This window comes from Vidua macroura, chromosome 12 (genome assembly GCF_024509145.1).
Source record: "Vidua macroura isolate BioBank_ID:100142 chromosome 12, ASM2450914v1, whole genome shotgun sequence".
In the NCBI taxonomy this organism is placed as follows: domain Eukaryota; kingdom Metazoa; phylum Chordata; class Aves; order Passeriformes; family Viduidae; genus Vidua; species Vidua macroura.
In genome coordinates, this window is record NC_071582.1 from 8018962 (window position 1) to 8595677 (window position 576716).

At 39.4% G+C, this 576716-nt stretch overlaps 11 protein-coding genes and 2 long non-coding RNA genes across 35 annotated transcripts; 5 read left to right on the forward strand and 8 right to left on the reverse strand.

The window, feature by feature from the left end:
- Positions 1-286: 286 nt before the first annotated feature.
- Positions 287-39599, reverse strand: LOC128813355 (neuronal acetylcholine receptor subunit alpha-7). The gene is made up of 10 exons (XM_053988413.1): positions 39413-39599; positions 38161-38300; positions 19980-20024; positions 16101-16210; positions 11408-11487; positions 9005-9172; positions 8423-8617; positions 7079-7165; positions 6450-6559; positions 287-4353 (listed from the first exon to the last, which is right to left on the reverse strand). Exons 1-10 carry the CDS (start codon positions 39465-39467, stop codon positions 3835-3837), a joined length of 1509 nt encoding a protein of 502 aa, XP_053844388.1. The 5' UTR covers positions 39468-39599; the 3' UTR covers positions 287-3834.
- Positions 39600-56546: 16947 nt separating this feature from the next.
- FAM81A (family with sequence similarity 81 member A) lies at positions 56547-72542 on the reverse strand. Of its 2 annotated transcripts, none has more exons than XM_053988412.1 (10): positions 72323-72542; positions 69988-70373; positions 68602-68669; positions 67003-67276; positions 66107-66225; positions 61048-61177; positions 59800-59906; positions 58557-58692; positions 57982-58177; positions 56547-57587 (listed from the first exon to the last, which is right to left on the reverse strand). In XM_053988412.1, exons 3-10 carry the CDS (start codon positions 68646-68648, stop codon positions 57448-57450), a joined length of 1149 nt encoding a protein of 382 aa, XP_053844387.1. In that variant the 5' UTR covers positions 68649-68669; positions 69988-70373; positions 72323-72542; the 3' UTR covers positions 56547-57447. The 2 variants fall into 2 exon arrangements, with proteins under 2 accessions (XP_053844387.1, XP_053844386.1); XM_053988411.1 differs by having other exon boundaries at positions 69988-70377.
- A 6524-nt stretch (positions 72543-79066) lies between these two features.
- On the forward strand, positions 79067-156017 carry MYO1E (myosin IE). The gene is given in 29 exon segments (XM_053988403.1): positions 79067-79364; positions 79367-79378; positions 109333-109476; positions 111781-111870; positions 112740-112834; positions 119296-119383; positions 121012-121101; positions 121882-122013; positions 123261-123395; positions 124523-124655; positions 127984-128180; positions 129106-129186; positions 129572-129658; positions 130915-131001; positions 132036-132203; positions 132936-133021; positions 133655-133736; positions 134535-134641; positions 138425-138523; positions 142248-142392; positions 145614-145728; positions 146406-146575; positions 146715-146860; positions 147344-147490; positions 148860-149017; positions 149452-149544; positions 151922-152126; positions 154235-154404; positions 154949-156017. Coding segments are annotated over 29 exon segments (3618 nt in total). The 5' UTR covers positions 79067-79085; the 3' UTR covers positions 155026-156017.
- A 1450-nt stretch (positions 156018-157467) lies between these two features.
- On the reverse strand, positions 157468-162284 carry CCNB2 (cyclin B2). Its single transcript, XM_053988410.1, has 9 exons — positions 162173-162284; positions 161188-161316; positions 160983-161108; positions 160429-160599; positions 160200-160358; positions 159650-159886; positions 158710-158850; positions 158058-158168; positions 157468-157733 (listed from the first exon to the last, which is right to left on the reverse strand). The coding sequence occupies exons 1-9, from the start codon at positions 162200-162202 to the stop codon at positions 157632-157634; spliced, it is 1206 nt and encodes a 401-aa protein (XP_053844385.1). The 5' UTR covers positions 162203-162284; the 3' UTR covers positions 157468-157631.
- A 2712-nt stretch (positions 162285-164996) lies between these two features.
- Positions 164997-207904, reverse strand: RNF111 (ring finger protein 111). Of its 6 annotated transcripts, none has more exons than XM_053988409.1 (14): positions 207833-207904; positions 196891-197786; positions 187904-188030; positions 186051-186214; positions 183178-183375; positions 182003-182322; positions 180921-181170; positions 178637-178988; positions 176080-176205; positions 175300-175426; positions 168404-168496; positions 167376-167471; positions 166390-166517; positions 164997-165845 (listed from the first exon to the last, which is right to left on the reverse strand). In XM_053988409.1, the coding sequence occupies exons 2-14, from the start codon at positions 197765-197767 to the stop codon at positions 165728-165730; spliced, it is 2976 nt and encodes a 991-aa protein (XP_053844384.1). In that variant the 5' UTR covers positions 197768-197786; positions 207833-207904; the 3' UTR covers positions 164997-165727. The 6 variants fall into 6 exon arrangements, with proteins under 6 accessions (XP_053844384.1, XP_053844382.1, XP_053844380.1 ...); XM_053988407.1 differs by having other exon boundaries at positions 166390-166493; positions 180921-181167; positions 207833-207893; XM_053988405.1 differs by having other exon boundaries at positions 180921-181167; positions 207833-207893.
- Positions 207905-209791: 1887 nt separating this feature from the next.
- Positions 209792-216737, reverse strand: LOC128813358 (uncharacterized). Its single transcript, XR_008439003.1, has 3 exons — positions 216671-216737; positions 210376-210468; positions 209792-209860 (listed from the first exon to the last, which is right to left on the reverse strand). It is a non-coding gene; the product is annotated as an uncharacterized LOC128813358 (long non-coding RNA).
- Positions 216738-217000: 263 nt separating this feature from the next.
- SLTM (SAFB like transcription modulator) lies at positions 217001-240474 on the forward strand. Of its 5 annotated transcripts, none has more exons than XM_053988757.1 (21): positions 217001-217186; positions 217848-217935; positions 224583-224656; positions 224949-225134; positions 225550-225597; positions 226604-226631; positions 227976-228444; positions 229006-229055; positions 231234-231352; positions 232946-233095; positions 233187-233296; positions 233385-233545; positions 233865-233956; positions 234172-234335; positions 235411-235585; positions 236173-236297; positions 236811-236981; positions 237744-238058; positions 238474-238624; positions 239335-239492; positions 239823-240474. In XM_053988757.1, the coding sequence occupies exons 1-21, from the start codon at positions 217001-217003 to the stop codon at positions 239929-239931; spliced, it is 3129 nt and encodes a 1042-aa protein (XP_053844732.1). In that variant the 3' UTR covers positions 239932-240474. The 5 variants fall into 5 exon arrangements, with proteins under 5 accessions (XP_053844732.1, XP_053844734.1, XP_053844735.1 ...); XM_053988759.1 differs by having other exon boundaries at positions 238486-238624; XM_053988760.1 differs by having other exon boundaries at positions 233385-233464.
- A 1493-nt stretch (positions 240475-241967) lies between these two features.
- MINDY2 (MINDY lysine 48 deubiquitinase 2) lies at positions 241968-274149 on the reverse strand. The gene is made up of 9 exons (XM_053988031.1): positions 273427-274149; positions 266512-266569; positions 264245-264309; positions 261565-261723; positions 260626-260728; positions 259930-260072; positions 252207-252380; positions 251063-251236; positions 241968-249671 (listed from the first exon to the last, which is right to left on the reverse strand). Exons 1-9 carry the CDS (start codon positions 274084-274086, stop codon positions 249552-249554), a joined length of 1656 nt encoding a protein of 551 aa, XP_053844006.1. The 5' UTR covers positions 274087-274149; the 3' UTR covers positions 241968-249551.
- Positions 274150-275693: 1544 nt separating this feature from the next.
- ADAM10 (ADAM metallopeptidase domain 10) lies at positions 275694-318402 on the forward strand. 2 transcript variants are annotated; one of them, XM_053988581.1, is made up of 16 exons: positions 275694-275919; positions 284159-284309; positions 295978-296096; positions 297312-297470; positions 304412-304515; positions 306309-306458; positions 307565-307657; positions 308285-308468; positions 310113-310276; positions 311343-311526; positions 312410-312560; positions 312861-313044; positions 314220-314328; positions 314607-314827; positions 315526-315652; positions 316129-318402. In XM_053988581.1, exons 1-16 carry the CDS (start codon positions 275865-275867, stop codon positions 316221-316223), a joined length of 2250 nt encoding a protein of 749 aa, XP_053844556.1. In that variant the 5' UTR covers positions 275694-275864; the 3' UTR covers positions 316224-318402. The 2 variants fall into 2 exon arrangements, with proteins under 2 accessions (XP_053844556.1, XP_053844557.1); XM_053988582.1 differs by lacking the exon at positions 275694-275919 and adding an exon at positions 278681-278775.
- A 3092-nt stretch (positions 318403-321494) lies between these two features.
- LIPC (lipase C, hepatic type) lies at positions 321495-392911 on the reverse strand. 3 transcript variants are annotated; one of them, XM_053987855.1, is made up of 10 exons: positions 392822-392911; positions 375732-375844; positions 336406-336605; positions 335043-335222; positions 332537-332654; positions 330359-330592; positions 328747-328989; positions 325285-325405; positions 324375-324593; positions 321495-322211 (listed from the first exon to the last, which is right to left on the reverse strand). In XM_053987855.1, exons 2-10 carry the CDS (start codon positions 375808-375810, stop codon positions 322106-322108), a joined length of 1500 nt encoding a protein of 499 aa, XP_053843830.1. In that variant the 5' UTR covers positions 375811-375844; positions 392822-392911; the 3' UTR covers positions 321495-322105. The 3 variants fall into 3 exon arrangements, with proteins under 3 accessions (XP_053843830.1, XP_053843832.1, XP_053843831.1); XM_053987857.1 differs by having other exon boundaries at positions 392837-392857; XM_053987856.1 differs by lacking the exon at positions 392822-392911 and adding an exon at positions 384315-384402.
- Positions 392912-412128: 19217 nt separating this feature from the next.
- ALDH1A2 (aldehyde dehydrogenase 1 family member A2) lies at positions 412129-513769 on the forward strand. 6 transcript variants are annotated; one of them, XM_053987849.1, is made up of 18 exons: positions 412129-412237; positions 426108-426279; positions 435753-435918; positions 437526-437674; positions 444640-444713; positions 457109-457222; positions 482639-482743; positions 482980-483120; positions 484676-484805; positions 489862-489923; positions 492621-492749; positions 492880-492993; positions 501931-502033; positions 504493-504677; positions 505415-505579; positions 506015-506172; positions 506956-507030; positions 511568-513769. In XM_053987849.1, the coding sequence occupies exons 5-18, from the start codon at positions 444651-444653 to the stop codon at positions 511638-511640; spliced, it is 1617 nt and encodes a 538-aa protein (XP_053843824.1). In that variant the 5' UTR covers positions 412129-412237; positions 426108-426279; positions 435753-435918; positions 437526-437674; positions 444640-444650; the 3' UTR covers positions 511641-513769. The 6 variants fall into 6 exon arrangements, with proteins under 6 accessions (XP_053843824.1, XP_053843826.1, XP_053843828.1 ...); XM_053987851.1 differs by lacking the exons at positions 426108-426279; positions 457109-457222; XM_053987853.1 differs by lacking the exons at positions 426108-426279; positions 444640-444713; positions 457109-457222.
- AQP9 (aquaporin 9) lies at positions 423209-449594 on the reverse strand. Of its 4 annotated transcripts, XM_053987859.1 has the most exons (8): positions 449531-449594; positions 448825-448904; positions 448112-448240; positions 437209-437335; positions 433551-433688; positions 431334-431452; positions 429460-429677; positions 423209-424564 (listed from the first exon to the last, which is right to left on the reverse strand). In XM_053987859.1, the coding sequence occupies exons 3-8, from the start codon at positions 448211-448213 to the stop codon at positions 424402-424404; spliced, it is 867 nt and encodes a 288-aa protein (XP_053843834.1). In that variant the 5' UTR covers positions 448214-448240; positions 448825-448904; positions 449531-449594; the 3' UTR covers positions 423209-424401. The 4 variants fall into 4 exon arrangements, with proteins under 4 accessions (XP_053843834.1, XP_053843833.1, XP_053843835.1 ...); XM_053987858.1 differs by lacking the exons at positions 448825-448904; positions 449531-449594 and having other exon boundaries at positions 448112-448405; XM_053987860.1 differs by lacking the exons at positions 448112-448240; positions 448825-448904; positions 449531-449594 and adding an exon at positions 447968-448052.
- Positions 513770-527248: 13479 nt separating the features above from the next.
- LOC128813531 (uncharacterized) lies at positions 527249-530786 on the forward strand. 2 transcript variants are annotated; one of them, XR_008439079.1, is made up of 3 exons: positions 527249-527331; positions 527410-527483; positions 530330-530786. It is a non-coding gene; the product is annotated as an uncharacterized LOC128813531 (long non-coding RNA). The 2 variants fall into 2 exon arrangements; XR_008439080.1 differs by lacking the exons at positions 527249-527331; positions 527410-527483 and adding an exon at positions 527982-528055.
- Positions 530787-576716: the final 45930 nt, after the last annotated feature.

Genomic DNA, 576716 nt, shown 5'->3' on the forward strand with positions numbered 1-576716 from the left:
TTTCTCTTTTTAAAAATAAATTAATACTGGCATTGAGGCCAGTCCAAAATTTACATGTTATTTCAGTCCTTCTCAGTTAATTTTGATTGCTTATATAAGACTGAAGTAATGTATGTTTGTTGTGGGACTGGTTGACTGGAGGATATGAATTTATATTTAATTATCAAAGAACATTGTCATCCCAGATTGATATAACCAAAGACATCTTTCTTCCTTTTATGGCTATTCATGTTTTCTACCACTTGAGTTTTTTCCATGTTAGCAAAATGAAAAAGAATCAAAACTCTCTTGATCTAAGTCTTTTATTTGTACTGGACTGAAAAGGCATTGAGTTGCTTATATGACAATCAGTACCTGACAGATGTAACATCTTTTTCTAATGCCCTTTATGCAATGTTTCTTAATGTAAAAAATAGTAAAACAAAGGAAAGAAAATCTGGGGCTTTGGTTTACCTTCTTGTCTTGTTAAAGAAGGTGAAGAATTGAATTGTCACAGGTGAACTAAGACTACATCCTGCAGCCACAGAGAATGTAAAGAGAATTTAAAGATATCTTTAAAAAAAGTCTTACATAGTATTATCAATTCCTATATAAAATAATTTAATATTTTAAATACTTTTTAAATAATTTATCTGTATTTAAAACTAAGTTTTTTAAATTTTGTGTTTGGAACCTTTTTGGCATTAACACCTAAATAATTTTTTTAAATATTAAAAAATCTTTTAAATATTCAATACATTTCAATATAAAAACAGAAAAAGTAATATACATTGTTCACACATAGTATTGTACATGACACCTGAGCTCTAGAGTGAGCTTTTGAATTTGTCAGGCAAGTCATAGCTTAGTTGTGGTGAACCACTTCTTATTCTCTCTCTGGACTCTTTAAGATTATAACAGATCTTTACCATCAATATGTAGGATTTGATATTATATACACATACTGTATACAGTATTTAATTTCCATCTCTATGCCCAAAATTGTAAATAAATATTTTTTTCACAGCATTTAGATCAAAATATTGTTTAGCGCATACACAAATATATTTAAGACACACACAAGTTGACAAGAACCATACTGATTTTGCTCAGCTCAATTACAGGAAAATTTAACTTAGAAGTGCCAAGTAACATAAAGGAGAAGTCACTCTTACATTTAAAATGTATAATAAACTCGTTACCAAATGTTTACAGGTTGTGTCAACAGCAGGAAAATGAGGGTTCCCTTGTCCCCTTGGTACATTTGCATTGACCCTGCCAGTGATAAAGGCAGCGTGGGCAGAATGCTGGTGTCTCACAGCCCCTTCGGCAGCACCCGCAGCTCTCTGACAGTTTTACCAACTCACTGTGACAGACTCTGGTAGGACTTCACATAAGGCCAAACTCTCCAGTTTTTAAGGGTAGGAGTGTCTGTCACTGAAAATGAAGTTTACTGTCAAATTGTAGCTTGCTTTCTCCATCCTCTTGTATTTAGAAAGATGATTTCCACAGATACTGTAAACGGATTTGGGTGGAAGGAGGGAGACTCTCATGCTTCCTATACCACATGCATCATGTACTGTGAGTGCAATAGTTGTGTCCAGTTGTACAAGGTAATCCTCAAAAGTCTTCATTTTTCTTTGAAAAGTGTTCTTCAAGAGGACCCCAAAACTTTACAAAGACTAAATGGAACACTCTACATAGCTATTTAGGGATGCTTGCAGCAGGAAAAAATACCAATGCAATCAACATTCTCATCAGGAAGCCTAGCCTAGAAAGATTACCCAGAAGAGGAGCACATGCCACATGATATGTGCAGTTATTCACAAATGAACAAAACTCACATTTCAGAGTTTGCACTCATAGTTTCCCATTCATATGCAATCTATAAACTAGAAACTATTTGCAGGAATTATTGCATGGCTTATTCTTAATAGTTGTTCCTGAAAGCATAACTTCTTCACAAGTAATTCTGACACATGGTTTCAGGATGAACTTACAGGAAGATTTTGAATGTTTTGCTTGTATCTTTAAAATGTGAGACTCGGAATGCACCTTCAGGAAAACAGAATTCACAAACTGAGACATATCCTGCCTGCCTTTCACTCCTCCTGCCCTATTTCAGGCACAAAGGTGTTAAATCAGGTGAAGAGTGGTATCTGGGGTGACTCTGGGCTTGCTTTCCATGCAATTTGATTCTTCTGCTTTCAAGGGTGCAGTCTCTGAGAAGGAAATTGTTACTTAGGGAGGATAAGCATTACAGCAACTTTATTTTAATCCATCTTAAGAGATAAACTGAGGCCTTGAGTTTATTTCATGGTAAAAACATGGTACAACAACAGGCCTATGTTTGTGTCTCTGAAGACCTCAGCCAAAAAAATTGGATTCTGTAGGATAAAGGAAGCAACCAATGCTGAACTAATCCTTGCCCACATCTTTTACCACTTACAGCACTGGTTAGGAATACTGGTGTGCCAGTGAGGGAGTAATTCTCAGCTCTTTTGTACACACAGAGTTTCAGTCCTGGTATTCTCAGCTCAGCCCTTTTCATTAAGACATCAAAGTGACATCAAAACTAAGCATATATTGACAAGAGAGTTTCAGAACCAAAAATAACATAAAGTGCTGAACTACTAGTTTTGCCTTTGCAAAAGCCTGTCTAGACTTGGGAAAATTTGTATTTAAGTTTTTACCTTTCCTTGGATATATCTGCAGTGTGTATATATAAATAGATGTTTATACAGTTAATAGTTTATAACAGAAACAAGAAGCTTTATTTTTCATTAATACCCATCTGATGATAGAGTGAGCAGAAAAGGTGCAGTTATCTTATAAAGACAATGTTATGGTGACTCAACAGAAGGAGTTCTATAAAAGGCTAAGCATACAACAGATCAAACATTTAATTTTTAAATGAAAACCTTGATCTCAGGGTTTAATGGCTTTTTTTGCTTCAGAGTCTTCATTTATGCTTGAGCCTGTACAAGACATTGAGTTATTTTTTCCACACTGGAATCCAGTTAACAGTAAAGAGACAACTGTGGGGTTTGGGTTTTTTTTAAACAAGTGATAATGAAGGCATCTTAAATCAATAATTTTTCTTTTTTATAGTTAAAATGGTTATTAGTTGAAAGAATGCCTTTCTGGGGAGAAGGAAGAAGTAGTAAACACTGCAATAATTACTGTGAAGCCTGTTTTAGAATTCAAGCCAAACTCCTAGGTCAAATCCAGAAAGATATGAAGGACAAGTTATGTGGCGTGTCCTCTCAACTTTCAGGTTTCTGGTGTCTCAGACAAATTCAAAATCCCAAAAGTCATATATGTTGTATGCAAAGTGCATGGAGGGAGTTACAGGGTGTGAGTGAGGGGCTGAAGAACTACATAAGACATTTCTCCCTTTTCTCTGTTTGAGCAGCCGTTTGGATTTAATCCTCTCCTAAACTTGTTTGTGATCACTCATTCAAATAGATAAGATGGAGTGTGCTATCCTTTATTACAAAGTCTGGAAGAAGTGCCATTTCTGGCATTGCCTACCTCTTATTTTGGAACAGCCAGTTTGAACATGTGTAAGAGGTGGTGGTTCAATACCATGTCATTCTGAAGGGACCTGCAGCCACTTGGCATTTTCCACAAAAGAGTGCTCAGAGGAGCTACATAGAGACAGCCCAGAGAGAAACTCTCGGCTTCCCTTCTGAAATGGTGCTATTCTTCCAAAAGGAACTCAGGACCAGAGGGTGGGGGGGGCAAAAGAAAGCAGACAATGAGAAGCATTATACTCATTAAAAACAAGCCATCAAAAGACCCCACATTCTTATTTGCTACATACCAATCAGAGAAGCAGGTTTTAGTTAGGAGTTAAGCAAAATCTTTAGACACAGCCTCTACAAAGTTTGGTGCTGACATTAAAATACCAATTGTACAAATGATTGTGAATACTGAGAAGGCCATCAAACAGAGCCGATCCACTACAGAGGCTGCAAATTTCCATTCATTGCAAATGGCTTCCTCTTCATCCTGGTCTCTGAATCGGTTTGCAATGTACCTGACCTCTTCCAAAATCTTAGCCAAATCTGGGTCACCTTCAGAGGGGTGGCCACTGTGCAGCAGGTTTTCTTCATCTGTTGGTGAGCAGGTCATCCTCCCACAGATCACGCCTGAATCAGTGGTGGGTGTGCAGTGAACCCCTTCCAGCCCCCTGAACCCAATGTACAGCATATTCCCATTGCTGGATTGCTGGCCACTCACAGTGTTCATCTCCACACTGGACAGGCTGCAGCGACGCTGTTTATGTTGGCAGGCAGGACGCACTTTATCTTCCCCCGGTCTTTTCATCCTCAGAAACCAAGCACACCAATTCAGAAGGATGATTCTTGTCTGAAAGAATTTTTTTGAGAATAAGCATCTTTTCACACAGCCACTGTCTCTGGTGCTGCTGGTATTCAGGCAGGTGGAGTGACTGGTCTGCTTAGCCTGCACCACATTCTAGAAAATGGTGCTGGAGTTTTCCAGCTGATTAATTTACCAATCAGTGGGGTTCTTTTCTTGTTCTAGCAGTGCCATTCATTGCCTCAGGCTGACTACCAGTTCTGGGACTCCCCCCTCCTCTGATGGGAGTGTCCATAGTGTTGATTCTTCCTGACACTTGAACAATGACATAGCAGCCTTTTCCACTTTTACTAAAAATCATGGATTAGACAAAACCAAGTCAAACTCTTACTGAATAAGAGTTACTTTTTAATAGTCTTAATAACACTGCTTTGAATGGTAGTCAATAATGTTACAATTCTTTTTCTCTTATTTGTGCTCCAATATTAAATACATATCTATTACTGTTTGGGTGGGGCTGTTGAAACAGATTTTGGACTGGAACACCGAGATTTAAAATGTTATGGCTCTGTCCTCATATTGTGTTCACAGCAGTTGGTTGCAGATTTTAGAAAAGAGATCTGGAAATAACATGAAGTAAATGTGGAAAAATTACTTTGATTTAAAAAAAAGTACTTTGCAGATTTAATCTGTGTGTATCATTTTACTGTTTTCCTCATTGCCTTAATCCAGCCTTACAAAAAATGCAGGAAACCCAAAGACTGTTCCACTTCAAATGAAAGCTTCTGTAATTTATTTAAATCAGATTTTAAGAGCTCATTCCAGCATTTATTTTTCAAAGTTCTAATGAAATATTATTGTATCATGTAATATGCAAACTTTTTCCTGTAATTAATATTAGATTTGGTCCATTTATTCTGAGAGTAGATGTACTTACTCAGAGTAGATGCATGCAAATATCCCAGCCAGAGACAGATCTTGCCCTATTACTTTTTTATGCTATCAAGCTCCACCAAGAAGGAGCTTGAATATATATTCAATATTTCCAATAATATTCTGTTAATTGAGCGCCTGATCCAAAATCTACCAGTGCCCAAATAATGTTTGTTGGACTTCAGCTTCTCAACAGTACAGCTCACTCCTCAACCTCAAGTACTCTGTTATCTGAGGATGTTTGGCTCAGTACTAAACATTGTCCCCTTTAGGTCATCAAACACATGTCTAAAGAGATCTACCTTTAATTCTCTTCACTGAAATTTATTTTAAATTCACCACCCCAGGACAAGCCAGGGAATATCTCATTATCTCTTGTCCTCAGGATACTGCTGTATGCACCTTCTTTCCAGCTAGTAAGGATGATAATATCTCATTGTTCTAGAGAGAAAAAAGAGGAAAAGTCTTTCCATCTTCAGAAAGGCCTGATGCTGCCATGAGCTGGGTGAAGTCAAAGGAGGGGACATTTAGCTGATGACAGCAGTGTGTAGTAATCTAATATCAGCACAATGTTCTCTGTAAAACCCACCCCTCATAAAAGGACATTATTTAAAAAGTCTTATGTGCTTATTAAAAATACTTGAATTCTTTGGACTTTACAGATTCTCTTGAAAAGAGATATAAAGATCAGGATTTTCAGAGAAAATTCCACTTTAACAGCCATCTTTAACAGATGCTTTTTAGGCTATGGATGTTTCTGTTTGGACAGCAGCTAAGTATGCAGCGGCTGCACAGCTGCACCTCAAGAGTAGTGTATGTCATGCATTTCTCATCTCCATCAGCATCTTACTCTATTCTTCTACCTGGTTCACTTCTAACATCTGGAGCTTATTTGAAAATCACCTTCAAATCACCATTTATATGTTTAGGTTTTAACAAAATTCTGAGTTGCACATAGCTGTTTTGAAGGATATGAGAAGTTAGTGGAGGTATATTCATTCTCTCTTGCATACAAATGTTTTCTAAGAAACCAACCAGATGGAACATATCTAGACACCTCATTTCTGGTGAAACTGCTTTTCCAAACAAAATGTCTGGGAAGGATTTATATGTTTTTAACAGTAGGAGGTAATCACGGGCCACTAGCCACTCTGTCACATCCCCAAGCTGGACATTTATGCAATGGACAGTGAAAGAAAACCAAACCTTACCCATTTAGGCATTTTTCCTCCATCTGGATCATGATGGTGGTATTGTAGAACAATAACAGTGACAACAACAGAAAGACCAACAATAATCATGGTGCTGGCAAAATACTGAGCTGCAAAATAAAGAAATTACAGGAACATACTTTGGCTGATATAGCTTTAATAAGAGGTGTTTATATATGCATTCATAGCATTTAGTTCTTTTTCCAGTTTAGTGCTGCTCTAGATACTTTTGAAAGATTTCTCAACAGCAGAAATATTGGACATTATTTTGAGGGGATAGCCAGGTTTTTTTTTGTGGAACTGAGCATCTGCCTTTTCTAATAAACCTTGACACAGGCTGCCTTCTAATTTTATTTCAGCATTATTATATAAACTGACTAGCACTTGTTTGGAGAAACAAAAAGTTTCTCTTTTTGTTTGAACAATTTCAGTGGGAAGATTTAGTTACATTTAGCATCTATTTCATTCAGAGCAAAGAGCACCCATCAGAGCCTCTTATCAATTGGCAATATTTTTCTTATTCAGTTGCAGTCATCCATTTTACAGCTGGTGATTTGCCTTAATGCTGACCTTTATGCAAAGTTACTGCACCTTGTTTGCTAAAAAAATCCAAGTGACTAAAAGCTTACCAATTAAGGGAACAGAGTCAGAGGTTGCTGGCATAATTTCAGCCACAAGCAGCATGAAGACAGTGAGAGACAATAAAACTGTTATACCTGAAAGATAAACATGAAGTATGAAATCGTATCAGTAGCTTGTAATTACAACAGAGAGAGAAACAAAATGAATCTGAAAGAATGCTCTCTGCAAGATTTGATCCCACTGTAACCCTGCTCCAGCACGTTAGCGGTACTCCTGTCCTTCCTTGTACTGCCTCAAGTTCAGGGTAGCAGTGCTGCCAAACTGGTAACAATGCCAAACTGGTAACAATGCTTGCACAGACATGGTTATTTTTACATCCTTGTAATGGTTCAACTTTTATCATCATTTGCTAATTAGCTGAAGCAAATAAAAGCAATTCTTGCACTGTATTAGCTTTAGAAACATGGTGTGAATCTGAGTATTTGAACATGTGACACTTGATTAATTGTCATGGAAGCTTCAGGTGGTGTTAATACATAAGTTTCCTCAAAAGCAGATTTGCTGCCTTGGACGGACTTGGGTATCCTTTGATATTAGTGTTGGGTTCTGCAGGGGATTATGCCCAAACTGGCTTGACCGTTGATTTTTGGAGTTTGACTTCTATTGCTCAGTGATGAGTTCCCATCTTTCTGGAAACAGACTTAACTCTTTTCTCAAAACTAGACTTAAACAATAATGAGTAATTGTCAGGTGGGAAAGGATTAAGGAACAAAGAATTAATCTTAAAATAAGGTGAAGGACAACTTAATTAAGGAGGCTATTACCCCTCAATTAAACCATATTCTGGAGAAATGTCAATTTTTTTCTACATTTAAACAGCAATGTTTACTTAGTAGAAGTCAGTTAATTGGAATTTTGTATGGGACAAAAGGTTTCTTTACACAGTTAAACTCCATCTTAAAGATCGAGTACTCAAAATCGGATTTGTTATACAAACCATTGCTTAAGTTAAAATTCACTATAAAACATGAAATAGGAGCAATTAGAATCAATCTTTCTGAGAAGACATCATAGGCTCTTAATACAATTCAATATTGAAAGGAAGTATTAAGAATTCAGTGTTAAAGTGTTCAAATGTGTATTTGTAACTTAAGCTTTACCTAATGAATGTGAGATTCAGCAAATAAATGTCAAAAAATGAAAGCCTGCTTCTTAAGGAGGGTACTCAGGAATTGTTTATGCCTCTGCTGGTTCACCATCAAACACTAAAAATAGCTCGTGAGCCAGGACACACAAACTATTCCTCCTGCCTAAGACTGTTTAAAAAGAAACTTTAAAAGGACAACCTCTTTTGTCTTGGTCATATTTACAATATTCTATTAACACTTTACCTAGTGAGATTTTTTCACCCGAGTCTGCTGGAAGCAGGAAAACCAACAAGGCAAGTGCTGATATCAGGACACAAGGAATAAGGAGATTGAGTCCGTAATAGAGAGTCCTACGTCTCATAGTGACTGTGAAGGTTACATCTGGGTAGGGTTCTTTACAACATTCATAAAAGCTCTCAGTTCTCTTCCCAGGAACTCCTGTGTAGGAGAAAAGAGGAAGAAAACCAGAAATGAATGTGAATAAACTGTATATTATATAGTGTTTATTTTTTTTTAAAGGAAAAAATTAGTTTTACCAAGTTCTGGCACAGGTAAAACTACTAAGCTTAATTCCCACTTTTTCTCAGATGATGAAGGAAAATCAGATAAAAGATACTTACAGAACTCGAGCAGGAAATTTTTCTTTTTTTTTTTTTTTTTATGTTGATTTGCATCTGAGATCTGTTCTCAAGAGTTTCAAATGCCACTGGCTAGGTCATTTATTAATTTAATTTCTGTCTTCATTTCCCAATTGTTACTCCATCCATTTCAGCAGTGGGGGCAAAGCTGCAAGTTCACAGTGTAAATAGGGAATGGAGAGCTTACCTACTAAATCCCATTCTCCATTTGAAATATAGCCAGATATATCTGCTTCTTGCATTTGTAAGTCCAAGGACCAGCCTCCATAAGTCCAGGATCCAAACTTCAGGTTACATTTCTGAACATCAAACGGAAACCAGCGCACGTCTATGTAGCATGAGCTCTTAAATATGCCTGGGTGAGATTTTAAACAAGAGCACTAAATAGAAATGCTTGTTCCACAGAATTTCATGTACATTTTGTAACCAGAACTTGTTCTACATTGTGCCTTCTGTTTTTCATTTATAAAGTATATTTAATCTCAGTCCTGTATTGACATGTAAAGAGCAAAAGTCAGTGTCGTGGTTTGACATGGAAGTGAATTTTTTCCAGGAAGCTGGGTCAAACCAATCAGTGGTCAGGTTTGGATATTGGCACCTGGAGTGACCACTGAAAGTATGGACACGCCTCTGAGAACACAGGGGGTTAAAAGCAAGAACTCCCAGGGGAACTGTCTCTTTGGTTCCGGTCGTCAGAGAGTGTAGATCTCCCCTGCCCAGCCTCAGGCTGGGTGGGGGAGGGGAAGCCACGCGGCCTTGTCCAGGTAGGCCGAGGGGGCTGAGGGTCTGGAACCGAGCCAGCTCCTGTGGACGGAAGGGTGGAGAGAAGTGGAGATGCCTTTGTCCCATCCCCCCCCCAAGAGGGAAAGAGACAGAGAGCCTGGCGGCACCTGGAAATTTGCCGGCAGAGGAGAAGGAGAAGGGGGGGGATGATGCCCAGCGTGGGAGATGGGATGCTGGACCGAGATATCAGCCGTCCAGGGAGTCTGAACGTTTAACCCTTTCCAGGAAATGAGGGCTTTTTAAAAGTATTACTCCTCCTTGATTTGTAGTAGAAGAGAGATAGTCCGGGACCTGAGATGTTAGAAGAAGAAATATTTAAGTGGGAGGAGATGATGAAGTAGCTTTTGGCTGGACTTTTCTTGTTAGCCATGGACTGAACCAAAATCTCCTGCAATAGAGACTGCATTTTAGGGGGATGCAGTGGTGACCCAGGGAGACCTGTTTCAGCTTCGAGCAGCACAGGAGTGGCAAGAACCAAAGAAAGCTGAGGAGGGAATGGTGATACCCTCTGTCTTCGGGAAAGAAGATGATCTCTGTTCTTGGACCCTTGGCCCCAGGGGAAAATGGGGGGGACTGTAGTCCCAGGATGAGAAACTGAACTGTTGTATCTTTGGGTCCATGGCAAAGCATCCTTAAAGGAGCCCTATGAGCAGTCTGTCCATGCACGGTGGTGAGAGCACTGTGACATGGAAAGGAGAGTGTCACACTGGCAGATTTTTTTCCGGGCGGTTGCCATGTGTGACAGGGAAACACAGGGTGGCAGCTGTGTTTCCTGGGGGGTCTGTGGTGCAAGAGAGACTTCTCTCTCCCTTGATAGTTTGAGTATGGATTACCTGAAGGGTGGTAATTTGATCAGGAATCCCGGGTGATGTTTCATGGCTGGGTGTTTTTGGAAATTGGGAGGAGGAGGGGTGTTTTAAAAGGTCTTCATCCTGGATTTAGTTTATGTGTTTTCTGTATTAGTAGTAGTTTAATAAAGTTTTTTTTTTCCTTTGTTATTAAGCTTGGGCCTGCTCTGCTCTGTTCCTGATAACATCTCACAGCATTTATTTAGGGAAGGTGCATTTTCATGGGGACGCTGGCATTGCGCCAGTGTCCAACCATGACAGTCAGTCATAGAGAAGGGCAAGAACTGTACCATTAATGTACTGATGTTATTTACTATTTTTTAACAATACTCTTCCATTTTGGCACATTTTGGAAAACTATTCAGAGAAGAGCTCAGATTTCTAGATACAGTATTTCAGGAAGAAATGAAACAGAATATGTAATCTGTTTCTATTTCTTTTACTGACTAAAGTAAGAAATCCTGAAACATAAGAAATCGTGAAAGTATTACTCAGGAAAGTGAGCTTCTTTTTCACTTGTTGAGTCAGATCCTGTCCTTCAGCAGCTTTCAGAACTGAATTGAAAACCCCCCACCAAATGGAATTTCTTAAGAGAGCAAGATGTTACCAAGCATCTTACTGTAAAGTTAACATATTAATAAAAGAAATGCTAAAATAATGAAATAAAAATGTATTGAGGTATGTACCATGACTTTAATAAACAACATCTTTTTATAGTAAGGATTTACAAACTTCTGAAATTGTGCATTATTACAGAAGAATTTCCATAATTGTAATAGAACGTGTATCTTGTATGACAGTTTTCATGCAAAAGTGTTAACCATATAACCATAACGCATGTAGGCTTACATCTATCAGATGATGCTAGCTAAACAAATAAAATGTAAGAGAATTTATGGCAAATTTGAAACCACACACACAAGTAATCTATTAAAATTTATGACATGAAAACAGCCTACCTGGTGGCAGGTATTGGCAATGTCCTGAAGAATTGACTAAAACATTAGTGTGAAAAGTAGCATCAAATCTTTCATCAGCACTAGAACAGGGGAAAAACAAAATGGGTTATTTGCTCTTTAACTGGCTGAAGAATGTCTGAGACAAATCTGTTCTCATAAAAGCACTATGTCACCTCCAAAACTTGCCAGCTTTTTTCCTGCCATCAGTTTTTTGTGGCCTCAGAGTAACTGGCCTGATGCTTCTGGGTTTGCTCCTGATTAAGAACTGTAAGGGAAGGTCAGCCACCTCATTCTTGCCACTCACCTGCCCGTTAGATTAATTAGAGTGCCTTGGCTCTATTGATTTCCTTTTGGAAAGTAAGCACTTTTTAAAAACTTCTCAAGCAACTGTACAGGGAAATCTGTTCTCTTGCTGTCTGCGTTAGCAGCTAATGAATACTGAGTAGATGGATACTCCAGTGTCTGTGTCTTCCTATTTCTTTGTATGGGTGAGCATTATTACTACATGTCATACATGAGACCCTTTAATGCAGCTCCAGCTTTCATTATCTATCTCAGAACCCACAAACTGTGTTCAGACAAGAAGAAAAAGCAGCCTTGTTCGAGGTGTAGTGGTGTGTAGTGGTGTGGCCAGCACTGCCCTGGTGTGCTGTCTTTACAAGTCTCTAGAAAAAGAATCATAATGTCATTTGGAGATGACAAATTATGAATTTGCATCTACTTGCCAAGGAATATCTCAATTCTGTCTGGCAGTATGTCCCAGGAATTTACCAGGCATTAACTTTTTAAGGACTTCTATATGGGAAACACAATGAGACCCAGGCTACTGTACTTGTTGTACTGCTGTAGTCTCCAACCTACACATGAGGGGTGGGTTGGCACATGAGGCAAGTGCAGGGCAGAGGAGCACACAAGCCTGAGGGTCTGCATGTTTGCAGCAATCTGGACTTTCAAAATCTGTGCATCTCCAGATTGATTGGAACACTGCAAGTCTCTAATGTCTCTTTGCCTATTAGTGGTTTAGTATCTCATAATTTTCTCATCATCCTTTAAGGTATCATCAGAAAAACAGAGCAAAAATCTGAGATGGTCATAAAGTGAAATATTCGTAACTCTAGCAGAAAATCAAGTATATTAAAAGGTGTTTCTTAGTAGGAAAACCCTTATTGAAATATTCCTTTTTTGAAAAGAGGAATTTAATATTTGATCTAGTCTGATGCAAATTTTGTGTCTCAGAAGCTAAAATAAACCAAGTGTTATTTTAGACTTTTTTAATTTGCATTTTATTTTCCCCTTATGTACTTGAAGAACTTGGACTTCAAAAAAATATCTGGGCAGGTTTGTGAAATTTGCAGACAAACAAAAGCTAAATCCAAATAATTATTTACCCATCTGGAGTTGCACTTTTTCCTGTGGTGAGCAGAAGGCTCACAAGTATTGAAAATACTTGCAAGCATTTAATCTGAACTATGAAGAGAAGCAGAGAAGTCTCAGCACTGTGTATGTTTGATGCCTGATTCCAGCACACTGAGGGGCAAAGGCACCTCAGTTCTAAGGCCACTGAGCAGTGTAAGCCACTCCTTCAGTTCACAGCTCATGGCTGGATTCTCCCACTTTGTGTTGCTCTTCCAGCTCTAATTCTTCTCCTTCCACATCTTGGCTGCCTGTTCTTGTGATATTTGTAAGAAACTGGTGCTGCAAAAATCTCTACTGATTGTATTGCCAAATTTGGCAGAGGATACTGGGGAGAGGGGCAGCAAGATCACACACACATTCACACGGGTGCATGGGTCTCATTTCCTTAGACAACCAGACCTAAAGTCCTCCAACAGGGTTCTGTATTAGACAAATAATTGCTGTGACTTGAAATTAATAAGGGTTAGATGATGGAATTCAAATAAGTAGTCAAATTTAGGATGTAAAATTATTCATGCCACACAAATCACTTGTTAAGTGGGAATTAATGACTCCTGGGCTAGGTTCTGTTCTCTTCCTCTGGAGTGGAGGGCAGTTAAACACCAGGGAGCTGATTCTAAGACCTTGCTGCTGTTCCTGGTAATTGGCAAAAATAGAATTTTCGCAAGAACACAAATGATCAAGGAACCTTGATTTCATTGCCACATGACTTTGCCTTTCAGAGGCACATTCTTAAAAGAATATCCAGTGGTAATCAGATTCAAACATGAAATTCTTTTTTTATTAAAAAGGAGCATGTGTTTTTCCATGCTGTGCTTCTAATCATTTCTGAAATGCACTGCTTCTATTGGGAATGCACTAAGTAGCTTAAAGAGACTGGACTGAAATGTAATGTAGTGATAGAAAATAATTTCTGCTACGTTTCCTCTTCAGGGTATAACCACTTGAAAACAGATATTGATTACAGGACATTGAGATGACAAAGCTGGACCTAGCAGATAGAATCCCACTGGAACTTTACCTGTTTATAAAACTGGAAAAATGAAACTCTTAAAATTATATATACTTTCCAGAATTTTTGTTATTCCATTAAATACTGAACACTATGTGGCCATTTGGAAAATAATTCCACCAGAAATGAACACTTTTAATTAGTTAAAGGTGGAAGACAGTCCACATGACACTAACACAGTCAATCCTGGAATTTGTACAAAGGCCTAGATTTTCTTTCCTCAGAAGAACTACAGGTAAACTGGCCCTGCTCTCCACACAATAGACTGGATGTAAAATTTAATACAGCTGCCACAGTTTCTCTGTACTAGGCAGCAGCAAGATGTGTAAGAACTCAAGACATAGTGAAACGTGCATTCATTAAAATGGAAAGTGAATTTATAGTTCATTAATTTCTCTGTAACTGCAGATGCATGTCCCTGGTGAAGCATAAAAGTTGAAAGCATCTATCTCAAAATGGCATGTCACTAGAAGGGAACATCATAATATTCCCAATGTAATTTCAAACAGGAATAAGAATTTATTTTAAATAGCTTTGCTCTCTGACTAAACTCTGTGTAAGATTTTTGGATTAAATATGTGTTTGTAATAGAGAAACTGTAGAATAATTATTTCATGACTGAGTCATAGTTAACAATCTGAAGATTTGAAAACCTGTATTAACAGAAAAATTGTGGCTTCAGTTTTCCAGGTTATTGTGACCCTTCTCATTCTATAAACCACTCCAGCTACAGTTAGTAGGCATATATTAATATGACTAATTCCTAAACTATTACCCTTTCATTTTGGATATACTTAAATACTGAATCCTAAATCATCAAGCACATTGCAAGTCTCTCTCATGTATGTGATATATATGAGGAAAAATATTGTCATAACTCATATTTTTTGGAAATCACTAAATTGCTGTTGTAGAGTACCAATTTTATGGTATACACAGAGTATCATTCATCAGGACAATGGAAATGAAGGAGTCTTTTGTCAGATTCTCCCAAGAACAGTGTCACTTATGGAATCGAGGTAGCTAGAGATCACTCAGTGTTAGCTGTACCTCTGGGACAAGCACTGCCACAATGCAGGCCCTAGAGAAGTACCCCGTGCCTGGCAAAGGCTGCCACTGGTGCTGTTATTCCATTATTACAATGCAACAGCACCTGTGACTACAACACTGAACATAAAGGTGCTCACCAAAAGGCAAATGGGGCAAAAACTGCACCTGACATTGGGAACTGCTATTCTCTAGGTCTTGTTGCAACAAAGAGCAGCTCCTGAAGTGGGAAGGGGAATCAGGTTGATAAGCACAGCAGGGTGTGTTCCTGTGAGATACTTGGCAGAGAAACAAAGGAAAGAACACCATCAGGAAGACAAAAGGTTCATGTCATCTGCACAGGCAGCAAAGCAATGTACCCTGGCTACCACAGAAGAGCCAGTGCTCCATGTACAGAGCAGATATAAGTTCTTTCCAGTACCTGGGCAACAGCACACAAGCCCACAACAACTGCAGCAAAAGGCAACTTGTTATAGAATAGGCAGCTCTCAGTGTTTTATTTTTTGAACTAAATAAATCCCACAATGGGAACTACCATGCAACAGTACAGCCAAAGAATCTCTCAATGTCAGCCAAAGGTTCTGCAGTGGATTGATGGCAATCTGTCTGTCCCTGAAATAGGCCCAGCTCAGAACAGTTTGAGGAGAGCAGCAAATATCTCAGCTATTTTTGCAGCAGGAAGAAAGAATAACACTAAAACTGGACATGGAAAAATGCAAAGATCCTTCCTGGCAATTACCTCTCCTGTCTATAGTGAAACCTAAACTAAACCCTGACAAGCAGGCAAACATCAGATTTGAATTCACCAGTAACCATTTAGACCAAAAAATTTCAGAGAAAATTATCATTATCTATACCATTAAATACAATCTTATAGAAGCTACTCAATTAGAATGGTAGTTAGGGACAATATTGTTATTCACAAAGTATTTGCAAATATGTCCTTCTCTTCTGTGAACAGGAGACTGGTAATTTCCCAGTATTCCAAACACCTAGAAAGTTTTGGAAAATTATTTTAAAATCTAAGCATTTTGATGAGATGATTATGTCATTTACTTGCCTTACCATTGTGTTTGGACAGGGTGCTAGAAAACTTCATGTAGACTCCCTTTCCCAGGAAAGGCAGGAGCAGTTGAGCTTTCAAGGGATATTTTGCAAGTCTATAATTCTATGATCTTCCCTCCATGCCCCCACACACACAAAGAAAAGTGTGTCTACCTGTTATAGAGAAGAATATCGGGCTTCCAAATGAGTCCATCAGGAAAACGGACGTTCTTCACTCCCGGGTATTCCGATACATTCCACTGTAGGTAATGATCTGTCCAGTACTAAGCCATACACACAAAAAGTTAAGTTAGGTCATCTCATCCACTGGTTTACTGTAGTTCTCTAGGGACTGGATGGGCTGAAACAATAGGTGTTCTCTTGTTTAGCTTCAAGGACTGAAATGTTTGGAAAGAGTGAATAAGGCCACCTAGAGCACAATGGAACTCATAAACCCCTAATTTTCAATTCACACTGCAGTGCACATAACAGCCTAGAAGAGATCTGGGGTGCTTGTGGTTTGTTGTTCACACTGTCTGAGATGCCAGTTTGGGATTGAACTGCTTTTATAATTCATACAGTGACTTCCATTAGGTTTATCTTCATAGACAACTTTGTTTGCTGTGGTTGGAAATTCTCAGGTTGTAGTACCTTGCTAATAGGCATGGGGTAGAGCAGCTAGCATTCACAGAAGATGACTGGGATGGCACAAGGGTAATGCCAGCAGAAGGTCTTGGCTGTCCTGGGGCCTGGCATTGGGCAACCTCTGAGGCAGCTGCTCCATAGCACTGCTCAGTCCCACAAGTTTCCTCCCTGGCTGGCACTTCCTGCCCTGGGGCTGCCTGTGCTCCTTTCAGCCCAGGCCTGGCTGCTGGCACAGGCAGGCTGGCACAGGCAGGCTGGCACAGTTGCACCAGCAGGGCTTTGATCTGAGCTCAGTACTGCTAAATCCCACACTCTGCATTGAAACATATGGTGGAGCAGAGCCCCAGACTGCAGCCAGCTGAGCACTGTGGCAGCCCCAGCAAGCTGCTTGCCTCCTGCACTCCAAGGAAATAGCAGCATGAGCTGCTGTATTTTCATGAAATTGAGGTTATACATCACTCCTTACTATGCAAATGACTTGTCACGATACTAGGGTGGTTTCTATTGAGCACCAAGGGTATAAGGAATAAAGTTCAATTCATTTTACAAAATTTACCAAATTTTCTCTGTCTATACTTCATTATAATGCACTTCTCTGTATCTCCATTATTATGTTGTTTACATTAACTTCACTTGGCTGTAGGCAAGTAACTTAGAGTGAGGACTTGTCCAGATTTACCAAGCTGTTGCAATGCCAAATGTTAATTTCTTAAATGTAAACTTTTAAATGGGTGAGTAAATGTACAACATTTACCCCTTCAGTCTAGTGGTCCTTGTCAAAATGTTTGACAGACATTAAGGTCAGGAAAAATTGCCAGTGGGTATTGTGGAGGTAAATGTTACTGGTCATTCTCATGGGATATTCACATCAAAGTGATCTATGTAATTCCTTGTATTACTGTCACAGGCAAGTTTTGATTTGAGGCAGTTAACCTCATGCTGCAGGTACTCAAATACATTCTCGTACCTTTACAACAGCATAAATGACCATTTTGATGCATTCAACACAACTAATAGCATTCATCATTCAGCTTTTCTGAAGTGTTTACTATATTTATTCTTGGCCTGTGCTTCTATATTTATCTCATGATTTTTTACAATGAGTTTGTAGCAAAACCGGACAAAAGATCTGAGTCATGCACTCTTTGTTCCTTTAGCTACAGATAATCCTTTTTTATGGAAATCTTCAATTATTTGGCTCTGTTCATAATTCTTGGTTTCACAGCCATCTATACACAGCTTCTGTAAGCTGATCAACTGCTTCTCATATTTTTTCAGAAGTTTACATGCTTTTTACAGTAAACTGTTTTACATTAACTTCTTGGTTGACAAATGTCGCTGTAATTTTTTTACCACTTCATCTTTGTGTAATGTAGAAGTCCTGAGATGCCAGGATACATCTGTTTTTTCCAAAGGCCAGCAATGTAAGCAAATAAGCTGGGTGGGTTTAAGTCACTGAAAGCCTTGGCTCTTGTGGCTTTGGGTGACTCATCCTCAGGAGCTGCTAGAGCAGGTCACTCACACTCGTGGTGGCAGAGCCAGGACTGGCAGGCTGCATTCACTGCCAGCTGAAGGCATCCTGGATATCAATATATCCAATCATTTCCCATCCCAGCTTACGTTAGGAGTTACCATGGCCACAACACTGTAGCACAGGGTGATGCTGAATGACGTAAAGACAGGCCGAGGACAACAGAGAACTTAATATTCAAGGCTGCATTCGAGATAATGTTAAGCCGATGTTATGGTTGCTCTGTTAGCCCTGTGTACAAAGTGCTCACCCATCCAGCAGGGCATGATCTGCTTCATTTTGCTTTAACTTTAGAGCTGAAGGAGCTGAAGCACCTTTAATTTGGATTAAAATAGCAAAGAGCTCAGGGTGCTTTGGTTAGTTCCAATCTGTGTGATTAAGCGAGGCTCCTGCTATAACTTAGATCAAGTTTTAGATTTTTGATGCTGAACGGTATTGCCATGGATATGCCACCAAAGTGGTTGGATGAAATAATCTGCATGTATAAATACTAGATTTATATTGCCCTTTCTCTCGAGTTATTTTTTGTATTTAAGTATTTTGGGGATAATTATATAAAATACATTTAAGATACATTGTATCAAAATACATTTTAGATACATTGCTGCTTATACAGACATATATATCAAGGAATGCAATGGAGAGGGATTTCAGGGAAAAACGTAGATCATTTAGAATAATAGAATGACATATGTTTGCCTTAAGCTTTGCTTTGAATCTGTCTAGAACATCATTAATAGACAGCTGATTTGCAAACACTTTTATTTTTATGTCTACACAAGCATGAGGAGTGGCTACATTTTTTGGTAGTAACCAAGTGATCTGTTCATTGCAGTCTTAATGTGCAAAAGTGAATAAATCAAAAGAAATACAGAATGTATAATATAATCAAAAATTTCCTAAAGGGAAAAAAAAAACAAACTCAAAAGGATAAGGATGCTGTGAGATAAAAGAGAAGAAAAATAAATTACAGCCTCTTGAGTATGAATTATTGTCTCTTTTACTGGTAAGAAATCATAGGAGCTATGGTCTTTGTAGGTAAAAGCCAAAAACATATTATATTTGACAGTTTTAATTTTGCTGTACAACAGGCCTGTAAAAAAGCATGAGTTGAGTGCTTCTTCCATGTCAGATTTTCTTTGTGAATATATGGAATAGCCATGCTATTCTTACAGGTCATCAGAATAGTCTTTCCTTTGTTTCCCGAGGCCTACCCCAGGGCAAGTGAGGTGCTCTATCTAAAATGTAACAATAAAAGAAAAAATAATGCCTTTAAACTGAATGAACAAGAAACTGAAAGGCGTAAAGTTCGTGCAAAAAGCCATGTGATTGTCTGGAATAACAGAAATCTTCTGTAACTTCCTTTACCTAACCCAAACAGTTTGGTTTCTGTAGTACTGATGGGAATTCAACTAATGGCAAATTCTCATCCATGCTGCTGTAGATGGAGAAAACGCCACATCACCGTCTTTGCAGAGCTTAAGACAAACTTATGGTAGAAATGTTTGTGGATGCACTAGGACTCCACAGGAGTCAGCATGCTAAGAAGCACCTTGTTAATTCTGAGTCATAATGTAACCTTTCAGAGAAAACGATTTTAAAATACTCTCACAAAGTTTTTGAATTGTCTATTATCTCTTCCATTTATTAAAAAGTGAATAAAAATTGACTCCTACCCAGAAATGTTGGCCATGAGTTAATGAGGACAAAGTTGTCTGCTGTGGTATCTAGTGGTAGCAAAGAAAATCTGTCATGGAATTGTGAGTCAACTTATATTTTCTCTACAGACCTGAAAGTTTTCTAAAATTCAAACCCCTCACCAGATTAAACTCTAAGGCTGAAGGGGAAAAACAAACATACTTTGTTTCAAAACTTACCATTTGTAGCCAAATATTCGTGGTTAATACTTGATTCTTTTCATCCTGGAGGGAAGGAGGAGAGGAAGAAGAAAACAAACCACAGCTTAGTACCATAGAGATAAAATAATACCATTAAATACATTTGACTACTATAAAATAACCAGTTATGCTAAAGTACCTTTCAAAGCAATGGGAACCACTGCCACTCACTTATTGGAATGGAAGTTTTCATTTCATGGAAGGATCTTTTTAATTTCAATTTAGCATTACCACAATTGGTCTAACTGTTTCCTGGGGGTATCCTTCTGCCAGACTCTTCCCTGGGGCTCCTTCTTTAATAAAGAGCCTCCAAAGGCAAGGCAGATTACAGCAAGGCTGCCTGTACCACCTTTCTTAGGAGCAGCCCTCTCACTAATTAACCTTATCCAGCAGTAGAAAGAACAATGAGCAAAGTGTGGCTACGCTCAAATGGGGCTAAGCTCAGATGAGGGGTGTTGAGGCCATTCTGAGGAGCTTCTTAACAGGCAAGTGGCACCACTTGTGTCAGTGGAACTGACAAAAAGTGCTGCATCAGCTTTACCAGAAGACTGTTGCCAGGGCAGAATATTATTATTCCTTGAAGGCATTTCCCCTGCACTCCTGTGACTGATGTAAGTTCAGGTGACACAGCAGGCATCTTAATGTTAATGCTGAAGTTGCGGACAAAAATGTTTAATCATATTTCATACAATTAAAAAACCCTTTTTAATAACACAATTTACTAAAGGTAAATTTTCCTCTTCTGTTCTTGTTTTGTGAACTACTAACCAAAAAGGACTCCTGAAAGACCTTTCATTGCAAACATTTTAGATCAGCACATTAGTAGGAAGTTACAGAGCATATAAAATCAAGTATCCTGCAAGGGACAATGGCATTTTTAAAGCAAGAGAAACCTTTTGAGGAGCAGCATCAGTAAATGTATGACAGTGTTATTAGGCTGTGTGTAATCACAACTAAATGTAAGACATACAAATAGAAACATTTTAAATAAAGATGACAATGTGCATGAGTAAAGTCTACCATCATGCACACTCCTACCTTGCTTTAAAACAAAAAGCATAAAACATATGAATAATCACAGACCACAGTTAGTCATTGAGCACTTTTCCTCTCTATTTTCTGCTTCATCACCTCCATGAACCTTTTTCAAAACTATTTCAAGTGGACAACTCATTTAAATGGCATCCTGGGGAAACAGGTCTCTAAGTGCTTGGTTTCAGAAATCCATTATAAAGCTCCACTGAATCTGCATGGTGAAGGCATTGCTGAAGATGTCAGCCAGGCAAAGCAGTAATTAACTTGCACTAGTAGCTGTTATTCTCTAGCGCCACAAACGTTAATTTGGAACCTCTCTCAGCTTGTTTACAGTGTTAGAGCACTACAAAACTAGTTTGTATGGGATCTTTAATTCATGAAGGAAGAAACAATCTTTAAGAGATCATATCACCATGAACTAAAGTCTGTTGAGAAGGGTTGCCAGTTCAGGGCGTGTAAAATCTACATGTTTCTATTCATCATAGGCAATTTTACATGAGATGGAAATACTGCCAATGATAACTTGTCCTCCAAAATAACATCTTCTGAAAGCTCTGTTTGCTTTCAGAACACAGAACTGTGTTCTATGAACATGAGAAGTTCCTATAATGCATTGTCCTGGCTCAGCACCTGAGCAAAGCTGAGAGCACCACTGCTGGGTGGTTTCTCTGCACAGGTATAACTGGCTACTCAGAGGTGCAGGGCAATTCAGAATCCATTATGTTGCAGGAAGCTTGTTTCAGGACTATTAGCTGAATGGCATGTACTTCTGCATGGTTAAATCCTGAGTTAAACTCTCATTTTATTCCCAGTGTGATCTCTTTCTACACATGAATGGCTCCAGCTTTAAATTAGTGATGTTTTAAAAAGTCCTTTTCAGCAGCAAGAAAGGGATTGTACTGAAGCTGGAGTGTTGCTGATGCTGTGCCATGGGAGGGCCTGAGCCCCCAGCACAGGCATGGCAACTATTTTAGGAGTAGCAGGAAGGAACTCTACCATCAATGCAGATCACAGACCCAGGCCAGAGAGCTGCCACTGAGCACTCAAAGTAGCAGAGCTGAGGGGGACAGCAGACTTTTAAATCAGCTGTACTGCTGGCAGCATGATTCAGCTGCCTGCCAGTGCCAGGCACATGGCAGAGCCATCACAGGTTGGCATGCAGGACACTCTGCAAGCATATTCTGAAAGCTAAGAGTTATTCTGAAGTGTGATCTTTCACTCAAACCTAGCTCAAAGAGCCTATTCTGAGAGCACTGACTCAAATGTGACTTGTACTGTGAAGGCAAGCCCTGAGTGAAGATGGCCTGTGCTGTTTTCATGGTATTTCTTTCTGTTATTTGAAGCATTTAGAGCCTGAAAGAGGGTAACATATGAACTGAATATTTTCCACTTGGATCACTATATTTAAGGTTCCATCAGTGTTTGAATCATAAATCCTACCATTGCTCCTCAGATATAAAACCTTTACTGCCTGCTGAGGGTTGGTTTATAGCAGTGTTTTGAGTTTTTAATACTGTTTGTCGGAGCAAACCATTTTCAATATTTTAGTCATTATTGGATTGACTCATCCATCACTAGAGGAAAGGTTCTGATTTTAGAGGGTTTGTCACTCTCTGTGGCCCCAAGTGAAGCTGGTAAAAGGTGGGGCAGGAGACATCCTGCAGGGTTTCTCCCTGCTTAGAAGAGTTTTTTGGACACTGTTTTAAATGCTTTACAGAAAACTACATTAACACTCTTTTCAACAGAGTTGTGCAGTACCTCCCTGTAAAATGATGGGTGGGCTTGAAATGCTTCAAAGAACTTCACCAGTTTTTGTCACTTCATTTTGTAAACACTTACAGAACACTTTGTGTTTTGAACACAAAAACTTTTCTGCTATAAAGGAGGAAAGAAAATTGACTTCACAGTATAATCTGAGTTGTTGGAGAATCTTCCCAATAGAGAGTGAGACCAGACACTGTATCATGCTGTTGGGATTGGTGTGGTTTTTCCTCCAAACCAGCTGCTTTAAGTTACTTGCTATTCAGACAGTACTGGCCAAGTAGCCCTGCTAATGGAGAGTTAGGTTTCCTTGGCACAGTGGGAGGTGGGTGGAGGCTGCTTTGGTCATCTGTATCCATAACTGCAGAGAGGACAGATGGGAAATTGCTACTGGACTGCTTGTCATGTTATTTTGTGGCAGAGCAGTTAATGAAGGGAAAGTAGCTGACATCAGGAGACTTGAATAGTCCTTGATTCATTTTTGAAGGTAGAGGTAATAACTTCTGCAAGTCTTTGAAGGAAATTGCACTGTCTCCATTCTTCCAGTTCCCACGCCAGGTTTTGTCTAGTTTTTAAATTTATATAATCCATCAGACTGATCACCTTTGGAAACACAGTTACCAGAGCCTCAAATTATCCTTCCCTTACCCTGTGTTTGTCAGAATACATAAAAGAGAGAGAAACTTGATAATGCTTTGTGAAAGGTATTAGCCTGGACATTATAAACTCTGTAACGACATCTGTAGACTTTCAAACTGATTTCAGCACATTTAGCATCCACAGTAGAAAAGCTACTTGGCAACTGCAAGGGGAAAAAGAACAAAAATAAAACTGCATGCCTAGAGAGTGGCATGCAGTGATGTGCAGCACCTAGCAAGAAACACATACTTCCCAGGGAATGTAGATTCAATGTAGATTCTTTATGGCTATGTGGTTGAATTACAGAAAAAGTTATGGCTCTTTGAACTGGGCTTAAATTACTTTCAACCTTAACAAAGACTTTATAAGAACATTTTAAGACATCACTTGTTGATGTCCATAATACTGTGTTCCTGATTGGTACCCTCTAGCAAAACTGAAGCCAATAACTGTAGTCTGAAGTTAACAACACTCTGACAGCCAGTGAGAAACATGCAAGACACTTTCTTTACTGATTTTCACTTTTGTTAAGTGACTAACCAGCAGGTTAGTCAGTTCATTAGCTCTTATTGTCTCAGCACTTGCTCATTGAACATTCTCAACATCTTCTGATCCACAGTGTCAAATTACCTGTGCCTAATGACATTTCCCCCCATCATTTAAAATCCTGTTATGTTTAATTTTTGCCTCACATAGCTTGGGGTTTTCTTCCCGTTCCTTTCTAGGGTCATGCACTGAGCTCACTAAACTGTATCAGCTGAAAAAGCCTGAATTCCTACAGGCTTAGTACTGAGAGGATAGGCTGGAGGGGGTGTTAAGCACTCATAAACTGGCCAGGTGACAAAAGATTGGTGCTATGTCCATACTTCAGCCATAATGGCAGGATGAATCCAAGATCCTCAAAAGTCATTGAGAGTAGTGAAAGGGCTGCACTTCCATCCCTGCCAGTGGTGCTGGTGCACAGCAGCTCCCTGTGTGGCCAACCTGCAGGAGAGGCCAGAGCAGAGTGTGCTCCAGCTCCACTCATCTGCAGCCCTGAGAGCACCGTGGTGATCTCTCCATCTTCCCACACTAAATCAGTGTGGGGGTCTATTGCAAATATCCTCTCCATGTGCCAAAACTTTTCTATTAAAGGTGGCTCAGGGCTTCTTAGTCATGAAGACAAAATTGAATTTTGCTATCTCAGTGGTGAGGATAAAAATCAGTTACTTAAAAAAGCCATCCTGGTGCTTCTGCAGGGACACTGAAATGAAGACTGCAGCTGCTGGCCAAGGACTACCCCTAATCCCCCATAGGTGTGGGCTGGAGCTGCAGCCAGTGTTGATCTTGAAGAATGTAGTAGAGGGAATTAAAAAGTGTGGGGAGGTTTGTATATGAATAAAAAGCCAAACAAAGAGTTGTCAATGTGAAAAAGGTTGTTAAAGCAAAATAAAGATGAAGAAAAAGCCAGTGTACATGATTTGTGACATAAAAGATTGGAATTCCTGATGCCTCTTTCCCACCTGACTTGCTTTTTACCATGAAAGGAATAGGCCAGTGCAATTACCCTTCACTTCTCCAGTGGTCAGCAATAGACCTTTTTATACAGTAAAATGGTTTTTACTCAGCTTACAGCACATATTCCCAATTAAGCAGAAAATGCTGTGTAAACAGTTATTACCACTGCATAAATAATGTTAATAATATTCCATGATCCGGCATGTGAGATTCAACATCAGGAACAGACAACAGAATGTTTCTGATTTCTTAAAAATAGCTGTAAAAGACAGAAAAATGTTCAATAAAATGTCAGAAATGAAAAATATAAATTTTCACTGTTGCACCACATTTTTGAGACCATTCTAAACTTAAACACATTTTTATTTGGTGTTTTGACTTCTGCCATACCAATGACATTTTTGTATAGAAGCAGAGCTCTGGCGTTTATGATTTAACCTTGTAGTGGTGCAGCCTCCTGCTGGGAGAGCGAGGCTCCTTCAAAACTACAGCAACTGTTGCAAACTGTTGTTCAGCCAGAGTTGAACAGCGCAGTCAGGCTGCTTTGCCAGTTCTGCGTGACCTGGCCTTGGGATGTTAATGTAAAACGAGGGCCACTTCCTTTACATCAGCTGCTGATTTGCCCTGATTCTGTTGGTGCCAAGAATCCCCTGGAAGCTGGCCCCTAACTAGTGATGTTGCCGAAAGATGAAGATGTTTAGGACATCACCTCCTTTCCCACATTCCACTGCAAAGCAAATTTAGCCCGAGGCACCTTCAGTTAGGATGATACCTGCCTGTCTCTCACCACTGGCTCAGATTCTGGCTCCTTCAGACCTTTAGGGATAATTGCAGCTGTGCTCAGGATTTAGTTAAGTATCTCCTGTAGCATTAAGGTAAGCTTCATAGTGAAATCTCCAAAACCCAGCCTGAAAATATCTTCATTAACTGGTGTGCTTCTTAGTCTTTGATTTAATTTTTTCTAGCTTTTTTAAATCAAAGAATTAAACTATAAAGGTCAACCAAAATGTGAGAAGTTAATTAAAATGAAATTTGAAAACTTCTCTTCCACTGAGCTCTTAGGTTTATTAGATTTGATGGATGGCATACAAATGGCTCTTCATGCAGTCTGCATGCTGGAGGTCTTCGAAATAAATAATGGCTCAGGAGAATTGCTCCTGACTGGGAAAAGTGGAGTTTTGTTGATAGAGATAACACAGCCTGGCACAGATTGCTGCCATTATCCATTTTGATTTTTTAGGAAGGCTGACTTTGGACTGTAAATTTAATGAGGAATAAGGCAATAAATGGGCTATACTGGGGGTGAGATAATTGTAATTACAACTGGTAATTGTTACATATGGGAAACAGGTAGAGTTTCCCTCTATGAACACCTCCTCCTCCCATTAATTTGTGATACAGTGACTAAAGTTATTGAAGTCCTCTCATCTTTAGCATTTTCCTGGTTTGGGCTGGTTTCACTTTTTCAGTTGTTCTTATTTCAGCCCAGGTGTTTTACCTTTTCTTTTCTGATTCTCCTCCCCACCAGGGGAGGGGCCTGAGTGAGCAACTGCCTGCAGTGTTGTAGTTTCTGGTTGGGGTTAAACCATGCCAGGCATATTCTCAACTCAGCCTGCTGTCCTAAGCATGTTCCATAACCCTGAAGGGCAGAGTGGCAGTACCAGATGCAGTGACAGTTCCTCTGTTTCCTGTCTGCATTCTGTGAGTGGTGTGGCAGATCTGAACAAGAACCAAGGCTAGAATGTACAGCAGGAAAAGAGAATGCAGTGGAAGACTCTGTGAAAAAGCTGAAAGCAGAGTGTTAGGGCTAATGACTGTTGTATGTGTAGGCTCAATTTTATAAACAAACCTAAAATATTTGTAGGAGAGGGCCATTGTTAACCCAGTGAAGTTTCCTACATGGGACAGGTGGGATTAAAGTCTGAATCTGCACCCTCATTCTATTTATTTTTTGTTTTGTTTTGGAACTGTGTCCTACTTTCAGTAATGCATCTGCCTGGCCATATTTACTAAACTGTTTCTTCTATAAATCAAGGAGTGAGCCCCACTTAGTAGAAATAATGCTGGATCAACCAAACATTCCAGCTCAAGTTATCTCTCCTTAGCAGAGTGCTCTGTTGGTGTTGTTACTTCAAGTTTGTGCAGCTTCTCACCTTCAAAATATGTCCTATCTTCATAAATGTTTCCTTAACTAGCCTGTAATGTTTAAAGTTCAGTATACAGAAGCTTAATTTCAAAGCCTTCTTATATCATTTTCCTTTGAAATGCACTCCTCCAGGCTGGCCTATGTATACACATGTCATGCCATTTTTAAAATTACTTTATAGAATATGCTGCTTAGTGTTTATTGAGCATTTTCCTGTCTTGATAGTTTGTAAACATGTCCCATCGAGAAAACATGAAATTGTTCAGACTATTTATTCTCTTGTGGGGTTTTTGTTAATTAAATTATTAAAAATGTGAAAATATGAGTAGAAAATCAACAAATGGATTTTTAAAATATTGCTTTATATATCTTCCCTCTAACCTACAAGCACATTATTTTCAGCAAATTAAACACAAGGAAAATTGTGCCTCTCTAGCAAGAGAAGGGCCAGGCTGGGCAGAGCAGTGTGAGCTCAGTGTGAATGGAAATTGGCCCCTGGTGCTGGGTGCAGAGGCTGTGCTTGAGCCACAGCAAGCTCCAGGGTCCATGGCATAGAAAATGCAGGAGGATGCTCTGCAAGTCACTCAGCCACACTCCTGAGGAAAAGCATCCAGCAGCTGGGAGGGAGGGAATGGGAGAGGAGGAAAAGCTCCAGGTGTGAGTGGTGGACAGCTGCCCTAGTTTACAGTCTTGGTCTGTATTTAACACTTGATCCAGTACATATTTAATACAGGGTTTACTATGAGCTTACACATAGCTACAATTCAAACTTTAGTAACTGTAAAGTTTCACCTATGTGGAAGTCTGAAAAAATTGGGGATTTTCAGATATGTTCTGCACGGATATTGAAGCCTGGAGTTCCTCTGCCCCGTGCACTGTTCAGGTGTACATGGAGTGAAACAAAACAGTGAGACAGTAAACCTGAATACAACAGACAAGTATGCTACTGCTTAGAGCTGAAGTTCTGAGAAAGTTGAAACGTTTCTGAAGTTGAAATGCTAAAATATTGCTAGAGCATTCTGTGCTGCTGGGATAGTAGATGTTCATTTTTGGCTTTTTTAATCTTTTTTTTTTTCTTAAAAAATAGAAAAATACAGTCTGAATTTTAACTGGATTAAGGTTGATTTTGGCCTATGAGATAAGGAGTCTGATTACTTTGCTTAACCTAGTTCAGGTGAACTCTGAGGGGAGTTGTTTTGTTTTGTTTTGTTTTGTTTTGTTTTTTTTTACTTGTGCTGTTTGTGTCTGGAAAAGGTCAGCATTTTCTCCACACCAACTCATCTTACATGCTTTTGCAAAAAGCATTTGCTTTCTCCCCAGTTTCTTTATATTGCCTTAACAGAAAGGCAGTTTGCTCAGACCACACACAGAGGTCTCCCCAGATAGATGCAAATCCATCATAGCAAAAAACTGCTGCAGAAAGAGCATAAAAGAGTGACCTTAACTCTGAGTAGAGCATCTGGTGAGGAGCCTTCTTAGGATGTAGGAAGGTCTTTGTGTCCCAGGTATGCTCTGTTAGGTCTGAGAGTTGTGCTGCCATTGGCTGCACTAGGGCTTTGTCCTGGCAGTGGGCTGGAGAAGTGGCTTTCTACAAGCTCCAGGAAAAAGAAGTTGAGATTATAAATATGTGTGAGAGGCTCATGATGTACCATTTTTGTTACCATGGGGATGTAATTGTAACAGCAGTCTGTCTTTTTTTTTTTCAGTACATCATTGTTAGCAAGAGATTGTATTTAGATATGAACACATTCATCTTTGCAAAGACAAGCAGGGATAAGGCATATGAAATGAGCAGAGTATAGCATGACTAATCATATACATCAGCACATCTTGCATTAAAAAATATATTTTGAAAAGGAAGTTGTATTTTTCAAGTTACCTTATGAATTTTACCTTAAGAATTTACCTTATGAATCACAATTAATTGTGACTAATTGTAGGGTTTCACTCAGTTCAATTTTTGAATATAGCATAGAGCTTAAAGTGCAGTTAAATTTCTTGCAAACATGTGAAGTAATAACTGTCTTCTGTTTATTTACAAATAATTCTTGATTCCGGTGTTTCTTGTAGCAGACTCCTGTTGAGAGGACTAAACCCTGAATTAGTGTTAAATACTGGCCCTAGGTGCTGATTACCATTGCCAGTCTAACACAGATAGGCATCCCAGCTCTGAACACATGCTGGAATCTGGGAAGTACCAGCAGTACTATAAGATAAGATCAAAGAATGGAGCCCCGATAGCCCCACTCATTACATGGTGTTAAAACCAGAGGGAATCAAAGCCTTTGGACTTGATTTATCTTCCTAGAGGTTAGCTGCAAAACACTGAAATTGACAAGTCAGATTGTTACACTTCAATGTACCAGCAGACTGAAGTAGAAGGAAAGTGTGTGTGTTATTTCTTCAAGGAGAGAAGAGAAAGTTATGGGAGAGCAGGGAGCTGAACCCAAAGCTGTCTCTTCCTCTCCCTGTGCGTGATCAGAGCACACAGCTCCAGCACCAGCCTGCTGCTGATAGTTCATCTATCCTACTTTTGTGAGTAACAGCAACAAAAATTTCCACACATGACCAGAGCATATTCTCCATGATTTAGCATCAGCTGAAACCTTTGAGGAACACCAGAGTCACAGAGACAGAGGCATCTTACACAACCACAGGAATAGCTCTGTGCACTACAAATGGACATCGGTAAAGCCAGCTTCAGAGGGTCAGATAGCAAAAGGCTATTACTCATCCCAGACAGTGTCTCTAACTATACTACATCCTACCTCGATCTTCCCAAGTATAGGAAAATTAAGCAAGGAGGAGTTGCTCCAAAATTTCTGTGATATGTAACATTACCCATTATCTTGGATGTCTTGGGCTCTCTGGTCAATCTAGGATACAGCACAGACATCATCATGGCAATTAAAAAACTTCCTGGGGAAGGGCAGAGTACCAAATGCATTGCTTATCCTGCTGAATGTCTCTGCAGCTCGACACAGAAGTATTGCTAAGACACTTGAATAACTCAAGAAGATGAGTCATATTACAGAGGTTCTCTTTATTCCTTACCCATCCTCTGATGGACACATTTGAGTGTCCTCTTAAGGGTCTTCCTTTCCTGCTTTCCATGAAAATCCATAATGTCCCCACCCCTCTGATATGCCTGTAGAGAATCACTTACAAAGGCACTGAGAAACTGGGAGCTTAGCTGAGAGGAGTACTTTGATGGAAATCAGCTGTATCTCTGTTTCTTCACAAATGCAACAAGCGTCATGACTAAAATGTCAGAACACCTACATGGTCCTTCAGGCTGCTTTTTCCCCAGCACAAAAGAGCAAATTCTCCTTTGTGAAAAGATTATTTCTGTCTGTGGGGACAGAGATGGAATGAGCACTCCAAAATCCATAAAAATGCTCATCTGAATTTCTTGAGCTCTGTCAGTGCTCATTACTTTTTCTGTCCTCATTGTTGCATTTAGTAGTTTTGGAGATGGTGGGTAAGAGGCCTCATTCCTTCCTTCCTGCCTTCCTCTCAAACCCTAAACCAGCACACCTGTGTAGTTACTGAGAGTAATTAAGCACAAAATGTACAAACACTTCTGACTGAAGGCAGAAAACAAGCCAATAAAAGTGCAGAGTAGCAGTGCTGTGTGATTAAACATGTGCGTGGGTTTCCCAAGTCTGCACAGGGTTATTGATCATCTTCCCTTCAGGGGAGTTTTTTATGAGGAGCACACAAGGAATGAGGAGACAGGATTATAAACCATGCAAATGTGGCCTCACATCACTACCAGAAGATTTGGGAGAGATTAACTGGATGAATATCATATTCTTATTTTGCTGCCAATGAGCAGCACATGGCTTCATGCCATGCTCTTAGTGCTTCACAGTTAGCTGTTGTTGAAGCCAGGATTGCCAGCCTTTCCTTTTTACAGATCAAATTCTAGTTGCAGTAACAGCATGAAAATGCAAGCACAAGCGAAGGTTAAATCTGAATAGACATTTACTTCAGGCTGCTTCTGGTTATTCTTAGAAAATAAATCTTTTAATTTTGAATAAATTAAAAATAAATTGGTTAACACAGTAAAGTAAATTATTTAAGTAATTAAAATTCTAAGTGAATTTAAAAAGATTTCTTTTTCTACATAAGTGCTTGTATAAATAGGCTCCCTGCTGCCCACCCATTGTGAGATCTTCCTTTCTTCCTTTCTTTCTTCCTTTCCTTTCTTTCTTTTCCATTTTTGTAACTCACATATATATTTAGATTGGGAACAGTTGGATTGTTTTGTAGTCTCTTCAGGCTACTGAATATGCTGAAGAGTTCAGGACAAACTGAGGAATTCACATCTGTATCATCTAAATTTGAAGTAATTAACATTTGAAGTAATTAACATTTGAATGTATTTATGTTAATATACTGCTCAGAGATACAGAATTGTTTGCTTCCAGTCCATTGACAATACTTTGTTCAACTGCTGTCAGCAATATTAGATTTGTAAATGACTGGAAACTTTTGGTAGCGTGTGCTTTGCTGAGAGAAAAGCAGGCACTGTATCCACAGAGCACTGAGAATGCAGCCCTGAGCAGGGACAGAGGACAGGAACAGAAATACCACTTTGCTTTAGCAGCATTTCCTGCCTTCCCTTGCCATCATCCCCAAAATTGCTGCAGCACATTCCTGCCAACTTACAGACCCACACAGATCACACTACAGGAGTGGGGCTGGGGCTGTGATGGTTCCTTGGGAGCTGCTTTTCCCCACATACTTCACCCAGCCCACAGCATCCTCCCACAGCACTTCCAGAAGCCTTCCCAGAAAAGAAATGGGATCAGCAGGGGCAGCCACCTGCATCTGAACTCCCTTCTCGTGCATGTTGTCACTGCAGTCAGAGGCAAATCAAACCCAGGAGGAGCCCAGGTAGCTCCCATTGTTCTGTGCACAGCAGAAGAGGTTTTCCCAAGGAGCAGCAGGTTTGTGGAGCAGGTAGGTGCTCTGTGGGAGCAGAGACCAAACCGTGCAGCCAGGGCTCCTCCTGGGCTGGGACAGCCCGCGGCTCTCCCAGGAACGCGGAACAGGGAAACCATCCAGCAGCCACACGGGACTGGGAACGCTCAGCTAGCACTGGTACTTCAGGGAGCCAGATCCTTCCACTAGCCAGAGACAAGAACATGCATGAAGAAATACAGGTCTTTCAATCTTTCCAAGCAAATTACCACAGATCATAACAAGCTGATCCATATTGGTCAAAACAGAACATGTGAACTTGTGTATCAAATAGCGACATCTCGTATTTGAACATGACAGTCTTTTTAAAAAAGGAACAACTCTGAGTATTACAAGGAGTATATTCATTTCAGTCCCAAAAACTTCTGTAAATTAAAATCTTTGTATAAGACCAAGTATTAGCCAGATCTGACTCCCAGGAATTACATCTTGCACTGTAATTTTGTTTCATTAGCTGATTACTGAGGACTACTAATAATTAGTAGGTGATGTGACTTTGCAGGTTCTGTTGTTCTACTAAGAGGCCCTGTGTAAAATGTGAAGGCTTTATGTGGTGGTCCCTGTGCTCTACAGCAGTGTCACAGAGGAATCTGTTTCCTAGCACCTTAGCCATGCTTTTCACAGGAAGGTTACAAGCCCTTTTCATCACAACTGACATAGAAATAGATGTTTAGTCACTTTTTAAGTTAATGGGGTGTCCATACCAATGCAGTTAGAAAACAAAATATAAGGTACTGAGTTTTTATGATTCAAACTGATTATATCACAAAAAGTAAGAAAAATGTCTGAGAAACTGCTTCACTTTACTCATATTAGAAAGAAAACACACACAAACAGAAAAACTTGGCTGATTCATAGTACAAAAAAGTTCCAAACATCTCTCCTGTGGAACCAGAAAGCAGAATATAAGTTCTGATTTTCACATACAATTAACATCTCTAATGTCCTCAAGTGAACTATTATCAGGAGGGTTTTTATAGCCTTTAGTCAGTCCTTTTTTCCTTCCCGCAAAATGCCTTTAATTAGTGTACATTCATTGCTTCCCATTCCATCCTACACATCCTCCTGTGTTTAAAATATCTTTCCAGATCTAAACACTGTTTGAGGACACTAGGTAAAATGCTGACAGAAGAGTTAAAAAATCCAGAAGATCTTTAAAAGCACAGGAATGATGGACAAATATCACAGAAATAAGGTTGCGGTTTCTCTTAGTATGTTAATATCTCACCACAGTAGGGTAGGGAGAGGTGTTGTCTGCTTGTTGAAGTAGAGCAATTATAAGAATATTTTAGACTCTTGTCTGATCTGTTCTTCAGATTTTGTGGAAAAATAGAATACTCTGTTTTCTGTTATAATCCAGCAACTTTCATGGTATTAAATTAACTAAAAATATCAGAAGGCATATCCCAGCACCTTTCCAGTATTCTAAACTCTCAGGAATAAATTATGGTGGAATGGAAATGGCTGCAAGATGAAAGTGCAAACAGTTTCTCCCTTGGTGTGAAAAAAGTTCAAGCAGCAAACTGAGAAGAAAATAAAGCTAAGAGAGATTTTTTTCTAATGTACACAAATGAATGCTAAAATTAAAAGAATAATGCAGATCTGATGAGCTTCTGCCACAGACATTGTTTGCAAAGAGGCTGCTGAGGTCTGATAAACAGCTTAAGAACTTCATTAGCACCATTTTTCAATGAGTCTATTGATTTGGTTGTTTTTATTCGTTTTCCAGATTTAAATTTCCTTTTTTTTTCTCTTTTTTCCTTTTTTGGCGGACAAGATGTTTGTTTTATAGTCGTTTTCTTTACAGAAGCTGTTATGCTTCTTTGAATGATAGCATAATTCTCTTTTCAAAATTTCAAGATATTTGCCATTACTGTCTTGCCCAGTGGGTCTGGAGTATTGGACTGCAAATACTGAATTGCAGATCCTTATGCAGAGGCTTTGCAAAGCCTTCTATGTAAGTCCTTGTAGTCAGCTGGATCACTTCACTTTGTAAAAGAAAACAAGGACAAAAGCCCTTGAATATCTAAAACTAAGTCATGCAAGTAACCAAGGGCAGTGTAGGATAGGCAAACTTTGACTACGTTCAGATAAATGTAAAAAAGTTTGCGTGCTTTTCATTTATCCTTTGGTCTGCACAAGTGGGTTGAACAGCCTAAAGGAACAGAATTTCCCTTGAGATTCTGCTGCTGCTTACTACATACAAACAACTATTCAGTGCTTTTCTTTCCTCTAACTAGAATTTTTTTAAAAAGGGAACAGGAGAAACTGGAAAATAAGCAAAAACTGTTTTGTAGTAAATTATTTAATTAGCCAACAAGTATCTTCAGGAACCATGAAAGATTCCTAAGTAGTGTTATGCAACACAAGTAAGAATATGAATATTCATGTAGATAAGTAGCTTAATTCAACTTTCTTAAATAAATTATTAAATGTTGATTCTAAAAACTTAACTAATTTATGATCAGAGTAGACCAAAATGGTCACACTCATACCCACCAAAATGTTTGTCACTTCTTGTTGAAGAAGTCACAAGCTAAGATGGTATTGATCCAGCATTCTCCCAAGTTTTGCAGCTTGAATCAGAGAGAGAGCTTGCTTGTGTTTTTTGAAATATTTGACATATTATCATGTTAGGTGAAGAACCATCACAGGTAGTTTTGTGAGCAGTTTAAGCTAATCTAAAGCTAAAATACAGGTGATGTAGAGAATTGACCCCCTCAAAAAAGGATAAGGTAATTCTCACTCAGAGAGTCAGTGGTGCAAGCCACATTTGTGGGAGCATGAGCCCAGAACTCAGAGAGATTTCTTCCAGTAGCAAAGGCTTGAGATCAGCTTAGGGCACTCCCAAGGTGCTGCCCCAAATTCCATATAGAAAGCTGGTAAAAATTCTAGATTCCAGCCAGAAAGCTGAAAAACTTCTATATTGAGAGTGAACCTTTGACAGCTACTCTAAGAACGAGTACTGACATGTGGGTGTACCAAGATTTCATTCTCTGGCTTTCTGCTATGTTATTCAGAAATATACACACCTTGCTGGAAATGGTCAAGAAATCTAGAATACTTCACTGAAAGTACCTATTATTATTATTATTATTATTATTATTATTATTATTATTTTCCTGAAGAAGAAAAGATGTCTCATTTTTCTAGGACTGTTTTGAACTGTTCCCAAGTTGAAAAATAGGAAATTATGCTTAGATGTTAGGAAAAATCTACCATGATGGTAGTTGCATACTGACTGCCCAGGAAGGTTGTGGAAACTCCTGGACAGGGGCCAGGAAGGCTATCAAAGTGGTCAGCACTTGACTGGACACAGTCCTGAGTAGCATAATCCATTTAAGACATCTTTGCAGTAGGGGAGTGTACAAGATGACCTCTAGAGGCCCTGTCCAAACTAAAATAAGACTGATTTTTCTACTCATTTAGATAGCACTAAAAATTGCATTTGAACTATCACTCTGTACCTCAATATATTCCAGTTCTTCATGCTTGTGTCTCAAAGAAGCCATTTGCAGTATTAATGTGTGACCACTTAATTTCTAAGGTTTCATCTTCTGACTTTTGGTGATGAAATACCTCTGATACTCTCTCTTAATTGTATTAACTTACAGTTGATACAGATGTGTCTGTTGTAAAAAATGCTAGGCTAGGCACAAACTTCACATCCTCATGCTCACTGCATTTGTTTCCCTACGCCATTCAGTATTCTGTATGAGATGTTGCAGAGTAGGAAAAGCACTGCTGCTGCTGCGTCTATTCTTAGTTTTCCCTCCAAACCAATAGGGAGTGGCTGAATGTTCTCCTCTGATACTATTATTTAGATGGATGTTACAAGAGAAAACAACACTGTTAGAAGGTATTTAGCTCCATACAGTGTTTAAAAATGTAGTGGCTGCAATTTTTCAGGGTGGAAATTATATCAGTATATTTCAATAATCTGGTTTTCAGAAATGTATATGCTGGAAATTTTCCTAAGGCTAAATTAGGTTAAGATTCTATGCCAGCACTGAAATACCAGACAAGCAGAAGCCAAAGACCAGTCCTATGTGCAGATTGAGAGGTTTCCATGAGGTGAGAAGTAGAGAAAAATAAATAGCTTATCTACATACTATTCTTTATTTTTACTGCCATTGTACTGAAGCTATGACCATCCATTGCCCCTCTTCCTCCCCCTCCTCAAAGGTATGCCTTAGTCTTTGTCTCTTAAGATTTTTCTTTTTGAAGTCCTCTCTTTCAAACCTTTTACTTTCCATTTTGCATCCCATCTTCTTCCATCTAAATTCCACCTCTTACAAATTCTTTTGCTGTATCTCAGGCCTACCATGTACTCCCACTTCTCCTCTAAGCACTCCCTTAGTTTCCTAGTTCTCCTCTTCAGTAATACATCCCCAAACTGCACTTTTCTCATGCTGCCCCTGCTCTTCCTCCCCATTTAGAAACATTCTGTATAATTTACTATGCCAGCTTGCATTCTCATTAGATAATTAATTAATTCTATTTTCTAGTGAACTCCACTAGACTGGGGCAATTGGCACTTACAGATCCCTCATTATGTACTGCTGATACCTGCATGCATATTAATGTGCAATACCATTAAAAGAAAAACATATCTGAAACCATGGGGTAGAAAATTGCTAGTTTTAATAGGACAGGTTAAAACTAGAAATACAAGGTAGGAAACATCCATTGTATTTAGAAAAGATTTCATATACTGTCTCCCCTTTCCTGTCAGCAAAGTCAGAGTGGAATGGAAGAGACATCACCTAAGGAATAGCAGCAACCAGGATCCAGCCTGGCTCAATCTGTTCTGGCAGGGATTTGATGGATTGGCTCTGGAGAGGTCTAACTCCCAATTAGAATCAGTGGCTATCAGCTGAGAAGCCATTAAAGTGAATATATAAACTACAGGAAGGTATGATGGTGACATGTTTTGTTTCTAGCTTGTTAAACCAGTAATTGTTATTGCAAATAGCTGTCATTCCCACCAGCATTTGCTTCTTGTTGACAATGAAGAAAACACATTTGTTTTATAGTGTGAAGCTTAATTTACTTCATGGTTGGTTTCTTTCTTTGACTGTCAATCCCAGATCTCAGAGAAAGAAATGCAGTGAGTTTTATGGCAAGCAGAATGAGCTGTAACTAAACAGCCAGTAAAAAACCCTAAGGTTTCTGACTGACTGTGAAGGGTGGTTCTTGAAAGGCATATAGGATCAAAAGCTCCCTTTTGAATCATATTAACCAAGACTGCCAGTCATTGACTACATTCAGATTGGCTAGTGATCTGTGGATATTTTCCTTTCATTTTGTGTGGGTTTTAATTAAATTTGACAACTCCAGAAGAAATTATCTCTGTGTCTTGAACTTTAGGCATCTGATGGGAAGATAAAGGAATTTTGAGGTTAAGTACATTTTAAGACTTTAACTTCCTTATTACTTGTAATAGCTAGTTGAATTCAGTAAAAACAAATACTGTAAACCCACTTATATGCTGAGTTGCATCTCTGTGCCACTGTGACAGAGTGAAGCTTAAATTAGTCATATTTGAACCCAAAAAGATCCTGCAGTACATTGTACAAGTACAGCACAGGAATACCTGTTGCTATACCAATCAAATATGGTTGTAAATGCAGTAGCTATTTAAGCATATAAAACGTAGCAATCGTGTCTAGATACCAAAGGAAATAACACAACTTGGGTTTTGGCTGGGATTTCCTCTCCCCTCCATCTTCCAAAATAGGCAGCTCTTAAGTGACCACCAGAAATCAAGAACTTTGGTTTTGCAAATCCCTCCCAGACTATACTGCTTGTTGGTTCTAAGGACAGTTAAGGATTTGAAAAGCAAAGTGTGCATTTTGAGCTCCCCTTGAAATATTTTTTAATGCTAAGAATGTTGGGAATTTCTGACAAGAAATAGGTAAATTGTACTTCTGAGTTTAGTTCTTTAAAGATGCAGACAAAATTTGACATTGTGTCTTGAATTAGCTGTGCTTTCCAGTTTCTTGTAATCTCCTTTTGCTATCTCAAATGTCCTTTCTAGGAAGGAAAAAAATCCACCCTTTGAAACAGTTTCCTAGAAGGTTACAGACTTACCACATCCATGATCTGCATGAGGCTGAGAGTGAAATAGACAGTGAGGGGCTGGGAATCATTTGCAACTGGTCGCTCCAACGGATTGTAATTTTTCAGCAGCTCCTTGTAAAGCTTCCTTTGGAACTCTCCTTGCAGAGATTCTTTGGGCACAGGAACAAAAAGATAAATAATAAGGATTCTACATCAGAAAAAGCTCAGGCATGCTTTTTCACTCCTATCAGATATTATGTATCTATTATTACACCTGCTGCATTCCCAGAAAAAATGCCACTGTATTTAAAATAGTTCATTAGCTACTACAAAAAAATCCTAATCACAAATGTTCATCCAACCTATAAGGGGGATTGCCTCTTTGATCATTTCTTGACTGGCCAGGAGTGATACATTCTAAATGCTAATGATGCTTTCTCAATGTACACACCCTTCGGTCCAGCAGCAAGAAGTGATGAAGAGAAAATACAGTACCTGTGATTTGACACCTGTCCTGGCATAGCTATAACCAGAAAAGCAGAACAGAGAAGGCATCAGCAAGACAATGGGAGAAAAATGGCCACAGGTTAGACTGAGCACTGCTCTCAGGCTGCTTCAGACAGAGAACTCTTTGGGGCAAGTACACTCCGCTTTGTTCTCTGTTCATGCAGTTAGAAATGAAGTGGGGTACGGCATTCCTGGCAGAGATGATAGACACTAGATTAATATACATGCTAATATTTGGGGATTTCTGTCCTTTTTACACTTCAGATCCAGGGAGGATGCTTGTTCTGCCGGCTTTCTGTGGAGAGAAGGAGCGGGTCTACATGAATGGAGCAGAGTAGACCAGGGACAGAGGCAGTTTTCAAATGAAGGGGAATGTGAGACAGGGTAGGAACAGGTTCTCTGGACGTGAGACATCCCTGTCCCACTCCAGACGGACCTCCCTCTTCCCGATTTTCTTGTCCTCAACTCCCCCCACAAAAAGCCGCACCCTCTGCCCTGGGACATCCACCATTTAAGTCCCTTGACAGAGTTCGGTCCCCCATCCCCACCGTCCTTCTCCCGTGTCCCTTCCCGGCAGGTCCCAGCGCTGGTCAGCCCTCAGTGCAGCCCGGGACGGGACGAGCCCCCCGCAGCGGTGAGGCTGGGAGAGGGCAGAAGGGGACGGCCGTGGCCGGAGAGCCGCCGTGCCAGGAAGGACCCGGGGCTGCCGTCCCCGCCAGACCCGCCCGCCCCGCCGCGGCTCCCGGCGCTGCCCGCGGGGCCGGCGCCCACTCACCGCGCACGAGCCCCGCCGCCGCCAGCAGCCACACCGCCAGCTCCTGGAGGCCCATCCCGGGAGAGCCGGCACCGCGAGCGACGGACACGCCAACAGCAGCGGCGGCTTCTCCCGCCGCCGAGCCCCGCCAGCCCCGAGCCGCGGATCCGGGCCGCTGGGAGCCGCCGGCGCCCTGGGCACCTCCGGCAGCTCGGCCCCTTCCTGCGCCCGCACCGGAGCTCGCCCTACGGCGCCGCCGGCCCGGGCGGAGCGGAGCGATGCTGACGGCCCGCCTCCCCGACCTGCCTCTCGCCTGATGGATTTCCCTCCCTTCCCTAATCCTCGAGCGTCTCCGGGCCGGAGGGGAGGGAGCGGAGCCGCTCGCAGGCTGCTGCGGCAGCCGGAGCGATGCGGCGCGACTGGGCGAGGGAGCCCCGGCATTATAGAGCCGAGAGCGGGGGCGGCCCCCTCCCCTGCCGGGCAGCCGCGCCCGCCCGCACCCGCTGCCCTCCCCGAGCCCGCAGCGGCACCGCGGGGAGCCCCGGCTGCTCGGCGACGGGAGAGCAGGGGAGGGGAGCCGGCCCGACCGCCCCGGGGAGCGCACCCTGCCCGCGGTGCCCCAAAAACCAAAGGGCGTCAGCCACCCCCGAGCCCCCCAGCGCTCCCCGGCCTTCCTCGGCACAGGTCGTTCTCCTTCACCATCGGCAGCGGCTGCTGCTGTCGTGGGAGGCGTGAATTAGTCCAAAGGGCGCAGAGTGCCCCGAGCAGGTTAACCCATGCTGGGGGTGAGGAGGGCAGTGGAAGGGGAAGGCAGCCAGGGCACGGACCAGGGCAGGGCCAGTCCTTGCTGGCCTCAGCCAGCAGCTTGGCTTAGGTCACATCTAGGGGTGATGAGCAATGGCCACAATGATGTTGCAGACATGGCTGTTAAATCCCCAGCAGAGATGCAAGGCTAGGGGCTCAGGTGCTGGATGTTTTATCTAGATATAGGAAAAAAAAGCCATGGCCAAGGGGCATTGTGTTTAGTGTTTGAGAAACACATGACAGTAAAATGGTAGCTGAGCTCCTGCCTGATACAGGTATAACGCACCACAGTTGGAAAGCAGGCCTAGAAAATTTGATGCATTTTGTTGATTGTCTGGTTCCTATCTGCAGCTCTAAGAGCAATTTTGACACCATGGATGGGTTGTTTCTTTCAGTCCAAATCCCTGCCCTTCAAATCCAGTTGCTACATTAAATGAATGTCCTAGGCAGCTGCACTTGAAAAGAATGGTATTGATGGTTGTCATTTGCAAGGGGTAGCTAAGTGCTTGTTTTTCATATGACCATCAAACAGCAGTTTATTTAGTCATGTTAATTTTCAGCTTTAAAAATCCAGGTTATCTGTTTTGGCTTAAGCACTGACCTAATTTATGTAGCTACTGTTTAAGTATTTTTAAATGTTGAGCACAGAAGCAGATGCATCTTGGGGCAATCTGAGTAGTTCAGCAATTGGCACAGCAATTGGCACACCATGTGTTCCAGCTGTCACGTACGGCAGGACTGAAACCTTCCCCTTTTCAAGTGAGCCAACATGCCAGACAACTTTACCAAGGGGTGGTAGAAACCAGCAAGTGGTAAAGCTAAGCCTCCAAAAGCCAAGTAATAGCTGGTGGTTTTTTGGGTTTTGGTTGGATTTTTTTTCCATGAGATATTGAGTTTTTTGGACCAGCCAACAGACAAGAAGTTGCTAGGGGAGCTCTGTGTTATTCGCAGAAAAAAAGTGTTATTATTCATTTGTACTTTAGCCTTCCTGTGGCAGTGCTCTTAGTATCTGGATTTTTGCCTTGTCTCATTTTGGAAAGGACTCGTTTTCTTTCCTCCTTCTACTATTATCCACTGCTGTTTTGGCACAGGTGCCCCAGATATTTTTGGGTGTTCAGTAAACAGCATGAATTGTTCAGGCAAGAAATTTGGAGAGGAAATCTATAGTTCATGGCTGACCTCTACTGTTGGCTCATTTTTTTGCTTCATACTTGGCTTTGTTGACAACTGCTTCACCCCTCCGTGATGAACACAGGGTCAACACTGTGCACAGCCCAAGCTCTCAAAAGGTAAAATCTTCAGGGGATGGTGCTGAAACCCCAAATTCCTGTAGTGTAAGTGAGGAAATAATTTTTAACAATTTCTTTTGTAAATCTTGATTTATACTGTTTGCAGCAGTCTTGTTTTCATCTGATGTTAGCAAATTGAAATTTATAGGCACTTCAGGAATTCTTTTGATATTCTTTAATAGCAATCAGCACCTCAACTCCTTGATTAAACTGCGTTCAATCAAGTGCATTCTTACTAAAAGTTTTACCTTTCAAGTCAGAGATTCTGCTGTGAATGCACACAAATGGCAGGAAAAAGTCTTATGTGCTTTCTGTAGACATCCTGGCTAATAAAAGTTAATTTCACAAACATTTATAGATATTGTGTAGATACTAGCAAAGAAAGATTAAAAAAAAATACTGAAGCCCTCTGAAAGTCTTTATTTATGGCATTGGTTATCTCTGTAGAATTTGGTGTTTACAACTTAAAAGCAAGCCGTACAGTCTGTGGCCAGCAGAGGCTTTCTTTGCCTGCAGGGCCCACCGGAGGCAATACCCCCTCTTCTCTCAGCTTTGATTCTTCTTTCTCTGCTGTCCAGCCGGGTGATTTGGAGGCAGCTGTTTCCTCTCCCTAGACGATAACTTCTTAGACACAATGATGAATGTGATGGATGTAAGTTCACTTTACAGTCACAGGCTGTAGAAACTATTGTAGGTTTCCCAGCACACCTGTCCCAACACAATTGGGTCTTTGCCAGAAAATAAACAAGCCCTTAATATCTGTTTGTTTCTCACATACATGGGACATAATTAGAAACAGCCAATTGTGTGTCTCTCTGTTTGTGAATAACCAATTGCTCAAGGAGACAACATTATGCACAGATCAGGTCACATATATCAAGGTCAGGCATAGAAAATGTGTGTGGTAATAGTGTGCATCTAGTACCAGTGTGCTGTCGATTGCTTCTTTATCTGATAAGCAAAGTAAATAAGTCAGTGTGCAAAAGGCTCCGCTCAAGTGCTATTTCAGTTCTGTTTTGAGTCTGAGGGAGGCACAGAGCTGCTAGAGAAACAAGTACAGAGTTCTGAATTAATGTGTCTCTAGAAGAGACCCTCACCATGACTCTAAGATGCTTGTGTTTACCCAAAGCGTCCTCCTTGTTTGGTTTACAAGGCTAATCTCATGTATTCGTCAGTGAAAAGAGACAGGGACTGAAGAACATTCAGAATGACTCATGCAGTCATTACAAGATGTTGCAGTTTCCCAAGGTTTATAATATCCCAGAATTGTGAGAAATATCCTCTTTTTGTCTTTGAATAGATTTGCAGATGAACAAATCCTGCATCTTCCTGATGTGACAGAAGGTGATAAAATAGCCCTGAGAAGAGGCTGATAGTGAAGCAGTGACCGTCTTGTACTGTATCCATCTACAGTGACTGCAGCACTTTCTGACTTTGATCTAATTTTTGTGCAATTGCAATGACCTAGGGCTCCATATCAGAAAATAATCTTCTTTTCTTTCTTTTTAAGGAAATAGATAAAGTAGGCTAGGATTTTAAATGGTAGCTTACAGCACACGTTAGATGCCCACATTTTCTTGAATGTTATTTGAATTTAATTACCTCTTTATTTGTTAGCCGGTTTTTTTTTTTTTCTTAGATATTCCTAGTAATTGCAGCCCATGTTATTAGCTATTCTCTGTAGTTTACTTTGCCCAATGAGTAGTCTCAGGGATTGAGAATGTACATGTGATGAGCTTAATTTTTTTCTGTAAAGTGTCCTGAAACATTATATGGTTCTTCCTTGCAGGAGGTAGCAAGTAGTTTTGATGTTGAGTTTTCTTTTGAAGGAAGAATTAGTGATCTGAAATATGGTTAATTTTCTGATTGAACTTTATATTCTCTACATGCTAATTTGAACAGAGGTTCACACAGGCAGTGTCTTTCCCAAATTCTTAGTTCCTACACCAGTGTGTGATTTCCAGGAAATGATCCATTCCCCAAATTGTCATCTGTTGGGAAGGATAAAGAAGAGCACAGACTATTCTGTTGTTTAGAAATAACAAAGCTACTGCCCTGCCACTTTGTAAAAAGTAATTACAGAGAGTATTTCTGAACAGTGCTCAGATGAGAGGAATAAGGATTTGTCAAATTCGCTTAATGACTGCATAACTAATGAGGAAGACCTGTGGTCATTTCTGTAATGCAAACATTTTTCAAAATTCATACTTGTCTTTTATTGCTGTTAGCATACACTCACATTAAAGTGTGGGCATATTAAACAACAGTGGCAGCACCTCTCTGTTCCTGTGAATGAAACATCTCAAATGCTGTAACTACAGAGATTGCTCAGCATATCTACCCTACAGGTGCTTTTCTCTGTCCAAAGAAATATCACACATTTTCACTGGCATCATGCTCAGCACGTTTGCACTTTGATTTCTGTATAAGGAATTATTGTTCCTCTCATTTCAGCCTCTGTCAGGTCCTTCTGATGCATTTTCAGGCTTGGCATTCATTTCTCACTGACACACAAGTCACATTACAGAGTTGCTTTGCCATCATTTTGGATGAGTGTGAATAACAGAAAGTTGACAAAACTGCTTTTCTTCACCCTGGTTAATTTTAAAAAACTACATAATTTAGGGTTTACAGAAGCTAATTAAAGTTGATAGGAAATCTGCATTTTAGGCCTACAGCTTTAACAGATCCTCATCTATAAGCATCTGAAGATCAACCTTATTTTTCTTGTCCTAAAGCAACACACTAGAAATTTTTCTGTCCTGAAAAAATTACCATCTGCTGCAATTTAAATAACTAACATGAAATCCACAAAAATGATCACTTGTTCTGTAAAGACCATTCTAATAAGGCTTTTTGACCATAAAGCTAAGCTCAAACCCTTTCAAAGACAGAAGGTTGTAGCAAAATTGAGAGCAAATTCATTTAAACGTTGGACTTATATTTGAGGCAGGGGACATGGGACAGTTAATTCTTGCAAAGCCAAATTTCTACAGCCAAGATTTCTAAAAGGAAAACTAGTCAGAGTGCCCTCATCTGCTAGAGAATACTGAATTTTGGTCTTTAGAATCGTAATGGTTAAGTTTAGGTTCATCAAACACATATATTTTTAATGTGGCTTTGGGGAGAAGTATTTTTTTTTTTGTCTTGTAATGTATGGATTATAAATTTACAACTGCATTTCTTACTTTGCATAAAACCAGCACTCCCTAATATTCCTTCCTAACTCCTGCAAAGTCTCAGTATTGCTACTAAGGACATCAGTCCAGTCCTTGTATGATTTATTTTAACCAGTCACTGGTGAAGCTGATGTTTTTCAAGCATGTGCAGCAACAAACATCACCTGTGATCTTCTATTTGAAATGAGACCTTGTGTTTTCTCTAATTGCCCCTCTATACTGGCACAGCAGAGAGAGAAGCAGCTGGGCTACAAAGGGCAAATGCCCAGGTGAGTCACTGGAGATGGAGGAATTCAGAGAGGAATTCATTGCTCTCAGCACTGGAGAGTGGCAGCCAGTCATGGCTCAGTGCAAAATGATGTCTCCAGCCAGCTGGTGACAGTCCTGCATGGAAACTGTTGCAAATGGGAGCATTCAGAGAATTGAAACAAAAATGAATAATTTTTGTTGTCAGAACACAGCATATCTGGAGGCTGTGGATCCTTTAAAGACAGGCAGATTTTTAAAATGAGAGTTTTTTAAAATGAGTTCCTTGCTGGACTCAAAGGAACTCTCAAAGCAGCTGCTAAATTGTTTCATTGATGAAGAGCTGTGGACCTCTGGAGGAGGAACTGAAACTACTTTAAATATAGGGTTTGATGGAAAATTCATGATAACTCAAAACACTAGATATGATCTATTTTATCTGAACCCATTACAGAAATACAGACTTCATTGGTGTTTCTGAAGCACTGAAGATGGGCTGTGGGTTTGCCATGCTCAGCAATGGAGGCTGTGTTTTTCCACATGGGCAGCACAGCACGGAGCAGCCGTGCTCTGATTTCCCAATCACAGCAAATGTGAGCAGCAGAAAGTGCCTGCTGGCTCCCAGGCTTGTTGGGATGGCCAAGGGTGTGGGAGTAGTGGATCCCTCTTCCAGCTGGGCTTCTGCTGTTATTGGTTGCAGCACAGTCGGAGGGACTTCTCCCTCTCATTGCTGCTTTCAAAGCCCAGCTGCTCTCCCCGTTACAGCTGCAAAGCCAGTGTAGGTGGGTGTAGCGAGTGTCAGGAGCATGGCTCGGGGAGCCGTGCTGTCAGAGGAGTGACAAAGCACATGTCAAGCCCCCAGTGCCCAGCACTCCCCTAACAAGAGCCCCTGGTGAGCAGCCAGAGAAGGGGGACTGCTGCATGGGGGTGAATGAATGTCTTGTAATCACACATTTAAGCAGCATATAGGAAATAGAGCCCTCGGTCATCTGTGACTCCTCTCCTCAGTACTGGAGAACCTGACAGAGTAAAGACCGAGTAACAGCCCCAGCAGGGATCTCCAAGGAACCACTTCATGAGCCAGCTGGGGGTGAACAGTCACAATAGACACAGGCACAGAGGGAAGACTTTTCCAGTCTTAGACCTGCCTTTGATTTTGGTGATAGTTAGCTCTCAAAATAAAACTTCTCCCTTTTCCAGTAACATCAAAAGGGTTTTTGTTAGTCATGACTGAATGCAAATTGCTTTCAGTGTATTTTTCTTGAACTAGATTTAAAAGACTACAGATAGTTCATACATTTATTATGGACTATTTTTTCCTAAAATGTCTTTTTATTATGACAGAATGAAAAACGGGAGATTTGGGACAGAGAGGGAGGAAGCAACTGTCTGGTTGCTTCAATGCTTTTAATTAGGTAGGAGGATTTTTCAAGCTTGGATAAGCTTTCTGGAATTTGCTTAAGGATCTGTTTTGCAAGAGAAATTTTAGACCACTGATTATTTTAATGACTAATTAGAAGGTTAAAAATATGATAAAAATAAAGTTAAAATCTAACTTAAAATTTGCCTACCAATTAGACCAACATATTTGGAATGTCTTCTTATGTTCACAGAGAATTTTACCTCAGCTCTAGCAGTATCTTTTTCTGCACATCTTGCTAGGGCAGATATAAGAAATCCTTAATTTTATAACTCTATTGGTCTAGAGTTTTATCTGTTTGCTATGGTATAAGAGCATGAGAAATATTATCACGGTTACCTGAGCCAGGCAAATACAAAAAAGAAGCTTACAAGAGCTTTCTATTTTCTCATTTCAAGTTCATTTTTAATCAGAGATGTTTGGATACCCAGATGTCTTTTAATGAAACCAAACTTTCAGAGATTTGTCTGGTTTTACTCTCTACATAGAGCATCTACCTACCTAAAACTGTGTCTCTGCTTTTGCTAATTTACATAAGTAAACCTTAATTTTTTAATTTAAGCTATTACTCCCATTAAATCTTTTGGGATGCTTAAATAAAAATTCCATGGGTCTCTTTAATGGCTGTAATTCAAGGCTATCTTTTTATCATGGTCAAATTGTTCTTCTGGATTCCTCGTTAATTGTGAAGATAATGCAATGTGGCAGGTCAGAGGCAACAATGACATTGCTAATGCCAGCCTGCAAGGATAGCCTGTAAGTAGCTGAGATGGCTTGAATATTTTGAGTAATAATTTAATTTATCTGCTTGTTGATGGATTGTCTGTGGTACTGATTTTTATAATGCAAAAATGTCAATGTTTTCTTGATGATGATCATAAGAAAATGTTAGTAATAGTACTTTTTTTAAAAGCCCTGCAGTGATTTAGAGCCTATGTCATACCTTCTGAAGAAATTCTGATTGCCTGGGAGCTGCATTCTTAGGGGGACCAAATACATTTGAATGCCTAAAAGTGAGTTTTCTAAGCAGGCCACTGCATTTTATTCTTTGCAATAAAATAAATAATAAATTACCAAACTGTATTTGAAAATTTTACCTTAGCATTGGTATTAATTATAATTTTTAAAGTTCAAATATAGTGTAACGGACACATTGAAAGTGTTGATTTTGAAGTTGTGAATGTCCAAGTGCAGAAATGCCCAGTTGGATGTTTCAAGGACAGTTTGCCCAGCTTTCCCTGGCAGAGGGAGCTCAGCTGAGCAGGCTGTGTGGAAGGCAGGCACAGGTGCTGCAGGCTGCCCGGGGCTCTCTGCTGACAGAAGCCTGGCCACTGCCCTGTCTGCGTGCTGCCGGTGTTCCCTGCACTGCAGCCTGGCAGGGACATGCTGCTGCCCACTGCTGACCTGCTCTGGAGCTGGCAGCTCAGGAAATCCTCCTGTGCCTCAGACGGGTCCTGAGCTGCTCTAGGTTTCTCCTGCTTTTTTATCCTGGTGTACAGTTTGTGTGGTTGGTGCATTGTATTGCTAGATTTGGCCCCAAATTCCAGTTTCATTGGAGCATTTTCCTAGTTTTGAAGAGGAAGTGACAGGATTCCTTTAGGAGGAAGAGAAAATAGATTTGTTCTGTGAATGTGGAAGTGCCCAGGTGATGAAGGGCAGGATGCTGACAGGTTTCCCACCTGAGGGAGACTGACTGGATTTTAGGATTTAAGACAGGAACAGAAGAGACAGAGGTGCTATCTTGAGAGCATTGGCTTTATTACAGTCTTGGCATTCTTTATATATATACATATATTCAGCTTCTTTCCCCTTTTTGAGTTGAACTTGTTATCTGCTTAGCTAATATGGCTTCTCTTTAATGAAAGGATTAACTTAATTTTTGATTAAACTTTAGTGATATTTGTTTTGCTAGGAAAGTAAGTAATTGCAGAACTGCTGATTTTAGGGTTCTTTTATCTTTTTTGTTTTAATAACATCTGGGAATTCATACACCATCTTATTGTTGGTGTTAGCACATATTCAGGTTAATAATTTAGGAAATGTTCTCCTGTAATTCAGGAACTAAACTAATGAGAATTATTGGGATATTTTCAATGCATCCAATTTCTTCCACGGGGACTGCATAGACCATGAAGAAAATTGGAATCTCTTTGTCAAAGATGGGGTTGAGATGCAAAGCAAGTTGGAAAAGATGACAGCCAGGTAGGATTTGAATTTTTCTCTTTGAACATCTTGCTAGAACCACATGATTCTAGAGAGTCTTCTTTAGGAAAATTCCATTAAATTGAAACAAAATAGGACTGAAATGAAGTTTGGTAAAATATTTAGCAGAATTCTGCTTCTCAGTCTCCTCTTCATTACTTTAATGGTCAGGAACTAACAAAAGGAACCCAGATTCCTTCCAAGCTGTTCTAATGTGTGAGCTCCCCAGTTTCATTAAGGTGCCTGGTAGGTACATGTGGAAAACTTGGAATAGGCTCTGAGAAGAGCATTACGTGGGTGGAGAGCTATCCAAGGCAGACTGCTGACTAAATTCTGGGAATACATGCAGGACTTAAGGGTGCTTCTCTCTCTCCATTTCTGCTAAAGGCATCCGTGCCCGTTCTGTCTGGAGTGCCTTATAGAAATGGATGCAAAATTCACTATGAAAAATGAGTGTGATTGTTTCAATTGATGCTTGTATTACTGGTGGAATTGGGTCTTAATAACAAGGCATATTTATGTGTATGGCATAAACTACCACTAGTTAAAGTATATGATCATGGAATGTCCAGAGCTGGAGGGCCCCACAAGGATCATCAAGTCCAACTCCTGGCCCTGCACAGAACTGCCCCAGGAGTCCCCTGGGTCTGAGAGCATTGTCCAAATGCTTCCGGAACTCTGGCAGGCTTGGTGCTGTGACCACTTCCCTGGGGAGCCTCTTCCAGTGCCCAGCCACCCTCTGGGTGAATGATGACATTGCAAAGGCATTGTTATTTCTAACTGCAGATTATCCTATGTACAATCAATTTCCTGACTTTTCTGGATGGATTCTGTAAGGTTAAGCTGTAAGGTTAATCTGGGACAGAAGCATTCCCCTTCCCGAATGCTTTTTTAAGACAGACCAAAGAACGTGTTCTTTCAATGAGTGAAAAAATGATTGCTGTCTTTAAAAAACATTCTTTTCTCCTGGGAGAAAGTTTTATTCACCATAAGTTTATTTTATTTTTTTTCCTTTATAATAGGGCATTATTTATAAAAGTTCTTGAAGTGAATCACAGAATTCCGAACTTTGAAATTCTCTGCAAATAGCAATGAAACTTGCCTTAAGTGTAAATGAGCAGCAATTTAAATATTAACTATCAGTTGATATTTCACATTGCTTCCCACATACTCATTTGTAAAACAGTCAAGCTGCAAGCTTTGTATAAATAGCATTTACTTACTGCCATGGTTTAATTGAAAGTTTGGTTAACGCTGGTACACAGGAGCTGGTAGTGACTGTTACACTTAGCTCCACTGTGTAGTCTTGAGAGATGACTAAAATTAATGGTGTGCCATTCCTCTAACCTGAATTGTTATAATCCCTGTCTAACAGGGATATTATAAAACTGATAATTTTTTATCATTTTTTATCATAATTGTTTATCAGCAAAATTGTATTGGTTTGCTTACACATAACTAGATTGCAGCAAAAACATGTTTACAGAGTTCTTCAGCTTCTGGGAATTTGAAACCATCAGATTCCACTGTGGGTGTATTAAAGATAGTGGCTAACCAGACTTCATTAATATACAAATTAAATTGCCTTGAGTAAAGGAAGAAAATTAGTCTGGAACACTATTTTGCAGTATTTTCTTATCAGTACCAAACTGGGCCATTAATGTCTCTCATACCTTTTTTTTTTTAACCTTGTGCAGAGATAGGGATTTGACTGATTGTTACAAGAAGCCTTAGGGGGAATAAAACATGTTCTGGGACTAGGGGTTGCTGGCCAATAGTATAATTAAAACCAGAGTTACAGAAAGGTATCTGACAGCCCAGGTGAGCCAAGCATTTAAAATATGTTTTGTGCTCATGAAAACCAGGTTCATCATGCACAAAGTGGCAAATTTGTTTAGATGCAAAATATAAGATGTATTTTAGATACGACATGTAAATATGTGTAGACATTTCAGTGTTAACCACTATATGCTTCTGTAAGCCAGAGTATACATGAGTTGAAGTTGTTAATCATTTGTAATTAGTCGCAGTCATACCACATGGCCAGAGAGCCAGACCCTCTGCCAGTGTTCCTTCAGGCCTCCCTTGTGCTGCTGCCTGCAAGTGAAGCAAAAGGCTCTCAAATGAGCATTGCTGGGTGCTTTACTTGTTTATCCTTCTACTTCTGAATGACAATTAAAATATCTTCTCACTGAAAATCTTGCTGTTCTGTTCCTAATGTAATGTTCCCTTGAGCTTTCCAGACGCACACACAGATGATTATGTCAGTGTGCAGGTGGCTCCATTCCTGTCCCTGGTGCTTAAATCTTGCCTCAAATCCTTCCTTGTTCCCCTGTAGCTCGAGACTCTCTGGAGCCAGTGATAGGCAGGAGGAGTTTCACAGCCAACATTAAATGTATGAAGTGTTCAGGTCTCTGCCTAGGCTTTGCTCTTGTGTGTCAGACAGATGTCTTATTTGTGGAGATTCTCCTACTTTAGTGTGCTTTACTGGGAACCAAGCTGTAGTGATGCAAGGGGAGGAGGGCTTTTTGCCCTGCTGTGGTGTTTGCCATGTTCATGCCCAGTTGTGTCAGGCAGTGCCAACCTTTCCCCAGAAGACCTCAAGTAGATTCACCCTTAACTGAATCTCAGTGTTTGCCCTGGTTAATGGATTTGTCTCAACAAGTGCTGTCCATAAGGCATAATCTTTTGACTTAGTGAAATAATTTGTATGACTTTTCCTGGGGCTTCCTACCTGCTGAAATCCTTTCCAGAGCTGTCAGTTCTTGCAGACATGCAGCTTGCCTGCCTGCCTTTGCCTGACAAGAATAGTGACATCAGGTGGCAGTGGGGCCTCAGGGTCAGAATAATACTCAATTCTTTTGTCACTTTTTACTCTTTTTTTGTTAATTTAACATGGTGTGGATGTTATTGCAGTCTGGGCAGCCTGATAAATGTAAACAATTAATTTACCACTTGGTAGTTTACTGAAATTAAGGGCAGAGCTATAGATATAGACTGAAATTAAGGGCAGAGTTATAGATAATGGGCCCAAACTAGCCCAAAATCTATCAGGAGATTCAATATCCCACCGCTGTACTTTGTCTCATGCTGTCACTATTGGATTTTCCTTATCTCCCCTCCCTCTGGAAAATGGAGATATATTACTAAAGTAAACGCTGATAATATTATACTATTCATTTTTTGTCTTGCTAGTCTACAATAACTGGAAACCCCAAATGCTAAGATTTTGCTGTTAATAAAAGATCTTTTCCAAACTAAATGATTCTGTGATTCTAAGATACCAGGAGACAATACTAGAGACCAGCAATCCCTTTTGTTTTGAAACATAAGATATTATAGATGCAAGCAGTTTACACTGTGAGCTGCCACATTCATTTTAGGAAGGTTAATCTCAGAAAGGAAAGCATATGTGGAATTGGGTCACAGCACTTCACATATTCAAGCTTGTGTAAGATACAAAGTGATCAATCCCCGTAAGATCTTTGTAAAGTGAACAAGGTTTATTATTTATAGTAGTAAACAGGCTGGCATTTATCTTTTCAAAGCATGGCAGTGGCATAAAGTATGTTTTAACTTTTGTTGTTTCCAGTTATTTGCATTTTAAAAGCTCTGCTTTGAATCATTATGCTTTTCTTGAATTTAATGATTTATATAAGACAAGATACTTGGAATATACTGGAATTACAATTCTCAAAGCTAGTGAGGAATGAAAGAGCATGGACAACATGGAAATTCAGTGTTATTTATGCAGCTGTACATCTACTCTAATAAGCAATTATTGAACCTCTAAGTTATTCTTAGTGGAGATGGCAAGATCACAAAGGCCACCTGGCAGGATGGGTGCCTGCCTTACTGTCCTGCTACCATCAGGAAGCGGCAGCACAACAATGTGACAGCACAGGCACTGAAATACGTCCTCATTGCCAGCCTGCCTCAACTTCACTCACACAGAATGGAAGCCTGTTTACTGTGCTGCCATTAGAAAAGGAGCCTTAGCAGGAGCTGAGGTCAGGTTTAATGAGAGTCACTCTTCGGAGCATGTGCAGCAGTACATAATGTGTTTCATTGTACTTCCTACTAGAAGCAAATCTCCTTTCTCCTCTCTCACCAGTAATCCCTACTCACCCTCTCATACATTTCAGTTTTTTTGTATTATGACAATTACTACTCAGTTTTCTTCTTAAACTTGATCCTGGTTCTCTGTACATCACTGAGCTCAAAGCATGTTTTCACTGCTCTGTGCCAAAAAAGTCAGGGCTCTCTCACATATTTTGTGATGCTTGAGGCTATTCCACTGTATTATTTATTGAGATAATCCTTGCATGGATTGAGAGCAGCTCTTTGTGCTGGGCCCAGAGCTTCATCTGGTAGTAAGTGCTGAGGTTATCCTGTGCTCTTTCAGCCCAAGCCAGTCTCAGAGCAGGAGGCAGTGCTGGAGGAGCCTCTTCTGCACGTCTGCAGCAGTGTGAAAGGCATATTGCTCTTTCAGCTGTACATTATTTAAGATCTAGTGCTTTAGAATTGTCCTCGATTTTTTTTTCTGGGTTTGGGAGTTTGTTTGGGATTTTCTAATGGTTTGTGTTGACCAGAGTTCTGCTGACAGAACAGGTAGCAGACAGATTTGGTCCTTACTCAGCATTCTTCAAGGATTGTCTAAAGAAGCATCACAATCACTCTCAGAATATTTTACTTAATTATTGTGATTTTACAGAGTGACGTCTTTAGAATATTCTTTTTTTTTTTCCTTTTGTCAAAGTACATGGTAATATTTCCAGCCCCGTCCCAGTGGGATTGCAGCATCTATGGATCACACAGGTTCCTCGAGCCCCGTCCTTCACTTGCCAGGAGTAACAGTGACACCCTGTGGCAAGCTGGGGAGAGGCCGGGCGCCCAATTTCCTTGGTTCCTTTCAAATTTGCCTCCGAGTTTCTTACCCGGCAGGGAGCGTGACAGGAGGAATTCCTCCCCTACACATAGGAGGGCTTCATCAGATTGTCATCTGTCTCTTATTAGACGTTTCCATTAGTGGAAGACATGTCTAATGAGCACTTTAATTCATAGATACAGAGAACACTCTGCCCCAGACGGCCAGATGCTCGTGGAGGTGGAACACAGAACAGAAATTGAGAAAAGAAGAAAATTTTGCATTTCAGTTTAAATTGATGTTACAGAAATATACTGTTCTTCATTATCATTCAGACTGCTTTTCTCTAACATGGCAACAGTCTATTGAACTATATCAGATTGTAATGACAAAGATATCCACAGTATAAAGGTATCCACAGCACAAAACTTACTACATAAACAACTGCAGGTGGAAGTTAGGGTCATCCTTTCAACTTCTTACTCGCACCATTCCTTTGGTTTGTTTAATGAGTATAAACAGCACAACTGCTCTGTAATTACTGACATCATTCTGATTCCAGCCAAGTCCTCACTGCACAGTACCATGGTTCTATTGTGGTATCACATGCTAATGTACAAGCCATGTACCCCAGTTAAACATTTTCCAATGAGTTTAACTTATGACACTCAGTATGTGCTACATAGCTGACTGAATAGTATGGTCTGCACACTGCAAGTGAATTAAGCCTCATGCATGTGAAATAGTTGACAAAAGAAAGATTTTAAAACTTCTTGAGAGCAAATGGTCTGCTTTTGGCTGCTTTGGGGATTTTGTGGTGGTGGTTTCTTTAGGCTGGGTGTTGCTGGTTTGGTGGGTTTTATATGGGTGTAGGAAGGAGAAAAAAATTAAGAAATATTGGGCAAATATCCCTGTGAAGCTTCATTTATTATACACAGATTGCCTTAAAAAACTAATGAACAGACAGGAAAGAATGTAATAAATTAGGTTTTGTGTCCTCTGTGCTTGAAATTTAAGGCTATTATGTCTTGTCCTAGTTTAGATATTTGGGTGGCAAGGCAATCTTCTTTAAGCAGTGGAATAGACTGCATTAATCAATGTCTTATTCTTAAAATATTGTTATAAGCAAGTTACAGAAGTGTCTACAGCAAATATTTTAGGTAGAGTTGGGTCTATTTCAAAGTGGAGAGGTGGAGCAGATGACTTCCTAAGGCTCCTCCCAGTCCTTCTTTTAGTGAGTTTATGGTTGTGTCAGTGAACTTTGTGATTTAAACAGTATTTTGTGCACACCTAGTATTATACTTTCCCAAGTCTCATTCTGTGGCTCAAGTGCCATCCACACAAGCACTGCCTCAGTCCCTTGTTCCTTCGGTGGCCTTGGCAGGCTTGCACTTGGTGCACAAACCCAAGACTCACAACATGAGCACTACAAAGAAAGCACATTATATCCACTATCAAAAGTGGTGTCCCTGAAGGACTGGAACACAGGAATCCCATTGGACATCAGCATGGAAGGAAAAAGAAAAAGGGCAGCTGTGCTTTCAAGCACTGCTGTTTCCTTCTATTTGGCTTTACAGGATCTCTGCAGGTCAGCTTTCAGAATCAGTTTCCATTTGGCAAAACCAAGCTTCCATAGCTCAGTGTCTGCAGCACTGCCCTGGTGGCTTCACAGTTGCTCCCCTGAGGGGATGCTGTGTCTGAGGAGAGGATTTTGCCCTGACATGTTAGGATGGTCAGAGGATTCTCTCCCCTGGACTCCCTTACCGCATGCGAGCACTCCCTGGCAGACAATGCCCACACGTCATGGCTGACCTGGGCCTCCCTGCACTTGGCACTTCAGAGATTGAAGACACTGCTTGGCAGGTTGAGTATTATTTTATTTGGGCTTTTACTTACTTGCTTTAGCTGAGATTTAGGAAAAAAAACATTTTTTAAGGCAGAAAACATAAAATTGGATAGGGTTTCATGTGGTGTTTTGTATCTGGATCAATCACACAAGATTTTTACAAGAGAAACAATTTAATAAAGTCCTATATAAGTGTTTCTGATTCCTTGTATGCTCTTCATATCATACCAGATTTTCTCAGGTACAGACTTTCAATTACTGAATTTTAAAATTATTCTGGTTTTAGTCTGTCTCTTTTTGTTTCTTTCTTTGCTATTTTCTTTTTTTTTTCTTTTTTCTTCTTTTTTAATAAAATACCAGTGATAGCTTTTCTACTGCACATGGCTAAATATTCAAGAATAAATAGGAATACATACAGGAAGTAAGATTGAATTTTGAAGACAATTCCTGAGAAATATCTACAAGCATTTAATTGTCTCTCTTTAGGGAACTGGGCTTTCCCCTTAGCTGCCATTGTAAATATATTTCACAGGACATGGATGATAACAAAGCTGCCTCTGGTATTCCTGGTTTGTATCAGAGAGCATTGGGAGCCAGAGCTGCAAATGCTTAATGTGTCTTTGAGACTTCAATGACTTTCAGCTATTGAGGAAGTGAGTATAAATTTAGGTGTTAATCCTGTAAAGATGTATGCATTTACATGATTTCTACATTCTACACTGACTTACTGAAGTTAATGACTGTAAGTTCTTGAAGCAGTTTTTAAAATTCTTTGTTTGTTTTATATATGATGACTCTGTGTACCAAAATGTCTTTTATGGAAGTGATATTTGCCACTGATTTTCCAACTAAAAATATATTTTTCCACTACTAGCTAAATGAAAGGTCAATAAAGGTCAATTAAGGACTGTGTAGAGACATCCTATTAATTTATTTAGGTTAACAATACTGTAAATTCTGTGAATTAATATTATTTTTGTATATTAATTACTGTTAATAGTATAAATTAATAGGATGCTGGATAAAGTCTTTTATTTTTTCATGAGGGTTTAATCCTGCATGGCTTACAAACATGAGGAGCAATATATCATGCCATGAATGAAGAAGTAAAAGCAACATATATTTTTTTCTATCTAGATAATAGGCCACATGGGTGCTGATTTTCATATGTAATCTCATCTGGGAATGGAAATTATTATCTGGAAATAATGTGAACGCAATTAGCAATTTGAGTCTGCTAAATTATTAAAGTCTACTTAAATATGATGAATCATTTTTTTTACTTCAATGAAATTTTCTAAGTAGATCATAAATTGTATTTTATTTTAGATTAGAGTCTCCAGACTAGGTTAGATTATCACCTTCTTTTAGTTTTCAACTCATTCTAAGTTTTTATCTATATAATGAAGCAAGTCATAGGAACACATGCCTAGTAAAAAATACCCTATATACATCTTTTACCTTGTGTCACCTCCCCTTGGTTATTAATTTTAAAAGGTTACAATACTTAAGACCATGTAAGTTGTTTCTTATGTTGTTTATGAATCATCTAAGTCTACAGCTACATTATATAACACCACCAAGTTTTCACACACAGGATATTTGCAAACCTAAACAAAGATTTTTTGATGTTGTCTTGATTTTGAAGATTGGTCTGTTTAGTGCCAATTGTGTCTTCCCAGGAAGTCAATTGTAGAGAAGGTCACTGTAAAAATGTCCATTGATTTCAACTAAGTAATTTGTATCAAGGTGGAGAACCTTGCCATATCCATATGAAGCAAATGATAGCAACTTGCCTTTTTTTTTAAGGTGGAGGGGTGCAGGTGCATATAAAAGCATATAGCTGCCTGATCAAGCCTGCAAAACTGGAATGCCTTTAGCAAACTAGGTGCCAGCTTCACCAATGTATTACTCCAGTTTTACACAGTGCTAAATTTCCTGACAGCAACTGGAGTGGTGCAGTGGCAAAGCAGCACCTCAGCTCCACAGGCTCATTGCCAGTTATCCAAGAACAGCTTGTATTTACTGCTGTGAGCAAACACCTGTGCAGCAGCAGCAGCAGCAGCAGCAGCAGCAGCAGCAGCAGCAGCAGCAGCAGCATGTCATTTGGTACATGCAGGTAATTGGCATTACAGACTGGAACAACACTGGAGTCTGCCCAGTTAGCCAGGTAAACACTAATCTCTCAGACAAAATCTTGCAGTCATGGTCCAGCTTCTCCCCATCTTGGAACGTCCTGCTTCATTTGGTGGATCTGCTTCTGTAGTTCATCTCTGTCCAGCTTCATTTTTGCTTCTAGAACTTGCCGTAGAGACCCAATGCTCTCATAGATTGCTGCAAACCCTAATTGCAGGTGAGAATTAACATTAGTTCATCATGAGGAGCAAGAGTGTCACATCATTGCTACTAGAATGCACTTCCACAATGCCCTGCTTTGCTCTAGAAGCACAGCAAAAGTTCTGAAGGAAAATGGGGTGTAACTGTGTGCTGCCCTGATGGCAGCCCAGCTATGGCTGTGCCTGCTCTGGGGAGAGCATTTCTAAGCTGGTTGTCACCCCTTATTGCTCTGATTTTTGCACTTAGTGAAAATCCTTCTTAATGCCACAGGTGTAGCCATTACATCTGCCCCAAAAGTATTTAAACTACTTCGATAAAAGCAAAGACATTTTGCATATTACTGTGAGTGGATCACTGTCACCACAATTCAGAATAAAGAACTGGATAACTATGGTCCTACCAGCATTAACTTCAGCTTTCATTTCTTTTATATCTTCATTTATCTCATTTTGAAGTTTGACAATTCGAATATTTATCTTTTCTTCAGTCTGTTTTGCTTCGTGTGCCTCCATGGTTATCTTCTGCATTTCTTCTATTCTCTCAATTTTCTCTGCCATTTGGTTGAATTTCATCTCAATACCTCTCTCACTCATTTCCTGGAGCCGGGAAACAGAATTTTAATGATTTACTCTGCATGTGGAATAACAGTGGCCCTTTTTAAAATATGAAGTAGATACTGATTTATCATCTTTTATCTGGAATTCAAAATGTAAGGAATTACAATTTTTCATAAAATCATTTCAAATTGCTTGATTAGTGTAGGTTAAAATACTGACCTATTTAGCCGTGATCAGATTCATGTAAAGATTCTCAGGTTGTAGGTATTACACTTGATATCAATGAAGAGACTTTGGCATATTCTGAGGCTATCTGAAAATCTTACTCAAATAATATCTCAATTACATCATCTTAGTTATTAATAATGCTCTTGAATGCTTCCTGAGAAGGATTATAGGACATTTGAATGAAACTTACAGTGCTTTCCTTAAAAGTCAGTGAGAGTTGGTCGATTTTTTGCACAAGCTCTTTTTCAGTCCTTCCGTGTTCCTGTTCCAGCCAGCTCCGTGCAGACAAAATCTGATTGCTGAGCTCCTCAATAGCATCTTTTAATCTAGGAGCACAACAGAAATTAGCAGAAACAAAAGAGAAGAACTGGTCATTCAACAGTGACTTTTTATGAACGTGTTCATAAAAACACAAAATGGCCATTTAATACATTCTTCACACCATATTAAGGTGAGCCTTTGAATTTTAAGGCTATTAAACTGGATATGGTAACATTGGTTTAGAAAATAAAGGTAAAAGTTCACAGCAAATTTAGATGAAACACATTACAAAATTTGTATCATAGTAGATGAAAATTCTTTGTGACATTGAAAACAGAATATGATCATCCATCCAGATGATAAACTTTATGTACGTATGTATCAAATCCAAGCATAGATTTGGTAGCCACTTATTCTGGTGACAATGCTGGTTCCTGTAGATCCACTGACATTGCCTATACCCACCTCAACTTTACACCAACCAATTGTGTCAGGGAAACTGTTTCTTTTCTCCAGTGAATATGTGAAACCTGCTTTGCAGGAGGATGGTGATAAGTAGTAAGAAATGAGGATGTGGATGGCTTATACCAGGACTGCTACTGAGTGAAATGCCTGGACAGGAGTTAACATCTGAATAGAATATAAGGACCCCATGTAATGTCTGGTAGTACAGAGTATCTAATCACTAATAATTTAGGTATTTCAGTTGTATTCATGTTTGAAGCCAGCTTAAAGCAGTAGCACTCTGTGAGTGCTGTGGCTTGCTTTCTGCTTGCTTCAGTTGAACTTTTTCCCCTTCCCTGGACAGCCACCTCCAGCATTCATTGCTTCAGACAGTTCTTATAGAAAGGCACCAGGCCACTCTGACAAAAACCCTTAGTTGTGTCCTTTAATACAAGTTCTGCCTGAGTACTTAACTAGGAACTTAATCAACATTTTGGAATTGCCTAACCACATCAGGGGCAGAGTTCTTGGTGAAAGCAAGTCCTCTTGACCTCTTCACAGTCAGCTTTTGTAATATCTGTGGAGCAAACACACATATTCATAGAGGTTCCTGCTTTTACAGGCCTGAAGATTATACCAGTCAGACTGGGAAAACTGAGGCCAGACTGGGAAAATGGAGGCCCTACTCCCAAGGAACTGGCAGCAGCAAGGCTTCCCTAGGCACTTACTTTGTGTCCAGAACTTGCAGCTGTTGGTTGCTCTCTTTGTAGGCAATCTTCAGCTTTGCTTCTTGTTGCATTATCGATTGCTCTACTCTGCTCAGCAGATGAGAAATCTGAAACAAAGTTCAGAATTCTCTATTTTTCAACAATATTTCATCACAGTTTCATTTGGGGCATTTTCATAACAGTAGAGGAGGTCTAACAGAGAGCTCACTTTTGCTAACATTTCAAAAATTATTGAATTTGCATATTTTACTTTATCATGACTATCATACTATCTCTCAATGTGAAAGTATCAGCATTTTGAAAACGCTAAATTTTTTTGCCTTAAATAATGTGAATAGTTTCACCTTGAAAATCTCTGCCTGGTCCCCCCTTTAGAGAGCTGAATTTGCATGATCCATACATCTCCAAGTTGCCACATAATCAGAATAAACAAGTGCCAAAGCACTCCGCCAGTACTGAGGGATGTGCTCCATCACTTTGTGTGTAAGGGCCACTGCAGCGATAGAAGTGCTGGGTTTAACTGGGGAGAAGTCATAACTACATGAGAATATTTGTCACCGAAACAACCATCCCACTTTCTCAAAGCATACTGTTCTGGTTCACAACAAGATGCATGACAACATGCTCCTGGCATGCTAATGTACTACACTGAGGCTTCTGAGGAAAGCAAAGTGCATTTTAGCCTTTTTTTACCCACCGCAAAATGAAGATGTAAAATACTTTTGTTGACCAAGAAAATGGGAAGGCCTTGAGATGTGACATTAAGGAAAAGGATTCTACATATCTCCAAGTCTCTGCTTGTATCTAGTGCTCACTTCCATTCTCAAACCCAATGGAAGAGAAACCTGAGAGACAGATTAATGGATTCACAGAACCCAAAGCCAGTTTTGTTTTGCAGACCTTCAAAAATTGTGTTCAAATACACATAGGATCATCCTGGGAAGGCTGAAACATACAGCAAGAGATACAGAGGCTTGCATTGTTGTAGTTTTGTTGAGCATGTGCCTTTACAAACTAATCCTTTCTACACAGATGCTGCAGGAAGAAATTAAGGACCTTTTCCAGTTAGAGCAGTACAGTAATGCATCTAGGTTCCAATGGTCAATGTAATAAAGACTGTGAGCAGATACACCTCTCCATTTTTAAAATCTGTGACCTCCTAGGATAATAATTAACAGCAATGGAGTCTGTGTGAATTAGACTAGAACTCTTACCTGTACAGGGATTGCCTTGGTCTAAATACCATACCTGTATTTCTGCCTCTTTGATTTTAGATTCTAAGATCAGCTTGGAGGTGTGTTGGTCTTTACTTAGACTCTGAAGTCTTTCATATGTAATTTTATGCTCTGCAGACAGCCTGGCTAACCCAGCGTCACACCTGTTTGAATAGATAAAAAAACAAAGCACCAGCCAAATAGAATATAAGGTCCAGGCTTTTAAAATTACCCATTGTATACTGCCCATTTCTGTGGAATTCCTGGCTGGCTAGGGAAGCAATGTCTTTGAGACTGCGAGAATGGTAATACATCTCATAGTGTTCAGCAAACTCCCAAAGAGACCTGAAGGTCAAGTAATCTGATAAACAAATTCCATTGTTCTTGGCACTAACGTGATATGGGTAGGCTGTGTTATCACTCAGGGAAATCACATCAGAAATGCAAAGACGCAGAATTTCATTTCCATGTCTTTTTGTAATACTCCAGAAGATATCTGGTAAGGTGTGTATGCATTCCCCTACATGATTAGTAGCCTAAATAACTGAGGACCATTTTTTCATTATTGTAGCTTTGTATTTTTATTTGTGAAATAGTAGTACACAGCTAATATGTGTAGCTAACAATGTGGGGCAAATTTTATGGTTCTTAGTCTTTATTTAGGTGAATAAATAAATTGTCATTGAAAGCAATGGCAATTTTGTCTCAGAAAAAGCTGTAAAATGAAGTCCTGGAACATAATAATTATTGTTTCCTTTTGTCACATTGGAACACTTCTTGATGCTGTAACATTTTTAGGATAAATATGCTATAGAACATGTGTGTTTTCTACCAGGTTTTTAAAATAATTTGATCAGGTGGATTTCATCTACAGTAATGCATTAAGGGCATTGACTGAGCTGTAAAAATATGAGTACTGTGATTTCAGGAATAAGACCTCTGTGAAGTATGACTCATGTATATATATATATATTTTTTTTTTTTTTAATTTTTTTTTTTTTTGCTAAGGGAAATATGTAATCATCAGTGTTACCAAATTTGATCTAGGAAACTGATGAGGAACAGACAGCAGTTACAACTTTAGGGAGAAAAAGGCACTAAAATGGAACAAGCTGAGGCATGTTAAGTCATTACCTAAACCAGTGACACACTTTGTCATCTTTTTAGTCACATTTCAGTTTGAAGGCTTTCATTTCAACATGCATTTTCATCACCTCAGTTACAGGAATTGCCATTATCATTAAACATGAAGGGAAAGTCACAGCTAAAATGACAAAAGGAGCATCTGCTTATTACTATGGTACAGTTCCAATACGAAAATAATCAGTAATGCAAAATAGGCATTATAAAACTTGAGGAAATTAATTTCTAGTGTAGCAGTTCAGCATTGTGAGACCTGTTAGTAATATCTGCAGGGAGCCTGGCTAGGGTTTACATATCAGTGAAAAGCTTTTAGGGCTCACAATCAGGCAGTTTCTTTAGAAAGATGAGAGAAGCCAAATGTCTCCATGTCATTACAATCAGAGAGAATCAGAGGAATGGAATCCTCTGCATCTAGTCACCAAAAGGTTGTGGCTCCAAAAAATGGTTGTGGCTCCAAAAAATGGTTAGTTTTGTTTCTCTGAGGCATGGCAGAAAATATAAAAAGCAACAGCTTTGAAACTAATGAAGCAAAATTAATCAGCAAGCACCTGTGAATGTTTTTAAAGTAAATTAGTGTTTTGGGTTTAATCACAGAGCATTTCTCTTCTTCATGGAATTCAGTTATATGGTCAAAGGGTTCATGTAGTTCCATGGTAACTGAAACATTAATATTCTGACTGTGTGAATTTAATGTCTGCCAGGTATGCATAGATCAGATTATTTTGGTTTATCTTCTATATCTGTTGTATACACTCACAAACACGATTGGTTTTGACCTGGAAGAAAATATTAGTGTTCAGCATCAAGGAAATCAAAAGACGAGTAGGTGCTCCATTCAGTATCAGTGGGGCATAGATAAAATGAGAACTGCCAGTACTCTGCAGCTGGCTGCTATAAGCATATGCTGTAATGGTATGGAGAGAGCTTTTAATGTTCCTGGTTTATTACAACAGGAGACGTTTCAATTAAAATGCCAGTGTTTCAGTGAAAAACAAGTAGCTGGAGAACAAGTAGTGAAAAGCAAGTTGAAATGCCACGGGGGCACTGGGCAAGAGCAGCAGAGCTGGTGGATTGTGCTGGCCTGGGGCAGGGAGCCCAGAGCTGCCCTCGTGGTGCCACCTCCCACACAGCAAGGGCCAGGGCGCAGCACATTTATTGCTCTTGGGGAGATTGTCAATGTGGTGCAGCCCAGATGCATCAGACTCATAATCTGTGCAGCAGGAAAATCTGCCTACGTGTAATGAGTCCAGGTTGTCTGAAATGAATCAGTCTATAATGTAGATAAAAAATTCATCTATATATGCAAAGTAGGTCCAATTTGAACCCACATAGTTGCCATTTCTCTGGATGTTTCAGCTCTCAGGAAGCTTTTATTGAAGAGCTATTGCTATCATTCCAACCAGGCTGCTGGATTTAAACTTTCCATACAAATACTCATTATCTACAAGTAATTCTCTAAATAAATGATAAAGCACTAATGAAAGTTATGATCTTTTATCACTAGAAAAAGAATTGGTAAATGTGTATAATATAAAATTGACAACATAAGAGACAGGAGGCTGGAGAATATGATGTACTGGCATCGATCTAATTTTCTGCTAATGCATCGCTGAAATTTATAGAGATAATATTTTTTTCTTAAAGTTAATAATAATGGTGATTTTTAGCAATAATTCAGGGCTGTGATAATGCTTTACAAATTCACCAGTAAACTGTGCTTATTGAGAAAAGATCCAGAGACATGAGCTGTAATGTGTAGTCTGTCACCTTCTGATAGCAAAATTAGTTGATTCTGTGATGTGAGTGAGGTATGTTGGAATCTCACTCCTGCAGAGCAGTGGGGAGTGGGGTTTGGGGCTGTGCTCCAGAAATGCACGTGCATGTAGGGATCCCTTGTTCCCATCATTAACAGCACTAGCCCCCAAGAAATAATGAGAGAGATGTTTGATGATATATTGACATGTTACAGTACAGTTGGTGTTAGGAAATAAACACCCTTCTCTCCAATATGGAACTTGAATAGGATGTTTAGTATGCATGAAATTACTGGAACGGAAATTTGACCAGAATCCTAAGATGGACACTAAAGTTATTACATGACAAAGGGCTCATGCTTTGGGATTTACTGTCTAAGCTGATTCCCACTGTCCTGCATGCTGCCAGCCTGGAGCAAACACAGCACTCAGAGCTACTGCAGCCTGAGCCTCTCAATGTACCTTTGCTGTGGCTGAAAGCTGATGCACAGGAAGTTGGTAACCCACACTAACTTGATTGTGTTTCTCATGTTTCACTCTGAACTCATCTGAAAGCTAGCAGCACTAGAGGTAAAATTACATTAAGTGATTAAAGTGTATTTTATATAAGGAACATTGGCTATAGTAATCAGAAGGTGTTTATCTCAAGGAAAGTCTCTGTATTGTGCCAAAGACAAAACAAACCACTGTCTTGACCATAATCTCCAGTTAGTTCTATAATCATTATTCACTGGAACACTAATTTCAAAGTGGAATATGTTTGTAAATAAAGGCAAATTAGTTTCTCTCATGGACCACTGCTTTAAATTGTTTTCTCATAAAAGGAAGACTTTTTTTCCTCATTCAGGGATTTTTTTTTTTAAGAACATGCTGAATAGAAGCATAGAATGCAGTATGGAAGGTAGCACTTAAAGGGCAATAAACTGATTCTCTTACTGGAATGAATACAGATAACCTGCATTCATCACACAGTCTGACATAAGGCACATGGGTATAATCTCATTCAATTTGCAGATAAATTGCAACCCAGGCACAGCAGAAGGGTGGTGCCCTAAGGAAATAAAGGAAGAAGCCCTGGCACAGCCTGTGCCCATCCCCACCCTCCCACACCAAGTGCTCGGGCCAGGACAGGGCCCCGCAGTGACACTCATGCCAGCACAAGTTTCTTCTCTTGGGTTCCCTGACTGAGGGCAAAGGCACCACACGTTGCTTCCCAAGGTGTCAGTAACAGTGCTGCTCCATACAGAACCCCTCTCAGGATGTAGTATGATCTCAAAGTATTTTTATAGAAAGAAGCAGGAAGATCTAAGCAGGTACATTTTGGGATGACTTCTCAGCAGGATAGATACGTGTATGTGTATCTTTCTATCGGTTTTTCCATCAGTTTTTTGATTTGAAAAAAATAAACTAGTTTATTTGTGTTTGCTAAAGGATAGTGCATAGCTTACTAACTGTTTAATTTTTTTTGAAACCTCTAAATTATTTTCTACAAAATGGGCAAGTATAACTCCACTGAAGTTATTACCCAAGCAGCTGTAGGCCAGGTTATGTCCTTTTCCTGTAGCTTACACATCCTCTGCCTTTTGTGTTCAACTTTACAGGCACTTAAGCAAATGTTGTGCTGGGGTTTGTAAATGTGTCATTGATGGCACAGCTAAAGTCTGTGTGGCCGCAGAATTGTAAGCAGGAGCTTTGGGCAGCCTGTGAAACTTCTGTCACTGTACAGTTTTCTGTTCCTTATGTGTCATATAGCCCATGTGGGATTTAATATGGCTAACCACTAACTGAATGTGCAGATTTTTATTTCTAAAATATATGCAAAAATGTGCAACTGTTTTGTTCTTCACAAGTGCAGATTGTTCCGTGCTGCCTTTATAATTGTGCTAATTAACGTGTTTCAAAGACACGAGTCTAACCACCGTACTTTTTAAAAGCTGAACCAAATCCAATTTCCTAGGGAATTTGAAATAATTTATTTAGAACTAATTTCAGGAATTTTAGGAATTAAGGGTGATATTGTCAAATTTAATATGTAATAGTGGAATGCAAAGCATTATTATTCATTTTCTTGAAAACGCAGAGCAAAATTATCCTTGGAATTTTGCCAAAGTTGAATTCAACCCATTATCATTAATACTTCAGGATTAAAACAAGATTAGCTAGCCCCCAAAACACAGTTCCCATGGGGACTTTTACCTTGCAACTCTTCCCCGAAGATCTCCTAGGCCAGAAAGCTGCCGCATTTCAAGACTCTTCAGGGTAGAATTTGTTCCATAGCTGAGATTGTCTCTGACACGTATCTGTTCCTGCAGCATCTACAGAACATTCATATGCAAATAAAACCCCAGTATGTCACATTTAATGTACACTTTAAATGTCACTCATTATTTTTCAGTAATTCAGTATCCTCAGATACCATTTTATTATTACTTTTTTCAAAGCTTTGTCTTGTAATGTACTAAACCAGATACCTTTTAGGTATTCTATTATTTCTTATTATTAGAGTCCAATCTGCATACAACTACCATAATATATATAAAGTATAACTTGACAGTGAAATGGAAACTTAAATTTTTTTTTCTCCTTTCATTTTCCCCACCACACCCCTGTTGTTCACTGCAGCAGAGGTCAGACATGAAGTCATGTGTCTGCCTAGGATTAGGTCATAAAAATGAGCACTTGGGTTTGGTTACTTCGTGTCGTCAGTGAGTCGGAAGGGAAAGAAAGTTTATTGTAGAGCAAAGGCATTTCCTAGTGTTTATACAGCACAGCCTTTGGACTGAAGTTGAGCTGGGTATTAGTGTCACATTAATTCATTTTTCCAAGATTTTCCAGTGCAGCTTTTGAAAGCAAGCTTATTAGAACCACAAAGGCTCCTGTGTTTATATGCTAATATCCTGTGCTATTTTCATAGCCACCGAAAGAATTATGTAATTTGCAAACACTTTTTCAAGTTGTAAAAACAATTTATAAGCTTACTGGATCTTCAGACCTTGTCTGACCTTTACTTATCCCGTGGTAAACTTTGTTAGGAAATTAGCAGCAGTAAGTAGCTGAGATGGCATGAGTGCTGTGCAACATTCTTGCCATACCTCGATGTCCCGATTGAGCTGCCTCACTATCGCAGTAATGTTTCGGATGTGCTCCTCCAGGAGTTGCCTTGCCAACCGGTCACCCCCCCCTTTGTTCTGCATTCTGTGCAGCGTGGAAACAATGTCCTCCTTAATGCGAAAAGCGTGTTCCACAAGAGCCGCTGTTGTTTTCTCATGGCTCAGGATTCTGTCCTCCAGCTGATCCACCAGGCTGGCCGATGCCAGCGGGACCGCTGTCAGTGCCTGGCTGTGCAGCGGGATGTTTCGGACCCGTCTAGAGGGGAAGAATATCCACATCTTGTTAAGTACTCACACAAAACTCTGCGATGCCTTTGCACTGGAGACAGTGTGACACTGTCTGAGTACCGGCAGTGCTGGGGAGAAGCCCCAAAATACACCCACAGAGAGTGACCACTGCTACAAATAAGTGGGTGCTGTGTTGGCTACCGGGTGTCTTGGCTTTTTTTCATGGTCTTTAAGGAAGCTTACAAAAGCATGGGATCTTCAGGAAAGAACATTAGCATAACAAAAGTAGTTACAAATCGGAACCATAATTTGATTAAGAGTCCAAATTCAAACCCTTCTACTGAGTTTCAAAAGTAATGTTATTTGTCTTTACAGTTTTCAGGCTTAATCAAAACTGTAACAGTTGAAGGTAGGTATTGTAAATTAAATGAAAGCAGATCAGAATTAAAAAGGAGTAGCTTGTGTCAATCCCTTTTCTGTCTCTATAGCTAGCCTCTAATACCATACAGAAGCTTGTTCCCCTGCAAACTGGACAGGAGCATATGTGGGCATAGAAACTGAGGTGAGACCAAATTTATGACAAGCTTCTCATAGGCTTAGAAGTTAAATTTTCCCCCAGAATAGCTTACATTTGGGTACCTTGAATAATTATCTAGATTTTTGAAGAGTGGTCTGCATTGAATAGCTCCCATAGAAAGCAGTGGAGCTCATGGGTGCTGAAAGTAATAAAATGAGGCTGGTAATGCATGCAACCTTTTCCTGCCACTATGTTCTGTAAAGAATAACAATATTTTCAGAAGCATAAGTGGAGGATACAAGTTCAACCTCACTTTAGAAAAGATCTTTTTCCTAGGAACTCTTATTTACTGTGTATTCTCACTTTGTTTCCTGTTAATGAGCCAAATTAGCAGTTCAGTTTGACCATGGTTGTGGAATCCTTTGAACCCTTCAGGGAAATCGCCAGGGCCTTGCCCTGGAAGAATATACCATAGAGTTTTCTCCACCTAGGCTGAAAGAGAGGACTTATTGATAGAGATGTATGAGGATTCCAACAAAGGTCACTTTTGGCTCTTTGTTTTCACAACTCATTCCATGCTATTTGAACACTGGCTGAACTGCTCTTGGACTTCTAGTCAGTGAGATTTAGACTATTGAACTTCTTTGGGAAATGGCTAAGTAAAAGCTGAGTAAGGGCTTGTGATTTGGGCTATGATTTGAATGTTTATGGTATTTCACTTTGCATTGTACACTAATGCCAAAGTCCCAGGTCACAGCATTACTGTATAGAGGGAAATAAGAGATACATAATACTCTGCATTATGAAGATTTTTGTTTTTTTATTCCAGACTGTACCTTTCAGAAGGGGCAAGAGTTGGGAAGATTGGACTTCGGTGGGCCATTCTCTGGTCAATAATTTATGTCTGTTGAAAAAGTACAAATTGAATTACTGAATAGCTGGAACTGAAATGACTTAAAGCTTTTGCTTTCAGTGCACCTTTAAGTTAAGTGTAATATTATGCTGACACTGGTGATCTTAGCATCCAAATATTGCTAATGCAATAAATGCAAACAAAAATTAATACAAAAGAATGAAGACTAAAAACTGCTAAAAAGCTTTTTATAGTGAAAATTATACTCTTGAAAAGACAAGGTTGACAGCCTTGAAACTGAAATCTGCCGTTGACCCACAGAATTGGTTTGGCAGGGCAGAGGTAAACAAAGTTATTGTCCCCAGTCTTCTACTGGTCTCTGACATCATTAATCAATTAATAATAAAGTCTACAGGATGATCATAAAACTTAAGAAAATAATGACTGGAAAATCAAATACAAGTGTTTCATGACAGCAGATTACTAGGAGTAAGATGTTTTTCTCATAAAAGCATTGGCAGAAACCTAAATAAAACCTAAATAAAATGTGTGACATCAGTATAGTTTATTAAAATTGAGTCTTGTATTAATTTGTCTTCAAATCTAAATGACCATACTTTATGTTATAAGTAAATTCTTCTATGGTAAGAATATAAATTCTGGTTTTAATTTTTAGACACAGCCAGCCAGACTGTGACAGACATTGCAGCAGAGTAGGACTATTAAATGGCTTCAGAAAGATATTTTAGTGTCTTACTGAGACCAGTACCTGGCTCAGCAGCTTTGTCCACTTCCAGAAATTAATGAAAAATATATTAGCCTCAATCAAATCAAACTAATCTCCCCTACATAAAACAAAAAACATTTTTAAGTATAAAGAGAAGTAGTATGTCCTGAGCCTGATCTCCTTGGGAACCTAAAATCCTCACTACAAAATAAAGGCTAATGTATGAAAAGAACCTTACAATTGCTGATGAAATCCTGTGCAATGTGAGAAAGATGGGGTTATGGAAATACAATAGTCGAATATCGATAGTGAAGAAGCAATAGGGCTACCCTCTGAGATCTCAAAATGCAAAGCATGTTTGTGCTTTAGAAATGTATGAAAGAACTGCCTGAGAGCAGAGAGCAAACATTGTCACAGTGTGTGTGTTCTATTTATAGCACGGCGCTTCAGAAACTACAAATTAGAAAAAAAAAAACAGTTTTAAGAGAAGCTGGGTTGCTGAGCAGCAGTGACACCAGAGAGGAATTCAGGAGGTCTGAATTGAATTCCTTGTTCAATCTCTGATCCTGTTGACTTAGGACAAGTTATTTCTGTGAGTAATAACTCAGTTTCCCTATATGTAAGAGAGATAACCATACCTACCTCCTTGTTTAGGTTCTTACATGGCTATAAGCAAAAAGCACAGTATAAGAGCTGGGGGTCATGGTGGTGACTTCTGCATTCAAAGTCCTGCACAGACACTGAATGTCCAGTTCTGCAGTCTGCTCCTCACACTCGTCATTTCCCAGTTCTTGGATTTTTAAGGAATGCCAGCACTCTGCAAGGGGTTCCTCCTGGTCACACCACCAGACTGCAGCAGGTCACACCACCAGGCACCCAGTTCTCAGTGGGCCTGAGACCTCTGGGCCTTAACACATTTTAACCATCTTGATGCATTGAAGCTTTTAAGCGCAATTTAGCTGTAAACACAAGAATTATCCCACTGATTTGGGAAGAGCTGTGTGCACGCAGCAGCAAAGCACTGGATCCTACCTAGAAAAACAAAGAAAAAATATTAAAGTCCATACATCTAGCAGCCTCTTAGTGAAATTTAGTGAAATACACCTTACAAAAACCAGCCAAACAGTGCTTTAGTCTCACAGCCTTCAGTACCCATTTATTATCAGCTGGAAAATAATGTTTGCAGCAAGCTAAGCATAGGTTTGTATGAAGTCTTAACTCTTTCTGCCAGTCTACCATGAGAAATGCAGCTAAATGCAAATATCTGGAGTAAGTGTGGCTATGAAACAGAAGTTGCACAAATGAACTTCTCATTCCTTTCTCTTTGCTCAGTATGTGGTGAAGCATCTCATCAGATATGAGATTTCTTGATCTGATCCAACAGCCAGAAAGGGTCTAAGACTTTGATTGGCAGTTGTACAAAACTTTGCTGCAGTTTGGAGATATTTGCAATTAACAAATAGGTGTCAGAACTAATGGCAAATTCCTTCTCTATGAGTGTAATACCAACTTATACTAGTAAATAGAAACCATAGGATGTTCTATAAGAGGAGTATAATTTCACATGGCTCTTTCAATGGCAGTAAACTGGGATCAAATAAGATACCAGTTAAAATACTGGTTACAGGTGCTTGATTTTTTTTTTTAATAATATTGTTTCCTGCTTGATACTGCTATAAGCAATTTAAGTCATAATGTAGTAACCCAGTAAATTTGGGCTGACTGATTTAAGTTACTGAATATTCCAAATATACTTGTCACATGGACAAGATACAAGTTTTTTCCTATTTGGAAATGATATGCCTGATTGCCAAAAATAACAGTTCACTTGATACTTAAGGCAAGTTTTCCATACAAATGTGCAGTGCTTCCTTAGTGTTTCTTTAAATCACTCACATAAGATGTGTAAAAGCTTGGACAAAAAAACGCATCCATGGGATGTGATGAAGAGATAGTTCTAGCAATGTGCAGTTCACTCCTTGCTATTTGTGCTGTGGCATCCCTTCCCCACTTCTCAGACTGCCTTGCATGTTTATTTTCTGTGGGATCTCCATTTCTTCTGTTTTGAATGATAATCATACCTGTAGTGTTCAGTTTCCCATCTTCCATGATAATCTACAACTAATGCTATAATGTCTGCGCACCTCGGAGTGTTTTTCACATTCATTCTCACAATATGCCTGTGAGGTAGGAAGCATTATTATCCCTGAAAATACCATTTCCTTCTCTTGCTGGTAGGGAAGTGAAGCACGAGGCGGGCTATGTGACTTGCCACAAGTCACACGGGAATCAAAGCAGACTGAAATACCTGCCTCGGCAAACACTTTAATCACTCTTTCCTTCTTAAAATAGAAACCGCTTTGGTTGCTGTACAGGGAGCGTGTGACGGCACCACCCCGGGAGCCGCCAGATGCTTCCCAGTGTTACTCTGAAGTGCGCTGGGGCAACGCTTCGGAGTAAGCGAAAAAGTGCCTGTGCTGCAGCTCAGCAAAGGGATGGGTCAGAGCCCGGCAGCTCTGGGAGAACCAGCCCCGTGCCGAGCCCCTGGGCGCGGCTGTGGCACTCGTGAACACGCGCTCCGCGATGGGAGCCGGAGGGGCTCCCCCGGCAGCGCGGTGACCGTGCCCGGGGCTCCGAGCCAGGCCGGGGGGCTCCGAGCCGGGCCGGGGGCCCTCTGGAGAAATAGGTGCGATCGGCCCCGGTGCTGGCCCGTGCCGAGCCGCCGTGGTAGGGGGGATCGCGGCGGACCGATCTGCCCTGCCCTGCCCTGCCCTGCCCTGCCCTGCCCTGCCCTGCCGTGCCCGCGGATCGGCCCCACCGGGGGTCCAGGCCCCGCGGTTCGGGGGTCACCGGTGGGCGCGGCGAAGGTTGCGGGGACACGGGTGTACGACAGCCGACAGGACACCGCGGTGCAGATACCACTCTATGGCCATGCAACACGGGGGGACAGAGCCGGGCAGCCTCCGCGCTCACTCACCGGTGCTGGCTCAGGGCAGGGCAGGGCTGCCCGCCGCTCCCGCGCATCCCCGCCGCCGGCCGAGCCCCGCTCCGCTCCGGGCCCGCTGCCGCCGCGAGAGCGGCCGTTCCCGAGCGCCGTGACCGCCGATGCGCAGCCGGGGCTCCGTCCGCCCGCCCTCCCGGCCGGCTGCGCGGAGCGGATGGGATGGGATGAGATGGGATGGGATGGGATGGGAGCGGCTGGGAGCGGGGCGGCCGCCGCAGGCCGGGCTGCGGGAGCGGGAGCGGTTGCCAGGACGCCGTCACCATGGGAACGCGCTGCCGCCCTGGCGGGGGGAGCCCTTCGCATCGCCCCCTCCTCGCAGCTATTTCACGGCAGTGCCCGATCCTGGGGAAGCAGGAAGGGACGGGAAGGGCCCCGCAAACAGCGGCGCTCCCTGCGGCACGGGGGCGAGCGGCGGGGACGGAGCGGGGGCTGTGCCCGCGCCTCCCGTGCCAGCAAACGCCGGCCTCCAGACAGAAAGTTCGGTGGTGACGAACAGCGGTGACTCTGAGTTTCTGGTGGTGCAGAGGAGCCGAGAGTATGACTGAAAGCATGGGTTTTTTCAGAGCGTATATCAAATCCCGTCAGAACACATTATTAAAATCAATGACAAATATTAGTCTTGTTTATAAAGTTTCCATGTTACATTTTCAAACAAGAGCTAACGTGCAGCTTCAGTAAAACTTCATATATCACAGCAAATAGGATCCATCTGCTTGCACAGCAGAGGCGTGTCAGCTAAGAGAAAGTATTACTGGAAAAACAAAGTCCACAGAGGGTGTGTCTGCCTTCACTTTTGTTCCCTGTTTGTGTCATTCCTTGGACTTTGATATGACCACCTTGGGTAAACAAAGTGTAATTGAAATCTGAGAACTTACTGCACCAGCTCACTCTGAAATAGCAGATTGCCTCTGATTTTAGTTAAATTCCATGTGACATCCCATACTGTTGTACAGGAAAACCATTGCAGGACTAAGGATTTGGTAGATGTGAAGGATAAAAGGATTACACCATGCACACGCTATTGTAAAAAGCAAGGCGGAGTCTGAATCCAGATTGACCTATTTATTATAAAGTAGTTCCCACATCAAAGGATCAGGCCAGAGAGAAAACATGCCATAGGTGCTTTGAAAACTATGAACTGGGAGTCAAAAGACTGTAGGATAATTCAGCTTAGAATGAATCCCAGGAGAACCCTTGTCCAACTGCCTGCTCCAAGTGAGGTGATTGATGAGGCCAAATGCAGTTGTTCGGGGTTTTACCCAGCCTGCTCTTGAAAACCTCCAAGGATAGAGACTGTCCAGCTTTGGTGGACAGCCTGTTCTCATGCTTGTTGGCTGCTGAGGAAAGAACATTTTCTTTATACCTAGTCTGAACCTCTCCTGTTTACATTTCTATTGTTGTCTTCCCACCAGGCACCACTATGAAGAGTCTGAATTTGTCATCTGGATGACTTCATCATAGATACTGGAGGGCCCCGCCAGGTCCTCCAAAGTCTGCTTTCATCAGGCTGAGCAAGCCCTGCATCCTCAGGGATCCAGCTTCCAACCATCTCACTGGCCTCTGCTGACCTTGCTCTAGTTTCCTGATGTACACAGCTGTATTCCCTGACCTGGCAAACATCTAGACTAACTTCATGGCTCTGTGTAGATTTTGTGCACCTTGTCTAGAGGTTTTTCCTTGCTGAAGGACTGCCCAGTGTTTTCTTGAGTATGTACGTCTGCAGAGTAGGGCTTGAAAGCAAATTGTTAGTTAAAGCAAATCAACTGAAGTTATTTTAATTTAAAAACAAAACATTTGTACCTCCTACTGCAGTCTAGAAAATAACATTAAAATGTACCCATGCTCAGCTCTCGGCCTGCTTTCTCCCTCTGGCCCTTCTCTGGCAACAATGGAGGCCAAGAGAGAGGGACAGGGCATGCAAATTCTTGTCTGTTCTTACACTCTTTCCAAGGCATCCACACCACCAGGATTTGAGGTGAATGGTCTTTGGTTTGACCCATACTGATGATCTTTTCATCTTGTGTTATTAGAGACCATTGTTTTTTGAACTTGTATCACTTTCTTGATGTTTTTAACTAAAGCAGTACTAAACTATTGTATTTTATATCATTACATCTTCAGTGTAATTAATATGGAACATAGAGATTTATTTTCTTAAAAGGAAAGTTCATATCACAATCTTTTTATCAAGGCACAACATCAAGAATATTAATTTATTCTGGAGTCTTCAATTGTCTCGCTCATTAATTGAGCCCCACTTATACAATCACAGAAGTACAGAACAGAGCAATTTAGGCTGGAAGGGATCTCAGAGGGAATATAGTCCAACTCCCTGCTCAGAGCAAGGCTAATTTTGATGCTGGATCAGGTTGCCCATCATAGCATAAAGTTTTCATCTTAAAAGCTTGTGTAATGTTGCAAAAAATCTCCCTCTGTGGTGAAAAAAAAAAAAATCCTTGTAATTTTGTTGTTGTGAACGTACATGGCTTAGCTGAATTCAATCACAGGAACACAGGAGGCAGAACTCCTCGGTTACCAAGTCTTTGTGGATTTCTTCCAGGTTTATACCAGCCTTGCAAATAACAGCATTATTCATATGTTTTGGTTTGCAGTTGGAGAAAAAATTCAACTCCCTGAATTCTAAGTATCTCTTACATCTGAGGCTTCTCTTAATCAGATCCAGAGTGGAAGAGACACGTGCTATTTTTCCTCCAAAAGCCTCAAACCAAGCAGTGGATGTAAAAAGGCTGGTGACTTTGTTGCTGTACTTTTTATTCCAGTGGTACTTTGGATGGACACGTTGAACACGTTAAGGACATGTTTTCTGAACAGGAAAATGCTGCTCTCATTTGAGGCCAACAACAGAGAGGAAAGAAGAAATTTTATTAGGCACAGAGAGTTAAATGAAAACAGCATACTCTTTTCCAACCTGTCCTAATCACTGATTTCGTCACATTTTAAGTCATAAAATTCTGCCTTTGTTTTATACATACTATTTTGTTTCTCCCTTCCTATATTTCACAAGAAGAAATTGCTGAATCAATTTTTTATTTCCTGTAAGTAGAATTCTACATGCTCCAAGTGTAACTGAAGGCAGAGTGTAACCATCTGCATTTTAGAAGAAAATGTTACAATTCAAAAGTGTCTTTAATCTTTGGAAGGCAAATACAGGGAAAAAATACACTAAATTTTCAACGTTTTCTTAATCTAATATAATTTGTTTTTCTATTACACAAGTCCTTCATCTTTGTACGGAATACCAGATTATGTGGTTTTCTAACCAAAAGAATGATGTGTTGTTAAGGGTATTAAGCCTTATTTTAATAGCTTTCAAGCATTAATTAAATTATTAATTAAATTATTCTGGTCCACAAGACAAATATGTGACTTACAAAACTTTTTTCAATTATAGTCTTTAAGTAAGAGAAAAGCACTAATGCCTTTTTTCCCCTTTGCTGTCATTTTTAGCCAGTTAAAAAGCAGTCAGAGCAGTGCTTATTTCATTACAATTTCTAATTTTTTCCAGACTCACTGACTTCTCATAAGAGTTATTTCTTTCTGAAGCCACAATAATGTTTTTAGAATGGAGAGCAAGGAAAAGCTTTATTCTGTGGCTTTTCCAGAGATAAAGACCTTGCTCTTTTTTTCAGTCAGTTTATTCTTTGCACAGTTTAGCACCAGGCTGATCCCTGTTTGGTGCTGGCACAGTGTTGCTTAGGCAGTGGGTAGGTGGAAAGGCACGTGTGAGTTGCCAGCTGCACCATGTAGTCACTTCAGTGAGTGCTGAGCCTGGACTGACCCCTGCAAACCCCAAATGCTAAGCTAATAAACCTCCTGAAGCACTGAAGTAAAGCTTGTCCTTAAATATTTCCCCAAAGCTTAGCACTAGTGATCAGTATCAGGAGAATCAAGCAATGCAACTGTTTGCAGCTAGAAAATATCCTCAAAATAATTCTCGATGTTAGCACTTGTGTGCATGAGCTGTAGGTGTTACTAACCAGACAGACTGTCAGACAATACACATGCTGAAAAAAACTGATGGGAGTTCTTGATACAGGGAATTTTTCTTAAATCTTTTCAAGTTAGGTCTTTGAAAGGTATCCTGTCCATACTAATGTTTTGATAGAAATGTCACCACTTCTAAGTGTTGTGCATCATTTAAAAGTACAGGGCTTCCTCTGTAGGCACACAGTTTGTGATAATTGGGAGTGGGGCTGCAGCCCAGCCTCATCCCCAGTGGGTTCAGCTGTGAGAAGCAGGTGAGCAGCACTGACAGCAATGAGCCATGGAGTGCCCAGGGGCACTGACCAGCCACCAAAGGGAACAGAGGGCACACAGGTGCAATGCATCAACAGGAGGGGTAGGAAAGGTTGGGCTAAAGAACAAGAAAGAACAGCTGCTTGCAGCTTTCTGAGGTGACATTACTCTGTCTGGGCAGATGCCTGAAGCCTTCTGCTATAGTATGGTGTTACTCTGTATGGGGGACTGCTTAAAGCCTGCTGAAACTGTATGGGGATACTCTGTGTATTGTGGCTGTCTCTGTGGCATGTGCCGTGACATTCCTCTTTACTCTGCTAGAACTCCTCAATATGAAAATGTGGGTTCTGCCTTTGTTAGGGATGAATTGTACATTCTTGGCTGGAGGAGCCCAGCCATGCAGACCATTCAGGCACACCACCACTGACATTCAAGGGGAAATGCTTTCTCCTGCTTCTGAGCAAGGATGTTAAATAAGGATCATTCAGCTAATACAGGCAGCTTGGGAATTAGATGTTTATCATTAAAATAAGCAGAATGTTTAAAAGCATGAAAAGAGTTTATTGTGAACTAGACTGTGCTTGGTCTACCCAGTACTTAGCAAACGTTCATGCAGATGCATAGCACCAATTCTTTCAGCTCTGGAAATCTTGTTCAAAGTCATCTTGTAGTCCATGTAGAGTAGATGGACCCAGTAGCACACATTCATTTCGGTGAACTCAGGACCAGTTTCTTGATTAGCTGGCCAGTGTGGATGTACTTTTTAACTATTCTTCCACAACCTTGCTTCTTATCATTCATGACTTGTCATAAAGATGCTTCTATGTATGTAAACACATATATGTGTCTTAAGAAAATTAACCCCGGTACATTAAACAGACCCAAATCCAAAGCAAATAGAAAAACCTACAAAACCTGTATTGATTTTCTGTCTTCTGTTGGCCCAATATACATACACTCTCTGGACTCTTGCAGGACTGTTTTAACTGCTTTTTATCAGCCTCATAATTTTATGTAACACTTCCATGTTTGAATTAAATACTAGGCAAATTATTTTTGTTCTATTTCCATAAAACTGTTGTACTCGCCTTCTGTAGAGAATCAAAGTGCAAAACTTATCTCCTGTGAAGTTCTGTGCACTATTAGCACTATCAGATATATTTTTGCTTTAATAGCTGTTGCAGGTCATATTTGCCACCCAGCTATTTTCTCAATGAAAATATTACCTACCTCTCCTATCAATATCAGCCAACATCCAAGCAATCCACTATGGAAATCCCAAGCTTCACATGATCAGTAATTATATAGTGCAAGGCCAGCTGAGCTGAGAAGTGTTTTGTTTATTCTTCAAAACCAAGGATGAAACACGCCCAAAGGATGGTTGTGTTTTATCCAAACCACCAAAGTCTGTGGGACATGAGAGGGGGTATGCAAATAATTGAAGTTTTGTCCTATTTCTGTGTTGTGCACATCAGGGTGGTTTGAGTTTGTAACACTTGATCAGCCATGTGTTTAATGTCTGCACCCCATCACGCCTGTCCCACAGTCAGAGCCGTGAGGACAAAGCCACGTGCTGAACAGCACTGTCCTTCCTCTGCACTGGCAGATCTGGCTGCACAACCAGCACCTGGCTTGGAGCAGCCAGAGCAGTGTTCTCCTCCAAAAAGCCACAAGTGAATCCGCTTGTGCCTAATCTCTAAATTAGTGTGGACATGAGTCTTTATTTTGTTCATAAAAACAATGAAAATTGAATACATATATTGTGAATAAACTATTCCCTATTTTTCCAATAACTGCCCTTCTTTTTAATCAGATATAAACTAAATCCCAGTACAATCTATTGATGAAACCCAGGATCTTTACCCATTATGAGTGGTTTTCAAAGTGGTTTGGAAGCAGTATCAACATATGACTCGGAGTCTGGCTGTTGTTATGATTGTTCCATGATGTTGTTTCCATTTTATTTATATTCTTGCTTAGAAGTAGCGTTAGAAACCCATTTAGAGCAAACAGCAGGGCTTCAAGCCTGAGGTGAATCGTTTAACAGGACTACAGAAGTCACCTTCGGGCGGGTTTATTGGTTTGATCGCTTAGAAAGCGCAGTCCCTGGAAGTTGTACTGGTTCTGTTCTGGTCAGAAAGAGCAACGTGGAGCAGATGCCGGCTGCCTGCAGGCACCTGGGTTGTTTCGCGTCTCTGAGATGCCTGTAAGAATTGTTTCAGCATCCACCCTGTGACAAGATGCATCGTACGTTCCAGTGTTTCCAGGGATTAGCAGCACCTCAGTTCTGTGGGTACGCGGGAGGAGGGCAGCGCACGCAGCACACTTGCGGGAGTCCGGGCGCCCCCGCCGGCTTAAGGCGTGTCAGCGCTGTGCGGCGAGTGCCGCTCCCGGTGCTGCTCCCGGGGCGCTCCGGGACCGGCGGGCCCTGGGCCGGAGCGCGCGAACCCCGCGGATTCCCTGAGGATTCCCTCAGGGAATGACGTCCCTGCGCGCGGCCATTGGCTGCGCCGCGGCGAGTTCTCCATTTATGGACACAACGCCCGCGCGGGGCAGCCCCGGTCCCTCAGTCCCTGCACCGAGCCGCCCGGCCCCGGCCCCGGCCCCTGCACCGCGCCGTTCGCCCGCTCCGGCCCCGCCCGCCGGGAGCTGCGCGCGCGGGGAGGGCGGAGCCGCTGGCCCCTCCTCTCCCCTCCGCCGGTTCCCTTCGTCCCGGGGCGCCGGCGTGTCTGGGCAGAGCCGCGGGCAGCGGAGCGCCGAGGAGCAGCGATGGTGAGCGGAGAGCTCGGCAGGGGGCCGAGCGGGGCGGGGGCCCGCGGGGCGGCGGCGGGAGCGCGGCTGTCGCGTCTCCTCGCGCGGTGCCGGGAAGGGGCCGCGGCAGCGCTCCGTGTCCCGCTCCTGGCCAGGGAGCGGTTGTGTAACAGCGCCGGCCTGTGGGAAGCCGGGCCATGCCAGGCACTTGCCGAGGGCCGGCGGTTGCCGGCCCTGAGGACCCGGGTCGGTGCCTCCAGTCTCGTCCCGAACCCGCCCATCCCATCGCGGGGCGCGGGCAGGGCCGGCGCCGCCTGTGGAGCACGAGCCGCGTGTGCCTCCCTCTCCCGCCGCTTGGCTTCTGAAGAGGTTTTGGATGTCCTCGGGTAGGAGGAATCCCGCGTCGGGGGGACGCCAGGGCGTAGTACAACAGGTGACGCCTCTGGTTCAGGGGGCGCTGGCGGAGGGGTCTCGGCGGGCAGAGGCGCTGCCGCCGTGCCGAGTGCCGCAGTCGCTCCGGTGCCCTGTCCGGCGGCGGGAGCGCTCAGGTGCGCTGCAGAGGCGGCTCCCGAGCCCGGGAGCTGGGCCCCGCCACTGCTGGGGCTGTGCGCTGCCGGTTGTCACGAGGGGACGCGATGTCAGGAAAACACCTTTAGTGCTGGACTGAGGGAAAATTGAGGTTCGGTAGGTGAACCTGCTTTGTCTTCAATAACTGCTTCCTGATGATTGATGATAAGTTTCATCCTGAAGTAATCCAAATAACGATTTTGTCTACCTGTTACACAAGAACTAACAAATAGTGAAGAATCCTATGTGGTAATAAACGAGGCTAAAATCCATAACTTCTAAACAAGTAGTTTACTTAAAACTGTTCTGAAGCAGAGTACTAAAGGTCTGAGTGTTAAGATACTTGAAAAACTTTTGCAGTATTTTTGCTAAAGCTTAACTAAGGTTACTATTTAAAGACTGACCAGACTAATTCTCGTGTATTCAGAGCTTCACTCCCAATACCTTTTCAAGGATGCCTTTCTTATTGCCATTGCCTCTGCTTTGACTTCCTGAGGCAAGTAAAGGTGTACCTGATTACTTCTGTGTGGAGCAAAAGCTTTGCTTTAAAGAAAGCATTGCAGAAGTTAGGAAGTTAAAACTTCTCTTTAAGTCAGGGATAATGATACCAACTAGCTCTTATAAACCTGTTTTTGGTAAGGAGCTTTGAATAAGATAGGTGCTTGTGTTCCCTGGGGGTTGATTGTTTTGCCAGGTGATTCAGATCAACTCGTTAGCCTTAATCTTTGCTCAAGTACCTGCTGTGTCACAGACACCTGTGGCACATATGGCCTCGTTGGCAGAGGCTGGGTCATTGCTTAGACTGCCCACATGTTAAATGAGGTTGGAAATCTTTGTTGCAGGTGCTTCAGATATGTCTGCCTGTTACCAGTAGTACTTCGAGATCAGTCTATTAGTTGATCTGCTGTAGGGTCCGTTCATTCCTTTTTAATGAAAAGTTTTAATCAAAGTAGTTTCTGTAAATACATATAACTAACTGGCATCATACTCTGTGAGATTTACTTTATCAAAATAAGATAATTAATTTCTTCCACAAGATACAATTCTTAGGGATGTATTCAGACACTTACTCCCCAGCTTTTAATTTGATACTGAAGTAGTTTTTCATTGTGATATCTCAAAATAATAAGAATTGCATTTTTAGATTACTGGTAAGCCATTATTACAACAAAACCAGAAAATAATGTTTTTGAAAGTGCTGCTTTTTCAAATAATTTTGCCCAAACCATTGTTTGATAAGTCATTAGAAGGTAGTATTTTGTAACTTAGTTGGCAGAAGGATTGCCTGGCAGGACGTAAAATGACTGCTGATGAACATGAATCATGCTACTAATGTCCTGAAACTTTATACTTATCCTCTGTGCTGTATTAAAAACTCACATTATTCCCCTTATTTTTGTCTTAACAGTTTTGAGGTCTGGAGGGTGAAAGAAGCTGAATGTTACAAGTGTTTTGAGTTTTCTGCTATATCTTCTTCACTGTAGACCTCAGAGTGACCCTTTCCTGTTCTGACAGGGTCCCCAGTGCAGGGTGCTGAGTTGCCACTGACACCAGGTGCTGTTGGTGCTTCTGGGGCCATCTGACTGTGCAGAGCAGATCCCGGTGTCACTGCTCTGTCACTGCTCTGTCCCTGGTGCCTCCGCCAGTCCCTGCCGTGGTGCACTGCCCCGCCCAGCTCAGCTGGCACACTGCAAAGCTCTCTGCACTTAGCAACATGTCTCCTCCTTTTGGCTGGCTTATTTTTAATCCAGATCGATATCTATGTCAAGTTAACAGGATGGTTTCAGGAGGAGATCTGCAAACATGGAATGGGTGAGGTGTTTCATGGGTTTACATGGCAGTACAAGGTGGGAATGAGCAACAGCGGGGCAAAACTGACAAGACTAAGGAACATCTGGCGGCTTGAAATTTTTCTCTTTAATACATCCATTTTGTTAGCTTTGTGTTTCAATGTTTTAAATTCAAAATAAAAAATCCTAAAAGCCTCTAACAGCTTAGCTGAAGTTTTTAAGTCTTCAAAACTACATATTATGTCAGTGCCAAGTAGTCCCACTCCAGTGAAGGACTCTATCCAAAATATTCAGGAAGCCTCATGGTGAAACTAAGCTGGAACTTGTGTGAAAGGGAAGCATGTGGTCAGATGAACTTTATGCTGTTATACTGTGAGTTAGAACCTTCATGTCATGGGGTAGTTCATGGAGATGCATTGAAGGCTCTGGAATTGGATAGAGAATCTGTACCACATTACAAAAATTATCCTGGACCTTTCATTTAAAGTAGCTCTTTAGTCTTCAGGGAAAGATTGTTCCCCTGAGTACTGTTAGTAGCTTTGACTCTTCTAAAGATAAAACTTTGAATGTCAATCAGCAAGTATTTTCTAAGGCATAAACTGATACTATATTTAGAACATAAACCAACCACAAAAATCAAATAAATACTCCAACAGCAACCCATCAGTGATCAACTTTGCCTGCTTTTGCATAATCTCTGTTTCAGAGTAGTTCTGCTGAGGTTTTGTACCAATTTGTTAGGCAGAGAAGGGAAAGCTCCCAAGAGAAAACAGGATGAGCAGTATCTGGATTTGGTCACAAGTTGTTGAGCAAGCCAGGGTTGTCTAATATGTGTGATGGAAACTGGGACCTTATACTACGTTAAATCTATTTTTTTTTCTGCAGGGAAGTGAAGGGTGCTTTTCTGTCTGTTGCTGCAGACAGTAGCCTAAGCTCAAACCTTTCTTTCTGCCAAATGTGGAATACTAGGGAGGGTAACAGCATGTGCTTTGCGTTATGTCTAGAGGTGCATTAATGGAAAATCTTCCAGCTATATGATATTTCTTTCTGGCTTATATATAAAATATACTAAAACACAGTAGTACTTAGTGTGTTTTGTTTAGGCTTGTGTGCGTGCATGTTTTTGTTTCTCGTTTAGACCTCTAGAATGATTATGGATATACTGTGTATGTTAGAGCACTTTTTCAGAAGACACTAATGTATGCAGAATGTTATTCAAATACAACTTTTGCAGCTGAAAACTGAACCTGTGATTGTGTATGTATGTCTTAAGTAATTTTCTCATCATCTCTTTTGCCTTCCAGGTATGGGTTTTTTTTCTGTTCTACATACATAACTAATTTAGTGTGAAGGAAGTGGGGTGGCAATGCTATTAGTAGTTTAAACAAATTATTTGCAGCCACTTTTTCTTAACTTAAAGGAATAACATTCACCAGTCTCACTCCTTGTTCTTAAGGCATTGCTGCACATGTGGTATGGATGAAATTAAAACGAGTTTTGTCATGGTTAGCATATGGAATGTTAAACTTTTACGAGTTTTTAGTAGAATCTTAGTAATGTTCCCATCTTAACATGGAAAGTATTTTACCTTGCTTGAAACACTAAGAAGTTGTACATCTCTTTACAGAACTGTTATTATCCCCTTTTGTAATAATTTAAATTAATTTGACTATATAAATACCAGTATATTCTCTTCTCAGTTGTAGGAGTTAGTCTAAAAGTTAATCTGAAAGTTGTAGGCGTTAGTCTAAAAGTCATTGATAAATGGTCATGCATTTAATGGTCATGCTCTATCCAATGTATATTAAAAAGAATAAGGTTTTGGTCCTCCTAATTTCAGCATAAGGAATATGAAATTCTTGCATGCTTGGATTTGTATTCTAATATAGTATGCATGTATAGATGAATGATACTAATGTATAGAACATGTAAATAAACATCTTCAGAGACCCAGAAGAATCCTTTGCCTAACTTAGTTGCTGCATTTTGTGATGAGGAAGGGAGCAAAAAGATAGGTGGTTTTTCCTCCTGGGCTCCCAGTCTTACTTTGCCAGGCTAACCCTGGGAGTGAGTTTCCTGTAGTCACCTGAAGAGTTCTGACACAGATCATTGTCGTTCTGCCGATGCAGGCCAGCCTTGGACTGACCTGCATGTTGTCAGGCTTTTGCTTACCCTTTGGTTCTGGTTATTGCCACAATAAATGGCTTATAAATGACAAATTCCTCTGCTTTCCTTTTCAGTTTCGTAAAGCACTCTTGTAATACAATCCTTCAGTCTGCTTTTTTTAGGAAGCTGCACTCCAGATCTAGGTGGTGTGTGGCTACTGAAAGGCATTAAGAACTGTGTTAGAAAGGGATTTTGCACCTAATTAACAAGGGTTTTGTTCTGCGAGTTAAGCATGCTGGACTAGAAGCGGTAAAATTGAAGCAGTTTTTGGAACTGGGATTGGGAAAATATTTCAGTTCCTCTGCAAGCACAGAAATCTAGGCATAGGCTTTGGTAAGAAAGGGTTGGCTTGCACTACTGGTAGCTCTTTGAATTAAGCCATTTTGTACTATCTAAACTCTCACCATGAATATGAGCAGGAAAGTTTACCTCAGCACAAAAGGCTAACTAAACCTTTCAGGGAAGATCATATAAAGGTTCTCTCATGTATTTTCTCATGTGTTGGAGGCCATCCACTTCTTCACTACCTGTGGTCTGCCAAGAAGCTTTTCTGGTTGATGCTGGTCAAAATGACCAGCATTGTTTTCACCTCTGAAGTGGATTTTTGTACTGCCTTTGTATGGGGAAGTATTCCAGGTGTATGGGGTGACCTTGGAACTGCTGTAGTCAGAGGACTCTGGATAGCTATAGTGTGTTGTTTGGCTTTTATAATTTCTACTATGGCTGTAAAAATATTTGTAAATATCAGAGAAATATGGCAGGAAGTAAACAAGAATTTTCTCCCTTCGGATGAGAACTGAGAGCTATCTCTGAGGCCTTGCTCAGACGTTCACCTCAGCCTCCCGTGGCACTCCTGGGGCAGCTTGTGTGAGGAGCTGTAATTTAGTCAGACCTTCCTGGGCTCCCTTCAGTCTTTCCCATCTCCTACTCCCTTCCCCACATTCCTGAGATGCCAGTTACTGTCCTGCCCAGGAAGTACATTGTCATTCCTCTCCTGACTCATCCTCATCTTCTAGCTTTCCTATCCTCCACCTACTGCTTTCCTCCCTCACTTCTACAAAACTGTGACTACCCCCTGGGGATGCCAGGTGTGCAGTCAAGTCCTGGCAGTGCATGGGATCTGTTCTCTCTGCTTGACTGAGTCATTGCTGTGATCAGAGAAGGTGTCTTGGACTACAGCTTTTCCACACACTGAACCTCACATTTGTTTTCTGCCTCTTCTGTAAAATATGCTTCGTATAAATGTATAAATAGCTTTGGGGCTTGATGGTGTCCTCTACACAAGTGAGTACATCTAAACCCAAGATTCCATAATGTAAACAGCCTAGGAAGAAGGGTGGTCAAGGTTTTTTTCCAAAGACACAGCAGCATTTAATTGATACTAAAACCACTCATGGATTGGGTTCATAAATTATAAAGTGTAATTTTTACAAAAGTCTGAATTTAATTTTTTTAGTTGAAACTGAAAATACTTTTTAAACAAAACAAATGTGAGCTGACAAGGAAAGCAGTGTTGGCAATTGGAGCATGAGTCAGAGCTATCAGAAGTGATGCCTTTTGGGAAGCCTACTTACAAGGTGCTTTTAAAGTACAAAGGCTTATCTATTAACGTAACTTGCTAAATGTGAAGTTGAAAGTTAAAGCCAGATATTAACAGATCTTGAGTATACTTCGTGACCAACACTGTCCTGTAAGTGTCAAAAGGATTATAAAATAGGTCTGGTGCTCTGCTCTCCTGTCGTGTGTGTGATTTTTCAGCTGCCAGAAGTGTCTGGTGAAAGCCACTTCTGGCTTTCAGGGGATCAGTGCAATGGCTTTGGGATGGAGTGATGACAGATGTTTTTCTCTAGACTCCTTCAAAAAAAGGGGACATAAATAGTTTATGCAAAAACATGTGCTTCTAGAAGCTATTTTCATGCCTTTTTCAGCAATCTGAAGTCTAAATGAGAGGTTTTTGTTGGCATCCTTCAAAGAGGATTAGCAGTCTCGTAGTGACTTGCTGCACTTGTCCCTGTACAGGAAGTGTGGGGCTTTTTTTCTGTGCCAGCTCAGAACCACTCACTGAATCACTGTCATCAGCTGAGCCTGAGTCTGTAACCACTTCTTGGTCAGCCTTGTCTAATTTAAGTGTTGAAGTCATACTCAAGTCTGAACAGTGCAGCCTGATACCCTCTATAAAACAAGCAAAATGTTTTCAACAGCTTTAAAGTCTTTCCTGCTTGTGTCTCATAAAATATGCTGCCTGGTGTTTGATCTTGCACCTTAGGACAGTCTTCTGTTTTCAGTCTGACATTCCTCAACATTTGTGATGCTTTAATTCTAGGCAGTTTACCAATGCACACTGTTATCTTTTGCAGTGATTGATGTCTTTTCCTGTGCTTTGAGTTGGATATTGCTAATAGCAGAAACACAGAAAGATGGAAGTTGGAACCTCTTGTTAGTAATAGATTTGCAGTGCCAAGCGGTAGTCAAGAACTTGTCTCATCTTGTTTTGTTTTGTTTTGTTTTCCTGCCTTGAAGGATACAAGTCTGCACAAATGCCTAAGTGCTTCCAAATTTGCTTTTGCAATAACTTCCAATGCTATGTTATTCACAGCTTTGTGAAGAAGTGTGCAGATGCAAAGCGTGCTTAATGCTGCATTTGGAGTCCCTGGCACTGTGAGCCCTGGACTCTTTGATAGCTCATTTGGTGTGGAAGTACTACTGCTCTGAGGGGTAGCAGGAACATTCGGAGGGCAAAAGTTTATCGAGGTATTGTAAACATCTATGAACTTTTGTGCTGCTTCTAGCACACACTGGCATGTTCACCTCCTGATCGCTTGGGTTTTGGACTTATTGCAGGTGTTCTGATGTATGAACTGGAAAATACTTCTGCTAAGTGGAAGCGGTGTTCGTGAGGCATATTGAAGGAGAACTTTTGTTAAACCTAATCTTAAAAGCTATTTCATGGAACTCAAAAGCAAGTGCATACTTTTAAATATTTCTTTATTCTTTCAGTATTTGAGGAGCATTTGATTTATTAATTCTGAAAGAATTTGTTTTCCTGTACTGATACCCACCTGTATTCAGTATGTACCTAAAGAAAGAGAAATGTGCAAAAATATTTATAACAGTAATTGAAAACAGTCATACTACAGATAAATTTAATGGGGAATTAAAAATGTGGTTAGATTAATTCCAGAAAGGATATAAATCCATTCTTGCTTTCAGAGTACAGAGGTATAAGCTGTCTGCATAGTCTGAATTAGTAGATAAAACTATGGTATCTTCTAGTAAGGTAAAAGAAACATGGATTTTGCATAATTATTTCTGCTGTCTAGCTAAATGTAGATTATATTTTTTAAGGAATCAGTGATACGATCAAATCATCTAGGAAAAAATAATTAGTCATGGAAATCCATAGTTATATTAGGCCCTTTTATCATACTTAGTTCTGTATTTTTTGTTGACTCTTGATAGTGCAATTTTTATGAGAGCAGGTTAAATTAATACACTACTCCTTTCAGGAAACCTCTGCTATCTTTCCTACCATAATTTGAATTAAATATTTGGCTACAACGAAAGCTGATGTAGTACTAAGCATGATTTTATTACATGTAGCTTCTGCACCATGAAATATTCCACTTCACATGCAAACTTGATTAGGTCCTGAATTCTGAATTGGCTGAATGCAAGAAAACAAATATTTGACTTGGCCAATTAAAATATAGTACATCCACTAAGAACAGAATTACTTGAGCTGGATATATTTTCTGCACTTAAAAGCTGTTCCTTACTTGCAGTCATGTTTCCACGACTTGATGCTGTGTTGTTGGTAGTCTCCAAAGCCTTTTTCAGTGCTTCCCCTCAAGTATACACTGGGAACTGCTATATTGGTTAGTAATTGCTAGATTCAGCAAACCAGAGTTTCCTACAAAAACATTCTGGTCTTTGCAGTGGAAAAGCAAAAATAGCTTCTCAGAGTAGGGCAATTTGGATGTGTTCAGTTTTGATCCTGTCTGGTTTCTGTGTATCCTTCAGGGCTTGAGTAGACTGAAGTATGGTGCCTTTTTGGAATTGATTGGCCCTGGTGGAGCAGGAAGCATCAGCCCCCTATGGAGGAGCAGTGTGAACCTGCTGAGAAATCTGTTGCAAAAGAGCTAAAAATGTGTAATTCTATGCTGAGATGTAGCCAGACTGTTGGCCATTATTTGCTTTGCTGTGGCTGTTGGCTTTGCAAGCATCTCTTCCTGCTTTTTCCTGGGGTAGCTGGAAGTTCATAATCCCAGCTGTCTGCAGCCACCTTTGCTGGGTGCGCTGGTGGCACTGGCACACAGTGCTGCTGAGAGGAGCAGCCCCTTGGGCGTTTAGTGGCCAGTACTTGCCAGTGGCTGAGGGCAGAGTCCTAGCAGGAACAGTGGTCAGAGCCCTTCAGGACCCAGGGACTATGTTGGTGGTCTGCATTATAGGAAGAGACTGCCAGCAAATAGAGGTTGGAGTAACTTCTACAGACTCTGCTATTGGGTATGGTTTTTAAAGAAGGATTAGACTTGACCCAGGGAAAAAACGTGAACTGGGATGTTTTGTAACAAATCCCGTTATGAGATCCTGTTATGGCTCTGTGTATGTCTGTGGAGGTCTGGCCTTTAATGAGCAAAATCTTGAGCTCCATTTGTAGCAGAGTTGGGAGTGGGGAGAATGACTTCATTGTAGGAGAGGCCCCTGCTTTTGCTGTTTTGCTGTGCTTTAGTTGTTTTTTGTCCCAGCATTGAGTTGCAACCACAGAGTTTCAAGAATGAATGTTTTCAGATGAGGAGGAAGGCAGGGATAGGCCTTCAGCAGAGCAAGTCAGGTCAGAAGTGTACCTACAAGTGAAAGAGGACTTGGCAGTACCTGAGTATCTGAAACTTGAGATAATGTTGAGTACCTGTTTCTAATGACTGAGCCTGGTTTCTTAAGCAGCTTAGATATTTGTCTATAATTGTCATTCTTGTCTCTCAGCATTCTGTAATATATATCTGCATAGCAGTAAGGGACTAGATTCAGTGTATTGGAGAAAATAAGAATTTGCCTAATTTGATACTTGCTTTAAATAACAAATCAGCATATATTCTGGTATGTGGTCAGCAAAACTTAGATTTGCTAAAACTGAAATGGCTTCTGTTGTGATTTTAAAAAGTATATACAATAAAGGAGATTAATCTGATCTACCTTGAAGCTGCCTTCAAGCACACAGAATATGTGTTCTTTGTAGCCTCCAGTGACTTTGACCTCAGTCTCAGGAATATGTAATGAAGTGTGAGGCTACAAAGAGGTTGAACTTCAGTAGCACAGAGAGAATGGATTAATTATTTCACATAGACTATTGGTAACTGGCAGTTGTAATGTTGAAAGGAGTACTTGGTTTGCCAGTACCAGTGTCAGTAACCCAGCTGACTGCTACAGGAGTCTTAACTGCTGTTCCCATGAGTACTGTTTGTTAAAGCTTTTCTAGTGGTAATAGGAATTCTGGTTCCAGGGTTCTTAATGCCTGAAATACCAGCACACCCAGTCCACAGAGACCTGATCTCAATATGCAGAGTAAGTTCATGACCAGCAGTGGTTTCTTCCTGTCGTTTGTGTTTTTATTCTTGGTACATTCTAGGAGCACTTGAGAGGAAGCAGGGCAGTGGCTACTTATCCCCATATTTGGTATTGTTCTAGACAGAATGGACATCCCTCACTAAAGGAGAGAGGTGATACAGTGTTCCTGGGCAACCTAACCTGCCTCCAACCATGGCTTAGTCCTGGCAGAGTCGCAGGGGTCCATTTCCTTTGCTGATGTGCACGGTGCAGTTTACTGCCAGGAGTTACAGTGGTGGTCGGTGGCACTGCTGGGGTCCCTTAAGATAGGTGGGCCTGACTCTTCCCAGTACTAAAAGCTTGTATTTACATGGTTACAAATCCTTGTTCTCCAGTGGTGCTTCCATTGGTCTACACATGAGTAGTGGTGTATTTTGTGTTGTAAAGAGTTGGAATTAGTGAGTGTTGCTGAATACCTTAGTGAATTGAGCACTTAAGTATTTAACTATGGAAAAGGAAACAATATTTAGAACATCAGCTTACTTGCATCTCCCAACATTCTCCTTGGTATTTTTCCTTTCTCCTCCTGAGTGAGGAGAGTACCCCAAGCCCTAAATCTGCTTTTGTAAATAGTCACTATTAAAGCTGTGTTGGGAAAGAAGTAAATACAATATTTGCTTACAATAATTTCAGAAAAGCATTTTAATCACTGACAGCGTAGGCACTAGTTCCTGCTGGAATAGCTGGCTACCTTATCTGGTGGCTACCTTATCTGCTTCCATGCAATTCACCAGTAAAAAGACAAACTAAGGACTGCAGAAATTAATCTTTATTTTATTAGTCCTGAGATTGACCTTTTCTTGTTCTCAATTATAGCAATCTGTACTTGAACTGAGACTAAATAATTTCAGCTGCATGTGTCAGAATGCCTAAAATTAATCCTTTATGGACACAGTCTTGACAGAACCCTCCAGTTCTGAATAAGAAAGGAATGTCTGAAAACGATCCAGAAGAATAGAATATAATAGAGAGTTTTAAATCCCTGTTTCAGTGCCACAGGATAAGTTTATAGACTTGAACAACTGGTTTTTTTCCCAGAGCTGAGCTTTTCTTTTGGGGAGAGGAATTTAAGAGCTGTTTATTCTGAAAAGAGGCTTAACGGTGTGAAAGCTGACAAGTGCTGAAGCAAGTCTGTTTGGGCTGTACTGACAGTACAGGCTGTACCCTGAGATTATAGACAGGTACTTCATAAACCACTGAGGATGCTCTGATGGATGTTGTGAAGGTGGTAGTTTGCAATGGAGGAGTGTGTTACCACAGTTAATGAATTAGTCATGAAGAGCTATTTAGTCTGACACACCTCGAGAGTGTTCACCTACCGAAATTAGGTTTTCTTTTGTTCAGGTCATTTCTTAATGCTACAGCAGGCTGAGATGTTTTTGCACCTGAGGCCATTAGGTGACTTTTTCACTGGACTTGCCCCATCTGTGGGTCTGTTCTGGGACAGAATACATTTAAAATGCAGCAGTCAACAGGCTTTACCCTGCAGCTCTGTGGGGGGGCTTCTCTAAGTGTGGCTGGAGTCCAGTCTGGGACTGGGAGGGACAAAGCAAGCAAAACTGGTCCTGTCAGTTTGACTGTGACCCACCTATTGTGGTTTGTACTGGGTCTCTGATACTCAAAAATGGTTAAATAGCTCTTAAGTTAGTGGGGGGTGGGGGGGGGTGGGGGAGACGTCAATTAAAAAAAACATACCCAATATTAACTTTTACTGTTCTAGAAGCACTTAAGACGCTGGGGAGTTCTTCCTAGACTGCACTTCAAAATATGTAGGTGGAGAGTCAGTATTTGTGATGTTAACTACCTGTGGTGAGGTAGCTATGGTCATTCATTTTACATCTGAAGCAGACAACATAGACAACATATAGGAAGAATATACATTTTTATTTCAAGGTTATTTTGCCTGGTAACTACACTGAGATCTTAAAGTGAGAAGTCAAGGTTGTTATGGTGTTTGTTTTGGATTGTTTTTTTCCCCCAAGCCTTTGAAAATATTTTATCATCATGCTCTTCACACGTGTGGGGTAGTAGGTTAACTATAAAATACTAATCCTGTTGCTGTTTATTCATTGATAGTGCAGGTGTACAAACAGGAAAAGAAAAAAACAAAGGGGAAATTAATATAATCTGATTGTTAAAACAATGAAGCTCAAATTTAGTAGCTAAAATTATGTTCAGGCTGGTAACAGGATACAGTGAACAATGAAACTACATTCTGTAGCTAATTGTGTCCTTTTAGGGCTTGTTTTGGAATTGTACTTGACCAATTGAAATTCTTCAGGGGAGTAGAAGTCAACCTCATTTAAATGAACCAACCTACTTGTTTTGCATCACACCTCAATGAGATGCCTAGGTTCTTATTTTTCTTTGTATTTTTGAAGACTTTGGAATATATTCAAGAACTATAACTAGTTTTTGGTTTTTTAAGGTGGTGTTTTAAGTCAGGGCAGGTCAGGACCCTGTAAGTATTAGAACTGGCAGGTGGGGGAAATACTTTTCTGTTGTTCTATCCATTTACTACTACAGCTGTAGTACAACATACAGTTTTGCCCCCTTATTTCTGTTTTGCCTTCCAGTCTCTAATGTGACAGTGTGGGAGAACCTCCCCAAGCTCCAAAGCTGTGCAGAGCCTTTGTGATCACTCTGTGGTGGTGTTTTGTTCTAGTGCCATTTTGATAAGGATGGAGTGGGGAATATATCTGAGGCATGTCCCTAACAGCTGCCATGGACTGTGTTCTGGAGCTATTCTAGGAGCCTAAATTAACTATAAGGGTGAGAGAGGGCTGGAATCCTCTGCTGGTTTTGGCAGATGATACGTGCAAACTACGTTGTGGCCCCTGTGAGGGAAATGTGACTTGGTCCACAGTAGGCTGAGTGACAGAACTTTCTCAAACAGGAAAGAGAGTAAGGGCAATAAATCTAAGAGGGAATGGTGGAGTGGTCTGGGCTGGCAAGATGACGGGAGCCTAGTCTGGTCCAGGCAAGCTGCTTCCAATTTCCATGTGGAGTTCTGCTCCTTCAGCTCTACCTTAGTAGTGCTCTTTCCATGTGTTTATAAGCCTTTAATATTGCTGACGGAATTGGTTCAGTCTGACACCTTCTCTGATTCTGACCTCGTATGGGAAATGTCCTCCTACCCACAGATCAGCCATGTGGCTTTGAAATACTTGCCTGAATCTGGTCTTAGCTCTCACCTTCTACAGTTGCCTTTCTTATGCCTTCCCTTCTACATCTTTAACTCTCAGCAAGCCTTTGCAGAGGTCTTTTGTCTTCAGCTGCAAATGCCAAAGGACATGATCTATTTCATTACAGGCTTTCAGGGTGATTTAGGGGGTTTATCCCTCAAATGTTATCTCTAATGATGTAATGTGATGTCTGTTATGCTTTTACTAGTAGTTCTAAACAGGTTTAGGCTTGCTCAGGCAATGGTGTGTGTAAACATTGGATCATTCTTCTGATCCTTTTTAAAGTGCAGATTTTCCTGGCAGTACATACTGCAAGGAAACTTGCAATGAAGTATGTTGTATAAAGGCAAAGAAGTTCTATTTTGTACTTTGCAGTAAGGTCATGGAGATGAAAGTGCACATACAGATGTACATTTGTAATTCATGAACATGGTTATGTGAGTGCCATCTTATTACTTAAATGCCTGTATATGAAACATGGGACTTTAGCAGTAGATTACAAATAATTTTTTTATCTTTGTAGTAGTCCTTACAGTTAACTGCTGCCGAGTGTTGGACAATTTTTCAAAGTACAATAAAAGATTTAAATAATTGGTACATTAGCACTAAATAGGCAGAACATCCCTGAGGACAGATTCTAGTAGGAATCTGTGGGATAGCTGGTGTTAGGTATTGCCTGTATCCCACAAAACACAAGTGTATGCTAGAAGATACAGGAAAACACTTCTGTTATTGCAAGCTGTCACCAAATGATTTAACATGTAGAGCATTTTTGAACCTGCTGTCAACACTATCTAGAAGCAATACAGCTGTTTACAACTGAACTCAAATTTTACTTGCAAAATCTTCCATGGCACCTTTTTTTCACCACAAATAACCAAAACCTCTGACCTTTATTTGCAAGGTGGTGTCCTTTTGATAGCCCTTCTGCTAAACTGGCAATTACTGACTCATCCATGATTAAATTACTACTGTTATTCTCTAAAAATCTGGGCTTTACTTGATGCTCTCCTATGCAAGTGGTATGTAAATCAACCCTTGCTAAACACTGAGATTTGACAGCAGCAAATTGCAAAGTAAGATAGCTGCAGGCTGCGTCCTGTTCCACTGTGTTTTAGCAGGTAAAAAATTATTCTGGCAGTCAGACATTGCACAAGGAGTATGCAGAAGCACATCTGCTTATCTAATAGTCTGATTCTTTAATCTACAGATTTTAAGAGATGCTTTCATTAACTGGATGAGACATGCTTAGTTGCGTAACATAGTTGTTCAAATTAACGTTTTGTAGGGGAAAGAAAAAGGCACAGGCAGATGGCTGGGATGGTTGAAATCATTGCACACATGCCCAATGTGTGATGTATTTTTCCACATATGATACACAGAACTGTGTGTGTTTTGCAGAAAACAAGCTTTTCTCACTTGTGCTCACGTTTATTTGAAGTGTGTACAGACTGGAGAGTGAGAGGCTGGAGGACTGCACCACGGAGGAACCTGGAGTCCTGGTTGATCGAGAGTTGAACATGAGCGCAGCCATGAGGAGGGCCAGGCTGATGGGGCATCAGCCCAGCATCACCAGCCAGACAAGGGGGGAATTGTCCTGCTCTGCATTGGGGCAGCCTCACCTCCAGTGCTGGGGGCAGTTATACCCCATATATATATATATGTGTGTGTGTGTGTGTAGATATATATATATATATACACACACACCACATATATATACCAGAGTATTGAGCTGTTCGAGTGTCCAATGCATGGCATGAAGATGGTGAGCGGAAGCCGTGTGAGGAGCAACTGGGGACATAGGTCTGTTCAAGCTGGAGGAGACCGAGGGGAGACCTCACTGCAGGTACAGCCTCCTCATGAGGGGAAGAGGAGGGGCTGACAGTGATCTTTTTGCTCTTGTGACCAGTGACAGGGCCTGAGGGAATGGCCTGAAGTTGGGTCAGGGGTGGTCTAGTTTGGACATTAGGGAAAGTTTCTTCACCCAGAGTGTGTTTGGGCACTGGAACAGGCTCCCCAGGGCAGTTGTCACAGCACCAGACAAAGTTCCAGGAGAGTTTGATCAACTTTCTCAGGCACACGGTGGGATTCTTGAGGATGTGCTATACATGGAGCTGAACTTTTGTGTATCCCTTCCAACTGAGGATAGTCTATGATTCTATGGCTTTAGCAGAAGTTTTGAGAATGAGAATGAGACTCCCAAAGCTCTGTTGCTAAATGACCAACCTCAGAGCTTCAAATCCCACCTGGTTTTACCGAAAGGGCTAAAGCATTCCGTGTCTTGTGCCTTTACTCCCTTTTCCAGCACATGCTTTAAGTCCCATAGGGCATGGTGCCCTCAGGTGCCCTTGATGGGCCCCACTTACCAGTGGTGGTGGTGCTACCCCTGGCAGGACTGAAGCAGTAGGAGGTGGTGTGGCTGTGAACTGTGAGCTTTTGCCTAACTTCGCTCCTGTTTTGCAGCTGCCTCTGAATGCTTCACTAACGTGCAAAAATGTGAGAAATGCAATCCACAACCAAACAGACTTTCAATAAGTTAAACTGAAATGAAATCAATAGACATCTGAAATATTAGAATAAGGTCTTACAGTACTGCATATAAAAACTTAATAGGAAACTTTGGAGTGGGGTTATTCATCTACCTATTAAAAAGCTAAACTAGATGTGGCATTCCAGTGCACGAAGGTTTTGGGTTATGTTTCTGCATTTAAATGCAGCAGGACCTACAGTATTTATATATAATACTATATATACTTATATATATATTTATGTATAATATTATATATATAATATATATTATATATTTTGTGTTGCTTGTAAACAATTTACAAATTTTAATAAAGAACAGTTCCTGCCACGGTGTTCTTTTTTATTTTGAAAAAATGTAAAGAGAAAACCCCAAGGTTTTCCTTAACATAGGTGATTCTGATAGCTTTCTTTAATTGGGTTATTAACAAGGAGTGACATTGAAATACTAGAAATTGTATTCTCAATGACTACATAGCAAAGACGCACAGATTGGTTTAGCTGCTGGCAGCCTTCATACCTTGCTTGTTTTAAAAAAAAATCTGGGTAAGGAGTTTGTCTTGTCTTGTTTGATTTGGACTTACTTGACTTAGTTTTGTTGATACTCTTTTGTCTGTGTTTGTGTAAAGTTATCTTGGAAGATATTTGAAGATCCAGCTCTGTAAGGAGTGGAACAAATTGTCCTTCATTTCAGTGGGACTGATTAGATGGAATCTGTAACATAGGGAGTCAGTTAGTCATCTGAAATGTGCGGACAAGGAGGAATATGTAAGATGTGTGGATTGTGTCCTTTTTTAAAAATTTATTTTTTATAAAGGACACTATACTTAAAAACAGACTACCTCAAATTTGGACTTTCTGTGCAGTCCTGCAACTGGTAATTGGCCTAAATACTTTTTGTAGAAGCAAATGGTTCTCTTCTCAACAAAACCCTACTAGGCGTAAATAAAAGTGGCAAGTTATTACAGATACCTGGATATTTCATGATTATTTGTTCTTTTTTAATTGTGTGTTCATAATTAGAAGAATTTTGGTTTTGAAAGCCTCAATGAGTTTTCGGTATTTTAGGTGTTGAATAATTCATGATGAACTTTGTTTACACATAGTTTATGTCCCAAAGAACCTCAAGCAACTTATTAAAAAAAGACTTTACCACATTCCTTTATTCAGAATTATCCTCTGGTTGATTACATTTGGCAAAATCTAAGCAATGTTTATGTAAAGACTGGTACTCTGCTGAGCCTCAGTGAGGGATGCCTGAATCCAGGTCGGGATTGGGAGATGCCTGTCCTGGGTCATGCTCGGGAAGCCCTGAGCCCTGCATACCTACTGCTGCAGAAGCCGAAGGCCAGCTGAGACAGGAATGAATAGTGCTCCCAGGTAAAAGGGACAAACCCGGGCAGCTGGGTAGTAGCAGAATAAGAGAATGATCTTGGGCAGCTTGAAAATGGAACAAAACTTTTGGGCCCTTCCAGCAGTTACAGTAAAAGCCCTGGAAATGTGTCTGCAGGTTTAGGATTATCCAAATGCTAATACAGCATGTTCAGCCCTTAGTCAGCATTGGGGAAGCCTGTAGAAAGTGTCAATGTTTTTTAAGAAGTTGCTTTTGCTATTGCTCCTGGAATGCTCCCAACATTTCTTGTTTTCCTTCTGATTCTCATTGTAACTTAGAGGTGCTTTAGTGTTTCTAAAACTGCATTGTAATGATTTGTCAAAGCTAATGAGAATTGTGCACAGAGTAGTTAGAAATAAGGTGAAGTTGAACTGCAGTGGGTACCTGTTCATGGAGTCTACAGCCCTGCACCCTTACCTGGTACAGCCTAAAGCCAAGGCTGCTGGTATTGCATTTGGGTTGCTCTTTTAGCACACCACTTAAAATTGTAATTCTGTTAGGCGAGATGGAGTCAAAGGCAGCATTTATAGCGTGCTTGGAAGGTCTTGATGGGGTCATAGGGAGTATGTTGTTTATCAAGCTGTCATGTAAGCTTGGAAAAAAGCTATTTGAGTGCAAGTTACTTTGTAAGCCAGAACTTTATTTTTAAAAGAACACAAATCTTGCATGTAATACAGAATGTAGAAAAAGGTGAAGTTGCTTTATGGACCTCACCAGTGTAATGAATTGCGGGAGCCAAAAGTTAAAGGATTTTGATAATCTGAGCATCTGTTCATGTCCAAGTTGTTTAGGATGGAGGGAATGAGACACTATTCACTGAACAGTTGTATTGTCTGAATCAGAATATTATGCTTACATGAAAACGTTATTCAGTTAGTTTTAGTTTATATTTTAATTCAGTATTATTTCAGTTCATATGGGTTTGAGTCAGAGGTCTGAAATTGAATGAGTCCAGAAGTTGAAAGCAAGGTACATTACAAGCATTTAAGTTTAATGTGGGTTTGTATGAAAGTGCTGCGAGCCAAAAGCTTCAGCTACAGTTCAGCATTTGAGACTTAAATTGTTTTTCTCCGTTACCCCAATTTTGAAACCTTGTGATTTAACTTGAATTTCACCTGTTCTGGGTTTTCATTATGAAATTTAGCATTTTGCTAAACACATGGAAATGGGAAATTAAAGGGAAAAGAAAATGCAGCATCACACTGCACCACTAGAGGTTCTTTTAAATAAAACTAGAATATTGATCTGCAATGGTCTGCAGTTTCTCCTCAAAGCTGGCACTTGGCTTTTTACTTGGTTTCCCCTTTAACAGAAATCATTGGAATCTTATGTATATTTATGATGCTGGTGCTGAGTTGCAAGGCCTAAAAGACATTTAAATGTGGTCTTTTGCATAGTACTGCCAAGTCAGTGATAAAGTTACAGGTTTTGTGAAACAGCTGCTTTGGCTGGCATCTGTGCTCAGAGCATAATTATGCCAATACAAGGTCTGTGAGACTGAATCTAACGCATGTCCTGATAGCATCCATTTCTCCTAGCAAATGGAGGAAGAAGGGTAATTTGTAAAGAATGTGTTTGTTCACACCTCTGGTAAAAGCCTAGAGTTACAAAGATAGCTAGGTGTCCAAATTAACTTTTTGTTAGCTTTCTTGGTTTGGGACTAATTTGAATGCTAGATATTAACATTAAACAGTCTCACATACTTAAAATAAGACTGAGGAGAAAGGGTTGTTTCTGTGTTAAAATCTCTTTCATAGACCAATAGGAACTATCACTGTAGTTTATTAAGTGAACTTCTGCCCACAGTTAATAAAAGAATCCTGGGGATGCAGAGATCATACACACGTTGGTAATACACAGCCCACATAATAACCATGAAGTCCAGGTCTCCAAGCTGTTGATGGTTGTATTAAAAAATGCTGGGCCAGACACTTTTTGCATGTTTCCATTAATAACCGTGGTGTTCACGAGAGTGGAATTAACGCTTCATATCTGCAATGCGTTTCTATGCTTCCACCCTTCTGGGATATCAGCTTCACTGACAGAGTGCAATGAGCTAGAGGAGATCATTGTATCAATCAGTATATTGATTTTTAGTTCAATTTTCTTGGTGACTTGTGTATTATTATGGTAGTATGAAAGTCTACAGAACCAGGATACAAGCCTAATACAAATTAGAGTAAATAATTTGAAGCATAGGATTTTAGAGGAAGAAGTTTAGACAACTGTATGAAATCTTAAGCTAGCTGGATTAATTAAGAAATGTTCAGAGAACAGCATTCTTGTCATACAGATTTGAAAGTTACTGTAATAAAAGCAAATGAAGTAAACTATCATATTGATTAAATGACAATAAGCCAGTTATTCTATACAACCAGAGTGTTACTGCTGGTTTTTTAATGTATTTCTTCTCAAAGCTGCCCTGGACTGGATAGTCAAAGCTGCTTTAGAAAATTATTGAAATGACATATATTAGCTTTATGAATAATGTGCATGTGAAAGATAATCTGGTTATGAGAATCTGTCTGTTATGGACATTAGACACTCAATGGGACCTTCTTGCCCTGGAATAATGTAATTATTAAAGTAATAACAAAGCCCTGACAAAGGATGAATGAAGCTGTGCATGAGGTTGCCTCCTGACAGAGGTGACTGTACAGCTGAGAAAGTGGATTAGAATCTGCTTGAGAATTCTGCAGTGTGTGAGATTTGTTGGATCTGATGTTTACTTCTCCCAAGATTTGTGCCTCCTGTTGCTTTTTGATTAACTTTTTGGGAGTTGAAGTGAACTTGTAAATTTGGTCCATTGGCAAGATGTAACATATTCCTGAGGTGGAATGCTCAGACAAATTCTTGTTTGTATGTATGTAATAATTAACCAAGGAAACATTTGTATCTGAATACACTGAAATAAATTTTACGGTTGGATTATTTTAAAGTTAAAATAAAGGTTTAGTCAACATATCAAATAGTCTTATTTCCCACAGTGTCTGAAGTAAAATTTGATTTTTGCATGAGTATCAAAACATGACGGCTCATGAAAGGGACTCGTGTTGAGCCACATGCATGTTACCACCCAGGTGCGGGCTCTGCTGTAGGTGAGTGAGCACCACTCCCTGAGCCTTTCCCTGCTGCTCCCAGTTTGTGCTGCCAGAGGTAAACAGGAAGCTGCTGCGGTCCTGGACCTTTTACTCCCTTTACTCAGCACTCTGTGAAATTAAAATAAACATAGAAAGCAGTTTTTGCATCAGAACCTCCCCCATTGTGGAGTTCCTCCTGACCCCCCAAACATGCTCCTCCAGCCACTGTCCCCAGTGAGAGGAGCTGGCAGCTCCCGTGCGCTGGGGGTGTCGGTGTGCGGGTTCCCGTGCGCTGGGGATGTCGGTGTGCGGGTTCCCGTGCGCTGGGGGTGTCGGTGTGCGGGTTCCCGTGCGCTGGGGGTGTCGGTGTGCGGGTTCCCGTGCGCTGGGGGTGTCGGTGTGCGGGTTCCCGTGCGCTGGGGGTGTCGGCGTGCGGGTTCCCGTGAGCTGGGGGTGTTGGTGTGCGGGAGCACTCCTGGGTCAGCAGGGAAACGTTCAGCCATTCCCATCCCACCTCCCAGTGGCACAGCTGGCCAGCGCCTCTGGCCCGTGCTTCCTGGAGCCCTCCTTGTGCAGGCAGCCCCCGAGACAGTGACCTGTTCAGAAACGCATGCCCTGAGCCCCGCATCTGAGCACAGCCCAAGAGCAGATTACCCAGCTCTCACCAAACGTGAAAACGACGTTCTTGAAGCCACCTACTTGGGAAAATCCTGTGTAAACCTAACAGTATGCGCTGGAGTTCTACAAGCAGGTCTGCGGCAGATAAGCTCTTTATCACAATCTCCACCCTGGTACACAGAGCAGTGATTGTCTTGTCCTGCCCCACTCATCCCCGTTGAAACTATGCATACCGGAGGGAAGATCAAAGCAAATACCTCAAAAATAGGTGAACTCGAAACCCATGACCACGCTAATGCCCAGGTTAAGAAGTAAGCAGTTGACTGTGTATCTTATTTGTGGTGTCAGAACAGTTAAATGTTACAACTCTGAGCAGTGCATTGCGCTAATAAAGTTTGGTGATGTCAGTACAAAGGTGCATTTGGTACAAGCTGTTGAAAAAAGTCTTGGCCAGTTTTCTGCTGTGTTGCAGCTTTTGCAGTTTCATCATGCCTGTTGCAATAAGGAGTGTTTTTCTTTAGCCTGAACAGCCGCAGGCGTGTGACTACATTATAGTCTCCACTTAGAAAAAAAAATATCTATATTCCTTCTGGTTTTTAAATAAGTTCAGAAAATGGCTCTTTTTTTTAAGGGAAAAAAAATCTAAAAAAAACCCAAAACAAACAAAAAAAAAACCCCAAAACAAAACAAAAAACCTAAAAAAACCAAAAGAGACTCAGCTGTAGTTTTTCCAAATTATTTTAATTTCGGTTGTTATTCAGGGGGATGATTTAGCTAATGCTTCTTTTAAAAATTAGTCTTTCAATTTTTGTGGAATTGCTACATACTGTTACTCAAATAAACTGTTGGCATAAAAACATCTTGTTTGATATTCTTGGTTAAAAGCAGTATTAAAATAAGATCTGTAATGTGCCCAACGTGTTGTGTTCTTAAAATACATTCGTAATTGCTGAGGACAAATATACCCAACAAAATGTAGATGTTCAGTAATTTTATTGAGAAGTGTAACTAAAAATACAATTTCTTTTGGAGTTGTGGTATCTTTCTGCTAATAGCTATGCATTGAATTGATAATGCAAAAGTTTGTTATTGGGAATGAGATTTTTCCGTCGTTTGAAGGTGCTGGTGACATCAGTGGAAATGGATTTGGTACATGCAGAGTGTAAATGATGTAGCTGGTACTCTTCAGCTACAGTGGAGTGCTGTCTAAGAGGTGTTTTAATAGGAGCTGTTTTATTCCCTAGAGATCCTACCAATTCCAAAATGATTTCTCCACCTTTTACAATTGCAAAAATGTATTTATCCTTTCATCCTTCAGTGCTGTCTTATTATCAGTTTAATTGCTAAGTAATTCAGAAATATTGCAATGCTCTTAATTTGCATTCTGCATAGATAAAAAAAGCAAAACCTGCAGCTAAAGGATAAGGCTAAAATAATTATTTTTCTTTTCTTGTTACTGCTTTGCCCCACTCTATTTTCTGGAAGAGAGCATTGTGGTACTAGAAAGGGATACGAGGGGAGTCTGGGCTGAGCAGCCACTGAACTGCTGTTGCACGTAGCTCGGTGAACTGCAGAATCGATGGCCTTCAGCCTGCTGATGGGAACAGCCATCCCAGAACTGTCCCTGGAGACTCCAGGGGTTACCAGGCGTTTCTCAGTAAAACCCTCTGTCACGGGATTGTCAGCTGGGGGGTGCTGCTGGGCGCCGACTTTGGCCTTAAACTCTCAGGGTAATGTCTCGATCTGATGGGGAAACAAATGTCTTCATTTACCGTGAACAAAAGGGTCAGGAGAAGGGAACGGCTGCAGCCCTACAAAGAGGGGAGTGACTGAGCAGAAAGGAATTCACTGCGGTGAGTGTGGCCTGATGGTCTAAAGCTTGGTGCTAAAGCCTGAGATTCCAAAAGCTGCAGATGAGGCAGGGGAGTGAGTGTTGACATCAGCTAGAACAGGACATGGCTGGGGTGATATTTTTGTACTGTAAAAAAATTTGGGTTTTACTTGCTCTGAAATTTTCCCCTGGCACCAAGACAGTGCAGGAGCCCCAGCATCCACATGCTCCCCACTCCAGTGCGTGCTGAGGTGCTGATCCCATGCGTGGAGCCTCTGAGTCACACTGCTCCGAGATTCCTCCCTCTGGAGGGCACATGGGAAACTCCCAGTGGACTTCAGTTTATTATTTAGTTTCAGGATGATCCAGGAAAAATATTTTCAGTCTTCTGCTATAAAAGAGGCAGTGGCATGTTGTCTGAATCTTCTGATGGAGTTGTCAAACTACATTTTTCAATTAAAGACCATAATAATTTTATGTGTAAGGTGTATGATTGCTTAAATCCCTTTGAAACCTGTCTTTAATGGAGAAGAGCAACACACATAAAATCTTCATTACACTTTAAGGATTGACATAGCCAAGATGAAAATATTTGTTGTAATTTATCTCTTACATTTTGTAAATTGTATGATATACAGATGTAAACCGCACATACAATTCACAGATCAAGAGTTAGCGTGCCTGAATGCTGCTCAGTGCAAGGGCGGCAGTACAGGGGGGATGTGGTGGTGTATATACACACACATACATGGAATAAAAGTTGCTATTGCAAGGCAGCCAGGGCTTCTACTGATCCACCAGTCCCGGGAAAGCTTGCTGCTCGTGCCACAAGGAGTAAGTCAGACTTCAAACAGCTCTGGAAACTGTTGTCTCCAGTGCGTTGTCTCCAGAGTGAAGTAAGACAATAAATATGTAAGAGCAAGTCAGCCATATTAAATTGTTAACAGTATTGCATTTCCTTAGGAAAGTTATTTCTTGGAACATCAGGACAAAGCCACCCAACAAGCTGTGGGATAAGCAAATAGGAGTTCACAGTTCATTAACTACTTCCCAGTAACTGCCTGCAGTCTCTGAAACTTGTTTTAAAATCTTAGGCATGTTTGCACTATCCGCTTTAGAGCTCATTCCTGTCCTTATTTTTGTCTGTCGTGTAACTGTGCCTTACTAAAAACAATATTTCAAAACTTTTAGTGAAATATTGGTAATAATACTAATGCAACAGTTGAGCCTTGTGGTCAAATACTGAAAGAACTTCTCTTTTCGTTATGTCCTGTTACTTATCTTAGAAGAGCTTATCTTAGAAGAATGCCAATGTAGTTTCTGACTCCTGAAAATGAGTATGATGTGTAAATCCTGTAGACACCCATGTTCTCATAACTCCTGTTGTGTTAGAGTTTGCATTTGCTGTCCAGATGAGCAGGCTCTGGTTGCTGTCACATCTCCTCCCAGCCCTGGCTGCAGGGAGGTAGAGCCTGGCTGCTCCCTGGCTCCAGAGCCCAGAGCAGGAGGTGATGGTGGAGAGCTGCACTGGGGCCAGGCCCTGCTGGGGCAGGAGCCACTGCACAGGAGCTGATGGGGGCAGGTGTTTGGACCACTGGGATCTTCTGCAGCCTGTAACCAGCTCTGGGGTCAGTCCTTCAGGTTGTGTTGGGCTGAATCCACCCCTGTCGTGGGGAAAACAGTGACTTTTGTCCCCAGAAATTTTTTTCTCAGTATTATATTTCCCTGGCTGAGTTTGTTTGGATATTAACCTGCTAGTAGTTTCCATTCCTTAATGCATTTTTGGTGTTTTTAGTTCTCTGAAATGTCTGTCCTGCTGCTTAGATGCTCAGTATTTTTGCTTTGCTATTTCCTCAAATCTTTAAGCACTGCTTTTCATCTCTCTTAATATTTTCCTCATGTTAAATTGAAATAAATGGCCTTTTATCTTTGTCCATCTTACTGCTTCTGCTATCTTCCTTTAATTTCCTTTCACAAATATGGTCACATCATCGCAGCCAATAAGTATTTTTTCTAACATAAGATATACAAGAGCTATTTTGGAGCCCATTTGTTCACTATAGCTTCTCTGTTTTGATTATCCCAGTCAAGGACCAAAATTAACATTAAGTATTTTTGCAATATTCTCTGGGAACGGCAGACCCTTTCATTTTTTAGAAATATGTGAAAGATTCCTCTAAGTGGATTAGAAAAGTTTGCTAATTTTGACAGATGATATCATTGCAGAAAGCCATGGGTTTATTTTCTTGTTAGCTGGAAATACTGATACAAATCATGTATGTATGGGACTGGTGATAGGCCTCTTTTGGTAGAAGCATTGATGTCAGGTCTAAAGTAAATAGTGTGCAGCTTTGTCAGTTTTGTGACATCTTTGGCTGATGTGTGTGTGTCTCATTTACTGTTGTGTTCGTAATACTGAGCTGAGGAGGTAGGCACATGCTCCAGAACTTACAAGGATTTTGTGCAGTACTACTTCTACTGTGTCAGTAGAAAAGGGGAAGAAAAGGTCATGCTTGTGATCACTTGACACTCCTACTCCCTTGTGGAGGCTGAGAATCCCTTCTGCACTGTGATGGGACATTGGTGTTTGCTACGAAAAAAGCTGTCGGATTCAGAGTGGCAATTCTTCCCTTTGTGGGAATGAAGAATGATTATTGATGGCATGTAGGTGGTTGTAGTTTAGCGAGAGTTCTGATGGACAGAGAGTAAGAAGGTTCTCAGGCACTGAATATACAGTCTCTTCTGATCCCTTGTTTTTAGTGCTTTATTTTTAGATGTTCTATTTTTAAATACCTTGAAATACAAAAATATTTGGGTTTTTTTTTCCAGTTAAAAGAAAACCCGTGTTGTGACACAGCATGACTCTATCTTTTTATAGCTACATCAAATATGTGTTGCTTAGGATAATGCAAGAATATACAAACAACAATAAAGGCAAAAATAAGAAACCAGCAGTTGATACTGTAACACAAGGTGGAGGGCAGCAAAAATAAATTCTGTAAATAAGTGTCTTATCAATACTTATTCATTCCATACAAAATGATCTGCTTTAACCATATCGTACTGCCAGTACCAAAAGTAGTGCAGGAAGCATAGACAGTCTTTAGTACATAGAATACATTTTGCATCCCCTTTCTTGGTATTAATGTAGCAGTTGTGTTAATCTGTTACTGAGTGGGTGTTCAGGAGCATGCACAGAGTGAGAGCAGAGTGGATTTTGCAGGTTCCTGGATGTCGGGGCTCAGGTGCCAGGGCAGCCGTGCCCCTCCTCAGGCTGCGGCTCAGGAGCAGCTCACGGGGTCAGCTTGTGACTCGTAAATATTATTCTTGTCAGTGCAGAGCAGATCTGATTTTGAGCCTAAAACAGCAACCAAATGAGTAATAACAGCTGACAGCAGTGTGGTACACGCCTTTAATTGCAGCCTTGCCAGTCCAGCCTCCACTCCCTGTGCAACGTCAGATGCTGGGGTTGGAAGCCCGGGAAGAGCCTGGGGGAGGCCTGGCAGCCAGGATGTTCTACACTGGTGCTTCCACTTCTGTGGCTTTTTGCAGCCTGTTGAGATGTGTTTTTGTTTTGGGGTTGGTGTTTTGTTTTGTATTTTTCCTAATTTGCTAAGCTCATCTTTTTCCAGCTGCTCAGGCTTTGTTAATGCTGACACAGACTTTTATTTGCTTACTTATTGTAGAGTTAGATCATACCTTTCACTGAGAAAACCTAAGAGAAGCCAAGTACCCGTCTGCTGCCATCTGATCCCCACAGCTTGGCTCAGGGCTGGGCCTCGGGCTCTTTGGCCAGGTCTGACCGTGTCCCAGGGGAGCTCTGTGGAGTTACCAGGTCCTGGCTGGGGCTGCTGCAACATCAGGTGTGGGGCAGCTCTGCTAGCCTTGTGCTGCTGGCTCTGAAGAACCTTCTGGGACAGGAGGACAGAAGCAGGCCAGGAGACCTGGCCTTGTATCTGGATGATCCCTCTGGAGAGGGGTGGAGGGAGAAGTGTGCTGGACAGCAGAGGACAATTAGCAGCTGAGTGAATTAGCCTGAGTGCACCCTGCAAAGCAGGTTTGAGTGGAGACCAGGTAACTAGCTCAGGTGTAAATTGTCTCCAGATTAGAGTGCTGCATTTTTATCTGGATGGTGGAATGCTCTGACTAAAAAAAAGCTTAAATTTTCAAGAAATATGCAATAAGAACAAATCATTATTGTAATTTTTAAGCATATAGCCTTGACCTTTGGGAAATATGCAGCCTGGAGTAAGATGAAGAACTGCTTTTATAACTGCTATGATGTGAAGCTTTTTCACCTGGTTGATTGATTATAGGAAATTTTTAAACATTTAATTTTTTTTTTTAATTTCAAAACTCAAACACCAGTTAGTTTTGAACCTTGTTAGCTAGACAAGGTTATAGTACCAGTTGGAAGTGACTGAAGTTGCTAAATTCAGGTTAGACTCTATAATAGTCATTGTTCATGCTTGGAAGGGCAAGAACTTGGGAGTGGGTGGTGTCCTCTAGACAAAACACTCCCTATTTTGTTGCCCAGACTGAGAGGTGGTAGCCACTGCACCTAGCCATCCCACTGGTGTTACCTTCCTGGAGAGGGAAGAGTGAGAGCCAAACTTAAACACGGCTGGTCAGGCACTACTAAAGCTTGGGCTTATTTCTAGATCCCAGGGAGAAGTCTGACAATAATCTGATGGTGATTTGCTGCTTCTCTGCACATTTGAATGTAAGGCTGTGTTTTGAAAGGAAAAGGGTAATTCCAAACTACTATGACACTGCCATTTAAATTGAGTTACTATTTTAATTGTAACTTTAATTTAGTGCCATGACTCTCAGCTGCCTTGTGCCACTGCTTCACTGGGTGTTTAGGCTGCTACCTTTTTTTGAACCTCTCTGCACGGTTTGCAGTGTGTCTGTGGTCATGTGGCTCTCAGCTTTGATTGCTGCTGTGATTAGAGCTGGGCAGGAGTGCAGGGCAGGGCTGCTCTCAGGGGAGCTGGGCTGCCCTGGCACTGCCCTCTGGCTTCCCTGCTGGCTCCCAGTGCTGTTGGGGAAGAACCCTTTGGCCTGGTCCTGTGTGTGGCTTGATCACAGTCAGCAACAGTCAGTGACTTGCATAAAGCTGCTGTTTTGCAGACAGTGTGCACATTTTCCATGTATCCCGTGGCTTTGCAAGCTTTGTGCTCGTTGAGCTCACTGGGTCTGATGCCATGGCTTCCAAAGGGAAGCTTGATTGTTTTCCCAGTTTCATTTCTTACACTTTTTCTGTAGCTTACTCCGTTATCTGATACTAAACCACATTCTGTATGGCTTTGTGAACAATCTAATTATCCATGTTTATTTTGATACTGTACATTTTTGTCCATCCTGCCAGTTCCTTTTTCCAAGTGTAGTATCACAAATAAGCTGATGAATACACAGAAGGAAATTATGCTTCTCCATTGGACTTCTGTTTTCTCCAAAACCCAAGCTTCAACTAATATTTTCAGTCATATGTTTTATAACAATTAAAAAATTGATTCTTTGTTTTCTCAGTGCTTCCAGATCACTGCTTCCATTGTACAGATAGAAAATCAACAAAGTTCACACAAGCTAAGCTAGTTTTAAGGTTATTATTTTATTGAATGTCATGTACACTTGTGGACATTCAAGCAAACTGAATTGCTGAGATTGTGTTTTCAGACATACTAACTTCTGTACTATATTTGAAAGCATTCTTTTGATTTAAGTTTGCAACTGTTCTCCACTGGTCTTGGCAGTAATGGACTTAACCATGGCAGTAATGGATCTGCATCAGGGTAGCAGTGGCTGGAGGCTTAAGGGAAAACACCCATAAAGCCTACAGCTTCTGTGCTGTCTGCAGTAGCAGGGTTTAGTGGAAGTTAATTTAACTTGAGGTAAAAATCCAGTTGGTGTTTTATGTCAGTCGACATGAAGCCAAGCTGTAGGCCTGGTGCAGCACTTGGTGCTAGTAAAGTTGTGTGGGTCATGCAGAACACATGAAAGTTGTCCCCTCTGTAAGTTGCTGATGTCCCATTTGAAAATACTAATGCAGCTGAAGTGTTCAGAGTACCTAAATTTTCTTCCTTAATCTGTAAAATTTTTGCAGAATAAAATAGTGCACTTTGTAATAATAAATTGCTTGTATCCTGGTGAATGTGACTTGATCCTGGATAAAGTACACCAGAGCACTGTAGTTAAATCACATTGTTACAAATTGTAGCATTAAAGAATATGGGGAATTTGCAGAATTCGCATTTTGTTGGCCACATCTTCATGACAGCTTACTTGATCACTTCTCAGTGTTAAATGTGGTAATTCCAGCATCACTGATTTCAGTATTGTATAAGCAAAAATTAAGTAGAAAAAGGGAAGAGATCAGAACTCCATTAGCATTGTCTGCCAGGCTACAGAAAATAGGTTTGGGTTTGGAGAACAGATTTATAGCTGAATTAATAGCCTTGATGTCGCCTGGATTTAAATCTGTTTGTGGGTATATCCATGGAACCAAAGTATTGTTCAAATCAGCTGGAAGAGAAACAGATTTTGATTTCAAGTGGTACAGCATGAAATGTCACATGTTTTAGTAGCATCCTGAAATAGTAGTCTCTGAATGTGGGCAGAGAGTATCTATTTAGATGTTATTAAGCATGGTGACTAACAGATCAAAAGGGACTGTGAAGGCATGCAGCCGACAAGCTGGGGTACACAATTTGCAGAACATCCCTGAATACTTCACTGCAGCAGGCTCACAGCTTCCCTCCCAGTAACACCTTATGTGTAGCTTTGACTTAAAGGACTGTAAAGGATGAGGAATTCATTGTGGTGATGGTAATTATCCTCACTGCTAATAGTTACAATGTAGGAGTGTAATTTTTGCATCCTTAGCTTCCAATAGCTGCATCTCAGTGGGAATAATTGGGGTTTTTTTCTACTAGGTTTAAAAAATGTCTGCCATCTGAAATTCATTCTGTGTGTAGGTGGTCGCAAAACCCCATGGAATTACCTACTAGTTCTGGAGGGCAGTGCAATTCTTTAACAGTGCAGAGGCAAGTCAGCTGACACCACTTTGGTGTGCTTTCATAGATTGCCTGGATCAAGGAATAGAGTTCAATGAAAGAAAAACATTTGGGAAGTTGGAATTCGAATAATGGTTTTCAGTTACTTAGTGCTGATGAGAAATGTAGTAACCTTTGTGATGTTCACTGTGCTTTCCTGCAGGGCAGCAAAGGACACTACAGATACCACTGGCAGAGCCACAATGTCAAGCACAGTGGAGTGGATGATATGGTCCTGCTTTCCAAAATCACTGAGGATTCCATAGTGGAGAACCTAAAGAAACGATACATGGATGACTATATTTTTGTATCCTTTGTTGGTTTTGTGGAGCCTTCTATACCTCCAAAATTATAATGCTTTCAAAATTGCATTTCTTCTGTGACATAGCCCTGTTTACAGCTTATTCTGGAATTGATAATACTGTGGATCATGGGATGATGGAAACAGGTGAATATGTCAACATCTGTAAATATTCAGTGTTCTCACTTAAATTTTTTTCTATGATTAATTAAAATGTGAAAATTTAAATACTGGAACATGCAACCTAACAGGAAAAACAGACTTCAAAGTACCCAAGGCTTGCTTTTTAACAAAAATGCATATGAAAGCAATTCCTTAATACAAGAATAGTCACTATTTCATTTTCAGCATTTACAATGTAACAAGAGCTGCAGTAATGAATTTGGTAAATTCTAGTCAGTGATGATGTACTAGAAAGTTATGCTGTTCCTTCTACTTTAGCCAGGTTTTCATACTTCCTGGTTGTATCTGGAGAATAGTTTCCTTGAAGAGCTTAACATACTTTAGCAGAAAGGGGAGGAAATATAAGATCTCCTGGCTGTTTCCATATATTCTTGGCAGATGGTCAAGAGCTATGTAGTAGCTCAGTTTAGCAAGGACTGATAGAGGAAAGTTCATGTTGCAGTTGTTTCCATCACGAACTGCAGAGGTTTTAATCTGTGTGTGAACATGGGTGTGGACCCTCTGTTGACTGAAGTACCACACTATTATTAAAACTGCTTTACAGGAGCATGATGAAGTTGCACAGTATTAGCCAGACCATAGTACAGGGACAAGCTGTAGAATCCTTCCTGGTGGTAGCACAAGTGCTTTTGGCCTGTGGAGCGCTGCATGTTCCTTGCAGTGTGTGCACAGAGACTTCAGTGTGTGCAGAAGAAAGTTTTTTGCTTTTTCTTTTTTTTTGAAAACAGTGAGATGAACATGGAGATAATCTTTCTTCTGAAGACGGAATAAGAGCGTTTTCCAAGGGAACTCGTGGTCACATTGAGGGATCAGTCTTCTCTTCTGTAGGGAGAAAGACTCCTTTTGCAGTTCTGTGAAGGCTTTTCATTCAGAGATGGAGATCATCTCTTGAATATTTGAATTGTTTGCATGTCCACCCATGAATGAACATTTCTCAGTGCTACATTGTACAGAGATGACAGAATCATCCCAGAAAATGCTGGTATTGTTTACCAACAGAAAACTGTCACTTCGAGTGTTTATACTGACACAATGAGTAATTGATCTATTATATCCAAGACCCAGATGTTGTCACTTGTTTTGAATAAAATTAAAAATGTATGAAGAAAGCATTGCAAATTAGTATTACAGAAATTATGTTCATTGAGTTATAGTTCTTTAACATACTACCTTTGTGCCTTGGCACCACAGTAGGAGATTCCTACATAGGACACTCCAGCAGGATAGATTTGTTAATTTTCCTACTTTGTACAGAAAACTTAGATAGCAAGTTTGCCTGTGAACAATTCCAGATTGTTAATGAAACCTACAGTACCACATTTTGAACCCATAGACATGGGCTCATTGGTAACTCCCAGCTCAATGAAAAGTGATACTGATACCTGTGAATTACTGTCAGGTGCTTCCTATGCATACACTGCAGCTGTAGTTCCAAAGGTTTATGAAGTATTTGAAATGCAGAGCATGTGCAGCTGAATGCAGAATGATGAAATACTATACTAAAAATGTTGCAAAAAATCTAATAATGGCTTGAAATTGAGTGTCGTGGTACAGAGCAGCCTGCAGGAGAGGACTCTGAGGGACAGTTAGTAGTTTCACTCATAAAATAACACCACAGACTGAATTACCCAATTCCCCCAGCACCCCCACAGTGCATGCAGCTGAGCAATTGTCTGATTTAGCTCAGCAGTGGCCGTTTCCATCTGGCTCTGCTTGCTCAGCACTGTCCTGTGAGATCAGAATGTGTCACTGCACTCTGTTCTGCAGCGGTCAAACCAATATTTTCTAATGCTGACAATGCGACCTCTTCAGTTAGAAAGGACTAAAACCAGTTCAAATGTGCCATTTCCTTTCTCTATTTTTATTCAAGGTGTGTCATATTTTGGCATTTAATACATGGTTCTGTACTTAGCTTATTCTAAAATAAGATAACACAGAAACATTCCAATTGAATGGTATGTTTATATTCTTGTAAGCCTGCTAATTTAATTTTTGTTAACAACTGTAAGCTGTGATGTTTTTTACTATTATTTGAAGTATTATGTAATAGATGGAAAAGTTCTTTGTTGTTAGTAGTAAGATGATACTTTATGAAACTGTTGTTACCTTAACTTCTTTTGAATGCAGACATACATTGGCTCTGTACTTATCTCTGTGAATCCTTTCAAGCAAATGCCATATTTTGGGGAAAAGGAAATTGAAATGTACCAAGGAGCAGTAAGTAAAGCAATCTAAAATATTGTGCAGTATTCAGGGGCTTGGAAATATTATTCTGCACAGTTTAACTCTGGGAAGTGTTTGTTTCTGGGTTTGCTAGCATTGTGCTGGTCTGGGAGAATGTGGCAGATAGTCATTGCTATAGACTGAGTATTCAGATTGAACTCCCTGCAATGCAAGATCAGTATTTCAAGAAAATACTTGTATTGATTAGCTCTAATCCATATTAGGTGTCTCTCCTTGACATGTCCCTGCTCCTGCAAGGGCAGGTTTTAAGCTGTCATATGCACAAAATGGCCATTAGTGGATTCGGAGACTGTGATTTCAGAACTCTCTAACTGGACAAGAACAATAAAAAAAGTGAGGTGCCAAAATTAGATGCCACTTTTGAAAATACAGCTTGAAGAATGAGTTAGCACAGACACATTAGGGTCTTAATTGAGTTGGGCATGTCCTCTTGGGGCAACTGTTGGGTTTGAATGGCCCAGTGGATGAAAATGGGACCTGAGGCACCAGGCTCTGAGTGCTGCTGGGGAAGAGCATTGTTAGCACATGACTACTGCTGGGGTAGGCTTAAATTGTGTGTTTCCTTTGCACAAGTAATACATTTCCAGCAGAAGCCATTTTTAGAACAGGGTATTTCTAGGAGAAAATTATGGATGAGAGAAAGTTCACTAGCAAAGTCTAGAGACTTTAGTTTGTTTTTATTAAATGCACCAAAGAATTATTGGGGAAAATTCACTATAAAGTGCTATTTGGAATTATTTTTTCCAGAGAAATAACTCTTCCAATTTAAATGCAAATTTATTTTGCTCTTTCTGCATGTTTTAATGCTGTCTTGAAAAATTACTCTTTATTTCCCCTCCTAGGCACAGTATGAAAACCCACCACATATTTATGCTCTTGCAGACAGCATGTACAGAAACATGATTATTGACAGAGAAAATCAGTGTGTCATTATTAGGTAAGAAAAAGATCGGTAAAACATATTTTATCTTCTTATGGTATTTTAACTTGAAGAAGCAGAAAAGTTGATTATATCCTGAATAAAACTTCTGTCCATATTCACATTTTGGGATTTTCTGGGATAGCTAAGTACTTTTTGACCCTCCTTTTTGTTTTCCAGTAAATCCTGATGATAGCTTAACCACAAGAAATCTCTTACTCACACAGCCAGCTTCTTGTCCAATACCAAAGTTACAACAGCTTGAATGACTACATGAGGGGGCTGGATTAACAGCTGTACAACCAGATCCTGTTAAATCCAGCAATCCCACATGGACTACATTTATCATGGTCTTTTGTTACTTTTGGAATTCTGCTTGCATTCACTCAGACACAGAAGGCAAGAGATGCAGGGAAATTAATTTTATCTTCACTGTTAATCTATTTTAATTATTAAGTGATGGAATTCACTGTAGAAGTATTACTAAACTTTTTTAATGACAGGCATTATTTAAGTGACAGTCAAAGTGAATTTTGGGACCAGAGTTATGCTTTGTTCTCAACTGTGGGTTTTCTAGGTGGTGTGTGATAAAAGAAGATGTGTGGAGAGCAAGGACTGCAGGACCCTCTGCCCCTTCTGGGGCTGCTGGGGAGGTGCAGTGCAGAGCACCTGGAGCTGCCCTTTACCTGTCCCCAGAGCAGGGTGGGGCCTCCCAGGGCTGTGCAGGGATTTTACACCTGGGAAGGCCAAGCAGATGGTAACAGTTTGCTGGGTCCAAGGAGGTTCTCCCTGCTCCTGAGCCCCTGGGATATAGGAAACAAAAAGCCCAGAGCTCTCCTGCCTGTCACCGAATTGTTCTCTGAGCTCAGTTTCTGTCTTTGGAGTACTGATACCTATTGCTGTGCTGAAGTTTATTAGACTCATGCAGTCTAAATTGAGACCTGTTACGAATGGCTAAAATTGGGATTTTGCTTTTGGCATAAAGTAACATCCCAGAGAGTGGGATGTTTCACATGAAGCTAAATTTATAGTGAGAATCTTTGAGCTGTTGTGGATTGTGAATAAAAACCCTACTTTTTGATCCTGTGCTATGCCTCACAGTGCAGTGCATGCAGAGAGTCACATTGAGAGAGTTCTGAGATGCAGATCTGAGATACAAACTTAGAGCTTTAATTTTATGTGAGAGTTCTTGTACTTGAAGGCTGGATGCTGTACTTGAATGCTCTTAGGAATGTGCATTTTGTGTGTGCAGAGTGAAACTTCTCTCAGTGTGTGCACAGCCTATTCAAAGTCTGCAGGTGTTAATTGAAATCTAGTGCAAAACTGAAACAAGAAGGATCATGTTTGCTAGGGACATTTCAGAGACTTTTGTTCTGCATACACATTTCTTTTTCCTTTGATATTTTTATTACAAACACTGTAGAAACCGTGGACTAGACTTACGAGTAGTTTTCATTATGGTTTTTTATTTTTTAGGACATTAAAAATTCTTTTTATAAATAATAAATCAAGTAACTCAGCTGCTCACTAAATTCATATTGTTTGGTTGATATTTTAATCTTTTGTACCAAATTGGATTTAAACTGTTTAGATACATCTTGTATTTTCTGATTTAATGTCATCAATGTTTCCAACAACCAGGGCTGGCTTTGGAAGGACGTTTCTGGAAGTTTGGAGTTTGCTTGCTTTATGTTTTATCGTGTGGTCCAGAAGGAACTGAAACTGCTCCAGACTGGCAGCTTCCAGGATGCTGCAGCTCTTGACTGAAATGAATTTTCTGCCTAACTTAGAGTCTGCTACCATTCCATCAGTTTCACATAATAGCTGCCAGGAGCTTTACCATTTCTGCTTCTGAACTGGTGATTCTCAGAAAACTGAGACACAACTGTGTCTTTTGTCAATGCCACAGAAGCTGCTGAGCATAAGCAGTTCCAAATGAACCTGTGTGTTCAGTGAAACATAGATTTTCTGTGAAAAATTGTCCTGTGGAAGATGAGTGATGATAATATGGTTATAGTGAGGTGCTTCTTTCATCTCTGTTTCATTACTAGTCTGAATTTGGAGTGACTCCACTGAAAATCCCTGGTAGAACAGAAGGAACAGAACCAGCTAGTACCCAGGCTTTCCTTGTCAAAGTAGGAGATTTTCCTGCAAAGAAAGAAGGTATAGAAGAAATAAGGTGTAGGCTGGCCCTATTCACAGCCAGATCACAAAGGCTAAGTCTGACTTCTCTTGCATGTGGATCCTCAGGAATGGAGACAGAAGGTGGTGGGGAAGGGGCAGGTGCACAGCTGCTGTGCCCTCCCACTGTGTGCTTTGGGCACTTGTGGCATCTACCTCCACACCTGGGAGGGGACATGCATCCCACAGACTAGATCTGTGTTTCCAGGCAAAATGAGGGTCCCTAATGTAGGCAGAACACCTTTTACCTGGACATTAATTCCAAATGCATTTAGACACTGATGGGAAAAACTCATCCTCTTCAAAATCAGTGAATGCACTGGGAAAGCAGATCCAAAAGAAAATGCAGTTCTCTGAAATTCTGGATTAGATGGCAACAAAAATGATCTGTTTTCATATGATAATACTAATCTAAAAAGAAAAACTGTTACCAAACAACCTTCCCAAGGCCAGGGAAGGCTTTTTCATTAGCTGAGTAATTCCAGCATATCTGCATATGTGTTAAGAAAGTTACACGTGCACATGTCTAATCACAGCTGAGCTGCTTTGCATGGCTGCTGCAGAGTAAATAAACAATGAGATTATTCATGGGCTGCCTCCAGGCTGGGCTGAGTCCAGGAGCAGGCTGTGCTTAGGTGGGAAGAGGGAGCAGTGGCCCCAGGTCTTCCCTGGCTCTGTGTGCATGGGCAGGAGTGCAGAGGAAGTTCACTCACAGTGGTAACATGGCTACACTGGAATTTATTTCTCATTCAGTTTATGTTTTACTGAGGCATGATATTTAATTTAGACCTTCCTTGAACTAAGCTCGTCAGTGGCAATTAAAACAGACTGTTGGCATTTCTGCCCCGTGTGGCATGGCAGCCCTTCCAGACTATCAACAAGGAGTTGTCCAGTCAAGATTTTAATTATGAAGAATTGTTTCTCATGCCTTTAATTCCTTTTGGGCTATCACTGTCCTTTAATTGAGAGAGTGGAGGTTATGATTAGTATTTTTCTATTATGTATCAATAAATGCATTTCTTCAGAGTGTTGTTAAGGTTTTACCTTTTTATAAAGCTGAGGACTTTATTTCCACTTTGATTCTGTGATCCCTGCCAAGAGATGTTGCCATTGCTTTAAAGCAGTTTTTCTTGTTTGTAGTTTTAGTTTACATTTGCCATTTGTGTGGCTACATTTGAGTCCAGGAAAGCAGTGTGTGATGACTGCATATCTGAAAAGACAATACATCTTATACACTACAAATAGGAGTTAATGAAAAGAACATTTACCACCCAAACTGCTTTTAGTGAACAGCTCATGTCTATCTTAAATCTATTAAATTCAAAACTCAATATGAGATTTTTAGTCAGCTTCTATATCTCAGCTTTCCAGAAGACTCAAATGACTGATTATTCTGGAGAGAACCTGACTGGAAATACAGCTGAATTTTATTGAGGAAGTGGTAGAAACATAAGTCTAACACTGTAAGATAAGTTAGATTAAAGCTCTTGATTTAGAAGGGAAGAATATTTCACTGAAATCATGCTACTGAGCTTTCTCTGAACATAATTGCAGAAAGTAAATTTTCTGTATAAACAACCTAAAGAACTTACCCAAATACATGAGAGTATTTTACATATACAGTGTTCTTTACTGGCAGATCCAAGAGTTCTTTATAAATATTTGGTATTAAAATTTCTACATTGTCCTGGCAATGTAGATAAGCATCACTTGTATTGTTCTACAGCCATGGATACCATATTAAATGTCACTCCAAAAATTAATTTTAGAGAGAAGGATGATACTGTGTATTGGATCTTGTTTCTTTAATTATTGATTGTTTCCTCTGGGAAGGAAGCAAGGAATGAAAAACATTTCCTTCTGTGTTTGTAGTCTTACACTGATTTCAGCTAAGTATTAATTGATTTTGTGGAAGAAAATGTCATTTTTCTCAAGTGGCAGATAGTGCTAGGAGAAACAATATATCTTTCAAATCACTATAATTTTGTTAGTGATTGAGACTATGTGCTAGTTTTATTTTTAGCAAGAAAAGTCTCTGAGAAAATTGTCACACACAGAGACCACTTAAAGCCATTTTAAGAATTTTTTCAAGCTTTAAAAACCTCCATACTTCCAAAACACTTCAAACTACCAAGCTAGATTACTCTTACATCTTCTTAAAATAGTGTTAATAGCATCAGAGCAATAAGATTTATATCTAGCAGCTGCATGAGAACCATTTGGCAGGAATGCCACAATTTCCCTGAATACCTGAGCTTTACTGGGGGCAGGATACCATCCCATCAGATAAAGCTACTTAGGTTCATAAATAATGCATCTTCTTGTTTTATTCTAGTTTAATTGGAGCAATTCGCTGGTCTTTGATCAATAAAAACCTTAAACTGAAAAACATTGTATGCATGCATAAATCTGAAGAAACTCTGGAAGGCAGTCTTTTGGCCAAATTAATTTACTGGAAAGGACCACTTACATTGAAACAGAGGTAACAATAAAATGGAGCTTTATTGCTCCAGGGCAGTCCTGTGGCAGACACTGTGGAGTAAGAAATACAAGCCACACTTAATTTGAGCAAGGAGGAGAAGGATAATGGATACACTGAAGAAAAATCTTAGAGAAATGTGTTATATTTTTACTGTGTGATAAATAATACCTGATCAGATTTATTCAGTGTTTGGCCCTGGATCCTCCCCTGTACTCATCTGAAAACTGCAGTTCATAAGCTCAGATGATTCAGGTTCAGTTGGTGTGTCTGGTTTTACAACAGGAAGAAAAAATTTACTGCCAACAGATTTTGAAGAAATGTTATTTTAATTATTGAACTATTCATGATTTGAACTTTTAAAAGCAGTTTGCCATTCATCAAAGTCTGTCCCTGTGAATGTAGTTGATATGCATAATACAGGCTTTCTTGGTTGTTAGGAAAAGGTGACTCAGAAGAATAATAATAATCATGGTCTGTGCTCCACAGATGGATGCTCAATAAGTACTTTTTCACCCTTTCAGGTTTTCAGTTTGATCTGTAAAACTGTAGTCAAGAGAAGACAAAAGCATGAAAACATTTCTGGGAAAATAATTTTTAAAAAGCCTTTTAGTATTTCTGTATTGTTTGGAAGCTTTAAAGATGTAAAATTACATTTGCAGCTTGGCAGTTTGGGGAGTTTTTCCAGAATGAAACCTTTAAAAATGTGTCTATTAGTCATGCTGATAAGGAGCTCTGACTTGTTCGTTCTCGGTCAGTCCCTTTCCTGTACAGGACATGCTGATGTTTCTTTGGCAGATGTAGCTAAAATTTGTGCAGGAAAAGATGTGCATTTGATCCATGTCCAGGAACAAGTGGGCGCAGGATAGAAGAGTCAACCGCATTCACTGAAATTATTCAGGAGTTTAAAGATAGCACAGATTTTCACAAAAGAGAAAACATCTTAGCTCTTCTTGTGATGTTGACCCAACATCTGTGTGTTGTTCTTTTTACTTTGGTGTAGTTGTCCTGCTCACAGGAAATGCATTAAGGTCAGAGCTGACTTGCAGCAAGGTTTATGAAGTCTGGAGGAATTTTGATGAAATGAAGGGAAGAAGCTTTAAGAGTTGAAGTGAAGGGAGGCTGGATTCTCTGGCATGCCAGTCTTCCTTCCCTCTTGAGAAACTTACTGATTGCAAGAAGGCAAAGCTGCTGATGTTGTAAACACTATTCACCATTGAAGTGAAATATTATAAGGGAAGGAAGGAAGGAAGGAATTGTGAGAGCTAGGATGGGATATTAAGACTTCTTGTACCCTTGTATCAAGAGGCATAGGAACAGGAAGGTAGTTCTTCCGTCATTCAGGATGTGATTAATAATGCCTCATTATTTTATTCAGGAACACCTAAAACAAAAAATTACTAAAATGAAGTAGGTATCTGGCATGGCATGCACAGCTCAGATATTCAAATTAGTTTTTGTGTCAAGACCTGAAATCCCCCTAAATGTAGATGGGAATTGAGTCTTTAACACACAAATTCTCTTTTGAGCATCTTGGTTTGAGTTGATGTTTCTCAGTGTATGTACTTTTCTGAGCATGGATTCTCACAGAGGTTCTGGTGTCCATGCAAGATGGTGTATTCAGTTTTGTACTCACAAAGATGTCCAAGTACCATGCTACCACACAGTATCACAGTCTGTATTACCAGGTTACTCAGTCTGAATGTGGTGTATTTAATTGATGTACTTCACCTTGGTTGGACAAGATGAACTTCGAATTACCCCACTGTAGAGTTACTTTAAAACTAACGTGTACATTTTGGTGTTTCTTTTTCTATAGTGGGGAAAGTGGTGCTGGAAAGACTGTAGCTGCTAAATATATCATGAGTTATATCTCCAAAATTTCAGGAGGTGGTCCTAAAGTACAGGTGAGTTGATACACAGTAATACTGAAGCATAAGCTTAGTCTGAAGATTCCCTTGAGAGGTGGAACGACAAAGGGTGTTGGGGCAGACACTGGCAGATAAGAGGCTCTTTTGACCTGGGTATCTTGAGGATGAGCAGCCAGAGACATGTGGGCCCCAAGGCAGAGAGCCCTGGGCTGGGCTGCTTTGCTCACCTGCAGGATGCTGCATGGGAGCCATGGCAGGGACAGCTACAGGGCCAGAATCAGCTCTGCTCCAGGTGCTGCAGCCTTGTGCTGAATTGCATCTGCAAGTTGGGTGGGTTTTGTCTTTGGTTTTTGGTTTTGTTTTGTTTTTTTTTTTAGTTAAGTGGTAAGAGGTACTTTAATTGTTCTAAACCAGATTAAGAACAATCAATCCTTTCAGTAGATGTGTGGTTTTTTTCTCCTGTGTTAGCATTTTATTGAAAACTGACCTAGCTTTTTGGGTTTCTGTTACTTCCTTTAAATTTCTGATTTGTGTGTATACATCAAAGAGACACAGCAAAACCATCTTGTTTTATGAGGTTACCTAGGCACAGTTAGGGTGTGTGAAAGCTGCCTGAAAGAACAAATAGTTGCTTTTGTTAATAACTTTACTGTTGGTGTCTGTTCTACCTATGAACTAAGGCTAATTGAATGAAATAGCCATAAAAATTCCCTTGATGACATTACAGTGTCAATCCTTCACTGACAGGCACTGGTAGGTAGGGGCTGCTTTTACCAGTCCACTCCTGTTGAGTGCTTACTGTAATTTTTGCTTTATGGCAGTCTCTGAGGTTGAGTGTGTTCTTTTTGCTGAGTTTTGTGCAACGGTGACACTGGGACCATTGCAGAAAATAACTCAGTAACCAAGGGAATGATCCAGAGAGAGAGTGCATTGTGTTATTTTTGCAATAAATATACTTTTATATAGTAAATATTTTATTTCAGAGATTCCAGCTTTTTGTACAAAATTTAAAAAATCTCTTAGTAATTACAGAGTTAGAGTTGATGAGGTTGGTAGGTTGCCTTGAGCATTTCTTTTGAAATAAAATTCCATCTTCTTTTCACAACCCAGCATGCATTGGGTTTTTTCCAAAGCTGATGTCTTCTCCACGTTTCAAGCTCCCAGATAGAGACAATAGTAACGCATTACTTTGCTTTCTAAGACAACTGGATGGCATTATCAGTAATCCCAAAACAGATTGCTGAAGCACTGGCAGATTTGTGAATTTCATGCTACTCTGACTTCATTGGTTGTGGTTCCAGACCCCCCAGAAGATTAAATGTTCATGTGTAAGCATGGTCTAAAATGAAGATGATGGAAAAAACAGGTCAGTTTATCAGCTGTGTTGATTGGCAGAACAATGCACAGAAGAACCAGGTTTTAGCCTCAGGCATTTTGTTTAATTCTCTAGGATTTTCCTCAAAAATAGGAACTAAAAGCTCTGGAGGAAAAATTGTTGGATTCTATTCCTTATATGATCGAGAGAATTTTTTACAGATGCAGGATTTCTTGCCTTTTTAACATATAATTTATATGTCATGGGGTTGGTTTTTTTAGAAAATCTGTAAGAACTTTAAAAATGTATGTTTCTGAATTTGCATTTCTTTAATTTCCTAAAATTTTAGCATGTTAAAGATATTATTCTACAATCCAACCCTTTACTGGAGGCCTTTGGGAATGCAAAAACTGTACGGAACAACAACTCCAGCAGATTTGTAAGTCCCTCTACCTTTGAGATAACTTTACTCTTTGTGCTGTTACAGAGACAGTGTTCAGGGATATAATATAAATTTACTACAGGTGAGGTAAGTCTGAATAAGATATAAAGTGTGTTTTAAACCACGGTAGATGTCTAGGCTTCTATGTCATTCTGTATAGGTTGTGCATTTCTTTCTCTATATGTACTGGGTACAGTTTTTGAAGTACCAAGGCTGCAGCCTTTACTGATATTATACAGGCAGTAGGCAGGAATTACCTTCAGTCTGTCATTCCAGAAGGGTCAAGATAATCTCATGAAGTGACTGCTCACTAAATTGCACACCACAGGTTCCATTTGAAAAAGTTACACATAGGCTTTAAAAATTTGAGATGTGTTCCTTGGCTAACATGAGCGTTAATGCAGTTAATGTCTCCCTGAAAGCAAGAGAACATGGCTTTGCTTTGCTTCCAGGCAGAACAGTTTGCTGTTGGTTGTCAATCTGTTGAACTGACCTGCTGTGTAGGTGAGCCTCATGGTTTCCTTTATGCTGAGCAAGAGTCTCAGCAGTGAAGAGAAGCCACTGATCTGTCTACATCTGCATTAACATGGGATATGTTAATGTTGAGCTGTATAAATGCAGAAAAGATGTGGTGGTTCAAGAGTCTAAGCTTAGGTTGTACCTTGCGGTATCCATAAAGATGAAATACCCTTGTAACCTTGCTTGGAATACAGTACAAGTGCACAATTTTGGATTTGCATTTACTAATCATTTAACAGCTTGAATTATTTATTGCAGGGGAAATACTTTGAAATACAGTTTAGCCCAGGTGGAGAACCAGATGGAGGGAAAATCTCCAACTTCCTACTGGAAAAATCTCGAGTTGTAATGAGGAATCCTGGAGAGAGGAGTTTTCACATTTTTTACCAGGTCAGAAGTGTCTAAGTCCTTTTTGAGTTATGTAAAGTATCTAGGACCCATTTTTCCTTTTGACTGAATAGTTGTTCTCAAAGCAGTGAGATTTGAGTGCACACTGCAAGGGTAACCTGGTCTCTGCTGTGAAGCTCAGTAGCATGGTGAGACACCATCTGCCATAGACCTGCCTGGCTGCCTTTCAGAACAGAATACTGCAGTATTTCAAACCCTTGCCTGGAAACTCATTGTGAATTCCCATATGGAAAAGTCTAGGAGAATATAATAGAAAATGAGAACTTTTCAGTAGATTTCTATTTAAACTGGCCTATATATATAGAGAGAGAGGCCAGTTTATATATCTCTGTATTGGCCTTTACTTCCTGTGAAAGAGAAATTTGATTCTCAGTTTATTTTTCTGAGACATTTATGATAATACTCTTTGTTGGATTGTCCAAATATCCCACTTTTTGCGTTTGAAAAGACTTTACTGGCCTCTGATGTGCATGGTCCTCACCTGCTGGAGTGCTGCTGATCAAGCTCTACAAAACTAGGGCCAAGACAGAGCTTTGTAAGTGACAGTAGCCAGCTTCACATATAGTTGAAGTGCCATTGCCAGGAGGAAAAGCTGAGTTGGCACTGGAGTTGCTCCAGGAGCTGTGTGTTCTCCTTTTCCGAGGTATATGTACAATTTGTCATGTCCTGCTGCTTTTCCTGTGGCCTGGAGAGGTTGTTTGACACGAGGGTTAAGAGACTGGGGAGTTTTGACAGCTCTGTTTGGAGGTTTGTTCCTTCCTGGTCGTGTCTGTGCATGGCTGCATGGCCTTTGCACAGGTCTGAGAGTGTGATGGGTGCTTGTCCTCACAGAGATCCACAGGTGATGTGTTCTGAATGTGCTGCCAGCTGTGCCTGCCTTGCAGCAGGTGTGGAAAACACATTGCTCCTAAGGATTTAGGGAACACATTGTGGATGGAAAACCCATTTTGCCTTTTCTTAATGAGTTAAAGATAATGGAAGGCATTCAAGGCAGTCTCATTTTTAGCTATTTATTAGTTGTGACATTAGAACTAAAACATTTGTGGGAATGGAATTGAGAGCCTGGCCTTTTAGGTTAAGCAATTACCAGAAGGTAGGAAGGATACATCCCTGGCACAGCACCAGCCATATCTCTTCCAGTAATTCCAGTCTCAGTCACCTGTTTCTGATTTGCTCATCTCTGCTGGAGATTGTTGGGTGATCCCAATTTGGGGGTTTTTAATCTGCAGCTAATTGAAGGGGCCTCCTCAGAACAAAAGAGCAGCCTTGGCATTACCAGTATGGACTACTATTACTATCTGAGTCTCTCTGGGTCCTACAAAGTCGATGACATCAATGACAAATCCGATTTCCAAGAAACACTGGTGAGTTCTTTACCGTATGATTTGCATAGTGGTGGATGTATGTTCATTTCACTGTTCATTTTTAGCAAAGACGTTGATCTACTAATGTGGGAATGAGAAATTAATGTAGATATAACTTATTCTAGTCGTATTTTGCCATGAGCAGGAGATATGTTAACCCTGAAGACAGGTTTTGTAGAAAGGTGTTGTCATTTTGAGTTTGTTCTTTTTCAGAAGGGTGCAAATTTAATGAAATTTAACATGTACAGATAATCTGTAGTTTGAAAAATGTGAAAATGCAAACACAATGAGGAACTTGCATTAGAAGAAAATTACAAAAGAGTGCTCTGTTTCAGCTGAATTACCAGTGCTGGCTGACCTTCCATGCTTATTTAAAACAGTACAGCTAAAAAGCTGGAGAAAGGGAGTGTGAAAGCACAGATCAGGGATCTTTATCCAGAGCTGCTGCCAGTTCATTGTGTGACCTGCCAACTGCTGGTGTCCCGTTCTTAGGAATTTACTATTTAGAATAGATGTATTAACACATTTATGTGTGTAGCACATTTAAAGGCCTAAAAAAATAATTGTTACTGTTGTATTGGAGCTTCTTTGGTATTTTTGAAAAACAGTTTGTTGAGAAGACCTTCTTAAGTTGTCATGTACTCTGAACTCCAAAACCCGGAGTGCTGGGGATTTTCTAGTAAGTGGCTGAAATTCACAGCCTAAGCCAGACACTGGGCTGTGTTTTAGAGTCATTCACTACAGCTTCATAATTCTTAGTCTTGGTGGGGAAACTGACTATGTAGAAGGAATAAAATCATTGTCTGTTAAGTTTGTTGTTTCCCAGTTTGCAATGAAACTATTTATTTTTAGTGTGAAACTTTAAAGCAGGTGTTTATTTTTTCCAGAACTTATTTTGTTAATGCATCTTCTAAAAAGTGTAGATGCTTCTGTATTTAATTAAACAAAATACAGAAATGCTGAAGTAGAACATCTGGTACCCTTTGAAACCTCAGTTTTAATGAAATTTGATTGTGTTAGGAATCTGAAGTGCTTTGAATAACTCTACTTTTTAACACCAACATTTTAAAAGGATTTCTAAGACAAGAGTCTTCGACTGATGCAAATTTGTTTGTTTTTCTTCCCAGCATGCAATGAGTGTGATTGGGATCTTTGCAGAGGAGCAGGCATTGGTACTGCAGATAGTAGCAGGAATATTGCATTTGGGAAACATCAGCTTCAAAGAAGTTGGCAACTATGCAGGAGTGGAGAGCGAGGAGTGTAAGTACCTCTGGAAACTGTTACAGGAGCAGCAGTGGGCTGCAGCCCAGATGGCAGAAGGTGAACTGCAATTTAGAGCTGCTTATCCAAACAGAGCATAGTTTCTTAGAATGTGAGGCTGCCAGTTGAGAGTCACTGCCAAAACCAGGTGCTGAGGGCCCCTCTTTTGTCTTGTAAAAGGCCACTGACTTAAACGGAGTGTGATTTTGAATTTGAGAAATCCTGTTCTGACCTTTGAGTGTGAAATAATGCACACTACGAAGGGCTTGAACTCCACTTCTTTCAGTGCATCAGCACACATTCATAAAACCCCTGTTTATTATGTGGTTTGTGTGGGCTCCTGTCCTGTGAAATCAGCTCCCAGCTGTGGGTGTCCCTGGGCTCAGGATGTAACTGGTGCCCAGGCATCCACACAGGTGTGTGCATGTGTCTGTAAACAGAGGTTCAGAGCTGAACTGAAATGCAGGCTTTACATTCTGCAGTTATGTTCCCTGTCTCAAATTCCTCCATTGATACCTCCTTGTTAGCTACAGCTACTGAGTAACTATTTCTTTCCAATTCCCTTTCCCACAGGGCCTTGTCCTCGTGTCCCTCAGCACATGCTCTGTCCTGTAGCAGCTGGGCTCACAGCAGCAAGGTGTTGCAATGTTAATGGACTTTGAGTTTTAAATGTGTTTGTTGTGATTTACACCTTGCATCTAATGTGGATTTATGCTACTTGGATAGTTTAAGGACAGAGTGGATAAGCACAACATACATAACAGTGTGTTCTCTTAATTCTTGGTTCAGAATGAGTTTTATGTTTAGGAAAATTGCATTTGTTTAGTTTTAGATACTTTATTCATAACTAACTTACCTTGTGCAGTCAGCTTCACTGTATTAGCATTCTCATGCTATTTGTTTTATGAAATTGGGAAATAAAAATTACTAATTTTTAACCTTCCTAGTCTCTCAAATTAAGAAGTTAAGTAAACCCAGAGAAAAACATTTTGTGGCATTGTATTTATATGCCTTTTGATTCCAAATGAACTACTGTGCTTCTGTTTAAATCACAGTGTTAAATCTTTCAATCAGATCAAGCCATTTAGAAGCCATACAAGATGGATACAGAGTGAGTTCCATCAAAATAACAAATAGCAAAGACATTAATTGAAAATAAATCATTAGAAGTGAATGTGTTTGATGAACCATCTCCACCATATTTCTCCTGCTCCCTGGGATACAAATGCATAAATTGTGTGTGAATAATGCATGGGAAGAATTTAGAAAGTAGAATGGAAATCAAACTTACACATAAATATACCGATTTTAGAAAAGCCAGGGAAGAAATAGCCACATCATTTCTGCATTATGAAGATGAAAGTTGGTCTCATTTCTCTTCTCCAGTAGTCCTCCCCCCAGTTTACTGTTCATCCTAACCAACTAAATAGTAAAGCATTTATAGCCTGCATAGCCACAAAAGATAAAGCACAAGGAAGCACCACTGGTCAGTCCTGCTTTGTGTAAGCCTGAAATAATAAAAAGTTTAAGAATTTGGTCAGTAGTGGTCTGGTTGTTATACAGCCAATTGCAGAAAAACATGCAAAGCCTTTCTTTGGGACACCAAAAACTCTACCCTGAGTCAGAATCAAATCTGTACAGACCATTCTTGACAGACCTTTAGACAAATACATCTTTAAAACTTCCAGTCATTGCTATTTGCTCTAGTTTTTGATTATATTAATAGATGAAAAAAAGTTCTTATTTGCTGGAAATCTTCCATGCTACAAATGATGGCAAATAATAGTACTTCTCTCTTGGAAGGAGAAAAGAATTTAAACTCTCCCTCTTTACACTTGCATTGTATTGGAAGGGTTGGTTTTCACTTCCTGGAAGGCCAGGAAGTGAGCCCAGTTTTTCAGCTTTCCTTCACAGAGTGTATTTAAAACTGTTCCTCTGAATGCTACTGATGACTCTTTGAGGATCATTTTTTCAATTACATGCATATCCTGCTTTATAATAATTTCCAGACTGTAACTTTATGGTCCCTAACTAGGGAAAACAGTCAGGCATCTTAGGAATGTGAAGTTGTATCAAGTGCTGGCCAGCTACTCTTCCCTTACAGTAAATCATTAGCACTGGGAAGGGAGAGTTTCTGAGCTCTGCATGGTGCTCCTTGCCATTAGACTGTCTTCATAAATTCTTACCAGTAGTATTGGTTAAGCATTTTTCCTGGCATCTTAACAGTATATGTGAGCATATCTGGTGGTCTGTAATTGCCTGCATTCTTTCCCAAGGTAAAGCATATGATGATTGGCCTTTTCATGTGCTCTTTATCCTGAGTTCTCTGAACTACCAGAGATGTTGCCAGTGACTCAACTTTGTTTGTGTGGTTCCTGGTACCCCAGAGTAAATTTAAACAGTTTGGTAATAAATCATATTTTATAAAGCTGGTGGTTATTTCCAATTTTAAAAATACTTGTGGAATAATGTACTAAAGGGTTTAGTGAAGTCATGCTGTGACATTACAGATGTGTAAAGCGCAAGTGGCTGTTACCTTAGGGATTATTTTGCATCCTCCTCACACCAGTAAAGTAGATCTGAAATCAATGGAACATGGAGGAAAGAATGATGTGGTTTAGTGGAGGTGCAATACCAACTCCAAGACTTTTCCTCAGGAGCTTTTTGTTTTCAAGGCACTTTTGTTTTTCCACTCCCTAAGGTGTGTGACAGCTGCAGTAACATCTGCACCAGGTGCTGAGAGTGCAGAGAATACCAGACCCTGGGCTGCTTATGGCACAGATGTGTTTTTGTGCTTTACTTTTAAACAAGGGGAAACAGAATTGGCAAAGTACTTAGAGAATAAGGAATTAAAAAATAAAAGGCAAGGTAATTGAAAACTTTTTGCAGTGTCCTAACTTATAAGAAGAAAGAGAAAGGATATTAGGAAACAGCCTACTTTTTATTACATTTTAAGTTTTTACAAGGAATTTTCAATGGTGTCAACTTTATTTCATGTGTGAGCTCTACATTTTATTTCCATCTCCTCCAAGAGTGATTTGTTTGAACCACACAGTTCAAAACTATGTCCTGTGGCAGCTTACATGTTTGAAGGACTGAAGGTACAGAAATAGCTGACTATTTTACTTCAAGGTCGTTTATCTTAATTGAAATCCATGTAAGTAAAGAGTTGAAAATGTCCTTGAGGAGCATAGGGAAATTTTGAATACATAAATTGCTCCTCTTTTTTTCTGTAAGTTTTATTGTTATTTGAGATAAAGTTAATTTTTTTCTTTGTTCTGTATTTAGTCTTTAAGTCATAATCCAGCAAGCGTGATCTTTCTTGCAGTTTTAGCTTTCCCTGCTTTTCTCCTGGGAATTAACCAGGACCGCCTGAAGGAAAAACTGACCAGCAGACAGATGGACAGCAAGTGGGGAGGCAAATCTGAGTCCATTAATGTCACACTAAATGTGGAACAAGCCTGCTACACCAGGGATGCACTGGCCAAGGCCCTTCATTCCCGTGTTTTTGATTACTTGGTGGATGTAAGTTGGATTTGCTTGATTCTACTGAAGTATCAAAACAAGTTCAAGGGCACTAGGAATGTTCTCTGCAGGCCTTTTCTTGCCTGTCATTGCTTTGTCCAAGCCTGCCCAGTGCAGTGGGAGTGTGACCATGGATACCAAACACAGGGCACTGCCTCTGACACAAGCTGTGCTTGCAGGCTCCTGCTCTGACTGTCCTGTGTGGGATCCTGATCTCCTTCCTGTCAGCATCCCTACTTCTCTGAGTCTGATTCCTCCTTCTTAGCAGAGCAGAATTAGCTGGTTGTGCTCCCCTGCTTTCTGATCCCACTTGCCTGCAAAGAGCCCCTTCAGCAGCAGGATTTGGTGGTGGAGCCAGGGGCCAAATTCCATCTCCATGCTAAAATGCTCTCTTGTTCAGAGTTGGAGCCTGGGCTGGGCTGGAGGCTAGGAGCCCTGGATGCTCCTGGTGCAGCAGGAATCTGCTCCACGGGGGAACTGCAGTGACCAGAGCTTCCCTCCTCACAACAGCCCTCTTGTCCCATTGTGCCTGTACCAGCACTGACCTGCACAGCAGGGGGATGCAGAGTGAGGTGAAGAGATTCAGTGTACCCTCAGCAAAATTCATCAAACAGCAGACTTAAAGCTGTTCTTTTTCTTTTGGCTCCTTTTATTTAACTGAGCCAATTACAGTGAAAAGGAAAGATTTTTGTAGATAGTAGATCTAAAGGCTCACTGACCTGGATAACAGGATAATGTACTGTTCATTTCCTAACTGTTTGTAACACTTCATTAAAAAGTGAAAGCGAAAAAACCTTTTCTGTATATTTGTATTCAATTCAAATATATTATTTTAAAATAATTTTAATATAAATATGTAAGAATATTGATGTATTTCATTTGTATAAAGTACACTTTGTTTTATGTTTTGTTTCTGTTTTGTTAGTCTATTAATAAGGCTATGGAGAAGGACCATGAAGAATATAACATTGGTGTCCTTGATATTTATGGCTTTGAAATATTTCAGGTATGGTGATGGAGTACTTGGGGTTTGGGCAGATCTGACCTAGGAGAGGGGTTTTTTTTGTAATTTAGAGGGGAAAAAATTAAACTAGGAAACAGTCACAGATCCAATGGCCAGAATAAAAGCAAAAAAATCCCAACCCATCTTCTTGGACATTGTGATCTCACTGGTAATGTCTCATTTAATAAATATGAAGTATTGAAGAAACTTCAAAGAAATGAAGTCATTGATCTTAAAAGAAAGATCTGAGATTCTACAAAATGTCTATAAAGTCAGCAAACCATCTGTCACTGACAGTGTTTCTTTGAAGCTTATTGCCAGCATAAGAACTAAAAATTATTGTATATAAGGCAGGAGACTAATTTTTACATTGTTTCCTTTTCTACAGAAAAATGGTTTTGAGCAGTTCTGCATCAACTTTGTAAATGAAAAACTTCAGCAGATTTTTATTGAACTGACACTGAAGGCAGAACAGGTAACTGGACATTTATTATTTTGGAATTCACAAATGAGCTATTCCTTTTTCAACTGGTGGAAGAATTGAGGCTTCATCATCTACAGCAGTAGATCTACCTTGTTAAGCAAAACAAAGGGAAAGAAAACAACCTTTGTTGTTGGCTGACCCTAAAACTGTGAAGCACATCAGCTGCAGGATTTGTTCTCTCTGGAGTGGTGCAGAAGCCAGTCCACCCCATGGTGTGCTGCTGCAGTCAGATGACTGTGCCCAGGCGTGCTGCAGTCTGACTCATGGGCAGGGATGGAAAGCTGCAGCCTGCCTCCATCCCTGGGCTTCCCTTCAGCATGACACACATGGGGATACTTTCCTTCATTTCCTCTACACCTTTTTTATTTTTTGAATATATATATATATTTATATATGTATATGTAAGAATGAAATAGATCAGAGAAATACAAAAATACTTGTGAAAGTATTTGTAGTTCTCTGCTCACAGTATTACTGCCAAATCTCACTTTCTTTGTTTCTGCATGGGAGGGCAGACAGGATGCAGCTGAGACAGGAGCCCTGTGTGCAGCGTGAGCTCAGGGCTGGCACCAGCCTTGGGACAGAGTTTTCAGGAATGCCCAGACACAATTGCTTTGTGGGAAAATAACCAGTCATGGCACTGGGTGCACAAGTGACCTGCAGAGTGTCTACTGAGCCTTTCTGTGTTCAAGTGACTGGGTCAATTTAATCAAATTTTAATATGGATTTTCCCCCATTCTTTCTTTAGGTGTCTTTTTAGATACAGTAATTGCATACAGAAATAAAAAGCTGCATCTTCATTTAATGTACATTTTTAAATGTGTTGTCTGGGGGATCTGATCCTCAATGTGCCTGTCACAATCTGAATTTTTAAAGTAGATCAGGATGTGGATACTTAGGTGCACTGTCAAGATACTGTAAAATTCATTTTGTTACTGTTTGCAAAGTGCTTTGACAATAAATGCAGCTGAAATCTTTCTGCTGTTGTCAGTAACCATAGAAGGGCTGTGAATGACAAAGGAATGTGTGGGGAGAACAGAGTAGGATTCCAATTCATCTTTTAGGCAGCAGAGAGCTGGATTTAACTATCAGTAGGGTCATTTCTCCCACCTCCACCCAGTCATACATTTGGCAAGTCTTCCTGAACATGAGTAGTGCAGAGTTTGTGTCTGTGGAGTGTGTTGTAAATCTAGTGCTACATCTACAGTGCAAAAGAATGTTTGCATCTGTTTCTTTTTACTTAACAGGAAGAATATGTGCAAGAAGGAATTAGATGGACACCAATAGAATACTTTAACAACAAAATAGTGTGTGACCTTATAGAGAACAAAGTGGTAAGTATTTACAACAGACAGGTGGAGAAAACAACAAGATTTTTTTCTCTTAAATATTTGATCAACTGCTTTTTCTGTAAAGAAGGTTCATAGGAAAATGCAAATACTGTTGTTCAGTTACTGAGTCATACTAAGTCTATATATAAATCTTACATAAGATGTCTTATAGGAGGCCTAAGATATGTCATGTAAGATATACCATCCAAAAAGAGAACTATACCATAGCATGATTGACATGTGACTAAAAAGACAAACTAGTGAGAAAAAATTGTATCCACTGAAATTTATCATGACCTCACTGACATACTGTACATCAGATAATGCTCTTCATGTCCCTGGGAGATGTAATTCAGTTTGGGGAAGCTACAGCATCACCTTTCCTTTGAGGTGCTGTTGCAAATCAAGCAGAAAGAAGTGAAGAGACAATATTGTAGATAAAGGAAATTTTGTGGTTTTGCTCCACAGACTGTTCTGTAGTCTCAAGTCTTTATGTTCTCTTTTGGGATGAGAACAAATGTTGAGTTGTGCTTTAGGTCAGAAGTAGGGTGTTTCTGAGATAGTTCTTTATCCTCATGTAGGCCAGAACAGTTTTGAAAAGCTGGAGTGGCTTGTGCTTAAATGCACATCAGATTTTGCCCATTTTCTGTCTGTATAAGGATAACTAGGAAGAGAATAAGATTTCCCTCCCAATCTCAGATATTTAGCTCTAAGTCTATCAAACTACAGCATGTCCACTTAAATACTTTCCTCAGACACGAATTTACTTTTTGGTGGAGTGAGGAAAGAAACTTTAAACAGATGTTGAGTGTTTTCATGTTTTCTGTTTCCTACTGTCATCCCATGAAGTGTCATCTCTCCTTAAACTACTTGCATATTGGTGTGAAAGTTACTCTCACTTGATTGGAGGGAAATCCTTCCTGACTGTGCTCTAGTGTTTATGTAGCAAAGACAGCTTTCTGTTTGGGGGAAACAACTGGCATCATAATTTTTTTCCCCCTCACTTGAGCTGCTGTTCTTGTTCCCCAACACATCAGAATCCCCCTGGGATTATGAGCATTTTAGATGACGTGTGTGCCACAATGCACGCCGTGGGAGAAGGGGCTGACCAGACACTGCTCCAGAAACTGCAGATGCAGATTGGGACCCACGAACATTTCAACAGCTGGAACCAGGGCTTCATCATCCATCATTATGCTGGAAAGGTAATGTGGAAAATCATCACTGAGCTCTCTGTAACGTGTTTATGAGCAAAGAGAGAGCAGTAATGAGAGGAAGGGGGAAGCCCTGCAGGGGGCTGGCTTGGTTTTACACAGCCAGATTCTCTCAGGAGACAGTGTCTCTTCACAGTGCAGGGAGCTTAGGACAGAAATGCCTTCACAAATGGCCCTTGCTGGAGGGAGGAGTCTGAGCCTTGCTGCTCTCAGAACCAGAGCTCAAATGTAATAAATGAGTGCCCCATGACTTTCATTAATTGTAATCTCATTTGTTTATTACAGTAGTAGTAAATTTAAAGAATTCAGATATAAAAGTGATGTTTAGGTGATTATATGCCAGTGAAACTGGGAATATAATGTGCAGTTCTATCTTGTTTGGATTTATTTCTCAGAGTATTTGTTGTTTTCTGCAGTTAATAACAGTGAATCCTTTCTACACAATAATTTTTTCTTAGTAAAATTCAGTATTAAATTCACTTGCCATGTTCCATAAGTTTTTATAAATTTGACTTTAAATGGAATTTATATTTAAGGATGAAGCTCCTTTGTTGTAAAAATGTTTAATGATACATGCGAGAATTTAGTGCTCATTGTCGTATCTAAGCTATACCAGACTAACCAAAAAGTACAGAACAGCAACTGCTGAGGACAGAATTTAAATTTTCTTTAATTATTGGGTTCTCAACTTACCACAAACAATCAATTTCCACCTTGGCCCAGGTATCTTATGATATGGATGGATTCTGCGAGAGAAATCGGGATGTTCTTTTCATGGACTTGATTGAACTCATGCAGAGCAGTGATTTGTACGTAAGCAAAACTTGCTTCAAGCTAGGAATGCCGTGGTGGTTCGGAGGGGCACAGAGGGCCTGACTTCTCTGCTTTGCACCTGCTGACCTCCTTTGTGAAACAGTGCAAATACCCAGCGCTGCAGGAGAGCAGCAGTGCTGCAGGAGAGCAGCAGCGCTGCAGGAGAGCAGCAGCGCTGCATTACCCCGACCTTCATTTCTACAGATTGCGCCAAGGGAGGCACTGCAGTGTCAGAATCGAATGCTGTAATGGCAGCCTTTGTTTGGGCCTCAAGCAAGGCCATCAGTGCTCTGGCGTCCTCTCAGAACAGGCACTGTTTTGACAAAGTAACATTTTTTGTGATGTATTTTAATTAATTTATGCTTATTTTTTAAGAAGTGTGCATTTCTTCAAGTCTTCTATATGTCTGGTGTCATTGCTTACAATGCTCACTAAAATAGCAAGGGGTCTTTGTGAGGAATGAGGCTGTGTGGAAAGTACTAATCTTAAAATAGATTTGATATAACTCAAGAATAATAGAAATAGCTATTTATATTCTGCTCAACTATCAACTTTTACAGCATATTCCTTGACATGCCTGCATTGAATTGTCTTTCTATGCCAACCCTATTTTCTAAATTCTTTCCTAGGCCTTTTATAAAGGCTCTGTTTCCTGAAAATCTTCAAGTGGACAAGAAGGGCCGTCCTACCACTGCAGGCAGCAAAATCAAAGTATGTCTCCTTTTGCAGTGTTGGTGTGTGTATATGTGGTTTTGTGTTTGTGTATTAATTGCCAAATGAATTTTTAAAAGTATTTTCTTTTTTTACTGTCCTGATATTTTTAAAGATAGCTATTAGGAGTATCTTCATGGCAAAGTGATGCATTGTTTCAGCATTGTTAGAATTGCTCTGCCCAACATCAGTGTTCATTAAATGCTGTATTCACCTGCATCCTGTAGCAGTGAATTTTCAAAACGAGCAGATGATGGTTCTTACGTGTGCACAATGAATGAACCACCTCACTCAGCCTCTCATGTCCCACAGGTAACTGCAGATAACTGGTCTCTCTACAGTGCAGAAATGCCTGACCCAATACCCACCCAGTCAACAGCAGTCTCTCTACTGACCACAGAGTGCCTTGCCTAAGGCAGCAAGTGCTACAAGGCCAGGGTCTGTTTGGAGACTGATTGTAGGATGCACACTTAGATTACACATGACTTTGCAAATCAATATTTTACCAACATCTTTTCTCAGTTTCACCCTGACAGGTTCACTTGATGTATTTGCTTCATATTTTTATATAGAAGTTTTCATGTATTACATAGGTGGAGGTAATGGTGCCTTCTATTTACTGATAAGTTTATTATGAGATGCATTTTATCCTAACTCAAACAACTTTGGTTGTTGGAGAAAGACCAAAGGCAACTGTATCTAGCCAATGGAATCATCAGCAGATGGTTGATAATTGTAGAATTCGCTCAGGATTTACCCTGTTCAGCTCAGATCCTGTTGTTTTCCTTTGTTTTACAGAAACAAGCCAATGACCTTGTTGGCACCCTGATGAAGTGTACACCCCACTACATCCGCTGCATCAAACCCAATGAAACAAAGAAGTCTCGAGACTGGGAGGAGAGCAGGTATGGATCAGCAGAGTGTGTGAGGAGAAGCAGTGCTAATGGTCAAAAGAAGCCACAAGAATTCATAATTTGTAATTGTACAGCCTACAAACAGAACTACATTCTCTAAACTATCAGAAATGAAATCTGGCATGACCTCTCCTAAACTTTGAAGATAAGTGCTGGTCACTTGGTCTAAGTAAGCACTTAGGGTATGCAGCTCTTGGCTTTTCTCCTGCCAGTTATGAAAAACCAACATTTGCATGAGTAACACAGCCAGTATATTAAAGACTCCGTTTTCCATGTAGAATGTGCACACCACATGAATTATGATAATTTCTAACTTTAGCTTTATGCTTTGAAAATAGCTTTTATTAAGAAGCTAGAAAGCCAGTAGGGTATCTGTATCTGCTTTTATATATCAAACCTGCCAAAAAGTGTTTATAACCAACAATGGAGAAGGTTCCTGTTTTACTTGCATTTAATTAGCCAGCTCTTTAAAAAGAATTGACTGGAATGTCATATCAGATGATTATATAGACATTAAATAGATGTCTAAATTATCTGTTTGGTTTATCACATCTGTTTTAAGGCATCTTTAACTACATGGTGCTTGTAGCACCTTCCTCTTTTGTGGAAAAGATGCTGCTCTGTTTGCACTGGGGTGGGTGCTCAGTAGGATGTGTAAGCTGTGTGGGGCCCTAATGTAGATAGCATTCATTACTGTATACCAAGTACTTCTGAAAATGGTAAAATTGCTGATAAAGCAAGTGGTTATTTTTGTCATGGTGAAACAGTTTGCAGAGTCTGATAAAAAGCATTCTTGGACAACCCCAGCAGAATTCCCTTGCTGCCTTTCCAGCAGACCAGCACAGTCACATGCAGATGGAGAGCACTTACAGAAGCTATTGGGACTGCCCTTCAAAGTATCAATGAGGGCTTGGCAGTAAATGTAGACCCTCTTTAGCTTTTCCACCCTGAAAATCCTACTGTGCAGCACTTAATTTCTACTGGCACTGGAGACTAAAGAGGAAACTAAGTGATCCTGGGAAAAGTATTTATGAAACTTATAGTTAAAATTTGAGGGGCTTTTAAAATCAATCATTTGCATATTGGGAAACAGGCCTGTTATTGTGGAAGGTGTTGCTAGGAAACCAGTGAAACAAATACAGTCCCAGTCCTGAGAAAAGGACAGCTTTCAGGAAACCCCTTTAGGAGCAAAAATGGGCAAGATTTCTTCTTGTTTTCCTATAGTGAGAATGGTGTGTTACCAGTAGCTGCTGTATTTGCCAAGTGAAATACAAAGGATTGTATACTGTCAGGCTCAGGCAGAAATGGAAGTGCTGCTTACAGTGGTAATCCTTCTTCCCTGTTTAAACATCCCAACATTGTTCCATTTCAATCTGTGATTGCCTGTCTATTGTACTAGGACTTCACTGAGGCACTTAGTGACAGGTCTGGGGAAAAGAAATTTATATGCATGTGACAATTCAAAATTAAGCTTAATCTTGTTGTTTCTCAAATTTACTGTGAAAAAGATTTGAGGGAAATAAAAAACATAATTGAGTTTATGTAATACTTTGCTGATTGGTCAATTTAAAAGATTTTTTTGTTTCATTTTCTTGTGAGGTCACATAATGCTGCATCATACCCAGGCTGCCTTAGTCAGTGTAATGGGAGTAGCAATCTGCTTATTAGTAGCAGGTTTACTAGACCGTGAAAATGTAACTGAAAAAGGAAAAAACCCTTTCACAAAGCTGCTCTTACTTGATGCTCACAGAAGCCATGGAACTCCACCTTTCTGCTTCTGTTGAATAACTCCAGAGTATTTAGCACTGAAACATAGGCCTTCTGTAATATCTAAAGCTTGTCTAATACCTTAGTTAGTCCAGAAATTGGGGTGTTCTTGAAATGTGTTTTTGTTCAGGTCCTGGCACAGCCATTTGGACTTGTATTCAAAACTGCTGCATTAGCTGAATTCCCAGACCCTGACCTGCTTGAGGTTGCTGCCTGAAGGGAGATTTTCAGTGTGTCTTTTCTCAGAAAGGAAAGGAAAAAACCAGAAAAATGTCTCAAATTGTCTGGTGCTGGACACTGATACTGGCAAGACAGTAAGAAAATGGGAGTAGTACTGTTGCTCCAGTGCATTATTCCAGATGTGAACAGGAGGGAAAGCTATAAACAGGAAAATGTATTTTTGTCCACCAACTTTGTACTGTGCCAGAATTCTTGGAGTGGGTACAAAATATACTTGATTCCTTGAACACAGCAAGATTAAAATGTGTAGTAGTCTTTATTTTAAGCTAAAAGAGTAATATCACTCATCATTTAGTAAAATACCTCTCAAAAATGGTCTTCAAAAAAAAAAAAAGAAAGAACTGAAGGTATTTTGTCATTTGTAGCAAGGGATTTCAAAAGATTTTTCCCTTCATACTATGAGTCATTTGAGAAAAATACCTCAAAAAAAAAAAAGGGCAGTACATTTTATATTCAAATTTAACTTTTCTTCAAAATAGCTAGAGAAATAACATTGAATTAACTGAGAGTGTTTCAGGATTTGAAAAATCTTCTGTAAAATCAGAGAAATAGTAAGAAAAACAAAATTAAATGGCTTATTACAGCCTCACTTTTTAAAAATTGTATGTAAACAGATGCTCTTTTATATACTGTTTGTTAAATTTGCAGGACTAAAATCTTTAAAACTGTTATAGTTCAGACTGAAAGCTAAAGCTTTTATACTTTTCTCTGTAGAAGAACAGCATCAGAGTGAAAAACCAACATTGCTTCTTTCAGCATATTACTTAGATGAGAAAAATAAGGAAATGCAAAGGAAATCAGCAATTGAAATTCTTCAAATCAAATTCCCAAACATTAAGTAGTACACTAGCAGGATATGTAAGAAGAAACATAAAATCCTAAATGTGTTACGGGTCTAAAAGGAGGAAAAAGTGCCAAAGTTTTTTTGTTTTGCTGTTTTTCTGCTTAGCATTTCATGGGCACATACTTGCTCCCCTGATTAGAACCTGGCTGAAAGTCTTGGTGTGAGGCAGCTCTGCTGGTGTTGGGATAATAATGATGCTGTTCCCATGTGCAGCAGTTTCTCCACAGCCATTAACACTTTCTGTGGGACTGGTACCAGCTCAGCTTTTGTTTGTAATTCAAAATGTGCCATGGATGAGTCATCTATTACTGGCTTCAGCCAGTCTTGTGCCTCTCCTCGAATGCTTCCTTTGCAGCATGGTAAAATGAGGAGGAATTCTAGCTTTTCATCAGTATGCTGACCTGGCTTTCTTCCTTCTGATTCTTTATGTAGTGAAGGTTTGGCATCAGGGGCTTTTTCCAGCCATCAGATTTGGTCTTTTCTCCATAACAACAAGGAAAAAATGTGTTGCTGTTTGAGCTATGTAAAGCATAGGAAAAACCTTCAGTAAGAGAACACAAAACAATTTCCCAATACCTTAGATACCAGCTGTGTAATTGTATTGGTAATAGTTACTTGGCCTTTTATGGATTTTATTATTACCTAAGAAATTTATACACAAATTATTTTGGAGATGGGAAGTTAAACTAGGAAAAAATGCTAAGGTTAACTTGCTATATCTACTTCAGTGCTGTAGTCTACCTGCCTGGAATGTCTTTCCTACCATGCAGTGTGCAGGGTAATGTGCAAAGTTAGATTAATTTACCTGTGCATGAATTTTAGCAACCAATAGTTAAACATGATTCAGATGTTTAAGAATGCCTCAGTCCACAAGTATGCTGAAATTAAATGGATTTTAAGCCTTGCATTGTTTTTGTCCCCAGGGTAAAACATCAAGTGGAATACTTGGGTCTGAAAGAAAATATTCGAGTCAGAAGAGCTGGCTACGCCTACAGACGGGTTTTCAAGAAGTTTCTGCAGAGGTAGGTAACACTGTTTAGAAGAATTGCATAAACAACAGCAGGGTTGTTTACATGATGAGGAGAGAACCAAGAGGTTGCCAGTTTTGAAATCTTCCCATTTCCCACTTAGCCATTTCTCCACATGTGCCTTGCCCAGTGATCTCCATTACACAGAGATTTCAAAGTGCTTTAAAGCCTGGCTTTGTGTTATTGAAAGTACTTCATCTTTCCTGTAAACTTGCCTAAGGCCTCAGTATTTGTAGTGCTGTGAGAGGGTTCCTCAAAGTTACAAAGAGTTCAAGGAACAGATGCAGTGCCTGAAATCTGAGTATCCAGCTGCAAGCCCTTGTCTAAAATGTTACTACTCCAGCTCAGCCAACTCCCCCCACAGCAGACAGAAGACAGGTAAAGAAATCCACACCTGCCATTCAGCCATTGCAGTGTAAAGAGTAACCTCAGCTTACACAGCTTGTTATCCTTGCACTGGTGTTCTGACAGCTGGGAATGGGCACAGCTCAAACCTCTGCAGCTGCTCATGGAATGAATGAAAGCAAGTCAGAGCTCTGGAAGATCAGTCCTGTTCTCAGTGTCTTAGGACCAGCTGTTACCATGATTAACTACCTCCACTAGCTAATGAAATCCTCTTAAATAGGAGCAGTTTCAAGATTTATACAACATTCAGCTTCTGTTCTTCAGAAACTGAAGACATGCAGCTAATAAGTGCCCAAACAGGCTTTATGTAATAAATCAGCTTTTGTTGGAAGTCGTTGCATTGAATTTGAGAGTGTCAAACAAAAACCCAATAAGTTTTTGCAAGGAGTGGAGTATAGTTAATCAGACAGCTCAGGCCAAAGCCATTAGCAATCCTTCATGATAGTACCAAGAATATTCTAATAGTGTAGTAACAGCCAGACCTAAAATCTCTGCAGGTATGGACTTCATTTTCATGGAACAGTTTAAAATCCCTTTTTCTTTATGACTTTCAAGCCTAGATGTATAAACGTGAACATGCTACAGGCTATGTTACGTAACACAGACTGTTGCTGAGACAAATAACAGATTTATACTGTGTGTTAAATCTAGCCTGAACACAGACTGTGAGGGCTGGGCAGGCTCTGAGAATTCTGCACAGAGGAAGGTACGTGGTACTTCTGGATCCACAGGCAACTGAAGCTCCTCTTATGGAATTCATCCTTTTGTTTCAGATTAATTAGCTCTGTTAAATTTAACATTTTGTTACGAGTAAAACTCTTCCTGCACCCTTTCCATTCACAGTTCCTAGCATCCAGAACAAGCTCTGTTCTGACCCCCAGAGTCAGTGTGAGTAAAATCGGGCTGAGGCATGGGATGGACAGGAAGTGCATGCTTGTACACTTGTTATCATTGGGTGTTCCTTGGCAGCTCCATGCAAGTGGAGATTGCTGGGCTGAATAGACTTTTATGTACAAAATTTACATTTGCATGCAAAAAGCCACAGTCACTGAAAAGGCCTGTGTGTTCCCAAGCATAACCAATCTGAAAGCTGAGCTGAACTCCCTGTTCAGCCATCAGACCTAACTGCTTACTGGAAGTTTGTAACACCTATCTGGGGGCAGTCATGATTTGAAATTGTTTCAGCAGCATGTTAAGAACACATTTAGTACTTGTGCTGAAATCATCTGCAAGATCAAATTACACAAGCTTAACAAACCTGGATTCGTGGGTAGTGACATGACTGGTTTCATGGGAAGCATGCACGAGGACACTGAAGTGCCACTGCTAAACAACAGTGAACAAAGTTGTCACGATATCAACCTGTGAAATGCTTCAGTAGTGCATGTTATAGAATTAGCTGCTTGTTCTCCCCTCTAGACTTGTCACACCAGTAAAGTGTATGAAGTTAATTTGATGAAAAAGGAGAATTTTACATCTGTTCTTACTTTGTACCCAAGGGCTCTATATATATGAAAAGATCTTGAATCACATTTTTCCCTATGCCCTCCTTTACAGCTGAGGAGATGTAGGAGAGGATTTGTAGCATGCTGAAATGTAATGTCACAGTCTTTTGTGCGGAAGGTAGCAGTTTCAAACACCTTTATTCACCTCAGCTCCTTTACCTTCAGAATTGGTCAGACCCACCTACACAGCTGCACTGTTGGCAGTACATGATGAGCCTGCAAAAGAGGCTGGTAAATAAATGAGCTGGGAGTTACTCAGTGGTTACAACTCCTTACTGGCTTGCATCTATTTAACCCATAATACTGAAAAATCACATAAATATGTAAGTGCACACATTGTCTAAACACTGATTGTGTATAATTAATACACTGCCATATTTAAGGTGGTGTAAGAGCTGCTTCATTACACTGTCTAGCAGAGTACCTGAGCATTTGTTAACTGAGAGATTTGAACATGAGAACATCAGTGGTTTGAATCCTACTGAATTATTCAGAAGTTACACTCTTTTCATGCACTTTCTATTCAGAGGTGTTTGGGTTTTGTGAAACATTTCTTTTTAACTGTTTGCTATTTCTGTTTGTGTGGTATTGTTACTTAAATTGCATGATACTGTTCTTGCTTCTTGACTGGATAACATTTTAGATATGATGATAACAGGTAATCAACATTCCTTTAATATATTTTCCAGCAATTCCTTGTCTGATTTTTGAGAACATTTTATTAGGAGCTGCCATCTTAAGAACTTGGGAATTACAACAAACCGACCTCCATACTTTTTTCATTTATTGAATAGTTTTACTAATAAGCATGATTTAGTTTACATCACTTAAGTATGCCTAAGGCATTAAAAGGAAGTTGTCAAGAGTATAGAATATATGATTTGGGAGAGAAATTTGTCTCAATAGTCTTGTTGTCAAAGGAGCCTAAACAGCTGCTGCCAGAGAAGTTACTTGCCCACAGACATGCTGGGGCAGCTAAAGCCCAGCAGTGCTCCTTTGGTGGGCAGTGGAACAAGGCAGCTTTGTAACTCCAGCCTGGCAGTTCCAAAAGCCCAAGTGAAGCCTGGAGAAGTGGGCAGTTTAAAAGGGACTGCAGCCTGGCATTGCTTCATTCTCAAGGCTTACAGAGGACACCATGAGAGGGAAGGCTTCATGCTTCTTTCTGTCAAAGACAAGTTAGAGCACTTCCCTGCTCCTTCCAGGCCCTCTGTGGGGTCAGTTCCCAGAGTGCCCTCAAGCACCAACATCACTGTTGCTTCCTTCTTGCACCAGAGGCCAAGCCAGAGGCTTCCTGGGATAGAGCCAGCACTGTCTCCTTGCTAAATGCAGCCCAGCTGTTGAGCAGGTAGGTTAGGAGCACAAGCTGGTCACTTGCTCAGGAACAGAAAAGACCTTTGTAAGAATAAGACAGAGTGAGAAGGCTTGAGTGAGAAATTGGATGTGAGCTTGGGAACCAGTTTAGAGTACCAAGGATGTAGCTCCTCAAATCTGGACCATAGGTCATTGTTGGTGAATAACCTCACCCTGGACTTAAGCAGATTCCAGCAGAACATTCTGCAATGAACTGCTGTAGTTACCTGACAGCAACTTAGCATCTGGAAGTGGGAGACTCCAGGGCACTGTTGTCCTTCTCAGGTGTTTGGTCTCACTAAACAAGAAACATCTTTATACTGTGTATTTTTGCACACACCAAGCTCTGAGTCCTGCTGCCATTGTCAACCTCCCCCAGGGTAGTTCTGGCTAAGAGTCAGTGGTGTTCAGCTGCTGTTTGACACCAGGTTTTAATCTCTTCTCGTTGGTGGCTTAAGGTATGCCATTCTGACCAAGGCAACCTGGCCCTCGTGGAAAGGAGAAGAGAAACAAGGAGTCCTCCACCTGCTTCAGTCAGTCAACATGGATCCTGACCAGTACCAGCTCGGGAAGTCCAAAGTCTTCATCAAAGCTCCAGAGTCTGTAAGTGTGCCAGAACACAATTCTTTAAATATGCAACTGTTTGCTGAAATTAAAGTCCTGCCTGCTCAAGTTGAGCAGGATACCTGCTGAGGTGTGGGAAGTGTAAAAATCTGAGACAAGCTGAGCACGTCTGTCACAGAGGCTGTGTAAAGGGCACACTGAATAAGCTCACTGCAGGGTTTTGGCACTTAATATAAAGAGAATTAAATGCATCAAGAAGAAGAAAAATAAGTTATGAAGAGTCTTTGGTATCAAGAACACTGGTCCTCTTCTCATAAGAACTACTGATGAAGGTAGAATAATCCCAAGGGATGGTAAGGGTATGTTACACAGCACAGAGTAAATCAGTGTTCCAGAATGACTGCAACTTGAAATCCCAAAGAGAGTATTAGGGAGGCATCACAAGGCTAGTTTTATCCTGTGGCTACTAAGTTGTGCAAAATCTGTTGGAAAAAAGTTTTCTTACTTTGCTATTCAGGAAACTTGTTAAGGAAAATCTGTGCTCTACTCACCCTCATGTATTCCTGATGCATGAGAAGCAATGGGCCTTAGTTTGTGTAGCACTTCTTGCAGTTGAGCATTGATTTCTTGGTGCTTTATCTGAAGCTACACGCTAAAAAAAAAGCTGAACACTTCTATAGCTGTCATTTGCTGTTCCAGGAACATATATTTTTCTCTGTAGAACAACAGTAATTCAGCCAGTGGAACTGCTGCGTCCAATCACATAGGAAAGTATTTGTTAAAGGCAAAAAAAAGAATGTTTTTCCAAGTCATAATAGAAATTTTGTTGTTTCTACCATAAAAAGGGTAAGATACTGTTCAGGAATAATGGGATTTACATTGCTGCCTACATCTGAGAGACATGTTTATACACCACAGCATGGAGTGCTTGAGATGTTGATTATTACAGTACTTCAGGTGGCATATTGGCAGAGCGGGAAACTATTATGGGATTGATCCTACTTGGTCATGGCAACAACAGTCAGCCAGTTCTGAGGGAGTGTGAGCTGTACCTGCTTCCTCTGGAGCACAGCTGTGATTTCTTTCTGGAGATTATTGGGAGTTTTGCCTCACAAAGTTGGTGTGATTTCCTGGTGTCTGTCTTCTGTTTAGTAGCCATGTGGCAAGTGCTGCCATGGGACTGATGGATCCAGTTCCCCTTCAGTCAGTTACTGATCTGTAACCCAACATGATGTGCTACTGGCTCTTTTGAGAGGATGACATTGTTGCCCAGTGGAAGCATCTTCCCATCCTGATGCATTTTTGTGATGCTAAGTCCAGCTTGCATGGATATATCATGTAATGGTGTATCTGTGAGTTTTACTGAGGGGCAATTCTGCAGGTTAGGACAACATCAAGTTGACTGGAAATTTTTTTTTGGGTTGTGTTTAAATTTTAATTTAAATTAATGCTTTTAATTACTATATATGTTTTCTTTAATTTTTTTAATGCCATGAAATATCTTTTTAAACAAACACCAAAATGAGTCTGGGCTTTTTTATTTTATGTTGAAAATATTTTTACAAACTGAATATTTTAAAGAGTGATTTATCTTTTATTAAGAAAGACAATCATTTCTCATCTTATATTACTAAAGTATTGGCTAGGATTGTATAGCTTCTGAGAAAAATAATCTTTCAGATGGTAAATGAAATTTTTTCTTTCTTCCGCCAAAAAGAGCACCTGTTGTCATTAAAGATGAAAAATACTTGATTTGCTTAAGAGTGTAAGGGGAGGCTTTATAATACTTATTTTAGGAAAGGGTTTATGCAGTATTTTTATTTCTATAGGGTAAGAACTGTATTTTAGCTCAGTGAACTTCCTTAATGGTGACCTTCAGCTGCAGATGATAGATTATTTTGCAATTAACATTATTGTTAGAGAAATAAATGGTGAGTGTTCATGAGAGACAGCATCAATATTGTCACTGTAACCTGAATTGCATGAGGGCTTGGTCGTGCCCCTGCTGCAGCTGAGGATGTTTTTGCATCAGGAGCTCTCATGCCTGTGCTGAAACCCCAGCCAGTGCTTGTGTTCAGGAAGGGATTTTAAATTTTTTTAAAATAAGTTTGCTGTAGCTGGAGAATTGCCAACTGTGAAATAAGGTTTTATGGGTGGTAGAAAGGCTTCATTATTTACATTTCCATCACACACCTGAATAAATAACTCTGTACAGGAGCAAGTGAGGTTCTGTGGAACTAGTTTGCACCAGATTGAGTTTCCTTTTTCAGATCAATATGGACAACAGTGTTTTTCTAGATTTGCATGGTTTAGAGCAGCAAAGTAAAAAAAAAAAAATCCTAAAGCCCAGGTTTGCTTCTCCATATACCTGTTTTTACCAGTTTTATCTCTTGAAAGCTAGAAGAAAACTCCTGTGAATATTTAATGCACAATGCAGGGAAATAATAAGCAACAGTCAGTGTCAGTGGGTTGATTGAATGTTGCAATTTAGCCAAAAGCTTATGCTCCTAATAAGACAAAAAGTCCATTTCACTGAAGCATGTAAAAGGCTGTAGGGAATATACTGTATCCTACAATAATAATGAAGTTGTTCTAAATGCATTAAATTTACATGTATTTTAATAGGACCTGGAAAAATATCAAAAAAGGGGATCCACCTTCCATTCCTGTTTTAATAAAACAGTATTTTCTCTTGATTTCTGACATTCTAGACCCAAAAATCTTACTGTGTCATACTTGTGAATTATAAGGTCATAGTTAAAAGTCCTGCAGCCAGCTGCTGACCTTCAGTGGTGAGAAAGAATGGAGCCAGTGGACACGACGGTATGAAATTCAGGCAGGGAAGAAAGTTGCTGGTGACCAGTTATGTTTCACATTGCACAGATCCCCACAGACAGTAACATTCTGACAAGAGAAGTAGGAGTTTTGGAGAATGTGTGGATGGAGGCTGAAGAACTGGCCAGTGGAGAACCTTGCATTGCACCAATAAAATATTTCAGGGAGAGCCCATATTCCTCTTCCTCCATCATGGGGTATGGAATTTAATGGGTAGCGTGGTAAGAGCCACAGCCACTCAAGCACCAGAGATTTCTTCCAGAAAGGCTACCTAAACATTCCAATCTCAGATCCCACAGTTGTGGAAGAGGAACCAGCTTGAATCTAGAGTGAAATGCACTGGAGAGTTGTTGAAAGGAAAATACAGCTTTTTCTTGAACTTTGCATGTAAAATGTTTGTCCCACCCCACTGTCTCTTTGCACAGCTGTTTCTGTTAGAAGAGATGAGAGAGAGGAAGTATGATGGGTATGCCAGGGCCATCCAGAAGGCCTGGAGGAAGTACGCGGCCAGGAAAAAATACGTGCAGATGAGAGAAGAAGGTAGGTCAGAACTTCTGATGGCAGGGACTGCACACACACATGGTGCCAGGAACAGAAGGAGGGACACAAAGGGGAAGGAAATCCCTCTCTCTAGGCAAAGGTTGCATTGCAGGTAACTGTCTCGGAATGACAGCACTTTGTTGGACCCCTGCACAGTACCACAGATGAGGCTGACAGCTCTGCATGCTTGGACTGCCCAGTGTTTTGCTCTGAAATCAAAGCCAGACTGAGTAGGACAGACAGCAGAGATGCTGCAGGGGAGTCAAAAAGCAAACTTCCTGCAGTCATACAGGATCTGGATAATCTGTAGGTGGTAAGGTCAATCCACGGACTCCCCTGGGACTTAGTTGTGTGTGACCTGGGCTGTGTGAATGAACATACTGGGTTTGGAAGGGTTAATCTTTAATTACAATGAGAAATGTCTTAGTTCCTGAAGTGCTCCTAATTAACCAGAACTACTGAGCTTGCCATCAGTGTATTCCATTAGGAATGGATTTAATGATCACATGTATTCTTATCTAAAGAATTAGTAGCAGTGCTTCATTGTTTTTCCATAGTAGAAACAATATGGTTCTCACTTCCCAAGAAATTCTGTGTGAAACAGTTGGCTCTTTGAGAGCATGAGTTTAGGAAATTTGGTAGATGCTATTAATCAGTGTTTATGTTTTGTATTTAAGCATCAGATCTGTTGCTGAGCAAGAAGGAGAGAAGACGGAACAGCATTAACAGGAATTTTGTGGGGGATTACATAGGCATGGAGGAGCACCCCGAGCTGCGCCAGTTTGTGGGCAAGCGGGAGAAGATCGATTTTGCAGACACTGTAACTAAATATGACAGAAGGTTTAAGGTGGGTGGAACAGCAAGATCCCCTAAAAACGAGTTCTGCTGTGAGTCAGCATTGTCTTCACCATCTGGTCCCAGGAGCTGCCCAGCTCAGGGCCACAGCACGCAGGACACAGCTGTGTATTTTCAATGTTGTGTTTCAGAGCGTGAAGCGAGACCTCGTCCTCACTCCCAAGTGCATTTACCTGATCGGGCGGGAAAAGATAAAGCAGGGCCCAGAGAAGGGCCAGGTGAAGGAGGTCTTGAAGAGAAGGATGGAAGTGGAGAGAATTCTTTCTGTTTCTTTAAGGTCAGTACCTGGAATATATTTTCTCCATTAACAGAGCAATTTGTGTAGGACAGGGAAAATAAGTTGATTGATGAAGTGGGAATTGAAAGCTTTCTTTTTGAATTTGCTTGCTTTGGGTTTCAGACTTGCTTCAGTAACCTTCAAATTTCCATTTTATCTCTAGTCAAAGAATCTGCCATTATCAAAGAGAAGAATTATAACTGTAATTTTAATAGGACATGGTTTTTTGCTAACAATAATTACTGTAAGATGACTAAGTAGTATTCCTGTCTCTCAAAAGGGATTTTTTCAGCCATTCCATTATCGACTCCTGAAAAAAATCAAACCTGTTCTCAGAAAGCAAGGCTCTGTAATTAATGTTGCTTGGACTTCGTTATGTTTTTAAAAATTAACCATGAGTAGTCTGCAAATGTCATTATAATGCTGGCTGTATTTGCTGATGACATTTTAAACAGGATGCTGTATGCTCTGATTTCCTTGCAGCACCATGCAGGATGACATTTTCATTCTACATGAACAGGAATACGACAGTTTGCTCGAATCAGTCTTCAAAACAGAGTTTTTAAGCCTCTTATCGAAACGATATGAAGAGAAAACACAACGAAAACTACCTCTGAAATTTAGCAATACGTGAGTGATGGCTTTTTTAATGGGCTTTTAGGGATAAACGTTTTGTTCTTGCTGCCAAGGCAAATGAGTGAGTGCAAGTTGTACTTTATTTACAATACTAAGAGGTAGCACAGTGTAAAACCCTGTATGTGCAAGGATACCAGACTTTGTGCTTGCCTGGTCAGAGTAACAGGTTAGGATTTACCAGGGCCACTTGACACTTCCCACTGTGTGTGTGCATGGAGAGCTGCCTTTGTTCTCCTGACCATGGCAGCAGGGCAGGGCCTCTGCACAGCCACTGCACAGCTGCTGCTGGCTCCTGGCAGGAGCAGGGAGCAGACATCTCAATGAAGAGTTTGAAAGAATTCTGGGCATATAATGTAGCAGTCTGAAATGCTGAAGTTTGTTGTGGGTCCTGGGGACTGCAGGGTGAAAGAATAATTCTAAGGAGGCCTCACTTAAGTAAATGATATTGGGAACATTGTTTAGAGACGATGAAACCTAGAGCATGTCTGATGTGCAGTTTGGCTGTGAGGACATCCTGGAAACAGTCCCAGCAAACATGTGCTTTTGTTACTACTTCCACCCATTAAGGAGATCAGCAACAGCAGGCCTTGGATTTGTATGTTTATTTTATTGCCTTCAAAAAGGTGGAGGAATTATGAAAAGCAACAGGAGATTACTAATTTTGTTTGCAAAGGGTGTGGAAGGAGAGTTGAAGTGAGGAACATAACTCTAGCATACACTCCTGTACACTGAGAATGCAAAGCCAGTACCAGGAGTAAGTGTCATGTATTGCATTTCTGGGGTCTTGCCCAATACCCTGAGTACAGTTCAGAGCAGATGGATAGTGTGGAAACGCTGGAAAGAATGTGTGTGTGTGTGTGCCTTTATGGGAAAGAACGTAAATTGAAGGGGCTGAGCTGTGTGTCTGCAGAACTGTTCCCTTGCAGCACAGCTCAGGCCCTGCCCCAGAGCACACAGGGCAGTGGGTGTGTTCCTCTGGCTGTGTGCAGGGAATGGTCACAAACAGCACTCGAGCAGCACCAGCAGAGGCACTGCTGGCCCAGGGCTGATGCATCTCCTACTTGGACCTTCGCACGTTTTTGTTCAAAGCTCACTGTCCTCTCCAGGGCATCTTCAATTTCCTTTGAGAAACTGTACCACGAAACTTAAAACATCAATTAAGAAGAACATTAAAAAAAAAAAAAAAGCATGGAAAAAAGATTTCATTAGGTGGTTATGTCAGCTGAGTCATTCATAGAATGCAGATTCTCAGTCTAAGCTTTTAATTTTGTATTTCTAAGTTATCTGCTGCCAAGCAATACTGCCTTGATTTGATGTAGCAGTTCTGTTTTTTTTCATTTGTGTGTTCACATGCTTCTGTCAGACTTGAAGTGAAGCTGAAGAAGGAGAGCTGGGGGCCCTGGAGCAGTGCTGGTTCTCGACAGGTGCAGTTTATGCAAGGCCAAGGAGATGTAGCCATTCTCAAACCAAGTAATAAAGTGCTGCAGATCAGCATTGGACCAGGGCTACCAAAGAATTCCCGTAAGTGTGAATTTCCTCTACAAATTAGGGGTTTATAAAATCAGAGAATGGTTGACTTTCTCTATCCATGCTTGGCTCTAGCCTCATTGTGTTCTTTATTAATTTCTTTGTAATACACAATGATCCTAGGGATTACAGCAGAATTCCTTGCTGCTCTACAGCTGTCAGTGTTCTGGACCTTGTTTACTGTAGTTGCAAGAAGGCTTTGCTTTATATCCTGAAGCTGAACTGGATCACTAAAGGGAGACCATCCCAAAGTCATCCTTTTTGCACCTAATGCTTTGTAACAGCCTGGCCAACCCTGAAGGAGTCAGATTCCTTATTCCTGAAGATCAGCTCTTTCTGATCCCAGAAGAGGGGGTCTGACAGCCAGCAGGACTTACTTAATTAATGTTATTGTGAAGGGGTAACAGAATGTTGCTGGTTTCTTCTAGGTCCTACTAGACGGAACCTTACCCAAGGCAGAGGATATTCCAGTAGGTCTCAAAATCAGACTTATCCTATGAGAGCTGCACCACCTCCTCCAGGTAAGTCCTCTTAGCTTGGGCTAAACAGAATTCCACATTAAGGCTCTTGGTTTTCTCCTGTCATCTGGCAATTTTTACCCATTAAAAAAAAATTATGGTAACAGTTTAAATTTCTCTTTAAAAGACACTGCCTGGAAAGCATCTCTTTGTAGGCATTTTATGAAGTGTCTTGCTGGATATTCCCCCAGAGCTGTCCTGCTTGACGTGGATGGTGACTTGTTAAGACACTTGGTATAAGCCACTGAATCTAAACCTGACCTTGTAGCCTTCTCCACTGTGAAGGGTACAGGCTCTGTGCTTATCGAGCCACAGACAATGCTTTGCAGTGAAACTGCGTTCAGGGCCAGCACAGCACAGAATGCAGTTTGTGTCTCATTGTCCTGCCCTGTCAGACATGTTACAGCTCCTGTGAGCCCGAGTGCTGGGACACAGCAGCTGTGCCACTGACCAGCATGGCTCTTTCTGCAGGGGACTGATGTCATTAGGGTGTTCCACTTCTGCCCTGGGCAGATAGGATTAATTTTGTTTGTGAACTCACAGGGAAGAACAATATTCCATTGACCCAACATTTCCCAAGAGTTTGGGTTTTTTTTTTGGTGTGGTTTTTTTTTTTTTTTTGTTTTTTTGGGGTTTTTTTTTTTTTTTTACTTACACTCCCAGAGTACTTTCTTTTTTTTTCTTTTTAACAAAGAGTCCTCTTTCAGTCAGCTGCTGTTTATTGAGAAGCACAATGCTAATGGTGGAAGTTAGGGGTGTGACCAGTCACCAAATTAAATAGACAATTCCAAATCCTCACAGCTCTATGAGTCAAACTAACAACTGTGTGATCTGCCAGATCAGTAGTAAAGTGGGAAATTACTGTAAGAGCTGACCTGTCAGCAAACAGAGATAAGTGAGTATTTGTACAGCATCAGTTAAAGCAAGGACAGTCTGGTTTATATTTTCAAAAACTGTTTCAGCAGTTTTATATGTAAGAGAATTGTTACTGCTGAAATTAAGTGCTGTGATGACCCTCAGGCATTGGGCTATCACATTTAAAAGGTGAGTAGAAGGCTTTCCTTTTACAAACCTCTCTGTAGGTTACAGTAACATGGCTTTGGTTGTTTTTTGAATGTTAAACTCTCTTGGAAAGTAGCCACACCTAGCTGGAAAAACAAAATTACAGACAGGTGTTACAAAAGAATTCCAGTTAAAATGCCCATACTTCCTAGGAGTTTAAAGCCATGTCATGATTCGAGCAAATTCCTCCTGGAAAGTCCCAGTTATCTGGGTTCTGCTACTTTCAGATATTGTTTTGAAATCAGTGGTGCAGTGGCTGAACAGTGTTCTGTACAGGTTCAGAATAACCCAAAGCTTTACTAACATCACCAAAATGTATGTGCCATCCTGGCTTGGATTGCAAAGTGGGGTTTATGCAGGAGTTTATGACCCTTATGTTCTGCCACAGAACCTCAGAAGTGAAGAGCAGCTGTTACAGGCAGTAGGGTTTTCCTGGTAAAGGTGCTGTGATTATGAATTCTCCTCTCTGCATAGCTGTTCTTTCTGATAATGTTTAGCAGGCATAATCACAATGGCAGAGGAGAGGCTCACCCATATAAGTGAGGAAACTGATTTTTAATAGAAGCATAGCTCCTGTTTTGTTCCATAAGAGTTTTAGGAATGTAAAGCATGCAGACTTGGGATCTTCGGGCCCTGATACTGCAAGTAGCTCAGACATGGGTGGGTTTGCTTTAAATTCAAGTTAGAGGCATAATTTTGTATTTAAAGGAATATACCCATGTCAGTCCTAGAAAATTCAAACTCCTTTTCAACTATCAAAATAACATCAAGGCATTGTTTTAAAACAAAACCACAAAAAAGCCCAAACAGCCCCACCTGCATGCTTGTTAAAATGGACAAGTATTTATAGCAACTTAATAAAAACACTCAAATTCCTTGAGTATGTGGTAGACTGAGTTTGAACTTCAGAAGAAAAAGAAATTTGGATATGGATTAGTTATGGATATGATTAATTATGATTATTATGAGTAGCTTTGGATTAACCCTTATCTGGATAAAATATTGTGCAGTGTTTTAGAGAGGAGTTGGTAGTACCATGTTCAGCTAAACTGGAACTCAGCTGAGAGGTAATCCTTGTGCTTGCTTGGAACATCCAGGGCACAAGTCTTAAACCTGAGCACAAGTCCATGAAGTTGGGAACCCAAAAGAGATTGTCAGCAGACCAGAAACTGGGTATAAATCAACATTTCAACATGACTTTATGTTTGGGTTCCTTGATAGATGGGCTCTCTGACAGCTGAGTCTGACAGCTAAGCCATCAAGGGTTACCTTTACTGAGCTGGAGTTCAGACTGCATGCACTCACTATTTACTTCTAGGTCAGCAGCAGAATGGAGTAATAAATCCCCCCCAGTCTGCAGCCCATCCCCAGACCCCAGGACATCAATGGGCCAACCAGAACAACCTGTACACAAACATGACACGACCAGCTTTGCCACGGCAAATGTCAGGAGGATCAGGCAAGATTTCACAGCAGCCACAGAGCTTGGACTTCTTGAAAGTACCTGACCAAGGAGCAGCTGGGTAAGATTTTATATTGAATCTGATAAAAAGATGTCCATTTTTGCAGTTGTACACACTAAAACTGTTCATGACTGATACATTCTGTGCATCAATCACCTGCCTTTGCAGGTTATCATCCATTCCATCAGATTCCAAAAGATACTCCATCTTAGATCCATAGGAATAAAGGTGAAGCAGTTACAATTTAAGTGAGCATTACACACCTCACAGTTATCAAATAGTAACATAAATGTGCACCATTGATAGATTTTGAGAATTGGAAGTGCACCCAAGGCTTCCCAAGGAAGAGCTTCGTAGTTCCTAAACATGGAGCTCTCAAGCAGAGTTAGGCATGTACAGAGGTGTTTGCAGTTGTACTAAATGCAGTCATTTTACCCTGCTGTGCCAAGTGTCAGCCATAAAATGTTTCGGGCATATTTAGAGCATTTCTCTTAAGATTAATCTTCAAATAAGAAAGAAATCAGAAGTAGCCACTGCTACTTATTTTACCACTTTCAAACTCGTGAGCACATGCTAACAGGCACTTCTCCATCTTGTAATAACTTCCGTGGCTTTTGGCAGTGAAATGTTCTTGTCACACGTCAGCTTATTCCTAAACTCTTTTACTAATACTGGACTTTACTTTGTCTTGAGACTACAGTTCATTTAACAACAAAAACACATAAGCCATAGGATAAAATCAGAACCAAACAGGCCAGGTGTTCTGCCACAGTAACAAACCTAAGTACTCTTACAGAAGTGACATTCCCAAGGCTGTCTTCGTGAGCATTATGAGCTCCTTTATTAATACACTGAAAAGAAACAACATTAATTATTCAGCAGTGGATTTCAGACACATTTCTGTGCCTGTCTCTTTTCAAAAGGAAGCTGTGAGCTAAAGAGGTGTGGCTTTAGTATTTCAAAACCATAGCAATATATAGGTAGATACAATTTTTAAGGAGTAGAATTAGGTTTTATTTTTAGCAAAGCTGCCAAGAAGGATACAGTGATACTAACAATCCAGTACACGACCAAGATTAAAATCAGCAGGCTCCCCCCAGCAGCAAAACATCTCATTTAGGATACTGTAGTTCTACCATAGCTGCACAAAAGCTGTGCTGTTTTTCATTACTTGTGCCAAATTCCTTAATTTCCATATGTAGGTCTGGGTTTCACAGCATCTCTATCCTGAGCAAAGGCAGTAAGTAGATGCTGAAGAACAGGAGAAAAATCTCTCCCCTCATAGATACATTGAGAACTGAAGTGCTGTTATAATCCATACTTCTAATCTTATTTTCTGGTGCAGTTCGCTACAAAGTTAGAGGTTTATTGACAAAGTTAAGCCTAGGACTTCATGTAAGTAACTGTAACCCTGTCCTGCAAAAGCTGTGTTACATTATCGTGGCATTACATGACATGATCACAATTCATTCTCCTCCACATCATCACATTTTTAGTCATTCAGCACATATATTATCAAACTGACATACTGAGTCTAATACCTGTTCTCTCTTCCAGCCTTTATTAGCTGATGAGCTGGCAAAACGCATTTCTTCCCTCTTTCCCCTTCCTAATCTTTGGAGTGGTCACAGCTGTGACAGTCTGTGCAGCATCTCCCCTGCTGCTTCAGAGTTGGCTATAACAGAACAAGTCCATAGATGGCCCTGGCATCTGAGGGAACTTAAAAGAGATGCGAGTCTCTGTTACAACTTAGTCACAATAATGGTAAAGTAGCAAGCCTGTGAGCTAGAACTTTGTTTTTGATACTGAAAGCTGAATCACTGGTGACATTGGGGCAAGGGGAGACACAGCCTAAACTGTGTAGATACCAAGATATGCATGAACCGCATGTGCACATTTGCTTCCAGTTCAGCCTGGGCACTAAATGTCTTCTAAGCACTTGAACTGCTGTTGGGAAGTACTTAATCATCCATTTCCATAGGAAAGAAATGGCAACTCTGTGCCTTTCACAGGGAGTCTCATGTTGCTATTTTTAATTGTTGTGACATTCAAGAAAACCTGTTTTCCCTTTTTCCGTGACATTCTTTAAAATGAATTAAGAGAGAGGGGTTTGCTAACTGAGGTTTGAGTGCCAGGCCCCAGAGCCCACGAGCCCTTGCTGTCCGCAGTGTCCGCAGGCAGACCTCGAGCCGCCCGCCGCCGGCCGGGGGCAGGCCCAAGCCGCAGCCCAAGCCCAAGCCGCAGGTGCCGCAGTGCCGGGCGCTCTACGCCTACGACGCGCAGGACACCGACGAGCTCAGCTTCAACGCCAACGACGTCATCGACATCATCAAGGAAGGTACGGACGGGGCTGGCACTAAAGCACGGGCCTTTGAGGTCCATTGGCACCAGGAGCTGGGACAGGACTGTCTGAGCCACCCCACTTCACCTCGTTAGGCTTGCAAATATCCATGCTGGCTCAGGGAGCAGAGAAGCCTCCACCCCAGTCCAGCCTCTTCACTCAAGAGTATGTCAGAGACAGACCAAGGACCTGTCACTGGGTACTGCGGAGCTGTACACTTAGTGAGACAGTAGTTCTGTCACTGGCTCTAGAGGAAAATTAGTCTAAATCACAGCTGTAGCACAAGAAGCAAAATGTAATTAACTAGTTCCAGCTGTGGGTCTCCAAAGCACCCTCCTCAAGGCAAAATGATGTGGCCAAAAGATGAACATTCCAAAAATGCTGTCCCCTCATTCCTTCCCAGAAAGGCTCTCACTTAGTGGGCACAGCTTTGCAGGGTTGCACACCCAAGTACACAGAAACATTTCCAGAGCCTCACTCTTTAACGCCTTACCTTGCTGTCCTTTTTACTTAATGCCTTACCTTGCTGTCCTTTTTACAGATCCTTCTGGCTGGTGGACAGGAAGACTACGAGGGAAACAAGGTCTGTTTCCCAACAATTACGTCACCAAGATTTAAAAGACTGTCAGAGAAAAGTGAAGGTGGTTGAAGATATTTTCCCTTGCCTTCAGGACATTGTTCTTCCAAGGTCTGCCTTCTCAGCAGTATTTTCACTAGTAACTTGTGTATGAGGAGGAACAGTTTCCCACAGTACAGACTTTGATTTTTGTCTCAGCACCATACAGCAATGAACTGACCAATTATTTATTGTATTTAAAACCTGGTTTAAACACCTGGTAAGTGAAGAGTGCTGAAACCTACCATCTTCCTGAAACAGGTGATTTACAGTCTGGAACCAGAGACTTTGAAAGGGGTGTATTTAATAAGTGCCTTCAGCTGAATATCAGTAACCTTTTCAATTATCTACTGAAGATAATGTTAAATGCACATTTCCTCTGATGCAGATCATTCTGGGGAACATATTAATAAGTATGCTGCTACATGTCAAAAAGATTTAGGCTCATTTGGGATATTACCATCTGAAAAACTACTGTGATGGTCTATTTAAGTAATTCTGTACAGAGATGTAATGGATCTGGTTTGTGTTTGCAAGTGTGTTTAGGGACTCCAACAGGCACTGTAAGAATTTAAAATAGAAAACCACATAGTACTGTATGCTAAACAATGTTGCCTTCTTCAAGATTTATATTATAATATGGCTGGCCCATGTTGGATTTATGTTTAATACTCTACCTGTTATAGGAAGTGTCTTTATGCAGAGCTGTACATTTATAGAAATAGTTATATACTGTATATAAAAACTGGTTATGATAGAAACATGTATAAATGTATAATGCAGTAGTCCACTGTTCTTATGAGGTAGTACTGCTAGAATTTTTATGCCAGGTACTTACAGATATGCACTACTCCTTCTCCTTTTAAATAGTAAAAGCACAGGTGTTACTGCCCAAGTCTGCCTCCCCCAGAGTGACTGTTGCTTGCCCTGCAGTTCTGAGAATTCCTGCTTTGCTTTTTGAACCTCCATAAAATAAACCACAGGATGATCAATAGGTTTCTTCTCTGTGAAGTTTGTTCTCACATATATAAACAGATCCCTTGACAACAATGGCTTCAGGATTTTACTGCACTGACTTCTAAAGAAAGAATCCCTTTCTTCACTCCAAGCCAAATTATTTTCCCTATGCCCAGCTGAAGTGCCCTGCATTTTATTTTCTCATGTTAAGAGCAGTATTGCTGGTATTAAATTGCATATGCTGGTATTAAAAAGTTGTATAAGCTTTAAGATCCAGCTAAAATCCTGAATCCCTCCCTCCTAAACCACTGCCTAAGTCTAACTTAGGTACACAAACTCCGTCTTCTATAGCAGCTGTTTCTAGGAGCCAGAAATGAGGACCTCACTCCAAGGGAGGAACAATATCCACACAAGGAGTGAGGTACATTTTTCAGAAGATGGTTTGCAGCAAGTGCTAGGCTTACTTTTCCCACGGGAGAGAGAACCCAGTAGCTTCACCATCCTTCCCACAGGGGAGCACTGAGAGGTCTAGGGCAGTTCTGTAGCCTCAGGTTCTTGCCTTCTACATCAGAGCCAGGCACACTCATGAAGAGATGCTGAGCAATCATAGATAGCTAGGCATGGAAGGGAGGTACTGAGTTCAGTATAATCTGGAGACTATCAAAAAGTCTAATTTAACATTACTTATACAAGATTAATTTAACAAATAGACATACATGAGGTATTGGGGCAGAAAAGATGCATTTCTTACATGCTTGTATTCCCTGAGCATACAGATATGACACTTAAATTAGAAACAAAGACAAAAGCATGCAGTGTCAAGGAAGTGACAAGAACTGCCTTATCCTGGGTTTGAGTCTATAATCCCAGGTAGAGGTTTATTGGAGAAGCAGGGGGGGGAGAAAATGTGGGCAAGCAAACAGGTAATGAAAAACCTCAGTGGGTTCTTTTCAGGAGGTGGAGGTTTCAAGAGTTGAGCCGCTTTCAAAAGGTCTCATGCCCACAGTTTGTATTTTTTCCACATCTGTATTCCCTGCACAGTTGTTTGCATTACAGGAGACTTCCAATTTTTCTACCTCAGCTCCCTTTTTTGTAAGCACACAGAGAAACACAAAGGTTTACAAGGTTAATACCTGTTAAAGATAGCCTACATCTTTCCCCAAACTTGAAGATGGCTAACTACAAAAAGAGAAATAAATTCCAGTATACTTTCTTGAAACAAGGTACTGAAATAAAGTACATATTTAGTGTTCTTTAAGGTACAACAAAAAAAAACCTGTCTGCCTCCTCTTTATTTTCAGAGTGAAATAAGTTAGTAAATATAGTGCAATATATAAAGCTTGGAGATTCTCTCTGGAAACAACCACAGAGAATAATCAAGCCCATTTAACTGCAAGTTATAGCAATCACCTACTTAGTCAAATGTCCCACTTGGACATTAGATTGCAAATGTGTAGGTTGTACCTTAAAGAGTCACACTCTCAATATTTAAAAGAAAGGAGTTTTATTTTTAGAGAGAAAGCTGTATTACAAAGCAAATTTAAAATGTCACCTTCTGTGTGAGTCGGAACTGTCTGTGGGAGGCTGGAATGCTATGTACAAAAGCTGTAGACAAAGTGCACACCCCATCAGGCCCTGGCTGCTTAGGGCTTCACAGGAGTGATGCACCCAGATCCTTGATGATCTCACTGTTCAGCTGAGGGATGGTGCTGATGGTCAGTAGTTTGCTGCTTGCATACTTGTTCTTGATAGCCTGCAGAGTAGAGAACAGAGAGAGAAAAGTTTAATGCATACACTGTTGATGCTCAGGCAGGTAATTTTGGGTCAGTTTGCCTGCCTGCTTGAAAAACGAGCAAACATGCAAGGCTGGCACTGAACCAGTTTGCAAAGTAAGAAGAGCACAATTTGTCTAAAATGTTTTGCTGTTATCATTAATACAACAGTCTCTTATAGGCTTGTCAGAACAGCTTATGCTTTAAGACAACATACAAAGTATTTACCTAAGGAGCTACAACATTAGAGAGCAGCAAACCTGTTTTTAAAACATTAGAGAAAGGATTAAAGTAGTTATACTTACAGTGTATTTTGTTAACTTCTCATTTACTTTGATTACATTCTTGGCCATATGTTTCATGGTCATCACAAGACTGTCTTCGGCATAGCCAGTGTAGTACTGCTGTTTTGTACCCTGCAGCAGAATGGTAACAAACTTGAGATTTGTGAAGGGGAAATTGCTGCTTGAGGCACAATCACTTCAGGCAACGAAGAACCCAAGCTTCACAGCTAAGTTTCAAGTGCTGGAAACTGTAGCTGTCAGTTTAAATGACAGATCCAGAGTAACCTGATGTGCAGAAGTCTGGACACATCAATTTCAAAGACCACGCTTCTAGACTGAACAGAGGATAAAAAAGCAACCAACTCACTACTCATGGTCCACAACTTCATTATGCTACATGTACTGCAGGAATGATGAAAATCTACTTTTACTTACAGTGCAGCCTTCAATAACTCAGTGCTTTCACGAGAAAAATCCTTTTGTACCTCGGTATCCACACAGAAAAGAATTGTGAGTTTTTACTGGTACATTCCTTTCTTTTACTTGCCACTATGTATCAGGCTGTCCAACCAGCATTCCAGCACCAGCACCAACTAAGCACAATTTTTAAAGTACTTTTTTATTGGTTCAGTTCTACCGAGTGAAGAACAACAAGTTTGATTGAAATGCTCACCCATTTGTTATGTCCCAGAATCTTCTGAGACAGGCACAGTGCAGCAGCTGCGATCTCTGAAGGCGGGTGGTGAACCATGTCATAGTCTATCAGTGTCAGCTCCATCAGGTACTTTGCTAGAGTGTGTTGCTTAGCATCAGCCTAGCAGGTTGAGAGCTTGTTAATCCACAGTTTCACTTCACTTTAGCATTATCACTCAGAATTGCTTATTGTGTTCAAGAACAAAACAAAAATAGTAAAATCTTTACTACAGTTTAGGGACTATCCTTTCTAACAGACATTCCTCTCAAAATCAAGACCAGCAGCCATTTGGAATTCAGACACAAAAGTCAAGTGAGGGATTTTAACAGAAAATTGCAGTATCAGGTACTACTGTGCCCAGCGAGGGACACTAAATGCTCCCTCTGTAATGCCAACTACAGGAGGGGAGGTGTAAAATGACTTAGGAGAAACTCATTTGAGTTACGCAGTGGTCTGATGAGGTAATTGAAGCCCACCTCAAGAGAAGATAGTCACTTGAATATAATTAATGAGGTGGAGAAAGAAAGGGTTGGGTCAAAGAGAAAGCTTATCTTTGGATTCTTAAATAACACAATATTTACAACCAGAAGGTACAAAGAACTGCAACACTACTAGTGTTTTACTAAGAAGCATCCTGATCACCAGGATTAAAAAGATTAAAAGCAAGGGTTCCTAGTTTAACAGTAAAATAACTGCCACTAAAGCTGAACACAGGCATCAGTAAATAGAAATGTGAAATACTACTGGCTGCCACAGTGACATTGTCGTGTTACACCACACGGTGGAGTTTCAGAGCTGAACATTGCTTCATCCAGCATTTAAGCTGGAGGAGGTAGGTCACATGATAAAGACACTAGAAGTAATCCTTATAGGCTTTGCCAATACAGGAAAGTGCTAGACAATGAGGACAAGTACCCACCTCCCCAGCTTTTGATGCTCTTCTTAAGAAGTGAATTGGAAGAGGTCGCCCCAGGTCAAAGTCTAATTCTTTAAGAATAATCATTTCCATTTCTCTAATTTCATTACTAGTGTAGGCATTGTCGGTAATGTAAACAAAGTCTGCTACATCAGGAGACAATATCTCTTCGTATTTTGAAGCTACAAGCAGCGCTGTTACGCCCACCAGCTGAAGCTTCTTGCGAGGTACTGGATGACTCTGCAACAGAGACATTTGAAATGCAGGCCCTGAAGTGTCAAACTCTAGATAATCAGATTCATATTTATCAGTTTAGAATACCAGCATGACAATGTTCATTCCTACAAATGAGGTTTTCACTTTAGTCAAAGGTGTCTGTATAGTAACAGGCTCAAAGAAGGCAGCAGCCTCCAAGTTAAGATGCTGCACTGTAACAGCTCTTACACACAGATTAGATTTTGTCGATTGATTTCTAAAGAAAAGTTAAATCCTGAACTCCTTTACAAACATAGTAACTGAGTAATTACTGAGCATGACTTGAAGGAGATCTCACCTGTAAGAAGCGATCCATGATGGCCACACACATGTAGAGCGTCTCCTGCAGGAGGCGGAATCTCGAGTGCACCTGGACGAGCCAGTCCACCAGAATGGCGCGCATGCGCCCGTTGATCGTCCTCCCGTCCAGGTAGTGCGGGCGGACCGACTGCTGCAGCTGTGGGGAGAGCGGGGTGAGCAGCCAGGCAACCCCCCTGAGACACCAGGGCAGCCGTGGGGCATCCTACCTCGAGCTCCCTCAGGTACAGGTAGATGTCTTTTACGTAGTCGCTACACAGCTGGGGGTTCTCCCAGTCCTCTGCATCGATGTCTTCTACGTTATTGAGCAACACATCAGAGAAGGCTTGGCACAAATCCTCCTCTTGCATTGATACATCCATAGGGACAGGAGACAGAACCTAAGGAATAGATCATATCTGTTAACACCTCTTACAGATCTACTGCTTCACTGTTCCTTTGTTTCCATGTTTCACCCGTCACTAATGCAGCTTCTTTAGATGGAAGCTTGGGCTCCACTGCAGCAAGTTTTCACTGACATACCATATACATAGATCTTCTAGTAATTGCCAGCTAAAGCAGAAACTTCATCCAGTACTTCAACAGCTCATTCTGCCACTTGAACATCAGCCTTTAAGTACAACATGCATTAAACCAAAACCTCAGTACAAAGACTTTGTTTCTTCAGCAGGGGAATGAGATACAGCCCAGATAAACTATTGTGAAGGTAGAGCTCAAAGTTGCAAATCAAATTAAAAATCAGAACGGTATGATCAGTTCTTACCTTTGGAACATCAGTTTCTTTGTTTGCTTGATTTACAGCAGCTGGAGCTTTAGGCAGTACAATTCCATTTGTCATCTTGCTAGGTCCTTTCACAGGCTTTATGGATGCTTTGGGGCATTCTGTTTTCTATAGTGAAAACAATTATTATTAGTACAGAGCAGCAATCCAACTTCTCCCTATATAGAGATTTCAGATGTTCCTTTACCTTAGATAGGTGTGTTCCTCTTGTTGCAACTTTATTTCCTATTTCTTCTAAAGCAGCCCTTTTGCCAGTCACATGAGTTTTCGCTTTACTTCTAAGGTCGGACACAGCATTCTCCATCCCTCTAGTGATCTAAAATGATAAAATTGCAAAAGTTTAAGAGTCAGAGGCCAACAACTTTCCAATGCCTGACTCCATTATAGACTTACCATCACTGTACCTACTATGCATTACTCAAGTAGCTTTTACTTCCTAGCCTGTCACATATATTCAGAGGGAGAAGTCACCTCTCTAGGTTGAGAGCACTGTACTTCCCGGCGGTGTTGTAAAAGTAGGCAATGCACCCTATGGCTACTTTTTAAGGTCAGAGTGCTCACCTGCTGTTTAACTCCATCATACTTACACTTTGTAACTCTAGCAGCGCCCTCCAGAGGATGCATAAAGCAAATTCCTTGTAACATATATGCCATATGAATTCAAAAGCTGTGCTACACGCGCAAAAACGAATATTCTTTGTTATGCACAGCAATTAAACCACCAGGCTTCAGTTTTTTCGTGGAGTTCAGTTTAAACCATTGGACAATCACTACAGAAGAGAGGCTCCTGCAGTCCCTGCCTTCACTCCCCCTAAGGCAGCTTCAGTTTTCCCACTCCCACATCCCCCCCTGTCCCGCGGGAGAGGCGCGGGCCCAAGGCCAGGCCGAGGCGGGAGCAGCGCCCGCGCTGCACAGAACGGGGCCCCCTCCCACCGCCGGGCCACAGCTCGGCCCGGCCGCCGCCCCACCCGCCGAAGTGCGGGGTGGCCCCGGCCGGTCTGAGAGCCGAGAGCCGCCCCCACCCCCACCCGGCCAGCCCGCGGTCCCCGCGCCGTCTGAGGGCAAAGAGCGGCGGGGCCCCTTGGCCGCCGGCGGCCCCTCTCTCGCCCTCGCCTCCCCGGCTGCTCCTCTGTCGCTCCCCCGGCCCGCCTGCCGCCCGTGGCGGTACTCACAGGGGCACGGCGCGTCACCGGCAGCGCCATGGGCACGGACACGAGGGGGGCCGCTGCCGCCGCTCCGCACAGAACCGCTCCTCTCTCCAGCCAAACCGGCGGCCGCTGCCTCACGCTGCCGCGGCTCCCTTTAAACCCTGTCCTGTTCTACTATTGGACAACTTCGTACGATGCACGCGTCCGATTGGTCAGTCTGCACAGGCCCCGCCCCAGCAGGAAACGGCCGTAGCCGCTTCCGGCGGCGGGCGGCGCAGCGGCTCCCTGAGGGCGGGCCCGGGCCCGAGCCCCGGAGCGGCAGAGTTTAACCCCGGAGCGCCCGGGAACCGCCCCCGCCTCGGCCGCTCCCAGCTGGGGGGAGGCAGCCGAAGAGGCAGCAGGAGATTTAATAACGAGTCCCGAGATTCAGGCACTTCAACGCTACCGTAGTTGTCTAAACCGACAGGAAAGTTGACTCGCAATTCTTCTCCAGTCTCTTACAATTAGCACAGAATTCCAAGGCTCCAGATAACTCCCCTTTAGCAGGATAATTAACTTCAGCTAAATGCTGATCCTTCACTAAGAGTTTTTTCTTAGGCAGTACCTGCAGTAATACGTATAAACGAAAATGTTTACAGATCAAGACTTCAAGAACAAGACAAGGGAAGGGGAAAAAATTGCAAAAGAAACAGATTTTGAATGATACCAGTCTAACATTTTATTTATTGCATACAAAAGGATTTCTTTTGACAATGGAATTTTATATGAAAAGTAATTTGATGCATACTGTTGAGAATCTTATACTTTAAAGATGCTGCAGAAAACTTAAGGCAATGCATCTAAGCATATAAAGCACAGTAAGTGGTGGAAATTTTCAAAATGAAAAGCCTATTCCTTTTCCTTCCCTTAAACTATGGTTAAGTCACAACCTTCTGGAACAGAAGTAAGCTGCAGCTTTTAGCCCCTGCAATAGCATTAAGATCAGAACACTGTGATTCCTGACAAATACCTAAGTGTTCAGCATCACATTACAATGGTATGCATACATTTAAAAGCAAGACAGTATCAGTAGCTATTATATAACAAATCAATTCATGGATCACTAAAATACCTCTAGTACCAGGCACTCAAATTAGACCCATAAAATATTTCCTTAAAAAGAAAAAAAATTGCCCCCCAAACCTGTGCTTCTCTGTCCTGTAAGGAAGCCAAAATAGATTCTATCACATGCCCAGGGTCTCAGTTACTTCAGAGGCCCTGGGGCTTTATTTCCCATATCTCTCAAGTACCTTCTTGGAGACTTTTAAAAATGAGTATCATCAGTCTTCAAGCATTAGTGGTCAATTAACTTCTTTTCAATAGTCACTGGAAAACACAAAGTCTGTTCAGTCCTTCCAGTTACTTTTATTCATTCTTAGCAATGAACAGATTAATGTAGCTTCAACTTTGCAGTCACTTTCAGTTTCCTACAGCCAGAATGTTCAAGAAGCTTTAGCATAAACCCAAGTCAGGTTTTGAAGCAGTCCAGTCATGTTGCCTCTCTCCCACATCCCCCATCATACAAGCGCAAAGTGGTTTTAAGTTCAGTTTTCAGCAATGCCATTAAGCTTGAAAAGGTCCATTTATCACACATGCTGGAATAAAATTTCTCTCTGTTTAAAGCCGCAGTGCCAGAGGTGTGAAGTTTGTTGCCAGCAATAGACACTGTACTCGCAAATGCTACTACTAACAGGTAAAAAAAAATAAAATAAAAGGGAAGCAGCTTTAACCATACAGAAACAGGCATCAAATTCGAGAAGGTAATATTCATAAATGGATTTTTTAGTGTAAACATAAGAGTTTATCTTCTAGGTTTACTGTAAACCATTTTACATGTAATCTGATCATCAAAGACAAAGACGAGAAACTGAAGGTATTTATTATTCAATCCACTTACAAAGCAGGTGGCTTAATGCAAGCTAATTGACATGTTCGTATATGATCCCCAAGGAACATCTTTTCCAAAGTGACAGTAATACTGTCTCAATGTTTTCACACACTTGCATTTTGCAACGTTGAGCACATTTAAATAAACTATAATCTATTAGACGTGAAAGAATGTTGATGAGCAACTTGAATCCTGATATGGATTAAAACCTCCTTCAAAGGCAAAATGTTAGTACATTATAACTTAATTCTATATACTATATTATGCAGCAAATCTTAACTATAGAAAATATTTCAATCAGTGATGGACTGTTGGTAATTTATAAAGAGGGAATCTATGATCAAGGCAAAAACTAGGGAACCACATAATTTGTGTCTCAGTTTCTACAGGAATTTACAGGCTTTCAACTTACTAATGAAAAATAAAAACAAGAGACAAGTGGATTTAGCTAACTTTATTAACTTTAAATCTAATAAAAATCCCAAGACAAGCCTGGAATCCTTAGAAATTCTATGAATTCACTTATATAAACCCAAACAAAAACCCTGCAGCTTTAAGTCCTTATTGAATGGTTTTATATTAAAAAAAAAAACCACAAACCCAAACAAATAAACAAAAACATAGCAAAAAAACCAAACAAACAACAAAAAAAAAAACAAAAAAAACAAAAACAAAAAAAAAAACCACACAAAAAAAAACCAACCCTCAATGTGCGCAGATACTTCAACTTAAGTTAGCAGAAGACCAAACAGATTCTAAGCTCTTTTTCCATGTCCCTAATAATTCTTTCAGTCTGCAAGTATCTACAATTCAGCTAACTGAAATCAACATTTAGTGTTCACTAAGAGCTGTTTCACAGCAGCATATATTTAAGTTAGGGATTCAAATTTCTAGACATAGAAGAAAATGATAAATACAATCTGAACAGCAGTCTAAATGTTTAATATTGACATTCAAATATATCTGCATTGTGCTGAAATTTTTAAAACAAACACAAAAACCTGATCAGACAAAAACTCTGGTGATGAGTATGCTATATGCATCAGTCAAACTGAATATAATTCATATTCTGTTCCCAGTATTAAGGATGTTATCTGACTCATAACTGATCTTGTAAATATACAGCAGCCATTTTTTCCTAATTAAGGAATGTCTCAATACATAATATTATCCTTTTCTAGATGATCTTTATACATTTAAACTAAAATATATATGATCGATTAAATTAAGGAATTCAAGGTTAGTAATGAGTGAAATCATACTTTCAAAGCTTGATACTACATAAAACAAACCAAAAAAGAGACCACACAATTCTACTTACTAAAGCAGCTAATCTTGCCTGCAAGTTTGGGGTCACAAAGCCCATAATATGTGCAAACAAATGCAATACAAGGAACCATGCAAAAATACAGTAATGAATTTAAAGGAAAAAAATGTAAAACAAAACAAAACAAATTTATAAATACACTGAAACTCAACTGTCTTCTACATAAACTGTAGGTCTAGCATTAGTTGTACCATATAGCAGAGCCAGCACTCTGGGTTCAATGCTTCCAAATCTGCGCAGGTAAGTCATGCCATCTTTGGTTGACTGCAGTACCAGGAAGGATGAGAGGGAGTGAGAGGGAGGACAAGAGTTCTGGAAAGCAGTGTCAACTTTCACTAGGCAGCTGAGCCTCAATGTCCACTCTGCAAATGGGGCACTTCTTGTTAGTAATCAACCACTGATCTACACACACTTGGTGGAAAAGGTGCATACACGGAAGGCGCCTGTCATCAGAACACAAAAACATTAGTGTTAATAAAGCATTTCCATATCAGCAAACCCCATGGAAAAAACACAATGTGGGCTTTGCTGCTGAGGTCTGTTCTTTCTGTTTTCCCACAGGTTTCATAACTTTCCAGTTGCACATGCATTCTGTCCAGTTCCAAAAAGAAATGGATATGGGCAATGAAGTCAAGCATCAACTGGCTTCTGCTGTATTTAGACTGATTTAAACCTGCTGGAGTTTAAGTAGCATTACTCCAGAACCACTGACAGTCCTGATTAATTCAGGACATCAGCTTGGGCTCATGTTATAACAGGCAGACAAACTATGGAAGACTGTGATAGAATAACCCACACTCTACCTAATGACAATACAGACTGAACAATGTGAATTTTCAACTGCAACTTGTTTGATTGCATTAGTTCAGTGACAGTAGTTAACTGTAACTGTTAACCTAAGCACTACTGCAAAGCAGTGCACCAGATTCAAGTATGAGGCCGAAGTCAGAACATCAACATTATATTCTGATATTCAGTGTTATTTACCTGACATCTTCACCTTCCTCCAATATAGACAAACAGATGGTGCACTTTTCCTCTGTGTCTTCTTCTGTTCCTTCCTCCCCATCTTGTTTGCAGTGCAGTTTCCTCTGTGAGAACCAATCAGTTGTTACCTTGTTAGTAGAGATGACATTATTGACAAACTGAGTAAAATCTGTTTTTGATACATATTCAACACATATTTCTTTGAAAACAATGTAATATTTATTAAAATGTATTTGAACCAAAATGAAGCAAAAACCAGCACTTAGAGCAAAACCCAGGACATTTCAAATTTAGCTACTGTTAATTACAAAAATCTACTGGAATATTAATTTCATGGTGCTGCAGGCAGTCCTTTTATATATTGTCTATGTTTAAATGTCTTAATTTCATTAATATAGAGGCAAAAAAAATCCTTTCAACCTAGTGTCTTGTCACTATTTATCAAGTGTGAAAGAACAGTGTCACGTGGATGGGATTGTATCTTATCATAGGCTGAACTCCAACTGAGAGACACCCTCATTTATGAAGACTCTGTACCCCACTCCAAAACCTCCTGGTGTTCCAGTCTTCCCCATGTGCTCAAAGTAAAGGTTAAATTGAGATATACCAAGCAGGTAAGCACTGTGAAGCACTGTTTACTGCAAACATAAGGCTTTAGTTTGTGAGCTATCACTGAAGTCTGTTATTTGCTATTACCAGCAGTTATTTCACTACTCACAAGGCTACTCATAACTACTGGACAAGTTAATCACATCAAACCACTCCTGTTTATCACATCACAGTAGCTCTTTATCTAAAAAACTAATTTTAAATTTTCCTTGTGAAACAAGTGGCACTGTAAGCTTTGTTTGCAATCCTTGAAATTTCAAGATACAGAAAACATGCCCTCTTTGAAGCTGACATTTCTGCAGACTTAAAGTAACCGTTAACATTATTACACATTCAAAGAAACATTACAGACAGGCCACAGTTTGAGAAATCCTCACCTTTTTGTATTTATGTGGATATGTGCATCTTTCTATAGTTCCCTGTGTTGCTCCACGATTAACATTGCCTAGTCGTTCCTCCAAGTGAATCAGCTCCTAAAAATCATGAAGGAATAAGCAGTTTAAAAACTATTATTTCAACTATATTGAGGAAGTATTAATTTTATTCTAACCCATTTTCATTCTTAGAATGACAAACTCTTATTTCCCGACTTAATTAAATATAGCCAAAGCCAAAAAGAGTATGTTGTGTGGGAAAAGTGATGGGTTTCTGTAGAAAAACCCACACAACACGGTCTGGTATTTTAAGTTCTAGGGAAATGCTATTTTACTACAAAAAAATGAGAGTCTTTGTCAGCTAGGAGTGGCTATCAGTATGTTCACACATACTTCTGTGTCTAATGAGGAAAAAGCAATTAAAACATGCTATGTAAATATTTGCTTTTTAACAGTCATTAAGGCTTTGAAGAGGAAAAAAAAAGTTGCTTAAGTTGAAATACAATGACTAATTTATTTTTCTCCAGCAATGAGTTTTTTTAGAACCATGAGATGTCACTGTAGAGGTTTTCAGTGGACTAGGTCATTAACTCTCTGCATCTGATACCTGTTATGCTCTCCTGGCTTTTTTCCTTCACTCCATTTCAATTCCTGCACTATACAACAGGACAGCACTGTTAGCGTGGCCAAGTTTCAGCCTCACTTGGAGGATCCTGGCACAGTTACTCAGAGACAGCCCTGCCTTCTCCCAGAACGTCCTGGGACTACTCAGTCCCACCGATGGCTGATGGGCAGAGCAAGATGTACTGTCAGGTCGCTGCCACCTAACCTGCATTGTCCAGGGCACCTTTTCCTGACCAACTTTTCAATATGCTTTTGTCCCACTCAACAATGGTAAGGGCATTCTGTAAGTAGAGTCTTTTCTTTATGATTCTTTTCTATCTATATATAGAACTAGCTCTATCATACACCCTCCCCATATTCCCTCATGACACATTTTGACATATATCTAGTTTTATTCTATTACAAACCTCAAAATTGCCCCTGAAAGGGCCTCTGAATGATGTTCCATCCAATCCCGATGAAATGTAACGGATGTGAGGGTAGCCCGCCATGTCTGGTACCTAGTCAAACAGCAGACGTTAAGTTAAACCTATTCAGAACAGTTTCAGTATTTTACTGTTCACTTTTAAAAATTCAAGTGCCTTTTGCTTTCATTGAATCACTTTTTACACTCCTCAGCCTGAGCATACAATTCCAACTGACAGCACAACACAAACACCACTCTGACACATCTAAACAAAACCAGAAGCAAAACAGAAGTGAGACTAGATCCTCTCCTGTAATCTCTCCACATCCACATTACCATTCCCAAGTCTCAAAATCTCAACCTATTTTATATAAACCACCATAAATAGCTACCTGTTTTTGTAAACAGAACACCTAACAGCTACACATGAAGTTATGAAAAGGACGCGCTACAAATTCTCAAATATAAGCTTTTGGTACCACAGAAGAAACAAGGCTAAAAAACTCAGTCTGGAAAATGCAGCAGATACTCTTATCTGACTCAAAAGAGCTGAACATCTTCAAACACACTTGAAATTTAGAGGCCTATAAAAACTAACACTCAAAACTCACATCTAAAGTCACAGTTAACACTACATACACTCTACATTCAAGCATCCACTAAACCTCCTTGCACAGTGAGAGATATAAGCAGTGAACAAAAGATCAATGTCCAGTGCTATATCCTGCAGGCCCTTCAAGCACCAGCACTTTTCACAGAGCAGAGCTGAAGGATAGTTAATATAGCAGGGACCACCTCCACTGCAGGGCTGCTGCATTCCTATTTTACCCCTGCAAAATGAGTGAATAATGGGATTGACTTTTTGTCAGGAACATTCCAATAGCAATCTTTAATGAACAGGTGAAAAAAACCCAAAATGATCAGCAGATCTGGTTTACTTAATCCCACAGCACACTGACAGGAAGACTGTAAGCAGCAATTCACTTGGAAATATTTGAGTACCATCTTCCTTTCTGTGCTATCAGCTGATAATGTCTCTCTTGCTGTATATAACAGCTCAACATTCACCTCATGAGGCTGCCCACAAAACAGATACCCCAGATACTATTCATGAAGTCACATATTTGCATGTTGCTCTTCTTCTTTCCATCAGACACTTTCAAGTTTAACACACATAAAGGTGTAAAACTCAATGAATGCATCATGGAAAAGCACAGACCTAGACAAAGCTACCCACATCAAACAAGAGACCAAAAGGCTGCCTTTCTACAGTTTTCAAATCCAATCTTGTAACTAAAAGCTGACAGGGATAGGCAAGATTCCTCTGCCCTAAATAATTTTTTTCCAGAAAAGAAAGGCAGAATCTGATTACTTTAAAGCAGTTTACATGGTGCTTGTTAAATGACAATGTAGTGCCAACATCTGCCACAAATACAGTCACAATACTGGTCTTAAATTTTAACAAACCAGAGTAATAGAAACTGAAGATGCATATTCATGTGTATATTGAAACACTCCATGTAAGCAGTATCTGTTGGTATCATAGGTCTTACTGTTTGACAATATAAACTGTGGCTGTAACTAAGGAATTTTGGGGGAGCAGATTAAAAATACACTGATTTGTAAGAAATCCATCTCAGATAATCACTGATTTATAATTCATTCTGCATTTAAGTGTATAGTTCTACTTCAGCTTCCAACTACAGAAAACGCATTTAAAGAACTAGGTCATTCACACTATGAACATACTTATTGTGCCAGGTTTTCACTAGGCATAGACCTGTCTGGCATCATTTGGGAAATTTTATTGCCTATTTTAACATAGGCAATATGTTAAATATGATTTTCATAGAAAATCATTGGCAATCAATGGCCACCACTCAGAGGAAGGGAGCTCCTGACAAAAACTAACCTAAGTCTCAGAAGTGATATTCAATGCTTGGTTTTTTACTGACCGCGATTTGAAATCAGTGTTTTGGAAAACAATGCATCTGATAGTGCAGATACTGCATCATTACAAGAGCTGCAAAGTCACAGATGTATTGCTGTAATTCCATAATTACAGTTCCAATTGCCTCAGCAGTTTACCAGCTGCAGTGACATGCAATTGGATAGGTCTTCTACATGGAACAAATGCTGCTACTGGAGACTAAGAAACCTATTAGAACCTATGTTAATGAAGAACATAAGAGCTTAAAGGCAATGCCAGTCTACACTAAATGTTTGTATATATTCTTTTGGATACAGTCAAATTAAAATATATACTTTAAAGCAATATATTTTGGACCTGCAAATTCCAGCGCAAGTCTGCCAGGAACTGAAGAAGTATCATTTGTTTCTTGTTTTGCACTTTCTATTGATACTTTCCACGACCACAAAAATCCACAGCAACTACAGTAATTCAAGGCTAAGTCTGAACCATTTACAACACAAACATTCTCAACAGTTTGAAATATCTGACCTGCAGGGAAGGCTTTCTTTCTTGCTACTCTCTCCTTCAAATACCCTCTGTCTTTGCAGTATCTTTCTGCCAGTCAGTGGAGAGATTCCTGCCCTGTATGGTACTACTAATCCTGTTTACCCCAGCCTCCATGGTGCCATGAAGTATGATTCCATATGTATTAGAACAAATCCCCAGGGTGAGCCTTTTTCAGTTAAGTAACTGCTTGGCTACTATCAATACACAAAAAGAAGTAAAGCTCATCACTTAATGTCTTAAGCCAAACACAAACAGGGAAAAGCTGCAATTTTCATAGAAAATCATTGAGTGAAGGAACCCAATGAAGGACCATCTGCTGCATAGATAAAACCCAGTGCTACCTGTATCTTAGGGGAACATAAAATGAGTGCTCTTCAATAGCTTTTATTCTACCAACCAAGAACAGTAATTCATGTTTGTATTAAGAAAAAAACTAGAAGCTTTTTCTTAAAAATGCAATTCTATTTGATTAATAGAGTTAATCAAGGCTATTTCAAACCTGAAGTTCATCTTGAACTACTCTTACTGTAGTTACATCAAGTTACAGCCTTAAGTGCTCAGGTATTATACAGAAACTTGTTGGCTTTTGGGGTACAGAACAGCTGCATCTCTTAGAGCTGCAACACCTGTATGACTACACTCTGAGCAATATTATTCTGACCAGCACACAACTACCATGATGTGCTGGGACCTACTGGCTTACACCTCCAAATCCCCAAGGATTTTCACAACTAAGTATAAAGACAGCCTCAAACACTCTGAATCAACCCACAGGTAAAGGAACAAAGCAGTAAGACTCTCCAACAGAAGAAAAAGAGGGCACAGCATATTGAAAGCTAGATGTGAAACACCTGAAAGAGTTTAAGGTACCATAAGAAACTTTAGGTTTGCTTGGGGTTTTTGTTGTTGTTTTTGGGTGTTTTTTTTTTTTTTGGGGGGGGGGGGGGGGTTGTCTTTTCTTAAAATATGATCCAAATATCTCCCTCAGACCAAGAAGCTGCAGGTTCCCAGATAAATTAAGGAGTCTTTTCAAGGTTTGCATCAACTCCAGAGATAATTATTACACCATACTTAGCAAACTACACCACTCCTCACTCCTGAAATTCACATTCAACAGGACATAATTCAAAAGGGCAGAAGCAGCTGGAGTCAAGAGTCTGGGACACCATACCCCATAATAAATTACAGGAACTGCCATCCTTCCCACTCTGATGTGGCAAACAGTGCTAGAACCCCAAGTCAGAAAGCCTTTCATTAACATTGCCAAAGGAGCAGCCACAGGAGCAGCCAAAGGAACCCAGAGTAAACAGAAATAGAAGTGGCACCTAACAACAAACACTGGTATCAGAGAAGAACAGAGGAACAGATAAAAAGCCTTTGTGTCCTGCATCCTTCTTTTCCAATGTTCCATTAGTTATGCCATGCACTGATCTCAATTCTCCCTAAAAATGATCAGTTAGCACAATGGGTATTTGTCTAAAATAGATTTCATTCAACAGCTCTTTCCTCAGCACATACATGGCCTTAAAACAGTAACAAACACAAAGTCTAAGCCATGGTCACAAAGTAATTATATGAAATCAAGGAGGGAAGCAGCCTGACCTTTGGATACATACACATGAAGAAAGCTCTTCCTAATTGCTTTTAATCTAGGACTCCTCCTGAAACAACACTTAAACAGGTAGACGTTTCTTCAACCAAACTAGTAGAAAAGGAGATTTTGTTTCCCCAACCCTCTATTTGGACTGTCAAAGCTGCTGAACACTGATTATCTTCCCCCACATATCTTTATCATTTTGTCTCCCTGAGGATTAAAACTGCAGTCTGCATTCCAGCACTGAGTAGATGAAGATTTGGTTATCTGCATCTAATTAAAGTCAGAAACTGATACAGAGTACTAATGTCATTAAAGCTCAAATAATCCATTATGTCCTTTACAGTCTGGAAAGAGTTTCAGTACTCCACATAAAAAAGGCACACTGCCAATTGTGCTGCAAGCCATTTCACAAAGTGGATTCAATACTAATGAAATTCCTAGTTGAGCAACTGGATCAGTTACTTTAAAGACAGCTCCTTCTCAAAAAAAGAACAGTTATGATATCTGCATCAAAAATGTGACTCATGAAATCTCTATTTAGTACCCTCTGTACTTGAAGAAGAAAGCACTCCTAAGAACATCAACGACTTTGCAGAGGGACTCTAATCACAGTTCAGCCTCTCCTCCTCCACCCCATTCCTAAAGTTACAAAGAAAAAAACAGGTGGCAGGTGCAAATAATCTGTTGCCTAAAACAGCACATTTGTTTAAAATTCAGTCAAGTTTGTTGATGAAAAACTTTACTGACTACTTGCTCTCTATTCAAAATAAGTTTTGCTGACAGATCTGCTGTACCCTCACACACGAGAACAAAACCTGTGGCTTTCTTTATTGCTATAGAAGGGGTAGAGTCATCAAAAGGCATTTGTAATGCTTTGAACTCGTTGTATATATAACTTCTAGCAGAGCTCTAACCTGTCTTCATGTTATTCTAGTGTGTGAACACACTTTAAATTAGTCAAAGACTCTACACAACTTCAAAGGCACAGCGCTTGATCTGAGCACAGAAAGGTTCAACCAGATCCCAAACACTCGAGCAAGTGCTGCTTAGAGCACTCTGCTCATGATCAAAAATGCTGTCACTGCACTGTGTGCAAGGCCTCAAAACACAAACTTCAGTTTCACTCAGCCCCTCATTAATTACTGTTATGAGGATCAAATATCCCCACACAAACACTTGCACAAATTTCCGTAGACTTAAAGATCCTCATTTCATCTGCCAATTTTACCAATTAGAAACTGCAGTTGCCAAGCAGAAGGGCATAAATCCCTAAAATATTTTTCACACATTCAGGAAATATTTCTGAATATTCTCTATCATAGCTTTCTTCTCCTCTACAGCTAAAAAGATGAAGAAGCATGGGATCCCAACTATTTGCTCACATAACCTTTTAGCTGTAGGAATACCCCAATTAAAATTAAAATACAACTAAAAGTTTCTCATCACAATGTAATATAAGGATCATCTGAGCTCCTGAATTTCTAGAAACTTCACTGTGATAACCGAAGTAAATCTCACAGATTACTTATTAGCCCTGATAAAAAATGAGCTAAAAAACAGGCACAGATTTAACTTGTTGCCTCCTAACACAATTACAGTTCCCTGAACTATTAGGAGGGAATCTAAAGCAGCTGATGTTATCTGTTACAGTACAACACATTAAATAAATACAAGAGTGTAAAGCCATCTTTCATCCACTTGAAAAAGCAAACAACTAACTGAAGAATGCAGAAAAACTTAATTTGAAGAGATGATGCACAGGAGAAGGCTATGCATTAAAAATCTCACTGGCTACACTAAAATACCAAATTCTACAGACTGCTTTAGAAAGTCTGTCCTCAGTATGTCAGCAGCACCCATGAATGACCAACCCTCATTTATCAGGGAGGTACTTAAGGATCATAATATTTGGTAGTTAAAGAGTGAGAAACAAGCAATGCAAGACCAGACTGGAGATAGTTACTACAATTCAGGCCCCAAATGTCAATTCAGGCTACTAACAGAGGAATTTTGAAAGGATGAAACTTGCAGGTTTTTTTTCATTATAATTTAAGCAACATTTACAGATGAACTCACAATTTTGATTAGATTAACTAGCTTTAAGAGGATTAAACATTCTTGCTTGACCACACAGAAACACTAAATATACTCAATTTATTTCTCTGCGAATTTTCATTAAACAAAATTAAGAAAAATTTTAACTAAACCTATAAGCATTCTTTCAAAAATAATATTCTGTAACAAGAGTAAAAATATGCTGGTTTGTTTTGGTTTTCTACTGCAGATTAAAAAAAATTATGTGTAACAGGGGGTGTGACCTTACTTACTGACGATAACACTTCATGCTACAAAATTATATACTTGATCACACAGAACTAGGTTGATGAATAATAAATATTATTTGAAAACAATCACATCTCTAGATGGAATTCTAGTTGTGTGTATGCACACCTTCAAAAGAAAGAATCAGTGCTAATTCTCAGGCATTGGGTAGAAAGTTGGTACTTTTAACATTCCAAAACTCAATAATCTAAACTTTGAAAATCAGATGCAGAGGGTCAATGCATTGCAATGCAAGTGACAATTTAATTCAAATATATTTCATTTTACAAGAGCTGAAGTTAGAAATGTAGATATCCCTATACTGTCCCCTCTTACTACACAATGGGCCTGTTCAGGCTCCCTTGCTGGGAGTAACACATGGAGAGACAGTGAAATATTTTCAGTTAAGCACTTTGCAGCAACGTACACACATCCATTTTCCTTACAAACAAAATCAAAATGACAAATTATCATAGTTTTCCATAAGCTATCTCCTTACCATTAGAGGAAGAGCCCCTATTTGCAAGTGATGCAGTCGAGGAGGTGCATGGTAGTGGGCCAAGTGAGGATGCAAGGGCCCTGGAGGGTAAGTAGCTGCAGTCACACCAGCTTCAATTCCTAGTTCCCTGTCACATGAATGAAAGTGGCATTACAGCAAAGGAACAGCTTGCCTCCTGGGTACAATCCCACTGCTTTGGAGAGCCTACAACATAGTACAGCTACAACACAGTTTAAGGAAGTTTTTTTTTTTTACCCATATTTAAACTTTGCTGAAGAATCTTCTTATCATAACTAAAAGTTATTTGTAAAACAGCTGTGAAGATTTAGTAGGATAAAAATCTAGACAACTCCACATTTACTGAGCCCAGTAATATTATCCATGTGGAGTCTTCCCGGCAGCACATGCTGTGGGAACAGCAGTTGTCATGCATGCACCAGTTCACTTATGGCCAAAAGTATTTTTTTAAATAATTAATATATTGTGGAACATAATTGCATGCTTCATAAGTGGGCCTGATGCAATTGTAAATAAGTTCAAACAAAGAGGGGAGAAAATATACTAGTCTGTACTACAAAACCTTAAAAACCACTAGAAATGTATTTAAGATATTGAGTACTCCAAATAATATCTCAAAGCCATATCAGCATCTACAGACTTTAAACCACAGGTGCGTGCAGCAGCTTTTAAAACCACAGCCAGCATTATCAGCACTGTGATCAGCACATTATGGTCTCCTGTCCAGAGTCCCAAGGGCTCAAACAGTGTCTGACTGCTCACCAGGCAGATCTCTCCGGAGCTTGTCGAGGATGGGAAGACATAGTCTGAGGCACATGGATGTGATGCCCATGACCATAATTAGGATGCATTCTGTGAGGATGTGGAGGAGGCCGCTCATGAGCACGTCTATAATGACAAAGAACAGCCACAGTTAATTTCACATATTTTTTAGGATGAAGAAACCAACACCCCATAACCAAAATGTTACAGACCAAATGCCTTTAAAATAACTCACCATGCAGTATTTTAATTTCTACTTTAAAGTTATCAATCAATTTAAACACAGATTTCATATTCAAAACCAAACCAGCTTCAGCTACAGTGACCTGCCCTTCACTTGGTAGTCATGACTACAGAGACTGAGAAACTGTTTAATCTAACCTCAAAGGGCAGGTAGGAAATGGAGGGCCACATGACAGTCATGCTCAGATTCAGTGTCATTCACAGCTCTGCTGCAGATTATTTCTAATAAAACTATACTAGCAAGAGTAATTAGGGGAAACTTAACATTCTAATCAGAGGACATTATTCTTGAAACATGTTTGCATCATAGCTCAGGTAAACAGGGCACACAGTTTTTATCCATGCCAGCTGGTACAGAACAACTATGGAATTGAAAAAAACACTTAACTCCTGCTGATTGATTTCTGTTACTTTTCCACTTCCTATTTTACCTCCTTTACCACAGAAAGAAATGGATTAGGATTTTTTCCATTGCTTTCATTGCAAAAAAGATGGTTTATGATTCAATCTAAAAACTTGGATTATAGCAAAAGCAGTATACGTTCTCCAGGTTTAGTACCACCTTAAACTACCTGACAAAGCAGACCAGACATTTTCTAAATGTACACGTCTAGAGAGGCAAAAATGTACTTAAGAGCAAACTATTCTAATCACTGTAAAGTGACACCTCTCCAGAAAAATCTGTCAAGCTGGCATAAATTATGTGAAAACTGTTCATTTTTTGCACTGGTACAGACTAACATGGGAACAGACATATCAGCAGAACATACTTGTAGTCTTACTTCCTTTCAGTTTATCAAGTAACTATGGGGAAAAAATCCAAAATAATACAATTTAATTTAAAAAAACAAAACAAAACAAACATAGCAAAACAATTTCCATAGTTTCATGAAACCTCATCATGTAGACTCATTTTCCCTAAACCAAGTCTTAATCTAAAAGAAACATCTTTAATTTATAGAAATAATGTATAAATGTGAAACTCCTAGGCTGTCCATCCTATGAGCTTTATGGGTGGGTAATTAGACAAAAAATAAACAGAAAGCCCTTATGTTATACAGATGCACAGCACCTTGATACATGACAGTGCATATAAGATTGATTTTGCACATAATTTGAATGAGAACTAGAGGGGTAAAAAAAAAAAAAAGACCAAGGGCAGAACAATTATATAGAGTTACAAACCAAACTATAAGAAGAGAAATATCACTGAGCAAACCGACACTGTCTGACCAAGACTGGTGACTTCAGAGAGAATGTCAAGGAAGAACTTACTATCAAGATTTGCCTACAATTTCCTATACATGTTCATATTCCTATACAAATTCACTAAGCTGCAGAATTGCCAATATTCACAACCCTAATCCCCAAACTGGAAAATGTCCAGATCTGATAAGACAGCTAGCACAATTATTTTTTCCTAAAATGCTACCTTGCTGTCTAACAGCCACTGGCTTCTCTGTCACATGTCATTTGTGGGCAGTTACTGCCTATAGATACTCAACCTGGAAACTGCCTCAAAAGCTGCAGTTAAAGCAGAATCCTCTTTAAGCATTAACTTCTAAATGAGTTTCAAGTTTGTTATGAGTCAAATTTCTATAACAAAGTTAGGAGCAATAACTAGAGAGCTCATTCATGAAATTCTCTTAGATATTTAAACACATTACCTGCAGAATTAAAACAAGCTCAGCTAATCTGTGAATATGAAGCTACTACTGACCTGCTATCTATTGATACTAGTATCAACACTCTAGTTAAGCAACAGTAGTAGCATGTCTTAGTAGCTACATTGCAACATTGACCACATTCCCAGTCTCCTCTTGTAAAGCAAAAGGCATAATAAAGATATGTAAGTATCTAATCTGTATTAAACCCAGTATATGGTCCCTTATGATAATTTGTTCATTTTATTTTAAAGTATTGGTTATATAAAAAGAATCTTAACTGCATCAAGGCAAAACATACTGTCAAGAGACATTTGACCAGAGTTTACAATGTACTCTCCGGGCTGTGGAACTTGAAAAGGAATTCCTGCTTATTATCCAGAGTAATGGGCAAGAGAAACAAGCTCCTCTTATCTTCCATGCCCCCTTCATGCCTTACCTGGAGAGACTATTGAGAGATGTAACAGAGCAGGGTCAGTCCTAATGCACATGTGACTGTGACCATTTGTAAAGACACCTCTTACCATGGTTCAACACTAACAGTTCCTAACCATGCAATTAACAGTTTGAGATTCACATGCAACATTTTACAAACCTGAGGGAAATTAATTATATGTTTAGATATTGTTCTGAGTACATTTGTGACATACGTTGGGTGTTGCATCATTCTTCTTCTCTGGACCTCCATCCTCTGGATCACTTCATGAGGATGTAGCCTCTGTGCTGGAGGTGCTGTAGCAGGGATGTGATGGGATATTGGCTGGTGTGTTGCAGGGAGATGCTGTGGTATTGGAGCAGCTGCATTGGCTAAGGGATGAGTTGGTGGTGGAGGTGGAACAGGATGAGAAGATGCATGAGAGGAGATTGAAGGATGAAAGGGATGCACTGGATGAGGGATAACATAATCCACTTGAGGTGGAGGTTGTGGCTGTGGAGGAGGATTTCCATGAGAGTGAGGACATGCAGAAGCTTGATGGTGAAGAGGTCTGGTCAAGGAAGCATCTGCAATGAAAACATAAGGTGCTTTTAATTTGGTCAATTGCAAGCTTTGACTTGAATTTATTTTAAGTAGTATCGTCACACAGGCATTTCAGAATTATTACATCAGTTTAAACAATAGCAACATGGGAATATGTGTTTATGCAACTTTTAAATAAAGTGATTCTAGAAGTATACCCTACAAGAAATCTGCATTTTCTGCAGCCAAAAGCATTCTGTTTTGTAATACTGGCAAAAAGAAGAAGAAAAAAAAAAAAAATCTGTGTAATATCAACTGGAAAAGGTACATAGAAAGGTCTGGGTTGGAAGGGACTTCAAAGATCACCTTGTTCCAAGCCCCTGCCATGGACAGGGACACCTTAACACCTTCAACTAGATAAGGCTGCTCCAAGCCATGTCCAGCCTGGCCCTGAACACTTGCAGGGAAGGGGCAAACACAGCTTCTCTGGACAAGTTGTGCCAGAGCCTCACCACCCTCACAGGGAGAATTTCTTTGTTAAACCCAATCTAAATCTACTCTCTTCCAGTTTAAACCCATTCCCCCAGTCCTATCACCACAGGCCCTTCTCAAAGGTCCCACTTCAGCTCTCCTGGAGCTCCTTTAGGCACTGGAAGGTGCTATAAGGACTCCCCAGAGCCTTCTCTTTGCCAGATTGAACAATTCTAACCCTCTTGGCCTGTCCTTGGAGCAGAGATGCTCCAGCCCTCTGAGCACCTTCACCTCCACAGACTCACTCCAACAGGCTTGTCCTTCTTGTGCTGAGGAGCCCAAACCTGAAGCCCTATTCCAGGTGGGGTCTTCTTGAGGGAGGAGTAAGAGGACAGAATCCCCTTCCCATATTACTTTACATTTGTTGTTTAATTTTTAAAAGTTTAATACCCGTCTTTCTGGGTTCACTATTCTATTGAGACAATAAAATTTAAAAAAAAAAAAAATCACAATTAAATAAATGATTCTGCTAAAGCAGATCTCAGTGGGGGGATGGGACAAGGGACCAACCAAGGAAAATGAAATAAAAAGCCAGTGCTAGAATACAAAGAAGATGAAAAATATTTTAATAGCAAATCCAGTTTTGAAGTCCAATGTTATTATGGTCACTTATAAGAAAATATTTTACCTTTACCTTGGTCCTGTTCAAAGCCCCTAATTGTTTAAATTATTTCTAAATCTGTGTTTACTAGGCCAGCTCTAGGATCAACTTGAGCAGGCTGGAGTGTACCCCTGCTGCCAGGGCAGCGTGTCAGCACTACGCACAGGGAGAATGCATGCACGGGCTGAGCAGTACTCACAGGGAGAATGCATGCACGGGCTCAGCAGTACTCACAGGGAGAATGCATGCACGGGCTCAGCAGTACTCACAGGGAGAATGCATGCATGGGCTCAGCAGTACTCACAGGGAGAATGCATGCACTCAGTCAGCAGCACTCACAGGGAGAATGCATGCATGGGCTCAGCAGTACTCACAGGGAGAATGCATGCACTCAGTCAGCAGCACTCACAGGGAGAATGCATGCATGGGCTCAGCAGTACTCACAGGGAGAATGCATGCACTCAGTCAGCAGCACTCACAGGGAGAATGCATGCACGGGCTCAGCAGTACTCACAGGGAGAATGCATGCACTCAGTCAGCAGCACTCACAGGGAGAATGCATGCACTCAGTCAGCAGCACTCACAGGGAGAATGCATGCACTCAGTCAGCAGCACTCACAGGGAGAATGCATGCATGGGCTCAGCAGTACTCACAGGGAGAATGCATGCACTCAGTCAGCAGTACTCACAGGGAGAATGCATGCACTCAGCAGTACTCACAGGGAGAATGCATGCACTCAGCAGTACTCACAGGGAGAATGCATGCACTCAGCAGTACTCACAGGGAGAATGCATGCACTCAGCAGTACTCACAGGGAGAATGCATGCACTCAGCAGTACTCACAGGGAGAATGCATGTAGTGGCGGCAGGACGAGAGCGAGGCCTGGGGCGGCGGCTGCGGCTGTGCCACGATGCCCGAGCCGTACCCGTCTATGGCCAGCGCCTGGCTGGGCCCGGCGCCCGCCTGGTGCCCGTAGAGCGCCGTGCGCGACGAAGAGCCAGGACAGCACGGGTCAAAAGCCGACGTTCCGTGGAAAGCGCCGCTGCCGTGGCTTCTGATACCACTGCTGCTCAAGTCTACTGGCAATGCCTGCTGCAGAAACAAACCAGCTTTTTTCAAGCCACTCTTTAGACACTGAAAGCAAGCCACAATCAAACATCAGATTTTAAAATAGAAAAAATAAATACTACCACAAGCAACTGGGATCTGAATTTTGAAGTTGTATGGCTTGACTCTGGAACATTTTAAAAATATAGTTAACATTTCTTATTCCCTAAATTCATTAATCTGGTGAGAGAATAACTTCCCTACACGAGATTCTGTAAAAACCAACCAAACAAAACACCCCAAAAACCCCCACCACCCCCAAAGCAAACTAAAAACCTCAACTAAAACCCCTACAATTGATAAGTTAGATTGATAGTTCTGCATACTGTAACTTCACACTGTACTGTTCTTTCCTATGACTGTATTGTTTTACAGCTGTGATTTAATTACTGAAAAAGTCCTAAAATCAATGCTTTTAGAGGAGCAACTCTTTTATACTTTTCATATACAGAACATTAGACTTGATATTTTTCTTCCCTCAAAGCAGCTCAATGATTTGCATTGCAAAACTACTATGATGGGCAGAATATTTCAAGGTAATTATGTTAGGTTTGCTATGCAGCCACTCATCTTACAGCCATTAAGAGGTCAGCTGTCAATGATTACTTGAAGGATTATGTCTTTCTATAAAATTTCAGGGTTTTGTATTCATGTATATTACAGCTGAATTTTCCCTTTTAGTTCCCTTCTATAATGCCTGATGCAGAGCAAGAGAGTAATTTATAATTCAACATCCTTATCCTACTCTCTCCTATCTGGAACAACTTGAAATCCCAAGTCACAAGGTGTGACTGTGAGTCACAAGGATTAAACATGCCTGCTCGTGGTAACTGGTGCCAGAACTGCTGCTTGCTCCACACGGGGCGGGCACAGGAGGAGGCCTTTCCACAGGGCAGCTGGAGTCACTGAAGGAAGGAGACAGTGGGACAGCTGGGTGAGGGTTGTGGTGGTGATGGTGGTGATGCTGGAAGTGGTGGCCATGCTGCTGGAAGCAGCTTGTATGTGGGTGTCCCAATGCATGATGAGTCTGTGAAGGTCCTCCACAAGGAGAATGCTGGGGGCAGCACGATGGTAGCCTTGGCATGGCCGGAGGGCCAGTTTCCAGTGTTGAATTAGATGCAGCTCTTCTTATTTCATCTTGAAGACAAATATTGAAGTGAAAGAAATTAGTAAAGCTGATCACTATAAAGCAGTGTCTTAAACAGAAACAAAACACCCTGTACCTCACAATTAAGTATTTAACCAATTGAAAACCAGAGCTAGACTATAACAAAGCAAACTAGATACAAAAAGTAATATTTAGCTATACCTGCCAAATGAACCTAAACGGAATGGTTCAGGTGGAAGTACTCATGGCAACTACTGGAGGACATGAACTGACACTTGCCTTATTCTACAAATTTAAGGCACATCATCAGCAGGGAAAGGAAGAAAAATTGTTCCTGTGGTCAGTGTGCAGAGACCTTAAATTCCTGTCCAGCTGTGGCCCACTCAGGTTAATTGTCCCTCAGCACACTTGCAGACAGGGCAGCTTTGTTTCAGTGATGTCATGAGTGCTCTCTGTATATACAGCTCTATTCAGGTCTGTATAAATGTGCTCCCAGGGGGTTATCCACAGCAGGAGATATACTCAAGGAATCCAGATACATCCTTCACTTCCTTACAACACACATTGAAATAACACCTCTGTAACACACTGAAATGAGAGGCTTAATTCCCAGTGAACTACATTCCACCTCCTCAAAAAGCAAGGATGTGGTTTGTTCTGTATAACCAAATCATTCCAACAGGCACAAGTAGAAGGCTCCAGCAAATTTCCTGTATCTTTATGGAGAAATCAGTGGTCTTTTTCAGATTCCTGTCCTCTCAGTTTACTACTGTTAGGTTCAGTACTAGAAGTTCACATGGCATTTAATTTAGAGAATGCTGATTAACTTCCTCTACCTCCCTTGTACTCAGAGGCAACACAACAGCTCAAAGCTTATTCTGTACCTCCAGTTGAAGTGCCAGCAGTGCTGCCACTGGGGAGACTGGGAGTGGTCTCTGGTGCTGCAGGGGGCTGGCTGGTGGAGACATTGGCAGCTGCATCAGAGGCCTGCTCTGAGGTAGATGTACTGGAGCTGGAAGTGGAAGCAGAACTCACGACCTGCGGCTCCACTCGAGCTGATGTGGTTGGCACAACTGTCGGCTCTGGGGAAATAAAAAAAGCTTTTATGTTCTTTAAGCTTTAAAAGTTGCTGAGGTTTTTTTATTGTTGTTACTGCTTTTGAACTATTTTACAAGACATTCTCAATTCTGGCCTTGCCAGAAGCTAAGAAAGTCAGAACACAAAAACCTGACAAGCTTGTGTGTGGAAAGAAAATGAAAATTATCTTTTTTTTCCTCTCATGTGTTTTTTATCTACTCAAGTCTTAATAATTAACATAAAATCAATTCTCAACCAAATCTGACATTTAAGTTTTATTTACTGGATAGAAAAACCCCTACTATAGAAGAGATTAAATTACTTCAGTACTTTATAATAAAAACACTTGCTGATATACTCCATTAATCCACAGGCAAACTACTCTATGATTAAGTATTATCCTTATAACTTTCTACTGTCTATGAAGAACAGAAAAACTTTTCAATCACTCACCAAGAACAGCATAACATCTAAACTAGCAGTACTACTTTACAAACTTCAATCATTCCAGATGCACAGTACTAAAGGCTTTAGCAAGATAAGCTTGGTTTCTAGTCTCAGCACATACTAAAAGCAGATTATCAATATCTGAGACTTCTCTTAAAGGTAGACACCTGTTCATATTACATATTGCAAAGCCAACAGTGAGCAGTATATCTGGAAATCCAAAGCACTTGATGAGTCTTGTCTTTTACTAGATAATTGTAAACAAGTTAAAATTTAAAACTATACTTGGTGGCATAATTAGAATTTCGTTTTGAAAAAGACTTTGACTATAAGTTTGAAATTTTTCTTAAGTAATGAAAGGTAATGACATGACTAAGAATATAAGATACCATAAAAGGGAAGATTATCAGAAACAGCTCAAGTTTTTTTAGTAAAAACATCTGCAGGGATATCAGGGGAGGAAAAGAGCATCAAAAAACTTAAAATACTTCCTTTACACAAAGTCTCAAAATAAAATATGAGTAGGTTTCAAGATTTCTCTCTATATCTAGTAGGAGTATCAGCAACTTAGTGAGCAAAGGAATAAATGTATCTTCTCTCTCACAAATCTTCCAACTCATCACATTAAAAAAACATGACCTGATATCTACATTCAAATTCCTCTTACTTTTAATGTGGCCTTCCAATATACTAATTTTATTTACTTTATGGACAATGTTTTGGGTGAAATGCATTAATGTTTAAATTGAGAAAACAAGAGCAACTTTACAGAACATGTATAGCCTACAATGAGAAGTGATCAGCCAGTGCTCAGGCCAGTGGCCACCTTGAGTTCCCTCAGGCTCAGGTTCCCCACCAGCCCTTACAGACACTTCTGATTCTCCCCTGCCCAAAACAGTGAAAAACAAGGAGCTTGGTCCATTGTCAACTACAAGCTAAGAGAAACTGAATATTTTAACACACTGCCCAGACATTAGCCCAGGAAGACAGAAGGGGTTAGGATCCTTATGCTCAGGGAAGCAGCCAGCCAAGTTTTAAGACCAGTATCTTTGATGAAATAGGTAAAGTTGGGATAAACTGCACAGCTGCCTTTTACAGGGTTAATTCAGAAGTCTGATCATTTAACACCACTTCATGTGTGAAATTTGATGCATAAACCCAAAAATAGTATAGTCCTTAAATCCTGGAAGATTTATCTTGGGCATTTCCTCTAGAAGGCAGCAGAAACAGCCAGTCTTTAACACACATTACGGAAGTGTATTTTAAAAATAACTTGGTTTCTGAAGACAAGACTAAATTCTGTAATAGGAATTTTAAGAGTAAATTAAATCAACAGAAACCTACACTGCACCCCTTCAACAACAGAGCTGTTGGAATATTTCACAGTAAATCCCTAAAAAAAAAAAAAAGAATCTGTACATCAACTCATCCTCTACCTTAAAAGCCATTAACCAACCAAAATTATTCTCAAGCCTTTCTGACTCTCCATCCTGCCCCAAAACCCATGACAACTTGAAGAGTTAGATATTGCATGATAGTAAGCTTGCAATGTACTCAGGGACAGAACCACAACAGGACAAAACTTCTGTTCACATTACAAATAACGTGCACCCAAGAAATCCCCAAAGCCACTACTATCTGCAAATATTAATGTGCAAAAACATACATGAGCTTCAGTTTTTCTTCTCCCAATTTTTTGATAATTGATAAGTTTCTCTTATGATCTTCAGCAGGAATAGAGTTATTAAGTGTCAGCCGGTTTTAATGTTAGGAACAAATGAAAGGTTACAGCTTCAGAAACCTAACACACTTTACTAGTTTAGGGTTGGGCTTTTCTTCTTTTTTTAAAAGTTATTTTTACTTCAAGGCCTGAAAGAACAGTCACTATTCCAAAGCAAAGGCAATGATAGACTTTCCTTTTATAGTGCTACATTGAAGTGCATATTTTTCAAGAAGTAGTTCCAACCTGTTCTGTAATTTCTGCCTGGTGAGTCAGCCCTCAGACACACACCCAAGGCAGCTTTGGAAGAAAAACTGCATCTTTAGATCTAAAAGACCCATTGAAAATGGCTAAACTTTAAATTTTGAAAGGAAGGGCACAAGAGGATTTTCTGACAGGCTTGGAAATCAGATATTCTCATAGAAGGGTACCTTCTATCTGATGCAATTAACTCCAGTGCCCTTACACTGCCCATCCTGCTCCTGGAGAGATTTCTCTGACAACGGAACTTACCATCTTCATCCACAGTGAGGTCCACGACTTCGGCTGCGTTCTGCCTCAGGGGCTGGATGACGGTGGAGATCCTGCTGCGGGAGCGCTGCTCCGGCGGCCGGGCAGCGTGCGAGCTGGAGCTCGGTCCCCAGTGCGATCTCGAGTGGCCGAGCGCAGAACGAGACCTTAACAGAGGGAACACCTTAGCTACTGGCCTGCATTTGGCCATCACTGATCTCTTCTCCTCCTGTCTGAGGAGGTACTCCTAGCTAGGAGATTTTTTACTATTAGAAAAGCATTTTATTACATTGAGGTATCCCGTGACTCCACTTTCACCAAACACACTTAAAAACACTATTGCAGCCTTTACCAGAGAACATAACAAATGCTCAGCATGGAGAGTTTAAAGGTCTTTAAACCACAACCCATGTACATGCAGCTATCTTTAAAAAAAAAAAAAAAAAGAAAAAAAAAATCACTCTGAAACCCTACAGCCATGGCCAGGCAGCAATTATAGCTGAAGTTGTTTTAGCTTTGTAAACAGTAATTGAGGAGTCTCCAAATCCTATACTACTCCTGTGCAGTCTGAAACAACAGGTCTATAAATGATGACAGACCTATGAAGACAATAAAAATTTATAAACATTAAGTACTTCTGCATGTTAACCTGTGACAGCGTACTTTCAGAGGATAAGTTTTATACTTCAAATTTCCAAAATGTCTTGACTGTGCAAAATCTCTGGACCTTTCCCTCTAATATTATTTTGCTCCCTCTCTTCAGAGAACAACCACAGCTTTCTGTGATACTTAAACTAAAATGCAATGTGGCTTGAGGAGTTCCTAAGCCTGTAACCATACCTAAGGAAAGGGATAGGTTTATCTCTGTATTATAACATGTAGCACCCATTCTGTTCAGTTTAGCCATGCAAACCCTGACACTCAAGACAATGATCCTTGGAGTGTGTATTCCCTTTGAAGCATACAGTCTTTAATTGAGGGAACAATATTTTTACAGTCTCATATTTACCATTGCACTCCCAAAAAACTTTGACTCTCCAGTATTTACATAAATTATGTGGCTCTTATTTTCCAATTTGGAAAAACAATGTACTCAGACTTCAGAAATTCAGAAGAGGAAAATGTGAAGAAAAGGGAATGACTTCACTAAAAACAAACAAAACCTGCTGCACAAATCACCATGGAGCTACTGCTGTTTTGGCTGTAGCACTGCAGAAGGTGAGGGAAGAAAGAATTAATTTTTTCAAGTCTTAAGACTATTACAGAAAATACATCTTATGATGCTAGGAATATACAAAGCTGTTTATTTTTTACAAGCATCTAGCTTTAGGTAGGTTTGAATTTGAAGTTTTCTTCAAGGAACTCCACTTTAATAAATTCGGTAAAATCTGAAAATATGGAACAAAACTTCCAGAGATTCTTGGAAGAACAGGAAAGCATATACAGCAGCAGCAGCTTCAAAAAAGTAGGCTGCTTTCCTGAGAAATGCTCAGCTAATCCCTAGATAGTCAACTCAGCCTACACATGCTCTCTCTAGGATCTCACTGTGTAGCTTTGTTTCCCCCAAATTCTGCACATCAATCACACTAATACAGCCACCTCAACCCCAGATGAGTTCAATTCTAAAGCTTTGGCAAACCTGTGCTTTGGTTTTTTTGTCATTACTTTGTTTGGGGATTCAGGATTGGGGTTGTTATTGATTGGGTTTTCTTTTGTTTGGTTTTTTTAATAAAAAATGCGTACTGTGCATTCTGGTTAGCAGTGACATTACCTTATGGGCTTTTAATGGCACAAAGCATCATGACAAACCCAGAGACAAGCAAAACTTTATTAATACAAAGAGGTGCAGATCTCACCTGTAGTTTTCACCAACTGTAACAATCTCCACTTCACTGTCTGTTGAGGTAACATTTATTTCTTCGTTAGCAGTGACTTGGGGAGTGGAGGATGCTTCAATCACCACAACATCTTCATCAATACTTCCTGGTGAGGAAAAAGAAGAAGAAAGTTTCTATGCTTCATTTATACTTCATTCACCAACTGTCATTTTAAGAGATTATTTTTCATAGATTTAAAATATGTAGGCAGGGAATTCCATGGTGTATGTCAAAACCTTAGGTACAACTGTCAAATACACAACCTAATTATGAAAGGGAGCAATTCTGCTGTAAATACTGAAGCAAAAAGAAGGAAGGAGACAGAAGACAGTGTGGGATAGGTATGCAAGCTTGCATTACAAGCATTGAAAACAATTGCAATGAATTTTATTATCTGTAACACCAACAAAATTCAGTCATTTAATATAAAAACAGAACAAACTTACAAGCTAGCAAAGCAGTAGTGGTTTGTTACCACTAATAGCTTTTAAAAAAATGTTTTTATAGGTATCAGTCTCACAGCTAAACATTGACAACAGAAGAAAAATGATCCACCAACTAGTTTATACTTGCAACAAAATTAATCTCTTGGTGTTTATAAACACCTTTGTATCTAGACTTTTTGTGGCATTCACAATCTCTACTACACAGAGGAAGATAAAATTAAACTAAGAATGATAAAGAAAAGCAACCAAAACCCCACAAAAGAGACAAGTTTACTTAAGAAACAACTTCCACTTCAGGAATAACAGTTCCAGTTCCAGCCTAGCAAGCAGACACACGAAATACTTCTATAGAGCTGCAAGACTGGCAGTGACAAGTCTGAGCTATCTACAAGACTTAAATTGAGCTATGGATTATTCACTGAGCACAAAAGAACTAAAAAACGAGCTGTATAGCTTAGAAATCACTAACTATCGTTTTGGTTTCTGCAAATTGCCTCAAGGAAGTGCCTGAAGAATTTGGTCTCATTCAAGTCAATACTTCCATCCTGTATGCACTGACTGTTCTCAGCTGCTTTACCCAGTTACATGTGGGAATGAGTACTCATTTTTATCAGTTTCTCTGCTTTGAAAAAAGCCCAAACTGCATTACCTATTTCCCAACAGCCTTTGTTTCTGACCATACTTATCTCAGAAAGATTGCTGGCTAAAGATGTAAAGAGTGATGCTTCCAAACACCGATACTAATAAAACTCTAGCAATTGGAATCAGTGTGGAACAAAATTAGTTCTCAGAACTTGCATGAAAATTTTGGGGAAAAGTGCACATACTGCGAAGTCTAAAAAACAAAAGAACATTCCAAAACTGAAAATACCAAAAGGCCAATTACTGGGAGTGAAAGGCAGCAGCTAAAGCCATCAGCACATTCAGAGGAATGTAAACTTCGTGCCTATCGGGGCAAGCAAGCAACAGCTTCCTTACACAAAACTATCTCAGCTGCTGTCAGACAAAACCACCCGGCCAAGCAGCTGGGGAAAGTTCCCTGAGAAAATCCCCCAGCTCTTCCTTCTATCTTCCAAAGCTGCACTTCTCTGAAATATAAAAAATTTGAGAGCACTCCTCAGAGGCCACACATCCTCAGGCTCAGTATTTATTCAAATTTACAAGAGGTGCAAAAGTAGAAAGATTTAGGCTTAAGTATGATTTTGTCACTTTAGAAAAACAAGTTCTCCTTGAGGACAGAATAATCTACCATGTAGATCTATACTGAAATTCACCCAGTGTGCACCTCTACTGAAATTTTGACCCAAGCTTAGCTCATGAAAACCAAAGGGAATTCTTAACTGAATATTTACACAATTCAGACACCTTTCTCAATGTTCGAAAGCTCAATTTATTCAATCATTTTTAAAGCACTCCTTTAGCTGAGAGGTGATTGTACCAACTACACAAATCAGACTGTAAAAACCATCAGGACTGGTACTGAATGAACAGGTTTTGTGACTTCCAAAATAGCAAATAAAATCTTTAGGAAAACAGTCAAAGTTGCTCCAAGTAGGATACAGCATAGACATAGTTTAGACATATGCAAGTTCCTTCTGTTCATGCTTCTAAAAACACCTTCCTAAGCCAAAAGCACAAACTGATGAAGTTGCCATCCCATGAAGTACTTTCCTATACAAGGAACCAATACTTTCTTCAAAATTAAGCAGAAAAACAACTCCTCTAAACTATGTAAATATTTAATTGTTCTATACAGTCCACCATGATACAGTATAATTCACTTTTTTCTTTTAGTACATACCAGTCACTGGCCAGTCATCTGTCTGTAAAGAACTTCAAGCAAAATTTAAAGCATGAATACCTTACACATCAATGCATCCCCTGACTGACTGAAGCTGTGAGAAGCCAGCTAAATCTGGATAATTACAGAGTTAACTATACTATTCCTACAGTTCCTGAGGGTTATCTCACTTCAAGAAGAAGAGTCACTGGACTGCTGACAGCAAAACAGTTACACAAATGTAAGAGATGTATTTTGTACTACTTTCAGAATAATACCTATGGCTACAAAACAAACAGAAAATCATCCTCCTGCAGGCACACATTATTTCTCTGTCATCTTCTGAATCACAGAACACATCAAGAAAATTATACTCTAGTTATTTGTGAGTAAATTAACCTTCAGGCCACCACTGAAAGACTCAGTCTGCATTTCAAGTGAGCTACTTAAAAACAAAACTTCTCTTGAAAATTACAGCAAGGATTTTAATAGTTTCCAAAGAATTTGGGTGTTTTTTCCCTTCTCACATCCACAAATAATATTTCATAGTGCACACAACACACCAAATTTCAGTTTGCAAGTTCTGCATTTCCAATTCAGACCTTTCAATAGCCATTAGTAATTAAATTTTGTATGTGACTATCAAAAATAATCAGGAACTTCTTCATGCAAGTTTTTTTCCCCTCTTTTAGAAGCCTTTTTTTATGATGGAAATGTAGTGCTCAGCTGGCCTAGAGGAAGGGATAAACTGCACATGCTTGAATCCAAATCTGAACATGTGTAAAACTATAATTCTCCCTTAAAAATAAAAACACACTCTTGTCCAGGCCTTACTTCACAAAGACAGTATATCTGTCATAATAAAGTGCTTTATTAAGCGGAATATAACTTTTATAATAAAATAAATATGATATTGGACTCTAAAGTCCAATACTTAGATCAGTAAATGACATATTTTTCCCTAGAAAGTTGTAAGATTACTTCACAACAGAAATTGCTATGTGCCAGTGATAGACCAACTTGCTGCTTTAGAATCAAATACTTTAATAATCCAGAAGTTCTAAGCAAGAGACTAAGTTTTGCACAGTATAACATGTATAATATGTATAATTACACTACTATTTAACTCTAACAGACCATGGCATAACTCCAAAATTAATCAATCGTCATCCCAAGTACCCCATTAAGGGCACAAATAACACTGGTATAATACCTAAATTTATGTTTGGCTGACTGCTGTCATTCTCAGAGGGTATTTTCACATCTGGTTTGCAATTAACATGGAGTTTAACCTCCATGTCTGAGTATTACATGTAAGATAATAAAAGCATTTCACAATACACAATTTCAAATTAGACAGTCTGATCAACTCTTAAGTGAAACCAGAAGAGATTTAAAATCAACAGACAAGTTCCAGTGAGAGAGATGACTTATTCTGAGTTCCAAGCTTTCACTGGATCAGACCAAGAGCCCACTCAGGCACACGTTCTCTCTGCCAGCTGCAGCAGGCAAAAACACTGTGCAGTCAGAGCAGAAAATTCAGGCTACAAATTTTAACTAAAAGCTCTCATACCACCCAGCATCTACAACAATGTCACAGATGTCAGAGCACACTTTCTTGTCCAGTCATTGCTCATGGTCAGCTGTCAGTCGGTCTGTTGAATGTGGGACTATGTGCCTCTACAGCCACTTATGCTCATGAATTAAAGATAATGACTTGGATAGTAATTCAGCTTGAAATGAATAATATCCTGCTAGTATTGATGAGTACTGTCTCCTTTAGCCCTCAAATGTCTTGAACTAGGTATGGCTGGTAGCCCTGCTCTGAGCCTGTCAGCATAACACCGCTGTACAAGGAGCCATCCTCTGTGACTGAGCTGGTCACGTATCTGTGGCTTTGCTCTCGTTCTCAGGCTCTGAAGGTCCTGTGAACCAAGCAGACAGACCAAACACATTTGTCCTTTCCCTCCCTAGATGTCTCAAGATTCCTGGGCGCCAGGATGATCACTCCCTTCCCTGGTGGCCTTGAAGGTCCTGCAGGAGGCCAAACAGGTGCTGTTGATGAGCCTGCCACAGCGCACGGGAGCTGACAGCACCCAGAGCACTGGCCAGAAAACCCAGCAGCTACAAACCCCAAGTGGGAACCTGGACCAGAGACGTGACCCCCTCCTGTCACTGGTGGCAAGGGACACCTCTGTCATCACCTGCTTCCTCTGAGGATTGAGTGAGTGACTCATGTTCTTTTATATGGTTTTTGAGTCTAGATTATGATTATTAGGTTGATAAAGCAAACCACATGTTAAGATTTGACCTGATCTGCAGAGGGTCCAGGTGATTAGAAATCTTTACTTGGTGGTAGCACAAATTCTGTATTATGTTACTTACAGATTGTATTACATTGATTCAACTTAAAGAAATCCAGTGCCATTCTACTCATAAAAATCCTGCTAAGAAAAGAAAGACTTAATTGTAACTAAGATTTAGTGCTGTCAACATTCTGGCAAGAACCTGCCTGCTCCCTTAGGGTTGTGTGATGACAGTTTTTTTTGTACCTGAGACTTACTTGGAATATTCCTTCCAATAGCTGTGCATGATGGGAAAAATTTTCCAAAGCACAAATTGCTTAGAAGTCTGCACCCTGGTGGAAAAGACAGTCAAGTACAGTTTAGGGGATTTTGTCCAACTGTGAGCCATGCTAATTGAAACCTGTACTAACCTTTCTTAACCTTGTACTAAAACCAGTCCTGTGGGCAATGCCACAACAAGCCAATTCTACAAAGAGCATCTTTTCAGCACAGAAAGCTGCAGCAGGGCTGAAGTGAATTCCACACTAACTTCTATTACTGAAGCTATTTAAAGCCCCAATTCACAGCAGATGGATATAGCAACACTCATTATTGTCCACTGCTCACAAAGCCAGGTGCTCCTTTCCTCACAATTTCTCAGTTCTTCTCCAGTAAGCAGTATGGTAAACAGGATACTTATACCCTTCCTTATCCACTAATGCTATTGAGATAAAAGGTTGGAATTATGAGCTGCATCAGTTGGTGTGAGAAAAGGACTGCATGCTGTAGTTTGTAGGAGGGATTAAGTAACTGAAAAATAATCAACTTTAACAACAGGCAGCTCATTTCCACTTAATACCTGTTTATCTTAAACCTGTTAAAATAATCTGAGCATGAAGCAGTATATGCTTAACATTTTCACCAGCCTCTGGCTTGTAATATATTGAATGTCTGTATTCAAATTTTTTTGGGGAGACAGACAACAAATGTTGGAGAATTAAGACAATTTTCTAACAGTAGTGAATAAACATTGTATTATCATTCTAAGCAGCTTTGAACAAAATTTGGAGCAGCTTCTCATCAGCATTACATTCTAAGAAGAGAAAAACCTGTCTAGCATTAGTTGCTCAAAAATATAAAATAACTTGTCAGACCCTGAAGGAATCGTAAGTTATTAGGCGAACAGTTTGAACAATTTGTGACAATACAAAACTCTACACAGCTTGTTTTTTCTAACAACACTTTGCAGTTTTCTAGAGTTCTGCTTTATTGCCAAATCAGAGTATGTAAGGTTAAAAAATTGTTCCAATTTAAACTTTTGCTAGATTTCCCTCCACAGACTGCCTCCAAAGGGCAGCTCCAATCCTTTAGATCCAAGATGAAAATCAAATACTTGCAGAAACAGAGCATTTGCCTTACAACATAGGAGATGCAACAACAGCAAAAGTTGAATTTTGCCATCTTTCAAAGGCAAACGTGGAAGAGGATTGTTTCTGTTGGTGTGTACACAGGGTTAAAGAAAAGATTCTGCACTACCTAAACAAAACACAGAATCAAAAATCATGTCTTCCAGCAAAAATGCTGCTGCCTTCTGTCATTTTAACTGCAAGCCCAGTATTGTAATTGAAACCAAGTGATCAACACTGCAATTAGATTATACACCCCTGTAAGCACCTGCACCTTCAGTTGTAAGGATCATTAAACTCCACACAGCTGGTTTTATGTTGGCCTTATGCCCCCACCTCCTGTCTCCCATGAATGAGCTACAGCTGCCCATCCCAGATATAATGAGAACAATGCCTTCTGTGGCACACAGTTGGTACAACAATATCATCTAGCCCCAGGTGTCAGGATGTACTGTTCACACTCTCACACTCCAAAACCACAAGGTTTCACCAGAAGAATAGCTTAAGCCCTAATAGAACAGGAGGGAAAACCCCATATAATGCTATTTGGCTTTTTGGTAAAGGTTTGTTAAACAAAACAACCCCCCTTCACATCTCCATTAATGTGATTTTTCCAAAATTAGCCAAGTTAATTTTATTAATTATAAGAACTAACTTACAAAAAACTTCTTTGGTTAAAAAGGTCTGTGACTTTCATTTCTTGCAACAATCAGAAAGAAATGGTTTTCAGAACAGTCTAAACTAATTTAACTTACTAGTTCTTTAAATGCACTGTATCTTTAGTTAAACATCAACATTCAAAGCAAAGAAATATTTTCTGCAATATCCTCAATATAAATTGCTATTCAGTAGGCTACAAGACTAATCACATCACTTTGAAGCCTGCTTTTTAAAAAAATCAGTTATTACCACATCTTTTTAAACTGTATTTTCTTTTCCAATTATTCTCCTCCTTCCCTAAGTCTGTCCTCTAGCACCTTTACATATATGCCCCAGGCCTCATATTCCTAGCAGAAGTTATTTGTCCTTCAGCACACTGTAAATTCAGCAGATATGTGCCAATGTAGAGCAAAGAAATTTTCCCTAACATTAACAAGCTCGTGTAGCATTACTATCAATACAAGCCTTTCCTCATATAGAAACCCCGTCATGCTTGCTCACTATACAGAGAAGTTGCATAGCTGTTTTCCAGCTGGCCCCATTTCTGTCCTAATTAACTCAATAACCAGAAATGCCTTATATAACAGCACAAAGCTACAAAAAATGTTAATCACATTTTTATCTTGCTAAAAATAGGACACTTTCACAGAGGATGTCTGCTCAACTTCCCATTATATGTGCAATGTAAACAAAATGCTCAAAAACCTTTCCATCAATATATAGTTCCACTGGAAAAACCCCCACAGTATTCACACACACTAAGCCAGAATTGCTTTTCAGCTCCCTGCAAGTGTTGGTCCGGGAGTAGAGGCACGAACGACAGGACACAATCTTTAAAGCAGACCTTTCAGCTCCAACTCACATCAGTATTCTAATCCAAAACTACTGGTGCAGAACTATGAGTTTTTTTCATTCATGACTTGAAAATAAACACTTTCATTAATTAAGAGTGCTTTTTATATAGTATAAAAATTAATCCATTGGACTTTTCCACATCTGTGTGGAAGGAGAGTTGTTATTGATCCTACATCATTTTAGTTACATAGAACTCCATCCTCTCTGAAAATGGTAAGAAACCACTAACTTGGAAACAAATGTGTTAACACAGTTTCTCAAACTGGCTTTTCATATAAATGTATGCATATCCCCATTATTTATTATTTACAAATCATATTTTTCAATATGGTTACACACACATGTCAAATGTAACTTTTTAGGACTAATTAATGTCTATTCCCAAAAATATGCATTAAGATAATTAAGGCTGTGCAATAATTCTTCTGTTTCAGAGTTATATATGCCCAGCCCTAATACTGAATAAGTAGGACTTTCACATTACAGGCTTTACTTCTTGTATTTAAACATCACAGACATTATTTCCTACTGCAATGAGTAACAAGCAGTAATCTAGACTTTAATACTCTGATTCTGCTCAAGCATAAATCCTGCCCTAACATGAACATTCACATTTTTTTTAACCTGTCCTTTTATTTCCAGCCACATTTTCTTAGAGGAATGATCAGCACAGCCTGAGATATGGTTTCACTTATTAAAACATATTTGTCACACATGGTTGCACAGATTAACACCATGCTGTGTTCTATCTACTTCCCCGTGCTCTCTAAAAAGCTGAAATAAAACAGAATGCAGAACTACTTTCACTTGGCAAATTTAACACTCAAGGAAGTCCAAAAAAATCTGCCAATTAACAAAAAAACCACAACAAACAAACAAACTAGGAAAAAACACCCAAACCAAACCAAAACATCCCCCAAAAAGTCTTTCTCCAAGCACTCAAGGATTCAGATACTGTGACAAGACATATTAGAAAAATAACTGTGTAAATCAACTGCCTTGCACTGAGTTTATCTGGGTAAATCATTTGGTATATATATAATACTTTTCTCTCATTATCTCAGTACTAAAGCTACCTTCAACTGACTCCTATTTCAGCTCTTATAACAATGGACTTTTTTCTTTATATTTTTCTAAATTGTCAAGAGCAGTTAAATATTAGCAGATATTTCTACATTCTGAAAATATAATTATTACTACAATCAGTTCAAAGCTAAAATTTTTAACACAATTCAACAGCTAAAACAATAAAAATGGATCAACTCAACAGCATGTGACTAGTCAGACTGAGCAACCTTCCACTATGTGCTTTAGAAGCCATTAACTTTTACGTTCAAGATTTTAGATTTGCTATAATTCTACTCTAAGATCTGAATGTACTTCTCCCATCAAGAATTTAGGTTGCAATGTTCACAGTACTTACAGTAAGTCTATCTGTAGTATTAACCTCAAAAACTGCACAGAATTTATACAAAAGCCTATTATACACGATGAAAGGTAACTAACACAAAATACCCCAGGAATTCAGTTTTACCTGAAGGAACAGCTGTGCTATTCTGGTGGTTTTCACCAGGTGACACAAACAAGTCTTCCTCCCCTTCAGTAGATGAACTGGAAGAAGATTCAGTACTGAGATCATTCTCGCTGGAGCTGCTAGAACTGGGGAGCAAAGCGTACTTTCTTCGAGCTAACACTTCCCGCTTTTTCCTCTGCATTAAAATTCGTTCTTTTTGGTTCTGTGTCCGCTGTGATGAACTTGTTTTCACAGCTCTCTTCCTATATGGAAGTCTTCTTAAAGAACTGTTGTGAAAACAGGGCCTTTTCATCAATAACCCGGGTACAGAGTCTGCCTCAGTCCGAGGCCACTTTTGTGACCTTGCACTGTGAGTTCTACTTGGAGTATTCAACACTGCCTGAGGGTGTCTCACAGGAGCATCTTTTTCTTCATCAGATGTTACTGTGTCAGAGTCTCCAAAATGCAAGCTAGATGAAGGCGATGAGATACAGTCACTAAAAGAGGAATCATTGTCTTCACTCTGTGTTTCTAGATGCTGTCTCAATCCTAAAATTCCTTTATTTTCTTTATCAGGACAGTTTTGAGTGTATGAAGGACCAGCCTGCTGGCTCTTGCGTTTTTTTCGCACCACAATACCTTTTTCTTGGTCTGTATGGTTGCCATTCATGTCCTTTTGCTTTTGAGAATCACCACACAAGTGAGAGAACTCATTCCCTACTTTACTGGCAATCATCTCAACTTCTGCAGTGAAGCTTTTGGCCGCCCCAATAGGCTCAGGGTTCAAGAGGATCCCCTTCAGACTCTCCTGTCTCTTTGGTGCATCAGAAGGAACTTCACTCTTCATATCCGCTTTTAGAGTATAAACTATATTACATTCAGGAGTCCATTTAGACATGGAAAGATTTAAGAAAGGCCTAGAAAACAAAACAGATAAGCATCAAGAAAAGAAGTATTCGATTTTATTAAAAGCAAAGCTAAAATAAGAAAAACCCATTTACTGCTAGGACTAATCTCCCAGTGGGAATGGCAAAACAACAGTAACCAGAACACAACTGTTTCAATATTTTAAAAATACTCCTTGACAATGTATTTTTTCATTAAGAGAGAACTCTTTAATTTGTATTGAAGGGAAGTTCTTATGGTCAGTGAAAACATTATCACTCTCACACAGCAAATACTGGTCTGTGTCACCTGCAAAACCGATGATGTCTGCTTTACTGATACTTAAGCAAGGCAGTTACAGGCTACTGCTTATAGAAGTTACCTGAGTTTTGGCTAAATAGCTCCCATAGCCATCAACTAAAATGCATGCTTATTAAATAAGGCCTGTATCTTCCCCTGCAGCAGAACACATGGACAATAAATACTTCAACACAATACATGGGGTTGTATGGTGTCAGTTGAGCTATAAAAGTCAGTTACTTAGAATTCATCCTTCTTTTCTGACATGAAAAGAATGAAACATAAGAGATTTTGAACTGTTATTATTTTGGGACAAAGCAATAAAAATCCATTTATTACCTTGAGTCTCTTTTAAAAACCACCACACATTAGCTGTACAGTGTACAAAGCTATTTTCAGTCCATGTACTTTTGACTCTTGCCCTATGACAGAAACTGAGCTCATCATAGCACATGTTTCATAGCAGTCGCTATTGGGCAGGCTCCCCCCCGCAAAAATATAAAGCTGCCAATGTATAACATTAGCCTCAAAGAAATACTTTTGTACTGGAAGACACAGACAACAGTAACCTCAGTAATAGATCCATGTTCAATCTGTTTCATCTGCCATCTCAGCCTTTGGTTTAAATTCCCAAAAGGGAATGATGAAACAATTTGGTTCCCACTGTGATAACTATTGGAACTCTTTACTGTAACTAGTATCAGGGGGATTTATGCCTCAGCTGCATAGGCTATAGTGGATACTTGACAGCTTACAGCAAGTTGTGCTGAACTATCAAAAGGCTACTGAAGAAAACACGTGCAACAATGCCTAGAGTGGAATAAGGCTGCCTAAGCAGCACAGCTGGGAATATGCATGAAACCACAAAAACCATCTGAGCTATTCTAGAAACAGCAGCAACAGCCACCCAGAGGGACCCTGACAGGCCTGAAAAGTTGGTCTGCATGAACCTCACAAAGTGCAACAAGGCTAAGTGCAGGGACCTGGGCTGGGGCAAACCCAAGCACAAATACAGGTTGGGCAGAGAGGAGTGAGAGCAGCTCTGGGAAGAACTTCAGAGGGTGTTACTGGACGAGAAGCATACATGACCTGACACTGTGTTTGCAGCACAGAATGTCAATCATATCCTGGACTGGCTCAAAAAAAGTGTGGCCAGCAGGTTAAGGAGGGGATTGTCCCTGTATTCCACCTGGACTAACATGTCCAGCTCTGCAGCTCCCAGCATAAAGACATGGAGCTGCTGGAGCAAGACCACAGAAAGGCTATGAAGATGCTCCCAGGGATGGACCATCTGTCCTATGAAGACAGACTGAGAGAACTGGGGATGCTCAGCCTGAAGAAGAAAAGTCTCCAAGGAGACATTACAGCACCTTTCAGTACCTAAAGGTACTGAAAACTCCAGAGGGACTTCTGAAAAAGGCATGTAATGACAAGGGGGAATGGCTTCAAACCAAAAGAGGGCAGGTTTAGATTAGATATGACGAAGAAATTCTTCCCTGTGAGAGTGGTGAGACACTAGAACAGGTTGCCCAGAGAAGCTGTGGATGCCCCATCCCTGGAAGAGTTCATGGAAAAGCTGGGCTTCAAGCAACATGGTCTAGTGGAAGGTGTCCTTGCCCATGGCAGGGAATTTGGCAGTGGATGACTTTTAAGGCTCCCTCCAACCCACACCAGTCTATGATGGTTCTATGATCCGTGGCAGGTTAAGCAGCCCTGCCTACTCAGGTCCATAATCGTCTGCCTGAATCTCCAAAGTCTTCAAAATGCTAATGCATCCTTATATGCAGTGCTAATATTTAACACTCATTTATTTTGTCATAGAACATATCAATACAAGACTGAAACTACAGAACAGATTTAAATAAGAATTTTTTAGACTGCTCCACATACTGATGCTTTCAGGAGCAGCTGTGAGCTAGCTGTTCCTAACAGATCCTAAAGAGTTACTTATTTCAGTTTACAATGGGTATAAATTGACACATCATCATCCCAGGCAACCTGTGTTCTCTTCATAGCCATAAGCAACTAGCAACTATTACACTCCATAAGATGTTATCTGGGATAAAAACTTTGCAAAAGGCATCAATGCTGCACAACTAACACTTAGAGAAGCTGTAAGTTGAGACGATCTTTCTGGAGATCAAGAACCTTTTGGATCCTAGAACCCCAGCTGAAAAGCCCCATTTGAATGTTCTCACTGGAAGTCCTACAAACGTTTATAGCAACTACTGTTAAATATGAGGCCTATATTCTCTGATAAGAGAGTGCTGCTGTTCTCTCTAGGAATTACAGCAGACAGGCACATCTCACATGCAAGTCAAAAGCTACATTCATGCAAGTTGGAATAAACCTCCTCTTGCCAGTATAGACAAGCAGTTCTTACTTCATCAAAGCACTACTTTCTTTATAGCAGTAAGTTTTAGTGGAATGTATTATATAAGGCTACCTTTTTCTTTAGGGCTGAAAAAAAGAAGTTGCAAAATTGGACAAAACACTTAGACTAAACATTAGGAATACAAAAAGTCTACCTAGAAGGCAAAGACTACCAAAGCTGTGGAGTTCTGCTGTCTACCCTTCCCAGCTCCAGCTCTTACACAGTCCTCACTGTGCTCATCCATACCCTCACACACACGCACCATCTTTCTTTGAAAAGATAAGGACCAAGACTTCCATTTTATCCAATTTCTAGTAAGGACAGGAATACAGCATTCAGAGCGTCCACCAGCACACAGAACAAAAAGTACATAGTCCTTTTTCTCATCCTCCCAAGGTCACCTTTAAGCTCTGTTATTTATGCACCACTGTTTTACAGAAATGTAACAGTCTAGTCAGTCTTCACCCCAGTCCAAAAGCAACCCAGACTCTCCCACAACAACCCTCTATTTCATTACACTTTTTTTTAGAAAATCCACAAAATATTTCAATTTGGGGGAAAAATATTTTTTAATTCAGAACTTAATGTCTGTGAACACAGTCATAACTTGCCAGCATACAGTACATGTCCAGTCTATACATAACTGTTTCCTGTCCTTTTAACATTATAACTTCAGAATCAAAGAGAATTGACCCCTTAATTTTTTTTAAGAAGTAAAAATCTGAACCTTTTCTCCTTATGTGAGCACAACCAAGGGCTGATTTACAAAGGATTCTGTTCTACTCATTGGAGTGCAACCCCTCTCCTTTTTATTGTTAAACTAAAGTGGAGGAATCTCCATCAGTATGACAATTCTGCATGCTGAATGTGATTATCTTTGCATAAGCTCTGTTTACTTTAGTGCAGAAGCCAATGTGCTGAAATACAGATATAGCTATTTAAGTTACAGCAAAAAATTAGTGCAATGACATTTACACTTTGAGAAACCTCAAAAACTACTGTAAGATGACAAAAACCTGAAATTATCACAGTGAAAACTAGTGCATCTGAAGCATTATTTACTGGATTTGTTTTATTCCAACAGGCAGCCTACATACATTAGACAGTTAACATAGATTCAAACATTTTGTATACTTTTACTCTTACAACCATGGAAATTCAACCAAATAACCAAGAGCTTTTAATTTTTGTTAACCAATAGAGATGCTGAAGGACTGTTTACTCACAGGAGAGCTGCTGCCTTCAACTACAAACTTACACAACAGCTTAAACAGGAGTGGTTTTGAAATGAATGACAGCAATCAACAATGACAAATAATCCATTCCTTCACTATTCAGAAATGTTATTACAAACTTCCAAACAAAAAATTTGACCAAAAAAGACAAAGGCTGGACTAGATTTCAGTCCATTTTAAGTATATTCAGTGGTTAGACATAAATGCCCACTTTTCTTCTGCACTGAAGACAAAATTTAAGAAGGACTACAAAAATAATATGCAAATAATTGAGTCGTTAGTATGAGATCATCTGCTGTTAAAACATTAGAAGTTCCTGCAATATCTATTTCTAATTAAAAGTAGTCTTCAGAAGCTTTTTCAAAAAGCAGCAAGATGAAGTAAGCTCAATCAGAATTAGTGTTCCTCCTTCCTAATCAAAACATGTGCCTATTGACTTAGTCCCCCATGTTTCCTCTCAAAGGTTTGATTTATTATCTTCTTTTAAGCCATTATGACTCAATGAAGAGCTGTTAAGACAGCTACCTGAAAACTAAACGGTTATTCTAAGTTGCCCTCTCAGGTGTATGTCTATTTAGAATTATGAAGTGCACGTGGCTTTTATACATTCTTTTCACCACTTAAAAACATTCATATTAATCATTTCAAGACATACAGCTGTGCAAGAAAATTCATGCAAACCAGGAAGTCCCTGGAAATAGCTAAGTCAAAAAACAAGATTAAAGAGGTCTTTACAGCAAGTTTATGATCACATATCAAAGCAAAACACATTTGAGTTGTAAGATGGAGCAAAGGATTTTGTCATTAATAATTAATTTCTTTATAAGCAATCAAAAAGTATGTAGCATTGCAGCACTATAGAACAGTAAAATGCTTCATTACACAACATATAACTCAGTTTTTTGGTATAAACTTTGTTGATGAATACATGTGACCTAATATATCATTACCCTGAAAATGTATTTTCAGCTACATTCTAAAATATAGTCAACTCCCTTCACCACCTATAAAAAAAAATCTCCTTGCATTTTCTGTCCCTTCATTCAGTTCTAACTTTTCTTTGCATATGGTCACTGAACTACCAACTAACTTTTAAAATTAATTCCCTTCCCTGATATGCAGCTTGTATCTGATTTTACTTTTAACACTATTTTTACTGACAAGCTAATACTCATACTGTTAAATTCATGAGAAAATCTTTTTTTCCTCTCATTAAAAAGATGTATTCTTATTCTTTTAGCAAGACTTTTCCATTAGATATATTGAGAAACAGGAAAATGAAAAAGGTTATAAAATTCACAAGGACTTCAGCAATATGAGAAAACCTAAGCACTGTTACTTTCCAATCTCAAGTGCAGGCAGCCAAGCAAGACCAATTCCTGCTTGGCCCTGACACGCTGGAGGCTGACAGAAGGCTCAGGAGCCACTTCAGCAGTTTGACCCCCAACTCAACCCCATGGACATTGAACCTCGGTGCTATCATGCCCTGCTGCTTCAACAAAATAAGGAACTCACTGAGCAGATCACCAAAAAAAACCCCACTCATTTTCCTAAAAGAGGCAGTCCTGTGTTATTCATTTCATTTCTATCAAGCAGGTACAACCTGTATGCCTGTCCAATGCAGAGTAAGTGACAAGAAGAAAAACATCTAATATTCACTTCCACTATCAGGAAAATAAGTGAAATCAGATTTCAAAATTTTCTTCTTCACTTTTTATCACTTCATTAGAAAAACAGGGCTCTTCTAAAGCTTGTTTTAACTACTAAATTTTAGCATCCTACATACTGGTCTTCTAATCTTTAACAGAAAATAAAGCAACTGATAAGTTAAAGATCTATGCATTTTATAAAACAACAACAGTCAGAAGGTAATCTAAAATTCCATAGTGTTTACATTGATATTATCTATCTTTATTCACAGGACAATATGAAATATTATTGCAAACCACTCTTAATTTCCTTTCTGTGCTTTAATGCAGACATGGTGATGACTCCATTTTTGAATGACAAAATCACTGATGAATTCTCTGAGCAGAATACTCACATTCTGCCCTACAGAAAGGTACAGTAATTCAAAGCAACATACACAGTATGAGTTATTAACTGCATCATAATGTTCTGGAAACAGGTTCTTGCTTACAGGCTCCCAAAGCCAGCCCACTACATCCAGCCCAGACAGAAGGGTTTGCCTGTGCTTTGCAGAGGTGCTACAGCTACATGAGCCACAGCAATGCAGGCAGGCTTATCCACATCTTGCAGGCAATTCTAGGAACCATCAGTGGCTTGGAAAGTCTGCTCTTGAAGTAAAAAGTGTTATTCCAAGTACAGTACTATCCTTACTAACCTTCACAGTCATCTCAAAGTCAGACCCCAGTAACTGTACCCTCAAGTACTGTAATGAACAGTATCCAACCTCTACACCAGCAAAGTCTCCTTAATTTTATCCCCAAAAAAATTCTTTTGGGATCTTCAAGGTTTGCTTCCTGATGCCTAAGTCAATTCATTATGTGATTATCTTGTAACTGAAATGTCAGGCCACCTATAGGACAGCTACAGAATGCCTCTGTTGTGCCATGTTGCCATTCACCTCTGAGACTGAACAGCACTGTACTCCTAGGGAGAGACTACTGAAGTGTCTGTCTCACCTCGTCCAACAGAGCCCAGTACACAACAGCTACAAACTGAAGAGCTCTTCAGGACAGGACCTATGGCCTGCTCCAGCTGGAACAGACAAAATGCACAGAGCATGTGCAGCTGCAAGCACCTCCTGTTAGATGCAGAGCCCTCTGAGCACAGGTGAGCTGTGCTGCAGTACACTGAGTCAGTCCAAGGCAGTAAAGGCACCCAAGGAAATCCCAGCCTGAATCAAGCATCACCATGCACACACCCACCTGGACAAGGAATCTGCCTGCCTTTGAACGATGGATGCAAGCAGGTACATCTGACAAAAATGGTGCTCACAAGCACATTTTTCAGTCTAGACATTTCTTTGCTATGTCCTAGGCTTAAATCAGTTAGCTACATTAACACTATATAAATCATGGGTTTAAGATAGAAGCATTATGATTTGGCAATCAGGAATGTTTTGGCTTCAGTGAACTCCAAGACAAACATAACAGCATTGAACTTGGGAATAAAAAGTTGCAGCTTTATAAAATTGTGACAAAATGCAATTTTTTATTAGAACTTAAGATCTTAACTAGAAATTTTCCTTCCCGAGATAGCTAGGAAAGTTCTGAGATACACAGCAATCAAAAATTATTTTTAAAAAATGTTTCTTAGTCCCCCTGACATTTTTGACCTTTGAGGTATGTGTAATTCTTCTTGATGTAGTGTCATTTTGCAAACACTTCTCAATGAATCTTTGAGAAGCAAAGTTAAACATGATCTTTGCCACAGCTGCTAGTAAGAACCTTTCAAGTGAGAATTGTGAAATTAACCATTAGGACAGTTTTATGCTGTTCTTCAGGAAACCTATGAGAAGTAGGGGATTTTACAGATACTAAACTGAACAGATCTGCTAGTTTCAGGGGAAAGGACACTGCAGCGGACTTCTCCACTCTGCACCCAGCAGAGACAAAAGTAAACATTTTACCTAACAGCAGTCAAATATTAGGACTAAACTGTATTGGAAAAAAAAAAAAAAAAAAAAGACACAAGTAAATTGCCCTTACTGGCCTCTTGCTAGTAAAGTCATGAACCAGCCTTCTCAGATTTCACTTGGTAAACACTTAGTAAGGAAGATATAATTTTAATTTAGAGCAATTCCTTTTCCAAATAGCATAAACTATCTGAAACAACAAAATAATCCTGTTTTATCACCAGATCTGTAGCGGTTTGGCTGTTTGCATGTCAATAAGGTTGAAAAGAGATTTATAAAGATGCATATTGAGTAATATTGTATGGGATACATGTTCAAGGATAGGATAATTGCTCAAAGTTGTAGTCCCCTAAGTTTTGTCGGTGTAGCTGCTTCCAAAGTTTACAGTGCTCTTGTAAGAAACAAAATGTATCCACAGCTGAAGTCTTAACTAGTGAACTTCCTTCAAGGTTAAGTACATATTGGTGGTTTTTTTGGTGGGCTCAGGTCAGACCTAGCAGAGAACCCTAATGGGGTAGAAGGAAAGCAAGAAAATGTTTCTTTCACCAACCCAAACTTCTGCTCACAACTCACTTGAAGGAGATTGCACATCAGGAAAGCCATGAGGAACCCTTTACACAACATCTGCCTATGGCAAATCTATCTCTCTGTACTATCCCCATTGTTTACCTGTGAATTAAATCATCCTGTTCCCCATTCCCATCATCACTCCCCCCTCAATTTTCCCATTTATTCAACTGCTTGACATGCAAGCCTCTATCATACATCAACTATGGAGGAGGGAACTATCACCTCTATCTTCTCAAAAGAATGTCCTCACCATTAGAGGAAATACAAACAACTGAAATGAAAGATTGTACATCTTGGAAAAAGAAGGCAGCAACTGCTCTCAGCTAAACATTACTGCAACACAGCCACCTCCAGTGAAAATCAACTGCTATAACTGATCTGGTTATGTAGGTCAACAAAGTTACTAATTGCAATATAAACTGCGAGTCACAGTCGTGTTAAGATACACTCTTAATACACTTTTACAAAAGCCATTGCTTCATAAAAGACGTATTTCTGAAAGGTCAGAATGTTCTCATCTATATTTTGAAAGGACATGCAAAATGCGCAGGAATGCAGTGAGCTGTTGTTCACCATCAAGCTCCCAATACCAGACACAATCTCATCTGTAGCTGCCAGGGCTTCAACCATCAATAAAAACCAGATTTTTAAATATGTGAGACTTCAAGAGCTTTCAAACAGGAAGCTTGGTGCCTTGTACACTATTATTTAATTAAAGTGAACCATAAAATGTTCCTACAGCCTTTCCTACCTTATGAATTCCATAGGTGATTCTATACTGTGGATGAGTGCACAAGACAGGTGACCAGATGTTTGCTCTATCAAATAAACCAAGATCACTTCTTTCCCTATCAATCCTTGCACATCAGCAAGCATCATCCTGTCTAACAGGGTTTGCTTCTGTTCCCTTCCTGCCCCAAGACAGTTCCTTAATCCAAAAAAAGTAAGTGTAAAAACAATTAAATTGCTTAAATTGTTCTGACAGCAAGAACTATGGATATGTGAACAAGAAGAAGATGTCATTTCTGGTTTTAAGACTGGCAAAGCATTGTAACTATTTAAATAGTAGTTTTCCTGAAAAAGCTTTCTACTAAGTATCCAGCATTAATAGACCTTTGGAATTTTCTACAAGTTACAACAAAGACAAGGTAAGACCTTATACTGCACCTGAAAACCCAGCTTTCCTTTAATAGTTTATGCTACAGATACCATGACAAACCCAGGTCTACACAATGAGCAGTCAATTCTTATCTTTTTGTTCAAACCTTTGTTTCTGAAATAACTGCATTAGAATCAAATTATTCTAATTACAGCCAACTCTTACCTCCTGCATTATGTCCTCTTCTGGAGAAGTACTTGGGTATCAGGAATTAAGGGTCTCATTTAATCAGCTAAAGCAACCAGGCCTTGCTTATGATTTAATAAAATCATTTCAAGGCATAGAAGAGCTTATTCAAACAACATGAAAATTCCATGAATGCATACTCTGCCCTAACCACAGAAACACAGACACTTAAAAAGTACATACCCTTAACAGCTGCCCATTGCAACAGTGACAAGCCTAGGTACCTCTGAAGATCCTGGCCTACATTTCTGAATGAACGTTACTTCCTTGTTCATCAGGCAAAAAAAACACCTGAAAATGGTGATTTTTTTTTTTAAACATGGGTTAAGAGAACACTAACTTCGCAAACAAAACAAATGACGTCATAATAAACCCCATTACGCACAGAAATAGAAACTCATTTCCCTAAGGGGAAAATTTGTAACAAATTTGTGACAAAACCCCCGAGAGTGCTGCGGCTGCCCGCAGCAAAGACACTGCTTTGTGCGTCAACGAGGCGCTGAATAAAAAAGGAAAAATACATTCTGCGTGAAGTTCCCACCCGCCGCACAGCCCCGCCGGTCCCCGCTGCCGTCAGGGCGCCGGGAGGGGGAAGCGGGGGAGTCCCCGCCCGGCCCCGGCCCCACCCGCGGGGTCCCCGCCGCCCCCCGTACCTGAGACAGCGAGGCCGCGGGGAAAGGGGCGGGTGCCGCCGGCGCCCTGCGCAGGGCCGAGGGGTAGAGGCGGCCCCGGTGGGCGCCGCGGTGACCCCGCGGCGCTGCGCGGTGCGCCTCGAGAGGCCGCAGCGTCCTGGCCGTGCCGGTGCGGCCGCTGCCCCGGTCCGGTCCCGGTGCGGCCGCTGCGCCGGGCGGGCCCCGCTCTGTTGTGGCGCAGCCCCCGCCGCTCCCTGCCCAGCGCAGCGCGACAGTCGGCGCTGCTTTACAGCCGCCCGCAAAGCGCAGCCGCGCCGGCGCGCGCCCCGCCTCCCGCCGCGCCCCCTGCCGGGCGGCGGCGCCGCCACAGCGCGCGCTCCGGACGGGCCGGGTCAGGGCGGGCTCCTGAGGGCTCCGCACAGGTCGGGATGGGCTCCTGAGGGCTCCGCACAGGTCGGGATGGGCTCCTGAGGGCTCCGCACAGGTCGGGATGGGCTCACGGACGGGCGGCACAGCCCTGGCTGCCTTCGCTGCTGCTGCATTTAGGCGGTTGCGTGTCAGTATATAAAGCGGTGGTGTCAGAGCATGGAGCGGGCTCTGCTCGGTGGTGCCGAGGAATGGGACACAAGGCAATGGGCAGAAACACGCACAGAAAGTTCCACCCGACCTGAGAAAGAACTTCGCTGTGCAGCGAGCGAGCACTGAACAGGCTGCCCGGTACCCTGCAGCCGGACGCAATCCTGGGATGACCCGGCTTGAGCAGGGAGGTCGGACCAGCGGGGCACCCTCTGTGGGCCCCTCCAACCTGACCCTCGCTGTGATGTCCCTTCTAGCACTTGTCTAAAACCTCTCGTTTTCTGCCCAGCGCTGTGTCTCCCTTGGCATCGCAGTATCTCACGGCTGCCTGTCCTGCAGCCAGTGGCCGACAAATCCCAACTCTCCATCCCAGCTCTGTAGAAATAAGAATTTATTTGCCTTTACTGCACAATGCAGTCATGAGTCGGGATGAGGTGAGCCTTGCCCCTCTACATTACTGATGTGCACACCAACGGTGAGGAACCTGTCCCAGACAGTGGCCGTGTGTCACACGGCCAGCACAGCCAACACCAGGCTTTGGGAAGGCTCTCATACAGCAGCAAGCCTCAGCGTCTGCTGACTTTGCAACGGCCAGAGGCCAGGATATCTCTGCCAGAGATGACCTTTCATCAATGTCAGGGTACACATTCCAGCTCCAGATTGAACCACTGCATAGACAAGGGTCCTATACTGTCAGTGACCAGCCACATAAACCCAAGGCTTTGGAGCAGAAAGGCACAGTCTGGTCTAGAAATAGTTAAAGATCTTACTCAGAAGGCACTGCACCAGAGAGTCATCAGTACACAGCAGTTCCTACGTGTTTTGGAGGAGCTAAACAACCTGCATGCATCATTACAAAAGAAGTGGTCACTGGGGAAAAATGCATGTTGACATTATTAATTGCATGAGTTTCTGAACAGAATTTCCTTAGAGCAAAAGTGGATAAAACAACATAGAAATTAGACTCTACTTCAATATATATCCAAAAGTGTACAAAATGCAAAAAGTGATATAGCACATAAATGATGTGAAAATAAAGACTTTTTCAGCTTTATGTGTGAAATGAGAACACAGGAAGAAGTGAGACCCACTTAGAATGAAGGTGGAAAAAAGGATCACAGGTTATTTCATGTGGTTCCATGAGCAAAGCAACAATTAATTTCAGTTTGCAATAAAGACAATAACACAGGTTTTCCAGCATTAACTGTCTACCTTTCTCTACATATTTCTTGTGGTGTTGTGTAGTTTTCTTTTTTTTAAGTCATGCCACATCCAGATAATTTCAGTAAACAAAGACACCGAGCTACAGATGAAATAACCAATGAAACTGGGGAGAATGTGAAGACAGCAACAGACAGTGGGAGGAAGGTCATATCATTCCATGGAGGTCACCAGTGGCTTGGCTGTGTAAGCAATTTTAATATTTTCCATTAAGCACGAGATCCAAAGTTGGAATACTTTACTAAAAATCAGCTGGGGAAAAAACAATCAAGACAATATATGGGAAGAAGTGAATGACCCAGAGGACTAATAGAAGCAAAGTGAAAAAACATCAAATACAAAGAATGTGCACTTGAATGTTAATGACCAAAGGTTTTGGGTATTTGTCAGGTAAAAGGCAGCTGGATATGAACTTCAATTACCAATGTAATTAAGTAAATGACCATCAGTCAACAACATTTTGTAGACATGAAAAAGCAAATATGTCTGTATAATAATTTAGTCTAAATAATTTTCAGAGAGAGAGGTTTCAGTGCTATTGCAAAAATTATTCTTGATATAGTCTTGCAACTTTTTTTAATATGTATCCAAGGAAGATGAACTCTAATCTTAGTGGGACACTCAAGAAAACACAGTATAGATAATATGAGAGGAAGCTAATAAAATTTGGCTGGATTGCTTTAAGAAATGAGACAGAGGAGCATTGTGAATAAGCTGATCAGAGACTAATACCAATAAAAAACCTCACCAACTAATTACGTATTTACCTATTTATGTCATAATTGGTTTGAACTCTTGTGTCAAAGGTGACAGAAGGGTACTTCTTGGTAGAGAAAATGTAGAGTCACTCTGCTCACCAACTGAAAGACATACAAAAGATCATTTCAAAAACAAAAACAAGTGGCTAAAGTTTTCACTTCACAAATTAAAAAGCAAATGCAGTCAGTCTTGATTTTCTTCCAGTGAGAAGTCACAGTGGCCAAATGATCTGTAAATGTTCTAACTGTGTACAAATCTGTAGACCTTTCTGTAACATAAAGGCAGAATTTCTAGGATTTTTATTGGCTAAGATTTCCTAACACTTATTTCAATATGGACCACCAGCTGACAAGAATCTAGTAATTTGTGGGCCAGTCACCCTTAAACAAACTCTTGATAAAAATTAGTTTGTCCATTATTGACTGGTTATTAACGTAATTTTTAAAGAAAGGTGATGTAGAAAATATTTAAGTGCCCAGAATTATTCACTTTTTAAAAAAAAAAAAAAAAGAACCTTCTATCTATGCACTTTCATGGAAGTTTTTTCTGTCATTATCTTAGTATCCTGCAGAGACAGACAGTTGTCTTGAAAATAGATTATTGATTCCTTGGAACAAACCAAAACATTCTCCTTCTCACACTTCACAGGTACAGAAAACCAAAAGATTAAATGGAATAACTCTAAATCACTAATGCAAATTTCAGAATGGCTTTCAGGCTATGGTGTCATCAGTTCATACTGAACTCTTCAACTTCTAACTATAGCTGAACAAAACCACTTATATGCACACCCCAGGGCCTGGCAGAACTAAAGACACAGAGAAGAAACGATCTTATCCAAGATAAAACATGCCAGCCAGCAGGAGATTGCACTTTACATTTTTGGCAAAAAGACTAAAAAAAGTAACCCCCTTATCCTGAGGTGCCTTCAGCAGCTTTGCTGCCTGGCTGGACACAGCTCAGTGCAGGGCTGCTGGAGCAGTTTGCTGGCCCAGAATGAAAGCAAGGCACAGCTTTTTCCAGGGGTGAGCAGCAGCTTCCGCAACAGCCCCGTGGGCACGGGGCCAAGGGCCGAGCTGCACAGCCTCCCAGAGGGCTGGCTCTGCTCTGGGCCCTGCTGGCTGAAGCCTGCTAGCGGCCAGGACAGCATGGCAGGTGCCCACCTCTAAAACTCCGCCCGCAGACAGGAGTGTGGATCGGTCACCCGCACACTGCTGGGGGAGCTGTCACTTGCAGCCAGGGTATTCATCGGGCCATCCTTGGCATTTACATCAGATGTGCTTCTGTAGACTTGACATGGACCATACTCAAGCATATATTTAAATGTTTGCATGAGTTAAGTCAACTTACAATTACTAGTAATAGTAATAAAATGTAAAGCCCCTTGTCGTATGTTGTGAGGATGATACAGAAAACCAGATAATACGGAAACATTTCTGTGTTAGATCACAAAAACTCTGGGATTGATACTTGGATGATAAACAGTCACAACTCCAGTTAGCCCAGATGAAGATCTTAACAGTGAAAACTGGAGAAATAGGGAAAAGACAAAAAATCCTGAAATACTTATATTATGAAAGATTGCTACTAGGAAACAAGAAAAGAATGATCATTTGCAGAATCAAAAATTTAACTTGATGGTTGTCTGTGCCATATATTTTCTGATGGAAAATTTTGAATGCAATTGATCAAAGAGTTTTCAAAAGCTCTGGAAAAATAACATGCACCACTCAGGTAATTTATATTTTTAAGATATATGGAAAAACAAAATACCCTGCATTACAGCATAATGTTGATATAGAAATGGCCCACCAGTCACTCATTTGATTTCATGTTGTACAGCCTGATAAGGCTCTGTAAGGTTAGAAACAGCACTTTCACAACACATGACTTCAGAAATTATGCAAATCCTTACTAAGGTCTCACAGTATCTTTCTGAGATTATCTGATAGCTTAAATATTTAAGTTGCCATATAATTAAGAAGGTGTGGTGTATATAATTACTTGGAAATAGCTAGTTTGTTGACAGTATTTTTAATAGTTCTTTTTCTTATTCAGAAACAAATATGTCACCAAGCTCTTAGTAGAAAGATCATGAGATATTCCTATTTATTCTTTCAGTCCTTGTACAATAATGGGGCCAAATATATTTTTGTGTTTTAATGATGCATCAGTGGCTATTTTTAGAGCAATTAGGTTTAAAACAAACAAAAGCATCCTGCATTTAATGATCTGACTTTGCACTAAGAAATTCAATAGCCATTTCCTAGCATGTACATATGGTTTCAGTGGTAAAATATAGTTGTGTTTGATTTACAATTGGATTTATGTTCTTTTCCTTGCTGTTCTCTAGAAGATTATAATGGGAGCAATTGAGAGATCAGAAATTCATTTTTACAACCTCCTCCGACTCCTCATCATGCAGTACATCAATAATACATCAAAAAGAAAACTATACATTCAGGGTGGAAAAAGCTATTTTTTACAGCACTGATACATATTAAAGTATCAGCAACTTTTATCTCAAAGTGTATCTATTGTCAGGCATTCACTGAAATGTCCCAAATAGTTACTCTTGCTCTGCCTGCAGTCGAGAGAAATAGTGCAGTTTAAAATTGTAGCAACCAGTCAATGTAACATGAGAACTGGGACAAGACTCAGTGTCTTTCAAAGTGAAAAGGATTCTTCCTGCTATTTCAGTTGGTCCAGTATCAGCCTAGCCTCACTCTTTTAAAAAGGGTTAGACTGAAAAAGGAACTGAGTCACTGCATCATGTATTCCTGTAATAAAAAGCTTTCATGTAGTCAGCCCCCAAAGTAGATCCAAAAATCTGTACTAGAAACTTGGATTTCGGAAGCAAACAAACAAAAGATTGTTAGAGTTGTTGTTAACTGAAGTTAAGAATAAAAACACACACTGTAAAAGTCATTTTTTTAAAGAAGCAATACGTTAAGCAGAGAAGTACATAGATCTTTGCAATAATAAAGAGAAATACGTTTCAAGTGAGACAGAGTTCTGTTTAACTGTAGAGACTGTATTTGGAGGTGACCTTCCAGCACCCCAAACCCCTCTCCTTTTCCTGAACCAACATCTCTTTTTTTTAGAAGGGGATATGGACAAATGGGTGGCTGTGTGAAGAGAAGGAAATTGGGACAGCCTGTTGATTCTAGTTGAATGCTCTAGCCAGGCTTCCTTACAAAAAAAAGGCAAGAACCACTTCTCTATGTTTAAAAACACTGAATACCCCTTTATTTTTACAGAGCCCAAACATACTAAAACTGCAGTTTTAATTAATTTTAAAATTCAGGTACCAACTGCATAAAGCCATTAAAGAGATGAGAATGCTGGTGCTTGCTCCTGCATTGTGCTTCAGTGTCAGGTTGGGAATGGACTGGGCAGCAAAGCTGGAACTGGGATAATCTACACAGAAAAAAACCCACCAAGGTATAAAGCCCAGGGGAAAACATGACAAATCTAAGGATATGCACAGCTTCCAGCTGTCTCACATACAAAGTAGACAAAAAAAACAATTTACAGGAGCACAGGTCTGTACTTGTTTAAATACTAATATATGGCCCAAGCATTTCTCTTCTTTGGAAGTCTATTACCATTTTCTAATCAAACCTTTCCACAAATTTCAGAACCTAATGGTAGAAAACAACATTTATTTTGAAAACTGGCAGATGTTTCAAGAGACCAGTAAAGGACTGAGTGTTTTTCTTTAGGAAAAAAACCCCAAACAACCAAACAACACAACAATCAAACAAACAGGAAATTAGAATCCAGTCAACTTGATTAAAATTCCTGGATGAATTAAAAAATATTTGTAGATACCTGAAAAAAAACCAAAATTATAAATAACAACCAATATGATTGGTTAATAACAGCCTATCAAACCAACCTAGTTTTCTATGTCTGGTTCTACAAACATAATTAAATTGAAGATCTTCACTTCAGCAAGGCTCTTCTGTTTCATTGACATTTTCATAAGAAAAATATGGAGATTTGATCTGGACAGAAAATCCACCAATTTGATGCAAAAGTGGTTGTACTTCGAGGATCCCTATTAACAGTATATATCAAATAATATCAAAATGCATAAATACTAAATTTCCATCAAACAAAAACTCCTTATGCATTTCTATATTGTAATCTCTTTGCAAAAAGATTTAGAGACCACACTTACAAACCTGGAGCTGACCCCCAGCTGGGAGGTGCTGCCAAGAGGAGAAGCAAGAGTAGAGTTTGAAAACATTGCAACAGGAGGATGAGGATTCTACAAACACGAGTGCAAAGTTCTGCACTCAGCAAGAAATCAACTGCACAGAGAAGAGTAATTGTTTTAATAAACTTGCAGAAAAGAAACCAGTAGGCAGAGTGGATCATAAGCAGAACAAAGCAAGTTAATGAGGTTGGAAAAGGCATCCACTCTGCTGAGATGCATAATCAGAAGAGTTGACACCAAGGTAACTTTGGGAAGTTGTGAAAAGATTGGGTGGGAGCTAGAGGGGTACAGCAACAAAAAGTCTTGTGTTTCAGAACTGATTAAAAGAAAAGAAATAATGTATGCTTTTCATAAAAAAACAACACAAAGAGAAAGACTGAACAAAAATACAGTAAGTCTCAATTTGTGTAAAAGGATGCTGCAAAAAGAAAGAGAACATTGTCCATATTCACTTGGAATAAATCAGCTAAACTGCAGCAAAAAGTATTTAATCCAGACATTCAAAAAAGGAGACTTAAGGACTAGACTGGACTGCTTGAGGAATGAGTGGAATCTGTGTTTAAGGCTTTAAGAACAGGTTATGCAAACATCCTTTGAGGTTGTTTTCATAATAGTTTATTGTGCCTTGAGGCAGGAGGATGACTGAGAATCCAGGTAAGGTCACTTTTGGCTTTCTTGGTTGCTTTTTATTTGGAGAAGGGACGTGTTAAGTGTAAAGCTTTAACACCTACACAACCTCAACCAACAAGCAATGAGGTTTAGGTATGTCAAGAAATCCCTACAAACCAGTGCAAGTGCTGTATTTGTTATCCCTCTCATCTTCTTTCCAGAAATGAGGCACGCTAAACTTGCCTTCACTAAGACTGGAACCCACACAGTGGGTTTTGGGTGTATTTGCACAACAGTGTACCACAGCAAACCTGACGGCCCTGATTAAAATTTTGCTGCAGTGCTGAATTCAAGGTCATGTGAAATAAAACAGGTCTCTTTCCCTACACTTACAAAAATGTTTCTGTACTCTAAAGTTAGGCTAGCATTCATCTATTAACCTCAAAGTCAATCCTGTTCTATATGATGTTAATACAAATGTTGTCACAAAAGACAGCATAATCAAAAATATATAGTCTTATTTAAGATTGTTGTTTTTATAAAAATCTTGGTATCAACTGCAACAGCAGCATAACATAGCTAAGATGTGCATGCAATTACCAGTCCAAAGTGTGCTTTAAGACTTCTGTGCATGTCTGCTTTTAAATACATAGATTTTACCCTTTGTCAGCTGATTACTTAATGAAAGTATTACTTCAGGTAATTTTGAAATGCACTTCCAAGTGCACTTTGAGAAGAAAAAAAGAGAATGGTGTAACAAGTCTTTTAGGATTCAGAACTTAATTTGCACAAAATGTTGTTCAACAAAGATTTTTTAAATAAAACAAACATTATTTTTTTCATTTTTGTCTATATGTAATTTCTGAATGAAGAGACAGAATAAGAGGACTATTGTGACTTCAATTTATAGGTACTTAAATTCTGCCTCGTTTGAAGATTTAGTAGGAGCTTAACATCTGTTGTTGACAAAATAACTTCAAGAGTTTCCTACAGAAAATGAATGAAAGGGAACTAAGAGGTAACATCTTCCATTACCTGCTACAAGTACAGCCTAATAAATTATAAGAGGTACTTTGGTAAAAATTTAAAACATTAGTATTGTACTTCTGGAATACTTCCAATAACAAACTGTTACACAAACAATTGTTCATTTCCTAAGCTGCGACAAATCAGGGCCAGAACACGCAAGAATCACAGAAGTAGTTAGGTTGGAAAAGATCTGAGATCATCGAGTCCAACCTGTGGCTGAACATAATGTCAGCTGGACCATGGCAGCCAGTGCCACGTCCAGTCTTTCCTTAAACACCTTCAAGGACAGTGACTCCACCACCTCCCTGGGCAGCCGTTCCAGTGTCTTATCACCTTTTCTGTGAAAAAATTCTTCCTAATGTCAAACCTACACCTCCCCTGGTGCAGCTTGAGGCCACGTCCTCCCGTGCTGTCGCTGTTCCCTGGGAGAAGGTACTGACCCCCACCCGGCTGCACCTTTCTGTCAGGGAGTTGCAGAGTGATGAGGTCACCCCTGAGCCTTCTCTTCCCCAGGCTGAGCCCCCCAGCTCCCTCAGCCGCTCCTCACAGGCCAGGCGCTGCAGACCCAGCGCCGGGCTCTCCCCGCACACGGCGGTGCCGGGCACGGCGCTGCCCGCTCCCCCCACGCGCAGGGCGGGCCCCAGGCAGGGCGGGCGCTCCGGGCCAGGTGCGCCGCTCCGCGCCTGCGCAGAGCCGCGCGCCGGCCGCGCTCCATCCGGGCACCGCGCTCATTGTGCGCGCGGCCGCCGCGCTCGCCCGCCCGCTCTAAAATGGCCGCCGCCGCCTCCGCTCCCGCCGCCGCCGCTGCTGCGGGGGCTCCCGCGGCTCCCGCGGCGCCGCCCACCGAGAGCAAGAGGATCAGCGACCTGCGCGTCATCGACCTCAAGTCGGAGCTGAAGCGGCGCAACCTGGACATCACCGGCGTGAAGACGGTGCTCATCGCCCGGCTCAAGCAGGTGAGCGGCGGGCGCAGGCCCGGCCCGGCCCGCCCCGGCGGCCGCTGCTGCCGCCCGGCTCCGGGGGCGGGGCGCTGGCGACCCTGCCACTGTCCCGGTGTGGGGGGCGGGACCTGTCCCCGCCGTGCCGCCGGTGCCCGGCCGGGGTCCGGCTCAACGAGCCCCCCGCGCTGTGTGCCCTGTGGGCCGGGCTGGGCGCGGTGTCCGGGCTGGCGGAGCTCCCCGCCCCGGCTGGCGGAGCTCGCCCCGCGGCCTTGCGGCCCGCCCACCGCCACGGGCGCCGGAGCTCGTCGGGCGAGCCCCGGGGCAGGTTGTTGCTGAAGGGTGTCTGTGCTTCCCGCTGTCCTGTTTTTGAGCTGCCCTTAATGCCATTATGGATGTCGTTGTGGCCTTCTAGTGTTACGGTTCCAAAGAGAAGCGTGTGGATCCTTGATAAGCTGTACTTCCAAAGTGTCATTTTAACAGCTGAAACTCCCAGTCTTTATCATGACTGTTCCCTTGCTCTTCTCCAGCTTTAAAGGGAAAGGTTTAACTCAGAGTCTTTTGCCAAATATTTTTGAGATGCCGAAGGAACTGTTTGGCTTACAGACTTCTGCTGAAGTCAAACTGTCCAGCTTTCCACGGAAAGCCATTAAAAATTGTCTTTTTATTTCTCATTTAGGCTATTGAAGAGGAAGGAGGTGATCCAGATAATATTGAAATAAGTGTTTCAGCCGACACACCCACCAAGAAACCAACTAAAGGCAAAGGTTAGGATCTATTGATATATTTTATATTCTTACCCAGGGTTTTTGTTTTTTTTTTTAATGTATCACCTTAAAGAAGGACTGTGGTCTATATTTTGGGTGCAGTTGTGACTTTACTCCTTATAGCTTCTGTCATATAAGAAGTCCTTTGCCTTGCATGTCTGCTTTCAGTCACTGTACGTAGACAATGTATGGGGATGCTGGAGCAATATATATTGAGATATAGCTAGATAGATGGAAAATGACTGGGTTTAGAGTTGTGTGTTCTGAGGTAGTGGCTGTAGTGCCCACAGCTCCTGGAGAGCTGTGCTGAGTGCTGTGCGTGAGCTGTGACGGGTTTGGCGTGTGCTCAGAGATCTGAACGTGGGGTGTTCCAGGTGCAGGTGGAGCAGGAGCTGCTGGGGGGGCTCTGTGGGGAGCTGGTCCTGTCCACGAGGATCTGTGTGACAGCAGAGGTTCTTGAGCCATGAGCAGGTGCTGAACTTGGCTGGCAATGAGGGCACAGCAATGTGTGGTAGGGGTCACTGCCTGAAGAGGACCGTGTAGTGTGGGCGTGTTAGCATGGTCTCTATTGAAGACACAATTTATAAACATGAGTTTTCTGAATAGCTGTTGAAGCCTCACAGTGTCTAATTAAGAGGTTTTAGTGTTCCTGTTGTGAGAAGTTAATATTTAGATTTTGTGCTGATCTGCTTGGCAGTGATTTTTTTCAGATTTTTCAGCTCTGATTTCTTTTGCATGGGAATTTAAATACTGTTTGTGAGTTTGGAGTCTGGGGAATTTTAGACTGGGTTTGTATTTTCAGTTGTTCTGGGAGCATCTGTGATCTATAGGCACTGGGAAAGGACCTGTCTGCTTTATGCACAGCGTTTTTCGTTGAACAGACACACTAGGAATGTTCACATGTGCTACAGGGGCCTGTTTTGGATGTGAACAGTCTTATACCACTGTCTCTTGTCCTGGGCTGAGTTTTGTGGTGAAAGTGATTATTCAATCAGTCTGGTGCTGTGAATGGTGAAACTAGTGTCTGCTTAGAAAGTTTGAATAACTTCTTTGCAGTTTTCACACATTAGAGAAGTGAAAGGAAATAAACTTTCAAATGTGGTTTTGTTTTTTTTCTTTCTATGACATTACTTTATTCCCTGCTTTAGAAAGGTAACTGCTACTTAAGATAACTACATGGAAGCTAAATAAGGAAACTCTTCCACAGTTTTTCATACGGACATCTAAATGGCTCCTTCTTCTGCTGTGACAAACACTTCTCTTATCTACTGCTTTTTATCTTCCTAGTCTCCAAACTAATATCATGATATGCATAATGTTCTTGAACTGGCTTCTTGGGTAGTTAGACTGTTTTGCTTCTGCAGAGGTAGTTTGCCAACCAGTGCTGCTGCTGCTGCCTGAGGCAGGGCTTCAGTAGCTCTTCCTGCCACCTCTCCTGTGCCCCAAATCCTAATGCATACATATGACATGTGTGTTCTTGGTAAACCTCAAAGGAAAGTTCTTATCAGTTCACTTTGCAAGCTCAGGAGTTTTTCCTCATTACTTTTTAGATTACAGAAGTCTTATGAACAAATTTTGTGCCAAAAGTATGGGGAGTTCATGGTGGAAGATGAAAAATTTCACTGTTTAGTCTAGGGGAAGTATTTTTTTATTGTATTGGTTTATTTCTGACTGTATGAAATAATACATTGTTTGATTTTTAACTACTCACTAAAACTGAGGTGTTTTCCCTCTTTACTGATTTTGCTGACAGATTGATCCAGGCCTTTTTGGTAATGCTTGTTTTCCCCCCACCCTACAGCTTCAGACTAATACTGATGGGTCTTTAATTATTTTACTACTGGACAGCAGTAAAATGAATGACATTGCTAGTTCTATAGTATTTTTCCCTGTGTTATTATTGCTGTACAAGGGAGAGTAGGAGTATTAGGTACTCATTTATAAGGAAAATACATTTTTAGGAAAGGCCAGGGAGTGGAAGTGATCATTAAACCTCCTCATAGCAGCCAGAAGGGGAAGCCAGTGGGAGGGAAGGAAGGAGGTTGTCCTTCCAAAAAGTCCCAAAGTGTGTCTGGTGGCTGTAGGGTTTAGATCTGAAAGTCTTCTGTAACCAGTTTTACTGGAGCTCTTAAGGTCTGTGGAAAAAGTGTGATTGTGATTCCCTAGCACTGTCTGTTACAGCAGCCTGGTCTGGAATATTGATACAGGCCAAATTAGAGTGGGAATGGGGTGTGGAGAGTCAGGGGGGAGGGAATGATACATTTCTCTTTCCTTGCTTTTTTTGTGGGTATGTTTATTAAAAGGGAGAACAATACTCAAGAGTGGGACTTTATTTCATACAAATTAAAAAATGCTTGCAGAAGGATTCTGTAATCCAGCAAGAATCCTTGATCAATTCTCATGCAAAGTTAGTAGAAATTTAACACTTTTTCCAGATGCTGCTTTAATTAAATAATTAGGGTAAAGACCTGCAGAGCAGCTAATCAGAAGATTATACAGGTATATAGGTTAGATCAGTTGGTTTTGCCAATAAAAGTTTGAAAGGAACAAATGCCAAGTGCTCCTTTTCTAAGTGCCTCAGCTGTGCCTCTCCACCCTAGCATTTAGTAGCTATGGAGGAAATTCTCTTTTTGTGAAAAGATTACAGGCTTTGGAAAAAGCTTATCTTTTCAAGCCTGACCATTCTGCTGCCTAGTCTGGTCTCTAGAGGAAGTTACCTTACTAGTAGTATGAAATATTTTTCAAATGTTTCTGATATGAATGCTCCTTTGAAGGATCTGCAGTCAAAAATGTTGTTGAATATTGAAATATTAAAGTTGGTAATTGAAAATTACTTTCCTGATGAGTTATGGAATTAGTGTGGGTGAAGAACAAATTTTTTGGCTGATAATTTTTAACTTTGGAGAATTAATGTGAGTAAAGATGGTTTTTTGCTGCTGTACAAGCTTCTGAGGCCAGTTATATACATGTTTGTTTGTGTCTTAAGTACCTCTCTAGTTTGCAACTGAATTTCCAGTTTGACAGTACTGTTTCTTGGATCAAAAGCTGACAGTGGCTGGCTTGTACTATTGCCCAAATAATTTTGACTTCTTTATTAAAGCTGTCTAGTTACTTAAATATAAGAACAAAACAAAGTAAACTAAGTTGTACAGTTAGATTTCACAGACCTTTCTTTCTAAAAACAATGAATGACTAATAACTGTATTTTTTAGCTGCAGTAGAAGACTTAAATATTCCTGTACCTCATGGTACCATTTCAGAATTAGAAAAGGATTGTTTACTTTTGCTAATATTGTGGCAAATGATACTTTTCAAATTGCAGTAGGCCTCTTAATGTTATAGAGAGTTTATTTCATTGTAAGGATTTATCTCCTCTTTACCTCTTATCCCATGTTTTTGATGAATCTTTAGTATTAGGTGTGAGAGAACCCTGTTCAGAGTTTCAGCAGGAATACCAGAAGAAATACAAATACTAATTCTTCCAAAATTTTCTGATAAATATGTGTCACTCTGCTTCTGCCTGAGATGCAAATATCTAGTTCAGGAGTTGTCCAGAGTACACTGTTCTATAATTCTGTAAACACTCAGGTAGCCTGAATTCCTCACATGGAGGACCATGAGTAGGTAGAATAATCTTGTGCTACTGTAAGGCTTGTAAATAAAATGAAAGCTAAACCTGCATAATGTAAAACCAACAAAGATGCTCTAATTCTTCTACTTACTTATAAGGAGAATATTTGTTCTCTGTGTAATAGTCTGTTGCAATTTTATGGTGTGTAGCAATTGCTGTTGCCAGAAAAGGGATTGAGCATGGCTTGTAAAGGAGTGCCATCACTCCAAGGTAAATGAGTGTTTGTGTTGTTAAGCACCCAGATCTGTAGTGAATGCTGCATACACACTGACATTTTCAACAGCCACTGCTTGGATAAACCTGTACAGAAATGTGGGTGTTGACAGCTTGTGTGACTGGAGACCAGCTGTGCCTCTTGTCTGCAGAAGGTTCAGCTGTTCTGGCTCTGTTTGTTAACTTACCCTTTAATCAGGTCAACACTGGTCTGGAATAAGTTCAGAGAAGCAGTCTTTTTCTGTAAGGTGTGTGTTGCAATCTGATTTTAGTTATGAGAATTTAAGAGCCAAGTGTGCCTTTAAGCAGCCCACTGTAAATGAGTGTCAGTCGGACAACTGTTGAATTTTTTGTGGATGCTGCATTTTAGCAAGTTATTGTATCAACATCTGAAAACTGTCTGTATCAGAACCTTGAAATGCCACTGTTGAGTGGCATAATGTAACTCTAACCAGAGCAAAGTAACCTGAAGCACAGAACTTGAGAGGGAGAGCAGACTTATACCACTTCCTGGCTTGAAGTTGAAAAGTGAAGGTCATTGTTCAGGTCTCCTTATGCCTTAGAATACCTCTGGTATTCAGAGTAAATGGGACTTGCTGCAAAGACAACAGACATAGTAAAGAAGGGCTAATGAAATCATTACTTAATCTAGTAGCAAATAAAAGATAAAACAGCTTCATTACTGGATGCTGTAACTTGCTCTTGATGAGGACCAGTCCATAAAATACAGTTCTCTAGCTGCTATTGCATAATGGTGGGGCTAACTTGAGGTAGCTTTGCCATTGGTTTGGTTTTCTTTTCTGTTGCCTATAAAGTCTTGGTTCTAGCCCACCAGCCATATCTCCTTAGGCAAAATGATTTAAATGATTAAATGATTTAAACAGCTTTCGTGATAGTCTATGCTAAAGAGTTGCTAAATATGTTGAGCATCTGCCCTGTGTGCTTGCCTGTTTCTGTGTATGCTTAGCTGGATATGGGATGCAGGAAACACATGGTCTTTCAGGTTTAACACACAAACTGAAACGTGAGAGGGTAAAACAGAAAGCTGTGGAATGTGTGTAGAAATCCTTGCTGTTTCTCATTGCTTTTTATTTATGTTGAAGATATCTGGGATCTGTAGATTCTATCACAGAATGCTAAAAATCTAGCACAAAATTTGAGTTAGTCTTTGTTTCAGGCATCAGCTGTGATGCACATCAGAAACTGTCCTTTCTGGTGTAAGTCCTCTTCCTGAGTAGAGCTGGCTTCCCTTAGCACCTGTGCAGGTAGCTTTTTGCACCAAAATCTCACAAATCTATTGCATTTAAAGAATAAAACAGGATTTTCTGTGGGTTTTGGGATTTTTTTGTTTGTTTGTTTTAAGTGAAGTAAAATCAGCGACACTGACTTTAGATTTGAAAGTTTAAATCTCATATTTTGCAGTTGCAGAAATAGCTTCTGCCATGTGCCTTTTCCTGGAGATCAGTGTGTGCCTGTACTGAAACCAGCAATGTGCTTTTTCTAGGAGTATGGTCAGAGTGCTGCCTTTCAGGGAAATGAGTAAAAGCAACTGGAATCCAGGCAAACCCAATAGTGTGTACTTCTTGCCCTGTAGTAGAGTACTTTACAGCTTTGAAGTGCATTTAAGAACTGCATACGGAAAACCATGGAAATTAATGGCTGAAAAAATTGAGTATTTCAGCTAGCAGAGATGTCCATACTGTGTTGAACTTTGGCTTACGGTTTTCTTTTATATTCCTTTGGAATAACTATAAAATTGGTTTAGCCATTCATTAGAGGTTGAAGGGAGGAGGGAGGATTCAATGGCAAAAAATGAAGCATTAAGTGCTAATTATGACTGCCATCTCATTTGCATTTGAATTGACACTGAGTTTCAGTAGAAGATACAGTAAAGACACTTCCTAACAGAGCTGCTTTTGTACCTTGTGCTAATCAAAACTGTTGCATAGGCTAATCTTTGATAGACTGAATCAGAGAGACAGAACCTTCTTCAAAGGGTGTGTTTGTGTGGAGATGTTTCTGTCTAGTGTTCTTAGGTCTTGTTTTTCAGAAGAGTAAGGGAATGCAGTGGGTTCCAAAGGGAACTGTGTCTAGTCATCATCCCCACAGAGACATCTCTAATAGAGAAAAGTGTCTGTGCTGGAAGAGCAGAATTCCTCAATGGAACAGGCCCGTAATACAGTAAAGCTTATGTAGAAAGCAGAGGTGCTGCACCTACTCAATTCTTCTGCCTCGCTTCATCCTCTACTGAAAAAGGTGGCTTGGAGAGGCTTGTAAGTGCCATGCTTGTGGATATTCAAAGATGCAGCTAAATAAAGCCCTGAGACATTCTATTGTCCTTGGAACTTCACTGTAATTTTCAGCAGGCAATTGGGTGACTAGATGACCTTTAGAGGTTTGTTCTAACCTAATTTCTCAGTGATGTTAGTTATCCTCTAAAGCAAGACCTTTCCAAAGTCATAATGTCGAGTTTATCTCAGTAATTCTGGAAAGGTTTAGTTTCTAGTTCAAAGTTCTGCTGAATTCCATTATCACTCAAAATAGAAGGATGTGTATTAAGATCAGTAACTTGAATGTAACCACTTGTTTATTGAATAGCATTGATTGTTCATTCTCACTCAGCTGACATTTTATCTCCTTATCTTAAAAATTACTCAGTTTTCGGAGGGCTGTATTATAGTGAACAATCCAGCTAAACTAGAACAAGTAAATAGAGAACAATAAAGTAAGGCCAAACACATAATCAGTATTAAAAGTGTGCTCTAGGTAGCAGGTCTAGCCACAGCATATCCCATCATTTCAGGTAAAAAGCAGGAAGCTGATGAATTGACTGGTGATGCTTCAGTAGAAGAGGACTCCTTTGTCAAGGTAATAAAAGTATGTAAAAACTTTTCCTATTTTGTATTTAAAGTCAGTGTTTGACTTCAGTTAATGAAAAAGCTTCCATTTTCTTTGTGGTAATTTATGTGGAAATTTGGAGCATTTTTTTTACTGTATTCACAGTGTGATGCCTAAGGGTATGAAGGTGGGGGTTTTTTAAAACATGATATGAACTTTATTATGAATGTGAGACACTGATCCAGCAGTGAAACACTGATTCTAGCAGTGATTTTTTTAGAATAAAGCTAATACTTTTAGTTACATTAAGTATTTGTGTTCACACCAAAAGGAAAATGAATTGGAGACTCAAGATGTAAGTGATCAAGATGGAAATGATGAATTGAAAGACTTAAAAGAATCTGTTGAAGATGAGAACTTGAATTCTAAAGAACTACCATCTGCAGAAAAGAAAAGATACCACAATCTGGAGCAAGTGGAGACAACAGAAGATGTGGAGAAGGATTCTGAAAGTCAGGTACTTGGCTATATTTTACATTAATTTTTCTTAGTGTTTGTTACTAGGAAGTCAGAGCTAGTTTTTCAATTTGTCCTGCTTATCTCTTAAAAGATAGGGTTTTTTCTTTTTACTCTACTTTCCTCTTTTTCTTTCTATTTGCCTTGATTTGTATTTGAATAGTCCTGAAACACATGTGGCACTGATTGATAAAATTCCACTCTGTCTATACCGAGTTAGTTCCTAAGTGGTCCTTTTTCCTTGTACTAGCAGTGACTTGTGCCTTTCAGTTCAGTGTTCAGATTCTTTACATCAGGAGAACTGCTCATGGATGTTCACATTGTTGAGTGTGTATCCACTTAAATGTTTACTGATCTAATGGAATCTATTGACCCTCTAAATGTTTGCTTATCTTGTCCCTTTTCTTTTACTATAGGAAAATGAAGGTCCAGACATAGAAGATTACACTTTTCCAGCTGTCCATGTGAGTTCTAAATCCATTCTGTTAAGCTGATTTTTGTGTCTATTTAGTTGGAAAAGATCACTTTAGACTGGTTTTTCTGTTCCAGTGTGCATGTTAGAGTCAGATGATGTAAGACTATAAAGGTAAACTATATGGGAAGCTTTCATTCAAATACTCAGTAATGCAGATAATTGTGATACCAAGTAAGTTGACCTATTTAAAAACATAATTCATGTCTACAATTTGGGATTGTTCAGTGCATAGAATATTCACAAAGAATATGTCTTACACTCCCTTAAAAACATATCAGAGGGCTATGCCAGATGCTGTTGTAGTATTTACAGCCTGTACAGGAGTTTAGAACTTCTGTTTAATGTAGAAGTTTGCCCTTGGAGAATGTGGGGAGTGCAGAACTGGGCTTGGTTGTTTAGGGATGCTTTTTGGTGCTAGTACTAATATCTGATATCTCTAAGTTCAGAAATTCATTCTGAGTTACATGGAACTGATGTCTGGAAAGTGAGATCTCATACAACATCTCTTGCTCTGTGAAACTAATGGGAAATAAGTAAATACCTATCCAAATCAGAGTTTGATTTTTAAGTAGCTACTGGAGGGAGGCTACCTAGTTTCTGACTTCTCTCTTGAGCTTTTATAGCTAATGATGGACTGCTTGCATTTCTTTGAAAGCAGTAATCTGCAGCTTGACAGACATTCTGAAAGCTTTGCTAAGACATGGAATAGTTTAGAAATGTCCCATTGAGTTGAGGGGGTAAGACAATATCTGCATGCCCCAACCAACTGCAAACAGCAAGTGTTGTAGATAAATGCCAAGTTGTTTCATAAAGAAGTTTCATAACAGTTTTTAGAGATTTGACAAGGGACGTGCACGAGTTTGGTTCCTGGATAATCTTTGGAAACAGTTTTCAGTATTTGCCTTCATACAATAGAAATTCTATGAAAAATACAAATTGTTCTACTTAAAGTTTCAAAATAGGAGACATTTAGTGTTGACTTCCTTTTCTTGCAGGATGGGGAAGATGAAGAAAATGAGAAAGGTATGTCTAAAGTTTAATAGAGTTCAGAGGTCTTACTCTGGTAGAGCAGGCAACTTTCTCTTGTAACATTCAATCTCTACTAATACTAGGCTTATCTCCAGCACTAAGTATCAGTTGTCTCCTCATTGAGCTCAGCACCTGGAATCACTGCAGTCAGTTTATTTCACTCCTAAGAGTTACTTTACTCTTAAGAGTTGGTTACAGTACTTATCAGTTACTGTGGTGGTTGTATAATATAGTTGCAATACTATGATTCTTAATAAAAACCCATAGTATTCAAGGACTGAATTTAATACACGGTAAGTCTTGATGCCAAAGCCTCCAACTTGCACTGCAGTAACTGATGTTGAGTGAAATGCTGCACTCTCACACTGAAGTTGAGCACCCCACAAATGTATGGATCATCATATGCTTGGCTTACTGTCACTTAGAAATACCAGTTGTACATAGGATGGTAAAACAAGTGTTTGAAAACCTGTGGAGTGGCTACCATTTTTTAAGCTGTGCTCATTAGTGAAACTATAGAAGGAATGTAATGCATTTGGGCAAACAGACTTCCTGGACAGAAGTCATAAGGATTCTACATTTTGTGGACTCGAAAGGACATGGAACACCATCACTTTACACAAGATGGAATAAACACATTCCTGAAGCCACAGGATTTAACTACAGACTCCATGTTTACGAGGGACCCCATGGCCGAAGTGTCTCATCTGTGCAAATCCAAGAATACAGTTGGAGATGTCTCTGTGGGACTGAGATGGAAAATCTTTCCCGTGGATGAAGATTGAGACCATTTGTCTACGAACTCTGGATTAAGGCTCACCCATCCATGTTCTGCAGCAGCCTTGTACAACTCACTTGACTGCCAAGCAACTGCTTGGAAAGGAAAAGAACAGCGAACACCGATGTGGAAGACTGGCTGGAATTCTCCAAGACTGTAATTCTTTCGGATTTGGGAAGGTTTAGAAGTTCTGGAACCAGGAAGATTCAAAGACAGATTAAATCAAACTGTGAACATCCAAAGCAACTATGTTCTTCTGGAATACTAAATCCTAAACTGGAAAATGGATACTTCTTACGAAGAACGGGTATCTCCAGGATGGAACCATATTCTCCCTCCTAATGTTTTGGTATTTGTCTCTAGAAAATGTGTTTTGCCATGAAGAATAAGTGATCCTGGGTAAAGGATTTATATTTGTGTTAATACACCTTGTGTTTTTTCTAACCTTCCATCAGTGCTAATAACTGGCTTTGTATTTTCTAGGTCCTATTCTAGCTTATGCATATGAAATTGTTTAAACTTCTTGTTTTGCCATATTTATTCCTGTTAAATCCTCTTAGATAAAGCAGGTTCTGGTGATGGTACACAAGAAGTATCTAAACCTCTTCCTTCAGAAGAAAGCCTAGCTGAGGCTGATCACACGGCTCATGAAGAGATGGAAGCTAACACCTCTGTGAAAGAAGCTGAGGATGATAACATATCGGTTACAATCCAGGCCGAAGATGCCATCACTCTGGATTTTGATGGTGATGACCTCCTAGAAACAGGTAAAAATGTGAAAATTACAGATTCTGAAGCAAGTAAGCCAAAGGATGTGCAGGATACCATTTCACAGAGCCTGGAGAAGGAAAGCAAGGACTATGAGGTGACTGAGAACCATAAAGATGGTAAGAAGGAAGACTGCGTGAAGGGTGATCCCGTCAAGAAGGAAGCCAGAGAAAGTTCAAAGAAAGCAGAATCTGGAGACAAAGAAAAGGATACTTTGAAGAAAGGTCCCTCGTCTACTGGGGCCTCTGGTCAAGCAAAGAGGTTTGTTTTTCTATGTCAGTTCTTTACGATACTGAGTACCAGCATTCAATAAGATCACTCTACATTAAGGGGGTAGCAGCAAGAATCTTATAATTAGTATCCTATGCTCCTGCCTATAGGTTTTTTGACCGCCATAAGTTACTTTTTAAAATTCAAGATCTTCGTATAGACACTATGTCCTACTGATTGCATTGTCGAATTGTCAGCATTTATTTATTTTTTTTCAAATTGACGATTTTTTTAAATGTCCTTGTGATGATGGTAATGAACAGCTATCAGTTCTAAGAACACAAAATGAAGTCAAGTCCCCGTCCTGAAATCTGGAGAAGATTGCCATATATCCACTGAATAGAGTTGTCAGAAAATCTAGATCTTCAGGCATCTTGGGGAAAATCAGTGCAAGAATCCATAAGGGAATCATTTGTTCAAATATACAGTCTGGCCCTTTTTCATTTTTATTTTTTGAAATGTTAACTTGTCTGTTAGTGTTAGTAGTATAAAATGCAACACCAAATTCTGTAGTTTCAACTTTCTTCTGATTTTTTTAATTTGCTTCTCTAGCTCTACTAAGGAATCTAAAGAAAGCAAGACAACATCAAAGGATGATAAAGGTAACTATTATGAATTAGAGTAGTATTTCTTGAACTAAATGCTTTCCTGATTGAGAAATTGCTTGCCACGTAATAAATTGGCTTATATGATTGAACTCAGCCATCTATAGTAAATTATGCTAGAGGTACAGTAGTCATTTGCTATATGTATGTGTCCATATATTTTGTTTCTCCTTATGCCAGATTTGTCATAAGATCAAAAATACTTATTCTAAAGACTTGATGAAAATACATTCTCCTGCTGCAAAATATTTTCGGGAGCAAATTCATTTAACATTTCCCAAGTCTTAGTTTTGATGAGAAGCTATAATTTTCAGATAAGCCTGCTGTAACATATAGCAAAACAAGCAAAAAATAATTGCAAGTACTTAAATGTAATGCCAATTAAATTTTTTTGTCTTGTTTGTAATTCCAGCTCATTTTAAAATAAACTGAAACAAGTACTATAGCTGAGATGCCAGCTTGCAAAATTGCACTTGTGGCTGTTTAATGTATTAAATTTCAACCTTTTTTTTTTTGCCTTGGAGTTTCCACTTGTTTCCATAAAATCCTGTATTACAATGACAAATTTGAAGAGTGGAGCTCAAGAGCACATTCATGTCACCAGTTATACTGATGCTTCATGGTTGAACAGATGCATTTGTGTGAGCTCATGTGTCTCCTTATTTTACCTACTCCCTTTCTGCCAAAAATCTTTGTCACAGAATCTCTGGCATAATACTAAGGAACAAATGAAACTTTACCTGGTAAATGAATTGGAGAGGAAATTTTTGTCGCAGACATAACTGGGTCTTCTGTAGATGTGTCTTTTCATGACAGTTACATGCTTAAAATGAAACTGAGAGCAGATTTGCTGTGTCTTCATTTATGTAGCATATATGATAACTGTGATGGTACCTGTTCAAGGCTTTCTTAATATATATACACAGCCAAAGGCAGGATAGTGGCTGTTTAATGGTATTTATTGATTGTCTAAGTGTATCACAGAACCATAGAGTGTTATGGATTGGAAGGGAACTTAAAGATCATCTTGTTCCAATGCCCTGCTGAGGGCAGGGACACCTTCCACTATTTCAGATTGCTCCAAGCCTTGTCCAACCTGGCCTTGGACCCTTCCAGGAATGGGGCAGCCACAGCTTCTCTGGACAACCCATGCCAGAGCCCACAGGGAAGAATTTCTTCCTTATATATCTAAACGTAATACCAAAATAACCTTAGTATGACCATAACTGAGACGTTGCCTTTTTCTCTTAGTTAATCTTGATGCATTGAAGAAACAAAACTATCCTTTTTTTTCTCAAAATGGTTAAATTACCTTTTAAAACTCTGCATATCACCAGATCTTCCAGCTTCAAGGTGGAGGTCTAGTTCTGGTCTTGCCTGTAGGACTGGCTACATTTTAACATATCCCAAAGCAGTTCATTTATTTAGCAGCAAACAACAAGCTGAACTACATAACTGAAGACAAAAATATAGTGGGAATGAGATTACATGAGTCTCTTTTGAGTTCTTATCGCTGTGTTGTTGCAAAAATACCTAACATATGGGGTGAGGGAAGTATTTAAAGCACATAGTGTTTTTCCAGCTTTTATTTAGTATTTCCTTTAGTATGTGGGAAATAATTTGGTGGGTTGAATCTAGTTCTACATCCAGTAGTATTTTTAAAAAACTGCTCTGGATGAAGCTGATACTTCAAGAAGTTGTGGAAATTGACCACATGGCTCTGGAGGCTGGGATTATCCAAGTCTCCTGTATTTGCCTTTCTGCTGTCTCTGGTAACCTGAGCAGTGTATGGACATCATGATGGAGAACAAATACTGTGTGCAAAACACCCCATTTTTATGGATGGTAGCTAATGATAAGAGCCAGATTTTTGAAGCTAAATGTACATACTGAAATGAGGAGTAAAGCATGCCTTTAACAAATATTTGTAATATTTTTCTGTCTCTGTCCTTTGGGTACAAGGTAGCCAAGCTGTTGGGCTCAATACATGGTTAAATGAACGAAATCTTATGGCATATGTTTTTTTTCTATAGAAGTCTTTTCAAGAAAGGTAACCAGATAAGCAATTACTTAGAGGTAACAGGCTAAGTTTCTCTTTTCAGCAACACTTTAGTTAAATATTCATGGTACCTCTGTCTCCTTAATTTTTTGGCTGTTTTGTAAAACTTGTTTCAGGAAGCGCGAGCAGTGTTAGTGGTAGCAGTGGAAGTTCAACTAGAAACCTGTGGGTTAGCGGACTGTCTTCCAACACAAAAGCTGCTGACTTGAAAAATCTCTTTGGCAAATATGGAAAGGTATTTTATGGGGTGTGATACCATATGTGTGGTGTGTGTCTATTCCCCCTCCTCTACTCAGTGGCAGAAATTAATACTTGATTTAAATAAAGGTTTGAGAGGAAATGTCTGACCAGTTCAATCTAAAGCCCCATACTGCAGTAGTAAGAGTGTATGCTTACAGGAAGAACCATATGTTCATTTTATAAGAAGTGTTTCTTTCTGTGGAGGTAAGATAAGTACAAAAGAAATTTCACAAATACTTGTATAGACTGGCTTTCAAAATATTGATGGCTATGTTAATTTGTAGCAACTGTATTTAACCACGAGTGCAAGATAGTGTACTAACTGATAAAATTGTAATACATATAGTGTTTATAGAACATCCTGCTTTGGGGAGACTGTTTTGAAAATATGTTCTGAAGGCTTATGAATGGGAAAATTGGTAAAAATGTGACATTTAATGTATGATTCTTTAGGGGCTCTTTCAGTGATTTAATGATTTTTTTTTTTTTTTTTACAGTCTGCTTAAATTAAGTCTGTTTTCCCAATTCTGGTTAATTGAAACATACAAATTCCATAGAACAATGCGAAAATCTTGAAAGCTAAGCAGTCTTCTAAACCCAGGGTTCTCATTTTCCCATAGGAGTTGCTGATAACTATGTGAATTTGTAGTGTTAGTGTAAGCCTGTGCAGATATGGCATTATTGTATCTTGGGAACTAGTTAGAACCTGAGCACTGTGACTGTCAAGTATGTGTATTGATTATGGCATATCTGATGTTTCCAGTGAATTTAGTAGGTGATTTTATTTATGCATTCACAAGTGTGGACACCTGACAGAATATTTTGTTGGAACTTCCAGTTACTTGGCTGTTTTCACTGTAAAGCTGGTTGGTACTTACATTTACATAGCTTCCCAGTTTTAAAATTGATTGGGAAATACTTCATGACTGTACCATGACAGTCTAGACTGCTAAAAAGATAAAACTGATGACAGCTAGAAAGATATAACTGTTGCCTTTAGAGTCTGACTTTGACAAAAAGACTGGCTCCAGCAGCCATAGAAATTCTATCAAGGAGGAGGAGCACAAAGATTAATACCTTCTCAAGAAGCAGATGTCAGAGCTGACTGCTAAAATGGCTTAACTGACACACTTGCTAGATGACTTTGAAGAATTGGCTCCCTTATTAAGTTACTACATAATACTGCTTATACCTTCCTGCTATTAATTGGCAGCTGCTGAGTTTTTTTGTGGGGGTTCATCTGTCAGAGATGAACCATCAAATTCAAGTCAGTGGTGTTTCTGTGAATGAATTTTGCCAATAACTGAAGAGAAGCATTTAGATAATGGGCATGAGGAGGTGACTGGTCAAAACAGGATGCAAGCATTAAAATGCCTTGATGTGCAAGTTGGGATAAAGTTCTCAAGGCTTTTGAGAATTTGGGAGTGTCAATCTTTCTAGTGGGGTGGGAGTTATGTTGCTGTTGAATTGGGGGGGTTGGGGAGAATTTATTTTGTTTTCTTATATACTAGGGTAAAAATGTTATTGGAATACCATAACCTCTGTAGAAATGTCTCTCTGAGAACCTGAATTCTTCCTGTTTGCATAGGTACTTGGTGCAAAGGTGGTCACAAACGCACGAAGCCCGGGGGCAAAATGCTACGGCATAGTAACAATGTCCTCTAGTACAGAAGTGGCCAGGTGTATCGCACACCTGCACCGCACAGAGCTGCACGGACAGCAGATCTCTGTGGAGAAAGTAGGTTTCATAACATGAAGACTTTTCCCAGAATAGACCATCTTTTACAAGAATCTGTATTAACCTATTTGCTTTTGAAAAAAAAAAATAGGTGAAAGGTGATCCCTCCAAAAAAGAATTGAAGAAGGAAAGTGATGAGAAATCTAGTTCGGGTAGGAGCATAGGAGATAAGAAGACTGCATCAAGTGACAAAGCCAGCAAGTAAGGAATTTCACATCTTCTAAAATTGTGAAAATCCTCTAAGCTGAATTTCCCTCATTGGATTTTTGTGTTTTTTTTTCCTAATAAGAACTCCATCAACCAAAAAAGAAGAAAAGAAATCAGAGAAATCTGAAAAAAAAGAAAGTAAAGAAGCCAAGAAAACAGAAGGTAAAGATGAGAAGAGTGATAATGGAACAAGTGGCCCTAATCAAGAATCCACTAAAAAAGCTGAAGAAAAGAAAAGAATAAGTATGCCATATAGCCATATTTCCTCCTGTTGAATCTGTGTGTCTGACTTGTCTTGGGGGCATGTTCTTGCTCTTACTGGAAACCAGACATTTAAACACCTGTTCTTTTTTAGACTCCAGTAACACATTTATTACTTCCATACTTTATACTAATATTTAATTACAGGCATGTTCTGGTATGTTTCTCCTACCAGTACCAGATCACTTCGGAGATTTAGAAATGTCATGAAGGAGAATTTTTAATAGGCATATAGAGATAGTTGTGTGTGTGTATTTAAACCTTCTTTTATTTTTCTTTTTTTGTTTCCCCCCTTCACTAGGTGGTAAAAGCCCAGGTCAAGTTGTAGTTTTAGACCAAACAAAAGGAGACCAAGGCCACACTAGGACAGTTAGAAGGGGAAGGTTTGATAAAGTAAGTATCTATAGATTTGATGCAATCCTTACCTGATTTGATCCTACCTTGCAGTTGACTGAAGAGTCAATAAACTATCACTAACTGTTAAGCTTAGATAGAAGCTTTGTATGCTTTAGGATTGCTAAGTCATTAATCATACTTGAATGTAGCATCCAGAAATCTCCCTAAATGAATGAGACTTCTGAAATAACCATTGTAATCTCTATCTATAGCCACAGATTTTGAGGAACAAAGAGCGTATTATTCAAGAGAAAGTGAAATTCAGGGAATACAGGGGTAGAAAGGATATCTTGCCTTTTGAAAAGATGAAGGAACAGAGATTGCGAGAACACATGGTTCGATTGGAAAGAATACGACGAGCTGTTGAACTGCGAAGGTAGTAATTCAACTTTTTGCTAAAGGCTATTGTATACATTAATTGATCAGATACTATATTTAGAAATCTCATCAGAATTTATTCTGTCAAGCCTTCTAACCAGATGTTAAAGTCTGGGACTCTACCTAACAGTATCTTTATGGGAATTAACAAACTCCAAAATTTTTGTATAATCTTTTAATAGCTATATGTGTACACACACAGCTTAGAGTTTGTTACAGTGGGGGGTATATCTCATAAGTGTTACTGCATGCCAGTTTTCTTTTTTGAAAAGTGAGAAGTAGACTAGGAGACAGGGCCAAAAATAGTGTTTGGGATTTGCTTGTTTGTTTGTTTTTAAACTGAGAATGTTGTATCTCTAAATGACAAATCAAGCATAATATAATACTGATCCTTTCAACAGAAAGAGCAAATGGCTACACTGTTATGTTCTGCTGTTTTCATATGGCCAAAAGCTTGCAAAGAGCAGTTAAATGAGCTGTGTTGTTAGCTGGGTTTCCCAAAACAAAGGGAAACAATTCCTAACCAAAGGAATTCCCAGCAAACATAAAGCTTAAAGGAGAAAATGCCTTTTGTGCTTCCTCTAGGCTGTATTATGGGAGGTAAAAAGAAGAAAACAAAATGAAGCCTTTCATGAGTGTACTCATGTGCAACTCAGAGTGGTCATGACTGGCTGTCTTACTTTTCTGGACAGAAAACCCTAAGTAAATGTTTTGTTAGCTTGAAGAAGAGAAGAGCTAAAATAGCATTTATTTTTTAGATCCAGTCATATTCTCGGCTACTGAATACTGTTGTTACTGTGTGCCATGTGACAAGTGAGAAATCCAAATTAAGAATAAAATACATCAAGAAATTATTCTTGAGATAGCTTTTCCTATCAGTTGTCTGCTAATGGTTCTGTAGATTAGCAAAACCACTTTGGCTACTTGGGGCTAAAAGGAGTAGACTTCTGGTGCAAGGACTTCCGTGAAGAACTTACTCTGAATTAGTTTTTGAATGCCTGTGCCTAAGGTGACGTTAGTTTTGGATGACAAAATTTCTCAGATGAATTTCTGCTACCTCTTATTTTTTTTAGGCGAAGAGAAATTGCAGAGCGAGAGCGCCGCGAGCGAGAACGGATACGGATAATGCACGAGCGAGAAGAGTGCCTGCAGAGGGAAAGGGAGCGACTCGAAATTGAGAGGCAAAAGCTGGAGAGGGAGAGGATGGAACGGGAGCGTTTGGAGAGAGAGCGTGTTCGGATTGAACAGGTGGGCAGAGCTGGGCTCTGGACTGTGCAGGAGCTTTTTGGAGGATGGCCCAGTTCACCCTTGCGGGGAATTTTGCTCTTCACTCTTCTACCCAGTCCTTTTTCTTTCATAAAACCCAGCCAAACATTACATAATTCACATTGTACAACAACGGGAATCTTCATCTTGTTTGCTTGGGAGTAATTTGATGTAAAATACTTGCTACTGTAGCAGCTATACAAGTCAGTCTCTAAACATGAAGTACAATAGATCACTTTGTCTATACCACTCTTCCATAATTTGACTAGATTTTTCCTACAGAATACCCCTGCAAACTTCAAGAAGTGTTTCTGGGTAATAAATACAATAGTAATACAAGAAATTACCTGGAGACATTTCTATGTAACAGCCAATAGCATCTCCAGAACCGTTGTCTACTTTTTGAGAAATATTCCCTGTGCTCTTTAATCTTAGATGCTACCCAAGGATGAATTTTATCAGATCACCTTTAGCAGAAAACTGACAAGGGATAGGTGTGTATCCTTGCTAACTGTTCTCTGGGTATCTCTAGTAAAGACCTGCTCTGTTTGTGGTTCCTTTTGTGGCAGGAACGTCGGAAAGAAGCGGAGCGAATCGCGCGGGAGAGGGAGGAACTCCGGCGGCAGCAGCAGCAGCTCCGCTATGAACAGGAAAAGAGGAATTCGTTGAAACGTCCACGGGATGTAGATCACAGGTAATTCTCAAACTGGTCTTTTGCAGTGCATAATAAAAAGAAAGAGCTACAAGCCTTGTATCAGATTTGAAAATTCATTTGGACCTGAAGCAGGTCTTCTTCACAGAAGAACTGGATTTCTGGTATTGCTTTGGTTTGACGTTAGTTTATGACAAACATGACACTCCTTATCTGTAGGAGGGAGCTTTGAAATTAGAGAAGCATCCCATGAATTAATTCTTACTGTGTGAAAAAAAGACAATCCAGAGCATTTGCTGAGAAAAGCTGTTCTGCCTTAATGGTTGAAGCTTCTACTTTAAGAATTCATATTTCTGCTAAATGGATGGTTAGTTTGGGGTGTTTTCTTAAATTATTTTGTCCACTACTCTTTAAAGAGTCTACCTTTGTCAGTGGCTTTCCAAAGGTCAGATAAGCATCTCCTAAAATAGACAACTGACTCTCAACAATTTTCTGCATATTAGGCCTTGATTTGGCTACACGTGACTGATGAGGGTTCCTTTGTTTTGGCTAAAGGAGAGATGATCCTTACTGGAATGAGAGCAAGAAGATGGCTCTTGATACAGATGCACGTTTTGGCCATGGCTCAGATTACAGCCGCCAGCAGAACAGGTTCAATGATTTTGATCACAGAGAACGAGGCCGATATCCAGAAGGTTCTTCTGTTCCATCATCTTCTTTTGATAGGTAAGTTTAGATAATGGAGCAGTTATTTGTGTGCCAGCATCTCTGTGGATTTCACTCCTGACTGTTCAAAACTGAATGTGGTGCTAAAGGCTTTATACAGTTCTGATATAATAGAATTCCAGTACTGTCCTGACATTACTTGTGTCTTCAGGACTGGCCACTTTATCATGGAATCTAATCTGCTGTTCTCTGAGAACTTTAAATTAGCTACCTGGTGGCCTTTTTTGTGAGACATTTCAAAAGGATTTTTGCAATTATTCCTTCCTCTTTCACATCTAGTCACAAGTTCTTGTGGATTACTTGTGTAATTTACAGTGCAGTAAATGCTGGTTCCAGATGGAACTTCATGGTTCCAGTAACCACTAGTAAAGCTAAGACCGCATAATTGTACCTTCTGGAATTCAGCTTTTAGGTTGCAGTGAACTAGAATTGTAAATACAATTCTGACTTGAGAAATACAGCATTCTCCATTTCACAGTGGGCAAAAAGGTGGCCCCATAGTTGCTTAAATCACACTGACCAAAATAGGAACAAATAAATGCACAAAGAAATGTTTAACTGGCTGTTAGAACTCAAGCTCAAAATTACAATTGTAGACATAAATGCAATTTGGGGTGGAAAGGATTTCTGTTCCTATATATAGTAACAAACAACTAATACAAAGATGAGTGATATTTTATATCCTCATGCATGCGCTTACACGTGCAGAGAAAGGTGAAAATGGGAAACAAGTAATGACTCTTTCCTACTTTAACAACTTAGGCGAGATCGTTTTGTAAACCAAGGTGAGGCAAAAAAGACTCGCCCAACAGCACGAAGAGAAGAGCCGGGCTTTGAGAGATACCCCAAGACCTTCAGTGAGTCCAGAAGAAATGAACCACCACAGCCAAGAAGCGAACTCCGGGACACGGACAGACGCGAAGTACGTGGAGACAGAGATGAAAGGAGAACAGTGATAATTCACGACAGACCAGAAATACCACACGGCCGACATCCCAGAGAAACCGGTTCCAACCCACCTAGGCAAACAAATTGGAAGAGCGAGGGAAGCATAAGCACAGACAAACGGGACGGCAGGTAAATGTGCTGACTAACCAGGGAAAGTACTGATTCTTGTAGAATTTATCCATAGTAGCAATTCCTCAAGTATTAGTGTGTAAAGAGAGAATAGACCCTCTCCTCCTAAAGAAAAGCATTGGAAGAAATATGTAGGATATCAAATGCTAAACCTCGTCTAGGAACTGGTTGCTGACTCCCAGCAGTCTGTTCTTAATCATGAGTAGCAGCACAGAGTTAAGGAGGCTTTTGTGTAGAATGCAGATGTAAACGAGTAGCACGTGAGCTTGAATTATTTAAAAAGCCACACAGATCTAAAGGAATGTTTCTAAGAAGTCAGCTGCAGGTTGCTAGGAACCACAGGAATCTCTGCTGTCTACATGTGCTGTGATTTGGTACCAGTTCAACTATACTGAAACCAAAATTTTGATGAAAGCAATTTTTACAGAGGCGAGCGGCCGGATCGGTCGGGAAGGGAAGTGTCCGGCCATGTGAGGGGAGCACCTCCGGGGAGCCGCAGCAGCGCCTCCGGCTATGGAGGCAGGGAAGGAGAACGGGGCGTGATGGGAGAGAGAGGTGGAGGACAAGTGAGTCACCTTCTTGTGTTCGTGTGCATGAAGGAGAGGCTGGAAAATGCAGACTCATGCTGGAAGAATGACCATATAACATCATCAAAATGATTCACAAGCATTCTGCCTATTTTCAACTTAGTTTTCTTGATGTTAAAGGTTCTTTTTTAATAACCAAAAAAATGACAAAAAAATTGCCCTATTCTTCTTGTCTGGCACCTTTATGATAAGAACAATACCTGGGAGTAGATGATAAAGCTTTTGAGAATTTGTTGTCACCCTTTCAGGGTTTTAACCATACACTCGCTGCCTGCTATTTTCAGTGCAGTTTCTAATTTTAATGTGGTACTGAGTGAAAATCCTTCTGCAAGACTTGTCTTTAAAGACTACAGATTAACTTACTCCTGCTGGTATTTAAATCCTGAAGTATTTAAAAAGTATTAATGTTCTTCTTCCTGAATTTTATGCCACTGATAATGAGATCAGGGCAGAATTGGGAGTAAAGTATGAGTTTGTGGAACCTCACTCGCTGCATACCCACACATTTGTCATTGTAACTAAGTTTCTGTTACCTAGAATTAACAGGAATATTGTAAACATGTGTGAGCAGCCTATGGACTGAAATCTTGAAAGACTTGTGTTTATTCTATCAGCTTTCTTGACAGGTCTGTTTCTTGTAGCTCAAACAGCCTCTTTGTGAGAATGACTAGCTGTCACTTTCTCCCCAGCACTACAACGAGGACAGACATGTTGTAGAACGCCACAGTCGTGAAACTGGACCAAGGAAAGAATGGCATGGACCTAGTTCTCAAGGAAGTGGCTATCATGACACAAGGAGAATGGGAGATGGCCGTGGAGGAGGGGGCATGATGGCTCCACATGCAAGGTACAGAAAGCACTCCTTCCTCTCCATTCCCTACTGAGCCCCTGCAAGCTTTGGTGTCCTTAGGAAGTGCAGCAGTGTGGGTAGCAGCAGGGTGACTCCCTGTGCTGTCTGGCCAGCACAGGGCTCCCCAGGGGTGCTGCTGCTGGCACTGGGCCCAGCAGCACAGCAGTGAGGGACTTCTTGCAAAGTCTCTTCTCCTGCATGTTTTCAAGTCTCTTTTGAGACTTACAGTTTGACAGTTGACTGATAGGAGATGTAAGAATGTTACTACCTGTGCACCAGGAGTTTAGGTATGTATCATAACACTTTTTTTAAAACTTCTGTTTCCAGTAACTCTTCACCCATTAATAGAGTTGTACAGATCACAGGCAATTCCATGCAGAGGGGAAGTGGCTCAGGATTTAAGCCATTTAAAGGTGGACCTCCACGAAGATTCTAAGATCTACAGCTGTTTGGTTTCAAGATAACTTATTGAAATTTCTTGTAAACTTTCTCTGATTAAGAACAGGAAATCTTGTCTAGAAATCCTGGTTAAATTTTTTTAATTTAACATGATTATTTTCCTCTCAATTTTGGAGGCATTTTCATAGTTACGTTGTAATTTTGGATAGTTTTTGTGTATCTTTGATAAGCATTTTCCCTGAGGCACTAGAGCTGTGTAAAAAGAAATTGGAACCAAAATATTTGTTAATTCTGTACAAAAGGATAGTTTGCAGCTGTGTGCTAGTAGTTTGATTTGCCAACATTAGCGCTGTGGTGTCATGCTTTAAAGTTAGCTACTGCTCACAACATCCACAATAACCTCCATTTTGAAGGTTGTCCAGACTATTATCTCTGCTTTCTAATTTGTAGAGAAATAAGATTTGTTCTTTCATTACTGGGTATTATGTAACCTATTTTTGCAGAAGGTACTGTTACATTGAGTGCATTTATGTGTATTCTTGCAAATGTATTCTTTTGAAATAAACCTTCATATTCTGTATAGCTTCTAGTAAGTCTTTAAAGCAGTCTGTGGGGAAGGAAGGCAGAATTAAACAGACATGTTGGTATAGCAAATCAAAGCATGGGTGCCATTAGGTTCTAACTAAAACTTGTCTCCTTCACAGTTACTGAATTGAAAAACTTAGAAGCACATTTGCTCACAGAAGAAAGATTAGAACCAAAAAATAGCAAAATAGTCAAGCAAGGCCCAAAGGAATAATTTTCATTTGCTTTGTGTTTAGTAAAGCTCTGTGAAGTTTGAATCAACTGGGGTTTTACACCAGACTATCACAAACTCTGCTTATAGGGCTTGGGGACTCCTGCAGCTGCTCCTGATGTGGCCTTGAGCAGAAGGCTGCATCTTGTTAAGCCTTTTGGTTTGGGCCAGCATGGAAGGGTCTGTGTTAAACACAGGCCCAAATAGAAAATACCAGGCAGCCAGGCCAGGACTCATTTATCACCCAGCCAGGGTAAGGATGGCTGTTCAGCAAGGGAGAAAAGCAAATGAATCCCATTTGGAAAAGCTGGGTGGTGGATGGTTACCCAAATGAACAGGGGACTCCTAGCAGAACAGTAGAGTTTAGGAAATAGTCCTTGAATAAGAGCTTGGAAGGGTTTACTGATCCAGATTGTCTGTGAAAGAAGGATTTCAGTTTTTAAGGCATGAGCCAGCAAGATGGTGATTTCTGCTTGCTGTGTGGAAGAACTGCTAAGCACCTGCAGTGTTCCAGGGGAATCAAGAGCAGAGCAGAGAATGAGTTCAACTAAACTGGTTTTGAGTAAGCAGCCTTTCAGGAAAGATGGAGGAGAGAGAAACAGAGAAACCTGCTGTGCAACAGCATTGTCTCTAATTAATCCTATATGGATATTCACATCTTACAAATACTTAGGATTAAACAAAAGAAATGCACTGTCTCAGCAAGTGTGTCACTTACCTTGATATATTTAATACATCTTATTCAATTCTTAAAAGAAAAATCTAGGAAGTTCAATTTACTGAGTTTTGCTGCAGGAGTTTCCAAGAGAAAGTACAAGTTCCCAGTGCTTTTTCAAAGGTATTTTTGCATTTGGCTGCAGTCTGTGCTTTATCAGATGTGACGACACACACAAAACAAGTATCTGCTCCAAGATGAATTTACAGTGGCTAATGGATCGAATTTGGAAGTTTATAACCTTAAAAGACAAAGCTATAGAGAGCTACAAAAATAAAACTTGAGATGTTCTTAGTTCCCTGTAAAAGTCTAGATATGCATTCCAACAGTTACTTAAATTAAAAATGTGTTTGTGCAGGTGTAATCATTTCACTTAAAATACTAAAACAAACTCAGACAATGGGGAAAAAACTGATTGACAACAAATTGCTGAAACCTTAGAATTTATCAAAAGCTGAAGAGCACCAGAAGTCTGTTCTTTTTTCCAAAGTGAGGTTTTGTTGGGTTATTGTTTGTTGGGTTTTTTAAGTATATCATCCACCTTTTATTATTAGGAAAGAACTTAAATATCTAAATGAAATATTTATTTAAGTTTGCTCACTTAAATTTATTTACATACAATGAATTTCAGAAGACTGTTAACCAAAATAAATCTCAGTTGGGTAAAGACCTTGAACTAGAGAGAGGCTGATAGCAGGAGACACTATTTAAAAGGTAACAGAATTTAACAGCTTTGTGGTACACAAACAGAAAGGGGTATTAAGATACAGAACTGGATTTCTCTGAACTATTTGTGTTCAAAATTATTGTAACAATTTACAAGGAAATGTTATTTCCTTATAGTCTTTAAAAACACATTAATACAATATAAACAATTAAGGCTTTTAAAATGCAAAACATTCAGTAGTTGAACTTGTAGATGCTATTACAGTGCTGGATAATGGTGTCACATGATGAAAAGTATTTCATTCACATACGTTGGTACAAATGATATTGCATGACTAGATTTAATTGTGTCATGCACCTCTAAAACACAAGTTAAAAAAATTTAACTTCTCCCCTCTCTTGGTAAATCCAGAGTCACTTGCATCAGCTTTACTTTGCATTTCCTTTTAAGAGATATCAGGTAAGCATGGAGTGACTAACAGGACACAGTTGAACTGTGGATTTAACAGGAATTGTACAATTCTGGTGGCATCTTGAAGACATTACTAATCTGGAAGTATTTTGGAACATTACTAAAATATGTCAGGTTTTGTGGGGGAGGCTTTTTAAAAAAACATTTCATTGTAAAAAGACCCAGTCAAGGCAGTTAAAATATTTGACTTAGCACTGGAGAACTTGGGGTGACTTCTGTAGGATTCATTTTTGTATGTTCCATCAGTCGTTTCTTCACTAAGCTTACATGTGTGTTAAAGGTGATTATCACAAGTTGTACAAATAAGGGCTATGCAGCTGGTGACCAGATAAAAGGATAATTGAAAATTATTTAAAAAAAAACAAAAAAACTTTGATAAGAACTTGTTTTGCTGAAAGCTGTAATATAAACCAAAACTCTGTCATTTAACATTAAAGCTCTATCAGGCTATTGTGGGAAAACTGCTGACAGTATTTCTCACTCCCTTATAAAGAATTGCTGTAAGGAATTAACATAATACTGAGCAAGATGTAACAGATTTAGAATATATTTCTGTGGCACAGGACAAGTACTTGATACTTCTATAGTTCTAAGAACTGCTATCAAAGTTGTGAGACTCAACCTGTAAACAGTGACTACACACTGCAAAAACACAGGGAAAAACCATTCCCAGGTGCTATGATCTGTCCAGTACAATCTGATAGCAACCTGCATTAATTGGGGATGTTTTTGCAAGTACAAAGCCTATCCAAACCAGAACCCTGCTTATTTCATCAGTGTCTGGACTGTAACTCCCTCACCAGTCACACTTTTCAGCAGAATGTTACAGCACTAGTGATTTCAAGTGTTACCAAAATGCAAGTGAAGAAACACTTGCTACAATAGGTTTGTCTTTTGAAATCATTGTACCTATGGTCACATTTTAAGGGGTTCTCTAAAATTATTTTTGCCTGCCAATCCCTAAGAGAAAGCATGTAAGAAATGCAAACATACCTGCTGTAACCCAAGTATATGGAATGCAAACATGTAATTATTGCAACTATTCATCATAAAAATTACAGAAGCGGATTACAAATAGTTTAAAGTCCACAAGCAGGTTCCTTGGTTCCCTGTATCCATCTGCAGTGTCTTGAAGACACCACCTACTGCTATGCTTTTCCAGGCAATGGAAGGATTTTATTTCCACAGCAATACTTTTTTTCTCTGTAGTTAACAGAAACCCTGGTAATATATACCCATGCAATTGGCCAAAATCCCCATACTGTTACCTCACAGAGAACCTGGTTTCAAACTTTCAGTGTGAAGGGCTTCACTAAAACTCAACTGTGAACACAACAGTAACTAAGATAAACCAGTTTCTGGCTCTGGTTAATCTGCAATTACAAAAGCCCTAAAATGAACAGACCTATTGCTGCCCTCATACCAAAATACAGGAGAGGAAATTGTCTGTTTTTGCAGGTATTTTGTAGTTCCCCAAAACAAAAGATAAGCAAACCCAAGGGTGTTCCCATTACCCAGCTGATTTAAGTTTTTAAAGTGATTTAAGACACACTGGTGTTTCTTCTAATTGCACCTTTGACCTTTTCCTTGGCATGTGCCAGTAAACAGGAACAAAAGCCACCACAGGCTTTCTGACAAAAATACAAGTTTTCTCCACTTTTTTGGAAACACATTCAGAAGAAATCTAAAAATGTTAAACTAAGGTGAAATTTTCCAAACTGCTTAGCGCATAAACTTAACTTTACAAAGTTACAGCTGAAGTTTTAACTCAAAAAGCCCATCCAAATTTTACTAAAGGCTTCAACAAGAGAACATGAACTTCAAGACAGACAAGTATGCCATTATTTCATCCAGCTCTGTGGAGGAGAACCTCAGTTTGTCTCAGCTAAAGGCTTTGGCTCATGGGACACTATTAGATCAATCCCCATATGTTTCACAACAGGTATCACTTATGGTCGATGGGACCTAAACTGAAATTGGGTCAGCACTAAAGGAAGTTCAAGAGAGTAATTTAAAAAAATAAAACTTAGCTGAGTTTGTGTCCCTGTCCACCTCCAAGGTCTCTGTAAATTTGGCTGAGTGTTTGACTCTATCAGACACCCCCCATTTCATTCACTGCTGGGAGGGCAGCATGGGCAGTGCCTGAGCTCTGATCAGAGCAGCAGCTGCCTTTGAGTTCAGCAGTGTTACGCTATTTGTAAGCACTGTGTAGACTGACCTAACAAACTTTTCAGTTCCTTTGAGTGCTAAAACTTCATTTGAATAATTCCCTAGGATTTCCCAAAAACAACACTATTTTTGCTTGTTTTTCTATATGCTGTTGAGGGAAACATGGGATCTTGACTTTCTAATGATAATTAACTGAGTATTTAAAGATTTTAACCTTGAAAAACAAGGAATTGCCCATTTCAGCACATAAAGCTTCTCCCTGAACACAAGTAATCCTATAAACCAGAAAAGGAATGAGGAAGGCAGATTTCAGCAAGTTCTCTAGAGAGAACTCTCCAGCAAAGAGAGCTCAGAGTGACAGGAGCTGACATTGACCGAAACTGAACAGTAGGCAACTTACATTTAATAAGAATATTTGGAGCTATTAGAGGATCAGCACAGCTAGTCCTGACTTTAAAGCACAGTGAAGAGCAGTGTGTCCAGGGACAAACACTGCCAACCTGCCAGGAAATGAACCTGCTGGGCATTACCTAGGTGAGAAAATGTGGCCACTGCACGCTGTGCCACAGCTATTTGCGTCCAAAAAACAGCAAAGCCTTAAACAATCTCAAGAGGTAGCATAGGGACTTTTTATATTCCAGTCTCTCTTTCCTCCTTAACATTCTCCTGTGGCACTTCTTCCCCATCAAAGCAGATCAGAGCTGAGCTTAAACCCACTGCTTTCCTACTGGGCAAGCTGTGAACACGAGGGAGCTGTCCAGGAGCACTGAACATCAGACAGGCTCTGTACACGACATGGTGTGAGAAGGTGTCACTCACCTCTTCCCCTTTTCCCACTCAGCACTAACAGTCTCTGGCTAGTTATGATTAATAAAAAAGGATATGCACTTGTCAAGATGAAATGCCATTTTCAGGCCTTGCATGTGACATTTGCTATCCCTGGACTGAATGAATATTTTTGAGAGTTGGATTTTCCTTGCTCCTAAGGTGTCCATCATAGCACAGATGGAAAAATGGGAGCATTCTACTGCAACCGAACTATAGCTTGTTATTTTTGCTTTTCTGTAATATGCTTTCTAATGAGGAATCGAATCATCAATTAATGTGCATTTTCTGAGTCACCTGTTTAATGCTGCAACTTTTAAAAATCTACTTTTATATAAAATAAGCTCTTAAATCAGTATGTTGTACTGAAGGATGTAGTTTGTATAGATTCTCTAATAAGCATCCTAGTGCAAAGAGCTGATCCAAGCAATGAGCTGACTTTGTTACAGAACCAGTGGAGCAGGAATGAAGAATGGTTCAGTTAAAAATACATCAGCTTTACCTTTCACTTTAGTATTTCCTGCTGAATGCACAAGAAAATTCATTTCAAGAACTCAAAACTGCCTTTTATTACATACTGGAAAATTTTTCAAGAGCTTGTGTATACAAATTTGAAGAAACATGACAATAATGTGACATACCAAGTGAGTCAGAGCCTGCCTGGCAATCCCAGCAGAGCCTGTGCTTCCCTTGGAGCTCCTGTGAACTCCTGGGAGCCACAAAAGCAGCTCTGCAGAGAAACTCTGAACACTTCATTTCTTATATGAACAACATGGACAGCTAACAAAATGTAGTTTTTGTATTGTGTTTAAGTGAATTTTCAAGAATGCTGATTTCATTCTCTGGTGTTACAACCCTGTGGATCTGCTTTGCTGGGTTGCAGATTCCATGAGTGTCAGAAGAAGACTGGTGGATTTGAGCATTTACAAAGTGCCTTACAGAAAAACAATTATCTCTATGGCAGTGCTCCGTTTTTTGCTAATCTTAAGAATACTTGTATATAGCTTTTTTTATGTCACAACTATAATGCAACAACAAAAATTCTGTGATTCTCTTTTCTGTGCTAGCATTTATCTAGTGGAAAACAAGTCCTACTCTACTTTTGTGGACACTTTCATATATATTATGTAGGTATTTGGAGCATGTACATGCTAAGTTTTATAAATAGATGTATAAATCTATACCCTTTTGCCAGAACATGAGCCGGAGAAAAAAAAAATAATAAAAGAAAAAAGGCAAATTAAGTAAACAAAAATAACAAGAGTAGATATGGTCTTCCTGGTACTCCAAGACTATATTGTGCAATATTGTTTTCCAAACTCACTTCATATAGATAAAAGCAATTCTGTTCAGGTTTTTTGATCCTCAGATACTGTCAGAGATACCAACTGTGACAGCTTTTGGAATGGTTACTCCCAGTAGGGCATACATTAAGCTTCCAGGTGAATTTCATTTTGTGTATTAGGAAGCTCAACTGCTTATAACTTTTGCCACTAACAAGCTCAACTCATGCAGTCCTAGATTTCAGGAAATCTTTACCTTTTTTTCCAAAGCTTCAAGACCTGTAAAGAAAAAAGGATATTAACAGAGGACTGTTTTCACAGCATGCCTTCCATCTCAAATACCCTGAAACCTTTACTCCTCTATTGAAAGAAACTGAATCATCTGGGAGTTGCAACTTCATGATGTGCACTGCATTTAACTCTTCTTCCTCTGTGACCAAATGACAATAATTCCTCTAACTACAGTATATTAAGTTTCAGGGACAGCTGTCTGATTCTGGAAATGTTACATTAATTCTTCTAATATGAACAAGTATCTTAGGCAAAGAGCAACTCCATAGCCACAACAGCTAGATTCCTTCCAAAAGGAGTTAAAGTGGCAATACTGTCACTGAAAATAATAACAAACACTTAGCTTGACATATTTATTTCTCAAGGTCAATAAATAAATGTAAATACACAAATTTGGAAAAATCTTAGTAACAGAATGTTTTTAAACAACATTCTGGCTTAAAGTCTCTGTTATTGACACTATTGGAATAGTTTCTCATCTACTTAAAGTAGCTAAGTCATTATGTTGGTGATCCTCCATCACATTAATTTTTGAAGAAGTTAGGCTGCTGCAAAGGAAAAAAAAGACATCAACCTTTGCTTTGACATAGAAAATTATCTGAACTGCATACATTAAGTATTAAAATTACTTCTCTGGGCATGACTTTTCTAGAGAAGATATTTTTTAATTTACAGTTTACATATTAGATACTTGCTACTGTTCATTACTTCATCATTATAAAAGGGAAATCGTAACAAAAGAGGAAGAAAAACAAAAGAGGAAAAGGCATGGAAGAAAATGATACAAATTGGCCCTTTAGTTGGTAAGACATTCTTCTTTAATCTCATTTTCATTTTAGGTTGGTAACAGATGTGTGTGATGACTGGCTGCCATCAGTGCAGCAAGTCTGCTTGAAATAATTGTGAAGTGGCTTTTTACCAATGGACTTGTGTTAGACACCCACTTTTGTAGACATTCTCCAAACACCTGGAAGCAGGAATGTCATATTCCACCTTAGCTTGCCCAGGTTATTCTGTGTGAACACTAAGGCTTAGAGCACGGATACAGAACTTGTCCAGGAGAAGCAGCCTTTTTCAAAAGTATCTACAAATCGCTAAATAGAAATTTTTATCAAAAGGTTCAGCAAGAACTAATTATTATTGACTTAATGGAAGTGGAGGAGGATTTGTGGTTCCCTCAAAATTCATCAAGTGTTCTGTTTCTGCATTCTATAAATACTACAAGATGCAACATGTTTATTTGGTTCCCATAAATTAGAAAAATCTGGTTTCCAAAAATTCTAAATTAGTGATTTAAAAAACAAAATATTACACCTGACCACCTTTCAAACCATCTGAGAGGCAGCTTCACTCCTCTCTCACCCCTTCAGAAGTGTGCTTTTTTAAGAATACATGATTTATAAAACAAACAAAAAAGTGTGTTTTTAACTAGAGTACACTTGCTTAAATATACAAGTGGACATGTTAACGTCATGTTGAAGTTCAAGGTACTTCTGGATTAAAAGGCAGATAGTTATTTTAACTCTGCATTCTTATATAGAATAACGATTATTATAGACTTTAGTTTCCTCTCATCATTCATCTATCATATGGAGAGGTCAATAAATAAAAGCTTATCTGGTCCAGTTTACCTACAAGAGAAAAAAATAATAAAAGAAAAAGAAGTTACCTATAAAATTACTTGTTTAACCCTGATAACATCTGAGTTGCCATACCCAGTTTGTAGTTGCAAGAAAAGCAAACAATATTCATCTTGCTTTTTAATAAATGCCCCATTTTCTTCATGACAATTTTTGTATGCTGCCTATCAAGCCACATATTCTTGGGGCAAGAAAGCTGGCCAGGAGATGCAGTGATAGCAGTAACAAGTATAAATCTGGGTTCAAAAAAAGAACATACCAGATCCAGAAGCAAAGAAATCTGGACACACTGAGGAGGCAGTGCCCAGCTGTTATTTGGGCTCTTGTGTCGTGGAGACTATACCCAGCCTAAGATATAGTTTCATACTAAGGAAGTAACACAGAACTCCGTTGTGCTCGTGTACAGACTTCAGGAAAAAGCCTTACACAAAATGAATTACCTTTGTTTAGAGTAGAAGATAAAATAGCTTACTAACTGATGTAATGAGTAATGGATGTCACTATGACACAGGACTTGCCATGAGTTGTGTGTTCAGCTACAAGGTGCAATATTTCTTATGACTAACTCAAAGCACAGCCGCGTCCAACTGTGATTTGGAATTCCCTCTTGAGCAGCACGCACTATGACTTTGAAGGAAGTCTGTCTGATTGGTACAAAGTCATCCATCCTCTCTTGGAACGTGAACAAAATCCATGGGGTAATCAGGCACAGGCGGCATGTAACAGGTTTGTCTTCCTTTTTACTCCTTGTTTTTGCTTCTGAGGACATGCACTTGGCTCCAGATGGAATCCATGTTCTGTTACAAGAGAACACAGCTGTTCTTCTCTTTCTCCCTCTCCTTCTCGCGAGGCTCTTTGCGTTTGCGTTCGTTACTCCCGGATTGTCTTGTGCTGGCTGGAGAGGCAGCACCTTGTACCTGCTGTGCAGGGAAAACGGGAAATAAATGGGAAATAAACCCAGCACCATTGCACATACAGCCTGAACTCTTCCTGTGTGGTCAAGCTCACAAACAAAAAGTTTAAGTATTATTAAGCAAATTAAGTAGAGTTCAGGTAGGGTTTTTGGTATACCTACTCCAGGACCTCCACAAAGTTGTGTATTTCTTGAAAATTAAGTCAGCTGAAAATATATTTCAAGTTTCATGTGTCCCTTCTGTTGTGTCCACATATACAGATCAGTAGTTTCAATAAAACATGGTTTCAAGCATTTTCTGGCACTTCTGTGTTATTATACTGGAATTTTTTCTTAGTTTCTCTTAGAAGTACATAATCCACATTTCACTATTTGCAGAGTCAAAATGCTGGTGTGGACAGCGAGATAATGGTAAGGCAGCAGCTTTTTGTGACTAGAAACTCTTTAATAACTTGGCAAGGAGGTTGGTATACAAAGACAACGTAAGTTTTGTTAATTCATCATCTATTCCCTCTGTTACCCATTCATAGCTGCAAATGAGCAGGCTTTTAATCCTGTTCAGCAGGTTCTTCAGTTCCTTCTACCTTTGGCAGGTATGAATCTCTGTCTTAGCTAGGTGCTGCTGGTTCTATTAAAGCAACAAACAGTGCAAATAACACAACTTTTACCTGTCAAAATTCTTGTTTCATGCTTAAACTTATCAGTTAATGGTTCTGAATTACTTCAGGCCAAAGATGCAGGCTTTATATAGATTATTTCTTACATATTTGTAAATAAAAGCAATTCTGAAAGCCTTCAGTGGTTAACAACTCTCTAAAAACAAAACCCCAACTTAAATATTGTCTCTGGCACAGAAGATTCAGTTAAATTTCATTTTTTGATAGACATGTGCATAAACCACATTTTCAGAAGATTTTGAAATCAGCTGCTTATGGGTATAGGATGGAAAGGTGTACTGGAGGAAACTGAATTGCCTAATTCAAAACAACAGAAGAGAGTCACATGAGATCACAGTCTGAATCACCTAAAAATGTACAGCAACAAACTTCTACAAGACAAAGACAAAGCTTCAATTATTATCAAAAAGTTTAGCTGAATGTTCTTCTGCAAGTAATGTAAAAGAGTAGCTAATACCATCTTTGTAACCTGACATATTAATTCATACCATCATTCCAAATTAAGTATAAATGAAACCCTAATTCAGAAGGTTAAGCCTGCTTTAAAGTATTTAAATGTCTGCAGTTGCCATATCTACATGCATACTCCAACACTTGTAGTGTATTCCTCAAGATTCCTATATTCACCTCAGGCTGAAATATGTACAAGCACAGATATATCTGTGCAATTATTCATACTTTCTGAAACTGATGATCATATTCTGTAGTACTGTTTTCTTACCTGGACCTGAGCAGCTGCTTGTTCCTGTTCCTGATAGTACTGAGAAGCTCTCCTGTCCTCCTCTTCCTGGAGCTTCTTTGCTAGCTCTAGATCACTGATTCCTTCTGGGATCTGTTCCCAGTTAATCTCTTGATTCTGCTGCTCTTGTTGTAGAGACAATGCCATCAGGTAATCCTAAAGAGTAAACTTGTGAATTAATGCTTCTGCACAAAGAAAAGAGTCAAGTCATATCAAGTGAATTTTTCAGCATGTGCAGCTACACAGTACCATCACTTTTCTCCCAGCCTTTATCTTCAAATGGAGGTCAGGAATTTGTTTCAGAACCTGTCCATAGCCTCAACTGCAGAAAGGCTGAGAACAGCTACTTTACATGTCTGCTTTCACAGTGCCTAAGCTGCAGCACAGAAAACACAAAAACTAATTTAAAAATTTTGCTTTTAGGTTTAAATTCTATTACCTAGACAGGAGCAAATTATCTGTCAGATTTTTATTCTGAGAGAGAGATGCAGTGCTTCAATTTATTAAGAAGCATCTTATTAATTTTCCCCCAGTATTTAAAAAACATTCATGGTGATCACTATAAACTTGTTCAGAATGTAAGATTTTCAAGGAACTTAGTCTTGCTCTGCACTTGTACATTAACTGGTACAACTCAGCCCCACCTCAGACATGACTTCTGCAAACTCTGTGTCTCAGCAAGAATAACAAACACCCACCATGACACACAGTCTGCTGTGGGGTCTGTCCTACATTCAGCCAAGTGGGCAGCAGAAGTCAAAGTTCAGCTATGACAATCTTAATGAGCTGAAGAGAGTTTATGTAGGAAGAAATTCCACAGTCTGCTTCTGTTTCCATATACAAACGAGAGGTGACATTTCACCTGAGTGACGACTTGGCAGAAGTGGATTCTGAGAGATTAAAATCCCATTTTCCAAACTACTCAGTTGGTCTTACTTTTCCTCCCTCAAAACCATATTAATACATTCAAGTGGCACTTTTGGGAGCCCCAGTCTAATTACCTAAAGGAGTTTTATAGTCCCAGATATGCATGAGTATACACACATGCATACACATCTGTGGAATTACGCATAAATATGACTAAAAATCAGTACAAATTTACAACGGAAAGGCAGAAATCCAGTACCTGATCTATTTGATCCTGCTGCCCTCTGTAGACAGTTTCAGGGTCTGATGGAGGCCTCAGGTGGAATTCAGAGTCACAGAAATTCCCATCACCATCCACATTGTGTAAACTTTCCCACACAACCTTCTCTTCTGTAAGAAAGCCCTGGTCTGTCACCAATAGGTAAAGCTGACCCTATACAAAAGAACAAGGAAAACTTGTAAAACTAAAGAAAACCACTTTTTTACAATCTAAGTAGAAGAAATGATACAAATGTTGCATTCCAATAAAACATTCATTTAGAGTTTTAGCACATTTAGTAATTAAATAAATCAGCATACAGTATTAAACCACCAGACAGTAGTATTCACTGCTGAATTAACAGCCATTTCTGTATTCCATCTTGCAGCTCTTCATTCTTAATGGGAGCTCCTATTGATTAGAAATTAATATAAAACATCTATATTACACATTAATGAATATATATCAAGCTATGTACCTTGACAGCTCTTTAGAAACACACCTAAGAAGAAGACTTAAAACCTGGCAACAAAAACATTAAATCCTAGGAGTAATCACATTAAATTCCAAAGGTAAGATATGGAGACAAAGGTGATCTTTCCAAACAATCCAAGAGGCATTACCTCAAAATGGCCACATCTCAAATTTCATATTTCATAGTGAGTTCTGATAGAATTTGAGGTCTCTGTCAATTGAAAGCTCTAAATTTAAGATACTTGCTTTCACTTGTTACCAGTAATTGCTTTTGTTGGCATTTTAATAATTTTACAGTTCCATAAGGCCAAATTTCTTGATTTCAAAGTCTGAAATGATAAAATGGGCTGGTCTGGAGTGAAGGAGACAATGCTAACAAGTGCAGTTACCAAGGCACTGGAAGAATGAAATGCAAGCTTAGGATGAAGGAGCGGGAGAGGAGCTGAAAGCAAAGGGAAATAACTGAAGTAGGCTCCAAGTAAAAGGAGATGGTGCTGCATGTCTGAGGGACAGCAAAGCAGCATAAAATACCCGCTTAAATTTCCATTTAAATAAATCCATTTATTTCATCCTAACTTTTTTATCATCTTTCTAGGTTTATACTCCAAATCAAGAATGTTGTTACTGACCATAGAGCATATTAAGACTGAAGCTCTCATTAGTATGACTGAATGTACCAGATCAAGACACTCAATACAAAACTTGTAGCAGTGGTTTAGCTGTAAAAATCAAGTTTATTGCGACATCCACAAAAAATTTGGTATTTGTATTCCAGCAGCACACAAAGGGTTCTCAAAGATTGCTGTGCTGAAGTTGTACCAAAGCAAGAGGCAGATCCTGTTCTAATGATTTCTAAGGCTAAACAGGCAAGAAATGGAAACTCTGTCCATACTCAACACATACAGAACTCCTCTGAAGTCATTAAATAACTTTCTAAGGCAGATGTTGAAATTCCACTCACGTCTCGTCAACCCCTCTCTGTTTACAGCTGCCCCTCCTGGGGCTGGGAGGTCACTTGACGTAACAAAAATATTATTTAAAGATTCACATACATTAATTATTCCAATATTACCTAATACCATGACAGGTACTTATACACAAGGCCAAACAGAGTGGATAAAAAACCCAAACCAAAACCAAGCAGGTTTTGTTCTACTGTATGCTCAAGCTTTGGAATGGGAGTTAACCAGCACAGGGGGGGCTTCACAAACATAAATACAAGTGTCAGCAACAAGTCTGATCACATAACACAATCTAAGAAATCATCTGTCCCTTGGAAACCTGCCTAAGAACTGAATGATACTCCTGTCCTGACACTTAAAATTACATGAAGCAAATAAAAGGAAGTAATTTCCCAACGTTTCCAGTTTGCACAACTCAAAACCTAAAAAAGGGGGTGGTGTGTGTGTGTGTCTCTCAGGTTTTCCTCTATTATGCCATACATTTTTCATTACAGCCCATAAACTGTGTAGCTTAGTAGTACTGAAATTGTGACAACACTAGTTTTCCTATCTTCAAACTATTATAAGCTTAATTTTTCCACAAACAAATATTATGGTATATCATTGCCTTCACAGAACTAGAATCTATCATTTAAGGATGGATTAAAGCTAACACTTGTTTGAAATAGAGACTTGTTTCAAATTTAAATAAAATTCATATTCTTTGTAAGAATTTCTCAGTTGAACACTGATTATAAAAATGTCGCGTTAGAGTAAATAATAAAAAATAAATGTAACTCAGCTCCCTAATGAAAGGCAATAAACTGTATTACATATCGCCACATTACCTGAACACCAACGCTGCAATTCTAAGACCAACTGCACACCTTCAAACATTGTGCTTTATTTGAACAAAGCTTAGCAAACCAACAAACACAGTACCTGATAAGGGACAGTGTTCCTGGTCACATTATTGGAAAGAAAGGAAGATGGGAAATCAGAGATCCAAAGTCATCTTTCCCTTATTTTTAACCAACTTCTCTGATCTCTACATCATGTTAGTATAGTTAAATTGGATTCCACAAAAAACCCCAACCAGGACCCTCACAATATTGCTAATATTCATGGAACCTTTGGCAATCATTTCATATAAGTAAGAGGAGTTGGCTCTTCTGCTATGAGCTGTAATGTAGCCTCTCATCATGGGTTTGTTCTTCCACTTGCAACAAGAAAATAGAGGCCCTATCTACAGACAGGCTATGTAGGCACAGTCTTAATGCCAGGCACGTTCTCTTCCCAACGCTAAAGGCACAGGCCACGTTCAGTGGCACACCCAGACCCAGCAAGGATTGCCTGTGAGCCGAGAGAAGCCTTTTACCCTCCGACATTCGCGCTGCCCCGCAGCCGGGGCCGCACCGAGCCGGGCCGTGCCTGAGGCCAGGAAGCAGCCGCCCTTCCCAGGCACTTCCACATCGCGGGCCGGGGCTGGCTGGGAGGGACGGGACACGGCCCCGGGGGACGGGACACACACACACAGCCCCGGGGGGACGGGACACACACACACAGCCCCGGGGGGACGGGACACACACACACAGCCCCGGGGGGACGGGACACACACACACAGCCCCGGGGGGACGGGACACACACACAGAGCCCCGGGGGGACGGGACACACACACACAGCCCCGGGGAACAGGACATACAGAGCCCCGGGGGACGGGACACACACACACAGCCCCGGGGGGACGGGACACACACACACAGCCCCGGGGGGACGGGACACACACACAGAGCCCCGGGGGACGGGACACACACACACAGCCCCGGGGGGACGGGACACACACACACAGAGCCCCGGGGGACGGGACACACACACACAGCCCCGGGGGGACGGGACACACACACACAGAGCCCCGGGGGGACGGGACACACACACACAGAGCCCCGGGGGACGGGACACACACACACAGCCCCGGGGAACGGGACACACACACAGCCCCGGCCTGTGCACAGCTCCCCAGGCCGAGCTCGGGCCACTCAGGTAACCAATGCACACAGACGTGGCTTTCAAATGCCCCTCACCGAGAACAGCTGTCACGCTTTACAAAATGTTCCTACCCTCAGAAAAATCTTAACTGGCCACTTCTAGAGAATTACCAGATTATCGTTTAGATTTGTTTTTAAATGTGGGATTTTTTAACAAATACTCAGTCTCATGGGTTAACACTGCCCCCCAAAATACCAGCACGTAATAGACAGCAAAAATATCTACTACTAACTGTAGTCAACAGGGAGTAAAACACTCAAAGTCTCAAGTGTATAACTACTGTAGACAAAGTTTACTTTAACAAAGTTATGACTAATAATTTATCCTAAGAATTGATATTTAGATATTGTAGAGCAATCCCCAGATTTTGTAGTTTCACGTATAAAAACCTTGAAATAAAGCTGAGGATAAAGCAAGATTATTCTCTCAAACGGGGATCTCTCAGTCTTCTGGTTTGCACAAAAAAACCCTTCTCTGAAATGCACAAATATAGCCTCAGGGGATGTTACTAGATGTCCTTTCCTTGGATGATTTCATAATCAGATTAAATAATTAATATTTTTAAACTGCTTGTTCTAATGCCAATTACCAAGTTTCCAGCAATTCAGAAAACTGAAAAAGAAAACCAAACACCTGTCCAATAGCTTCCTACAGTAAAGACAAACATTTTAAGCCTTATGTTTTGAATAGTATGTAAATATTCTCTTGGACTTCTGGATCAGATCCCTTTGTTTTTGTGAAGATGTTTTAAGTTGATGAATGAATGTTGTTTTAATTGTCTCCAATAGTTAAAATGTTCAGATATACTAATATTAAAAAGATTTTTTAAAAGAAAGTATGTACTACTGAATTCAGAGTAACTCTCAGCATAAGAACTGTACACTTACTAAGAAATTGAAAAATAAACATGTTTTTAAGCAGTTATATTCATTGCCTCTAATGTGCCAATCTTAAATGTCCAAGGAAAAAGTGCAATTATGAAATACACTTTGTATTGGAATAAAAGTATCTGTTGAGTTTTGAAGCAGAAACACAACATTTATAAAGTAGGAAACACGCATACTTAAAAATGCAAACAGGTAAGTGTCTTGATACTTTCAGTAAAGAACACAGGTTCTATTACAAACAAGTCTGTGGGAAAAACATTCCAACTGAACTAAGTTCTTCTTACCAAACTGATCCCCTCTTTACAGTCCTGTTTTTCCTTGATCTAGGGAATTATCATTTGGTGTATTTATTATCTGCATAATGAAAAGCAAAGGCAAAAAAACAAAATCACATTTTTAACTGCTGAGAATTAAGACTGTACATGAGCCAAGACTATTAGTATGCAATTAAAGGGACAGGAAGTAGAAAAAAATTATTACTTGGGCAAATGGACAAGGTATGGAAATCCAAGTCCTTTCACTAAAATATCAGCCTTAAAAAACCCACACTGCACTTAAAAAATTTATCCCCAGTGTACAGGTCCTTGTATCAGCTGTACATTAAAGCTGCCAAATAAAAGTTTAAGCATTAGCTTAATTAGAATAATAATCACTAATTACTTAAGCTGTGTTTCTAAAAATACACCGATTTTATTACATGGACATAACTTATTAAATGTGTCATTCCCTTTTGGTTAACTTTATAGCTGCTTTATTTATATGTTTCCATGTATTGGTTTGGAGGGGAAGGAGAGAAAGGCAGTATTAGAGAAAGAAAAAATTACTGCATCGTTCTTGCCCTAGAAGTTCTATACCTCAGTTTTCCCTGGCATATGTTGTGTCTCCAGTTTTCCCACTGGATGGACTTTTCTCCATAGTCCAGTTACTGCTGACTACTGCTCAAACTGTGAGGAAACTCCACCTGCAGAGCGAGCATTAAACCCAGGAGATGGAAAGAGTGGAGCAGTTGAAAAACATCTCAACTCTTCAGCAGCAATGCATTTGGCACTCACATGAGAATCCTGGAGGGCCAGAAATTTCTGGATAGCTAATGTTGGCGAAAAGCCCACATTAAGTCTATTTCTGACTTGATACAAAAGACCCCCTAGACATATAGCTACTGCAAACGGCTGGGTAGGTAGGAGGCAAAAGAGGTGTTGCTGGCCTTTAAACATCAATTTAAAACTTATTTTCTGTCTTTATTAAAAAGTTTCTTGATATCTCAAATTCTGCCATGTGCCACTCAGCAGAAATCCAAATCAAAATGAACACTGTATAGAAGCAATAACCTCAGGAACTAAATAAAATGTAAATAACATGGAAATTAAACACTAACTACAAGGTCATTCCCCATAATGATGGTGAAAAACAAGAATAATAGCCTCTATTTCAAATTTAGCATTTCAGAATTCTAAGAATTCTCAAAAAGCACAAGATTAAAACCACTGTGACTTAGCAACAACAAACCTTAAATATACAAACCACACTAATTTTCAAATATTTTAACTTTATATTTCTTAGGACTTGTATTTAGTTCTTACAGATAAAACTCAAGACACAGATTTTTACTCACTGCCATAACCTGTTCTGTATTATTGATATTGGCTGAGGATATTTAACTCATTGAAGTGTTGCATTTTATTTCTAGAAGGAAAAAGCATCTCAACTGAAAAGTAAATGTTTACAACTATGAAGCTGCTAAAGCACAGACACACCAGGTCCTACCCTTTAATGTAATACTGGGCTGCAAAAGACTACAAAGAGCCTATGTTTTACAAAACTGATCTGTATTTATAATCCACAGGTCAAAGTGATACTCACTGACTGTATTTAATACAAATACTATTTTACAGGATTTAATAATGCACAAAAATATGTTATTTCCAGGAGGATTTATGTTTTTTATCTGGAATGGCCTTTAAACAAAGTAAAAGAGCACCTGCACCTCTAGATACCAATTGTACCCAGATGTTGAGGTTAGGGTTTATTCTTCCTGCCCCACCCCATAATGAAAGTGTAAAACAGTGTACGAGCTGCCACCAGCTAATCCAAGAACTAAATTTAGAAAAGCAGAGGGGGGAAAAATTATACTCAAATTTGTGATTTAAAGGAGCTGCGTCAGGAAATACTTGACCACACAGATGTATTTCATAGCTTTGGGTTATTTAAATGGAAGAAGGGAGGAGAAAGATCCTTTTACCTGCCCTACTGCTTTAAGCGAGTGGCATTGTATACACAGATTTAAAACAGATCTCAGATGTACTCTTATCAGAAAATCAAATGTTACCTGCTTGTAGAGTTAATCAATATTTATCAGGACTGTTCAGACCTTTAGCTCAGCTTATGAGTAGTTACTCAAAATGCCAAAGATTAGCACTGACAGTCAAGATTAACAGAGGGAGGAAAAAAGGACTAGTAGTAACAAATGAAAGTGTCAGTTACGTGATGTATATGACATTATCATATAATGGCAAAACCAGTGGTTTCTTAACTTTTTTGCATGTTACACACCTCTTCTTTTTTTGCTTTTATTACCATTATTCATAAGCACAAGTGTACATGAAATTAAAGTCTTATTGAAGAACAGATAACCAAAACATAATTTTAAGCTTCCTATACAAGGGTAAAACCTCTTACACTACCATCCTAGCAAAAGTAAAGTTGTTTTAGCATGAAGATGCTCCATAAATGAATGTAAACTTGCCAAACCAGATTCTCCATTCCATGGAGGAAGGAGTCCCAGAAGCACTAACCAAGCTGACACTTGCTTTTTCTATCCTGGAATAATCCTTTCACAACTGCTGCCATTTTGCTTCCCCAGATACAGATAAAAAATAATTTAAAGAAATTCTCTTCCCTAACAAAGGGCACGAATATTGTAGCTCATTTCAACTTCTCCAAACGTTTGGGATTTTGCATATAGACCTATTCATCTACTGGCTCAAATGCAAACTTTTATATCCTCAGAAACCAGGAATTAATTAAAGTATCCTTATCAGGCAAACCACAAACTGCAAGAAAATTTAAGCCATGTAAGAAGTGTACATAACTATACATAACTACAAAGAGTTAACACAGGGAGTAAACTGAACATAAAGGGAAAGGCTACAAGAAGATTTAAAGTAGTAATGGATCCCAGTGACTAAACCACTGTAATCAGTAATTCCTACGTAACATTTGCTACAGACCTTACGTTCACTGTAAGCCGTATTTATATGTAACAACCTGGAATTTAATTCTGTTTCAAGACAGTGGAAAACTTGCTTTGAAACACAAAACACATGACTTGCTTTGAAACACAAAACACAGCAATAAAGACAAAAATGCTGGGTGTACCTTGTATTTGGTCATGGTGCTAAAATGGTTGTTCCTGAAGAACACACAAAGCTCTCCCTCCTGGACAGCTGAAGTCAACTCACACAGTCCATGGTATGTTAATTGTGTAGCTGTGTTATTGAGGAACTGCTCAGCTACAAACCCTACAAAAGCAAAACATACTGTTATGTGTGTCTATTACACACTGGCTAATAGAAGACCTGGTAACAATAGTAGTTTTTTTCCTATCTTCCCCCTATGTCCCCATATTGTCACAAGCCTTAGGGAACACATAAAAAGAGAGGACAACAAGTTTCAAAGTTCTAAAACCACAGCATTGTAAACAAACCTTCCCATGTTCAGAAATGCTATATTCACTTCTAATATTACTCATATTTTTCCTTGTTGTAATGGAGTATATAATTAATATTCCAATTATAGGAGATAATAGATAGCTAAATTGAAATCTGAATGCTGCTGCAACAGGGGAAGCTCTTGCCAGCTTTTGAAAAAATGTATTGAACAGATCGAGAGCATGCATCAGAGAAGCTGAGAAGACAAGCACAGTGCTGCGTGCCTGCCCAGGGAAAGCAGCTCAGCACACAGAATGCAGCTCTTCCCACTTGTATCTCTACTCAGTATCACCCACATGGAAAATATGTAACTTAGATTTGGCAGGGCACATACTTTGATAAAATTCAGAAAAACATTACTTACCTTCACTAACCAGTTCACTGTTTTCTGACTGTTTACAAGAAATGATCTTCTCCACCAGCTGATTGTAACTGCAGTTACCAACTGCTTTTACTATGTCAGCAACCTGCAGCAGGAGGGAACAACATGGAGAATTTATCTTTGAGAAGAACAGAACACAGGTGTAAGCCAGTGGCAATTACTAATAAGACAGTAAGAATTCAATAAAGACAGGATGTTATCCCCTTAAAAAATCTAGGCCAAAACGTTTTAGCCCAGAGTGTTACACATTTGGCTGTTTCAGATCCTATTTTAAATCCTTCAGTTAACCCTTAGCATCAAAAGCTAAGGCAGATAGAGAGCACAGCATGAGTTGGATCAGCTGGGCCAGGGTAAGAGAACAGCAACTTCCAACAACAAGGCATGAAAAGAAAAACTCTTTGGCATTATTATTCCAGCCAAACTCACCAGTTTCCCCCTAAGCAAACAATACCACTTTATTGTTTATTAAATAATTTAAAATAAATTACGTGTTTGCTAAAGATGTAGTTTTCTTCAACCAGTTCCACCATCCTCATTTCTCAATAGCAGTGACTAATAAATCAGAATTTAAAAAATGAAGTAAGTAACTTTGTATTCTTTCCAAGAGTTCTCTAATAAGCTTTCAAAAATGATGACTGGGACACCGTATCTGGGGCAACTTGCTACTTCCCTCAGAAAAACAGTTCTCCTTTACAGAGTCATAGAAGGCCTTTAAAGTAGTGTGACTATAGACCCAGGCTCTGCAAAGTTCCTGCACTAAAGAAACACACAGTCTGTATTCACGCCTCAATTTTTCTGACTAGATTTAAAACATCATTTACTGTATTCATTATTGACTTGTTAAAATTTGCAAATACCTCCCCTCCCACCAATAATATTCAGAATAACTTTTTTTTTAATAACTGAAACGGAATAAGTTACCTGAGGGTCCACTAACCATCCATGGTACAAGGGGATATCAAGAAGATCAAACACTATGCATTCAGGTGTGTATTCAAATACTCGGACACCAGTGAACTTCACATTGACATCCAGACCCGTCTGCAACTTATGCAGAATTGCCATTGCATCACTCATATTCTGCCAACAGAAAGAAAAGAGAAGAAAAGAACAGATGACCCAACAGAGCTTTGTTCATTTGGTGGTTACTCTTGTAACCCTTCATCATTTAGTACTCATCAACTCAACACTTAAAAAAAAACATTTTAAAGATTAAATTACCTAAACAAATGTTTCAATGCACATTCACTTTACACATTGTGCCAGAAGATATAGGAAATGTAAGAACCTCCCTCCAATCACCTCTGATTGTTTCTTCTTTTACACCCATCAACTAATTTGAGGCAGTTCTGATTGCTTTTAGGTCTATTTCCCAAAGCCACAAGCCAGATGTTTCCAAGAAATCTGAATAATAAGGGAATCTTCAAGGGACTTTTCTTAAGGTTTCTTCTCCCCTTTTAAGCCTTCCCTTACAAGTCAGGCTGAAGTACTTGTCACTACATAATGAATGATCTACACAGACCCACTTGCCAATTCTAATTTCAGGGTTCAGTACTGAGAATCAGAGTCTTAATTTTTCACCACTTTTTTTCTTTAATAAAAAACCATTTTCTATCTTATTTTGGGCATACCTTTAAACACCTTGTAGATGCTACTGTTGAAACAAGTAGCACTTATTATAGTAGTGATCCCAATGGAATCCTAAGGAGAATTACCAAGTCATGAAGTTCCAGTCACAGAAAGGAAAGATGAGCCAAAGAAGATGTGCTTTGTGAGACAGTTATCTTGAACAAACAGATAAAAAAATTCCCAACATGCAGGAAAAAGAATTTTCCACTAAGTGAGAGAAGTCCACAAGAGTACTGTCAGAAAGTCTGTGTAAAAGATTTGGGGAAACTGAGGCACTTCGTTGTTTGTTTGGGGGTTTTTGGGTTTTGCAACATTCTGTTGTTTAAGAGGAATTCAGGCTTACAACAATGGGAAAATAGAAAAAAAGACCAGAAATACAGACTGGACAGGAGAAGGAGACAGTAAAGATCCACAGACAAACTACTGATGGTTAAAGACAGCTGCTTCTGTTGTCTTCTAATCAGAATCTGCACTCGAGCATGGCTGCTACAAATTAAGAGTTTTAATGCTTGTAGCCCTTTAATTGCCCTGTTCTGTCAAGTTTCCATGATCAGGAACGGAACAGCTCCCACTACCTTACTACATGTTGCTTCATCTTACTGACAACTTTGCTGTCACAAGGTTTAGAATTTAGCAAGATATTGAAGTAATTCTTGCCTTTTAAGTTTTTATCATTTCAAAAGCAAACCAAACCACCTGAACAAGAGCATGTTACTAGGAGGGACCAGATATCAAATATAAAAACCTGTCTATTTTGAAAGAAATTTTGCCATAATCTTACTCTGCTGAATGAATAAGAAGTCCACAGTAAGTCAGCACTAGCCATCCACAAATTCAGACCATACATCTACAGACAATAGCTGCATTTATTTTGCTAATGTTTACTTTGCAAACAAAGCAGGATTACATCAAACAGACCAGAAAACCACAGAAGTTTCTCACTACAATTTCAACATTATCACTTCTACTTTAACTATTTCTGTACCTTTAAAGCAACTTAGAAGATTTCTAGAACAGAAGGCTTCTTTGAAATTACATGGTTAAAAACTTCAGGTATGTGACATTTATATAGTAAACCCAAATATCTGAGCATAAGAAAGCTATAGATTTTGTACTTGCACCAGGCATAATAGTTTTCATCACCCTCCTATAAACTGATTATAGCTATAACCTTCTACAACACAGAGTTGTGTGGAAAAAAATAGCCAGTTTCATTATTACAAAAGTAATTCCTATAATCTGATACAAATCAATCTCAAGTTACTCGATTTGGCTTTCAACACTGAATGAGAACAAGAAAAAATGACCTAAGAATAAACAGAACTACCTTGAATCCTTATACCTATTAAAAAATTCAAATGCACTTTTCCATGAGTAACCAAAAAAACCAGCTATGACTACAGACAGAGCTTGGAAATATATATACTAAATCAACAATTTTTAAAACAAATAGCATTATCTTCAGTACAGAAAAAATTCTGTGATGACATATAAATAGTGGCCAGTGCAAATAATATTGCCTTTCACAACACAGGATCAACCTCTTTTTGTGCATCATGATTAAGAACACAGATCTCTCTTACTCCATTTACATCCTCAGAGAAACTCTGGCAGGCACCATTGAACAGAGCAACCAAAGGACATGCAACAAAAGACTTCAAAAAGCAACCACCCTGTTATATACTTCTATTAGTACCTTTGTGTTACACTTCCGCAACAAAACCCATTTTACTTCATTACTGTTATTTTATAACAGGGGGGAAAAAAGTGTCTTCTGTTAATAGATACTGAGTTTTTCTTCACTAATAGCACATATACAAATTTATTACTCTACATCAAGCCCAGACAAAAACGAACTACAAGCAATGGTCTGTATGCTTCTGGCTTTTAACAAGGTGACAAACCCTAGGTGAGAAACATAGTTTTGGATTCCTCAGACATAAGCAACTCTGTTTTAGGAGCAGCTCCTTACCTGCTCATAATTAAGTCGCTGAATTTCAGATATCTCTTTAGGTTTTGCGTCAAGAATGTAGTCTCCTAAAAGAAAGCAAAAATGAAATTAAATTTTTTCCACAATCAAAGCTTCAACATTTCTATATATGTTTCTGACTGAAGCTGACTGATAATGAATACCGCAACTGAAGTTTTCTACCAAATTAATGAGATCACATTGTTTTATAACCTGAATTATAATTATGGAGTAAAATATGAATATAAAAACTTAGTAAGATCATATTAAGAAATAAAATTCAAATGGCCAACACTGTTACTAAAGCAACATTTCATAATCTCTTGCGGTATCATACCAATATCTTCCCTATTTAAAAACTAACCTCCCTCTGTTAAAATATACAAAGGTCAAACTGCTCACAGTAAGGTATGTAATTCTGTATACAATTTAAAAAGACAACAGCTTATCCTGACATTGTGAATGTTTTGCCATGATTTATACACCAGTAAGTCTATAAAACTTGTGCTGGTTTAGACTGGAATATAGTTAACTTCCTTCACAGTGGCTGGTGTGGGGCTGTGCTTTGGATTTGTGCTGAACACAGGGCTGGTAACACCGAGATGTTTTTGTTATTGCTCAGCAGGGCTCACTCAGAGCCAAGCCCTTCCTGCTTTTCACAGGGCCACGCTGGTGAGGGCTGAGGGGGCACAGGAGGATGTGGGGAGAGACAGCCAGGACAGGTGACCCCCACTGAGCACAGGGATGTTCCAGACCAGCTGACATCATGCCCAGAATATAAAGTGGGGGGAAGAAGGAGGAACACTTGCAGCGATGGATGGTGTTTTCATTCCCAGGTCACCACGTGTGACAGAGTGCTGCTCTCCTGGGGAAGGCTGAACACTTGCCTGCCCGTGGGAAGCAGTGAATTAATTCCCTGTTTTGCTCTGTTTTCCCTGTATTGAGTCTTTAACTCAACCCACAGGTTTTCTGGCTTTTACCCTCCCCATTCTCTACCTGATGTCACTGATAGGGGAGTGAGCAAGGGGCTGCCTGGGCTTAAACCACTACACTTGTATTCCACCTTTGTCTACAACACAAAGGTAATAAATTAGTTAATAGTTAATCAACACACTGAGGTTCAAGATTCATAACATCTTTAGAGACTAGTATCCACTTTCCAGATTTTACTTTGATGTTTTTGTACTTATTCCCTTGCTCCATTACTAAACTCAGAAAAATATCATTATAGGTTTCCTAATTATACTCTTGAGAGTGGTTGAAGGCTGTTTTGTTGGTTTTGGCTTTTTTTTTTTTCTCAGCTGTAGAAGAACTGTAACTGCTACTCCCGTTGAGTGAATAGGAACCTAAATAATTTGACCATGGTTTTATTATTCAATTTAGTAAGATAATTTCAGAAGCTAAAATATGCCTTCAAGAAAGAATACACATCTAGAGAACTGGAATTATGTAGTGACTTCAGACAGTATTGTGTCATCAATGCAATTAATAAGAAATGTTCAGACACAGAGAGCAAGATTTCTTATTTTTTTGGGAAAATTATGTAGGCAATTTTTTTCTTCAACCAGAAGAGTAAGCAATTTACTTCTGAAAAGAACAAGCTACTTTCTTTACAAGCAAAAAGAAAGAAAATATCGTAAAGATTTTTTTCTCCTGCTTAAGAAAAATCAAACGTAGTCTATTAAGTTCTAACATTTTATATTAGTCAGGCTTCAAGGGAAGGAAAAGTGGTACATGCAGCCTAAGTACTATCATAACTGCACTTTTAACACCTGGATCATCAGGGTTATTAAAGTTCCAGCCTGTCAGATACAAAGAGCTGCAGTTTTACTGAACACTGAATATGATACCAGAGTAATATTTGCAAATGAGACCCCAATCACTGTGAGGACTGCATTAATTTTTCTTGTTATTTTAACTGGGTCATACTTCCAAGGATTTGAGTTACTACAGACAATTAAAGACAGAGTTGAATTACAGCATTCTGTCAACTATAATAAAACACTGTAAGAGACATGAAGAATTTTAAATCTGTCAATGTGTTGGTGCTCTGAGCCATACCAATGGCATCAACTAGACCAATCACTTTGGAAAGCAGTGCAGAAAACTTCTAAAAATACTTAAGGAAAAGCATGAGTAACTGAATACTGTAAGTAGTTTTCTGGAATCAAATAAAGAGCAGAATAAAATAGTAAATACACAAAACAGTTCTATGTTATGCACTACAAAGTACAACATACAAGCGAAAGCCATTTATTGCAATTACTAACCTAAGTATTCCATCAGCTGTTCAGCCGTTATGATTTCCATCATCGGTGGCAGTTTAATCTGTCAAAGTAAAAGTATATTCTCTTTAAAACACCAAAACACTACCTTTTAAAAAGCATGGTATTTCTAGACAGAAGACTTCTGATTACATTTCCCTCACCTGTTTATAAGGCCATTAGCATACTAGACCTCTACTAAAACAGCAGCCACAAGAAGAGATTAAAAAGGCACTTTGGTTTTTAGAGGAACCACACGCACACAGCACTTTCTCTCAGCTGCACCTCTCTGCATAGTGCTCCCTTCTCCCACCAGAACATTTCTCCACCATCCCCCTCCACTTCACAGGAGCTCGCACCACTCACTGCAGTGGCTCAACTACAAGCACTCAGAACTAACAGACTGGGAACTGTTAAGAAAACTTCCCCTCAAGTCTTTGACTCCCTACCTTTATTAAAATTCTTAATGGAGTATTGATTATTAAGAGTATTAATTTTGAATATTAGCTCAAAAAGTTCCTGTGTACAAAGTCTCTAAAGGATCTAGTGTCAGTCGCTGCTAGGACAGAGAAGCCAAAGACTTGTGCAGGTACAAGGAAATGACTTCCGAGCCTCTCATCCCATGTTCACATTCCAAGGTTTGACCATTTGGTTTAACCCTACACAGAGCAGACCAGACACACAGAGCTCTGTGGTGAATATTCTATTCCCTTCTTCCCTGATTTACTCCCACCATCATCTCATGCTAAAACCAACCACCCTTGCAGAGCTAAAAGCTTCTGGCATTCTTATCTCTTCCTGCATCCTGGGTAAACATTTTGGTTGAACACTTCCATTTACTGCAGGAAGAAATGCAACAGGCAAAGCACAAACACATACAAGGACATGCTTCTGGCAATCTGAAGAAATACCATAGGAGGATATAGACTTTAAACATAGTGCACTCAATTTTTCTCTGCATAAATGTGAATTTTATTTTTCTAGGGTTTGGGTTTAGTTTGTCTCAGGAGTTGATTTTTACACTCTCTTCAGTTTTTAATTTTCTCATCCTATCTCCCTCCAACATCTTGCCATTCAAAGTCTAGAAAAGGTATTTATTATATCAGGAATTTTTAAATCAAGTTCTTCAATACTGATCACTGCTGTCTTTGACACATATAGAATGACATGACGTGAGACTGTTAACTCATGGTTGAGATTTAATAGGTTCCACCTACTTTTCTGGTTGTGTAAAAGGAAGAAGTAGAAAACCAGGAGATGGAAGAGCAATCTACATAAAGTCTTTGATGCAGCACCCCAAACTCAAATATACAGTATAGCAACACACCACTCTGTTCACATTGTGATGGAGAGGGTTTTCGGTATGAAAACTGAGCTATTTCAATAACTTTGCAGGGAAAATCAGCACTGCTCCCTCAACTGTTAACTGGGCTCCTGTGATGATTCTTTCAGGACTGAAGTTAGCTCTTTTTATTAGTTATTTAAACCATTTGTATCAGCTCAGCCAGCATTGCCTGGGGGAGTTCTGCTCTGCACCACATTTGGAACCTCTAGAAGCATGCTTACATGACAAACACCAACCCTAAAGCACAAAGCTCACCTATATTTAAGCTCTATGTACAAACAGCACAATATATTATTTATATCACTGGAACTTTCCCTCACAACTGTAAAGCTAACCATTTATTTTTTTACTGCAGAAAAAGCAAAGTGGTTTTACTCATATTTCCAGGATCTCTCAAAGCTGGATATTTTAGCAAGCTATATCTCAAAATTAACTGCTTGATTAAATGCTAAGCAAAGTTAATTGGTTACTTCATGGCATAATTTTAGGGCTGGCATGTGTAGTGGAACCTTGATCACACCTTTAAAGTGCGCTAATGGGGTTCCAACACAGTTCTAAGTACTTCTGAACAGAGCTGACTTAAGGATATAGAGAGAACATGACATTTCCCAGCTGTTCAGAGCTTCATTGCAAGTACTTAAGCAACAGGAAATGTACAGTGAAGAGGAAATGGGAGAGAAAAATACATTAGGACTTCAGGGAAAGTAAAACATCATACAGAACCACAGTCATTATCCAGATAAAGCAACGGAAGAAAACAATGTAAGCAACAGTAGAAGCTGCCGTTGTCCATAACAATCTATTATTTTGAGGGACACATTTTCACGATAGGTCTCAATGTTTAGTTGCTAGATTTTACATCAACTCCACATTTTAGGAAAAATGCATTTCCTCAACTCCCACCCATTTCCTGTACCCCTCTACTGCAGTTTCCTGGTCTTTCGTCCTGATGTCTCTTTCTAACTCTAGCTACATTTTACTTCCTATGCTCAGGAGTAGGAAACTTAGTCCTTCTCACACAGTTACAGCATGATATACAGTTGAGGCATATTTTAATTAAAAGACAAGAGTAGTAAACAAATTTTCATATGGAATAGATTGTTTCTATGAATTAGACTACAAACCCCAAAACTACATAATACTAATTTTCCACTGTATTCTTCCACACTACAGAAGGGCTTAAAAAAATAAGTGATATAGTCATGCACAGAGGATAACACTTCTGAAAATACTATGAATATCAAAAGAGTCCAAGAAAATTTCTAATGGCTTATATAATAAGTCTTATATAAGACTTATAGTCTCAAAACATGCTTATCTGAAACACGCAACTCCTGTGAACACAGTGTTCCAGAGAGGTATGGGTAGCTTCAAGCAGCTTTGACAAAAAACAATTAATATTCTTTGCAAATCAGTGCCCCTGGCGTGGCAGGAACAGCTTTGTGAGCCTGTGACACGACAGCCCGACAGCGTGTGCTGCCACTCCAGGTCCTCGGCTCCCCCCGAGGCAGGTAAGCTCCAGCCCCTGGAGCGGGCTCGCTGCTGTGCCCGGGCACGGCTCCAGGCCGGCACCTGGCGCTCAGCTCGTCCCACTGGTGCCGGAGGAAGGGCGGCTGCCAAGGCCCCGCTGAGCAATCTGTGCCAGCTCCGGCCATACGGACGGGCAGCGAGGGACAGCACACCACGTGTGAAGGGCCAGTGCCAGCCCCCAGAGCAGGCACCACTGCAGCCTCTGACAAACCCAGTGGAGATCAGCAGGAGCTTACTGTGCTCAGCACCTCTCAAAAGGGCCCTTTTAATGAAAAACTGAAATTAAGACTTTCTAAGTAGAATTTTTTTACTCTACCTCTTCTCTGCATGTCAGTTTGGATACATTTAAGCAAGAAAATGGTTATATAACATTTACTTACATAATTGTTATGATACCTAAATAGGTAATTCATACAATTCTAAAAGTTTCCAAAATTTTAGTAGAACTAGGTGTGTAAGGAACACAGCTCCTTCCATTTGTTGAGAGGATTATGACACAAAAAACTTTCAAAGACATTTTCAAATATGCAGTATCACTGTTCTCCTACATAGGGACAAGATATTCCATATGCACACACTTCTCAAGACAATATTAATATTATTTATATTCTAATTGTATAATGTTTTCCCTTTGCTTATTTTATGTTTCAAAATCTTCCCTGGACATTCCAGATATGTCATTTCTGTGCAACATGTTAAGGTTCAGAGTTCTTCAGCTACAAGACATCACATCCTACTTAAGAAGCACAGAGCAGAGTCGCATGGCACTCTCACTAAGCTTTTAGCATCTGATGATTGCCACATTCCCCCCACCCCAAATTACATTTAATGAAATGCCAGAAGTTATCAGAAAGTGTTGCATGAACTACATCTAACAAAGATCACAAAAGCCACTTAGAAAAGCCAACTTTGCATTGCTAAGTGTAACCACATAGTGAGCCACAGGCCTGAGCTAAAACTGAGCAATCTCCAGATTTAAATAAGCTGAAAAACGGTGTGCCACACTATTCTACATCAGAGGACATAACTCATACTTGTACATACATTTAAAAATGCTTGTTTCAATCTCTACCTCTGCTTCATTTCCATCACACAAGTCTAAGTGGTTACAACACTGTTTTGCACAACAGCTGTTCTGCACAACAGCTACTTTTCCAAGTTGCTATCATAGTGCTTTTGTTTTTCTTCTTAGAACATTTCTGTAACACTCCTGTAGCAGAACTCCTTGGCTCTCCCTCATATAGGCTAAACTGCAAGTTACACTTAGACAGGCAGACTGCAGAAACACTTCAAAAGAAAAGTAATTTCATAATTTTAATATTTAAAATACAGCTTCTGCAATCTGCCACCTCAAAGTTTTATGTATCCTTTGAAAATAGTGGATAAAAGAGACGTAGCAGTTTTATCACAAGCTTAGTTCCAAAATCTGGTATGTTCAAAATGGAATTTGAACAGTCACGGTGCGTGTTACTATTTCAGAATTTCCAAAACCCCAACTGCCAAACCAGTACTGCACTTAATTTGACTGAGACCAGATCTATCCACAGGATGACCATAACTCTCAACCCTGTCAGGACAGAGTTCTAAGAAGGAAAAATGATGGCTGATACAGGGTATAGAACCCAAAGCATAACTGTTTAACTTGTTATTCCCTGTTGTGATTCTAGTTTTCTTCCTCATCTCCTTCTTATGCTCTTTTTTCCCATTACATATAGCTTCTTTTCGCCTAATATTTACTATGGTATTCTCAGTCTACTTTTGCCTGTTTTCATCTTTCAGTTTGCCTTCTTGTTCCCAAATTATAATTACTTGACCCAGTCTAGTGTTCATCTTGGTTCAGGAGGAGTGAGAAGGTGGTTGTCCATCCTCAGCCCTCACACATAGCAAGCTGCTCTCAGTGATATACAGATGAGCTGCCACCCCAACCACTGAGAACGTGGTTCTCGACTATGAACTGGGGAAAAGAAAGGCCAATTTGTACAGGCAGTAATTAGGAAAATCAATTACAAGCAACTACAATATATAACCAAATAACAGGAAAACCCTCAAGCCTGTAAATAATGACAGTTTTACCAGTGATGACAGTTTCACCAGTTTAGCTGCCTGTCTGCAACTCATGTAAATTCTGCTGAGGTTTTACATAGAACTATAGAAAACTTCCTGTAATCTGAGCAATAAGAAACAGTAGGGCACTCCCAAGGGGTATTTTGGTTTTTGCCTATTTATAAAACTGGGTATTATCTTAATTCTCACTAATGTAATATTTGATCCCAGCAGAATGTCAGTTAAAATTCTGGTTGGAGAGCAGCAGCAGAGGGAAAAAGAAAAAATGTTAAGGAACAAAACCTCCAAAAACTTGAATTCAAACAACAGCACCAGCGCTGCCCCATTTACATCTTTCATTAAATCAAAGATTAAAAAGGAAGATCCTGTAACTAACAGGTTTTTTTTGAATGCCCCCCCTCCAAAATGATAAGGAATGGCAAGTTTTTCAAGTCACCCATAGTCGCTAAAGAGGGAGCACAGAAAGCAAGTGTTCAGTATTGAAGCCTGTGACAACATTCACACCCTCTTAAAGATAGCAGAACCTACATAAGGCAATACCTTAAAGTCACATACAACTTCCCTCTACTGCTTTTACTAATGCTTAAATACCAGTATCACTATACCCAGAGTTTTCCTTCTGATGTCTCAGCTATTTTGCTCAGATAAATGTGTAGAAATTGTAACTCAACCAAGAGCATTAATCTTCTGCATCTAAACAAATTTCTTCTCATAACAAATTTCCACTTTGACCTTTTCCTAAGTAACCTGTCACACTGTGAACAACCGCTTACTCTTCCAATACCAAATTTCTTCCCTTTGCTACTACAACATAAAAGCTATTCCTGTAAAGCTTTCCTATTTCAGGACTCTATTCTATCAGCTCTTCTGGCTTCCGGGGCTGAATTGCCAGCATTTCCTGAGACATGCCCCTCATCCTTGTTTTGCAATGCACACAACCTTACGACTCTCCTCCAACAGATACTCCTTTCACACAGAAGTGTTAATAACTTAATTACTTAAAAGATTGGGGAAAAAATATTTTAAGACTATGGGAAGTCCCATCCACAATGGCTACAGAGCACAAGAACTTCCACGTCGCAAAGCTTACTTGATCACTACCTGATTTATTCATTAATTTAAATACAATCTATACTGCATAACTGTATGAATGTGTTCCTATTACTCAGACAGTTACTCGTACAAGTCCGTATTTTGTACAATTCTGCATTTCGTACAACTCTACATATACTTTATTATACGAAACTAACCTATTTTCCAAAAATACCACTTATGTGCTTAGTGCTATAAATAGTAATCTTTACTTACTAGAAACCTGTACTATTATATGTTATATATTGTTCAAGTTAGTAAACAACATCTAGATATTCTATTTCTGTTTTAAGACAACGAAGTAAATCCGTATGTGGCAGTAGCATCCAAGTAGTATATTGGCAACATACTGCACGGCAGTATTTGTTTTACAAGTTCTATATGTGAGACATGTGCTTAACAGCAGAAATAAGCCTGAAATATTTCTTGAAAGAATCACGGAATGGTTTGGGTTGAAAGAGACCTGAAAGATCATCAAGTTCCAGACCCGTCTGCATGGGTAGGGACACCTTGTACTAAACAACGTAGCCCAGAGACCCAACAAACCTGGCCTTGGACACTGGCAGGGATGAGGCATCCACAGGTTCCCTGGGCAACCTGTGCCAGTGCCTCATCATCCTCACGGGGAAGAATTTTTTTCCTTGTATCTAAACTTGCCCTCTGCTAGTTTAAAGCCATTCCCCATTGTCCTATCGCCACATGCCCTTGACAGAAGTTCCTCTCCAGCGTTCTCGACAACGTCCTTGTCCTAAACAGCACAAACTTCCCGCGGTGCCCTCACGCCGCGACGGCTCAGCAGCCCCCAACGCTGCCGGCGCCACACGAGCCGCCCGCGCTGCCCGAGCGGCACCGCCCGCCCGGCCCCGCCATGGCGCCCGCCCGCCCGGTACCTTCCAGGCCAGGAGCAGCACGTTCATGATGGCCAGCAACGGGCAGGGGCCGTTCTCGTTCTGGGTGATGACGGGCGTGTTCTCCTCCTTCCAGCGGACCCACTTGATGTGATAGACCGACTGGCCAGGGAAGCGCTCCTTGGAAGTGGAGAGGAGCTGGGAGCCCGCCGCCGGCCTGTCCCCTTCGGGCTCCGGGGCCGGGCCCCCCGAAGAGGCCCCCGCCACCACCGCCTCGTCGGCGTCGCTGTTGAGCTCAGAGCTGCTCGGGCAGCAGGAGTGCAGGTTGGAGAAGGACTCCAGCGAGTCCAGGCTGCGGGACTCCTCCCCCGGCGGGCTGGGAGCGCCGCTGCTCCCGGAGCCGGCTCCCGCGGGACCGCTCTCCGAGGCGGGCGCCGCTCCGGGACTCTCCGGCACCGCCAGCGCCGCGCCTTCCGCCGCCTCACCACCCTCCGCGGCCCGGGAGGGGGACGCGGTCCGAGGGGCCGCGGCGGGAGCGGGGGCCGGCGGAGGGGAAGGGCTGCGCCGCCCGCCGCCCTCCTCGGCCTCCCTGCAGCCGCCCTCGCCCACCGCCGCCTCTCCCAGGCGGAGCCGGCTGGCAGCGCCCCCGCCGCCCGTCTGCAGCGAGCCCGGGGGCGGCGGGGGCTGCGCCAGGCTCTCCATGCCCGGCCCGGCCGCTCCGCTCTCTATTGGCACCGCAGCGGCTGCGCCTCCGCCCGCAACGCCCGCGACGCCATCACAGCAGCGGCGCCAGCTCCGCCCCGCCGGGGACGTGCGGGCGGAGGGGGAGCGGCCGCGGGTCACGGCGGGGCCCGGGGCGGGGGGGGCCCCGGGGCGGGGCGGGCAGCGGGAAGGGGAGGGAAACAGGTGAGTCCGGCTCTCCCGAGGGTGCTCGGTGCTTTTCCTTGCGGTTTCTTAGACAGTCGTACTATAAAAAATACGGCTGTGGCGAGTATCATAGATAACTTCAACAATTTGATTGTATAGACTAATTGAAAGAAAGGAAATTTAGGTTAAGTATTAGGGACTTTTTTTTTACTGTGAAGGTGGTGAGGCAGTGGCACAGGTTACATAGAGAGGCTGCAGATGCCCCATCCCTGGAAGTGTTCAAGTCCAGGTTGGATAAGGTCTTGAGCAACCTGGTCTAGTGGGAGGCGTCCCTGTCTATGGCAGGGGGCTGGAATTAAATGTTCCTTAAGATCCATTCGAACACCTTAACATTCTGTGATTCCGTAAGAATTAATGTGGGTGTATTACTCAGACATTACCCCAGTGAACCTCTCCTCTCCCTTCAGAAATATTCAGCTTTTAATCACAAATTTTAAATAGTCTTGGGATGATAAGGATATATCCTCTCATTTTATTCTCAGCAGCTCTCTAATTTGAAGTCTGTAAACACTTGCATCAACTTCTGCAGCCTTACCTGAGGTACATTCACTGTAATTTTACATTCCATGTGCATTTCCATAACACCTTTTCTCACCTGTATCAGTGTTCAGAGGGAAGTTGTTTTTTATTATGACACAGCAATAGGAATAGAAAAGCACAAATATAAAGGGCTGACATTAAACTGAGAAACTTGGCACAAACTCTAATATAAAAAATCTTTGAGGTGGCACAGCTGATGGAAGAATTAGCATTAGGACAAACAAGGGAGGAAACATTTTGTTCAGATGTCTCACATTTGTATTTCCACGGGAGGATTTTCCTGTACCCTTGAATTGTGAAAGTTATTCAAGACAGTCTCAGAATGACAAGTCCCTGTTCAGTGGGGATACTGCAACACTTCACAACATGTAGAGCATCGGGAGAAGTCGGTGACCTAAAATAAAACTCTTGAAAGTAAGTTAATTAGTTTGTGCAAGAAAAAACTGTGTGTCTGGTAAGGGGATGAAGGAAACCAGAACAAAACTCGAAAAGTAAATTAGTTCTCGGCAAGGAAAAGCCATGTATCCGGTAAGGGGACAAAGGACAGCAGCTCGAGCGGTGTGTTCGCACTCCGGTGCGGTGACGGCTCCGTAGCGCCGGCCCGGGGCGCGCCGGAAGCGGCGGGAGAGACCCCGCCCATCATGCGGGCCCGCCCCAGGGCGTGTCCGCAGAGACACGCCCCTTCCGCCGGGCCACGCCCCCTTGCGCGCGGGGCGGGGCGTTCCGCGCCCTCTGGGCGTGTCCCGCGGCCCCGCCCCGCCGGCGGCGTCTGGCGCGCGCGCGGGCGGAGGGAGCGGCGGCGCGCGGAGCGGAGGGAGGGGGGCGGCGCTGCCCGGAGAGCCGCCGATCCCGGCCGAGCCGCGGCCGTTCCGTGGGCGGGAACAGTCCTCCGGAGCGGCGGGGGACAAAGCGGAGGGAGGCGCCCAGCTCGCCCCTCCCCATCCCGCCCGGCGCCGGTCTGGGGCGGATGTGCCGTGGGTAGGCGGCGGCGGCGGGGCCTGCGCCCGGCGGAGATGGATCTGGCGGGGACGATAATCCTGCTGTGCTCCTGCGCGGCGGGCGCTGGAGGTGAGGAGCCGCCCGGCCTCGCGGGGCCCTGGTTTGGGGCCGTCTCCCTTCCTCTCTCCCTCCTTCTTCCCTCTCTCTCTCTCTCCTCCGTCTCCGGCGCTCGGGGCCGGGGGCGGCGGGCCCCGCTCTCCGGGGCGCCCCGGCGCCAGGGCCGCGGCTGGGCCGCCAGCCGGGCACCCCGTTCCGCTCGCCGCTTCAGCCCGCCCGGGCCTCTCCTCCGCCGCCCGGGGCCGGCCTGGCGCCCCCCCGCCTTCCCCGGGACTCTCCCCGCCGAGGACCGGGTCAGTTGCCCTCCGCTCTTCTCCCCCCCCTCGGGTCCCTCTCTCCGCGCTCGCCTGTGTTTGTTTTCCCTTCCCGGCTCCGCTTCCTTCGCTTAGGACTTCCCGCCCGGTCCCGGTGGCCGCTTACCGGCTCCCTGCTCTCGTGGCCGCTTCTCTCTTCCCGAAACCAGGAAGGACGGGCAGGCGGAAAGTTCAGCTTAAGGAAATAAAAGAGGAGCCCGGGTTCTTCCCGAAGCGTGACCGTGACTTCCAGGAGGGTCTCAGCTCTCCCAGGACGGGGCAAAACTCGCTTGTGTTTATAGGGACGTGTAACTGTATCGGCTCCCGTTAGGAATTGTTTCTCGGCATTAGGAACTGGGCAGTTTCTGCACTGCGCCTGGTAATGTCTAATTGGTCAAATCATGGCAGGGAAAATAGTTTCGACTTTGTACAGAGAAAGAGTTTCGGAAAGGGTGAACTTGGGAGGGTGTTTCTAGAGAACTGTGGGTGGAACAACTGATAAAGACTTGTTTCCTCTGTTTCATTTGGCACCTCTGATTTATCTGGGCTCTGCCTCTGTGTGCATCAATATGTAGGTTTATTAACAAAGAAGCTAGCGCTAAATGCTGGTCTTCCACACATTCTCAAAAAGTAACATCAAACTACGGGAAACTTCAGTAGGTTCTGCTTGTGGCTAAGCCGTGAGATAAAAAGCAGGGTGATTTGCATGGTCAGAAGCCATCCTGTTATTTAGATGATTAGAAGTGGGATGCATCAAAGAATTTAGGTTTTTCTTTGTAAATTCTTGTAAACTATTGAGATATTTCAGACTTAATTGTTGGCATGCTTTCAAGGCATCTTTGTTTTCTGAACTAAATGGTGCTGGCACAGAACTAACTCAAATTAATTAACCAGTTGTAAGGGTTGTTTTCACTGTTTAATTCCAGGCAGGCCTTAAAAGTCGTAGTAAAAATGAAAAGTTTAGTCCCCTGGATATATAGAAGAAAGTTCATGAAATGTAATTCAGAAATTCCTGTTATTTTTTTAATTTGAGAGAAGAATGGGCACCTTCAACATTTCTGGGCACTAAGAAGCACACCTCACTAGCAGTTGGCAGAAGTACATGTCTTTGGTGTGTAGCAGTGCAGGTAAATCTTTAAAGAAAGAATAATAATGCTGGATAGAAATCGAGTGATAGTGCCAATACACATCTCTAAAATATCCAGTAGAACATTTTTGGTAAAAGTTGGAATGTAATTATGAAAGATTTGCCATAATTCTGTGTTAAATTAAAAATAGATTTTTAAGTTTAGAAAGGTCTATTTTACCTGTGTGCACATTTCTAGAGTTTCTTAGATACTGCAGATGTTTTTATTTTTTGAAAAATAAGGTTCTTCATTTGTGTATTTTTCCTTCTAGGCAGGCATTAATATCTGTGTGGAAAGGACAAGTTCATGATTCTTAAAGAAGTTACTGTGAGACTAGTGCAAACTGGAAAGGACTGAAAAGACCCCAACAATTTACGTTTCATTTCTGTACAGTGCATCTGGTCTCATTAATTTTACACAGATCTTGAAGCTAAGTTACATTTATCTGTAAAGTTGTCTGGTTTTAAGCCACAAAGGTATTAAATAGTAATCATTTTGGAGATTTCATTAATCTGCACTTTAAGAATAATTAGGGGTTTGCATGTTTGGTCTAAGACTGGAGTATTTTTATGGGATACCCAAGTTTCAACTCTTTCAGAATTATACAAGGCCTTGTGCCTGTGTACTGTGTGGACACTACATATTCTATTGTAATAGTCTTTAGAGATAAAGGTATAGATTAACAGAACCAACTGTAATATTAGCTCACAGCTAAGTATGAATCATAAAATCAACTTCTAGAAAATGGCACAGCATAATTTGGATGGTTTATTTGACAAGTTTTAGTGAAATCTTAGTTTTCTCTAAAAAATTCTTTTCAGTTTTAGTTTATATTGTTCTTAAAATTATGTGAAGGGAATGCAATCAAAAGCAATCAGTAGTGCTGCTGCACTGGTGAAATGTACTGCAGAGTCTGTCTTGGGCTGCTTCACAGCTTTTGGTAGGTTTTCTCTGTGTGGTTAAAGCAGACACGTTATCAGAAGTTTGGCCTAATAGGTCCAGAAACATTCTTGATCAGGTTCTGGTATTAGATCACTTCTGGTGTTTTCTTCTGCTTTCTTTGCTTCCACTGCATAAATATTACCTTCATAAAACCAGTGGTCCAGCAGGTCAGTTTGAATACTGTTTCAGTAGTATAAGAAGGAAAAGCCACACCATTTATTTTGTTTTCTTTCTGTTAGTAATTAGAGAAAGCTAGAATTTAGTTTCTGGTATATGGTGTCTATTTGAGACAGGGTATATGTACCCTGGCTTTTAAGAATTTTTTTTTTTTTTTAAGTGAATCTCAGCGTTTTCCCAACACCCCTGGAATTGCTTGGCTTAAGGTATCTCTTCACTCACTGGTGCTGTCATGAATTTTGATGTGTGTAAAGTGGTGCTTAGGTTGGGCAGTATTATTGGCAGCTGACTGCAGCATGCTTTCTTGCACGTGATGAAGATGCATGCAGGTAAATTAATCAGTACTTAATTATCCATACATAACGATGTTCACAGAGGAATGGAAATAACTAATTTAACCTCTCCTTCTACCTAAGGGTCATTAAAAAAAAAAAAGGGAAAGGGCAATAGCAAACACAAAGGAGAACTGTTGAGGCCTCTGACAAGCTTGTGTTTAACAAGAGTGACCACGCTTTGGCTAGGCTGATGAAATGCTGAATATCATTGCAAATCTATGATAAATAGTTTGTTGTCACTGGTACAACATGCTCTTTTTATGTTGCTAAGACTTCCAAGTTGTATCTTGTGGTGCTGGATATTGAACTGCCTATTTCCCAGTGAGCCTGGGAGAAATTCTGCTTTTTTTCTGGACACATGGGGGAGTTGTGGGAAGGCATTTATGAGCTATCAGCATCTTGAGTGATTTAGTTGTGTTCTTACTATAAATTGAGAACAACAGTAGCCTTCATAAATATGGCAGCACTCAGCCTCCAGCATTTATTTGGCTTTTAAAATAAAAGCATTATGGCTAAGACAGTGCCTAGTCAAGACAGCTGTCAGATGGTTGTTTCAGAAATGTCTGTGGTAATTAAAAATAAATAAAATCAGGTGTTTAGGTGGTTGCTTTCAAATAGTGTTGCCCAAAAGCCTCAGACTGCAGCGTGTTTATACTTTTAAAACATCCAAAGGTTTGTTTTTGCAGTATGGCAGAGCCACTGTACTGAGTTACTGCTGTCTGGTGGTCCTGCCCTGGCCATGCACTCCCACCTCTCCTCCTGGCATGAGAAGTCAATCCAAAGAAAAAAAACTAATCAGTTCCTGCCAGTTGTGTAACTAGAGTTGCTTTATTGAGCAAACCCAGGCCTGATGGGGAAGAAGAACTGGGACTTTCACAGGGTGGAGGGGGGAAGAAGGTCAATAAAAAGCAGAGATGTGCTTGCACTGGTGTTGCCATACTGTCTGACTGTGCCCTAAATTGAGGTCTCAGTGAAGGGAAATGATCCTGACCTGACTTCTTGATTACATGTTCTTCTTTCACCAAAACCTCACTTGACCAGAAGAGAGAGAATATTTTTTTCAGCTGAATCTAGCACCAGTGCAAGAGAAGAATGGAAACAGAGTAGGTGTAAAAGGGCAGCAGGGCCTGCCCTTCTGCTGGCAGTTTTGAAACAACAGCCTGAATAAATTCTTTGGAGAAGTCCAAGTCAGGAGGTATATGGTAGAATTTCTGCCTTGCTAAATCTGAATGCAGTGTACATTCTTTAATGTCCCATATAAATGGAGCTTTTTTGTAAGATGGATAAACTCTATGTTGAAAACAACTTGAAGCAAAAGTTGCTTTATCTTAATTGAAATTATAATAATAATTCTCTACAAGATGTTTATCACATGCTGGCATTTTAAATCTGCAAATTAGTGATGATGCTTGCAGTAATAAGACTTGTCTGGTGAGTTAGCTTGGCTTCTGAACAATTTCTGATACTCTTGTTAAGTTGTATTCTGTGCTTTTTTCCACCCCACTAACAAACTTGAGTTGTGCTTGAGCTATTTGCATTTGTCATGCAAGTCTTAATCTGAGTGGTTTAATGCAAACGTCATCTTTTAGAACACTGCATCTTTGATTTATCCTCTTATGGGAAGTTAAATGTTATTCTGTTTTATAGTGATGTGTATAAAATTAATAGATACTTATATTTACATGGGTGAACTTTCAGTACTGTTTATTACTAGTAATTTTTTTGTGCATGGCGCTAGCTTTCATAAAAATGTGCTCCAGAATCGTCACAGATATTGAGATTAGTCTAACCAGCCTGTAATTCTCCAGGCCTTCCTCCTTGAAGATGAGGATGACATTTGTCAGGAACTCCCCTCTCTAACAGTAACTTTTCAGAAAGGTGATGGAAGCCTTGGTGTCAGCCAGCCCCCTCAGCACTCCTGGATGCATCCCATTTGATCCAGGTGGCTGAAGTGTTCCCTTGCTCATGTCATGTGCTGCAGGTGCTGCTTCTCTCCTGCAGACTGGGAAAGGTTTGTCTGGGGGGAGAAGCTCTTCATGGTTTTCTCTGGGGAAATAACCAACTGAAATCATTTAGCACATACCACCAAACAACTGGTACATGTGTCTGCTCACCTTGTGCCAGGAAACTTACAGCTAAAATCACATGGGTGATCCAATTTAGCCTTTGCATAAGGCTGGTTAGAAGGTGAGAGTACATGCCTCAGACTCCATACCTGTCCAGTGGGATTTGTGTGTTCACAACAACAACAAGTGTAGATACTTCACAGCTCTCTAGGGATCCTGAAGAGCTGTATATCCTCGCACACAAAACATCTTTCACAGGGATTGGCACACTGAGACATTTGCCTAAATGCTCTGCTGGATTCTGTTTTGAGTCCTTCCTGGTGTTTGGTTCTTAGCTGTGAGAGTAAAGCTTCATTCCTGCAGGGAATTTGTCATAGGAAATGCCACATCTAGTTTAGCAAGTCTTTGGAAGACTATCCTGTCAAGTTCAAATGCCATCCCCTTGTCACTCTCTGATGTCTGTGTCCTAAAGGGTTTCTGTCTCCTAGCTTAGTGTTTAGGTGAAGTGTAATGTTGTTTTATTCCACCAGATTGCCTGGAAGGCATCATGCTGTTTTGTTTTGTTGATGGCAGCATGACACATGGCATTTGTAGAGTGGTTCCCATAAACTACACTTAGGTGTTCATGGTTTGATTCTTACTGCTTCCTGACTGTATCCTTAATTGAAAAGATCTTTGTCATGCAATCTTTGTTAAAAATATCCAAACTCCTAGTTTTTCATTCACAGAAAATAACGGCAGTAGTTTGTAACAGAGGTTGGGATCTGGTATGTGATATCATAATGATTTCTTGGGGTGTGCCGCTTCCAGTTTCTGTGAAAGACTTCTTCCTTTTTATGCAGTCTTTTACTTACAGGAACTGGAGCCAGCAGTTCTACCTGCCTCATGTACCTCAGTGAAGTTTTCTTTCCAGTTTAATGAACTTTTGTTTCAGAATCCTCTATAGATTCTTGTGTTACCAAGGTTGAGCAATTTATTAAGCTACCTTTGTAAAGAAGATAATCTCTTTTGATAGGTAGCTGGTTTGATTACAAGGAGAGTGTGATCAGTTGCAGACTTTGAATGCTATAGCAATGTTGATGTTATAGAGGCTTCTGGAAGTGAAACTGTTCATTTTAAAGCCTTAAGTCCCTTTTTGGAGAAGCCATAATGCTCTAGGTGGTGTGCAGCTGCTCTGCTTAAGCAAGAAGAGAGCAGCAGGAGTGTTTGTGTTAAGTGTTTACTATGAGAGTACTTAAAACATAAGGAGTTTTAAGTTTTGGAGAAGGGGAAAAGAAAGCATTGTTTCCCTGTGTGATCATACCAAGTGTATTATTTTTTTTTTTTTTAAGAAGAAAGATCTTTGCTTAAAACCCTCTGCTTTTCCTTAGCAGAGAGAACAGTTATAAAACTTCTAATGTCAGTAGTCTTTTGCTGTCTTGTCACAGTAGTTATCACTTAAAAACTATTCTTTGTGACTCAGTTAAATGCTGTCTCTCATCTTTTCACGTGGTCATGAGACCTGGATCGAGTGCCAAGTGTTACTGAGTCTTCAGTAAGTTGTCACACTTCAAAACTTTCTTTCTGGGTGCCTGAAGCTGTTCAAAGTGTATCTTGAAATACTGAGAAGAAAAATGGTCTGTAACAATTAAAGGAGTGCATTATTAAAAGCTTCCTACAAGCTTTCCATCCAGAAAATGTAAAGATGATTCTGAAGCACCGAAGTTTACAAATTCTGCAGTGTACTTACTGACTAGTTTTGATCAAGTTCTTAAAGCGAGTTATTAATATAACATTCTAGATTCAGGTTCATTTAGCAATTAAAACTTTTACGTTTTAGCCTATATCAATTAATTTTTAAGTTTGTCTTCCTAAATGTTGACACTTCTGGGTCATACACCTGGAATTGGAAAGGATGTATCTGTAGTCAGGCACATGTATATTGTGCATGATCTCAGGCCAATTTGGTTTGGTTTATAGAAGTTCTTGGGTTGTAGGAGGTGTTATGGTTCATTTTGGAGGGATTATGTTGAAGTGATGAGAGAAGCGGCAGACACAGACAATATCCTGCATCCTCAAAACTCCTGCTAGCTACTGAAACTTTGTAATGGTCCTGTGTCTTACTGGGATTAGAATTAATGTAGACTTTCTTGAACCACACATTTTAAACATTTTAAGATGCATAAGTCACTTTCCTTTCTGAAAAGCTGATTGAGAATAGACATGTATTTTGAGACTAAGAGTGAGAGGAAATTAGAATGAAGTTTTGTTATTGGACAGTATTTGCAGTTAACAGTGAAGAGTCAACATTTGCAGAAGCCTACAGTAATGGGAGAAAATATGAATGTGATTTCTCTGCAGTATAGCATTAATTGAATTTTAAATAGATACAGCAATATCATCTTGTGCACATGGCTGCTAAATGCAAGCAATGCATTTGAAAGTATTAATTTACTTGGTCATCTTTTTAGGTATCTTAAGAAAAATACCACATGTAGTGCCTGAGAACTAACATTTAGGTTAGTTTGAAGTTAAATTGATTATGAGATAGTATTGTTTCTTCTTGCATAATTCAGAGTTCTTCTGGTTTTCTCCACAAGTTATATTTTGGGCTTTTTTGGTGATTAGTGTCTCTCATCCATACTACATCACTATAGGAGGGTCAAAATCTTCCACATTTTCTGCCATGAACTCATATTAACATAAGTCGTAAATATTACCCTAGAAGGAATTGTACAAAATAGACTGAACTGAATCTACATCTCTGGAGATACATTTTAATAAAACTTTTCCATGTGGTAGAACATTCCATGTGACACAAAAGGTATTGCTAGGTGGCATGATTTGCTCTTAATTTCCCTGGATATTTCACATGTAGAATACAAACATTCTGAGCAGGTAGTGTGCTGTCATGACTGCAGTGTGAAGTTGGAAGCACAATTTCAGGGAACCTGAAAAGAGATAGATATTCATTCAGCTGTTGCACTTCTTATTTTGAATCAGGAGTGCTTTTCTAAAGCATCTCTCAAGCATTCCTGTTGACAGTGATGTAGTTTGCATTGTGGGGTAGTTTTGGAGTAAATGAACTATACTTGTTTTGATTGAAATTCAAGTGGAAGATGCTTTCCAAGGCCCATCTGATGCACTTGTAGCTGCAGATTTTGTGTCCTGTCTGTGGGACTAGAGTAGAATGAATCTGATGCGTACAAAGGAGAAAAATAAGTTAAAATGGATATAATGTGAAATTTGGGTCCTTGTTACCAACTGCTTTGCACTACAGGTGTGCCATGCCTGGTAGTATGGCTGTAACCTTGCTTGTCTCTGTTTTTCAGGCCAGTATGGAAATCCTCTAAATAAGTACATTAGACACTATGAAGGACTGTCCTATGATGTGGATTTGTTACACCAAAAACACCAGCGTGCCAAAAGAGCAGTGTCACATGAAGAGCAGTTCTTGCGCCTAGATTTCCATGCTCATGGAAGGTTAGTGATATTTTAAAAGTTGTTTGCTTTAAATATTTTATTCATGTGTTTTAATTGTAGCGAAATGGAAAGGATGAAATACAACCACCACAATAACATTAGCTAGAATACACCACATTGCGCTGTTTGCAGTTTCTATGAAGTATTTTCTCTCATGTCCAGTTTAGGTATGAAATGGTTACTTGCAAGCACTTCATCAAACATCTGATGGTAACTATTAATACATTTCGAAGCTTAAATAATGGAATCATACTCAGAGCAGAATGGTAGTTGATTCTGAGTTTATAATGCACTTTTGTGTTGCATATATGTTTGTTTTTTTCTTTGTAGGTTTTTTTTTTAAGAATTGAGCCAAACTGCATTAGGAAATTTAACTGAGAAAAAGAAACATTTCAAATTGCATTTGAAGCTACAAAATAGGCCAAAAATGTTTTGTTTTGTGTGTACTGGTGTTATCTGATTTTTTGTGCTAGTGTGAAATTTAGAAATTATTTGACATAGGGAAAGATGATTTCTATTACAAGACACGTTTTGCCTTGTATTTAACATATAAGATCCAGTACAAAGTTAGATATTTCATGTGACCAACTGAAGTATAATTTGTAGGTTTTCACTTAGGAAGATCTCATTGCAATTTGGAATTGCCTGCTTTTTGTATAACCTAGGAGAAAGAGGAAGAAAGTTAAAATATTTGTGTCTGTATCTTAGTTTCTATGACTCCCTCCTTTGCAGCACCACTCTTTTAATATATTTCAGGAATGTGTAATGCCCTTGTTTTTCTTGTTATTTCAGTTACAATTTAAGTATTTAGAACTTGATAAATAATTGTTAGCCAAATGTAGCACAAAAGAAGTTTAACGGAGAAAATGTAAACCTAGGTCTCCTGAATCTGTTTGGGATATTGTTTTTTGAGTAAGTGTTTTGGTTTTGTGCCAGCTTGTCATTTCTTCAGGGAATGAAGTGTTGTTCCTGGAGGTTTCTGATGTAATGACTGAATTTCAGTGCGTGCTCCCAGAAGGTCAGCATTAGGGTTGTATTTCTAAATGCCATAGAACTACAACCCAAATCCTGAACTTTCAAGTCCTGTCCTTAAAACCATGTTTTCAAGTGTGATTTTTAGTCCAAGGAATTTTATTGTTTAAAGAAGAGTCATAGTGCTGCTATCTCTGCTGTAACTTCAGTGGCAGTCTCTAGTTCTCCCTTTTAAATTGTTCTAATAAACAAGACTGTAGAGTAGAATGCTTCAGGGGCTCCTCACAGTGTAAACCTTGCTACTTCTAAATCTCCAGCAAGACTGCAAGACAGTGAAGTTCAGTTTGAGCCTAATGCTGCCACTTCTAAGCTGCAGGCTGGTGGATAATTTAAGCTCACTGAAGTGTGCACTGCTGCTGAGAGAAACATGCCTAACCACATTCCCAGCATCATCCTTGTGCTAACACTGCTAGTGTTAAAGCCATGCAAGGAATAGCATCTGGGAACTAATCTGTCTAAAAATTATTTGGGAAAAAAGAATCAGTGTGACTTGAAGGAGTGATAGAAGAAGGATGAGACCACTCTTGCTGGGACCAGGCCACATTTCAGGCCACTTGAGCAGTTTCATCTTGTCATTGGTAAGGATCCCATAATAATCTTCTGTAAGATAGAGCTGCTGGCTTAGTCTCTGAGTTCTCGTGGTGGTGGCGGGGGGTGAAAATCGTTATCCTGTAAAAATGGTAGTTGCACCTAGGATAATGTCTAAAAAAATTTCCCCTCTTACTTCACAGAGGAAGACCAGACTTTAGTCAAATCTTACTAATGAAGAAAAATGTTGGTGTTTATATGTGGAATTGATCATAAATCTCTATGGTTTGAGGAACAAATCCATCATTAACTGAGGAGGCTGATTGGAAACTGACTGTAAGGTCAAACCAGTCCATAATCTAGGATTTGGGTAGTTTCCTGTGGTACATCTAACACTTCCTGCCGAAGAGAGGGTAGTTGACAGGATGTAAATTTAGTCCAAAGCTCCTGTTAATCAATTTGGATATGTTTTTACAAAATATTTTCATTTTGCTTTAAATATGAATTAGGAAGGATCAAGTGAATTGGGTTTTACTTCACAGAGTCTGTTTATTTGCTTTGAAGGTGTAGCAGTTTGAGAAGCTGCATAAATAGGATTGGCTTTTGCAGTTGCAGCTGGTTTATTGTGAATAACTAAGTGATTTATGTCATCACTGAGAAGGACAAAAGTAAAACCTTTCTATCAAGTATTCGAGTTACTTTGTGTGAAGGTAGGAAATAAAGCTTTTGCAGAACACTTGAACAATGTAGATGTAGGCTGTGGACTTTTAAAGTGCTGTGGCATTTAAAAACAGATGGTGAAACTTAAAGGCATTCAGTCAACATGAGAGTTGAGGTTCTGGAAACTTATACCTGATCTTTTTTGAATGACCTTTTACCAAATGGTCCGTTAGGGTTTGTCCAGGTGTAGTGGTTTATTGGCACACAGCTGTCCAACTTGCATCCCCTTCACTTAATAAAGACAGTAAACAGCTTCTAGTTATGAGGACTGAAACGACAGTATTTTGATTTGGGTTCTGATGAAATGGCTGTGTTTTGTAGCCAGGAAACAATGGAAAAGCTGTCCTAATATTTACTGCTGTTTTCTGCTGGCAGCAGCAAGTGAAGCTGGGCCACAGTGGTTCTTAGGCTGTATCTCTGTGACCAGTTGGAACTTCTAAACTTCATCTTTTGGTGTGTGCCAGAGGAAGCACCTGCTGCTCACGTGGCCAGTCAAGATGGGAAAGTGATTTGGCTGCTTCTTTTTCAATGAGGTTAATTGGTTCTTCTGTTTAGTGTAGAGGCAAATTTGCTTTAAGGAGTGCAGAACTAAGCAGCAGTGGTGAGAGGGAGGATGCAGTACCAGCCTTTTCAGTGGCAGTGCTGACATATGCCAGATAAGCATTCATCAGACTTACAGTTTCATTGTCCAGAAAATGGCTGGCAGCTACCAGTATTTTAGGATTGTGTAAGTAGCATCTGTTCTTTTCAGTGGGCTGTTTAGATTTAAGAACTGTATCTTGTAGTACCCTTCTGTTGAAAAAGGAAAAAATAAAAACACAATTTAAATATTACGTATTTATTCCAAGTTAAAGGGACCATTTAACTATGGGCTAATAGTTAAATAATGAATTAGATACTGAAATGATGGAATTAAACCCAAAACTACCTTTTTTTCATTCCAGATTCAGTAATTCTACAAATGAATGTATAATGTGCCATCACTGAGAAACCTTCTCTGTTTAACTAACTGAAAGTTAGACACCACACAATATATTGCTCAGAACAGAAATTTTTCAAAATCTTTGTTGTTTGGTAATATAAAATACAATTTCTTAGGGTAAATGCAATGAACTAGATGGAACCAGCCACAGTATTCAATGCTGAAATACTAACTTAGTAGGACAATTACAATTGCTGAAACTGAGTTACAAATCCTTATTAATTCTTTTTAATAAACCGTGTATTAGATTAATCACCATTATTGCTTCCCCAGTGGTGCAAAATGTGCCTATTTCTATAATGCTTCAGCTTGGAAGGAATATGAAGGTTTGAAATGATCTTGGTTGTGTGATCAGAGCTCTTCCACCTGCCAGTTCATATTGAGTGTTCTGGTGTGATTTAATTTAAGGTGCCCTATGAGTCCAGGGAAGGCTCACACAAAGTTAATGAATGCCCAGTATTAATACCAGGAACCTGGTTAATATAAAACAGTTTTTGAACCCATCCCACAGCCCTTCCCCCCAAAAAGCAAAATATAGCACAGACTCCCCAATATACATGGATTGATTCAAAGAAGAACAATGCCTTTGGCACTGGCTTGAGATACAGTGAAGCATTTTAAATAGAGTAACTTCCTTTTGCATGTCAAGGTAATGTCAGTAGTTTCAAAAATGAAGTTGGGACATCACTTAAACTGATGTTGGATTTTATAGAGTTTGCACCTGATCACAAAATGTGCACTTGCACTTGTTTACTTACTGGACGCAACTCCTCCCCTGCAGAGAAACTGGAAAGTTTTCTTCCTTTTTTCAGTACAAATATTTGCAATATATTAATCATAGGATATCTTGACCTGAATTCCTGTCCACTGTAGAATGTCAGAAATATGCTGAATACTTCATAGTGATTTTGAGGACAGAGCTTAAAAAACTTGGATGATGTCTGATATTCTAACTGTAATTCTTTACCTAGTGACAGAACTGGGAATTCCTGACATGCTAATGCATTCAGAAGGGAAAAATTATGTCTGTGTATTGTTTAACTCTATTTTCAGTCAGCTTTTTATTTAATACATTACCAATAACTTATGCTTCCTAATTTTTTGCTTGATCCTGTTAATTGTCCATCCACACCCTCTTTCAACACTTGTAGATTAGTTGATGACTCTTGCTTGGGAAAGGTGCCCACACAACTTGAGTGAACAGCTGAATTTTGATGAGGTGCTTGAACACATGATAACACATGCTTATTATTAAATTAAGGATATGTCAGGAATTTCTTTATGATGTTTTACAGTTTAGCTATATTTTTTTCTGTAGATTTTACCTAAAATTCTGGTTTTTAAGAAATACTGTAAGTTGTTCAGACATGTTTGTAGGAATGTATGGTCTGTACATAGTCCTTATAGGGAAACTGTGGACCACAAAATTTCAGTTCATAATTAAGTCTGTGGGTTTTTTTTTTAATTCTTGATTCTGTAGTAATCTGTAATCATTCATATTGCCCTCATTACTCAGAGCTGGTAAGTGTGTTTAAACAACATCATTGTTGGCCATATTTGAGTAGGTTATGAAAACAAAGGAGGATACCTGCAGAGAAATACTTGATAAGCTGAATTTTAAAAGTGGTATTCTGAGCATGCTGCCATGCTGAGATGGACTGAAGTAACTGAGCTAGTTACTCTTGCATTAAAGAGGACTTTATATTGTCAATTTAAGGTTTTTATTACACTATATGTTCTTTTTATGGCATTTAATTTAAGTACTTTTTAAATTGTCCATACAGCACAGTGCTCAATTCATGAAATGAGTCTGCCTTCTGTGTTCTATGAGCCTGTCAGAACAAAAAGCAGACTCAGTATTACTGGATTAATCTGAAAATGTATGTTGTGTCTCTTTCAATTCCATGTGCACTTAAACACACACCCCTAAACAGCTCAACTTCTTAGGTAGGTTGGTTCAACAGTCATCAAATAGAACCTACTGGTTGGCTTTGTGAGACTTCGGAAGATTATTTTCATGAATTTTACTAAGTGAATTTTTTGCAAGATTCACTTACTGCAACTCATTTTAGGCTGTCCTGAATTTGAAAAAGAAAAAAAATTTGATATCTTTAGTTGTTAATGTAGTCTTTGTAGTATTATTCACTGCTCTGTGGCAATTCTTCAATCATTACCTTTCTATTAGACCTTTCAAGTTATATACCTTGACAGATAACTTGTCAGACAAGACACCTGTGAATCAGGTATCACTTCTTACACTTGTTTTGTCAAAAAAACCCCAAAACCAAACCCACCCTATGCTGGTACTTGTAGGTAAAGCAGTTTTATCTTGCAGAGAACTGCGAAGAAGGGTCCTAAGTTCTTACACATTTTTTAACTGAAATGAAGTTAAAAAATTCTGGAGGCTGAAACTGCAGGTTAAATGTCTTGCCTTTTATGAGTTTAAATACAGTGAGCTGGATTATGTGTAGCCCTCAGGAAAAAAAAAGCATTTGATGTTTGCCTTGGGTTTGTCTGGGAGACACAATGGTGTTGGACTGGCTGGACAGCCTGGCCAAGGTGCAGCATTTCCACTGTGCTGCTTAAATTGGTATTAATGGTTTACAGCTCTACTCCCTGGCCAGCAAACTTTAGTAGACACAGCCATGCTCTGGGAAAGTCATGTTCTTAAAATGTATATTTAAATGAATGTACGCAAGCTATGTGCTCATATATCAGCTAGTGGATTTATCTTCTGTGTCTTTACTTGTTTAACTAACAAAGCTTCTTTCCCAACTACTTTTATTGTTTGAATTCATGTAGTAACTTTGCTTGTGCTTGTATTCTAGTACATCTTTACCTGTTTTCTGATTTTTGATACCTTGTTTTTTGTTAGAACATGGCGTTGCATATAAATAGTCAACTTCATGTAAACAGAAATTGGAAGGTTATTTTTGCTAAGCAGGAAACCAGGAAGTCAGCTCTGTACTGAACTTCCCAATGAAGTTTTACTGAAAGGGGAAAAAAAGTCAACCTGGGGTAAAGGCTGTTCTGCCTTTAAAATCTGTACACTGTCCTCTTCAGGACAGGGAGATACTTTCTCAGAGGGAAATTAACCAACATGTAGCTTCTTGTAATCCTACTTGGATGGTTTCTCTTAGCTGAGCTAGCTTGTGTTTGCAGCTATGCATATCAAGAGTAATCAGTGGCAAATGCTTTGGAATGAAGGCTGCACTCTCATTGTAGTGTTCTAGAATACCAAGTTTAGCAAGTCTGGCTTCTGAAGGTCGGGAAAGACATCTGAATAACCACAAGTGTCTCCTAGAGGTGCTAATGGAAAACAAACATAAGTTGCAAGCATTCTAGCTGGGATGGCTGTGTTGAAATACTGTAGAGATAGGGATTTACATAAACACTTACTAGGGGATGATTCTGTGTGCATCTAGGTGGATCAAAGAAAGAATGATAAACCTGGAGACCCTATCATGTGCTGCTTCAAAGATAAGTTTTCTTTCGTGTAAGTAGCAGGACTGTGGGAATTATCAATTAAGTGATAAAATATGTTGTGTGGGTTTAATAGTAAGTTAAAACAATGAAAAAAAATCTTTGAGTGTGATGGTTCTGTAGAACTGTGGGTAGTATAAATCCAGTGTTAGGTTGTTAAGCTGCCTTCTATTTACTATTGTTCAGAGCTGGAATGAGTCTGACAGTCTTGTGGGAACTGAGTAGATTGTGGGATGCCTCATGGAAGCAGTTAGAAAGAAGAGCTCAAGTTATTATCCCTGTTCATTTACAGACCCTCCCCCACTGCTTCCATTTTTTCCAAGAAGAAAGTCTTTGAGTTCTTAAGTAGGAAAAGGAAGGATAAAAGACTTGCACCTTGAGCAGAACAGTATTTTCTAGATGCTAGCTTGTGAGGAGGCTGATGGAGCCACCACTGCAAGGATTTTTCTGGTTCCTACTGGGAAGAAAAGACTGTGAACCTAAAAATGGACTCGCCTTGTACTGAAGTCATGTTACATACTGCTGTCAACTCATCCCCTTCAGTTTCCTTTCCCCAGCCACTTCTTTCAGCTGTGGAGTAACTCTTCCATCTCCTTTTTTCCCTTTCTCTTTTCTCAACAACCTCCCCATGTCACTTAATGATTTTGTGGGCCTGTCACCAGGTACAGCAGTTTGACTGAGGAAAGGCAGAAAAGGGATAGCACCAAGTGCCATTTTTTTATGCCAGATAACAGCTTTTTCTGCCACTTGTGTGCAGTCTGCAGACTTGGTACCAGCTACCCGATATACTGGACATTGCATTGTGGTGAAATCACTGATCTTAGGAGGTAACTCATATTAAAAAGAAATGGAGTCATAGATTATGCATTAACTCTTGCATGTAAGCCTTTATATACCCTTTACCAAATGTTAGTAGCATAAAAACATGGCTTGGTTTTTTTTTCTTTCTTTCAAGTACTTGCTCTGATTAGAGCTTAGGATAACATAACTTGAGCCCATGGGAAAGTACTGGGTCTTAGCTAAGTGTGATGCTCTCAACTATAACTTCTTCTTTAACTATGACTGAATTGCTGTGTTACTTGCAAATTTGACATAGTCTCCCTGAGGTAAGCTAAAGAGAAATAAAAATGTACCTCTTGATAGTCTTTTGGGTACTGCCATTAATATATAAGATGTAGTTTATTGTCAAAGCAGATTATATGTAGATGTAAAAGTTTTACCAAAATTCGGTCTACAACCAAGTGGGCAACCATATAGTAACTAAGTAGTGTTTTCTTACCATATCAGTTTTCAGATCTGTGGAAAACAGAAGCAGTAACAAATAAGCAAGGTCAAAACTTGGTCTTAATTGATTTAATTCTGTTCTAGAGATCGCTACTGCTGGGAAGTGTCTTCTGTGAGGTAGAAAGTATGTAAATAAAAGAGGCATTATTTTTCTGAAATTAGTTTAATCTTCTGCCTGGTGTGTAGCTAGGCTAAGGAATAGCTTAGTTTGCACTAAAAATTTGGTGCATTGTAAATTGCAAATTATAATTGTCAGAAGTTTATTTGAAGCTTCTTGTTTCTTCCATTGTGGCTAATTTAGAAACCATATTCAGTAATTATATAGACAGATTCATTTAACTTCCCTGGAGTCTCCTGTCCTCAGAAGAATCATGAAATTAGTAGGTTTAAGCCAGGGTAGAATTTATGTTTGAAGTTTGGTGATGTGCTAAAGTTGTTAATTATTGGAAGTAGAGATGAATAGATGCTTGTTTACTCCTCCACCCTCCCCAGCCCTTTTCCTCCCCACAGTCCCAAGTTATCTCTTTCCTCCTTTGGTGGGGGAAAAGTAAAGGAATATTTGTCAATTTTTCATTATTAAGAAGATGAACAGTTTATACAGATTATCCTGTTCTCATCAAGCATGTTTGAATGACTAAGAAAAGACCTGTTTAAAAATAGCTGAGAGATTATCAGGTTATCTAATAGTTTAACTAAGTTAAGAAATCAAATAGAGAATTGTTAGTGTGAAGCACAGCTGAGTTTTTTTGAATTTGTAATAGTTCTCTAATCCTGCAAATAGAGCTGATTTTATTAAAAGATAGATAATCAACAAAAGGGGTTAGAATCTTTAGTGTTTATTATGTAGCAATATGGAAAGCAAGGAGAGGGTAAAAATTAAAGGAGCATAAACAGAGGCTTCCAAATTTTAAACCAGCGAAACTTCAAATTTGCTACATATAACTTCTAACAGTCCATTTTGAAGTGACATACAGGTAATGTTGAGGGAAGGGTATCCCACAGAAGGAACAACCATTCCCAACTTCGTTAAACTCCACTGAGCCCCTCTTTCCCCCAAAAGCGAGCCCTGGAGTGTCGGATGTGTAGGCAAAACTCAAGGCTGGCCCTAAAGTATGGTTAGATGGCCACCAAGGGGAGCCCATGACTGCACCACGATTGTCCTGCTGGTTTGTAAGGGTGAGAGCAGCAGCTGAGGATACTCTGGGTGGCTGCACAGATCAGGCCTAGGGCTCGTCCATCCATGGTCTTGGGGTTACGCTAAGCTTGGTAAATTACCAACTTTCAGGCTGACATCAGGTCCTGGGATTTTTTCCCCTCACTTTGCCAGTATCGATGGGGAGTTAACACATCAGAAATCCTGCATTCTCTTGCACTGTGTACTTCAAAGCCATTCAAAATTGCTGCTGCAGGTGGGTGTTAGAGACAACTTCTGCTCAGTTTTATTTGCAACATACATGAATACAACCAGAATAATGTAGTTTTAAAGAAATTATGTATACGTTTCTGAAAGAAAAGTGCTATATAGGGTGAGGGATTTTTCCCAAAAAACTTCCTTCCATGAGGAAAGGTATGAAGTCTTCTATCAAATACTAGAGAAGGGAGAAGAGATTCTAATGGGTCCAGGATCTCTTTCCATTTCACTTCAGTTCAAATGCACTGAGAGTCTGATCCATCCTTGAGTGTGACAACTCAGTCACAAGGAAAGCTCAAAATGGAGCTCAAGTCTGTGTAACACCCTGAGCAGTGTATTACGTCCAAAGTGAGTATAACTTTTTCAAGTATGTAAATGAAGTTTGTCATATTCTCATCAGTGTTGGTCTTAATTTCTTTCTACCTGTTAATTTTTAACTTCTGCCCAGGAGAGCCACATAAAGCGGCTTCAAGTCCCCACACTGCCCACCACCCACCCTCAAAAAATCTGTTGGGTAATCTTGTGGCATTCAGTCCTACCATGTGTCTCTGGGTTGCTTGTTCATGTTATTTCCTCTTCCTCATGAGCCTCTGGGTTGCCTTTAAAGGACTGTTGTGGCAGAGGTAGTAAAAAGATGAACGTGAAGAACAATCATTCTTATTTCTTGTCTCAGTGATGCCTGTATCCAGGTGCTCAAATGAACTGATCCTTCCTTTGTAACACGAGGATCTTCCTTGTAAAATACATCTCTACTGGAACTGTGCTAGGAGCACTGCTGGGCTTGGCACAAAGCCTGAGTCTCAGGGAATTGCAGAAGTTTAACCTTCCCATCTACCAGCCACATCTCAGAGTTTCATAACCTCGTAGTAGATACCTGTGACACGTTGCCAGAGAAGAGTACTTGCTTTGAAGCTTTATTAACACTGTGGTAGTAATAATAAATATAGTTTGATTGTGAAATGCTGTTTGCATACAGAATAGTCAACATGAGTCACTACAGCCCTTCCCAGGTGTTAAGTGTAGGCAAGACTTTTTTTTTGATCTTGAAGTTTGCATCTTAATGTTTCAAAATACTTATAACTATAGTGTCATATTTAATGTGCAGGTGGAAACTGAAGATACACTTTGTGTATGCTTCAGCTCATTAGTAAAAGGTAACTAGATTTAATCAGCTTTACACTGTGGCTCTTAATTGCCTGAGTTACTCTGTTGGTCGCATACTGGGATACTAACTTTCACTGTGAAGGTCAGCTCTGATGGTCATGGTTTTTAGATGAAGACTCAAATCCAAAAGTACTCAACTTACCAGAGTTACTTTTTGTGTAACAAATTGGTGACGTAACTATAATATTCCTTCAATTTCATCATTGTGCGGAGAAGGAAAAATATAGGAGGAAAATCAAGACTAAAATTGGAATGGTTGAAGTTTCAACAACTTTGTGATCTGTATTTGCACAAATGTTTATACAAAGTTTAAGATAATACCAAATGAAATTCTGAAGCAAGCTAATGGTTGTCACACATATGAATTTGTATAATGTCAGGTATTTTAAAACACTTCAATTATGTTGCTTGCTTGAATGAAACTCCTGTTGTCATACAAGCAAGCTGTTTCATATGAAGATTGGCAGTAGGATTTTCATTAAAGTATGTAGTGTTGCGACTGAACTCAATCATTTAATGAATAGAGCTGTTTACATACTTGTTCATGTAACTCTACCAGTTTGAGTATATTTATTAGATATTGTTGCCCATATTATTTTTTGAGTTTCAGTTGAAACACTGATTAATTCACCTTTCATTTAAGTTATTTAAATCTTAAGTGCCATCAATAAATGTAAAATAAGTGAAAGCTGGTTTTATCTGTTCTGCTTCACAGTGCTGTAAAGTAAAATAGTTGCATTTTTCCTAAGCTACTTGAGTGTCTTCTGAAGGACTGGGAACAAGTGTATAGTCCAAGTCAGCACTTTAGAATTGTGTGTTTAAGTCTAATGTGTTTTCTGGCTTAAATCTTGTAAACTTAGCTACTTATATAAAAAGCATCTAAAGAATCTTGCTTTAAAAATCCTTCTAGGCTCTGGTCTAATTCTTGTACAGTACAAACATTTTGTACAGAAAAATCTTACAAGGCCTGCAAATTGTTTGCACAAAAATGTAGTTTTGAAGTACTTAGTGCTCTTGTAGCTGAAGCTCAGTGCCAATTTACTGTCTTGTTTTATTCATTTTAGACAATTCAACCTTCGAATGAAGAGAGATACATCTCTTTTTAGTGATGACTTTAAAGTAGAAATATCAAACCAAGTAATTGATTATGATACCTCCCATATTTACACTGGACACATTTATGGTAAGTATAACACTTTTTAAATGGATGAAAGTGCAGCAATTTTAAACAGGAATTTTCTAATAGTATGTGGAGAAAATTAGTATCAGTATTAGATTATTGTTAAACTTTAATAAGGCATCTAATACATTTAAACTCTCATCTGCTTTTATATATGAGTCACACTTAGATGAGTATTTTATCTAATAATTTTCATATCCATAAAACTTGAATTTCAAATCTGTTTGTAAACATTCTCTTCATAGAAGTCTGCATTTTAAAAAAAGAGAGAAAAGTTGTATACATTGAAGAAAAAAGAAATCAGGTGCCATTTTTAGTTTAAAGGAGTAAAAGGAATATAGTTACCATCATTAAGGGTAATATATCTGATTTTAGTAAATACAAAAGATAAAATTGATTAAAAATGAAAAAGAATTACAGAATTAAAAGCAGATGGAAAGAAGAAATGGATTAAGATTTACTCTGCCCCTCTTTGTACTGTTTGTTTGGTTTTCCTGAAGGTCTTTCTAAGCCATTTTCTGCAGTCTTGAAGTGAGCATTTTCAACTTTGAAATGTGATAAACACAGGGCTTCATATGCATCTAGGCAGACCAATTTACCAGTTATTTTGAATAGGTCAGAAGGCTTTTTGATAGTGTGATTCTGAATTTTCCTCAATGGAAGAGTATATAAATACTGTTTTAGCAGAGTAATCTTTTCATCCTTTTTATGGGAAAGGCTGTTGGGATGCTGGATGTTGTAGCAGTCAGTGATTAAACTTTGACAGTTGTACTTCTCCTGATTATGACTGTTTAAAATATAAATTCATTCTGTGCCAGGTTTAAACCTAGCTACAGTTTTAAGACAATGATGCTTGAAGAGAGAAATGGATGTCTTGAATATGGGGAAGTCCTTCTTTGGAAGGAAAGTCCTTCTTTCAAAGTTGTGTATATGCTCTGATTTCATTGTTTATTATTTCTAATTATCCGTATGACCGGATGTATAAGGACAGGATTTGATTGTAGAATTACATGCTGGGTATGTACCAGCTTTAAAATACAGAGTTGAACTCTTCCTTATATGGTTTTTAAACATTTCGTTTATGCACCTGATTGGGAAGCTGCTGAACTTGGTGATTGTGATTTTTCTGTAACTGTTTATCTTAGTGATGGATAATCTTAGTCTTAAAAATTATTTTTGAAGGGTATAAAAAAGCTAATACACTTTGTCCCTTAACAGGTGAGCAGGGAAGTTTTACTCACGGGTCTGTTATTGATGGAAAATTTGAAGGATTCATCCAAACTCACAGTGGGACCTTTTATATTGAGCCAGCAGAGAGATACATAAAGGACAGAAACTTACCATTCCACTCTGTCATTTATCATGAAGATGATATCAGTGAGTACTTCCATTTTGTGCTACAGATGAAATATTTTTTTAATTAAATGTCAAAACCTGTATGCCATTTGTAAGCTCAAATGAGACTTTGGCTTTTGTATGACACTGTAAATCATGCTGTCCTCAAGTGATTCATATACGGTTAAGGTGTGAGAGAGATTTATGGCAAACCAAAGTCAGTCTTTATTCTGCCATTTGAAGAAATCCTTAGCAGTCAGGCTTAAGTGTGCAAGCAGTACATTTCCTACCCAATGGATACATGTTTCTTTGAAAAATACATTCTTAAAATTATCTATACTGGTTGTTCTTCCATGTGATCTGGAGAAGAAAAGATAATTAAAATTCAAGTCACTCAATTATTACGTATATCTCATGAGGGTGACATTTATTTGAAATAAAAGCTTCTCCTGCATGTGTCTCTCACATGTGCATTCAGAGAGCTCTTGAGAAGAGGTGATGGCACCCAGTACACAACAGCTGATGGAAGGGTACAGAGGATAGTACTTAAATTTGACCAGAATAGCCCCAGAAATCTAGCTTCAGTTGCAAATGCTCAGAAGGATGAAAAAGTACCATTAAATACTTCTATGTCTTGAGAACTGATGCACCAGAGTTCTCCTGCATTTTACCTGCCTATTTATGTATGATCAGTCTTCAGATGTAATACAAATGAGTTTTGTTTGATACTTAAGTTATATTGAACCTTAAAAGTACTGCCTCAGAAGTTATGGTTCCAAATTTGAATCCTTCAAGGATCAAGGAGGTATCAAAGGTAAATGTTAGCAGCATCAGTTTAAGACTAACTTTTGGTTATTGAAGCTAACAAAGTGTCTTTCCAGCTAACTTCAGGATGTCAGTCTTGCTTAAAAAATCAATTTAAACCATAACTTCATTTAAAAATGTGTCCCATCAGGCCACTGTGCAAACCCTAGAAGACTTGAGGTTGAAATCTCATTTGAAATTGAATGAGGAGGCTTGCACTAGAAATTACTTGAACCACTCTGATAACGATATATGTATAAACCATTTTCAAAGTATGTCATAATGAGACTACGTTGTGAAAAGAAGTGTCAAAAGAATAGGAAGTTAGATGAGGAAAATTTCTGATTGCGATTTGACTTTGTATATTACAATTTTCTCGGTGCTGTAAGCCAGTGAAAAAAACAGGGTTATTGCATATTGCTCTCCTTGATCACTTCTCTTGGGTGAATGCAGTGAAGAGAAGTGATCTTTCTCCACGAAAAACTCAGCAAATTTAGGTGGTTTTTTTGTACTTTTCTTTCAGTGGCAGTATGTGTGCTGTCTTTGTGTATATTACAATTGCTGTGAGCTAGCAAATATGTTTGTCATTGCTGTTATATCATTCTGTAAATATGATTACTAACCCAAAAGCAAATAGAATTTCCATAATTTTAAAGAGCTTGTGAACGAAAGCATTTACTAGATTTGCGAACAGTATTTGTTTTCTGACTAAGTGTATGTTTTCTTGGTGTTTACAAGACTCATACTTAAGAATAATTTTATGGGATAACATTCCATATTTTTGATTCTCAGAGGGAAGCTGCAGCATGAGCTTCATTTTCATCTCTACAGAGCATTGCTGGTCAGTTCAGCTGGGGGGAAGTCAGTTCAAAGGGGAGAAGGCAGTTTTCCCTGTTAGCTGCAGTTGGAGTATTACTGGCTTTGCTGCTGTAGCAGGAAAATAGTGAGGGAAAAGTAATAAAAAAGTTACAAAAGTTTGGTGTGGAACTGTAAGATACATCTTTCATAACATTTCTGTGAATAATTCACACATACTTTTAAGTTTTGTGTTGCATCTTATAGGTCTCACTGAACAGTTCAGTTCACTGCTTGATAGTGGGACTGTTGGACTTCCACTTATGTAGGACTTTGTGTAAATAAGTCACTGTCAGCTTCATAAAGGGTTTTATTAACTAACCCTTTTGTTGAAAAGAGGGGGAGGAGGAAAGTAAGAGACCTAAGGCAGTGATGTGCCCAGTTTTCAAAGGTTGAGACAAGCAAGAAGATTGTCTCATGTCCCAGTTCCTTATGCTGTAAATAGTGAGTGACTAAAAATACTCCTCACTGTTACCGAATACTGACAGAAATAGCACTTGTGCCTTAAAGAAGCAGATAAATTGATTTTATGAAAGTTACTATTGCTGTTTTGTAGAAGTGGTCTCTGTTGGAAGAGTAAATGGATCATTTTGGGAACTGGAAAAAGTAATGTTGAAATTGCTTCTTATTAATGTCTTATAAAGTGAACAGGATCAGGGTATGTTGAGTGTTTTTAATTATTCAGCTATTAGTATGTGGTATTGGTATGGCTTACATCATTTTTCCTCTTGGATCTAGTGCATCAAAACCATTAGTTAGAAAGAAAATCAGATTATCGGAGGGGATGGTCTAAATCTATTCTGATGAGGCACATTAAAGCAGCAGTGCAGTATGGCTTCCAAGTCGCCAAGTGAGTGAACATTGCTGCTTGCTCAGCAGGGTTGAAAATAGCCCATCCTGGAGCAAAGTCTAAGCAGCACTATTTAAAAACACGTCACTCCTGTTGGTTGCTGCCAGCACAGTCTGATGTGCTTGTGTTCTGATTGTATAGTATCACTTCAGTCATTAGGATCATAGATGCCACTAGGATTTCTGTTGTCTGAAATAGCTGGAATATACAACTGCTTCTGTCTCTTTCTGAAGAGTGCTTTTGAAGCTACATTATTTTTGTCTTTCATGAGACCTATTTTTGCATTGAACTGCAGCTCCAAAAAACCTCAACAACTCAGAAAAGCTAAGCTTTGTAGTAGATTTGTTGTTAATTTGTTGTTACTGCTCTAATTTAAAGCTAGCTCTTATGAAATAGAGTCAAACCACTACTGTCTTATGTAGGACAAAAGCAACAAAAATGATCACATTTCTGACTCAGGAGAAACTGAGGTAAAAAGTCATCTTTGCTTTAATTCGGGTATTTTTTTGGTCACCCATGGTTCAGCCTTTTGAAACAATATGCTTTTTAGTGCTTTTCAGAAACCACAATGCAACATATGATTAGCATCTCAATGAGTTCTTTTTCAGTAGTTAAACAAAAGTTGTTTTGTAAATGGGGATTATATTGTCAACTTTATAAGGCAGCCTTTGTCTGTTACAGTGGATCTGGTGACCAGTGGAAGGCAGCCTTCTATTCATGACTTGAAACACAAGTTGAATGATTTTAGTTTCTAAACCAGTCTTGATAAACTGTTTTATAATTTACAGTTAGAAAGATGCAAATTGCTGTTTACATTGAGATATTTAGGAAACATTTCTTTAAGGGTGAAGATATATTTACTTTATTTAAATCATATTTGCTTCAAGTGTATCCCTGAGTTCATACTGCAAAATACAAAATCAATATTTCTTCAGATCAACAGTATACAGGGAAATCCTGTTCAGATCTTCCAGAAAATTAACATGGCCACTTAATTGTCTTTATGATCTTGGAAGGGGCATACAACTGAGAACAGAAAGTGAAGTGGTTTGTAATTTTGCAAAGCCCTATCTGCTGAATAGGCTGACCATTGAAAACTGTGTTATTAATGACAACCTGGTTTCTTTTTCATCACATTGTGATGACAGTTGTCATGGGAGCACAGCATCACAAAGTGCTGCAAATTTAATCTGTAATAAGGATTTTTTTCTTTTATCTGCTTACATTTGAGTTTCATTCTGCCATTATTGCTTTTGCTAGTATTGGGCAAATTTCTATGGCTGTTAAAGAATTGAGTTTTCATCATTTTTAATGGAAGTTTGATGTTATCCTTGCCCAAGATGCCTAAATTCAGTAATTATTAAGTGGTTAGCCTAAATGCTTAACAGATCATACTATTAACTGATAATTAGAAGAAGAAAAACCAAATGTTCAAGAATGTCTTTGTGGAAGGTAGTAATGCATCTTCTTGAAAGGAAAGAAATCTTATTTTGAGCATTTGGAGTATATATCATTAAAAATTATCTGCCACCTAGTTAGAATAAGACATTTTAGTTAGAAGGTATGCAATGATAAGATTTTGCAGGTGGTTTTTAGATCCACTGTTATTTTTTCCTACTCTTTATTATTTCTTAACATTCTGCGACATTCTTTATTATTTCTTAACATTCTACAAAACCTGAAAGTGGACAGTACTGGAAAAGAAAAAGTTGGGGATTTTTTTTGACTAATGATTTTTTCTAGTTAGAAGATTGAACCTCTTCTACAGTAGCTCTGTTGGAAAATAGTCTTCTGTTTTCTCAACTCTGCATTCACTGTAAGCAATCATTTCATGGTGAAAGCAGGTTTTTTCCTTTTCGCTTCTCAGGGTTGTGGTAGGGATAGGCTAAGAAGCTCTTGATCCCAAAGAGCTGGCGGAAGGCTGCACAGAAAGCTGGCACATCTCAGAGCATTGCAAAGCTTCACAAGAGCATGGACCAGACTTGTGTCTTGTGGGTCAAAACTGGCCAAGTCATCTGGCACCATGTAGTTCTTGCTTAGCTTCAGATATTTAAAATTGGAACTGCTGCAGGGGATGATGGAAGCAGGAAGTCTCAAAAGATGACGAGGGAACGGTGCCTTCACAGTTTGGGGGCAGTTCAGCATTTAGCAAATAAAAACTTCATATGCAACTTTCCCTGGAAGTTAGACACGGTTCCAAAGTGAACTATCCTGTATTACCTGTCTCCATGATTAGCAGGGTGGTTTCAAATCTGCCTCTGGGGGATTTGTCTTTTCCAGCACATGCAAAATCTTGGCAATTGCTGTTGCAGGCTGTTTTGTGTTCATTTTTTTTTTTTTAATTTTAACTGTCATGGCTTTAAAGTGCTCTTTACTAGATTATTACTTTTGAAGTGAGAAATATCTGAATTGCAGGCAGTCAGTATAAAAAATGTGTTAAGGGATTTCCTAACACCTTTGGGAAACAAGATAGAAAGAAAAGAGAGATCATTTTGTGTAATAAACTGAGCGTATTTATTTCCAGTACTGTTCTGTCAGTTGTCATAATGCTTCAGAGTGGGGCTCCTGCAGGAGTTTCTTGCAGGGTACAGTAGTTTTCTGCAGGGGCAGTGTGTGGAGGAAAGACAGGATGGGCCATTGCTCCTGCCCCTGGGTAACCTGCTCTTGCAGGGATAAACTGTTGGTGGTGTGAAGTCAGCTCATAAGTAATAAAAATTTGCATTACACTAAATACTTTAGAATTGTTTATACTATAGTGGGAGGAAAAAAGGGTGGTGGAGATGGAGAAGGGAAGGACCCATATCTACAGTCCTTTGCTCATAACTCCAATCTAGTGATATTAAACAGGATCCCCCAAAAGTAGAAGGTGACTCCAACAGAGAGTGGTGATATTGGTTGTAGCCAAGTCAGTGTTCCACTACCATGCTGGAGTAAATTGTGTGAGGTGACTTGCAGTAAGAGCATATTTTTCTCTTTCTCTCTCCATTCTTCTGGCACCGTGCTAGGGCTAATTGTGCTGGGAGGAATGTGATGAGAGAGCAGTTCAAAAATGGTATTTGTGTGGTGGTGGAAATTGAAATAAGGGAAACCAGTATGTAGAAAGTAATGAAATAAACTTACAAGGTAAGCTGTATATTGAAATAGTTCAGCAGTATCATGCAGTATGACTGTAAGAAACAGCCATAAGACTCAAAGAAAAATAAAGGCAGCTGTCAGATGAAACCATACAGAGCCCATACTCCAAGGGAGTACATCTGCTATGCTCCAGCTACTGCCAAGCCTTGACTCCACAGCCCAGACTAGATCTAGTCCAGGGCAAAATCACCTGAAATGCATAGAATGTGGACATCAGGTCTTTGGTGCCTAGGCTTTACAGTTCTGCTCTTACATAGCTGTTCTTTTACTCTTTGAATTTGGATCTCCACTCTTTAAAAAAAAACACCTCTTCACCAAACAAAAAAAGACAAACGAATCAACCAACAAATCCCAGAACACAACAAACCTTGGTAAAGTTTGTACATTTCTGATAAAAGTGGCACTCTGTTGAGAAGGTGCTAAAACTGTGGTTTGCCCTACAGAAACTGACTTGTTAAGTATTCAGATCTGTGGCTACCATAGCCTGTATTCCATTATTTCTTACCTGGGCACCAATTTATGACGGGGTTGCATCTGCAAAGAAATCAAAGGGGAAGTATTCAGTATTTCTCATCTCCAGAGGAAGCTTCTGCAAATACAGGTTGCAAATGTGCAATAGGTACTGACAGTAAAAGCTAAGCACGTGTGCCTGAAACACGTTCCCTTGTGCAATGAGGTCTGCACTGACAGCTATTGCAAGAGTTGGCCTTGTTAAACAGGAGATTGTGGGATTTTCTCACTAGTTTGGATCTCCAGCATTTTTAACTAACATGTAGTGGTTAACTAAACCATGGTTCTATCCAATAGCATTTCCCTTCTTATGTCTTGGTAGTGAAGTGGCATAATGTGAAAACTTCCCAAAAATCAGTGGAAGATGAATAAAATAATAAAATCCTGTAAGAATGTTGGCAAGGTTTCTTAGTTTGTTTACCAAGTGGCATAAAAACCCTTTCTCTTACCCAAGCAGTCTTTAGTATATTTGATATCTAATAACTTTCCATTGTGATGTCATATTTTGAAGGCTGCTTTTAGCTGAAGTAAGTGGGTACAGATGTGTAAATAAAAGCTCTTGTTCTTACGTTAGGCACTGCTCATCATATTTTCTTGTGCTGCCTGAGAAAATAAGGAGCAAATGTCAGTTTTGTTCTGTTGGTAAAACTAAGAATGTCTTAGTAGAAATGTTTAATGAAAAAAAGCTGCATAGACCTTGCATCTTCTGCTGCTTCCCTCAAACCACATGCACAATATTGGACACCAACTGAGTAAGTTGCACTGATGCAGCCATATTTTGAACTTGTACTTGGAATTTGAAAACTCAACTTGGCCTTCCTCTTTTTAGAATATCCACATAAATATGGACCACAAGGAGGTTGTGCAGATCATTCAGTATTTGAAAGAATGCAGAAGTACCAGATGACTGGTATAGAAGAACCAACAACAGAGGTACAACAAAGGCTACTGGATTATGTTGATTAGTGCTTAGTGTGATAACTTCCTATTTCTTGTATGTTGTCTCTTACTTTTGGTGAGCTATCATCCCTCCACATTGTGAGATACTTAAAATTATTGCTGGAGGTTTCTTTTTAACATAATTTTTCTAAATTCTTTTTCTCATTGCTTCTGTAGCCCAGATGTGCTACTTATAGTCTTAATGAATCCTAAGTGATCTCAAATTTTTCAGCAGTTAGAATTTTAGATGGATGTGGAAATCAAGCTTGAAATGAGGAATATACTTTATTGCAATTGAGAAGGAAGAGTTTCAAGATCCCTTGATCTCCAATTAATACATTGGTTCTACAGAATAATAACTTCTAGATTTTCAAGTTATGTTAATGTAACACACTTGGGATATATGAGTGCTTTCAGTGGAGAAGTAAGAGGTATTGGTGGGAGGGTCTTCCTAACAACCCTGTAAGCTTGTGGGGGTTACAACATGTTACTGCTGTGAGAGGTAAGTGTCCTGTGGCAGGAGCCTGTGTACCTGGGTGGAGTCCCACAGTGGGTTTGCACTCAGGTTTGCACCACATGTCACAAAATACTTTTTTTCTAGCAGCAAATTACTGAGTTTCTTTTAGGCTTAGCTGTGTTCTGAGCTGTTCAGAGTCTTGGCATAATTTTGTGGTGTCAGCTAAATACATACCCAGAAAACTATGCAATATGGCTTGTTAAATAGCATCAGCAACTTAGTTTATTTATGTTGGGACTCCAGAAATTGTCAACATTAATGCACTTTTCAGCATTGGTAACAATAGCATGCTTTCCCAAAAATGTGCTTGAAAAACTTGTTGGAGAGAGAGGGCCATCAGCCAGTGAGTGCTGTAAGGCCAACGTGCTCCTGATGCCTTGAGAGGCTACCTGCAACAGAGGCTAGACAGTGTTAAAGGAATAAAGTGGGTATTTATTAAAAGGCCTTTAAAGGATGCACCTTGGGCAGTACAAGAGCCCAGCTGTGGCTCTACCCAAGATGGACTCTGAGTCACGAGTTTTCACACTTTTATAAGTTTTGGTCCATTTCCATATTGGGGTTGATTGTCCAGTTACAGCTTCAGGTTATGAAGTCCCATCTTCTCAGTTTGCCCTCCTCAATTTGTTGCTGTTTACACTTTTTGGGTTTTGTCTGATTAAACTGTGAAGAGAACTTGCTAACACTTTATATGAAGTTCAGAGTTACATCCTAATGCAGTACAGAATCTGGAAAATGTGAAAGCTAAAACTTCAGGCATCACTACCAGATACCACTCTGCCTAACCAGTGTTCCTTTAGCTGCTTCTTCGGTGCCTCATTTGTTCCATGCTGAAGTGCTTAAACTTTTCTCTTTGCTGGGGTAGCTGACTAAGGTAATTACAGTTTGAAATAACTGGTTGTAGGGAAGGTGCAGTTAAGTCCCATCAGTGCTGATTTTTTTCATAACCAACTGTTTGTTTATCTTAGAAAAGGATTATAAAAAAGAAAAATTCCAAAGATCACATAAATAAAAAAACATCTATGTAATGTTGACTGCCTTTTGTAATATAAAATGAAGTTCAGCAAAAGCTTTTGCTAAGATTACATTTCAAGTATTTGAAAACTGAGCATAATGCAGTTAATTCAAGATTCATGAAACTTTGCAAATTAAAGAAAAAGAATGAAAACCTGTTCGTATTAGTGGAGTATGTTTAGAACCATTGTTATTTAGGTAATCTAGTGCAGCATGTGGAACTGCAAAATTAATGTATTTCTTTCCTGTGCATATGTAGAAACCTGTTGAAGAGCCTAAGAAGGATGATCCACAGCTTTTGAGAAAAAAGCGTGCCACTCAGGCTGAAAAAAACACGTGCCAGCTGTATATCCAAACTGATCATTTATTCTACAAGCATTATGGAACCAGAGAAGCTGTGATTGCACAGGTATTTCCAGTCCCTCTGTTTTCAATTGCCTGCTTTTACTTTTTGGGTAGTCTTGATAAATGTCATGTGGCTTTTCTTTTTGCTTATTTACTGTATAATGGCTTGTTTCCTTCTTTAAAGTGGTTTTGACATAATTGAAACAGCATTTTTTATTTTGCTAAAAATATGCATTTTCTGTGACAAAAGTCCTGGCCTCCTTTAATAGCAGCTGTGGTGTGTTTAGCACCTCTGAGCAGGACTTGCAGTCTGACTGTTTTCACTTCTTACTCAGAAAAATTATATTTCCTGAAGAGTTCAGTCCTGTTTGACAGCCTGCCAAGCCTCTGTTTTAACATTTACATAGGCTTCCCTTTGAAATTCTAGCTCAAAACACCGTGAGCTAATAATGCTGAGATCTATTCCTGTAGTATCTAATATAGTGGATGGTAAAAAAGCAGTGGCAGCTAAAGGCAGATGCTTTTCATTTGTCATTATACTATATGATTTAATGGTTTTGGTGATAATTTGTTAAAATATAGCTAGCATGTTAGCATAATTCTGCTGAAGTCTGAAGTTTCAGTGCCTTTGCAGATCTGAATTTTACTATTTATTTATCACACTGTACGTAGGCATTTCAAGTAACATTTTTCAAAGATCTGGAATTACCTTCTAGTCACCTTTTTTAGCTTTTTAGTGAGATAGCCTTTCTGTGTGCTCTTACAAAAGGTAAATTACTAGTTTTTCCACATTTATGATCTATCAGAAATGAAAGAATAAATCTGTAACAGGTAATTTTTTTTTTCTCCAAAAAAGGATTACAGTGCTTTGAATACAAAGCAGTGAATAAGGGAATATTGCAAACAAATATCTGAAAGTTGATAGAATTATGTGTTAAAAAAAATCAAATGGCAAAATCCTTTAGTGGTATCTGGCATGGTGATGATGCAAGTAATGATTTATTTCCATTGTGGGTCATGATTTAATTCAAAAAGCCTACAAAAGAAGTTCCTACAGGATAATATCACATATTGTAGGAGTGTAGGCATTGCAGCTATTGCTGTTAAGATAAGCTGTAATGTAGTTTAATGCATGGATCTCTGAACTGTAGCTACTTTTGTTTTCAACAGATTTCCAGCCATGTTAAAGCAATTGACACCATTTACCAGTCAACAGATTTTTCAGGGATCCGTAACATCAGCTTCATGGTGAAACGAATCCGAGTAAGTTGGGTTGGAAATGCTTTCAGCTTCACTGATGCTGCTTGGAGGCTGTATTCTTCAAATGTGCTGTTCCTGTTCACTTGTACCCATTTATTGTTTGATAACAGTTCTTTAGCAGAAGTGTCTCTGCAGTAAATGGTGCCCTAAACCATTTATTTGATTTGGTTTTAGTGATTATTGTCAAAAGCCCACTACTGCTGTTATTAAGCTGTGGTCAGTTTTTCTATAGGAATCAATTTACTTTGTTTCAGCACCATTGTTGTGTGGTGAATAGACTATTGCTATTCTCCAATAACTTTAATACTAAAATAGAGAATGGCTATCCAGGTTGGGACTTCCTTGTAAAAGTGATAATTTAGGAGGATAAATACAAATTTTTGGGTACTGATGGAAAAAAACAGAAGGAAATAAGAGAATGGGGATTTACTACACAAATGCAATTCATCATTTATTGTAATGCTTTGTTTTCCAAATATTGGGGTGGTAATTTACAATCAAGGCTTTTAAATTTTAAACAACATCTTTAACTAGATAACATAGCAAGGTACTGACAACAGTGAGCCTCTTAGCTGGCATGTGCAAGTGGAAATGAATCCTGTCTTACCATTTGTTTCAATTTACTTTTAGATTAACACAACCGTCGATGAGAAGGACTCTTCCAATCCCTTTAGATTTCCTAACATTGGTGTGGAAAAGTTTCTGGAACTGAACTCAGAACAGAACCATGATGATTATTGCTTGGCCTATGTGTTTACAGACCGTGATTTTGATGATGGAGTCCTTGGTCTGGCTTGGGTTGGAGCCCCTTCAGGTAATTCTATACAAGCCTTCAGTGCTATGAGATAAAGTACTGTAGGTAGGCACTAGAAAAAAGGTAGAAACCACCTTTTAAACTGACAGCAAATACACAAAAATCTAGCTTTTCACAATTTTGGTTTGGTATGGTCTAATTTTATTTTTAGTATAGTGTGCCATTTCAATTAATTTTTATGTATTTCTGATAAGCAGGATATGAACAGTAAAGAAAAACATATTTATTTTGTTATACAAAGGTGATATTACTTGGATTGCTTTTTATTTTGGGTAGGTGTGAGTGAGCAGTAAAGTGACAGGTGAAACAAGTATTTCTCCTCTATATAAACAGAGCTTACAGCTATGAGAACTACACTGCAGAACCTTTAGGTTTAGTATTGAAAGAAATTTTTTTTTTTAAATCAGTGAGATCTTGTTCTGGGAGATAACAGAATAATTACTGCATGACTCTTCTTGAACTGCTTCTCATTAGTTTCAGTCTAGTTGTGTATTTTGGGTCTAAAGTATGTCCTTTGATGTAAAAAAAAAATCTCAATCAGTGAGACTTTAATGAGAACATTATTGAGAGCTTTAACAGAATTGAATAATAGTGGAAGAAACATGAAACTGATCATATAAGGGGTAAGAGATCAACAGACCCATGACTACAGTTGGTATGTTAGAGGCACCTGTTTGGACTAACCTTAGTGACTGTGGAAGAGCCATAGGAAATGTAATGCCCAGAAGGTGAATAGAAATGAGAAATTGGGTCTGTGATGACTGTTCTAGTGTATACACTGAGGAAGGACAGGATGAATTGGAATGTGCAGTCCATAAACACTGCTTTCAAAACTGAATTTAATTGAGAAAAGGTTTGATCTTTGAGATTGTCATCCTTAACACACATACTGACATAGATTAAATGGGATATGTCACTAAATCAAAATTCTACTTGAGAAAGGAAAACTTCTTTAGACTGGTCGTTAGACACCATTTACATCAGCAATAGAATAGCTGGATTTTAGAACATTATTAATGCTTCAGTAGAAACTCAAGTTATGGAAAAATTTGGTGATATTAAAGTCAAAATACTGGGAATTTTCCAAACAAGTATGATGCACTTGACTGCCAACCTTCCAAACATAGGTCTTATTAGCCAACACATCAAAAGCATTTTCAGCTTTAGGGTTTTTTTTTTTTCTGACAATGAGATACACACACATATATATGTACTTATTCTGACAATGACATTTGATGTAAATGCTCTTGCTGTGAGAGAAGATCTCCAAATTTACCGTGTACTTTTTCATTTGGTGAAATCCAAATAAGTTGTAGATTGAGGCTACTTCTGTTGGACATTGCGCCCTGCTAGTCTTGTACTACAGGTATGATGAAATAAGGGCTCATCCGTTCAGGGAGTGCCCAAAATAGCTCTCAAAAGCTATTCTAAACCAGCTGACTTCTTGTGTGAATGTATCTAATCAGTGTTGAGAGCATTTGTGTGAATAAATCTAATCTCCCTTCAAGGTTGTGTTCATATTAATTATAGAGAGCTCTTAGTCTGTAAACCTGCGCAGGCAAACTGTTGCTCTGGATGTCAATAGACAAGTAACACAACACTTCTTTCCCTAAATGTGTGACTTGTACTTTTGTGTGAATGCAGGGAGCTCTGGTGGAATATGTGAGAAAAGCAAATTGTACTCAGATGGTAAGAAGAAGTCTCTGAACACTGGAATCATCACTGTCCAGAACTATGGCTCTCATGTGCCCCCCAAGGTTTCTCACATTACTTTTGCACATGAGGTTGGGCATAACTTTGGTTCCCCTGTAAGTATTACTGGTGATCTGTTAACTCACTCTCAGCCATTTCATAGGGTGTGATTTTAAAAATGGGGATTTTACTTCTTATAAACAAGGACAGCAGAATCCTGACTCGATGAGCATATGTGCACGTACATGGCATACAAACTAAGGGATGGCAGCTGAGCCCTTTTATGAGTATTTGACAACACTGGTGCAACAGTGCATTTTGTGAATTGATTACTTATATTAGTTCAATCCCTTACAAAGGTACATTATTATTGTTCCCTAAATACTTCCCTGTCTTTATGAGGAGTAGGGTCACACGCACCTTGTTAAATGTATTGTACTTTATCCTGGAGAGGAGGAGGAAGCACTGCAAAATTGATTTGAAGATGACACTTTATTCAGCAAGTGGCTCATGTTTGTTAGATGATTTATACTTAAAAGTTTATCTAAGAAAATAGTGGAGGGAATTAGGATGCCAAGAAGAATGGTTTTGAGCAGAACTGTTTCACAGACATTCAGGGATGTTTGTGGTAAGCTTGAAAGTATGAGACTTTTTGTTTTGCCAGTGTGTAATGCATTTCATTCCTCATGCTGGATATTGTAGATGTAATCACTGGCTGACAGACTCCTGCTCTGTTTTGAAGTTCTCTTTGTACCTCCCTCAAAGCAAACAAGAAAGAATGGACTGTGGTTTCTGTTAACTCCTCCTGCTTTTATTCCACAGAATGCTGATTACCCTTTTGTGATCATAAAGCCACTCTTTTTAGGAGATGGCAGCTTGTCCCAAGTCAGTATTCATTCCAGGACATGCACTTGGGGGTAAATTACCAAGAATGCCAATAAGATGAAACTTAAAAAATTAGATACCTGCTACTGTTTTCTTGGGGGAAACAAAAACAACAACGGAACAAAGAGAACCCAAAATCAAACCTCGGGTTTACATATAGCTTTTGTATTGCAAAGAACCTGAGAGTGTAAGATGGTGGTTTATTTTTATTTTATTTATTCTGTGTTAAGGCTACCAAATCCAGGTTACTTTTGCACCTGCCATGATTGAGATAATTGTAAAATATTTGTTTTGCAGCATGACTCTGGAATGGAGTGCACTCCTGGAGAGTCCAAGAACTTGGGACAGAAGGAAAATGGCAATTATATCATGTATGCAAGAGCTACATCTGGGGACAAACTTAACAACAATAAGTTCTCTATCTGTAGCATTCGAAATATCAGCCAAGTTCTTGAGAAAAAGAGAAATAATTGTTTTGTTGGTATGTATTTAATCCTCCTGAAAGCCAAGTAGCTAAAATATTACCGCAATGCTTAATTAAAAATATTTTAATTTTTTTTTATAATCTTATTTTTTTAAATTTACTGAAGGATTCTGCAAGTAAAGAATTGAATTTGAGACCTCCAGTACTCTGTCAGGTTCTGGGCTGGCCAGCACAGAAGCAGCAGGACATACTGGAGTCAGTCCAGCAAAGGGCCACAAGGATTATTAAGGGATTGGAGCATCTGACATATGAGGAGAGTCCAAGAGAGCCTGTTTAGTGTGGAGCAGAGAAGGCTGGGGGAGGCTTTTCTCTGTCTTTGTAAATGCCTGGTGGGAGGGAGTAAACAAACAGGGTCATACTGGTTTCAGTCATGCTCATTGTGAAAGGACTAGAGGTAAAGAGCACGTATTAAACTGCAGAGAAATCCTATTTAGACATGAAAAAAATTCATGCAAAATTCTTTCTTTCTGGAGTCTGATATATGAGCTCTCACAAATTTTGAGAGCTTGTGCTCACATAGTTTTGCACATCTATTCAGTAAGTTTGGATTTTGGAGTAGCTCACCCCAGTACCATCAGCCTTTGCCTCAAGGTCCTCTGACTGTTAAAGGAGTGCAGGAAAGGAAGCAGCTCCCTGGGAGACTGAGCAGAAAGCTGGTTCTTACACTCCCACTCTTATCAGCCAAAACCTTTTACTCAGAGGCTTTAAATGCTATGAATTGTGGGAATGACTAAGCAGGGTGTCAAGCAGTAATGCAAGTTGACTTGAGCCCTAGTCTCATGTCCAGCTCGACTCTTTCAAGCTGGATGCTTGTTAAGGTTTATAAGTATTTGCATATTCTTTGTACTGCTTTGTACATAAATATACTGGCATTTTTCAGAGTCTGGGCAGCCCATCTGTGGTAATGGACTGGTTGAACAAGGAGAACAGTGCGATTGTGGATACAGTGATCAGTGTAAAGATGACTGCTGTTATGATGCAAACCAACCAGAAGATAAAAAATGCAAGTTAAGACCAGGCAAAAACTGCAGGTATTGTGCATGTGTTACACTACACTTTAGTTTTGGGCATTTAGTGGGAACTTTAATGGGGATTTCAGAATCTGAATCAGCTTACCTGCATTTTTATAAAAGTACTGATTTTGTTTAAAATGCTTTATACAATAAGTGAGAAGTACATAAGCATAATTATGCTATGGGGAAAATGATTTTCAAGTCACATCGATTAGGACAAATCAGAAGTTGGAGTGCTTGAGTAGGTTTCAGGGTGAATAGTTTGCTTGGAATGGTTCATGCTTTTTCTTGGCATCCACAATCTGTGCTTGTTTGCAGCCCCAGCCAAGGCCCGTGTTGCACTGCCCAGTGTGATTTCAAATCAAGGACAGACAAGTGTCGGAATGATTCTGACTGTGCTAAGGAAGGAATGTGTAATGGTGTCAGTGCTCTCTGCCCAATATCTGAACCCAAAGAGAACTTCACAGTGTGCAACAGGAACACACAAGTTTGCATAAAGGGGGTATGGTTTTTACAGTCTTATGTAACTGCTAATGTGGTTTATTGCAGGGCACTGTATTGTGAATTGATACTGTTTCTGTACTTACTGCACAGGAGTGCAAGCTCAGTCTCTTTTTCTGTATAGATGTTTGATTTATTGGTGTCAGTCAAAATAACAGTGAAAGTACACCAAGGATTAAGAAGTTGGTAACAAATCCCAAGGTAGCAGTACTGTCTGAGAAAGTTACACTTAAAGTTTTTTGTAAAAGTCAGAATTATGAAAGTGTTTTATTTACTAGTGCCACCTTTTCACTTTTCTTCAGTCTTGGTCAATAAATCTGTTGCCTTAGAAAACTGGATATTCTGTCAGTAGAGGCTGAGTTTGGTTTACTGGCAATACACAATTTCTGCAAACATGTACCTATAGCACTGATGTGCAAGCATACGGAATTAGAATGATTCTGAACTGCCATTAGTTTCCTGGGCTAAAGAAAACATGGCAGTTGCCATGAAATATTGATGGGAAGTCTCTTATAAATTGATCTTTGTTTGCTTGGGAGCAAACACAAGCAAAAATCATCCTCTTTAAGACCTGTAACTTGTTTTGCTCTAAGTTTTTTTCCACAGTCCAGGATTTTAATCAAGTACTGCTTGTAATATTTTCAGCTAATTTATAGCCATCTTAAAGATAGAGGAATTGTTCTCATATAGTTACTGATTTTGAAACAAAATTGTAAATAAACTGAATTTGGAGTTTGAAGAATCCTCACAGTGAAATTAAATACAAAATCTTTTCTGCCATTAATTTTTATTATTTTCCAAGACAGATATTTGTGTATACATGTGTTAGATTTATTTTTCTAACCATGATTTTGAGTAGTCATGTTTCAGTGTGAACTATGGTGCTGTGGGCGTTTTGGAGGGTATTCTCAGGTTATAAAAGAAGATACTGTGTTAAAAATAAAATCGGTAAATTACCTTTTAAAAAACCAGAAAATATGCCAAAATATTGATGTTGAATACCTGTAATTTTTTGTTTATAAGTGTCAGGAAAAAATTTGAAGCAGTTGATTTATTGATAAGCATCTTTAGAGCTATAATTATGCTTTCAGATATTAATTGTTAATACCTTTCCTAATGTCAGTATGCTTAGAAGTGAAATTGATTTTTGTGTTGCTGTGCTTTTGTCTCCCACAGCAATGTGCTGGCTCTATCTGTGAGAAGCACGGCTTGGAGGAGTGTACATGTGCTAGTTCAGATGGCAAGGATGATAGAGAACTGTGCCATGTCTGCTGCATGAGAAAAAGTAAGATTTACCTGAATCGTAAGTGTAAATAGAGGAGGAGGGGTCTGAGGAACCTGCTCATGGTGTTCGTGCTTGAGTTTTTGTCAGCTTTGATAGCAGTTTGTTCAAATGTAGTTGCAGACAGGCATTGCATTGTACTGTGTAAGAAATAAACAATACATTCTGCATTTTTACAGATTATTAGAAAAGCATTTTGAACAATTAAACACTAGGGTGGGTATTCATGCATGGATGTTTTAATACATTAATGGTTTGATTAATTTGTATTCACTTTTCAGTGGACCCAGCTACTTGTGCAAGCACAGGCTCGAGCCGATGGCAGGAATACTTTCATCTTGAAACCATTACTTTGCAACCTGGATCTCCCTGTAATGATTTCAAAGGCTACTGTGATGTGTTTATGAGGTGTCGGCTAGTAGATGCTGATGGCCCTCTAGCTAGATTAAAGAAAGCAATTTTTAATCCAGAACTATATGAAAATATTGCAGAATGGATTGTGGTAAGTATATTTTTATATTACAAGTCTAATATGAAATGTTCTTGATAATCAAGATTCACAGTTGATAAGTATTAATATGCAGACTGCTTCAGCATTCTTCAAAGAATAATTAGCCCTTGTTTCACTAGATCTTCTGTAAGCCCCCTGGGTGCAACGAACAAGTCTGCTATATTGAAGGGAATGGAAACAAACAAATAAATAGGATCTGTTAATACCTCTGGTCATTCACATTTTTAATTTACTGTTTTTTCATGTTTTGACTCTTCATACTTGAATGCTCTAACTTCTTTTAAGGAACTCAATATTTTGATCTTTAGCATTCATAATTTTTATTGTGCTAGATATCACTTTAATAATGTTATACTGGAAGAGGAGCTAGAGTGAAATACCCTTGGAAAGCTGCATAGGCAATTCTGTGTAACCTGTTGATTGTTTTAGGCTTGTACAGCTCTGCTGGAGTGTATCTTCTGTGAAGTACCCTTCTGATACTAGAATGGAAGTATTGGGGCTTTTCTGTGGAAGAACTTTGAGGACATTTCTTTCAAATGTTAGGCTGGATATTCTTGATGATGTTTCAGAAAGCTTTTTGATGACTTCTAAAACACAGTGAAAAGCCATATTCAATGTCCTCTGTCTCTTGTACATGTGTGCCAGCCCCTACACAATCTTTTTGTTGTTGTTGTGGTTTTGTTTTTTAGGCTTATTGGTGGGCAGTGTTGCTTATGGGAATTGCATTGATCATGTTAATGGCTGGCTTCATTAAGATATGCAGTGTTCATACTCCAAGCAGTAATCCAAAGTTGCCTCCTCATAAACCACTTCCAGGTGAGTAATGCAGCTAATTATAGAGATATGTTTTCTCCTTAGCTGTTTAGTTCTAAAGAGAAATTTCAGGTGTTTCAACCTACAGTTCTTAGGCTGGCACTGTGAAACTACAAATGGAATTAATACCAGTGAAACAATTAATGAAAATCTAATTCTTGTCTTACTTTCCTATAACATAATATTCATATCAAAAGAAAGCTATAAAGACTTTTTCCAGCATCAGAGTTCCTTTTATTTCCTATTCCATGCTGCATTTTGTAAGAATTGGCCTGTTTAAGGAAGTGTTGTTGAGATACTGAAATGTAGTCTGTATGTCCTCCATGCAGTTACTCATCTAGTTAAAACTTTGCAGGTCTAAATCCAAAGCCTTCCAGAAAAATAGCTGTCTTTAATTTGCATGGCCAGGGCAACTCTTCTGGAAATAACTTGAGTTTTTAAAAATTAATTCTAATAATGGCTACTTTTCTTTGAAACAGGCACTTTAAAAAGGAGGAGACCACCACAAACCACTCAGCCCCCACAGCGGCAAAGGCCCCGAGAGAGTTATCAGATGGGACATATGAGACGCTGACTGCAGCTTTTTGCCTTGGTTCTTCCTAGTGCCTACAATGGGAAAACTCACTCCAAAGAAAACCTGATAAGTCATTGTCCCCAGTCTAACTCTCAAAAATTGAAGAGGAAAAAAAAAAAAAAAAGCATGATATGCCCTCAAAACAAGTGGAAGTGGTTAATTTTTAAAGAGAGAATCTTCCAGCTCAAAAAGAAGAAAAATGTTTTTCTTGAATATTTTTAATTTAGTGGCACAAAGTCCTAGCATATCATGATTCTTTCCCCCTTCTGTGCTCTTCATTGCTGCATTTTCTTCACTTGCAGGCAAATATGGCTGTAGTAAAACTTTTACTCAAGAATTGAGAAAAAGATATATTTTTCAACTGCCAGACAAGGCTAGGAAGCTAGACCACCTCAGCATTGGAGACATTACTTGTCAATGTATATACATTGTTATATGCAGACATGTATTTCTAACGTACACCCGTACTTGTGTGCAATTGTAAACAAGAGAATTGCAATATGGATGTTTCTTTGTATTATAAAACTTTTCCGCTATTAATGAAGAAATTACTGTTTAATTGACATACTCAGGATAACAGAGGATGATGGTGTGTAGTGGTCAAGGGTCCTGTGATGCTTTACACAGCAATTTTGAATTCAATCACACTTTTATCATTATCAAAGTTGTTTCAAGCACTCATTTCATCTTCATCCAACAGCTGTTAAGATACAACATACAAGCCTGGATGGTCTTAGACAGATTTAACAGGTGTTCTGCAAACTTTGCAAATGTCAGAATGTTTCAAAAATGTTTTATGTGTCTTCTTTGTAGCTCAGCGTAAATATTTTTAATTTGTCTGATTATTCAGTGAAATAATGAATAGTTAGATCAAATATTTCCATGCTTTATTAGAAAAATTTGCTTGTTATTCAACTTGTTTTAAAAATTGCAACCACTTTATTTGGGCTGTTCAGATATTCTTACAGTTTGGTAATCAAGTTCATGTTCTAAGGGATGTGGAAAGAAAAAAAAGCTGTCGTTTTTTATTTTATTTTTTAATTTATCAGGTGTTTGGATAACTTTTCAGCATGATACTGTTGATTGATAACCACTAAAGTAGAGTGATTTGCCTGGCTACTGTGGCAGAGTTAAAACTGTAGTTGGGACTACCAATTTTCCCACATTTATACCAGTAGTGAAGTTCAACAGCACAACGTCCCATTCCAGAGTTTTTATTACAAATGTAAATAATTGGCATTTTTGAAGATGAATAAAAGATGTCTTAAGGTGCTTACTGCTATGCAGGAGATGAAAGGGGGCATTACAAAATGTTTAAGCTTGTGATGTATTTATTGCTTGTTTTCCAAAAGCACCGAGCTAATTAGAGATGCAAATGGCTATAATTTTCCTGGCTTTGCTTAGGAGAAAATTTACTAAGGGTTGGACAGGCTTCCTTTGTTTCTCTTTTTTTTGTTTTGTTTTGTTTTGTTTTTAAGAGTATAAGGTTTACACAATCATTCTCATAATGTGACGCAAGCCAGCAAGGCCAAAAATGTTACAGAATATAATGGGATCTCTTCCTTGTAAACTTGTACAGTATGTGGTAACTTTTTCAAAATACAGCTTTTTGTACATGGTTTAGAGACAAATTTTGTACATGAAACCCCAAGTCCAATAGACTATATAAATAATTCTAAATGATCTTAACTAGTTAGAAGTGTATGTAGTTGCTTTTAAGTCATTTTAAATACATTTGTTTTAAGACTGTGCAAAGATTGGAAGTGGGTTTGCATTTCTAAAATGGTGACTTTTATTCAGCAAGAGTTCTTAGTAACTTCTTGAGTGTGGTAGACTTTGGAACATGTAAATTTTTTGCCTGTAATGTTATCCTGTGGTAGGATTTTGGCAGACAAATGCTGCCCTATTTTATTTTGAGTCTAAGTTAAATGTTTTTTGAAAACAGAAATGTGCACTGAACTCTCCACTGCAAGTCAAGATGTGGTAAAGCCGAAAGGAAGTTCAAGACAATGAAACAGAAATACTACTGTCGATTTCATGTCCACTGTGTTTTATACAGTCTCTTTTTTGTTCACTTTGGAAATTTTTACTAAAAAATGCAAAAAATAAAGTATTGTGCAAAGATATGTAAGGTTTTTTGAAACTTGAAATGCATTAATAAATAGACTTGATGAAATCATCTTCTGAAGATTCATTTACTTGTTGAGCCCTGAAAGCAAAGAGGAATACAGAAATTCCACTTTGCTTGATTTTTGGTTTTCACTGTCATGTCAAAATGTAGTTGTACTATCTCTGTCAAAGTGTCCCTCTCAATTTTAACATCCTGCAGTTATATATAAGAATAAATGTGTTTGTGTAACCTGTTCAGGGAAAACCATGAAATTAATTTTAAATTACTTACATGATCACAGGAATAAAACTTTTCTTACCTCCAAAATGGAAAAACTAGTTGCTGGTGGGATGTTCAAGCCTGGCATCATCGTTACTGATGGATACCTTTGGAAATATATTTGGAGAGGCATGTTGGAATTAATATGCAGTGCTCTGAATACACAGTTGGTGGATGAGACTTACAGAAGGAGCAAATGTGCTTTTTGCAGGGCGGTTTTAAAACTGCTAAGCCGGGCCTCTGGGTTTTTGTGTGTGTTGCATGGTTGATTTAAGTGATAAGACAGCTTTTCAAAGCCAGGTCCTGCCAGTGAGTCTTCCATTCTTAGGGCTGTTTGTTGAGAGTGGCCTGCTTGGACATCTGTTTCCCGAAGTGAGCGGGGTGGACTTTGATGTTATCAGAGCGTACTCGGAGTTCCTTCCTCACAATGCTCCCCCCACCACCCCCATGACTTTTTATAGAAGTGCTTCTCCCTGTGGCTAAATAGCACTGTCTGTGCAAAGGGCATTACAAGAAAATCCCTTGGAGCAGAGCCCTTCTCCAAATCCTAATAGAGGTGGTGGTGGTTGTGTTTAAATCTCTGTAAGAACACAGACCAACGGGGTGGAATAATGCCTAAGCAGCTCAAATACAAGTTTCATGTATATTTTAAAGTATAAATGAAACAAATCAGTACATAATTTTTCTACCTAATGTTTGACATAATCTTATTTGTACATATTAATTTATTCATCTTGCATTTTTTAATGTTCAGTTATTAAATGTATACATTCATCTAATGTAGAAGCATATATAGGGTAGTCAGAATGGTGTGAACAAAGGCATCAAAGTCCTCTTAAGCAATGAAACTTTATACCATACCATTGATGTAATTTGGATTTTAATTAGTGTTCCAATATTTCTTTCGGGAAAAACACAAAAAGGAAGGAAGAGGCTTTTATTTCTGAACATTGGAGGTTCATTATTGCAGAGAGGTGATGAAAAGTACAGGAGCCATTCTATCACTCTGAGCTGTGTGTACTCTGACAGGAGGAGTAAGCACCTGGTGGCTTCCAAGGTCTCAAGTCAGCTGTATGGAGTGAGACAGGAGTACTTCCAATGAGCACAGAGTAAGGCACCACCTTAGGCACTTGAGATTGTAGGTATGACTTCAGTTTTTTGTTCAGGCATGGTGAGACTGAATGTATTACAGCTTGGGCTTTATTCCACTTTTATATCAGAAATTAGTGTAATAGCTGCCAAAACAGGGACAGAGTTTGTTTGGGTATATGATTTGTGAAAAATGGCATCAGAAGTATCTTCATATCTGCAAGAGTTCACATACTGACTGTTCTTTTAATTTTCCTACTTGGCTTTTTAAAACCTCTCAAATTGTCTTATCTGAGGATATACCATCTTCACTTAGTTGAGAACTGGAGAATGTTTTTTCACAAACACAAATGCCCATTTCTCGAGTATTGGCCCTATGTAGACACCTCTGACCCTTCTTCCACCTGCTTTTTCTGAAGTAATGCCTGTTTCTCCTAAAGTTTAGATCCCTTTATCAGCCTCCTTACCAAGAAAGTGATAGTAATTTGCAAGAAATGCCAATTTTGAGGTCTGAAACATTTCTAAGAGTGTAGTTTCTCTACTGTTGGAGTACAGCCTAATTCTTTTTAGCCTTTATCTCTTGCTCTGTCATCATTCAACTTCTTCTGGAAAAAGCTTTTTTTAAGGACAGGTAGGATTTGGTTCAGGAAGCTTAGAAAATTCATAGCTTAGAAAGTTGGTAACTGACATAAATGCAATTTCAGTGACAGTATTAAATTCTCTAAATAGACAAGTATTTTATGAAAAAAGAAAACCCTGAAACAGAAGTAAGTGGCAGGTCTTTAGTAGCTTTTTGCAGAAGCAACAAACAAGCTAGAGAGATGCCTAATTTGATTAGCCACACATACTTCTCTCTCTGTTTACTTTCATTTTCCATTGTGCTTTGGAACACTAAAATGGCCACATTGTCATTTGTTCCTTGCCTGTCATTCTGCAGGACATGGTTCATTGTAACTTCATGCTCCTAAAAATGCTCTCACTGGGTCTCCAGCAATTGAGTCCCTCCAGTGGATTATAGCTACTGCAAATGTAAAAAATCAACCAAACAAAAGGCCTTGGTGCTTACCTAACTCTCTCACATACTGTTGGCTGAAATTTCCTTCTGTGTATGTTCCTGATTTGACTCAGCTATTGTAATTAAACACTTGATTCTTACACAAACACAGAACTTATTACAGAGCTCTCATAAAATAATTATGTTGTAAAATTTAAATATATATAAATATATAATTCCCACTTTATTCCTGATAACATCTGGATATTTTGATTCAAAATTCACTGCAATATCTTGACATTAAAAAATATCCTTTGCTTCAAGTCTTAGCACTTTTTTTTACTACTTAGAGAACATTTAACACAAATTACATTCAAAATTCAGAGTTCAAGAAACCTTAATTTTTAATTAATCTTGTGCTCAGCATTAAAGTGATAAATGAATACATATATATCGATTTCTGTTTCAGTACACATAAACCATAGAATAAAAGGAATCTGAGACAATAATGCTCCTTTTCGTTGTTTATATTCTGACATAGGAAACAAGGAAATTGTGTATGTTTGACCTTACAAAGTTTGTTTTTATGCTTTGAAGTTGTTTGAAGGTTTAACCATTTTCATTTATTCTGGCGGTTTCAAGTCGTGCCAAAATCTGGTATACAGAGATTTAGAATCTAAAAAACTCAGACCGTACCTGAATGGCTAAATATGATTTAAATGCAAAAAATTAACTGAATTTAGTTGTGCTAGAATTTTGTGTAGTATATTAATCATCATTCAAATAATTAATTTGCTAGTAATTTAAATCAGTTCTTTAATTAAAATAGTTAAATAGCAAAGCATTTTCAGAGAACAAGATTTATTATAGAAATTTTAGATTATACTATTATTGGGATTTTCATATGGTTATTACAGCTCAAGCATTTTATATTTTTATATCTATTTGGTAGTATTTTCTTTTATGAACTATTTGACTCTCCCTTCATTAGGAAATAATTTAGCAAAGTTTTAACTGATAGTCATAGCTATTAATATTTGCCATGAAATGAAGTTTCTTTTTTTGCCTTAAATCTAACAAAATTAAGTTTTTCAAAGGCTTATGACAATGATTTTGTCAAATAATGTTTTTATTTCTGGTGAGCAGATTTTTTTTTCAGATTTTAAACAGTTGAAAATTGACAGTTGCCTTGATGAAGCTGCTCACTGATCATTTTCAGAGTATGCTTCTACATGAACAAGAGCATATTTCAGCTTACTGTCAGATGACAAAAACTAAATATCTTAATGTATTTTTTTTACCACCTCTGAAACTGCTAGGATATTTGATGCAGCTGTGAATTTTTAAACATTTTACTAGATGTATCGTATTTTGAATATTTTGGCGAGGGGTTCCCTTTTGTGTTCTTGCTCATTTTCTGTATTGTCTCTGGAAGAGATCTTCACACCTCACAAATGTCTTCTCTTGGGATGGATGAAGGTGAATGTTGTCAATGCTCTGGGGGCAAAATGTGTTTCTGGAAAGAAAAGAAAAGACAGCATGTGAGTACAATGTTGGTTAGTTAGAGTCTGCCATTCTTTAGCCAGTTCTTTAGGCTGTCTTTTACAGGAAGGTAGCTTTCTGTTTTATAGGCTTGTGAGGAAAGAGTTGTGTCTGCCTGCCACACCATAGGTAGAGAAGAGCAGCAGGCAGCTCCTGGGTACAGAGTGCACCGTGCCTGTGTCTCCCTGGTGTCACTGTGCATGTTCTTCACAGCACACCCTCACAGTCACGTGGGCTTTGCTGTCAGTGGGGCATTGTTATTGTTCCAACTCTCACTGTTACCAGCATGGTTGCCTGTTTGGGCTGCTGGAATACTGGTATTTAGCTGGGAGGTTGCTAAAAATCAGCTATGTAGGATGCTAACATCAGCAACTGCATATGCTACAGAAATATTTGAAACCAGATATTGGAATCGGGTACTTTATTGCTTGTAATGGTCTGTTTGTTAACTGCTTTTTAAGTTTATGCTGTTACATCTCAAGTCTTTGCCATTAGATAATCTAACAAAGGAACTTTCATCATGTGTACAAAGATAACAAACATCTAGAGGTAGAGATAACCTGGAGATAAAATATTGTCAACTGTTCAAATATTGGAGAAAGCACAAGAGAAGTCAAAATATATTTCATGTTTACTGCCTTTTTTAATTACTGCATTTCCAAAATTACTAATTCTGTAATACATGATGTTTGGTATTCTGAGGAAGGCAGAACTCTACACACCTTTTTTTCTTTGAAGAAAATACTTTTCCTTGAGTGTCCTTTGTTTATGCTTTCAGAACCACCTAATAATCTTTCATTCCCCCCCCTAAACATTAATGCAGTATTTCAGTGATAACTGAATGTCACTGCCCAGATTGCAAAGAACAAAACCCAGCACATAATCAGTGTCCACTAAAAGCTTGGCACAAACTGTTTCCACTTGCAGCAAAAAAAACTTCTAAGGAGCATTAGGTACCTGAAGATACCTAAGCATTATTTTTTATCAGTCTAAGTGCCTCCCTCACTTGATAATTTGCTAGATAAGGAAAGTAGTACATCAGGAGGAATTAGCTTGTGCCAGGTTACTGGCACAGCTGCATTGGATAAGAGCTTCCTGGTTAGGAAAATGACTTCTCACCTTCATACCTTTTATCTCAAGGTACAGGAACCTGCACCTAAACAGAGCTCCCTAGTTTGCAATGTATACTTTGCTTCAATTTGCTTTACCAGCTAGGTAAGTACTGATTTTGCGTCATGGCTTTTAAAATAGTAGGAGATGTTAGAGAAACTCCTTAGATTTTAATGGTAGGAGCACGTGCCAAGTGCCAGGTTAGGAACACACCTCAAAACACATTTTTAGAAGGATTCAACCCAGGAGAATATGATCCTTCCTCTGCCCCCCAGCACACACAGATTGTCTTATGAAATATCTCTTTAAATTGTCTAATTTGTTTTTTGTGTCAATATTAAGGAGATGCAGCTCTGCCAATAAGTGTTGTTCTGCAACAAGTCTGCACCAGTTGTGGTGGTAAGAAAGGGAATGTACCAAGGAAAAATTGCCTTCTAGGACTGAGCCTCAGTTACAAGGTAAGGTGCTTTTCTCATTAACCTTAATTAAACTGCTCAGTTAAAATTTCTCAAAGGATTAAAGCAGTGAGAATCATTATAGGTTTTTTTATTCTGTCTTCTGGCTGAAATTTCTCTGTATGAGCAGGCAATTTCAGATGTGTTGTTAGCATTGCTGTTTGTAGAGAACAAGGCTGCTCAGACATGGTGATCCAGTTTCAATTATAAACAGGGGAAAGAACACCACAAAAATAATCAGAGCACTGTGTAGTACAGCATATGATCCTTCTAATGAGTATTTTCAAGAATGGTGATGCTGAGTTTCTCTAAGAAGTAAGTATTGAAAGTCAAATAATTAAGATTTGGCATATTTTTTGTAAGTAGGAATCTGACTATTTCACGATGTTAATGCTGGAATCATTATTTATTTTGCATAGTATCTTGTTTCATTGAAATTTCATCTGGTCCTTATGGAGTGAGGTAATTGCATTCATTGGTGTGACTGCTGGGGCTCGGATGCTTGTGTTTGAACTGGGATAACCTGGGTGCCAAACACCTGTGGAGTTACTGAGTGCTCTCATTACACTTACTTTTGCTGGGTTTCCCCTGCTTTCACTCTTATTTCCTTCACTATAAGTCCTGGTCGACGGGTGCCTTTTGTCCATGGAATTATGGTTTGAAATGTGTCCCAGATATTTCCCCAAAGTAGAGGTACTTCCCATTTGAACTTGATCATTATGAGGTCGCCAATATCAGTGTCCAGGGTGATGAGAAATGAGTAGGTCTTATTTCCAGTAATACCTTCAACTCTACAGAAAACAATATGAGAATAATGTTGTCTTAATTATTATGAATTAAAGTGAAAAAACCAGGATTTTTTTTCCTCTGAAAACCAGAGAAAGTACTATGTTTGCTTCTCCAAGACAAAACATTAATGTCTCAAGAATGCTCTTCCTCCAGGTGCAAAAAGTGATGAAATATGACAACATGCTAGGAAAGAAGCAGAAATGTCAGAAGTTTGAACAGCTGATGAAGCAGTAGTGGTTTCTGACAGCAAAAGAAAAAGTGTCCCATAATAGCATCTATGTTACAACTACTGCCTGCTAGAGCAAATGCTGAGCCACACTCTTGTCTTTGCGTTCGTTAATACAGATAGTGTCTATCGTGATAAATATACAAAATTCTTTATCTTAATTACAGCTGATTTTTTCATTTGTGTTTTAATTGATTATACCTCCCTGTCTTACCTATTAGATGGACCAAAGTAAGTGGACAGAAAAATTTCCAAATTTACTGTTTATATTGTAACAATTTTTTTCTGCACAAACTGCATCATCATTGTAAGAACTTGTGACTTTCCGGGAGTATGAGTGAAGAGAGGACAATTTCCAGTTCATGTTCACTTAGCTGTCCTAACCCATTTCCCTCATAGCATGATTATCAATGTGGTATGATATTACAAATTGTCACCTGCACAATTACACGTGATACAACACTCACAGTGGGATGTGCAGGTCTTTAGCATCCGCCTTAGTCCCTGCCAGAGACATGGTGAAAGCTGGGTCTGTCGACTTGCCTTGGATTTCATTGATGATGTGGATCTTGAACTGATAATGATACACTATAGGAAGGAAGAATTTGCAAAAAGTGGCAAAATGAATGGTCAAAGAATCAACAGATTTCTTAGGCAAAAGAATTTTGCCTTTCAGAGCAGAAAGTTGATGGTTATTCCATTTTATTTTTCAAACTAATTTGTTGAAATTAAAATATTGTCATTTTTTCTGGTTGTTGCAGTGCTGTGTAATCTGTTAGCATTTGTGGCCCTGTTGCTTTATTTAGAGGATGGAGAAAAAGGTAATCAGTTTTGAGTTTCTCTTTGGGATAAAACATTCTTCCATGGGAAGTATTTCAGCTTTTCTGAAGTTTAGTTGTCAGAATTTCTGGAAAGCCCTCTTATCTAGTGACCAGGCAAATCCTTGTGACTGGGCATGACTAGAGATGTATGATACAGATCAAAGACCTTATGCAATGTGGTCAGGCTGTTTCTCTGATCAACTGGAAAATTGCCCTGCAAAACAGATGACTCATAAACTTTCCTTGACTGCATAATGATATGTTGTGCTTAACACACATCTGTTAACAACGTCATTAATGCTTTAAGGTCTGGGGAGTTTCTAGAACACTGTTTAGGAAAGTCTGAACTGAGTATTGTCAGCATGAAAAATGCCTGAGAAGTCATCAGTTTGATATTTTGAAAATTATGAAAACGACATCGATTTTGAGTATGTGCATACAGATACTGTCAGCTACATTTGAATGTCCAGAACTCTTCTGTCTGGTCATTCTTCCAGCAACTTTCTAGACAGATAGATTTATATATGAAGGAAAATTATTGCATGCTAGTTTTTGAGTAGAGCCTCTTTAGCCACTTCAGTTTTCACTACATCTGAGAATGGGTCCCCATACCACTAATGGAGTCATCTTTTTATGCACATGCACAGATTTTTTTTTTTTTTTTTTTTTTTTTTTTTTTATTTTTTTTTTTTTTTGGTGCAGTTTAGAGTGCTCATGGTGGAAAGTATTTGCTGGAACAGCTGTATCCTTTTATTGTTTTGTAGTTGTTATATGTCAGTGAACAATGTATTTCCTTTTGAAAATGTGTCCCTCAGTAGAAAACAAAATGGCTGATTCTGTGCCTCAAACCTGATGAGGACCAAGGCAGAGAGGGCTGTTTACAGATCACTTTCATAACTAATCTGTCTTTCTCTGGGTTTTCTCTCTATGCAAAAACTGATTTTTCAGTATATGATCAGACACAGCCTAAGGTTTTGCTGTGATTATGGTGCTTACTTTTAGGAAAAATCATATAAAAACTCTGAGTCTCATCACAGTGTCATTATAAAAGTTAACTTCCGTGGCACAAACTGGGGGTTTTGTTTGAGCTGGACTGATGTATACTCCAGAATACAAAGTCATTAACTTGAAAATTAAATTTTGTGAAGACACAGGGAAGACACAGAGAATTGTGAAGTATAATGTTGAGTTTCTCCAACTTCTTCTGTTTGTGCTTCTCACATGATCTTCAAACTTTTTTTTAAAAAGCATTACAAAGATGACTTTGTAAGCACCTTGCCACAGTTGCTGCTTTGTTTGGGAATTTTTGTGAAAGGAGATCATTGTCTGGGGTACTTTATCAACATATGTGCCAAGGATGTTTTTTTATGCAAAACCAGTTCTAAGCATAAAAATGCAACATGTTTAATTGAAATCAAAGCCAATAGGACAGAGATATTTTACCCCATACTGAAACTATAGCTCCATATCCAGAGAGGAACACAACACAGTGATCACATCTCCGTGTCCAGATGTGGGAGCAGCAGGCAATGCATCCCCAGAGCCTGTCATTCTCTGATTCTGATGAGGACCTGATCTGACTGTGCTGGAGCAAGATAACATCAGGAACTAGACACAGCCTCTAGAGTTTTAAAATCTACTCCAAGTATCTTCCTGAGCCATTTTAAACAGTATTAAGAAGAAATTCAGCAGGTTTAGCTGCTCTGAGTATCATTCAGGGCTCTGCAGATCCCTCTGGAGTCATCATGGAATATTTCACAGCTGTGCTAGTGGAGGACTTCCAAAATTATTTTAGAAGTACCTAATTACCTGAATTTTTGTTGGGGTTTGGTTTGGTTTGGTTGGTTTTTTTTTGTTGTTGTTGTTTTTTTTTTTTTTTTTTTTTTTTTTTTGTTTTTTTTTTTTTTTTTTTTTTTTTTTTTTTATCTATGATAATGCATCTGAGTAGCCGGGCACTATGGGGAGACCAGCTATATAATGCAAGCAGCCTTTTAAAGCCTTTTCCTCATCCCTTCAGTGTTCGTGCCGGCTGCGGAACACGCGAAGCGCTTCCCAGCGCCAAGGCCCAGGGCGAGGGGCAGGCGGGGGCAGAGCCCTCCAGCAGGGAGAGGCTCTGGCCCGGCACAGCCCCGGCAGCCGGTGCGGGGGTGCGGGACTCCCGTGGCCGGGGCTGTGGCGGGGACAGGCAGCGCCTCAGCCTGCGGGGAGTCTCCTCGGGGCGTGTGCGGCCTGTGCCTCGGCCCGGGCCCTGCCCGGCCGCCCGCGCCGCTGCTCCCCACACGCCTCATGGCAGCCGGGGAAGGAGCTGGTGAGGGCAGAGCCGGGCGCCAGGAGCTCCTGCACCGACAGCCCCTCGGAAGAGGACTGTCCCACGTCGTCCTTCTTGTTCTCACTTTAAAATGTACGTGAACCTTTCCAGTGGCGAGGGGACGATTGCTCAACAGCAGCAGTGGGCTCTGGCGGCTGAGTGTAACGGGGACCGGTAGGAAGGCCCTGCGCCCCCTGGCAGGCCATGGCCCCTCTATCTGATCATACAGCCAAATATCCACACTGACTCGATAAAGTAACGTAGTAGAGCTAAAACCAGAGTGCCAATCTTAATTTTAGTGCTACAGTTCAGCATGGTAAAAGTCCATGCTATTCTGTTCTCTGTCTATTGTTTGGAAAGTAGTAATTTATATGTCGTTTCATAGTCTAATTGCAGATAAAATTTGGGCACATGCGGAACAGGATGTTTTATAGGCCTCCCAGAGTAATTATGCAGCTTTTTTTTGGCTTGGCTGTATGCCTGCATATGTTACAACAAATCTGCACAGTCCAGTTGTAGGAAAATCCTGCAGATCAGGACCCTGGGCATCTGTGAGCCCTCAGCTCCACAGCTCGCCTGGGGCAAGCAGGCAGTGTGCTTTTTCCCACAGAAATATGAGAGCCACGATCTTGATGAAAGAGCATCAAGATGGCCTACTGGGATTCTCAGTTGTCTCAGCAAATTGATTATTCTCACAGATTTTATAAGCTTTAATGAATGAGTAAATAGGATCACAAAGCTTAGGCTCAGACTTCCACTTTGTGATCAATCTGGACACTGTAAAAAGTATTCCCACAAACCTTTGAAGGGCATATGCGCTCTTGTTTTCAGAAAGAGTCGCCTGCTTTTGGGCAGCCTTTCCTCCCTGATGCTGTAGCCCAGCGTGTTACACCGGTTCTTCTTACAGCTGAGGCACAGTCCTTTGTTGAAAGTGTTGATGTCGTTGCACCAGTAAGCTGTGCTTTGCTTGTCCTTGTGCAGCAGAGAGTCGATGAACAAATGAACTGACCTCTCATGGGCACATTTCACAGTTTGAGTGATGCCTGAAAAAATGCAACAACAAAATTTTACATGCCCTTGTTTCTTTTTATCATTTCAGCTGCAGAAAAGTGTCATAGCCAACTATAAACATTATATTGTTTCCCCCTACACACCCCTACCCTTTGCATCATGGTTTTGCCTCAGAAATCATACACTGTAGCAATTTTACTTTTAGGATCATTCAAAAATAGAATGGCTGAACTTCCATGATAATAAACGTAAGTAATTTTCTGCTTAAACTTCTCTAGCCTGACTGTATCACTTGATTTCAGGGTTCTGGTTGTTTTTGTCAACAGAAAATACAGCCTGAGTTGATGTGCAGTCTTTCAGATCATGCCACATTAAAGACAGCAGTCTCATTTGGAATTGCTGAATACTCTTGGATTTGGATGCTTAGGCAGCAATACCATATTTTTTCCCTGTTAGACTGACAGACTCTTATGTTGAATTTTTCTTGCAGTTACTGCTTGGAAAAAAGGAGCAAAAATTTTATTAAATGCAATAAAAATATTAAATAGGTCTGCCATTATGAGAAGTATCTTTTTATTCTTTAAGTGCTATCAAATTACAAAAATTATTTTGTACAAATAGGATGTATCACAACAGACTGCTTTATGTCTCTATTGATAAGCTTCGAGCTGATGCTTAGTTTCATATTTGTCATGATTTATCTTCTAAGAAGTAAGGCCCAAATTTAGGGTCAAATACAATTGTATGAGGATAATTGAGAAATGCTTCTGCAATGCCATGTGCTGGGTGAGCAGGGCTCATTGGGGGTTTTCAGTCAACACTTCTGGTTGTCACTGCACATCAGGACCTTTTTCAGTATCTTGCATCAGTTTCTCTATAGGTTTATGTTTAGGTACATTGAAAATAAGCTTCTATAAATAAAAGCTAGCCTGGAACACTGGCACTCAGGTCCTAGAGAGAGCGTCATCTGTGCCACCGAAGGACATGGAGTTGGGAAAAGGTGAGCTAAGGAGGTGAGTAGTACAGCCCTGTGTTTTATTTGATTTGAAATAATTAATGGCACACTAGACAAATCTGGCTTAATTAGAATAAATTTTCTCATCTCTCCTACTGCTGAAACAAATACCATTAAATTATTCAGAGGTGCTTGACAGCAGGATGCTCATGGCCTCATTTTCAGGAGTGCTAGGCAGCTCAATTCCTTGCTGGAGTCAGTAAAACCGATATGAGCTCAAGACATGTAAAAATCAGATAATTCATCTCTAAACAAGAAAATACCTTGCATGTAAGGGGTGATAATAATAATCCTTAGATGCTGTTTAAGACCACCATTACGTAGTTTCCCAAACAGACTGAGTACAGCTGCCCCACTGCCTCCCACCGTGTGCCATTGGTTCTTACCAGCAATCCCCAGTTGTGCAATGTGGTTGTACACATGCAGGATGTGACAGCCGGGCTGGAAGGTGCCTCCGTTGGGGTAAAAGTCAAAATGAGCCACAGGCTGCTTGATGCCAACACTGAGGCCCATGTGCTGTTTAGTGAAGGTATGAATTGCATCCACAAAGTTTGCATCATCTGGAGATAAACGGTCTGTTGGTGACATTCCTTCAAACAAGGGACCAGCAGGGTCAAGGCCTGCAATAAAGCAAATAATCCCATTGTCATATAGTGCAGAAGGACTGTTCTACTGCTGTAAGTCTGTGATAAATGTCTGAAAACAGGCAGCACCTGGTACTTTACAAGGTCTTTCTCTGATGGAAGCAATAAGAACGCTTGTCCCACAGAGGGTACATGGTTACACCTAAAGCAAACACAGGCACTGTAACAAACACTAACTGGGACCTGCACAAGGACACAGGCCCAGAGCCAGACGTGTTTGTCAGAGACAAACTGTGCCTGCTGCCAGTGTCACTCGAGGGACCTTGATGTAATTTTGTTCTTTTGAACTCTAGAGGTTGTGTGTTTCAGAGGCCCTTTGGAAGTCACCAGTCCCACAGCAAGATTGACTTTTAGCTCATGTGTGGGATCTAAAACTTTATAAACCTCCAGTTATTGTTTAAAAGCCTTGTATGCCTGCTAAATTTTATTTATAATAATTCTTCAGCTTAAAAAATCTCCAGGGCAGATTATTGCAGTATTCAGAGAAATAACACTCCACTTAGGGAGTCTTGCTGATTTTTGTTTTATGAACTTTTTTGCATGGTGGTCTTCTTGGTTGGAAAGTGATTTAGGAAGAGAACTTTGTGCTTAGTTTAAAGCTGCATTCAGCTTTGATGACAAGCTTCTAAATTTGATATTCTTCAGTTGGTATTGTGGAATAATATAGTTGCATGGATATAACCAGACAAGACTAGTAACACAGGCAGCAAGTAGGGAAGTCCCTCAAAGGCCCACATTTCTTTTTAGGTTCAATAACTTTTATCACTATCCATTTTTAGAACTTACTGTTACAAGTCTGAAAAGGTTTTGCTGAAGAATGCATATATCTGTTACAGAAAATAATGTGCTATAATTTTTTTTTTTTGCTTATCCATTTTCAAGGTGTTATGTTCTCATAAGGTTTGAGCGAGCAGTGCTGGGGAACTGAAGTCCTTCAGTGCATACACTGGTGTAATATCATGACACATTTTGTAAAATCAGCTTCTTGGTGTGTAGGCACTGCCACAAGAACTGATTGTGTAAGAGACTGTGGCATGTGGCAATGAATTCAAGATCAGAATGGTGACTTCAAAGTACAGCCATGTGTATTCACCTCACTCCTAAGTCTGATTAAAGTAAAATGTTTTCTCTGATAAATTAAATGTAGCTGATGTGGGTCTTGTGTAAAATGCACTTCTGTTTTCATTTTGTTTGGGTTTTTTAAGCTGTCACTGTGTATTAGATATATATAGTGTATCAATAATATTATAAATGTATTTTCAGTACACTCATAATTAGTACAGTTACAAAGCATTACAGAAGGTTCAGAGTGTCACTAGTCAATCAAGTGTTAGGGTTAACTTTGTTTACTTTAAGCATCTACTAGGGGTACTCCAATGATACACTTCTTGTAAAATGTAATCCAGAACTGTCATTTTTGCCACAGGAGAACTATATGGGCACTATCTCACAATTGAAAGCTCAAGCACAGTCAGACAATTTCCTTAATATATTTTTTTAATTACTCACTAATAATGAACAGTATTTTAATGACTTTGAGTCAAGACAGTGGCTAAAGATCCAAAGTTAGTGGCTAACATATAGTTTAAAGTTACTGGGAATGGATAAGAGATAAATTTAAGCAACCTGCAGCTTGAGTCTTTGGTTTATGATTTCTAGTCCCTATGCTTGTGCATTCTGTATGTCATAATTGGACTGAGGTAGGAAAGATCAAAGATAGAAATGCTATGAGACCTAATTTTCAAAAATATTTTAATTAAGTTTTCTAAATCTAATTTCTGAACCAATGAGAGGAAACTTCTAAACTGTGCTGAATATTGCTATTCAGCAGCTAATTGTTGATATGACATTGATATGTCAAATATCTTCATAACTTGATTCAGTTGACTGTTACTTTTCTTAAAGGAATAAGTCTTTTACCTGTAATTCTTCCAATCTTTTTTGTACCATTGATAAAACTTCCAGCAAATCCTGAAACATGAGCTCCCAGGCTGTATCCAATTAGATGAGCATTGCTTCTGGAAAATTGAATGGATTCCTGGAAGATAGTGGAAACTTGATTTAGATGAAGAAATGTGAAAAGTAAACAGTGAAATATCTATTACATGCTAGGAATACTGTGAATTATAACACAAGAAATTTTTATGTTGATGGTGGTCAAATGAGGTGCATGAATCATTCAGTAAATTTCTATTGGTTCAGTGTTATTCCTTGCTTCTTTTTCATGCAGCAGGAAAATGCCACACATTTGGGCACTGCCGCTTATCTTCCATGCACAGGAAAACCGTCAACACACTGGAATTTTTGTTGATGCTTGTTGTCAGTCGTTTGATGCAGATGTTCACTGCCTTTTGTCAGCAGCATTTGGCTTTCCTATGATTATAAAATGGATATCTGTTCTTTAACTTCAGGGTAAAATAATCCCCTATGAAAGGTGTCCTGTTTTTTTTCCCTGAGATACCAGCACAAGCCAAACTAAAGGGATCAAAATATTGATCAGACATGTTAAATGATACAGCAATGATATTTCTTCTACAAAGATATGTGTCTGATTTGTAACAAACCTATTGAAGCAGAATTGCCCTTCTTTCTACCTAATCCATGCTATGTACATCTTAAGCATTTCACCTGAGCTGCACGGCTCAAAGTTTATCTGACTTGTAAAGAAAAATGTTGCATATTTTGCTTGCAAGAAAGGCAAACCTCACTTTTAATTTCTTTGTGGATGTTGCCTGTCCCAGTGGAGTGGCTGTGCAGTCTCAATACCAAACTCTTCTGAAGATGAGGTGAAACTTTGCAGACTTCTTTTGAGAGAGACAGCTCTTAGAAATCACAAGATCTGACCAATTTTCTTGTCAGGTGATGCTGAAATGGATGCTATTGAGGCTGTTACTGATCATGCCCTATTAATTCTTGGAATAAGAGCACTAATATTTACTTATTGTTAATTCTTTATTAATATGTTGTGCTGGCACTGCAGGTTTTGTTACATCCATTGAGAATCTTTGAAATAATTATCTGCCTGTTAGCAGACAGAAGCATAGCAGAAAGATAGTTGTGGGAGTTGGAATGAAGGGGTTTTAACTGTTAAACTCTGGAGGGGTGCTTCTCAATATAAGGAACATTTACTGGTTGGAGACAATCAATGCTGTGACAATTTATGGTATATTTAAATTCTGGAACACAGCACAAGAATAACTACCAACAATACTAGGGCAAGGAGTAATTTATTCAAGCCTTGATTTGTTTGTTGACACTAGGAAATCACAGAATGTCTTTATTGTTGACAATGTGATATGTCCTCCTGAGAACTTATCAAAGTCCACCATTTGATTCATTCAATAATTAAACAGCTTCAAAAAATTACTTTAGGCTCCAGCAAGTTAAACAATATTTGACCAAGAGCTGAGGTTTCTTCTAATATCGCAATGAAAAATAGTGACTCTGACTTTCCTGCTCTCTCTTTTGTGCCTCTTCTCCCTAACTGGGTGTGGTATCTGACAGCTTCTCCTAGCCCTGTCATTCCTGCTTAGGCCTTTAATGGTATTTGCTACAAACCTTTCAGACTTGCAGTAAATTTCTCTTCCACCTTATGCCTCACCATATTTAAAGTGTATTCAGAAATTCATTGGTAGCTATAGAAGTATAATTTCATTTCAAATTTAGTAGCTTAATGTAAGAGATTGATACAATAAGAGTTGCTTAGAGTTCCTGGTTTGTGTGAGTGATTCTCATTCTACTGTTTGCTTTCTGCCTTTTCTTAAATTGTGCTGTGCAGTGATCCTCTGCAGACTTGGCTGCAGCCTTTTCAATCCAGCCATGGTTTCTGCTCCCCATGTAGCAGGAGTTTTGAGAAATAGTCACTGCATTAGCGTGGCTCTTTACTCACTGCTGCCTCCATGTCATCTGCTTTGTGAAGCATGTCTGTCCTCTTGAAAGGTCTCCCTTTACATTCTGGATCTGTAAGCCATTATTTTATCCTAATCTTTGGGAAACTGCAGCAAAAATCAGACACAGTGTCAGGATTGAATTCTGCATTAAAAGCAGAAGTTGAGCACAGATAAACTCATTTTCCTGTACTTATGTCTTGCAAATGATGATGTCTGCCTGTTTTTTACATATAGAACAGTGTCAGCTGCCTACACGCATGCTAATGGAAAAGTCAAAGTAGCAGGAAACTATCTCACCTCTAAAGATATATAAAAATATTTTCATAAACAAGACCCCTTGCTTTGATATCCTGCATGATGAAAGTTTTATGAAATCATATGAAAGTTTATGGAAGAAAAATGTGCACTTCATTAAAAAAATGTGAGTGATGGAAAAGAAAGCATTAGCAAGCACGGTGTTTCAGAAAGGTTGTGGGAATATAAGAATAAGTAAATACATCTTTTCCAGAGAAACATGCTGGTCTGGCAGTTCTCACCTCCAGCCACTCCAGGAACTGTGCTATCTCTTGTCCTGTGGTGCGTGTGTTCCGTACGGCAATGGGATAGTGCTGGTGAGCCAGTGTGAGCCAGTCTGCAATGATCACGTTCACGGGCTTATGATGAGACTTCAGAGCTGCTGCCATTTTCCAAATCCAGCTTTCTAATATCCCATCCACCTGTCATAGTTGGAAAAAAAAAAAAAAACCCAAACAATAAGAAAACCATTGTTATGGGAAAGCAGTCTCTGCCAAATATTTGTTGAGAAAAACATAAGGAAACAAAAGCCACAATATAAACAGGGAGGGATTAATGCTGAGAACTAGATTTTAGGGGCCCCAGCCTGTTTCAGTGCTGAGAATCTTTAGGTTTTGGTGGACCAACAAAAATAAGAGTAATATAATAATGGTCTAATAGTGTATGTTTTTTAATAGGAACTCTTATAAGTGAAAATGATGTCTCCAAATACTTTAACTCATCCAGAGATAACTGGTTAAAAAGTACTGGTTAAAAGACAGACAGAAATGCCTATCGTTTGAGGAGGGTGTAGGTTTTGAACAATTTTTTTTTTTTTGTAAGGCTTGGCTTTTATTTACTAAGGGAGTTAAATGTATCTCTCTTATTTGTTAAGGGAGTTATGTGCATCACAGAGGGTGTTCAAAGTTCCTCTGCATATTTGCAGATGTGCAAGGAAGATCCATTGTGCCATCTTATGTGATTCCATTGGTTCTATGAGAATGTAAGGATCTGTTAAAATTACTTTGTTTCTTATCCTGCCTTTTCTTTTGTTTCTTTTCCAACTAAGAAGCTGATGAAAAGTCACTCTTAGTATTGGCATGCTTTTGAGAAAGCTTTTTTTTATGGTGAATTGGTTTTTTACAGTTAAACTGGAAGCAGTTCAGTGATAATTGATGTTGATGGCTTTGCTTTAAACTGAAGGGGCTTGTGGAGAAGTTCTTTTTAAAGGTGTATCTGTGAGAAAGATGTGGGGATATTGTGGCCACTTTTCAAGAAGTCTGTAAATATCTGGCAGTGAACATATCAGAGAAATGAAACTGGTGTTCTGCTCTCCAGGGCATAGCACATTAATTCAACTACTTGTTCAAGCTCTGCTGGCTTTAAACCAGGGCTGAATTTAATCCTTGGCATGGGAGTCTCATGTGAAAATTTGCTCGTAGACCATTCCTTCAGAATCTGTTGGGAATATCCACTTTGTATTTTTTCAAGCCATGATAGGTACCAGTGAAATCTATCATCTTTGTATCACAACCTTACTTCTGAAGTTGCTTCTGTAGCATGATGAGAAGGAAAGTATATCAAATCAGATGTAGTAAGAATTAAGAATAAAATGGGAGTTCATACCGACCAGCCATGGACTATCATCACCAGAGGAAGAGAGGCATTGAAACGGCATTTGTCAAGAGTCTCCAACTGATTAACAAAAATCTGGCAGCTGCTTTCAGTTCTATCTGTATAGAGTCGAAATCTGGTTTCTAAGTTTTGCTGATCTTTCTTTCTTGTAGTATGTTCACTCCATGATCCCAGTACCTCTGAAATGAAATCTGTGACAACAGTCATAATAGGAAGGAATTGAAAACCTGAAGAAGTTACTAGTGCAACACAGTTTGTAAAACAGTAAATGAGCTTGGAATTCTTCCTGTGTATAATTGTTGCTTGTTCCAGCTGGGCCTAAGCTGTACATTTGGGGTCAAAAAAGTGATCTCTTTCAAAATCTGAGATAGTCTAGATGTGCCTCTGAGTCCCTCTATGTGAACAGTAACAGTTACACAGGAATAGTGATCTGATTGCTATGGGCCTTTATAAATGCACAAGGATTGTAAGAGTACAGTACAGGTGTTATGACTTGACCATGGAGTGCATGCACAGACAGGAACATTCAGAGGCTCTTATCTCTGCAGAGCATTTCTGCTAATGTGCATTTGCTAGTAATTGCTGAGCAAGCATCATTATACTACAATAACCATTCTGTTGAGGGTTATAACTGCTTAGAGACCTAGGTGACTGCTTAAAACTATTAGACCACATAACACTTTTTTTTTTTCCTCTGAAAAGGCAAGATGAAATGTTTTTATTTTAGTTGTAATAGTTTTGATTATTTTGTTTTTAGGTAAAGTAGCTTGGTGCATTTAGGACAGCATTTTCAGAAATGTCTGTTAAGTAAGAAAGTGGGGGCAACGTGAACTGTGGTCTTACAACATCATAAACTTAGAAGGAAAAACATTAAATATTGCAGAAAAATAGAGTAAAATAAAGCAGAAGCTTACAAAAAGCACCTTGTGACATGCAAGCCTTTCTAGTGAGACTTCAGCATATTTATTTCGCTGAAAAAATGGGGATTAGTAGGAGAGAAGATGTGATGAACTAGGTAATAAAGAGGTTACTGTTTCTAGTATTGGAGAGGAAACATTTAGATTAGAGAGGTTTTACTGATGGAGTTCTTTTGGGACAGTTTTTTGGCTAATCTTGTTTTAATATTTCCATTAAAGAAGCAGCAGGAAAGGTACAAGACTGACAAAACATGAGAGGCCCTTGCTAATACTGTGAAGACCAAGCCATTAAACATTAAGAGCTAGATGACAGCTTGAAAATACAGCAAGAGAAACTGGTAGAAATTTCCTACTATGAAGTGCAGGGTCATATAATTGAAAGGAATTTCTCTATAAATGGGACTCATAAATTGGAAGTGACACAAAGATAAAAAAACTTGACTGAAGTAATCAATAACAAAACTGACCTGGAGTCACTGCTACCATTTGACTGTGAGAAAGGAAAATATAATTCCAAGATGCATTAAGGTAGATGGTTTTGGTAGGAAGAGAGGATGTCAGTTGCAAGTAAAGGCAGTTGTTAACCAAATCCAGAACAGTGTGCATAGCTCTTGTTGCCAGGCACATCTGTGAGAAAGATGTGGGGAGATTGTGGGCACTTCTCAAGAAGTCTGTAAATATTTGGCAGTGAATATATCAGAGAAATGATACTGGTAGTTTCATTTCAAATGAAATTTGTGGTTCAGGTGTTACCAATTCCATCAATTCCAGCTGCTCACCAGCACCACTGAAATGGTCAGGAGGAGGCTTTTGTTTTAATTAGACCCAACAAGAAATGAAATATTACTGGAGGTGAAATCAAATATTTTATTCAATGAGAAGTTAAAATTATTTTTGTTGTAGCAGCACTGAAATTAGTTAAATTTCAGTTCTTATTTTTCTTGCATAAAAGTTCCTTTGTAAAACATTAATATCGGAAAGATTTTATTTTGTCTTCTAAGACAACACATTTCTTTTTTTTGTTTTGTTTTGTTTTGTTAGTACATTGAAACTCTTATGACTGTAGATGTTTTTAGAAAATACGTAAAATCATAGACTATTCATTTCTGTATTGTATCTGCAAATCTATCCTGTGGTTCTGTGATGTTGTATTGATGAGACTGTGGTAGTTTACAAGAACTTGTGATTCATTTACAGGGGAGTCTTTATCCTGCAAATGTGTGTTGTGACATGAACCTCTCGTGTTTGAATCTCTGCAGTAGTAGCATCTTGTGATGCACAATGCAAATAGCCCCAGTGTGGAAGTGTTCTGGGTCTAGGTCAGACTGTGTTTTTGCCACATCACTTCTGTTACAGACATTATTCAAGGTTTCATTTCAGTGTAATGATAAGACATGATAAAACATCATATTTAATTTAAGTGTGTAGCAGTTCTGGCAAGAAGACTCCTAAACTGACCTGCACTGGATGTGCACTATTTTCTGTTTGTTGCTAATTATTGTTCATTCCAGTGAACAGGCAATGTTATGTTTCACAGCTGGGAAACATTATTGAAGAAATCTATTCAGCCTTGTACAAGAGTTGGAATTTAAAAAGCTTCAAAGTTACAGAAGGTTTGGTTGATAAAATTCATAGCTTCAGTGTCTAACATTTTCCTTTCAGGACACTTTTAACTGCCATAGGACTAAGTCTGATCACTTCTCCCTACAATATCCACTTTAAAAAACTTCTGTTGGATTTTTTTTTTTTTTCTCATGCAGAGGACTTAGTTTCTGAAGTAAGTAATATCAGGAAAGGGTGAATCTATATAACTGAAAATTAGAAAGAGCTTTAATGATGTTGATATTCTTATTGTCTGGTTTATTCAGCCTTTGGTGAGTAGTCTCTACACAAAAATAAGCATTGTGTTCTATTTTTAGCACAAAAAGGAAAACAAACAAAAAAAAGTAGCTTGTGCCTGTTCCATTGTACACATCCTTTCTTTGTTTAATGCCTTGTTTTCATTTTCTTTTTGCTCTCTCAGTGTTTGTGCAATGCAAAGGCGCTTTGTCACTCTGTACTGTTTGTACATAGTACAGAAAACAAGTCTGATAAAAGCTGTTTTCTTTAGACACTGGCTGGAAAGTGCTGTGGTGCTTTAGTGGCTGAGTGTTGTTTTGCTGGTAAATCTGGGAGAGGGGATTAAAAATACTTCTTGAACTTCTTCTTGGCTGTCAAAAGTTAGAAGTTCATATAGGATCAGATGTGTTATTCACAAGGAACTGCTTCGATCTGTTAATTTGTGTAATGACTTGGAGAAGGAAATGGTGTCTGAAGAGCCTGGCTTCCACAACAGACTCTTGCTGAAAATGTCATGCCAGTGACTCAGTGACATGGCCGCAGGGAACTGGGAAGTTTCATAGGTCAGTTTGCAAAAACAACACAATTCAACTGCTAAAGATTTTTTCATGGTAATTACAGGTAAGCGTGCAGAGATCTCTCTGAGCCACCAGAGAGTTTTGCTTTGGAAAACTACCAAAGCGAGCGGGTTGCTGATTAATTTCCTTTTTCTCAGATCTTACTCTGACGTGAATTCTTTCAGCAAAGGCAATGCAGTGTGGCCACAGTGATCTATGTGTTTCCATAAATTACCTTCCCACAGAGCAGCGCAGTAATCCTGAGTGAGAAAGGCTATCGTCAATTCTTGACACCCTGAAGTAAGTTCGGCCCTTTACCTTTACTTTGTGTTAACAATATTTCTGTGACGTGCACTACAGGCTGAAGGCTGGGTTTGTAAACATCACTTCATTGCAACATAGATTCTTGTAAAATGTTTTTGAGTTAGTTTTGGGCAGACAAAGCAGAGCATTTTTACATTTGACCTCAGATAATCGTGTTTTCTTATTGAAAAGTAATGTGAAGAGAGATTCCCAGTTGAACAAAATAAGCAGGTTAATCCAGCAGACTGACTTGGATTGAATCACCCCAAAAGATAACAAGGTGTTCCTAAATATAGAATTTTGGAGATGCTTCTGAAATTTCCAGATGTGATAGCACCTAAACTTGTTAATGAAAACTTGTGATAGCTTTGAACTTGTTAATGAAAACTCTACCAGAAACTAGACAAAGGTCTAGATGCTGCCCAGGGTTTGAAACTATAAATATCCTATGCTTTTCTGGGGGAGAGATCCACAATCAAAATATATTTATGTATCGTGTCTGATCAGCTATAAAAATACAGCTGCAAAATATCTACTTCATAGCAGAAAAATTGCCTAAACATATAAAGTAATGAGGATGAAGTATAGCAGAACTATCTAATGTCAAGAGCAAAATTGTAGTATTTGCTAAGTCATACACTTTAAATTCATCTTACAGTACAGCATAAAAATTTTGAGTAAAATTGGCATTTCCAAGTAAGGAAAGTAGCTTTTCCGCTTAAGAAAAATAATGTTTAGCATCCTTCTTCCTGTCATGGAACTTGGGTTGAAGAGGATATTTCAGTGGCTCTCACCTAATCCCTAGACAATTGAAAAATTAATTAAAACAGAAGTTGAAATTTGGGCTTTTGGTGTGTTAAGGATACATAAAAATCACACAAGTCAGCATGTGAACACACACTGCTATTTCCAGGTCCTGGCTCCCTGTGACCCCAGCAGCAGCTTCCCTTCATGGTCATAAGTGGATTTGTCTGAGCCCTGATAAACTTTCTGCATCTTTTGGGTGGCTTTTCCTGCTTACAGGGAAATGTTTCCAAGAGTACTTATGTATTGTAATCATATTTTAGTGTCACCAGTATCCAGCATATTTCAGAAACAAGTGACGCAACAATTCCGCAGAACCAGAGAATTCTGTTGTGAAATTGAGCAAAGGCAGTGATGTGTTAATAATTTTTGTTTGTGCCATGAAAAGTGGAGTATATTACAAATCTCTTCATTTCCAATAGCAAGATTTTTTTGTATCACTTAAAAGAAGACCTAATGTCTTGTCAGTATTCAAGTCTCTCAATTTGACAAATACTTGTAGAGCTTTTCTCTTTAGTTGATTTTTATTGTTCCTGTCACTTCAAGGTTTTTGGATGTCATAAGCATTTGGATGTCATTGGTTGCTAATTACATCTCCTGTAGTTCTTAGGGGAGAACTCTATAACATGTAATTTTCTTTTTGGGGTGGGGTGGGGAGAGGGGATCCTAGGCCTTTTTTAGGATTGCTCCTCAGTCCCAGTCAAAACTAAGGTTGTTGTGCTTAAATTTTTTCATATCCTCATATAATTCCTTTGTGTTTTCATTCTCCTTAACTTGCTCACCTTGCCAAATGAAAAGTAGGCATCATTTATTAAAGAATGAATGGGAAAAAATGAGAAAGCAAGAAAAAATTTTTGACAATTGAATTAAACATTAGCAGGTCTGTTTAGGAAAAAGATGTTTTGAAAAAAGCTTCCCTTTCTCTTCAAGTTTAAATGAATTATGAGATTAGATATGAATAGGTATTAGATGAGTAATTAGATTATCTGTCTGAAAAGTATTCTGAGCTGTCATTTCTTGCTTCTCTTGTCCTATGCATGTATGCAGGCATGCCAAAGGTGAGTTAAACTCACCATGAGTGTAGTTTGTACCCAAACAGCCACAGAGGGAGAGTAGACATGATTACCTAACTGTTGTTAGCCCTCTGGTAACACACTTTTAACCCTCTGTTGGGAAATCCAAGAGGAGAGCACATAAAATTGCACCTTTCATACTGAATGTCTTCTCTGTGTGTGTCCTGGCTTTCAAACCATCCAGGCAGTGCTACTGGGAGGTGGCATTAGTGAATCTTGACACTGGAGAAGGATGTGTCTGGAAAGAGGCCAGTCCAAAATTCACTGGAGCTGGTACTGAGGTTTTGTTAGTGAGGTAATGGCACCTTCAGGGGAGGTGTGTGAGATGCTGGTCAGAAATCAGCTCTGTGCTTATCAGGGATGATTCTGGCTGGCTGTGATTCTTTACCATGACAGCGCAGAGGATACCTTCTTGTTTTCTTTGAAAATCAGACCCATCCAATGTCTACCAGAAGCCAGATTTCAAATTCTTTACTAAAAGATGATTAACACTGGCAAGTCTCTATTTTCTGGTGTCTAAATACTGCTGATCTTTCACAAAGTCTTTATTATCAGGTACTTCTCTCATGTTTTGCAGCATAGTGGTCTGAGAAAATCTGTAAAATCTCATCCCACTATTGAACAAAGGAAGGGTTGTTCTGTTCTGCTCTTCCTGGAACTCCCAGGTCTGTGTTCTATATTTAACTGGACTGTTTGCAGGAGGGGTGGGGAATGTGGAAATTTGTCTGTAGATGTGAATATCAGCTACCTTGTTAGAACTGTCAGTAGAGATCCATACCCCTATCACTTTCTGGTTACTTTTATTCAGAATTAATTTCTGGTTGCATGGAATTGGAGAAAGAGAATTTGATGTTTTGTTCAGTAATAGCAGAATCATATTTTTAAAAAAGTTGTTAAAATGCTAATAAGTAGTAGACCTAGATGATATTTCTCCCTCTATTTAAAAAATTAGGATGCTTCCTAAAGGAAAAGTAATTTGAAAAAAAATACCCAGTATTGTGTTCATAGCATATACAAGAACTGCAAAATACATTCAGAGTATTCAGTACACATCATTGTTTAGTACAATTGGTTTGCTTGATGGTCTAAGACATAAAGGAGTGCAACCTACTTTCAGAAGTTGTTTATATCAAAGAATTTGATAAAAGAACCTTGTCAGTTAATATTGAATTTTCTACTTATGTAGCTTGTGTTGCTGTTTATTTGAAATTGCCTCTCCTGGATGCATTTGGTCAGGTGGTGGAGGCAGGAACTGTTTCAGTTTCTCAGTGCCTTAAGTTGGGGTTATTTGGGAATCTGGACAATAAAATGAGAACATCAAACAAAAGTCTTGCTAGAAAACCTTGAAAAATATGGCAAACCAGATCAAATAGCATGGTTTGGTTTCCACTTGCTGTTGTGTGTCTCAACTATTTAGAGATATATCTCAAGTCACTTATGATTCAAATAATCCATTTCTATTTAATGCCTTCAAAAGAGGGAGAAATAAAATGCAGTGTAACATGTCCTTTAAGAGAAAAAAACAGCAGGTTTTCCTTTTGCTTTCCTCTGATTTATCTATTTATTATTTATATATATTAGAGCATTAGAATATGTATTTTTCCCTCTTCTTCCTGAATTTGTTTTTCTGTCATTGGTTTTGAACACTGGGTTGTTTCAAAATTCTCTAAAGTGCTGCCTCTTTTTGATTCCTGTGCCATACCATTTTACTCTTTCTCTTCCATGCAAAACCCCACTTGCTATGTGAAATTCCAAAACTTATTTTTCACATCTCCTTTATTTAGAATCAGGTATTGAAGTGAAGATTAGAACAGAAGGCAAAGAAATAACACCCACCCTCCAAACTGTTAACTGTGCTTTTGTCTTTATATATCAGGTGAAAACTTCATGGAAGAATGCTGATTCTCAAAACTATTTTATTGTCTGATTAAATTAGATCAATACATTTTCCTCTTTCCTATCCTTCATTGTGACATAATTTGTAAATACAATTTAAATCTCCACTAAAAACATGAGTATAAATACAATAATCAATAAACTTGTGAGATTAATGTTGCAAGGAACAGGGAAAGCAGCAGTGCCCCTTGAGAAGCTCAGGTCTGTCCCAGCAAGAAAATGCATCCAAATGTCTCTTCTCTCTTGAAAAGTGTACAGGAGGAGGCACCAGCCACACAATTCACATGGTTTATGTGATGACAGACACACTGTCCTCTTAATTGTCTTATCCAAAGCCAAATACTTCTAAATATGAGCCCTTAAGTGTTATTTGTATAACACAGAATTCCTAAATTGAAGTTAGTGCACCAATGCTTTAATCTGACCTAATCTGAATTTTAACAAAAATCCTGGATGATGAAATGATTCTCCTTGAGACATGTAGTTAATGTGTGGAATTCCTCATTGGATGTGATGTGGGAATGAAGCATTTGTATAAAAGCTGCTTGGAGAAATTCAGTGAGGATTACTGAGCACATCAACAGCTCTGCTTTGTCAGGACATCTGGGAGCTGGGAATGGTTGTTGACCTGGGGGAAGTGCTGTGTGTATAAACTCTCCCTGCTGAGTGTGCACCTACTTTTGGCAGCCACTCTTGAGGGTTGAACTGGGAGGGCCTGGGTTTCATCACATCAGCTACTCTTACGTTTGGTGTAGAACTCTACCTGGCATTAATTTTGACTTACATTTTGGCTGTTTCTTAAACAACTTGTGAAAAATAACAGCTTTTGGAAAATGTGTCCATTGTAACCTTTTAATTCCTTTTCACATCCAGATTATCTGTGTTAATATTTGCTATTCAGAATTAGTAATTATCTGGAAATAGTTGTTCATTTCAAGTAACTAAAAAATAATGCTGAAATCAGAATTGACCAGCAGCATATTTAGGCTAATTTATGTTGAAATCTTTGAAGTTTTAATTTGCAATTTTATTGCTGTTAAATTTTTGGCTTTTTATCTAGTTTGAGCAGGAAAATGTTCTTGGGATATGAAAATATTATCCTGCTCAGCTCTTAAAAAGTCGAGTCAACTTTTACCCTTGAAGAGATGGACAAGAGGTAAACAGGAAATCTAGATCAAAGGATTCAAAACTCTGTGTGTATTTGCTTATAACATCATCATCTATGACATGGTTTTCCTCAGGTTTCTTTCCATGGGACCAGGAGAACACCTCTGTTCCTTATGTGCATATCCCTTGGAACCATTTCCCATGTGCTGATACTCTCACGACAGGTGTAAATTTTGATTTTAAAAAATAGACTGTCTTGCAATAGGTAAGACAGTTTTTGAGTTGTATTTTTGAGTAGCTATCCTGGAAGTGGGAGTTCATTTTCTTCCTATGGCCTTACTTTTTGTGTTGTGATCTTGCAGTGAAATCACTTTCCTGGTGCCAACTTGCTATGTCAGAAATTCAGCATGATTTCTGGATCACAGCATTCCATTTTATGAGGAGAAGTTAAATATATGCACCAAGAACGTGTGTTTAAAGTTCAGAAAAACACAAAACCAGAAGAATGAGAAGAGAGACACATCAGCATCTTTAGAATATTAGCACAGGAAGGCATTGCTGAGTAAAACTCACTTGCTGGGCCATGGGACAACCCTCCAGGGCAGACTGCTGAATAATAGATTTATTCCCTGGCAGGCAGAGCTGAGCTGAGGGGGGTGGGTGTACAATAGTCACATGTACAACCAGCCTTTTCTGCACAAAGTTAGTGAATTGAGGGTTTATTTACTTATTGTTTGGTTTTTGTTTATGAATTTTTGGTAGTGGCTATTCCACCAAACTCTCCTTGTGAATATTTATGCTTGGCAGCCTTCTGGTACTCAGAGAGACAAATGACTGTCTCAGTTTGTAGAAAGGCAGTGGGGAAAATGAGAGGTCAGTAGGGCCCAGAAGATAATTGAGTATTGCAGTGGAAAGGAGGTAGGAAAAAAGGGAAAGTGGATACTCAAGCCTTGTTAAGTGGGGGAATCTGCCTGGGTTGAGTATAATGAAATCTCAGGCTACCAAAGTGGCCTTTGTTCCATTCAGGGAATAGGACTAAGCATCCAGAAATCTTAGTCTGAGTGGAGACTTGGCATCTAGGCCCTTAAAATTTTTCTACTTCCAAGAAACCTGTGTCTTAGAGGAAATATTGGGAGAATTTTAAAGGATATGTTCTATTTTGCTTTAATCTCCCTCTCCTCCCATTCTTGTCTCCTTTTCTTTTGCCTCTCCAATAAGTTCCTGGTTTTTTCCATTATGTCCTTTGATTGTTTTAATAATAATTTTTTTAAATAATAGAAATGTTTTGTTTTGCTGTTTTTGTCTAAAAGCCTTAGTTAAACCAAAATAACTGAGGGGAAATCCTGTTTTTGTAGCAGATAAAAACTTTTTGCTTTGACAAGCACTAGGTGTGTTCATCTAAGCAAGAGTTTGATGGTTTCACTGATACGGTATTAAAAGGCTTTGATCATTTTAAGTGTATCCTGAATTTCTCCAAACTGATATTTTACAGTAGATGCCTGTAGATATTTCTTCTAAAGCCTCTGCAGTGCACACTGTTTACAAAAGTTATTTCCATTCAATTCTGTCTAGAACTTAGACTTTTTATCAAATACTGAATGAATTTGTTCTCAAATTAAACTGTTTAAGAGGAAGAATTTGCTGGGGACGTATTTTAAGTATGTTCTGTGTACAGAACTAGTCTTAGAACTTTTATTAATGCTGTCATGCAATTTTTGTTACAATTTTCCTTGTATAGATGAGGCCAGAATACAACAATTGCCATCACTTGAGCCATAGTTTACAAGGAACTTCTCAAATACATTTGTTTAGTGCTCTAGTAGAGCTCTCTCTTCTAGTAAAAGGGGCCTCACAATGATGTCCTACAAAGATTTGTCTCTGTAATTGGGGTGAGCCATTATTAAAATGGGCAAAGATGTTGTGGAGCTCTGCAGGCCTTTCCTGGAGTCCCGTGAAAACTAGTACAGAAGATACCATTTTGTGGAATATTTGTGGAATACTTCATACTATCTGCATAGTACAATGCAAAGTGCTACTGAAAATATTAACAATACAGAAAACTTTTAATAGAAGTTTTATCCCTTTTACCCATAACGCCAGACACCTTTGTACATTGTGATTCCAGTCATAGGGAAAATATGTATAGAATGATAAAAACTGCTTTTTAAAAGTCATGATGCTAAGGTCCAGTGAGTTAGATTGCTAGACATGTGATTTGTGTCTCACTCAAAGCCTTAAATCTCAATTTCAAGCGAAATAAAGCTGCCTCTTGGCAGCACTGCAAGGGCACGCTGTGCTGCAATTTTAACCTATTACTGCAGTGACAGGGAGAATTCAGTTTCTGGGCCTCTGGCAATATTTGAGGTTTGTGTGCAGAACTCCAAATTTGAGAAGGGCACAGAAAAAAATATTTGTTTCATTTTGTTTCCTGGTAACTTCAAAATTTGTAGGTTTTTAAGGTGTTCTGGGAGCAAAACTCTGGAAACCAGTAGAACTAAATATGTATTAGAGGACAGCAAAGTAGTGCTATGTAACAGTATAATGCTGTGTTAATTTGTAAGATAATTATATAAATTACATAGCTATAATGGACAATTATGAACAGTTGTATAAAGTGCATAAACACATAGAAAGTGTATATTTTAAAATATATATACACAGTTGTTAAATGCTGTTTATAAATACTACAATGTTTACATGTACTTGATAAAGCACATGACTTTTTCCTCATTATTACAGCATTTAATGTGAATGAAACATTACGTTGGGCATTTGTCTTAGAAGATTCAAGTGTTTAATATTCAGAGACCACATATATATAAAACATCCAATTTCTAAATCTTTGCTGTGCATCCATGCATTGCTGAGCACTTTTCCCAGGCCCAGAGCATGGTTCTTAATGCAGATGAAGGACATGTGAGCCAAACAGCTGCAAGAGGTTGGATAACCTTCAAAATGCTTCAAGGCATAAGCCAACCACTAATTTTCAAGATATATTTAATTTTTTTTTTCTAGACCATTCAGTATTGTTATATCTCTGACCAGATTTTTAGGGTGTCTCTGGTTAGATCTGCTATTTCAGTTCCTGTAGTCCTAGGTATTTGAGTTTTGCAACAATATGTCACATTGAAAGAAAATTCTTAATATTCATTTTCAGTTGGATTATTTTTTATTTGTATGGGCATTTTAGCAGTTGTATGGGTTGTATGGGTTTTTTAGCAGTTGTAGACTGACATGAACCAAACTGGGAAGATTTAATTAAGTTGGTCTCCACATTTTGAAATTGATGAACAAAATCACGATGTTCCAAAGTGAACAACAGTAGGTTTGTTAATGTATTTGATTTTTAGGATATCTGAAAGTACACATAACTAAACCTATTGTGCTAAACCTATTGCCAAACAATTGGGAAAATCAGTGTATGATCTGCAAGTATTATTTGGAAATTTGGAATTCCTGTTCCAAAAAGTGTCTCCCAGTAATTTGCACTAAGCAGGAGTGGACAGCAGAATGAGTGAAAGCCAGGAACAGACAGTGTTCTGCAGGGGTAGAACAACCCAGGGGTGCTTCTATTAATGCTGGTTTTAGTCTGTGAACAGGAAATGTCAGTCTCCCAGTCAGTCAAACCTTTTTTGTGAACAACATATTCCTGATGCTAAATACTATAGTTCAAGCAAAAATACATATTCTCCCCCCATTTGATTTGTTTTCCTACTTGGGATGAGGTTTTATTTTATAACTAGTTTCCATACTTCCTTATTTCATCAGCTGCCCTTGCTCATTCTCTTTAGACTTTCCACCTTCACAAGTTTATGAATATCAGAAGAGAAATCATTCCCTGGAGTTTCTTTGATCTCTGCTTGTGGTGTCTGGTTGATGAGAAATTTATCATAAACTAACTGAACTATGAATGAGTTGTTGAAACTTTTCACACATTAGATTTGCTGGTGGATGTTTAATGAAGCAGCCTCCTCTGTCATCAGGAGCTATTCAACAGAATCCAGCAGGGCAGCACCATGAAAGTGCACTGAGGCCAAGTTTGCTTTGTATTGCAAAGCAAAATGGATCTGCTTTAGTGGAAAAAAATCAAAAAGCATGGGCAATGTTAAATTTTACTATAAGCTTGTGGTGGTTTAAAGTTTGAAGTATTAAACCTTTCCAAAAGGAGTGTCTGTTTTGCTAAATGAGGCCTCATCTTCTAAGAGTAGGGATTTTGATTGTGATATTTGCTGGGATTAAAACAGCAGAATCCTCTATAAACTTAAAGATGAGGATGGAATCATTAAACAATGGATATATTAAATCTGAAAGTCTGGAAAACACAAGCAAAGTCAAGAATTCACTTGCCAGGTGCTGCAAGGGAAGATGCTCAGAATTGATCTTTCAAGAGTAACAAAAAGCCTGCAAATTTCTCTCTGAAGAGATTATTTTAAAATATTGTGAGCAATGTGAAGAAGAAATGGATGTGTTTATGCTACCTTGTTCTTCCTAAATGTTAATTTTTAGATTGAGCCTATCTATATTCTACTTGTGTTTTAAGATATTCATTTAACAAGACTTTCTGGACTAATATAAATAATCCATGTAATGTACATATTAGTACAGCAGAGTAATTCCCCTAAATCCAATAACTGAGAATTGTTACTTGCATTCTAGCTGTAGCTAGAGGCCTGTTCAGGATACGAGCCCCATTGGGCAAATACTACCAACCATCCAAGATTAGGGAATCAGTTTTTGTTCCCCTGGGAATCAAAATGAGTTAGCAAAATTTTTTATGAATCTGAATTGTGTCATTTTAATGTCCTTAAAATTAGCTTCTGGGGTCTTTAGGTATGTGTTCCTCTAAATCAAGTTTATATTCTTAACTCTTGAAGTTTATCATCTTATATCTTTAAGATAACCTTATGTGTTTGGCTGACATATTGGGGCTAATTTAAAATGAGGATATGAGACTGGATGTAGCAGACCCCAGTGGGAGCAGGCACACAGGACTGAGAGTGGAGGCATTCACAGTGAGCCTCTGCTGTTCCTCAGGGTGCTGTGGGCACTGCAGCATTCCAGGGGCTGAGGAGCCCTGCTGAACTTCGCTGTGCAGGGATGCTGTGCTGCCTCTTGTGACACCAAGCCTTGCCAGGCCCTGCACTGTCACACTTTGCTCTGTAGACACATGAGACTCATGAAGATTTTGCTGGTGAGGGAGGAACCCCAGCTCCCAAGGCAGGGCAGGTCCTCCATGGAGTTGTACATCCATGGAGGTGATAATGAGAAATTCAGAGGACCCAATTCCCCATACCTGAGCAGTTCAGCCATGCACTCATTTGACTCAGTCCACTCAGCCAACATGTGAAAATGAATTTTTCTTTCTGTTGGGTTAGTTTGCTGTTGGTTAGCAAGCTAAAAAGACTTCTGCAGAAACTGCATAAGTCAGCGTAAGGAATAAGAAAAGAGATCACAGAAGTGATCAAGCAAATTCTTGCAAAACCTCGAAATGTGAAAATCAAATGGAAGCAGGGTGCATCCAAAGACTAAAGCAAAATCTTTGTCACCCAAAAGCAGTGATTGTAGAAAAATTTACATTTTAATTTACTCAAGATTGTTCTGTAAAAAATATCACAGCCCACTTAAACCTTTTCTTATTTTTCTATTAGCATAAGAAAAGGTATCTTTGAAAGTACCTGGAAAGCTGGTTTTATAATCCCTGGATTCATTTGCCTAGCACAGAGTATGTAGCCTCAGAAGTTAAAAATTCTCCAAATAGTTACAGACCAATTGTATTTGGACAACAGTGTGAAACCTCTATGAATTGTCTGAGAAAACCTAATGAGACATTCCTCTGTAGTGCTTGAGAGCACAGCACAGCCAAAAAGCCTCATGAATGCAGTGTGGGGGAAAGGAGCAGTTTGTTATCAGTCCAGCAATGGCCATCTCACATGCACCAGCCCAGAAGAGTGATCAGTGACTCCGCTGAACAGCCAGATAGGCAGTTTTGCTGCTTGGTGAACAGCTGCCCTTGCTGAACGCAGCAAACCTACAAAAAGCACCAGCACCATGTCAGAGTGGCAGATTTTTCCAGCCCTTCTCTGGAAAGTATAGATGTGACACGTAGGGGTGTCAAGTAGCTGCATTAGGGCCCACACTAGGAAGGGACAAGGCTGAACTGGGAGCTTGTGCCTGTAATTCTGTGGGCAGAGACGCTCCACAGGGTGCAGCAGCAGCTGGGTGCCACTGCAGATCAAAGTATTGGAACTCTGGCTCTCTGGGAATGGGGAGAGACAGCAGTAGCTGGAGAGCCAGAAACCTGAGTGCACAAATATGGAGATGACCTTTCTGCATTGTTCTCTTAGCTACTCGCGTTTGTCAAAAGCTGCTTTACCATATTGTGCATAGGTGGTGCACATAACACCAGAGCTCATGCTTCTGACTTTGGTTGGCATGTTTTATCTAGAATCTGTCATATTTTGTAATGCAAAGAAAGTGGAACTGCTATTCATATGCAAAGAATCAAAGTCACAAAATGGGAGGGAGTCTTGTGTAAAACAGTAGTTAAAGGTTCTTCCAGAAGGCTTCTTTTTTTGCTATATATAAATTCACTTTTCAGTTTAAAAACGTTTTTTTTTCCTCTTCTTTAAAAAAACTTTTGTAACAATAGAAACAAAACTATTTGGATGCAGACTTTCCTTTGTATGTAAGAACTTAAATGTGCTTTAGAGTGTATTTAGATTATAGCACTGGCATCCTTGTCTGCATCCATCTGTATCAGCAAAGAGGTTACCACCTCCAGCTTTTTGTCACCTCCCACCTGCCAGAAATTACCACCCTTGCTGTTCTGTTGTCAGTGCTCCAATGTTGCCCATTTGCTGCAAGGAAAATGGGCTAGGTTACCTCACATCACCTGTTTTAACTGTTTAAACTGGTCTAATTTATATCACTTGAAGAAATTTGGGCATGTTTATGTGAACTGATCTCCTACAGGAGTTGGATAAAAGTGGTAGCTGGAAATGATAAAAGTGGATGGAGTGCTACCAGCAGTAATCCTTGACTGACTAAGGATGTTTGTTCATGGCCTGAAACACATACGTGCAATCAGTTGTTAACTTCTGGAAAACTGCCTTACTGATAGTTATTCTTCATTCTTACACTTTCAAATGGAGATCAGGTATATTGGTGTGTGTGTGATGCTCACTCAGTTTTGCTGTGGACATTAGAATCTTTTCACTATAGTATAAATATACAGAAATTAGCTATAAATAGAGAGAACCCATGCATTTTATTGTCATCTTCTAGCAAGCAGTAATACCAATTTATCAAATTTTTGTGCCCATTTTTATTAAAACAACAGAAAGCTCTCTAATTATCCCAAGGCTTTCTTTCATTTCTAAGCCATTATTTCGTTCATCTCTAGTGACCAACCTGGTAGTACAGTCAGAAGATAAACAGTATAGATAAACAGAATTATTTGCCTTTTCATGTCATGCCTGGAACATCAATTAGGTAAATTTATCAGCCTTGTTATTTGGCACTACATTTGAGTTCAACCTTGAATTCTCAGAGCTAAGTTTTTACATAAAAACAAAGCTATAATAGTCATAGTTTATGTGGCTAAGTCACAGAAGGTGATAATGTATTATATACTGCCAGAACATTTTGTTTTCCATGTCTCCTCTCTCCAGTTCTTTGCATAATTTCCTTTTCCCTCTGGTCCATCCCTTCAAAGCTCTGATAATATCCAGTAAACATTCATATCAGATCCTAATTTTTAAAAACACATTGTGTTTAATATTTGCTTTAGAAAATACAGCCTCCTATTGCATTGTGCTGTTTATATAGACTGAGAAAATCTGCATGCCCAGATAGACAATTCAAATCTTCCCTGTCATATAGCAAAGCAACTAAATGTAGCACAATGACAGGTGACATGCTGCCCATGGGACATACATCCTGTCATCAGAACAAGTTCTAGAGCTGGAGACTCTCCAGCCTCTCTGAATGTCTTCATGACTCGACACTGAAAAACCAAAGCAAACCAAATCCATCGTCACCTCTGCTAACTTCGTCAGTAAAGGTCTGCATGATGCAAGGAGTGATCTCAGAGTGGATACTGCTTTTTAGGCTGGAATAATGTGAACAGTTCAGTGCCAGCTGCCAGCACTGCCTTTGTCCACAACAGAGTCAGCTCCAGCCAAGTTTGTTCTCGTTCATGTCTGCATCTTGGCTGGAGAATGACATTTCTGGTAAAAAATAGGAAATAAGCTGAGTATCACCAGCATACTAATGAACCCCAAATTCCCTTGCAGCTGCTGGTAGGCCAGTGAATGCTGCTGAATGAACGCCACAGCACTGTGACAAGGGGGCATGTGCCACATTCCTCACCACCCAGTTCTCAGGCTCTCCTGGGAGACCTCTGTTGAAAAATGCAGAAAAAAAATCTTCAGGAAAAGCCATTTATTCCAACAGGGCAACGGTTTTCTTGGGCTTATCAAAAGCTCATAAGTGTAACAAAACCAGCCTGGACAGTTGGACGCACAATTTTTAGTTAAGGAAATGTGCAACAACTGCATTCTGAGCTTCACTGACAGGGAATAAAGGTAGCAGAAATATTCTGCGTCAATTCACTGTTCTTGTGCTCTTCGTATAGCCACGAGGAGAGGGATAATGTGCATCCATACTGATATCTGGGACAATGTGGGAATTAGTGATAACAGAGAGGCAAAGGCCTGTGCATCCACATTCCCTGGCACAGCATGTCAGACTCTTGCCTGTGCTGCTGAGTTTTTCCTCTCAAAGATGCACATCATGCACCTCAGTTGTAATAACTATAACTATTTTCTTTCTATTCTGTAATGAGAAAAGAAATGAACACAGGATGATTTTTAGCCAGGCAGTTATGGATGTTGTTTTGTTCTCCTTAAAAGCTAACATAGTATGTTTAATTTAAGAAAAAATGTTGTTCAAGATCAAAAAAAAAGTAAAATTTTATGTAAATATTTCTCAATAGCAATTGAGAAATTATGTTTATTTTCCTGTGAATGAAAATGCTTCTGTATTTCTGCCAAAATGTTAGAAAGGTACTAAATTAGGAATTTCCATAATTATTTATTCTGTAGACCCTTAGTGATTATAGTGACTTTACCTTAACCTAAAGAAAGAAAGAAAAATCAGTAACTTCAATCAACCACTGAGGGTGTGACAAGCCAGTGGAAAGTGCCAGAAGATGGTTTAGGATAATTTAATTATAGAAAGAAACCCTCAGTTTAGACTGAGCTAATTGATAAAGGGAAAGTCAAAGAGAACTTTACAAAAAACAAGCTAAAACACTCCCCCAACACCACCACTCCATCCCAGTTTTAGTTCAGTGCTATGATTGTTGTCCTGCCTGTTTTGAGTGTTCCTGGTGCAACCTGGACAACGCGGACGAAGGGACATTTTATAACCAGATTCAATATGGGGAACATTTTGGCTGCTGTCTTTTGCAGCAATGGGTAGCTACCTCTGTTCTGCACTTTCCAGGCATCATTTCTAATATTGCTGATGGGACATTGCTGAGATTGCATTTAATGATTAAATTGACTTTTTTTTTTTTGTAATTGTTGTTTTTGGTTGGGTTTGTTTTTTTGGTTTTTTTTTTTTTTTTTTTGGCCAGTTGGGTTATCTTGTGAGGTTTGGGTTTTTTTGTTTTGCTTTTTTTTTTTTTTGAAACATATCTCTCTGATAATAGATAATCCATATGCAACTGTGCTGATAGCTGGTGTATATTATTGCTTCTCAGGCTCTGTATCTATCAGCTGGAGATACATCACATGTTTTCCATGGGGGCTGGCTCAGTTGTTAGAAATGAAAGTCAAGCTCTGTTGCCTTTCTTAGTCATTTTGTTTGCAGCACTGTCATAGGTTTTGTTCAGATTTATGGGAGACTGCCTAGACTAAACAACTTCCACTGCAAGCAGCAAAAGTCATACTCTATTCAGTTCATTTTGAATTAGAACCATCTATTACCCCTCTACAGTGATTTTAATAACTCCCATATTTTTCTGCTATAGATTCACATAAAGAGCACATTATTTTTAAAAGATAAATACATGTTCTTCTACCTAGATCTGACAAATCTATTAGCCAAACCTTCCATTAACAGAAGAAAGAGCTTCCTTTATTTTGCACAGGTTCTTTCCTAACCTTTAAGGTAATTAGCTGTAATTATGCCTCTGTGTAATGACAGGGCTGATATTCCAAGTATTCTGAATTGTAACTTTAAGCAGCAGTTATTCTAATTTCTGTGGTGCTGTGCAGACCTGAGGTAGTGCTCTGTGTGGTAGCCACCTTTGGCATTACATTTGTTGAAATATGGGGAGAATTATTCCTTAAAATGGATATTCATTTTGTCCTAAGCATAGTTCTTAGTCTCTCAGCTTTATTGTTTCTTTTATTAGCAGCTTTACAATTTACTTAATCCTGGACAAGGGCTTTTTGGGAATGGAAGTAGCGATGTTTTGGCTTTTATTAACAAACCCAATACTCTTACACTGGTATAAGATTATTTTTGGGGACAGGCTCTTCTCCACATGTGTTTTGTAGCTGCCACCCTATCTGGACAGAGCTCTTCAGGACAAGTAGAATAATTGGGTAACATAAAAGGTTTGCAGTTGTTTGTACAACCTCTGTCATAGTGGTTCATTTTATAGAACTGTCCTGAGAGATCCTCAGCCACCCTTGTCAGCTGAACTTTGCTAGGCTGCCCCACTTAACTGAGCTGCAATTTTCACATCAAAGTATTTTTATGTGTATTTCCTGGTGTATCAGACTGAACTTCAGAACATGCTGGAAGTATCCCAGAAATCATAAAAGAGGTCACAAGGGCAGGGCAGTATTTCTCACAGTGCTTTAGTATGTTTGTAGTTCCAACTAGAATTGAGTGGAAATGAAGTAACAATAAATTTATCAAAAATTTATGACTTTTTAATTTAGTTTTAATTGTTCTTTATCTATTAGAGTCTATTCAATGATTTGCAGAACATTCTCTGTTTTCTTCACATATGCAGAATCATTCATTTATTCCCAATAGAGTTGTCTGAGCTCAGTTTTTCCTGGCAAATATAGATAAGAAAATGTTATTTATCTGAAATATATGCCTGAAATATATGTGGAAGAGAAAATATAATTTAAATTAAATATAATTTAAATATTTCCCTTCAAATTCTAGATAGAATTAAATTATTCCTTCTTATTAGAGAAGTGGAGAATAGGAGAACTATAAACATGCCATGAGAAAAACTTCTAGTCCACATTCACTTATCTCTTTTGTCCCTGACATAAAGTTGAGAGAAACAATCCTTGTATTAGGGATACAAGTGTCAAAAGTTCCCAGTGGAGTTCTGATCATCCATTTATATTTCTGCTATCCTGAAGTCCAGGTGGAATCAGTATAGTCCAAAGTTGGTTCATCATCTTTTAAAGGCATATTATTATCTACCTTAATAAAGAAGAGTCTCCAGGCTAGTCCTAGCTGGGTCTGGAATGGAAGTTGATTGGGGAAAACTATGAAAAAATCTTCATAGATTCCTCATTCTTTTTCTTGAATAGGTTATTAATAAAACCTAAAACGTGTTTGAGTTGTAAATTTGCTATAGTTCTGTTTGGAGCACATATTCCTCTGGACACAAAGCATGGTCCATGGTGTGTCTGCAATGCGAAATCATCCCAAAGGGCAGAGACAGCCTAGGTGAGGTGTGGGACAGCAGCAGCCACCAGCTCCTACTAATTCCTCTATTCCTTCAGTCAGAGAGCTGCTCTGTTCTGTTCAGTGTAGTTTGGCAGTAAAACATACAGAGCTTACAGTGGCATCTCAGCCTAGGGCAGAGAGCTGCTCCCTGGCACTGAGGCACCCTAAACCTCCCAGGCAACAGGTTCGAGTTGAGTCAGCCTTCTTCATCTTGTCCTTGGCTCTGCAGGATGGGGATGTGTCAGCAAATCGAGACTTTGGCCAGTGTGCAGGGAACATGCCCAGACAATGGGGCACACTTTGCATTTCCAGTGGATGTGCTGTAGGTGTGCAAACACTGATTCCATCGGAGCAGCTGCCATGCACCACCTCCTTCCTTCCCACACCTACCAGGCTTGGGACTTAACTGCTGCTGTGCTTTGCTCTCTGCAGCTGGGAAAGATAACTCTGTCTGGAGGCAGAAATTAAAAGTCAGTGTAGCTTTGAGATATGTGTGAGAGCCTTTATGAGTTTAAATCCTGCTGCTGCTGTATTAGTTTGGGACTAGACATGCCCAGGACATGTTCTCTGAACATCATTTGTTTGAACGAGAGGCTGTAGTGGTTGTGCATGTGATACTAAAAGTGAGTATTTAAGAAAGATGTTGCTGACTCATAGACCTGTCTGATAAAAGCAGTATTCAGAGAGGACACAGTAGCTGACCTTTTGCCAGCTTGAATATAAAGTTAACTTTCAGTAGGACTGTGCAGACTGTACTGATAAGGAGGGCAGAGTATCTTGTGGAGAAAGAAATATGAAGTCTGGAGACAGAGACAAGCTTTAAGTGACTTATGGGATCTCTGATAAAACTCAGCAAATAAGGACTTTGTTTGGAGGATTCTCTATTTGTATTGTTCTGTTTGTCTTTTAATCTAACCGCAAATTCTAAAAATTGTGGATAAAATGTATTAGTACACAGAGCAATTTGTCACACAGCACAGGAATTGTTAGCTGAGGCCCATAGTCTTTGTGGTGGAGGGGAAACCAACACCTTGGCCAAGAAGAGAAAGAGAGCTGGAATCTGAGTCAATATTATTGCAAAATGAGAATAAGCATCTCTTCAAACACCAAACCTTATGGAGGATGCCTAAAACTTGCCTAGGTGGCTGAGCCTTCCTCTAAAAGCTGTCTTGCAACAGATTAATTAAAGCAGACAAGCTTCATAGAATATGCTGAATTGGAAGGGACCCAGCAGGATCATTGAGTCCAACTTCTGGCCCTGCACGGAACCTCCAAGAATCCCACGTTGTCCCTGAGAGCATTGTCCAGATGGTTCTTGAACTCAGACAGGTTTAGTATCTTTTTTTTTTCTTTTTTTTCTTTCTCTGGAGACAAACCATTCTCTTTGTAATAGCTTCTGATGTTCCAGACAGCCATTATGACAGGATGAAATACTTCTCTGTATTTAATTATCAAGTTTTTAATTTGAATTTATCAGGAGACGGGTTGAGTAGAGTCTGCAAAATTGTCAGGCAAAGGAATCTTCTAAAAATAAAATGTTGTTAGCAAGATACTCAGCGTGCATAAGATGAAGGAATTTATAAATAGATTTGAGAAGAATTGAGCTCATTATAAAATAAATCGAAGATAGATTTTTAGGGATATAGGCACGTTTCAAAGTTATTTTAAAGGAGCCTATATCTCCACTGTGGAGACTTTGTCTCATTCTTTCTCTAGCACCAGGTATTCTCCAGGCCTGCAAAGAAAGGCAATGAAAGGAGAGAGCCTGTGTGGCAGGAGGCAGGCACAGAGCTGTCTGCAGCAGCAATCAAGGGATCTCATTATTAATGAGCTTTTATCTCCTCCCTCCTCCTTTTTGCTGTTGTTGTTTTTTTGTGGTGGTGGTTTTTTTTAGTTAGAAATGTCCTAAGTAGCCTCCCTGGAAAGAAAAGTGCATCCATCAGTGGGGGTGGCTCCCAGGAATCTTCTGGCTGGTTTGTGGTTCAGGGGAGGAAGGTTTTGCAATGCAGGCTGCAGTGGGAGCTGTGCCTGGTGTGGGAAAAAGGAGGAGCAAAGAGATGGAGTCGATGTGAAACCATTCAGGTTTGTGAGAGCTCTGCTACATTTACCCAAACAAAAATTTACCTTCAAGGAGATGGAGGGGATTCTTTATAAAAAAAATTTCCAGACATACCAGCAAGGGAAAGAAAAAAGGAAACAAGCTCTACAAATTATTGTTAGAAAAAAGAAATTCTGTTAATGATAGTTTCTCAAATAATCTCACAGTGCTATGTATAACTGTATTGTATCCAATTACTTGCTGCTTGTTATAAGTTTCAGCCACAGTGTAAAATTTGTTTAGACATTATAAAAAACATTTTAAAAAAGAACAAAATTATGTCGATTTGACATATCATGCTTTTAAAGGTGGAAGTCCTGCTCAGCCTGGCTGTTAGCCATTCATCTTAGCAATGAGACCTTTTAAAGTTGCTTCTGAATGAAAATATATCTGGAAATAAAATTATTATCTAAATTTAATTGCATTATTTCAATTTCCATTCCAAGACTCATGATTTACTAATTCCTCATAATTGGAACGATAAGCCTTATTCTTATGTTCTCAAGCCAATTAGATGGAAAGAACAAGTGTCTGGGCAAACAGTTTGTCTGTGTCATGAGAGGGGAACAGAGGCATTTTGCTCAAATGGAAGTACAAGTGAGGTGCAGCTATGAAAGGTTTTTGTTCAGCCCCAGGATGAGTGAACTCTCCAGGAGTGCCCTTCAAAGCAGCCCCTGATCTCCCCATGCTTTGGTTTGTACTGGGGAGTCATCTGGGCACACAAAGCAGGCTCCTTAAAGCTGATCCACACCAAAGCCTGTGCTTTTAGAGTGCAGCTGATGTGCTCCAGTTTCCCATGAATCCTCATCCCCAGAACGAGAGCAGAACCAGCCCAGAGTGCTTCCCAGCACTCCCCAGCCACAGAGGCCTCTGTGGGCTCACCTTGGTGTTTTGCACCAAATGTCTCACTGCTCAGATCTGCTCTTATTGCACTGCAGGACATCTTGTACTGGCAGGATCTAAATGTGGTGAATTATGTAATTATAATCTATAGCAAGATTAATAGCTGCCAGTAAAGAAAAAATAGTAGTTAGAGCAAATAAAAAGTATTTTAAAGAAGATATAATAGATTAAATAAAACACACTTCTGTTGTCTTTCTTATACACGATATTCTTTTAGTGTTTAACTTTATACTCTCTTGGAAGCTGAGGGAGACCATGGATTAAATACAAAATTCTTTGTTCTGTTTTCATATTTGGTCACAATACTGCATTGGAATGTGCACCAAAGCAGAAAGAAAATATCTTTTTATTAATTGAATATTGGGGCCTTTTTCTTGCTTATCATATTTGGGGAACTTATTTTCAGTCTCAAGTGAGATATTTAATAAAAATTAGTTTTAAATCCAGTGAAGAAGTAAAAAACAAGAAGGAAATAAATCTCTTAAATTGCTTTCAAATTCCCTTGTTGGCATGCCATTTTCTGTTATTTTCATTCACATTTTGCTACCGTATTGCAAGCAGCACTGACAGCCTGCCCTTACTTATTTTTTATTTGCAGTTCTATTTGAGAACATGAATATTTTATCTGACTACTTCACAAAGCAAGAAACTTCTTAGGCAATTGCATCATTTAAGAACTTGGTTGGGATGTTAAGAGTGTAGCTTGATTTCAGGGGCCTAATCTGCATGTAATAATATGTTCAATAATTGTCTTTCTGCTTTCTGACTTACTGGTCACGACTGGAGATTGTAGGGAATGCCTGTATTTTAAAAAACACCTAAATTTCAATCTCTTAAACAAATCTCTTTTTGTCTCCTTCCTCTGATGGGATTATTTTCTTTCCAGGAACAAACTTGATAGAAATGGTGAAGTTGCTGAAGTTTGGATTACATGTGATTTTTATGGAATGGAGCAAACTGCCAAAAATTGCTGGGTTTGAGCAGATTCAGAAAATCAGAGTGGTCACATAAGAATCCTGAATGTAGACTTTTATGTAAACTTTTATCTGCTGCTCTTGAATGCTTTTCTCCTGACTGTGGAAAGATACCTTGCTAAGAAAAGATTGTTGTAATTTATCAAGCAATTTGTTTTTGTGTAACTCCTAATAGGGAAACTGAAAGTGGTCAGAGAAAAACATTATTTTTGGTTTGAAAAGTAAGGAATTGGAACATTTGGTTTTAGTAATAGTGGAAACTGCAAACAATTCTTGCCCTTTAGGATCCTGCTCACCGTCTTGTTCCATGATGAGTGGATAATGATCAGTGTCATTTCTTTGTATGGTGGCTCATATGTAACTGATCCACAGTAGATTACAATATGTGTCAATGCTGATGAAAACAGAAAACTGATTTTTCTAACAGAAAATGTCACTAAGAGCAGATAAGATTATATTCTTCTGATATAGGAGAGAGATAAAGCATTATTTTAAACTTCGCTACCTCAGCATTGTTTTCCTCAATTTTGCATAGGTGATAAAGAAGACAAGCTGGTTATATATCTTGACATTAGAGATTAAGTATGAAAAGCAAAGTCTGAAGTTCTTTAATTGGTTGTTTTCTATGTACTTTATAATGCCCTGGTTTTTACCATTGCTTTTACTGTGCTGACCCTCCCAGGTCATCAGGAGATGTACTGGCTGCCTGGAAATATCAGGCCAATAGCAAAGTGTGCCAAAGCAGATTCTTACAGGGCCAGATTCCTCCTCTGAGATGGCAGCAGTTGTACTAAAGTATATTTAATGTCTTAAACATTTGAACTGATACATGCTAAAAGGTATGGGAAAAGTTCAAATGTACAACAGCAACATATGGCTTTCAATTTAGTGAAAGTGATTTAAAGTGAATAATCCTTATTAAGTGAAATTATGAGTGAAACTCTTACCAATGCTTATACACAACTTAGTTGAGTTTGGTTGCTTATAAATATGCATTGTACATTTGATTATTTAACTTTTAAAGTTCTTCAGTGAGCAGGGTGGTACACATCCTTCTAGTCCTGAGATACCAGAATCACAATCCCTCATGTCACAACAAACATGAGATTTTTGTTTTCAGTTCTCTAATTTTGCAGAACTTTTTTGTTGAAACAGGGTGGAAAACATATATAATGTCTCCTCAAATAAGCACTGCCCTCATTCTTTGAATGTATCCAGCTCCTGTTTATTTGGTAAACAGAATCTCTACATGGATATCCAAGGCATCCCAGGACCCTGGTATATTGTCAGTGCTCAGCAACCTTTACTTGACTTGGCAACCTTATAAAGGATTTGTCAATGAGCCAACTGGGTTAGAATCATCACAATGAGATAGAAAATTATTCTCTTTTCCTTTCTGAGAGCTAACTATGAGTTAGTAGTGCTTGTTTCTGTAGAGAGGTTTGTCTCTGTGAGGTAAAGTGGTCATTGTACATTTGACATTGATTTCTGTCATAGCATTTAAAAGACTTGATTTTACTCAGATGTCCAGAGATTTAGTTCCAGAATTCCCATTATCCTAATTAGTTCAGCAGAATGAAACTACTCAATGCACTTCCAGGCAATTATCTTACCCTTCAGCTGCTGGCATGATACTAAAAGAAATGGATCACGTCATTTATGCATTCCCAAAAATACACCTTGTTAGCTGTGCCCTGGAGTCAGGAAATCAAGTGTCTAAATAATGAAAATGTTACAAATGTACATTGTTGAAAATTAGGAAAAAAGCCAGATACTCTGTTGTCAGCATCAGGTCTCAGTTTGTGGCACTTCCTTTTCAAGACAAATAAAAAAGCAGTGACCTTGATTCATCTTAATGGTGCTATCACTGAGCGAGTGCAGGCCAGAATTTTGATGCTATTTGTATATTAGTTTTAGAGGAAATGCATTGCTGTCTTTAGTGTGACAAAGAAAGTTATTCAGGAATGGGACAAGGAGGCTAAAAAGGATTTCAGTTGTCCCACTGAATACTCTCATAGTAGGCTTAGGGGGCTTTGGTGTTTAATTGAAAGCATAGATAGTAATACTGATCATGCTAAAATTGTGATCATTGATGTTACTGGTGTTTCAGAATTGTGCAGTTGTTTGTTAAAATAGTGAGTGCTACCTTAAGGATGGTATAAAAACCAAAGGAGCTGGCTGACCAGTGCAACCACAAAGCTGATGTGTTGTGTCATGTGGGAGGGACTGATGCATATCCTAGGGCCTTATTCCCAGCTCTGTAAGCTGACATTTGGCTGTATGAAAATGTGTGAGAGAGCATTGCCAAGTGGAGCTGGTGGGGAAGCTGCAGCCTCTGTGACTGACACAAACTTGAACACAGTTCAGAGTGACACAGGCAGCCCCAGTTTGGGTGACTTTGTCAGCTTTCAGCTGGTGGGTTGCATGTCCAGCTACTGAAGAGCTGCCACTTGTCTGTCTGCACTGAGCTGGGCCTTGGAGTTTTTTAAAGCAGTGTTTGTTCTGTGTTTCTCACTCTCTGCTTTTCACTTTGAAAGGATTGGTAGCTGGAGACACATCTTGCCTATTGTCTTTTAAAGCTTCCAGTTGTTTCCAACTTCTTGCCATAGAGAGGATAGTGACTTGTTTCTGGAGGTGAATACTTCAGGTGCCTGGTTCCCACATAGGTAGTTCTATAATAAATATTTGCTAGTTTTATTTTGGATGATATATTTGACTCCTGCTACAATTTTGCTTACTCTTTGTAGAAAATTTATCTCTAAAGGTCATACTGGCAGTTATATCATAGACCCAAAATAGCTGATTTTAACACATTTCTTTCTCCCCTCTTCCAAATAAATCCTGTAACTGCTCTGAAGCAGTGCTTTTGACTAATGAGGGCTATTGCCAGGCTTCCCTGTTATGACACATTGTTAGAAATGTGCCTAACATAAAAAAAGTGATGGCTCACTGGGCTTTCATCACTTCTTGGCCACTGTCACAATTAGGATCAGTGTTTTATTTGGAACTCAGTGATTCAGTTCAGAGCTCTCTAATTCTCAAGGGAGGCTGTCCACAAGGACAAAAAATCAGTTTTCATAGACTTGTCTTCAAAGTCTTACATAAAACACTACATTAAAAGAACAGCACTGTAACTGAGTGGGGTATGAATTGTCTGTAACCTGGTAGAAAGGTAAAATATAGCACCATTACATTAAGTAAGACCAGATGTCTTCCTTTTCTGACTAAGGATCTGTTTAGACATGTGTAGAATTCCTTTGTTTTGGAACAGTTTCATCATATCTCTCCTTCTGTAGATAATTCGGTACGTGGATCAGATACAATTTTATCAAAGGCCTATTCACATGCAATAGAGCAGTCTCATGTTTCTAAAGAGGAGCAAGTTCTCTGATTCTTTCAAAGATGAGAGGAAATTCTGCACCATATTGAGTGCCCTTTGGCTGCAGGTGAAGAATTCAACAGCTTGTGGGAGTGCTAATTAGTGCTAATAATAACTTCAATGACCTGCCTTGGCTTTAAAATGCCTGACAGAAATTGCCCTGTCCTTGAAGGACAGAGATTTTGTTTCTGTGTATGTCTGACTGGGGACACTCATGCCTACATGTTTCTGTGTTTAGTGATCACACACAATTACCAAGTGAGTGCTTGTGTGTGAATAAAAAAGAAGTGGGTGGTGTGGGGGAATCAAGAGGAAAAAAAGGCAAAGAGACCTCCCAAAAATACTACACCAGAATTCCATTATTAAAGGGATTTCTCTTATAGTCTAAATAGCCTTATTAAAACTAGAAATTGTAATAGGAATGCATTAGATTAGGAATTGGATTATTCAAAATTAAACCTTGTCTCTCTAATTTTGGTACTTTTTCTGTGGTTACTCTGCTGAAATATGTAGGGTCTGAGGAAAATGAAAACAGTAATTTGAGCAAGTAAAAAAGCTCCAAAGTATGAAATTTTTATTTAATCTGGGTAATAGGTTGCTGATGGTGCAGAAAACAATTGTATTTTCAAGGATATTGCCCTAGACCTTTTTAATATAAATTTTATTAACACTAGCCAGAAAAATTAATTACTTTATGAGCTGGAATGATAAATTAGGGGTTTTTCTGACTTCCCTTTCTTTTGCTAAAGTGATTTTTGAATTCAAGGCAAGGAAAGAGTCTTTAAAATACTAATAGGGGCTTAATTGGATGGTGGAAACATTGGTAAGGTAGCAGATTTATTTATTTTTTTAAATTGAGGATAAAAATTTGAAGTTAAAAAATATGTGACTCAGTGTTTAGTTCCTAACTAGACATTTGGCTTCAGTGCTGCCCAAGCAACTCTAAGCAGACTTTTTCCTTATCCTGCTGCCACCCACTCACTCCTGACCTCCTGTAGTCCCATCATTGCCCAGCACAACTGGTCTCTTAGTTGCAGGGTGAACAACATCAGGGAGCTTATCCAGCTAAAAAATAGGATGACCAAGAAAAAATAGGATTGTTTTTCAGCTGGATCAGTTTCCAAGCTGATTGGCTACAAGAGGAATTGTGAATCACTGTGTGACTCCAGGGAGCTGTGCTGGCACAGTGGGGTGTGCCAGAAGCACCGGTGCAGTGGCCAGAGGGAAGGGCTGCTGAAGTTGTTAATGTCACCACGTGGGTTATGAACTCCAGTCTTTTCCATTACATTAAGATGTCTGCCATCACTGGACACTGGTGAAGTACAAAGCACAAAAAGTCAAGTATTTGAGGCCTTGCTTTTCCCCAGAGCTGCAAAGCTGCTGAATGTCTTTAGTCTCATTTTTATTACTGTTAAAGAGGATCCTAGAAATCAAAGAGCAAAGAATATTCACTTTTGATTGCTTTATTACAGTCAATTAAGCTTAGTCAGGAACACGTGTATTGAGGGACTAAGTTGCTGCACAGCAAGAGGGAAAATATTGGTTTACTACATTTTCCAACTAGCCACACCATCCCAGAGAGTGCAATATACAATCAGTGTGGAAACCCCCAAGGCAGTGTCAGCTCACAGAAAGTCTGTGGGGAAAGCTACTACATTTTAATGAAATGAAGAGATATGTGAAACAAGCAGCCTTCCATCTGGAGATTCTGGGGATCCAGAGTGTTCTGTAGTACAACAGGTTAGTTGTGTGGCTGTGTTGACTTTGAAAAACAGAAATACAGGTAGCCAGTAGCCAAATTGTGACAAAGTAGATTAGAGAAGAGCTGTAAAAGATCCTTCAATCACTTGTTATAGACACAAGAGTCATCTGTTTGGATTGCTCTGGACTTGGTCCAGAATGTCTGAAAGGGAGATCAGAAGCAATGAAGAGCTGGGTTTGCAGGGTGCTAAGTGCTGCTCTGATGCCTGTACTGTGAGAAATCCTTCTCAGCTCAGAGTACCCAGGCCCTGAGCAGATGTCTGAGAATCTGGTTTCCTCCTGCACATCAAGATTATCATATTCAAAGTATTCAAAGTGATTTTTTTCTAAAGCCAGTTTAGGAACTAGCGTTGATACTTCATAGATGGAAAATAACTAATAATTTAAATATTTTTGGTAGGCCCATAAGTATCAGCTCTTTGATGGTATTTAGGGGAGTAACATTTTATTGAAATGAATGGCAAGAGACATCTAAAGGCCAAGCAGTTATCATCAGTGGAATTAATTGACTAGCACTTAATGTTCTGTAAAGTAGAACATTTTAAATAAATATACACAATCTTTCTAGAATAGAAAGAGTAGAAAGGGGCATGGAATCATAAGAGAAATTCTAACCCAAGGTCTAAATTCTATGAATTTACTATAAATCCAGAGATGAGTTTGGGAGAAGGGATGTGCAAAAATCCCTCTCGGATGGAATAGTACATCATACTCCTGGTTTTATTTTTATTCTCTAAGAATCTCAGTGGTAGTTGTGCTAATTTCTGCTACCTGAAATTTCAGATAGAACACAATGTATTCAGCAGCCCTTCCCATTGCCACTTCCTGTGAGTTGTGATTTAGGGAGATTAAAATAGTAAGCAGCACAAGTGTCTCCTCTGGGAGCTGGATCAAAGACTCTAAGTTTGCTCCAGGTCCAAATCTCCATCGCATTCTTTAAGATGACATTGACACTACCAAGCCAGAAAGTGTTGAGGGACACATTTCTTGGCTGAAGTTTCTTACAGAAGTTGCAGTTCCTTTAAATTAATGTATTAAAGTAAAAGATCACATTGTGGTCCATGTGAGAAGAGACTGAGGCTATTTAATGGCATACATCAGGATCAGGCTGAACTCCCTCTCCAGGAAACAGAGTGGAGATTGCTCTTGGGATGGAGGTAGAGCTCTGACAGAGAGGGAAGGCACATAAAGTTTTTGGAAAGTGTGAGTCCTGAAGGCATCTGTGCCCTAAGAAACATGTGGAAACCTCACAGTCTCTGTGGGACACACTGTTCTGGTGTAGAATGGAGGCAGCATAACAAGCAAAATCTCATGCTTAGCACACATTCTCTGTGTATTTCATGGTATTTGAAATGCTGTTGCCTTACTGGCTAGAGGATGTGGCAGCAGCTCTCTGGCCACAGAGAGCAGGCACAGCCTTTCCCAGGTGTTTTCCTGGGGAAGGCTGTGAGAAAATCAGAGAAAAGAATGAGAAACAATTCTTATCTCCACTTGTTGCACCTGCTGTTGTGTACATGTGGAATGTGTCATAGAGATTTGTTTACCAAAGGTTGATTTCTTAACTGGACGCTGGATGTTGTTTAGATGGATTGACCAAATAGGTCAAAGCTGTATCAGACTGGGTGTAAAGGTTACCGAATTTCTTAATAAGTATCATATAATATAGGATAAGATGATATAATAAAGCAATTGATCAGCCTTCTGCATTCATGGAGTCAATGCTAATTATTACCCAGCTGGGGGCCTGCAGTGACAAGAGGATGCTTTCAGGGTTTATTTTCTCTCTGCCTACCTTGGTGTGCCCCAGAGAGCAGTAAGTACAGGCCAGCTGGAACAGGGGAATTGTCTTTGTGGTGAAGGCCCAGCTGCTGTCACTGTTCCATGGCAGAGCACTGTAGTCAGCTGTGGAGCCTGGGGATAATGAGGCACTCACTGCCCAGTTGGAGGAGAGATGACTGAATTGCATTGTAGTGGTCAATGAAAACCAGAAGAGTAACTTCAGTACTGCTGACTGAAATGGTTTGTGTGGAAACCTTTTCAGAGCTTTATTGGGATTTCTGGTCAAAACACCTCCTTAGTACCTCAACTTTCATGACCATTTGATGTCATCTACTAAGAAAACAATGATTTCTGATGTTCCTTACAAAAAAACTGTTACCAATTAAAAGAACAAGCTCTACTTTCTATTCCTGGGTAAGCAGAAGGTAAGCATGATGTATAGACCAGAGTAGATTTTCAGATGATGTGCCAGCTGGCTTTCTGTGTAGCTTCTAGTGCTGCAGAGATCCACTCACTAATGCTTTATGCTGGTAGCTGCGTTTTTTATATTTGAGTATTCTCCATTCCCTTCTTTCTTCCTTTTAGTTGTAGACTCTAATTCTACAGTCCACTCTGCTCATTTCATTACTGACAGTAGAGCAGGGCAGAGAATTAACTTTAATCCAGTCACAGTTCCCTCCATTTGCTCTGTTTCTTGAAAATATGCAGAAACTGCTTTGGAGTTACTTTCAAGTGTTCAGAGAAGACTCTAATTGTCTCCTGTTTGCTGTTGGTCCTTAACTTGAAAAGCAGATTTGGGGAATCCTGCACAGATACAGTCTGTGAAAGTCTTGTTCTTGAGGGTGAACCTCTGCTCTGGGTCATGCTTCATCCTGCTTACTCTCGTTTGCATAAACACATTAAATGCAGTTAGGGCTGTCAGGTTTCCTTGAGGTTTAGCTAAGCACTGTGGTGTAGGTGGCAATTTATATGTTGTCATAGACAGCTATTTTAGTCAGGATCAGTTAAGAAATTGTTCAGATATTTGAAAGATCATTAAGGTGCTGGCTGTAGTGACTCCCAGAAGAGTGATATTGAAACATTAATAGGGACCCGAGTCTAGGATGGATGAGACATTAAAAAGGAGTTCAAGTAGATACTAAGGACTTGATTCAATACCTCTAGAAGGTTTTGGGGCATTTTTATGAAATGTAATTCAGTAAGAATGGTTTCTAGAGATGTATTTGGCACAATAAACTGAAGGTTGTGTCCTCGTGTCCTAAGAGCACTGCTAATTCATATTATTATTTCTTCCTCACGTTTCAGCACTGAAAGTAATATTCTGCTTCAGTAAATAGTAATCAGTTTCAGAAATGCAGTAGCTTTCATGTCTTTCTGAAAACAATGATGAGGGTTTTAAATAGTATCCAGTATTCTTCCAAATGAAACTTCTAAAACAATTTTTTGAAGATTGTAAGCTCTCTAGTGAAAGCATTACCTGGATAATACCACTCAAAATATTTTTTTTGTAGTGAATAAAAGTTGTCCAAACATTTCCTTCTCAAAAAGAAAATCAGAGTTTCTTCCATGTCCCTTCCCTTCCTAGTGCCAAACCCTAAAAAGCAAACCTTGAAGGCATTTGTACTGTCATCCTAAGTCAAAGTACAAGTGACATAAATATGAAAACTAGCAGTACTATTTCACCACAACACAAAAAAAAAAAATTAAATGGAAATATAATAAACCAAAACACTAGCCTCTTCAGGATGTATATATATTTTTAGCAACTTTTTTTTTGTTAGAAAGTCCACATAATTTAATTATTTGTATTTTTATAACAACTCATAGAATTCCAGTCAAAGGTAGGTTCTGGACAAGTTTTAGTCTCAAGACATGATAATTACCTGGACAGTATACTAATTATACAGTGATTTGCCTGGTAAATAAATTAGAATATATTTTGAAAGTATATATATGCATACATACATACATATATATATATATATATTATATTATATATTTATATATATATACACACACATTATATATATATACATATACATATACATATACATATACATATACATACACATATATATACACAACTAAGAAACACACATACACACCACTGCCACCCCAATTTGACAGAATCTCTAATTTGAGTGACTTTTGGAAATGCAGGTTGGCAAACATGGAGTTAAACCTTAATTGATGTCTTCCAACATCCCTTATGACCCATTGCTGCTGAAAGGGAGAAGAGTGGTGTTTGACAGAGTAAGTAAATTCTTCCCTCTGACACTATAGATTACTTTGAGCCTGAGATGCATAAAGTAGAGCACAAGTGATCTAATATAGACAAGATTTTAAAATGACAAATTTCCTCTCAGCAGTGTTTCTATCTAATGGTTTACAATGTTAGCATTAAGATATGGGAGAACATGCCAGTGTAGCAGAATTTTAGGGCAGTTTGTCAATTCTAGACACAAAGCCAAATCAAACATATGTGTATGTTTTTATTTTTGTCCTTGGACCTGCTCTGTTATCATCTCCTCCATGGTTCAGTGCCTCTCTCTGTAAGCAATATACAAATTTAGAAAATGCTTTTCGGATCAAATATTTCAAAACAGCAGAAGTTCAAATGTTTGTCTCATAAAATTTGAGTTTTCAGATTGGACATGCTGGTTTAATTCCAGAGAGCATTATGTGTATAAACACCTTGTTTCCTCATATTCAGAATTTCTACATCTCTTTTTTTTGTCATTTGTTGCACTCAGAGCAACACCAGGAATTCTGGAGGCCAAATAGGAACCCAAATATAAACAGTATTATTGAAAAAAGATTCAAAAGATTTTACTAGACTGGGCAAGCAAACCAGAGAATTTCTGTAATTTTAGCCAGCAACTCCTGTTTGTGCAACCATCTTGTTTTAGAAGCATTTCAGCACCATCAAAAGCTTTTGTTGGCTGATTATAATGGGTATGTGGAAGAGTGTGCAATCCTATGCAGTTAATGCTTTCTGAGGATATTAGCAACTGTAGCAATTTTTTAAATATTGAAATGAACAAACAAGAAAGGTATCATAATAATATAACTTTAAAACCAGTATATTTTTCTAGAAGAAAGGCTACAAAGTGTGAAAGAGGTCATTTTAACTTGGAGCATAGACATTAAACAATTTTTTGCAAGAGTCATAATTCACATTTGTGAATTATTTTGGCCTATGGCCAAAGCAGTGAACTTTATCACCCAGTCTTGGCATGTGCAGATAGATGGTCCCTTCTGTCTCTTTTGCCAGTTATTGCTCATGTTGCCAGGAAATCTTAATCATACTGCTTGGAAGTGGCTGCTGGCCCATCCCCCTGCTGCCAAGCTATTCCACTGAGTAAGGAGTCCAACTCAGCTTCGGCAAACAGATTCTTAGCTCCATCTAACATGGGAAAAAAGGTCACTGTGCTAAGGCCACTCAAGGGGACCATATGGTGGTAGGACTTACATCATCACTATTGCACTGCTGTTGATGCAACCCTATTAATAACCCTGAAGTTCACACATACTTGGCATAACTAGGTTTTCTAAAAGGAAATGTGTAATATGAACCTAGAGTGAACCACAAAACAAGAAAAGAAAAATGCTCTCTTTAATAATGAGTCATAGAATGGTTTGAGTTGGAAGGGAGCTTAAAGATCATCTAGTTTCAACTCTCCTGCCATGGTCAGGGATGGCCCTCATAGGTCAGGCTGCTCAGGGCCCCATCCAGCCTGGTCTTGAACTCTTCCAGGGATCAGGCATCCTCAACTAGGCAACCTCTTCCAGTGGCTCACCACCCTCTGAGTAAAGAATTTATTCCTACTATCTAATGTAAAAGTATCCTCTTTCAGTTTAAAACCACTGCTCCTTGTTCTGTCACTATCTGCCCATAAAAAAAAGGTTCTCTCCCTCCATTTTATAAGTCTTCTTAAGGTACTGAAAGGCTGCAATGAAGTCTCCCTGGTGCTCTCTCCAGGTTAAACAACCCCAACTCTCTCAGCCTGTCTTCATAGGAGAGGTGCTTCAGCCCTCTGATCACCTTTGTGGCCTCTGGACCCACTTTAGCAGGTCCACATCTTCCCTGTGCTGAGCTTGATGCAGTATGCTTTTATTGATACTTATTTTCCATTGAAACTATGTATTTGTATTTAAAACTAATTCTAGCTTTCTCTAGTTTGAGAAAAAGGAAGACAATCAGTTAAGCAGTTCGATTGCAGTGCCACATTACCAAGAACTGTTCTGTATGTTCAGGATTTTCTAGTGCCATATGGAAGCACTGTTCAGGCAGCAATAGTCAGAAGAATGTAATGCTCAAGTCATACAAGTTGTAATCCATTGGTGAATTTAAGCTCCTCATTAAGATGTTCAGTCACTTGCTTTGGTAGAAATACTGAAAGTTGTTTTGTGCATGGGTAGCTCCTTTGTCAGTTAGGCTCTTGTTATTGTCTCTTTTCATGGAAAAGCAAAGGGCCTTCTGTTAGTTAACTATAATTATATTTGGCATCCTGTAGTGAAAATTTATGTCTGAAATTATATTCATAGATTTTTCCATGTGACAAAGGGAAAAATAACTGGTTTAGATCATAGAAATTTAGGTAGAATTCTAAGACTTGGGAGCAGTGCAAATCTTAAACACAGCCAATCAGAAAATGGCAGCAAATAGTTTTGCAGAACTTTTCCTGAGAATATCATAACACAGATCATTAGTGTAACTGGTATCTGAACTTTCAAATTCCATGACTTCTTGGACCATTATTTTTGTATGTCACAAAATTTAGTTCCTGAATGCCTGTTTAAGTGATCTAGAAGTGATGTGAATTTAAACTTCAGAGGTGATCAATAAGTCCATTGAAGTAAATAAGAAATACTAATGGTTTTCAGACTTGTTTCTATGGGCTCACTTTAGTTCTCTATCTCTACTGTTTAAATCACTTTTGAATTTTCTATGCTTTTTGTGTTTCTAATAGTTTTTCCTATAGCTTCAGGTAGAAATTATTATTTTGGTAGTTTTTTGGATCTGATGGGGTATACCCCACACACTGCATTTTGTTGAGGAATTTTATATAGACTTTGATATTTATTTGTTATACCAAACATCTCTTGCATCTGTAATCCATTTGGGGAATGAAGAAAACATAACAGCTATTCAGATTTTTGCATAGTCCATTCCTATGGTCTGTGTGTAATACTAAGGTGATGATAACACTGCAGTACTTAAAACAGCAGAATTGGATGACAGCTAAGATGTTACCTTCTCTTTTGGGCAAAAAAAGTGCAGCTCAACTGCCAGCTGTGAGACTGTCAAGTAAGAAGTGCTAGCTCAACAGCATGCATTTTCATGTCAGCTACTATGTAACTCTGCTCTGCACAAGGAACTGGAATAATGGGAAATATTCCCACCTACTTTTATGTTTACAGGAGAAGAATCAAAATAAATAAGAGCTTAAGTATTTTTTCACATGCTTGTAGAAAGAATCATCTTGGCTCAGTTTCAGGGATGTTATTTTTAGGTGCTTATTTGTCATTCTGGGATTCTGCTTTTAGATAATGAACCTTTGCCAAAAATGCCAAACTTCTTTCCTGCTATATAAATGTACAAGAAAACCATGGCACTTCAGAAACCCTCTGTGTTTTTTTTAAGAATAACCCTGTGTGTGTTTTAAATTTGGTGTTGTCTTTGCTTGGTAATGCACTCCATCTTATTCTACATAATTAAGTATAAAATAAGAACCTACAATATATATTTTTGTACATAACTTGATCAAAAATATTTACAAACACTCATCTAAATTGATTTACCTGCTGCAATCTAATTCCTATAAGTTCTGATTTTGTAATGTGATTTCTTTTACTGTGTAGGTGGATACAATGATACAGAAAAAGAAATTGAAGCAGTTGTTTATTTTCTGGATACACATGAATGAGTAGGACTTTTACACAGTGATTGTTCTTTTAGAGAACAGCTCTTTCAAAAGTAATTGCTTGTGCTACAATTATGTACCAGACACTCATCCCTGAGGAGGCTTTGCACTCCTGAGAATTGTGCTGCTCTATGCTGCAGTTCCTGCTAAAACAAGAACAAGCGAGCTCCAAGGTAGAAGGATGTCCAGGTAAAATAGAAGCAATGCTCATGGAAAGCTGTCTCCACCTGACAGCACTAAAAGGCCTCTTATGCAGCACTAAAAGCTTTGCTCCCTTCCTTAGTGTGAGGTGATGCCTTACTGTCATTTGCATCTGCTATTGTGGCAAATGAATCTGCCTCACTGAGACGTGAAATAAGGAAAATTACTCCCTGAGGTTACACAGAGAACAAGCAGAGCTTTGCTGACAAGTCAAATGGTTACAGAAATAAGGCAAGGTTTTGAGAACTGAGAATTATGTTATGTTCTGGCCAAGGTTGGTGTGGCTGAGGTTGGATAGGAGAAGGATACCAAGGGAGTGAAAGATGTAGAAATACTCATTCATGCAAATGGACAGCTGGAATTGGAATTGGACTGATCTAAAAGTGACAAGAGATGAGGGTCTTAGTTCAACATAATGGAATACCAGGGTCTTTAGCCTTGTCACTACCCACTGTAGCAGATCTAGTTAGGCTGTGGGGAACCTCTGGAAGAAAATACAGTAGATTTTTTTTGCATTTTTAGAAATAAACCTCTCCGCTTCTGGAATCAGTCTCTTGCCTCAACATACTATGAGTTGGGCATATCTGCTAGTGCCAATATGACATGTGACCTGTTGTTTGTGGCCCACGAGTAAGGTTTTAAACTGCAGAAGCAATGAGCAAACAAGTGAAGTCCATGATACAGGAGTCCTAGGTCATGAGGGGAAAGGGGATGGAGAGAGTGAAGGGACTGACCTTGCTACAAATGGTGCCACAGGTCGTGGGGGTGGGAGAATGTGAGCTGCATGAGGCAGGACCTGTGACTGTGAAAGAACAGGGGGACAGCGACTTCCTCTCTGTGCCTTGTGTATCTCTGGGGAACTAAACTTTGACCACACAGTGGAATCTGAATAGATCTGAGCAAAGATGATGGGAGAAGCCTCAAACCAAAGTCAGTGCTCTTATTTTAGGTTCTCTCAAAAATACAGAATTGGTCAACTTTTCTAAATTGCTTTCTAAGGTTCGGTGACTGTGAAGGATGTGCAGGCTTTGCCTGGTAAACCAAGCCAAGTTATGGCATTAATTGAAGTTTCTCACAGTGTTTTAATTCAGGGATTTTACATTGTTCAAAGTTAAACCCAAGGGCAAATTTAATGTGCAGGATCAAAGAAAGGTGGTCCTGCCTCCTGTAGATTGAAATCACTATGCCTATTGCATATAAAGAATTTATGTAGCAAATAGTTTCTAAAACTGTTAATATAAATTAACAAAAATACAAAACACAGCTGCTGTAAGGGGTCATACTTCTCTGAATGTGCATATCTTGCTTTATTTCTAGCCAAGGAGAAAACTTCATTTATCCCCTCCAGACTTAGAGTATTAGAAATGCAGTTAGATAAGAAGGAAAACTAATGCTTGCTTTGTATACATCAATACTGAAGTCAAACATGGCATTGTCTTTGTCAATCACATTGGAGAGGTTTTAAGAAATGCAGTTGTTTGATGTCCTGTCTTGCTCAACAGTCACACAGATACTGACAGAATGTGTAACGTCACAAATGTGTAGGAAATGCTTGTATAACCATGCCAGTGATAAAGACCCTTCACAGTACTGCTCAACAAAACCTACTGCAGATGGATCTCTTTCACTCAAAGATATTCATCCACTTGAGATGAAAGGCAGTCTGCATAAGGCAACTCAGCAAATGAAAGCTTAAACACTGTCAGGTAGCTGGGAATTTTCATTTATAGTAGGACACTAAATCTGTCACACAGAATAATTCCAGCCCAAGAAGATTATAGCATTATCAGTTCAGTGAATATTTTCAAATTAATACATTTTAAAATTAGCTTCATCAGAAGTTCTGTTAAAGGTCAGATTACCTTAATTTTGTAGCCTCAACATGTATGGGTTCCCCCTGGGAAATATTTGTGGTAATTATAAGCAACTACATTTTCCAATAAATACAGACAGCTATAAATGCTACATTTTAGAGAACATAGCACCCAGACCCAACATCCTAATGACCAGTCAACACTATTAAATTTTTATAGCATAAACATTTTTTAAAAGTTCATTAACAGTATTTATATTTAATAATATATTACCTTTTTTCTTTCCTTCATATGTATTTGCTGAGATGATGATACAAGAAAGCAATAAAAACGAAAGCCGCAAACTTCTCATTTTTTGTTTCTTTGAATGAGAGTACTGCTAAATTCTGCCAAGAGATGGGAAAAGGAAAGAATTAGCAAAGCTTTGCAAGAAATTCTTTGCCCATTAATCATTAACCTTGATTTCGTCTTTCCCCTGCTCCGGTTTTTCCTTTTATGGAAGGGAAATTGGAATTTGCCTATTTCCAACCTCTTCATTTTTATTTTATGCCACATGTGGCAGAAATAATTTGGAGCTGGATCCTCTTACCTTGCTCAACAGTGCTCAGCTCTGAACACAGACTTGAGGGTATTTGTTCTCTGAAATACTGCTAAAGGCCAGGGTAACCAGCTTGAATTCAGCTGGTCGACAGCTCAGTCTGAACACATTGCAAAATAAGGGCAAGAGCTGCAGGTTCATCTAAATATTTAATTACCATAGGCAAATCCCAGCAAGGCAATCATCAAAATTTTATATATATTAAATACTTCTCTTATTTCAGTGATTCAGTCAGTACCAGATTTTGGATAATCACAAAGTCTTTCCTTTCAAATCAAGTGAACAATTTTTAACACATAAGACATTAACTAATACAGCAATAATTAACCAATATATCTCCACTTCCAATAAAAGAATCATAAGAAACTGTAGGTTCTAAATGTAGGAGTCATTTCAGAGGAAAGGTTTCTAGTAAATTAGTAGGTTTAAATAGTAAAATAGCATGGTTTATACTGGAAATCAGAGCAGAATTTTAATTACAGCACTGTATGCATGTATGCAACAAGTAGGTACATACTGCAAAGCGTGAGAGGACAAAAATTGCTCTTGGATAGGCAGCAGGGATCACACCCAGCTGGATCTCCCACATGAGCAGGACACCATGCTGGCCTCTCCCGTGGTAGCATCAGTCTGCAGCATCACAGATTTGCCTCAACCAGTCAATGGTGTTGAGAATGCTCTGGCTCATTTTAAAGGAACAAAGTGCCAGCTAGGACACAGCCATGGCAGCACAGGCCTTGGCATGGGCTGCAAATCCACCTGCATTTCCATGGGTCACTGGATTGCCAGTTTATGTGGGGTAATGCTGCAAATCTCCATGGCTACCTGCACACCTGAGCTAAGGCATAATTACCCAGATAGGTGTATCATACCTCACTCACATGCTTTGGCACCATTGTGGAATTTTCCTTCGAAATCGGCACAGGAAACTTTCTCCCACACTCTGAATCATTAAGAAGCTCTCATGCACAGGAATGGGTGATAGTGTAAATCCTTTGCTAAACTTAGTTTATTACAGATTTGCTATTAGTAATAGCAAATGGAGACAAATTTTTAAGAATTCTAGTTCTGTGTCAAATTAAATGACTGAAACAGAGCTTATAAAGTTGAAAAAAGTATCTTTTGAGCATTCAGTGAACCCCAGCTTCTTTATGAAGCCTCTTATGTTAATTACTAAATCTAGAATACAATAAATTATAGCCATACCATCCCAGCCTGAGGAATTTTAATTTTTTCTGTTGTTTTTATAATCAACTATTTTAAACTGTCCCAGATAAAAGAGATTCCTCTTTTTTTAAGACTATATCTTGCATGACCGATATGCTATAGCAGAACTGACATGTTAGGAAAAAAAAAAGTATTCTCAGCAGGGAAATTCTGCTGTCTTGCTTGATGCATTGTTCAGGCATATGAGAGCATGCTTTGTGGGGAGGGGTCCATACTGCTGGATGCTGCATGAAGGCAGGAGAAAAGTGCAGATCACTTTCTTTCCTTGCTCATTCCAAGCAGCTGTGAGTCCAGGATACAGCAGACAGCTGGAAAACCCTCAAGCAGTCTCTAAGGTCAGAACACTCACTGCAGCTGGCAGTGATCTTAGCACAGTAACATCTGAAGCACTGTCAAGACTGATTGATTATGTGTGTGTGAAAGTATACTGGAAAAGAAGACATACAGAAAAGGGGGTGATAGGATCAAAATTACTCTTGATAAATGAAAAATACTGATCACAGCAGTATTTTTAGTGAGCAAGAAAAGGAGACAGAAGATAGAACTTGGACAAGAATTTAGTCTATTGATGCTGGACAGGAAATGCTGTATTTTAGTGAAGTTAAGACTGGTGGAAATTACTAGCGTAATTTAGCACAGCCTTGCAGTGAACTTAGAATAATGTTGGTTGAAAATTATGTGAAGACGACAGGTCTGACTGACAGGTTGAATGGTGACACTAGGCACAGTAATCAAGAAAGTAGAGAGTATTTCAAGGAGAAAGATTGCAAGTTTCACTTTCTGCAGACAGGAATTGTTCTGGAACCAGGTGGTAGATCTGTCAGGGACAGGACTGGCTGTTGGATATTTGTGAAGAGATTGCCTGAAAATAAAATGTGTAGGGATCAATGTTTGGATTTACTTCTCACTACGGAACCCATGTAGGAAGCCAGGACGACATTATGAGCATTTTATGAAGGATTGCTTAAACTAGTAAAAAGAAAACTGGGAAAAAAAGATGGAGGAACCTTCCTTCCTGTGGCAGGTTTTACTTCATTTGGCAATTCTGTATCAGTTATTGCTGGTATTTATTAGTCTTTCCAGTATTCACAGAATGTCAGCACTAATGATGAGAACACTAAGCACTGTTGTGGGAATAATTGTGCAGCATTTGAATGAGAGGTTTCACAGTGCATGTTGAGGATGAGTTTATGTAGCACTGAATTGCCTGCTATGGCACATTAGTCTGCAGAGAGCAGATGTGATTGTGTTCCAGAGGAAGGAGCTGCTCCCGATGGCCTTGAAAGCATTGTCACACAATGTGTTTTCAGAGCATGCGTTTGGGTTTCCTTTTCTTCTCCATTTGATTTACAGGAGTAATTCCAATTACCTTTATTATCTGCTCAAAGAGAAAAGAATGGGTCTTCTGCAAATGTAATGATCATTAGAGGTAGGAAACTCCTGGTAAATAATTTTCCTGTGAATCCAAATATTGAAATTATAACCTTTGCCATGTTCAACATGTTTATCTGGTCACTTGGTAACTACTTTGCTTGATATGCTTTTAGATGGGTTAATTGTCATTGGTATTGTTATTGCATGTATAATATTCTAGGAATATATAACCTAAATTATTTTAGGAATTAGTTACCCTAATGCAAAATGCATAACAAGAAAGAGTCTGGCACATTATGAGGATAGAAAAAGTGGAGCCAGGTATTTACCAGAAGCAACTGTGCAATTACTCATGAAACTGTGGTGAAACTCGAAACCCCTGAGACACTCCCAGTGTTTTGCCAGAGCCTTATGAACTGTAAGGCTGCTCTGCTGCAGTCCTGCACCACTGGCAGTGACAAAATGTACAACACAGGTACCAGGAAATCAGGGAACAGACATCTCAGGGACTGTAAAGAAGGCTGGGAGGCTGATGTAGGAAAATGACACCTGTAATATGCAAGCTGTACTGCGTCCTGATGTTACTTTCAAGAATGAGTGGAAAGTTTAGGATTGGATATGTTTGCTATTCATGCTCTGGATAAGGAAAGTGGATAATTTGGTATTTGCAAAAATCTTGATTCTTAAAAAATGTCTGAATTTGTTTAAATTTAAGGTTTAAATATGGTTGTGGTTAAATATGTTAATCTTAAAATTTAAAGGATCCATTTAAAAAAAATTCTGTAGATACAATCTCTCTCTTCCGTAACACCCAGCATTTGTAATTACTTCATTTTCTGCATTGAAATCACTCATACCTACTGCAGTGATCTGGATTCCAAAGTTAGAAATAGATATTCCAAACTGCTGTCTGTGAAACAGACAGAACACCTTTCATATTGCATGGAGGCTGCTGCTTTGCCAACTTCACGTGAAATAGAATCTTTTCTTAAACACACAATGGTCAACCCAAATTTGTAGCTTATGTCAATGTGTTTATATGTAGTCTGCCTGCACTGTAAGGGGGCTTGATAACCTTCTCTCTTCTGCAGAGCTGCTGCTTGTACAACATATACCCAGGAGGTAGACTCTCAATCACAGTCCCCATCTGCTTCCTGGCTAATGTTCCAGCTACAGTTAGACCTCTTGCACATATTCACATCTAAAATAAAATTGATGGTTCACTATTGGAAGCAGCATGTGACTAATGATGCATTGTACCAGGCAAGTTTTTGCTTGAATATATCTTTCTAATCAAGTTAAAGAAAAGAACACAGAGCAGAAATTTGTCAGGCATACAGTCCTGCTTTTTTTCTGAAACCACACTGTTCATCAAGATGCTTTTCAATCACCTGAAGACCTGTTATATTGTAGTACAAGATGTTCTTTCAGGTTTGGAAAAGATTTTATGGGCCAGAACTTCAGCTAGCATAAATTGGCTTCTGTGCAGCTCTAATGATTTTCACCAGCTGAGGATCCGCCCTGTGTTCCTATAATAACCCTAGCATCTGAAAAAAGATTCATGTGGTGGTTATGCTAATACATCTGAGGTTATAGAGCAAGAAAATTTTTATGAGGTTGAATTTTTAATGCACTTTTTAAATCCAAAATTTATTCTGCCTGTTTGATCTTTTCTAGGATTTTTTAATATCAAATAACTCTGAAGAGACATTTTTAGATGGACTTTTGTGTGTAGATTCATAGTCTATGTCAAACATACAGCAGCTGCACATGAGTCTGAAACTTCCTTTACAGCAGTAGCTATTGAGCCATCAGACTTTCCAGTACTGAATTCAAAACTAAATAATTGATCAGCAAACTTTGCTTTGTGATATGAAAGAAAACCACTAATTTGCATGAGCATAGTGTTGTAAAATATGAATTTCTCATACAAGATGCATTTCATAATCCATATCCCCTGATAAGGTAGTCTTTCTCCATGACTCATCACCCAGAATATGATCTGACTTTCCTTGGAAGCACATTTGGGACTAGGAATGGAATTCTTGCAGTTTCAAGTTTTCCCACAAGTCTAGAAGATTTTGTATTTTTGTGCCTTTCAATAATTTTTGCAATGTGATGCACTGAGTAATTCTTATTATAAACAGCTGTAAACAAAGAAGAGAACCCAAATACAATTGCCAAGCATAAATATAATTGTATAATAAGTGGGTCATCTACATCTACTTCAAACTTAAAAAAAAGGCACTTTTTGTTTATTTCAATTTTCATGGAGTGCTTTTCATAGCAAAGCATTGCTTGTTTAATTGCCTTAGAAGAATGCTTTTTCTTCTGGGTCTGTCTGTCTTTCTCATGTATACTCTGTGTTCATGTGGGGCATGTCTCTGAAAGCTTGACAGATCAGAAAAGCACAGAATTGATGAACTAAATAAAAAGGAGGACAAATCCCAATACACCTGGACTGCCCATGCTCTTCCATTATGTGTAGAATATTAGGTGTTTGCATATCACCCCTGCCTTAAAACAGATGAGGAGCTGGCCTACTCCCTGCCTCCCATTACAATTAGTTCTGTTCTTCAGCAGACAGGACTAAATTTCTGCATGATAATGCACTACTGGTAGGGGTAGTGCAGCTGCAGACCTTTTATCCACCTGGATTCTGTCTTGTTTTGGATATTTGCTGTTAATCAGTATCCTGTCTCAGGGATGACCTGTAAATGTTTGGATTGAATTTTTTGTTGTTAAAGCAGCTTTTACACAGAGCTGTAACACATAGGAAACTTCCCCCAGATCAGCACTGGGGTGTCAATAGATGTAACCATGAAGAGCAGATGTGCTTTTTGGAAACCTCAGTGTGCCTGCCCAGGGCATTTCCCTTCGCTGGTCTGTGTAAGAAACAGCCAAACACGTGCAACAAAGCTCCTTGGAAGACTGAGATCCAGCCCAGCCTCCTTCCACGCTGAGGACTGAGCTTTATGGTTTTAAGAAAAACCAACACAAGAGAAATGCCTTTTGAAGCTGCCTTGCTTGTTCACCTCCTCACATCAAACAGAAGCATATCTGAAACAGATGAATGCAGAGAAAAACCAATAATGCTCTCTCCCTTGCTTTTGAGCTACTGTATTTAGGACGGAGAATTTGTAACAACAAATAGAAATAGACTTGTTTCAGTTATTGATTGATGGCTTTTATGGATAAAGAAGCAGCAAGAACAAGACAACCAGGGCTTCTTGTAGGTAACATATTTGAAGAGGATACACATGAAGGCACTTATACAAAAGGCAAAGAACCATGCCAAAGTAAAGAAACTTGAAAGACACTAAACATTCAAAGGCTGATTGATGATGTCTCTTAGAACTTAACATGCTCACAGGAGCAAAACCCAGATCTCTGTGTAGCTGCTGCCATTAAAATTGAGTTTTCATGAAAAGGGAAGAACAACCAGACAAGAAAGCCAAAGGAGAAGAATAGGATTAATATAGAGAGAGTAGATGAGGGGGCAGCAGACTGTTTGAGGTGGTTAATTATCAACCCTAAATGTTTTGTTTGTTTCAGGACCTGACACAGCTCTTGCTAGTCCTAGCAGAATTTAGATGCTGGGTTGGATAGACCCTTGAATCTGATGTACTGTGGGAGTTCCTCATTACTAAAAGATTAGAGGAGATTATGAGAGAGAAAATTGGCTTAGTTGAGGGATGAAGAAGACTTAAATACTTTAGGCATCAGTTAGGATAAACATGCATTTAAAATCTTCTCCAAACTTTCTGAAAATCTGGTCTGAGAAACTGCCTGAAAATGTTACAGATTGGTAAAAGAATTGTGGACTTTGTTCACAAAAATAGAAATGAATGTAGCCTACTAGAAAGAATTGAAATAGTTGTTTCTGCGTTAGTTCCAGAACTTTGTTCCAAATCTTTGATGTCTGGATAGACCATAGGATAATTGATTAAATACACTGGTATTCTAAAATCCATAATTGTTGAAATGATTCAGAGCAACAAATCGGTCAGTATTAGGTTTGAAGTGACTGTGACAATGAGTTCAAACAATTTCTTGGTAGTGTCCTGTAAATACTGATGTTCCACAACTGAAATGGGAAGAGCTACTAAACACTCTATTTAGCACAGATGTTTCCTGTTATAACAGATCAGTAAAATTTCAGTGTTCAGCGGGCCTTTAACACCCACCCTCCATCTGTGGTATTCATTTTTAGCATTGTGGAATAGGCAAAAAAAACAGGCATATAATTAAAAAGAAACCCCATCAGGGTGTTTTCTCTAGCTCCATTTTCTTTTTTTTTCCTAGATGTGTTCCTTCATTTGTGTGTGGAAACATTTCATGGGTGGCAACATGGGTAAGACAAAGCTAGTTCTCCACCTGGGAGTCTCACCTATTGCAGCCAAGTGCACTCAAACAAGCCCTGGAGCACATGCTGCATCCATGAGTGCTAATTGAGAAAGGCTGATTACGTCAGTTGGGTAAGAATAATATTCTTTGCCAAATGACCAGTTTGTGCTTGTGGCTTTTAAGTAGCTGTGGTTCACCAAAGTGCTTGAGAAGTGCCTTTACTTTGAAGAGGAAGTTAAGAGAAGGGCTGGAGGCAAGCAGTGCTGAGGGACCGGATGAGCACTGTGGGAGTAACAAAGTCAATAACCCAGAGAGTTGTCACAGGTCCACTCAAATAAAATGATGGTAAATCTTATCTTTGAGTAACTTGCTTGGGAGAAAAAAGGAGAAGGAAGCAAGCATTAAAGTGACTCTGACCATAACATGCATTGCAAAAACCCTCAAATTTACAGTGTATACCAACTTCTCAAGTTTCTTCCATGTATGTTTATTCCAGGTTGAATGTTCCAAAACCTTAATATGTGACATGTTATTTGTTGAATAACCTGTGAGACAGAGCACAGGTGTCAGTCTAGTGAATTTTCAGGTTAACTCCTAGGTTTGTGGTGACGGGGGAATAGGTAAGGAGTCTAAAATGTATTTACTATGGAGAAGAGCAGTGCCATTGCAAGGGCCTCATCCATGGGATGCAAACCTTGCTAAGTCCACACTGCCTGTGGCACACAGACCTGTACCTCCTTATCTGTGTGTGTTCCTTTACTCTGCACTGTGGCGTGAAATCCAGGGCAGCCACCACTGCCTGCACTATCCTCACACCACCCTTAGGAAAAGCATAGAGACAGGTAGCTGGCCTTTCCATGGAGATTTAATAGCTCCATATCCTACTGTGTATTCCTTGGTTTTCTGTGTTCTAATTATAGCTTCAAAATTATTAGTAATTTCTTTTTAATTCCAAATTCCATTTGTCATCTTACATTGAAATTTCCTGCACAGAAACAATTCAAACTATTGGATAGAAATCTTTCTTGTCATATTCCCCCCCAGATGGTCCAATCTGCTCTGCAGTTCATGCCTGACAGCTAGTTAATCTGGCAGTGTAGGAACACACATTTAAAAATGCAGGTTCTGGCATCAGCCTCAGGCAAGCACCTCAACTATGTTCTGTACCCTGAAATTGAGGAATTCTGTCTCTGTTCTCTTTAAAGGGGTCAAGAGTGTGTTTTCCAGATGTAAGAAGATAACTCTGAAATTGAGGTGTAACTAGGCATGTTTGTGTTGTTGCAGAACACTAACAATGTTTTCATACTTACACCACTGACTTAGGGCCATTTCCTGAAAGTGACTGAGAAAAGCAAACCCATTCATGGTAGCTCTGAATTTGTTACTCATGGACTTTCATCTCCTCTAGAAAACAAGAGAAGGAAGTAAAAAGACTGATTGTTGCACTAAACAAAATGTATTTGAAACTTTGGCAAAGCATTAGATAAATGCTTTATGCGATATATTTGTTAGGTCAAATTTTGCTCTCTATCTGGTTAAACCATCTTTGTACAAAATTTATAAAATATTACTGAATTGCATTTAAATGTTTCTTATCATGGACTCTGGGAAGTCTTACAAAAACTGGAATAAGAAGGCAGAATATATTCTGGAGGGTTTTGTCTTAGTGGCACATTATAGGAATCTCTTTCTTGGTATAACTAAAATGAAATTTTCCCAGCTTTCCCAGCTTTCTAAAAATCTTCTTACCTTTACTAATTCCCACATAGGAATACAAAATTTATTATAAATACAGCAATTTCCCTTTGATCCAGAAAATACAACAAATATGCACCTTTGCTCAGCATCATGAATCTTAGGTCAGAAACATATTTAGAAAGTAATTTGTGAGTAAAAAAATAGGATTCTTTTGTTTATTTACTACAGGACCATTTTAATCCTCTTAATTTTTTTAGATAAAGTAATTTTGTTTCTGGAAACTACATGTTGTATTGAAAAAATGTGAAATGTGTCTTCCAGTCTGTTTGTTCCAAATTAGTGAAATTACTGTGTGCGATTCTACAAAAGTTATTGCACTTTAAATACATAAGTTTTTATTAATGCAGAAGAGATAAACCCAATTTTTCCATTTGCTCTGAAATGACAGTCTGTAAATGCCAGCAAACAAATTTTGCAAAATGCTACCTCTGTTTTTGCCTGTTCATTCTGTATGGTATTTGTCAAGAGATAATGCAAAAATTCATATAAGTAATTTACTCAAACTTTAAGGCTGAGTAGTACATTTAATATCACATTTTCCATTCCTCTTTGATGCAGAAATAAAAAAATCAAGAAATGAGGATGAGATTGTATTTTTATAGGTCATCTATAATGTAAATTCTGAAATGGGTGCAGAACTTTTCCATAATTCTTTTTAGCAAAAAAAAGTCTTGAATGCTTGAAAGCTTGAATGCTTGAATGCTTTTACAACTGTCCCTAGGGTTCCCAGTGAGGTGATGATAATTTTTGTTATGAATTAATCTTAGAAAATTTCACAGTAGCAAAAACTGTGAACATTTAAAGAAATAATGCAACTTTAAGAACAGTTCTGAAATATTTCAACTAGCATAACCTAAGGGCTGGCTTTCAAAGAAGCTGTATATTCCTGATTTTAATTGTCTTCTAATTCATCTCCTCTGGAAAGAATCAATTCCAAAGGAAGGAGAGGTTCCCCAGGTAGTTTTTACAAGAATCACTCATTAAGAGGAGCTTTAAGATCATGCATAAGCATAGATCACAGAATCATAATACAGTCTGGGTTGGAAGGGCCCTTAAAGACCATCTTGTTGCACCCCCTGCCATGGTGGGTGTAGGGGGTTCCACCAGACCAGGTGGCTCAGAGCCCCATCCAGCCTGGCCTTGAGCACTTCCAGGGATGGGGCAGCCACAGCTTCTCTGGGCAACCTGTGCCGGTGCCCAGCCATCATCATGGCAGAGAATTTCTTCCTAATGTCTAATTTAAATCCTCCCTCTTTCAGTTTGAAGCCATTGCCCCTTGTCCTACCACTCCAGGCCCTTGAGCCTTGCAAAGTCCCTCTCCAGCTCTTTAGGAGCCCCTTTAGGCACTGGAAGATGCTGTAAGGTCTCCCTGAAGCCTTTTCCTCTCCAGGCTGAACAGCCCAGCTCTCCCAGCCTGTCCTCACAGCAGAGGTGCTCCAGCCCTCTGATCATACTTGGGACCATCCTGTGGACTTGCTCCAGCAGGTCCGCATCCTTGTTTTGCTGGGAGCCTCAGAGCTGGATGCAAGTCTCTGACAAGAGCAGAGAGGGAGAATCCCCTCCCTTGACCTGCTGGTCCTACTTCTTTTGGTGCAGCCCAGGATATGATTGTCTTTCTGAGCTGCATACACCCACTGCCAGCTCATGTCCAGCCTCTCATCCACCAACACCTCCAAGTCCTTCTCCCCAGAGCTGCCCTCACTCCTCTCTCTGCCCAGCCTGTATTTGTGCTCCAATTTCCCCAGCCCAGGTGCAGGACCTTGCACTTGGCCTTGTGGAACTTTGTGAAGTTCATGCAGACCAACCTCTCAGGCCTGTCAGGGTCCCTCTGGATGCCAATCCTTCCTTCCATCTTTTTCTATTAGACTTAGGCAGGTTGGTCTAAGCCAAAGAACTGATGTATTTTCCAGATTATTTTTGCTTGAGCTATAGGTTCTTGATATTCTTGTTCCCTTTCTCAAGGCTTTGTTTCATGCACTGTAATACACATTCCCTTTGAGAAGAACAAAATACATAATAAAATTAAGTTCTTACTTGGAATTACAAGGAAAGTGTATACTTTTTCAGATTTCATAACAAGGGGTATCTGGGCTGTATCACTGGCAAATCACTTCAGCTGTAGTCGTTAGAGAGCCGTTAGTACTGCTGTGGAGCATATCACATATAGCCAGCCTTCATCAGGAATTATGACAGCCCAAGGAAGACAGGTTTTGACATACCATATTTTGCTTGTATTATATTTTGAGCCATGTATCCCTGTATTTTGCTGACAGATTGTCAGGGAAGTGATTAGTCTGGATTACATGGCGATGATTTCATTTTATAAAACAAACAAAAAAAGCAAGCAAAGAGGAATTGCTTTTGGCAGAAGATGATCCCATTACTTAGAAGAAAAAATTACTTGATGTTAAATTAAATGCTTATCAAAATGAATGCAACAGAACATGACAACAAATAATAGATGATAACTAGTTAATAACTCTGAAATAAGGATTTAGACAATATTTTCTCTTCATTCAGTGCTAAATCAAAGCCATGTAAGCAATGTTACATTGAACACTTGGCTTCATAGAGATAGATACTGGTAATGCACTACAGGGCCCAGCTACTACAGATGTGACAAGAGCTGGCAGTGTACAATGTTGGCAGTATCATAATGTATAAAATATCTGTGTATACCATAATTTCTGGAAGGAAGTGCTTCCCTGCAAGGCTGCTTATTTTCACTGAGGCCTTTGAATAGGAGTGGTGCTATTCTGTTAAGGAAGTTGGTTTGGCATTTTGTCCAGGGAAATTGGGTGCATTGAGACTAATGGGTGCAGAGAAGGAAACCTCCCAAAAACCTGACTTTTAAAGAGTTGACCCTGTGTCCCAAGGACTGAAGGCAATACGCAGCTGGAGAATTGTGCCGGAATGCCATAGGTGCAGCGGTGCTCCAATGCTCATTCCTCCTGGGAAGGCAGTTGATACCTGACTGCACCTCAGGACTGCAGAGCTCTGATCACCTTCTTTCCAAGCAGCAGCAAAATGCCATTATGATTGTCTTCGGCAGCAGGCTGATTTATGAGGAGAAAAACATATAGTCCCAGAAGAAGGTAAATAAAGTTTCTTAAAAGTATGGGCTGCCAAAAGAGGAACTACTAAAATACATATAAGCCATAAATCTATTAAAAGTGCATGTACTGCAGTGGTTAGTATAGTGCCTTCTGGGAAATAGGGTTAATTTTTCCATTTCTTTCAAGACTTGTGCTGTTTTGAGTGACAAAAGCTCAGATCTATGGCAAATGGAACATTTCAGAAGTGAGTATGTTCTTTTCCCTGGGCAGGCACTCTCGGTCACTTGAAGGAACACTGGCCCTGCTCCTTTGGTGATGACAAATCAGATGGCATTTAAAAGTATTCCTAATCTATACTTCTACTGCAGACCTGCTAGGGAGTTGTTATGGTATGCTTTCTAGATTACAGTGGCATAACATTCTTAAGTGAAGGCAACATAAACATCACATCTTTTAACTTCAACTGCTAACTTGAAACCAAAAAGCATCCTTTGAGAACAGTTCTTGGACTTTGTTCAGTCAACCTTTGAAGAAAGAGAATGTGCCTTTTGTATAAATCAGGACCAGACTTAAACACATGGGGCAATTTGCTCACTGCATTTGAAGTTAAAATTTGACATAACAAAGGATATTACAAGAAACTGCGGTGAAGTTTAAAAAGATCAGTACTGAGCTAAGTTTATTGCCAGTACTGTTCTTGCAGATCAAGGCTATGCTAATGTGGTCTAGGGTTACTTTAATATTTTGCAGTCTCTCATTCCCTTGGTGCATGTTTTAAGCATGCATATCACTCACTTTTGTAATAAAATAACTTGATAAAACCTTCTGCTTTGTGCTGGTCTCCTGAGGTAAAAAGTCATAGATATGTTAAGTCTCACATTATTTGTTCCATCTTCATTATATTTGATGAAAAATATATATATCTTGGTAATATAACAGACAGTACTTCCTCAGTAACTGGATTGCTGTAAGGGAGGGCATTTTTCATCTGAATAATGAAATTGTATCCTAGTTATTTCTCTGGTCTTCTTTGTAAGGCACATGTAGGAGATTGACAACACTAACTACTATTGCACAGCATGATGGAAAACTTTGAAAAGGACTTTTGTCTTTAGGGATGGATGAGTGGAATCTTTACAGTCTTCCTGAAAGATGTACTGTGCAGCTTTTTATTCTCTGTGCAGGAAGAGGTGTGTGTATGTTCTAAATATAATTATGGGTCAGAGTGTAAATGTTAGGTTGTGTGAAGTCCATGACTGAAAGCAGACTATCAATTATGTCAGTGGGAGGTTACTGCCAAGATCAAAAGTAGATTATAGGCCTGGCTAAGGCTGTATTCACACAGCTTTGCTGGTGCATCAATGCTGACGTGCCATCCTAGCAAAGAGCATGGCACTCCTGTGGAGGCAGCATATTCTGGTTGGCTGTGAGTGAAAGGTGCTCCCTGGAAAAGAAATGCTGTCCATATGACTGCCTCTCTGCACCCAGCTTTTCCTGATGCAAATAGCCATGTGTCAGTTTGGTCCATGTTCATGTCTGAAGCACTCACAGCTCTGATGGGTGATCAGAGAAGCCTGGCCTTCAGCAGATGAACTGAGAGGGATGAGCCATGCCCTTGCCCTGCTCCATGGTGAAGGGGTTGAATAATCATAAGATTCTCTGTGTAACATGGGACAGGGATAGAAACAATTATTCACCTGGGACAACCACTTGTAATTCTAGGGCATCCAAATTCCCAGGGAGTCATCAAATTAAAATTAAAAAGGACCCTTTTCTTTTGAATCTTTGTTTTGGTAAGGAAGCAGAAGAAGCAGAAAAATCAACTCCTAGAAGAAACCCAATTTGGTCTAAAACCATTAGATGGAAAGTTCTTGATTTTCCTCATAGAGATAAGACAAAATTATTAGTTTTAAAAATCAAGGCTTTTCAATGTACAAACTATATTTAAATTACTCAATTTTCTTCACTTTGGCCTTACTAAATCATGGGGTTTATAACTAAGGGATTGAAAAGCACTGAATGTAAAAATATTGAGACATGATGAATGCAGAATCTTTGTTACACAAAGAAGTAGAAAGTATTGATCAAAAAAATGCTCTGAGGCAAACCAATTAGAGACCCACTGACAGCAAAATGACCTGCTCATCCATTTTTCAAATGAAATTTAAAACCTAGGTCCACATTATTTGTGGCCATTTTAAACTCTTGAGCATTTTTACTGGAGTCTGAATGCTGTTCATTTTGGTCTCCTGGCCAAACTCCAAACTGAGTAATTATTCTGCTGCTTTCCTAAATTACAGCAGTAGCTTCATTAGGAACAAATGCATTCATAGTTTGCTGACCTAAACTGCTCTTATATTGCTATGCACTATTAACTGTTGCTACATTTCCAGCCGAGGCTGGCTGCATTTCCATGATTAAATGACCTCTGGACAAAGCATGTATATCTTTAGCTTGTTTCAAAGGCTGTGGGACAAAAGATGCTGTATATATAAATGCTATCAAAGAAATAATTTTAGACCCAGAACATGCAGGTCTTGAAGTGTGTTCACTGAACAGGGGGAACTACTGGCATTCAGTGATGTAGCTGGATGAAAGACAGAGACTATCTGGGGACAGAGGGTGTTTGCTTATGGGCTGGAAAGCTCATGGCCACTGATAATCATGAAAAAGGCAGTTTCATCGAGAAGCACTGCAAAATTACAGAACAAAATGGGAAGCAAAGGGAGAGTGGAGATTTACTAAAACCAGAGGCTTGGTGCTTTCTGGATATGTGTTTCTGGATAATGAGGTTAGCTAGCAAGATGCATGTTGGATTTTTTTCAGAAGTAAAAGTGATTAAATTGTTGAGAAGTCCAATAAAATATTCCAGACATTCTATTCGTGGTTTCTTAAGGCTCTGTATTTTGTTCTAGTTATGTTCTAGCTTCTTTTAAAAGGGTCCACACTGTCTGAAAGGTGAGGGAAACCCTGAAACAGTGTGAGATATGAGCAGGATGTTTTTACAGTCTTTATTTTCCTACTGTGCTGTTTAGCTACAGCATCACCCTTGCTTTCCAGTGCTATCATTGTTGTACAGCACCTGAATTAGTTGCCTAAAGTCGTTTTAACTACCAATTTAGTGGGAGATGCTCAACTGCACAGCTGTTCCTAAAAAAACCCAGAATAGTCTAAACACAAACAGCTAACTGCAAATGTTGTTTATGGGAAACTGTTCCAGCTGTGGGAGAATCACATGGCAAGAAAGCTCTCTAATCCACAGGACGGATACAGTGGCAGCAAGGACCAGATTTGAACCCCAAGGTCTTGGCTTTCATTAACCTTTGTCTCTGTGCTGTGAAGCAGAAACACTGTGTGATCCTTCCATATAGCCTGGAACCAGACTACACTGTAGGGCTGGGCAATTTTCTTTCTGTAGATGAGTTCAACAAGTACAAAGCAGAGCTGTGCTCCCATTCTCCTAAGTGTAAGTGGGTTCTTTCACTAGGTAGCAGATTCAAAGTCAGGAAAAATCACAAATTTATTTCCAGCACAAAAGCTATTACTAAAAGATACTTTTATTGTCTTAGAAGTCAGAGCCTTGAAATAAAGGTGCTATATTAGGTGTGCTCTACGCAGTGTGCTATATTCAGGTGTTCATGGTAGACTAGAGTATGACTATTCAGTATCACCTAGTTGTTGTGTGACTGGTACCAGAACTCTAAATCCCTACACGTATCCTTTCCTAACAGTGAAATATTTATACCAGAAGTGTTCAGTTCATTAGCTAACTGAAATTATTGCAATCATGCTTCAGTACTTTACTAGGATTTATTCTTAGACTTCTTCTTTCTTCTTTCTTGTTTGGATGTATTAGTGCTATTTCTTTTTTATTTTCTCTCTTATGAACTGTACTGAAAGGACAGTGTTCTTTACAGATAGGAAAGTATCCATTCCCTCCAAAACATCAACATTTGTCATCAAGGAAAAGAACAAAAACTAGTTACTGTCGTGCACATCACCAATCAAAGCAACTTCTGACCATTGTAGATGGTCTCCTAATCTCTCTCAAATGAAGAAAAAGTGCATTTAGAGAAACTGAAGCATCTTTGAACAGTCTGCTATGAGTCAAACGGGTTTGTTTTGCAACAGATTTTATTTGCTATGAATAATTTGATGAGCCTTATTTAATTGGCAGACACAAAAATAACCACTCATATCACATTTCCCATAGGCTTCAAATCATGTTTGAGCCCTTTTGCACAGTTAAATGATTACTAGTTTTCTTCTTTCAACATCTGTTTTAGTCAACCTTGCCAAGTATCTATTCATTGCTGTTTTAACAAGATGTTAAATATTTAGAATTACGGAATAGCTTTACAATTGTGCGTGAACATCTTTTAACTGTCTCACTTTGGATTTTGTAACTTTGTATATCATTTGCAGAACTTTAGGACAAAACACAGACATCTATTAATAAAAGAAAAAGGGAAACACAGCAAGTATATAATTAACAGTTTCAGCAGAATTACAGATTCTCACTTAGATTTCAGTAAAATATAGACATCTAAAGCACTTAGGAAAATCAGCATTTTTAAAAATCTGACTAGAAACAATCCACAGCTTTCTCCTGCCTTGCAATAATAGTCCAGTGCACTGATGTTAATTATATTGGATAACCTAGTAAAACCCAAGTAAACTGTACACATCTGCATGTCACTGTTCTGATGCGGTGGATAATGGAAACCAACACTGCAATATTTGAGTCACAGGATGAATCAGTTCTTTTTGACTTGAAGGACCAGCACTGGACATTGAGAATAAGAGTAGATTTCTAAACTTCTCATACAAACAAATTAGTCTTTTCACTAATATTCTCAGTCATAAGCAACAAGAGATCTTATGTTAATTCCAGTCCTTCATTCTAACCCCTCTGTATAAAAGCAGCTTAGTAAAAGACTTCAGTCTAAACAGAATTCAGACCACAATGTACTTCTCATTGTATACAAAAAACATGTGCTTACCCAACTTGGCCTTACTTGATGATATGTCCCAGTTTGGCATAAACTATTTTATAAAATGAAAATTGAAAATAGATGTTAATGACGACTCTCTCCTTAGAAACAGGGGATAGGTTATATCACAAGCCAAGAATTCTCAATTTTATACCCTCTTCCACAGAAGGCACAGCTCTGTCACATATTTGAATGGCTGGTTTTTTTTCAAAATTGGCATGTTTTTCAAAATATTGCTAAATAAGATCATTGTGTACCACATTCTTGTGCCAAAATATACAAAATGTACTATATCAGTCACATGTGTAGCTAGGCATCCAGGACAGGACTCAGAACTGGCTTTTTTAAACTGTAAATAACAAGCTTCTGTTATGACCTAAATGCTATTCTCTCTGTGAGACAACCATAACATTTATTTACCCAAACTCAGCAGAATGGCTTCCCTTAAATTATAGCAAACTGTCAGAGACAGAAGAGACAGAGAAGATTTAGGCCCAGATCATAGGCATTTTTAAATCCAAGGCTGATCTGTCATTCCCTAAGAGAGACCAGTATTTTGCCTGTAATGAGCAGTTACTCTGAAGGTGGCTTTGTGGCTGAGTGAAAGAATAAGGAATTGTGTGTGAAGGAGACCAGATTTCCTGCTATGACCAAGGATACATAAGCTGGTGTGTAAAAAAAGAATGTGCAAAATAGTCTTCCATATACTGGATCTTATACTAGAACACAGGTCCATGTAATTTGATATGAATTTTGAAGGAAATAAGATTCAAAACGAAGCCCTAACATGGGATTTAATTGATCAAATACACAGTAAAATACAAAACCACTGTTCAAGGAAAAGGTTTGTGTGACACCCAGAAGCAGTTACTGGGCTTGTTATCTTACCATTAGTTGTGACTGAGGATATGATAAGTTTATTTTGCAGGAGTTCATGATGGAATACCCTGAAAACCAGAATTTTGTGGAAGGAAATAATCTTGGGTTTCAGACAGAAAGGTTTCAACTCATTAGTTTTCTTGCCTTCTTCAAGGATACAGTATCACAGCTGTGGCTGGTGTGAGTGATACAAGGCAGGTAATGCCCGTGCTTGTGGAAACAGAAAGAAGATATACTATGTCTTAGTAATAATTGCACAGCAGTAGAAAGAGCATGCAATGGATAAAAATCCATCTTTGGACAGGAGAGTGGGATTATTAAAAAATTGCATGTTTCCTAAAGGATATGTGAGTGAGCTCTTGTTTATCACTGTCTCTAACTACACAGGATTGCAGTATCAATTTTAAAGCAATAGCAGTATCAATTTTCAAAGAAACAATTGCTTATGAAACCAAAACTGAAGGTAAAGAAATTGCAGAATAATACAACTATGCCCTAGGACAGCTATCTATTTAAGATTATAGAGGAGCTAAAGGATCAGTCAAGCACAATGCAGACAAACTTAATAATCTCAAGTTTACATAAGTACATATTGCATGTGTTAAGAACATGTTCACAGTAAAACTGAGTTAGAGGATTTTAACAATTCTGGCTGCTTTCATCTTGAAAAAAATCACTTGAGCAGCTGTGTCAGTGAGTTGGAGAACTGAACCCTGCAGAGGGTTTGAGGGGAAAAGAGGCTTAGCTAAGAGTTTCTGAAGAATATATTTCCTAGCCTAGTGAAATAATACGGAAATTATACTTGTCAAAAGTCAAGGACAGTGATCTTGTGTGCTTTCCTGGGAGAATTTGTGTTTTGGGTTAGATGAGGGAATCCAGGGGTGTTTAACCACAGTTTTGGAGATTTTGCTCCAGTACACAATACTTACCTCACTGAACTGCAAGCCTGACTTTCCACATCTCTTACAATTTCCCTTCTGTTAGGAGCCCAGTCTTTGTATGTTTGCAGAGCAGAATGAACTGAAGTCTCAACCTCTGAGACACTTTAGACCCACAGCTCTAGGAAAGACAATATTCAGAGCAGTGGTGAAGGAAATAAAAGCAGGACAAAATACAGTGATAAGAAGAGGCTGAACAGAAGTGTTAAACTTCCCTCTGTAGTTTGTGGGGAAATTGCAGGCCACTCTACTCTGCAGACACAACTCTACCTCTCCAGATTTCATCAAGAGGCAAGAAAATCAGGCTTAGAGTTTAATTTGCATCCCTTCATTTTACTCCCCCACTACACTGCCCTCGTGTGGTCTTAGTTCCAGCACAGAAACTGTGCTGGAATCACAAAATAATTTCCCTTGAGGTTTTGGAGAAGTGTGAAGCAGTCACATCATGATGTGGACCTGATTCAGGATGTTTTAACCAATCCTACCGTTCTGGACTAAAATCGCATGGTGCAGACGTGACTCTGTTGTTATTTCATTAGGACAACAGCTCCTAATCTGATTGTCAGCCCCTGTGCTCTAAGAGCACTATGATCTAAATGCCAGTTTATTACCTATTTATTCTCTGAGTTTATGTCTCCTGGTTCTGTTGTGTGGCTTATGTGAAATGAGTGGGTGGTTTCAGACCTGTGCTCAGGAGATAGGTGGTTATATAATGAAAATCAGTATCTCCAAGCAAATGGCATAATTAACACTATCAGATCTCTGGAACAGAGAGGGGAAGGCTTTGGGGATAGAGGCACTGCACCACTTTCTCTCAGATATGACTCCTGCACTCAAATCACCAGTTAAGTTAAAACTCCCCCTAACTATAGAATGTGCTGGATGTGTTTCACTGATCTCTAGAAGAGTCTTGTCTCTAATGCACGAGTCCTTTCCAGCTCTGAATTGTCTGGAAGCATAAAGGAAATGTGGCAGAAGGTGACTGTTCATGGTGGCAGTGCCATCCCAGAGCAATCCTGCGCTCCCTCCCACCCCAGCAGTGTTTGAGCAAGGTCTGACTGGAGCCCGCTGGAGCCTGGTCATGGCTCTCTGTAGGATTGCAGGCTGTTTTTCTCTCTTAAAAAGACAGGATTGCCTGGCTCTCACAGTCCCCTCTTCTTTCTGCCTTGTGCTCTTGGCTGGATTGCACCCAAGTGCTGCAGAAGGAAGATCCATGTTTTCCAGGGATCGAGGCTCACACTGCCTGCGGTATAGGCAAATGTAACTCTGATACAGCAGCAATGTGCTGTCTCATGATGAATTGTGGCCTAAATACTTCTACACCAGTGATTTGCTGGGCAGAGTTTTGCTTTAGCTGCTGCCTTAACTAATACTAAAATGCAGCATGGAGAGGGCACTCAGCCAGAGTCCTGCATTCTCTTCCTGGCTTGGCCACACTCATGCTCCTTCTGATTTGCTGGCTGTCACACAGGCATAGTAATACTGAAATTCCCTTGTAATGTGCTTATATAGCTACAACCACTAGGTACAGATTAATTATTATTATTATTATTATTACTGTAGAATTTGGGAGCCAAATTTTGACCTTTTCTTGCACTCATATGTCATCAAATTGCCATAAGCCTGTCTGAAGAAATAATTTACCCAGCAGGCTGTAGTAGAGCAAGGGCTGCAAAAAAATGCTCACATCACAGATCCAATTGAAGGCTGTTGTCCTGCTGTCAAAACAGAACAGAAGAGATCTAAACAACAGCAGGTCTTGGGAACCACTTCCCACAATCCCTTCTAGGAGAGGTGAACTGATGGAAGTTCATTTGTGTGTAAAAAATCTCAAGAAAAGATAGAGCTAAAAGAAACAAGAGTTGTGAAACTGAATATGATGAGGCCTGTTGGCCACGTGACCCTGGCTGTCTCTTTGAATCCTTTTCGCTTGTTAGTGACTGCCCCTTTCTTTCAGTTCAGGCACTCGTCTGTTTAGGCAAACAAGAGCTATGTAATCTTGTCTAGGATAGACAACTAGGAAAGCAGAACGAACAAAAGTAACTTTTCCGTGAGAAACCACAGTTTGATCTTGAACAGGCTCTAGGAATTCAGAGAACAAAGCAGCTAATGCCTCTGCTACCAGGCAGAGTTCCTATAGCTTTACAAGAGGGAAAAGGTGTGGGGACTTTTTGGCAACTCACCCCATGCTCTGACTTCCACATTTGAGAAAAAGCAAAGGGTGCTGGTAGAATACATCACAGCAATACCCTTAGAAATTAGTAACAGAATGTGGAAAAAATCAGTTTCACTCGTGAGTCATGATTTCTCAACAGTGCATCTATTACACAATAAAATACTACCCAACATACCCTGATGAGCCTAGTTAATAACTGAGGAAACATTTTAACAGTAACAGAGAATTAAGGTACAATTATTTGAATATGATCTGATAATGACTGGTTTGTGGAAAGAAGGTTGGATATTGGCAACTCTTTCCAGAGAAGATTCCAACTGGAAATACATGATTTGCAAATAACCATGATCTGTACATTCCAATTGTATCAGAAAAGAAAGCATCTGAAATACATGGCTGTGGAAACAGAGATTTAAAAGCTCTTCTAATTGCTCTCCCTAATTTTCTGCGAATTTCACATTATGACCAGTGCTCCCCATTGTTGGCCCCAGGCCCTTTTCCCACTAGCACTCTTAAGTGTTCCTTATTGCTCCCTTCATGCTAAATTATATTGTGGCAGGTTGCCACAAGTTCTTCTAGCATCCTTGATTATCTAGCATCACAGTGATTATCAATAAATAGGAGAGTGGATTAGCAAAGGTTCATGATTAATGGGACACAGAAACGCATGAAGAGTGCAGGTAGCAGGATAACCTCCCTGCTCAGGGAATCTGTGTGGACAGACACATGAGATTTTGCAGCTAAACTATGCAGTGAATTATTGTAGAAGGTACATTTCATTCATTAGATGTGGAAATAATCTTGTGGTAAAAAGATTAAGAGTCTGCCATGCATTTCGGTGTTGCTTAGAATTTGTAGATATTTGTGGGTTGGTTTTGGTTTACATTATAGTTTCTTAGGTGATGTGTGTAAATGTGTATGTACCTTTACTCTTTAGAGATGGAAATTTGTTTTCCTCCTCCTTCCCACTAGCCACTGTCAGTGAAAATGATCTATTCTAATGTAAGAACTCAACTACCATGTATTAATTTTAGATGGCACCCCTGTGCCACATTGTGATAAAGCCTGTCCTCATTGTATCTGGAGACTTTTTTGCTTTAAGACCTCTGACAGCAAAGCTTTTGACTAAATCCACAACAAAGCTCTGTTGAACACTCAGCAATCTGTTCTCCATTATCCAGCTGGACTATTCCTTTGGGTTGTGCCTGGAAGTTTCATTGCAACTATTTGGACCTAAACTAGACAACAAAATGGAAAGTAGACTTTGAGAAGGAAGAAGGAGCAAAGAAAGATTACTACTTTTATTCATGACAGAGGCACTTTTGTGTGTGCTCAGAAAGGGAGCAATTTTTAAATCCAGCTTTTCAAGGTGAAACTTTTCATGTTCTTTCAAATTTGGATCATACTTTAGCATATTTCTAAGGCAGTCCACCCCCCACTTTTAACAGAACAGCAAATCACTGCATTACATCCTGACTGTGCAGGTGGGAAGCTTTTCTGATGCTTTGTCCCAGTCTCACAACAAATCAACAAGGCAGGTCACACACTGACTTTTAGCTGTGGCCCATGGTCCCTTCTCCTATCCCCCAGAGCAGACCTTTTTGTGAGGTGGAGCTTTGTGTTCCCCAGCATGGGCTTGCACTGAGCTGTTTTCCACCAGTGAGGTGATGAACTTGCAGGGAAGAAAATGTCCCAATACATTTTACCACTTGGACCTGGGTCAAATTTGCCTTGATTTCCCTGGTGTGAGTCAGAAATGGCTCAGTTACATTACTGTAAATTGGATAAGCCTTACTGGTGTCAGTGGAATGTCTGAATTTGGCCCATTGCTTTACTACTGTGCTATTAAAACAGTCAATCTTCTGGCTGCAAGGAATAATATTTAAAAAAATAAAGTTTACATATGTTGGGATGTGCTCTGGATAGCAGTGTAACAAGACAGAATATCAGACTTAATCATGTTTCGTGCCACAGTGCTGACAGCATATGTGTGACAGCACTACAGAAAAAAACAGCCTCCTCATTATTCTCAGTGTGTTTTGCAGCACACCACAGCATCTGGGCAAGGAGACTCTCAGAACCATGTCAGGGCTGGAAAAAAATTGCCTGAAATGAGGTATAAAGATGAATAAAAAATTATTTCCTTGTTTTAGTTTAAAGAAATGTTGTTGGGTTTTTTTTTTTTTTTAAGCAGGAAGATAATTTGAAAAGATTTGCATCTAATGTGAACAGTTCCATGTATCCTCAATTAACATAAAAAATACATCAAAATTTATGATGAATTATGTGTCTCCTTGGTCCTGTTCACATTATACATACATCTGAAGTGGAACCAATGCCATTTATGAATAATTTAATTAAAACAATGACAAGTAGTATTTTTGTAGCATGGAAAACTGGAAACATTAATTAAATAAGGCTGACAATCATTAAATGCAATTTTAATTACTAGAAAATAGAATAATCAGCTGAACTGAGGCAAACAAGATAAGAAACTTTTTAGAAAGGAGTTTACAGCTGCTAGGGTGGAACTAACAGAAGAGTTAGCACAGTCAGTACTATGAAGCACATAATATTTTGAAATAAACCATTAAAGTAACCATAGGATCTCTTAATTCTGCATGTCTTTTGAATATTCTACAGCCCTCAGAGCTTCTCCCCATATTTTATGTTCCTGTTGTCTGCCAGCCCCACGGCTTAGCAGTAAATCTCCAAGACAGCCCTTCTTCATAGTGGTGGCTGAGCAGTCATCAGGTGAAAATATGGAACAGATGATGCCCCTGGATCCTTGCAGGCATTTCTGTCCTGTTATCCCTCTCCTAGCTGTAACTATCAAGGTCTGCTTAACAGTGAATAAAGATTCCTGCATCTTGCACTCTCCTGGGAGGAACTTCTCTGGCTTGTCACGCAGAAACCTTCTGGTTTCCTGACTGTCCCCTACTTTAAGATGGGGGCATTTTTTTCCAGCTTCTTCTCTGCTCAGGTTTTTACCCCTCACCCTGATGTGTTTAAAGAAAAAAAAGAATACTTTTTGTACTATCAGGATAAGCAAAAAAGGTGTCGGAGCCTCCTCTTGTAAGATGGACTCAGCTTTCCCTTGCCTATTATTTCTTGTTTGATTTCAGCTTTCTTTAATATTGGTACCACAATTGTGCAAAGCTTTCAGTCTGGCTGTAGAGTGGAATGCTTTTCAAACTGGGTCACCCTCTGCAAGGCTGAACTTTTACTCCAAGTTCAAAGTCAAAAGCATCAGAAAGCTCAGAGTTATCACCCTGAGGATAAAATGCACAGAGGTTTTAAACCATAAATGCATCTCTGTTACTACAGCAAGCCAAAATGACACTGTCTGCTTTGCAAGTGACACTGCCTTTTTCTCTCAGTGTGTTAGTTTCTCTGCTTTTCGGTCTCTGGGTGCCTCAGTTCTAACTCCTCATATGAACTGAGCCAAGGAATGGGAACTGAGAGCTCAGCTTGGTGTTTTCCTTCCATGCTGCCCCTGCCCACTGGGATAGAGGAGTTTCCAGTTCTCTGGATCCGGAAATTGCAGCAGACCTACAAAACAAGCAAAAATGTGAATTGGGGGAGGAGGGGGGCCAAAATTCTGATCCCAAATTAGAAATGTGACAGACAAATTTTGACTGATTTACACTCTGAAGAAATGGAGTGTTTTAATCATAATTTTTTAAGAGTTCGGATTTTTGAATATGGAATAATCATTAAATTAGGTAAAATATTCGCCAGCTTCACCATTTTTTTTAAACGGTTTGAAATGAGAACGAAATGAAGACGTAGTTTGATAAAAGCAATAAAACTCATGGACCGGCCAAAAAAATTCTTCGTGAGGTGCCACCTTGTGCCTGCGGAGCGCCATGGCCGAACCTGTGCGCAGGGCGGGGCCGGGCCGGGGCCGGGCAAATGCCGTAGAATTTGGGTGGGAAAAAAGCCGGAATAGGGCTCCAAAAATCTCTGTGTTAGCTGGCACCTGTCTCTCAGAACACAGCATCCCGGAAAGGGAAGACAAATATTCTTAAAACAGTTAAACCTAGTCTTTCTCCCTCAGAAGTGGTGCATTTGAACAGGCTTGGGAGGGGCCAGTTCTGATTTCCCAGCTGTCCCACGTGCTCAGATGGCGTTTGTGAGCCAGCGTCGGTCCTTCCTTTCCTTCCTTTCTTTCCTTTCTTTCCTTCCTTTCTTTCCTTCCGCCTCCCTCCCTCCCTGCCAGCCCGCAGGAGTGCGAGCAGTGCCCGTGGCGGCACAGAGCTGTCCCTGCTCACACGGGGGCTGTGCCCAAGGGCGCTGTAAGGACTGAGCCGCAGGGGCATCAGCCAGCACATCTCGGCACTCCGGGACACATCGAGTGATGAGCTGTTCCAACACCCACCTGCAGCGACGGTGCTGCTTCTCTCACCAGTGCACAGAGCGGTGGAATGCTGCCGGGAATGGGAATGCTGCTCATCTTTGTAGTCTGCCGAAAAAACATTTTCTTTTGGGTTTATTAAAAATTTATTTTTATGTTTTTGTTTTTAAAGCATTTAGCACAAATTTGGCTGCTCTTGGCATTTTCTGTGTGTATCAAAGTTTCCCTTCTCTTTTTATTTTGTGATTTGTATTTTCTAGAAAATTAAGTTTTTTTAATGAAATTCCAGCCTTGGGGAATACAAGAAGAGTAGAATTTGGTGACATGAAGTGCTGAATTAGTACAAATTTCAGAAATATCTGAAATGTCTCCTTAGTTTGAACATATGGGATCTTTATTAGGTTTTATTTCATTCTATATACATTAGTCAGTTCAGAGTAACTTCAGCAGTGGCAACTTACCATTACTAAGCCACATTTGCCAGGAGCACTGATGTTTGTATGCTGTCAAGAGAAGAAGATGGATATACCAGGGCTGTTAAACAACTAAAAATGTGACTATCACTTATTAAATTTGCTGCTTATGTATAACATAACTATATTTGTCTTGAAGATAGTTTCTATAAGAAAACGCGCAACTTTTTTCCTAGAAACCAAAATATTATCGAACAACCTTGCATACTAAGGATTACATTAAAATTTCTGGGGGTTTACATGGTACATCTCTTATTTTAAAAAAGTAGTATTCCCATAGTGAGTTTCAATGTTAGTCAGTAACGTCTGACAGTAAGTTTTAAGGACAGAAAATAGAGCTGTGCCTTTATATGGACAGAGAGCTGATTTCCTGATAGTACTGATAAGCTTGTATTTGTACAGAATTTATCAGTAATTAAATCCAGACTTTGGCTCAGTTTTAAATGTTTTAGGCAACTGTGAATCCATGGCGTTTTGGAGGTAAGAATGTAGGAATCAGAAAAACACCCACTCTGCAGAAATGAGAATCCAACTTCTGTGGACTTCTGTTTGCAAGTGTGAGTCCAGGAGAGATGTTGGTTTTCCACATTCCCATTCTTCCCCAGCTCCTTCTCTTTCTCTCTGATACTCATCCACTGTCAGATTATAAATGGAAACAAAGGCTTCATGCTGAGTCTAAGCAAATGCCCCAACCCCTGCTCTTCAAGAAGTCTGGGCAGGATTTTAATTCTTGGCTCTGGCCCATAGTTTGGTGTGTTTGAGTGTGAAGTGACCCATTCACTTTTAACAAGTGCTATGAACACAGGGCAAGGGGATCAGTTTGCAAAGACTACCTACAGAATGTGCTATTGTGGTGGCCAGAGAATAATCTAAGGCTGGAAAACACAGAGAAATCACTTTCTAGTTTACCAGAAGTCGTTTAAATATTGCTGTAAAGCAGAAATTCAATGACTACTGTGTTAAGGACTCAAAGCATGCTGGCAAATTGCCTGATAGGGCAAGTAAGGACATCGCACAATCCAGGCTTCACAATCCATCTTAAACAAGAGGGAGCAGCAATTTCTTGCTTTCTGTCATTTGGTAAATATGCAGTTCTCAGATGTAACAGTACTAAGTATTTTATTGAAACTTTCAGACATCAGCCTGCACTCTCCATATGTTCAGGGTTTTACAAGCTGTTTCCATGACAAAATGAGATTGATTCTGGAGCCAGATAGTTAATTGGTTAAGTCCATTTTATTTACCAAAAAATGTAGGCAAAATACTGTTTTCTTCAATACAGTAGACAGATTCCTTTTTTATATTTCCAGACCTTCTCTTCCAAAAACTACTCTGTTTATAAAGCTTTCTCTGAGGAAGATGGTTCCTTCACTAACTTCTTGTTGTTGTTTGTTGTTTCTGGTTTTCTTTCTTAATTACATTTCATTCATTAGGACAAGAAGATTTTTTTGCCATATAGAACAACCTTTTAAATCCAACCTTTTAAAAAACTGTTCATTTCTGCTGTCTTCTGTAAGAGTGAAACTCTTAGGTAGCCTATATTTTGCATGAGATACTAAGCATGGATCAATAGAGAGAATAATGTCTACTCTCTGTATCATTCATGCACATGTTGGAAAGTTGCTATAATCAAGAGAATGTGTTCGTGATTTTTGTTGTTTGGTGGGTGTTCTCTTTTTTCCTTCAGGATGAGTAAGACAGGAAATACTTATCCATCCCCTGACCAAGTGGTAAACTAGAATATGCTTCACAAAGGGATAAGTATTATCCAGGAGTTTTATGGAGGGAAAAGCTGTTTGTAATGAAAGGATCAGGACACTATCTGGCCCAGCTGCAGTTACTCTTCAGAAGCGGAAATTGCTCCGTGTATTTAAATTGTCACATCTTCATAGATCCACTAAAAGAAATTATATTTTAGATGTGCAGCTAAAGTCCACACATTTTAAATTGTGTTAGTTGATGCTGAGAATCAACATTTGAGTTGTTCCCTGACATTTTGGTGGCAGCAGCTCACTTACATGACAGTAGAGCAGTGAAAGAGATCAGTGCAGGGGCCTGGGGCCGTGCCAGGCTCTCAGTCACCTCGGTGGAGGTAACGTGCAGGGCTCTGCCTGTGCACACAGCCTTTCTGTGAGAGGGGCTGCTGGACAGGGGAGGCACCTGCCTTCTGTGTGGCTTAGGTGGGCTGTGCCACTGCTGCTATTGGTATCCAAAGCAGCTGAGAGAAAACCTGGACTGCAGCTCCTGCAGTCACACTTCTTGTGGGCATTGTGGAGGAACCAGGACGGAGCAGCTGCCACTTACCTGCCCTTCCTAAGCAGCAGCGCTGCATCACAGCCTGCGTTTAGCAACTGCTGGGAGACAGGGACAGCAGGTACAGCAACTTAACTTTAAAGAGCACGGTTATGTGTGAAAAGCCATCTTATTTCCCATTCAGAAAAAGAAATGAGAATTTCCTAATTGCTGAATATTTCTTGTGGAGCAAATCTAAACATAAATCACCCCATAATTGATCACAGTGGTGTAATTGCTATTGTGGAGAGGTTAATTTTGGATTATTTAAAACTGAAATCATCTACCCTCTTTGACTTTCCAGGGCTTTATAACCAGCAGACACAGAAGTGAATTTCAGGGAGGTAATTTTTCACTCATGCTGTTTTCTGTGAAGCCCAGATCAAAGCCTGCTCTGGAAAATGGAGTAGGCCAAAGCCACAGTACCAGCTAAGGTCTTTTCTCAACCCCTTGTTACAAAGTCCACTTTGAACACTTTTTTTACCTCATCTTTTTTACCTCATCTTTTTCAGTGTGGGGCACTGGAACAGGTTTTCCAGAGAAGCTGAGGATTCTCCATCCCTGGAAGTGTTCAAAAGCAGGCTGGAAGGAGCTCTGAGCAACCTGGTGGAAGGTGCCCCTGCCTATGGCAGCTGTTTAGAACAAGGAGATCTTTGAGGCCCCTTCCAACCCAAACCATTCTGTGATTCTATGAAATACAGAACATTATTTCCCATTCTGGTGAGCAGTATTGTATTTTCAGACTGCCTCTGAAGAATGTCTCCGTGACTTCTGGAGCTATAACTTTGCCCTGCAAAATTTGAAAAGAATAAGTACTCTGGTGTTTTTAGTTTTTAAATCAGTACCTGATGCTCCAGATAATCTAAGTTCTGCATAAGATACTTTTTTTCAGTAATTAATAATGGACTGTGATATCTAACTGGCTGTTAGAAATCCATTAATTGAAGTAAAATGGTTACACATTTATCTTAAAATTTAGGGAAAAATAATGTATTTCTTGGCAGAATTTTAAATAATTAATTCTGTAAAAGAAAAAAGGGAAGACAGAGAGTATAATCATTCCTTTAAACTGACCTCTCCTGGAAAGTTCTTTGCATCACCATTCAGCTGATTGGAACTGTGTGGGAAGAAAGTTTTTATTTAGAAAGGTGCAGCTGAAGGCTCAGTTTATGTGCTGATAGGTGTGTAGTTTTATTGAAGTGAAGGCAGCAACTTCTTAGACCACTGTAGCTCATGTTATTTCCCAAAGCCTACAGAAACCCCTCCATCTTCCACCCACTGTGTGCATTACAGATCAGGGAAAGCAAACAAAAAGTGCCTTCAAGTGGTCAAATCCTGCAGTATTTGTTTGCAATAGATGGCCAGCTCCACATCTCCCAGCATAAGTTATTAAAATTATATAAAATTATATGCTCCCAAGTAAGGAGCACCCAGTTCTTCACAGGCCTGCCACTGGCTCCAATGATAATCTACAGAAGGCCACACTATATGAGATTTTCCTGCTCTTTCTTTCTAATTCAAATGGAAAAAAATAGTTTGTAATGAATATAAATGTTTCTGTGGATTTCAATGGTGTTTAAATTAGGAGCTTGTTGTGTAATCAAATTCAGTGAGGATGAGAAGACACATGGTAAGCAAAATGGTTTTGTCTATAGCACAAAGACTGAATTAGATTTTAAAAAGAAAATCTGGTTGGCAGTTATGTAAGACTGTTTTATGGTGTTTGTTTATGACTTGGGAAAGGAGCAGAGTTTGGCAAGGAAATGTTTTGTCCTAAATCCTGGCAAGCATATTCATATGCCAAAAATGCTGTTTTGTCTACTTTTCATTTTTCTGAATTCTGTAGACAGCAAAAAATTCTCAGAGGTGTTTATGGACATTTATTCTGTTGTGACAATGTAGATTCACCATGCGAATATGAAATCCAAGGATTACAAATTAGGTATTGCAGCTATTTCACATGTACATGTTGGAAACTTAAAAGTATTCTCAGTATGCATTCTGAAGAGAAAAATGCACAATTCAGTAGAAATGCTGTCTTGATTTTCCTTTCACTTACGTGAGTTTTGCATTAGTGCAACTTTAATCCTTTCATTGGGCTTACTCCTGATTCATCACATTGCAAATCAAAACAGCATCAGGTCTATATTCTTTTGCAGACTTTCACTGATTTTTGGTAGGTTGCTGACCTAATTTCAGAGCCATAATCTTAGGAGAATACTAATAAAATTATCATTTTCAAAAGTGTCTCAGTTCCTTAAAGACATTTTGCATAACTTATTTGGCACCTTGGCTGTTTGGTGCTGTGGGTTACAGTCTGCTGTAGACTAATACAAATGGTCTGCAAGGAGGTGGAAATTAGGGTTTTCTAGAAATTTGAAATTGCATTTACTAAAGATGATTTTCTTAACTGCCTTTGCATATACATCAAGAGCCTCATGATAATGAGACTAAGCCTTACCATGGTTTTCTAGATGGCCATAAGCAGAAGCTGAATTGAAGCAATTTTGTCTCTCCTCGAGCACTTGTAGCAAAGTTCAGTGAGAATGACTCCTAAGGCAGATCTACATAAACAGTTTTAAACACCTTCCCATACACTGTATGAACAGCTGCCCCCAAGAATATAGCACCAAAGTTACCAGAACAGGTATTTCTAAACTATCACTACTTACATTATATTTTTGTTTTATGTTCTTAAGACATGAAAGAAAAAGTCCAAATTCATAGTATAATAGGGCCTGAAAGAAATAACAGGTCCTTCACAAGCAGTGCAAAACTTTGTTAGAACATTTATACTTCAAATCCTAACAGCATTTGGGGGACATCACATGTAGGTTAGATAGTTCACAGTCTGAGGTCTAAAGAAGCTGGCAAGTATCCTTTGAAGATGGTTTTAGTGCATAACACATCTCAACTAACCAGGCTCAGGGGCACAGGAATTTTATGAAGTCCTGGCTGCTTCTTCACCACTTGAGTTGCAAGAGCATTTGCAGTGTATTTCATACTGATGGGCAGTGAATAATTCTGTCCTCTGCTGTAGAATTCAGTCTCTAGTAGTGATTTTGTAGTGAGAAATGTCCAGCCTTTAGTATCCAACAGTGAAAATTATATGCGCAAGTATTTTAACAGCTTGTGTAGCAGCTGGCAAATGATGTGTAGGAAGGTTTGTTCTCTTGTCAATGTATGTGCTAAATACTAACTGGTTCCCACCTTTTAAATATGAAATACTAAATAATGGAATTTAAAGAAATAGAAGCTCTTAGGAAAAATGTGCTTTTGTGTAATATATGCCTCATATTTCATTATGCAATGAGGATACACCTCAAATGTCAAGACTGCACTTAAAATTCATTCTTCACTCCCACACAAGGTATCAACTTGGACTCCATGTGAATCCAAGGGCTTTCAAACATATTTTGAAAAACATTGGCTGGCCAACTGTCTGTAAATAGCAAAGGAATTGAGTAACACATCAGTAGTAATAAAACTCCTATCAAATATTTGTATTAATCAACTTTAAACTTTAGCAAGTACACTAGTCCTGTAGTGGAATCCCTAATAATTACTTTCTACTACATGGACAGGAATTATGAAAATAACTTTTAGTGCATGGTCTATACCAGTAAATAAGAAATGTAGCAAACAGAAGAAAGTACAACTCAAGAAGCCATACCTCTAAATTGAGTTTATGATGAAATAATTTTGTATCAAAGTAAATTCTCATGCATTTCCAAAGGGAAAAAGAAACAGCCCACATCCCGATTCTGTAATGGATTAGAAATGGAAAATTCTGAAATTAACATTTCAGAATTGCTTGTGTTAAAAATTTAAAGCAATTCATCATTGTATAAAGAATACAGAGTTTCTAATAAGTTATTTTACAAAACATTGAATGCAGAAATCATTCAACGAGAGTGTTTGCTAATCCCCAAAATGTGCCTGTGTGAGCTACACCATAGAGGTGTGCCTGTTTCAAGCCCTGTTTCCTGCTCTTCCTGAACACTCGTTTGGACTTCCTGGACTGACTTTGGACACAGCTTTCTCCTTGCCTTTGTCTGGCAGTGTCTGGCCCATTGATGGAACAGCCACTGTCCCACAGCTCTGCTGTGCAGGCCCCAAGAAGCTGCCATGGGGCCCAGTCCTGTCTGCACTGTGGCTGCTTACAGCTTTCTTCACTAAGCATCCCTTCTCTTACTGCTGACAGGAGATTCTCGGAAAAGACTTAGGGAATTTCTAGAAAGCTGCAAAAAAATTATTGAAAACGGGGAGAGAAGTACTGGAAAGCACCAGGAATATCCCCAGAAAGCAGCATGTGAATTCCTAGAACACTCTCTGAAAATTGTATAGGAAAAATTCCCAGAAAACAGATAGGACGTTCCTAGAAAGTATTTGAATTTCTAAAATGTAAGGGAACCTTTAGAAAGTAGTGGGAAAATTTGTAGGAAGCAGTGAATGAAATGTTAGAAAGCATAAGGTGAAATCCTAGAAAGCATGAGGAATATGAATAAAATGGACTGATGTAATTACCAGAAAACCCTAGGAGAAATCAAGAGAGTTCTTCCAGCGTTAAGGGTTTTGCTGAAAGCTGCAGGAAAAGTGCCAAAAAATACCAGCATCGTTTAAAGATCCAGTTATCCTTTTAAATCTTCAGAAAATATAGTTTTTATACCTTCAAGCACCATGTCTTGCTTGTTTTGAAAACTTGATGCTTCCTTCTGGCCTTAAACAGTCTTCCTTTTTATTGTCTTATTGCTAATGTTCTCTCTTTCATCATGAGGAATTGTAATTTCACAGTCAGCAGCTTGTGGTTTTAGATGAAGGAGAAGAAATTGAACGTCAAGAAAAAAATAACCTTGCTGTCATCCAAATCTTCTTAATAAATAAATAACAGGGAAGAAGGAAAAAATACAGCCTCTCAGAAGACTCAGTGAGAGTTTTCCATGAGAAGTTACTGATTCTTAGTGAATCACATCAATCTATTAAAATATACTCTCCCTTTTTCAGTGTATAATACCCTGGCTTGCATACAAAGTACATGACTAGTCTGATTTAAAATTATTTAGGAGGATGCCAAAAGAGTAGTCATGTATAGATACATCTGAAGGGAAGATGAATCTCCAAAGTAGTGCCTGCCAAGACCTGAATATTTGTGTCTATTTCTATGAAAGTTCATCCCTGCCTTTGCTGTCCAAACTCCTGTTGGCTGAAATGTTTTTCCCTTTATTCCTGCATGACTCAGCAGCTTGGGCTCCCTACCCCATCTCTGCCAGGCCCTGCTCTTGCTTGTGCTGTTCCAAGCACGAGTTTCCCTGGTGTGGCAGCACATTTCTCTCTCTCTCTCAGGATTTTTTCATAGAGCAGCACAGAGAGAAAGAAAGAGAAAACAATTTCTATTTCTGCTCCATGTTTTTCCCATGTGGAATGTGTTTGGAGAATTGTTACCTGGGGTGATTGCTTGATTGGATTCTGGTGAGGATTGTTTGAGCCTGATGGCCAATCCAATCTACCTGTGGCTGGACTCTGGAGAGATGGTCACAAGTTGTTAGTAGTTAGATATGGTAGTTAGAGAAAGTAGGTATGTAGGTTTAGTATCTTCCTTTATATAGCATATTAATGTATTATACCATAGTTATAATAAAGAAGTCATTCAGCCTTCTGAACTGATGTTGGACATCATCATTTCTTCCCACTGGGTTTGCCTGCATTTTACAATACCCTGGCTCAGTTTACCTGTCTGCTTTCCCTTTTACCCAGAGCTCCCCAGCCACTGGAGAACACTGGGAGATTTGGGAGCCAAAGCACTGAGTACCTGGGGGTAACTAAACAGGAGGATACCTCCTTCAGGGAGAAATCCATTTCAACAGGTTTTGTACCTGAGCAGGCCCTGCAGGTTATGCTGATGGGAACATTTCATAAATACATATTTATTGGCAAATCTGATAATCATATTTTCATACCAATGATGGATGAATGCACCATAGGGCTTTGGATGAATGCACCATAGGGCTTGACCTGGCTATAAGCTTTTAAAATATTGGCCATATTGAATAGTTAGAAGCAGGCATATGAATCTCTTGGGGCATATTCCTTCTAGATAGGAAGTTCTCCATTATAAATGGTTTAAATGCTTTAAGGCACCAGACTTTGAATTTAACTTTTATAGCAAATGCATCTGGTTAATGTTAAATTAAAACACCCCAGGAAATCTATACTTTTCACTGTATTTTTTTATTTCTGCAAATTTTTGGAGAGCATCCATTGCTCTAAAATCAAGTTAATTGGAAACAGAGTAAGAAGCATGAACACAGTCCCAGCAGAACATTCTCTGTATGATGCCGAACTGTTAATTTTTATTATTTTTTCTAAGACACTGTCCAGATTCCCATTCTGTGAAATCTTCAGCTGCCAGATGAAGGCACAGTCTTTTACACTGAATCTCATCTTTTTTCCGAAGATTATTCCTCTTCAGCAAATACTATGTAAACATAGTAAGTCAAGTTGACATGAAGCTAAGTCTGTGCTCTGGTGACTTGGGGCTTTGGCCTGCATTTGCAAGGTTTTGGGGACATTCAGAGTTCATCTAAGGCCACAGATCTCTGTTGATTCACTCATCTATGGCCCATGGAATGTGTTTCTCTAAAAAAAATTACAACCTACCAGGCAGGTCTGTTGCCTCTCTGTGATGTTTCAGTGATGCTAAATTCTGACCCAAGGCTTTGTAGATTGCTCCCAAATTTAATAATAGGATAACTCACTACATGAGACCATTTTCCCCACTGCAGATTTGTGTAGTTTTGTCAAAACATTTTCCTGCTTGGCTGAAATTTGGCTGAACTTCTTTCAGCAGAATGGGGCCCAACATGTTTGCCCAGAAAACAGCATAGCAGCATCAACAGCAGGCAACCGTAGCTAAGGATACAGAGAATTTTAAATTTACTAGAATTTAGAATTTACTTAAATCACTGAGCTTGCTTTCAGTGGTAATAAATATCTCTTGGTTATTTTTTTTCCTCCTTTGGGTGAAATTGCTTTTTCTACACTGAAATCTTTTGCCAGACTAGATATATTGGTTTTAAGTTCAACAAATACAGGTTACCTGCCAGCATAGCGAGGCCAGCTCTAGCTCTAATGTTGTGCACACCTTAAGCACAAAGGTAACCAGCTCTGTGTGCTCAAACTGGTGCTGGGGTATTTTGCTCAAGGCAAACTCAGGCAGAAAAACAAACCTGTGGCAAGGGTTTTTGAGGACTAAGATCTCCTATGTGTAATGTGCCACTCAACTAGCAGTATTGCTTGAAAATCTCAAGATTCTCTGAGAGTTGGTTTTAAAGCATCATAAAGTTTCCCTTTAGTAGGCCACGGTGATGACAGCAAGGGAGGAAGTTTGGCTGCAGGACTCCTGTGACAGTTTGCAAAAGCTAATTTGCAGAAAAAGCAGATTTCATGGGAACGAGATTTATTTGCAGATAAGGGCTTTTAGTCTGTGATACTGGTTTTGAAATCTTTGCAGGGCTGAGACCTTCCACATGCTGGAATCAGTAATTACTCAGCCTTCAGTTGCTTAATCAGAAATTATAAACAGTCGTAACAAGTAACAGGATTTGTACTTTGTGATGGGAACAGAAAAGTTACCTCAGGACAGCCCAGCCCCCAGCTGGGGCAAAAGGCTGGTGTGGACAGGGTGCCAGCAGGTGTTCCTTGGCCAATTAATTGCAGCAACAGGTGGGGCTCATAAGCCCCAGCTGCAGCCGTGTTGATAAGTCTGTGTCACTGCTGAGACCCAAACGAGTGTCCTCAGCCAGGTGTGTGAGGAGTGTGGGGTAGTCTCTGGAGAACTGCAGCTTTCTGTAGACAGCAAATCCTGCTCAGCTGCCTGAGGAACCAGGTATGTGCATTCTGCCAAAGGCTTTAGCACTTCCAGTTTTAAGAATTTTTGCTCCAAGTTTTCTTCCCTCCCTTTTGGCCATAGCTGCGTCTTGTTCCCTTTGCATTTTAGTAAGTATGGCTGGTCAGGCTAGAAAAGCAGAGAGGGGGTCCCCTGATTTCACCAGACAACTGCCATGTCTTATGGGGGTGTCTGTTCTGCGTGTCCCTGGGTTTGCATGGCCTCATAGCTCTTTCAAAATACATGACAGATTTTGGACTTTTTCTTCAGAAGCTACCACAGTTTTAGGGATTCCTTTCTTTCCTGCTATGTCATGCAGATTTTACCAGGCACCTGACTCCTTTTTGTGGCTTGCCTTCTGCAATATGGGCACTCAAACATGGAAGAGACATCTCAATTTTCTTACCCTTGCTCTTGGATAACAGGTAGGTCTTTAAAAAGTGTCTACGTTACTTCATTTTTAATCACAGCTTGGGATAAACTTTTCATTTCATGTAGAACAGACAGTACTTGATTTGTGGTCTTGGCTTTTGAAGAATTTGAAAGAATTCAAGAGTAAGCTATAGGCTAGTCTTTAGAAATCAATTCAAACTAGGAAATGCGATATAAATTTGTGTCACTTGTATTTCAAAAGTGAATTAATTAGGTCTCTTGAATTTGAACTCAAAAAGACCTAAAAATTAAAATCAATTCATAATCCTGAAAGTACTGGTTGGGTGTTTTCCCCAATGAGAGAGTGAATGTGGTATTTGAAAGTGTCTTGGAGGAGGTCAAATATGGTTTACATATATAAGAGGAATTAAGTATGCTGTGTCATGATTTTCTGCAACATATTTCACTGAGACTAAAACATGTCATCATGTCCTTATGGGCTGATGTTTATAAAACAAATACAAATACTTTCAAGTGAGGGCTATCTGCTGAAGGTTAGCTGTTAAAAATGTTTCCCTCTCTGTTTATAGTTTTCGAAATCTGGCTTATCAGTGGGAATGCTGGCAACTACTCTAAGTATTGCACATTTCCAAGGAGTTTGACTGAAGCACCCTGTTCTAATACATTCTTTACTGCTGACAGTGTTGGCTGTTACCATGAGATAAACAGATTAAATATTGACTCCATAATTTTAGTTGCCATGATTATAAGCACACCACTACTGAAGTATGCAAGTAATTCATGTGAGTCTAGATCAAAACAATCTAGTAGGAAAGGAATGATCAGTTATCCTTGAAATGTGTAAATCCCTAAGAAAGTGCAGTTATATTCTAGCAAGTATTGAGATAGATAAAGTAGGTAGATGTTTTATGTGTGCCCAAAGAGAACTCAATTCAAAACTTGCTAAAAGCTGTGAGCTTGCTTTCAGTGGTAATAAAGTCCTAAGTTATTGAACTGTATCGATTTCTATAGCAAATAGGGGCATAGTCAATAAATTGTGACTGCCGTTCAAAACCATCACTCTACAGTCAGCTCCAAATGGTTGGGCAGATTTTAGGGAACCTAAACATTCTAATGCATGTCTCTAATTTGGGGATATACTCAATTAGATATGACTCAAGTTCTAGAGCACTGTTTTTATTTTCTGCTGTGAACTTCAAACCATGGATAAGTGTATTTTTGATAACTTGCAGAATTCAGAGAATTTTGGAGTATGTTTTCATACTTTTATATGTACTTCAAACCATGAATGTTTGCTTTTAATTGCTGTTATAAAAGTTAAGGCAAATTTGTGAGAACGACTGTGATTTGATTTGAGTTTTAGGTCTTTCTCTGAACATAAGGCAAACCAAAACAAACTTCTGGATCACAAATATGCAGGTTGCGTTGCACCATCATTTTCAGCTTTCCTGGGAACTCATTAGTTTCTCATTATATCTTTTGTCTAAACATAATTTTCTATCAAGTAATTAAGTTGAGCATGATGAGCTTGCTTGATATGCTGCTTCTCATGAGCATATGCTTAAGTGTATATATAATTGTCTGTTGGTAGAGGGGACTGTGGAAATATTGTTCTGATTAAAAATCATGAACTGATAAAAAAGGAATTAGAGTGACAAGAAACTTGTGGTCCCACAAGATCAAATACCATTTGTAGCAGCATTGGGCGATGTGCTAAGACTGTACATTTATATACAGATTTTGGTATTAGTCTGCACAATCAGGCCACCTTTTCTCATGGTGTAATTAAGTCTTTTGCTAATATTTCATGTTTATAGTGCTCCAAAGATGACAGGGACATAGAATGCATGTCTCAAGTGATCTCTCTTCATTGCCTGGTTTACATAATCTTTATTCTCTTTCGTCTCTGGAAGTTTTCTGGCCGTGAGTTATTGTTTAATTCAGTGACTTTTTGATGGGCTTGTAACACCTATCTATAAACTGCCTAGAAACCAGAAAATGTCAATACATTGACATATTTTGAACAGTTTGTCCTCCAAAGTGGAGAACACATGTGGTGTTCATGTTTCCTTTACTGTTCTAAGGCAACAACTTCAATACTGAGAAGATACAGAGTTTGCAAGGCTGGTGATGAGGCAGTTAATAGGGGAAAAGTGTAAAATATCGTATGGTATGCTTTAATTCTATTTTCAGAGGCTCAAAAGAGGAAAATTTGACCACATTACAGTTGTAGTATTCTCTTTTTGAAGAATTGAACAGGACAATGTTTTGGTTTATTGTGGAGCTTTCTAGTGAATAAAAGACATAGAATTCTGGATGAAAACCCAGTTTTAAGTCATCTTTAGCAGAGCCCATAATTTTGGCCTAGCTATCATTTAAACAGTCATGCTTCCATATACTTAATTCATGCCAGCAGCCTGCTTTATTCCTGCTGCTTTGTATTTAGTCTATTCAGAATGTGGTTATACAGAAAAACATCACTCAGGGTTCATTGGAAAGTGCTTTTTTCCAGAACAAATCTTGAAAAAGAGGAAAACAATCATGTGTAAGTTTCCATAACTTGGCTACCAAATTCAAAGTGTCATTGCAATTTGTCTGCGCCCATTAGAAATCCTTATCACAGCTCTGCCTGGTGGCTGTCTCCACCATTTTGTGGAGTACTTTTGCAGTATTCTGGATATGTAAGTCATTTTAAGGGGCTGTTCTGTTTTTCATGGGCGCAAACCTCGCCTCTCTAACTTTCTGGCCCTTCAACACTGCAATAGGAAAAAGTAGTTATCCCTTAGGAAAATCTCAGATATTGACCAAGGAGTAAACCGTTAGCTCAGGTCATTGCTAACCTGAGATATTCTGATGTGCTCTTTCAGTAATGAGCATTTGCTTTGCTGTCAAGACTTTATTAAGGTTCCCAGGAGGACAAAACAACCAATCAGTTGAACAAGGAGCTCTCCAGCTCGCTGAGGAGCATTTATGGTTCACATTCCAGTATGGGTCACTTTGCCATGTTTTGGCTCCTTCCCTGCAGCTCCATTAGCTGGCAGCTGGTGGTGTAGTGGAAGCAGCCTCTTGCATAGAAGAGAACAGCTACCTTTGTATCTTTAAAATACTTCCAAACTGGTGGCACTTTTTTATATAAGCACAACAAATAACCTAAAAATAGAACTATAGCTGGAATGGGAGCTATTCAACATGAATTAATGTGTTTGTTAAAAGTCTAGGGATTTTTGATGGTCTTGTGAGATACACATGACCTTTTCATGATGCTCCCTAGAGATACTAGTCATCCTGTCCAAAAGCAGCATGAAGTTTTTCAGGCATACACAAACAATGTAATTAGGGCACTTTGGGCCTAGTAATGGGGTATGAACACTGTAGTCCTGCTCAGATGGCCTTTGCAAGTATACCACAGTTTTCCAATATTGTAACTATTGGTACAATTAGTGCAAGGGTCTTATATCTCTGGATATAACTACGTTTTGTGCTTTCAGTGTAAAATGTAAAGAATAATCTTCTTCTTTTAGTGAGATTGTGCTACGTGCTTCTCCAGGTAACAAGGAACTGAAACTGCTGGAAGCACAGTGATCTCCATTTACTGTAAATCCATCCAGTCACCAAAACCAGCCTTCACACTCAGCATTAGTTATAAACTCTCTTATATTAGCATTCTCAGAGAGATCAGGGACTGCACAAATGGTGCAGGTTAATATATCTCCCCTACAACAGAGGGCTGAGTTCAGGATCAAGGATTATGATGAGGTAGCACAGGAAAGCTGTGGTCATTATCATCCCAGGACTATGGGACCTCATCATTGTGCTTAGCATGACACAAACACATAGCAAAAAAATGTCCTTACATCCCAATTACTGTCCTTACTGCTTGGGCACAGGGGACCTGAGTGACCCAAGGGTGCCATTCCTATGTGTCACTCCATTTCACACTTACTCTACTGCTGACTACAGAAGCCACACTTCTGTGAAAATACAATAGACCTTACTCTTACAAATTACTTTTTTAAGAACTGTTAAGATTTTCAGAATGTCCTAATTAAGACAATCAAATAAGCAAGCAGCCAGATGAATACATAGTTCATGTATTCAAGACTGAGATAAAATGTTCAGAATTAATGTGATCTTGCAATACTCATCACACTTACAATGTATATGTCAAAATAATATTTCTGTAGCGTTTCTAGCACTGTCATAGTCTTGAAAAAATAATACAGTAAGTAATGGTGATAAACAACATCCTGTCCATATGACACTTAAGAACAGGCTTTGCTTTAAAAAATCTACTAGTGAATATGGGGCTATTATTAATTCTTACAAGTGCTGTGGCTTTTGATGCACAACAGACAAAATAATCTAGATAGTGCTGCAGTGTTGATACTCTGAGAAAAGTGTTCTTTAAAGGGCTGCCTTTCACCAGGAACTGCTCTTTGATGGGTAAATGCTTATGGCAACAGCCTTGACAGCTTATATTCACCTCTTCTGTGTGTGTCTTAATACCTGTCAGCCAGAGATGCTCAGCAGACAAGTTACACGCCTGAGGCGTCTCCTTATGCTTAAATGCTACAATAGATTTTTTTTTTTTCAGTCTAAGATTTTATCTGGCTCTCAGAACAGCTGGACACCTTTAGTCAGCACTGAACCCCTCCTAGGTAGGCTGGTGGTCCACTTCCTCCATAGCAGTGAAGCTGAGGTAGCACTAGAGCCTTTGTGCAAGACACTGCTTTTGATAAAGCTGCCCTACAGAACAAAGGGTTGTTCTGACAGTGAAAAACTTCCCAAAGTCACTGTAGGAGGAAGGTTTGTGGGATGAAGCCCTCCAGAGCCGACTCAACTGCAATTTTTTAGAAGCCTGGTGTGTGGCACTTTGACTCCCACAGCCCAACACACCACATGCCTGCGGGGAGCATCACTGTGTATACCAGAGCAGAGGAGGAAGATGATCATGAAGGAAGATGTGTTTATTATCAGACCAAATAAGAGCACACAGGAAAAGACTTCCTTTGTGTTTATTTAAAAATAAATATTGTAGAGCTGGAACAGAGGAGAGCACCTTCAGGGGCATCAGTGAAAATGATGACAGTAGCAAAGTTCATAGCCAGACACTGTGATATTACAAATCTATTAAGAAAAATAAGTTTGAGAGTTAAACAAGCTAGTTATTTTTGAGTATGATCATCTCAGTCATGGTAACATTAAAACACCAGCAGAGAGGCTCAGGTCATAGTTCTTTTACAACTTTTCACTTTTCTAAGCTGTACACAGCTGCTATTTGGGCATGAAGTTAAGTTTCTACATGTGAAGAGAGCTTCTGACACTCCTTGTTCTCCCTGCCTGGCTGTACTCTGAAGTTCACTTAATATCTTTTAGGAATATGTTTGCCTCTGGCTTTTTAATTACTAATGAAGTTACCTGAAGCCAGATGTACAAAGAAGAACTCTGTTCAGCCTAAACACTTTCTTTCCCAAATCTAGAAGGCAAGCTGATTGTTATTTATGCATCATATCCTGTAATACAGTGTTTCTCAGGGTCAATCTTGTACAACAAATAAAATCCACCAATACCTGAACTATGTCTCTTGTTCTAGGATTTCCCTAGCAGGAAATCCAAATCCTGTGTACTGTAGATCTGCCCTAGTGAGATAATTATTGTTCTGCCAGGTTGTTGTAAGCAACACATCTGATCAAAGGCAAGGGAAAGGAGTGTAATTGCCATGTGAATTGTTGGAAGTTCAGTTTACTGGCAGTATATGTTTTGAAATTGCATGGAACCACATATATGTTGAAATCTGCCTCAAAATTGATTTTTTCTTCACGTAAATGGAATATTTTGTGTGGGGTCTGATGCTGAGTTGATGTGAAAGACTTACGCAAGACAGGAGCCCAAGAGAGAACCGGAGGCCTGCTGCCAGTTGTATCAGAAAAGCAGGTGAAAAACTTGAAAGAAGAAAAGGCTATAGGTCCATTTTCAGGTGTGGTGAATATTTTAGGTAGATTTTAGTTGTTTTAAAATGTATGGTTGACTTCCTGTGTTGAATTTCAAAGAACTACCTGTGATAGCAAATGGGGCTTAAATTGGCTTCCATTTTAAGGAAGGGTTTTGTCTTTTTGTGTCAGAACAGATTGAAATGTGTGTGTGTTCATATCCATATTTTGTTCAGCCATCATGTATTTTCTTGGATTAGAAGCCTCTGAGGTGCTAAGGGTATTTGCATATATGTTACATTTGCAAATGGCCTGTGACTTTGAAGCATTCATGGCTGTGAAGCCAATGTGGTTCTAAATCAAAGTTTTTCTGTTCTGCTTTCTTCCTCCAAGACTTGCTGGAGGAGCCTTTGCACTTGCTTTATCCCCTGAGATTCCATGGCAATCTGGCAGCTGGATTCAAATGTTTTTATTTGTATTTCTGGTAACTGTTCTACAATGCAAGCATCTTCAGAAACACGTTGATTCTATACCCTCAAAAACATGACCCTCCAGGGGAATACACATGTATGGGATAAAATTCCTGCTGCACTGGAGCCAGTCAGGCTTCCTGCCTTTGGTGGCAGAGTGGTTGTGTAGCAGAAGTCTCCTGCAGAGTGCAGCCATCAGTTGCTAATGTCTTGAACATCTGAGATGGAAGTATTTATCTTTATATTGTGCAGCTTTAATGGAAAGGTCCATACTGCCTCTTTTGAGCAGTTGCAGCAGAGTTCACAGGTCTGGAAATTGAGTGAATTACTACTGTGCTTTCCCTTTTCTCCACTGAGATCTCCATCTTCCCCCTCTCCCCCACCCTTGATTTTCTCCCCTTGTTTCAATAATTGAAAGATGTTCAAAACATCAAATTTTGTTCCTCTGCTATGGAAAACACCACCACCACAATTTAGTCGTTTTATTCTAAAATAAATTAATTTTGTAAGACTACTTAAGAGGCATTAACAAAACACCTGCCTCTTTAATTTAGCAATGCTTGCTGCCAAGCATGTGCTGCTGCTTGGGCTTCATGTTTGTTATCTGATGCCTCAGTCATGCTTCAGAAAGTGTTGCATCTGTTCAGTTCTGGCTGAGATTGTTCATTTCCTTCTATTCAGATACTGACTTTTCAAGTCTTAACATATTGTTTACTTTGCTGCTTTTTCATTCACAGCCGTGTTTATAGTGGGAGGGCAGGCAAGGTTTCCTGAGAAGAGTTGTGCAGTGAAACAAAGTACTGTTATTTCTTCACCTATTAGACTTATCATGTGCCTAATGCTGAGGAAATAATAGTATTAATGTTCTTAAACTGGTCCTCTTAAAGGTACTGAGAATGTCAGAATTTGCACTCAAGATATACATGTGTGTCTGATAGGTGATCAGAATTCATTGCTGATATAAACTGCTGGTTATTCGTATTCCCTATCTTAGAGACACCTTTGGAAGGATGTTGTGGTCAGCAAAGAGAGAAAAATTATATAAATGTGTCATATCCAGCTGAGTACTATATGGATTTCTGTAATATGTGATTCAAAAATACAAAGAAACGCCAGTAAAAATATTTACCTTCTACATTTTCCTTTGAGACTGTGCTACTAGACTGTGCAAACAAGCAAAGGCACTAACACTCACAGAACAGTAATTAAATATATTTGTTTAACAAGCTGTAAGTGCAAAATAGAAGACAAAAATCCAAAGTAGTAACTGATGGGTGCTGCATTTTCTTTCCTGGATGATCCCGATTTATTTTTAATAGTGGTTTGAAAAAGAAGTCTTTTTAAATTGTGCATGTTTTAAAGAAGTATTCTCTGATGCAGAGGATTGTACTAAGCAGAAAAAGAGCAGCTGTTACTGGAAGTTACAGTTAATTGTTGTATTTTCCAGCACAAGGTTGTTTGGTGGGAACAGTGGAGAAAAAAATGCAAGCAACTGCCAAAAAAACAAGCATGTGAGGTGAAACTTGAATTTGCTCTCATGAGAACTTTCTAAGATTCATAAGTAACTGAGGAAAGCAGGCTGTATTTAAATCTCTGGAGATGTATGTGCTGTATGGAGACACAGCACAGCACACAGTGTTGGCAGGAGAAGGGAAGGAGAACAGAAGGTCACAAAGACTGATATGATAGGCGGGTAAGGCTCATCAGGATGGATAGTGGATAAAATGCCTGCTGCCACCTCATATACTTTAGCTGGGGGTTTGTGTGTTTGGGTTTTTTGTTTGTTTTTGTTTTATTTTTCTTTTGTGGCTCTCAGAGTAAATTTGAAGCCACTATCCTTTCCCTTGCTCCCACAGCACAGGTTTTCTTGTGCTTTTTAAATGGAACAAGAAAAGCATGCCTCTGTTACAAATCTGTAGAGGAGTAGTTGGATAAATTAGCCAGGGGCATTTTGTGAGCCCTGCAGGCCACATTTGATGTGATATATGTATGCCTAAGAGCAATCTCTGAAGAGGGACTTCAGCAAAATACCCCAGCTGGGCTCTGGCTGTTGTTAGAGCAGTGGGAAAGTGGCAGAAAGTGTCTCTGGGCAGGCTGAAGGGGAGAAGGGCCTGGCCAGGAGGCCCTGGTGGTGTGGGTGCCTCCTGGCCTGGCACTGCCCACTGCTCTGCTCTGGCACTGCTGCTGAGCCACAGAGTCTGCCACAGGGGCTGTGCTCTGGGAATCCAGCTTGTTAGTCCATCTGTTCTTCCAGCACAAGGCTGTAAAACGTTGTAGGTCATAAGAGGCAGCTATTTATTTCTTAAGTCTTTAGGTGCCAGAGGGGAGATTTCTTTTATATATATAAAAATAGCACTGGAATGCATTTATTAGGAATTTACTGTATTTATTTTGAACCACAATATTTGAACATCCAGATCCACAGACAAAACTCCAAGAAAGTACAATTTCTGCCATACTCTGAGCTCAGTTCTCTGATCACTTATCCTTGCCTGTATTGCCACCCATTGTGAATAATTTCACTGACTTCAATAAAACAACATGCAGTAGCCAACTTTTAACTCAGTACTATTTGCAGCTTTCCCAATTACTCCAGTACTAAGTTTAGCTCTAAAGAATGAACACATTGCTCCCAAAAAGAACAAACCCAAAATGAAAGTTGAACAATACCCTGAAATTAATTTCTTTCAACATTAAAATCAAGACTGATTACTATTAACTCATTAATCAAAACATCTTTCAGCTAGAAAATTTGTTGCCAACTGTTATTATTACTAGTTTAGCATAAGTTGGCCACTGAATATCAGTTGATATTAGGAAATTGCATAGTTCATGCAAAGTCAAAATACTGTTTTGTTTCTTATAAAACAGCTAATGTCTATATAAGTTTATGGAATGAGGTGATTGTTATTGTTCCCAATACATTATGGAGATACTGGTCATGGTTTTGTAGTAAAGAATCAGCTGAGGTTTGTCCTGAAAGCAGGAATTCATTCCTTGAAATTTAAACTGTCAATCAGAGACAGGTCTATAACATCTTGTTACTGAATGAAGTTCTGGCTTTTGTGAATCCAGGATGAATTGTGATATTAACACCACGTGTTTCCAAAGAATTTACAAAATATTGATTAATTAATTAAAATTTAAATTCTTTAAGCAAACACAGAATTGACAACAATTTGAGAGCATATTTAAGACATTGTTATGCTATCACACTAGTGTGTCGCTGCTTAAGATTTGCATGTTAATAACTTCAGGCAAGCAAATGTCACTCATACAGAAACTCTGTGCATAGGAATGGCATGAGTAGGAAAAACAAGGTTTTATGTTTTCTAGGCAGAACATGTTGTGATCAAAAGGATTTTGAGAAAATGAACAACTTTATGTACCTTGGCCAATGCACAGGCATACATACAAGCGAGTGTGGGCTAGTCCCTGAGTAGGCTGTATAAATAAACTGTCCTTTTCTCATTCCTGACCTGTATTCTCCTTTTTCCCATGTTTTCCATGGTGGATCAAAGAAGCAATATAGTGACGCATATGGAGCCTACTGACTATGCAAAATTCTAACACAAGTGATAACCGGCCCCTACCGTTTTGGATAAAATTGGTTACTTTTGGTTAATTAGCTGTTTGTTTTCTGCACAGATATTTTACATTAGATGTTGCTGTCAGTGGAAGCAGCTTTTCAGAGCTGAGGGCAGCCCTCAGACTGGTTCTACCTCTGTAATCCTTCTGCAGACATAGAAGGTTGGCAGCCAGCTGGGAGTGCTCATGCCCAGGGATGGCCAAAGGGTGAGAGACAGCACTCACTGCAAGGGTAGGGTAAAACAAAGGATAGTCTGCAACTGCATTTGCACCCCATCTTGCTTTATGTGGTGCAGTTCATCGATAGACAGGACAGAGGATCTAGCTTGTCTCTGCTGCCAACAAAAGGTTTAAAATTAGGACTAATTTTCACATTTTGCTTTCAAATTTTCTCTGCTCAGATGGAGAACTGTTTCTGTAAGCTCTCCCTTCTTGTTCCTGAGACTCTCTAGCAAGTGATACAAGGATGCAGTCAAATGTGCATGGATATAGCAGAATTTAACCCACAGCAGAGAGACACTGAATTAAATGAGCATTTTGCAAAGGGCTGATATGTCTCTGGGCAGCCTGAGTTCATTACAGTTATGTAAGTTTTCTTAAAAACATAATTAAAATTGGAATTGTACTCCCCAAAGTGTGCTGCAATATCTGACTTGGAGCTGCAGGAAGCAGAGCTTTGCCTGACCTGCTATTTCTGTCCCTTTGCTGCTGTGAATTTGGTGTGGCATCCCAGGGAGTGTGATCAAAACAAGCAGTGACAAAGGCCTGATTGCCCCAAATGCTGAGGCAGGTTCTGACCACGGTATTTTGTAAACATCTTCTGCAGATACTGCACAGAAGAGCACAGGCTATTAGTGGCAGCACAGAGGGCTCCTCACTTCAGGAGTGAAATCAGGAATGCAGTGTGGAATTTGAGAGAACAGAGTTCTAGGAATCCAAAGGGAAGAACATCCTGAAATAAGTTAATTGAATGGTGCTCTGAAGTTTAGCCATGAAAGTAGCTCAGAAGCATTGCTGAATTGGATGTCTGTTTATTCATGATCACCACCACCAACCATGGATAGATGTATGCATAATAGAAATAAACTTTGCTTTAACTGAATACATTAGATTCACAATGATTAAGCAGAAATAATTTCATTTTCAAGGCTGGATATTGAGAAAGGGGTATATGTCCAACTATTTTTCTTTAGTGAGAGGTAACCCACACATCAGAACTCTGATGTGGATCTGGTCTTCCTTGGGGAAATCAGATCCAGGACTAGCTCTGAGACCAGTTTCTAATTTTAATTACTGCTACCACATTAAAAATTGCTTCCACAATGCAGATGAAGTCCACCAATATAAATCCTCATCAGCAGGACTCTTTAAAGCTTATACAGACATAGGCTTTGTGCTGACCTCTGCACAGCACCAGCCTCTTGCTGGGCCATCTCCACAGGAATGAATTGTATCCAGAAAGCACAGCGGAAGAGATTCAGATTAGTATTCTACATAAGGCTTTTAATATTGGGTAGCATAAAGGTCAAGTAAATAATCTAAAAATAACTAAGCATTAATGCTATGAAGACCCTGTGCAGAAGTTACCCTTTGTCTCTTTGGTGCTGATCTTACAACAAGCAGTTTTTACCTTTTGTGATCGTATTGTGAATTACTGAACCTGATCACTGAGGAGCTGATTTCTTGCTGATCAATAGTGGCTCCATAAACTTTATTAAAAGTTATTTTAAACTGTTTCAATTGGCATTTAGCCAATTGAAACTGGGTATTGTTTTAAATCTTTAGGCAAGCCATTCTTAACAAGTGAGTGATGCTCTTGCACATTAATTCAGCACTGAACCCATTAACTAACTATGCATGCAGTTTTGTATCAATATCTCAACTATTTTCAGTTAATTAGACAGCGTGATTAAGATCATATGAGTTGAATTAACAGGTCAGTGCATCATCTCACTACAATTGCATCTAGGATAACTTGGCCTAGAAGTCATACAAAAAGGACAATTTAGCCTTCTCATACTCAAGATAGCAATTTTGAATGTGATCAGCCCAATGTTTCATGGAAAGACTTCAGTTTTGAACTTCTGTATAGAATTTCTGCTTTGAAAGGTGAATTTCTAATCGAGACATATGGGTTTCATACAGGGGTCCAAACAACCATTTGCATAAAAACTGCACAACGTAATGACAGACAAATTTCTTCACTTCTTATGCCATATTGGTCAATTCATATTTAGCATGCACATCATTTTCTTCTCCCGACTGAGGATCTGAGTGATGAATTTCAATAAAAATGACATAGATCATTGCTCCAAGTACACCTCCCAGCAGAGGTGCAACTATAGGAACCCACCACCAATTATTACCAGCCCTGTAAGACAAAAAGAAAAAGAATTAGTGTTATTTGTTACTCTGGTGAACACCTTTCTGTGAATTAGTCACTGAACAGATTCAGGGCCACTTGCTATACTGTAGACCTTTCTATTTTGTCTCACGTTTCTGTAAATGGTGACACCCTCATTTGCCCTGCCCAAGCTGGTTCTGATTGAAATGATAAATAACAAGCACCAGACATGTTGGTCTGTGTGCTGTACTTGCATTTTGGAAAATAAGGCCTTTTTACTGCATGTCTGTGTGGGGACAGAGGATGATTTCTCCCTTGAGAAAAGCACATTTCACTGACTTGCAGTGAAATGAGCAGGCACATGTTTATTGCCCAGCAATCTTCACTTGTGCTGTCCCCAGATGCTTGTGAATAGATTTTCAGGATGTTACAAAAGCGGCTTATTTCATCTGCATGGAAACTTGCAAGTTCACACCTGCAATAGTATATACCATCTTGCTCTTGGCAAATGTAATAAATTAAACTGAATTTTGAGTATATTTACCTTAAGCAATGTAATAAAACACAGTGACTGTAAAGTTGATTATCCTTGACTGGAGTGGTCAAGATTCAAATTTCATGAGGTAGAATCTTATCTCTATGTTTAAAATGTGGTGTCTTTCAGCAAGAGGCAAATAAATGCTTAGAAGTTTTATACACCTAAAATTTAATCTTAGAATTTTTGTATTCACTTAGAAAGTCCAGCATGCTGATTCCACTGAAATGTTTACATCTGCACAATTACTAGGATTTAATTTTTAATATGTAGATTTACAGGCATATTTATAGTAAGACTTCCACCATTGAACTGTATAAAACAATAAATAGCAACCTTTTTATGCAGGAATATTGGGCTGGTAGAATTGCTCTCCTTTTCCTAGAGGTCCACATTCAGACAGTAAATAACTGAGTATCCATGTCAGAGCACAGAGTCTCTTCACTATACTGATGCATTAAGGTGTTTTTATTTGATAACATGCTATATTAATTGAATGTGTGAGTCTCCAGTGAAAATCCAGCTACCTCAATTTCATGCATATTGAGAATGGAGACTTTTTTTGTCTCCCAGAAATACAGATGGACAAATTAATCTGTAAGAGGAACTTTACAGGAAGCTGCAGGGGAACTTTTAAACTGTCAGGTAATTATTCAGCACTCAGTTGTATAGCTTTATGCAGAAATGAACTTGTGTTTGTCACAATGCAAGAATAGACCTGGGAGAATATTGGTGCCCTGTTGATTATACTCTTACTGCTTGTTCAGAAATGCCTTGCATGTGTATTTTTTACCTTTGGAATTATTTCTATTTTGCCCTGAGGATATAAAGTAACTTCTGATGTTGTTTTACTGACCTGATAAATCTGTTTGTTTTTGAATCATGATGGTTGTCAAGCACTTGAATTTCTGGAACAAGCATGGACTTAGGTTTTATTGAATTAATCAGCAGGACAAAAGCTACATCAAGTACTTGCATGTATTCTTCTGCATGATGTGTTATACACGGGTGTGTAATGAAGGTGTTTCATGGCAGGTTTTTCTCAGCTTGTTCCATGAACTGGCCTGTGCCTTGTCAGCTCCTGCATGACCTTCTCCAAATCATGGCCTGTATTTGCAGCAGCTGCAGTCAGCTGTGCGTTGGATACCCTGTGCTGAGACGCTTGGTGCGAAGCCTTCGAAGAGGCTGCTGCCAAAACTGCAATGAGGTCGGTCAGGACCCGGCCGAGTTTCTATGACACTCAGTGCTCTGTCATTGGCACAGGAGCAAGAACTCGCTTTGACAAGCACAGGCGGCCAAAGGCCCCTCGGTGCCCTCAGCCCCTGGCTGTGCCCAGTGCGCTGTTTGCTGCCGGCTTAGGAGCGCACCCAGCCCCGCCTCTGCCACCGCTGCTCGGGGCGCTGGGCGGGTGCTGCTTGTGCGGCCTGGCAGCAGAACTGAGCTTGGCTGCGGGAATTCCCGGGAAACTACAGTGTCTAAGCTACAGGGACTGGGAACTTGGGCCCATTTAAACTTGCAGATACACCTTTCACTAGCCAGCTGCTGCAGGAAAGGGAGATACCGCTGTTCGTGAGGTAATCCGGGCTGCAGGGCTGCATCCCGGGAAGAATGCTAAATGCTTCTGAGGCCGCTTTGCCATCCAGATGCCTGTGCAGACAGGAGATTCGCCTCCGGACCTTTCCCGCAGTGCAGTTCTGTTCAGTGCTGCCGCCTTGTCCCCGGTGCCGGCGGCCACGAGGTGTCAGCGTTACCGCGCCGAGCGGCGAGAGCCGCGACGGACCGCGCTGGGGTATCCCGGGCTACCTTCAAATGCTGGCACGAAACACTGCTCTGGAGAGCCCTACCTCTCTCTCTCTTATTGCTCGGTTTTGCTTGTCAAAATGCAGTCTGGTATTTGGACTTAATGCTCTGGCTGTTTTCTCACTACAGACAATACTTGGCTTCCCAAACTTTTCTTAAGCTTATCAGAGTATTAGGCATGTGCTTAAGAAAGACTCCTGCTTTTCTGATGGGAGCCTTTAACCAGAACAAACCATTTGCATGAGCTAGGGAAACCACACCATAGCTTGTGTCTTCGGGCTTGGTTTTGGGGAAAATGCTTCTTAGTTGTGCAAAATGTACTAACAGCAACAGTTAGAAAACCCTCAGTGCTCAAACGCAGTCCTGTCATCTGGACAATTCCATGGTCCAGCAGAAGGTCTCTCTAGTCTAGTTCTCTGCCTGAAAATATGATAAAACCAGTGTTTACTATACCTTCAAGCACAAAGGGTAGAGGGGATTTCTCTGCTGTGAGCTAAGTCTCAATGTCTAGAGCATTTGCTTGGGAACAGTGTAGAAGGTCTTGCTATTCTGTATCTGATCTATTCCAAAGTGAGGCTTTCCTGGTGGTCCAGGCTGTTCTGTAGGCGACGCTTGATTATTCACTGATGTGGACTCAATTGCCTTGGGAGATGCTTCCATCCTCCCCCAAAGAATGTTCAGTTTCTCCTGAGTATTTCCTACTGCTCTGTTTGTACAGCACTCCCCTCATGTCTCTGTGGAGGTTTCATGCTCAGGTTCCAGTTCCTGGACACGCCTTTACTAGAGAGCTTAAGCACCTGTCTCAAGGTTGTGAATTCCATTTAAAAGAAGATATCCAAGGTTTATTTGTCAATTGATGCTGCACCACTTTAAGTTGCTCAGGTACAGCAGAGCATCAGGCAATTTAGGATCCTAACTACAATCATTCAGGCTTTTCCAGTGGCTCTTCCAGCTACCTAACAAGGCTCAGGTTCCTCCCATGTCTCACATGGATCTGTGCAGTAAATAAATAAGAAAATATTCCTGTTGTATCATTCCCTTGGACTTGGTCATAGCTATAGCCTTTTAACTGAAGGCAGGGAGGAAGAATTCTTCCTCAATTTTCAAGTCCCTTATATTATTGTAAGTTCTGGCAACAATCAGAGATCTTGTATGTTATTATGTTCACATTTTAAAATTTCTTAACAAGGTATATACAGTGGGACTGCATTCTCTCTCTTATATAAAACTTAAACTACACTAGGAAGGAGTCCATATTGGTATAGATGTAGAGTTTTCTTGTAGTTTTTCTCATGTAAATGAGTACGACCATACTTTTAGGGAGAAGGGGAGTTCACAGGTATTCTGTAACTAGATCACCATACAATCAGGCTTCCAAACTTTCAGGAATGTAATAGCCAATTTCCTAATACATTACGGATTATAGATTGACACCATGGCTAATACCACAGCTACCGACTAGTTGTGATTACACAGGTATGAGAGAGGAGAATCCTGAGTGTGGGATGTCACTCTGTGTGTCCTTTTTTCTAAAAAGAGTGCAGTGGTAAGAGCTACTGGGGAGTAAAAGTTTGGATGTAGTCAGACCAATGAGCTGATCTCCCACCAACAGCTGACCAGAGCTGGGCTACATCCAGCCTTGGCTCTGGCCTGTGCTGTGGCTGTGTGCCTGTTTCAGCTATGCCATGCCTGGCTCCTTCTGTATGAGAAAAGCTTTGCAACTGCTTTCCTCAAATAAGGTACATGATTTGTGTGAATACAAATAATACTGAATAAATAGAGATTATTTGTGCTTCTTTTATTTCTTGCTAAAATAAAATCTCTACTAACCAGAGCTCTCCAGTGGCCTACAGTACTACTGGGGATTCCTACTTGTAAATAACTGGGAAAATAAACAATACAAAAATAAACTATCTGCTTCCTGATGACAGATTACTCTTGCTTAGATACCCTAGAGTGCCTCTTACCCTGGACACATGTAAGATGTGGATTTGATGTGCAGCTAATTAGCCGTGCATAGGGCCAGCCAAGAGCGTGTGCATGTGCACACGGGGATTTGAGAGGGCTCTGAAATGTGGGAAAATGAAGGGAGCTTTTCCATTCACTCCTTCACTCTCAGCCAGGAAGTCAGGCTTTTAGATTGCTGTATATTTCTGCAGTAACTCAGAAGTAATCATAGGCTAAATCAATCTGATATGTCTGGGTTTTTTACAGCACCCAATAAATATTTCTACCTAATTCTCTCCTGATTTTTTTTTTCCCCTGAAAGCTGTAGGACACAAGACGAAAGCACTCATATTTTCAGTGACCTCTAAGAAGCTCTAATATTTTGGGAAAGGTCTTCTTGAAACAATGATTGATATTAGAGATTATGCATGTTTGATTTGCCCTAGGAGCAGGAAATCCTTTTTAAAGCCCAGTTCCTAGAGGATATCTGGCTTAAAGTGCATGAATAGCTGCTTCTGGTATGCAAAGAATTACCTGTATGTATATAAAGTATGACTTGGTACCATGTTGAATCAGGATCTTACTTTCCTAGAAACAGTTTTAGCCAGGAGCATTTGACTTCATCTCCAGGCATACTTACGTGAATACTTCCATCCCCCATCCTGCAATGGCTGTGAAGAGCCTTGGGCCAAGATCCCTGGCTGGGTTCATGGCACAGCCACTGTTCATTCCCAAGGAACAAGTAAGAACAATTATAAGAAGTCCTACTGCAATTGGCTCCAGGCCCTTGGGTACGCTGTTATTTTTGGTGTCAAAAATAGCAAATATAGCCAGAAGAAGAAAAGCTGTTGACATCACCTGGCCAAGGCAAAGAAAAGAATATTGAATAAATAAGTGTAGATTCTTTCCAATAATGAAAAGGGCGGCTATGGCAGCTTTATGGATTGGAGTGGCTTAGAGCTGGTATTTAGTTTTATCCCCCTGTATGGAATAGCAAAATTTGGAACTCGGTGCCTTTCTACTTCACAGTAATGAGAAGTTTTGATATCTGTGCTGAAAGACAAAGACAAGAAATATGCTGAGGAAATTAGGAAATTTGAAAAAAAAAAAAAAGATGGGGAAATTTTGAAAAAAAAAAATCTGCAACAATGCCAGAGGATTTAAACGGTATCTCCTATGTGAGGTCTAATTCTTTGTTTCCACGTTTTTTTTCCTGTCAATTTTACACTTTGATTCAGTTAATTTTTAGCAGTTCTGCTACTATAGCAATGCAATCAGTTCCATTGATCTAGAAATGTTTTATGTGACTGTAGCTTATGCTGATAATTTAGACTAGATGTGCTTCTTTTTATCCAGGTATTGTAAAACATCAGAAGAAAAAGTGAAATCTGTCAAGTCAAAACTGAACAGCTAAAATTATAAGTATCCAAAAAAATAAGTATCCAAATTAGGGTTGCATGTATAACTGTACCATGAACTTTGTACTGCATATGCTAATTGAGCTGATGAAGGAAATTTTCTTGGAATTACTTCAATGCAAGTACAGCTCTGCTTAAATCAAATGCTTTGTCAATGTTGATTTTGCTAATAATTAACTTGATGGGAAAACAGACAGAAGCTTCAGCAATGTCAAAATCTTCAATTTCTATACTGATTTGAAGAAGCTTAAGTTTGAGGAGTTTAAAAATTATTTTGTTTTGTCTGCTTTTAAGTTTGTTTTGAAACATGCATTGCTAAAAATATCTTAGGGAAAAATCTGTTGACTGATTCAAAGATCAGAACTGTCTTTCTTACAAAACTTCAAAATAATGTTTAGATTTTTTTGAAGCCAGATTGCACAATCTTTTACATAATTAAGTTCTGTGTTTGTGCCAGCCCTTTTTTTTTCATACCTTACTCATGCAGTATTTATTTCTTGTATTCCTGAAGAAGATGGGTAAGTTGATTAGAAGTATATAAAAAACATGAAACTTCATTTTTTGCTGTTGCATAAGTGGAATTAAAGGACAAAGCTTAGAACTGAAGTTGAGGATTTTTCAGATTCAGTCATTTGAAAAACACATACTACGAATCTATCTGCAGAAATAAGGTTAGAGAGGAGGCTTGTGGAAGCAGAAAACTCAATTGTTCAGGGTACGTTAAACTGCTTAAGCATTATTTAAGGAATAATAGGTCTACAAAATGGGCTGGATTTTGATGTAAGTGGACATGACTGCTGAGATTTATGGAGAAACATTGATTTATGCTGAGCAAAACCTCTTACATATATTGCTTTGAAGACATTTTGAGTGCAACAATTAACATGATGTATGAGAAAGAACAACTTGAAATTATTTTGCTTGTAAAATATTACTAAAATATAACCCCCTGCAAACAGCATTGCATTCTCATTGTATTGGACATCTGGCTGAAATTGTGAGATTTGGCACACTTTTTAGATCTATGTGGTTTTTTACTTCTTGGCTTTGCATGTTTTTTTATGTTTAATTTGTGGAATTAAGCAAATGTACTTACCTGATCTGCAAATCCATTTACAAGGGACAGATAGGGAGCTGGATATGTTGCAAAGATTTGTGCTGTTGCATTTGGTCCTGTGACTTCAAGTTTTCCATCGCTATACTCCATAAAGGCATCTGTAGAAAAAAGCCAGCAACTGCTTGCACTTCTCCATAAACTTTCCTAGGTTTTCTAGGACTAGAATATATGTGATAGGTCTGTGCACTTCACATTCTCAACTGAAACTGATCTCTAAGGTCCCTTCCAACCCAAACCATTTGGTGATTCTCTGATGTTTTTTTTCCTAGGAGCACCATTATTGGATTTGAGGTGATGTATTCCTCATACCTTCCTGTCTCATTTTTCCTCCCGTGCCTTGAAGTACTCATTTTATGTACCACAGCTTTCCCTGTTCTTCCCCTGCTCATAGCTCCAAACTCAGTGCCAAGGAACATTTTCTGATTCTGAATACAAATGTGTTATTCTACAAGAGGTGCTACATTTGTCATGATGACCCAAGAAATGCACAGCATCCTGATTCTGAGTTGTGGATTCCCAGCCACCAGGAATTAGTGCTATTCCATTTGACAATTGTGCAGTTTTAGAAATAGGAAGATATTAGATGGGGTACTCAAATCTTCATAGATGGATGTGAGTAACAAACTCTAATCCATTATTTTATTAGTGGATCTGGTGATGAGATGATACTTGTGAATAAAGAAATAGCTCCCCATCTCCCATCGAAGTCATTGTGAGGGTGATAAGCTCCTCCTGAACCTAGCAGACAAATCTATTTCTCCTTGTTTCTGTTTTTTTTTTTTTTTTTTCTGTTTTGTTTAAAGTCACAGCATGAGTGCAGAGAGTTTACTTGGATCAGGCTCTCATTTGAAGTGTCAGATAATTCTGTAGCATTTAACTATTTAGGGGGGTTAAAAAAGGGATGATCTCCTATGTCTGTTCTTCTACCAGTGATTACTTTTCAGTGGACATCAAAGAAAGAGTACATGAAAGTCCTACAAGTTGCAGGAAGTAAAAACTACAGAAGAGGTTTTGAAATTAATTAGAGCAAGAGGAGGACTTGAGCAGAGATAGGGATATGAGAAAACCCTGCACTCCTGAATACAAGGAAGATGTCCCTAACCTAGACCTAAGCTTCCTACTTTGGGTTCCTACCCTACTGCTGCCCTTGTGGCAGAATACAGTGACTCCCCTGCCAACCCTATGTACATGTTGACACTGCATCCTGGCCACAGCCCTAATTCTCACTGTTAGGCTTGAGGAAGACTTAAATTCAGATGAAAATCCTGTTCCAGAATTCCAGTATCCAAATTCTAACACTAACCTTAAAAAAAGTAAACAGCTCTTCCCAAAACAGTTCTCATGGTTCCTAAAGATTTTTGTCTTTGGGATTACTGTGGGTACTGAGCACTGAGCTGACATATGAGGGGGCATTTCCATTTTTGTTCTTCCTCTGCTGCACCTAGACCCAGCACAGTCTGCAGACATAATGCCCACAGGAGAGAGATGCTGGAGGAGATGGACTGGGCCAGTGGAAGCAGAGTTTTGAGGTAGCGGGTTGAAAGCAAGTGATCCGACTGAGTGGATTCAGTCGGTCAGTTACTGTTTTTTTCCTTTTCTGGCACACTGTGTAAAAAACCCTGTGCCTCAAGGATAGGGGGATTTTTTTTTTTCCCCCTGTCAAATATGTGACCTGTTTATCACTGTACCTGGAGTTGATTGCCTTGGAGAGTCACCTCTCAAGGGTGGTCTGATTTTTGGTCAGGAGGGACTTGATCTCATATCCTGTACCCTCAATGAACGATGTTGGTGATTCTTGCCTACAGGCACTTGTAGCAGGTCTTTAATGTTTCTAATTTGCCTGGAAGATGGATAGCCCTATATCCTGGCTATTAAGTAATTTAAAATCCTTACTGAGAAATACATGATCTCAGAGTATCTGATTTCCCATGAATAATATTTTAAATATCAGAACATTTCCTGGAGTATTAAGTGTTTCAGTAAATTTGTAGGGTACCTGGAATGCTCAAGCCATTGTTTTTCCCGTCAAACTCTTTATGCTCCTTCATTTCTTCTTTTGTAGCTTTAGCTTCATTCTTGCCATTAGCCCTGTGTGAACAAGAGTCCTCTGCCTGCCTGACATTCATTGAAAAATTGGGGCCTTAGAGACTGCCTGACCTCTAGTTTGTCCTGTGAGCATGTCTAAGGTGTACTCACTGTAATAAATCCCAAAGACAGCCGCTGCTCCAATGAATGCTCCCAGGAATTGTGCTAATATGTAAATTGGTAATTTGGTCCATTTTAATCTTCCAGTCACGCACATGGCTAATGAAACAGCTGGGTTTATGTGACCACCTGAAAAATAAATCAAAAATTGAGTCATGTGGATGACTCAGATACATGAGAATAGGTGAAGGATTTGTAAAAATGTGGGCACTTCTGAACACCAGAACAGCACATGGTTTTCTGGATGTTATTTTGCAGTTAAATGCTGACTGCAATTAGACTGAAACAAGTTGGTTGAAATCAGAGGAGAGAGGGCAAAAGCCACTAAGATCCATCTTTAGTCTTGATGCTTGTGGACTGTGCTCTTTGTCAGGCTGCTGTCCTGCAGTATGTAACTTATAGACAACTTTTCTAGAAAAATAGTAACCTGCCCCATTGGTTGTGATGGGAGGGTCCCTTATTCTGCACATATTCCCTCTCCTCAAGGCCTTTGGCTTTTTATTTTTAGGAGAGAACTGGGGTGGAAGAACATTCCTTGAGTCTTCCAAGCACAAATTAGGATTAAGGACTGTTACTGGCTTGAGCATGTATCTTGAGACAGTTCTGGAGTGCCCTGGATTTAAGTCATGTTTGCGTCCCTCTCTTCAACCTGGGGTTACTTAGGAACTCAGTTTTCATGGAGACAAAATGAAATAATGTTAGGGCTGTCCAGTTTCATGTTGGCTGTTGGTGAGCTGTGCCTAGATGGGATCTGGGGGCAGCAGTGCATAGTCCTTCACCGTGTTTTTATCTGGTTCTTGTGCTTTCTGGAAAGGTCCGTAATAAGGAAACTGATAAAGCAGCTGTGCTTAAACAAAGTTCAGTTTCCTGTGGAACTTCCTTCCTTTTTTTTAATTCAGGAGTAGCTACATCTGAACTCATGCATAAAAAAGATTTCAGTAACATTGGAATTCTTCATGACAATTTTAGTTTCTAAAATACATTTGTTATGTTATATGGTCTCTTCCCTCAACATCTTTTGTCAACCAAAAAGGTGTTGTATGCTCTAGGAAAATTTCATTGTTTACAGGTACATGGTTGCTACTTAAGAAATACAAATGGCTAAATAAATGAACAGGTACTTCTTTGTAATAAGTACTGAATAATAAAACCCCTAAGTTTTGCAAGGGCATAGGATCCTTTGCTTATTTTCCAGATAAGGTCTCATTTCAGTCTGCATGAATATCAGGAAAAAATAGCCTTTGTCTCTGGTAAAATACCTGAAAGAGTATGTCCTTTATCTGTCAAAGGTTAGTGATGGAGAAAGGGCCTCTATGTACAGTTTCTGTGTTTGTTTGCACTTCAGGTCAGTGAGTCATTATCTTATGAAATCCAGGCACCTTTGATACATAATGAACTGACAAACACAGATAACAAGCTGGATAAAACCTTCTTTGTAGCATTTCCAAATGCTGACCTAGTACTACCAGTCTTGAATTAAAAGTTGAATTCCTCAATTCTTCAGCACAGAGCAAATAGATAGACGGCACCTAATGTAACAACCCTCCATGTGAATTTTGATTAATTGTTGTCTTGTCTTTTGTTTCCTGCTCTGGCTGGAATTAATAATTTTCCTTTCTTTCAACACCTGATTTTATTCCCCGCCTGTATATAATACAGAGTGACTATGATGGCCAGGACAAGTCATAATAATATTACAGAGGGCTGATTAACATTGAATATGAAAAGGAAAAGTCTTTCGAAGGCTCTCATGCTGACATAGGGAAGTTACAAGATTCTTGGTTCCTGGTTAAAAAAAAAAAAGTTCACTTTGGACAGTATGTTCCTCCTTTTTTTGTAGTTGCAGTGATCACAGTCATGGCTTTGAAATGCTAAATTGGATAAAATAGTGGGAAATTATCTAGATATTGAGGAAAACTGGATGGAGGAAAATTAAAAAGAGGAATTTTCCTAAATAAAAAAAGCTCAAATTCACCAAGCATGCAGACTATATGTTTTGTTAGCATTAATTTAGGATTACATAAAGAACTAATGAAAAATATTATAGCAGTACTTAAACATGAGACTTTGGCCCACGAGCCACAGAAATTGCTAAAAAATTCTACATAGGAGCTTGTATTTTGAAGTGTCCACTAGTAATCATGTCTTGGATAATAACAGCCTGTTGAAATATCTGTTCCTATTTTTTCACAGAGAAAATGCACTGCATGCAGAATCCTTTGTCATGGGAAAAACACAGGAAGCACAATACTGCAACATCTGCAACTGCTCTGCCCTGCTGGGATTGAACTCTAATTTTCTACATAATGATGGAGATGAATATCCCTTAAAGGTGCAAATGTAGGACAGGTCTTCACAGGTTTGTTTTCATGATACTGCGTTAGAAGAGTTTAGCTACCTCCATGTAAACCAAGAGCTGTATTTAAAAGTTGTTCAGATAATAGGAATGTGCTGCTGAATTAATTTTGTGTGATATTAAGGAGCAGTTCTGGTTTGTGTCAATGACAGCGACAAGACTGCCTGTTTTTGTAGAACCTGGAGTACTTTCTAATGTGAGACTTTCTAATGGAAACCTTCTGCATGGTGCCTCTGCAAAAGAATTTGTAAAGAGAAGAGAAATGGCCACAGTAATTTCTGTTACAGCAACTATTTCTAATGTCCTAATTATACTTAAAGAAATCTGTCCAAACCAACTTGACCCTCTTATGAAGAGTAAGAAATGCCTCTATGAGACCTGGAGTACAAGGGCACCATGTGCTTGAAAGGCCAATATAAACTCTGCATACAACACAAACTATTGTGTATTTTCATGGATAGCATTGTTACAACCCATCATTTTCTGTTTTAAAGGAAGATTTTAATTGTTAAAAAGCAGTTATGCTAATATTACTGATCTTAGTTTGGCCAAATTGAATGGTGGAACTAGGAGACAAGGCAGCGTCCAATGTGGCACTTGTGGACACTGGTTAGTTAGCCCAGCTAACTCAGCCCCAACTACAGAGAGAGTCCTGACCAATACATGTTGAGCAAGTGTTACAGCAGAAATAAGGGGGAAAAGACAGTGCACTGACAGTGTGCCATTGAATGTATCTCGGGTATTGAATCTTTCTGCTTTCTGTTTCTGCTGCTTCTGTGAATAATCAGACAGGAGCAGACTTGCTATTGCCTGTCATAGGACATGAAGAAATAAATTGTACTCTGTAAAGAGAATCCTGTTCATTATACCCATTAGTGGGTCATTTCTGTGTAGCTGGCCACCATTTTATCTGGTGACTGCTGAATTGCTCTTTGTGATTATTTCTTTAAACACAGTGCCTGTCTTGCCCAGGATCGTCTCTGTTGACAGAATTTTCAAAGCGACACCAAGCAGATTTCTGGTTTGCATAGAACACTTTCCATAAAACCCAGAGATCTGTCAAGGTTTTCACACTGTAGTTGAGATCAGAATTTGGTGGGACATTTTGTCAAACACAAGAATAGAAGGAAATAAGAACACACAAGATTTACTCGCAAAACTGCTGCGGACTCTGCTGTCATGGTGCTTACTGTTGCTAAATCATGATGGTTTATACCATGAAGTGGAAGCCCTTTAACAAGGGAGCCTTAACACTGTAGCAATAAATGCTATATAAGAAAAAAAGTCACTTACCAGAAACCCCCCCGGACACGTACACTGCTATGGTGACTGCCATGGCAAACCCCACCGACACCGTCATGGGCCCTCCATGCGCTCCGCGGCTGAGCACGGCCTGTCCCACACACCCACAGCCAAGAGCCTGCATTTGGAAAGACAAGTGTAAAATCACAGGTGTGTCTGTCAGATGTTACTGCTTGTGAGTTCTGCTGTCCTGGTATAGCTGCAAATGCTGTTCAATGCCGAAATAGTGCTGGAATTTGTCATGTGTGCCATTGCTGCCTTTGCTGCAATGCTTATTTGCTTTTTATTTTCCTTGCCTCTGTCACAAGGAAGAATGTCTGCTAATGAGGACCTGTCTTCACACAGAAGACTCTTTTCAGGCACAATGAGGGGATACTGATCAGAACTTGGAGCTGAGCAAGATTGCACTGCCTCTACAACAAAACTCTGCATCTGAAAATGAAATTAAATCTGTGAGGTAAGTTCTCAGCTCCAGAATGATGTGATAAGTGATGAAAAATTTACTGTAAAAATTATGAAAGATAGCTCAAAAAGCTTTTAATGTTTAGTGCTGAAACTATGGATTGAGACAACTTTCTGGTATTTACATTGTGTGTTATTCTTATGCTGATTTTATATCATATATTGCTCTAGCAAAATATTTCACTGGCTCTGCAGCTTGACCAATTAACTGAAGTGAAGATATCTAAATAATTCACATTGAAGAATTCTAAATGGATTTAAACTAGGTTTGGATTTTTGTTGGTTCTCCTCAGAATAAAGTTCAGTAACAGGTTTAAATATTTGCTTAAGATGATGTTTATTCAGTTCTAAAGCCTCTGCTTAGCTTCAGGCATACGTTTAGAGCCTATTAAAGATGACAGGAAAGATATTCAAAGAGACAAAAACCTTTTCATTTGAGATAGAGTGGCTGATCCATTTCTGTGTCTTTGAAAATCTGCTTTTAAAATATATGCCTATGTACTCTGCTGAACAAGGAGCCAATACTCTGTGGAAGCTCTCAAATAATTTCTATAGTCTGAAAACTTTTGCTTTTCTGTAGCTGTAAGTGATGTGAATAATACAGTTTCTGGGATGTGACTAGATACATGTTGAGCAACCTTATTTTCAGTTGCAAGGCATTTGAATTCAGAAACTGCAAAGTAATGGGAAAATCTCTTTTGCCTTAGAAATAAACTGTACCAAAATGATTTGGTGATAGAGGTTTAACAAGCAAGTCCTGCTAGAATACATGCAATTTAAACAGGAAAATCATACTTTTGTTTCCATTATTTCCCCAAGGGTTTTAGCTAATACCAAAATGTGACAGAAAAGCTCTCAATAAAATTACACTCTTAACCAGCTTTTTAATGCAGACAGCATTCCTAAGTGCCCCAAGACTGTGTCATATGCCCAGGTGTAGGTCTTGCCTTGAGGTCGTAATCATGTAAGCAAACAAAACACTGACTGGTGCCAGAGTGTTGCAGCTCTGGTTATGTAAGGGTAGGGTGGTGTTAGATAGCCACAGTTTATTGGACTGTATAATTAAAAGCTCCAGGACACAATGCAAGCTCCAGTCAGCTGCTGTGCAACAGATGACCCACGCTTGCATTAGCCATGCTCTCACCTAGCAATGCACATGGTAAGCAGAAATGCACATACAGATAGCAAACCAAAATAAAATAGATTGGTGTTGTTCACAGCTGAAATTACATCTTTTTTTAAACTTCATATGAGACAATTCATAATGTGTTTATATGATTTATTTGGAAAGAATGGGTATGCTGGAATTCATAAGAATCTAGAGGAGGTGGAATTAACATACTCTAGTCATCACTTTCCAGATTTTTTGAAGGGAGTATTCCTGAAACTGCACCAAGCAAGATTTTTGGGAAAGATATAGCTCAGATGAGGAGGAAGTTCAGTAGTCTGCTCTGGGCCCCTGCTCATACTGGTGCAGGTTGAATTCCGGCAACCAGCTCAATCTACAAGTATAGTGTGCACTTGTGTTCTGAAATGGCACAGGCAAGGTTTTTCAGATTCAAAGGCCATTCTTTTGAAAACATTATCTCTTTCTGTAAGGATGACAAAAAAAGAGAACGGGGTAGAGGAAATAGTTATAGAAAAGGATAGGGGATAGCAATATCTGTGTATATCAACTACAAATTCACAAGAGAAGGGAAGGAAATAATGGAGGGAGGCTGTGGCCTCCTTACCTTTATTACCAGAACTGAGGAGAGTCATACAGAACAGCTGTGTAGTCCTCTTATATTGTAGCTCCTGCTCTGCAGGTCTTAAGGAAATACACAACTACAGCTGTTCCATTTCTGTGCTAACCAGTCTCTCTTCTACAGAGAAGACACATGAGCCAGCTGGAACACAGCTGCACTCGATGGACTGCTCACGTACAATGACTAAATGCTACTGCAGGCACAGTCAGTGTGTGCCCATCCAGGGATGGGAACACTGGGAGCTGAGCCTACAGGTCTGAGCTGTGTCACTGTAATACTTTCTCCATTTGCTGACCTTTTAAGAAGGAGAGAAAAAAGTTGCCCAATACCTACTGTAGCTAGGTTGGCGCAACTGGAAACTAACACCTAATCATGTAATTACACAAACAGCAATTTAATACCTTGTAAGTCTTTGCTTGACTGAGTTAAGACCAACTAGATCATTGAGTTGTAATTAAATATTCTAAGATTTTAGGCCAAGCTCAGCCATCAGTTGCGCCCAGAAAACTCATTGATTGAAGCTCATGGAGTAAATGGGAGTTTAATTTACATAGGATATAGCCAGATCTCTTTATCTTATCTTGTCTATCTTATGTTGCTAGGTTTTCCTCTTAGCAGTTGTCTATATCCTGATCTGCATAAAATTACTGGAGTACTTTCAGCACTGACTTTCTTTTTGTTCATAAAGTCATTAGATTACTGCCCGGAAGAATATGCTTGGGTGTGGAATAGCTGCCTGAACCTTCTCTACCAAAAAAACTTGCTTCATAGCCCATTAGATCATTCTCTTTGTCTTGGACAACAAGGCTAATGTTAGGAAAGGAAAACAACTGGCCTTCAGTGAGTGTAAGGTCCTGTTACTGTCTGGAAACCTGCAGGACTTTCTGTATCCTACTCATCAGAGAGACTAAAGATCATTTTGCCTCCATCTTACTATTTCCAGGATTTTTCCAAATGCTTGTAATAGCATTTTTTTCAGTGTAAATAGGATTTCTGCAAGATCTGAAACCACAGTTTTAGGGAATCTATTTTTCTACATGGCCAGTAAAGTTTTAGGCAACTTAAAGAATGCTTATATTAAAAAGCCCCCTTCTTATCACACAGTCCTAGAAGTGGTGTACATTTATAGGCAGACCCTCTGACTGACACATTAAAGAGGCAGCCAAACTTTTTAGCAGTGTGGAGGCAATGAGCTGTGCTGTGCTGGACTCTGTACAGCCCCAGCTCCAGCTGTGGTGAGACACGCACCTGCAATGGGCTCCACAGGTGTCCCTGCAGGCAGAGTGTGGTCTCAATGGCTGCATGAGTACAGGAACTTAGTGTGTTATAAGGAATACAGTCAGCAGGTGCAAAAAAAAAATTGTCTTTAATCATAAACTGCTCACTTCAATCATGAAATCCTAGAAAAATAGTGGCTGCATTTGCCCTTCTCTGCAGGTGCCTCTGAAAACTTTACAGTGTTCTTCATGGTGTACTGTAGTCTTGTGCAGTTCCCCTACGCAACATTAATATTTCCAAGTAGGATTAGCTACTGAAAGTGAAAGTAGTAAATAATCTTTTCAGTTTGAGGTGTGCTAAATTGTTGGTGTCTTCCTAAGGGAGTGGGTTTTAGGACTCACTTTCATCTCCACCCCCTTCATTTACAAAGCAAGTCTGCTTAAGAATTTACCTATTGTATTTCATAATAAGATGTTTTATAATACTGGAAACTCTTTCCACACAGAGATGTATTTTTGCTGCGTATTACATAGGATCTTAATTCAGACAGGGTTCCTAAGCATTCTTTCAACAGGGACAGTAATGCTAAAAGCAACAAAAACAGAGACATGTTAGATCTTCTAAATTTCAGGGCATTAACTCTGCAAGAACTCAGGTTACAGGAAAACCCTTTCAGGAAAGACCAGTCCTCATCCAATCTAATGTTTAATATTTGCTATATTTTGTCAAATCAGAGAGTACTTAAACTTTTAAAGGTGAGAGAAAAAAATACAGCTTACCAGTCACAACTCTTATTTTATTATTAATGAAATGTTTTGGTGGGGTGGGGAGGATTTCTGTACATTATGATTTAATCAAGCTTAGAGCAATAAAAAGTCACTATATCCGTTTTCCTGGTGTTCTTCTGGGAAACAACCAATATCCTCTTGGGTTCAGATGGATTTTAATTTTTTTTCAGACTTGCTATCTCATAAATAAAGGGTGCAAAAACCCCCAAGCCCTTACATTTAGTTAATTAAATAGTATAGACATAAGCCTTAAAATTATTGCCATTTTGAAACCATTTTCTAGTGACAGAAAGAGACATTGCTACTTGGAGACATGATTGTAAATTTAATAAAACTTTGGATGATTTATGTATATAAAGCTTTAAAAACATATAAATATCAGGTTCAAATTGCTTTGTGGGAAAAAAATAGTGAAAATATTGAGGGACAGACTATGCTGTATTATATAAACTGATGCTTTTAAATTTTATGATTGCTTTTGCATATGCAATAGGAGACAAATAAAAGTTTGAAATCACCTAGAGAGAATGCAAAAGTCTGCATTTTCTCATATTTTATTATGATTAATATTGCACACTTCATCCTGAAATGCTAAATGCTTTTCTTTCCTGATTTATAGAGGGCAACTGATTTTAGTCAGTTTCTTTGATGAAGACTGTTTTTATTTTCTTACTAATTTTTAGAAATTCAGGAAAGAAAATGAAATGTAATATTCAGACACAAACTTTCAAGAGTGAAACATTGCCTGTTGTATCAGGGCTAGGAAGAAAAGGCCAGGCAAAGGAACAAAATCTCACCTAGAAGACTTGAAGAGAAAAAGAACCTATTCAGGTGCTGCTTCCCTCCCACCTTACTCATTTGTTCTTGAGCTATGATGCTTTGCTTCCTACTCCAACTGAAAAGCTTTAAATCTTTCTAAACTCTTAAAATATGTTTAGTCTCTGCATCAACTTTCAGGGAATTGTACAATTGAGAAAGTGTGCAAGAGTGGGCACTGCAGACTCTGAGAAAGGAGGTTTTCTGTCCTGTTTTTGGAGTATAAGGGTGTCTGTTCCTTTTCTTTACTCCTTCCTTTGGGTGCAAAAACAGGGGGGGCTGGATCTCCTGCTCTCTGACCATTAGAGGTTAGAGGTATGTGGTTAGGAGTAAGTAAAGCCTAAGCTCTTCGCTGTTGGAAAAAAAAAAAAAGAAAGAAAGCTGAATGCTTTTAATAGTAAAGAAACCTATGAGGAAAGGATAAGAGGAACTGAGTCACATCTGCCTTTAAATTGGACCGTGGATTGGAGAGCTCCCTAGAATTCACTTTCAACCAGAATGGTTTCTTGAACTGTTGAGATCGTAAAGATATAAACTCACTGCATAGCACAAACTACATTTATTATCTTTTATTCTGTTCTCCAACTGTTTATGACAGCTTTAAAAAGTTATTACTTTTATTACCTTTCTTTTATTTGGTGAAACTTTTGAAAAAACACCTTGTAAATTTTTGTCTGTAAAACATAAATTCAAGTTTTGCACTCACAGTTGAATGCTGGAAAGATGCAAGTCTTCTGTAAGTCTCAGGCAGAGGTGCCTATGCTTCAGTCCTATAGATGCCAACTTTCTGTGGAGAAGGGTATCCACAGAAAAAGGTTTTGGGAAATTAAGTTCAACTTACTGAAACCTCTTGGTTAAACAATGAGTGTTGAGTTACGTGCTGGGGCTGACATTGCAGAAATGAAGATAATTTTCTTCAAAGCTTTCATGTAACACAACATCTGAGTCACCTAAAAGTTTGAAATGTCATATACTGGGAAACCTAAGTTTGGATGGAAAACAAAATATTCCCATGATTTTTCAGAATTTTTTTCCACCATAAATATTTTGGGGTAAAAGAACAATTGGCTAACCTTCCTTTCCAATTTTTCACACTGCTTAATATTCAGCTGAACTAAAGAATTACTTCTAAAACAGAAGGGCTGTCTAGAAAAAAACCTGATTCTGATAATAATAAGGTTATAAAAATAACAACAGTATGCAAGAACACCTCCTTAACCTCAGTGCAACTAAGGGTCTTTGTTACCCCTTTGTCTTCTGTTTGCAATGCTGATTTAATACAGTTTGAAAAAGAAGAAGAGTTTGTATGTCTTCATCAGAATCATTAGCAAAATGTAATGCCATCAAAATAGATACAACTGTATAACATTAGATTAATAAGTGACATCTATTATTTATTGGTTGTACTATATTTTTGCTGCTAGAGACCCAGATGTCTCTAGCAGCAAAAATATAGTACATCTCTGACATAAGAGCTGGTTTTCAAAGTGCGAACATTGCTAAGGCTCATGATATTTGTAGCATTATGTAATATTTTAAAAGCTGAGAGACAGATCAAAATACCTATTATAAATAAATTGTAATACCCTCTTATGTAGCTTTGACAAACTTAAGTTCACTAAGAGTTAATTATACAATATTCTGTAGTCCAGGAAATGCATTGCTGATGGCAAACAAGGCAGCTGTTAGAAGGTGCTGATATTTGATTTTTTTACCTTAGAAAAAACTTGCTGTAATTTTATCCTATTAAAAAAAAAAGTCTCCCTTTCACAAAAATTGAGGACTTTGAATTTATCTTTGTTTAAAATTTCTAAGTAGTGGTTTTGTATTAAATGTTAAACACTTATTTAAGGAGCAAAGGATCAAAAGCTATGTTTGCTTTTATGTAACATCATGTAATGAGAATTCTACTGCATGTTTAGAATAAGGGATATATGTTACCCTGCAGTATTGTAATTAACATGCACTGGAATGTAGGGCCACAAAAAGTAGATATAGAAAAATTGTTTAAATTTTAATCTTATGGACTTATGCCAATCTAGAAGATTCTTTTGAAGAGACTCAACTCAGCAACAGAGCAGGAGTGATAACTTGCATAATGAAGTGGTCAGAATATGAAAACAAGACTAAAATATTTTGATGATAAATAGCCTTCCTCCTTAGCTGAACTATTTCAGGGCTGTCATGTATTCAGTTTATGCCTGTGCCTTGAATCCTCTAAGCACACACAAATATTTGCTTCAATGAGAGTTGCAAGAGGCTCCCCACCTCCAGCTGGAGACCTGGCTTATAGGAATATGTACATAGGAATACATATAGGTATATATTAGGAGCATATATCCTCCCCACTTGTATTTATATGCTAAATGGAAGCCTGTGTTTTGTCTCAGCAAGGAAGTGAATGCTGCTCTGGCCTCTGGAGATCCTGGCTCCTGTGCAGGTCCTTTCTGGGAAACTCTGTTCGGTAAGATGCTCTTGAGAGTGAAAATGAAATAGAAACTGTGTTAGGTGAGCAGTAGCTGTTAAAGGAAGCCACATGGCCTATTTGGCATCTCCTTTTGGAACTGTTTCAATTCAGATATACTTAATGGCGTAAGTCAGAGTAAATCCCATTTTGGTTGAGAGCAATTCAGTCAAGCTCCAAAGAGGAAATAGGGAGAGGAGCATGATTAAAAGCAGAGGCAGTTGGATAGGTGAATTCCAACCAGACTCACTAAAAAGCCACATAAACTATCTATCTGATGCAGCATGGCTTCCTGACTTTTTTGTGCTAGCACACAGGTGTTGTCCCCCAGATTAACTCACAGAAGTCCCAAGAGGAAATGTACTGAACCAGGAAACATGGTGGAGAACTAAAAGCTTCCTAGAGAGCTCTTCCTCAAGGGAGACCTTGAGGCCAGTCCCAGCTGCAGAAGGCTGAAACTCTCTGAGGCTGGGCTCTCAGACACCATGGTGCAAACAGGTAGGTGTTCTCCCACCTCAGGATGCTTCCAGACTCCTGGAGTTTAATGTTTCTTACTGAAATTGTGTGCTTCGCTAAGCAGAAAGCATGGCTCATGTGGGCTGTGCCTGTATTATCAAGCTGTGTAATGTAAGCACCTGAGAACCTGACTATGGCTCTCTCAGGAGGGATTACTTATTTGGAGCATCTCCAGTCTGATTCACTGGATTGAGCATCCATTAATGGTCAGCACATTTCTTGTGATTCTGGAGCTCACCTTCTACTTTACTTTCACCTGGAAAGAATTTTGTCTACGTGCTCTGAGTCCATGCTGCAAGGCAAACTGCAGCATGCTAAGTAGGGCTGACCAGGAGATTTTATCCAAACTGTGTGCCCAGTGCCTTCTCAAGGCTTGTTGTGTCAAATCTGTCTGACATTGCAGGCCACACCCTGAGGTGAAGGCTGGGTTTTTGTCTGATGAGTGATTCCACTTTCTAGATTTCCTGTTTGGAAAACAATGTTGCAAGACTAAGAGTTACCAAAGATGGTAGTTAGGCTCCTATTGGTATGTGGCCTCTGGTGTTATTCTCCAGAAAAATTAGAAATAGGTGATTTGGCGGGACAGAATTTCACCCGGCTAACTCCCAGCAGTGGTTCCCAGATTTAGGTGTGGTCAGTTCAGCACTGGCTTCCAGACAGAGCCTGTGGCTAACAGAAATGCTGTCTCAGCCTCACTCCCTGGCACAGGTGCTCTCCACAGTCTCTAAACCCCATCACAGCAACCCGAAATGGCTTTCAGCAGAGACGTGAATCAACTGTGCTGTAGGCCGTGAACTCTCCTCTCCATTTGTAACAGCTTTAACACATAGTTCTTACACTAACCTATTACTCCAACTTCTTTTGCATACATGCTGTTTTTCAAAGATTTCTGTCCTCTGAACTAACCAGGGTGCCTCTTTCATTAGCTCCAATTTAAATTAAGGGTTTCATATTTATCTGTGCTTTAAGTGCTTACTACCTGACAAAGTTTAAAAGCAACAGCAATAAATACAATCACAAAATCACAGAACAAACTAGATTGGAAAAGACCTTTGAGATCAAGTCCAACCTCTCACCTAACAACACCTCAACAGCTAAACCATGGCACTGAGTGCCATGTCCAATCTTTTTTTAAACACCTTCAGGGATGGTGACTCCACCACCTCCCTGGGCAGCTGATTCTAGTGCCCACTCACTCTTTCAGTGAAGAATTTCTTCCTGACATGTAACCTAAACTTCCCCTGTGCAGCTTAAGACAACAGCAGAAAAGGCAGTTTCTTCACAATAAACACTTGCTACTGCTGCTAACGTGTGCAGTCTAAACACAAGCTGAGATATCCAAGCACTGAGAAAGCTGCAGTTTAATCCAGGTGAGGCTCCTTCTGCTTTAAAACAAGACTGAAACTAGAAAGGGTAAGAGAAATGAGAAACTCAGATTGTCAACAACAATTTTGTAGCTTCATTTTCTACTGCACTCATATGGTGAATATACTAGAAAATAGGATCTGGGTTTGCATTTCCTTTCTAGCCTTGTGCAGCATAATATTAAATAATAGCATTTGCTAGTCTAATCTGCACTTTAATATGTTTTCTTCTCTTGCTTAATTTTATTAATGGAAAGAGGGGGAGGATTTTGTGGTGAGGACAGAATACTGGAAGTCAGGTGATGTGGGTTATATGCAGAGTTCTGCCACAGGCTTCCTGTGCAGGCTCCTGTAATCAGGTTTGCTAATATACAAAATGAAGATAATGACATTTCCCCTCTTTACCAGGGTGTTGTGACATTTAATTCATTAATGTTTGTAAAGTGCTCTGTGCTCCTTGCTTCTAAATGTGCTCCTTACTGTAATAACATCTTATGGGTGGTATTAAATTTGAGAATAATGTTATTTTAGTGCCAGTGCACTTCAGTTGGCTGAACTGTAGTAAAGACCATAATTTCCAGTATTTTATGAGCTACTGGAATTTTTAGATGACTTACTTGAAATTTAGCTAATATAGTCAAAGTTATAAAACCTATGTCAGTACTTTGCCTGCTATTTTTTTTTTTTTGCCTTTTCAGTATGATGAAATATTTAGCAATAAGCAAGACTGTGTTGTCCAGACTAAAAGAAGAAAGAAAGAAAGTTTGGCATAAATAGTCTAGCTGCTTGACTTCTAGCTCTCCTACATAGCCTGCTCTCTCCCCTGGTGAGTCACAGTCCCAGTGCAAAATGCACAGAAAAACTGAGCAAGAAATTATGTTAAAAAAAAAAAAATCTGGGGTCATAAAAATGGGAAATTTACCTATTTCTCTAAGTTTTAACTGTACTACAGGACCAAGCAATATATGTATAATTTATGTAGTACAGTTAAAAACAAAACAAAAAATTTTTAACTTAAAAAATCTCCGAAGGTTTGGCAATGCAACTCCCAATAAAATCACTACAAATCACAAAGCTAAATTCTTATATTACACAGGAAAACGACTCAACTACAATTTTTGAAACATGCAGTACAATATGTTTGTTAATGTGAACAGAATTTGTGCATAAAATGAACTGCTGAGTTTTTAAAAAACAGGAGAGTATTAACAACATTCATTGTGCATATCTGGATTGTTCAGAATGTGCTCCTTCACTGAAATTCCACTCCTAGATGAAATCTAATGCCAATCAGACAATTGTAATACATAAAACAATCTGGTTTTTAAAGGCAGTGATAATTACATGGGGTGAAGAAAGGAATTACAAACTTACCGTCATAGGAGCAATTCATTCAAGCTGTGCATGGTCAGGCTGTAACCTCGCTGCTGGCACAGTACAAGAAAAACATACATGTCCCCTTACAAGCACTGTCCAACATTAGATTAGTAGGAAGAAAGGAAAGCAGCTGACACTTACTATCAGTATAAAAGTTCCCAGGAACTCTGAGAGGGCTTCTTTAACCAGGCTGTTCTTCAAGGAAAATTTCTCCTTTAAACTCCTTTTGTTTTTCCGGCTCATTTTGGCTTCTTCTATTGCTCTGGTGCCCTAGTTACAAATACACATAAAATTTGTTCTGCATTCGTCCCTGCTCCAGCTGAACTTTGACACTTTTACTTAAACATTGAAATATGAGATTTCATCTTGTACAGCCAGTGAAATCATCTGACTGCAGGCATTGACAGAACCAACTCAACATGCCCTAACAATTCATCATGGGTTTGTCATTCTATGCCTTCTCTGAGTGCACTTCTATTTATACTGGTTAGATAATACCAGTGAGTTCACAATCAGATTTCTTCCTTTTTCTTACAGAATGGATTAATCATTACCTTTCCTGTGTTTCTTTTTTTTTCTTTTTAATCCTAGTAAGAATGAATAAAATGTTGTTTCTGTCATCCTGATCAAAAAGAAAGTCAAAAAGATAAACCATGAAGTAAGGAACCAATATGTAGTTACAAATTTCTCTCTGACCTAGATTGGGATTTAAACCATGACAACCATTGGTTGTCAAAGAATTTTTCAAGAGGAAGTTGTAAAGAGAGCAAATGCTTGGGAGAATGCTGTGCTGTACCCTGCACACAAAAACCCTTAACTTCTGAGACATTTAAGTGGCTAATGAGGAATCTTACCTTGGTGGTGTGTGTTGAATTTGCATATTCACTCACAATGCTCCTTTTGGGCTAAATGCCTTGCTCTCTAGTGAACTTCCCTGTTTACAGAAGAGCAATGAGGCAGAATAAATTAAGAACATTTAATGAAATCTGCTTTGGTCCAGTGGCTCCCTACAAGACAGAACTGTGAAGTTCTGAAGTGAAGCACTGAATTACTATATATTTCCTGTATGTTTAGCTTAAAAGTGCATGGGTGCTATAATATGGACCATTATAATGTTATTTTCCATGGTCTTAAGACTGGAAGTTGCCAAATATCTCAAAGAACTGCGCCTCCTAGAGAAAAATATTACACCTTTATTTCTTCAGCATCTTGAACAGTTTTATCAGATGTGATACAGACTTGACACTGTCTCGTTGATTTACAAGTGTTTTCTGCCGTTTGACTTGACACCAGAACCTCAGCCCAGTTCTGGTAGATTATTTTGGCATGTATTGTAGCTGCTCAGTGCAGCTGAGGTTTGTATCTGTCCTAAGCAGGGCAGAGCCTTACAGGGTTAGGGAAATGTGCCACTTCTGTTATCCCATCAGTGTTCCTCCTAGCCTCCAGCTAGGTCCTGCTGTGTGTTCCCTGCAGCACCACCAGCTTCATCCCTTAACTATCCAGTTCTCCCCCACCACCCAATTTTAATCCTTAACTGCTTTTCTGTGTTCTTTTACTCACCTTTCTCTACCTCTGCATCCAAAGAGCACTGTGTCCTCAGGTGGTTCCAAAAACGCTGGCCTGTGGAGCAGCAGGGAGCTGATGCAGCAGCAGATGGCAGCATCTGTGCTGGTGCTGCCTGAGCCGGGGATGCCCGTGCAGAGGCGGTGACACTGCTGCAGGACAGCTCCAGGTCCTGCTCTACAGGTCCTGCCTGTGGCACAGGCAGCTGGGCCCACCTCTGGGGAGCCCCTGAAAATAGCCTGTGTATGGCAGCTTGAAAACCTTTACTCCACACCACTGAGAAACAAACATATTATTCAGGACCTTAATTATCACAGCGTGCTAGAGTGTATGTTTGTTATGTCTGTGAGAGAATTCTTCCAGAATAATGTATACATTAGAACTGAGGGAGGATGCTTGGGAGGACATTCATTACAGAAGGAATGAGATAAACCACTTCCTCTCTTTCAGGACAATGATAAATAAATAAAGAAACAGGTTTTGCTCACCTAATAGTATGTAGATACCTCTCAGTTTGATCTCATAGCAGGTATGAAGCCATTAATGCTATTTTTCAACTAATAGTGGGATAATAACATGTCAGAGACAGAAATTCATATTTACTTGTTCAGATCATTTGTCTTCCTTATAAGAATTTTCTGTCTTTGTAGGGTGGAGAACTGGCACAAAAGCATCTATTTCACATTTGATCCTATCATATTTTCTTCAATACTTTATAAAAATCATATGATTTAACTCCATTAATAAGAACTGGGATGCTAAGTTAGACCAAAGGTTCTCTGCAGCTCCATAATGAGATTCAAGCAGGTGCTCTAAGAAAGTATTGAAGAACAGAGTACACAGGGGATGACTGCTCCCTTGGTAAATCCTTCCAGCTTTTGACACATGGCAATTTAAAGGCACTGCCACACTTTCCAAAGAGTAAAGGGGGCAGCTCAGAACACTTGAATTAAGTTTCTCCTTTTCTTATATTTAGAAAGAGATTCTAAGACATTTATCAAATCTAACAAATATGTATGTAGAATTTTAAGAAAGACAAGTAAAATGTAAATATAAACACCATGAAAGCTTTGACTTTAATTACTATCTATTTGATTAATCCTCTGTTTTACTGCCTTTTAGTTGTATGCAGTGGAACATCTGGTTGAAAAAGGGAAAGAAAATGCACTGTGATTACTGTTTTCTACTGCTCCCTCACCTGGGCCCTGCTCCCAGAGTCAGAATGATAAGGATACTTGGCAGTGCCACTCATAAATATTGAAACTGTGTCATCTGAGGGAAGAAAATGAAGACATTTTCCAAAAATGGAAGTTATATAAGTAAGTAAGGAGCATACATATTAAATGTAGAACCACAAGAAAGGTCACCAAAAAGATTTTAAGATTTTGCCAAGAATGTGAAAGTAACAGTCTAAATGTTTTCAAATTCCATTACCAGAGGAGTCCTGTGAGACTGTAAGTAAAGCTATGGAGGATGGAAGCACAGAAGAAGCATTCAGTGTGGCTATGTCCACAGCTAAAAGAATTATTTGCCTTGCTAGATTTGGTAGGCTGAGTGTGAGCAACTGTTCTAAAATAAATTGTCATCAGGAAACACTTCAAGAGAAATTGATAAATTAACCAGTAACTGATTGCTGGAGCTGTGCAGTATTTCCACCAAGAGATTAAAATGCTCAGCTTCTCAACTGCTAGTGCCAGTTGGTTGGTTTTTTGCTGATCCTGATCCTAATGTCAGCAAAACAGAATATAGAAGTTATACCAGTGATCTGCTGGTGTTTCAGGAGAGTCCTTCAAAGGTGATCATAGGAACTACAAAACTGTCAGTGTGACTTCTGTGCCAGGAAAATTAGATGAACTGCTGTAAAAAGTAAAATCAATAGACACACAGATAAAGCTGGTGCTCTGTAGAAGCATCAAATGGATCCTGTTAAGGGAGGTTATGCCTCACAAATCTGCTGGCATCCTTTAAAGACATCAAAAAGCACATTGATATTATTTTCAAGCTTGAATGTGGGATCAGTGTAACCTTAGATTGTAAGACTAAGACTCTTGAGACCCTTACCCCTGAGGCAGTCTGGTCTGAGCTATTTCTTCTCTTCACTTGGATTCAAGCAGAGCAGGAATTCACATGATGTATATAACCTAACCATTTTTATAGTAATCTTCACTCCTATAGAAATAGCAAAGTAGAGAATAATGCACATAGCTCCCACAGTTTAAATCCCATGGGTAACAGTATATAGTGTACTGAATTTTTAATAGCACATTATTCAGAGTATCACATAAATTGTTATTACTGATGTAATAAAACCTAAACCAACACAGCTGGAGAGACCAAGGTTGTAAATTCACCATATATTTTTTGTATTGTAATAATATGGGCCAAATTATTTTAAAGTCTGCTGATTTTAGTTGAATTAGACTAACTCTGACTGTGTACCTCTAATTCACGTCCCTGGTCAAATGCCTTTGCCTAATTTATATCTCAATTTTCATACAGAAATTGATGCATGGTACATAAGGGGCATTCTCTGTTTTATGGTTTGGTTCTCTGGCTGGGGAAGTCGAAGAAAAAATTCAGGTGAGGAAGATCTGAACACACTGTGTAATTCAGCATTCTAAGTTTTTTAGTACATAAACCCTCAATTTCTTTATTTCTTTTATTTCCTGATCACTCCTCTGTCTCTGCTGTAGCCCCTGGTGAAAAAGTGCTCAAGGTGAGAAATATTTGCAAGGTGCAGCTCAGGTTTAGCTAAGCCCTCCTGGGAGAAGGGGCATGGTGCGCAAGGGGACTCCTTAAGAATTTGTTCTTTCTTCTCTGTGATCTCAGTGTCCAGATAAAACATTTCTGTCTGTATCATGAATATGAGATCAAACCCTTACCACAAATGTATACTTCAGGCTTTTTGCTCATAGTCTTTAAGGCCTGACATATATATGTCTGCTGTTGCTGACACTGATTTCAGGGAGAACTAAACTGGACTTTCTCTAAAGCAGGACCCAGGATTTTGCTTTGTTCTTGACTGCTGGGCACACCATTAAGCCTCAGTGCATAACTGATGGTACTACACACATATATGTTATGTATAGTTGTATAAATGATGATAGTACATTTCAAAGCTTGTTGTATGTGTAGCACAGGTCCTGCCTGAGAGTTTCTGAGCCAGTTTAATCTCTCAACAGCCTTGCTGGCACAGAGGGGCACAGATAACATTCCACTGCAGAGGGCCCTGTGACAGGGCTGTCAGTGCTGGCACCACATGGAAGTGTCAGGGCAATGCTGGACAGATGCTTACGTGCACCACTGTTATCAGCTGCACTGGGCTGTGCTGCCTTCTCAGCTCTAGGAGAGGCTTATCTGGTAGGTTATGGTATGAGCAAGTCTTACTTTCTGAATGTATCCAGAGAAAGACTGTTTCAGTATAAAAAGAATTTTGCTTTTAAAGCATAGAATAATTTAGTATAGAATGCCTTGTTTTAGCCAATTCCCTGTTCTTTTTTTCCTGCATATTACCTATTCTCAAATAGCTTTGCTATTGAAAACAAAAAGCTTCTTGCTATATATATATTAATGCAGCATGAAGAAACCCTCACAGTATATCCAGTGGACTTTGCAGGGATCTAAATCCTGTGTTTTCGTAACTGGAATGGGATACGTTATCAAAACCTTTCATCATTCTGCAGGGCACAGGTTCCCTATAGCAGCCCTGAGACTTATTAAGGCTACTTGTAGGGTTGTGAAGAGGAGGAGATCTGAGCCTACCTAACTGATAAAAGGAATGTAACATGAAAGCCAAAGATAATGACAGATTTGACTCTACTGACACACAAAAGCAAAGTCGTGCATTTGGCAAATACAGGAAGCTAACTAGGACAGTTGATTCATGGTTCTAAAATGTAATTTCTACTGGGAAAGTGAGAGTGTTTCCTGTACCTGACTCACCAACCCACCTACTTTGACCTGTCTCCCACTCTGCTTGGCCCTCCAAGGAAGCCATCCAGCCACAATCTGACCCTCTGGTGGAGAAGAATATTGTGTAAGAGCTGCTGCTCCCAGTGCTTTGTCCCCTCTCTCCCACAGCAAGAGCATTTGTTTGTTGTTGCACTCATCCCTCATCCTTTAGTGGATGAGTTGTCAGTCTGCCTGGTTTTCATTCTTTTGATGCCCTTTCATTCAGAATTATCCACATTTGATTGTTTAAATACTCTGTCTTTCCAGATACAAGTTTTGCTTCTATTCCTTTTATGTGTTAAATATTTAGAACATAGATGATACATTTATCTCAGGCCCCTATATTAAGACTATTAGATTGCCAGGCCCAATTCCTTTGAAACTCCACAATCAAGACCTTTTAATAAAAAAAAAAAAAAAAAATTTAAAAAAAAAAAAAGGTTCATGGCTGACCCTTTGTAGGGTGTACTTGGGAGCAAACCCAGCAGCAATCTTTTGTTACTTCTGCATGGTATCTATGTTCATTAACGTAATGAAGCTATTAATTGAATATGTAAGTTCAGGTAATTAAATACAAGACTTATTTCTTTAGTTTAAAGGGTAATAATAAAAAATTTAAACTTGCAAACTAGATCACACATTTAGTGATGATGAATGTGAGCTGGAAAGTGCAATATTCCAATATGAATTAGTTAATTGCATCCATTCATTAGGTGATATACATTAGCAGAAGGTCAATCCATTTGAAGCTCAATGTGTTTTGCAAATAATAAATTTCAACAGGTAAATTGAAGAGAAATTCAAAACAAAGTTTTTCTAATAGATTTAAATTCAGAATAAAATCCCTACATCCAAGAATATGTTCCCTATACGTTCACAGTTAGCAGCACATGCTCTTTGCAGCATTGCTGAGGTCACTGTGGCCAGTGAGGGACAGGTGACATTTCAGCTGCTGGCTTAAGCCAAAATGCTAATTTTTAAAATTGACCCACTTATAAAGTGAGTCAAACATTGAACTTTTTCAAGTATTTTCTGCTTTATCACTCTCACTGAATTATTTGAAGCTTGCTTAAATCCTTAAATTTGCATTTCAGTTTTGGACTAAATTTACCAAAAAATTACCAACAACTGGTAAATTTACCAACTGTATCTAGGTCCCTGTTGCTTGAACAAATTATTTTGCCCTTTAGACCTCTTAAATTTTGTAAATTTACCAATTGTTTATTTTTCCAGCATGTAACAGTTCTACTGGGTATAAAATGGCCAATATGACAGGTAAAAAAGCTGTTCTGTTTGACTCATTTTACTAAAAATTATCCATTTGACTAATTTTTAGTAAGAGAAGTGTTAAGTTTTCTTCATTAAACATTTGTGAATATTCAGTAATAAAATTGATATCAGCATTTTTTTCTGGTGTTAAAGGTAATGTAGAAATAAGGGAAGTAAAAGTAGATTTTATTCTGTTTATTTATAACTTAAGATATATCCAGACTCAGTTATTAATAAGATTTATAATTTTAAAACAATTGATTCACTGAGATACATGAAAAATTCTGAAATAATATTTTGGAGGCTCCTCACAGCATTGTGGATGTTGCTTCACAGGTCATATTGCTTAGGTTTATAACAATACCTTTTTACTTTCTATGTATAATATAGCTTTGTCTGGAGCAAGGACTGCTCCCATCCTGAGCACACAGCTCAAGGGCCATAATTCTTAAAGAGGTTTCAACCAGTGAGCCTTTTGCAATGGTCAGGCATAGAGACATTTAGAGAATTGATTCAATTAACCTAGAGGAAAAAAGTGCTATAATGTGTGATTTATGTTTGCAGATAAATTAAAATACAAGTATCTCCTGAAAAGCATTTGCTGCCCTCATGGTCGGTAATGAAAATAGCAGGCAATTAAAATAGAACACCTGAGGTTGAAGCTTTAATGTATATATCAGAAAATGAAGTTCAGATTTCCTAAGTGGAAGTCTGAGCTGAAAAATAACTTAGGGGAAGTTTTTACTCAATCTCTACTTTTCTTCCAAAAGCAATTTATAAAGCACACAAGAAATAGGAAGAGACATTTACTGAAGCAGGAGGCAAAGGGTACAGAGGAGTGGGATCTCTCAATCAATACTGAATTTGTATGAGGAACCAGGAATATCCTTGCTAAATGGTAGTGGAACAGCTGAGAGAAAAAGTTATATATAAAAGAACTTATGGGTCATATTGAAATAATTTTGGGATAGATTTTGCAGTTGATCTTGAGAGGAATCATTGGAAGTGTCTGATAGAGTGATGTGACTCAGTTCCTGTGTGTGACAGTGCTTTCTGGAGCTTACTGAGGAGCATGAGAAATGTTCATGGACTAGAAGTAGTGAGAACGAAGAGCTCTTGCTTGGATTGTTGTTGGAGTTGCTGCATCCACTGCCCATTTCTGTGGTGTATCCATATGTGCTTTGGCACAGCTAATCTGCTCAAAACACGTTTTGAGATACAAAGAGTTTCACCTCATCCTCCAGTTTTGTAATTTCCATTAGACAACAGGTAGCATAGAGCAGAAAAGTACCGTACCAGTACTCTGACCGAGAAACCCAGGAACGCCTTAATTACATCTGTATTGTCTTCAGCACTGCAGCTTTGTCTTTTGCACCCTGCCTGGCTACCCCAGGTCCTGTTCCCATCAGATGGTGTTTGTATAAGGCAGGTCTATATCCTTATCTATAAATAATACCAGCTGCTGGGGATGGGTAGAGAAATGGAGGTTTCTAAATGTAACAAAGGTCTATCTTCAAATTAAACATTCAGATTGCTCCAAATATAAAAAACAAAACCCTCCAGGAACGATTTTGATGTTGGCTGTATACTAGCTTAAATTCTAAGACTGAAGCAAAAAACAGAGTCACTTGGTTCTTCATTTTATTGACAACCATTTCATTACAAAGTGTGAAGACTTTGTCATTGCAATCTGAAAGATAGCATATTTGTTTTCTGATTTGCTAAGTAAAATTTTACTTAAAACCCAATCATGTGAGAGAAAATAAGACAGTCAGACTTGACAGTTGATTTAGTTTTGCAAATTTACCCCCCAAAAAAAAAAACAAACCCAAACCCCATGCACACACACAAAAAAAAAAAAAACCTCAACAAACCACCAAAAAACCAACCCAAAAACTACAGCACTGCAATAAATGGTTTTCTGTTGTATAGAGGTGTTTAGGGACCATGACTGAATGGTCCAATGACTGAATCCTGGGTATTGTTTCTGGTCTTTATTTTCTTTTTTTTTTTTTTTTTGCTTCATTTTTTCTTTTACAAATTAATTCATTTCCTTCTGTATTAATTGTTTTTACTGAGTTATTGTCCTAATGTCCAAGGCAATCCCCTCCACAGTAAATTATTTATTAAATGTTAAACATTTGCTTGTGTGTTTTGAAGCCACGATTCGATTTGCTGTCATAAAGTAACTAGTGTGGTGCTGACTCTGGAAGCAGCTCCCCAGGCTGGGTCCATCAGTGTCCCCAAAATCTCTAAGACCTCATTCCTCACTCTGCTTGGCAGAGCTGCTCTTGTCCTTGGTGAGAGCCCACCTTGGCCTGGGCACCAAGGGCTGAGGCATTGGTGTCTTCCCAGGTGGTGGAAGAGCAACTCCAGTCAGTCCCTTGCCGTCTGGAAGAGCAACAGGACTCGTGTGCCACATCTGGGGAGCCCTGCGAGGGTGGCTGCGCACCAGGAGCCTGTGGAATGGTAAGTGCAATCCCATTCTCCATCTGGGAATGCCAACAAGCCCTTGGGCTAAAGGTCTCCGAGGGCTTTTGCAAACTGAATTGCTTTGAGATGTAAGAGGAATGTGGTTTTTACAGCATAAAGTGGATGAAGGTCACTTAAGCAGCTCCAGATTATGTGGGTTTGAGCTGCATCTCCACACATACTGGAATCCCTTCTCACCAAAATCTCCTGAATTTTATTGATCTAATAATGAAGCTGTCATACAGTTTCCTCATTCCTGAAACTTGTTTAAATGCATTCTTTTTTCGAAGGCGCACATCCCCACTCTGATTTATTTTAAAATGGCTTTTAGAAGGTGTCATCCTTGTGATAAAGTGTTAGGTCTGTGTTGCCAGTGTGCCATTAAAAATTGAATTTCTGACGTTTAAATGTCTCACTCATCCCAAGTGTCACAGTTTGACAGCTCTGCATGTCACATTGCAGCAGAATATTATGAATCCATTTCCTCTGTCAGGTCAAAAAAAAAAAAAAAAAGACTGAAAATGAGAGAAAGCAAAATCTGCAGTCTTCTTCATTAGTGAGATGGAAATTTACAGAAATATACATGTTAACCCTGAAATTACTTAACTGGCACTCTCTACCTTATGCTGCCTGTCTGTGCCCAAGCAATCTTCATCCCATGCTCCTGTACAAACACTAAGAGAATGCTGGGACAGTCTCTTCAATTGTCTGCAAACTTGTCATACATAGAGTGAGGAATATAAAGGGCATCAACAAACACATACTGTTACAAAATCAAAACGTGGGCCAGATCCCATTGTTTATTCTTGACTATGTCAATGAAGAGGTTGTGTGGTGTATTTCTTGTTGCTTTGTTTTGCCCAACTTTAGACAGCTGTAGCTTTGGTGTCCTGTTTTTGTTCATCTATCTGGTATATGATGACTTCAAAACACGACATCTGATTAGGCTCAAAACATTGGGAGTGTTTGCATCAGTAAGCAGAACTTCACTGATTTTGCCTAAAGTAATGAAAACGGCCTGAGCTTTCTATGTTTTCTGTCTGCAAAGTTTGACCAGGGAACGTGCAGGGCTTTGACAATAAATTTCTGGTGCCTGTCAGCTCGTGGATGTGGCTCCATTTGGCCGCTGCCTTCCCAGTAACCTGCTGTACGGCACTGCCCAGCCTCTTCTCTTGCACGACGTGGCCTCCCGCTAAGAGGGCCCCCCAAAACTAATAGCTGGCATCAGGTGGCTGTCGCTTGAACAAATTATTCTGCTCTGTAAGCCTCTTCCTTTTGCCGAGAACTTTCAGGAAAAGCGCGGCCGCGGCGGGCCTGCCCTGCCCGAGAGGCGCTGCTGCCGCGCGCTCTGTGGCGGCGGGCGCGGCCGGCAGGGGGCAGCAGGCGGCCGGCGATGGCGCTGTGGGAGCGGCAGGTGGGGCCCGCGCGGGGCCGCTCGGCTGCGGGGCACGGCGGGGCGGCAGCGCCGAGGGTCGGGGCGCAGCCGCTGCGACGGCACCGCCGCCAAAGGAAAAGAGGGTCGGCCCGGGGAACAGCGGCCGCGCTGCGAGCACGGCTGGCGGGGACTCTCGGGGAGCGCCCGTGGGCGGGAGCGGGGCAGGGCGGGCGGCGGCCGCCAGGTGAGGCGCGGAGCCCCCGGGACAGCAGCGGGCGGCGGTGGCCGGACGGGGAGCGGGCGCGGACACGCTGCCGCTCAGGCTGCGCCCGGTCCGTGCCTTCTCCGCACCTCCGCCTGGGTCCCGTGAGGGTTCGCCCGCCCTGCCCCGTCGGTTCCGCGCCCGAATGCAGCCGCCGGTCCGGGGCCGCGCTGCCGGGCAGCGCCGCCGGCGGGGCACCGTGCCCCCGTCGCCTCGGCCCGACTGGGCTTCCCCAGCGCAGCCCGGTCTCTCCCCCTACGCCTCTCCCCCCGCTGCGGCCGGGGATCCCCAGCCTGTGTCGCGCTGGGGCTGCCCCGGGCGGGGCCGGAGCCGGGACTGGCCTCTCCCGGCCGCGGCGCCTCCCCGCCCGGCCCCGGGGAGCCGAGGGGGAGCACGACCGTCCCGGTGACCCCGCTCCCCGCGGCCGTTCCCCGGTTCCGCTCCTCGGGCGGCGGGCAGCGAGCCGTGCCCGGGAGCTCCGTGCTCCCACGGGGTGCCGGCAATCCCCGGTCGGGACGGGCCGGGGCGCAGGGCCGGGGGGCCCGGGGAGGCTGCGCCGCAGTGAGCGGGGCTGTGCCGCTCTCGCCCTAGGTAGGATGGACCTGCCCCCCTGCCTCTGCCCCCATGTCCAATAAGAAGAGACCCGGCTTGACACCTGCCTATATACAGAGGAGGAGAGCAACATCTTCAGCGCTGGGCTTTGGAGGGGGGGGACCAACCCAAAACACAACACAGCATCAGGGCAGAGCGGGGGGCTCAGTGGTATTATAAAACACCCCCAAGACTATGACTTCCAGTAAAATTGAGATGCCAGGGGAGGTGAAGGCAGATCCTGCAGCTCTGATGGCATCTCTGCATCTGCTGCCTTCTCCCACTCTCAACCTTGAAATCAAATACACCAAGGTAAGTTGTGTTCGTTTGTTCTGGCAGAGAAATTCATGGTTTTCTCTCCAAAGGAGGGATTTTGCTTAAAATCAGTTTCATTCTGCCCTACCCAACGTGAGTGTAGAGATAAAAACAACTGCTAAAAGACTGGATTGAATCTGTAATAAAAGAAAAAAAATTTAGCACTGTAATCATCTGAAAAACCACAGGATAATAGAAAGCAAATTAGATCTGCTGAGACTGGTTTTGCCATTTCTCTGTAAATGTACTGTTTTCTACGGAGCTGTTGGGGTTTATTTTCAGTGCAAAATCAGTAGTTCTTGGGTATGTTTTGGTTGCTTTTGATGTACTTCAGAGGACATTACTATACGTACCTGAGTATCTCAATCAGAAAATAACGTTTTCTTTCTTGAATTACCCTGTGTGCCCAAGGGACTCTTTTACATTTCCTGGAGGACTCTTAATACTACCAGGTTGTTACAGCACTGGAACAGGTCTCCAAGAACTTCCGTAATTCTTGAATACACCCTTGAACAATATTGTGAGAGGGCATGTTTTTCCTACAAATCTTTAAGAGTGATTTTCATTTAGAGAGGGTTAAGAACAAACCCACTGTAGAAATGTAGAAAAATCTGCAGGGTTTCTGTGGTGTCTTATGAGACTAATTTGGTTTTGTTGATTAAAATGGGCTTTAAAAACAGTCATTTGTTTGTAAATGCATTTTACATTTTAAAATTCGTTTATATATTTTTAATCTTTGCATCTTCAGTATCTTTAAAGAATGTTTTAATTTCTGTTGGAGAGGTTTCAGATCTATTGTATAAATAGATTACAATGTGTCAGACTTTGTTTCTAATTACCAAGTAACTTAATAGGAAAATAAGCACATCAGCACTGGAAGAAGGTGATAACATTTTTATCTACTGGAAATACAACTTCAGGAGCTTTAATGCTGATAGGAGACTCATTTTGGCTGATGCAGTGTAATTTTTTCTTCCATATCATCACTTTAAAAGCTTTTCATCTTTTCTCTTTTTTTTTTAGTGGGTGCCAAAATTAATTTGTCTTCTAATTTGTTACAGCAATTCCTTGTTCTAGAAGAATGTTTCCGAGGAAAGTCAACTATTTTAAATTTCACTACATTTTAATGCAAACTGCAGTATGCAAATCTAAAAATGCATATGGTTTCTTGCTCATAATTTCTTTTTAAATAGTTAAATAAGTAAGGAATGCAGTTATTGGATGCTGTGTAGTGCTACACCTCGGGAGCAATCATACCATGCAAAGAATATTTGGCATGAATTTTGTTCATTGCTGGTTTCAGTGTGAACTGTGCTTTGGGAGGGTTTTGTGGGAAATACTTGAGAGTAGTATCACAGCCAGTTTGCATCATAAATGTACTTGCATTTCTCTGTTCTAAAACTGGAGAATTGTTTCTGAAAACCTTTGAAAAGTACAGCAGTCATCAGCAATCATAGCTTTCTTTCTGTGAGAATGTACAGTGACCTTTAATAAATCAATACATAATTCCATCATCTCAGATCTAAAATGTTACGCATTTTATACTAATGGAACAATTAAAAGAAAGTTGTTTAATCTCAACATTAAGCCAAAAACAATGGCAACGTGTTTCTTCTAAACTTGGGTTTGAGATATCAGGTAACTCCTGGATGTTTTTGAGAAAATTTTGGTTTAGGACAGGTATCAAATGTTTCACTTGGCATATCCTCTGTCTCTGTTTTTCTGTCTGTCTCGCTCTTTCCTCCTTTTTCTCTTTCTCTGCAGGAAATTCAAGTGATTTATAGATAATTGGAGTCTTCAGCTTGGAGTTTTGTCTTGGGCAGGACTTTTATCCTGGATCCACTTTCCCACCTATTACAAAGAAAAACAATCAAAAAATGAAATAATGGATTGTAACTTGACTCTTTCTTTTGAGGGAGTGGTCACTTCATGTCCTAAATGACAAACAACTTCCATAAACAATAAATAACATTAGACTAAAGCACTTTAGCAAGGAAAAAAAAAAAAAGAAAACAACAACCCCAGACCTTGTAAAATCAGACATCTGTAAGCATTCTTAGCAGTCTCTCTCCTGCTTGTTAGCTGGGAATTTTAAATGCACAACCAGGACACAGAATTCTCGAACTCTTTATTACAGGTGTCTATGAATGTAAAAATGTAACCATTTGGGAGTTAATTCTTTATGCAAAATAGAAGCATCTATGAACATTTAAACTTAGTGAAAAAATTTTAAATCTATTTTGCCAATTAAATTCTATTTCTGTAATTCTAAAGTTGTTAAATAGGCTCTATGTTAAAATGTTAACATTCCAGGATTCCCTAAGTGAGTTTTGTTAAAGATTTGTAATATGTACTGGAAAAAAGAAAATTATTAATTAATCTTTTAATAATTTCATTACCTGTGGAGTTGCTATGAAAATGCCTTCCAACTACATAGATGAAACAAATATCACCCATGTAATTCTCATTTATTCAATTATTTAGCAGAATTATTGAAACTTTTGAAATATTGGTAAGTTTACTGAAATAAGCAGAAAACTGTATGTGAAGTCCTTCTGATCCATACACCTGACAGCGCACCCAGAGGCAATTTGCGTTTGGATAGGTCAGAATATGATTTAGTGATGAAAATTACCTGATGCCATGGTTTTCTGTAAGACTTGCAGCAGTAGCTATTGGGACTTCAGTATTGGAAGTCAAGTCAGCCTATGCTGCCTTAAAAAAACTCAGTCATTAGAAATATTTTTCCCAGTTTTTTAATACCTTGGCACAGTCTGTGAAAAATAAAGTGTTGTAGATGTGTGTAATAAGAACTGGTGAGCAGGATGTGAACCAGACATGCAGGTGAGTGTTCAAGCACACAGGGTTAAGTTTTGTGTGGCTGGCAAGTACTAGAACTGCTACATTTGGGTTTATCTCTCTTTTCACTGTGATGACTCTGTAAATCTTTACTTTTTAACAGTAGCATCTGGGGAGAGATTGCATCTGCAGAATAGGGCATCTTGGAGTATTGCACAGAATTAGGTTGTTCCACAGCCCTGTGGCACAGCAAGCCCTCCTCAGGCTTGTCAGGAGCATGCTGGCAGTGCTGTGCTCCATATGTAAGGGGGCTTATAGGTAGGAAGGGGATCCAGCCTCCCCCTGGGAATAAGTCACGCTTCTACAAAAGTCAGCTTTGTGTCAGAAACTCTCCCAGAACGTCTGTTCCAGAAATATCAGATGTGTGAGAGAAGCAGCAGCGTAATGTCTGCTAAGGACATGTCATTGGCATGTTTAGTATAGGGAGCACAGCCCAGAGAACCTGACAGCTTCTGAGGGTGGTCAGAGAGTTTGCACTGTTACACTGAGGCCTCTCTCTTTTAAACTTTTATGAAACTCCATTTTCCTTCCCAAGACTGTCTCCCACGTATCTGACAGTAGATATGGAATCAGCCCAGTGGATTGAGCCCTTTGCAGCATTTCCCTCCCACCGTCTCCATTTGAGGAGCTAAAGGTGTTTCTGCAGGATGTGGCTGCCCTTCCTTTGTTATAATCATGTTATAATGGCATAATCACATCTGCTTTACAAAATATTTTCATTGTGGTTTTAATAAATTATGTTGACTCTTTCAAGGACAGCGTGGTATAGAATAAGGACCCCAGGGCTCTGTCCTGTCACAGCTCTGTCACTGCGTCAGGTAGCTGAGTGAATAAACGTTCTCAGTTTGCATCGTGTTGAGCACACTAATCCAGATGGATGTTTTAAGTTTTGTTTCTTGCTTGCCAACTGATTTAAGTCTGAGCAAGAGCTCAACAACTTTAGCATAAGGAAAAGCTGAAGAATTGTGGTTTTGAGAGCTTTTTAGAAAGAGGTGCCCTAAAGGGATGAAGTTACAGCTCACTGGCAGTGAGGAGGTACATGAAACATTTCTCTATTAACAGCTTATGATTTAGCTGACAACCATATCTTCTTTGTCCGTCTGAGTGTTTTTGCCTCTACCCTTACACCACAGGCTAAAATCTGTTCAGTTTCTACACACAGGCCAGGTAAACTACCCAGCACTGCAACAGAAAGCTGTATACAGGAGTTTGTATGAAGTATAGGCAAACTGCTTCTGGGTAGACAAAAGATAACAAATACATCTCAAATTTTCATATGTTAAGCATCTGGGTTTGAAGTATTTTATTGTGAGGTTTCAGTATATTCATTCCCATTGCGCTTCCTTGGCATTGCCCTTTACATTAAAATTTCCGGCACATTTTCCAGATAAAATTCTAGACTGACATTACAGTAGAAGGCAGGAAATCTATTTTATTTAGATTAATATGCAGAATCTTTGTTATTTTTTGAACAGAAGACAAGCTTTGACAAAACTCAGGTAAGTGAGGAATACATGCACTTTCCCATATGTCTTTCCCGGAATGAGCTACTTGGGTGCCTTTTGAAGTCAGATCCACTGAGCCATGCCTGAAAAAAACAGCTTGGCTTTTGGGTCACCTATGTGAGCACAGTTCTTTTACAGAAGATGAGGTACAGAAAATTAGAGAAGTTTACATGAAGAGTAGACAAATAGAACAGCTACTTTACCCCTTTGTGGAACACTTCAGCATCTGAGGCAGACACTAGGGATGCTGTTCTGTATCCTCACATATGATGTTTCAGTGTCTATACTGTATGTACAGATTTACTGTTGTTTAAATCTCCAGTTTGAATTCTCTTCCAGTCTATTCATACTTTGTTTTTAGTATTACAATCCATCAACTTAGACAGTGATGAGAAAATATGTATGTAATTCCTTCTAATTAGTAACCTGAGTATGGGATTATTCTTTCCTCCCAAATCTTTATGGTCTTCTGCACAAACCCAGTTTACCCAAGTTTTGCATGAGGTCACAAGAAACAAGCATAGCCTTACGTGTATCCAGTCCCTGCCCTTGCTTATTCCAGTACGGCCACAACAGCCATGAGCCTTAAAAACACAGAAAGCACGGGGCTGAACTGGCCCCAGCTAGAGAACTGTGGCAAACTGCTGTGTTACTGAGAGGTAACTATGGCAGCAGTGACCTCTTACTGTGCTGAATCTGCTGGATCTTTAGGGAAAATGCACCCTCGTTTAATGCATCAAGCTGTACAATTATATATTGCTGACTCAGTCTGGTTGGTAGGGTCAGATGATGCACTGAAAGACTTTCTCATTGATTTTCTCATTGCAAAAAGTGTTTAACACTTCAAGTATTCAAATGCAAAAGATCCATGTATTTATTTGCATACCAAAACCAGAAGGCCAGTAATAATCAGAGCACTTGCCTGAGTTGAAAGGCAGACAAATTCATACCCCTGCTCTGAAGCAAGCAGAGCAGAAAGTTGAATATGGATCGTGAATATGAATATTTCTCATGGGGAACAGGTCCAAATTTTGCCAACTTTGTCTGTATTTGGGAAGAATTGCATGGTATCTGCTGTTGGATAATTCACTTCTAAGTATTTATGAGGTCTCAGACATCAGCTTGATAGCCCAGCAGGCAAGACTAATGAAGGAAAAATAGGATTCACGTCTTTGCTTCAAGAATAATCGTGATGCTGGACAAGAGCAATAAATAACACACGCACTCTCACACTCTTACTCTTTCATTCTGACAAAAAAAAAAAAATCCCTCATTAATTCTCTGTTTCATTTCATCCTTCAGAAACATTTCCCACAGAAGCTGACCGATTCTGGTGCATTTCCATATTACATTTCTATCCTGTAGATCTGCATTTTCTGATAAATCCCACTGTCCAAAAATTCCTGATGCAGCCTGTCCATCTCCCTGTGGAGATGCAAAATTGTTCCCAGCAGATCTTAACGGGCTTTGCCAGTTTGAAGTTATTCACTGCCATAAACTGCCTGGGAGGGCCACACCATGGAACCACCAGGTTCACTTGTTCTCTTTTCTTTACAATGCACATGAACAGTTCCCTTCAGTGAGCTGTTTATGGACATTGCAAATCATGGCACAGAGCAGCATCCAGAAGTTGTCTGAACCCTTCCTTCCAAGAGGCTTGGCATTTCCTGCCTTTGGCAGATTTCATCTCCCTTGAGTTGCCCAAATGTCATTTAACTTCAGCCCCAGTAATATTTTCTACAATACTCTGATTAGCCTGAACATTTTTATCTACAAATTCTGTACCTTACTATTAATGATCTACAAAGGCAGGTGAGCCAAGATATTGATTGCCAGTCACAGTAATGAAGGGGCACCTTGCTATTAACCTCTTTCCAGGGAGAATTATCCGTTTATTTCCAGTCTTTTTATCTTATCTCTTAACCACTTTTTAATCCATGGCAGGACTTTATCTTTCACCATATGGTTACTAACTTTCCTTAATAGCCTCTTGCTAAGGACTTTATCATCAAAAGCCTTTTTAAAGTCTAAATAAATTGTATCCACTGATTCATCTCAGCTCCTCATTTGACTATCTTCCAAGAAATCTCACGCGTTTACAGAGATAAATGACAAAAGATGAGTTCAGTGGTCCATATAATAAATTCTTGCTCAGGTCATGCATAAAGTCAGATTTCTTCTTTTACAGTTTTGCAGCTATCTTTTGTAAGGCTGGACCGTGGCATTTCTCTATTTTTTGAAAATTCTTTTACTCTCCCCAGTTATAAAAATCCCCACAGCTTTTTATCTGTTTGGGTTTTTTTTAGGAGTAGAACTCATTCCTTGAAACAAATAACCAATATATCAAATCTACTTCAGCTGAAAGAAACGACAGACAAAAAATGCAATTAAACAAAGACAAGATCATAAGGAAGCTATGTAAACGTAATATAAGCACAGATGTGTAGAGGTTTAAAAAAAGCTTCAGAAAACTGCAGTTCTATGCAGTTCTCTAGTGAGGAATCCTCAGACAAGTGACAAGACATCCCTGCTTAAAGCATAAGAAGTGCATGGATAGCTGTGTGAAGATTTACTACCAAGTATTATGCAGGAATGATGAAGTCTAAACATTTATTGTCATCCAAGGGCTCAATCATTCATTACTGTTACGTTTAGCAAATGAATTGCTGTTCAAACTGTGTATTCCTTTCTGTTTTTCTCCAAAACACAAGTTCCCTATTTCAGAATTTGTCCAAAACCATATTTCTATCCATCAGTCCTTTCTGTAAATAGCGATCTACCTTTGTGACATAAATATGACACATCAATGCCAAATCACACAGTGAACTGAGGTTTAGGAGCACTTCATTACTAAAAGTGTGATACGTGAAGCCACATCAAAGTGTTGCTGCAATGGCATTGCTGCAATAGTCTCCAAAATGAAAAAAGAAAAAACCTAATCCTTGATTACTTGGAATCAATGCCTTTCATAGAGAGCCTAGTGAACTATATCAGTGACTTGAAACATAATGCATTCCAGCTTTGTTGGACTGAAGTGGGAAAATACTGCGGAGAACCAACCACATCATGTTCTGTGATCCAAGTGAAAATGTTTAAGGTCAGCTTAGTCTAAATTGGCCTCATCTGGAGGCTAAAACACTGGGACCACACTGACCACTAGAGTATATAGACCTTAATCTGTGAGGGATTCATAGGTAATGAAGACTTTGAATTGAACTCAAAATCTAAGGGGATGCTGTGGGACAGCTGTGAGGGGCCTAGAGCAGGTGTGTGGTTACAGAAAGGATATGTTTGCTAATTTCCATGTGGATTTATAGTATGCCCTAATTTAAAATAAGTGAGTTACAAAAAAATCCATTTGGAAAGTCACAAACATACCGGAAGTGTTGCATGGTAAAACAGGCTGCAGCACCTTTGCTGAACTTGGAAAGAGGATACCAGGGGGACACTGTCCTCTTACCATGCTCTGGTCCTGTGGCAATGATTACACAAAATCCCTTGGGTTTTACTCAGAAACTATCAGAAAGTGCCTTTCGAGACAGAAATTCCAGAGACATGTATTTACACAGGTAAGGTCTTATCTCTAGATGAGACTGATTTCTTTCCAAAGCAGAGCTATTTACCATTCTGTGTAAATATAGGTATTTTTATACTGTCTTATAAAGACTGATCTTAGCCTTCTGTGAGTAGGTCAGCATGCCTTAAATTTGGCCCCAAGTGACTAGAGCTGGTTAGAATGTCAGGTGTGCATTTCATCTGAAACAGATCTCTCCAATTGGAAGATTCTTCCAGGTCTGTGCTGTGGCATTGTTTTCTCATGCTTCATGGGAGAAACACCACTTAATGCATCATCATCACCCTCCTCATCACCCCCACCATCACCCTGGTACACTCTAAGTGGCTTTTATGCAATTCCTGATGCCTTCTGAAAACTAGAAGAACTGATGCAGTAGATTTCAGGATGCATTAGCATTCAGGATTTCTTTTTATTTCAGGAACTTTATTTCAACTCCTTGCAGCATAATTGGGAGTGAAGCAATGGGCCTGTTCTGGACTCGGCCCTTAAATGATTTTTGGTGTACTGCTGGTGTTAGATTTTTAGTAAAGATGATTCCCCAGAACAAGTATTTTTACCTGTCATTTTCCAGTCTTCCAACTAGTGGCTCTGCTTTTCTAATTTTTGAACAGAAATATAATATACTTTGGGATAGCCAAATAAGAATCTCCCCAAAATAAGCAGCTACCTCTGGAAATATCTTCAGTCTCCCTTCCTAGCCAGGTTGTTTTCAGAATCCAGTGACCTTCCACAGACCATATCTGCTTATTTATTTAGGTTTCTCTTAGCTGTTTTATTTGTGTTGCCTTTCCAGTAATTTTCTTCAGAATATTTAGTATGTTTAGTAGCAATTTTTATTTTTTGTGTTTGCAGTCTTTGCGTTTTCCAGCCTACTTTCCCTCTCATATCTTCCTTCTTTGCCACCCCGTTTATTTTCTTGCTTGTGCTTCCCGTTTTTAACCTTGGGAATGCAAATCTTTTTTGACTCTTTCACATTCTTAAGCTTCCATGCTGATTCTATGGATTTTAATTTCCGAGCTTCAAGCAGGGAGTTTCTAAGTTACTTCCTCTTTAAAAAAAATCTGCTTCTTGAAGTTTAGTATCCCAGAGAGTATGGCTTCTTCATGTGTTTCTCTCCTGCAATGAAGCTGGAATTATTTACATGGTAACTATTTCTCAGGGGTTCAGACACAATTTTTAGTCCTTGACAGGACTATGTCAAATGTTGTTTACATTAGGATACAGAAAACTCTGTTCTCTATGCACTATTTCAGTGCAGCTTTCACTGAACTAATACGGATTTATTTTGGCTCCAGTCTTAACTGCCTTCATACTCTTTTTCCTCTTCAGTACCACTTCAATGTCACTTCAGTTGCTCTTATTTTGAAGTTAGTACCTCACTCCAGCTATTATCCTTCACGATCTACACTGCTTCCATATCCGTGGGTCCACATTTTGTGTTATTTCTCCCCTCCAAGCAGTGCCCACGCAAAGCGTTGCACACAGAGCTGCTCCCCCCTCCTGCAGCCTGACTTGTCCTCCCTACACAGCTTACACGTAAAAAGTGTGGTGTGTCTCTGATAATTCTCATCCCCTTATGCTCAAAAAACACTGTTTTTTCCTCTCTGTGATACAGTCCAGATCACCCATTTTCACACTCGGCTTTCTTACGCTGGTTTATAGGCACTTGTGCTTTTATTTCCCAACTATAAGATGACCTAGATGAAAACTGTGATCTAGTTAGTTGAAAAGCCCTGTAAAGTCTTTTCAGCTCAATCGTAAAAGCACTTCCCATGACACTGCGCCTCACTTTTATTTACCATTCTGCTAGTGTAAAATGTCCTTAAAATAGAATTTAATTTTAAACTGGGTTTAATACTTCTTTATATTGTCAAATTGATTTGAGAAGGCATTTATGTAATTGACAGGTGGATATATAGATTTCTTTTTTTTTAAGGAACCACTTCATTTTGTTGTCTGAAACATATTTGGAGTATATTTTAAACATTCTTTGCACCCAGACATAAAAGCACTGTCCTGATTCCACTGGATATTTTCAAAGCTTACCATAACATACACATTTTACATTTGCTTATGTTTTTTTTCAGCTGTAACAGAAATAGTTTATTCTTGAGTTTGTCAAAACTAGCAAGAAATTACCACCTACCTTCCAAATCAGGGAACTTTTTATTTTTTCCAGTTGCTTTAGTTGTGACACACTATTACACAGCAGCCCTGTACCAGAACGGCCTGCATGGACCTTGAGAAACAAACACAGTTGTTTTTCAGGATATCTGGCTAAGCCTTTACCGCCTTTTCCATCAGTGCCTGGCATTTTGTTGGTCTTCCTCTTTTTGTCCTTGTCACACTTTCTTTACCACGGCTACTTAACGTGGTACTTACTTCTCTTTTGTGATGTTTATTGGATACTGTTTTCCTGAGAGGTGAAAATCAAGCTCTTCTTTTTTTCACTATTAATTTGAAGTAGTGATATAAGACTAACACTAAATGTGCTATAGCTGTGCTGATGATGGCCTAGGAGTCTTGGTGGTCCAACCCTTTGATAGTGGTTTTTAAATCCATTTGTTACATTACTTAAGATGCTTTTAGCTGGTATCACTCAACTGCAAGTGTTAATATTCTGCTCAGTCACATCTTTCAGAAGGCATTAATTGATTCAGCCTCACTGTAAAACTGTGACAAGGTTCCTTCACAGATGGGGGAGTTTAAATTTGTGGGAGTGTAACCATGACTAACTCAGACAGTAGGTCAGTGTCAGAGGCAGGATCTCTTGCTAAACCAGCCAGACTACAAGAAGATCAAGCCTCTATTTTTGTACACAGTATTCTGGGAAATGGCAATACAGATGAATTTTGGAGCTGGTGTTTACCTGTGGATGCATGTCTGCATTTCTGTATGTTATTAATTGCACACTTCTCTGTATGCTCACTATACACACACAGACAGTATAGATGAAAAGACCCCTTTCTTTGTGCTCTTTGCTCTCTTTCATTAGTGGTTGTCTCTGTTGCTGTTCCTCTGAGTGTTGTCAGGGAGGCAGTGCCCTCCTTGCTGCAAGATCTGCATAATGAGTTCAGATGAAGCTGAAGCTGGTGATGTTGTTCCCCTCTGTACTTCTCTTTAGGAGGAGCAATATTCCATCTGCGCAAAGCGGTGACAGTACTGGAACTCCAGTTCTGGTATTGCTTCTATTCACGTCTCAAAGGTTTTGTTTTAGTAAGGCACTCCAGCATGGAGGGAGAAGGAAAGCCCTCCTATTTAGATGCCAAGCAGGAGCCCAGTGCAGAACATGCCCACTGACTGGTGCAGCACAGCTCTTCCTCCCACCAGCTAAGACAATTTCTTTTAATGTCTGGATTCTGCATGCAACACCAATGTGTTCATGCTCTTGCTCTCTGTCTCAATTCATTTCTTTCCTTGAGGGAGCACAGGACAAATCCTTTGATAACTTGTTTCCTGGTTAGAAGCCTTTACCTGCTTGCCTGGAGTGGTTCCCTGTGGCTGGGAACCCTTGTAGTCAGCTCTTCCAGCTGTTTGCCTAAATGGTCTTTAGGGAGACTAAAAGCAATGAACCAGGAATAGCAACATTTGACTTCAGCCAGGTCCCATGGGAATTTAGTTATTACTCACTGCATTGGATTGGCAACATACCTTGTACCTTATACCTGGTACCTGCCAAAGGCTGCGTGCCACGAACCTTCACAAACAGCTGTCACTGGTGTGCTCCTTGCAGAAGTGGGGCACTGGGTGACGTTTCCTCTAATTAATACTGGGCTCCATACCTTTACATACTGGTAGTACTTGCAATGTCTGGGTGAAAAATTTCTCAGATTTAAGTCTTAATAGTGAATTTAGCCATTTAGTGATCATGTGTCGTTGTGTTCACTACAAGCATAAATCCTGTCTTTTAGAGAGCAGGGAAACTAATGAGGTTTGCCCATATTCTGGCATAATTACAAGGGGTTCCAAAAGAGAAAAATGGAGCTTAGTTAAAAAGGGGAAAAGAAACATGAATTTTAAAGGAAATGGAGAGAGCGGATCTCGGGACTGCCTATATGAGTATTCAAGTTTTTTAAAGAAGGCTCTTTATTGACAAGACTTATAGCACACTTTGCTTGTTTAAGGAAAGGTCAGTGTAAGCAGGTATTGGGTTTGCCCTAATCCACTTTTTTAATACTGCATGTTTGGCAAAAATTTAGGGTCATGTTTTTCATTTACATACTCAAAGTCATTAGTCTGTTTCTATTTAAAGTTAAATATAAGAGCTCATTTTTTATGCAGGCCTTCATCTCTATACAGAATAACTTGCTGGCCACATACAAAAATGTTAAACATTGCTATCAAACGTTGGCATTATTTTGCTATATCCTTGGGTGTTCTATTTGATTGAGACTGTAATCAGCTCTTGCAAGAACACTCCACATCCAGTTTTAGTCTTAGCACCACAGTGTACTTTGAGGTGTAAATCTGTCAGGTATCCAAGCACAGCAGGATACTTTGACAGTTTAAACCCAGTTCTCCCCAATCAGCTTTATGAATAATAAAAAGCAGAATGGCCTATTCCAGTTTTGTACATGTAAAAGGCAATGACTTAATCAACAGAAAGAACTGGAGGAGAAATTAGAACTGAACTCTGAGGAGAGGTAGTCGAACGGTTTCTTCTCTCCAGAAGAATACTCTAAAGCAAATAAATTAGTACTTTCCAAGACTTTATTGAAAAGAATTTCCAGCCTTAGAGATTTCATTGCAGCATTGAATGAGAGGTGTTGGGTTCCTTTGCATCTTCTTGAGCAAAAAGAATTTATAAATCATACTTCTGGGAATTGTTATCTCACAGCTTCTTCTAACAAACACAACAATTTGTTTTAAAGTCTTTCACCAAAGATGTCATAAGTGGTAATCCCAGTGTTGTAAGTGGGTACTTAATGTGATTTAACTTAATGCTGATGATGCAAAGCTATTCTCCCCCAAAGCCCATTAAGAACATCCAATTTTCTGGTAGACTAACACTCCTGCTTACTACCGTAGAGATAAGTGACTGTTTAACCAGGACAATAAGTAATACTTTCAAACCAAGGCTGCAAAACTGAGTGGCCACAAAATTGTTCTTTGTGAAAGTTCAGACTTTGAATGTAAATGTTACAAGCTGAGTTTTTTCTTTTTAGGAGTAGTTTGAATTTCTGTATGTACACACATATACACACAGGCACTTTGCAGCATCTTAATGGGTGTACTGGTGAATATCATTATTTATGATATCAGTAGGCATAGTCTAGTAAGAAAAAGGCCAGTGCAAGCCATTTGTGTAAATTAAGTAAAGAAACCAATAAATAATGAGGTCTATTTCATGTCTCTCTAAAGTGCAGATAATTCTAACAGTTTATCCAAGATAATGCTTCTCACACCACATGCTTTTTGTGGATTCTGTACATGCAGAATGGCACAAAAGGAAATGTCTCTGGCATCATTAACAAAATATGCTAACAGTAATACTTGAAAAGCTTCAGGATGCAAAGTAGAAGCAAAGGCAAACTTTTCAGGAGCTTAAGGCTGCTCACTTGGGTCTAATATAGACTTAGCACTTTGCAGGTCAGTGGCTCTGCTATTTGTCTCTGACCTAACAGATCTGGAGTTCTTCACATCAAAACCAAGTCTTGCTGAGCTGAGATCAAACGTGTTAAGGTAAGGATCTTGCCAGTGATTTATCGTGCCAGGGAGGGTGATCAGGCCATAAGGGGCCACTGCAAATGAAGCTGACATTCCAGCAATTTCTCATGTGTAGTTATAAGGTAATTTTCTCAGGCAGAGCTTTAAGTCAAAATAAATTTGCTTATTGTATTTTTCTGTGTTGTCTATAATGTCCAAAATCCTAGGAGGAATATTTATTTATACAGCACAGCTAATTTCTAAGTAAGAACTTGTTCCTGGTGATGAACATTTAAAATGGCAGTTACCTACAAGGGAGATTAAATTCTTCCAAATGGCAGAACATATTTCCCATGTACAGATTAATAGCTCACACTGTTTTCTGTCACACATAAGGAGCACACAGGACTTGCAATGCACAAACAGTGCAAAACACAGGAGAACTACACAGAGTAATACGAGTCTTGTTTGTATAAACCCCTCCTCATTCCCACCATTTCAAATGAGCACTTGTGGAAGGGTCTCCAGGATCAAGTTCTTAATAGCCACAACTTCATTAAAGCCCAGTGACAGCCCAATAATTGATTATGTAAACAAATACTCCTCCTCTCCACTCTTGATTTAGTGGATTTTTAAAAATCTTTCATTATTTCACTTTTTAAGGTGCAATAAGTGACATCAAGGATCATACTCCATAAAAAACACTGCCATCCTTACCCAATTCATCCAGTGATGGTTTGTCTTTGTAATTAGTGAAAATGGGAAGCACAGTTAATATTTTAGTCATCCTGGTTTCACAAGCAAAGTTTTCTGATGCAGTTAAAGAGAGTAAATGTTCTTCTCCAGAAATTAGAGTCCCACTGATGAAAGGATAAGTAAAGCTTGGGAGCTTAGTTTCTTAGGAATACATGAAATATTACCTGAGCTATGTTATTGCTCCTGTATTGTTCTACTAACAGCAGACAAATTCTTCATTAACTGAAAAAAGTAAAAATTACTTTGAGGAAAGCCTTTATGTGCTGCAACGAAAGTTTCTTCCCACAGGTTTAATAAGGCAGCCAAAAGGAGTAATATGTTTGTGGTGGGTATAGTTCAACAGACAATACAATCTGAAGTTTCTTCTCTTTAGATTAATTTTCTTGAACAACCAGGCACAAAATAATCCCTTTAATGAGACTGAATTGAAATAACGGATGCTGTATCAGCATGTGGCACAGTGAGAAACTAAAATAGAAAAGGGTATCATCACAGTTTGGCAGGCTGGGTTTTGTGCAGGAAATACTTGGGGGGGAAGGAGGAAAGTAAGCACGCTACTGCATGTTGCTAAGACTTATTTAATCTTCTTAACTAATTACTCACACTTCCTAATTCAAAATCATACAAACAAAAATGTTTAGATAAGCTGGGAGTTTTTTCAAATGGGTACCCCCTACAGCTTAGAAAACAAACATGACAGGTTTCCCCTGTCTGATGTGCTGCCATTTGCAGAAGAACAGACCCAACTCCCAGAAAGACAGAAGACTAATTAAGACAGGAAGACAGGCAGGTCAAACATTTGGCGTGAGGGATGAGGGACATAGGGGAGAAAAAATCATGTTACATTCCACTTTCACAGCAGACTGACGGGAGGCTTCAAGCCTTTCTCTGATTCCATTTGCTGCTCAGAGACCCTGGATTCCCCCAGCTTCTCCTCCCATCACACCCCTTTCCTAGCATACCATTCCCTAAACCTCTTCTGTCTGTGAGCTAGCTCAGTGGGGGACTTGCCCTATCTGCCTTTAAGCACCTGAACATCCAGGTGAGCAGAACAGGACAGCAGCCCCTGCAGACAGGGCCTGCTTTGCCCTCTCCTCCCACCTCTCTGGGACTGAAAAGAAACTGAGCTCCTGCCACCTTTAGGGCTCGATCATGGGAATCCTCCTCCAGCTCATGTCGGCCACACTGAAGGCTGACTTAATTTACACAGGCTAAAATGTCACCAAACCTTGATGTATTCACCTCTTTCAAACACTTGGCTTCTGATCAGAAGTCCACTGGTATGAAGCACTGGCTTTAATTTTAGTAGAGTTGACTCAGGCCTTGCTACTTGGGATTTACACCCAGAGAAGGCAAACATGCTGGTCTTCTCATCAGACACCTACCCTTGGCACAGGACTGGGCTTGCAGGAACAAAATTCTGCCAGAGCTGGCTGCACTGCTGCACTGACAGCGAAACCACTCACTTGGGCATTTTATTTCCGATTCCACTTTTTTGATCCTCCTGCTGTACTATGTTTGTAAAGGTTTAAAATTCTCCAACTCCCTCAGTACACTCACAAGTTTGCCCTGTAGATTTCTTGAGTGCAATTGAATTTCTTGAATTTATGAAGGAAAACTGCATTTATGGTACACCACATCCAAAAACTATGACATTACTCAATCAGACTCTGAGGTCCAAATGAGAGTTTAAAAAAGATGAAGCATCTCACAGCACACAGAGCTTTAGAACAGAGCTCTTTTTCCTTGTAATTTTTTTTTTCTTTCTTTTTTCTTTCTTTTTCTATTTTTACAGTGTGGGGGGTGTGCATAAGGAGAGAGAAGGACAGCCCAGCAGCCAAAGAGGAAAAAGAAAAATCAACATGTTCTGGTTTTGTTTGGCCTTTCAGACCTCACAGGCTCTAGAGCATGTGTCAGGTTTCCAGTGAAACAGCTTTGTTTCCCAGTACAAACATCCCTCTGGAGGCTGTTGCCACTGATTCCTTTTCCTCAACTGGGGCTTGATTCAGCTCCCACTGAAACCAGCTGGATTTTTTCCCTTTGTTTTACCCTGGACCTCTTGTAGCTGAAAACCAGCTATGCCCATGGGAGTTTGCTTGCCTGAATTAAATTTGGTGCAAAGTTGTTCCTCTACAGTTCACTGTTACTCTCATACAATTGCAGTTCCCCCACAGCTGAAAGGCATCTCACTAAAGAACCCAAATCTGGGTAACTTCTGAGGATGACTCTGCTCTGGGGTAATGAATGACATGAGAACCACGTGTGCTGAGGTGCAGGGCCAGCCAGGCTGCCTAGGCTTGTGCAGAGCTATCCCCTGAAAGCAGCACAGCCACTGGCACTGCCCAGACAAGCTCATTCATGGCTCAGAAGCAGGATTCTGCACTCACAGTGCTTGGGGAGGTTGGCCTTGAAGCCCATTACTCACCTTTTGTGAACTGCCAGCAAGAAGCTGTGACTTTTGCTGGTCATGTGAACAACCCTCTTAAAAATAAAATTAAATGGCACTGCTGATCCATCGCTGGTCATTCAGCCAGCAGACTGCTGGCATTGGCTTTTGCTTTCCTAGTGCCTTCTTATAAACCAGGTTTTTGCTGATTCCATAGCCAGCTGTTAGTTTCCAGTCACTCCCAGGAGTGCCTCACAACACACTCTAGAATGTGAGAGATTTGCTGTATCAAGACAGCCATAAAAGTAAAGGAAAACAAGGCCTGTGAAAATAAACAAGCTGCACCTCTGATTGGCAATCCCACCTAGTTCATTCCCTTACAATTGTACTAATCATTAGGACTCTTGAAATGTTTCCCAAGGAGAGGAAATGAAGTTGCTGAGATGGGAAAGGATATGAAATTTCCTGACCAGACTGAGGCACAGGTGCCCGGTATCTGGGATGTTATGCAGTATTTACCAAGGGAAATGCTGCTGCTGGATTTTTTGCATGCCTCTAAAATTGTTGTCCGTCCCCCCTAAAAAAGAAGTGCCATTATGTACTTCCTAGTGCCTCCAGCTCTGAGAAGATGCTGAGGGCCAAGCAGCTGTGATTCTCTTATAAAGTACTTTGGCATCTGATGCCCCCTCCCCCATCCCAGCAGATTTAGTGCCAAAAGCTCTCTAAGGAAAAAGCCACATATGAAAAAAAGATCTTTGATGGAATGAAACTATAACCAGCTACTAAATCAATTGAGTTAGGAAATTCCCATTCCTTCCTCCATTCATCCAGAACCAAATCTCCTGTGGGAAGCCATTATTATTTGGATGTTAAAATCCTCTTCCTGTACCAAAAAACATTTCTAGGAGCTGCAACAGCACAAAAACTTTGTTTATTAAATCCATGGGAAAATAATTCCACCTCCAAAGAGCTGAATGCTGGGCCACTGTCAGTGGACTGCCTGAAGTTCTGAGTTAAACAGCTGGGGAGCCTGAAAAAAATGTCTCATGACATCATCACTAAGCAATATCAAATTAAGAATGTAGATCATCATTTCACTCACACATCATTTGAGAACATTTTCAAGAAAGGAAATGAAAAGTTACATTGTTGCCACCTGTGTTGATTACTCTTATGAATTTAGAGAGCCCCAAATCTTTTTTTTTCCCTGTATGTTTTAAGGAAAGGCAATACAAAAAAGAGAGGCAGTGAGCATGCAGGAATCCCCAGTGAATGTAAAAATCAGTTCCATTTCTTGAATCCAGGGCTAGCCCCTGGCTCAACAGCAGAGGGAATTTGAAGTGCCATGAAACTAAGGCTCCTTCAACTAAGAGCTTCAAAGGAGGTCTTAGTTCTGTGCTTAATTAATTATATTTATATACACACTCATAGTTGTTTAGTACTTCCCTGCTGGTAAATAGTGATGAAAACACAAAATATGTTTTCTCCCTGCTCTAAATTTTCCTATTGCTGCACTGCAGATCAGAATGTCCAGCCTGGGTTTGTACACGTCCCTTCCTCTTTGAATATTTATCACTCCAATTACCTGCATGGTTAAAATGAACCATTTTAAGTTGCTAACTATTACTAAGCCAACTGGGATGGATGGCTACTGAAACACAAGATTGTAGTTGTTTATTTACAAAGTTAAATTTGCTTTGTGTTATGCTAAAAACATTTATTCTTGGCTTGATTCCAAAACTGATGATAATCCACAAGGCTATTGAACTCAGCATGTAACGCTTGTGAAATGCAGGTCTTGTGCAAAATGCAATGTATGATTTTCTTCCAATTACATGTCAGGAGTTTCAAAGTAACTTGGAATTTTTACATGGTAACTTTGGGATTATTTTTCCTTTGTATACTTTTCAGTATGATGAGGTATCTCCAAGGCTCTGAACAGTCACTTGACCTGAAGGATGAGTCAGATTGCTTTCTTGATCAGCCCTGTGGAACTCTGTTAACAGCGGCCATATGTAATTAGCCACAGGCAGGATTTGAACCTAGTGAATACATGGTGGGACCATTATCTTGCAAAGTTCTAGTAAAAGATCTGTGAGAACACGTGTATATGAGCAAGAGGTTATTGTCAGTACCAGGAGGGATGTGACTGTTCTCTTTAGGAAAACCCATGCCCTTTCCATCTTTCATTTGGAAAGGAACAGAAATTGTCCAGAGATCTGTGTGATGAGGTCTAGTGAGAATGATGACACTCCAAGGGGCATCATGTTCACAGGGGCACCTGGGAGCTTCCACCCAGGCCTGTCACACTGCACTGTTTGGAACAGCCCTTCCCACCCCCCCAACCTCACACACCCCAGCACCTGCACCCCCAGCTCCCCTGCTCTGCTGGTCCCTTTGGCATCACTGGGGAACAAACGTATTTGGTTTCCTGCTTCACCCACTGAACACCAGCCAGAGCCAGACTCCACTTACAGGAGGCCTTGGCTGCTTTGCCAGTTGGGTTTGTTCTTGGCCAAATCACTGCACTGACAGGGACACCTCAGTACAGCAGCAAAGTTGGCCTTTCATCTTCTTGCTCTGACGTTACTGCCATTACTGCTTCTAACTGAAAGTAAATGGCAAACAAAATGTTTGTGTATTCCAAGATTTTTCAAGTGCTCCCTTCTTCCCTTTGCCTTTTGGCACAATGCTATTGATAGCACCCAACAGGCCAGGTTATTTAACTACCACAATACCACATAGCAAATGCATGACACACTATAGACTTTTTCTTCTCCCTACTGCATATCACAAAAGGTAACACTAGGACTCAAACAAAAACAAATTACCTCAGTAACTCCTGGAAAACTCAAGTGGTTAATCAGTTACCTTTTATTTACATATATATGCTTAATGCTGAATTAAGTTGTAAAAACCAAAGGCTGATTTATAGCCCCAGTCAGCCTTAATTAACATTGATTCCAGGGGAATAGTAAATGTGAATAGCCTTCACAATTGAGGTTGAACAATGAACTCACTGGGTGTTGTCCAATTTGTAGCATGATTTACATGGAAACAAGCCCTTCTTTTTCTAAGGTTACCCCTTTTTTAATCTGGTATTTAGGATGGGTTATATATAATCCATAGATAGGAACATTTGCTGTCAAATATTCTCCCTGATTTAGAGTTAGCCTTTACCATGATCACTATAAATAAGGGAGAAAAAAAACCCAATTTGAGGCTTTGCAGGGATTCCTTTTTCTTGCAATGTGTCATCGCTTCTCCATTTCATGGCATTTTTACGAAGTGGCCATAATGAAAGTCAGATTAAATGTACAGGATATATACATTTAATCAACAGCCATTGGAGTCAGTAGTGCTGGAAGAGTTATAAAAGCCCCTGTGAATGCAAATTTATTGCAAAAGAATCTGTGTCTCAGTGGTAGGAATATCTGCTGAATGGTACTACCTGACACAGAACACCTAAAACTTTCAAAAGTGAATTATTTAAGTGTAAGGCTTTGCTTGTAAAGCCGCCAGCTGCTGGATTTCAAGACTTGAAACTGTTCCAAAACATGGGACTAGGTACTTTATTTGTGCACTAGAGTAAATACTCTGATTTTACTGCCAATTTAAATGTGCTCAGTTTACAGTAATGAGCTTGTATAGGCAATACCTTGTTTATAGAAAGTGGAACAGGAAGAAACTAACATTAACCATTAACAGTAGCAATTTCTCTTGCTTTCAGCTCTAACTTTATGCCAAATAGATCCTTCCCATGTCCTATCTGAAATATTTACTATTACTGTTCTTTTTCTAAGTCAGTGGGATAAATAGAGCATTCAATAAAATCATACAGCTTTTCCTTCCAGTCAGCTTGAATTGCAGCACTCTTTTGTAATTCCACAGCACTATTTCTCATTCCTATGGTGAAATGTATTTCAAGAACAAATGCATGTCCCATGTACTAGCAAATCTGATGATAGGTGTTAATCCCAGCAGAATGGAGTTAAATTTTTTTAATCTATTTAAAAAAGAACAGACCACTTCTCTAAGGGAAGTGTACTGAATTGTAACTGCCACGATTTCTCAGGTTCTTGTACTCCACCAAACTGCTTTATTCTTTCAATGCATCTCACACAAGAAGCCTATGTGTTTATGTACATCCTGTCACCTTAAACAAACATGCTTACATCTTCTCTGGCCATCTGCTCCTGAAGCTGGAAGCTTTTCTCCCTTCCCCTCCCTCCTCAGCACCCCCTGACACACTCACTGGCTGCAGAGTTAACTCTGAGAAAACTCAGTGGAAAGCATGAAGTTCCTTCCACACAGGTCACAAATCTCAGTGTTTCTTTGCTTCACTTATAGTCCAAAAGTAACAATGATACACCAGAGGATTTCAGCTTATGGCATTGGTCACTAGAGATTGTACTGGTGATTCTTTCACTATCTCATTTTGGGTTAGCTCCAGAATGTCCTAACAGTACATTGGGAGCAGTGCTTGGGTTTGCTGAACACTGTCATCACTGAGCAGGAAGACACCAGCACAATCTGAGACGCTCACAGTCGAAGCACGCCAACAGGTTCAGGATAAATAGGGCATGCAAGGAAAGCAATGGTAGTGGTGTGCTAGGTCCTGAGTTCAGCAATCTTTGAAAGCCTAAACAGAAGGAGCAAGGAGGAGTAAAGAAAGGACAGACTCTGGAATGGATGGAGGGGCACACAGCAAAGAGGTTGAAATTTGAGGCGTAGGGAAGATGAGGAAGCACAACAGAAACTCATCCATATTAGCAAAGCACATAGAATTGTTGGTTCCTGTGTACAGTTCTGTCAGCAGGGCCTTTTCCAGGTTCCTCCCACGCACAGCCACAGTGAGCTGGACACGAGTGAGCTCTGGAGCAGCAGCTGTGACACTGCAGCTACTGTGGCACCGAGCCTGAGCTAACAAGCCCTGCTGAGAGGAACACAGCTACAGGACTTCCATTTGGCTTGGAGAATAGGCTTGAGCTAGCTCATGTCTAATAACTGAAAACTCTACAGATGTATTTTTGCCTTCATGTGTATAAAGATGGGCCAGTTTTTCTCGCCTGTGTATCTCTGATTAGAACTGAGGCTCCTCAAGCTATCAAAGGTCCCTGTCTTTATAAACGCAGCCTTGTATGCAAAAAAACCCAAACCAGGTGGTGAACATTCCTTCTGCCTATGTGTGAACTCCTGCTTTCAGTGGAGTCAGGGGGAAAATTCCTGTGTATTCCAGTGACGCCAGGAGACCATCTTACACATTTAAAGTTGTATTTCATGGAATCCAATAAAAATACATTGATATCTGGACTCCAAGGAACCCAAATCTTGCCTGGATTTTTTGAACACTTTCATTCTTAGAAAGATCTAAAAGACAGAAAGAGTCTGAATACCTAGGAAACTTTCGCTCAGTCATTTTCATGTAGTGACTTCTTTAAAAATTGTTAATAAATAATAGCATCCTGTTCTTAAAAGTCATTCAGCAGCAAATAACGGACATGTATGCAGCTACCAGAACAAATCTACTTTAAACAAACTCATTTGTCATTACCTTTCTCAAGACAGCTATTGTCAGCACCATTACCATTTAAATTTGTTTTGCCCCTGACAATTAAAATATCAACACTGAGAGAATGTAACAATTTCCATTGTTCTTAGCAGATAAGCAAGTTAGTGTTGTGCTGCAAGCCATCACTGTAGCCATAATTAACTGACTGTGTATTGAAGAACTGTGATGTTTGAGATTATTCAGCCTTGACTGGGATGTATCAGTGACTAAATGTTTACTTACTGAACTGAGTGATTACTCCAAATCCTTGTCTTGTCTCCAGCAGTTTCAAGGCTTTTTCTCTGATACAGCTATTTCTTTTTTTAGTTTATTTGTTACAGTTTTTGAACCAAATTTGAACATCAACCAATGTTTAGACTTTAATGCTGCTTCTATAATGACACTGCTATAGAATACAGAGAGACATCAGGGGCTGACCTCAGTCTGAACTCTTGAAAACTAATTTTCATGCACAAAAATAAGTTTCAGTTCTTTTGTATTAGAATCTTCAGTTTTTCTCGTGAGTTTGTTGTTATATACGTTACTGTTTGTTCATGCAAGAGACCTGATGACTTTTCTTCCTTTTCTAGATTTTCATCAATAATGAGTGGCAGAATTCTGAAAGCGGAAGAATATTCCCAGTATATAATCCAGCAACAGGAGAACAAATCTGTGACATCCAGGAAGCTGACAAGGTAATGTATCCCATGAATGGCTATATGTTTAATGTATAAATTAAATGTATAACAGATAACACAAATGTATAAATAGATCAAAGCAATCAGTCCAGAATAGCACTATTGGACAGTTCTTTTATTAATCATAGTTCCAAAACCTATCACGTGTGACTGAGGTTTTATAACAGCAAATCCCATAAGCCTGCTTGTCTTACTTACCCTGTGTCTTTGATTTTCTTCTTCATTCTTCCCAGGTTGATACGGACAAGGCAGTGAGGGCAGCTCGGCTGGCTTTTTCCCTCGGTTCTGTCTGGAGGAGAATGGATGCCTCAGAAAGAGGCCATCTTTTGGATAAGTTAGCTGACTTGGTGGAAAGGGACAGGGCAATTCTTGCTGTAAGTGAAACATAAAAAATCAGTAGTCCAATCAGTTGTCAGTTTTACATTCTGAGAGTCAATTCATTCATGAATGAGTTGATATGAATTATATGCGAAAACCACATGCAGCTCCCTGGCTGAAATGGCTCTGTCCACTTACAATGTGGTGTGAAACCCATAAAAGCCAACAAGAGGCTTCCAGCGGGCTCAGATCAGCTTTAAATTGGACATCACACAACAGCAGGGGTGTGCACACGTGTGTGCCTGCCAGGCACGCCTGTAACTCTTCTAGAATAAGAAATGGCAGGTTGGGATGATCTGTGCAGAGGGAAGGGAAGGGTAAGTGGGGTGCTTAGGGACACTCAGCTGGTGACACGAATTCCGAGTGCGGCTCCGTTCCGCTCTCGGATGAAGCCATCAGAACGGTGGCATTGTTAATGTTGTTTTCCGCATGTCAAGTGCTTTGAACTAAGCCCGTGAACATCTTAATTCCAGCTTTGTCAACACTTAAATCATCTTACCGCCAGCAGATACTGTAAAATCGCCATGGGGAGAAGGAAGTGCACAGCAAATCAGGTTTACTCTGCCTGTCATTTAATTTTTATTTCTGGAGCCAAGTTCTTCACTGAGCTGCACTGCAGGCAGTGCCATTAATTGCTCTTGGGGATATAAGTCAGTGCAGAATTAGGCCTCCATTCTTCTCTATAGAAACTCATTTGATGCTTGGTGTGTTACACAGGGGCGTCCTTTGCCCATTCTTAATGATTTCTGTTAGACAGCTATTGAGAATGAGTTAAGCTACTCAACATCTTAGGATATTTTATTGGATTTTTTTTGCTAAATGATCTTAGGAACTCCTAAGAGGATAGCTTATAAGATACGTTTAAAAATAGGAATATTAACTAAAAAATAAAGATAGCTTGTTAATTTATGAGCTTCCCTAGAGGAAAGTTTGTTTATTTGATGGCAATAAATAAACTGGCTGTACAGTATAGATATCTCAGACCTCAGCAGGAGTCTTGGCAACTATATAGAGAAATTTTTATATTCACATCAATTATATAAAGAGGGATGTGTCCATTCTTCTCTTTATGGATTCAGATCATTAATACAGGGCTACAAGGAGCTCCTTCTCAGCTGTTATCATTAACATAACAGAACCCAGTTTGACAGGCATTTTTATCTTGGCTCCTGATTAAAGCAATTCAGCATTTATAGATCTGGACCAAACACAGTGGCTATTAGGTTCAAAGTACACAAAGGCACATGTACATACATATGGATACACACATAAATCCACAAGACAGACAGACAGACAAACATAAATAAACATACACATATATTCTTAAAATCATAGCCATTCCAGAATACTCCAGAAGAAACCAGTTTGGGTTTTTCAAGGAAAATACTTTTTGTTCACGTTTGTGGGTTAAAATTACACCAAGATGCAACTGATTGGTCTTCATTAAGATCGTTGTCATGGTTCAAGAGCTGTTAAGATGGCAAATACTTAGGTACAATAGTCCAGAAATGTTACAATACTTACATCTCTTAACTTTTTCTTGTCCTGCAGACTATGGAATCACTGAATAGCGGCAAACCGTTTTTGCAAGCTTTCTATGTAGATCTCCAGGGAGTCATAAAAACCCTGAGGTATTATGCTGGTTGGGCAGACAAAATCCATGGAATGACCATTCCTGTAGGTAAGGGGAATTAAAGCACAGCTATGCACCTAAACCTCAGGGCCAGACTAAAGCTTAGTAGCTCACAGCTTTGTGGAAGGCAGAGGAGGAGCCTGGGTTGCTCCTACAGTGTGTAATGTGTTGCTGAAGCAGACATTGGTAAGTCAGCAAAGGCAGGACTGGGTGCCCTGCTCTTGTTCTGCCCCACAGGCACATATGGGGAGGGCTTGGTTTCTTTTGCATGCATCCATCTGAGAAGTAGATAGCTCAATACCTACATTTAAATATTGATACATGTATAAAAATGGATGAGGTGTAAGCCTGAAAAATACCTTGGAACTCATGGAAATAGTGTTGGGTGCCTGTTTAATAAACAGTATCATTATGTATAGATCTTGTTTGTATATGACTTCTTACTGCTGATGCAATAATTTTACCTTGGATTACCACTGGATCTATCTTAATTTATACTTTGAGAGCGTTCTTAATGTTATTATAGAGAACTACATACAAATGAGATATATTTTGTTATAGATGCTTTTTTAAATTATTCAGTGGGATGAGTTTTATATTGTATATATGAGATAAACTTTCATACATGATAGGAAATTATTATGTTCTTATTCTTTTGCTAAAGAGATGCGAAAAAATCCTTACCATTATTTTTATATAACAAGTCTTTTCCTCCTGCCCCTCCCTCCCAGCTGTTGAACAAATACAGGCTGCATTGTCTGATGCAAACAAATTCATTTGCAGTCTGGACTAGACATACCAAGTGCTATAATTACACAACATGGCAAAATAGAAGAAAACTATTTTAAGTAGGTGCAGTCATAAAAATAAGTGTACTCATCTTTCACCTGCATAAAGTAAATCTCTGGAAAAACATGAAGGAAAACGGATGTTCATTATGTGAATTCCTTTTGGATTCACGGCACATATGTTCATTGCCCATGCATGTTTATTCCACTTTACCCAGTAAGGCCAGGAGGGCACACTCAGGGGTAAATGCCCATTGCTGTTGCCCAGCTATTTCCCTGGTGTTTCACTGTGGGACACAGTATCTGCAATGCCTCTCTATAGCAAAGCACCAAACTACCCAAGTGAGGCAAGCAGATAAATTGAAAATGTACCTCCAAAATTTTCAGGAGGGAAACATCATGCAACTCTGCTTGCACTTTTATTCGTTTTTGTGTTTCATCATATTAAAATTGCAGCGTGCACTGACTGGTGTTTATCTTCATTATCTTATTTTCAACAAAGGAATGACAATAATAATATTTCAGGTGTAGACATTCCTGCAAGGAGTCAAAGTTTTCCACAGTTATTTAGGCTGAGATTCTTAAATCCCAGTTTTGCTGCTTGCACCTCACATTTAATCATACAAAAGTGCAGACCACACCATAAATTCATGTATTCAGCAAATTTCCTGTTCCCTAATCTCTTTCTCCCTGGTCAGTGAATGCCTCCGTCTCACTCTTTAGCCCCACAGGTACACAGAAATTAGGTCAGCCACCAAAAGGCACTGCCAGATTAAGGAGAATAAATATTCTCTGCTTATTCTTGGTTTCAAGTACCTTATAGGATAAATCTGATTTTTTTTTTCAGTAAGGTGGACTATGCTGGGTGAAAGGAAGGCACATTTTCAGCATGCCTTCCTCAGTGCAAACTTTGTGCTAACACAGTTTTCAGTAGCGTAGAATCATAAGTCCATTCACAGATTTTCAGGGGATCAATTATTCTTCATTTAACACTTCTCTTTATTCCTCTGCTTTCACACCATAAATTTGCCATTCTCATGAAGCTGTTTTAGGGCAAAGCCAGTGTTAAACAGCAGTGCTCTTTACGTTCACTTAACATCAGCTCACCAAAGATAAGCAAGACAACAAAACCAAAAAAACCCCACTATTAAGTCTTGTCTATTCAGTGTGCTAATAAATCTGAAACCTCCCAATCTTTTGTTGTTGCTGTTTTTGTTGAAGTTTTCTTTTCCTTTAAAACAAAAATAGGCAATTGATAGACAAGTAGAAGAAGAAGTGTGTTTTACAGTCACATTCCTTTTGGCCCCAGAGCTACAAAACCTTCAGACTGCCCTTTGCTTGCTCCCAAGTGTAAAGCCTTGATGATTTAAATTAAAACAGAATGAGGCTAGACCAGAAACTGTTAAACTAATAAACTGAATGCAAGCAGAAATGTATCTTTAAAGCACTATGTGCTATGATATAGTTTAAAGAACCAATTCAGCTCTCCTCACCCACTTGTTTGCTGTGTCCTGCTATATGAGGCATGGGACTGTATTATGGTTGTTATGCAAATAAAATATCCGTGCTGGAGACTCCTGATGGAAATCTAAGCAAACACATCTGTGGAAGATATTGCTGTCCCAAAGTGAGATCCCTGGATAAATGGGACTTGCTTTCTGATTAAAAAATGAAAGTTTTTGGGCCAGGTGCTAAGCAGCTGCAAATTGATCTTGCTCTATTAATATCAGTGAGGACTGAAGAATGTTGGTTTACTTCTGCGTATATTAAAAATACCCTTTTTACACAAAATTTTAGATTGGATGTGGGATCAGTGTTGGGTCCCTCTCAGGCAATGTTCTTCTGGCAGCCAGCTAGTAAAGGATAAGAGTAACAATCATCAGCCACAGCGTCTTAGAATAAGCATCATTAGCATGACTTAAAACTCTCAAACATTTAAAAAGTCTCCTGTATAACTTCTAAGCACAAGGGACGTTTCTATGCTCACTGTTTAGAATAATGGAATTAATCTCATTTAATTCTTGAGCTATTTTGTCATGGTAACAGCTTGTTCTACATTATGGACAGGGTGGCTCTTAGATCCACCTTTGGCCTGTCCAGAGACATCCAAAGCTTCTAAATAACTTCAAGTCACAAATGTTCCCAAAGATATTGTTAGAAAGCAACCTCAAAAATCCCATCTTGACAGAAAATCTGTGGATGATGAACTTTGGAAGCAGGTGTCAAAAAGGGCAGCTGTCTCGAGTCTAGTGGGAGACAGCAGGGAGAGCAGCTCTGCATGGGAGGCACTGCTCTGCGGAAAGAACGTTCTGCCTACGCTGGGCAGAATTAACCACCATTTGTCTGCCTTGGCAAGAAGTTCAGGTTATCTATAACTCTGTATGATGAAGCACACAGACATGTGGCAGTGATTATGCAGTGACAATTTGAAGTCAGACAGTGCTAATGTAACTGTGTTACTGTTATGTTGCCACCATCCTTCTGGCCACCTCTCACAGTACTACTGAGTACAAGCTGGTATTTTTAGCTGACTCCTCTGTGTTCCCTTGAGCACTTAAGACAGTTTTGCTTGTATGTACTTTTCTGTATTTTGACTTCTACTTCACTTCTGTCAGATCAGATGAATCTTCCTATGGTCTGTGAACCACTGCTAGCATCTGTGAAAGATAACCTGGAAAACCAAACTGATCATCTTTGTGACACAAATATTCTCATCTCCACTGGGGAGTTGTCAAACATCTGGAGATCAAAATGTTACAACGATGTTTTGTTAATGCAGTGCAAACTAACTGATAAACTATTTTCTTCTGCCTTTTCCTGAATATCTTTTCTCTCTTTCCCTCCCTCCTTTATTTTCTCTGTTCTGTCCCTGTCTTTGTTGCAGACTATTGTTACCTTTCTCATAATTATTCTGTATCTGGCCCCCAGCTGACATATTAGCTACTTTAGCTCAGGTTTCGACTGAGCAAATCCTGTAAAGTAGGTGGATAGAAATAAGCAAACCTGACAATAAGTTATTTCTAATCAAATTCAAGTTGAAGTCTTTCCTTAAACCCAAGAAACTTTAAGGATTAACCTGCTTATTGTTACCAGATATATCTTAGAGGATATTGCAGCAGGTTCCCAAAACACACTGTCCATTGTGAAGTCAGGCCCTTCCCCAGTATTGCACAAGGGTGGCTGCAGCTCTGGACTGAATGGGGGAGAGGCTGGGGCAGCCACTTCCCAGCCCAGACTGGGAGGGAAAGCACATACCCTGTGTCAGACAGAACAATGGGAGCAAAAGCCCTGTAATCTCTCCTCCTCCTCCTCTTACTCCTTTCCGCTGTCTAACCTTTTCTTATCCTGGTAAATCATCTCCTGCCATTAAGCCTAGGTAACCTCATCATTCTCACATACTTAGCTGAAATTATTTTCCCAAGTTAAGAGATTTGCATTTTTCTAGATGACCAAGCATTACAGGCCAAGGGGCACATTCAGCTCATGCCTTTAGCATAGCCTTTCCCTCAGCTGTACCCTCACTGAAAAGCATCTGACCTAAATTCACAGATAGTTTGAGTCTGGGCTAGTTTATACAGCTACGAGACTTAATTGAGGTACAGAGGTGCAGTAAATCTACTTTGCACAGATGCAGGCTGAGCACACTAACAAAGCTACTGGTTAGACAGTACCTTAACTGATCCTTTAACTGGTCCCCACCCAGCAGGTCCCTTTCTGGCTCTTTGTTAACTGGGAAGGAACCTGCATGTGTAACCTCAGCATGTGCTCCCAGACCACAGGAAGTAAATGATGCTCAGTGACACAAGTCACAAACTTGTCCTCTTCATTCCACATCTAGAGACTGTGGTACATCATTCCATCACTTCACACTGCCTGTGTCCTCAATGGCAGATGAGTCAACTGAATGTTACTCTAATACCCTACACTTGGGCTGTAGGTACACCTTTATATTGCTGCACTCCACCCATGCCTTTCAGGAAATTGCCTTTGTGACTCCTCACTTCTCTTACCCTTAAATCAGCTGAGGCCAGTAAGTGCTTCCATGCTACTGCAGTACAGCTCTTTGCTAAAGAACAAAGCAGGTTACTTTCTGATGGGAAGCCTGCTTCCTTTGTTCTACAGAAAGAACAATTAGGTTGCTCCTGAACCTAGGTTTCCCATGCTGGCTCACAAAAAAACACTTCCATGACTTCTTTATTTCTTTTACTGCCATCAAAGGCTGATCCTTAGAGTTTTTTCCCTCCCTCTATTTTAATTTTTTTTTTGTTCTGCCAAGTCAAACTGCACTTGAGAGTAAGCATGCTCATCTGTTTCAGATGGAGATTATTTTACGTTTACAAGACATGAACCCATCGGAGTGTGTGGACAGATCATCCCTGTGAGTATCTCTACTAGTGCTTTCTATTTATTTTCATTTGAACCAGCTCTCTTTAAAGACACATAAAACATGGTCTTCAGCTATGTGTGTTTTCCATTACGAAAAAAGCTGAGCTCATATTGTTGACATATCTTTAACAGCCTCCCCGCAAATGCTTATTTGAACATGCTAATAGGGTTTAGGCTCTGTTATTAGGAGTTAAGTTCTCAAGTCATAGAATTCACATGATTAAAACAAGCAAAGCAAAACACGGTGTTAATATGCTGTCAGTGGTTATGGATGTTCACACAACTTATGGAAAATTGATGCTTTGCTGTGGTAGTCTCTTTATTTATTTAGTTTTTACTGTGATTTAACAGGCTCCTCAGTTCCTGGGAGAATGTGATGTATTTTAATTCCATTCTTTCCTGCTATTTCTTTTACAAGGCTGGAGGAGAAAAGGAAACTCCAGGAGACATATCATTACAATTAACATTGTGTAGCTAATAGAAGACATGAAATGTTTGTTTTATTTGTTGGGAGAGAGAAACACATCATTTCATCAAATCCAATACTCCCCCTACACCCCAGCAGACACCCTCATAATAAAGTCTTGCTGAACACTGCATGGGAATTGCACTGAGAGTAACTTTTTCAGAAGAGCCAGTTAACCAGCTTTGGCAGAAATTTCAATGGGAGTCTCACATACAGCTATTAAAATATTGCATGGAAGCTTTTATGCTTGATAAAACACTGAGGGACTAATCAGGCCATTCTCTGAAATTTTTTCTGGATGTTGATTTTTTATTTTGTTCACATTACCACAAAGCCACTAAACAGAAACACGAAGCAATTCCATTAGAAGAGGAGCAGTCAGAAAAGATTATCAATGTTAAGCCCTTTTTTCCTATTTATATTTGCTGATATTTCATGTCTTTGTTAAGGGGTGGCTTTTGTGTTTGGCACTCAGCAGAAACCCAGAGAAACATGCAATGACTCAGAGAGTCTGTGGCTACAGCCATCCCGCAAACACCTACACACTCTCCTGACTTGGTCCTTATGAATGAAAGATTCCACAGCTCTGTCCCTGTTCCTCAGCCAGGCACATGGATAAGCATTTACTAAATGACAACCCCAACAACTAAGCCCAGCATTGCTGGACATCTCTTATGCTTGTTTCACTGAGCTTAACTGACAGACCTGCTGAAGAAACTTGGCCATAGGCTGAGGATCATGCCAAAAGCAGGATTTATTTAGGTTAGATGTGTAAACTTTTGTTCAGGGTACCCAGCCATCTACCATACATGTTCGTTCTTCCCTCAGTTTTGTTCTCCAAAGCCTGAAGATGGCTGTCATATCCATCTATTCTAACACCACTGCTGATCTGTTCTGTATTTCCTCCACGCTACCAGTCCCAGAGGACAGCCCAGGCTGCTGCATGTGCTTGGCCATTGCCTGAGCAAATACATTATTCAAAAATAAAATTAAACAGCAAGTCTAACACTGAACTCCTCATCCTCTTTCACATCCCAGCTTCCATCAAAATGTGCTCTTTGGCAGTGCTGTAGCATAAACAGGGCTATATAGTGCCCTATAAAACTGCTGTGAGCTCTCCTTGCAATGCCATTAGAAGTGCAGGCTGTTAGCACACTGCTGGCCCGACAGCTCCCCTCCCAGGTTTATGTACTTGAGATGGAATTAAAACATCACTTTGTCTCCGGAGTTTATAAACAACAGAGGGAGTAAAAAATTGGGTGTTCTGTGAAGGAAAGACAGTTGTGTATTTTTTCAAGCTAGCCAGGGGCTAGAGAGATGTCTGAGAGTGGCAGCTGATATGCATCAGGCAGCAACACGTTCTGGCCAGTGGCTGACTCTGTGACTGATACTTTCTATTCTCCTTCTAAAAGAGACTGTTGTATGCATTTGTAAGAGTGATTGTGAAAACACAGTTATTTTATTACTCTGACATTTTCACTAAAATCAGCAGGACTATCCACTTAACCTGCCAGGATCAGGCCTTGGTGCAAAAGGCTTGTTACTTTTATCTTTATCCAAGGCATGTTTGTGCATTGAACTAATATAATCCACTACATCGTCTGCTGCAGTTCAATGAATGACAATACAAAATTTTATAGCAGCAAAGAGTTTCTCAACTTGTTTTTTACTGTCCTTTTAACATCTTCCATATAGATTTCTCAGTAAGAAGTCTTCAAGAAAATGAAATGCTTTTGATTGAACATTGACATTTATGGACTTTTTATTGCAATGCCATCAATTAAGGATTATATAATTTTGAGTATAAATTTTATATCTTAAGATGGGATATGAAATTTACATCCAAAACTGCTTCAACATAAACAAACATTTCTTTTCAAATGTATCAGAAGCAAGAACTATTTTCATGGGGGAATTAAAAGTGCCAATAGCAAAACAGTAAATTAAGTAAAAAGTTGTGACTTAAAAAATTAACAGATAACTGAACTTTTTTAATGGAGATTGCAGGTGGGGGTTGTATTTCTTTGAACAGGAGAGAAAGAACTAAGAAGTCACTGTTGTTGCTTTCTTAATGGCAGTTATTTTAAAAAAATCCTTGCTTTGTGCTGGGAAAGATTTATGTTGAGGATCAGCCTGAGAAATAAGTGAGGTATCAGCTTGACATCTTGAAAACAAAACACCACAGCAATATTTTTCCATCTATCAACTTTTTTTTTCCTACAGTGGAACTTCCCCCTGCTGATGTTTGCATGGAAGATTGCTCCAGCTCTGTGCTGTGGCAATACAGTAGTTATTAAACCAGCAGAACAAACACCACTCAGTGCTCTCTATATGGGTGCCCTCATCAAGGAGGTAAGAATAATTGAGGGGAGTGATGTCTGTCTCTCCTTCTGGGGAGGGAACCACCAGCACATGCCTGCTTTAACATGCTCTAACAGTTCTCATAAGTCATGCTTACCTTCATTCATTCCTATTTTGACAGGCTGGCTTTCCACCAGGAGTTGTCAATATTTTGCCAGGATTTGGTCCAATTGTTGGTGCAGCCATAGCCTCTCATGTTGGCATTGATAAAATTGCTTTCACTGGATCCACTGAGGTAAGAGGATTCATACATTACTGTAAAACATGAATAAATACTTCAGTCCTTGTGCTATATTTCTTACTGCCACTGGGTAAAAGAGCTACATCTAAATTACAGTGGTCTGTGCTTCCCAGCTAAACTTATGTACCACAGGACTTCCCAAGCACAAGCAGCTCCTTTCCTCCAACCCCTGCTGTGCTCAGCACCTCAGCACAGGAGATATGCCTGGAAAAATATTGCTGGGATTTCCTGTGGGCTTATGAGGATGTGAATCACATGCAAGTAGGCAGAACATCCCTTGTATATCATAGCACACATAAATGCTGCTTTAACATCCATAATTTGTGTATGCTGCTGTACTTGGGGAAGAGGGAGGAAGGGAGCAAAATTTGCAAATATACTTCAACTTTGATGCTGCATACAAGTATATTAAGGTTGAGGAGGAGGCCTAAAAAGGAAGGAATGCAGGGAGAAAAGGAGATTACCCAAGGTTTTGGTTCCCAAAATGATGGAAAGAAGCTGGCCAGAGGATGAAGGGAGACAGTTGTGTCCTGGATGCCAAAATGCCTTGCTAGGAGTCTATGCTGCAGATAGATGTTAGAGAGGAGGCTCACTCTGAAGATGAAGGCTGCAATCTACGGCAAGACTAATCCCCAAAACTCTCATCACATCTTGCTCTCAAATATGTGCCAAGCTGGCTGTTATCAGGGTTGGGGTGGGGATGACAGAGGTACTCCAGACTGAAGTCACAGAAGAAGGGGCCTTATCTCATCGTCTGAAGGCAGACAGAAAGGAATCTCTGTGGGAGTTTCAGGGCTGGTTATATTTAGAGAGTGCTAAACCCAGCCCTTTTCAATTCAGAATCTGACAAACTATTGTATGGAGGGAGCTAAACCCCAGGGATCCAGTCTCCCTTTGATATGTTTGACTCCCACTCGTGGCAGTGGAAGGCTTTATGCATCCCAGGGATACTGCTCTTCACAGTGAGGCAATTTGTTTTTGATTTGTGTTGATAAATTCACTGACCATGCAGCCCTGCTAGATATGTGTGGGTATCTCCCTGGTGGGCCCAAGGATTGCAGAGACCAGCTCAATTATTTCAAATAAATTATTCTGGTGGAATTATTCCGTAATTGAGTTTGCAAGTCACACACAAACCTAAATTACCAGGAAAATGTAGCTGCAGTCGTATGCCTAATTTGCATACATAGGTATTTTGTAATTACTATATGCCTGTACATGATTTTTTAATGACAACTTCAGATTCTAATATACACAGGTTACATTCTAAGCCAATGGCTACATCAGATTTCAGATTATTCTATGGAATTACTGCAGTCATTACATCTCCTGTATCCAATTAAGATTAGCATCCTGGAATACTGAAAATTTTAATATGAGCTGATTACCCCCCATAAATTAAGTTGAAACAATTGTTTTCATAAAGATATGTGGTCTCTGTTTAAGATAAATATTCTATTATACAGGATGTTGCACTGTTTGGAAGAGGAAAAATACAGATGGGTTAGGTTTCAAAGTTGTCTCTTGTAGCCAAAATAAATTTTTATTGTAGTTCCAGACAGCTTTAGTTTTAATAGGCATTTAAACTCAAAAGCTGTGGGTTTTATACTAACTCAGTGTCTACCTTTAAAAGCCTTACTAATAGGAAGTGAAAAGCATTACAGAGATGAAAAAGCAATTCTTTAAGAACCTAAAGCAAGAACAGATGGATCGTTTTAATGCAGAGTTAGTGTAAACTATTCCATATTGTTTCTGATTTCCTGTAACACTGAATTTTTGTAACAGCAAGTCAACATTGTAACATTTTAAACACCATGTTCTGATATGAGCTGGACTAGAGTCTCTGACTCCTCCAAAGCAGATTTCAAGTTCTAGTGAAATAATAATGGAAATATTTTGTCTCTCTGGTTCTTGTCTGAAGCATGTCAACTGTACACTCCAGTGATGGGGATTTCCAATAGCCAATAGGCATATAAACTCCACCTAGTAACTCCATTGCATCCATGTGCTAGTTAAGGCACTTCATGATGGGCAAGTTAATGATAAAATCTATCAGTACAAATGCAAAGATCTTCAAATTGAGATACTAAAGCACAGGTTTTTCTCAAGTTTTCACTATGAGGTTCTTTTATATAAGTTCTTTACCTTTGAAGTATACATATGGCTAATGAAAACTCTCCCTTTGCCTGTAAAAATCACAAAAATGGGCTATTATGATTTTCTTTCTGCGGTGCTCTTGAAAGGCAGAAAACAGGCTGCTCCTTCAAAAAAAAAAAAAAAAAAAAAAAGAAAAAAAAAAGAAAAAAAAAGAATGCTAATATATTCCAATTTTTGTAGAACTCAATCCATAGACATATGAGCCAAAAGGCCAAGTTCACAACCTTACCTCAATAAAGCCCTCCAGCCTCACACCTTATCTTGCAACAGGACCAGTACCAGATGCTCACAGAAAAAAGAGAGTGATCCATGTGTAGAGTGATCCTTTCCTTGCTGCAGCCTTACAGCTTCTGACAATCAAGGACTAACACACTTCCTGAGCCCAGAGGTGCATGTGGACACTTGTATTCCATGTGCCAATGGCCTTGTCACCCGTGCATTAGTCCAGTACCTCTTGACACTCCTGATGACTGGAAGGCCTCAAGTCCGTGCCCATGCAATGACAACACAGAAATAACTTTCAACTTCTGCTTCTGATTTCTAGTTTAGAGCTATCCAGTGTGCACTCTCTTCTCTGGGTTTTAGATTCTCAGGTGCTCTGATTTTTTTTTAAATACTGCTATGTACTCCCCCCACCCCCAAATAATGCAGGAAAAAGCAAAAAGAGCTCTTTTTCTCTGGTGCCATTACTGTTTGATTTCACTTCTCTCCATCTTTCCTGCTGCCCCTCCTTTTATGGGTTAGCTTGCACACATTCAAAGAACAGTCTGCCAACTCTTTCATCCCTCAGCCTATCTGCTTCTTATGAAACACTCTCCCATGGATCATCTTCCTCTCCCAGTCCCCTAGTACATGGATCTCAAAGCTCTTCCCTCCACAGCTCACTTGGAAGGGGAAGTGTTCTGCAAACACCTGGCAGGCTATGGATTTCACTCTGACAACTGTCACACTGAAAGAAATAAAATCACACTGAGTATGAAAGCCCACCTAAAATACTGTGCCTCCCTAGATTCCAGTAGCTTTCTTGGCTTCTCTGCTTGCTTCGGTTTACTTTTCAGCAGCCTGTTTGGTACAGTCATTTTAACCAAAATGTTTATTTTTACTGTGCTGGTTTTAGTGAACCAGGGCTAATCCATGATCCTCCTTAATTACAGCAATCTCCTCTCAGGCTTCACTGACACATTTTTCCTCATCTTCCACAATCAGAAGAAATTTAAACTGCCATAACTAACCTTTCTTCCAGCCAATATGACCATGTTAACAGTTGCTTCTATCCTTTTCCTACCTTTCCTTGAAAGTCCATAATCAATGTACATGTCTCATTACATCTTACTGAATTTCTCCTTGTTCCTTCTGGTCCTGAGCTGCAGGGTGAAACTCCCACTCACTGGGAGCATGGAAGAGGTACTGTAAAGCTCAGCTGTGTCCCACTATCCTCACTGTTTACTGGACATGCCTTTCCTTTTGGCCCTCTCTGCCTCAGCTTCTTCACAGTTCCACATATTCTTGTCTGAATTCCTTTAAAAACATATTAGCAACAATTTAATTAAAACTAGCAATTTACAATTTCTGAGTTTAAGAACAGGTCCAAACTCAGGATGTCTGGCATTCCCATGTGTCTGTTATTAGGCTGCAGTGCTCAGAAGTACAGATGCTCTACAAGTCTCTTGCCCAGTAAAGTAACAGTGGGCTTTATGTATTTCCAAGACAAATGCTGATGAGGGGACAATTTTTACACATACCAGAAATGCAAAGAGTTTCTTCATATTTTCTTATTGTCTGAAAGAACTTTTGCTATGCAAAAAAGGTGAAAGGCCTTCAAATATCAGAGAAAAGCAGCCATCAGAAGCCAGTTTAATCTTAATTTGCCTTTATTTCCATTCAAATCTGTGAGCTCAGTTAAGGCTTTGCAAATACAGCCATTTTCCTGCTGTGAGCTGTCTGCCCAAGTCACTACCTGTGTGCTCCTTCTGAACTGGAAGTGGAGTCGGGATGGTGTACCCAGAAGTTCCTGGACACAGTAAATAGTTGAGGGCAGTATGCTCTGGGTTTAAAATTAGAGATGATTATGGAGAGTAAGACATTATACATATTTTAGAATGCAGATTTAAAGCCCTGCCTGGGATAAAAATTGTATTTTGATTGTTGCAAAAGTTTAATGAGTTCTAATAACTTCTGTTTAAAACCAAATGTGTAACCTCCAAATCAGACTGGCTTACAACTCCCTCCAGTTGTTAAATGCTCTCAAGATGAGAATTATAGATAGCATACAAAACATTTGAAGTTCTGGCCAACAAGAAATGTATCCTAAGTGGCTGGTTTCTACTTTGTTCAAACTACAACCCATTAAAATGCAGACAGATTTAAGATAGGATTCAGGTCTGTGTTCAGGCAGCTCTGTAGAGTAACCCAAATAAATATCCAACAAATTGGTTTGGATGCCTGTGTAAACAAAAGGTCTATAAACAACTGCAATAAACCCCAGCAAAAGAGTCTGCATTTTGCTTGCAGAATGTTTTCTTTATGCACTTAGATTAACAAACCATGATCTCATCATTAGTCAACAAGATACTAGAGAGACCATCAAAGCAAACTACAGGAGAGTTGAGATTGATTCATGCCAAACAAATGTTTGTAGCTAACAGCTGTATTACCACTGATTCTAATTTACTCAGCAGGATTCTCCTTTCATTTCCAAAGTGAGATGAATGTCCCAATGCATGATGTAGACAGAATGTCTTCCTACTGCACAGGCGATGGGTTGTGTGAGCTCTTCTGGATCACACAATCTCTTGCTGGTTTTAGGCTTCATGAAGAATTGAAACCTGGCATTTTCTACTTTAGCAATAAGAATCCTAAAGGTGATTTGACCTGTCCTGAGAAGTCTGTGAGCTTATGGTGATACACACATGCCCTGTGTAAGGATTTAGGGAGGCTACATTAGCATTCATTCCTACTCCTGTGGAATCTTTTGGATCCTATCTTGCACAGCTTGTACCTCCTGAATGAGAAGTTGTTTCCCTTCTCCTTCCTTTGTGTTTTTGGTAGCATTTAGGAAACTGTTCCTGGGCAACTGTTGTGTCTCTTTGCCTACGAAAGATGCATGTCAAAAGGAATCACCTTCTTAAATCCAATACAAACAGGATGGTGTATCAGTCCTATTAACATTAGCAGGAGTTTAGCCACAGACTTCCATGGAGCCAGGATTTAACCTATGGAACAAATGAGCCATTATAGCTTAGGATTCTCTCCAGGAATTTGTGTTTAGGATTGCCTTTGCACTTGTGCTGTACTATTCAGTAGGCTCTTCTCAGGGCTGCTCCCCACATAGGACATTGCACAGTCAAATAAAGCTGCTCTTCTTTGTGCCAGTATTCCAAAGTCACTTGTCATTGCAGGAGACACACCCTGAACATGCCAGGAGGTTCTTAAATGCTTGTCAGAAAGATTTTGCATATAATCTGGAATTCATAAAAAATAAGGCAGACTGAGTGAGCAGCAGCATGGGTTTGAGGGCTTTGCCAAAACAACGACATCCAGTGTCTCAATAGCTGGAGAGAGAAAACTGTACTTCCAGAAAACATTGAAAATTTCTGTCTGGCCACATCATTTCCACAAAACTTAATCTCTTGTAACTTGAACCACTTACTGTCCTACAGATATTCTTTCAATATCCCAAGAAAGGTATAGAGGATATTATTTAAAACACCTAACTAACCGATGATGTATATCTCCTCTGTCATATTTTGCACTGTTCATGGAATATTTTAATCCATACATCTCCCTGTGCAGTTCTTCCCTTCACTGTCTTGTCTGTGGCAGTGTCAGGAAAATAACCTGCTGTTCAGCTAGACTGCAGCTCCCCTATATTCAGGTGTTCCCTGATGATTTACTGTTTATCTGTGAGCAAAGGAGGGTTCAGAGCAGAGGAAAACCCAGACATTCTGAATGACAGAGCTGAAGAGGAAGTAGCACAAACCTTGGAGTTTTGCTTTTGTCTCATGAGACTTTGAGTGCTCTAACAGTAACAGGCAAACACACCTATACCCTTTAGAAATGCAGATTTCTGTCTGAAAACAGAAAATTAAGAGAACATAAAAGGCAACAAACATTTTTAAATTTCTACACAAAGTATTTAAAATATGACTGCTTAAGCCTCCTCTTGAAAGAGACATTAAACTTCCATATAGAGAAGGCATAAATAAACAACAATCAAATGTTTTAGATCATGGTACATTCTCACTGCCCAGCGCCACACCATTGACAGACCAGAAACAGACCCTTCCAGGACTATCCTTCAAATAGCTTTGTTGCACAGGAGCGCCTCAAACTACTTTTTTAATCTTTGTTTTTGTTGATCTGCATAACAAATTGTTTTCTTTGAGATGGACCAAATTACATCTGCCTCACCCTCCATGCAGCTTACAAGGTTATGGTACTTCACAAGCTATCCGGGGATACTCCTGATATCAATCTTGAAGCCTATTCAAAACAAGGTTGGGGAGTCAAGGCTTTCTCTGCCAACATTCCTGCTGAATAATCACACAGCTCCATTATCTGTGGGGGAGTCCTCTCTTCCAGCGTTCCCTCTCCGGGCTGTGCTGCCTATTGGGAGCTCAGGGATCGAGCTGAGAGACACCGCGGGAAGCGTGTCCTGAAAGCCCAGGCAGATTGCAACACTATCACTTATCCCTTTCATGCTGTCTTTCTCCATAAAGAGAGGCTCAGTCACAAAAGGCCGCCTTTGTCACTAAATAACCACGGTGCTGGTGCCTTCCCTGAGACTTTTCTCAACTTGTAAGCGCACAGGGCACAACGGGAGCACAGTGAACAAAAATGCTGAGCAGCATGAACCCCACCATCCTGATGTCTACACTGATCTCTAACAGGAAAGACACAGTGAAGCCTTCTATTAAGTTTTTACTGGGAAACTTGACAACTTCCCTGTATTAAAAATACCTCAGACTACACTTTTCCAAATTAACACCAGTGTCTCAAAGCCCTTTGGACTTGAATATGGACTATACTTGGACATACATACTTATTTGCATGGAATCCTTTCAAAATCTTTACTTACATATACAGAAGTGTTTTGACATTAAAGCAGAATGGAAAGCAGAGAGACACATTGCTTTGGCTTTCTTGGTCTGTCCTGCTCTTTGTGATTTTTTGAGGGGAAATACCTGGTTGCTGTTCTTTGAGAGAGGGAGGTTCAAGGCAGTGAGGGTGTGAATGGCATTGGCTGGCACGGGCTATAAACACAGAACTCTGGTTTCCAGTGTACATTTTCAGCACAGTTTGAGAGGATGGAATTTCCAGATGACGTGCTCAATATATGTGGTGGGGGTGGAAGGCAAAAAGGATCCTTTTTTTCAGGTTCACTTCTGGCTGTCAGTCAAACATAGCAATAAAATCAGCTCCAATTAAGGGGATATGCAAGGAATTTCATGATAATGTCAACACTCCATTCCATCAATACAGGGGTAAAGAAAAAAAGCTTTTCCTTTTTTTTTTTTTTTTTTAAGAAAAAACCTCAGTCACACTCAACTGTGGTATCACCAGATAAACAGTTAATCACAAAGGTACATGAAGTGGTTCACAATTCCTTCATTATCCTGTGGGGTTTTTCCTTTTTTTTTTCTTTTCTTTTTTTTTTTTTTTTTTTTTTTCCTTTGGGGGCCCTGGTTTCTGTTTCATTTGCTTTCTGATTACTCCAGTGCTGACATAACTTTCTCTAGCAGACTGCCTTCAATTTTCTAAGAGGTTCAGCTTCTCATCCATTAACCCCTTGTTGCAGGGAATTTCACTCACATAACCTTAGAAATAGAAAACAGAGCAACCAGAGTACTACATGGAGAAAAAAGCCCAGCTCTGGACTCACTCCCATTTCACTTCACCTCTAACTTTCTGTGTGACATAAAAACACGTCCCAGTTAAAATAAAGCACTTACCAAGGTTCTTAGGCTTCTCAGTATTCAATAGGTACTTTTAGTCCTGTGTAGGAGCCTAAATCTACCAGTGATTACTTCCTTAGCTGCAAAATGGTCACAGTTACAATACAACAGTACAAAAGCTGATCTATTTTGGATTTGTTGATCCAGGGAGAGGAGAGTTTCCAGAGAGCACAGCTGCCCCTCCAACTGTACTGATGTGGAAGCACGTCAAATCTGTCAGATTGCTACTCCATTTAATCTATGCTCATGTTCATTGGTGAGATCTGCAATTTGTGGCTGCTCCAGCTGACCCCAGAATCTACAAAGACATTTTGGAGGTGATTTTGACCTCCTCAACCCATATTAAGATTATCTGTGGTGCAGCTGTGGGTCAGGTCTGGGATGGTGCTTTTGTAACTTCTTGCCTACTTGGTATTCTGCTCTGTGCTGTTAATCCTGCAGAGGAGGAAGATGATTGCATCAAAATTTGATGTATTAAGCCTTGTGAACATGTCAGTGGTTTGGATGGAAGCAATTGTACTCACATCCATTTCAAATTTCTAATTCAGCTCTCCTAAAATATCCTAAAAGAAACCATTTTAACATAACTGTACAGGGGTAGATGGTACACAAACTTAGTGCTGTGCCTTATCCCCTCTCAATTTCTAGGAAAAAAAAAAAAAAAAAAAAAAGGAAAGCTATCCACTACTGATGAGAATATGTTTGGAACAAAGGACCTGTTGGATTATTTAAAGCTCTGCTCTACTGATAGCCAACCCTGGCTGTTAAAATTAACTGTATGACTACACTCCCTGTAAAATGTGTCTCCATTTCCTTTCAGGTTGGGAAGCTGATCCAAGAAGCAGCTGGAAGGAGTAATTTGAAGAGAGTTACATTGGAGCTGGGTGGGAAAAGCCCAAACATTATTTTCGCAGATGCTGATTGTAAGTCAGCACTTCCATATTTTTGGTAAAACATGATTGCATGATGTTTTTTCAGTTTGTTTTTTTTTTTTTAACTATTTTTAGGGCACATCTTTCATGTAAAGTGAAGTGAAGCAATACAGCTGTATCTAATGGCAATTTTCAGTGTTATAGAAGCAATCTAAGATGTGCTATCTTTTATAAAATACAATTTTTGAACCCACAGATTCATAGTCAACAAGAGAGCAGAAAAAAGGTTATAACCAAGCATATAGACATGGTGTTTTTCACAGTTACTCCCACACGCATTTGCCATCCTATGCACTGCAGCGAGGTGATTTAGTGCTTTAAATCTGGAGAATCTGTGATTTTTTTTGTTCAAAGCAATTATAAAAAGGGACGACTTTTATGTACACTTGACTTGTTAATCTAGTCAGTGTAGTATCCTTTGTTAAGCAGCTGTAAAGGGAGATTATTCCATTTTTAAAATTTTCACAACTACAGAATTGTGTATTGAAATATCCTCACTGCCACTGTCTGCAGGGAGCTGAAAATTTTGGCAGATGTATGATGTTGTGCAGCTGAGATTTCTGGCACCTGAGAAGGTACAGGACAGCTGTTTAGGATAGGATATAAGCACAAACTGGAAGTTTCTGCTTAAATGATCAGCAACAAAATAGTTACAATGTTGATATCTAAATTAGGAGGTTTTGAAGCTAACGAATGAGATGGTTCACACCTTGCTCTGAGCTCTTGTTTCAGGCTGGGTGCAGGCACACTGTACTCAATGCCCTTTCTGAGAACTTTGCAACCCCAATAAAAAGACACATAAGGATTTGGTCTTCTCATTTAAAAGAGGGAAGTGAATAGAATGATTTTGAATAGCAGCAATTACAAGAGATGGTTACAATTCTGTATCCATTTTCAAAACGTATCAATATCTGAAAAACTAGGGAAAGCTTGACAACTTCGGGCAGCTTTTCTACAAAGAAGTGCTTTACCAAGCCAAGGATTGAAATTTCAGCCAGTCATCCTGGGTAAGCTAAAAAAACTCTTGTCAGCTGGAGCCAGACATAGATATTCCAGCCTTCTACCCCAGTTACTCATCTCCACCTCCCACCAGATACCACCACACCTCAAATGTCCCTCACCTGCTAACTCACACTTGAACACCTAAACATTTCTAGTAGAGTGACATATGCCAGGGGCACATCTGTGTTATGACCTTCCATGGGGGAAGGACAATTGCTCTCTGATCTTCCCACAATTATGACCTCCAGTACTTGGCCTAAGATTTAAACTTCATGGCTCTGATTATTTTAAAACAGCAACTGGCTTACTGTTCCAAAGGAGTTCTTTGTCCTGCTTGAGGAACACTGTGTGCCAAAAGTTAGCAAAAAGCATGATAAAGCTGTTGAAGGTTTAGTGCACCAAAAAAACAGAGAAGAATGGTTAGAGCCCCTCATGGTGAAAAACTGTTAACAATAGAGAAGAAACATTAGTTAATCACAGCTATCCACTAGTGCTTTCAATCTCCATGGAGCTGCCAGGGAAAATTTAAATGTGGTCCAGGGAACACCCCACATAATTTTTCTTAAGACGACACTGAGGGCATAATAAGACATTTCTGTTAGACAGAGTTGTCTAGAGTGTGCTGAAAGTAAAGCACTGTTGCTTTGTTTAGTCCATAAAAAATTATACTTTAAGCAATGTTCCAAAGTGCTACAACTGGTAACAGAGGTATTAAAGTGCTGTAGGGCATCACTGTTTAGGGATTAATTCATTATTCTTGTCTAGAGAGTTATTACATCCAAAGTAAGAATGTGGCCTTGAATGTCTAAATATGACCAGATCCTCTGTCCTGCTTGGACAGAATGTGTTAGTTGTACCTCCAAGGAAGTTAGAGGGTTGATTTTTCTATAACAGACCTATAATTTTAAGGCTTTACCAGTCATCTGCATGGGCCAAGAGGAAATTTTTATGTTGCAGAAAAAGAATCTGGCTTTTTTGGGAAGGACAGGTCTTGCCATTATCAAAGCCAAATTCTCCCATGTATTTGGTTTGCTGTAATTCTCACACAGGAAGTATTAATAACCCATTGCCAACCTGGGATCACAGACAAATTTTCTTTTCCTATAGTGACCCAGTCAGATGTATTTATGTGGGGCACATCCTGCTCCTGAGGTTCCCTTAATGTTTTTACTTGGTAAATGACATGTTGCTGGATATAAGACATTGGTGAAGTTGTTCTTGCATATCTTACTCCTATTGACTTCTAAGGCACCGTCTTAGCTTTTCCAGTGGGAATCATCCTCATTTCTGACCTGACACAACTACAGGATATCTTGATTTAGTTTTATTTAACCAAATGCTACTACTGAAGTTTCAGGAATGCGACACTGTGTAATACACACAGCACTGGTGCAAAGGCAGATTTGCCCACACTGTTCCAGTGCAACATGTGCTGTCTTGTTTTTCAGTGGACTACGCTGTGGAACAAGCTCACCAAGGAGTGTTCTTCAATCAAGGTCAATGCTGCACTGCAGGCTCACGGATTTACGTGGAAGAATCAATCTACGAAGAGTTTGTTAGAAGAAGTGTAGAACGTGCAAAGAGGAGAGTTGTGGGGAGTCCTTTTGACCCAACTACAGAGCAAGGTCCACAGGTAAAGAAGTAGGGCATTGGCTCTACAGCTCTGGAGGTGCCTGGAAGTATTTGATCTCCACTAAGTCAGAGATCAGTCAGTGAACACCCACTCAAGATCCAGGGTAGCTGACACGATACATGCTTTCAAGATTAAAATTCTAAAGGAGTAAATAAGCTGTGCAGCTGTGAGGTATTTCTTGTTAAATAAAAAAAATCTCCGTTTAAATATCAATGTTTGCCTCCCAGTTTTAAGAGCAAGATTTGGATCTTCAGCCCCCAAAATACAGCTGTAAACTGTGAGAAGCTCTTAAAAGTCTCTGTGAGCGCTTAACTGTCAAGAACTGTCTACAACCATAACTGTGCTTGGATATTCAGAAATTCTAAGCAGAAGATGGGCATAATCAGAAATAAGTCTTTATAAAAATGTTCCTGCCACTAATACATAGCTGGCCTTATAACATTTTTAGGAAGTTAATCTGGGACAAAACTTAATGATCTGCTTTTTTTGTGCTTATATACTAGATTGTTTAGCAAGAGACTGGGTTAAGCCACAAACATAAGGTGACACATCTTAAGAAGTCTGAGCCCGAAGTCACAGTCAGCACCTGCTTGTAGATCTTTGGCATCTGCAGCTCAAAGAGCAGTGAATGGAAGCAGGAACCAACTCACTGGAACATGACTTGTCTAAAAGCACCTATTTGGAATTGGTTGTCAAGTACATGGTCTGCACATCAAACAGCTTTTTCTCTCTTTCAGATTGATAAAAAACAATACAACAAGATCTTGGAGCTGATTCAAAGTGGCATTACTGAAGGAGCAAAACTTGAATGTGGGGGAAAGGGGCTGGGAAGAAAGGGATTCTTCATTGAACCTACGGTGTTTTCCAATGTAACAGATGACATGCGGATTGCCAAGGAGGAGGTATTCACATATGTGGGCAAGATCTTCTTAAAATGTCCTAAATATTACTTTTTTTTTCTTTTGTTTAATTCCTAAGACAAAACCTTCAGAGTGAAAATTATGATCATATTAAAAAAAATAAATCTTATCAGAACTCCTTATACACACAGCAAGTGACAACAGCTGGGTAAGGAAGCTCAATTTTTGTCACTGACTGTAAGGTCTCAGATATCAAAGAAGAGATATGGGTAGAATGGACAAGTTCCCCTGAGGCACCTGCTTTGGAAAATGCATGCATTTTTACAGACAGATATTATCACTATTTATCACTAAATTTTGCTGTGGGAAATTTTGAAGAGTATAATAGGAGAGGGAAGATAATTAAGAAAGCAGAATAAAACAAGAATAAAATGCCTCTGATGTGGGTAGTTTATTAATTATTAATCTTTGTTGCAGATTTTTGGGCCTGTTCAAGAAATACTGAGATTTAAAACCATGGATGAAGTTATAGAGAGAGCCAACAACTCTGATTTTGGGCTGGTAGCTGCTGTCTTTACAAATGACATAAACAAGGCCCTGACAGTCTCTTCAGCAATGCAGGCTGGGACAGTCTGGTAAGCAGAAGTTATCCCACTCCCGCTCCTGAAGATAAAAGAGTTTGACTCACTATCATAATTTCACTTCAGTTTTGCACTCTTTGTTAAGAATATTTATGCAGCCCATCCTCGTGGTGGATCACTGGGCAAGCCATGGAACAGCAGTGGGGAGGTTCTGTGGCTGCTCAGTGCTGGGGAATGCTGCTGGAGCTGGAAAGCACCTTGCTTCCCAGGAGCACGGCAGCCACTGCTGAGCGGCTTTACTGAAAACAACCACGATAAACGATCCTTTCTGGGGAGCACAGGAAACCTGGGAGGGTTTACTAAAGGCATAAAGGATTACCTACTTTCTACAGCATTAACTCAGGGGACACCTCCTCTCCAGTCTTTAGGAATGGGGAATCCCAATTCTAGAGTTCAGTAGCTTACAATTTAGTATGTCAAACCTGAGTAAAGATCTGCAAGAAACTAGGAAGAAAAAGGGCAAACTCAAATCTAACAGCTTTGTTATAAATTGGCACTGAGGTTTGGCAGCAGATTAACAGTTCATTACTGAAGAGGTGTCCAAGGGTATGGTGCTCTCCTCCTGCCTTCACAGGTCAAATCCAATTCTCCTTAGGAGTGAGAAGCAGCCTGTTGTTTTTGTAGCATAAATCCCTCATTTCTTTTCAACATGAAACAAGTTGATTATTAACTAAGAGGTATAGAGTGTCCTTAGCTCCACAAGTTTCAGCCTCTCTCTGAGTTATCCAAAGGTCTTTCTGGCAGTGCAGCTGGACTTAATGCCTCCTCCTGTTACAGGATAAATTGCTACAATGCCTTAAATGCCCAAAGTCCTTTTGGAGGATTCAAAATGTCTGGCAATGGGAGAGAGATGTAAGTATTCCACTGCTGTTTTCTAAATTGTTTTCAACTCTATAACTTAATAAACATTAGTGAATGCTTCCCTGCAAACTAAGACCCAGAAATATTCCAACCTGAGAATCAGGGTGTAATAGAAGGTGACCTTTAATCATTATTGCTGGTTCTAAATGCAGTTGATTTGCATTGTAAGACCACCTTTTTAATTTTTTTCTTTTTTTTTTTTCTTTTTTCTTTTTCTTTTTTTTTTTTTTTTTTTTTTTTTTACTAACACTGCAAACTAACTTAGTGGAATTCTCTTCTTATCCTGAAAGGAACTGAAAATTTCTGAGTATTTTTCTGGACTTGTAACCTGTGTTTTCTGGAAGATTTTTTTTAACCATATTAAGCATCACTTTTCTGAAAAACTCTCTCTTTGGTGCTGCTGAGTACTTGTTGACTGGTTTGCTGTATTTGTTTCGGAGTTGTTTTGCCATGTATTGTGCCTCTCTTGGTAGTTTTTCCTTTCCTTTCTTCAGTTTTCACTATATTTATTAATATAGGTGCATTTGAATTTTATAAAAAAGTTATCAGCTTGCAGATTTTTAAACAATGAAATCAGGCAAAGAGAAGGAAACAAATGTGTTTACATCTCTTTGAAGAAAACCACTTGCCATTATAAAGCTTTCTGTCATTCCATTTAGCACTAAGTGCCAAATATTTTGAAATGGAGCTCCACGCTTAAATATTGTCCCATGTACCTAATTTAAAGTCTTACCAGTTTCTCATTCTCATTACAATCACAAGGAAGTTTAGCAATTGCATCAGCCCCAGATTGGTTACATACCAAGGATTCAATTAATTTCTGTGCAGGAGGTATGTGTACCAGATATGTCTCACCTAAGTTTTCAAAATAGCTTACGGCTAATGGCAAACTCAGCAGTAAAACTAAAGTAAGGTCAAACTCTTTAAAACTTTAAATATGTTGAAGTATACAACTTGATCTATAAAATAAGCTTTATGTAGTCTGAAGTATTTTTCCTCGTTAGGGAGTACTTTGAATAACACATTCATACTATTCACATTCATGAGTTATGAGGTGATCTCACACTGGCATAAATATGTCAGGTCATCTAACTCTTATCATTGTGAAAATATTCTAAAACTACTAAGCTCGATGGAGCACATGAGTAACTTGACACCCAGGGGTGACCCCACTGACTCCAGGGAGGTTCAACTGCAAGCAAAATATTCACATATCAATGTTGCAGAGCTCTTAAAAGGGGGGAAACCCAGGCAGCATCCCAGCTCTCATGGAAAAATCTGTGGTAATTGCACACTTGATTCCCATTACAGCTTTGAAAGTATTAATCATAAACAATAAATGTTTGGAATGGCAATAATCTTCATCTCACAAAGATGGAGGAAAACCTACCTATGAGTAATTATTCTACTCCTTTCAGAACTTCTTTGATCAGATATCACCTAATTCACCTCCTCCACCCTGCATTAATACTTGCATACCTTTTATTAAAATGCCAGTTTCCTACATTCTTATTTTTAAGGCATACATTTTACAGCATAAATAATGTTGAGTTGGGCAATTACAGAAAAAGTGTCTATACATAAGTGTGTCACTGCTAAGGTAACACTGTGTTACAGCCAGATCATAAATGGGCCACTGTGCTAGCACTGCATCTGGGACTTGTTCTGGTCCTGCATTTAAATTCGCAGGTTATCATCACACATGGGCAAAAAAATCAACACAAAGTTGAGAACTGTTATGCTCATTTTACACTCCCACAAAAGGTAGCAGGGTATGTGCATCCTGGTAGAGTACACAAAATAATGCAATTTCTGATTGCATTAAGACTACTTACAATATTCTTGTATCCCTGAAGAGGTCTACAAGACATGGGTTTGGGGTTTTCTTCATTCATGTTTCTTTAAAGCTTCTTATCTGGGAGATGCAAAATTTAACTGGTGTAACTAAAAATTTGTGTGATTCACCCCAGATAGCCACATGTGGTTATTTTATATTAGAGCTCCCCAAAATTCTGGCCTCTGTCCAAATGTCTTCAAGGGAAGGAAGTGCCATTCTACTTCAGAACTCTCCTTTAATGTCATAGGAATTGTTATTGTATGGATAGTTCTGAGATACATCACTGCACACCTGCATTCTGAAAAACAAGTGCAAGCAGGAGAATGGCTTGGAGTTGTAATTCTCGTATCTTTTTTCCTCCTGGACTGAGGGAGGGAAGAGAATATGTAATACTTCTTCTTTAAAAGCATTTTGTTCCCCTTCCCTCACACCTACACAATCAGGGGACAGCAACATGCAGATTTGACCCATGGGCTCCTTCCTCTTCACAGACACAACCTTTGTTCTCACTCTGATACCAAACTGCAATCCCAGAAGAGCCAGAGTGGCCATGGAATAGGGTGGTTTTGCTCCCTGTATTAGGCTGTGGGGACAATCGAGCTCTTTAAGTGAACACACACTGACTCTTCTGCTCTGAGTGCCTGGCATAACCCATCTTCTTATTCAGCCAGTGTAACTTTTTAACTTTCAAAAAATATTTGCCTTAGAATTCATCACAATTGTCCTTCTCCAAACTATTGATGATAAAAAAAAAAACAAACAAACCAAAAACATGTAAAGTCCTGAAGCCATGAGCTGAAGAAACAGACAAAAACTGTCTCTAATTTTGTTTGGCAGACCAAGATGAGAGATCAAGTGGCATTTGGAATGTACATAAAGTCACTTGCTGCTGTCAGCTGGGTTATCTATTGGCTTGCAAAAATGTGTCCAATGGGTGTCTGGAGCTACACAGCAGCCCTGCTGAATCCAGAAACTTCCACACAGACACCACCATTAGTTATTGGGCTCCAGGCAGTTCCTGGTGACAGCTTCCACTGAGCCCTAAGGGAATGCTTCTGATAAACAGCTGAAGTTTTTGGTCATTCTTTGGAGACAAATCCACCACTGAAAGGTGGGGGTGGCATGGGTCAGCTCAATGGAAACCTTTTACATGTAAAAAAGTCTTCACTAATATTTGCTTGCAGGTACTTAGACTCTGGTAAATCTTAAAACTTCCTATTGAATCATCAGTCTACTGTATCCCCTAAATACTGACCACTATATCATGTATAAGGCTTCTCAAGCCAACAGGCACATCAGCTTTCAAAACTGCAGATGAAGTGACATGGGCTGGTAAATACTGATATTTCTGCTCAAATGAATTAACTTTCCAAGGAAGGTTACAGGAGTTTCACCCCAATGTTGTATTTTCTGTAAAATCAGCAGTGTAGAAGTAAATACAAAATGGGTTATGCAACACTGGGGGCCTGCAGAGCAATTTAATTACCTTAAATAGTGGCCACTCACTCCATTCTGAAACACTTACTAGAAGGAGATTCTGAGGAATTCCTCTGAAATATTCTTTATGGTTCAGTTGGCATTAAGTCCTGCACAGGAGAATCCAGAGGGAAGGCAGTGCCAAATAGTAAACATACTAACATCATATCCATATCAGCATGTTATACATTTTAATATAAGTAATAGAGCAATACTGTGTGTGTCTTAGGGGTAAGGATAAAAAAATCAACCAAGAAACAAATGTCTATAAGAACTCTTGCAAAAAAATCCTCATTGAGTTAATATGGAAAAGATATTCTACTTCCAGACCTGTTTTGAGGTGGGGACAGTGTTTGCTTTACAGACACAGCATATGGAAGACACAACTCCACTAATAACATAAAGAGACTTCTCCATTACTCAAAATAGGCACAGGAAAATAGAAATACCTGTACTTCAGAGAAGACAAGCGCAAGTCCCACGGCGCCAGGCAACATCCACTCTAAACCTCAGCAGAGGGGCCAAAGAGATGAGCCAGGCTGCAGCTGACAAAAGCAAAATGTTCACAGCATTCAGAAAACCCCACTTTTTAGGCATAATCTATCCAAAGCCCAATGTGTCCCCGTCAGAGCCATGTGTCAGATGACTGGGACCTAGTTGGTGCCTGGTCTCCAGCAGTATGGAGGTTCTTATGTCAGGTCCTGTGCCAGGACAAAAGGAGGAATTTGACAGGGAATTGTAGAAGGGAATCTGAGCAAGCTGAACCCTCTTCCATATTATGTGCAAATGGTGATTTCTACTGCTGGATGGGTTGCTAAGGAGAAAAGATCAGCGGGTTAGGAGTCAAGTTCATCTTATCCATGGTTGTAAGTTGTTAATTTTTCATTATGCTCAGTGTGGACCTTCTCTTACTTGAGTGCAATATAAACAGTAATTTCACTGGCCAGTGGGGTAGGTCTTAGTGCTTGGATATTTTCAAGGTCTAGGAAGGACAAAGGACATCAATTCACTTCTAAAAGCTCCATCAACAGACAGTGAATATTTCTGGGTTTACTGTTATGTATCTCCTTATCAAATTCTGAAGCCATCCATTGTTCTGACCTAAACTGAACTGCAATTTTGGGTTATATCTTAACTTCATCAAGAAATCACTTTGCAGATTTTTTCTCGATAAAGAACACCTGGTATAAGCTGATGCTGTAATTTGTTCTTTAGGGGTGAATGTGGATTGAGAGAATATTCTGAAGTTAAAACTGTGACAATAAAGATCCCTCAGAAGAACTCCTAAAATTACAGAGGACCGTGTTGTGCAGAAGAGCACGTGATGCCACCTTCTCTATTCCTTATGGAGACCAGCACTCAGGAATAAAAAGTGTTACACAATATATATTTAAGAAATTAAGTTGCAACATATATACTGGGCACATAACTGCATACGTAATGCAAACCAACTTTGCATGTTATCCTGAAACTCTCCTGAGAATCGTTACATCTTTATAAAACAAATCATAACGAGATAAAATTGCTACTGTGCATCATTTAATAATGGTTCCAGCTATAAAACTGTTAAATGCAAATGCATGCACACACACATTTATCTCTTCCTTAAATAAACAAAATAAGTCTTACTGCTTTCAGGTTGCCTTCTCAAACAGACCTGCCTTGTACTGACATTGTACTTTCAATCAGGGCTCTACAAGCCAGATTATACCCAAAACACTGGCAATGAACAACACAAACAAGTGTCATTGATATTCTTAAAAAATAAAAGACTCTGAATGGTAATGGCCTCAAACCTGGTATAGTGGCAACTTTCCAATTAGCACAGAAAGAGGTCAGACTGGGGAGGGAATCAATCTGCTGCATGGCCAATGAAAGCCAAATACTTATCAGTGAGATTTGGCTTTCATGGCTCACAGCAATTTGGATTTCAAAGCTTATTTTCATAATTACTTTATGTCTTGCTATAAGCAAAAAGTCCTCCTTCACTTACAGGAACTTGAAGGGATTTACCTGCCTGCCAAAAGAGCAAGGCCAGACAGGGTGGGTGGGTGTTAACGAGAACAGGAACAGATTCCAAGGCTTCACAGAATATTTTAGCTTTCACTGCTTGTCTAGTTTTGTTGTTGTTGTTACTGTTGTTGCTTTCACCTTTTTTCTTTTTTAAACAAATATATGCACACACAGGCTCCATTTATTTGTCTGCTATTAAACTGCCTGTGATTACACTGGGAGTCATTAAGTACTTGTTACAGCTTTTACTAAATGATGTCTTGCCATCCTCACCATGCTTGTGCACCTCAGGTGATGTTACTGGCTGCTACTGAGTTTTCAATTATTTGGGTTTTTTTTGATCCAGGACAAAAATATGAGCAAGTTCTTTCAGGATTGAGGTGTTTACAGCCTGTCACATTATTACCTGCTGCCTACAGAATCTCTCCAAATCTATCACTGACAAACTAAACACTATCTCTTTCTTTTTTCAGCTGCAGAGCTCATCAATTCCCCAGATTTTTAAAAGAAGTTTCATTTATGTTTTAACTTAGAATTAAGAAAATCTATTTTAGAAGTACAGTAAACCATCCACACAGTGTGGCTACATGATCTGGGGTGTAAGGACAGAATTACAGCCTCAGGTGTAAGTTTTCCTAGCTGCAGAGTCTATGCTATGAACTGTTCAAAACTCCAGCCCTAATCAGAAACTAACTTATGCATGTTCTTAACTTCCTTTAGTCTCTGAGGAATTCCTCTTAGATTTGAAGTTGTATGTGTCCTTCAACATACTGCTGGATCAGGACAAGAGTCTCCAGCACTTTGTAGTGTGGTGGCCCTGAGTATTTTGTAACTCATGTGGTTTTAAGCAATACATCTACATGTCATAATTCAGAACTGATAGTACATTCACAGACATGGAGATAAATCAAAGTATTCCTGAGTTGTTAAATTCAAATGCCATATACTTCTACTGTAGTGTATGTCATAGTGAAGAAAAAATACAGCAAGTAAGAGATTAGTTATCTTTTAAACTGCAATATAAAATGTCAAAAAGGAGATTTAACTTCTTTTCTCCTATTTACTTAAAAAAGAATCTTCCTGTGCTTACAGCATTTACACCATGTATTCTTTTGTATTCTTTTCATGTATTTTGTATGTCTGTGCTTTATTCCCAATACATTCAGGTAAATAATATAGAGTTGCCATTTTTTTCAACCCTGTCACTGCAGCTCCATTTGATGTACATGGATATGTGAAATCCTTTTTTAGATGTACCATCTGCATGGATCCAACAAAACATTTTTCCAGTCCCTGCAGCTTTTTGTTACAGTTTTTAATCATGTATATAGTTATATGTTATTAAAAAAAGTAAAAGGATATTTTCTATGAAGTTTTTTTCCATTAAAAAGGTTTAGAGAAAGACTTTAGACTGTGAGACTCCTTTATTGTTGACAGAGCTATAAAAATATTAAAAAAAATATTTTCTTAGCAAAAGATCTGCTCTCACAGTAGCTTTATTTTCATTTGCAGAAGTGAATGAAGTAAAAGGCCAATTACATTTTCTGGAATATTATTGCAGCTGTATGAAAACACTTGTGAATTGCAGATCTAGGTCATAGTCAAAGTTCATCCTCACCCTTATGGTCATAAAGTTTAGCTATTGGGGCAGGTCTGAAGTCATCAATAACAGTGGGGTACCCTTGCAAACTGCTGCATCACAGCTTGATTTTTGGATGATGTTTTAAAAAATCATGATGCTTTTTCTTTCTCTAGTAGATGTTTCACTGAGATTATTAAATTATCACTCAGAGCTTTTACAGAGAGATAGTCTACTTAACTTTGATGTCAAAATGCTAAAATGGGACAAGGACAGACTGAATTCACATGGTCAGGTACTATACAGCTTTCCCTCAAGCAATGCCTTTATTCCAGGTTACTTTCATTGCCAGGAACTGCATTCCTTTTTTGAATGGTGCCTATTTAGATAAAGTAACTACTCAGTTAATACTGCCAAGCTACATCATTGTATGGCAAGCAATGGTCACACCTCTGTCACAGAATAATACCATTGATTTAATCAACACTTGAGAGGCAATCACAATGAATAACCTGACTAGAATAGATGGGATAAAAGAGAATAAAACTCAGTAATAGGAAGGAAATTGCATTCTTAGGAAGGAGCACTGTTGCTGAAATCTGGAATATCAGGTACATATTAAGCAGGTTATAATTTCTATTTAACAAGTGGCATGGACAACTCTGTCATGGGACTTTGGGTGGACAGTTGGCACTTTCCATACTCCCCATCTCTCTGACCCACTTGCCACCTGTCTCAGCACTCCAAGCAGTCACACAGGCACAAGCAATACAGACCTTTTCTGAAAGCACAACAAAGGAAGGAAGGTTGTTCTGGAACCCACTGAAAACAAGGAGCGTCTTCTAGTGAAATGAGCAAAGTTCCAGCCAATGAATGTATCAATAAAAGTGTACAGGCATATAAAGGGAGAGTTTGGAACTAATTGTGCATTTCTTCTAGAAAAGGATGTGAAGAAAGGCAAAAAAGTTTCAGTTCTGTGGCCTTCAGACAAAGCAGTGGATATTGATACTACTTGGATAGCATTCACAGATTTATTTGTGCCCTGTCACAGAGAATGCTCTTGCTCTTTCTCCCCACAGAGGCCAGGATGGAAAATCTTGCCTTGCATATGTAGTGACACTGTGTGTCACAGCACCCTGTTATTTCTCAGTTCTGTCCTGGAAAAAAAAGAACCATAATAACACTGAATTCAGGGCACCAGTTGAGCTAGAGAGGAAGTCAAAGACAAGCAATACACTGTACTTTTTACTTATGACTCTGCATGGTTACACATAGAGCTCTGGAGAGCTGCATTTACCACCTTACATTTGCATCCATACCTCTCCATTTACTGCATGCTAAGTCCATCATCACAGGAAGTTATTTTTCTTGTAACAACTTCATACTACAATGACTGATATTCACAGTGCTATATCTATCAGGAAGCAGGAAAAGCCTTTGTGGCTATTAGATGCCATCAGCATTCCCAACCCATTCAAACAGCTTTCTCTCAGCACATTAGACTACAGCTGCATAAAACGCATCTTCCTCCCTTGTCCTCATTAAACACACAGTCTATAATTCTTTCTGTGTGTCCACTGACAGTGCACAGGTATCAGGGAACTGTGTGTGGCTCAGTCAGAAAGCTCAGGAACTCCTGGAGCAACTGCAGGACTTAAGCATGAAGTTGGGCCATTTATAAGGATAGATTAGTCTAAAGTGAGAATAGTGGTATAATCTCACATGACTAAAGTGTGGCTAGAATATGCTACTACTAAGGCTCTTGAGGCTTGGGGTCCCACTTCCTCTTCCACCCAGCACAGTGTGGAGTGCTGGGATGCTGGTTTCAATAAGCACTTCCCTAATTTTTCTCAGAGGACTGGAACTGACATTCTGGAATTCAAGGTTAACACAAGTAACAGATGATTACAGCTGGCTGCAGCACAAGTTTAGGCATTTCAGTGGTGCAGAGCAGGTTAAGTTTTCTGTGTAGCCACAGCTGCTGCACTGGGTAGTGCTCAGCACCAAGTGCCTGGTTATCTATGCCTTAGGCCCAGAGGCTGCACATACACACAGGACTGTCCCAACAGTGAGGAGAGGCACAAGGCTGATTTGTCTCTTGGTACAACTGGGGTAAGTCACCACAGCTGCTGCATAATGTCCCTAAGGGACCTAGGTCCCTGAGCTTACTGTTAGAGAGGGAGGAAAAGCACATCTGCATGCCCCTGCTTCCTAAGAATGGCTGGTTCTGAAACAGTTCTGCCAGCTGAGTTTACATCCTGAACGCTCACCAAAAGCCAGCCTCATCCCACTAGCACAGGTATTCTAGAGCTCAGTAGCATCACAAAGACCACAACCATTTTTTTCTGATATCATACAGTTAAATCCACTCAAGCCAGTACTGAAGAGAGACCACACCTCCAATCCACTGCTTCTTTATGGTGAGCATTTGCACTGTTACTTTTCATGGGTTATTAGGATGAGCTTCATCAAGTAACAGAGGCTGGCTTGTACTGTGCATAGTACATGTATTTCTGGCTGTGCCTGCAGTGCCAGGAAGCACTCCAGGGAACACTTTTTTCACCTGATTTATGTGAAATTTATAAACACATTATGGAGGGCCTTTGCCATCATCTGTAATACCCTGAAGTCGCCAATGTCCAGGAAGGCTGAGACATCTGCTGGGATAATCTGCCTTAAGACAATCTGCCTTAAACTGAGTCTACATTACTGATATGTTCTCCAGTGCATTACTATAACCATTCCTTGTATTGTCATTTAATCCTAGTATCTAACATCAAATCCTGCAATTCCAGGATGCTTTCAAGGTTTTTTTCACTGCTTGGAGTCTCTTGATGAGACACACTACATAAACCTGGATTGTGCAACCACCACAACAGACTGTAAGAAAAGCTCCAGCTGCAGAGGTTGCCAAGGAGGCTGTGCACACAGCAGGCTGGAGTAACCCAAAAGGGTGCTTGTGAAATGTTTGTGCTGCTGGCAGGCAGCACATTGCCAGGACAGATCACACATCATGCATTTGCACATCAAATGAAGCTGCACTGGTCTGAGAGCATGGGAAAGGCCTGTCTTGAACGGCATGTGTCCTACTTCCTAAACATGTATATTTTACACTTTACACTTGGTTATTGGCCAGATTGAAAGTACCCCAAGTTCCCCAAAGCTTGTCATTTTGCCTTTGAAGTAGAACTGTTTGGATAATGTTTCCTTTGGCAATTTATCTATTTAACAAAGCAGGAACTTAACTGCCTTGGCCTCTCAATGATCCACCACCAGCTTTTGTCAAAGTCTTCATACTCTTGTGTATATGCACTTTCACAGAATTTGATCATTTTTGTGACCTTGCTTAGCCCCTCTCCTGCTCCCTTATGGTTCCACATGGTGAGGCTGGTGCTCATATTAACTCACTTCATTCTGGGGATTTTCCCTGCTCTATGTATGCCTGGCTGAGTTCCCATTTCCTAGAGCAGCATAATGAGCAAGATGTTTGTGTGCACCTCGCTCCTGCTACCAAACAAAATGTGTTTCTACTGCTTGCCCTTACAAAAGGACTCCAGCTCATGGTCCACCGCTTTTCTCTCTCCGTACTCTCACCATACCACAAGATGGGACATAGAGCAGGATCTCCTGAGAGGTTTCTGCTGTTTTCTGCTTTCTCTTGGTCCAAAACCTCTCCCACAGTCTTTGGCATTTGACATCTAATCTCAAAGCATGGTCAGCGCCTGGCAAGCGAGGCCTTCTTTTAGTTTTTGATTTTGAACATCACAAACACTCAGATTTCTGGGAAGGATGCTGAATGGAAAGGCACTCTTTGCTCCCACCAAGAAACTGCAGATAAGGGATTTTGGCTAAAGCACTCTCCATAGGGGATGCCTAGTGACATCTGACACTACTGGGTTAGAACTCACAGCTTGTTCATTCACCAGAGAATATTGTGGTTCTTGCTCAGAGCTGGCTAATGAGATGCCCTATCCCAGGCTGTACAGCTATGGGGGGCTAAGTAGACAGACTCATTCAAATCAAGTATTCTATGGAGTCCAGAAAAGTCATCAAGTACTCGTCAGCCTTATTCCTTCAGCATCACATGCATACATATTCTATTTTGAATAATACCTGGCTGTGAAATCAAGGAGAAAAACATATTGTTGCCAAAGAAATGGGCATTGACAGAGTTACCAGCCTGTTGTTCCTGAGTAGCCTGGAGCTCCTGGGCAGGACCAGGAAAGCTCCCACACCAGGATGCTGGATTGCCCCAGGGCTGCCACATCTGGTGTGAGGGAGGAGGCTGCTGAGAGCACCATGCCCCTTCTATCCTGGTATGAAACTAAACTATAGCAAGATCCTTTCTTGAAAATCTCTCCCATGTTTCTCCACAGTGCACACTGCACACCTTAAGCCACAGGAAGCTATTGCTACACCGCTCCTGGGAACTGCTAAATTGGCCAGGTCTCTGAATAGACCAATGTACACAGAACCACCTACTCCCTACTGCAGCAAAAACCAGAGCAATTCCTACTCTGCTGCATCCCAGTCTGTCCAGCTGTCTTCCCTTGCAGCATTTGCCTCCCAAGGACAAATATGTTTCTGGGGGAAAATGCCCAGGAAATACCACTTGTAAAATAGACTCTTACAGGAGTTTCCTAAGGGAACATCTGACACTCCACAAGTCCCATTAGATTCCCTTTTGGGAACCTTTCTGATGACACTATTTCAGATCACTCTAGTGGGAAAATGATAGTAGGCTCCAGCTGCCCAATGCCTTTCAAAAAGACACAGAAAGATGCACATATCGCCTGCATCTGTAGCAACTTCATAGTCAAGTCTCTGAGACAAATGTTTGAAGTTAATTTCATATTCCACTGTAGAGACATAAAAACAACTAAGACAAAAAATCACTGGAGAAACTGTTTCTCAGTTTTCAAAATCACCTTGTAGCTCTTTCCTATGAAAATTCCAAACCTGTTTTCTTCCCTGTAGTGGACTGCATGTGTATTTTAGAATGGCTGGTGCAATGGTCTGCTGAAAGACAGGACTGCTGGTTGCTTTCTATTGTAGCAACACATAGACCATCCCGAGCTCTTTCTCGGTTTTGGCAAAGAGGCTCTTTTAACTGTGTTCTTAGGTAGAACAGCAACAAATGACTTGATGATTTGTTTTTACAATGTCCTCTCTGGGAAGACTAATTACTAGCTAACCTTCTAGCATGCAGTTTCAAACATGAAAAGAGTGGGGCCCCATTCCTTTTCAGGAAAAATTCATACTACAGACTGCAGAATCTCTCTGGGTGAGGGTATTTTGCTGAAAGTTTCTATGAGCTCTAGGATTATGGGCTGGCCAAGAGATTTCATGATGCTTTTAGAATTTTTCTGATAGAATGAACAATTTTAGAATGAAAAATTGAGTGGAAAAAATCCCACACTTTCCTTAGTTTTACTATTTGTCTCTTTGGGGTAGTAATATAGTCAGCAAACCAAAGCCAATGGAAATGCTGTTCTCAGCTGTTTTGCTGACAAAACACTGAAGAACAAAGGTAAATTTCATGCATTAGTTGTGGAAGTTGTGTTCAGCAGCAAGAACCATGTTGCACAGAGAATTGAGTTGAGCCACCAGCAGATTCTGCCTGAGAAAGGACACTAAACTTATGGGCTTCTTCCAATTTGTCTTTGTTTCACATAAAGTTTCAGGACAAGCAGCTTTTCTTCCTCATAATTCTTCTTACTGGACTTCTTTCTCCCTTCTTAATTCCTCTTGGAGTAAATGGTGCCTATCTAAAGGTCTGGGCTGAGGCAAAGCCCTGAATGTGCATGTAGACTTTGCTGGTGTTTTCCAGGTGTGCAATTAAACACTGGGAAGGCTTCTCACTAGACTGTGTTCCTGGGTGATTCAGACTGCAGAACCAAGGCAGCAAACATCTCTGAGTTTTCTGGCTCAGGCACAGCAGCCAGTGTTTGCTAAGTCTTTATTTACATCTGCACAAGCCTCTATTCCAACACACCTTTTCCTCAATTACAGTTATCAAGCTTTACAGCAAATAATTCTGTAATCTACTTTTACTGGGCAACCAAGCAGCAGCAATATAGTGTATGTTCAGAACTCATTGTTCAAACATGTTTTATAATCTTTAAAATAAAAGAAAACTTGCTAGGTTTTTGGATTTTTCCCTGCTTTGAATGTTATTAAAGCTCTGGAAGACATGCTTGATTACTTTAGCTTGAGTTGCAAACCATTGCAACCACAGGCATCTGAGGCTGGAGGATCTGAGCAACTGTAGATGCTGCTGAGCAGAGAGAAAAATTGATAAAACAGGACAAAATTTACTGATGGGAATGGGGAGTGGGAGGTTTAAATGGGTTTTCACTTCCTCTTTTCCCCACAGTCCTTAGCACACTTCATACAGCCTCATGCCCCACTCCCAGTCATGCACTTGATCACATCTCCTGCACAGCTCCTCCTCTACAACTGTCCTTTAAGTGGTATTATTTTACAAATTTAAATAAAAAGGTTCCTCTGCATATAAGACATCTAGTTACATAAACCTCATACATAATTCAGAATTTCCAGAATCCATATAAAATCCAAACCCAGGCATTTGCTTCAGCTGCTTCTTTATGTCAGGGATTTTCATGAAGTTCAGACCTGGAAAGAAATTTCTCCTCTCCTTGTGAGACCATAGATATCATCACTTCCTATGGAATACATTTACCACACGAATAGGCTTTGGATTATCTACAAACCAAAGTTACAAGAACTGTGGGAGTTCCAGTTACAAGGTAAGCATCCATTTTGAAACTGTTCTAATAAAAATCAAGTTATTTCAGCTGCAATGGCCTGCAGGGACAACAATATTTGCTTTCTTTTGCAACATCTTTGTCAGTCCTCCTTCATGACACAAAAAAGGGAAAAGTTATTAATTATTCACCTGATTATTTGTATGCACTTTATCAAAACCACAGCCTCACTGTCCTCTATAAACATCCTAGATTTGGTATAGGCCTTGAAAGTTTTAAAAGTAAAATGAAAATCTATGAAGAAAATAATTATTATAATTTTATAGACAAGAAGGTGATTGAGAAAAAAAATGGAGTAATTCATCCCAAGATTACAGAGGACAATCTGCTGCAAAGGCTGGGACTAAGCATGGATCTCCTGGCTCCTAGAACCTGCTTGGTACTGGCTTGTTACTTATATTTTGCAAAGGTAAAATGAATACATGCAAACACATACACAGAGATGATGAGACTCTTGCAGAAAAATTCCGTTTGTCTAAAGATCTGTAAAAGCAGAATTTACACTTCTGACAAACTGAGCTGAGGAAAGCCCTTGAAATTCTTTGGAACTAATGATTTTTCAAGGCCTTATGTAGTGGGGTCTGATTTTCCTTGTGACACATAGCCACACCAGCCACTGAGTTCTACATACTTAGACCCAGATCAGGATCTCTCAGCTAATAAATAGTACCATCAGCTTTCACCACAGCTTGACCATAGACACATGAGCTTTTCAGCACTTGTATCAGTCTCCTGCAGTTCTGGTGTGTTGTTTCCTGCTTCTCCACAGCCAAGTGGTAAGCTCCATCTTGGATACACCTGTGATTTGTTTGTTTATTTTTACAGACACACATGTTCAGGCTGCAGGTTTTTTTCAGATGTACACAATTCAATCCCCTGCATTCCCTTTCTCTCCCCATTCCTACAATTGTTCCCCACAACAGATGAGTTTGCAGAGGACCTAAGCAATGTTAATCTCTGATGAGTTCACTGGGAACTGTCTGTGTGCAGCATCTATAAAAACCTAGGATATACAGGTATTTGGGATTCTGTGAGGCATTAACTCAAGGAAGCAATTGGGGATTAGTCAGGGCTCGTTGTGCTTAACACTAATTAATTGCAGCCTGACTAAAAATCTCTGAAAAGCTGAGTCTAGAGATGGAACTCTACCTGAGATTCCTAACTGAGGTCCAGCCAGCACAGGCAGTGGCTTTCAGGGGAGAGCTCTACCCTGAGGTGATCCTGTTGACTGGATCCTTTAAGTCAGCAGTGGAAGATCAGACACACAGAGCAGGTGTCAGCACCTCCAGCACAGACATATCAATTTCCAGCAAGATTCATCTTGTCCAGGTTCCTAATTTGGGAATCTCATTTTAATCTTACCCTGATTAATTCAAATCATATTCAATGCTGTATGTTTTAAACTCACAGCTATTGATGACTGATGGCAAAGCTACATAACTATGTAAGCAGTGTCCTGGGTCACCCTCAGGGAATCCTGATTAGAGCCTCTTACTAACTGTTGTTAAATCCTGAGGACTGAAAACACCAAGGTGCCAATAAACAACTCCACTGTAACACAGGTACATTAATGCCTTGAGAATGTAAAATTAAAAAAATAAATTTTAAAAAGTGCATTCTTTTAAGTAAATAAACCCTATATTTTTAGAAAAACACATAAGCAGAAACTAGTAGAAGTTCATTCTGAGTTCTTGACAATCACCATCCTAAATGTTAATGGTTTGGTAAACTGATCAGATAATTCACGTTGATATGCTTTTTCTTAAACACTTGCCACTTCATTATTTTGGTTCCTTATGCACCTAAGCATTTACACTGTATTTTTTATGCAGGCCTGCACATTATTTTCCTGTACTTTTTTATTACTAGTCTCAATACTCTCTTTTGCTGTCTAATACTGAACAAACAGCATATAGTCACAGTAGCTCCTTGCTCTAAGCTCCTGGTATTTTCTTTTTACAGTGCAATTACAGTGCAATACCCTCCTAGAAGGTACCAAGTACTACAAACAATTCAGCTGCCTTCACAACTACAATAATATGCTCAAGCCAGTGCAAACAAGTGATGCAATGCAAGCTGTGTTCTTCCCAAGGGTGGAGAGCACTCTCCAGCCAGACTCTCAACTTGTTTCTTCCCAAGGAGAATAACTTGCAAGGTTACTTTTGAACCTTTACTTCCCATGGGGTGGCCACAGTCCACTCAGCAGAGCTAAGGGAAAAGAAAATCAACCTTTGAACTATCCTTGCTCATATACAGTGTACATGAACTAGCAAACAGCAACACATAACACTAATTAATTGCAGCTTCACTTGCAAGGACTGAAAGATTCTCCTAAATAACCTGAAAGGGCCTATGACTATTAACAAATTCCTCTAACTTTATTCGGAAGCTCAAATGAGATGGAAACATCTAAGCCTGGTATAAATTCCAAATTTATATTCTCAATTATATTCTTAATGCTTCTACAACAGTTGCCGGCGATTTTCATACACATCTATCATTCAGAAAAGGTTTCAACTAAAAGAAAAACAACACAATCTAAATAGATTGCATCTTCATATTGTTTGCTGTTTAAAACACTGTGGAAATAGATAACACGAAAATATATTATTTAGTGTAACAAAGGAATTGATGGGATTAGTGATATAACAGTTTTTTAGTTATTAATCAGGCTACTTTTTATTACCATTGTTTGATCACTTAAAATCTACATTTGTTATTCTGATGAATATAAATAGCATTTTTATCATTATTTTATTCTTTAAGCAGCCAAAATATGTATATCTGAATTGGCCCCTAGTGGCATTTGGACTTCTGGCAGTTTTTCAAACATATAACTAGACATGAGCAGAAAAACATATAAAAGACAAATTCAGATGCATTGAGAAATACTTGGACTTTTGCAAATTGTTGAACATCACTGAACTCTCACCAAGGCTTAATACCCAAGTACACCTGTTGTCCTGTTCATTCCCCTGCTTCATTCCCATTCCAAATGTTTTTCATCATTCAGTGCACCAGACGATTTTTTGTTCCCATGACAGTCTCAATTCAGTTGACTCTGGTTAGAAATCTCTTCCTGTGGCAGCCCAACCCATTCTCAACACCAAAGAATGGTGATAAGCAACCAGACTTCTTAAAGGCCAATGAGACCAATATTTTTTCAATCTTTTCAGACATAACTAGCCCATAACATAAAACAGAGCACTTCAATATCAGCCCTTTGCTATTCAATCAACATTCCTAACTAAGAAGCCAAAACACCTCAAAAAACTTACCATCTTTTGCCTTAAATGTGTACACATATATCTAAGAAACAAAAAAATCTAAACCAGAACCTATCACTGTACATGGGAATGGACATGAGAAGATACACACAACAGATGCTTGTTACTCTACTGCCAGGAGGTTCTCAGACTGTGCATGGGGGGAACAGTCTGCAGGAGCCTCTCATACCACCTACCAAATACTGCTGCTGCAAGATTTTCTAGCTTCTTTCAAGCAGATAAACAGCTTCTGGAGTCTTACAAAGGGCCATGCTTGGGCCAGTTTGGACTGCATTGGACTGAAATTGTGCATCTACTGCACACAATAAATAAAAGTTTTCTTGCACAGGGTAAATATGACCTACTTAAAGTGTAGTCTTCATGCCTATAGCATCTAGAAGAATCATGAACCAAAGGTTTAACCTTCCAGTAGGTTGTCTGTTGTCCCAGTGATGTGTTCCTCAACAAATATGTGCATAACACTAAAGATAACATGTGACATCAGTAAAGAAAAACAAAGCAAAACCAAACAAACATGGGAGGGAGAAAAGACAAGAAAAGACATCACATTTTTCTGAGCAGGGCAGAACAAATGTTTGACTGAGAAGCTTCAGGTCCGTCTGGGAGAAGGCCAAGACTAATTTAACCTTTGGTCAAATGGTTGGGAGTTAGCTAGTTTCCTTTTTCCTCTTACATCACTCGCAGAGATTTCGACAAAAATAATATGGCACCGATTGCATGACATTACAGGCTCTCATAAAGCACTGGGGAGGATAGTGTTGAAACCCCTTAGAGACAAGTTAATCCCAGCAAAGCAACAGCTGTAAGATTGCTGTAAAGGGGGAAAACAACTACAATGTTTGCATTATGTACTTACATTATTTTAATATAACTTATTTAGGGGATTAGATTATTGGACTTTTTCATAGGTCTAACAGCTTTGTATCATCATGAAAATATCAGCTGTCAGGCTGCACATAGTTGCCATTAAGGCATTTAACCACTCAGTACATTCCTTTAAAAAGCTAAAGCAGACCCAGGTATAAGATGATTTCTCATGCTTTCAGAAAATGTATGCAGTCAGAGAACACATGTTCTACTGGGTTTTTTTGAACATGATGGAACAATCACCACTGCTGTCACCATGTGCCTCCTAGAGCCCCTGTGAGCACTCAGGTGTCAGGCACCTGCTCAGCCCGCCCACCCTGGGATGCTGCCGCAGCCATGGCACTTCCAAATCAAGAATTCCCCAGCTGAAGCAAACACAACCCTCCTCTCCTGCTCACCAGTTACTCTATACACACCCCCCTTTTCTTGTACTCTTAAACATGGTATCAAACATGTGCTGTTCTCGCCTGCTATAAAACCACTCTGGTTGTAGCTCACACACTCACTTTGGAAGAAGACAAACTGACCTAAAGGCAGATTTCAGTTTAAGCTCCCTCTCTGTAGCCAACCCACACACCCCTCCCAGGTTTCAGGGGCTGCCACTCACATGCTGCCAGACAAATGCCAGCCACCTGCACCCAACCTGAAAGAATCTCTGCCACAGCAGCCATCCCCTAGGCCACATGTGCTCCAGGCCAACTAACGGGCCTGGAGAGCTGCAAAGTGGTTGTTTCAGACTGGTTGGGCCAGACTGCAAAGGCTCTGCTGACTCCTCTCTATGTTCCTCCCCACCCACACCTCTTGTCCCCACAGCACTGTCAGACCTCATGCGTGAGCCCCGTGCACCACGGCATTCCAGGCAGGGATGCTGCTCCAGCACAGGCAGGACACAGGACAAGTTCACTGGGCCATGTCTGGACACAGCACACGAAGAAAAGCGCTGCAAAGCCAAGCTGGCTGGGAGATGTCCCCAGGCACAATGCTGGGACTCTGCCGGCACCGGCCCTCGTCCCCAGGCCCACAGGGGTACGCGGTGGGCTCACCACTCACACCCTCACTGTCAGTCGCACGGCGAGCCCTCGGCCATCCCTGTGCCCTCCCCTTGTGTGGCAGCACAAACCCCTGGTGTAGCCCTGCCCGCCTCTCACGGCCTGCACAGCAGCTCTGCCCAAGCAGCTGAACGGTGCCTCTGTGGGAAAGACTTCAACAAACTCCATTGCTTTTTTAAGATAAAACAGCCAAAACTACCTCCCCCGGTTTATAGCAGCCGGTGGAAAGCTGTGCAGTAAGCGACAAGTGCAGAGACCTCTGCATGTATTATGAGGAGAGAGGAAGATCATTTTTTTCCAAACTGAGAAAATATGCTCATATGGAACAGTATTTTTAGGTGTTTTGTGTTGCTACTTTGAGAACAGGTTTTATCTTCCATTACTTAGTTTGGATTGCACGTCTGCCTTTCAGTTTGGAGGAGTAAAGGGAATTGGTCATGGTAACTGTGAAATATGACACTACATGCATTTTTAAGAAGTGGTTTTATATATGGTAAGGTTAATTTCATCTGACTAAATTGTGGTGCAGTTTGTTAGTGCTTTGTTTAATAAATTGCAGCTAATAATGTCATGAGTATAACAACTAGTTCATAATATCACAAATATTGCTGTGAAACTTAGCATATATAGCATCTTAATCTTATGAAAAGCATAAAGCAGTTTCAGGAAAATTTGCATCACTTTTGAATAAACACTGTTTTTATTTAAAACTAGGGGTTTTATCAGGTGAGACAAGATATGACTAAATATGCTGTTATGTTTATCCATATACTTCATGAAAATATATGGATCTCATGGCAAATTTTAGGAATATACTACTGGACCTGTACCTTGATGAATGCTGTACCACTGTATTGTATGTAATACACAGGGGTTTAAATATGTAAAAATCTACAAGGGCTTAAAAAATATACTGTCTTACAGAAATTTTAACATAATAAAATAAAATGTGGAAACTTGAGAAGAAGTAATTAATAAAAGCAGTGAAAGCTTTCACACAGTGTTAAAAGCTCAACGCTACCCCCAAACTTAAAAGCTGTGAAGGCATATGCCTCTGGTGTGCAGGCTGCACTTCAGGCTGGGGCTGGGCTGCTGCCCATCTGAGGGCTGCTAAGGTGGGCCAGAGACCAGAGTTTTCCCTGATACCTTGGGCAGGTTCCTAAACCCTGCAGCTGAGAGACTGTTACTTGTTGCTGTATAATTCCCATTCACACTGTTCACAAAGTCACAACACTGGTCTACTGTGAGATCAGAAAGATGGATGGGCTTCCAGGGCACAAACACTGCCAGGTGGGTAGTGAACATGGAACTGTCTGCTGTGCCTGGCTGAGAACAAGGCTCCAGCAGTCAGATCTGCCCAGGGACCATTGCTGTGGCCTGGGCCTTCCTGTATTTGGTGAGGGCAGAAAGGGCCCGTTGGGGTGACATGTTGTTTACAGGAGGTCTTACAGATAAGAAATTACCTGTGTTCTAGTGGAGGGCAGATCTGACACTTCTTAGGAGATGCAAAGTATGTCTCAAAGACAAGGGTCTCCACTGCTATGCAAGGTATGCTTTGATGTTATTCCTCCGAATGATCTTTCAAGATCTACTGAATTGGAAAGGCATCTCTGCATAAGGTGGAAGAAACAATCAGATCTGTTAAATAATAAGGCACTTGCCTTGAAATGTAATTGTTCTGCATACATACAAAAGATATACAAGTCTGTTGGGAAATAAACAAGGTCTTTCAAGGATCATTCCAAACCTGGAAATCAAGAATGTTCTTACTTCATGAATGCCTTATTAACTGTGTACACGTTAATGCATTTTCTACAGAAAACTTACACTCTAAAGTGTATGGCCTGTGCTAGAAAAAAAAAAAAAGGGAGGGGAGAGAATGGGGCAAAAAATATCAATATGAGAATATGAGCAATGTATGCCTTGCAGAGTTATTTTTCAGTCCTACATTATATGAAAACTGTAATCTTAAAAGGGTCTAAGTGCACTAAGTAAATGAGGAAATCCCATTTAAGTGTAGCCCACGGTACAATAATTACAGCTTTTTGGACATACAAGTGACTCTACAACCTGGCCACTGTGAAAGGCCTGATGCTGGCTATCCTCCACCATCTAAACAGGTAAGTGCCATTTGATCAGCTTTGCTCTAGCATAGCAAGTAAAGAGGCTGGATGTCTAGGTAAAGGAATAAGATAAAGAAACCTAGGATGGTAGTAAGAAGACTGCTAAAATAACCAGTGGTATAACAAACAGTCTACATGAATGTCAACCCATATTAATAGTGCTCTGAAAATTCACTGTTTTCAAACAGGACACCAGAATGTGCAACACAGTTCACCCATTAGCATGCAAAAGTAATTACTTGAAGAAAAAACAGGATCATTAATCCATGGCACTGATGGCCAAGAAAAGTCAGCACATGGATGAATACCTTATAGGAGGCTTAGTGTGTGGCTGACAGCTGAGGGTTACAAAAGATAAAAAGAGGCATCCTTGGAAAGCAGCAGCTTCCAGCTTCCACCAAGTTCAACCACACAAGGAATGGCCATACTATCCATCAGCCAGCCCATCTGCAAATCAACAGGAAATGGGAAGTGCTGCTTTGCCAGAAGAAAGTTGCTGCCATTAGCTCTGATCTACTTGCATCCTTCACCTCTAACTGTAGAATACCCAGGTTAGAGACCAAAATAACAAACTGGCCACTCACAAAATGCTGTTCACCCCAGTAGTATAACACATTGTTAAGCCAGTTTCACTACCTAATTGAATTAATTTTAGTAAAGTTGCTTGTTAAAAATATTGGGACCATACATTTCTAGTAATTACATGATGAAAATATTAGGGCTTTTTAGAGGATAGTCTGGTAAGGGAAAACTAATCAACATAGTATATTCAGAGGAGCAATGAGATTAGAGTTTGTGGCACTGTTATATTTCAGCCTTATTAATGATTACAATATGGGAAAAAAATCCTTTGTGACTGACTAGTCACAATCTGTTGGGTGAAAGAAGAGGGAGATAGCTGAGGTTGCTCTCCTGAGTCTCTGTATTAAAAACCTTTGTATGATCCAGCTTTTAATAGACCATTGTAACATATTAAAAATAACAGTTTTAAAAACCAGCATGCAGTCTCTCTGCATATTAATGCAGACACATGCATATATGCATATTACTGAAAGATATATTTTTCTTTAACTTCTGAATATGAGAGCCATGCTGGTAGGCAGACTTCTCAAATATCTTCCATTTCATGGTACACTCTTATGGTGAGAAGTAATTGACATCAGAAAGGAAGAATAATGAAACTGAGGTCACAGAGTTATTTACACTGGCGGGTGGATCCCACAGCATTCCTGTATGATTCGATTGTTTTGATGACCCTCTTTTTGGGATTCTGTCACACATTACATCTGATATTTGGATCTTGGTAACTTGAAAGAGACACTGAGAGGTCAGTTTGGTTTCTGTTACTACTGAGTTAACACAAGGTTAAAAAGTCTGTCCCTGTTCAAGCCAATGGCACAATTCCCAATGACTTCAGGAAACTTCCAAACTCCCTGTCCCAAAGTGCTAACAAGCCAAACAGAAGGAGCCATAGAGATACCAAGCTGAGCAAGGGACACCTAAAGAACACCCAGGGAACATCCAGAGAAATCTGATTAAATTATTGAGGAGGGAAAGGAGAAAAAATAGCAGTATGCAAGTGCCTTTAAAAGGCAAGCTTTACTTTGAATTTTGCTGTCAAAAGGGAAATGTGGGAATTATTGCCTTAAGGGCTTTTGTTTTGAGTTAGGAATTGATAAACCACTGCTGCACAGAGCAATAAAAGAAATCAAGCAGAAAAAGTCATATTTAGATCATAAGCAGAAATCTCACAAAGAAAAGAAGAAATCTCCCCAGACCTGAGATAAGCCTTCCTTTTGTTTTCAGACCATTACTGTAAAGCTGTTAACCTTCACAGATACTGTACCAGGCCTGCTGAGCAGGAATTAAAAACCCAGGCCACAGTGAATGAAAAAAACAGAGTAGTGACACATTAGCAACAAGGACGTGTATGTATGCTGTGAATAACACAGCTCTGATCCTGGTGCAGAAGCCTAGGGCTTCATTACATTTAATTACTTCCGGCTTTAAATCAAGGCCTGCTTCAAAATGAAGGTGGCTGCTATTAAACTAAATTACTTTCCCCTCAAGCTTGTATGGAAAAGTACAGTACCAAAGGAAGACATCTTCTATTAAAAACAGTACAGTAAACGTGCTGCTGCCAGTCTAGAGATGGTTTGTAACTGGGAGTAGCTCATAAATGAAGCTTTATATGATACCTGTCCTTGATATTTTATAAGGGAGAACTGTTTGTATTTGGCCGAGTTCCTTTCTGCCTGATTCTTTTTGCAGCTCCTGGTTCTGCTCTGAACTGCTACATGACAACTGTTCCTAATGCAGAAGTCACACATCAGCACACTGCTCCTTCTTCCTGTGGACTTCCCCTCTCCAGGGTGGATACAGGGAGTGCCAGTACTACACTCAGCAACACGAGACTTCCCAGAAACAGAGTGCTCTGGGATGCAGGCAGGTTTGGATGACCGTGTGTTTGAGCATGTATTTCAAACATAAACACATTAAGTGACAGAAGAAACCCTCTCCCAGAAAGGTCACAACACTTACATCCTAGACCTACCCAGATGACAGGCCCAATTAATACTGATTAAAAAACCAGTACAAAGCAAAACACCAGCAACAGCCATTGAAAATCATCTGCTGTGGATATACCAGATTCCTAGCAGTCAAGCCGAAATTAAAATGAGGGATGGGTTACTCAAATCAAACCAAATACAAACTTAACAAGAATTTACCCAAATCTTCTGACAGATTTTTTTAATCCCTGTTGTGTTTTGGCTCTCACTCATATTCAGCATCTGCTCTCTATCCTTGATCACTATCCGAATATTTGTTCCATGCACTTAATTTCATTCTCTTTCATTTTACAGCCTGCCTGGTTCATTTGTTCATTCTTTGATTTGCCCTCACATTTTCTCAGCTTTTCATCTCTTTCTGCTTTTTTTTCCCCCGTCTCCTGGCTTTATTCTCTCTCTCTTTTTTTTTTTTTTTTGCCTTAGCCTATACAGCCCTAAATTTCTCTTCCCTATTTCCCTGATGCCTTCCTGTCACCATTTGTTTTCTATCACCCTGCTTTTCTGCTGGTTGATGTTGGAAATATTTCAGGAATTTGTAATTCTCAGTGCCATGAGAACCGTTATCTTTGCATTTTCACTGGTGAAAGTGCTCTCAGCATGGTGAAGATAATGAAGATGATGACGGAGTGGGCCTGAGACAGAGAGGCTTCAGATGGACTCTTCCCTGAGCCCACTTTGCCTCCAAAGTGGTACGCTCCAGTGTGGAATGTGCGAGAGGAAGCTGGGTCCGTGGGGAGTGTGCAGGCTGGGGGCAGGGAATGTGCATTGAGAAACCTCAAATTCCACACAACAGAAATGACTACAGGAGAAACTGAAATACAAGAGAGAAGTAAGATGAGGGACCAGCTGGAGAAGGGTGGGGGGGAAGTGCAGGAAAAAAAAAATACACCCACCACCACCACACCCTAGCCTTATAGTTTTTCTTTCATGCAGGTGCAGATGAGCAGCTGTACCAGCCCTTGCTAATATTCACTTGCGCTGAGTAGTAATACTAAGAAAGTCTCAGACAGCAATCTACTCATTATTTCTTTCCCTGAGCAGGGTCAGGGTCACCTTTAAAATAACAACTGCAAACAAAAGGCAATTACGTGAAATAAAAAATGATCAGTGACTGAAAAAGCTAGCCAGTGCATGGAGTATGGTGACTTGTCACTGGAATATGACAATATGCCAACTCAAAGTCACCACAGAGAGAAAAATAAATAAACGGATAAGTGACTGTATTCTAATACTTAGAGATGTTTCAGGAAAGGACCATCAAAGGTTAACCAACCTGCTTTGTTATTGTTTCTGCTGCGCCTGCTATTGTTATTTGTATTCTGGTATCACCAAGAGGCCTCAACCAAAATCAAGGCCATTGCATTAGACACAAGATAAATATGCACAGGAAGAGAAAGTTCCTGTTTTAAAAACCTAAAACTTAATGGATAAGATGAGCAAGAGGAAAAACAGAGATAATGAGAAGTGAAATGACTTAAACCGAGTCACAGCAGGTCAGTTTGAGAGCCGTATCCTATCTTTTGGAGTTGCAGGGAGCTGAATAGGAAAAAATTGGGAATATTGTATATACTATTATGATTATTGTTTAGAAATGTAAGAATTCCACAGGCTCTTCCTTCCTCAGTGATGGAAGCCTCCTCTGTATGTGGAGATAAAAGTTAGTTTGTGGTTGCTGTTTGCTCAGTTGGTCCTTCACATGCCCACCATAACATCTCACCATGATAAACATTCATGGTACTCACTGCCATTTACAGATCATGTGCATGGTGATGAGATGAGGATATGTCCAGCTAATATAAAGTATCTTTGTCTTGTCCAGCTCTCTTCCTTCTTCCCTTCAGTTTCAATGCTGGCTTTAGTTAAGCTCTCACAGTTTCAGGAGCTGCCAGAATTGTCATGCTGTTACAGAACAGATGACCTCAGTCAGTAGCAGGACTTAAGAGCTCCTTGGACTCTGTGGTCATCTCTGCTTCAAGTTCACACTCTCCAAATCTACTGCAAAGAGTTTGCTAAAACATTCCCCTCTGCATTTCAGCTCCAGCTGAAATCCAAATATTAAAGCTAGTAGCTAGTAAAGGGAAACCACATCTCCACAACACATTGTGACAAATAGTGCTCAAAACCAGGGTTTCAAAATCTTCAGAAACATTTTGTTACAACCTTACATTTCCTAATAGATGTAAGACAGTGCAGAGATGTCCCTAAATGTCAACTGCAGACATACCAGGATGGGGCTCTTGAAAGAAGTACTGCCTATTACTCACCACCATCCATGTCTTTCAGAACTTCAGAGTTTAAAAAAATGTAGAATAAACCCAGGACTAGTCCTGTAACAGCAGCTACTCCCAAGACTTCAGGATGGATGCAGAGTGGCTGTAAATGTTGCAAGACACTCATACAATAATGAATCATAAAGTTTGTTTGCACTGGGTCAACAGGACACAGTGGTATCACGTCTGAGAGATGCCTGGGCACTAAACTCATAAGTGTTGGAAACACTTTTAGCATGGGTCACTGCTATCAAAGAAAAAATCTCCTCTGAGTAATAGAGAAGAGTAAGCAAGCTAATATCTGTAGGGATACCTATCCCTACCAAAAACACTTTTCCCTCTCAAGATCAGAGAGAAGAGCTCCTGAGCTGGCTAGTGCCAGTCACAGCATCTTCCGAGCACCAAACAAGCTCCAAGCAGAAGACCTGCGACTACAGCAGAGAACACATTATTCCTCATCCTCATGATTTCCTCTGAAACCCTATTAACCAGTTAGCAATGACTGGCAGTTACTGCAGCATTGATTTGACTCCTGTCTCCAAAGTGTAAACCAAAGTAGCATATTTATCAAAAGCTGTTGAATGGTTTAAGATGGCAAACTAGAAATGAAACTATAAATTACAAAACTGTGACATGGGGAATGAGACGAGTTTTCCAAAATCCTGAGAGAAACAAGTGAGGGGAGTTACTTCCATCAGATGTGTCTCTCTCAGAACAGCATACTCCTGAGGACTTATTTCAAAATTGTTTCGGTCCAGCGTACAAAGATCCAAACCCAAGAATACTCAGCAGCGATCAGATGAGAAAACAATTAGGACAACATAGAGTAGATTAAACACTGTGGCCTATTTAAAGCACTTAGAGGTGATCCTTTATTCTCAGTAGTCCTCAGGCATGTCAGCAAAACATCCCTTAAAGACAATTATCAAATTCAATGTACTTAGTAAGGAGATTCTGTTCCAAGTACTTTATTTGTGATCATTCAGCACTGGTGGTCTCAAGACACAAAAGACAGGGGGGGAAAGTCAGAAAAGGACTCGGATATTAATCAAAATATGTCTGACCATAAAAATACTTCATTACTTTCTATGTTTTTGGAAAAATGTTGAAAACATCAAACTGGAACTGCTACCTCATATGGTATTCAAAATATGACATAGTTAATCAGATGTGGCCACACCAGAGAAGTAAAAACTTACAGAAAATTATCTGTGGTTTCTTGTGGCTCACAAACTGAATAGGAGTAGCCATGTCATGCTGTTGCAACAGAATTTAAACACCAGAGGACAGAAACAGAAGCACAAGCAGGAAGACAGAGTACAGTTGCAAGTTGAAGATGGTGAAGTTAAAATAATGAGGCTGACCAGGGATTCTGACAGCATGTTTGCTGAACGATTCAATGAGCTGGAGGTATGCAACCTCATGAAAATACTCTAGAAAGTGACAGGGGGTGGGCAGGTTTGCAACAGTAACAACCTCTGAACATGTAAAAGGCTATAGAAAAAGGACTGGAAGAGTCTGACCTCCATAAATTTAAACTGTGGCAGTGAAAGTTCAGGTTAAGTATTAGGGGAAGCATTTTTAATGTTAAATATTGAACTGGATTAGAGCACCAGAAAAGCTGTGGTGTCTTCATCACTGGACCCCTTTAAGAATAGTTGAACATATATTTGGAATGACTGATGTAGACTGCATCACTTCTTGGGACAAGGAGATACACTGGATGTTTGCTCAGCATAATGATTTTTCACATTTTTCATTGTAATTGGTCACCTGAATAGAAGTCACTTCTCTGGTCAGTTCAACTGTGAAGGACAAAATGCATTTGGAAGTATCCTCAAATCACTTCCCATATTGAGAAATCACAGCTGTAATTTTCTGTGCAACTGACACAGTTTTCAAATACTGAGACCACCTTCACATTACCACAGGTACTATCTCCTTTCATGCTATCTGATGCAAAATTATGCTTGATTTTTCCTGTGGAGAAAGAGGGTAAGTGCTCTCCCTACAAGGTTTATGGGCAAAAACAAGAAAAAGAGGTCAACATTTTAAACTAGTGGTCTTGATTACCTCTTGTGTTTGTTCAATGTTCAAAACATTATCTTCCTTGTTCAACATGTCAATCTGTTTGACTTTTGTAAAAAAAATACAGCCAGACCTGTGCATATTGTATTTCAGAAAAGTTGGGGTTTTTTTTTGAAACATCTGTTTGGAAGTGTTAAGGTTCTGCTGAAAAACCTCACACAGATGTGGGCAGCATGCCATATTTTGAACAACAATAGAATCTCCAAGCATCCTCCCAGGACATGCCTAAATAAAATTCCCAAAGAAGAATGAAATAAAATTTTTTAACCCAAAATTTCTTCGGCTAAGCTGCATATGGTGCCATACCTGTGCACTTGCAAGGAAGACCAAGTCAGCTGCCATTTCTGGCAGTGCCATGTATTGCTCTATTGTGTTCAGTCCCACAGTATGTTTTCCACTATCCCATGTCTACTGTACCCTAGCACATTAGTCAAAGGAGAAGAAAAGGGGGGAGAGAGCACCATGAAACTCAGACCAATTAAGGTTTTCTTATTTCTTTCCTTTTTGCCATTACTGTACCCTATATGTGGTAAATATCTGCCAGGATTCTCCACCCAAACTTAGTACTCTAAATTCACCCATGCTTTTCAACACTTCTCTTGGGATTCTCATTCCATTGTTTCTTTCAAATTTAATTTTCTTTTCTCTTTTACTCTCTTGCTTTCTTTACTTTCCCCCTCTATTTTTCACAGTCCCTCTCACCCCTGCAGGAAAGAAAGAAAAAAAAATAGAAAGGAATGAAATGAACTGCATTTTAACAATCAGAATAACAGTGAAACAATGCTCTTGAGATCCCATCTGCTGCCAACACATCTCCCAAGACAGCAAATGATGGGCATTCCTTGCTAAATAAAGAGAATTTCCCACACCCATTAAAGATCTACACAGCAAAGACTGTTGCTTAAGTATTTACTTTTTATGGCATACAAGAAAACTACCTGGAATTGTAAATACCAATGACATATTGTTCACATCTCTACCAAGCATGTGGTCAGTGGCCATATGGATAACTTCTGGGTGTGAAATGTCCTTTCTCTTTTTTTACAGTTCTGCAATATCTTTGTGCCAGAAGCCTTTTTTAAAAGTTTAACTGCATCATTCTACCTCTAGTGCATGAAGTTAAATTCTATTTACAAACAAAACTCACATCCCTTCCTACCCCAAAAATCTACCAAAGCAAATGGACTCAGTTCCTACATCATCCCTAATAAAGAGCTGCTTTTTTCTTTTTTAATTCATTCAAACTTTCTCTGATTAAGATTTCACAAATCTTGATCCAACACAGAAACATTTATTGTACACCATTTATATAATCCATCTAATTCACAAGGAATAGCAATTATTTCAGTATGATTGCCCTGGATTCATAAAGTGGACTTATCAAAAACAACAACACTGGCAAAACACTTCTCAAAGTTAGACAGTTTACTAGGGCCTTAAATGGGAGCATAGTAAAGCTACAAAAGAGCATGTTTAAAGCATAATTTCTCATTAACTTGATAATGGACTTTTCATTAAAAAAGGAAAGTGACAGACTCTGTAAGAGATATTGTGCGAGTTCTTAAGAATTTTCTGGGGAGTTGCCTTGACATCCCTACTGTTTGAGCTTTAGGTCTGCACTCTAAAGAAATGCGATTTCCATATGGTTAAGCAAATGTTTCTCACCAGCATATCTCCAAACCCAAGTTATTTTGTATCTCCTTTTTCATTAGAGTTGTATCCCAGATGGTGCTTCACAACAATAGGTGTTACTGTAAAAATACCAAGGCTTCAGAAATGTAAAACAACTAGAGAAAGTCTGAGGCAAGGATGGGAAAAAAAATGGTGCAAATTAATACCACGTTATTTGCATCAGCACTGAAAGACTTTTTTAAAATGGGTGGAAATCCATGATCCAGAAAAATGAAGTAAGGAAAAGGCAAATATGGAAGAGTGTAAGAGCAGGTAACAAGCCTGTATTAGTTGAAGAGATGAAAGAAGACAAAGATGAACCTAAGCAATTTTAAAATCAAACAATGATTTTTTTTTTTTTTTTTTTTTTTAAGCAGCCTGTGAGTCGAGTGGGGAGCCATTTGAGTTGTTTGAGGACTTGGATTGTTTGGTTATGGTCTCTTGCATATGAAAGAATGTAGACAGCACTGCTCTGTATAAGCTAGAACCTGGAGGGGGGAAAGTGCTGAATGCTATAAAGAAAGAAACTGCTTTAGGAAAGGTGGAGAGACAAAACCAACCACAAAGAGGATTATGGCTAAAGCAAATCCAAAGCCTGACATACATGTTTGGTGCTTTAGAGGTATGATTGATGTGGTGAGGAGAAATTATATAGTGTTCAGCAGAAGGCCAAATTTGAAGGTAGGGGAAGTAATCAAAAGATCTGAGCAGAGAAGGGAGGCAGATGATATGGAATCCTGTTGAGGAAGTTGCCCTGCTTTTGCAAGATATTTAGGTAAAGAAATTAGCCAAAAGATATTTAGTGAAGGTTTTGAACAGATTTACAGTTGAACCTGATAAGGATGAAAACAATGACAGTAAGACACAGCTCATAGGCAAAGATAGCATATTTTATTACATAGAAATGATGTAGAACTTATTGATGTCTTTCAAACAGAGAATTTCCTCTTCTCATTCCATACAAATACAACACAAACCATGTTTTGCAATTACTGAAGTTAAGATATCCAAGAAAATAGTGGAAAAGACAGGCCTAGACTACATAAAGGTACATACCTTAGCAAAAAGCATTGCCATTACATACAGAATAGAAGGGAAGACAGCTGTCTGGATAATGTACATAAAACCTTGGAAGGAGGAAGACAGCTGAAACAGTTCAGAGGGGTGAACATATTTGAAAGCAGAATATATGCACTGCCATTATCTTCCATACAACAAAATCCTTTGTTGAAAACTATGGATGATAAAAAGAAGATCTGTGCCAAACTAGAATGTATTTCTCCAGCTGAGTGCAGACACCTCTGAAAGCTCAAGGTTTGATCCTTATATCCAGAAAATGCTATTTCAAAAAATGTTCTCTCTCTGCAGTGATACAACATCATGGAAAGAATATTGCTGAATTGATCATCTGCTGTGATAAACTATTTTGGAAATACAGTCTTTCAGGAAGTAATATAAAACTTAGCTTCTGCCTACACGTAATATGCTGGGTTTAGTAATCCATTACTCAGCAAGTGCACAAACTGCTTGTGTCTCCTCTATGTGTTAAAATAACCATAGCCAGAAGTAAAAAGTCTGAATTTCCTCATACAAGGAGGAAACAGGGAAAACGTGTCAGGAGGAAATGGTCACACCTGTTTAGCAATGCCTGACTGATAAAATGGTGTGAACACATTTGCAAACGACCTAAAATGCCTCAAGGATTACACATTGTGGTTACATTTATGCTTCCATGTCTATTCCAGCAAAGTAACAGTCTCTCACATTTCTAAAATACTGCCGTAAAGATGCAGGAAGCACATGCATCAGGTACAGCTTCATATTCTTTCCCAGTTGGAATTTGTTAAATCACTTTTGCATTTTCCCTTCTCCAATCTATGTCCCCTTTCACTTATTCATCTTGAGTTCTGTTTCCTTATCTGGCCACGGCTGTAGAATGGATTTTATACCACGCTGCACATGCAAACACTCACTCTCATATTCAAACCAAGGACAGTGGCATTTTCCTACAGTTTGCTGGGTGGGAAGAGTAGGAATATATTCTATAAACAATTCTGAAGGATTATAAATAGTGTCTGCTCCTGTCTGTGTGACAGATCTTCAAGTCAGCAAGAACCAGTTAGCCTTATGCTTTCCATCTCTTCTCTTTCTGTGAGATAAAGAAATCCACAACCTATTTGCTACTTGAAAAGAGGAAACTATATAAGAAGCACAATTCTCTCCCAGATGATGAGGGCTGAATTCACAGCCTTTACTCTTTAGCATCATTAATACTACCCCCAATTATATTTGATGATGAAGATATAGTTAGTATAAAGATCCATTATGTTTTATTGATGTTAATTGTATGTTGATTATAAATGAGACAGGATGTATTTACATGAACGTCACTATTCGAGGAAGGTTGTGAAATCAGAGTCCAATCCTGCACCAAGAATAAAACCTGCACCTTCTATAATTGTAATAGTATCCAGATGTTCCTCTGTAACATGAATGCAGGTGGTGAAAGCAGTAAACTGGTATGGAGCAGATGTGCTCTTAGCACAGGTGGGACTTGCTCCCAGTGCTACAGTGAATTTTACACTCACTGACGTAACAAAAGAAGGGTCCAGAAGATAGAAATGCAATGTAAAAAGCAAATTTTAAACGTAAAAAATAATTTCCATTTTGGTGGTGCACCTTGTTTGTTGAGATTTTAGAAAATCTCACAAGCAGAGCAAACAGGGATTTTTTTAAAACTGAAACAACAAAAATCCAAGGTGACCAGCAATGGAGTATGTTCAGATAAAGAAAGCCTGGAGGGTGTAGTACTTCACGCTTTGTGGGATGTGCATAATGCGCACCAGTTGCAGAGATTGTTTCTGCCTCATACATAGATAATCACTATTACCATGCTTTGGGTACATATTATTCACCTGGCATTTGAGAATTCTTCTGTACTGTTCTTTACTGTAGATATGGGAAGACTGAGTCAAATTTGTCAGCAAGCTGGGCCAACCAGCCTCATTCCAATTAACTTTTCAAGCTGCATCTAAATAAATCTAACAAGTCTTCACTGTCATGTAGAACAGACTTTCTGAAATTTTACATAAAGGCTGAATGCTATTTGCACTTCTCTGTCATTATATAACACCTGCTCCCAAAATACATGCACCATTTAGGCCCTCTCTGTGTTAGGTGTCAAACAAATCTGTACCCATCTACACAAGGATAATCTGTGCCCCAAAAGTATGTACACTGAAAAGACAGTCCACCGGATATGAAGTGACAAAATGCACTTGGAAACTGAGAATATAATGTCACCTGGATAGGATTGCAGTGGCCGTGTTCTCTGGAGACATATCAGCAAGGGAAAATGCTGGAGAGGGTGTAGAAGGGATGGAATGAGCCATTATTGTGGAGGTTTTGTTATGGTGTGCTTGTTATGGCAGCGCTGGAGTATATTCAACAGGTTATGCTATTAAGATCTAGATACCAGAGACAGAATCCTCTGGATACAGAAAGGCTAGGCTGCAACAGACTGTAAAAATGAAATCTGAGATGGATGGATGTCCTAGATTACCTGAAGGACAGGAAAGAAGCAGCAGCACTGAGTGGATCTATGGGTGACAGAAACAGAGGAAGAAACCACCACATAGTAAATTAGAACAGTATGCCAGTACAGTGTCCTTGGCCTGCAAAACACTCTCAATAAACTGCAATTGCTCAGTCATCAATGCATAGATTTATGTTGGGTTAGTTTTCATTATCTCCATGTCATTATTTATGCTCCATGCTCAGGGACACCACCCAAAATAGGTGGTTTATAGACAAATAATAAAGAGCCTGGTTCCTATCGTAGGGAGTTTGTAGTCTAGACAAAAACATCTCTGCTATTCCTAATCATATCAAGCTGAATCTGGCCATTCACATTTGGAGCCCAGATGAGAATAAGATTTCTAAGGCATGCCCCATGACTACTTCCCCTCTGTGAGTTGAGTAATCAAGTTATAAACCATACCATGATGGGCTGGGCAATTAAACATTCTCTAGCTCATCTGAAGAGATTGCTATGGCAACAATTTCTATACCAGCTCTATTGTTGGTCCCATTTCTTCTACCTTCTTTATTTAGTAACAATCATTCTTCATCTTATACAAGGTGGTTATCCTGATAGCAGCAGACATACATAGTGTGAATGCTGCTATACAAGGAAAATAACATGGCTATGATATATCTGGATCAAAGAGATAAAAATATAACATACCCAAATTGTGATAATAATTCCCTGTATGAATGAGAAGCTTCATGATGGTATGCTGAAAACATTAACAGTGAGACAGCACAATACCTCCCTAAGCAACCTCCAAACAAGTACTTTAGGGGACAACCACAGGACAGCAAGTGTTCTTCCAGAATGCAGTGTATAATTGTTTTGACATTGATAGGACCTAATAGCTTGATGGCTGCAAGATATATTACAGTGGCTGCAGTGCACCATGGCCATATCTAAGTTAGCTTTAGATTAGCCAATAGGAATAGCAATCACTGGTCAAAAGTTGGCTGCTTTAAGACTCCCAGACTTGGGCTATACATTAAGATCCATCCCATTCAGAGATGAAGGAGACCATCTGGGGCAGAAGCACAGATATTGTGGAGATACTGCACAGAAACACCACACAGTAAGATCAGAAGGTCTAATGATGAATACTGCATGTACTTGAAAACACCCTGTTGCACAAAATAGGCTGATTATAAACTTAAATAGAAATAACTCCCTTAGCAGTTTGGTCAAAGCAATTCTTTAAAGAGGATATATCCTGAAATTATATCTTATCCAAGGGACAAAGAGAAAAAGTTGTTATATTTTGAAGTTTGAAAGATCACAGTTTTTACATTTTTCACTGCACTCATCTCTACCATGAGTACACAGCATATTTAATGGAATTAAAGTTCTTATGTATGTCTATAATACCTCAAGTTATTGAGAAGAATAAATAACACAGTCTAAAGGTATTGGTCATTAATTATTCCTATGATTTCAGCCTTTCCCTATGACCAGCAGAAGTCAGCTCACAAGACAAAGGTCTATGCCAATGTGCAAGTTTGAAGGGAAGTTTTAATCTCATTGTGGGACAAAACTGACAGCTATAAGGGCTTAGGTGTTTTCTTATCTTTCCTACTTTTGAGTTAAGAGAAAGGTCAGATTAAAAAAGAGTTTGGAGTCTCAGAAAAGTGAGACAATCCAAGAAGGAACAAACAACTAGGGAAAGGTAAAAATTGTTCTGCTTTGAGATCTGTGGATGGGTAGAACTTTGCAAAACTATTATGATGTAAGGGAGAAGAGGAAATTACTCTTACCTGTTCTAAGCATCAAGAAATTCACCCTACCAAAAGAATCAGTCCCTGAAAAAAGACACATTCTGCAGGTATCTTCATAGGTAAGTTTAGTTGATGTAGTGTGGATATGATAAAGCCACTAAAGAAAATGGATACTCAAGATGTGACTTACATCAGTGCAATAGCAGGCAGATTTGTGACAGGAGTGAAGTAGCAACAGCAATGCACTGGTTTGCAAGAACCTAAACATCACTGATGCATCATAAAAAAATTAAGGATGGCTGAATCTCAAATGATTCTGTTCACTACAGCTGATTACAATGCTACAAAAGTCACCAAAATTCTAGCCCAGAAAATCAGTTTCCAGTAGCATGAGTACCTAGGTCCTCTCCATGTGAAAGACTGCAGCTAACAACTCTGGTCATGCTTTGGTGTTCTCATCTATATGGGAGCCAAAGAAGGCAGAATTATGTGAAAATCTTGGGATAGAAGTTGTCAGTAGCTTAATAAACATATAAATTGTTCCAACATGGGTTTGGTTTGACTTGGAACAATTGTAACAATGCAAAACAGGAGACAGTTTGGTTCAAGAACGCTGGGAGTCAGACTTATTTTACAGGTTATAATCACATCATACATACGAACCAGCCTTTTACTGGAGTTTTGTTTCCATTGTGGCTAGATGTGACCTCTGTTGCAAGGCAAGATATTTACAGCATTAATTAATTAACTACAACGTTTTTCATCCTTGTTACTGCATTGACATTGCCTGTCTAAAATAAGCACTAAAAACAGAACACATCCACACTGACTCTGTTCTTTTTATCCATATAGATAAAAATTATCTAAAGGATATGAGCCTAGCAGGAATTTTATGAGCTTGAATATCACCCCATTTCACAATTGCATTCCAGAATTATTTTGGTTATGGTTACATTTTACAGCCAAAGCTTAAGGTACTTCTATCGAGATGGTGCCTTTGTGTCACTGCACCTGTTGTGAATTTGCTTTTATTTTGGGGGGAACAGGGATGGTTTTTAATGCTTAGTCAGCTACATGCCAACAATACAGATGAAATCTTGGGGAAATGTAAGGAAGACACTAAGGAAAAGCCTGGTGAAACTGGAGAATACCTAAAGGGATGCTGTTTGGATGCATGTGCTTCCTCCAGTTGTTCCACCTCTGTCTCTTTAGTGTTGCCACCTATCCCTCTCCTTATCATTTATATTTCACATGGGCTTTTTTTTTCAGTTACAGCTGCTATTCCTCCCTATAAAAGGTTTATTAATAAAAGGGAAATGCCAAATCCCTGCTGTCTTCTGACTGATGTGCATTTTTCAGAATATAAACAGCTGGAGTTTTAAAACTGTTCTGCATTATATATGGCTGGGAGATGAGGGAATGAGAGGGAAACCACATTTAATTTAATGTTAAGTTTTTATACATAGAAGAACCTAGGGAAACTATTTAAATAGTATTAATTGTGGCATGTAAAAGCTGATATCCATTGTGCCATGTGCATTTATTGCTGAGTAAAGGTCACAGTGTCAAATAGCACCACATTACCACATTGCTCAATATTCTAAGTATGGCTGACACACTAAGCAACACTTGTCAGTATGTATTTAAGTAATTTATACCAGGGATATGGTATATGTTTGACCAAAAAAGAATTAGCATCAGTTCTGATGACTCCTTATAGCAACTTTTGAAATAACAGCTTTTTCTCACAAATTATTTATATCATATTGAAATGTAATTTGAGAGTTAATTTTCTCTCAGAAGAGCTCAGATACTGAAGAAGTAAAATCATTAATAATCAAATTCTTTCTTTACTGCAATATACATGGGGTTTCAATTTAAGGAAGTGGATGTTTTTTATAGACTCCATTATGCTGCTTGATGCTTGTACCATTTGATGCAGCTATGATTTTCATAAAAGGAAGGATCCTGGTGTTAACATGAATCTCAATGCTAATAACCAAAGTAGAGAAATGTTAGTGGACATGAAAGACAAAGTAGGATTTCTATTCTGTCAGAAGTGGTTCTCCCAACCAATCTTGCCTTACTAAGAGACTGAACCTTCCCTTGGGGCTTTTTCCTGGTAGTGCCCCCAAGATGTTGGCCTGCTCATCTTCCCTTCTCATAGTCTTTGTAAGGCATGACTTGCAGATTACCACTCTCTGCTATCAAGTGTCCTCATGTGAGCAGCACCCTATCTCACCCCAAGCCTTAAAAAAAAACCAAAAAAACAAAACAAAAAAAAAAACAAAAAAAACAAAACAAAAAAAACCAAACAAAACAAAAAAAAAAACAAAAAAAAAAAAAAAAGAGGGATACACAGGATCAGAGGAAGTGCCATCTCCCCATGTTCTCTTGCCAGAATGTGGAGCCATGATCTCTTGGGCAGAGGTAGCAGAGACACAATGGGGCTTCACTTTGCTTAGCACCACCAGTCCAGGGCCTCACAGAGCACAGCACCTGGCTGGGCACAACACAAATACTGCAGAATCAGCATCAAGTAACACTTTTCTTTGGTTCTGCTTCTATCACAAATCACTACATTACCCTGTGGGTCAGTCTCAGCCATTATTTCTGCACTAGGAGCCAAAAGACAATGTTAACAATTGGCTGCTCAGAGAAATGATTTACATGAAGGTAGCAGTGGCATAGAACACAAAGATGCCAAAGTGTCAAACTGTCTCCAAGGGGTTAAGCTGAAATGTTGCATTTTCTAGTATTTACATTGCCACTGTCTGTGTTTTTAACCAGTATAATGAAGTTTCTACTTTTTATGAGACAGAAGAGTATGTTACCATGTCCCTCCCAAATTAATGTTTTTATTTTCTTTGACAATAAAAACATTGGTGCACTCCATTCAATAGTTTACTTTAAAGCATTTGCCCTTTCATATCACAATGTTAGGGGGAAAAAAATCATGTATTGAAGAGTCTTGCATGGCAGAAGGCTCTTTCCCAGGTTCTCCAGTTCTCAGAACACAATAAACTCTTCAACAATGAGCTTTTTCTATTTCCTGATTTCAGTATTTCCTACAACATTTCCTACATAATAATCCTTTTATTATGACAGAGCTGATTGTACACAACTTAATTTCTTCCTAATAAATGTCACCTCTCCTGTTATACAGTCTCAGCTTCTAATTTCTCCCTGGTGTTTACCACATGCTCCACCAGCTACCAACTGTCTGCTGTCAAAACTGACAAGTCATTGCTACAGGCTAGAGATCTTCCAACGCAATTTCTTCAGAGCCAGATATCCCTCCTTGCAAAAGAAGTTAAAGTACAACGAAATCTCACAGAAAACACCACACAAATAATCTCCCATTTCACATATGTCTCTTATTAAAACACAAACCCTAGCCTAGTCCAACTGACTTCTACTTCACAACCCTACTTTTGGAAAGGTCTCAAGTTGTTATTTTCCCTTCCTAGATAATAATTGTGAAGAAAGGTACTGTTTTCCTTTTTATTTTAATTAGAAGTTGCTGACTTCATCCTTTTCCTATAAACTTGAAGTAAATAGAAGTGAGAGGCAGCATATCTAATTCTGCTATAATTAAAATTTTACTCCACTTACTACCCATCTGATATCTTACAACACTAAGAACTAAATGTGGTGGTAGGTTTTTTTTTTTCATTTCTTGCTTGTTTTGTAGCTAAACACTGATCTTTTCATCAAAATAGGCCATATATAAATCTATTTTAAAAGTAAAATAGAGCACCTTTACCTTAAATAACACAGTTGATGTACATGTTAAGGTGCTTCTATTCAACAAGCTCCTTTCTAGAATGGAGGCTAAAATTTTTAGGCATAACTGAAGCTGTAATACACTTACCCAAACAACTCATTCATTACTGGTATGTATAAAAATGCTTTATAGTTTTTATAGAAAGAATTTCAGCATGCTTAGTAGAACCAGAAACAGTGCATCCCAGAAATTTCTGTAGAGAGCACATTTGCTGTAATACAAGTGATAAAACTACTACCAACAGCCAAGTTTCCTTCCAACTTTTCATTTCTGAGTAATTTCTGCAATGAAGACAGAAGTGTAATAGACATGAAGGAATGTGGCAATCCATTTGTTTTATTTCTATGAAATTATTGCTGATTGCAGGTTTGGAGGATGTGTGGGTGAAGTTTGCTGATTTATTTCAGTTTGGTCAGGAATGCTTTTTTAAAACACCTTTAACCTTTTTCTTCCAAACAGTTAATTTGGGTCACTACTTTTGCACTGAAGCTTTGATTGTTAGAGGAAATACTTCTGCATACTTTTGCTCTGCTGTAAGAGAGGCAATATATTTTGGGCCATTTGCCAACAGATTTTAACCACAAACTTAGGGAAAGGAGACAGATTAGATTGTGGTGGTCTCATAATCAGGGTTTCTCTGTACTCTTTTCTTGCTAAGAGCAAGTATTCACCAGTAAAGTGGTTCTATGTCATACAGATGGCATATCCATAGTAATAAGGCAAACTAAACCCACTAAGCTGCATTCCTCTAGCTTCTGATAAGCGTTCTATAGTAATTTTATCACAGAACTTCTTTAAGGTGTCCAGCCAAATAATATACTTTAAGATCTTCAGTGAATTCTCAACTAGTTTTCAGCATGCAATAATCTTATTCAATAAAGGAAGGTATCAAACAAAGACCTGGAGGTTTGTGATGATGAGGAAAAGCCCTGTTTCTATTCAAACATTTACAGACACTGTTCCTTTTAAAAGCTAGTGGTCAAGCAAAAAAGAAAGAAAGATCTATTTGGTCACGGCATCTATCAGCATGCCATTGCACGTTTGCCTCCAGTAGCAAACTTTCTAATTTTTCAGGCAATCCAGACAGATAAATAGATGCTTCATCACCTCGCTAGGGAGACTGCTCAACCATTTAATAATTCTCCCTGATACCTTCCTGATACTACTGGTTAAAGCCTTTCCTTTCTTAAAGCCTTCCTTTTCAGTGAAGCAGTCAGTGATTGTGTGTTTTTACACTGCGTATTCTTTTATTCCACCTTCACTCCTGAGCAGCTGCTGCTGCCAGAGCAGGATCAGCTGATGTGGTGACTCTCCCAGTTAGCATCTGGTCCAGATCTGAGAGTGTGTGAATGCCTGGTCAAGAAAATGTAGTAACAGGGTGGGTGTCTCAGGGAGTTGAAAACAAAGGGTGAGCTGTGCACCCCAGAGGTGGGAACTCCCGAGATTTTAAAATATGCAGCAGGCAAACTATATGCAGAGTTTTTGTGGTAGAGTGGTTGGGGAGGGACATTCCTCTTCTATGTTGACACTATGACATAAACATTGCAAACCTTGACTGCTTCATATTCCATCTTTACTTGAAACACAAACATGCAAGTGAAAACACAGACGCCTGTCACACTGCTGCAGTCAAGTGCAAAGCAAATTATTTTTTGGGCAATGCGATAGCCTACAGATGGAACATGAACCCACAAAACCACTGATGCATCATTACATGAAGGGTATTTTGGCATCCACTGACTTCCATTTTATATCCTAATCACTGAATTTTCTAATAAGGATTCTGCTTTTTTCAGCAGAGGGTTTTAAAAATATTTCAGGTTTAAAGAGACTTGGGTTTGTAATTTTTAATTGCTTAGAGGATCGTAATGGAATGCACAGAAGCAGCAGCAGACCAAAGGCTTTAATACTGAAAGGAAACCTGGGTTCATGTCCATGTTTTCCAAATCCATGGCAGTGCAATGCTGGGCCTACGCTAAAAGTCTCTCAATTAAGCCTGAAACTGATTTGCAGAACAGGAACCCATGCAAAGTATTTTATTTCCTCAGATCTCATAATCTCTTCAGTGCCTCTGCTGTGTAGAAGCTTTGCTATAAAAGGAACAAGTCTCACTGAGCTGCAGAAAGAACCTCTTTCTCCTGAGGAACAATGATGAGCACCTACACCAGACAGTAACTTCAACTTTTGTTTAACATGCCCGTAACAAATGCGTGCAGGACTGACTGAGGAGGCAGCTTGTGGCAGGGGGAGGTAGCAGGGAAATGCAGAGCTAGCAAGACAAATAACTTAAATCAGCTTCCCACTTTAAAAAAACCCATCAGGTCACAATTGAGGTTTCTATGTGAAAAGTAGCTCTGTAAAGCTGCCACATGAAAAAGGATGGTGGAGAGCTTTGTCATGCAAATTAAGTCATTTTCTACCAAATTCATAAGAACAAGGGTTACCTCAGGAACAGAAGAAAAGCAATGGCAGTTTCTTGTCCCAGGTATGAAGTTCTGACAGTCACTTAATTTCTCTTTCTCTAATAACTCCCATTCAAACACCCTCATTTGATGATACAAATATATATCATATAGATAGGCATAGATGTGACTCAAGTATAAATAAGCAGTCTCAAACCAATGAACATAGCAGTAAATTAAGAGCATAGTCTCCTCAAGAGCTACTACCACCACTAATGCATTTAGGTTGGCTTTAAGTATATGGAACTCAGCTGAACACACTGGATCCCACAGGAGAAGGAAATCTCAGAGACCATCTTCCAATAGCGTCAGACAAACTGCTTCACATTTAAATATTTCCATTCTGCCCTTATTTACCTATCCTGGAAATCACCCTTGCACAGATTCTCTTCAGAAGAGGACACATGATGGAGAGACATCTCACCAAGGATTAAAGTTGTATTGCTGGTCAGCATTAAAGAAGGAGATAAATCTGAATAGCTACAGATTAGCAAGCTTTTCTTTATACTGGGCAAGGGATTTGACACTTTAAGAGGCAACAGAACAGTATAGACAAATAAAAAAGAAGGGAGAATAAGCTGACTCTTGTAAATAGAAATCAAACCAAGAAATATTCACAAGGCACTAGAAAATCCTCCTCATGACTCTTGGCTGTCATGTAAAAAGACAAAGGACCCTTTCTTTTAAAAGGGAGAAAGCAAAAAGTACATATTAAGTGGTCATTTTGCACGACAAGTTGCAGCAGAAGTTGATCCCAGGCAGCTATGACCAGTAGCATTCATCCTGTTCCCAAACTGATGCAGAGAAGGGAAAAAATGTGCAGAATTCCACCTAAACAAAATGAAAAATAACTGTGAAAAGCTGTAAAAACTATTTGTGACATGACACTGAATGAGTAAAAAAAAAAAAAACAAAACGAAACAGGAGAAATTTAGTGTTGGCAAGTGCAAGGCTATACAGAAAAATTAAACCCAGCCTTAATTACACATGTTAATCAATAGCATCCATAATAGTTTTTGCCTCTCAGTCAGTTTTTCAAAACCTGTTCATATGAAATCAACACTCAATAACAATTGAAAGAAATTGACTGTCTATCAGGAACAAAAGTGAGAGTAAAATAAGCATCAATCATACCTCAGAAAGTATTACATGTGCAGCCGAAGAGGACAGCTTTGAAAACTATTATTAGTTACACAGAATAGGGTAAAAATGTACATCAATTTATTCTTATGAATATACAGAGTATGACAGAGAAAGACATAACTGGTCTCTAATAATGGAAATTATCCATGCTGGCAAAATAGCAGCTCTGACTGTTCTACCACTTTCTCCTTTTAGGCACAACATTGTAACTTGTGGCAAACACAGTCCCTGCAAAGTTTAGAGTAACACTTTTACTCCAAATTAGAGCTACTGCACAAATTTCTAAGTGCATTAAGCCACTCAGAACTAGAAGTATTATGAACAAAAAAAAAAAAAATTAGTAGAACTACTGGAGTCATTCTACTGAGTTCCAAACCAGGATAATTCCTATAACCATTTCAATGCAAAAATGAAGAACAATTTCTCTAGCCATTCTTGTCTGCTTATTTTGCTGAACTGTGGTAGAGATATTTGAAAGTGTCAGTGGGGATATTCTTTTTTGCAGTCATCACTATTTTCTATCTCCTACACTCAAGTAAAGACATAAATATATTTTCAGTTTCTTGTTCCTTCCATCCCTTCCACAGATAATTTTTCCCTTGACAAAGCTTTACTGTGGACAAATGGTGCCTTTCCAGACCTCCTCAGAACATCAGTCTAAGTGAATGTATTTTGCTATCAGTGTTTAGCATATTGATTAACTTGTTTTTAGATAAAAGCTGTGAAGGAGAAGATGCTTCTTTCTTCTGTTCCTCAGCAGGGATCTCAGCAGTTTCTCATCACCTCCAGACTACATGCTGAATAGAGGTGTGGGGCCAAGTTGTCAGCAAACAGCAACAGCTGTGTTTGGTGTAGCCAGCAACCCAAGCACATGTCATCCCAGCACTGCCCTCCAGGTATGCTAGTTACTTTACATGGGATAAACATCAGAAAAAAAGCAGCTTTTTGGAGAGGTTCTACACAACACAGTAGGAAATCTTTCTGTGCTTGTCCACTGCTCTTCAGCTACCCTGTGAATTTGATACTGATAATATTCCACCTAGACTATTCACCAAAACACATACAAAACCTACAAGGAGAGATGAGGTTGTCATTCTTTGGTATGTGTGTAGGTTTTCAAGAGCCCTTTTTAGAGAAATGCATAAATTTTACTCCTACCCTATTCTAAAGGCTCTTCAGAAAAAAATGGGAAATTCAGGATTCAGAATTATTCAAAATATCAGTCATGAATAGCATTTTCTAGTTTCATTTCTCATTTTGGTGAGAGACACAGCCCTGCTTTCCAGTCTTTACCACAGTTACAGTTGTGGTAACTGTTCTTTGGCATCAAGCACTTACAATATTTTCCAAGTATTTTTAACATAAAACCTGATAAAATTCTTTTTATCTGTGGAAAGACTCTCTACCCTGTTATTCACATAAATCTTTGAAACAGTTTTGTAGAGTCATTCATTAGCTATGTGTGAGGTCAAAGAGCATGCAGATATTCACATGGCCACTGCTGGACTTCAAGATCACTCTGGATTTCTGTCCATCCTCTCCATGCCATGTCTGCCTTACAACAGCAGTGTGGGACTGCAGGCTGCAGAAACTTGCCAAGAGGAGCTTGCATCAGCAGGGAAACCACAAAAAGAGAGCCAGCAGCTTGGTACTAGCTGGGGGCCCAGAGCATTGCACAAGCTTTCTCAGACTGGGCTGGAATTTCCACAGAGCTTCGGTTCATGCTATTGGCTATGACAGATCGTGTCTTCTTGGGGGAAGATTACAATGACAGGGGAAGATACACCAAAGAATGAATTACAGAAACTGCTGCTGATCACTGAATTGTAAAAGCTCTCCTGCTGGCACTACAGCTACTATTGCTCACAGCTGGGAGCAAAGTGTTTCAGAAGCCAGCTCTCCAGCCCTTCCCTGACTCACTGAGATATGGCACTGCACATTCTAATTGCATTATAAGAAGTAACACAACAAAGCCAATCTTAGTTGCCTGCTCCAATTCAAAGCTGGTGTTCATTGCATGAACATGAACAGGATGCAAAACCAGAAGCACAAGGAATTCTCCTTAAAGCTATGATGCAGCTGAGCAGCACTTCAGGTGAAACTCAGGATCTGTGGGAACGATGCCACAAAGTACAGGATGCTGATCCACATGGCCTAACACTTTCATTTCTTCTCATGAAATAACTTACTTTTTAAATGACTTTAGAATGATGAGGAATACTTTTAATTGCAGCATTGACAACTTCTCTTCAGCATCATGCTGCTTTTAAGTTAACATCTTTAGAAGAAATGCTGGCATAGTCATGTCCTTGGCAGGCACATGAAAGAACATCACCAGAGACCCAGAAGTTCACTAGCGAAACACATGGTTCAGACACTGACCATTTGCTTGCAAGGATATGTAACATTTGTTTAAATTCCCATGCTATTGAGATGATTAACAAATAGCTTATTTACCCTGGGTTTTTTCCCATGTCCTAATAGCTCAGGTAATAAATAATCCCTTAAAAATGAAAAAAAAAAAAAAAAAAATCCCCCAAACATAAGGAGATCTATTGAATCCCAGTAATCAGAGACTACTAATTTGCAAGGCATCATATCTAAACAGGATAAGTTGTATTGAGAAGTTACTTAAAGTAACAGTATATAGTTACTTAAAAGGTATAACCTCAGCCATTTCGGAAATTAGCTCACATTCTTCTTCAGCTTTTTACATCAGGTGTCATAATTAAAATTTTTAAAAATTGACTCCATGTTGACAGTCCTGAATGTAATCAAGCAACACAGGAACAAAGAAAGAAAATGTCATCCAACTACACATCAGTAAAAGTTAAAACCAAATGTATTCAGTCTTCTTCTGGTTTCCTCATATCCATTTTATCTATGTTAACCATTGGAAAATACTCATGTACAATTTTTTCTCTTTGCCATTTCATATTCTTAAGTATTTTTGCAGTGTAGAAATGCAATCTGCTGGAGATTCTTCCTCATCTGTCCATCAAAATACTAGCTTCATGATGTAGCAGAAGCAGTCTATTATCATTACAATTTTAACAAAAAAAGAAACCCATGAGAACTGCAGCCGGCATCTGCAATCCAACCTGCTACAGGCAAAACAGCAGTGTTTACCTACCCTCTATTTCAATTTTGCCTGTATACCTGCACCTGCATGAATTCTATCCCTATAGTGCTTTTTATGGAATTTTTGTTTTTCTTTTGCATTCTCTGTATGATTCAATCCAAATCATTCCGTCCCCAAAAATACCTCAGTGCTATTAATGAGGCTGTATCAGAATATCTGTGCTACAAGCAGGCTTTACAGCTGTCAGTACTTGTGGAAACTGTGTTGTCTTTTAATCTGCCAGCAATCTGCTAAACGACAGTACCTAACTAGTACAAACTGAAGTTCTGCCTGGGTTTATTTCATTAGCATGCAATTAGAGGATAGGTACGGTACATTGTGAAAGCAACAGCTTATGCAATTCACTTTCTGAAAGATGAAACTATATAGTACCCACATGCAATCTTAATATTGCTTGAGAAATTCTTATTCCCAAAGTAACTTATACTGATATCTCACTTCCTGTTAGAATTATGAAGTAGATAAAGGCAATTGTGGCTCTATACAACTTATGATCATGAGCATTGCTATGTCATTGCAAAAAGAAATTGTATATTGAGTAATACTTAAACATTACAATCCCTTCATAAAAGTGCTCCTCCTAACACTTCAAGCATTTGAGTTGTCCCAGCAGCACTATTTGATCTGTCATAAGGTTTTCTATCTAGGAGTAACTCTGCATTATAATTTTTTATGTGCCACGAGAAAACAGCTTCCTTAGGTTTATTTTTCTCATCAGTAATTTGGCCCTTATCTTTCAAAATATTCCTCAGATATGTACAAAACAGAACAGATTCTGTCCAGAGAGATATTTGTCAACAGGAAATACTTGTGAGTAAAAGACTTAAACTCTTTTATTAGTCACCCAATTGAGCACTTGATAGCTCAAGCACCATCCATATTTCATTTTTGAAAAAAAAAAAAAATCTGAAGGACAAAGACATCTCTTTCACAACACTAACAGATTCTATCATTAGACAGGTCTGGTTGTGAAGAAGAAACTGTAGAAGCCAGCTCATGCCTTGCTGTCTAAACCATTTGTTTTGTTAACTACCTGTCAATGTTGCAAAGTGATAATCTGGTTGAAGTACATAGATTCACAGCTTTCTTGAATAAACACTGTACTTCCCCACCCTGAACTTCTAAAGACAGAGTTCAAAAGAGAAAGCCAAGTTCATTTTCATATGCTGAAACAGGGAGAAACCAACAACCCTCAGTTAAACAAAATGAGGCTTATTCCTTACTTGTCAGATATTTGTCAATATATTTGAGCAACTAAAAATATGAACTGATGTATCAGTCCATAATACTAAATCTGAAACTCCACACTAAAACAGATATTATGACTTGAAGCGGGATGTGGTGTGAAACACATTTCACCACCACGATTTGTATTTTCCGAAGTGTTACTCGAAAAGCAAGGGTCTATCTACATATCAAAGAGTTAAGTTATTACAGTGGAGAACATTATAAACCCCGTGTTTTGCTGAGCCTTTAATAGATATTTTAAGTGCTACTGTAGCATATTAACTAAGTCAAACAGCAAAGACTTCTCCTTACTAGCTCTCGAGAAAGCAACAGCATAACAACCTTGCAACTCCAAACCTGAGCCCAGAGATGATGACCATTGTATCAAGCCTTCCAGCAGCCTAACCACAGACCCCTGGGAAACAGGATAATTTATAAATGCCTGCCTTTGTAAGCAGGCACAGTTTCTCTGATATGTTTGCCCAAGAACTAACACAAATTACTCCCAAAGTACTTTTCTGAGGTGTATGTACTATCTGCTGGAATACTGCAGCCAGCAAGAAATATCTTACAGCCCCATCAAAGTAGATATTGTTTGAAATGTTACTGTTAACTGTGGTGAAAAAGGCAACACTCCTGGAACGAAGTGATACCCTTTATCAGATGGAATGATACAGCTGGGAAGCACAGATAAGATTTCAAGCATGAAGGTGAATCTATTGATGCAGTATCTGACTGCTGCACTGATATTTTTCCTCAGAGTGCTAGTGGAACTAAACACCCCTTCTAGCTACAGAAAAGATGGCTCAAGAAATTTTCTATTTTACCAAAAAGGAGTGTCAAAAGCAAATACTTGAAACAAGATTAAGTTTTAACTTCTTTGTAAAGTGTGTGTCATTTATGTTCCTTGACTGTCAGATGTCCTGCAGTTCTGGTATTTCCCCATGCTTTCTATGTGATTAACCACTCTTCTCTCATTTCTCCATTCATTTTTTTTTCCTCATATCTTCACTGACTTGTGTGGCAACTTCTTAGCATGAATTCTTCATGTAGCCCCTTAAGGAAGCAGAGCTGTAGGCAAAAATATTGCTTGCTTCTCCCAGCAAGGCAAAGCAACTGTAGAAATGCAGTTTTAGGAATAAGAATGCTATTTACTCAAATGGCCTTGAAAGACATTTTGTATCTGGTCTCATAGACATGATGAACAGAATGAGAGTTCAAGGTTGCAAAAAGTCAACACGAGTGCTATTACTCCAGTGCCAAGAGATACAGGAGTCAGCAGTCTTGTTCTGGCTGCACCTGATTCAAGTGAAGAGGTTACTGATACCAGCTGCTTCACAGTTTATCCAAGATCACCACACCACTACTTGCTTCCTAATCTAGTTCAATTAAATGACTAGGTTAGATTAAACTCTTTAACAATATATGCATAATTGTTTTCTCAGACAGCCTACAGAGCACACAATTATTGTGGCAGATCTCTAGAGAAAGGGAAAAGAAACAGAAGAGAGCCCCTGGGCAGAACCTGCTCACCCTGCAAAGCTGCAACCCGAAGACAATGTGTGACTTTATTGTATCTTCACATTATGGTTCCCTAGACACAACTGAGCATTGTTTCCTTTATCCATAGAAACAATGGCATGCATAACTCCCCATGAAAAAGTTATTTGCAGAAGTTGCTTGACAGTATTGTATTTATCTGACTGAGCTGGGGGTAGCAATTAAATTGTGGAAACAACAGAAAATCACAATGGCTGCATGCCATGTACATGAGGAAGAGAGTGGATACGACAGACAAGGGTCCAGTTGTAGTAGGTACCAAAGGGCACCAGAGGGATTGTAATGGAGATTCTCCAGAGAGAACTGAGCTGGCATGAGTCTGGCAACAGCTGGTAATTCCTTAAGAGAAGAACCTCCGCAAGTCCACAAAGCTGGTAGGTCCTCAGGAAAGATGCACTTCTTGCAATCAGAGGGTTCACCACAATAAATATTTGACTGATGCCACCAACATCTGATTTCTGGACTACAGGGAATATGTTGAGAGAGAAGGAAGACTACTTGTAGATAAAACATCCTCTTGTTCAAAGAAATGTGGGAATAAAGAAACTGCAAAGCCTGAACACATAAATAAAGCTGAGGAAAAATTCAGGGAGCAGTTTCCAGTGCAACAGTTCAGATACTGAAGATACTGTATCATTGGTACCCTGTAAGTGATATCATCCATCCACATGCCAAGGGATGACAGCATCTGGTCTAGAAAGGGACAGTGCTGTCATTCTGCCAAAATATTTGTTTCTGCAGTTATAACTAGGAGTTTAAAGAGACCCTAGATTAAGTTCCTCTGTATAGTAAATACTGTGAAGTAAAACTTTAAAGCCCAAAAATACTACCTGCTGGGCAGTGCAGGAGAGGTCTGCTGGAGAGGGCTCATACAGCACAAGAACCTCTATTGAAACATCCTGGCCAGCACTACCTGTAGCAGTCCAGAATAGCTCTCTGCTCCAGTCTGTTTCTAGCTAATTAAAGAATCCATCGTGACTGCTTTGAGCACCCCCCCCCCTTTTTTTTTTTTTTTCTGCCCTCATTAGTTATTTCCCTTGAAAAATAACAAATACTTTCCCCCCCTCTTTTAAATTAAGAACAAAATAAAACAGCACGTGCAAGTTAGAAATAAATTCTGACTTTTTCTGTGACTGTAACCATACAAACTCTCTGCAGGATATTTAGTTACACAATAGCCTCAATCAACAAAAAATAACTTAGAGGCATTACATCATCTGATCAGACCCAAAGGCAACATCATTGTTACCTAACAGCTTCAGACAGCTGATTAACCACTTTTTGTAGGGTGTCAATTACACCCCACCCTGCTTGTTCAGAACTATGCTGTTGACAGTACAACACAGAAAGAGAAAAGCAAACTGCCCCCCACATACACACCCCATGTACACACACTAACGCTACTGCCAGAATGATATTTGTCATGAACTCAGCTACAAGTACTTAGAAACCTTCAGTAAATAAATAAAGTAAACAGGCACAGACACATAATGGCATAGCTGAGCTTGTTACAAGATGGCATAGTGAAATTTTAAAATTCATTATGCCATGTTTTCAGGGAAAGAGAGAGTTTTAGAAGGAGTAATGAAGACCTTTAAGAAGGCAGTCATTCATCCTTGACAATGCCAGTCTGAGATTCAAAATCCCACTGTGGAAAAGGGTCTTTTCTTAAAAAAAAAAAACATAAAACCAAAACTTGTTGTATTCAATTTCCTTCACATTCTTTCTGCTCATTTTTATGATACATTTCATCACTATGTACATTATGAGTGCTAAGGAAAATAAAGTGATCTTTTCAGTTTGACATGGAATGGATAATGCATACTTTCCTTTATAACCTCCTTTCCATGTGCCTGCTGGAAATTGTTTTTCATTGTTCGTAAACCCAAGGCGTGTTTACACTGGAATACAGGAAAAGCTAAAGCAGAATGCTGGTGTGTAAGCCATAGTGACTTTTTTTTTTGGCTTTTGCTGTGAAGTGATAAATGATTCTTGGTCCCCCATGGGTTAGAGGGCACCAAACTTCAAATAACTACAACATCCGATAACAAAGTTTTTCTCCATCATTTGCAATCAAAACACCAAGAACACAGCCCTCTGGACCTCTCATCCTTCATGTTCAATTGTAAATCCTGATTAAATAGCTTGCAGGTGTCAGGATTAGAGTATATTCATTGGGAGCCTAAACACAGCACCAGCTGGGTTCCTCATTTGCCAGTTGTAGTTGCTTCTTTGTTTTGAAACTGTTGACAGTACAACTAAAAATATTCCTTTGGGTAGAGACGGCGTTAAATAACAAGCAGGATGAGTAAGAGAACAGCTGTAGATATTTTTCTGTGTTTAACATACCTGCCTTGTTGATTTATAGTAAGCCCTCCATATAATGTACATTCTGTGTAATCCAAAACATTTAACCTTTCGAGCTGGGGCTGTGATAAAGCTATCAAACACAGGAAAGGCTCTTGACAAGTCCTGTATTACCAGCCTTTTACTCAAAGGAAAAGTGAAATATAGTTTCACCTCCCTTTTAGTATACAACAACAAACATTATTATGCTTTATCAGTTGCTACCAACTAAACTGTATGCCAGACATCCACATAAACATCAGCGTGGAGATGGGAGAAGAAAACATATAACTTAGGCAAGTTCTCAAAATCTTCCTCTGGTGAGGGTCCAGTTGGTTTGAGCATGGCTTTCTTGAAGGGAAGCTCAGGTCTTCATTTAAAGAACCAAAGTAAGTGAGTGAGTGCTTCAAGAATAGAGAGGCCATTAGTCCTTTGCACAAAAGCAAGCAGCATCTGCCAGCATTCAAGACCATCAGTTCAAATAAATCCCTTTTATTCTGATTTTATAGTGCATGGGTACTCCACAACCAATACTATTGTTTTAAGATCTAACACTGGGGTTGCAGCTCATTTCTATCATTAAAGAATTTACATTGTTTTTGCTATTTTGTCCAAAGCTGCGTTCTCTTTGGAATTAAGTTCTGGCTACTTAAAAATCCCCGAAGTTTTCAAATACTTATTCACTTTGACTTCCTGTCCCAAACTCTTGAGTAAAACATTACTATGTTTTAATCCCAAAGGCCACTTCTTTTCAATGGGCAGTGAACCAAGTCATACAGCATAGATGTAGAGAGAGACACATATGTGTATGAAAGACATTATTACGTTCCCTATAAAAGAACAGAGGGAAAAATCTGAAATATTTAATAGTCTTTTTATTAGATGGCACTGAAGCAAAAAAAAAAAGTTTGAGGGTTTCAGATAATCAGTCCAAGATAAGCTTAAACAAAATATTGACTACTTTACACATCTGCATTTATGGTGGGGGAGGATCATGAGTAGACATGGGCCAAATGGTCCCAAAGCAATTTGCACAGTAGTGAGGCACTCATCTCACTCATGACTAATTGAACTCACTTTTCCCAACGTCGGGTCTCAGGAGAAATTCAAAGCACACTATAGCATTTAATACTGAGATTTTAACAGGTTCGCTTGAAATTCTGCTAGAGTTTTAAAGACAAGGTCTTCCCAGTAAATAATATAATGAGAAAACATCAGCACTTAAGAGGATGCCACAGGGTTAATGCCAGCTTTTAAAAGACTTCAGAATGGATTTTACCCAGTTCACATGTCAGGAGGCACAGCACGGAATCAATTTACAGCAGAAGCCAAAGATCACAAATTTTAGGGGAGCCTGGGGACTGATTCCCCCAATCGGTGCCGTGGGGTGCACAGATGAAAGAGCAAACTTGTTTTTTTTCTTTAATGGTGACAGCGTATTCTGAAATTACGCACAGCAGGCAGGAGAAACCTGCATAGATTTCAAAAGATACTGCAGGTTTGTGTGCTGAAGCACACATTTAAGGTCCTAGTTAATGTGCTAGCCTTTCACCTCTGGAGGCCTGGGCTCAGATTTATCTGAGGTAAAATGAAAGAGAATTTGGGACTTCTATCTTCTTAACCCTTATTGGCCTTTCATCCACACCACACAAGTACAAAACAGTTAGCAAACTTTGGAACAAACTCTACTTACTTTTATTACTCTTAAGTCAACCTCAAGCAATTCTCCTAAACACTAATAACAGCACAGTTCAGGGTTTCCACCAATTTAAACTGGAGTGAAAAGCCAAATTCTGTTCCCATTTTTATCAGTGAAAACCTACACCTGTACCAGTATTCAGGGAGTCCATGCAGAGGGTTTAAGCTTAAGACATGTGAGAACAAGACCCTACCAAGACTGGAAAGCAGAATTTTTCAGCTTCAGAATATTTGCTCAGAGCTTGCTTGAAAGATGTTCTGTTCCCTATATCTGGCTTTTACTAATGCTGCTGTAGATATTCTCTATTTTAAAAACCTCCTATTTATGGCTTTAAAGTCTTCATTGTCTCCAGATTGACAGAAAGAGCCATGAATGATTATTTTTTTAAAATATCAAAATAGCTTTGCTTAAGCTGATTGAGGGGAATGGAAAAATCTCAGTTTCATCTGCAACCATTATGTTTTAAGTCCCTCTGAAATTTAGGCAATATATGTAGCATTAAGTCTAAAAATACCTCAACAATATTCTTTCCACCTTGGCTGTAGAAATACTTTGTAGGAAAACATGTTAATCACAATTTCCATTATACATGAGGGATGTTCCTCTTTTCCATGAAGGATGTTAAAATAAATTCTGTTGATAATGAACTTATGAGGCCCTCAGCAGATTGAGAGAACATTGTTAGAATCACTTTTATGATCACCAAGCCAAAAAACTCACTGCATATACTCACTGGATTCTCCCTTCCCCCTTCACTCTTTCCAAGTTCATTCAGTAATCACGGGTCTAAAGAAGCCTAGCGCACACAGCTGTTACAGTACTGCTGGCTAGCAAGGCTGACACAAGCATTCAGGTCTGAAGTTTGGCAGTTGTTTGCATTGCACGTGTTGAACAATGTTTTGTCTGTACTTAGGTGACAAACTGGTTTCAGAAACAGGTTTTACATGACAATATCAAGAGCAATGAAAAGGGCCACTTCTGTAAGGTAAATGTCATACACATTATCAGAGCTCACATGAAAAAGAAGGTGAAACAGAATACTTAGACAATGGAAATGAGTCAATTATGTCCAATCACTTGTGCTAGCAGGAAAGGTGTGATAAAATCCCATACAAAGAAATGGATCTGCAAAATATGACACATTACAATGTGACACAGGAGACAAGCCTGAATTACAAAGAAATGTGTAGAAACAAATATACTAAAGGGCTGAACACAAAATGACAGATTACACCTTTGTACTAGGAGAGGCAGTCAAAGATTTATTTTGCTAAAATTCTTTTTTGTTCTGGCTCATTTTCATAGTTATAGAAAAATATAGAAAAGTCTGTATTAACTCCTCCAGGATCTTTATGTGTTTTCTAAATGGAACAGGTGAATGAAGCAAGGAAAACAGTGCAAATTTCCAGAGCTACAGCTTAAAAGGTGACAACCTGAGCCACACTGCACGGCAAATGGTGGGGTCAGAACATACGGGAAATAGATCTAGGGATGATGACCAACCAAATACCTTGAATGTGATCCTCAGTGATCACAAACAATATACGCTCATTCATTCCCACAAAGCTCAGGTGATGTATGTGAAATGCCATTTTGTAAGCTGAGTGAAATAATCTGAAGCTTTTCTTCTATACAGTTTCATGCATATATATGAAAAAATGTATTTCCCTGAATGGCAATATCCTGATTTTGTTCTAATCAAATAACTGAGGATAGAAGTGATGTGAAAATTATGAGTAAATCCCAAAGGTGTTTTAAATTTTCTTTTTCACAAAGATTAAGTGTATTACATACGCTTGCCTTTGAAAGACAAGTAATCTGACCAGTTCTAATTGAACTGCATGTATATTATATACAAGCAAGTTGTGTGTTTATATGTATAAAGAGATATAAATTCTAAAATCTTGCCTGTCTTAAAAGCAGTTGGTTAAACATATTATTTACTGATTAGAAGTTTAGATTTCATAATTAAAATACTGTCAATGTCATGAAAGTAATTTCAGGCATGTTAAGTATCTTGGACAGTCTTGTGTCCAAAGTTGTCTAGATTTTGTTTGTTAAAAATAACTTGGAATACATCTTGATCTATCCATAGAGATTAGAACAGTGGTATTCCAAGATAAATTATGGAACAGTCTTCAACTCAATTTATTTTAAAGGGAACTTCCTTTGTTTCTAGCAGAGATTAGCCTTAAGCATCATCACCAAAGCAGAGCAAAAAGGCATTAACTTCAAACATTTGAATTGGGCTTTAGAGATTCCTAATGAACCTGCTGCTCCCTTCCTAGTGTTCATTTGGAAGATACATTCATTTCTTTCATGAATGGCATTCACACCGCCTGTGTCAGTATGCATGCTCTACCACATGAGGTGTTAAATCCACACAAGGCACCGAGCAAGGTGCACCCTGTATTCCATGGCCCACACTTTGCACCTCACTTCAGTATCCACACCCAACAGAGCTGCTTGCTGGAACTTAAGAATAGTAGCAGGAAGAGCATCAATTAAAAAATGCATCATTAAGTGGCCTGTGTAGATACTGCCTGTAACTGTTAGGTTATCACTGATTTCTCATGCCAGCTAAAGCAAGGAAACTGGAAAACTGAGAGTTAGTTGTTCATGCCAACTAGCATACAGAGATGAAAATGACTACTCAACAGGTATCTAAAAAAAGCTACCAGAAATGCCAATCTATACATTTTAGAAAATATTTGGCATGGCACAAACTGTCGTTTAATACTAACAAAACTACCACTTGGCATAAAAAGGGTAACTTTTCAGCATACATTTTCTTAGAGCACATTAATTCCATAAACTTCAATTAATTAAGTAAATAAATTTGAGATTGAGGCATATAGATTGAAATTAATAGAACTATCTTGGTGACATAGTTTAGGGTTTTGTCTTAAATGGGCAAATTATGCCCAACTAATACAGGTAATTATTTTCTGAATGAGTTACCGATGTATGTTCTACAAATTTTGCTTCAATACCTTTAAATGCTTCCTAAAAGATAGATGGACTACTGTAAAATCATCCTAGTCATAAAAACAAACCTGTCTACACAATCTCAATTATTTAAAGCAGCAAGAGCTAATTATGGAATGATACTTCACAGAACTTTATTCCTCATTTATTATTATGTATTTTCATCAAGTATGATTGCTAATTTTACTGTAAGTAATAAGAAATTTCTTTCATGTAGTATAATTTAAAATGACCATATTTTTCAGCAAATGAAACGACATGTTGTCAATGAAATTTAAGCAACCTCAGGAGTACCATAGAGTTTTGACTAAATAATGATCAGATGAAAAATTAGTTGGTTAAGTCTTACTTGTCCACACATTAGAGTTAAGTCTGCACTGAAATGCTACATAAACATATACTTCTTTAGGTTTTTGTTGTGTTGGTTTTTTTAGGTTGGTTTTTTTTCCCTCTAACATAGTGAGTGTTTTTCATTTAGAGATTATATCATGAACAGATGTAGGATAATGTTAATAGTCCCTTCTGGAAACATTAATCACAAGGTTTTACTTATTATTTGGTGTCAGCATTTAAAAGTTAAAGCATTTCCAGAACTGTCACCATTGAAATATTCCTTTTGCTTAAAGCTAAATTACAAAATAGTAATTTATTTTACAGTCCCAGCATCTTTTTTAAAACATATATAAGAGAGAAAATGGCAGGCAATGCCTTGTTCTCATGGCAACAGTGTAGACTGACAGTAGTAAGTCCATTTCAACTTTAGGAAGAAGACTGAAAACACAACCTACCAACTTTTTAAATGTTTGAGCAATTTTAAGTTTTCACAAAAGAGATTTTGGTTGTCAGTATGACACTAATATGAAGTGAAATTTCCATTCCCAGCTCACTGAGCAAATACTAACCAGAACCAAAATAAAAGCAGACTAAGGCCTTTTTACCAAAGAGATCTCAACTTCTCTTCCATACATATTCTCACACATAGAATATTGTGCAGGTGAAGCAAACTGCTACTACTTCAAAGTATTTGAAAATATATCTGCAGAAATGTTCCACTAACTATAGCCAAAATAATTAAGAAAGTAATCAAAACAAGCCCATGTCCTCTATATTCCCAGGAAAGGACCTTACTGGTTCCTTTAATGTCCTGGAACTCAAGAACTCTGCAGCAAATTCCAGTGGAAGATTTGCTGTGGATCCACCCTTGACAGGTTCAGCAAAGAGCTTACATGCACTTTTGTATTTGGGCTATTGGGGGGGAAAAAAAGTATAAATGCAAGTCTGTCCTTAAAGCATCAGTGAAATTTAATCAAACACAGCAGCACAGTCTCAACATCTCCAAAATCATCCTCCATTCACATTTGACCACAGTAAAAGTTAATTGCTTCACATGAGATTTACCTGAGGTTTTACAGGAAGGAGATAAAAGACTATTCCCTTCTTTAAGCAGTGCTATATATAACATCCTTCATCACCTCTTCCCTTTTGGAATGGATGAACATCAAACAAATTCCTTCTGAAGACGCTCATCTCCCTACACTAGCTCTAAATTGAACCAGCTTCAACTAAGGACCAAGTTTTTAAAATGTCCTAGGGATATGAAATGAATCCTAAAGACCATTCAGGTATTCTCACATCTTTAGTTCTGAAATTTCAGTCTTAATCCTCCTCTAAGTGCCCTAACCAGTGCATTAGATCTTGTCTGGTATCTCTGGAGACCAATAGCAAAGGGCTAAAGTAAAGATGGAAGTGCTTTGGCCTCTATGTTTTTACTAAAAGAGACTACATCTTGCAGTGAGTACTGAAAAGTGGCTTAAACCTGCTCCCTGGCAAACTGATTCTCTGGTATAATAATATAATATAGTATAATAATATAATATAACTGATTCTCCACAGTATAATTTTCAAAAATGTCCATGTGAAAATGCAAGCACGTGCACTAAGGATTATTTTGACACATGGTATCCATCATTTGGATTTACTCGTTTTCCAAAATAAACTGTTTTGTCAGTTTTCCTTTGCATGTGAATTTTTGAGTAAAGGCAATGTGTAATGTTACAAGACACATTCATGTGCTGACCTTTCACAAAACCAAAATTTGCAGTAAAGCTAGGGTGGTGGGAAGCACTGCATTTTCATTTTGGCCACAAGACCAACACACAAAGATTTGAAAAGAGAAGCAGAATGGCCCTAGCTAGTGGCCCAATTCTGCTTCCTCACATGAACGATCTAATTGGGGATGTAGCATCCACAAAAGTTACTTGCATGAGAAAATGTTTACATAAGTAGATACTTTCAGAAAATTCATCTGCATATGACATGCACTATACAGGTCTCTGCAAGTAACAGTAACTAAAATAACTGAAACTAACTACTGGTTATTTCCAGAGGCTTTATGTTCCTTTAGTTTGTCATGTGTATTTCTATACTACACAGTCACTGAACCAAGTTTTGTGTATTCTTTCTTATTCCTATAAGCACAGTTTAATCCTACTTTTACAAAACATCACTTATTAGTTCCCATCCTCAGAGTACTTACACATGCTGAGTTTATTAACAGACCAAATTCTTCCTTACTGACAAGATTTTTTTTTTTTTAAGTTTTATACTTCCAGTTAAATACTATGCTGGATTTGACTGTATTTAGAAACTAAAATTCCAACCTTTATATATAATGACCCAACATCTGTGGGACTGTGAAACCTGGCCAGGAAAAGACAAGTTACCAACTCAAGTCACCTAAAGCTGCAGCTCCACTACCAGGCCACAGAACAATGTAACTACAATTCCCCTTTTCTCTTGAGTCTCCCTTTTGGAAAAGGGAGACTGCACACTTCTTCAAGTGAATTTAAATGGGATCAGTTTGGAAGCATCCTGGTTGGACCAAACCATGGCTCATATTGTCACAAAAAGGCTTCTCAGCACTCATGCGTGTGGTCCCATAAATTGACCTGTGTTTGAAAGAGCTCACAAAACGGTCACAGTGAGTGAGAAGCCTTGAAATAGGAATCTTACAGTCCTTGTGGCATGGTCTGGAGCTGCACTCATCCTCTCCTAGAACCACTGTGGCTGCGTGACCTGAGCTGTGCAGGGCCACTACTACTGGATATTTTCACTAATTTCATGCCTTCTTGCAGGTTCCAACTCCAATTATTTTGGAAAGTGCAAAGGAATACTTCTCCTCCCTGACTCACTTCTTGCAACAGTTCTGTAAAAAAATCCACATATTCAAAAATCCAGACATCATAAAATAATACACTTTTCATCCCTTTGAACACTGCTCCTACCTTAAAGAATACCCACTAAAAGCACTTTTGTAAGGGGGAATATCTGTTTATCTTCTGTGAGTATCTGCATAGAAAAATACTGCAACAATCCTTCAACTGTATAACCAGCCTTTGGAGCAGAAAGCAGTTAATTCTGGAAGGGCACAGAACTTCTCACCCACACAGCCCCAGAGTGTGCCCGTCAAGGACCTCTGGCTTTGTACCTATTGTGTTACAAGAGGCAGAGATGGGGGTTAGTGTTTGCAGTCTGCAGCTCCTGGCAGAATCCCCAAAGCAATCTTCAATTAAAAGGTTAAATGCTGGTACTTGTCAAATGTGAAGACATACAGTACTATAACAATATGAAATAGCTTCCTTACAATTAAATTAATTTCATCAGGTATTTAAATAGGAGTTGCAAATACTATGCCTTTGGACAACTTGAAGAAATACCTAAATGAAGTGCAATCATTTTCTGTCCTGACTGTGTCTCAATACAAGAATACAAGGCTGGCTTTCAAATCCTTTGAACTGAAGGATTCAAATACATGTAGGTCCAACACACATTTGTATATTTTTTTGTTTCCATTAATAAACTGTTTTTGTTAAACGAGCGATGTTGTTAAGAAAATTACATTTCTAGTTTCACTGCTAGCCTCTTATTTCCCTCTAAATAGTTAAACTTGTGATAAATGAAGAAACAGTAATGCTTCCAGATAAACACAAAAAAATAATACATGACTGACTAAAAAGAGGCAGTACTAAATAAATTATACCCTCCCAGCTCAACCTCCCACTAATCAAACTGTTAAATAGTATAACTATTTCTCTTTTATAGGTCCATAGGAATAGAACAAACCAGACACAAGGAAAAGCCAGTAAGTAACAGGTGACTTCTGGGAACTGAAGGCTCACTTTTAGCTGCCACAACCTCAAGACAAGACATCCATAAGCTTCAAGATTAAGCCTCTAATTCTTGCATCTAATTTGAGGAGTGAGAATAATGAAAAATATGAAAGTATATTTAGCCAAAATTTCAAAGCAGTCTGGACCTCTAGCTATGGCTCTGAACTAACAAGACTCCCCTAAATTTCCTTAGTTCTAATACTGTTGCAAGCACTTCTACAGGTTTCCTTTTTCTCAGGTGTAAAGGGACAATAATGATGCTTACCCTAATTTGAAACATTAGACATCTGTTGAAAATAATTCACAACTACTTTTAATTTCAAATCTCTTAAGTAAAATAGTATTTTAAAATGCTGCTCCTGATACATTAGGAGGCCAGTGCAAAGATCCTGTGTCTGGATCATTGTCTGAAGTGTTGCGGGATTTTAAAAATGTATGCGATTAAAACTTTGATTCAGCAAAGTCTTACAAATTAACTCTTACAAATCTTACAAATTATGTAAATAATGGGATTATCCTTGTGCTTAAAATTATGCATATACACATCTTCTGTGTTTAAATGCAGAAGTTCAGCTTGGCTGCAAGAAACATACTACATCCAAAAACAATGCAAGAATAAATCTTAATTTTCCTGTGCAGATGTAGGTGACACCCCCACCCCCCAGCCTTGTAACTTGTCCTTCATTCATCAGCTGGTGTGTTTATTTTTGCTATATGTGATGTGACTAGCAGGACTTAGGCAATGAAAACTTCTTAATCAAGTGAAGATCTTTTGAAGAAAAAAAAAAAAAGGACCTGCTCCACTTTTCAGAATGCAAGGTCAAGAGTTATATATACACGTTTAGAGTCCAGTTTCATTTAGGTAAGTTTACAACTAAGAAAAGGAAACATTTCCTCATATAACTTGTGAGTGAGAGTTACTGATATAAATAATGTTTTGGCAGTAACAGAAAGAGAGCTGGGTAAGTAAATTACCATTAATAATCTATGTTCTTATGCAGATTATAGCTCTGTATCAGATCACACAGCCCACATGAGCAAATCAGAGAGAACTTAATTCCAGCTGCTGCACTGCTGGAATTCCAGCACTACTCTTACCCCAGAACAAAGCATAGCAGAAAAGCTATGTCTGCATGCATTTACCTACCATCACAGAATCAAGGTGTTCAACCAGTAGATATATGGGCAGCCCTATATTCTATATTTCAGTACATAGAACATAGAATCAGAAACATCAGTTGTCCCTCCAGCCTCACCCTGTAAGACAGGGGTGCAGTAAAGACTAACAATAGCTTGGAGTGAAACACACACATTCCTATGGTGTAAGAGAGGTGGAAAGTTTTTTTTTAAGCTTTAGCTCAGTTCACCTCAATTTTATCAACTCGGCAAAGAGACTTATCTTACATTTATTGCAGAACAAAGAGGCAAGACTGAAGAGTCCTACCTCTGCACAACACCTCCCTTGGGATACAGCCTTCTCAAAATCTCAGAGCTCTTTCTTTGTACTCTTGGGAAATGCCCTGGGGAACCATGGGATATGTGGTTTTGACTTAAAAGTGCTATCAGCATTTATTAGTGGTGGAAATGAGAAATGAGTTGTTCCTACACACTAAAGAATTAATAGGAAAACATGGAGAAAGGAAAACTTACATTTTTGTTCTGTATTTGCTATATATTTCTTTATTTCACTTTAATTTTTCTCTACAGAGGCAGACTATTATTTGTTTTCCATTTTTTAGGCCTGGCTAGAGAAATATAATCGGTTTACCTGCGGCTTTGAAGACAAACAAGTCATGGGAGAAGGAAGGAATGAAGCACATGTCAGCAGAGGAGATGACACCTGAAACCTGAATGAGACAGGGCAAAGAAGCTGCCCGCATAGGCTCATCAGTGCAAGGCACAGCTGCAGACCAAACACTGCTCTGTCTTTAAAATAATGAAAGGAAACAAGTCACAACTATAGGCAGCCTTTTCCATTCTGCCTCTATTACCCTCCTATCTATGCCCAAGATAACCTTTTCCTATTCTTAAGCAAAACCAAAAATCAGAGCTAGGTTTGCTTCTCCCTTTCACTGGAACATCTTGCATCCCTCACTACCTTCACTACACAGCCACAGTGCCTCTGCTTCCTTCCAGCCTCAAACTTCCTTCCAGGATGATGACCCTGTTTCAGCCACGGGCACATCCTTCAGCACATGCCCAGGGAGGGCACTCTCTACATTGCTGCAATCAGTTTGGCAACCAGAGGTGGATTACAACGTCAGTCAAATGGAAAGGTACCTGCATTCCTCACAGACTACCATGTCACCTGCAGTGACATGTACCTCTCATATGTCTGTCACTCCACAGTAACTACTTCTGCAGGTGCTCCTGCACACCACTAACTGCCTGACTTGACTTGGCCTTCACTTCTCTACTTGTAGCTGCATCATGAAGTTACTCTTATGGCAGAGCCTGAGTAGTGATAAAGGCAGTTAACTCAGCATTCATTACAGACTGTGGGTTCCCTTTGATTTGTACCTAAGTTTTAACCCAACTCTTCTTAAGCATGTGAACACCAGCACTTGCCAAACTAAAGATGTTTCCTTATATTTTTTTGTAAGACCATTTCAAAACAAGAGAGAACCACCTATGTCCAGAGAAAAGGCTAGGGAAAGAAGAAAGTAAATATGAGAAAATGAGGGAAAGTGGAAAACTACACATTGTTTAATCTCTAGGCAGTGGGAGTTTGGGCCGGATGAGAAAGAGAGGGAGAAAGGGAGAGAGAGAGAAGCTGAAACGTAGAAAAGAATGACCAGTTTAGCAACAATATTTAACAAGATGGGGGGAAAAAAAACGAACCACCCCAAAAAGAGAAGGACTCAGTAAAGCTGTCTTTCGAGCTTAGTCAGGTAATTCAGAATGCTATGGATCAGATTTAGAGCTTTTGGATTAAAATAGTTTTATTTGAGTTAAGAGCAGAGTCAGCCTCTTAGCTCAGAAGGAAATTTTCAACCGGGAAATTTGTAATTGCAACCTTCACTACCAGTCACGAGGAGGAGCTGGGATTGTTTTTCCTTTTTTTTCAAATTGCACAGGAAGTAGAAGGAAGGGCTCCACATGGGTGAAACCAGTAGGATGCATCAGCCCTAACATAACCATGGCCATGCTTTGTTCTAAGCCACCAACACAGAAGCCACAGGTAATGATGAGGTCACATTCAAAATTGCTACATTCTTTATCACCTTTTCATGTCATGGGATTACTGCACTAGAAAAGTAATTTTATGAGCTAGCCTGTAATTGCTTTATCAAGCCATGACAAATAATCCAGTTATTTCCATGTTTCATATAGATGGCTGCAGCTTTCTAATTAAGATACAATCAACTTGTGTTAATTTAAAAATAAGTTTTAAAGTTATAATCAGTTTTAGCAAACCCTCCATCTATTTTCACATGTATAGATTCCACTCGCCTATTTTTTCAGGTTCAGATAATTTAGTTCCATATCCACTCAAACTTGATTCATTCTGAGAAGCCTAAGCAACTATATATTTAGCTCTCTGGTTTTATTTTGTCAGCACCTATGCTACTTACTTTTAATCCTTCTACTGCACTGTCCATTTTCCTAGAGAACTGAAATTCAGTGATTTTACCATTACCTTTAAGCACCAAAGAAAAGATGGTATTAAGCCCAAAAGAGGCTGAAATACAGCTTTAGGGAAATTAGCAATATCAGATGAGAAATTATGTGGGTCTGGTCTTTGCACCTTGACAAATAAATAGCAGAAATAGAAGATGTAAAGACTGAGTAGCTAATAGTTTGCAGCAGTTGACTCACAAGCAGAGACCCAAAAATCTAGGCTTTAACAATCTGGACAGAAGATCAAGGGGGAATACAATCAGGATTCCCAAAATTATAGAAGAACTGTGAAAACTTAATGTAGAACTGTAGAAAACTTAATGTATTCACAAAACCCCTGCTATTTTCAGGCCATTAGGAGGCACTAAATGAACACATAAATACAAAACAGATAAAGTACTTAGTGGGCAATACAATTCCTGACCTTGCCACCACAGGAGATGGTAAGGTCAGAATGTAGGTTCAGAAAGGGATTATACAAATTCATGGACAATAGGTCTTTAAGCAGATAATATCCGACAGTTACTGGTAGGCTGCACAGCAATATCCAAATATAACAACTGCAGGTGTGGGGGAGTGTAAGGAGAATGCACCACAGCAAATGTCTTGGCTCCTGTGCACTCACTATAGAGTGTCTCCTGTGGCAAGGGCTGCAGCCACAGAGCTCCTATAAGAGCATTTCTCCTTACTTAGATGACCTTAAGAAACAGTCATGTGATGTAACTATTCACTAAGGAAATGTTATATGACCTATATGCCAAAAACTTCAAGACAGCTGCACAAAGGTCAGATTATTTGTGAAACATGCAGTCAGATTAAGATGGTAGAGAAGTGATGTGTGAAAATGTCAGAATGCATTAACCTGTATTATATATACAATAGAAGCACATAAATTTTAAAAATCCCAGTGTTTATGCATTTCATTTGGAAGATCTGATCAGCAGTGTTACTCATTTATCTGACCACAGTGCATTGGTACACGTACAGAGAGTTTTTCACAACTCAAGAATTGTCCCAGCTGCAGAAGCTGCAGAAGATAAGTGCTTCATGTGGAAGACATTACTGTGTCAAAGCTAGATGCAAACTTTGAGATTGAGGGTTCTATGATATTATTTTTTTCAGTCATAAGCATTGAGAAAACCATCACCATCCTTCCAGTGAGTAATGAGCCTAACAAGTGCCCTGTACAAAAGCCCTTCTTTCAAGAGAGGTTCTCCTAAAACCACAAGGAGCACAGCATCTAAAGTACTGCATCTTGAACTTTTCAAGATATATTACAAACACAGCTGCACAAATGTTAGTGCATGAAAAAGAATTTTACCCAATTAGCACACAAATAATCATTTAAAAGCCCCTTTGGTGTAATCTTTTGTTTCAGTCAGAACTTAAATTTCAGTTGCAACTACTCAGATATCTATTTTATGGCAATCCACTTTTCAAAGTTTGAATCTACTATCCTTTCATTGAAAAAGATGTTTCTAAAATGAAACATCTGGCTAAAAGAGGAGAAGTTTTGGCATTCCTGGGCTTTAAGAACCTTACATATACAAACCTATGGTGACACACACATCAAGAGAAAAAAGAGGTAAGGAGAGAATTGTCATGGGCTTAATCCTGCCAGGGGTACAATTGTTTTTCTTCTGAAATAGAATTATTACAGCAGCTATTACAAGATTTCAAAGGTACAACTTCATCAGAGAACATAAAATACTGATTGACATCTACATGAATTTCCATGCAGCGTATTTATTTCCACACACTGCTGCATTCTATTGTTATGAATGGGAAATACTTATGAAAGATTCTTCTTTGAATACTATGTTGTTCTGATTAGACCATGAATATGTTGACAAGTTTATCAAGAAGATTTTGTCTGTAAATAAGTTGAGAGTTTTTTCATGCACAGAAAATTATTCTGGTTTCATGATATTTTCTGTCCTTGGGTACTCAGAGATGGAAGCAGAGAAGGCCCTTTAAAAAGGTATTTTTAAGCAAGTTATAAACACAAGTTAAACTTGGAATGTGAAATATTTTCTTTATTGAAAAGTAAAAATCTCTGGTCCATCTAAATACATTAATTGGAATAAGTATGCCATTTGTACTATTAATTGGTGCGAAAATGAGTGTTCTAGAAAGATAAATTATGTCCATGAAATTTGAAATACAGGATGGCACTATAAAGCAGCTTCTAGCTCTGCACACTGATTTGCCAGTCTTTCAGCAGGATAATGACAGATGACCTTTAATGCAGCTTTAATCCCTTCACTTGCAAAACTATAAGGATTGGTAAATTTTGTGGCTTCCCAGAAAGAGTAGTTTTCCCTACAGCATGAAGATTCAACCTACTACAGTGAAAATATATTAAGGCATCACCAATTAAATCACAATCAAAAATAAGATCTGATGCAATTTCTACACACTCCTTACAAAACTGCCATTCAAGCACTAATCAAAGAAGAGTAACCTAGGATCAAGCAAAAAATTATTAAGCTTCTCCATAAGACTTTTGGGTCATGCCATTGGCTTCAGCTACAGAAAAGCTAATTACTCCTCTAATGAATGGAGGTTGCTCCATAGTAACACGTGATAGTTGTTCTTATTCCACGTCACTGTTTGTTCCAGAATCTGGTTCTTCTGTTAGTTAGAAACCTAAACTGCAGCTCAAATTTCCTCAAGAACAGCTTATATCAATTTGTTTGTCTTTAATTGTTGTCTTTTAAATAGCATTGCTTTTCTGATATTTTCTCCCATGGATATAAATCACAGCTCAAATTTCATTTTGCTAGGCTAAATAAACCATTGCCAATTTAGTTTCTTCTTACAGAAAAGCTTATCATTCCCATGATACCAGTAACTCTTCTGTGGACTTGCTGAATCTTGATTTCCCCTTTTTCAACAAGGAAAATTACAGTTATACATGGTATTCAGATACAACTTCATAATGCCTTCTCAGACAAAAATACTTACTGATTTCAATCTCAAATTCAATTTACCCTTTGTGCCTGAAACATATTGCTGGCTACCAGCTATCCAGTGAACCCCCAATACTTAGGTATGTCCCTTCTTCGACTGTTTCCAAACCATGAGCTCCACTTTATATTTGTCAGTGTCCACTTTATGTTTGTCAGTGATCCCAAAGTGCATGATCTTGCACTTCATTCCATTAACTTTCAGCCTGTTCCTATTAGTCCAAACTTTGAGGTCATTCATTTTTTCCTGTAAGTAATTCCTGCCTGTTCTGCATTAGCAATAGGTACCAACTGGATACCATCAATAACTTTCCTCAACATCATCTTTTTATGCCAAAGTCACTAATAAAAGTATAAATTATATCCAGCACCCTGACTGATCATCACAGAGCTTTGCAACCTGCCTGCCCAGTAAATCCCCTCTCAACAGCACCTACTCTCCCCTTAGAGGCACTTCCTTACCCACAGTGTCTGTAAAAATCCCCACCTCCTGCAGCCTAACGCTGGGAATCCCCTGTTGATCCTGACCAAATGTTTTGCTGCAAAATATCTAGAACAGAAATTCTTTTTCTAGATACATTATTGTTTTAAATATTGCTTTACTAGGCTGTGATCTAACTTTGGCAAGCACATTTCACATGTCACTTTTTTTAATCCCAATCTATAATTATATTTTGTCTTGAACACTTGTTCTTAAGCCTTGAAAGCACATTATATCCAGTCACAGCTTTTCTGCCAGTGGATTGGAGGACAGAGTGTATTATACAGAGATTGAACTCCAGATAATTTGTTTGATTGAAATCTTTCTAGAAAGAGATGACAGATGTGAAAAACTTCTAGGCAGTGGAAAAAATAAAATAACATTTTAATTGAAATTATATAACTTGGAAGGAAATATAGTTTAACAAGGAATGACTAGTCATTATCTTTTGTAATGAAAGAATAAAGTAGGAGTACCGTGGAAAATGAAACAAACAAAAATGAAACTCAAAAGTGAGAAGGTCTTGTCAAAGGGATTTGATCAGTTTGTGAAAGTGATATGCCACAAAAACCCTGCACAAAGTATTCTTAAGCTGCCAACTTCCAAAATCTGAGAGGGTCTATGTCTAACCTTATAAGAAGTGGCCACTGTTGGTACTTCATTTAATGAGTTTCTGCTCTGACACGGAGATTTTCACTGCAAAACATGATTGGGTGGAATACCTAATACAGCATTTAATGATCTCAATTATATCACCCATGACACTGAACAGAACTCAGGCCCCTTCATCAATACATAGTTAAAATCCCCTAGAAATTAATGGAACATATTTCCATATTCCATTCATCCACATAAAGAATTCTAACGCTGTACAATCCTATTTTATCATGCCTATCAACAATTTACTCAGCTCCCTGCTGAAGTGAACATGGTTCCCCTTACACAGCTCAAAAAATATTTCATCCCTTTAACTTTTATATTATTTGAAATTGTGTAATAACAAAACATAACTAACTAGCCTTATATTGAAAATCACAAATGTAATTTGACAGGGAACACTCAAGTGAAGCACCCTGTGTTCAATACAAACTCCACTTGACAATATACCTGTAAGATCCACACGCTCCAGAGAGTTCAATCTCAGCCAAAAATATGTTTCCTGCTGAAGCATAAGACAGAGCCCTCAGAAGGAGCCTGTGGGTGGAAGAGAGATAGGGGCTGAATGATTTTTCTCCCAAAATCAAGGAATTGTTTTGGCTTCTTCTTTGCTGAGATCATTTTGTGTCTGCATAGATAATAATAAATAAATACATTGTAATCACTGTGGATTTATAAGGCAACTAAAGTTATTTGGGCTTCTGCAGAAAGCAAGGCTGGGAAAATAATCTGGCGACTTTTTGATGTGTCACATTCCCAACTAAAACAAACTTAAATATAATTTTCCTTATTCAGCTATACTTGGGAAGAAAAAAAAAAGCACCAACCACAGCTGGCATTTAACTCATAGTCTGTGGGTAGCTATATTATGTGCCCACTTTGCAGGCTTCAGACAGAGCACTCACGGGCTGGATACAACACTGGCAAAGCAAATCCTACACCCTTGGCAATCAATTCTCTTCCTGCTTTCTTTTCTGTCTTTAATTAATGTTCTAAATCCTACACCACTAGCAACACCCTGCTGATTTCGTGTCATACTTATGAATACAATACAATCATCAGAGAGTTTTTCCAGATGAGGCACCACAGAAATAAATCTCACATTTTATTTTGTTTAGTTTTTTCTGAAGGGAACGGTTCTTGATGTGGCATCTTAATTTGGGTATCTATTGACTGGTGTAGCAAACTGTCCCTACATCCAAGATCCCAGCTGCTTCCTCTACAGATATAAAAACTTTTTGGAGCTTCTATAGAAAAAACGAAAGTTCAAAATATTAGGAAATAATACCATTATATTTCCTTACATGGACCTTATAAGGTCAATTCACCTTGGCACATCACCTTAAGAATGCTGTGTTTTGCTGAAGTGATTTTCCAACTCTGGTTAAACTAAGAGTTGTTTTTTTCTCAGCAAGGCTTTTCCCACCACAACAACAAATTACTGGAAGGTACTAATGCTGTGGATTTAGCCCTAAGTCCCCACTTATCTACAGCTTTGGCTGTAAAGGAACATAAGGACCTGTTTTAGGGCCCCTACCAACATGCTATACAAGAAATACGTACCTCTGGCTTCATGCCATTTTATTGCCAGCTTTTTGTCATTTCATCTGTACATTTACTTAGGTAGACTTACTTAAGTGAAATAGATACATTATGTTCCTTTTCTATTTTTAAGTCCTCCAAAGGACTGTAGGTCTCATTCTCGTACCTAAGCCTTGCAGAAATAGAGACACAAGGGAAGGAAACACAAGGAACCCCAGCCATTTCAGTTATGAAAGCACAGCTTTTAAGTGGTCAATAAATTAAATTTTACCTTCCCCCATACATAACCTACTGACAACAGGCAGACCTTCCATATACAGTGAAAATAATTTTTTGGCTGACTTAACAGGAAGAACTCAACAAATGGAGTGAACAGGATAAAAACTTGTGTAACAATATTGGCAGCCTACACATTCAAAGCTGACACAATATTAAGAGAGAAAAATCCTTGTATCTTCTGTAGGGATAATGTAATGTAATACACATCTAAGGATAGCCAGGAACAGGGCCCAAAAATTAATCCTTATTCGCTTGCTGAACACAGCATTTCCCTGTTACAAATGTTACAATCAGAGATACCAGTTTACTTAACAGACTTTAAATTATCTGATTAATATAACTGAATATCAATTATCACAACTACCACTTGAGGCCCACATGGGAGTGAGGATGTGGACCTTAATGTCTAACGACCAAACAAGACAGGAGTCATCCCTCCATGTACTGCCAAGGCCTGTGTGCCCTGAAAGCAGTTCAGGTGACAGAACATACAAATAAAAAGAATGAGCAGCACGAGACCACTGCCAGCCATAGCACTTGTACAGACCATATTTCATTGCCATGGGTAAGGTAGCATGTCACTACCAGGAGCCTAGCCAGATTCAGTGAACATGGGTTGCCTTTAATTTCCCATGCTTGCTAGGTAGAAGATGCAGAGCACCAAAAAATGTCTATTTGCCCAACTA

Coding starts and splice junctions, on each gene's coding strand:
- RNF111 (XM_053988409.1), bottom strand. CDS start 197,767: ATGTCTAAATGGACTCCTGAATGTAATATAGTTTATACTCTAAAAGCG. Junction 176,206..178,636: donor AGAATGATGCAACACCCAAC/GTATGTCACAAA, acceptor TTGTCATTATAG/ACGTGCTCATGAGCGGCCTC. Junction 168,497..175,299: donor TAGGGGCTCTTCCTCTAATG/GTAAGGAGATAG, acceptor CTGTTTGACTAG/GTACCAGACATGGCGGGCTA.
- ADAM10 (XM_053988581.1), top strand. CDS start 275,865: ATGGATCTGGCGGGGACGATAATCCTGCTGTGCTCCTGCGCGGCGGGC. Junction 297,471..304,411: donor TTATCATGAAGATGATATCA/GTGAGTACTTCC, acceptor TCCTCTTTTTAG/AATATCCACATAAATATGGA. Junction 312,561..312,860: donor AGACCAGGCAAAAACTGCAG/GTATTGTGCATG, acceptor GCTTGTTTGCAG/CCCCAGCCAAGGCCCGTGTT.
- MINDY2 (XM_053988031.1), bottom strand. CDS start 274,086: ATGGAGAGCCTGGCGCAGCCCCCGCCGCCCCCGGGCTCGCTGCAGACG. Junction 266,570..273,426: donor TGCTGCTCCTGGCCTGGAAG/GTACCGGGCGGG, acceptor TTACTTTGACAG/ATTAAACTGCCACCGATGAT. Junction 252,381..259,929: donor GCACCATGACCAAATACAAG/GTACACCCAGCA, acceptor TCTTTTGTATAG/GGTCAGCTTTACCTATTGGT.
- CCNB2 (XM_053988410.1), bottom strand. CDS start 162,202: ATGGCGCTGCCGGTGACGCGCCGTGCCCCT. Junction 160,359..160,428: donor TGTACCTGAGGGAGCTCGAG/GTAGGATGCCCC, acceptor CTCTCCCCACAG/CTGCAGCAGTCGGTCCGCCC. Junction 158,169..158,709: donor TTCTGGGACATAACAAATGG/GTGAGCATTTCA, acceptor ATTCTGCTGCAG/GGTACAAAACAGCAGTACTA.
- FAM81A (XM_053988412.1), bottom strand. CDS start 68,648: ATGGCCCACCGAAGTCCAATCTTCCCAACTCTTGCCCCTTCTGAAAG. Junction 66,226..67,002: donor AGCTCAATCGGGACATCGAG/GTATGGCAAGAA, acceptor AATGTTCTGTAG/ATGCTGCAGGAACAGATACG. Junction 59,907..61,047: donor TCAAAGAGGCAGAAATACAG/GTATGGTATTTA, acceptor ACTTTGTTTCAG/ATTTCTCATCTGCTGAGCAG.
- ALDH1A2 (XM_053987849.1), top strand. CDS start 444,651: ATGCTGCTCTGGCCTCTGGAGATCCTGGCTCCTGTGCAGGTCCTTTCT. Junction 484,806..489,861: donor TGGAATGACCATTCCTGTAG/GTAAGGGGAATT, acceptor CATCTGTTTCAG/ATGGAGATTATTTTACGTTT. Junction 504,678..505,414: donor CTACAGAGCAAGGTCCACAG/GTAAAGAAGTAG, acceptor TCTCTCTTTCAG/ATTGATAAAAAACAATACAA.
- LIPC (XM_053987855.1), bottom strand. CDS start 375,810: ATGAGAAGTTTGCGGCTTTCGTTTTTATTGCTTTCTTGTATCATCATC. Junction 325,406..328,746: donor AGCGCATATGCCCTTCAAAG/GTTTGTGGGAAT, acceptor TCCTTCCTATAG/TGTATCATTATCAGTTCAAG. Junction 324,594..325,284: donor AAAGACCTGCACATCCCACT/GTGAGTGTTGTA, acceptor TGTTTTCTGTAG/AGTTGAAGGTATTACTGGAA.
- AQP9 (XM_053987859.1), bottom strand. CDS start 448,213: ATGAGCCGGAAAAACAAAAGGAGTTTAAAGGAGAAATTTTCCTTGAAG. Junction 437,336..448,111: donor TGGGAACTTTTATACTGATA/GTAAGTGTCAGC, acceptor TTCCAAATGCAG/GCTCTTGGCTGTGGGTGTGT. Junction 424,565..429,459: donor TGGGGGATGGAAGTATTCAC/GTAAGTATGCCT, acceptor TTTGTCTTACAG/GGCTGGTAATAATTGGTGGT.
- SLTM (XM_053988757.1), top strand. CDS start 217,001: ATGGCCGCCGCCGCCTCCGCTCCCGCCGCCGCCGCTGCTGCGGGGGCT. Junction 233,096..233,186: donor AGCAGATCTCTGTGGAGAAA/GTAGGTTTCATA, acceptor AAAAAAAAATAG/GTGAAAGGTGATCCCTCCAA. Junction 239,493..239,822: donor ATGATGGCTCCACATGCAAG/GTACAGAAAGCA, acceptor TTCTGTTTCCAG/TAACTCTTCACCCATTAATA.
- LOC128813355 (XM_053988413.1), bottom strand. CDS start 39,467: ATGGGCCTCCAGGAGCTGGCGGTGTGGCTGCTGGCGGCGGCGGGGCTC. Junction 20,025..38,160: donor TCATGCAGATCATGGATGTG/GTAAGTCTGTAA, acceptor CCTTCCCTCCAG/GATGAAAAGAATCAAGTATT. Junction 6,560..7,078: donor TGACTCTGTTCCCTTAATTG/GTAAGCTTTTAG, acceptor TTTATTTTGCAG/CTCAGTATTTTGCCAGCACC.